At 57.3% G+C, this 541,913-nt stretch overlaps 39 protein-coding genes across 62 annotated transcripts in view; 12 read left to right on the top strand and 27 right to left on the bottom strand.

The window, feature by feature from the left end:
• LOC138728616 (BPI fold-containing family B member 3-like) overlaps nt 1–1,006 on the bottom strand; it is a 6,267-nt gene extending 5,261 nt beyond the window's left edge. Inside the window, exons 1-2 of the mRNA XM_069872117.1 lie at nt 910–1,006; nt 1–596 (exon numbers count right to left, since the gene is read on the bottom strand). The exon at nt 1–596 is cut by the window's left edge and continues 8 nt beyond it. Coding sequence (XP_069728218.1) covers nt 1–596; nt 910–1,006 — 693 coding nt within the window. The remainder of the gene's footprint in view (nt 597–909) is intronic.
• Nucleotides 1,007–6,845: 5,839 nt separating this feature from the next.
• Nucleotides 6,846–14,488, bottom strand: BPIFB6 (BPI fold containing family B member 6). Its single transcript, XM_069872116.1, is given in 17 exon segments — nt 6,846–6,901; nt 7,035–7,111; nt 7,796–7,859; nt 8,542–8,551; nt 8,941–9,008; nt 9,215–9,385; nt 9,680–9,733; nt 9,896–10,072; nt 10,358–10,398; nt 10,401–10,448; nt 10,795–10,843; nt 11,356–11,419; nt 11,911–12,069; nt 12,141–12,245; nt 12,917–13,016; nt 13,572–13,743; nt 14,452–14,488. Coding segments are annotated over 16 exon segments (1,335 nt in total). The 5' UTR covers nt 13,681–13,743; nt 14,452–14,488; the 3' UTR covers nt 6,846–6,862.
• Nucleotides 14,489–17,087: 2,599 nt separating this feature from the next.
• Nucleotides 17,088–23,556, top strand: BPIFB2 (BPI fold containing family B member 2). Its single transcript, XM_069872115.1, has 16 exons — nt 17,088–17,226; nt 17,815–17,931; nt 18,615–18,714; nt 19,138–19,242; nt 19,398–19,535; nt 19,979–20,024; nt 20,276–20,336; nt 20,596–20,687; nt 20,809–20,985; nt 21,312–21,353; nt 21,473–21,637; nt 21,913–21,980; nt 22,608–22,653; nt 22,966–23,029; nt 23,131–23,207; nt 23,491–23,556. Exons 1-16 carry the CDS (start codon nt 17,205–17,207, stop codon nt 23,554–23,556), a joined length of 1,386 nt encoding a protein of 461 aa, XP_069728216.1. The 5' UTR covers nt 17,088–17,204.
• Nucleotides 23,557–26,732: 3,176 nt separating this feature from the next.
• Nucleotides 26,733–37,425, bottom strand: LOC138728372 (BPI fold-containing family B member 4-like). The gene is made up of 15 exons (XM_069871673.1): nt 37,242–37,425; nt 36,353–36,467; nt 35,771–35,875; nt 35,353–35,508; nt 33,891–33,954; nt 33,420–33,483; nt 32,906–32,997; nt 31,777–31,950; nt 30,945–30,998; nt 30,129–30,296; nt 29,950–30,017; nt 28,740–28,782; nt 28,158–28,221; nt 27,725–27,801; nt 26,733–27,133 (listed from the first exon to the last, which is right to left on the bottom strand). Exons 1-15 carry the CDS (start codon nt 37,351–37,353, stop codon nt 27,110–27,112), a joined length of 1,380 nt encoding a protein of 459 aa, XP_069727774.1. The 5' UTR covers nt 37,354–37,425; the 3' UTR covers nt 26,733–27,109.
• Nucleotides 37,426–57,419: 19,994 nt separating this feature from the next.
• MAPRE1 (microtubule associated protein RP/EB family member 1) lies at nt 57,420–67,190 on the bottom strand. The gene is made up of 7 exons (XM_069872045.1): nt 67,101–67,190; nt 66,160–66,283; nt 63,735–63,880; nt 62,338–62,542; nt 61,802–61,911; nt 60,979–61,131; nt 57,420–60,597 (listed from the first exon to the last, which is right to left on the bottom strand). The coding sequence occupies exons 2-7, from the start codon at nt 66,278–66,280 to the stop codon at nt 60,541–60,543; spliced, it is 792 nt and encodes a 263-aa protein (XP_069728146.1). The 5' UTR covers nt 66,281–66,283; nt 67,101–67,190; the 3' UTR covers nt 57,420–60,540.
• A 2,902-nt stretch (nt 67,191–70,092) lies between these two features.
• On the bottom strand, nt 70,093–86,955 carry DNMT3B (DNA methyltransferase 3 beta). Of its 3 annotated transcripts, none has more exons than XM_069872043.1 (19): nt 86,847–86,955; nt 82,954–83,098; nt 82,255–82,364; nt 80,966–81,118; nt 80,565–80,753; nt 78,966–79,124; nt 78,177–78,284; nt 77,103–77,244; nt 76,592–76,720; nt 76,090–76,134; nt 75,637–75,716; nt 75,229–75,341; nt 74,678–74,861; nt 74,400–74,484; nt 73,706–73,851; nt 73,282–73,372; nt 72,896–73,044; nt 72,227–72,312; nt 70,093–71,218 (listed from the first exon to the last, which is right to left on the bottom strand). In XM_069872043.1, exons 1-19 carry the CDS (start codon nt 86,853–86,855, stop codon nt 71,077–71,079), a joined length of 2,265 nt encoding a protein of 754 aa, XP_069728144.1. In that variant the 5' UTR covers nt 86,856–86,955; the 3' UTR covers nt 70,093–71,076. The 3 variants fall into 3 exon arrangements, with proteins under 3 accessions (XP_069728144.1, XP_069728143.1, XP_069728145.1); XM_069872042.1 differs by having other exon boundaries at nt 73,706–73,947; nt 86,847–86,953; XM_069872044.1 differs by lacking the exons at nt 82,255–82,364; nt 82,954–83,098; nt 86,847–86,955 and adding an exon at nt 81,302–81,375 and having other exon boundaries at nt 73,706–73,947.
• Nucleotides 86,956–94,299: 7,344 nt separating this feature from the next.
• Nucleotides 94,300–100,440, top strand: COMMD7 (COMM domain containing 7). Its single transcript, XM_069871925.1, has 9 exons — nt 94,300–94,402; nt 96,184–96,237; nt 96,331–96,433; nt 98,026–98,082; nt 98,162–98,199; nt 98,765–98,855; nt 98,979–99,028; nt 99,548–99,596; nt 100,100–100,440. Exons 1-9 carry the CDS (start codon nt 94,346–94,348, stop codon nt 100,174–100,176), a joined length of 576 nt encoding a protein of 191 aa, XP_069728026.1. The 5' UTR covers nt 94,300–94,345; the 3' UTR covers nt 100,177–100,440.
• Nucleotides 100,441–122,989: 22,549 nt separating this feature from the next.
• NOL4L (nucleolar protein 4 like) lies at nt 122,990–189,116 on the top strand. Of its 3 annotated transcripts, XM_069871524.1 has the most exons (11): nt 122,990–123,376; nt 142,763–142,918; nt 146,678–146,789; nt 151,058–151,167; nt 167,409–167,550; nt 179,446–179,717; nt 180,414–180,599; nt 180,676–180,867; nt 180,955–181,077; nt 181,341–181,542; nt 184,140–189,116. In XM_069871524.1, exons 1-11 carry the CDS (start codon nt 123,068–123,070, stop codon nt 184,337–184,339), a joined length of 2,004 nt encoding a protein of 667 aa, XP_069727625.1. In that variant the 5' UTR covers nt 122,990–123,067; the 3' UTR covers nt 184,340–189,116. The 3 variants fall into 3 exon arrangements, with proteins under 3 accessions (XP_069727625.1, XP_069727626.1, XP_069727627.1); XM_069871525.1 differs by lacking the exons at nt 122,990–123,376; nt 142,763–142,918; nt 146,678–146,789; nt 151,058–151,167 and adding an exon at nt 162,039–162,179; XM_069871526.1 differs by lacking the exons at nt 122,990–123,376; nt 142,763–142,918; nt 146,678–146,789; nt 151,058–151,167 and adding an exon at nt 165,900–166,623.
• Nucleotides 175,483–251,322, bottom strand: TM9SF4 (transmembrane 9 superfamily member 4). 2 transcript variants are annotated; one of them, XR_011338695.1, is made up of 19 exons: nt 251,221–251,322; nt 247,166–247,279; nt 245,492–245,591; nt 244,516–244,684; nt 244,306–244,435; nt 243,219–243,342; nt 242,303–242,421; nt 242,078–242,189; nt 241,433–241,503; nt 240,891–241,023; nt 240,318–240,399; nt 240,157–240,232; nt 239,750–239,833; nt 239,393–239,568; nt 238,978–239,041; nt 237,796–237,915; nt 237,233–237,322; nt 236,231–236,899; nt 175,483–175,501 (listed from the first exon to the last, which is right to left on the bottom strand). XR_011338695.1 is itself a non-coding variant. In XM_069871527.1 (18 exons), the coding sequence occupies exons 1-18, from the start codon at nt 251,305–251,307 to the stop codon at nt 236,750–236,752; spliced, it is 2,001 nt and encodes a 666-aa protein (XP_069727628.1). In that variant the 5' UTR covers nt 251,308–251,322; the 3' UTR covers nt 234,790–236,749. The 2 variants fall into 2 exon arrangements, 1 of the variants encoding a protein (XP_069727628.1); XM_069871527.1 differs by lacking the exon at nt 175,483–175,501 and having other exon boundaries at nt 234,790–236,899.
• ASXL1 (ASXL transcriptional regulator 1) lies at nt 191,518–208,156 on the bottom strand. The gene is made up of 12 exons (XM_069871497.1): nt 207,993–208,156; nt 204,539–204,621; nt 201,907–202,015; nt 200,386–200,506; nt 200,214–200,311; nt 199,776–199,869; nt 199,332–199,484; nt 198,752–198,915; nt 198,552–198,648; nt 197,983–198,088; nt 196,998–197,613; nt 191,518–196,273 (listed from the first exon to the last, which is right to left on the bottom strand). The coding sequence occupies exons 1-12, from the start codon at nt 208,050–208,052 to the stop codon at nt 193,361–193,363; spliced, it is 4,614 nt and encodes a 1,537-aa protein (XP_069727598.1). The 5' UTR covers nt 208,053–208,156; the 3' UTR covers nt 191,518–193,360.
• KIF3B (kinesin family member 3B) lies at nt 209,462–219,843 on the bottom strand. The gene is made up of 9 exons (XM_069872175.1): nt 219,786–219,843; nt 217,299–218,737; nt 216,608–216,709; nt 215,749–215,871; nt 215,527–215,645; nt 215,204–215,317; nt 213,568–213,673; nt 213,183–213,361; nt 209,462–212,925 (listed from the first exon to the last, which is right to left on the bottom strand). Exons 2-9 carry the CDS (start codon nt 218,679–218,681, stop codon nt 212,832–212,834), a joined length of 2,220 nt encoding a protein of 739 aa, XP_069728276.1. The 5' UTR covers nt 218,682–218,737; nt 219,786–219,843; the 3' UTR covers nt 209,462–212,831.
• POFUT1 (protein O-fucosyltransferase 1) lies at nt 220,713–225,541 on the bottom strand. The gene is made up of 7 exons (XM_069871562.1): nt 225,413–225,541; nt 225,214–225,323; nt 224,366–224,548; nt 223,735–223,847; nt 223,198–223,390; nt 222,724–222,966; nt 220,713–222,265 (listed from the first exon to the last, which is right to left on the bottom strand). The coding sequence occupies exons 1-7, from the start codon at nt 225,513–225,515 to the stop codon at nt 222,077–222,079; spliced, it is 1,134 nt and encodes a 377-aa protein (XP_069727663.1). The 5' UTR covers nt 225,516–225,541; the 3' UTR covers nt 220,713–222,076.
• Nucleotides 225,640–232,784, top strand: PLAGL2 (PLAG1 like zinc finger 2). Of its 2 annotated transcripts, none has more exons than XM_069871548.1 (3): nt 225,640–225,723; nt 228,340–228,735; nt 229,435–232,784. In XM_069871548.1, exons 2-3 carry the CDS (start codon nt 228,473–228,475, stop codon nt 230,654–230,656), a joined length of 1,485 nt encoding a protein of 494 aa, XP_069727649.1. In that variant the 5' UTR covers nt 225,640–225,723; nt 228,340–228,472; the 3' UTR covers nt 230,657–232,784. The 2 variants fall into 2 exon arrangements, with proteins under 2 accessions (XP_069727649.1, XP_069727648.1); XM_069871547.1 differs by having other exon boundaries at nt 229,393–232,784.
• Nucleotides 251,323–251,825: 503 nt separating the features above from the next.
• Nucleotides 251,826–261,293, bottom strand: HCK (HCK proto-oncogene, Src family tyrosine kinase). Its single transcript, XM_069871549.1, has 13 exons — nt 261,267–261,293; nt 259,461–259,578; nt 259,050–259,092; nt 258,697–258,796; nt 258,451–258,549; nt 257,783–257,886; nt 257,285–257,434; nt 256,900–257,052; nt 256,387–256,569; nt 255,877–255,953; nt 253,720–253,873; nt 253,322–253,453; nt 251,826–253,017 (listed from the first exon to the last, which is right to left on the bottom strand). Exons 2-13 carry the CDS (start codon nt 259,575–259,577, stop codon nt 252,815–252,817), a joined length of 1,515 nt encoding a protein of 504 aa, XP_069727650.1. The 5' UTR covers nt 259,578; nt 261,267–261,293; the 3' UTR covers nt 251,826–252,814.
• A 230-nt stretch (nt 261,294–261,523) lies between these two features.
• Nucleotides 261,524–304,133, bottom strand: CCM2L (CCM2 like scaffold protein). 2 transcript variants are annotated; one of them, XM_069871530.1, is made up of 11 exons: nt 304,130–304,133; nt 265,795–265,826; nt 265,406–265,573; nt 265,044–265,127; nt 264,767–264,950; nt 263,883–264,349; nt 262,995–263,130; nt 262,839–262,890; nt 262,537–262,684; nt 262,278–262,416; nt 261,524–262,024 (listed from the first exon to the last, which is right to left on the bottom strand). In XM_069871530.1, exons 2-11 carry the CDS (start codon nt 265,822–265,824, stop codon nt 261,747–261,749), a joined length of 1,686 nt encoding a protein of 561 aa, XP_069727631.1. In that variant the 5' UTR covers nt 265,825–265,826; nt 304,130–304,133; the 3' UTR covers nt 261,524–261,746. The 2 variants fall into 2 exon arrangements, with proteins under 2 accessions (XP_069727631.1, XP_069727630.1); XM_069871529.1 differs by lacking the exon at nt 304,130–304,133 and having other exon boundaries at nt 265,795–265,888.
• On the bottom strand, nt 268,914–276,442 carry XKR7 (XK related 7). The gene is made up of 3 exons (XM_069871643.1): nt 275,949–276,442; nt 270,302–270,501; nt 268,914–270,204 (listed from the first exon to the last, which is right to left on the bottom strand). The coding sequence occupies exons 1-3, from the start codon at nt 276,377–276,379 to the stop codon at nt 269,252–269,254; spliced, it is 1,584 nt and encodes a 527-aa protein (XP_069727744.1). The 5' UTR covers nt 276,380–276,442; the 3' UTR covers nt 268,914–269,251.
• On the top strand, nt 281,707–283,691 carry PDRG1 (p53 and DNA damage regulated 1). The gene is made up of 5 exons (XM_069871622.1): nt 281,707–281,852; nt 282,331–282,406; nt 282,525–282,599; nt 282,911–282,991; nt 283,300–283,691. Exons 1-5 carry the CDS (start codon nt 281,769–281,771, stop codon nt 283,380–283,382), a joined length of 399 nt encoding a protein of 132 aa, XP_069727723.1. The 5' UTR covers nt 281,707–281,768; the 3' UTR covers nt 283,383–283,691.
• On the top strand, nt 292,145–299,362 carry DUSP15 (dual specificity phosphatase 15). Of its 2 annotated transcripts, XM_069871601.1 has the most exons (7): nt 292,362–292,522; nt 293,880–293,913; nt 296,006–296,088; nt 296,876–296,925; nt 297,518–297,592; nt 298,049–298,220; nt 298,408–299,361. In XM_069871601.1, exons 1-7 carry the CDS (start codon nt 292,502–292,504, stop codon nt 298,618–298,620), a joined length of 648 nt encoding a protein of 215 aa, XP_069727702.1. In that variant the 5' UTR covers nt 292,362–292,501; the 3' UTR covers nt 298,621–299,361. The 2 variants fall into 2 exon arrangements, with proteins under 2 accessions (XP_069727701.1, XP_069727702.1); XM_069871600.1 differs by lacking the exon at nt 293,880–293,913 and having other exon boundaries at nt 292,145–292,522; nt 298,408–299,362.
• On the top strand, nt 304,119–307,709 carry LOC138728300 (interferon regulatory factor 4-like). 4 transcript variants are annotated; one of them, XM_069871557.1, is made up of 8 exons: nt 304,119–304,313; nt 305,242–305,431; nt 305,621–305,664; nt 305,912–306,008; nt 306,327–306,428; nt 306,511–306,906; nt 307,058–307,176; nt 307,292–307,709. In XM_069871557.1, the coding sequence occupies exons 1-8, from the start codon at nt 304,140–304,142 to the stop codon at nt 307,430–307,432; spliced, it is 1,263 nt and encodes a 420-aa protein (XP_069727658.1). In that variant the 5' UTR covers nt 304,119–304,139; the 3' UTR covers nt 307,433–307,709. The 4 variants fall into 4 exon arrangements, with proteins under 4 accessions (XP_069727658.1, XP_069727657.1, XP_069727656.1 ...); XM_069871556.1 differs by having other exon boundaries at nt 307,058–307,180; nt 307,296–307,709; XM_069871555.1 differs by having other exon boundaries at nt 305,591–305,664.
• A 1,019-nt stretch (nt 307,710–308,728) lies between these two features.
• Nucleotides 308,729–310,450, top strand: FOXS1 (forkhead box S1). The gene has a single exon (XM_069871664.1). It carries the CDS (start codon nt 309,067–309,069, stop codon nt 310,405–310,407), a length of 1,341 nt encoding a protein of 446 aa, XP_069727765.1. The 5' UTR covers nt 308,729–309,066; the 3' UTR covers nt 310,408–310,450.
• A 4,142-nt stretch (nt 310,451–314,592) lies between these two features.
• Nucleotides 314,593–320,470, bottom strand: MYLK2 (myosin light chain kinase 2). Its single transcript, XM_069871507.1, has 11 exons — nt 318,900–320,470; nt 318,551–318,801; nt 317,750–317,855; nt 317,417–317,510; nt 317,169–317,278; nt 316,754–316,895; nt 316,422–316,492; nt 316,066–316,194; nt 315,629–315,781; nt 315,129–315,261; nt 314,593–314,976 (listed from the first exon to the last, which is right to left on the bottom strand). Exons 1-11 carry the CDS (start codon nt 320,468–320,470, stop codon nt 314,896–314,898), a joined length of 2,841 nt encoding a protein of 946 aa, XP_069727608.1. The 3' UTR covers nt 314,593–314,895.
• Nucleotides 320,471–322,632: 2,162 nt separating this feature from the next.
• SOX12 (SRY-box transcription factor 12) lies at nt 322,633–403,583 on the top strand. The gene is made up of 2 exons (XM_069871576.1): nt 322,633–322,638; nt 402,391–403,583. The coding sequence occupies exon 2, from the start codon at nt 402,452–402,454 to the stop codon at nt 403,304–403,306; it is 855 nt and encodes a 284-aa protein (XP_069727677.1). The 5' UTR covers nt 322,633–322,638; nt 402,391–402,451; the 3' UTR covers nt 403,307–403,583.
• On the bottom strand, nt 327,648–336,577 carry TPX2 (TPX2 microtubule nucleation factor). Of its 2 annotated transcripts, none has more exons than XM_069871518.1 (16): nt 336,431–336,577; nt 336,051–336,176; nt 335,758–335,875; nt 335,074–335,202; nt 334,293–334,406; nt 333,722–333,855; nt 333,275–333,432; nt 332,686–332,857; nt 332,426–332,564; nt 331,692–331,908; nt 331,369–331,467; nt 330,479–330,655; nt 330,186–330,332; nt 329,569–329,680; nt 328,749–328,936; nt 327,648–328,349 (listed from the first exon to the last, which is right to left on the bottom strand). In XM_069871518.1, the coding sequence occupies exons 1-16, from the start codon at nt 336,531–336,533 to the stop codon at nt 328,239–328,241; spliced, it is 2,244 nt and encodes a 747-aa protein (XP_069727619.1). In that variant the 5' UTR covers nt 336,534–336,577; the 3' UTR covers nt 327,648–328,238. The 2 variants fall into 2 exon arrangements, with proteins under 2 accessions (XP_069727619.1, XP_069727620.1); XM_069871519.1 differs by having other exon boundaries at nt 328,749–328,915.
• BCL2L1 (BCL2 like 1) lies at nt 342,428–361,769 on the top strand. 4 transcript variants are annotated; one of them, XM_069871606.1, is made up of 3 exons: nt 342,428–342,604; nt 343,560–344,218; nt 360,175–361,769. In XM_069871606.1, the coding sequence occupies exons 2-3, from the start codon at nt 343,664–343,666 to the stop codon at nt 360,310–360,312; spliced, it is 693 nt and encodes a 230-aa protein (XP_069727707.1). In that variant the 5' UTR covers nt 342,428–342,604; nt 343,560–343,663; the 3' UTR covers nt 360,313–361,769. The 4 variants fall into 4 exon arrangements, with proteins under 4 accessions (XP_069727707.1, XP_069727705.1, XP_069727709.1 ...); XM_069871604.1 differs by lacking the exon at nt 342,428–342,604 and adding an exon at nt 342,840–342,991; XM_069871608.1 differs by lacking the exon at nt 342,428–342,604 and adding an exon at nt 342,860–342,991 and having other exon boundaries at nt 343,565–344,218.
• On the bottom strand, nt 361,688–367,547 carry LOC138728282 (bactericidal permeability-increasing protein-like). 4 transcript variants are annotated; one of them, XM_069871508.1, is made up of 15 exons: nt 367,251–367,546; nt 366,982–367,096; nt 366,171–366,299; nt 365,930–366,085; nt 365,744–365,807; nt 365,563–365,623; nt 365,314–365,405; nt 364,989–365,177; nt 364,850–364,909; nt 364,317–364,484; nt 363,881–363,948; nt 363,310–363,352; nt 362,955–363,168; nt 362,627–362,877; nt 361,688–362,579 (listed from the first exon to the last, which is right to left on the bottom strand). In XM_069871508.1, exons 1-15 carry the CDS (start codon nt 367,396–367,398, stop codon nt 361,806–361,808), a joined length of 2,532 nt encoding a protein of 843 aa, XP_069727609.1. In that variant the 5' UTR covers nt 367,399–367,546; the 3' UTR covers nt 361,688–361,805. The 4 variants fall into 4 exon arrangements, with proteins under 4 accessions (XP_069727609.1, XP_069727612.1, XP_069727610.1 ...); XM_069871510.1 differs by lacking the exon at nt 361,688–362,579 and having other exon boundaries at nt 362,755–362,877; nt 362,955–363,031; nt 363,105–363,168; nt 367,251–367,547; XM_069871509.1 differs by having other exon boundaries at nt 362,409–362,877; nt 367,251–367,547.
• ID1 (inhibitor of DNA binding 1) lies at nt 371,152–372,474 on the bottom strand. The gene is made up of 2 exons (XM_069871626.1): nt 372,132–372,474; nt 371,152–371,357 (listed from the first exon to the last, which is right to left on the bottom strand). Exons 1-2 carry the CDS (start codon nt 372,444–372,446, stop codon nt 371,316–371,318), a joined length of 357 nt encoding a protein of 118 aa, XP_069727727.1. The 5' UTR covers nt 372,447–372,474; the 3' UTR covers nt 371,152–371,315.
• On the bottom strand, nt 376,919–390,219 carry HM13 (histocompatibility minor 13). 2 transcript variants are annotated; one of them, XM_069871559.1, is made up of 13 exons: nt 389,983–390,219; nt 388,407–388,505; nt 387,492–387,574; nt 386,478–386,566; nt 385,631–385,716; nt 385,385–385,510; nt 383,092–383,149; nt 382,460–382,543; nt 382,013–382,049; nt 380,961–381,063; nt 380,005–380,090; nt 377,758–377,951; nt 376,919–377,271 (listed from the first exon to the last, which is right to left on the bottom strand). In XM_069871559.1, exons 1-12 carry the CDS (start codon nt 390,157–390,159, stop codon nt 377,801–377,803), a joined length of 1,179 nt encoding a protein of 392 aa, XP_069727660.1. In that variant the 5' UTR covers nt 390,160–390,219; the 3' UTR covers nt 376,919–377,271; nt 377,758–377,800. The 2 variants fall into 2 exon arrangements, with proteins under 2 accessions (XP_069727660.1, XP_069727661.1); XM_069871560.1 differs by lacking the exon at nt 377,758–377,951 and having other exon boundaries at nt 389,983–390,218.
• REM1 (RRAD and GEM like GTPase 1) lies at nt 392,594–395,580 on the bottom strand. The gene is made up of 4 exons (XM_069871579.1): nt 395,199–395,580; nt 395,014–395,096; nt 393,666–393,870; nt 392,594–393,526 (listed from the first exon to the last, which is right to left on the bottom strand). The coding sequence occupies exons 1-4, from the start codon at nt 395,440–395,442 to the stop codon at nt 393,249–393,251; spliced, it is 810 nt and encodes a 269-aa protein (XP_069727680.1). The 5' UTR covers nt 395,443–395,580; the 3' UTR covers nt 392,594–393,248.
• Nucleotides 403,584–410,228: 6,645 nt separating the features above from the next.
• On the bottom strand, nt 410,229–420,573 carry TBC1D20 (TBC1 domain family member 20). Of its 2 annotated transcripts, none has more exons than XM_069871609.1 (8): nt 420,437–420,573; nt 418,132–418,317; nt 416,916–416,999; nt 415,365–415,551; nt 414,491–414,592; nt 413,508–413,649; nt 412,658–412,842; nt 410,229–412,513 (listed from the first exon to the last, which is right to left on the bottom strand). In XM_069871609.1, the coding sequence occupies exons 1-8, from the start codon at nt 420,477–420,479 to the stop codon at nt 412,258–412,260; spliced, it is 1,185 nt and encodes a 394-aa protein (XP_069727710.1). In that variant the 5' UTR covers nt 420,480–420,573; the 3' UTR covers nt 410,229–412,257. The 2 variants fall into 2 exon arrangements, with proteins under 2 accessions (XP_069727710.1, XP_069727711.1); XM_069871610.1 differs by having other exon boundaries at nt 416,916–416,996.
• Nucleotides 420,574–421,471: 898 nt separating this feature from the next.
• Nucleotides 421,472–442,081, bottom strand: CSNK2A1 (casein kinase 2 alpha 1). The gene is made up of 13 exons (XM_069871561.1): nt 441,966–442,081; nt 431,961–432,160; nt 430,693–430,804; nt 429,714–429,815; nt 429,266–429,316; nt 428,424–428,483; nt 427,705–427,788; nt 427,217–427,327; nt 426,516–426,617; nt 425,550–425,650; nt 424,642–424,790; nt 423,295–423,381; nt 421,472–422,826 (listed from the first exon to the last, which is right to left on the bottom strand). Exons 2-13 carry the CDS (start codon nt 432,059–432,061, stop codon nt 422,711–422,713), a joined length of 1,176 nt encoding a protein of 391 aa, XP_069727662.1. The 5' UTR covers nt 432,062–432,160; nt 441,966–442,081; the 3' UTR covers nt 421,472–422,710.
• Nucleotides 442,082–448,680: 6,599 nt separating this feature from the next.
• On the bottom strand, nt 448,681–451,746 carry TCF15 (transcription factor 15). The gene is made up of 2 exons (XM_069871619.1): nt 450,959–451,746; nt 448,681–449,108 (listed from the first exon to the last, which is right to left on the bottom strand). The coding sequence occupies exons 1-2, from the start codon at nt 451,433–451,435 to the stop codon at nt 449,034–449,036; spliced, it is 552 nt and encodes a 183-aa protein (XP_069727720.1). The 5' UTR covers nt 451,436–451,746; the 3' UTR covers nt 448,681–449,033.
• A 6,183-nt stretch (nt 451,747–457,929) lies between these two features.
• Nucleotides 457,930–458,985, bottom strand: SRXN1 (sulfiredoxin 1). The gene is made up of 2 exons (XM_069871621.1): nt 458,677–458,985; nt 457,930–458,489 (listed from the first exon to the last, which is right to left on the bottom strand). The coding sequence occupies exons 1-2, from the start codon at nt 458,935–458,937 to the stop codon at nt 458,286–458,288; spliced, it is 465 nt and encodes a 154-aa protein (XP_069727722.1). The 5' UTR covers nt 458,938–458,985; the 3' UTR covers nt 457,930–458,285.
• A 2,169-nt stretch (nt 458,986–461,154) lies between these two features.
• Nucleotides 461,155–466,407, bottom strand: SCRT2 (scratch family transcriptional repressor 2). The gene is made up of 2 exons (XM_069871577.1): nt 466,232–466,407; nt 461,155–463,830 (listed from the first exon to the last, which is right to left on the bottom strand). Exons 1-2 carry the CDS (start codon nt 466,353–466,355, stop codon nt 463,124–463,126), a joined length of 831 nt encoding a protein of 276 aa, XP_069727678.1. The 5' UTR covers nt 466,356–466,407; the 3' UTR covers nt 461,155–463,123.
• A 3,967-nt stretch (nt 466,408–470,374) lies between these two features.
• SLC52A3 (solute carrier family 52 member 3) lies at nt 470,375–473,867 on the bottom strand. 2 transcript variants are annotated; one of them, XM_069871552.1, is made up of 4 exons: nt 473,446–473,867; nt 471,256–472,326; nt 470,879–471,002; nt 470,375–470,744 (listed from the first exon to the last, which is right to left on the bottom strand). In XM_069871552.1, exons 2-4 carry the CDS (start codon nt 472,281–472,283, stop codon nt 470,532–470,534), a joined length of 1,365 nt encoding a protein of 454 aa, XP_069727653.1. In that variant the 5' UTR covers nt 472,284–472,326; nt 473,446–473,867; the 3' UTR covers nt 470,375–470,531. The 2 variants fall into 2 exon arrangements, with proteins under 2 accessions (XP_069727653.1, XP_069727654.1); XM_069871553.1 differs by lacking the exon at nt 473,446–473,867 and adding an exon at nt 472,951–473,175.
• A 4,670-nt stretch (nt 473,868–478,537) lies between these two features.
• Nucleotides 478,538–482,348, top strand: FAM110A (family with sequence similarity 110 member A). 2 transcript variants are annotated; one of them, XM_069871566.1, is made up of 2 exons: nt 478,538–478,696; nt 481,150–482,348. In XM_069871566.1, the coding sequence occupies exon 2, from the start codon at nt 481,213–481,215 to the stop codon at nt 482,245–482,247; it is 1,035 nt and encodes a 344-aa protein (XP_069727667.1). In that variant the 5' UTR covers nt 478,538–478,696; nt 481,150–481,212; the 3' UTR covers nt 482,248–482,348. The 2 variants fall into 2 exon arrangements, with proteins under 2 accessions (XP_069727667.1, XP_069727666.1); XM_069871565.1 differs by lacking the exon at nt 478,538–478,696 and adding an exon at nt 479,946–479,985.
• A 3,768-nt stretch (nt 482,349–486,116) lies between these two features.
• ANGPT4 (angiopoietin 4) lies at nt 486,117–494,452 on the bottom strand. The gene is made up of 9 exons (XM_069871550.1): nt 494,100–494,452; nt 490,136–490,291; nt 489,791–489,912; nt 489,205–489,437; nt 488,727–488,842; nt 487,741–487,842; nt 487,492–487,658; nt 486,777–486,907; nt 486,117–486,695 (listed from the first exon to the last, which is right to left on the bottom strand). The coding sequence occupies exons 1-9, from the start codon at nt 494,406–494,408 to the stop codon at nt 486,535–486,537; spliced, it is 1,497 nt and encodes a 498-aa protein (XP_069727651.1). The 5' UTR covers nt 494,409–494,452; the 3' UTR covers nt 486,117–486,534.
• A 2,441-nt stretch (nt 494,453–496,893) lies between these two features.
• On the bottom strand, nt 496,894–504,084 carry RSPO4 (R-spondin 4). Of its 2 annotated transcripts, none has more exons than XM_069871602.1 (5): nt 503,615–504,084; nt 500,350–500,538; nt 499,903–500,046; nt 499,622–499,807; nt 496,894–497,012 (listed from the first exon to the last, which is right to left on the bottom strand). In XM_069871602.1, the coding sequence occupies exons 1-5, from the start codon at nt 503,724–503,726 to the stop codon at nt 496,939–496,941; spliced, it is 705 nt and encodes a 234-aa protein (XP_069727703.1). In that variant the 5' UTR covers nt 503,727–504,084; the 3' UTR covers nt 496,894–496,938. The 2 variants fall into 2 exon arrangements, with proteins under 2 accessions (XP_069727703.1, XP_069727704.1); XM_069871603.1 differs by having other exon boundaries at nt 503,648–504,076.
• Nucleotides 504,085–520,868: 16,784 nt separating this feature from the next.
• On the bottom strand, nt 520,869–522,516 carry LOC138728612 (uncharacterized). Its single transcript, XM_069872114.1, has 2 exons — nt 521,676–522,516; nt 520,869–521,029 (listed from the first exon to the last, which is right to left on the bottom strand). The coding sequence occupies exons 1-2, from the start codon at nt 522,514–522,516 to the stop codon at nt 520,869–520,871; spliced, it is 1,002 nt and encodes a 333-aa protein (XP_069728215.1).
• Nucleotides 522,469–530,616, top strand: PSMF1 (proteasome inhibitor subunit 1). The gene is made up of 7 exons (XM_069871578.1): nt 522,469–522,643; nt 523,945–524,097; nt 524,655–524,737; nt 525,284–525,469; nt 526,787–526,834; nt 529,273–529,431; nt 529,554–530,616. Exons 1-7 carry the CDS (start codon nt 522,515–522,517, stop codon nt 529,603–529,605), a joined length of 810 nt encoding a protein of 269 aa, XP_069727679.1. The 5' UTR covers nt 522,469–522,514; the 3' UTR covers nt 529,606–530,616.
• Nucleotides 530,617–541,913: the final 11,297 nt, after the last annotated feature.

Genomic DNA, 541,913 nt, shown 5'->3' with positions numbered 1-541,913 from the left:
ATCTCCAGCAGATCTTCCACCAAGCAGACCACCAACGAGACCGTTTCTGCCAAGAAGACCATTTTTGCCAAGAAGGATGTCAAGGATAACATCAAGGAGAGTATTAACAACACCTTCTTTGCCAAGGAGAGCATCAAGAAGACCTTCTTTGCCAAGGAGACCACCAAGGACACCATCTATGTCGAGGAGACCACTAACGACACCATCTTCACCAAGGAGACCACCAAGGACACCGTCTTCACCAAGGAGACCACCAATACCACCATCTCCGCCAAGGAGACCACCAAGGACACCGTCTTCACCAAGGAGACCACCAATACCACCATCTCCGCCAAGGAGACCACCAAGGACACCGTCTTCACCAAGGAGACCACCAACAGCACCATTTTCACCAAGGAGACTTCCAAGAGCACCACCTCCACCTAGGAGACTGCCAACAGCACCATGTTTGCCAAGGAGACCACCAACAGGACCATGTTTGCCAAGGAGACCACCAACAGGACCATGTTTGCCAAGGAGACCACCAAGAAGATTGCCACTGAGGAGACCACCTGGAGGTTTCTGGTGGTCACGTTTGGCTTGTGACTCTGTAATATCTGAAAAAAAAAGTATGAGAGGTGTCCGTGAGCTATGTGGACTCGGCACACAAGTGTGCAGTGTCAGCCCAGCTGTTCCTCCCCCTCCACCGTCCCTCTGTTTCCCTCTTTACACAACAAAGACTGCGGTATTAGCCACTGTAAAAGATCTGAAGTGCCATCTCCAAAGTGCTTTGTAAATGCAAACTATCAGCACTGCCACCACTGCTGAACAGATCTGGACCAGCTTCTGATTTTCTGAGCATGGTTGAGAGGTAGAAAGAGCAGAACTGGTGTGAAAAATGTATGAATCCTGTCTCTTCCATACACTTACCACCTACTCCTCCTTTGGCAAGCGAGGGAATTATTCGAAATCCTTGTGAAAGGGCCAGCAGGCTGCACAGGAGGAAAACATCCCTGATCACCGGCATCTTCGGTCCTGATAACTGTGGAAAGTCATTGACATCAGTGCAGCACTGGGACAGTGAGCACAAGCCAATGGAGGGAAGAAAGAAGAGGATAGAGGAAGGAAAAGGTGGAATGCCTGTCAGGAAAGACAAAATCAGAAGTTGATGGCACCTCTCCCACCTCCTCACCACACCGGCAGGCACAGTAAAACTCCCGAGGGCACTTCCCTACAGGAAGAACCAGAACTTCACAGAAACATAGAATCAAAAAATGGTTTGGGTTGGAAGGGACCTCAAAGCCCATCCCATTCCACCCCCTGCCACGGGCAGAGACACCTTGCGCTGGATGTGGTTGCTTCGGGCCCCATCCAACCTTGTCTTGAACACCTCCAGGGATGGAGCTTCAACAACCACCACAGCAACCAAGTGAAAAGCAAGTGGTTGTTCAGTTCTCCTGCTATACTCCCCCTCAGAACTGGTGAGCAATGTTGGTGATCGATCTGAACAATCTGCGGTGCATCTGTTCAGGGTGGGAGCTCCTCCAAGAAAACAGATCCAGTTCCCACATGATGGGAAACCAGGCTGTTCCTGACACAATCATCTCTGGTCACAGAAAGAAAAGCAACGGCATCTACACAGGGTAAATGAACCAACATGTCCAGCAAGGAGAGCATCTCTGTGTTTGAATGCCTCAATCTCTGTGCAAATACCAAACACCTGCATCAAAGCACCTTCTCTAGAGTTGTACGAAGGAGAAAATTACTTTTAAAGATTCAATGTCATTGCAGTATTGCTGAGGGACCTAAAGTCTGAAGCAGCTTTTCTTTTTAAAGAACCACAATGAACTCCATTGCCCCCAATCTATTTAAATGTAAATAGCACATCAAACCGGGATCGAAACAAGCGTGAGGGCTCTAATTCACCTCAGGTAAAAATCTATCTCAGATAGCAGAGTTACGCCAAAAATAATTTAAGTGATAATTGTTTATGAAAACCATGAAATCCTCTTTCTTCCTCAAGGACTGCAAGTACAATGAACACTCGTGTCTGTGCTTGAGAAACTCGGAGTGAAAGCGGCCGCACATTTTGTTTGTCAGAGTGTAATTCAGGCAGGCAAGAATAACAATCGTTGTTAACAAGCCAATACTCCTAAACGAACATAAAGAATTGCCCTTTAGGAAGCGTTCAGGTGTGCAGAAACAAAGCTGAGGGCAAGCTTTCTGAGGAATAAGTTTGCTCTTACCTGACCGAGCTCTTGAGCACGAGGAACTCTCGAGCCGATGTCCCTCTCTCTGAAGATGAGCTGCCTCGAGTGTCCTTATATATAGAGCTTCGCAGCAGGGAAGAGGCATGCAATATCATCAGGGACATCCAGAATAATTGGTGGGGAGCAAAACAAACAATGTATGGTTTCTGGTGACTTCCACTGCAAATATTTCCCTGGAGATGCTGGGAGTTAGGTAAATCGTTGAGCAACGACCCATGGGCGCAGCAGCCCGGCCAGCTCTGGTGCCAGTCCACACGCCACTGCTCGGTTTGGCACGTCAGCCTTTTGGGTTGCTCTCGTGTCAGGATGCAGACAGGGTTGAAAAGTCAGGCCCTGATAAAATACTTCATTTTTTTTCAAATAGAATTAAAATTTTGGCTGAAAAATACGTCTAAACCCTGGGTCCTCATTGTGAGGTACTCGTAGAGTTCTCAGTGCTGCAGTACCGAGCACTTTGCCCTCACAGTTAGCCTATGCAGTGGGGATGTGCCACACGTTATGGGGAATAAATGAATCATAGAATCACCAGGTTGCAAGAGACCCACCAGATCATTGAGTCCAACCATTCCTATCAAACACTAAACCATGTCCCTCAGCGCCTCATCAACACATCTCTTAAACACCTCCAGGAAAGGTGACTCAACCTCCTCCCTGGGCAGCCTCTGCCAGTGCCCAATGACCCTTTCCGGGAAAAATTTGTTCCTGATGTTCAGCCTGAACCTCCCCTGGTGGAGCTTGAGGCCATTCCCTCTCGTCCTGTCCCCTGTCACTTGGGAGAAGAGCCCAGCTCCCTCCTCTCCACAACCTCCTTTCAGGTAGTTTGAGAGAGCAATGAGGTCTCCCCTCAGCCTCCTCTTCTCCAGGCTAAACACCCCCAGCTCTCTCAGCCGTTCCTCATACAGCCTGTTCTCCAGCCCCATCACTAGCTTTGTTGCTCAAATGAAGGACCAGGAAACACCTTTCTCAATGTAAAGACAGCCCGTGGATATGGTAGTGGAGCTGGGTGTTCACAGTCTGAGCCAGCAGGACACGGCCAGTGTTCCCATCCCTGTGTGCCTGCAGATTGTGACCTTATCCAACATTTACCAAACTCCACAGAGCCACATGATAAGGAGCATCAATTGGCCGTCGTGGCTCAACAAATACCCTGAACTGACAGATTCTTTGGAGACACGTGAGACAATTGGGAAATGCTGCACTGCTCTAACTGGCATGGCATTATTTCTAGGTCCATCACCTCTGCCTCAGAGCACTCCAGAAGGACTTGAGGTGGGATGTGCTGTCATGGGAAGACACCATTGAGAGGGTGGTGCCGTGGACCATGAAGCCAGGGAGCTCCCAGGCTAGAACTTGTCGGCTCTGAGTCATTCTGAAGCCCCTGGAGGAACTGTTGATCTGAGCTCACATCTCAGATTTCTGGCCAGGTTTTTTCCATGCTGAAAAATTGTGCCTCAGCTGGTCCATCATGGCTCATTTACTGCCAGATAATTTACTGCTGCAGGCAGAAGAAAAGGAGAAAAAAATCCTACTGAACCAATGTATTGTTTGCACCCACAGCCACGCCGTCCTTTTCCCTTTCTCCCCACACTGGCCATGATCACCGGCACCACACGGACACACGGAACCACTGCCTCGAGCCGTGCCAGAGCAGCAGCGTTCTGGGGCAAGAAAACCCTTTCACAGGGCAGCCGTGGTCCCAGCGTGTGGATCCTGTCCCACTCACAAAGGCTGCTTGTGGTGAAGGTAAGGAGGCATTGGCCAAGGGCACCACAGGGCACATTAGGAAAAAATTTTTCAAAGAAAGGGTTACTGGGCACTGGAAAAGCCTGCCCAGGGATGTGGTTGAGTCACCTTCCCTGGAGGTGTTTAAGGGACGGGTGGGCGAGGTGCTGAGGGGCATGGTTTAATGTTTGATAGGAATGGTTGGACTCCATGATCCAGTGGGTCTTTTCCAACCTGGTGATTCTATGATTCTTCTCTCTGCTGATACACTTTTGGGCAGAGGAGCAGATGGGCTGCTCTGCAACGCTGGACAACAACAGTCCGGAAAAAATGCCTGCTCAGAGTTAATACTTTCAGCAAACTTGGAAATAAGTATTTCCAGTGGATTAGCCAGGTTTTGTCACACATTAATTCCGGCTTTAAAAAATACCTTTGCAAAAGGCTAAGGAAGAGGCAGCAAAGGTGCCAAAGTACCCAAGGGGCTGTCACTCTCCTGCAACCTGATCAACCAGACATTGCGGGGAGCACAAAGCCCTGCTGTCCTGGCTAGATCGTGACATTTGATAAGATATTTGATAAGGTGGAAGAGGGTGTTAACAAGCCGGTGTTGTGTTATCACCTTTCCCGAATAGCCATACAAAACCTGAGCGATAATGGTCAGCACACAAAGATGGGGCACCTTGGCAGCACAGAGAATAGCTCCTGAGCAGTGACCTTTCAGGCTTGGCAGCAACTTGGCCTCTCACCCACTGCTGCTGAATGCAGAGGTCTGTAACGACTAAATATTTGGGATAAACTGAAGCAGATTTCCGTAAAGATGATGACATTGTGAGGTTCAGGTCTCACTAAAGCAGCTTTCAAAACCCCAGGGACAAAAAGCCAAATAACCCTGTGAGGATAGAAACACAGAGTAAACCACAGTGGGCTTGGTCAAAGGGAGAAGAATGGAAGGGATGTGAACAGACCTTGCTTTGATGCTCGGCTCACCTGGAAACTGAGCTGTGCAGGCAGGAGAAGGCACCTTCGAGAAGAGCTGAAGACCTTGACATCAGCAAGAGCGCAGGAGGCTCTGGGCAGCTCATAGAATCATAGAATCACCAGGTTGGAAAAGACCCACCAGATCATCGAGTCCAACCATTCCTATCAAACGCTAAACCATGTCCCTCAGCACCTCGTCCACCCGTCCCTTAAACACCTCCAGGGAAGGTGACTCAACCCCCTCCCTGGGCAGCCTGTTCCAGTGCCCAATGACCCTTTCCGTGAAGATTTCTTTCCTAATGTCCAGCCTGAACCTCCCCTGGCGGAGCTTGAGGCCATTCCCTCTCGTCCTGTCCCTTGTCACTTGGGAGAAGAGCCCAGCTCCCTCCTCTCCACAACTTCATTTTAGCTCAGGTGAAGTGAAAAGCATCAGCCATGGCTTGAAAATGAGAGGGTTCTGCTCTACTTTCCCTTTGATGGCATCATCCAGCCGTGACCTTTCTGCCCGAGGAAATCACCCCTCCAGGGACCCCTGAGCCAGGGTTTGGTTTGCTCTTTCGTTCCTGTGGGGCCACTGACCGGGAGCAGCACTGGTGCCACCAAGCCCAGGGCACCAAACACCCGCTGGGGGACAGTGCAGCGGGGCTACTTCATGACAAGTTCCCGAGGTGCCCCCAGAGGTTTCCAACCCGGTTTCCTCGTGGAGGGCTGCACACGGATATCTCAGTTCACATTTTTTGTTTTTCTTAAGGGAATCCAGACTCAAACAGTTTGGTTGTTCATCAGCTCATGCAAGAGCGATGAGCGAAAGCTCTAAAAATGTGCTTGGCATTGATGGAGTTTGCAGTGAGCTGAGGAGAGGAGACCCTATAAAAAAACATCCTCCTAGGGAGCTGCTTTTATGGCTGCTTTCCTCATTGCTTAGGGCTCCCGATGAGGACAATTCCTTACACGTGTTGCAGAACAAATGCCTGCTGGGGCTGGCAACGCGCACAGGAAAACAAATGGGTTCTGGGAGCCTATCTCACAGTGGGAATTTCTCGGGGACAATTTCTTAAAAGCAAAATGATCTTTTGAAAGATATTCTTAATTCTACACCAGGAAAAAACATTCAGATCATGTTGGCTCGATGGAATCAGGATCGAAGTTGTTTATTGACTTACTAATGACAGGTAATTATCCAGCAATCAGTGAACTACACGCCTGGGATCGATATCTGCAATGCAGCCTATAAGACATGACATGAGGCACTTCTGAAATATTAAAATCACATGCAGATGTCTAAATGCTGCCTCTGACTCACTCCAAGCAGTCCTAACCCCCCCTAAGACTGCAAACATGCTCCCTTCCTCTCACAGCTCATGCACCCTGGGAGGAAGGGGTCCCCCCTTCTTGCACCTCAACAGCAGCCCAAGCTGCTGCCCTCGTTTCTGATGCAAATGTGATTTATTTCATAGATTCACAGAATCATGGAATGGTTTGGATTGGAAAATCCAAAAGACCGTCCCATTCCATCCCCTGCCATGGGCAGGGACACCTCCCACTGGATCAGGGGCTCCAAGCCCCATCCAACCTGGCTTGGAACACCTCCAGGGATGAGGCATCCGCTTCTCCGGGGAACCTGGGCCAGGTCCTCCCCACTTTCATCATAAAGAAATGTTTAGGGACCAGTCCTTTCAAGACTCCCTCTTCCCAGATGTGCCCAACGGGCTCCACTGGATGCATGGCAGGTCAGAGTCTTGTTGTAGGGTGATGGGGGCTTTTTATTTCAGCTTGTGGAGTCAAGTTAGTGAAAAGTGAAGGAAAGAGGAAGAAACACCGCATGACCCCCAGCATTCTTGCTGCTCCCTCTCTCCCACCCGGTCCCGTGTGGTCCTCACTGCAGCAGCAGTTGCAGCCGTACCTCCTGCACCTCAGCTCTCCGTGACGGGCACGTCCAGCACTAGAGCACCCTGCAGGTTTGAACATCAAAAGCATACTGGTAGGGTTTGGCAGTCGCTTCTGCGCTGCGATGTGACTGACCAAGCACTGACCCCAGGGCTTACACAGCAAGCCCAGCGTGCGAGGAAGCCCCTGGGTGCCTACCTGGAACCCGCTGATGCTGGCTCGCTGGTAGGTGATGCCCAGCAGGTCAGGCAGGGGCAGCCCAGCTCGCAGAGCTCCTGGAACAAGGGGAGCAGTCAGAGGTGCCCCCATGGCAGTCACTGCCAGCATCTCCCACGCTTCTCTGCCGCCCACACGCACCTACCAAAGGGTTTGAAAGGGGGTTTGGGAATTCTCAGAAGGACTGAAATTCCTAGTTTTGTGCATATTAGCAGGAATAAAATTCCTGCTTTTGGCATCCTTCCCATACAATTAGACAAACTGATGTTCTGGGGTTGGGGTTTTACTGGCACCGTGCCTGGTTCCAGGCACCACAAGGAGGGACATGTTGTATTTTGGAGAAAAAGATCTTATGAAAATCATTCTCAGCTGTTCATGGGAAGTAGGTTTGATTTTGAGGACAGGAACAATGTTCAGGGAGGATTTAGAGGAGAATCTTGCATCCTTTGCAGCTGATCTGTGTGGGTGGATCTCTCCTGCCTGTGAAGGAGCGGGAATGCCAGAGCATTGACCAGGAGGCATTGCCCTCCAGCTCCCCTGCAGCCCCTGAGGGTGCAAAACACCTGGCAAGCAGCTTTCCCGGCGGGGTCACTCACAGCCTTGATGGCAGCAAAAGGCTGCAAGGTTAGCCAGGCACTGCCAGTGGCAAAACAAGAGATAACAACAGTATATAGGGAAAGAAATGAGAAGTATTTTCCCTGTGCAGATAACAAATCCTCGCAGGAAGCCATAACTGTGCTTACTGTTGATCCACGGCACATAAGCCACATGAATTATATCTGCTACAACTCCTTTCAGTGGAAGCTCCTGCACAGAGAAGTGGTGTGAACCACCCAGCACCCCGGTGCCAGCAGCCGCCGGGCTCACCCCATCATTCATCCAGCACCCTCTCCAATCATAGGAAAACAGCACAGGACCCCAAAGCAGAATGGCAACAGTCAGGAAATTCTGGATTTCCATGGCTGCTGCCCCAGATGAGAGGCCCCAGCCCTCAGTACTCAGCCTTGCAGTGGGTGCCGGGCACCTTCTCCACAGCCCACCCGTAGCCAGCCCATATGCTACCAGTGCCTGTCCCTAAGCACTCACCCTTCTGGGCATCTCTATCTCACCATCAGGATTAGAGGGAAATGTGGAAAACTAACATCACACACACACAACCTCAGCCCACGCTCCTACCCCACTGGTGCCGGGAAGAGTCACTCCAAAAGTCTCCCAGAAACGAACACGGTGTGTTATGAGCAGGGACCAGAGTGTTCATATGCCTGTGAGCAAACACTTTTGGCAGGTGGTTTGTCATTTGTTATTCCTGGAAATGCTGTTCCTTGAAATAACTTTGCTTTCACTCCAGTTTTCTTCTGTTTTGGGGAGTATTTTTTAAACAAAGCAGTTACTGGTAATGGAAGGGCTCCAGGGCTCCAGGATGAGAACTCCTGGTCCCGTGTTCTGCAAAGCACCAGGGCTGAGATTCACAGCAGCCCACCCAACTCACATCAAACATCCTGAGGGAGGAGGAAGCCAAAACCACCCGGGACAGCCTGCAGGGAGGGGAAGGCATGGGGTCATTTGCCTCCTGCAGCCCCGTGAGCTGCCTTGCCACCCTCAGCAACCCCCTTGCTCCACCCTCAGCCTCCCCCAGGCTCCCTCCAGGAGCTGCTTCCCACCCACAGCATCTTCTCCATCCTGAAGCAACTGTCAGCTCTTCAGACTTAAAGAGCAAGAAGCCCAAACTGGTTTTAGGTCAGCTGGATTGTGTCATGTTGACCTCATCTGTTCTTCGACAGCTGTTAGTACAGACTATTACAGAGTCATGCAGAGACAGCACAGGTTCCTTCTGAGAGGGCACAGGTGAGACGCAGAGTGTGGCACCAAGCACCAGCAGCTGTGTTACCTTTGCAGAGTGAGGGAGAACTGCAGCTTTTCTTCTGCAATGGCAAATTGCACCTCCAGGTCGCTGTGCTGCAAGGAGAGAGGGAAAGGGAATCCCCACCAGGACCCTGGCATGCTCCAACTGCACCAGCCCCACAGGTCCCCCCAGGCAGGCATCCTCCCCCACAGACACCCCTGTTCACTGTCCCGCATCTCTCTCTCTGGTGTTGGGGTGGGTTTGCTGGCTTGGGAACACCACATTCAGCACTCACCAACTGCAAAAGGCTTCAACTCACAACATCCAGGAGAAAGAGGGATTCAGGAGCGGAGTCTGAAGGGAAAACACAAAACTAGGCGGTGCTGAAGAGCTGCACAAAGCTTTGGTCTGGGGTTATGGTCACCGCTGGTGCTTTGGCTTCTCACATTTCAATCAGCACTGGCAGGGATGGAGGCAGCACTCTGGCAAGCTGTGGAGAGTCAAAACAAAGGGGTGAAAGTTCCCAGTTCACTGCTCTAGGGATTATCCTGGTGGGTGCTGAGCGCTAGTGGCATTCACCACAGTCAGTGGGAGGCAGTTAAGTTGGCCTGTACTGCTCAACAGTATGTCCCTTAAATTAGCTTATTAATAAAGGTTTACGAATAAAGAAAGCACCAGTTCGACCCTGGGGAACAGGTGCTTGTGAAAGGAGAGCAGCTCTACCTGCTGCCATAAGCAGCCTAAGATGGAGAGTTCCACCCACAGAGCATCAAAGTCCACCCACCTCAGGGATGAAGGCTATAAGCATCGTGGTCACCAGAGGGGGAAGCCCAAGAACCTGTTGAGAAAGAGTCACAGGGCAGGGACTTAATGCACACCCGTGGGTTGGGGCATGCGTAACCTGGAAAAGAGGCACAGGAAGCCTATGGTTCTGCCTTGAACTTGAGCGCAGGTTTCTTTAGTGATCTCTTGAGGCAAATCTCAAGCCCAAATCACCCACCATGTTATTGTTTATCTCCAGGTCAAAGGATGCCTGCAGAACAGAGAGTGCAGCACTCAAGAAGTTTGCACACGGGATGAGCTGGGTAACATTATCCCTCTTTGGTGGCAGAAAAGCAAAAGGTGGATGGTCCATGGGAAGGTCAACCTCCTTTCCCCCCTCTTGGTGGAGAATGGTCTAAAAGGATGAGTAAGAAGAGCCACGTCAGAGAGCACAGGTTTTGCATTTGACCAGGTACAAGGTACTGGATGCTTTGCTCTGTAGTCTCAGCAATGAAACAGAGCAATTAACTCCATAGAAAATGATGATCTAAGGAGGAGGTTAGGGGACAGAATGCAAACAACACATTTGCACCCCTCCCAAAGCCTCCGCTGCCCAAGACTGAGAAGGGCAAAACCTCCAAGCAAATGGATGTCAGAAAGGTCACCTCCCCAAGACCTGGTGCTAGGCAGCAGCACTGACCTTCAAATCCAGCTCTATGAAAGTGTCATTCATCAGTGGGGGGTGAGCAGAGTGTATTGGAGGGTCCCAGCATCCCAAAGAGGGATCTTGGCTGTGTGGAAGAAGAGACAGATGCTTAACCAGCAGGTGCAGGCTCTGCACCACAGGGAGAGTCCTCACCAGTGCCAAACCACTGGGTCACCAGCCCAATGTGCAATTTATGGTTTTGGTGGGTTCCTGCCTCCCTGCCAGCCTTGGAGGCACCAAGGTCTCCCCAGCCTGCACCAAGGAGGGAGTGGATATTTGTGTGGCTCCACTGGGATTTGTTCTCGCTTGGTCCTACTCAGGGCTCAGCAGATTGTCTATTCTTGGTGACAGAGCTACGCTTTCCCTTTCCAGGGGAGGGGAAGGAGATGGGTGAGAGGGATGGGTAGATGGATGGATGGATGTCAGCTTACAAGTCATGGTGATGAACTTTGCATTCACTGCATCCACGACTGGACACAGCTGCAGAGAGAGAAGAAAAGTGTGAGGAAATCTTGCATGGAGGCTTCTGGTGAGAGCAGACCTTCTTGACTTTCCCACCTTGAAGCATCAGGACAAGGGCTTGCCTCGGTTTTCTCTGTCCCTGGTTGAATGAGGTTATTCTGGAATAAACGTGGCTTACACTGATCGAAGACCAAGGCCCTGCCCAGCTTTCTCTCTGAACCAGATCTACTTCATGACATGAGTAGAGGCTGCAAAGTCTACCCTTTGATGAGCTTTTAGGAAAAAAATTGCTCCACACTGAGATTAACTCCATCCAAGCATTGCAGCCCTGACCTGGGACAAAGGGCTTTCAGCAGTGACGGCGCCTCCCCTGTGAGTCCTGACTGCATAAAACCATTGACTGCTCAAAAATCTCCCTTTCACCAGTCTGCAGGCTCCTTTTTGGGGCAAAGCTGTGAAAGCTGGTAGGGTGCAGTGAGGAAGAGGAGCTGATCTCCAGAAAACAAGGATAAGAGGAGGACCAGACCTACCAGAGCCGGCAGCGTTTTGTGAAGGGTTTTGTCCAGAAACTTGCTCATGACTTTGGGCAGCACACTGGGAGAGACAACACATCAGCGACACAGCCATGTGCACACAGCAATAATTATTTACTAGAGATCAAAAGGCAAGAAAGTCAAGCGCTGAAGAAACATGTGTGGCATGGATCAAGCCCAACTATGCCTAACGGCTAATAAAAGATGTTTCCTCTCTTTACAAACCTTTTCTTTCTCAAGAATGCCATCTTCTGGCTTTAAACAAACCCAAAGGTTTTCACACCTAAAAGCAGTTCTGAAATTCCAGGAGCACAACACATAATTGAGGAGTAAAGCATAATATGGACACTGCACGAATAACACAGACATAGCCGGCCTGAGCTTGTCCATAGAATATTTTGGAGTTTTAGTGGAAAAAGCGATCAGGCAGAAGTGTTTGTGTTCAGCAGAAACCTGCACCCGAGTCCTGAAAGGTTTGATGGTGCCGTGACGCCCCCCTCTCTTGCGGATCTGTAATATCGCAAACCCTCACTGTTGTCCCTTGGGCCTCACCTGTGAGGAGGTTGGCTGGGGAGGTTGGTTTTGATGCTCACGAGAGCGATGTGGCAGTTCCTGGAGCTGAACCTGGGGATGCCCGCGTCCTCCTGCTGCAGCCGGCTGCTGGTCGTCAGGTTTGCAGCCGGGGCGATTTCCACGCTTCCTCCCATAAAGCTGCTCAGAACAAAGCTCGGTCAGGGCAGGGCAGAGCCCCCCAGTCCCACTGACCGCTCTCTCCTGCTCACCTTTTCCCAGCCATGGTCATCTGGACTAAGATGGCCACGAGGAGCCCTGACCCTGGTGAGAGTGCCAGCGATATCACATGTGGACGGAAATCTTTCACCTTAAGCCTGCAGGAAAAATACAGAGAAGAGGTGGGAAAGAGGATCCAGCAGAGCAGCCAGGCTGGGTGACACCTATGTCACTGATATTGCAATCACCATCCTTATTATTCCACTTTTTGTTTAAACTTTCCGCTTAAAACAACTTTTAAATTTAGAAGCACGGTTCTTTTTAACAAAGAGATTGCACAATTCAATGTTGAATAAATCTGAGCCCACTCCTGCCCAGGTCTGGCATTCAGAACATCTTCACACTCTCACCCAGCATGGATCTGTGGATGGAGCCTGCTCCGATCCCCCAGGGATCTTTGATAGGAATGGTTTGACGTGATGATCCGATGGGTCTTTTCCAACCTGGTGATTCTATGGTTCTGTGGATCCTGGGGTTCTCTCAAGATATCATCACCCAAAGAGAGCAACCCCTGCTGGGCACCGCGGAGCCGCTGCAGCAGCCCCAGCCGGCGCAGGAGCCAGAGCCGACGCGCTTTGTTGCCTTTAAGTTATAGTTTCTCCATGTATTTGCAGACACAACCATGCAGAAAATCACCGGCTTTAATATCACACTTGTTAGCAGGGAGTGATTCGTTTCTGCCTCCAGGCTGACACTTCCCAACCTTCTGCTTTTATTTTCTCATTCCCAGGTTCAGGCTCGCGGTGCAGTGCTGCTCGTCATCACTCACCCCGAGATGCCTTTGATGGCTTTGCTGCTCGGCTTTTTTTGTGCTGCTTCCTCTGCCATTTTCTGCAGAACATCGCTCTCCTTCAGAGCAGCAGAGACCACTGGAAGATTTGCACAAGACGAGGAGTTTAGCACAGATCCCGCGGGGAGGAGCCCGGGCCAGAGGCTGAGGGGCCTCGGTGCTCCCCACCGTACCCTATAAAACACATTCGCTTTCCAACACAGACAAGCACCATCAGGACACTTTGTGTACTATAAATTCAGATTGAAAATCACAGAATCGTTTTCTTGGAAAAGACCTTTGAGATCACCGAGTCTGACCAGTACTGAACCATCCCTGAGCAGATTACCAGCAATCCCCGCCACACTGCAATTTTAGACATGAAACATAGAGTGAGTTTCCAGTTTCCCACCTTAACGTGCCTCATGCTGGTGCAACAACCACGTGCCTGTGCCGGAGCATCACAGCTCATGTGGGACTGCAAGGAAGCAGCTCCTGCCTGGTGGCACTCGCCACCTGGGAATGTGCTGGGGCATGCAGACTCTGCAGCAGCGAAGGGCGACCTCCCCGCCAAGATGTGGCCTGTGCTCTGCTGCCCATGTGTCTGCATGGACAGAAAGACTTGGGTCCGTAACTAGCGTGGCTGAGTGCTTACCATGGTCAATTGTTCCAAGATCAATCCTGATGACAGCTCCTGGGCCAGCAGCTCCTCTCGACTGCACCAGCCAGCCACCAAGGAATAAAATGCACCAAACCCTTGACATCTTCCAATCTGGAATGGCTGCTCACAGAGCTCCAGAGGTGGCAGAGGCTGACTAGAGCGTGGGCTTCAACAGACAGAGAGACAATGAGTTATGGGTGGAACAGGCTGCCCAGGGTGGTGGTTGAGTCACCTTCCCTGGAGGTGTTTAAGGGACGGGTGGACGAGGTGCTGAGGGACGTGGTTTAGTGTTTGACAGGAATGGTTGGACTCGATGATCCAATGGGTCTTTTCCAACCTGGTGATTCTATGATTCTATGGGTGGTTCCAAAACCATGGGTCACAAGCTAAGCACTGCACTCACACTGGAGAAAAGCAAGTGGAACTCTGTGCAAGTCTGGCAGAGCAACACCAGGCAAAACACAGCCTGAACACAACAAGTCCTTGAAAGTCAAATGCCCGAATGCCTCTGAGCAGCCCCATGCGGACGTGCCTGCATCCTGCACCACCTGCCTCATGGTCAGTACCCAAGTGCGGCCATGAGCCTTCCTCTCCCACAAGCACCAGAGCTGCTTATGATGCCTGAAACCCACCCTAGAGAAAGGGCTGGAATGGAGCACTTGGCTTGCTGAGCCCCAGGCCACCCCAAGCCCAGGCCCCAGGAGCACAGCAGGAGAGCTTGTGGCCCCACAGGCCTCTCCATGGGCTGTGGGCACCTTCCTCTGGTCTGTTCTGGCTTGGGCTCCTGCTTCTTGTTGGCACCAAAGGGAAGTGATGCGAGCTACTGCACCTCACGATGGGGTTCCTGCAGGGAAGGGTCCTGCCATCACCTCACCCGGTTCTTCCCTGGCAGAGAGTCCCCAGAGGTTGTCCAAGCTTTGGATGCATCTCCTGGAGAGAGGCAAGAGACAGCCTGTATATAAACACCAACCAAGAAAGAGAAAAAAAGAGAAGCGTTAAAGGGCTGGGTGATCACTGTGGTGTAAGCTGATCACTGATGGTTCCTGACATCCACCAACACAAATAATTTCATGAAATAAATTTGATAAAGCTGGTTAAGCCCAAAGCCCGGGGCAGCAAGACTCCCAGCAGGCTGCAGCCAGCGCTCTTGCTCAGTGCCCAGGAGGAGCCAACAGAGCCTTGCACATCCAGTCCAGAGGAAAAACTTGATCTCTTTAATTACATGGTACAGATGGAAGTTGGGGTGAGAAGAAACCTAAGATGCATCACGGTAAATTCTGCTTTCAGAAACACCTGTGAGACAGCTTGGGATGAGTGGCTCTCGCTCCCCAGAGGTTCATGGAGCTTGTGCAAACAGTGGGGGAGGACACGGGCTCAGCTGGCGGGTGACCCAGGGGAAATTGTGATAATTCAGTAATATTCCTACTGATTTTGGCAGGGTTGGAGTGAGGCTAAGAACCATCTCCTGCCCAGAGAACGGGCTTCTCAGCCCCAGCGCTGTCCTGCTAAAGGAGAGCCTCGTGTCCACCAGACAAGCTACAAAAAGTTCTTTGCCAGGCGAGCCATGCTCCTGCTGTCACTATGACTGCCCTGCCACCACAGTGTCCTCACTCACCCCCTCCCAGATACCCCACCAAGCAGGACACAGCTCTGGGAGCTCACCCTGGTGGGATCCTATAGCACCAAGAGATTTATGTCTTCTCTTCATCTCTGTATAAAATGTGTCATGGGTTTAATCTGCCATCACCTCCTCCCCATGATGTGCTCGCTGGCTTTCTGCTAAGCCCAGACAGGAAGATTTACATCTCATCTAGCACAAGTGTAAGATTCATAGATAACTCCCAATAAGGAATGCGTCGTGCCAGAAAGACACTTTTGTGCTCGTAACTAGATCAGTCATTATGCTATAAGCTGACATCTAATTAAACCTCCACGGGTCCAGAACAGCTCTTCTGGTGGAGAAAATCCACCTCTAAGCACCACGGTCTGGGCAGCTTATACTCAGCCCCTCACACGGCTGTAAATGATAATAACACTCCACAGATAAATCTCCAGCAGAGCTTCACAAAGAGCTGCCAGTGTTACTGATGCCAGAACAAGGTGTAGCAGGGGCCAATTTCTGACTGCTGCTCAAAAATATAGTGCTGGTTTGTTTCTCAGATACTTTTCCCAGTTGTGTCTGTGTCCCTTCCCAAGTCAGATGCCACAAAACACCTCCCGCAGCCCCAGAGCACTCGTTTGCAGGTTACAACCTTCTCCGTGGATTTACTTTTCCGAACACATTTCTTGCCTCTAAATGGGCTGCAGACATCGTGCAGGGCTGTAAATCCTGCTCTCCCTCACTAGGCTGCTGGACATATATCTTCGTGTTTTCTCTTCACACTGCTCTCTGGATGCTTCAACGGAAATGCTCAACGCGGCTAAGACCTCGCTTTTCTTCTTAGCGTTGTTCTGTCCTGCTGAGGAGGAAAGCAGCACAGAACTGGTGAGAGCCAAAGGCTTTGAACATGTCAAGACGCACCTGGAACCAGCACCCTATAACTCACTCTGCCAGTGCACAAAGGACAATGGTTGCCTCCCCAGGGCGCAGGTGTTTCAACAAGTGCTGAACACCGTATCCCATTGCCAAGGGACTCAGACCAACACGGGCTCTGGACGAGTGGTCATGCCTCAAAGCTGAAATGACAAATATCAGCAGGAGGGAAGTCAGAACACAGAGCACAAAGGAGAGCTGGGTGAGCTCATGGAGGATGAGCTTGCATGGCATTTGCAGGCAGTCCAGGGTCTGTCCTCCAGGCCAAAAGGAAGCCAGGAGAACAGGACAGACCCCGAGCACCATAAGGAGAGGGACTGTGACTCCCTTCATGAGCCTTTTCACTGCTCGTAGAGACGTTATCAAAGAGGGTGGACGTCACCACCTTTTTTTCTAACAGTTATAACAAATACTACCAGTAGCTTTCAACTAGGAATGTGTTAGAGAGAGGAAGGAATTATTGCAGCCAGCCATTTCAGAGATGAGAGGAGATAGCTTAAAAAAACCAACAAAACAAATAAACAATGTTCTGTCTGGTCTAAAACTCCTTAAACCCAACAAAAACACCCCTGTTGCCTTCAACAGCCTAACCCAGCCTGAGGGAAACGGAGGCATCCTTGATGAACTGCCAAGACCTCCTTTAGTGCGACACATGCAGGTCTCATCACTTCTGCTGTGTCACCCAGTTAGGAGAGCAACACAAGCCACAGCAACTTCTCGCTGCTGTGGATGTGGCAGTGGCCATCTCGGTGGCAAACAGAGGAAGGAACGGCTGCAGAGCAAAGAAGCCCATGTTCGCTTTCTGACAATGTTTGATTCCTTGGCATCCTCCCCTCAGAGACCTTCCTTTGTGCTCCTCGGCAGCACCACAATGAAGACAAGCTGCCCCGGCACCTGCGTTCAGTACTTGACCTCGCTAGGTCAACGGGCAATGTCATCAACTCTATGGGGTACAGAAAACAAAGTGTCCACTGAATGTCCAGCTTTCCAGCCCTCTTTGCCAATCCCTGCCCCATCACCCTTAGCTGTGAGGATATATAAAGCCAGCACAATCCTTGGTGCGGCCACAGCAAGAAACCAACAGAGCTGGAAGTATGGGAAGCCTGGCGATGAAAGGTAAAGAAGCATTTTCAGATGGAATAGCCCAGTATAGGTGTTGCTTGCACTTGCCTTGGTGGGTCTCTGCAAGGGTCAGTTCTCATAGAAGTTCTCTTTCTGCAAAAACTGATATAAATATGTATGTTTTCTGCAGGCTGAACTTTCTGACTTACTTGTTTTCTGAATATTGTAAGAGCTTTATAAACTTTATAGACAATTCCTGAATGTTTTCATAGATGCAGATAACACTTTCACCTCTTCCTTTGATTTTAATCTCCTCCATAACTTCCATTCCTTCCTCAAATGATTTTAGCTCCTGTTTATCTGCTAGCTCTACACCAGCTGCAGACCATTCCATGCTCTTCAGCTGGCACAACATCGCTGCAAGCACTTGCAGGGGGCTGTGAAGGCTGAGCCTTCTGTTAGTGCCTTTACCTCCCCAGGCACTCCAGGAGAGCTCTGCACATAAAAGCTGACAAGCTTGGGGCTGCAAACCTAACCTGGCAGCAGATCCATTGCTCCTGAGGGTGGCTGGGTGCCACCTTGGCCGGGCCAGGGCTGTGCGGACCTGACCAGGCTGCTGTGTTTGTCCTCCTCCTCCTCCAGGCACCGGCATGGAGAAGCTCTGCACCCTGAGCATCCTCCTGAGCCTCCTGGTCCCTGCACACACCATCAGGTCCCCTGACTGCGGGGGCATCCTCACGCCATCAGGACTGAGCTACTGTAAGTCTGGACAACTCATCAACCACACCGTGAGCGGGGAAGGGAGGCAGCAGCATCTCCCAGTTCAGTGATCATAGAATCATAGTATCACCAGGTTGGAAGAGACCCATCGGATCATCAGGTCCAACTATTCCTATCAAACACTAAACCATGTCCCTCAGCGCCTCGTCCACCCGCGTCTTAAACACCTCCAGGGAAGGTGACTCAACCTCCTCCCTGGGCAGCCTCTGCCAGTGCCCAATCACCCTTTCCGGGAAAAAATTTTTCCTAATGTCCAGCCTGAACCTCCCCTGGTGGAGCTTGAGGCCATTCCCTCTCGTCCTGTCCCCTGCCACTTGGGAGAAGAGCCCAGCTCCCTCCTCTCCACAACCTCCTTTCAGGTAGTTGCAGAGAGCAATGAGGTCTCCCCTCAGCCTCCTCTTCTCCAGGCTAAACACCCCCAGCTCTCTCAGCCGCTCCTCATAAGGCCTGTTCTCCAGCCCCCTCACATCACAAACGCTGCCACTGGAAATTTAAGCCATTAATCAGCTTGTTTCCATCGTCCCCTTTCTATAGGGAGTAGCAGGGACTTGCTAAGGGGTGGCAGTGCATCACCTGGATGGGTTTCAGACCACAGGCTCCTACTCTGTGTGCCAGACCACAAGCTCCAGAGGGTCTCATAACTTATCTGCCCTGTTTCACAGTTGCTGAAGTTTCAAAGTCGTACGCGGAGGCAATCCTCAGGCAGGACCTAAAGGCCCTGATAGGTCCAGAAGTGTTTCCCAGCATCCCGGAGTCCAGCAGGTGAGTCCACAGCTCTGCCTTGCCTGGGCTTTGCCCCATACACCGCTAGGTCATGCTACTACTTATCTGGAGTGCTTTGAAAATTGTGACAAAAGGTGTTTCACCAGTGACGGAGAAAATCCTCCTGGAGATCAACCTGGCTGTTTGCCAGGGTGGTTTAGAAAAGGGCTCCTGGTTCCAACTTCGGGGTCTAAGGGCAGCAGCCCCAGTGCCACCCTCAGGACGCTGATCCATGCAGATCATAGAATCACCAGGTTGGAAGAGACCCACCGGATCATCAAGTCCAACCATTCCTATCAAATCTCAATTTCGAAAATTCTAAATCAGATCTCACAGGCTTTAGGGATTTGCTCACTGTGAGAGCAGCCAGGGATTGTGAGCCAGTCTATGCTGGTCTTAACACCTTCATTTCTGCTCCAGCAGTGCACAAATCGACTCCATCAGAGTTGCCAAGCTGACGCTGTCACTTATCCCCGACGCTGGTCTGCGGCTGAGCATCGATGTGGACTTTGGCATCACCCCTGCCCCGTGAGTGCTGGGTCTGCAGGGATGGAAGTGGCTCAGGCTCCTGGCTGGAGCATCGGAGCCTCATCCAGTACCTGCTGTCTGCCTGCGGGAGCTGGGGCGAGCGGGACCAGGAGCAGCCCCTGCGCCCCAGCCTCCACCTCTCCTCCCCGGCACAGCTCCACCACCAAGCAGATGAGACTGTCCATCCTGGCCAACCTCCAAGTGGAAATGAACGCTGAAGAGAACCTGGAGCTGGTGACCTCTGCCTGCAAATCCACCGTGGAGGAGACGCAGAGCACCGGGGAGACGCAAAGGTCGACCTCGTGGTTTTCAATGTTATGACATCTGGGTAATAGTGGAAAAGGAGAAAGCAAAACACAGAAACATTTCTAGGCAGGAAGGTGATAGGACTCAGATATGCTTACTGCCCTAAAAGCTTACAGAGGTTAACACAGAAACTTTATCGTCGTGGGAGGAACTTTGTTCTGCTCACAGGGCTGGTTCCCCCCATTTTAAGAGTTTCATTCTCTCATATGAGCAGATCTTTTAAAGTAGTGTAGCAGGAATGTTTAAATGCAAGTCCAAAGGCAATTCTTCAGCATTTTAGGATTCTGAATTGTAATCGTAGTTTAACAGATGATAGAAAATAATGGCAATTCTGTCCCTGGATTCCTTTTGGATCAGGTAAAAGATGCTCACCCACCCTTGGCTGAGCTGGTTCTCATCTAACTTCTTCTGTTCTGTTGTTTTCATCCAGCAAGTCCTCTAGTTCTGAAGAGGACAAGAAGATTATTGTCAAGAAGGTAAGATAAAGTTTGTAAAGGCATGAACAGGAGAAGACAAAGTTGCACGGTTCTGTAAGACTTAGAGCACTTTAAGTCAAGGGCGCTTTGCCAGGTCTCCCCCACAGCCTGCAGTCACCGTTCACTGCCACCCCTTGTCCCCGGGCTGCCAGACGATGGCAACGCCTGCAGCAAAGATGTTTGAGGGATGCCTGATGCCAGCAGACTCCCGTGTTCCTCTACCTCCTCTCTTTTTGTTCTTTATCCCATAGGTTTGTTCAGAAGTCTCCAAACTGCTGCTTTCCCCCAACGAGCTGCTGATTTCTCTGAGAGGTGAGCACGTGACTTTCAGGCTCATGATGGCCAAAGGGCTTTGGGGCTCATTCTGGAGCAGGTACCACGATGGGATAGGCTCTCACCCTGCAGCAGAAGCCCAGCAGCAGTGGCTCTGCCACCCTCATCCCCCTGAGGACCCATTCGCTCTGCTTGGCTTTTTTCCCGCATCTCTTTACTCAGGAAACCCAGGTGCTTCCCAAACCCAACCTGCTGTCACTGCTTTCCTCCTCTGAGTGTCCCTCTGCTCGGTTTGCAGCTCAGTTCCCGGTCACACCAAGCTGCCTGGTCCAGTACCAGCCCCTCGCTGCACCCATGTTCTCCGAGCAGGGAATCACCATATCCTTGCAAGTAAGTCCTTGCTTTCCAACTCTCACAGCCCAGTACCAAGCTTTGGAACAGCCACTTCCTCCCCATGCCACATGCCCTGAGACACCTCAAACTCCTTTTCTTCTTGCCCATGTCCCTGCAGACGACTTTCCAGGTGGCAGGCGTGGCAATTCCCCTGCCAGTCAGCCCTGTGCCATTCAGCATGCCCGAGCCAGCGAGCCCCAGCCCTTCACACCTCACCTTGGCTTTCTCTAAGCACTTCTACACCAGCCTCTTCTCCGCCCTGGAAATATCTGGAGCCTTCAACATGACCATCCCAGTGAGTAGAGCAAGTGAGCAAGGAAGGAGTAGAAAATACGCATTTAGAGGGACAGCCATGAATGGTTTGGAGGAGCTGTGTACCCTGCAAAGAAAAGAGTGTGTCCCTGAGTGCCTGGGGGTGGGTTGCAGCCCCTTGGCCCCAGCCTCCCCACAATATGCTGGTCTACTGGTGCATGGAGAATTTGCCATGCAGAGTAATGAAAATGCTCCTCCTGACACATGCTGGCGTGCAGGAAGGCTCCTCCAGCCAGCTTGCACATGAGCCCCAGAGCAGCAGCCCCAAGCAGCTGTCAGTAGGATCACAAGCTCTGCTTTGTCTTTCAGAGCCCACTGACCACTGCCACCCTGGCACAGAAGATCACTCAGGTTCGTTGCCATCGCTGCCGCTCCAAGAGGCACGATCCCAGCTCAGGCAGTTACCCCCAGCCCCCTGCCCACTACCCCAGGGGCTGCTGTGCCCAGAAATAACCCTCCTCCCTCGGCAGATTGGCTCCCTCTTCCACGAGGACCTCCCGGTTGTGCTGCAAGCTGTGTTCAGGAGCTCACCTCGGGTGCTGCTGGAAGAAGACAAGGCAGCCCTGAAGCTCTTCCTCACCGTCCACGTTGGGGAAGGAGTATCATCTTTCCAGAGCTTCCTGAGTGTGAATGTGGTGAGTGTGCTCTGCGAGCACGCCAAGCTGCACACAGGCAATGCCCTTTCCTCTGAGACCTGGGATCTGGTTGCAGCCATTGCCAGGGGCTGGTTTAGCTTTACCTGCCACAATACTCACAGTTCTCAGCAGCGTTTTCCTCCGCTGGGTGGAGCAGGGTGTGAAGAGCACAGCGCAGGGGGCAGCGCATGGATGGGTTCAGCACATCCCATCATTCAAAGCTGAAGTAGGACCTTTTGCTCACTCTGATCCTGCCCTCTCTTTCCCCGTTGCAGGATATATCTGCAGGACTCCTCCTCAGCGTCACCGACACGAGGATGCTGATCACTGCAACAGCAATAGAGTAATGAACCCAACTATCCTCTAAGGGGATGCATCCCAGTCATAACTGGGAAAGGAGAGGGAAAGGGGTTGGGAAGCTTCTTAGCTGTGATGGTTTGAGCACTGCAGAGGTAGCTCTGTCCTGAGGGAAACAGTGAGACTTCAGGAACATGGTTAGAGACAAGAGTGGAAATCACACCCTTCTGCCACCTGCACTCAGCACAGGAGGGTGCAGGTGACCAGCACACACCAACACCGTCCGCCTCTGCCTGTTCCTGTCACACCGCTGGCCCCGTGCCGGGGAAAGCACACGCTGGACTGCCCCGTCTGCAGACACAGCCTGCAGCTGGTGGGGCTCTGGTGTGCCCTGGTCCCAGCCCTGCACCATCCTGCACCCCAGCTCACTTACCCACCTCAGCAGGTCCCCACCAAAGCCGCTCAGTCCAAGTCCTGGGGGAGGAAAACACCCTCACTGTTGTGTCCAGGGGAAAGCCTGGCCGCTGCTCTGAGCTGCCTGCTCAGACATCCCCAGGCACCAAGGTCACTGCTGGCTTGGCCCTGGACTCAGTCAAGGGGTCAGGGTAACATGAAAGTCACTGCTTATTACAACTTACCACAAGCAGCTCCCATGCCGCTCTTTGTTTTCCAGGGATATTGAGCTCAGCCTGGCTGCCTCCAACGTGGGTCCTGTGCCGGTAGGTGCCCTCCACCACGCTGCTGTGACGTGCTGAACGTAACAGCCCACACCTCAACATCATCTTCTAAGAGCCTGGTCACCCTCAGCTGCACCAGCCAGCTAAGGTGGCCCTAAACCATCCCATCCAGCATCAGAAGCAGGGAAATATCTACTGTGGGTGCATGCTGCATCCAGCATGAGGGGGAGGCAGGTCTGTGCAGGATTAGGAGAGGTGTGAGCATCAGGACCCTTCTTCTGGTGGTCCCTGCCTCCTTCCTTCTGCTCCAGAGCCACACTGTGCGCGAGCTGACTGTGGGTTTCCCTTTGGCAGGACGCCTTGCTGGAGGAGCTGTTTTTGCCCACGATCCGTAAGGAGGTGCCAGCTCAGATGAACGGTGAGGGGCTGGGGGGGTCTGGCAGTGGTGCTGCCACATGGGATGCGCGGCAAGGATCAAGGTGGCACCCAGCTGGAAACTCTCCCTCTTTCTTTTCCCAGTGGTCCTGAATGAAGGAGTCTTCCTGCCCCACATCTCCAGCTTCACCTACACCGATGTCAACGTCATGATTCACAAGGTAAGAAATAAGACATTTCAGTTGCTCCCTGGTGTGTTTGGTTTAAAGGGAGCTCTGGAGCAACACTTACCTCCCGGCTCCAGAACACATCGGAGCCTGCTCCTCCAACCCTGTTAAGCAGCAGAACCACGTTTCATCACTTTAAAGAGGCGCAGTTCCTCTCTGGTCCCACTGGCGTGAGCAGTAGCTGTGCCAGAGGGGCTGTGAGACTGGGCAGCACCCAGTGCAGGCTGCTGGGAGTCCATGGGCACCTTGCTCAGCCCCCTTTCCTCCTCTTGCCTAGGACTATGTCTTGGTTGCCTGCAACCTCGAGCTACAGGCAAGGAGCGCAGAGCAGACCTCAGGCTGAGGGTCGTTGTCCAGAGGAAAGCAGTGACGCTGGACTGTTCTATTGACTTTCAAATCTCAAATGGTTTGTGTTTTGCCACTGTTTGAAAGGTTGAAAATCATCTTTCTTGCCTCACTAAAGCACCACTTTCTCAGCTTTAGGATGTTAACGGCATTGCACTAGTGGCTTTCACTTCCAGTCCTGTTCTGAGTATTTTTGTTACACAAAGAGGATGGATTGTAACCATGTTCCGTACTTTAATTAAACATTTCCCTTTCATACTGCATTTTCTGGTAAGACTATTGATTTTTTTCTCCTCAACAATTTGTACCTAAAGACAGATGCATTTTGTCTTGCTAAGTACAGATGCCCAGATCTTGCATTTAATTAAGGGAGCGTGGAAATTCCACTAATTTATAAGGATGCAAAGCAGCCCCTTGCCTCTCTGCTGCAGAACAAGGTGGCCCCTACCACAAGAGATCCTTCATCTGCTTCTCCTCCATGTCTCGTGTTTCTATGGGAACATTCCAGTTGGTGGTTCTCCCTGGGTCAGAAAGAAGGAGGGGGGAGGAATCAGTCTGCACAATGGTTTCTAATTTTAGACTTGAAGGCAGTTATATTTTGAAAACCAGACTTCTGACAAAGCTCATCACAGAGAAAATGCTGAATGCAACGTGGCCACACAGGCAGAGAGGGGACGAGGCACCGGCTTGGCACGCGCCCACCCAAGTGGCTGCATTTGTCCAAGTCACCAAACTCAACACTGTGCTCCAGAGGTTGTTCTAGAGAAGAAGGGACACACAACAGGCTTGGGTGAAGGGCGTGCTGGTGATGCAGCTCCTAAAACCACCCCAGCTGCTCTGGCCAGGGCAAGCGCCTCACTGGGCTGATGCTCGTGCGCCAGCTCCACAACTGTGATGCCCGTGAAACCATGTTAGTGACACACGCGTCTGCTTTCACTCACAACAGCTACACACACACATCATTTCTAGCCTCTGGAGCTGCTGAAAAGCACTTCAAAACCTCATATTTCAGAGCCTCAGAAATAAGAAAGCAAACAAAACAAGCCAAGTTGATTCATTATAGGGAGTAAGAACCCCTGAAGGTTTATATGCCCAGCTCGGGGACCTGACTAATGATTTTAATGTCCAAAATTGGCAATAGCAGGAAATGCTCCTAATAAAAGTTTCCCTGGTAGAGCTGCAGCCATTATCCTTTCACTAATATATCTTTAATCAGTTTCCCAAAAGAAATAAGCCACAGTAGTAAAAAGATGTATTGCTTTGCCAGGGGATATTCTAGCATGGGCTCTGCCTCTCCAGCGCAGGGCTGGGCTGATGGGAGCTGCACACCCCACTCCCAGCCCCACACATCCTACCTGGGAGCAGCCGCAGGCTTGAGGCAAAGCTGACTTACACTGGAGACTTGGACTTTTCTGCTTCTCCCACCTGTCCCTGGCTTACTGAGCCCCCTGGCACGGCTCCATCCGCAGGAGGCAGCCAGTGCTGTTCCCAGCAGGCACTTTGATTTCACCTGGAAATAGAAATGCTGGAAAAAAGTGGCTGTGTTGATGATTTTGGCACCAAAAATTCCATCCTTTTCCTGGGCAGAAGCTCAGGATCCCGCAGGAAGAGCTGCCTGGAGACACACAGCTGCCTTTGCAGGAGGCACATGGGAAAGGACATGCATGGTTCAAATTCTGGAGAATGGGGGACGAGCCCCTTCACCAGCCTGTGGGGAGAGGCAGAGGGAGGAAACGTTAGGGGTGTTACCCACTGCTCAGCCATAGGAAGATTTTCAAGCCAGCATGCTGAAAAACAACTGTTAAAGTGTTTTTTTTTCCAATGAGGACAGGATTGTCCCAGTCCTTATGAACTCTGACTTGCAGTTTCCAACTCTGGATTTATTCCCGAACCCAGCAGCAATTCAGAGCTCTGGATTTATGAGCTGTAGAAGTAACAAGTAACACCAAGAAGGTGCCACACTTTCCCTTTGAAAATGTTCCTCTGCTTCTTTCCCCTCAGCCTAATAAATGACACGAGAGCGGTCAGATCCCAGAGGGAAAAGCTCTTCCCAGATGCACAAGACACCGTTTCCACTTTTCTTGTGACCCCAGTCACACATTCCCTGCTGCCTTTTCTTTCTCAAACAGACCCCAGGACAGTGACAGGTCACAGATTCCTCTGTGGCGCCAGCAAAGCCAGAATGCAACAGGAGTTCTGGCCAAAAGAGGGAGCAGAAAAAGGTACTAAACTTTACTTAACACGCCCAGCAGGTGTTTGCTCAGGAACCAGAACAAAACCTTGCAAACAAAGTCCTTTATGCCAGCCTGCAGGCAGAAAGGACGGATGGGGAAGCCAAACTCCATCAGCCCCGTAACCCTGAGATGACACAAAGCAGCGGTTGGCTGGGGGGCTGCTCATCCTGCCCACCTCACCGCCTCTCAAAACCCTGCTCTGGCTGCACCGTGGCTCTTCTGGCATCAGAGCACGAGCAGCTCCCTCCTCACGGGCACAGCCCAACGGTCCATGGCGTTCCCTCCCGTTCATACCTCGCTTTTCAGAAACCCCACACCTGTGTGGTTTTGCTTGTGCTGGAGCTACCCGCAGCACCCTTGTGGGGGAAAAAGAGCAGAGGAACAGGTGGGAGAAGCAGAAGCTCTGTAAAACCTCTGTTTATTTGGTTCTTTTACCCAGAATCACTTGTTTTTCTGAAATCAGAAATTCCTGTGTTCCTCTCCCTGCAACATAGGAGACGGGCTGACTGTGAGAGGGGTCTGAGCACACACCAACTATTGCAGGTAGATGGGGGCACGCCCGCGATATCGCATTTCGCAGGTATCTGGTAAGGTGGTTTTCTCTTCGGATTCTACTAGGAAATGCTTCATGATCTTTGGAAATTTGATTTTGTTCTCATTTCTGCTTGTGGATTAGCACCAGGCCAGCAGGTTACCCCAGCCAGAAGCAGCCTCTGAATATCCAAGTGGGTTTTTTTCTCAGAAAATAGAAAAGGTATTCAAAACAAGCCCCAAGATACCAGCTGCCCCAAAGGAACCAGAACCCACAGCAAGAGGCAGGACAGATGCCCTCCCTGAGAAGAATCAGAAACCAGAACCTTGTTCCAAGCACTAAAAAAGTAGGAATGTTTATTAGTAGAGTTACATGGCAATGTATCCTGAGCTCCTGCTCAGCACTCCATACCCTTCCCAATTTTGATGGTGATGTTTACTTAGAAAGCCACATGCAACAAGTTCGCTTTTCCATTATATCCAGGACAATTTTCCCTCAGACTCGATGCAACAATTCCACTGCAGCAGCACAGGCAGCTACCACAGCCGTGACCTCCAAACCACACTGATTTCTCTCCACAGATCCTCAGCCCTAAAGCTGCCTACCAGGCGTTGGCTTGTGCCTTGGTACTCACACGAGCCAATTAATTTTGAAGTGTCATAAATATTATAAAGAATCTTGAATCAAGTATAGAAAAGAGAAGTACGTAATGCTGGTCCCGATGCTCCATCCTCGCTGGTCTTTCTTCTCTGTCCAAAGCCCTCTCCATGCCGTGGCTCCCCAGCTCACGCACAGACCACCAGCTGACCCTGAAGAAGTGCAAGGAGCGACACAGCCGTGTTATTTCCCACCTTTGAGGGAAGCTGGTTCACAACAGCTCGTCAGCAACGCACAGGACACCAAACCCTCTCGCAAAAATCCTCATGGCAAATTTGTCATAAGGAGGGAACATTATCCTTTGGGAAGAGTTGGAGAGAATCCCAGTGCCTCTCCGACATCTCCAGGAGGCACAGGACTGGAATTGGGTGCAATTTAAGACACTTTGAACAGTACTGCTTGAAAGGGCTTGCCAGAACCTCTGGACCCAAGTCAGTGCTGCTCTCACAGAGCTCTCCATGAAGGAAAGGCAAGCTGGACAGGGGAACCAGGACCCACATCAGAGGGGCTAAGCATTGCTCAGGTTTGATAATAGTCATGGACATGAAGTACTCAGCAGCATCTCTAACCCAAAGGAGGCCAGGCAGAGCAACCCTTCCTGGCCTTTCGAGGTTTAAGACCTCTGGCTCTTGCACACCAAACCATCATAGGCAGGGTCCTATTCCAGGAGCCAGATGCTAGAAACAGCCCCAGTGAGCTGTGCTGCAGTCTTGCAGGAGGAAATGGTATTTCCTGACACTTACCTGTAACATCCGAACAGTCACCTTTAGCAAGGGAATGCCCATCACGTTTGGCAGAGGGATCCCCATGTCCAGAATGCCTGTGGGGGACAGACAGATCCTTACACACCACCGGAGGGGTGAGCCCAGCTCCCACCCCATGACGACGCTGCTCGCAGGGAGGGTAAAGGGAGCAGAGCTGCTCAGGAGGCGCAGATGATGGCAGCACCACTGCACACAACACCTTTTGACTTTCCTCACATTCTCTGCCACCAACTGTGGCCAGGGCTCCTAGGACTGAGGCTGGGGTGGATGGTGCTAGGATAAGGTTGGGACTTTTAACTACAGCCTCAAAAAGGGGATTGCAGAGCTTTAATCACTCCAGCTCTCCTGCAAACGTACCCCTCTCTCCCCTCCCAAAGCATTCCAGATGTTAGCGCTCCCCCGGTCCCCTTACCGTTCATGAGAGGCAGCAGCACTTCCACTATCAGATTGCTGCAGTGCGGCTTCAAGCTCGTGATCTGAACCAGAGAAGGAAGAAGCACGTGAGCGGTGCTGCCAGCCACACGACAGCCGCAAGCACAGCCCAGAGCCGTGGTCTGGAGACAGCCAGTCATTGGGACTGGAAATCACTTCCCACTGACACAGCAGAAGTACAAAAAGCCACTCTTTCCTTTAAAGCAAGTCTACTTTTCTTCCTCAATTTGTATTTGATCCTTCCTTTGGGAATCTAGCTACTGGGTAAAACTCCTGCTGGAGCTTTCTGTGAGCTCTTCCCAAGCAGGGGTGAACAAACAGTTCAGGCTTTACAGTTGCATTATTAGAAAAGGCAGAAGGGAAAAAAAAGCAGCAAAAGAATAATTGCTACAGCCTACAAAGCAGAGCAGCTGGCAACTGAGACCATCAGAAGAGGTCATCCATCACAGCCAGGACTCATTTCAGCCTCACACAGCGACCACGTGGCCCCCTCCTTCCCCAGAGTGCCCAGTGCTCGACCACGCTGCCCACCCAGTAAAGCCTGGACTGGTGTGAGACTTACATCAGTGATGCCAACATCAGAAGACTCCAAGAAGAGGTAAATGCTGCAGGGAAAGGAAAGCAAACAGCCCATCAGGCACCAAGTCCCTGGCCAGAGTTGAGATCCCCACCATCTCTCCACACTGCGTTACTCAGCCCACGAACAAGGGGTGCCCCTGTAGGGCATCGCTGGGGCATTCTTAAAGGAATTGCAGTATTGCAACACAAAAAGCAGGCACTGCCACGCTTGCAAGAGAGAAAAGAAAACAGGGAAATAAAAGCTTAACCTAACTTATATTTGCTTGCCAGTGAGGCAGCCCTGCGGCAGGGCACTCCCTGGCTCCTGGCTCCATCCCTCTCCTGTGCCCAGGCGGTTTTTCACCCCAGGAAAGGAGTCAGCTCCTCTCTGGCTGAGAGCAGAGCTTCTGAAAAAAGCATCCAGTCTGGGTTTAAAGACCACGAGCTCTGGAGAATTTGCTACAGCTCCAAATCTGTCATTGCAATCACACAGCTATCTCCATAGCTCAAACATCTGCTTTATTTTCACTTTGATTTTTTCTTTTCTGCTCCCACTGAATCTTATTACATCTTTGTCTACTGAATTAAAAGCCCTGTGCTGCATTTCTGTTCTCTATATCACTGCCGATGTTGCTTTTAAAACCAGCTCTCTGACAGGCTAAACGGGTTGAAATCCTCAAACCTCACACTATAAGAAATGCTTTCCAATCTTTAATCACACCTTGGCTGGTGTTAACAACCGTGCTTTCCTTGCCTCCTTTATCACTCGTGTGCAATATTGGACTTTTCAAATTGCTTCTCTGGGATCAAAGTCAAGCTGATGGTCTCACAGTTATTCAGGTTGCCTCATTTCTCCTTGTTATAAAACCGGCACAGGCTTTTCCTCCAGTTTCCTAAAACTGCAATGGTTCCTGAAAGCCAGCAATATCTGTCCCCATTGCCTGCTGGCCAGGGAGGAAAGGCTCAGGATGTGAAATGCCCCTTTCATCACACACCGTGAAGGTGCTCAGAGCGTCCCCGAGGAACTGCAGCCCTTCCTGCCCTCTGTCCCACTCCCTTCTGGCCACTGCTTCCCAGAAAACCGAGTCTGTTCCCATGAGGTCTGGGAAAGCCGGAGTTTCAGCACTGCTGAAGAGCCAGGGCTGTCTCAGGGGAGCAGGCAAGCTGGGGCGATGCAGGGGGCTTTGCTTCAATCCGCTACGGGACCAGCCTACCTGTTCAAGGACAGGACCAGCACCAGTCTGCCTCCAGTAACGGACACTTGGACATCTAGACGGAGGTCCTGCAAGCAGACAGGGGGAGGATCACACCATGGAGATGCCCTCATTGCAGCTGCCCCTCACTCAGCTGGCTGTGTGCTTCACCAATCTGAGGTTTCTAGATGCACACTTACAGCCTTCATCAGCAGGAGGGTGATGATGGGTCCATCTAGAGGCTTAACGGACAGCTGGATCAAGACCGAAAGCTCAACGGTGGCTTTATTCTCTTCCAAGATGATGACTGGTTTCCCCAACAACGTTATCTTGATGGTCAGAGGACTGGTCCCGTGGCAGGCAGAGCACTGTGGGAATCGAGGACACATGGAGATGGCGACCCACGTCCAACACATTGGCCAGGTGGGGGATCAGCAGTTCTCTGGTGGACTCTCGCAGCCCACAACTCTGTAGGGCCTCCTCCAAGGTCACACACACCTTGGACAAGCCACATTTACAAAGCAAATAGGTCCAATAGCATGGGTTGGCACTCCTTGCTGTGGGCAGTAAGGGGCTGGGGATACAAAGCTGGATGCAAAGGGGGCCATGGCCATAACAGAATATCCATCATGCCCAGGAAACACGATATGCCAGATATTCACCAGCTCTTTCTGTCAATGGCTGTGAGCTGCGAGAGAAGACATTCTGCCCAGGGAGCAGAAGGTTGGTTACAGCAACGGCACAGAGGAGAGGGGGCTCTGCGCAGAGGCTGCCGAGGGCTGGGCACAAACCTCTGGTCCCTTCACCTGCTCCCATGAGCCGGTCTCACAGCAGGGCAGCCTCGAGCTGTGCTGGCACGGCTCGGCCATGGGGAACACTAAGCATGGCCAAGGGGAGAGGTGAAAACCGCCGGAGGTCTCCAGCAGCAGCACCCCAGCACATTCAGGTGCATTGCTTGGGTGGCCCTGGACCTGGCAAGGTTTACACAAACCCTCACGCCAGCAGAAGTCTCTCACCTCAGAAGGAAGGAGGATCTGGATGGCTTCTTGCAGCTGGCTGGCACCGGAGAACTGTTGGAACAAAAAGTGCATGTAGCCCCAGTGAGGGCTCCAGCTGATTCCAGTAACCCCCCATCCTGCTAGCACCACCCCAGCCAGCTCAGTCACACTCCTGGGGCCAGTCCCCAAGCCCTCATTCACCCACTGTCCCCAGTGATGCCCTGGGCACCTCAGACACACACTCTCAGATCAAAGGTACCAAAAATGCATCTGCCCAGAGAATCACAATGCATATAAAGAATCATAGAATCATGGAATCGTTTGGGTTGGAAGGGACCTCAAAGCCCATCCAGTTCCACCCCCTGCCATAGGCTGGGACACCTCCCACTGGATCAGGGGCTCAAAGCCCCATCCAACCTGGCCTTGAACACCTCCAGGGATGGGGCAGCCACCACTGCTCCCCACCCTCATCGCGAAGAATTTCTTCCTAACGTCTATTCTAAATCTCCCCCCTTTTCTCAGTGACAATTTACAGACCCCATGAAGCAGATTACAGAGCTCCAGGAGTCCATGGCATAACTAGTACGTGACTGGTCTCAACAGGTACCGCTGGGGGTGCCCGTACACGAACAAGAATGGCTGATGAGTGCTTTCTGACAAGAGCAGTAAAAAGTCAGCACCAGGGCTCAAGCATCTGCACACGCACACACAAACCCCAGCCTGGCTGCATCTGAGCACACGTAGCCCGTGAACGCCCTGCACAGCCCGCTCCCCATGCCGGGCTAAGGCCAGGCTGATGTGTCCCTCGCCACCACCCCTGGCACAACATGTGGGTGGCTGCCACACTCACAGATTCCGTCGTGCAGGGAAAGGTCTGCGGCCCTATCTGCAACATGAGGGACAGGATCGCGTTCACAAACTTGTCTCGCATTGCCACGATCATACGGTGGTCCAGCAGGGGAGGCAAAGCAGAGGGGGACGAGTCATGGGGAATGATGCCGCCTCCCACCTGCATCACTGCACCCTGCAAAGAGAGGCAATGCGGACCTTAAACCCATCCTTTAGCACATTTTCTTTCATAGACATTAAACCCATCCCAATCACTACAAATGCAGCTCCAGGATATGAGACCAAAGGATCCTCAAGCCGGAAAGGCTGGTTCTGTGCCTGCTGAAATAGCCCTCCTCTCACCAGCAGCTTGGGGAGAGCACTGGACTCAGTATAATTCCCTCTATACTTAATAGACAAAAGGAACTGATAAGGCCAGAGTGCATAACTGAGGCTATCTTAGCTAACAACACGCTTTATCCAAATCACAACACACCGTTTCACTTCATCTTTGAGATTTCACCCCAATAGCAAAGGTGCAGTGAGGGCACAGCAAGCCCCGCGCTCCCAGCCCTGCGTGCTCTCCCTCCAGCACCCGGCCAGGCAGGAGCCATCCTCTGACTCCACAACAGACCCGACTGGTACCACCTTCTCGCTAAGGAGACCAACTCTGACCATCGAGGGGTGCAGGGAAAAGACTGATCCCGATGGAGCACCTGAACGACAGCTGGAGCATCAGCATAGTGCGGGTTATCAGTCTCCGGTGTTCTGTATTGCTCACATCCCAGCTGTTTCTCGCTGGCCGCTTCCTTTTATTTAAGGTCTCCTTCTTGAAAGCACTGGGGGTTTTTTCCTGTTTGCTTTTTTATTCCCTCACAGTAAGACAGGAGTAAAAAAATCCAACCCAGCAGCTACAAACAACAGACAGGCAGCCTCAGTTTGCAAACAGAGCAAAAGAGGGCTTGAAGAAAAGTATACACAACCGCTTAGTAGTGATTGGGATAGGGATCTAAATATTTAGCTTGCATTTCCAGAAGAAGGCATTAGCACAGCTCCCACACGTGGCTGTACTGGAAGGCAGCTGTTCCCACAAGGTGAGGGTGAAATTTGCCTTTCAAGACAAGTCGCGCTTGCACCCAGCGTTAACTTACATCCAAATCCAACCCAAGGAACAAGCCAGAGGTAAACGGGAGGCTGGCCAGCTGGTAGTGAATCATTCCTGTCTTGCCAACCGGGACCACAGCTTCACGGAGAAAAAAGTGCCTGTTACAGCATCAGGAAATAAGCAGCAACCCAGACCCCTGCCCTGAACCCACTGGCCCCCTCCTGGCCTCGCACCCACAGCCTGGTCCCAAGCAGGCGGCTCCATGAGATGCTCGCTGCTACTCAAAACAGGTAAAACATCCCCCCAAATCAGCTTTGGGGGATCTGCATTTGGAATGCAAAAGGGCATCAAATAAGCTCAACCCAAGGGCAATATATAGAAGTGGCAAAAGGGGAGAGCAGTTCACTCGGACTGCTCAGGCGTGAATTCAGTAACAGCCCTGCAAGAAGGACAGCTCTTCCCAGGCACACTTAGGGACTCAGTGTGGGAACAGGCTTTTCCCATCATGGGTCTGCAGGGAAGATGAGGAAGCAGCACCCCATCCCCAACAAGAAACGTACCATTGAGAGTGCTCAGGAGCTGGATGTTCGCATGGTTGATGACTACATCGACTACTGGACACACCTGCAACACAAAGCAGAAATGCAGCTGCTCACCCCCCTCGCAGCCCCTGCTGCAGGAGCTGGCACCCAGCAGCCAGAGCAGACCTATGCTTTATTCATCTAAATCCCCAGGGAAAAAGGTGCTGTTTGGTACCAGGGCAGTGCCTGGGATGCTGGCAAGGACCTGAGGGCAGTGGAGCATCCCTGGAGCACCGAAGGGAACCGCTTGGATGTGGGAATAGTTCACGTACAGCCGTGTGGGCAGCGATGCCAGCAGCCAGGCTGGCCACGGGCGTCCCTGCCGAGCGGCACACGCCAGGGCCAGGGGAAAGCAACACAGAGACAGGGCAGCTTGCAGCGACCTCATAACAAGTTGTTCCAAATATTTCTGCATTTCAGCTATGAAAGGAGGACAATCTTCAGGCTTACCACACGGGGCAGATTTGTTGTCAGGTCAGCGAGTATTACATCATTTATTGGTAGGGACAGTAAGCTGGAAAGGAGGAAAACAAAAATTCCCAGTCACTACAAACGCAGCTCCAGGACTGAAGCACCTCAAGCCTTCGTTTTACACTCCACTACATCCTTAGTCAACCCTCGGGGACGCTGCAGCAGCTACTACTGGCAAGAGCAAAGGGCTATGAAGAAGGCAGGGAGGGCAAGAAGCCACCCTGCTCCCCAAGGAGGGGACTGAACTAATGCAAACCTCCTTGCACAAAAGGAGAGAGCCTCTCACAGCATCACCCGAGCGCGGTTCCCTCCCCCGGTACTTAAATCAGAACTGTAGTTAAGGGAAGGTAGAGCTGTTATGAAATATCTGCATGTTAGTTATGGGAAGCAAACAATTTACATGCGGAACAACAAGAGGAGAAATCTGCTGGGCAGCATTTCAACACTGCTGCTAAATAGATCACTCTGGGAAGTGTGATGCCTGCAGGCAGTGCAGAGCCATTTACTCTTGATAATCAATATATTTCTGGACTATTGAGTTAGAATATGCAGCAGTGCACTTGGCAAGCCACAGACAGCAGGAATTCATAATGCATCTTGTTATTTATGCCCAAGTTCTGCCTTTAGGCACATCTGAGGAACTGCCATGAAGCAAATTGCGTACATCCACACACACCCCTTACCCCACAGGGAGCTCAATTCCTGCACATCATCACTTTAATCCTGCTAAGACTTAAAATACGACCCCTAGAGCGGGCGAGCCACGTTCCTCTGTTCCCTTACGCAGCCTATTTCAAGGCAACTGCTACACTGATTGAAATATAATGCTGAATGCAAAAATTAATTAGGAGAAATTCAATGAACCTGAAAAGTGAGTAATTCAAAAGCAATAAAAGAAAATATTTCCCCATGATCAATGTTCTGTTGCATCCATCAATACGTGAAGTCAGCAAATTTTTTCTGCCAAGAATTTAATGAGACTGAGCAAGAGACGGGAGATTTGCATGGAAATACACATCCCCACAGCTGTCAGCGCAGGAGTCTGTATGCCTCGCATCTCTCTGTGACAGCAGCGAAAGGCAGAGCACAAACCAGGTCAAGCAACGGTGCCGCTTTCCTAGGACAGTCCCTGTCCTATCAATGCTCTCCTTTGGACAGCAATTCACTACCTAAGAGGTACCAAGAAGAGGTATCAAGCCTCATATTTCAGATCTTCAGATCTCCACAGACAAACAGGACAAATTAACCCTCATTTCCAACAGCCAGAGCTTTTGCCAGTTCCACTGAAGCAATGGGCTTTGGCAATAGGTAAGAAATCACTTCCCTGCAGCCTGGCTTTGTCCCCACTCAGCACCACCCACGCCCGGGCAGACTGTCTGGAAGAGCAGATAAAGAGAAGACGGCTGCAGGCAATGAAAAATATAAATCCACAGACACTTACCCAGAAAGGAGCTTGACCTTCATGGTACCGATAATGCAGAGGCACTCGTCAACGACGACCTGGACTGTGCCCGATTCAAAACTCGCGCATTTAATGTTTGCAGCAATTTTCACATCCACAAAGATATCAATTAATTCTGAGAAGAGGCCAATCAAGCTGAAAAATATAAGTGGATGGAACAGATTTCATCTCTTGGTCTTTAACCAGAGAAACTCAGCGAAACCAGAGGCAAACTGCACTTCCACCTCCTGCAAGTCATTACAAAGGCCACATGCCAGCTTTAGGTGCCTGTTCTGCTCAGTGACCTTATTATAGATAAGAAACACCTAGAAATCTACAAAAGATGCCAAACATTGCACATTGAGAATCCTGGGGATGGGGTTTTCCCTTAACAGCAGTCATGAAACACCACACTCACCAGTTACCGCTGAGCTGCAGCCTTGCGGAGATGGTCATCTTGATCCCGATTCCTGACAGCAGCCGCACTGACAGCTTGGGGAGCCGAACCTTGACAAGATGCAGTCTGCAAACAGCAAAAGCTGGCACAAATTAAAGCACCTTCTAACAGCAGACCAGCTGCATGCACTGAGGAACCCCATATCACCTCCAGCTCAAGGTATGAGTATTATAAGCAAGAGGTACCAGCTCCAGGAGGAGAGTCCAAGTTTGCAGCCGAAACCCAAACAAAGGCAACTAGAATCAAATTAGGGTGGAAGCCAAGTTTAGAAAGCAGTCAACCTTCTTCCTCACTCACTCTCAGTGCTGTCGAGCGTCGCAGATAACAACAGCATCAGAGCTGTCATTCCGCGCCCACAATCAGCACTAAGTTTCACCACCCGCTTGGCTACCTCACAGAAGACTTTGTCAGGTCAGGGTTTCAGTATCAAAACAAATGAAGGATAACTGCTTGGGCCAATCCTGCCAACTGCAGCTCAGCTTTTGTTGCATCAGAACTGCTTGCGGAGTTGCACTCGCAGAGAAACCCACGCTCCCCACTTACCCGGTGATGCTGGTTGGAGAGTTCGGCAAACCCCCTTCTCTCATGATGTTCGGGAACACAAGGCCCTGCAGGTGCCGCTGGAGGAGGTTGTTCCGCAGTATGGCACCTGAGAGAACTGCAGAACATCTCTGCGTGAGGACTAGCGCTCGCAGCAATGACCTCTCTCCCCTCGGTCAGATCTGTCCCAGCCAAGGAGTCGCACAACAAAGCCCCAACGCTCCCCAAAGGTGCTTATAAAGTCATCAGCTGTCTTGATGCTGTCAAATCCCACAGGGGATGACACTTTACAGCATGCGCTAAACCAAAACTGCCCTCAGTGCCTTAACCAGGAGGGACGGCAGCGGAGAGCATCCCAAACCTCCGGCTGAAATATTATAGTGTGGTTGTGCAATAACAGCAAATCCCTCAATGGGAGCAGTGCTTCAACTCATAACTAGTTTCCCATTTGTGAAGGGAATTTGTGCTCGGCTTTGTGATGATTTGGGGTTTTTGTTAAATATAAGAAACTTGAAACAAGCCTTTCTTTTATTTTATTTTTTTTTTTTTGCCAGAGCATTGCAAATATTAACAAAGCCACTGAACTCCCCAGCAGTTGTTTGCTAGATATCAGCTGCTCCAATGTGGAAATGAGAAACTGAGACAAAAAGAGGGAATAACCCAGATGCAGCCCTGAAATTCTGCATGGCTCTTTGGGGCTGTAACGTGTCCCATCTCTAGAACCAAGAGACCTCCCTGACCCACAAACCCAGTGAGGGCTGGCAGAAGCTCTAAGCAAAGTCTGCAGCCCTGAGGAACCGTGAAATGAAGATGAAGACACTCAGGAGGTTTTACCCCATGCCACAATGCCACTCAGCTTTCAAAATGAATATGACTCCTATTTCCTAGTTACCATCCTCCATCGCCCCCGGGCTGATAGCGCAGGACAGGCCGGACAGGACTCCTTGAGAGGGCAAGAAGAGGCCACAGAAAAAGATGATTCCAAAAAGCTTCAACATCATCATGTTCAGAAGACTTCTCTGCTGGCAAAGAAGACATGAGAGTGAAAAGCACGGGAAAAGCTTCCCAGAAGAGCTCCCAGTGTCTTTATGAGGAAAGAGGTTGAGTGAGAAACCCTTCCTCTGCTCTTTGTCAAGTTCCAGTAAGCCTCTGCTCAAGCCTGGGGCAGCAACACCTTGTCCAGACCTGAACTGTAGGTCAATAAAAGCCCTTTCCTTGTCCTTGTGCCTTGCCCCAAATATTCTGTGTGTCTCCCACAAAAGAAACCAAACTGCTTTTCCTCAGAACAGGTGTTTAAGCAGGTGTTATTTCTGAATCCCTTAGATGAAACTTATACATTTTGGTATGGCTCTTTGCCAGGGGAAGCATCTGAGGATCATTCTTCTCACTAACTTTCAAAAGCAACAAACTAAAGCTCAAAGAATAAAAATAAGCTCACTATATAGTAGTAAATAACAATTATTAACATACATTTAATTGTGCAATGAGAGACACAGGCAGATGATCAGCAGCTTGGTGCACAGCTGACTCTCAACCTAAAGAAGCCAAGCAATAAGCACACTGCACACATCCTTCCAGAGCAGGAAGGTGACGGCACTGCTGCCACGCATGTCTCCTGACCACCACGCAGCCCTCACCAGCTGAGGCTTCAATACAGAGACGATGTTATTACCTGCAGTGACTGCAGCCAGCAGGGAAGGGTCTGCTTGGGCTCTTCTGGAAGTTGTCAAATCTCTGGTGTCCGCAGCCAACCAGACACACCTCCTCACAGCATCCACGTCCCAGGAGTAGGCATCCCTTTATACTCTTGCCCTTTGCAAGCAACACCCAGCTGCCACTTCTCTTGATTTATGCGAGGCAACGTCACCACTGACTTGACCAGTTGCCATTTCCCTTCGCGGCCTGGACTCAAACACTGTTTTTCACCCCCAAATCTGTCTTTAAAATGATACCCTGTCACGGTGGCCCCAGGGCGGGGATCCCCATGCTTTGAGAAAAGCAACTATTTAGGACATAATGAGAATTACTGCAAGCATCTAATCCTGAGCAAGGCTGATGGGGCTGCGTGTGCAGGGACAGCAGCGCGCTGAGCACATGGGCACTGATTCCAGGAGGTTTACAGCAGGAGGAAAGCATCTACTGTTCCCAGTTCTTGAGGAGTTGTGGGACTCAGAATGCTCATTCCTGTTTCAAATGCAGCACAGGAAGGTTTTCTTGACAAAAAGCAACATGGAGAAGTTGTAGAAACCTGAAAAAATGTCAGCTTTGTTAAGACCAAGCTTCAAATTGATTTCAGTTGTATCTGTGGAGTGTCACAAACCGACTGTGAAAAAATGAAGTTATAATGAAAGGTATAAAGCCAACAATAAATATCATTGTGAATAACCAATCTTTATGCCAGCCGAATGGGCTAAGGGCAGCAGGGACGTGGATTTCAAAAGGAAAATCTCATCCTCCAGTGGACGCCTTGGCCAGGCTTCTTGGAAATTTCCATTGTGCAGGGCCCCAGGAAGATCTTATCTGGGAACTTTGATCAGGGCTGGTCACTATGTTCAACGGGGACGGATTCAGACAGAGACTGGGCAGCAAAGGGCTGCCGAGAGGACTGGCAACTGGAGAAAACCTGGTGCACTCAGCCTTGCGGAACGAGGACGAGCAGAGATACGATCGTTCTGCACAAACACAGGAGAGGGGTAAATGCAGGGGAGGGAGAGGAGAGCTGCTCGTGCTCAGGGACGATGTTGGCACAGGAACAAACAAGTGAATGCATCCAAGTTGAAGTCAGGTGAAGGCTGCTACCACCCCAGCGAGGGCTGGGCTCGCTTTCCCATGGGAATACAGAAAGCATTAAAAAATACTTGTAGGATGCTCTTCAATGTTACACAGCAAACCTCCAATGACATTAGGTGGTTAGGATGAAAATGGGGAAAAGAAGGGGGAAATGCAATAGGTTTTGACCACCATCTGCACCTGGGCTGTGAACTCCCAGCCTGGTTTCCAAACACTTGACGCTCAGCTTTATGAGCTGGATTCCCCACCTGGGAGCTCACGGGATACAGCAGCGATGGCAGCACAGTCGATTTGCACAGCAGATGGTCTGACACCTCAGCCAGTGTGGTGGGCAGCAGTGATACCATCCAGAGACTGACTAGCACGTGCATGGAAAAATGTTCTGAGATGCTGCATTCACTCTGCCTCATGGCAGAGCCTTCCTCAGTAAAGAGGTTTTTTCCACTTCTGCTTATGAAGTCGCTCTAGGGAAAGGAAGGAAGGAACCCTTCTCTGAGCTCCCCTGCCCAGCATAACCCCTGAGCTGTTGTCCTGACCAGAAGCACTGTCCTAGCGAAGCATCTGTCTTTGGAAAGTTACCTGTGCTCTCGTTCAGTCTGGGGTGAATGAATCCTCTCAGTACCAACCTCAAAAGCTGATTTCTAGCAACAGGATTTGCTAAAACTTGAACTAAAAGCTTGAGCAAGGAGCTGAAGGCGCTTCATAAGAACTGAAGGAATCAACCCCCACCCCCTTGAGTTTTGGGACTAGCATTGCCAGAAACCCACATCCCCCAGCCAGATTTACAGTTGCTTCAGCAGCTTCCACTGCCAGCAGTCAAGAAGTGTGAAGCACTTCGTTTAATACCAAACACTGCCCAACAACAGTGAACATTGCCAAACTGATCCCAGGCTCAGGCTGACCCAGGGCTCTCACTTAGCTTACGTCCCAGGGACTCGTGGCACGTCGTGCGTAGGCAGACGTCAAAAGCCTCCCTTCCAGATTTACTTGTGTCTGATCACTCACCCGTGCGGTTTCCTACACAGGGAACTCGAGGAACAGAAACAGAACACTGGGAAAGGGCCACGCAGAAAGCAGAGGGAGGAAAAACAAGAAAAGAACATGACAACAACGGGCAGCAGCTCTGAGGAGCTGCCCATCAACGCGAGAGACCGCAGCGCTGACTGCTGGAAGCACCCACGATGCTGAGCACAAGCGGCGAGGCAGAGTCAAATCGCTGCCATAAGATAACAGACTAATCAATGGCCCAGGAATCTTATAAGACAGGAACCTTTCTGCTTCTGAGAGGTGAACTGAAGTAAAACGAGTGCAATGTTATCAGCCAATGAAAAGGAACAAAACTCATCAGCCAGAGGAGACGTGACGAGCTGCAGGACCAGACTGGAGGCATTTCTGCACCCACCTTCAGGCCTTACCAAGGCACCAGAGCTCCACAATGCGATGGTGAAAGCAGATGAAGGATTCACAGGGGGAACCAGCCACGCCAGGCAGGAAAGCTGAGGAAACCCTGCAAATCTTTCCCCAGTGGCTCCGGGCAGGTGCTGCTTTCACCAAGTTTTGCAGGGTTTTGTCGGTCATCCTGACTTCTCCAGCTCTGGCATGTTCCAGGGTTCCCCTGGACATCCTTCTCCATCTGACCCCTCTCAGCCACTTGCCCCAGCCCCGTGATGCTCAGGGTCTGGTAGCAGAGGGGCTGTCACCTCCCGGGGCGAGCCCCGAGTGTTTGCACGAGTGCTGCCTGGCACCCGCCCCAGCAGCATGAGGCTCTCGGGGAAGCAACGTGCACCTTGAAGTCACATCCAGTCCTATATTTTAAACAAATGAATCCCTTTCCTGCCTTCTTCCCATCACTTCCAATCACTTCACTGCAAGCACTGTGAACACTTCAATTCCTCCTCACTCTTCAGTCTTCCAATTTATTTTTTTGCCTCCCTTCCAGCCTAGAAAATGGATTTCTGTCCGTTCCATTGTCTCAGAGAATGTTGGCTCTGCAGTGCCAGCAGAGACTTTGAAAATAAAGATAGCTATTTCCATTTGGCTGAAAGAGACCGACACAGACTCAAAGTCATGCTTCTGCCTTCCCTCAGGTTTGGGGAAGCTTCACTTTACAGAAAGAATAGCAATATTGAGTGGAATTGTCATTAATCGTCTCTCTTAATCCCCAGGAAGAATTAGCAGCAGCCTTACACTCCACGCATGCATCTTCTGTAAGTAAAGATTTTCGGCTTTCTATCTTATTCTCAGGTTTTAATAGAGAACGACGTGGTCCCTTCGAAACCCCAATCAGCACAGGGGGCAGAATTAGTGCCGTGCTTTGTCCAGACGTTACTCGGGGATAAATCGCAGCCCCGACAGGCAGCCGGGGGTTCAGAGTCAGCATTCTGTAAATAAGTGCCTGTTTCCAGCAAGATACCAACAGCTGCAAAGAATCCGCAGCTCAGACAAGAAAGCGAGCTCGTGTTGAACAAGCCCTGTTAATGAGCTAATTATCCCAATGAGCAGGACTGAGGTCTAACTCACCCAGACGCTATTTCACTTCTATGGTCAATCCAGTGGCAGCTGAGACAAGGATGTTGTCTCAGGGCAGAAGCCTCAAAACACCACTGCAAGCCTGAAACGAGGAGACAAAGAGGCATCAGAGAGAAGATCCAGAGCAGGCTGGAGTGGACGAGGGTGGACATGCACCTCAGCATCCTGACCCACGCCTGGAGCATCCGTCCCCTGCCCCGCTCCCATACACCTTCCCTTGGCTCCTCTCTCCAAACAGCAATTGCTTCAAAGAGCAATTTCAATCTGAAAAAGGGGCAAAGCCCACAACTCTCAGAGAGTGAAATCAGTGAACGCAAGCGAGAAACAGCCCCGTTTCCCAATGCCGGGATGCAGAGCTGGGAGATGGGAACAAACCCAGGACAAGTGCCCAAGGTGGAAACATATTGCCTGACCCTGAGAGCTCTCCAAGGAGGCTGGTGAAATGCACCGACACCCTGCAGCAAGCAAGAACACGAGGGAGAAGCACCCAGGGAAAAATTGGGTGCAGGGAGCAGGAAAAATGCTCGAGGCAGCTGGCGAAGGAGAAGAATTCCAGGGTAAATAGGACACAAAAGGGAAGGGTATGGAAAAAACAGAGAATATTAGAGAGGAGAGAGTGGATAAAGAGGAGGTAAGGCAAAGACAGGAAGAAAGGAGAGATGCTTATAAATGTATCTGAATTTTGAACCTCTATCGTGACCACAAACAGAAATTCCAAGCTAAACAAATCTAGGAAGAAGCCTCCATCCAGAGAGGACAAAGAGCTGAGCTCAAGTGCTGAGACCCACTGGCAGGTGGGTCACAGAAGAGCAGGGGCCACGGCTGGCCCGCGTTCCAGGCAAAGCCAATGCTACGTGCGAGGCTGTGAAGTTCTTAACTCTGCTCCCAAGAAGATAAAATGGAGAAACCCTGCCCAGCTGGTCATAGAACCATGGGATAGTTTGGGCTGGAGGGGACCTCAGAGATCCAGTTCCATCCCCCTGCCGTGTAGAACACAATGGACACTCTTACATGGAAACCTCCCACTGGATCAGGGGCTCCAAGCCCCATCCAACCTGGCCCTGAACACCTCCAGAGATGGGGCAGCCGCGACTGCTCCGAGCTGGCACCAAACTCCCTTTGGCTGGGAAAGTCACGCAGAAAATAGTTTCAGGGACAGGCACGGACAAGGCTCTCCTGAGGAAGCTCAGAGCGGGCCAAACGGATTGCTGGCTGCAAAAGAGCAATAAAGCCAAACCAGAGAAAGATCATCACACTCCCCTCTAACTCTAATAAACAATTCAGTGCAGATCTGACACATTGCAAAGAACTGTGCCAGCCTAGAAAACAAACACAGCCCAGTGGAGCGAGTCCTGCATCAAGCCCAGGAACGGCATTCCAGAGTGGGAAGGTTAAAAGGCCAATTTCCTCCACTTGCAGTAAAGCCTGGACTCGGTTAATGCTGGAACAGCGCAGGCTGATCCATGGACACCCAGCTCTAACAAGCCCTTGCACACACACAGCACTGGATTCCCCTCCACTGCCTTCCAGGCACGAGCAGCCCCACTGCGCTGCTGGGACACAGGCGTTACAGCAGCAACAAGGGTGTCATGGTTAAACACTACTGTCTAAATAAAACCTAAATGAGGCTCTACAGTTGCATTGAACATCCCATTTCTTAGCAGAAGAGATCCTTTGCAGACACTGGGGGCACAGATGCTTACAGCTGGAGTCGGTCTGTGCGATCACAGCGTGCTTCACCGAGACGCTGCAGTGGGACCATCACAGATAACAGAACGGCTGAACCACAGCACGCAGCATCAGGATCGTCTCCACAAGGAAGAGCTGGATCCAAGGCATCACCAGGCTCTGGCAATTCCCAGCAGCCTCTCGACTGCGGCTGCTCAGACCATAAATAATCACCACACATTTTCGCTGCCACTGATGTTTCATTGCCCGAGGCAGCTGCTCGCCGGTATGACTGCAAGATAAGGCAGGGTGAGCTTCAGAGGGTTCAGACACTTGGAGTGGAATCTTCTCACATCAAAGTCCCAGTAGGGATTCTAGTGAGACTTTAGAAACCAAGTACGGGGTTTTCAACGTGCCATCCACCAACACGCATCAAAGCAGCAGCCGTCTGCAGGCACCGATAGCATGGAAACAGAGCTGAACTAAACTGCTTCATCACCAGTATTTTAAGGAACTTTTATCTACAGGAGATGAGCACTTGGGAGGTTTACTTGGAGCAGAGAGTCTGGATAAAAAAAAACAGACTTTCCTCTTTGCCATAGAAAATTTCACAGATTAAATGAGTTCTTGAGGTCCTTTGAGCTTGTGCCATGCAGCTCAGAGCAAATACCCTGAGATACAACACTGCGCAGTCCGCATACACAGAGCCAAGGTCATTGTGAGCCGTTAGCAAAGAGCCCTGCTCCCCAGTCTTTGCTATTTCTGGACACAATTCCTTTTTCTGGAAACAATTCCTTTTTCTTTTCCAGCAGTGGTCATTGCTGAGCGAGGGCCACCCAGGCTGTCAAAAGAGGGACCGTGCCACCAGCATCAGCCACACCGATGCATGGGAAACACGGCCGTCCTCCTTTGGCTTGTGCTCAGATAAGACCAGGGACTTGAAAGTCATTTTCTCCTGCTGTCCATCCCTTCCCAGGAGCCACAAGCAGCCCATCATCACTGGATTCCTTGTGTGCATCCAACACCGCTCCCTTCAGGGGCAGCAGTGGAGAGGTCTTCTGATCCCCAGATGCTGGGGTCACAGTGCTGCTTGTGCTACATCCCAGCAGCAGTAAGGGCAGTGCCTGCACCCCAGCTAAAACAAAGAACATGTTTTGTCATCCAACACACAGTTAAGTGCAGAGGAATCCGGGCGCTGCTCCTGCATTGTGAGCTTTGTCACTCTCAGCAACACAAGCTGCTGCTTTAGGAGCTGGAGCCACCGTAAGTTTCCTGCTGGTCATCTCTGTTTTATAGAGGATAATAAGACCAGCAAGGGCACAGAAAATCCACTGTGGCAGAGGGACACACGTTTCCCTTGCACAGCACTCCAGAGGCAAATGCTGCCTTACATGGGTGGCTGGACGTTTGGAGATCTAATACCAAACCCAAAATCTCAGCAGTTGTCTCGCCTGCAATGTGGAAACATTTTCAGATGCACACGCTTTGCTCACTTGTTTTTGCCAAGCCACAGTGCAGAGAGCAGATAAGACGTCCTGAGGCTTAATTTCCTAAGGAGAAAAGCAGGATCCCAATTAGATGCCTGTTCCTTGTCAAAGAAAACATACACCAGCCCTACGCTGCACTGCTCTCTTTCCTTCACCCTTTGCTTTTGTTCTTCTGTCTCATTTTTTAAAGCAGCAGCCTCTTGCTTCTCCTCAGCTCCGCAGGCAGCGCGCCTGCAGGTGTCCTGGCCCTGAGTGAAATGCTGACGACGTTTGTGCAAAGCAGCAAGTCTAAACCGCAAAGCCTTGGACAGCTTCTCATAAACAGCTCTGCCCGGACAAAGCAGCTATCTGCTGCGAGCCAAGAGCTGGGCAGGAGCAGAGCTCCTGGCTGCCACAGAGCTGAAAAATCAAACATTATCAACTGCCTGCCAGCCCCAAGTGCCTCCGCTCACTATCAAGGCCACCTCCAGCTTTACCAACATGCAGCGACTTGGAAAAGGCTGAGCTGAAACAGTATTTCATGGCTTGAATTGCTTCCAGTCCCTGAGGAACAAGTGTCAGGACTTTCAATAGCTGTAGTGTTAATAATAAAACAGGGACCTCTTCCAGTATCACAGCACAAACAGCAGTTATTTCTCTTTCAAAGCTTTGATTCCTAAACCCTTTCTTACATTCAGCTTGACATCAAAACACCCATCTCATTCACTCAGACTGTCACAGGAGAATTGTGTGCTGCTATTAGGAATAGGCCTGAGGTGAATTAAAAGCACCCTGTAATGATGTTCCACTACAGCAACTTTATTCCTACCAGACCAAATAAATGAGCAATATTTTATCTGATGCACCTTGGCTCAGCAGCGAGCGGCACCTGCTCTCTACATGATTTGTGTTTGCTAAATAGCCAACGCCGGGCTCCGAAGCCAGTGACAAAATCCAGTCAGGAGAGAGAAATTCAGGCTCTGGATAGTGGCAAGTTTGGGCACGAACCGTTCTGTTTGCAATTTTCCCCCTACAAGCACAGCACAGATGCAAGAAGCTGTATAATGAAAATCTATAAATATTGATGCTCAACAGCTGGCAGAAACACCAGAGGGCACGAAGCCACCTCTGTTACACAGGCACAGGAACAAGCAGGTCCCTCTCTGTCCAGCAAGAAGCTAAGGGACGGCTGGGTGTTCAGAGGCACAAGGAGCACCTCCAGGAGTGGCAGATGGGGCTGAGGGAGACAGACCTGGTGTGGTTTTGGAGGTGCCAGCAGCTCCCAGCCCCGCAGGCACACTGGGGTACGATCCTGTCACGTACCTGGCACGCTGGATCGCTGCCCTCGCAGCCCTGGGGTAAGCAGAAAGCAGAAAGAAAAAGAGATCACACAGCACTAAGCCTCCAGCAAACAGGGCTGTGGCGTAAACAGCCAAAGCTGGGAGGTTTGGCTCTGGGACACCTGGCAGGAGGAAAACGTATTTCCAGACTGGCTATTCGGGCATGGGATATTCTGCCAAAGGATGGCTCCAAAGCCAAGAAGTTAATTAGATTCAAAAGAGATCTGGACATTGCACAGGCACCGAGGACACAGGGAAGCATCACCGTGCCCAGGAACACATTTCAAGGTGATGACACTTCCACGGGCTCCAACTCCTGCTCCCAGGGACTCTGAGACCAGCACAGCAAGGGGAGGCAGACGGGTGTTTGCTCTCGTGCCTCCCTCTGCAGGGCCAGAGCACGACAGTGGCCAGCAAGAGGTGACCATCCCAAATGGACATAGAGGATCCGTCCTGGGTGTTTTGTTTTAACGCCAGAGCAAAGGGAAAAGCTGACGAGGTCAGAGCGAAACCCTGACAAAGCAGCAAGCACCCAGCATAGCAGCTCTTGGATTCCTGCCCTGGGATGGGAAAAACACCTAAATATTTATAGCCCCAAGGAATGCCAAGTGCCTGGTTCCACGAACTGGCTGAATATTTGCTCTGGGAGTGGAAACGCCAGCCCTGAACTGCTGGGGACAAGGGAGCAAGGGGCCTGGCAGACTGTGCTGAAGAAATACCAGTTCCAAGGATCAGTATCCACAGAACCTCTGTGAAACAGAAGCAGCCTGCGAGGAGAGCTCCAATCCATCCCTGCACTGGCTGGTAGCTAGCACGGTAGCCCTGTCTCTGATGAAACATCAGGAAAACCTTAAAGGAAAAACAGCTTAAACGTTCACAAAATGCTCACAAAGGTTTGTCCTGACACTCTGCGCAGGTCCCCAAAACACACAAACCTGTGATGCCAGCAGGGCACACGTTTCCCCACAATATTCCTCTCCAGGACTATTAAAAAAGGAAAAGATTTCTCTGATACTTTGCCCTCGACTAATATGCACTTAAAGAAATAAATAACTGCCCAGCCTTGCCACCGAAGAGCGGCACAACCACTGTCACAAGCAGATTGTTGACCAGGAATGCAGGAGCCAAGTTACGAACAGGCTGGTAATTGAGTGAATGAAACAAGTGTAGTGTTTCAAAACCTTCCTTACCTGCCCTCCTACAGCAGCACACAGATTTCTGTTGATGAGATTAGAACAACCTATCCCATACCGTTCACCAAAAAGGAGAAAAAGAATCAGCATGAGGAGAGGGTATATTGTAGCTGTAAAGGATTCATTCACTCCATTTAAATCTGAATCAATCATCCAGGCAAAGTTCAAACAGTGCCAATGTGATTTAGGTGACTGAACACACATCATAAACAGTGGAGCATCAAAGGTGTCAACTGTACCTGCAATTTTAGGATTGCTTCATGAGCGGGAAGAATCTCCTGCCCCCCAGGGTGCCTTTATATATCAGTAGCAGTGTGCTGTGCTGTGGTGAGGAATGGAGCCTCCAGAACCTCTCACTCAAAGAAAACCATTCAGTTTCCATTCAGCCCAGAGAACAAGGGATAAACTCATGAAAGACTGGGTGAAGAACGCAGTTGGGATCAGCGCTGAGCAAAAGCTGTAGGAGCACAGGGCAGGGACTGACCAGGCTGAGCTGAAGCCTGCCTTCCCACAGAGCCATGAAGCATCCTTGCGGATCGCTCCCAGAGCAGGGTCGGATTGGGAGAGACCCTTGCTCTTACAGTGGTTATGGCACACAGTACATCTCTAGAACAGTGGATTAAAAACACTTAAATAATTTCACATCCAAAGAGCGAATCCTCTCTTCGGCTAAGTTTTTCTCCAGCAGAATCAATCTACTCCGCAATAGAGTTTAGCCTTGTAACAGTGCAAGAAGACAGACAAAGAATTATGAAGCTATGAATCCCATTAGCATCAAAATACGCCTATGGAGACAGGGGGATTCTATGGAGATAAGATATGTTTTGAAAGAGTACTCAAAGGAGGAAGAATTTCTTTTACAAAGCACACATTTTCCACAGACCTGGAATCCACAGCACATTATAAACCTGAATATGTTGCCGTTGTTTTTACCTTACAGCATTAATCACTAGAGGCTGGCTGAGGCGGGCAGGGAGAATCCATTTTCCATTGTATTAACTTCATACGATTTAAGAAGCCTTTCAAGACCCACATAAACATGAGTAAACCCTTCAGAGCCGAGTGGGCCCTGCGCTAGCCTGGCTGCACGGGAACACAACCTGCCAGAGCTGCCTTCTGCAGAGGCAGAGCCCTGCTGCTCCAATCGCAGCACCTCCGGGTACCCAACCCTGATCTGAAGCCCTTCGGAAATCAGAATTTCCACTTTCCAGCACTGAGGGGTGCAGTTCTGTTTAAGCCTGCGTCCTTGCACAAGTGGTGTGCTTCCCAGGCAGAGCAGATGCGCCGTGCAGGAAGGCACAGGCACCAGCGCAGGCATCCTTTGAGCCACGGGGTCTGGCTGCAATGCACAGGGCACCTTTTGGATGACAAGAGCAGCCCGTCCATAAACCCAGCTGGCAGCAAGCATAACAAGCCAGCTACTGGTTAGGGGCAGGAGCTGCATCCTCAGAATATTGGGTTCCACACAGCTTCTGCTGGACATTGTGTTGCAAGAGAGCATTGAGAAATGCCACCCCACTCCGAGCTGCAGCAGAACAAGGAGAGTGGGCTCAGTGTCCCAAAGGGCCATTCATGCAGGAACTGTCTGTGTGTGCAGACCTAGGACCCCACATTGGAGTTTTTCCAACTTTGGTGTGTGCTGAATGAATGAAGGTCTCAGCACCCTTGACCTGCCCAGTCTCCTCATTAAGGCTTGACTGGAAGCAGAATGGGGACAAAGCTAAGTCCCAGAAAGGCTCAGTGCAGACAGATAACAAATTTCCTTCATATTTGCAACAGTTGATGTGCATTTACAATACAGTAACGTTACTGTGGTGATGGCATGCTGCTTTTACTCAATTCTTACTAAAATTACCTGATTACAGCATGAAGGAACAGCTGGACTGGGCACGCACATCTGGAGATAAACAAACCGAGGTCAGGTGTGTACAGAAACACGCATCAAGGCTTCGGAATTCTGTGCAGTCCCCCAGGCAACCACATCCTCACACAATGTACACACATCGCTTGAGCACAAACAGAAGCAAATCCACGGCTGGGACAGGTGATCCCTAACACCCAACCTCTTACAAATGACACGGGCAGGGTGTGCGATTCCTCCAGCAAGGAACAGACGCAGGAACTGCTCCACAGGGCAGGGGGAACACAAAGCCCCAAACCCCTCTTGGCTTTTGCAATGTGGGTTTTGACTAATGAGAAATCAAGGAAGAAAACATCCCAATGGGTTTACGGTCGGTTTCCAGAATGAAAGCTCCCAAGGGGTCTCGAAGAAGGTCGACCTGAAAAACAAAAGAGGGTCAGAAGAACTCATTGCTGACATCCTGCTCCACCTCACCCAGTAGGAAGGGGTTTCTGGTGGAAAGGCTTTGGAAATCATTGCCATGTTAGCAGGAGGCAGTGTGAGAGCTGTTCTGGCATCATCCAGGGCTTGTCCCCATCCTGCCCCTCCAGCCTCGGGCAGAAACTCCCAGAGCCTTCAGCCTCACCACTGACACTCGGCTCACACTCACCTCTGGAGGCATTTCAGTGGAGTAATTATGTGCTTTGGGTGGCTCAGGCACAGCCGATTTCCCCCTTCTAAAATGCAATTACAGCTGCACAGAAACAGAAGGAGATTTATGGAGGAAACACCGGCACAATCAATATATCAGGTCAGGTGGAAAACCAGGATTTTGAGCTGCTACTGAACTCTATGAAACCACCTAAATTAAGTTAATTACGTGTCAAAACAAGTCCGCTTGATATATGAGAGATGTTTGTTTTTAAAAGAAAAACCTGAGTCTGGCTAAAAAACCCAAACAGGCTCAGTTCCCAGCCAAGGCAGCTCCTTGAAGCAGCCGAAAGCTGCGTTTAGCTCCAGACACAGGCCAGCTCTGCCAGTTTGCTACATCTTCTCAGATTTATCCTTCTAGAACTGGGTGAGCATCGCTCCCCGCAGCCCCAGAACCACAGAACAGTCTGCGACCCGGGGCTCAGGCCGCCTCCAGCCCCTCCTCCTCCCCAACCCCAGGGCAGGGGCAGCCTCAGCCAGGGCCGCCCCATCCTCGTGGTCAGGAAATCTCGAAATCGCTCCCGACGTCTGGTCCAAACCCAAACCCGCTCCCAGCCGAACCCGCTCCCCGCGGCTCCCCGGGCTCCGCTCAGCAGCCGCCTGCGCGGTCCCGCAGCGACCCCTGGCGGCAACGGCCCCGCGCTGCGGCCCACGCCGGGGGGGACCCGGGACCCATAGAACCATAGAATAACCAGGTTGGAAGAGACCCACCGGGTCATCGAGTCCAACCATTCCCATCAAACACTAAACCATGTCCCTCAGCACCTCGTCCACCCGTCCCTTAAACACCTCCAGGGAAGGTGATTCAACCACCTCCCTGGGCAGCCTGTTCCAGAGACAGTATCTTCCCAGAGTAGAGAGGCCGCAGCGCCCACGGAGAGCAGCCTGTGGACCACAGCTCGGGGAATGGTCTGGGGACCTCCAAGCCCATCCAGCCTCACCCTCCCGCTGGATCCAGGGCTCCAAGCCCCATCCAGCCCATTGGGCTGAATCCAATGGGATGAGGTTTAACAAGGCCAAGTGCCAGGTCCTGCACTCGGGGCACAACAACCCTGAGCAGCTACAGACTAGGAGAAGTCTGGCTGGAAAGCTGCCTGGAGGAGAGGGACCTGGGGGTGTTGGTTGACAGTGACTGAACAGGAGCCAGCAGTGGCCCAGGGGGCCAAGAAGGCCAATGGCATCTTGGCTTGGATCAGAAACAGCGTGACCAGCAGGGCCAGGGAGGTTATTCTTCCTCTCTACTCGGCACTGGGGAGACTGCTCCTCGAATCCTGTGTTCAGTTCTGGGCCCCTCAGCACAAGAAGGATGTTGAGGCTCTGAAGCGAGTCCAGAGAAGAGCAACAAAGCTGGGGAGGGGGCTGGAGAACAGGCCTTATGAGGAACGGCTGAGGGAGCTGGGGGTGTTTAGCCTGGAGAAGAGGAGGCTGAGGGGAGACCTCATTGCTCTCTCCAACTACCTGAAAGGAGGTTGTGGAGAGGAGGGAGCTGGGCTCTTCTCCCAAGTGACAGGGGACAGGACGAGAGGGAATGGCCTCAAGCTCCACCAGGGGAGGTTTAGGCTGGACATTAGGAAAAAATTTTTCCCGGAAAGGGTCATTGGGCACTGGCAGAGGCTGCCCAGGGAGGGGGTTGAGTCACCTTCCCTGGAGGGGTTTAAGGCACAGGTGGACAAGGCGCTGAGGGACATGGTTTAGTGTTTGATGGGAATGGTTGGACTCGATGATCCGGTGGGTCTCTTCCAACCTGGTTATTCTATGATTCTATCCAACCTGGCCTTAAACACCTCCAGGGATGGGGCAGCCACCACTGCTCTGGGCAACCTGGGCCAGGGCCTCCCTGCCCTCACAGGAAAACATTTCTTCCTAAGATCTCATCTCACACTCCCCTCTTTCAGCTCAAAACGTTCCCCCTCATCCTCTCCCTGCCCTCCCTGATCCAGAGCCCTTCTCCAGCTTCCCTGGAGCCCCTTTCAGCACTGGAAGCTGCTCTAAGATCTCCCCGCAGCCTTCTCTTCTCCAGGCTGAACAACCCCAACTGTCTCAGCCTGCCCTCGTACCAGACGTGCTTCAGCCCTCGGATCATCTCCATTGCCTCCTCTAGCCTCACTCCAACATATCCATGTCCTTCCTGGGCTGAGCAGCCCAGAACTGGACACAAGTGAGGTCTCATGCATCGTTTCTTTTACATTCATCCTTCCAGGTGCACGAGAAAGGTGTGTGTTTGGGGTTTTGGTGTTTTTTTTCAAATAAGACAAGACCAAATTAACTGATGGATAACTTATGGCATCCACAGAACACTCAATATTACCCTCACGACCAGCATGGAAACCAGAGACATTTAAGAGTCCAGATGCCAGCAAATGGGATTTTAAGCTCTTGGAAGCGATAATTTAACACTGACATCTTTTGTTATTGCAGAATTGTTTGGACAGGCGAAACCACAGTTGCAGAGCCCCACAATTTCCAGGCAGACGTTATTCAGCCCATGCTGCCAGCGAGCAGAGCCCAGAGAGGTGAAAGAGAGAACAGCGACTGCCAAGGCTGGGGAAAACAGCGCAAACAATACAGCTATGGATAAAACCATTGTCAGATGGCTCCCGACTTTAGAGCAGACCAGATACAGAAACACGTCTGGGCAGCTGCCAGCACGCTAAACAGCAACTCTGGGGCTTTCTGCTGTACCCCACCAGCTTTCCGGAGAGCGTGGAGTGCTGCCAGGCTAAAAGCATTATGAAAGCGGAGAAGGGGGATGGGAGAACACAGAGCCATGAGAGGAGAGAAAGCGAGGAACCAGGAGTGGAAGAGAGGAGTGAGGTATATGTAAAGAAGAGCCAACCAGGAAGTATGAACGAAAAGAGAACGTGATGGCGAAAAACAGGGAATTCAAATAGTGGAAGAGTCGTGTAATATTTGCAAAAGGCAGAGAAATAGGAGTGAGAGGAGAACTGGAAAGCTGAGGAGGGTGATTGACTAGGAAGATGGGCAATTTGTGCAGGTGAGCAAGGAGATCTCAAGCATCCCTGTGAAGCAAGCCTTTCCTTTCCTGGGCTCCTTCCCGCTCCGCCTGTTTGGAAAGGCAGAGCCCAAACCTCTTCCCTCTGAAGTGAGACCCAGCTTCCTCCACTACTACACCTCCGTGCAAACGCCTGCACCTCAGCAGGCTCACCCATCTCAAGCCAGGCTTCCTCACCCTCAGCACTCCCAAAACTCATCCTGAGCCTCAGGCCAGCAGCAGCTCAGCAGAGCCCCTCTGCCACAGCTCCCCCGGTCACCACTCTAGCCCCGCTTCATCCCCCTGCACCTCGACTGCCAGTGTTGCCAAACCCAACACTTCTCTGCTGGCAGAAGAGCTCGAGTTTTCCTCGGGCTATAAAGCCCTGAGCCAACCCACTTCACTCGGGTTCCTGAGCCAGGAAGGAGAACGCCTCTGGATCCCCTTCCAACCCAAGCGGACGCCTCCAAAGGGGGAGGCTTCTGACAGTTTTCCTACAGAAGCTGATCCTGTCACACCAAATTATCCTCCCGCTCTGCAGGAGCTGCCCTCACACAGCCTAAAGCAACTTTCAAAACCTTCATTTGTTTACAGCTTTTAAAAAAACAATCAAACGGTAAAAAAAACATGAGCCCCTTCCATATGCCCCCCATCTCACATTTCCCAGCACCTGCAAGTCTGGTACCAGCACATTGTGTCTGGAGGGAAGGGAACGCTGAACACCAGCAGCAGCACTTGGTGCCCCTGTGCAATGGATAAGTGACAGAACTGCAGCAGAGACCCGTCTTACCGGAGCGTGCCCATATCATTTTAATAGAAATGAAGTAAGCATCATGGTTCTCTTATCAGCTACTGAGCAGGAGGCAACAGGCTTGAGCTCAGGAATGAACTTTATCTGGTGGCACCGGTTCCCCAGGAGTGCCTGCACGAGAGAGAAGATTGCGTTTAATGAGATTGGGGTTCAGCCTCAATGTGTTTTACTGCAAATACCTGCTTTGAGGGGAGGAGATGGAATAGGAGGGTCCCCACTGATTGAAAGCAAAGGTTCCCACTCCCAGCACTGAGCAGAATTGCCTCCAGGTGCCAGGAGCAGAGAGCATCTGTTTACACCCCAGGGAATGCAACCAGATCAGGGACCTCTTTTAGGAAAGGGGGGTCCAGACACCAGATCCAAAGCCCTGTTTTTAAGAAGTCACTTACTTATTTGGAGAAGCGTCTCACTGGTAACCCAAGGCCATGTCACAGCTCTCCATTCAATGAGGCAAAAGATCTCATCATATTTGTTGTCACTGATATCAATTAATTTGGTGCCAGGTCTGCAGAGCGAGATCTGCGGCTTCACACGCTTTTGACCCGAGGCATCCCCAGATGTTCCGACAGTGATCCACAAGCACACGCAGTGTTAGGTGTGCTGGTAACATCCTCAGACACAAGAATCACAAACCAACTGACAAAGGCAAAGTTCCTTTGGCTTCCAAGGCAAAGACACCACACACAGCCCCAAAACAGGTAGGAATTGTAAATATTCACCAACAGTTTCAGCAGCAGACCCTGTCTCCACCAAGCTGACAGTGCTCAGGCCCACGTCTTGGCTGCAGTCTCAGATGAGCCCAGCCAACCTGCAGGGAACAAATGGGTTGTTTGCAGAATTCAGGCTGCTGCCATCGCCCCTCTGAACTGCAGCCTCGCACCTCTGCTCTTGGGTGGACTCCACCCAAAAAGAGCTGCAACTCACATGTTTTTCATCCACAATAACCTTCAAAGAAAAAAAAAACGTTCAGGAAAAACTCTAAAAACAATCCTGGCTCAAAGCTCAGTACTGACAAAACAGGGAGAGACAGGAATCATAGAATCACCAGGTTAGAAAAGACCCATCGGATCATCAAGTCCAACCATTCCTATCAAATACTAAACCAAAGGTCCAACTGCACCTATCCAGAACACAGCTTTGATTCACCTTGTGCTCAGTCCAGAGCAGCTGACTTCACAGGCAGTCACTGAGCTGAGACCAGATGCTTCTGTTTCAGAGAATCATAGAATGGCTTAAGTTGGAAACGACCTTGAAGCCCATCCAGTTTCGCCCCCTGCCATGGGCAGGGGCACCTCCCATTGGATCAGGTTGGTCAAAGCCTCATCCAACCCAGCCTTGAACACCTCCAGGGATGAGACATCAAATAAGAGCAGCCCATGTCCACCCTGACATTTCAAATGAATGGAGGTAACCTGAACATGCTTGCCGTGAGGATAACCTGACTGTGCCTCACCCCTGTGCTGCTTGAAGATTAGTCAGCACAAATAACACTATCAGGGTAGCTACTCACCCACGTGTGTCACCTCCCAGGCCCACAATGTGAACCGACCTTCATAATGCGGCAGTAAGAAGGAAGATCTCCCATGCCGTTATTACATGGTAAACGGAACTCCTCAGCTCTACATTACCATCCAAGTATTTAATAAGGATCCATGATTGTGATTTCCAGGGAGGTCCAGAAAGAGCAGCGTTATCTGATAAAGAAGGAAACCAGCTGCCACCAGAAGCTTTTGGTGTCCCACCTTTCGGCATGGCGTCAGAGTGAGATGGTTGGCACTTCTCATGGCACTTCTCAACCCAGTTCCTCTGTTCCCACCTCCCCATGCACCCACCGGTCACAGGGAGACAGCTCCTATGGGGAACTGCTCCACCTCTTTGCCCTTCGCTACCCTTACATGGGGCTGCTGTGGAGCCTCAGTACCATCCTGACAGCCTCCGTCACAAACCTCTCTGCTTCCTTTATTCTCCCAGAAAGCCTTTCTGCAAGAGAAAAAGCCAAGATTAAGTACAGCTCTGTATTCAGGTCATGAAATGGAGCCACCTCCACTGTCCCCTCAGTTCAACCTCATCTGCTCTTCACTTCATCAACATCAATCTGCAGATCTCTGAATCTGTCAAGATTCATATCCACGCTGTCCCACGAGATGTAACGGCTCCTGAATGTCCGCTCACCCTTACATGTCCCCTGGGGACAAAAACAGAGGCAGAGCACCATGAGAAGATTGACAGACAAGCATTGCACAAAATTGTATTCAAGAAGAAAATGTCTGCAAAACACCTCTCAGAAACAGAAATGACAGCGGTTGATGCTCCCTACAGTTCTGACAAGTCGGACAAATGTATTTTATATATGTACATACACACACACTCTACATCTTTATAGATAATATTTTAGTATTGTATGTTTACTGTTCTATTAAATTATTTTGGTTTGATTTATGTGTATAATTTAGATCAATATGGGTTTTATATATATTATTTAATGGTCACAATTTTAACACCAGCCAGTTGTGCTGAAAGAGAGAAAAGAGTGATTTTTACAGAGTGGCCTTTGCCTCCTCAAAGCTGCAATTGCCTTCTGGTTCCTTTGGGGCTTAGAAAGTCTCAAGAGTTAGGTTTGACCTTGCTTCTTCTCTGTTAAAGATAAAAGAGACCCACATACCTTCTGGGAAGATGCAGCCCACCTGTCCCAGTGACGAGGTGAGGCAGCAGCTCCCTGACGACACAGTTCACATTCTCCCTGCATTCCAACCCCTCGCTGGTAACAGGTACCACTCAAACCCCTCTGGTTTCCCTCTTTGTGAGGGTGTTGTCTGTATCGGAACTCACTCCTTCCAACAGTGCTGCTACTGAACCACACGTCCCCTCTGCGGGGTTTGCACCCATTATTCCTCTTTACCCACAGAATGTTGCATTTTTTCCTTCCTGTCTTTAAGTGTTCCTTCACATCAGGTCCCATTCAGGTGTTCTGTTCCATTTCATTTCATTTCATTCCTACACATTTATCTTGTTCCTTCGTAACCGCAGCTTTCTCCAATTTCTGCTTCCATACTTTTCACATTCTCTGCTTACATTGGTTTCACACCCTCCCTCTGCTTCCAGGCCCATTAACTACCCAAACACAACGCCTGGGAGGAACTGACAGTCACAGACACAAAATCTTATCCCAGGAGATCTCACTTGCCAGCAGAGTTTAGTCAGACCTCCTTCCAGCAAAGCCACAGTTCCCGTTTTTGCTCCCTGTACTCTAACCATCATCAGGCACTGCCTGCAGCCTCACATTCCAGCTGACCAGGAGCGCATCTACAACTCTGTCTCTCCTTGCTTGCCCTGCATTAGAACATCAGTACATTCCTTCACTGTCCTGATAGTGAAGTGCAGGTGCCCTGGCACACGTCCTTCATCCCTGCCCTGCAGTAAGAGCCCATACCTTAGCCCCATATTATCATCCCCTCTATTTCTTGCACTGCTCTAGGAGTCGGGAGGCAAGGTCTGTGTGCGGCCACCAGGCTGGCTAGCACTCCATGGGGCAGCCCTCAAGTTCACACACACACAATCACAAGAAATATCTTCCTTTTGTGAGAGGCAGATTCCAGCCTCATCCTTGGAAGGGTGTTCTGAGACAGACAGACTCCCGCTCCAGAAGGACACGCATGTTCCTGTGAAGACACCCAACTCAACAGACTACAGGATGCCGAGCGCTCAAACAGCGACAGGATACAACAGCAAGGAAGGTTTTGCCTTTATTTGAAGGCTTTTAACAGTTACAGTAAGAACTGTCATTGCAAACCAAGAATTCTTAAAAAAATTGAACAATAAAAGTGAAAAAAACCACATCCACAAGTCCACCTGCAAGTAAGACATGTTGGTACAGAAAGGAGATGTGAGCTTTCGCTTCCTCCATTCTGTTCATTTTTCAAATATCTGATAAAACTAAGATACTAGGAAAGGTTGGATGCTATTGGAATTGTTCCGTCCAGTGAGCATTTAACAGCATATACTGTACCAGTGCGACAGAGGAGCCAGGTTAAGTCTATGGGCTTGAATTGGGCTTGTCATTGTCACTTCATTCCCCAAAAAGGGCATTAAAAAAAAGATTGTGCCAGAATATTTACAACGCAGTCGTAAGCCGACTACATCAGTTTGTCCCCATTCAATTTATAATGCACCTTGGTAGTGAAGAGGTGATGGAAGCAACCAGAAATCTTAGCAGCATTTGCCTCACAGGACTGCAGTTCCAATGCAGTTTTATAACGCATGCCCGCACACTCACCAGCCTCACAGGCGCACCAGGACTATTCTTGATCCTTAGCACAAAAGGGTATTTGCTTGCTTTGCTGACAGAGATCAAAATCAACCGAACACAACCCACCCAGTGCCTTGGGGGCTTCAGTTTCACACTTGCAGCCCTGGGAAACGGAGACTGGAAGCAACCAGGCATCAGTGCCTGACCTGACTGCAAAGGGCAGACACTCAAAAAGTCCCCCTCTAAGTCAGACACGTACTATTCCCATCTTTTGCTCTGAGTTGCTGGCAAAATGGAATATTTGGAATCAAAAAAAATATGCTTCCAATCTCAAAGCAAGTCAGTAGCGGTACAGAAGATTTTATGTGCATCAAACCCCCCATTCTACGCCTGCAGTTCTGCAGCCCAACAGCAGCAGGCCCTGCCCATGATGCCTGTGCTGCAGGATAAGGCTCCCACAGCGCCCGCTGGGAGCGGGAGGTGTTCTCTAGCAGGGAACACTTCCATTTCAAGGTTAGATACATCACACGAGCACTTTGAGACATGCAGTCTGTGCATGCACCTGTAACAGTAACGTTTAACCCCAACACACTTCAACTGAAACACATCCACTAAGTTTACAGTCAGTCTGCTTGGAGAGACCGATGATAGAGGCGATTACCATCCTATTTCTAACTAATATCTGGTGGTTTAGCAGTTCTAACACTTCAGACTCTCACATTCCTGTTATACAGCCCCGTTCTCACACCCTTTGGAGGGGGAAGCCAACAACACTCTCACATTCCATCCACTTGAGGCGAGAACCAAACCTGGAGCCATGGATCCCCCAGCACACAGAACCGCTACTCAAGTCAGTGATGACCATAACCACCACTAGAGCATGAAAGCCAACATCCCAGGTCCTGCAAGCTTCACCATGAATGCTATCCTGGGCTTTAGCTTCACCTGAGCATATCTGAAAGCACGACAGACGCCAGCAGACAAGGACACTCTTGAAATACAGAACTTTATTTAGAAACTGCTTAAAATAGAAAAACCCTGTCAAGAAAAATCCAAGTAAAATATTGTTTCCCAGTAAAATGGAATTTTAGGGCAACAAAAGTCTAAAAGGCCACAAGAGAAATAGCACCACTGCAATTTTAAACAATGGCTGGATACTTGCATTTTTTGGCATTCACTGAATTTGGGTTTTTCCTCTCAATTTCACAAAGATTCATGCACTACACAACAATTACCATAAAATGCTCTCCTACTCACATTTGAGGACAAGCTACCACCAGGAACAAATGAATACAAGCACAACAGGGCTGATCAGTCTCAGTAGTGAAGGGGGGTCAGAAGTCTTGCAGGGTCTTGCAAACACAACAATAATGAGGGGCATGAGAGCAAAGGAGGACAGGTAAGGAAAGGACTTTAAATATTAATATTTAAGTTAGTCTCAGTACTGTATTTTCTGCAATACCATTAGCTCTGTTAGCCAGCATCTTTTAGTTTTTACCCCAGACAACTACGGAACTGACAGGTATTAAATACGTCCTGGTTTGAAAGGGAAAAAAAGAAGAGACAGAAAACGCGTCCTCCTCGTGCTCAGTTTACTTTCACTCTAAGACAGATGCACAGTGCAAGCTCTGTTACAACGACTGGATTTGACCGGCATTCCTTGGGGTGGGAAAGAGAAAAGAACTAGCAGGAGACCAAAAAGTATAGCAACAAAACCAAAAAGAGGCAGAGGAAATAGAAACAAGAGCCAGGAAGGAAAACTGAAGAACATTGTAGGCAGCAGGCCTGGATGCCCTTCGCGGTTCCGTTGGTTTGGTTTTAGATTGTTTTTCCTTAAAGAAAACACAGTACGTTTTGGCAAAGTCATCAGCCACAATGCCTCAGAAACAGGCTTTCGCGCTCTTCAAGGTAATTTATGTGTCTCAGCTGTGCATACTCCCTCTAATCTTGTGACAGGCAACGTTAAGGCCTATTTCATCGAGAACTAATCACTTCGTAAGCAGATTTACACAGGAATGGAGTTCTGTTTTAATAGCCCCCTTTGAGCACTTGATGACAAAGCGAGTTTGCCACGCAAGGCCTCTCCGACAGCGGTGAACAGTTGAACAAGTGTCTACCCCAATATGAAGCACATAAAATCTCCTGTCACATTACTTCAATTTGGCATATGGAAGCATATTTTAAATACTCTTAAGGCATTTTATTATAATTTCTGTGCTGCAATTTCACATTAACTCAATCTTTCTGTGAGTCAGAGTCTTTACTTTCTCTACCACACACCACCTCAGACACAAAACGTCCCCCCACAAACCAGTGTTTTACCAGCAAACCATTCTGCAACAAGGTCCAAATGTTCAGCCTCTTGCTCCCTAAATAAACCACCTGGATGTGAACACCGCTCCGCTAGAGTGAGAGAGATCCCAACTCAAACCCACGGCACAAAGAGAAACTTCCGCAAAGTGCACTTTAAGAAGAGGTACTTTTTTGCTTATGAAAAGAAACCAGTGAGTCCTCTAAGAATAAAGTGGAGTATTTTACAGTTAAGCACATGATCTGGGGCAAAGAATTCCGATGTTGCTGCTCTGCTGGTACAGTATGTGGTCTGTTAATACTCTTCTTGCTCCTCCTGCGGGGCTCCTTCATCAGGTATCACAAAGCCTTCCTGAAGGGGAATAAAACAAGTGCTTTAATGAAAATCTGATGTCAAACCAGATCCCGACTACTCTGTACGCTCTTTATTTTTTCTCCTTTTACTTAGGCTAAATACCCTTAAGTCACCATTTACAGTGCCAAGATATATTACCAGAAGAGCTACTTTCCTCATCTTTGATCTGTTACAAACCCTCCATGAAAGGCTAACTTTGTCGCCTGTCTGACTACACTTACGCTATCTGTTCCTTTATTACAGGAAAAAGGTAGGTCATAAACCTAAAAGGGAAAAAAAAACCCCCACAAGCAGAAATAGAGCAAGCCCTGGAAAGCAAACCAGCTTCCAATTACAAGGGGAGGAACTACACGATACAATTTATACCAGATTACTTACATCTGTGGCATAAAGAATTTCCACAATCCTCTGCAACACTGGGTCATTCTCCCCTTCATTCTCCTGGCAGATCAGTTCGATGTTCCTCAATTTGCCGAAGTAGAAGTCTCTCTCCTTCTCCAAATCCTCAACGGTAAGTTTCAATACATTGATCTACCAAAGGGCATCAACAGCAATTTATCCACCAGAGCCAGAATTCAGAGGTATCTACTCAAAAGGCAGGGGCTGAAGAGTTCAAGGGCTTTGCATAGTCACACCCTTCTGAGAAGTAACTCAGATCAGAGGGAAGGGGACTGCGAGAGGAGGAAACAGCCCTTTTCTTAAACTGTACTATTACCAACACAGCAAACACCCAGTCCAATGCTCAGTACCACCTGGAAACTCTAACGGCTTATTACGTGCAGTAGGTAAAACACTGACTGCCTGCAGTTTTCTTCACTAGCACATTCTTTCACAACAGCTCTCACGCTGCTGGCAGTTTTAGTTGTATGACAGTCAGTGTTTGGGTGAAGCAGCAGCTGCTCATAGCTCTGCTGGAATGCTGTGATAGCTGTCACGCAGCTGTGGACACACTTGCAAGCATTGCTATGTGTGATATGGCACACACTAGGTTTAAATGTCTGCATAAGAGGTTTCGCTCCCATCAGCAGAGCAAGACCATTATAACGAAGGCTTCCAATTAAGCCATTTTGAATAACCTGACTGGATTCAGACCCTTTTCTTCCATCTGCCAGACACAGTCACTTTACGCTGTTAAAAACTTCATCTGCAAACAGACCTATACAGTGCAGGGTAGTAGATGGGGCCATTCTGGCCAACCCACCTGCTCAATCAATCCTGCTGACTCGTCATCTCCTCCAGCCTTTTTTGCCATCCCAGAACCAGCTTTGGGTGCTGCTGCGGTCCTCTGTGTGACAATGGGCCTCTGTGGGGCTGCAAGATTAATTCAGCGTTAGTTCCTCCCAGAATATTTTTCTCTCTTCTATAAAGGTGCTATTCCCCCTCCAAACACGCTTAGGCATGTCAGAGCTTGAAGATGTGCTCCTTCCTTCTTGAGTCCACATGACATCTCCGTTTCTGGGGGGATGTGCTGGCATCAGTCCCTGCCCTTTTCTCTTTCAGAGAAACTACTTTCTGTAGTTTCCAGATAACTGGTTACTACAACATGATGCAGAGTTTGAAGCCTAGCATCCCTGAAACAAGATAGAATCATAGAATAACCAGGTTGGAAGAGACCCACTGGATCATCGAGTCCAACCATGCAACACTAACATTTCACACCCTGATTTTAAATAACATCCCTGTCTTATTTCCCCAGAATTTTTAATGATCTAGATAGCCTTTAACTATTTTCTCTACCTGCACTGCTAGTAGTAAGCGATTTCTTGGGTTTGTTCACAACTGGAGCAACAAGGTTTGGTGCTACCGTCTCCTGGCCTTGTCGAGCAGCAACGGGGTCGTACTCCTTCCCATCGTAGTTTGCATCAAAAAATTTTTTGAACCATTGAACAAATTCAAAGTTGTCCTGAAATTTTCCTTTCACTAGTTTGTCCACAGGAATTATCTGGAGGGCAGAGGGGAGGGAGAAAAAAAACAGTCAAGCTCATATTAAGGGTAAAGAATCTCTCTTTTGTTATATAAAGTTTTAGAATCAGTGTGCTCAGAAGATATACAAATTAATTCTTTGTCCAGTCTAAAGAAAACCCTCCTTGAATATAATTATGTCAAACAGTAAGAGTTTTGCGAATAATCAGAAATAAAAACAAACCATGCTTCCACTGTAAGCGTCCAGATAATTTTAACTAACACAGCAGCAAGGTTTCTGCTACGCTACGTTTCATCACAAAGCTTCTTTCAGGTTCATCCAGTGCTTTTCTGAATGCGAACTGCTGGCTGACTTCATGGACTGACACACAGCACTGCTACAAGATCTTAGAACACCACCTTTGCAGCAGATCACAACTGCAGTTTTCCCAGAACGAGTTGTGTAACTGAAGATGATTCAAAAGATGCATCAAATTGTGAAGCCTAGCCTGTAGGGCACGAGCAGAGCCTGTGACCCGGCAGGGGCCAGGAGCGTTACCATTACTCCGTAATCATCCGCCCTTTGAAAGCTGCCTGGCTGCTCAGCTCCGGGTACACTGCACAAGCAGCTTCCCCCAGGCAGGCGGCTGATTACAAGTGCTGAAGCTGCCAGCCAATGCAGAACAAGCCTTTTAAAGGCAGGGAAAAGCTTTAACACAGCAGTGTCCTGCCCCGTAGCAAGCGTGTCAGTAACTCTCACCTAGATAAACCACTCTTCCCTAAGCACAACTGTCGTTCCACCCAGAAAGGCTTTCTTGCAGACCTCAATTTCACTACTGAACATTACAAATGCTTGTAAAGAGGACTCTGAATCCCTTAGGACTATCGCACCAGTAGGTTATGGGAACAGACCTAGAACAAAGACAGCTCAAACAAGAAGCTCAAGTAAACCTTATCTCATAGATATTTCATGATTAGCCTGCGCTATGGAAGTTGCACAGAATTAAACTGGAAAAATTCCTCTCGTCATTAAGAACTGGAAACCCAACCTCAGCTGGAATAAGGCAGATTGCGTCCAAAATCAAGCGAGGATTCCAATGCAAACCAAAACTTTCAAGATTTATAAACCAAAAGCAAACTCCATTCCTGGATTTATTCAGCTCTAAATTTGAAAGTACATCCCACCCACTCTGATATTAAGAGCACAGAGAACCAGTTACAACCCAGCTTACTTTGTCGACTCCCATTCGTTTAAAACCCGCTTGTAGAACCTTGAAGTTTTGAATGTACTCGTGTTCCAATTTTGCCTGAAACTTCACTTTCTTGAGTGCTACGGAACCTGGGAAGAGCATGTCCATGAACTGACAGTATGCAGCACCTGCCAAGAGAAAGAGAACACAAGCCTGAGGATGAATCCAGCTGGCTCATTCGCCTACATAAGCTACTGCTCAGTCAGATCAGCAAACTGATCTGACCCATTCCTCAGCTACACAACCATCATAAAGGCAACAAAAGGAAGGAAACTGGAACCCCCAGCCTCCTTTTTTGGAGCAGCATAGTCATAAATAAGCTTAAGCGAGCTGCAGAATCAAACTTTTGGTCTTATGATGTGAACTTTTACAAGTAAGAGCAATCCTGCCTTCATAACTCCAAGAGAAAAAAAAAAAACCAAAACAAAAACACCACATAATGTGACTTCCTTTCCCCATAGATATCAGCACAGACCTGAGACGTTACAGGGGTCCGACAGGCATTCAGTCTACTCTTATCGACAGAGATAGAGCTGAACTAGAACATTAATGATTCTAAAATTTATATTTAATTATTATTGAAACAGCAACATATTTACTCACTACAAACAGAACCTACATGCAACTCGAGATGCCCTCAAAGGTAAGAGGCCAAATTAAGCTGGATTATACTTAAATCAAGCCTCAATCAAAGAAAAGAAATAAGACAGTTTCTTTCTATTGGTTTTAAATACTTCATGTCCAAGCAGTTAATACACCACGGCATCTGCCCTGAACTGGTCTGTTCACCTCAACTCCAGGTAACAGCCAAGTTACTTTGCAGATCTTCCAGGGGCAGGTGACCGCAGGGGGTCCCAAAAGATTGCTGCTCACCCAATGGTGCAAATTAAAACCCCATCCTGTTGTTTGGATGGAACTCCAGCAATCAGGATTGCGCTAACGACTTGCAGTCTGAGCAATAAGTGTGATAAGAAAGAGATCACAGCATAAGCCAAAGGTCGTCTGTGCATTCACACACCCTCAAATCGCTGCTGCCACTGCTGCCCTTGCCAAAGGCAGCAAAGCAAGCCTGGAAACTCCGGCTCCCACATGCCTATGACAGGCAATGAAAGCCATTTCCCTACCTGCAGAGGCACAAAACACTTTTGCAGACACAGGGAAAGGACATTACTCAGCACACACCACATCGACAGCTCTTAGCCTTTTCCTGGCAACAGGTGAGCTGAAATTCTGCAGAGCCAGGACTAACTGTCCTCGCTTCTCAGAGACAGAGCTCCCAGGGCAGTCAAGGCTCAGACCAGTTCTAATCAAAACTTCTCAGCCACATAAATCCATACTACACACGACAGGTTTTTAACCTGCCTATCTGAAAATGGACAATGCTTAATCGCTTCCCTTACTCCTGCTGTTGCAGAGCCTTAGTTCCTTCACCTTTAGTGTTCTTCTCTGTCATGTCTCTAGACAAAATCCACCACAAATGCCTGTCAGCTGTCTGCTGCAAGTCCCCTGCTTCTCAGTAATCTTTGTGAACGTTTCTTCCACAGACTCAACCACAGGCTGTACTGAGCCCCAAACTAATTTTAAATTTATTCCTCCTTTTATTCTATCTCCAATTTCCACACCTCTCACTCTGTGAGCAACATCTTATCTCAAACTCATTGTATGAGCTGTGCTTCCACTTCTCACCCAGTCCCTTTCCCCTGCCTGTTATCCAAATCGCCATCTTTTACTTAGCCTGCATTTTTTTAGCTGGGGTTTTTTTTCAGCTTATTCCACAAGCTTATCTTTTATACAGTTCCAGAAGCCTCCTCCCACACACACAGACTCCTCCCGGTGACGACACTTGACTCCCTTTGGTACCACTTCCCTTTTTCTGCCTACAGCTCCATCCGAGATTCAGCTTCGCTGACGCCCGCTCCGGCCAAAGCCAGCTAGGTGACGCAGACCAACGCGCTCCTTGAGGAGCTGGAAAGCCCTGGAGGTGATCCCAAGCATCAGCAGCACGTTTTCCACACAGCACTCCTTCTACCCAGAAGCCCGGTCTCCCAGGAGCTCTCACCCATGAGAAAACATGTTTGTTTATGGCAGTTACTACACCTGGAAGACTTACTCTGCCCATCGAGCCCAAATGCTTAATTCCTTATTGGAAATGACCCTGTCCTAAGAATCTTTTTTTCACATGAACCTTCATTCCTTCTTATTGCATCTGTGCTGCAGTGAGTCAGAAGAATGCGCTTTTTCATTATGCTTACGTTATTAAAAACCACTTCAAGAAAACTAACCATGACCAAGTTATAACACCGACCGCGACTCTGTTCACACCAGGCGTTAAGCCAAGAGCAGAGGGCCCTTGGTGCAGGGTGCGGAGCAAGGTGCCCAACTGACACGCAGCCACCTCACTCCATACCTGAGCACAGCTGCTCAATCTTGGTCAGCGTTAGCTGCAGGGACTCGTTGATCCACGCCAGCATGTCATGTCGACTCAAGTTATCGCTGGTCACCGAAGTCGAATACACATTCACTGCCATTTTCTGAAAGACAGAACCAGAGGTGTCAGTACCGCTTGGGCTCCAAGCTTCCACCACTCCGATTAGACGCACTTGTGAGGCTGTGGAGGAGACGCTTCCTTTGGAGCCCTCACGGTCCAACAGCTGAGCACGACGTGGTACCCGGGAACACGATGACTGGGCACTGGAACAGGCTGCCCAGGGAGGGGGTTGAGTCACCTTCCCTGGAGGGGTTTAAGGGACGCGTGGATGAGGCGCTGAGGGACATGCTTTAGTGTTTGACTCGGTTGGACTCGATGATCCAGTGGGTCTTTTCCAACCTGGTGATTCTATGATTCTACGATGGACGGGGAACACACCGAAGCCGTTGGTCCCTGCGGCCGCGAGGGCCCCGTTTCCCGCTGAGGGGCTCGGCTCCGAGCTCCCGGAGCAGCAATTCCCCAGCACGGCGCTCCCGGGGCAGGGAACCACGCGCTGCTCACCCCGCTCATCCCTGCCACCCGGGAGCGCTCCCCGCGCCGCCCCGCTGCCTCCTCTCCCCGGAGCCGCCGCTCCCCGGTGCCCCCTTTCCCGGAGCCTCCGCTCCCGCCGGGCCCCGGTGCGGTGCCGCCTCCCCCGCCGGGCCCGCGCCTCCCTCCGCCCGCGGGCCCCGCCGCTCCCCGCGCCGGCGGAGGGGCGCGGCCCGGCCCTACAGGCCTCACGCCGGCGCCCGCTACCCCCGACCCGCCGCTCGCCGGCCCCGGCCCGCCGCTCGCCGCCAACGCCGCCCGGCCCGGCCGCCGCTGGAGCCCCGGCCCCGCCCGCCGCCCGCTGCCGGCCCGGCCCCGGCCCCGCTCGTTACCGGCCCCTCCGCGTTCAAACCGGCCCCGCCCGCCTGCCCGGCACAGCGTCACGCGCACGCAACGCGCTGACGTCACGCCGCACGTGACCCGCCCGGTTCGGGGCCGAGCGAGCGGCGCGGGGAAAAAGGGGGTTGAGGGAGAGACGGAGCGTCGCTAGGGGGCGGGGCCAGCAGCTCCTCTCGCCTGCCATTGGCTGAGATCTTGGCCCAGCCCACAGACGGGGCTCCCATTGGTTGATGTATTGGTCCCGCCCACAAGCGGTTGCCATTGGCTGAGATCTTGGCCCCGCCCACAGACATGGGCCCCGCATGCTTCTCGCCCCTGCGGGCCCCGGGGCTGAGGTGGCGGCCCCAGCCCCTCCTGCAGCCCCAGCCCCTCCTGCAGCCCCAGTCTTGGAGTCACATCCACCCCGTGGGCCTGAGGGCGTTGGCCAAACGCCTCTGGGCTGTCGTCAGGCTCGGTGCCGTGACGGCTTCCCTGGAGCTGTTCCAGGGCTCCACAAAGGGTCATTGGGCACTGGCAGAGGCTGCCCAGGGAGGGGGTTGAGTCCCCTTCCCTGGAGGGGTTTAAGGGACGGGTGGACGAGGCGCTGAGGGACATGGTTTAGTGGTTGATGGGAATGGTTGGACTCGATGATCCTGTGAGTGTTTTCCAACCTGGCGATTCTGTGATTCCACCTCGCTCTAGGGGAAAACCCTTCTAATGTCCAACCTAGCCCTCCCCACGCCTCTTCCTGCCATTCCCAGAGAAAAGTGCTCATCGCCTGCTCTTTCTCCGCATGTGATGAAGCTGCAGAGCGCCATGAGGTCTCCCCTCAGCCTCCTCCAGGCTGAACTGACCCAGTGGCATCTCCTCACACGCTTCCCCTCTAAACCCTTCACTCCTGCCTTCCCCTGTACGCCCTCTAGATCCTTTTATCTGGGACAATCCCCTCCATCCTTTGCCTGGATGGGATCCGTGTGGGATGTGCTGCAGGACATGGGTCCCTCTCAGCTACCAGAACTCACACTCAACTTGTCATCGACCAGAGCCCTCATCCCTTTCTGCAGGGCTGCTCCCGAGTCCGTCCACCCAGGGTTGCCATGTCCCAGGTGCAAAATCCAGCACTGCCCCTTGTTAAACTTCACGTGGTAGGGGATTGTCCAGCTCTCCAATTTGGCTGCCAGGCCACCCGGCCCCAAGAGCTGCCTCAGTCCTGTCTCCAACCCAGCAAAGCTGAGCCCAGTCGCCTCTGGCTTCCCCAGTCCCGCAGTGCTGGGTGGTTAACTTGCTCTTCTGCCAACCCTCTTCTTTTCCACAGGCTGGATTTCCCACATGAGAACTGTCTGCTCATCCAGAAATACTGATTTTTAATCAGCCGGCAGTAACTGGTAAATTGTTGACACGGATCCCCTTTCTTTCCACCACAAATATCGATAAAACTCATGGAAAAGGCACAGGTTCGAGTTTTTGCACTCCCACTACAAAAAGCACATGGAAAGTGTTCAACAAAACAATACGCTTCTTTATTTGTAAAAGATTGTATAAAAACCCGCAAGACTTTCGACATCAAAAATCCTTAACCTACAAAAATAGCACCAGGGAGAGTTAGAAACCTTTGAAAAGTGTTAAAAAGGCATCTCTGAAATCTTCCTCTCCTTACAACATTTTAATAAACAGAATAAAGGCAGCTCTTACAGGGAAAAAATGTCAAGGAACATTTGTCTGCTACAATCCTCATCAAGTAAGCTTAATGCCAAGACAATGCTCATTCCTCTTTCATCTTTGTTTACTTTCCCCAAGTCCTTTTTATTTTTCTCTTTAATTTACTTTGCTTTTGATCAGATAGGAAGGGATGTAAGACCTGGAGGATGGTATTAGAGATGTAGAGGTTAGGGGTCAACCCAGTTTGGAAAAACAGAACCTGCCCAGGGTTCCTGGGGCAGAGGAGCATTGCAGGTGCCAGCAGCAACGCGGAGGAGACCACATGGCTTTCTCCAGCGTTTCCTTAACTAAGGCATGCACCTCAAACACATGTCACCGAGAATGAACCCCTATGGGAAGCCTTTAAAGAGTAATCTCTGGGCAGGATGATGGAAAAAAGCCTTTAAACTTCACCTGGGCTTCCCTTCCTGCCCATTCCCAAGTGCAGCCTTGGGTTGTAGACCAAGAGAGGATGGGGACAGGGTGGAAAGCTGCACACAAGCAGCTCCATGCCAAGAAGAGTGGAAAACAGGAGGCCCCCCTCCTCCAGGGAGGCTGCCGTTCTCCACCTGTGAGGGGGTGCAAGAGGGTCCCCATGTGTCAGAGAGGTAGAAAAAGCCAGGAGAGAAGCTCTTATTTCCCACTGACGCTGTGCAACACCTTGTGAGACAGCCTGGCATCAAGCAGAGCGTTGGCCCATGATTTGCCCCCTATTAATTGTGAGAAGGCACCGATGGCCTCTGCCTGAGCCGGGTCGCGGGGAGCAGCCGAGGTAGGGGAGGGCAAAGGGGGGAGCGTCACAGGTTGTTTCAGTGCATTGAAATGTGCATTGGAGAGAAGAGGTCCTGGGAGACACCAGCTGGGACAGCAGCCCCGTGGCTATGGAAAATCTGCTGAAGAGGCATGGGCTCTGCTGGCCATGGGACCAGCGTGCCCAGGACTTCACGGACAGCAAGATAACTCTGGCAAAGTCATGGAGCAGGGGAGGGTAAGCAAAAGTGAGCACAGTGGTGGCCACAGGAGCTCCCAAGTTTGGGGGTGCAGCCCTGGAAGTCCCCCAGGACACTGTCTGGCCCGGGCTGGGCATGTGGCACGCACCAGCAGCATCCCATCTGCATGCTAAGTCCTGTGCAGAGAGACAGGAGCGCAAGGAAGGAGAGGTGCAGCCCCTGCCCACAGCAGCTCTTCCACCCACAGAGCAGGATCCATGCGGATGAGACCAGCGCTGCGCTCCTGGACCCTATGGCCCCACAGCCCCACTGAGGTCGGGGGCGGATTTTCCCTGCAAGTAAGCCCCTGCACCACAGCAAATGTACTGCCAACGCTGTTTGGGACATCTTCCAGGACATTTCAGGGGCTGTATTTTGAAGACAACCCTGGCCACTGCGCTCTCCTTCCTGCCAAGGCACCACATGCATTGGGGAAATGAGTGCTCAGAGAACATTTTCCTTTATGGACACTGGAGCCCGTATCCTCTGTGCTCCTATTACTGCGTAAGCTCTCAAACCACTCAACAGGATTTTAAAATGTAAGGAAAAGGTTTAGATGCTTTAAAAAGGAAGTAGTGAATGTTCGTAAACTACTGCCAAACATAAAAAACAGTATTTCTTTAGTTCTAGCTAGAAAAATAATTCTATCACCTCACAGTTCAGTTTCAGCTACATTCAGGTCTAGGAATCTCCACATTCGTACGTAATGCCTCCAAGCAGCAATAGACGTTAAACAACAAAATTAAAAAGTTTATCAAAAACGTCTTAAAATTAAGAATGATTTGGTTTCTGTATCCTGCAGGCTCAGGGTGTGAGCGAGGCGGGGCCCTCACACCCACTGCAGCAGTTCAGGGGCTTGGGCAGTTGCTCCAAGAGAGGTTTTGTTTGTTTAAAAATGCACTAATTCGCTCTAGTTGCAGTTCGTCAGCAGCAGCTCCACACCTACTGCTCAGCCAGTTGTGACTTTCAAGCTCTAGGCTAAAACGGAATATTTAATGCTCTGGAGGAGACTCGCATCTCATCAGTTATGCATAGAGCTTCCTGCGCTGGATAATTAAAGCTCTCATGTCCATCATTTCCTACGAATCGCTGCCGTTAGTCCCTTTCAAGAAAAGTTACCCTGCCAGGTTCTTTGGTTAAAGACATTTCCTCAGCTCCCCCTGCGGGGCCAGGCTGCCTTTCCGCAGCGCGTGGCCAGGGAGGGACGGTGCCGTGGCAGAGTCTGGCAGTGGTGCCCGTCCCTCTCCCGCCACGGCAGCAGAGCTGTGCATCTTTACCAGAGAGACGAGGGACGCTCAGCTTGCTATTCACAGGCAAAGTAATCCTTGAGTGGGGAAAAGAGGTGCCGGATGACGGGGACGCTCCACGATCTCCCCAGCAGCTTCTGGCGAGACCCGCGGCCAATGCTGGAGACGTCTGCGTAGTGGAGGGGGAAGCCAAAGATCCTGTGGAGCAGAGGCAGAGAGAAGATGGGGCATGAGGCTCGGCGGTGGCAGCCCTGCTCCCACAGCACCCTTCGTTCGCAGACAGGATGCAGCGTCCCTCTGTCCCATCCCCACGTCCCGCCCGTGCTGCCTCCAGCCCCAGCTTCACAATCTTGCTCAGCAGAAGAGCCGGCACTCCCCACCAGCTCTCCAGTTTTCTCTCCCAGCACAGTGGCAAGTGAACACTGATTGCTTTCCAACTGAAGCCCTCAAAGCATTCAGCAGAGGCACCACAGTCGTTCCTGCTCTGTCTCGGGGCCAGCAGCACTCACCCCAGCCCAGCGCAGGCAGTGGCAGAGGGAAGCCTGAATCTCTTCCAGCCCCACTCCTTGTCCCACACCTCTCCGTGCAAGCCCATCTGCCCCAAACCCACTTGTGGACGGGAACCAAGCGCCCAGACCCAGCTGTGGAATCGGGATATGACCCATCCCATGGAGTCAAACTGGGAATGAAGGAGCCCCACGCTGCACCTGCTGCCTGGTGGAAATCTATCCACAGCAAGAATGCAGCCGCGCCTCCCATCCCGGACATGCCTGTGGGCAGGGAACAGCGAGTTGCCCCGGCTCCCGGGGCTTGCAGCACCACAGCTACAAACACTGAGGACAGCCAAAATTAACCACCAGCCGTGCTAAACTGTGCTATTAGGGCTCTGGAGTGCCCAACCATTAAGATGCACCGATGGTCGCTGTACTGGAACACCGGTGCCCCTGAGTGAGCCGAAGGATCATAGAATCATAGAATCATCACCCATCGGATCATCAAGTCCAACCATGGGCAAGAGACAGTGACGTACACTCCACTGTTGCTCATTGCACTATCACGTACGCCTTGCTGCACCGTACGGGACATGCAGCTCTTCGGCTCCCAGGAGCTGGGCTTTGGGCTTTCCAGGATGAAAGAACCACCACACAAGCACCCCTAACCAAAACTGCAGTGCGAGAGTCAACCCGACAGTGACAGATCGATTACCTGTTCATCCCTGGAAGGTTGCCCCAGAAATAGCGTGCTCGGTGGGCAGCAGAGATCTTGATAGCATCAATCATAACTGGGTTACACTGCAGGCCACCAGACAGGGAAATAAAAGTTAGAAGAGGTGTCAGCTCAGCCCTCTCCAGCACGGGACATCTTTTGCACTGCCCTGCAGGGACTTCATGCCTTCAGCAAACTCTCCCAAGGACCTAGACCCAAGAAACTCTTGTTCCACACCAGACCACTGCCTGGTTGGCCACGAGAGCTCCAGCCACAGCTAATGAGAATCACAGCAGCTTCAGTGCTGATCTCTGAGCAAGGACCAGGACTATCAGCCTCTACTGCAGCCACCACAGAGTTAAAAATCCTTTCCAACCCCTGACCTCCCTCTCCCTAGACATGGCAGGCATTGCTCTGAACAGATGCTTTCTGCAGGGCTGGCAAAATCTCCTCCTGGAGAACAAGTGCTCAGGGTTAACCTGCTGAAAGCCAGAGGGAATCCGGAGCCGAGACTGAAAAAATGATTGTTAGCATGTGCACTACGCAGGGATTTTTGCGGCTTTGGGGCCATACGAAACCACAGCCAAACCCTCACAGCCCTGGCACACCTTGCACTGCCCAGCAAGTCTCCTGCTCTGAGGTCTTTTCCAAGCCAGTGACAATCCCTACCTCCAGAAACCGAGAAATGTCCCTCTTATCGTTGACTCTCATGGCCACCACGTTCTCAAACATCCAGAAGAAGGGGCGCTCCTCTCCCGCTTTGGGACGGGCGTAGTTGAGCAGGTGATAAAATTCAAAGAACAGCCTCCCGGTTCCTTCTGCAAGGGAGAAAGACAGAGCGACAGGTTGGGATTGGCTGTGGCATGGGGTGCAGGGGTCCTGGCTGCCCTCCTCACTGCAACCAGCATGGAGACAACCAGGTCTGCAGCCCAGAGCAGAGCCACCACCAACACAGACTGGGGCTGAATTGCTTCCATGGGCTTTAAGGTGGCTCCACACCTGAGAAATATCCCACCCTGGAGGTTCCCAGCCCTGCAGAGGCAAAGCAGCCTTACCATACAGCCCCTTCCTGGCCGGGTTGACAAGGGAGGGGTCGTTACAGGGGCTTCCACCAATCACCAGGTCAAAGGGACCCCACTCCTCAATCTACAGTGAACAGAGAGACTTGGTTAGGAGGCACCACGTAAGCCTGGAGAAGAGAAAGCTCTGGGTAGGCCTTAGAGCAGCCTCCAGGAAAACAAGGGAAGGGCTGTCAGGGAGTGCAGGGACAGGACAAGGGGAATGGTTTTCAGCTGAAAGACGGGAGATTGAGATGAGATCTTGGGAAGAAAAGTTTTCTTGTGAGAGTGGGGAGTCCCTGGCCCAGGTTGCCAAGAGAAACCACGACTGACCCATCCCTGGATGTGTTCAAGGCCAGGTTGGATGGGGCTTGGAGCCTGGCACCACATTCCCCAGCCCTCCCGCAGAAGCGGTGCTCACGTTTCTCTTGGTTATGTTCCTGACATCATGCACGTAGGTGATGTTGCCCTCATGCCGCATGGTGCCCACAGCAATGGGGTCTTCGCAGATCTCCGAGGCAATGTACTTCTCCACTTGGATGCCCAAGTCCTTCAGCACCACATATCCTGCCAAGGGACAGAGGTCTGAGGCTGCACTGCTCTCTTTAGTCTCCAAGTCTCCTTCATCAGCATGGATATTCGATGTGGCCACTCTTGCAGGTCCTAGGTGGGTGCAGTCACACAGGGATTATAGATGAGCAAACACTTTTTTTTTCACCCGTTCCCTCCAGGCAGGTTTGCTCCCAGAAAGCAGAAGTCCAGAGCTGAGTGGATAGAACCAAACCAGGCAACCAGAACCTCAGGCACTTCTCCACCAGAGGCCAGGTTACCAGCACTCCCACAGCTCTTGTTTCTCAGTGAAATCTGCCACCCAAGATTGCACTTGGCACAGCAAGAACTTCTGTGAGCAACATTCCCACACCCTCCATCCCTCCCTCCTCTCCTCCTATCCAGCAGGAAGGGGAGCCTCTGCCCTCATCCCCTTCTGATGAAGATCCCCCTGCTCTTCACCCCCTTCTCCCCAACGAGCTATGACAGGCTGGAGGCCATGAAACTATTTATCCCTGACATCCAGCGCTAGAAGTCGTCAGGATGGTGCTCTTCCACTGCCTCACCTGTTGCTATGCCCTCGAATAAAGAGAGCACTCGAATAGGTCTCCTCTTGGCTGGGGGGACCGTGGGGTAGATTTTGGGTTCAGCCTGCAATGAAAGGACAATTCTGATGAAGAGCGCTGCGACGCCCTACATGGCCAAACCTCAGCTCTACAGCCATTGTCTCCACCCTTATCCTGCCTGGATAAGCAAGACCAAAACGGAGGGCTGAATGATTTTGAGCCATTGACCTCTCCTCTTAAAGCCCAGCACACCGTGGTCACCTGCCCGCAGCCCTTACGTATTCCTGTCCCTTGTCGCTGGTGAAGAAGTCCTGCAGGCGCGTGTTCCAGTCCTGACGGCGCTGCAGCACGCCGTAGCTCTGCTGGGGCTGGCACATGTAGCAGTTCCAGGGCTCCTGCTCCTTTGCCTTGGCTGACGTTCCTCGTCCCACCAGCACCTCCAGACACTCCACACAGAAACACCTGCCCAAACCACAATGCCTCGGTTGCCCGTCACCTCCAGAAACTCCTCTGGGTCACCCCAGCCTTTGGAGTCTCCCCTGCCAAGCACTAGAGCCCCTGCCCTGTTTTGTAGGGTTTATTTCCAGTTTTTAGGACTGCTAACACAAGCTGGTGGCCCAGGCACAGGTAAAGCACCTGCCATCCTCCTCAGGGCTCCTTCAGGTGCAGCCCAGCTCAGCGGGGACAGGTGGGCTGTGCTGGGACATGCTGGGGAGCAGCCCAGCACCCTGCCCACGCTCATGCGTGATCCCGCTCTTCCCCATGGCTCCCCAGGAACTCTGCTGGGAGCTCAGTCAGAGGAGCAGGGACAGGGGCACGTGGGGCCCACCTGCAGCAGCTGGCGTTACTGCAGAGCAGCAGCTCCTTCCCATCGCAGCAGACGGTACAGTAGGACTGGTAGCCGTCTTCGTCATACATGTAGAAGAACTCCAGGAATCTATCCTAGCGAAAGGAGAGCCAGGAGGGGAGAAAGACAGAGGATCAGGATCCACGTTCAGAGGGGCAACAGCAAATGCAGCTTCGCTCCATCCCTGGTGCACAGCGAGAGCTTGGAGATGCAGGTCCCCAGCGCTTTGTGGGCATCATCCAAAGCACATGGGAAGTGGAGGGAACACGTGGAGGGACAGCCCGGTCTGGCACAGTCAACCCTCCCATCCCAACAGTGCTGGCTGCACCGGGGCTGCACCCTGCACCCTCTCCTCCATCCCCACGCTCAGCCTGGCACGGCAGCACTTACCCTGCACGTCTGGCAGAGGCCACCCTCGAACAGCGGGTGGAAGGTGGCCGGGTTCCTCCTCCCGCAGGCCAAACAGCTGTCTGTGTGACACAGAGAGCTCTGCTCACCTCAGGACTCACCCGTCTGCAGCCTGGGGCCGCTGCCGGGGTGCCCAGGAGCAGCACCAGGCGCAGCCACACAAACCCACACCTCCGCCCCACCGCACTGCAGCCTCTCGGCTGAACCGTGCGCAGGGCTGGATGCAGCTGTGTGCCCGGGAACAGGCCCCGCGGGGAGGATTTGCAGAGCAGTCAGCGCTCCTCAGCACAAAGGGAGGCCCAGAACCTGCAACCACAGCGCTTTCCCCTTTCCTACACGGCGGGTTCCAAAGGGACCCACGATCATTGCCTGGTGCCTGCGAGCACCCACATCAGCCCCATACCTTATCCCAAGATAGGCAGGATGATCAATTACCTTTGATACTCCCACTGTTGTTCGTCACTTCAGAAACCATTTGCTCTTTATAAAATGAAAAAATAAGATCATTATTATTCCTTATGTAACGAACTATACATGCACTCTGCTCACAGAGGCATATTTTTTGCACTAAAACTGCTACAGCTTTGCTGGGCATTGCACAGAGAAGGTATCCCATGGGCTTATTAGAAATTCTGGGGCAAAACTCACATCCTTTGACTGACGGAGATACCTGAGCTGGAGCTCAAGGCACTGACACAGATAATTTCCAAGCTGAGCAATTAATGGAGCCCAGCTTGTGGTGCCATGCCTTGCAGTTGGGTGTGCTGCCGTCTGGTGAGGCACCAGTGAGAAATAGGAGACCCCAAAAGCTTTTGCCTTTGGAAATGAAGCTCATGGTCACTGGGAAGAGCTGAACCCTTTCCCAGAGAAGTTTCCCAGTGCTTTGCAGGAGGCACAGCCCAGGCCACGCTCCTCCCCAGCTCTCGCTGCAGGTTACCTCGGGTCTGGTCCTCTTCCACTCGCTGCTCTTTGCCGTTGTTGCAGGGATTGGTCTTCAGCCTCTTGGTTGGGGGGCACCGCTCAAGGGATAGCACCTCCTCTGTCCCATTCCTCAGGGCCCCATTCTCTGCAAGGAAGGGAATGGCAGCTCCCTGGGGATAAGCGTGCAGCACCAGGAGCTCACCAGGGCACCAGGGACACCTCCTGCTGAGCCCTGCCAGGTCCCACCCCAGGCAAAAGCAGAGCCTTTCCTGACCGCCCAGGCTCCCACTTCACAGCTCGAGGCTCAGCCAGGGCACCGAATTGCAGAGGCAATGTTTTACTCCAGCTTTTTGCAGTGCTGCTGTGGGGACCCCAGTGAGGAGTGAGGAGCCCCAGGGCCACCTCGGGACTGGACCAGCACAGCCATGGAGAGGGCAAGCGGGCTGCGCTGGGGCCAACCACCACAGCTGGTCACCAGTGGCTACTGCCCGTGCCAGCCCCTTGCCCAGCTCAGGCCACCACCTCACCTGAGGCTTTGGGTGGTCGCAGCCCCTTGAGACCCAAGGGTTTGAAGCCAGTGAGTGCCCAATCAACCATGGGCTTCAGCTGCTCCTCCAGGGACTCCCCAGGGGTGGCTGCAAAGGTCTTCCCCGACCGGCTCCGAGCAACCTGCCGAGAGAGGAGGGCCAGGGTGAGTGGGGCTGATCCCTGGCCAGGGAGCAGCCCCGCTGCATCCCCCAAGATCTGCGTGCCAGGGCCACCATCCCAGGCCCCCTCCCCACCCCACACACATGCGCAGGGCTCAGCGGCTCCAGCACAGTGGCAGCTGCTGGATTCCGGCGCTGGGTGTGCCGCGCTCCGGTGCCTCCCCTCCCTGCCAGCAGCCCATCTGTCCTCCAGCAGCCCCCAGCCCAGCCCAGCTCGTGCCTGGATTCAGCTCCCCAGCAAGGAGCAGGAAGCAAAAAACAGGCAGAAGAGGAGCCTGTGGGTTTGCAGCACCCGGAGAGTGATCATAGTCATGGAATGGTTCGGGCTGGAGGGGACTTCAATGATCCAGTTCCAGCCCCTGCCATTGGGGACACCGTGGACACTCCGACAGCGACACCTCCCACTGGATCAGGGGCTCCCAGCCCCATGCAACCTGGCCTTGAACACCTCCAGGGATGGGGCAGCCATCGCTGCTCTGGGTAACCCGGGCCAGGGCCTCCCCTGGATGGGGATCAGGGCCACAGGGTACTCAGCACCAGTCCTGACTGCAAAGGGCACCGGGCACCAGCCCCACCCAGTCACTCCTGCTGCTGTGACACTGCACTGCTGAGCTCAAAGGAGGGGTTCCCTGCAGACACCTCTCCACAGCAGCCCAGGAGATGGGAATGAGCAGTTCTGGGCTGTGGCAGGAGCACCCCACACTGAGGACTCTCAGGGAGGTTTGCGGGTGTTATCCAGACACAAAGCAGAGCTACGGTGCAGGGGCAGAGTTGGGGAGCCCCGGCCCCAGCCACCTCCCCGCACACAGCCGGAGCTCTGCACTGCCTCCCACGGTGCCCGACTGCTTCACTCAGCACCTCATGCACCCAGCGCCAGCTCTGCGCCACCGTTACCTCCAGCGCGTGGTATATGGCTCGTCGGTAGGAGACCAGCTTGTTAAACGTGGAAGAATTGAAATGCTGCCGGAAAGCCATCAGCCCCACCAGCTTGTCTGCAGAGACCTGGCAGAGAGCGATAAAAACTCACCAGCCCGCACGGGCACACCTCGGTCCAGCCGTGTCTCCAGGGCACCGTGCCACCAGCGGCTCCCAGCACGGCTCTGGTGCTGCAGCTGAGGGCAATGGGATGTGGCCGTGCCACACTGCCAGGGCTTTGTCTGGACCGCGCAGTCGGGTGAGAAAGCCCAGGATCAGCTTCGTACAGAGGGAGAAGGGCTGAGGCATCGCACTGTGACAAGGACAGGCGTTTTGCACCCTCTGCTGGCACCACAGCTCTGTCAGCACAGGCAGCCGGCTCAGTGCTGCGATCTCTCCGGGAGAGGATGCCAAGGGCTGTGAGAGGGCATCCCTAACCGGGCAGGGAGTGCTGGGGACTCCCCTGGAGACCAGGGCTCAGCAAAACTCCACCAAAGGGTCGAGCAGGCTCTACAACAGGATTTTCCCTTGTGCCTTCGCTGCATCCTGACACCCATCCACAGCCCCGGTCACCAATTACTGATGCCGGAGCCACCAGGCAGATCCCGACTGTGCTGAACGCTGGGGTCCCTGCCTGGGGAGGCTGCAGCTGGGCGAACACACAACCCCAGGGGAGCTCCAGGGATGGGACAGATGGCAGAAATGTGCCGGGGAGGTGAATTCAGCCTGGGCAAAGCCAGGTGCAGGCGCGGGTGGCAGCAGGCTTACCTCGGAGAACTTCCCGTCTCCGAACCACTGCACCCACCGCATGCCCGACACAGCCTGGCGCTTGGCTGTGGCTCTATAGGAGACGACGATCGCAGGCCACCAGGAGAAACCTTTGATCTTTCCCCAGACGAGGTCCCCAATTCCAAAATCCTTCCCATCCTGGAAGAAAAAGAGGACAATACAGATCAGCCCAAAGCACAAACTCCCCGTTCTATGAGAGCTGCTGGGGCAGTAACGCACATGGAGCTCTGCGTGGTGACCTACAAAAGATGTACCCCTGTCCCTCAGAACAGTGCCAGGACACGTCCCTGGCAGCGCTGGCTCCCGGTGGGAGCTCGGCAGGAAGGTCTATGCGTTGCCAGCCCCACACCAAACCCAGAGCCTGGCACGCTCAGTGCGGTGCATGCTCTGTCCTGCACAGCCCTCCTGGCAGCAGCGTCCCGTGCATGCCCACTCCTGCCTGCCCTCCCAAGTCCCTGCAAACACCAGGAAGCCTTTTCCTGCTCTCCCATTAAACAGCAGCTGGGAAGCTCCAGCTGCAGCACCTCTGGTGATGGGAACGGGCACGGCAGGTGGGCAGCAGCTCTGGGGAGCAGACAGATTCTCCCAATCCCCTTGGCCCCAGCAGCCACATTTTCCTGGGAGAACCTGGTCCACTGAATATTGCTCCCAAGCCACAGCCCATGCTGAGGGAAGCACGGCAGGGGCTGCTATGCGTCCTGCCCGCTGCAGGGAGGACTTCGCACCAAGGCTGCTTCCTGGGCTCCCCAAGCAAATGAGGTTCCTCCTCAGCAGAGAAGCCCCAGGGCTCACAGCTCAGCTCATCTGGCTGCACCCCACGGAGAGGGCACCCACCCTCCCCTTGTTCCCACAGGGCAGAGCAGGGAACAAGGCAGCACGAAAACAGAGAGAAGGAGAAGAGCTGGGAATGTTGTCGTGGCTGTGCCAAGGATCTCCAAGAGGCACCCTGCCAGGGTGGCACGGTGCTGTGCCCAGGGAGGCACCTCACCCCGCGCAGGAGCAGCATCCCCTCTGCCTGCAGAGCCCTCTTCTCAGCTTTGTTCTGCAATTAGGCACCTAATTACGCAGCAAGATGAAGACGCAATTGCCCAATTCCTGCAAGTCCCGGGCCCTGCCCTGGCGCCTGCAGGCACTGAATCACGTTCCTCTGCAGCTCCAGCACCTTCGCTCCTCTCCAGCATCCCCTGACAGAAATGTTTTCTGCACACGCAAGTGCCTGTCTCGGGGCAGGGCCCGGCTGCCAGCCCAGCGTGTGCCGCGCACACGTCCCGGGGACCTGGGAGGTTCTGCAGCCCCACGTGCAGCACAGGAAGCAGCTCAGCAGGGCTTAGCCCCGCACACTACCTGTCCACAGCACGGAGACCCCAGACCAGCACCCACCCCACTGCCCGATGGATCGGGACAGCCTGGCACCATCGCACCTGGACACACAGCAAAGCACAGGCAGGGAAAGGAGGCAGGAGAGCAGCAACGAGGCTTCCACAGGTCCCCTTGCCTGCAGGCTTCAGACAAGCCAGGAAGGTTTGTCCTTGACCCACACGATCCTGAGCGCAGGAGGCGAGTTTGGCCCCTCCGTACCTGGTATTCCAGTGCCATTCCCACATCTCTGCTCTCCGGCTCCTCGGCCCCCAGCTCGGCAGAGCCATTCTGCCCCTCCTGGGAGCTGCTGCCGGAGATCGTGCTGCTGCTCCGGCACGAGTCCCGCGAGTCCTCCTCCGTCAGGTCGATGGTGGTCATGGGGATGGATGCCAGGCGCCGTCTGGAGCTCTGCAGGGTGGGGAGAACGGAGCGTGAGTGCAGGAGGAAGGCAGGGAGAGTGACAGGGAGGAGCAGAGACCTGTCCCATATCATCCTCCACTTCACAGGGGAAACTGAGGCACAGGGAGGCGGCAACACATCCGAGGCCACATAGCCAAGGCACAGCAGAAGCACAGGTCTCCAGAGCCTCAGGGAAGCCCTGGCCCTGCACGGGGCCTCACCCGAAGTGGAGTTGGCAGGTCCCTGAGCGGCTCCACAGTGTTCGTTTCCTTGATCCTCATCTCGTGCCGCGTCTGTCCCGCCTGGAAGATGAGGCGGACGGGGGGCTTCTGCCTGAGGCTGCTCTCCCAGCCGGCGCTGCCCCGGGGCCTCACCTGCGAGTGGAACAGAGAGGTGCCCTGTCACCAACGCCTTCCCCACGCCAGCAGCACACGGGGACAGGGACCGCTCACGCCCCTCAGGACTGGGCACCGGCGGCACCACAGCCCTGGTGAGCAAGAGGAGCAGAGCAGATGGCTGCGGGAGGCAAGAGGAGCGCAGACGGCTGCGGGAGGCACCTGGGGCTGAGCTCCTTGGTGCACCCATGCGCTTCACAGCATCTCCGTGGAGCTGCACCACCGTGGACAGGAGCATTTTTGTTTCCAGCAGTCACGTGCATCCTCGGCCATACCCTCCGACGCCCTCCCTCCTCACAGCCGCGCGACCCAGGGCCGCGGGAGGCAGCAGCCAGAGCCCTGGCAGAGCGGCTGCCCCAGGCACAGCTCCTGTTCACATGTGTGGGTGCTACCAAGCGCACTCCCTCCCACAGCCGGCCCTGCACAGGCACCCAGGGCAGCCTTTCCCCTGCGGTTTCAGCAGCCGCAGTTTACAAACAGTCCAACCCGGGCGTGTTTCCTGCATCCGGCGTAACCGAGTTTCAAATTGAAACGAGACTTCGCAACTGAAGAGCCCCAAAGCCAACACAGTGGGAAAGCAGAATTTTCACCCCAGCTTGGATTTAAGGCTCTTTCTTTAGCGAGCTGCCTCCTCACAGGCACATTTCCATCCTTAGGGGTTTATTTCAAATAAAGACAGAAGGCAAAAAAGCTTCCAGACCCTGGTTTGTCACCCTAGTCAAAGGGAGCGGGGGCAAAACAGGGATCCAGCCCCAAGGCAGCTAAAAGCCACCTTGAGAGTGGGTGACAAGATGCATCAGTACAGCCAGGACTTCTAAAGAAAGCATAATAATTACTGGAGTGCTGCAACAGAGTGGCCATCGCTGCATCGCCCCCTCCTGCTTCTGCTGACATCATGCAAGTCAACAATTTAAACATTAAAACAAATATTATGCTTGTTAATGAAAATTGTGTCTTTCACTGGACCATTCCCCTGGCACTGAGCACGACAGCCGCTCCGGAGGGGAACAGGCCAGGGTCCTGAGCACCCACCTGAGCACCTGCAGCCCACCAAGCCCCCAGCCCGCAGAGCCTCCAGGCAGAGGGGTCGTACAACAGCCACGGTGAGCGCTTACCTCCTGCTCCCCGGTGAGTGTGAGCGGCCAGGACAGGTCCTCCTTGGAGAGGTCTCCCTTGCTGACTCTCCTGCTGTTCCTCAGGGACGACAGCCCCAGACCCCCCGCGTCTGCACCGGGACAAGGCAGAGCAGCCTCAGGCTCCGCCAGCCACCTCGGCCATGCCCCTGCACGCCTCTGCCCGTGACTGCTCTGCACAGCGAGTCGCAATTTGAAGACACTAGAACATCATCTTGGAGAAATGTGGCCAAAGGGGGAAGGCAAGCAGCGACCTGAGGCTCCCCAGCATGGACTGCGGACACTGCAGTCCCAAACCACCCACCTGCCAGACCAGGGAGGGACCCCAAGAGCAAGTGTGGGGGACTTCTTATGCATCTTTCTGTTCCTGAGAATTCAGAGGCACTAGGAAACCCTACATCTGCCATTCAGGGCTCATCACCGGTTCATTGAAAGTAGGAGCTTGTGAAGGGCTGGGATTTGGGGACCACGACCAGAGCATCCCAGGAGCTGCAATGCAGCCAACAGCACCGCTCAGGTGTGTGGAGATGCTGCTGGAGAGAGCCAGTGGAGTCATGGGGGAAACCGGTCCACAGCCACGAGGCTGCAGCCCCCAGGAAGCCCTGGGATGGCAGCTGGGGGATTTCTGTCCCTGCACATCATAGGTATGGTGCAACCTGGGCACGGCACAGCAAGACTCACCTGGAGCACTCGGCTTCCCATTCGGCTCCAGAAGAAGGGCGGGTGTGTCGTTAGTGGGGTCGGCGCAGTCCCCGTTGATGAGGATCAGCTCTGCCCTGCAGTCCGCCTCATCCGGGCCGTGGCTCTTGTCCTTTTTCATGGTGGCCTGTGGGAGCCAGAGTGGCAGGGAAGTTGAGACATGCAGAAAGCCTCAGGGAAAGCAAAGCAGACAGCAAAGCCCTTTAAGCCAGCCACAACTTCTCCTGTCCTTCTCAGCAGGGTCTGACTGGAGACTGCAGTGGCGCTGGGAGCTAACAGCACCTGGACAAAACCTCCTTTCAAACACAGCAACACCAGCTCCAGAGGAGTCCTCAGACTCAACCAGCTTGTCCTTGGGGGAGCGTGAGGGCTTTTCTCCAGAGCCACACTGGCCCAGCCCCACCATCCATCTGTCCTGGAGGCTCCTGGGCTGAGACCCTGTCCAGAGGGTCCAGCCACCTGGTGGAAACCAGGGACATCCCACCCCGCTGTGCACCACCCTGGCCATGCTCCGGCTGCCCAGCACCCCCAGCAGGACATGGCAGACAGCTTGAAATGGGGGACAAAGTCCTGGTGCCCGCAGCAAGTTCCACTCCCCTAAAGGGAGAAAACTTCTCCTGCCCCCTCCCCGGACCAGAGGGCGAAGGGGCAGAGGGTCTGCACCATCACCCCTGTCTGCCCCAGGGGCCGGGGGAGGCAAGCGCTGGCATCCCCCCTGCCCCAGGAGCTGCTGCTGCACGGACAAAGCCCAGCCAGGCGTCCCTAGGAGAGGTGAGGTGCGCCTTGCCTGCGCCCAGACGCCTCTGCCTTCCCTCCAGTGCCCTCCCCGGATCCTGTTTTCCGCAGTGGAAGCTTTCAGGCTCTCCCAGAGACACCTGGGACTATGCGAGTGAAGCTGCCTCATTGCCGGGCTATGGGTCTGTGCTGCGACTTGCCCCTTGGCCAGCAGAGTCATTTCAGAGGCATGCAAGGAGCTAAGGAACAAGCAGGGTTTCACCCACCTAAGACCCCCTTTGGAAGCAAAAGCAACCTCCCCCAGCTCCAAAGAGACCCCGGGCTGGACTCGCCGCCCCCTCCCCAGCTCCCTCACTCAGCATCGCCTCCAACCGCTTCTCTAACAATTGAGATTTCTGCTTTGAGTTCATCTGTCAGCACCTCCCACAAACAAAGACCAGGCAGGGTTTGATGTTTGGGATGCCAAGGGTAGCATTAAAACCCTGGTAACATCCAAAAGTGAAGGAAAACAGGTGTTGGGCGCCCACCTCCACAGACAGAGCCCGGGGGCCTCGTCCTGCCTCCCCCCACACTCGTCCCCTCAACAAAGGGACGAGAAGGAGAGGAATGGCACCAGAGGGAGTCTGAAGCTGCGTAAACCCAAACAGCTGTGTGCAGAAATCCCATTGCTCCCAGACCCAGCAAACAATTCCTGGGAGCTGCCCAAACTTGCCAGGCTGCCCCCAGCTACCCCCGGCCCGGGCGGCGGGTCCCGCACGCCGGCCTCGTGCGCAGCAGCCCCGGATGCTCTCGGATGCAGCAACACGTCACGGGGCAGCACAGCCGGGTCAGCCCCGCCAGGGTCTGCTCCCCCTCGCCAGCCTGCAGAGCAGCAGCGACCACAGCCCACAGGGATGCTGCCAGAAGAAATAGCCACTTTCACAAAGAAATAGTGAATCTCACAAAAAAACCCAGTGAATCTAACTCAGGAATCCATACAGCGAGAAGCAAGGGGATGCACTGCTCGCTTAGCCTGAGGACAACCCAGAGGAGAGGCTGGGGACAGGGATATGGCTGCTGAGATCCAGGGGGGACAGGAGCAGGCACAGCCCCCTCCCCACCCTGCAAAATATCTGCGCCCTAAAAACCCCAGCAGGACCCTCAGAGGACCTTTGCATCCGCTCCTTTGTCAGGAACCTGTCTGGGAGCCTCAGAGAGGGGCCTGAGGCCAGGAAGGTCAAACCTGCACCTCAAAATGGCTTTTCCTTTCTCAGCCCCAGTGCCCAGCACGGCCAGCCCACAGCAGGAGACTGGGAGATCGTGTCCCTGCCAGCCCTGCGCTGGGGAGTGGACACAGCAGCCAGATCTCCCGTCCCATCCCACAGGAAGGGCAGCCCTGCCAGCTGCTCCGTGGGATGCACAGCCAGGACCAAGCCCCCGAAGTGCCAAGCTCAGCTTTGATGAGTGCTCAAGGAACTCCAACATCATCTTTGTTCCAATTATAAAGTGGGAAGAGTTCACTTTGGAAGCAAGCCACCCTGGGGACGCCCCCACAGGGCTCTGTGGGTCCATGGGACCCAGACTTGGCTGCAGACGTTCCAGCAGCGTGCAGGAGCAAGCAGGGCATCCACAGGAGCCTACGCGTGCACTTCTCCAGCTGCAGCACTCGAGATCGCTCGAGGTCATCCCGTCACCATCCTCTGACACGCAAGTGGGAAAGGAAACATCACACCATGACCCCAACTGCAAAGCTCAAATCTCGCTTTCCCAACAGCTTGCTCTGAGGCAGCAGGATGGCAGCACCCATCCCTTCGCCTGTTCCTGCTGTTGTTGCACCCAGCAACGAATCCACATCCCTGAGACCGTCCCACCATCCGTCCTGCCGCCCCTCCAGCCACCGAGGATCTCCCGCAGGAGCCACCATCCTCGCAAGCCTCCGCACCTCCTGCTCCGAAGGAAGGCCCAGCTCTTTGTCCTCGCCTCCCCTCGCTCCCCACCATGTGCACACAGGGCGTTACGAAAATAATAAGAACCAGAGCGCTCCCCCTCCCATGTTCTGTCTCACAGGGAGGAGAAAAACAGCACCAGTGTTTGCATTGCTTAACGCATCGCAAACACACAGGCGTGCGCCACAGCCGCTCGCTTCCTACAGCAACCCAGGAGGAATAAAATAATGCAAAATTCCAGCTCCGATGCCCAAAGCTCCCGGAGAGGCTGGCGCTAGCGGCAGCCCCAGCCCCGCCTGGTGCCCGGGACGTGCCCGGCAGCGATACCCCACCGAGACAATGACTCGTTGACTCCACATCCCGCCTTAGTTTTGCAATACCAGTTTCTTTAAGGTTTGCCAGACTGGTTAAAGACCATGCCACAATATTAACTGCTTAGAGAGAGACTCCCGGTCCCTGTCCAGCCGAGCTCGCCGGATGCACCCACCTGCGAGGCATCCAGGTGGGTTTGTGCCACCCGAACCCCACTGCCCCCTGCCAGGGTTGCCCCCCCAGGGCCAGGGCTGCTCCCCCAGCCTTGCTCGGCCCTGGGTTCAGTTTTTCTTCTTGAGAAAACAGGCTGGCCCTTATCAGGTGCGTTTCCCCAGTAGGTGGAGAGATTGCAGGGGAGAGACAGCCGGACTTTGCCTCCAGACAGGGGCATGCATATCAAAAGGCTGGAGGGAAGCCTCGTGCAGGATGGCAGCCATCACCCAGGCCCTGTTTGAATAACAAAAAAGGAATAAAGGACCCCAATGGCAGGGGCCAACTCCCTCCAGCCTGGCTTCTGGGCTACCGCACACAAACACCCTTTAACTCTTCCCCAAACCGAACGGTTCCCACTAATCCTGGGAAGAAAAGAGTTGCTGGGCTGGCAGTTCAGTAAGAAAGGCAGCCGGTGGTGGCAGATCTGCTCATTAAGAAGGGCAGGCTCCCGCTCCCCAGTTTCCTGTGCTGGCCCCTCTCTGCGCTCTCTCGCTCCGGCACTTCCCTCCGTTTCCCCCCCGTTTCCTCTGGAGCCCCTGCCCGCTCCGCACAGCCCTGGGCGGCCACCCCCGGGCTCAGCGAAGCTGGCTTGAAAGGAGAGAAACAAAAACCCCACACCGGCCCCTCCTCGACCAGTGAGGACCAGGCACGAGGAGGCTGCTGGGCCAGTAGAGCCATGGAGCTCTTTACCGTGCTCATCTCGCCACGTCCCACCGGGATGAGCCCCTCCCGGCTCGGAACCCCCTGCCCGGGGATGCACCCGGTGGGGAGCGGGCAGGGCTGGGCTCGGGGGGCTCTTGCCAACCCGCAGGTGGGTCTCGCTCGGCGGCGGCAGCAGCTCCTGCGTCGAGAGTGGCTACAGCTTCATCTTGCCCCTGCAAGAGAGGAAAAGAAGTGATGACAAGGACACATCGCTGTACCCATCTCCCCCTCCCTGGCCCCTTACGGAGGGGACACAAGCCCCCACCCCTCCCCGTCTCTTCACAAGGGAACACAAGTCCCCATCCCTCCTTGTCTCCTCACAAGGGGGCACAAGCCCCCATCCCTCCCCATCTCCTCACAAGGGGGCACAAGCCCCCATCCCTCCCCATCTCCTCCCGGGGGGCACGAGCCCCCATCCCTCCCCGTCTCCTCACAAGGGGACACAAGCCCCCATCCCTCACCATCTCTTCACAGGGGGAACGCAAGCCCCCATCCCTCCCAGAAGCCCAGGACACCCTGGCTCCCTCCCCTCGTTCCATATGAAGCTGCAGCCGGCGGCAGCGGGTCCCGTGCGGGGTCCCAGCCCCTCGCCCCTTCCCGAGGGCGGCGGGTGCAGCAGCAGCAGCGGCAGCGCCGGGTGCCCCCTCGCTGCTCCCCTCTCCCGGGCTCCCGGGACTCGTGCCCCACGCTGGGGCCACCCCGGCGGTCATTCCCCTTTCCCGAGCGCTCCCCCTCCTCTGGAGCGACGCCTGCGGGGCTCCCCGAGCCGGTACCTGCCCGGTAGCTGAGCGCGTCCCGGCTCCGGTGGCTCCGTCCCCTCGGTCCCCAGCCCCGCGGAGCCTACACGCCGCCCGGGAGCCGCTTTTTCCTGCGAATCGATCAAAAGCGTGACGGGCTGACAGATCCCCGACCCCAGAACCGAAAACAAAGGTGCGGAGCCCCGGCGGAGCTGCCCCCGCATCCCGAGCGCCTCCCGGTGCCCCTGCCCGCCGGTTGGTCCCCGTCCCCGCCCCGAACCCCCGCCCGGGGCATCTCTCAGCCGTTCCACCGACGGCAACGGGAGGCTCCGAGGCTTCGCCCCGCTCCCCGTGCCTCCCGGCGCCCCCCGGGCCCCGCCGTGACAGCCCCGGCACCGGAAAGTTGGGATGGGACCGGCGGGGCCGGGAAGGGAGCCCGGCCCGAGCCCCCCGAGGGCAACGAGCGGCGGCGGGGCGGTCGCCCCCGCCGGTCCCCGCCAACCGGGCTGCGCGATCGCTCCCGCCGGTGCTGCCGGTGCCGCCCCCCCCCCCCCCGCCCGTCCCATTGTCCCCCGCCACGGCGCACAACAAAGCCGCCCACGAGGATGCGTCCCGGTGATCCCGGTGATCCCGGTGCCCCCGGTGCCGGTCTCACCTGCGCCGCGGTGGCCGCGCCGTCCAGCGGGGCCGCCCAGCCCGCGCCCCGGCCCCACAGCCCCGCGCTCCGGTTACACGGCGCTTTAACCCTGCCCGTGCTGGGCAGCCCCTCCTCCTCCGCCCCGAGCCGCACGGCGGGGGAGGGGACGGCAGCGCGGGGCCAGCCCCGAACCCGCCCGGACCCCGCGACCCCCCCGCCCCGGGGCTCAGCATCACCCCCAGCGCCCCCGCATCCCCCCAGGGGTCCGCATTCCCCCACTGCCCCGCATCCCCCTGGGGCTCAGCATCCCCGCCAGCGCCCCGCATCCCCCTCCCCAGCGCCCCCGTATCCCCCTGGGGCTCAGCATCCCCCCAGCGCCCCGCATCCCCCTCCCCAGCGCCCCCGCATCCCCCCGGGGCTCAGCATCCCCACACTGCCCCGCATCCCCGGCGCCCCTGTGTTCCCCCCCGGCTCTGCATTCCTTCACTGTCCCGCAGCCCAGCAACCCCGTCCCGGGGCTCCGCACCTCCGGCACCACCGCATCCCCCACAGCTCCACGTAGCTAGGGGCTCCACATCCCCCGGTGCCCCACATCGCCCAGGACCCTGTGCCCCCAGCACCCCCGTATCCCCCCCACTGCTCCACATTCCTCCACTGCCCCACAATGCGCACCATCATCCCCCCACATGGGGCTCTGCATCTCCTGCACACCAGTATCCCCAGTCTGTATCATCCAGGACTCCATTTCACCCAGTGCCCTGCATCCCCCTACACCACCTGCATTCCTCTCCCGGGCTCCACAACCCTCCCGGGGCTCCCCATCCCCTGGCACCCCCGTGTCCCATAGTGTCCGATACACCCCCAGTGCCCGGCACCCCGCGACTCGGCCCTCGAGCAGCTCAGCTCCCGGTCGGGGGAGAAGGGGCACCCCGAGGCCGAGCAGAGCCCTCGCCCCACCGAGCCACCCTCCTGCCCCTCGCAGCGCGGCGTGTTTTACACAAGTTTTACAGACAGTTTGGGTTTATTTGTTCTTTCCTTTCCCGCACAGAGGCGAGACGCTCGCGAGGGCTGCGCTGGGGACAAGGAAAACAGCCTGCGCCTCTCCTGCCCAAGACAAAGCATCCAGAGTCCACGTGGGTTATAATCTTCTCTCCTCGCTTGCTGTTACTTCTAGACCCAGCAGAAAACTGTATAACAGCAAGAAGAAGGAACACGATTATCCTGGTGTGAGAGAAATGAGCTTGCAAGGCCAGGAGGAAAATCAAGCGAGTGAACCCCAGTACGGGAAGCCCGCGGGAAGCAGCCGGAGCAGCCCGAGGCCTGCACGGCAGGTTCCCCCGCCACCCTGCACCCCTGCAGAACACAAGCATGGAAAATGCAGCTGCACGTGCGATAAAAAAGCCCAGCAACTGAACAAGAGGGGCCGAGAAATGTGGTCTGGATGAGGAGCATGGGAGGTTACAGCTCCAATAAACACACCCCCGTGTAAACCTAAAGCTGATTCCCAATCTTGCGAGCAGGTTAAAACCCAGCAAATAGATTTTATTCCTGCGTGTATTTCCAGACCTGGGGAAGTAAAACGCTCTTGCGGGTTGGGCTCACAGAGATCTCGGGCACTGTTAGGGTGAAGCAGCCCCCGCTTCAGGCATCCCCAGGCTCCTCTCCCTTTCTACCAAAACCTTCCTGCCTCTGTTGGCCCCCTGACCCGCCATCAATCTCCCGCTCGGCTGAAACGCCCTCTTTCTCTCTCTCTTCCCCTCGGTTATCATTTAATTCAGGGGAGTGCATCTGAGCATACGGTTTGGGGAAAAGTCCTAGTAGCAAACAAAGCAGCTCCGGGTGGATTATGAGCCCAGCCCTGACCCTTTTCCCTGTCTCGGCTACACACAACCCCAGAGAGATGCTGTGAGTATTTCTGAACAGTCAGGAGAGTTTGTGAGTCAACTCACAGGCAAAAAAAAGTGCCTTTAAAGAGGATTTTCTATTTAGGCTCCTGCCAGGCTCTCAGCCATTCCTGCTGACCAAGAGCTTCCAGCTCTGCCAGGCAGCTTCCAGAGCAACCCCACCAGCACTCCCCATCAGCCCTGAGGGTCTTCAGCATGGACATGCAGTGGGACACTGCCCTGGGGACAAAGCTCCTCCGCTCCATCACTGCGAGAGCTCGGAAGCATGGCCAGAGCTTATAGGAGAGGTGGGGGTCCCTTCCTTGGGCACAGGCTCTGCACACCGTGACATGGACACTACCCTCCCTGTGATGAGTGATTCCCATCGCCACCAGAACTGGACTGTGCCCACAGCTTCTGCAGATGTTCATTCCAGCAAGAAGAGGCAGCTTCCCACCCAGCTGGTCTCCCTTGGCCAGCATTTCCAATCCATGGAGCTGGTGACCAACCAGCTGGAAGTGCCCTCTCTGTCATCATCACAACAGAGTCAGATGAGACTGGCAACACCCCTTCACAGCAGAAGTGACTCCTCATCCTCATTTTCCACTGTTAATGCTTCCCAGTGACCATCCCAGCCCTTCCACACACAACTCATCGCTCTTGACCCTAAATCCTCTCCTCATGAAAAGCTGCTCAGCCATTGCCTTCCCTGCAGTGTCCTCAGGTGATGGCATCAGGCCCAGCTCCTCTCTGTCTGCCTTATTTTCCCACTCCAAATCTCTTCCTAAAATTCTCCTTTGCTGCCCTGGCCAGGCAAACCAACCCTGTTCCCTGTTCGGAGCTCTGCTCTGGCCCCAGTCCCCTGCTGTCTCCTGCTTTGCACCCTGATGTTTGGGTCAGGACCTGCTCTGTGTTTCCTAAGCAGCGTGCCTGGTGATCCTTGGCAAATAAAGTGATTGAGCAAATGTGTTATTACCTACAGCTGTCAGCAGTGCAGCCTCGTCCTCCTGGATCAGAGTCCCAGATTCCCAGGCCCCAGGAAAGGTGAAATTCTCATTTAGTCTTCCAGCAGGCAGGGAATAGCACCAGCACCGTTAAATCACCTTGGATGGTTGCGAGCTTCTCCAGTGACCCTGGGCCAGGGTAAAGGAGGAACTTTTCCTTTCAGTGAAGCTGGTGGTGATTCTCCTGCTGAGTTCAGGCTTCAGGGTTTCCTGTGTCGGTGTACACATAGCACACAGCCCAGCCCACAGTAACAATCATTTTCCCTGCCTGGCATTCTTCACTGCAAGATTGGAGCACATGTCCTATAGGATGTGTCCTCCTTTTCCACGAGCTTCATGCTGGTTGCCTGCCTCACCACCAGCTCCGTTGCAGCTCCCAGTGACCAGCCGCTCCTCACCACTGCTCCTCAGAGCAGCTCTCCTGCCCCGGGCATCTCCCCTGAGCTGGGACAGAGCTGTGCTGCTGGAAGCGAGGTCTGTGCCGGCTGTGGGAAAGCCTCATCATGCTGCCACATGTGGGAATACAGCCTCCAGCCTCCCCTGCAGCTAGGCTGGCTTTTCCCATCTGGGGGGAACCGCTGCTTACAAGGAGATAGGAAGTGTTATCCCTCCTCCATGAAGATCCTGGGCTGCCAGGACCGCACGGTACCAACCTCTACTAAAACTAAGGTGAAAAACAAGTGTCATCTGTGTAACCAGAACACCTAGAAAGCCTGCAGCTACCAGCGTGTCAGCTTCAAATGCCAAGGCACACAAAGAAAAATCTTCAATGCCTCTCCACAAAAGCTGGCCACAAAATCCTCTTTTTCCTCGCAAACAGGATACGCCTGCACAGCCGAACCTGAAGCGAGGAGGCCTCTCCAAACCACCCTCCTGGCTGCTGGGGTAGCTGCTGGCACAGCCCCCCCCAACTCCAGCCCAGAGCTGCTCCTTCCCTCACGAGGGATCATCATCCCTGCTCACGGGCAGCTCCACAGAGCAAAGGCATTGCAGGAGTGAGCCCAGCAGCGGAGCTCCCGGCTCTGCCACAACCTCCACACGCAATAACTCGCTCCTGTAGCAACGTTTGCCAGGAAGCAAGTGGTGCAGAGGGTGGTGGTGCACTAAACTGCAGGAGAAACTGAGATCCCGGCCTCAAAGATCTCCTTTCTATCAGCCTGCCCTAGGAACAGAACTGAAATCTCCACCACACCAAGCCGGGAGGGCTTGCAGCACGCCTCAGCCCATGCAGAAGGATGTTCTCAGTGCCCACACAGTGCGTGGACTGAGGGTGAAAGGTGTCTGGGGTTTCCCCTCCCGACTCATTCACACACTCGTACCTTTTCCAGGCCTTTCTCTGGCCAGCACACCCAGGGAATACCCCCCTGCTTCAGGACGGTTTCAAGGCTGACCGGAGGGACTGCAAAGCATTTTGAGAACTGTGGATAGAAAGTCACATCAGACAACGTCAGGGAGCACTCTGCAAGTGCTGAGGAAGCTTTTCAAGTTGAACCGGTGAAATGAAGCTGAGAAATGTCTCTGAAGCCAGGCCCGTGGATCCTCTGGCTCAGTTTGGAGCACACCATTTCCCCATTTCCTTGTGTGTCCTCATCACTCTTTGCTGCTGCGTTTTCTGCAGTATTTGTAGTGAACAAGCATGCATATCTGTCACAGGGAACTGCTGTCCTCAGCTGGCCCTCAGCTCTGATTAGTCAATCATAGAATCACAGAATCATAGAATAGTTTGGGTTGGAAGGGATCTTAAAGATCATCTAGTTTCACCCCTCCTCCCATGGGCAGGGACAGTCCCACGAGATCAGAGATCAGGCTGCCCAAAGCCCCATCCAAGCTGGCCTTGAACACCTCCAGGGATGGGGCAATCAGCGATGATCTGCATGAGAATGGCCTGGCAGGGGCACCCATGGGGACACAGGGTGCTGGCAGCAGGCAGGGGCAGCACTGGGGCGCTGGGAACCATCCATCTGCTGAGCACTAATCCAGACCATCACCTGCAGCCTCCTCTCTTATCCAAACACATCCTTTTAAAAGGATGCTCCCACTGCAGAGCACTTGGAGCACTAGGATACCACACTGCCATCACAGCAGCCTCCCAGGAGGTGGGACTGCCGAATTTCCTTTAGGTTGTTTGAACAGGATGTTGGGAGCATGGTACGTCAACTTCAACTCTTCTTCTTGGATCCTGCCACTCAGCTTTCCCCAAGAACTTGGTTTGCTGCCTGGAAGGTTACTCAACAGTGTTGACTTCTCCCTTTGCCATCCCTCCCGCGTGTGCCCAGGGAACCTCCCTGGACCTGCTGGTCACGCCGTGTCTGATCCAAGCCAAGATGCCACTGGCCTTCTCGGCCACCTGGGCCACTGCCGGCTCATATTCAGTCGGTTGTCAACCAACACCCCCAGGTCCTTCTCCTCCAGGCAGCTTTCCAGCCAGACTTCTCCTAGTCTGTAGCTGCTCAGGGTTGTTGTGCCCCAAGTGCAGGACCCGGCATTTGGCCTTGTTAAACCTCCTGCCATTGGTCTCAGCCCAGCGGTCCAGCCTGTTCAGATCCCTTTGGAGCCTCCCTGCCCTCCAGCAGATTGACACTTCCACCCAGCTAAGAGTCATCCGCAAACTTGCTAAGGGTGCACTCAGTGCCTTCATCCAGGTCATTGATAAAGACATTGAACAGGGCTGGACCCAGCACTGAGCCCTGGGGACACCACTTGTCACTGGCCTCCAGCTGGAGTTAACTCCATCTCCCACCACTCTCTGGGCCCTCCAGCCAACCCGTTTCCCCCCCAGGAGAGTGTGCGCCTGGCCAGGCCAGAGGTGACAGTTTCCGAAGCAGAGTGCTGGGAGAAACCGTGTCAAAGGCTTTACTGAAGCCCAGGAAGATCCATCCACAGCCTTGCCCTCATCCGTAGTCGAGTCACTTTGTCATAGAAGGTGATCAGGTTAGTTTGGCAAGACCTGCCAAACCTTTGCAACTGAAAGTGTCGGTGATGAAGCAGAAGCCCGGCCCGGCGGGCCGTCGCGGTTTTCCCTTCCCCGCAGGCTCCCCCGCCGCCCCTCACGGATCCCGGCTAAACCGGATCCAACCCATTCACACCGACAGTAACGAACGGTGCGGAGCCGCCCCGCGGTGACGAAAGTGCGGCGGCCGATGCGCAGGCCCGGCCGGGCCGGGGCGGGGCGGCCCCGCCGTGTCGAAAGTGCGGCGGCGGACGGGGAGGCTGCGGCGGGGTCGCCATGGGGCCCGAGGCGGCGGGGGGCGACCTGCAGAGCGCCAGCCAGCTCAGCGCTCAGGTGGGACCCGCACCGGTACCGGGCAGGCCCGAACCCCACAGCAGCCCGGCACCGGCACCGGGCAGGCCCCGCACCCCAGAGCAGGCCGGCACCGGGCACAGCCTGCGGCCCAGAGCCCTGACAGCGGGCAGGCCTTGCACCCCAGAGGAGCCCCTGCATCCCAGAGCATCCCTGTACCAGTACCAGGCAGAGCCTGCAGCCCCGAGCTGCCTCATACCGGTACTGGGCAGGCCCTGCAGCCCAGAGCAGCCCCATACCGGTACTGGGCAGAGCCTGCATCCCAGAGCAGCCCCATACCGGTACTGGGCAGGCCCTGCATCCCAGAGCAGCCCCATACCGGTATTGGGCAGGCCCTGCATCCCAGAGCAGCCCCATACCGGTACTGGGCAGGCCCTGCATCCCAAAGCAGCCCCATACCGGTACTGGGCAGGCCCTGCATCCCAGAGCAGCCCCATACCGGTACTGGGCAGACCCTGCACGCCAGAGCAGCCCCGTACCAGGAACCGGGAACAGACAGACCCTGCATCCCAGAGCATCCTCATACTGGGCAGACCCTGTGCCCCAGGGCATCCTGGAACCAGTACTGTTCAGATCCTGCCTCCCAGAGGATCCCAGTCCCAAGCAGAGCCCCTACCCCTGAGCACACAGAACTGGTCGGGCCCCACACCCCAGAGCTCCCAGTACTGCTTAGACCTTGCACCCTAGAGCATCCTGGTGCCAGCCACAGCCCCATGCCCAGCAGCTGAGCCCCACACCTGGCAAGCCCTGTGCATGGCAGGAGCCTGTTTTCCAGGCTGCGAGATGTTCAGGGCAATGGCGGGGCTGGCCTCATGCCCTCCTTACGCAGCGGGGTCCTGTTGAGCACTCCTTTTCTTGGTGGGGCTGCAGGGCACTGTGATTGTGATTCCCACGCCACCACCAGAGCCAAGACTCCAGCGTGCAGCCACATCTTGGAAGGTGGTTCAGCCTGCACTGACGTTAGTAGACGTGCTGAGGCCTTTTTAGGTCAGCTTGCCAGAGCCACGGGTACCAGCCTGGTGCCTTCTCCATTTCTCTCAGTCTCCTTTAAAAACCAGATCTTTCTGCGCAGATATCGTTACCCTGAACCAGCGCTCAAAGAAAAGCAGGGAATTTCATTTGCAGAAGGGACAGGGCAGATGGAAGCACTAACAGGACTCAAATGCCTTTGAAACAGCTCCTGACTGCACTAGTTGTTCCTTTGCACATCTCCACTTTGGGCTTCTCCTGTCAGTCTGCCTGGGTCGTGATGGGTCATGACCCAGGCAGACTGACAGGAGAAGCCCAAAGTTAGACCTTTAACCAGCTCTTTACCAAGTTGGTCTGGTTATCCCATGGTTTGTGAAATGCGAGAGTAGATGTTCGCGTCTTTTCCCACTCACAGTTTTTGGATTAGAACACCAGCTTCCGATTAACCAAGAGTCACAAAAGCGTTGTGCAGTGCCAGCTGTTCAAACCCTTTTGAGAGGCTCAGAAAAGCATCCATGAGCAAATCTCATCTGTAGGTGTCTTGTCATGCAGAGGACTGGGGTACCTTAACAGCACAGGAGCTTGGACTCGGTGACCAGTAGAGCAGTGTTCAGGCCAGGCTGGATGGGGTCTTGAGCCCCCTGATCCAGTGGGAGGTGGAACTGAGTGGGCTTTGAGGTCCCTTCCGCAATTCTGTGATTCTGAATCACCACGTAGTCGTGAGGGTGAAAAGGTGCTGAGAAATGATGGGTGCTGATGCCTGACTCTGCAACGCCGTCTTTTTTTCTTCACAGCAATTCTCCACACTGACCGAATTGATCTTCTGCTTTCTAAGGGAGCCCAAGGAGGTACGGCCTGCGTGGAGCACCGGGAGAGGTTCGGGAATGCCACTCTCTGGTCAGAAAGGTTCAGAAATAAGATCACGTCGCTCTGTCTTGCAGATTGAAAGGTTTCTGACTCAGCTCTCAGACTTTGCCACCATGAATAAAATCAGCTTGGGCCCCCTGAAAAACATTGTCAAAAGTATTCTTCTAGTGGCTAATGGTAAGTGACACATTTGCATATGCGACCCTGGGGCCAAACAATTGCATTCCTTCCTGCTTGCTGCTAAAGTGTCTTCAGAATGGCAGTGCACTTGGTTTGCACAATAAATGCTCAGGGTAGCTAATAAATGGCTTAGTTTTTGAGAATCAAAAATTCTCATCTTGAAATATCCATGCTAAATTATTTGGATTTTGTATTCTTTACACCCTGCCTGCACAGACGTTTCACAGGCTTAACTATATCACTTAAAAATCTCTCTATTAAATGCAAGCAGAACACGGTGACACTTGTGCTTGTTTAATTCGTGCCTGTAAACCTATTTTTGCGAGACCAGCGCAACCTTATGCCGGCACAAAGTCTTTGTAGGAGCTTCCATCCAAGTGACTCAGAATTGTAATTTCTACCAGGACAAGTGCCATTCAGGACAGATAAAACATTGCACACGCACCTCTAGAGCTGGCTGGGAGCTGGCCTGGTTCTAGATCGTGTAAAAGAGACGTATGTCCTTGTAGTCTTGTTTTAGAGACACACTGAGGTGTGCAGCAGTTTCTCATTCATAAGCAGGGGAAGAGGGGCAGAGGGATTTCCTTTGAATACCCCAGACTCTGGTACTTGATGAGGTTGCTCTGATGTTGTGGCTGCCCTTTGACATGACAGCGCATCAAACACCTCCCCTTCATCCCACTCATCCTTCCTGTTACGAGCAGTCCCTTGCTACTGCCCTTCATTCCGGGGTTGCCCCATCACATTCTTCACGGCAGTGAAACTGTGCACAGCTCTTCTGCATTTGGTCTAAGCTTTCATTCCACATCTTCAAGCCATTTCTTCTGTCCAGCAGTAGCTCTGAAAAACTTCCTTTCCTACTACTGTCTTGGGGGTATTTAATCAGCATTTTCTCCCCTCCCGATTCTGGACTGGGTGTGCTCTGTCTCATCATTCCTTCCTGCGCGCACTGGCTCTGATCCCATTGCACGTTCTGGTTCGCTCTGGGATGCCACAGGCAGGACCAGCACAGGTTCCAGAAGATAACTTTGCTGAGGTGCAACAGGGACGAGCAGCCACGTGGGACCGGCAGGCTCTTCGAATTTATGAGATTCTTGCTCTTGGCTTCAGAGAACGGAATCCTTGTAAACTTCCATGTGCTGCCTGCTCCCCAGAACAAAGGAGGCCGGCGCAGCAGGGGAAGGTGTTATATGCACACGTTCACACCCATAATCCAAAACACAGCAGGTAGGTCAAATTAGTAGCCTGCCAGCCTTAGCAGTTCGCCTTTAACAAGTAAAGCTTCTATAGGAGAGAAACCAGCAGCTTCAAAACACAACCTCTGCTGCTGTTTCCATGGCTACCCACAGTGAAATCTCCCCTCTCCGCTCAGGCACTCCCATGGCCCCGACTTTTAAAGCGCTGGGCATCTGCAGAGATCCAGCAGGCACAACTCGATTTCCTATCTTGAGCTGCGGTTTGTTTCAAAACACCGTCTCAGAACAGAGGCTTTCTATGGCAGAGTCTCCCTCCCTGCACTTATTTGACTCAGTAAAGATTGGTTTGAACTCAGTAAAAAGTGATTTTTCTTCTTTGCATTGTTCGTTCAGGTGCCCTGAAGAGGAATTTATCTTCCGAACAAGTCAGAGCAGATTTTATTGCTCTAGGTAGGTCACCTGACTTTCACTAAATAAAAGATAATTAATATTTATCACATATAGTAATCTCCTACGGTTTCTCCCACAGGCCTCAGTGAAGAGAAAGCCAATTATTTTGCAGAACAGGTATTAATACATTTTTATTGCTTGTTTCTAAGCTAACAAAATGACAGTCCTTGAGTGGGAACTTGTGAAACCCCACTGAGCTACCGAGAGGTGTCAGCACTTTGGGTATTTTCTTCAAAACTAGCACGGAATTTTGAACTGAAGTTCCTCCTAACTGAAAAGGAGCACTTTGCCTAACAATTCTTCTGATTTCCGTGTCCTCTCCCTCACCGGTTCCAGCATCCCTGTGCTCCTCCGTGGCTTTCCTTCGGCTGTTTTCCTGTTTTGCGTGCTCTGAGCCTCAGGGTGTCACAGTTACACCAACACGCCTTTCTGTGCAGATATCATTACCCTGAACCTGTGTTCAAACAAAACCAGGGAGTTTCATTTGCAGAAATAACAGGGCAGATGGAAACCCCAGGAGGACTCAAACACTTCTGAAAGCCCTCCTGACCGCATTAGTTTGCCCGTTTGCACGCCTCCACTTTGGGCTTCCGTCAGTCTGCCTCGGTTCTGACTTGTTGGAATTACAAGCAACACGGAGGCCTCTCTGTATTGATTGCTTGTCTGGGTTTTGCTCTTGCAGTGGAAGGTGAATTCCCCTGCCCTAATGCGCCTGGCTGTGGGTCAGACGCTGATGATTAACCAGCTCATAGACATGGAGTGGAAATTCGGAGGTAAGAGAGGCAAAACATAAACTGAACACATTGGGAAGCCCAAGAGCAGCTCTCAGCTAAATAACTTCTTATTTCACACTGTAGCTAATAGATTATCTCCCTTCTCTTCTTTCTAACTCGCAGTGACTGCTGGGAGCAGTGAACTGGAAAAAGTGGGAAGTATCTTCTTACAGGTAAATCTCCTATATCAGAGTTCAGGTTGTAGCACAGTTAAGGAACGAGCTCCAGCCAGGCATTTGGGGAGCACTGGCTGTGAGAGGAGCTAGAGAAAAGCTAGATCTCGTAGAAACATGCTCTGCAACAGCACATCTGCTTCTGAGCACAACTGCCAGCAGGAACACCACTGTTTGTTTCTGTTCTGAAACCGTCGTGTATCACAGAAGCGTAGCCTGCTCTGAAAAGCTGTTCAAAAAGCTCAGTCTCACAAAGGTCACGCTGTCCTGGGAGGGAAGGGGATGCGATCATTTATAAGGACTTCCAGACATCCTCCCAATGCCTGAGGAATCTATTCCTACAGTGAATACTGCCCCATGTGTTTGATGGGAATGGTTGGACTCGATGATCCGGTGGGTCTCTTCCAACCTGGTTATTCTATGAAAAGCCTGTCAAAGCTGTGTATGCTTTGCAGCGATCTGCCCGTCACAGTACAGCTCTCTCTGAATTAAAATGCCTCTTCTTTTTCTTCCCCCAAGCTGAAGCTGGTGGTTAAAAAAGGGAACCAAATGGAAAACGTATATATAGGTGAGTTAACAGTTCTGGAAGAGAAGGAAGCGTTCGAGTACCTAAAGTGGCGTGGCAGCTCGGAGCACCCAGCTGGTGCTGGAGGTCGGGGAGCTTTGGGCATGGACCCAGCAGGGGTCAGTGCGAGAGCATGGCTGGTGGATGCTGCGGCTGCTCCTGCCGCGGCCTCTCCCCACCACAGCCCCCAAGAGTGTTTAGGAACAGGGTACTGTTGGGCAGTCTTCACGTCTTTACAAAGAAAATATAGATACGGAGCCGTAAAAGCAGTCAGAGCAGCACAGCAAAGAACATAAGCAATTCCCAAGCATTGGTTGCTGTTGGGAGAACGCAAGCCCAGAACCCAGTGCAGCCCAGCCTGCATAAAGAAACAGCTGCTGAGAGCTGGAGAGCCTAATCCTGCCCAGCATGGGTACAGGTTGCTCTGTGACAGCACCAGGATGGCTTTTCTAATGTGGGAAAAGTGCAGCCTGAAATCTAAGCCTTGACACCTCTTTGTTCTGCAGAGCTGACTTTGCCACAGTTCTACAGTTTCCTGCATGAAATGGAACGGGTCAAAACCAGCCTGGAGAGCTTCACCTGAGAACACGTGGGCCTGAACCAACATCTGTCTGGGATGTTAGATTTCTCTTTTGGGCCTGCAGAGCTGCTCTTGCCCAGCTGACTCAGACACCCTGGTAAGAGAAGATGAGGGTGTCGCAGCCCAGCAGGATCCATCAGTCCTTCAGAACCTGAAACTTCAACTACAAGTCCGATCATCTCTTTCTTGCTGTTACAAGAAACTGTGGTCAAAAATCTGTGGATACTTATATTAAAATAGCAAAGAAATAAAGCCATTCCCACACTGCTCCGTTTGTGTCAGGATTTGATTTTTTTGAGGAAAACTGAAGCAAAGAATCCTCCAAAATAACACCCTGCAAAAAAAAAAAAAAACATCTCTGGGAGGCAGGAAAAGCTGTTTCAGGGCAGAGGAGAAAGACCCAATGGCTGCTTTCTCAAGACAAAAGGAATTTGTTTTCTCTCTCGGTTCTGCTGCCCATTCCTATTATTTCTCCTCACCCTGCCGGTGCCTGGCCAGCACCGCTCAGCCCTGCCTGGTTACAGTGGGAGCGGGACCGTGGTGATGCTGGAAAGGATGCCAAGCTCAGTTGTGGGTCAGAAATCCACTGCCCCCTGCATTCCCCCCAGCCTGGCAGGGATTAAAGCCGCTCGGGGCTGGCGCATGCCGGGGCCTGCTGACCCCGAGCACAGGGGTCACCTCCATGCTGCTCCGCGCGGGCAGCTCTGATCAGCAGCATCAGAGAAGGCTGCCGCCACGCTGCCGGGACACAGCGTGACCTTGTTGCTGCCACCAGCAGTCCCCGATCCCCCGGGAGCGCCCTCTCATCCCACGCACTTGGCTGAGCATGAGCCGAGCTGGCAGCCCCAGCAGGGAAGGGGCACAGGGAGGGAGGCGGCTCTGGCAGCCCCAGCACGGGGTGATGCCAGCCGTGGGGGAACCAGGCTTGCTCCCCAATCGTGCCAACCAGGGACAAGCCCGCACTGGGAATGGCGGTGTGGCCGCTGTGCCTTTGCTCCACACATGGCCCCAGCTTTCCCGTGGTGCCACCGAAAAGAAAGGAGGTTGCGGAGAGGAGGGTGCTGGGCTCTTCTCCCAAGTGACAGGGGACAGGACGAGAGGGAATGGCCTCAAGCTCTGCTAGGGGAGGTTCAGGCTGAACGTTAGAAAATAAATTTTCCCGGAAAGGGTCATTGGGCACTGGCAGAGGCTGCCCAGGGAGGGGGTTGAGTCCCCTTCCCTGGAGGTGTTTAAGGGACGGGTGGACGAGGTGCTGAGGGACATGGTTTAGTGTTTGATAGGAATGGTTGGACTCGATGATCTGGTGGGTCTTTTCCAACCTGGTGATTCTATGAAGGGGCTGTGGCAGTACCCGTTTTGCCCAGGTTTCCAGGCAGCCCCCGTGGTGCTCGGTGCACGCAGCCTCTTCCAGCTGCCGGTCAAGCCCAGCCAGCCAAGAGCTAATCTCCACAGCACAGCGGCCATGGGGAAACAGGGGCCTCTTGCAATGAGGGGTGAAGCCAACTGCACTCCTGCAGCAGTATGCCTCCCGGAGGGCTTTCCTGGCCTATTTTCTCGGGGGGCAGCTGTGCCGCAGCCCCCCTGTTCCTCTTCAGGGCCCCGCTGCAACACAGGAGTTGGGACATATACATGTGGCTGTTCCTGGCTGCAGCATGGGGGCTGCAGTGGGGCAGGAGCAGCTCTGCTGCACCAAAGCTGCAGCACAGTCATTTTCCATGCCCCTCTGATGCTGACAACCCAGTTTGACCCAGTTGGTGACTTCTGCCACCTCAGGGACCACGTTATTGCACCCTGGACTGCCAGGCAGTCTTTCCCGACACTGGGGACACGGCAAAGCAGCCCCCAGGAGCAAGAACTCTCCCTGTTCCCAGCCTCCCGCCAAGCTGCACCGGAGCAGCTGGGAGACAGAGGCTGCGCTCGCGGGGTCTGTCGCTTCCCCGCACCAATCGCACACGGTTGTGATTCTCTGCCATGGCAGATGCTAATGACCGAGAGAGCAGGGATGTTCTTGGACGCAGCGCCTTCACCCCACTGGAAACGCCGATGCCGTTCCCTTCATGTGTGAAGGAGCCCTCCGAGCTCGGAGAACAAAAGCCGGGATGGCGCCCGCCACCCTCCCCCTGCTCAGAGGTGGCAGAGAACACGCAGGCGCTGCTTCCACTCCACTCTTCGGCCAGTGGGGAAGGAAGGAACCACCTTGAGCAGCTTGTATGGGAACCATGGAGCACCCGTGGGGACCCCAGCTTTTGCAGACCTTGCCAGGAGCCGAGCCATGCCAAGGGCCTGGAAGGCTTCATATTTCTCCCTGTCCCAGCTTTCCTGCTTGCAAAATAGGGCAACAGACTTCAGGGTTGGGGCCACAGCTGGGATGAGCCCTGGAGGTGAGATGAGCCAGGGAGAAGAACCAGCAGGACACGGCCCTAACAGCAGCCTGGAGCTTGCAGCTAGGGTGCAGGGTCACTCCGAACCCCAGCCCTGGAAGCAGGGCAAAGGTATTGCCTCCACAATGGCGTTAAACCCACAGAGAGCATCACAGCTGATGAATCCAGTCCTGCCCCTCGTCACCCCAGGCCGTCCCCCACCTCAATTCCTCTGGGTTTTGGGGGGATGCAGCACCCAGCAGAAACACCAGCTGCAAACTACAGCTCCCAAAATTGCTTTGTCTGCCTGGAAAGGGCAAAATGAGCAAATGGGAGGCCACAGAGCAGGGCCAGCAGCCTGCTGAGACCATGAGTCCCGGCGAACAGGGACCCACAGAGCAGGGTGTGTGGCTCCCCAGGGGTTCTCACCACCCATGCTCTAGGGAGAGACCCTTGGAATCTGCCTTCCTTACTGGGAGCAGACGGGCGAGCATCGCACCATTGCTCAGGACACGCTCGCCAGCAACGAGCCCTCACCCTGCCTTGGGCCAGGGAGGCATCCCCCTTGCTCAGGGAACTGAGCTGCCGCCTCCCACCCCTACAGGGTGGGGGGACAAACTGGTGTTGTCCAAGGCCATAGAAATACTCCTAGCATGCCTTCTCCTAAGCCCTGCCATCTCTCTAGGCACTCCTTTGTCCAGGCTCCCGGGGAACAATTGGGGTTGCTCAGCCAGACCGCAGGCTGTCGCTCAGCGGAGGGAATGAATGCTGGGGCATAAGGAACCCATCTCCTCCCGCGGCACTGGGAGGTGGCCACCAGAAACAGGGCCTGTGGCACAACAGCGTGGGCAGCAAACAATTCCTGGCCACCAGTACCAGCCCCAAGAAGGATGGTGGGAGCTCCCCAGCCCATCCGAGAAGACCAGGAGGGGACGGCTGGGCTCCCCCAGACCCCGCTGCAGCATCCCTGGTGGGCACGGACACCATCCCTGCGTGCACCCATGCTGCTGGTGGTCTTGGGACCCAGAGGGGAGCCCCCCAAGCTGTGGGGCTGGGCTGGCCCCTCGCAGCACCCAGCGCTCTCAGTGCAGCCCTATGTAGGACCGATTAGAGCTCCTCGCTTTGCAGGCACCGCTTTGTGCCCAGTGCCCAGCCTAGCCGTGACAAACCCACCCCATGCCACCAGTCTGGCCCAGTTTCTCCCTCCATGACCCCCCAGCAGCCACAGGCTCGAGTGTGGTAGGGGGAGCACCCCAATAGCCATCGGCTGAGACAACACAGCTACCATTTCCATCGCTCCCTCGTATCGCACAGCTCCATTTTATAGGGCTGCTCTGTCCCAGGGGCATTGCTGCTCAGCGCAGCCGCTAACGAGGTTATCCCCAAGTTCACCGTGGAAAGAGAGGGAGAGCAGGCTTAACCCTTGTGCTGCTGACACATCTCACGGTGGTGCTGGGGAACAGCTTTGTTTGAAAGCGTGCTCTTAACCGGTCCTGGTGGGGAGCAGCTGCTACAGAGTAGGAGGCCAGGAGCCCCCACATCGCAGCCTCCATCCTCCCATCGCATCCCTCCACATCCACACAGCAGCGCCAACCCCCGGGCACACGATGGGTTTCGGGGCAGGATCCCTCCCCAGCAGACACCCCTGTTTGCTGTCCTGCAACTCTCGCTCTGGTGTTTCCGTGGGTTTGCTGGCTCAGGGCAGAGGCAACCACGTTCAGCCCTCGCCAACGGCAAAAGGCGTCAACTCACAACACCCAGGACAAAAAAAGGGATTCGGGAGCAGAATCTGAAGGCAAAACACTGCATGCATCCCCATCGGCAGCCGAGCACGAATCTTTCCTTGAGCTTTGTTTCACCGCAGCGGGTGGGATGGTGAATACAGAGCGGGACGCTGGCTGCCTATGGATGGGAGGCATCGCCTGACCGGGGCTGCAGGGAGCTCTGGGGCACCGCTCGCATCTCTGCGGGGAAACCTGGGGGTGGCAAGTGAGCTGGAGGGTCCCTGCCTTGCTGGGAACCTGCTCTGCACCACGGCCAGGCTGCCCAGCAGGGCTAGGGGCTGCAGCGGGGCATTCAGACCACGGCTCCTAGCAGGGTGGGATGAGGGGTGGGCGCAGAGAGCGCTCCCTGGGGAGACCCAGCTCCATCGCCCCGGCTCAGCAGCCCCATCGCCCCGGCTCAGCAGCCCCAGGGGCAGAGCCTGGGGTCCCCGCAGCCCTGCAGAGGCCTCACAAACTCACCACACGGGTTTCCCCGCCCCCGCTGCGCGGGAGGAGCGGCAGGGGGAGCCCGAGCACCGCGCTGGGCACCCCACCCGCAGCCCTCCTCCATCCCCCGGGAGCTCCCCCTGCATCCATCCCGCCCTCCTCCATCCCCCGGGAGCTCCCCCTGCATCCATCCCGCCCTCCTCCATCCCCCGGGAGCTCCCCCTGCATCCATCCCGCCCTCCCTCATCCCCCGGGAGCTCCCCCTGCATCCATCCCGCCCTCCTTCATCCCCCGGGAGCTCCCCCTGCATCCATCCCGCCCTCCCTCATCACCCGGGAGCTCTCCCTGCATCCATCCCGCCCTCCCTCATCCCCCGGGAGCTCCCCCTGCATCCATCCCGCCCTCCCTCATCCCCCGGCATCTCTCCCTGCATCCATCCCGCCCTCCCTCATCCCCCGGCATCTCTCCCTGCATCCATCCCGCCCTCCCTCATCCCCCGGCATCTCTCCCTGCATCCATCCCACCCTCCCTCATCCCCCGGGAGCTCCCCCTGCATCCATCCCGCCCTCCCTCATCCCCCGGGAGCTCCCCCTGCATCCATCCCGCCCTCCTCCATCCCCCGGGAGCTCCCCCTGCATCCATCCCGCCCTCCCTCATCACCCGGGAGCTCTCCCTGCATCCATCCCGCCCTCCCTCATCACCCGGGAGCTCTCCCTGCATCCATCCCGCCCTCCCTCATCCCCCGGGCATCTCCCCCTGCATCCATCCCACCCTCCCTCATCCCCCGGGCATCTCTCCCTGCATCCATCCCCCCCCACTCCCCCACCTCTCCCTCCATTGCCACCCTCTTTCCTTCGAGCATTCTTCCCTTCCTTGCCCCAATCCTGTCTCTCCGGGCCATCCATCCCTCCCCTACCCCAATCCATCTCCCTCTCCTGCCCCAAGCCATCCCCGCCCTGCCCTGTTCCCCCTTTCCATCCCTCCCCTGTCCTAATCCACTTTTCCTCCCTCTCCTTCACCTCCCCTGCAGCCCCACAAGAGCTTTCCCAGTGGGACCTGTCTGTGCTGGCCCATCCTGCACAGAACCCCGGTTCCAGGGCCGGGGGCCAGAACCTCAGCACCTCAGCAACACCCCCCCCACACACACACTTCCCAGATTTATTCAAAAATGCAATAAAACTGAAAATCCCCTGTCCCCATTCCTCACCATCGCCCCAGCAGCCCCATCCTGCACCCCACGCCCCAGCTTGGGATGAGGCATCAGTCAGGGTGGCTTTGCTAAGAGTGAATTAATAATAATAGGAAAAAGAGTGCCTCACTGGGGGCACCCCATGGCGTCTGGATACCCCCATGGGCAGGCTGGGACACTCTATCTGCACATATATATATATATAAAAATAAATAAAGTCTCCCACCCCAGCATCTTCATGGGACAGAGGTGGGGGCCAGGCCTCCAGCCGCCAGTAGCCACTGCCCCGAGGGAGGTGGCCAGAGTGAAGGGTGAGGAGGAGGCCAGGGACTGGTAGGATTTGGGATGCTTTGCAGCCCCTTGGGACCCATCTGCAAGGGGACACGAGGGGCCAGAGCCCCCCCAGCAGGGCTACGGGCAGGAGCAAGGGCAGCACGCACCTTCTCACCAGCTTTGCTACCTGATCTGGTCTCACATATAAGCGAATTCTAAGCACACAATGCAGTTATTGAATGCAATTATGCTTTTTTTAGTACTCGTACGCACGGTGCTTTTAAGGCTCTGCCTAGAAACCAGCCTTGCAGCCAGGAGCAGGGGGATTGGAAGGAACGGCCAGGCCAACCCTGGACCCCACACTGGGCTTGGAGAATCACAGGACACATGGATGCAAGCACAGCACCACCACCAACAGCAGCTCAGGGGCAGCGTGTCCATCCTCACAGGTGACAAACCCATTGCTCCTTCCACACCCAGAATGGAGAAGAAAGAACTCCTGGCTGGGGCAAGGAGGGCAGATGCCACAGCCAACCCCGAGGCTGCCTCTCCTCTCTCTGGCACCACCTCCATCCCCCATGGTGGCAGCTCTGCCCCCCTCCCGTAGAGCTCTGTGCCCATGAGGACGCGTCCTGCCTTCTCCTCCGCCATCTCACTCGCGCTCCAGGCAGCGGAGCCGAGGCGCTGCCAGCTCCATCTGCACAACGCGGTGAGCACCTGGCCAAGGGGCAGGACCCAGCGTTCGCATTTCCTTGGAGCACATCACGCTCTCGCCTTGCCGAGGGTGCTAGAAACAGGTGGCTATAATAATGGTGCTGTGAATAAATGCAGCTCACTCACCATGGCCCCTGAGTCCGCTGTGTGCTCGTGCTCCTGCTCTGCCTCCAGCTCCAGCCACATCCTTTCCCAAAGCCATTTCCTAGCACAACACCCCCTTGTTTCTAACCTGCCTTATAGCCTCTTGCCCCAGCCCAGGTGCCTGCAGTCCCCAACCCCTCCATCCCAAGAGCTCCCCTCCCAAAATAATTCTCCCTCCTGCAGCTGGTTTGGTTTTTATCACTCTCCTCCCAGCAGGATTCCCACCAGCTGAGGGCACAACAAACCCCAAATGGAGGATCTGCTGCCCCGTGAAAGACAGACAGACAGCAGCACCTCAACATGGAGCAGCACAAAGGGCCTGCGGAGCTGTTTTTGCTGCTGATCCGAGCCCCGGAGCTGCCTGGAGCAGGGGCTGCCCTTGGAGCTGGTATTTTCCAAACAACCCCCTGGGTGCCTTCAGAAGGGGCAGGACACCACTCCCAGCTCCCGGCCGCTGGAAGGTAGCGGGTACTCCCCTGTCACCAAACAGGCTGCAGCGGTGCCATCTGTTTGTCAGGCACAGCCCCGCATCACGCTGTGTGGCAGGAGCGCTGCCAGAGCACCCGGACCCCCGTGGGGACCCTGCACAGGAACCAGGCTCCGAGCACGGTGACCTGCATGATTTTCAGCCCTGGTGAAAAGACGAGGGCACAGGTACCAGCAGCTTCCCCCGCTCTGTAGAAGAGCCCTGCGAGATGGGGCTGTGGGTGCCGGGGGGACCCCAGCTCACCCCCCCCCGCCCCACCGCCCCGGGGAGGGTGGCACCTTGTGGGGTCCCAGTGGCACCTGAAACACAGGCACGTCCCAGTGAGGACACAGCAGTCGTTGGGCTGGAGCCACGCTGGGAAGCCTCGTGCCGGGCTCCGTCCCGCTCTGCTTGCTCATGAGTGAAAGGATTTGTCATCAGGGAGCTGATGAGTCCCACGGGGCCAGCAGCTCGCCCACCTCCCAGCTCCTCCTGCCTGGCAGGCAGCCTCCTGACGGCCCACGGCCTGAGCCACTGAGTGTGCTGGGGGGTCTGCGCTCACTGTCCCACCAGCCCCCCGCTGTGGGGGTCCTGGCAGAGCTCGGCTGTGCCCAGCGGCTCTGTGGGCGCTGACGCCGGACGGTGTTTCTGCGAGATGCTCCGTGTAACCCGGGCAGCGCTTGGCACACGCAGCAGCCACACGCCGCGGAGAGAGGAATATTCTTTCACTGGGAGAACAAGAAGAGCCCTCTGATGGCTGCCTTGTCCCTTGTAAACACGAACTTTGAGAGCATCAAATTACAGCTGCGGTAGCAGCTCCCAGTGAGATGGCAATCAGGAGGCACCCTGCCCGAGCCGTGGGTGCTGCTGGGGAGCAGAGGACACCAGCCCCAACCACTGAGGCCACAGCACAGCAGCTCAGCCTAGCCCTGGGTGAGCAGGATCTGCCCTGCCTGCTGCCCCAGTGTCCCTGGGAGCAGCGCAGGGGTGGGCACAGGGCACCCGTGGCGGCTGTTGGGGGTGTGCAGCATAGAATCATAGAAACCAGGGATGGTTTGGGGTGGAAGGGACCTCAGAGCCCATCCAGTCCCACCCTCTGCCATGGGCAGGGACACCTCCCACTGGATCAGGGGCTCCCAGCCCCATCCAGCCTGGCCCTGAACCCCTCCAGGGATGGGGCAGCCACCCCTGCTCTGGGCAACCTGGGCCAGGGCCTCCCCACCCTCCCAGGAGAATATTTCACCCTAAGATCCCATTTCAATTTCCCTTCTTTGGCACGGATCAGTCCCACAGAGGGAGCCAGGGCGGACCAAGCGCCGTGGGGCAGGGATGCTGAGCCACCGCCGCCATCCCGGCTCGGGGGTTGCGGTGCAGACCGGCCCCGCAGCCCTCCCGTCCCCATCCCTGCCGGGGGATCCTCCACGCACCGATCGCTCCCCCGCCCAGGGATAACGGGGACAGGGCGCTTCCTCCCGGGGCTCCTCCGGCCCTGCAGGGCGCGGGGCAGTGGCCCCATCCTGCCGCCCCACGTCCAGCCCCGCAGCCGGGATGCGCCCGCCCCGTTATCCCGGGAGGCTGGGATGCTCCCTCTCTGTTATCCCGGGACGCTCCCGTCCCGTTATCCCGGGATGCTGGGATGCGCCCGCCCCGTTATCCCGGGATGCCATGATGCGCCCTCCCCCTTATCCTGGGATGCTGGGATGCGCCCGCCCTGTTATCCCGGGAGGCTGGGATGCTCCCTCTCTGTCATCTTAGGATGCCAGGATATGTCCACCCTGTTATCCCGGGATGCCAGGATGCGCCCGCCCCGTTATCCCGGGAGGCTGGGATGCCCCCGCCCCGTTATCCCGGGATGCGGCCGCCGCTTTGTCCCGGGATGCCATGATGCTCCCTCCTCCTTATCCCGGGATGCTGAGATGCTCCCGCCCCGTTATCCTGGGATGCCATGATGCGCCCTCCCCGTTATCCCGGGACGCTCCCGCCCCGTTATCCCGGGATGCGGCCGCCGCTTTGTCCCGGGACGCCGGGCTCCGCCCTCCCCGCCTCTCCCGGTCCCCGCTGCCCGGCGGGGGCGGCAGCATCGCCCCTACCTGCCCGCCGCCCTCCCGGGGCCGCCGGCCGCCGCCCAGCCCGACTCCCCGCTCCTCCTCCCGTGCCCGGCGCTGCCTAATCCCGGGGCGGGGGGGATCAACCCCCTCTCTGCGGCTCTCGCCGCGGCTCCCGAGCGGGGCCGGGCTGCCGGGGGCCCCCCCGCGGGTCGCAGCCATAGCAACCGCGCTGGAGCCCGGCGGGGAAGGAGCCGCGGGGCCACCTCCCGCGGGGCCGGGGCACAAGCGGCCCCGGGAACCCGCCGCAGCCGGTCCCCCGGCTCCCTTTGTAGCGCTCCCGGACACGGATCCCCTCTCCCCGCCGCTGACTTCGCGAGTTCTCCCGGTCCCCTCCCCGCCTCGCGGCTGAATTACACGCGAGAGGAGGGATGCGCTGCCGGTTCGAGCGAATAAATCAAACCGGGAGGCGGCAGGAGGGACGGGACCCGGTCCCAGGTCAGTAGCGGTTAATCCCCCGCGTTTTGGAACCCCCGGCATCCACAGAGAAGCTTTTTCTGCGGGGACAGACGGCGACGCGGTCGCTCCCCCCGAGAAACGTCTGGTTTAGGTAAAAAAAAATATGCAAATGTGGCAGGGCTGAGCCTCCCAGCCTCCCCCCATCTCTGCGGCTCAAGAGGAGGGAGCAGGGCCCTGAGCAGCAGCAGGAGGGGATGGACAGGGGGGCTGCAGGCTGCGGGTTGGGATGCTGGAGCAGGACAGTGGGAGTGCCAGGGCTCCAGCTCCCCACGAGCAGGGCGGGTGGGAGCATGTTGTCACTTTTGGGTGCTGGGCAAGCCCGGCATCGCTGTCGCAGAACTGCTGCTCCGATGAGTCAGTAACGGCACTGCCACCACGCTTTCCTCCTACCAGGCAGCGTCCCATGGCGGGTCGATCACGCTCCACACCACGATGCTCCCGCGCACCCGGAGCTCTGAGCGTGGGTGAATCTCCGGGAGCTTCTCCAGGGAAGCCCCTCTGGAGCCAAGGGCTGCGCAGGGATGAGGATGCTGACCTGCCACTCGGGTGAGATGCGGAGCACCAGGCTCAGGCAGCGATCCCGCGGGACACGGGCATGTTCCTGCGCCTGCATCCCACCTCCTCTGCCAGACAATGGAACACTGCCCTCCTTCCCAAGTCGCAGCAGAACAAATAAAGCGAGCGCCATATGGTGCCAAGACATGTTGGAAATCGGGCCAAGCCCGGGGAGATGGCAAACCTCCATCCCCCCGCCAGAACCCACCGCGAGCGCTGGGCCAGGACCCACTGCTGGCACAGCTCCGCGTTTCAGCCGCGGCTTTGCAGTGACTCACTTGCCCTCCTCCCTGCCTGTGGTCCTGGGGAGCATGGAAACTACATCCTTACCCCAAAAGCTCTTCTTTCTCTAAGGGCTGGGCTAGGGACCTGGGAGGCATTGCTGGAGCAGCACTGGGGAGGAGATAACGCCCTGTACCCTGGCACGGGACGGTGCACGTCTCTTACCCTTCCCCCTGAATCATATACAGGGGCGCAAATCACAGACAGGTTGTACCCTAGAGCCCCTGGAGCTGGAGGAGAAACTCCCCCACAGCTCCAGGACACCACGGACACCCTACTACGAAAGGAGAATGGCATCATCTTTCCACCTGTCACTGTGATCGTCCTGCCTGGACATGCTCCTGAAGACCTGCAGCTCACGGATGCCCTGTGTGTTTTCAGGCAAGGAACCTCCAGGCACCTAGAAGCGAGGTCCCTCCAAGCAGAGTTGTGCAGCCTGATGGCTTTTAGAAGTGCTGAGCAGCCCCCTGAGCACCCAGCCCACCCTGGCTGGCCTGGCAGATCCCAGAGCTTCCTCAGGGGTGGGATGTGATGAGCTCCTGGGGGAAGAGGGGCTCCAGGAGTCCCCCAAACACCAACAGACCTTCTGCAGATTTAGCAAACAGATACCAGCCTCAGCCATGCCCTTTGAATGGGTGCGTGGGGCACACTCGCCCTGCCACCCTCATCTGCCCCATTCCCTCTGCCAGCACCTCCCAGAGGGAAGCTCTGCCCTCCAGGCTCTGCCCTCCAGGCTGAGTGAATCAAACTTAGGATCTCTTGAAGGTTTTGTAGCCATGGGGCTCCACTCTATCACTTACTTAAGCAAGCGGGTCATTTGCACCTGAGTCATGGGTGAGAAGGAAGTAAGTCGTGCAAGCAAAGGAGTTTATTGAATTGTACACAAAAATGTAGGGTTGGTAAGGATCAAACAGGGGCCCACTCTGATCCGGTCTTCATGCCATCCTTCCCGCTTTAAGGAGGTGACTCTGCCTGATGGAGAACCCCACCATCCCGACCCCGATCCCTACCTGCCACCCATCCTCAGCCTCAGGCAGTGCTCTGCACATGTGGAGTGTTTATGAGAATCTTATTTACTGTCAGTGTTAGAGATAATAGGAAAAGTAAGGGGCAGCACTGTCCTGCACAGCCTACCTGAACCTCTGCAGAGGGAGCGCAGCCCCAGCAGATGTCCCGGCTACGATGCTCTTGGTCGGCCGGTGGCTACGGAGCTCTGCGCTCATCGTGGTCCCAGCTCCACTCGGACTCCCTACCCTGCCACATGCTGATAAACAGAAAGAAACGTACAATGGATGCATTGAGGTTCATCGCTGAGCAGAGTACAGCGGGGTCTGGTCAGATGGGGAACCTCTGTTATTTTTTTTCTCTATTAATTCAGAGATGGGAATTGCTGAAACAGGGATAACCCCAGGATGCAGGGCCGGACGTGGATTTTTGAACACCCCCAGGGTTTGATCCAGGGCAGGGTTAATGCCAGTAGGTGAAAGAACAGCCAAACCCGGAGAACAAAGGGGCTGTGGGTGTTGCGGGCAGGCGCTGGTGGCACAGGCTGATTCCTAGGAGCGGAGGAGAGGATGGAGGGGCTGGGAGGCACAAGGTCAGGGCGTGCCACAGCCCTCGATGGGCACCGCTGGGAAGGCAGGTGCAGCTGCAGGGCGATCCAGGGTGGGCAGCAGCCTCCCCCCTTCCCCAGCGGTGCCCACTCCCCAGGATGTACCAGCCACGGACATGCTGGCACCACGGCTGCACACACAGGAGGGATGAAGCAGCAGGCACAGCTCGATTCGGCAAGGACCGAGCAGCAGGCAGTGGCGGCACAGCTAGGGAACACAGGCAGTGGCACGGCTGCAGGCAGCAGCCTGCTGGGCAGAGAGAAGCCAAGGAAGCTCTGGGTCCATGCCACGACCCAGGACCATGCTGCTTCCAAGGGTCTCGGCTGGTGCAGACGGCCTCGAAGGTGATGGGCTTTGCACCAGCCGCATCCTGCCCATCACACACAGACCTGGGGCCTGCGCCCGGCAGGAGGTACCGCAGGATCGGGCCCAGAGCAATCTGTTCAGATGGAAGTGGGTGGTAAATTAATGGAAATGGGAGAACAACTCCCCTGTAGCTCCAAAGCAGGGCATTGTCAGCCAGCAGAGCTTTAACGAGCCGCCGAGAAGGCTGGAGCCCTCTGTGCCATTTCATCGCTGCTGCTCTGCATCGGATTTCCCAGGAGCCCTGCAGCCTCGGCCTCATTAATTATGCAAATGAAAAGGTGTTGCCAACCCGCCATCCCTAGGTAGGATCCCCGTGGCTGAAGTTGTGCTCGGAGGTGGCCGCTCCCCCTGCGTTTGGGCAGGGAGGGTCCGGGAGCACATCAGGCAGGATGGATGTTTGCAATAATTATCCAGTCATCCCCTTCAAGTGTACTGCAGCCATAGCAACAGACAGATGTTCTGTCCCAGCCAGAGTCCGCAGCGAGCTGGGGAGAGAGCAGCACAAAAATTAACCCCTTCAGCCCCAAAGCGACACAGAATCCGCTTTATCCTGGGACCAGACCAGACTACAACATCCCTGAGAATATCCTGGGGACTCGGACAAAAACCCCAACTGCTCACCTCCCAGATAAGACCAACAGAAACTGCCCCAGCACTCGCTCGGAGACAAGAAGTTGAATGAACAAAGCAGCACCCTGCTCGCCTGGCTCTGCCGAGTGCCCCAGCGCCTCTCGTCCCGTTAAGGGTAACAAGCTCATGCTCGGTGTCTCCCCTGGGCGAGGTGGCGAGGCTCTCCAGCTCTGGTGGTAACGAGCCTTTGGAGACTATGGCACCGGGGAACCTGCTCAGGGACGGCCAGGAGCAGCGTGCTGACCCACGCACCCGGCGGCACAGCACGGACCACGCCGGACACCCAGCCAGGCTAGGAAGGGGATGGATGAGCCACGTGCTAAATTAACAGTGGTGTCAAAGCATTTAAGCTATTAGGAGGTGGGATGCAGCCAGACTGAAAGACAGCCGACATTTCATTATCCCCTTGCTGCCCGGCTTTCCAGGACTCAGCCCAAGCCCATTAAATGCCCCACAAAACTATCATGACAAAGGCCCTCATGCCCACTAGTGCACTGAAAACTCAATCCCAGCTTCTCCTGGGGGCCCTGCTGAGCAGGCAGCGCTCCCCAGGCACAAGGTCCCCGCTGCCTCCTCCCTTCCCCAGCAGCCAGCGATGCCTTGTGCAGCTGCATTTAAATGTATTGAGCTAAAGGCCAGACCCCCACCTCGCTGTGCCCTTTGCGAAGGATGGGAGCTGCCTCTCCTCCCGCAATCCAGCCGCGCCCAGAGGTCCCGCAGAGGCAGTGGGGATTCCTCAGAGCAATCCCCTGACCCCAGAGCAGCGTACGCGGGTTCATGAGAAAGCCCCATCCAGATGTTTGCAGCTGCGGATGCTGCTGGAGCACACCCACGGCGAGGATTTTAAAGGTGGGTGATGGGTCATGGGAGGATGCGCCTGCAGGGATGGGTTGCACCTGGAGGGAAGGCGAGATCCCTCTCTCTTCGGCTGGCAGAGCAAGACAACCCGCTGCCCTGCACATAAGCACAAGTGTGAGAGGTCACAGGAACACAGTTTCACTTCCCAAACTGTGAGACTATTTTTGGTTCGCACAACTTCCCTTCTTGTCCCCTGCCACACAGACAATGAGGACTCCAGCTCACAGAGGGCATCCCATCTCCTCCAGGCTCGCCTGCTGACAGCTTGTACTGTGTTAGCACAGCCTATCCTGGAAATCTGTGCTCTCCCGCTTGGGTGTTTTCTTCTTTCTCCTGAAGAAAAAAAAAATGCAGAGAAGGGTAAATTTGCTGATCTTGAAAGTGAGGGAGCCGTGGCATCATGTGCAGTCGCAGAGGATGTGGGCAGGTGCCATCAGACTTCCCCACGCATCTCTGGAAATGGAGCTCAGCCCTGATCCGCAGCTCCCTGGCTGTTCCCGTCCCGGCTCCCACACAGCCCTGGCAGCCACTGGGTATTTCAGTCCTTACCACAGCACTCAGGCTGCTGCACTCCCAGGGTTTCTTCCCCCCCCAGCACAGGCACAGAGCATTCCCAGCCCTCTGAAACCATGCTGGGGACAGGATAAGGAGGTGGGAAAACTGTCTAGGATTTCCACAAATCCCCATGCAAACTGTCCCTCCAGCCCTGCCACCTGCACCAGTCCCAGGCATCTCCGGAGAGAAAGCCACCCCAAATAATGGTTTGGTGCTGCGAGAAGGACAGAAATCCAATAGGTTCCAGGAGGAATTCCTGCTCTTTGCTGCCTGCCCTTAGCTGTTTGACTTATTATCTGACCTGGATCTAAATTAGGTTTTGATTAAAGTCAAGAATAATTCTACTTGGAAAAAATCTCCTTGTTTAGGGTGAGAGCTAGCAAAATCTACAGGAGAATCCAACATGCCCCCTCCCTCTGGGGACAGAGGCCCCACAAGGACCTGAGAGGGTGCCCAGCACCCTGTGCGAGAGGCAGCCGCACTGCATCACCACATTCACACCCTGACCAAGCTCTGAGTTCACAGCAGCCAGGTTCTCTCCTTAGATCCCTCCTGCGGAGACCAACAGCTCCAGATTTGGGTGAGCATCTCCTCAGTTCAGTGTGGATTTGCACATAGCCCGTTCACCCCACAGTGCTGTGGCTCAGCCCATGTCCCTCCCTGGCGTCTGTCTCCCAACCGGCCACAAACGCACCTCCTCTCAGCACCCGTTTTGCTGGGATCAGCGCTGAAGCACTATGGTCAGACGCTCTCCTCTCTCCTGAGCAATCCAGACAACTCCCCCAGCACTAAGTGCCACGCTGAATTCTCTCACCACGGCTCCCCAGAACCAGAAAGCAGCCTGGAGCTCCAACAGAGCCTTTGTGCTTCGCCGTGCCTGCCCTGAAATGGCTCTCCCCGGCCAACTTGGGATCATACCCCTTTCTCTTGACTGCACCGCACTGGTGGATCACAGCCCTCCCGCTGGCAGATCTCTTCTCTTCTGGTGATGGATCACGGCTCTCCCATTGATGGGTCACTTTGCGCTGCTCAGCACTGGGCTACATCCACTGACGGGTTTGGCTTCCTCACTCCCACTCCTTTTATCCCACCCAGCAGCACTCAGGGCGTTGGTAAATGGTTCCAGTTTGGGTCCTATTCAAGTGTGAATCCAGACGGTGACCAACAGGAGCAGCGTAGCTGGGGACACTGGAGGGCACTGGCCGGCACGGTGCCTTCTCCAGCTGGGATCTACGGGACACATGCTGCTGGCCAGCCGTACACCACTTTCTTGGCCCCTCACCACAAGAAGGATGTTGAGGCTCTGGAGCGAGTCCAGAGAAGAGCAACGAAGCTGGTGAGGGGGCTGGAGAACAGGCCTTATGAGGAACGGCTGAGAGAGCTGGGGGAGTTTAGCCTGGAGAAGAGGAGGCTGAGGGGAGACCTCATTGCTCTCTCCAACTCCCTGAAAGGAGGTTGTGGAGAGGAGGGAGCTGGGCTCTTCTCCCAAGTGACAGGGGACAGGACGAGAGGGAATGGCCTCAAGCTCCGCCAGGGGAGGTTCAGGCTGGACATTAGGAAAAAATTTTTCACGGAAAGGGTCATTGGGCACCTGGCAGAGGCTGCCCAGGGAGGGGGTTGAGTCACCTTCCCTGGAGGGGTTTAAGGGACGGGTGGACGAGGAGCTGAGGGACATGGTTTAGTGTTTGATAGGGATGGTTGGACTCGATGATCTGATGGGTCTTTTCCACCCTGGTGATTCTATGATTCCACTGGGTATTTGGCAGCTCTTGCTTCCAGCTGATAAACTACATTTAAAAGACCTTCAAGGAGAAGGGGACTTCCCAGTTACCACTTTCCAGTTATCACTTTAAATGTAGCTGGGAGTGTCCAGGGTGCCAGCTGGGAAGTGTCCACTGCTGCCGGGGAAATCGGGGAGTCCCTGGCATGGTCAAACCCGTGGGGTCACCACTCCCACCTGGCCCCACCGCGGCACCAGCCAGGCTCTGGCAGGTGCAGCAGGGGCTGAGGGCTCATCCTGCTCGCAGTGCTGCCTGCTGGCACTCTGGGAATATTGGGAAGGTGGGAATATGGCCAAGGTGATTCTCGCTGTGCTGCCCTGCCCTGATCAGCACCAGACACTTCAGGGAAGGACTGAGTGCTGCTGCAAAGAACTGGGGAAGAAAACATGCTCCAAGGAAGCATCTTTCTCAGTCCAGACCAGCATTCATAAAGTGTGAGTGCGTATCTTGTCCTTCTTCTTAAACTTATGCCTTCCCAGGTTCCTTCTCCAAACAGGCACCTGGTCCTTTTGCATCCACAAACACACTCTGGGTGATAAATTCCACCAGTTACCTATAAGATGGGTAAAAATTACCTGGTTTTATCAGTCTGGATGGCTTGTACTCCTGTTGGCAGCCCCTTTTTCATGTCCCTGGAGAAGGAACCTCTCAGCACACAGCACTTTCCTTCTCCAGACACTCCCGGTGCTACAGAGGCACCACAGCTCTCCCTCTCCTGCTCCCATCCCAGCCAAGCTGCCCTGACGCTTCCAGTTACGCATTTTCTAGGTATTATAATTGCTAATTCCTGATTTCCTTGGATTTACGTGTGTGAGAGGATAATCACAAGCCAGCACAACGGTCCAGGGTTTGGGGTACCCCTGTCTGAAAAAATCTTACAAAGAGAACTGATGTCTGGTCTATATTTGTTGGAACTCGCCAAGAAAAATTGTTATTTATACGGTATAAATAGTAACAGACCTGGAGTTAACAGGTGTTCGGCTATGAAGGACCTGGAGCAGATGCCCTGAGCTGAACACCACCCAGCGTCTCTGCCTCCAGTTTAAGGCCCAGGACCATCAAACACTTCCATTTATTCCTTTTTCCTACCTTTAAGGATAAGAGTGGCCTTGACAGCAGGAGCTGGAGCACCTCCTGTACGAGGACAGGCTGGGAGAGTTGAGGTTGTTCAGCCTGGAGAAGAGAAGGCTCTGGGAGTATCTTCCAGTACTGAAAAGGGCCCCAGGAAAGCTGGGGAGGGGCTCTTGATCAGGGAGTACAGGGAGAGGATGAGGGGAAATGATTTTCAGCTGCAAGAGGGGAGATTGAGATGAGATCTTAGGGAGAAAAGTTTTCCTGTGAGGGTGGGGAGGCCCTGGCTCAGGTTGCCCAGAGCAGTGGTGGCTGCCCCATCCCTGGAGGGGTTCAAGGCCAGGTTGGATGGGGCTTGGAGCAACCACATACAGTAGGAGATGTCCACGTCCTCCACTGACCTCCCATATCTCCCAAACCTTCTTGACAGGAAGGCCAGGTGGATTCAGCTCCTGACAACAGAGACCAGACACATCTGTGGAGAGTAACTCCTCAGCAAAAGCAAAATGTCCTGTTACTCCCTTCCTCACTCAACATGTCCTGCAGAGCAGCTGGACTCCAGCACCGAGTGCTTCCCTAGCACTCCTGGAGAGCCAGGTACCACCACGCCTCCTGTGAAGCTTCTTCATAGAGTTCTGATGGGAAATCCCACCCACCCTGACAGCCACCCCATGCCAGCCGGCTCTGGACACCGGCACCATGCAGGCGGGATGCCCATGGGCTGTAGCACACCAAGAGCTGAGCCTGAGTTCATCAACCAGCTCTTTAGAATCACAGAATCCCATAAATGTTTAGGTTGGAAAAGACCTTCAAGATCATTGAGTCCAACCATAAACCCAACACTGCCAACCCCACCACTAAAACCTGTCCCTGAGCACCACATCCATATGACTTCTCAATCCTACCAGGGATGGGGGCTCCCCTACTGCCCTGGGGAGCCTCCGCCAGTGTCTAACCACTTTTGGATATCTCTTCCTGAGGAAGTTGCCCATCAAGCCCTAACTGTACAGAACACCCATCTCCTTTCTGCCATCTCCATCCCCTCAACTGCTCCTCACAGCAGCCCCCCGAGAAAGCTCTATGTCCCTGGCTGAATGAGGCCGGAAAGGGTGTCCATCTGATTTTTAGTGGTCAGCAAAAACACTGCCCTGCACTAGCAAGTTCCTGTAGGCATCCTGTATTGTGTGGCAGAAAACCCAATCCGAGAAAGACCTTGTGCGCTCTGCAAGTCCCATCAGCATCACGTTGGGCTCCATGCAAGCTGGATGGTGACACTGGGAATTTTTTTGAGGTGTCCAGACATCCAGTAGGGCAGAGAGGGTCACCATGGTTCACAGTGGCATATTTCAATAATTAATTGCAGTGCCGCAGTGTCACAGACATCCCCTGTTTCCACTGTACCCTCTGGCACGGCTGGCCCACGGCCCAGCTCCTGCAGCGTTCAATTCCCACCTCTGGGATGTGGGACGGGCACAGAGTGATCCAGGGTGAGGGGCAGTGAAGGAAACTGCCCTTCGAGCAGTGAAGTGCCCTCACCTTCCCCCTGCCTCCAGCCCCGGGCACGCGGCACCGCGGCCGCCTGCGTGCTGGCTGGCTCCACCACCACCGCGCCCTGCACCTCCAGCACCGGCCTCAGATAACTCCCTGACACATCAAATTCCTCTTCCAGGTTCCCACAGGCTCCCGGCTTCTGCTCCTACATCCTCACGCTGGCCCTACAGCTGCTGACAACACGGGCAGCCCTCGGTCCACACTGCTGCCGTGCCCCCAGCCGGCACCCAGAGGGCACATGGCACTGCCAGGCTGGCACAGAGCATGTGTGGCACCGTTGCGCACACCAGGAGCACGTGTGTGGCACCCATGGATGGACCAGGACCACACACGTGGCACTGCTGAGCGGGCATGGAGCATACGTGTGGCGTCGATGGACAGACCCGGGCAACACACATGGCACTGATGGACTTGGAGGGGGCACCTGTGGCACCGACGGACAGGGAGCATGTGTGTGGCACCGATGGATGGACCAGGAGCACGGGTGTGGCATAGATGGACATAATGGGAGCACACGTGACACTGATGGACAGGAAGCATGTCTGGCACTGATGGCTCTGCATCGATGGACAGACCAGGAGAACATGCGTGGCGATGCCAGGTGGGCACGGAGCACACGCATGGCACTGATGGACAGACCAGGAGAACACACATGGAGATGCCAGGTGGGCATGGAGCACACACATGGCACTGATGGACAAACCGGGGCGCACATGGCACTGGTGGACAGGGAGAACATCTGACACCAATGGCTCAGCATCGATGGACAGACCAGGAGAACACACGTGGCGATGCCAGGTGGGCATGGAGCACACACATGGCACTGATGGACAGACCAGGGGTGCACATGGCACTGATAGGCAGGGGGAATGCGTGTGGCACCAACGGACAGACTGGGACCGTATGTGTGACACCAATGGACGGATCAGGAGCACACGTGTGGCACTGCCAGGTGGGCATGGAGTACACGCATGGCATTGATGGACAGATTGGGAGCATATATGGCACTGACAGACTGGGAGCACATGTATGGTACTAATGGATAGACTGGGAGCACGCGCACGGCACGGCTGCGTGGGTACGGAGCACACGAGTGGCACTGATGGCCAGACCAGGAGCACACGTGTGGCACTGACAGACTTGGGGAAACATCCATGGCACCAACGGCCAGACTGGGAGCACAGACATGGCACTGACGGACACGAGTCACACGTGGCACCACTGTGTGGGTGATACGATGGCACTGATGGCCAGACCGGGAGCACACGTGTGGCACTGCAGGACTAGAGGCACATCCATGGCACCGATGGCCAGACCGGGAGCACACGCATGACACTGATGGACTAGAGGCACATCCATGGCACTGATGGACAGCCTGGGAGCACATATGAGGCACTGATGGACAGAGGGCACTCGTGGCACCGCTGGGTGGGCAATGCCATGGCACTGATGGCCCGACTGGGAGCACACGTGTGGCACCAATGGCCAGACCGGGAGCACACGTGTGGTGCTGACAGACTAGGGGCACATTCATGGCACCGATGGCCAGACTGGGAGCACACGCGTGGCACTGATGGGCTAGAGGCACATCCATGGCACTGATGGCCCGACTGGGAGCACATCCATGGCAACAATAGCCAGAATGGGAGCACACGAGTGGCACTGATGGCCAGACTGGGGGCACATCCATGGCACTGATGGATGGGGGGCATGCATGACACTGCTGGGTGGGCAATGCTGTGGCACTGGTGGACAGACTGGGAGCACACGCATGGTGCTGACAGACTAGGGGCACATCCATGGCACTGGTGGCCACACTGGGAGCACATATGAGGCACTGATGGACTAGAGGCACATCCATGGCACTGATAGCCCGACTGGGGGCACATCCATGGCACCAATGGCCAGACTGGGAGCACATATGAGGCACTGACGGACTAGAGGCACATCCATGGCACTGATAGCCAGACTGGGAGCACATCCATGGCAACAATAGCCAGACTGGGAGCACACGAGTGGCACTGACAGACTAGGGGCACATTCATGGCACCAGTGGCCAGACTGGGAGCACATTCATGACACCAGTGGCCAGACTGAGAGCACACGCGTGGCACTGATGGACTAGAGGCACATCCATAGCACTGATGGCCAGACTGGGGGCACATCCATGGCAACAATAGCCAGACTGGGAGCACACGAGTGGCACTGACAGACTAGGGGCACATTCATGGCACCAGTGGCCAGACTGGGAGCACATTCATGACACCAGTGGCCAGACTGAGAGCACACGCGTGGCACTGATGGACTAGAGGCACATCCATAGCACTGATGGCCAGACTGGGGGCACATCCATGGCACCGATGGCCAGACTGGGAGCACATACGTGGCAGTGCCGGACAGGGGGCACGCGTGGCGCTGGCGGCTGGGCGTGCAGCACATCCCTGGCACCATGGCCACACCAGAAGCACACGCCTGGCACCACCAGGAGCTCGGCACATGCGTGTGACCGCCTGGGCCACCCGGAGCTCCGGCCGCCGCCCGGGACGGGCGCTCCCTCCCGCTCCCCGGTCCCGTTTTTCCCCTCCCAACCCCCGGAACCCCCCTCGGGGAGCGCATCCCGAGCCCCTCCCCGCGGCGCCGGGGCTTGGTTCTCCCCGCGGGCCGGGCAGCGCCGCCTCCTCGGGATGCCGGGATGAGGATGCTCTCCCGGTCCCTCCCCGTGGACCGGGGAGGGGTGGGGGGGGGTGCGGCTGCGGGGAAAGGGGGGAGCGGATCGAGCTCTCCCCGGGACCGGGGGCCGCCCTTTGTCTCCCTCTCCAGGGCTGCGGGTTCCGTTTCACCGGGATAAGCCCCAACCCCTCCCCAGGACCATCCCGACCGACCCTTCCATCCCCATCTTCCCAAGCCGGAACGGACCCCGGCGGCTCCTCCCCGGCTCTGCGGCGGCTCGGCAGGTGCCCGCCCCGTCCCGCCGCACACGTGCACCCGCCGCCCTTTGTCTGGGACCACCGACACCCCCTCCCCGGTTCGGTCCCCCCACCCCATCCTTCTTCCCTCCCTCCCCGCTCACCGGCCCGGGCCGGTGAGCGGGGAGGGAGGGAAGAAGGATGGGGGGGGGGGGGACCGAACCGCATCCCTCTCTGCGGGGACCACTAGGAGCGGGAGGGGGGGACCAGTCACGGGGGGGTGGGCGACCGGTAGCCCCGGGCTAGTGGCTGGAGGAGGTAGGGGGGGTCCGTTGGCGTCGCAGCCGCTCTAACAGGTGGGATCCCGCTGAGAGGAGGAGGAGGAGGAGGAGGCGGCCGGAGGATGGGGTGGAGTGGGGGGGGGGGGGGGTGTAGGAGGAGGCAGGGACGGGCGGAGGGAGGGAGAGGAGGTGGGGGGGGCCGAGCCGCCTGTGATCCTGTGACAGGAGCGGCTGCTGCTGCTGCTGGCGCCGCCGGTGCCTCCCTCCGCTGTCCGGTGCGGCCCCCCCCTTCCCTTTCTCCATCCCCCCCCCCCCCCCCCCTCCTCCTCCTCCTCGTCCTCCTCCTCCCTCCATCCTTTTCCTCCCCGCTCCATCCCGGTCGTCGCCCCCAACACCCCCCCATCCCCAGCCCTCCCTCTCCCCATCCCGCCGTTGCTCCAGCCTCACCGCTCCCGGTTGCTCCGGGACAGCGAAAAGCGGGAGCCGTTCGCCGTTCGCCGCCGCCTCCACCGCCGGTACCGGGCGATGCCGAAGCCGCCGTTGCTGCTCCGGGGGAGCCGCCCCGGGGATAGCGAGCTGGGGCGGCAGTTCCGGGACTGGTGCCTGCGCACCTACGGGGACTCGGCTAAAACCAAGACGGTGACCCGGAGCAAGTACCAGCGCATCGCCGAGGTGCTGCAGGGGGGATCCGGCTCCGGCGGCGGCACCGGAGGGGGGGAGAAAGGCAAGTTCCAGTTCTGGGTCCGGTCCAAGGGCTTCCGCCTGGGAAACGGCACCAGGGAGGCGACGAAGATGGGTCAAGTGGTGGTTTATGTGCCGGTGAAAACGGGAACGGTTAGTGCGCTCCGTGCCCCCCCCGGGATGGGGGGCTCTGTGTCTGTCTGTCTGCCTGCCTGTCTGCGTCTGTCTGTCCTCCCCTGTGTGTGCGGGGGGGTGGGAGTGGGGTGGGGGGGGTGTGGGGTGGGGTGGGTGCCCCCGGGGTCGTCCCCCCCCCCCCCCCGGCCCCTGTCCCGTCAGCACCGGGCGGCCCAGCCCCGCCGCCGGGAGCGCGCATGCCCGCGCGGGGCCCGCCCGCTCCCGCAGCCCCCGGGGCTCCCGCAGCCCCCGGCCCGCCCGGGATGCGGAGGATGCGGAGAGGCGCCCGCACGGACCCCTCTGCTCCCCGCACCCCCCCCACCCCCGACCCAGTCCCCCGTCCCATCCGGTGCGGTCGCCGTTCCCGGGCGCTACCGGCGTTGCTGGGGCGGGGAGAGGGGGGGGACATGATGCCCCGTGCCCGCCCCGTGCACCTGCCCGTGCGGGGGGGGGTGGGCTGTGCCGCCCCCGCCGCCCCCCCCCTCCCATCTCCCCGGTCCCCATCCCATGCGGTGCGGCCGCGGTTACCGTGGGGGGGATGATGCCCCGTGCCCGCCCCGTGCACCTGCCCCCGCGGGGGGGGGGGGGGGGGCGCCGCCTCCCCTGCCCCCCCCCCATCCCCGCATCTCCCTGCTCCCCGCTCCCCGTCCCACCCGGTGCGGCCGCTGCCGGTGGGAGGGGGGAGGATGATGCCCCGTGCCCCGCGGGGGGGACACGCGGTGACCGTCCCCCCCCATTCCCCCCCCTCCCCGCCCCATCTCCCCGTCCCACCCGGTGCGGCCGCCGTTCCCGGGCGCTGGCGGCGCCGATGGGGGGGGGGTGTCGGTGGTGATGCCCCGTGCACCTGCCCCCCCCCCCCCCCCATCCCAGCCCCGTCCGCTCACGTTCGCCCCGCATTTCCCATGCGCCCCACGGCCGGGGCTGCAGTCAAGGGCAGGGAGCGGCGGGGAGGGGGCGCCGGTGTCCCCCCCACCCCCGCTCCCCCCGCCCCGCGCCCCGCCCGGCCCCGCGTCCCGCCCCGCGCCGCAGCCGGAGCCCCGGGGGGTGCGGGCGGCGGCGGAGCCCAGGCTAGGGCACACCCCCCCCCCCCCCCCATCCTGCTCGCCGTCCCGGGAAACTCCCCCCTCCGCGTCTCATTGTTCGGCGCCCCGGGGCTCCCCGGCCCCCCCCCCCACCCCAACCCCGGGCTGCCCCGCCGCCCCATTGTTCCCGTCCCGAGCGCGCAGCCGGAGGCGCAAGTTGCGCGCAGGGTGCGCCCCGCGCTGCCCCGGGGAGGGGGACGCGGGGACGTGGCCCCGGCGGGGCCGCTCCGGGCCGGCGGGCACAGAAGGAGCTCCGGGAGGGGTTTTTATCCCCCCCCCCACCTCCTCCTCCTCCCCTCTCCCCGCTGCTGCTGCTGCTGCCGCTGCTCTGAAGGGTGCAGTGTTTTCTGTGCACACACAGACTCCAGCATTGATGTGGCTGGAGGATGCTTCCATTGAGGGCAGCCCATCTGTGGCAAATGCTTCTAAACGCACTATTTACCTCCCATCTGGTCTGCCTTATTATTGGGGGGAGGGGGAAGGGTCATTATTTCTCCCTTTCCCTCCCTGGTGCTCACAGGCGCTTTTCTTTCTCCCCTCGCTACCCCCTCCCCCCATGCCGTGTCCCCCCCCAAAAAAATTCTTTGCCTTTTTTTTAATTTTTTTTTTTGTTGAGACCTCTTTTCAGCTCACCCTCGCACGCCGCCCCCTGCCCTGAAAGCCCCCGCTGAGGGCAAATTGGGAGCGGTACCCCCTTCTGCAGCTCCCATGCCTCCCCCCGTCCTCTCCATCCAGCCGGCGACTCTATCCCAGCTCTTCCAAATGCTGCAGAGTCATGGTACCCCGAGAGGCCGAGCCAGACTCCCTCGACCCCACCGCTCGCCAGACGCCCCCTCCCCTTTGTCCGGGAGGGCGTCCCGAGGGTCAGCGGCTCAGCCAGCCCGCGTATTCCCAAAGGGCTTCTGCCCAGATGAAGTTTCAGGAGGAGCGTGTCCAGGCCCCCGCATCTTCCCTGGCAGAGTCCCTGCAGGCTACAGACAGGAGATGCACCCAGGCTCCTAAACCAGCGAAAAAAAAGCAGGCATTGCCCTTGGGGACAGCTGGATTTTCCAAGGGGCAATACTGCTTGTGTCCCAGAGCCCGCCGGACGGCAGGGCTGGGAGCGCGTTATGGACTTGAGGGCTGGGAGCGCTTTACAGAGCCACTGGCTGTAGGCAAAACCGGTCATCGCGCTCCCCAAAACCCTCCAGCGCCCAGTCCGTACAACTCGTTGCCTCCTGGCTGCTCTGCCCCAGCCTCCCCAGCCCCACCGTGCCCCTCTCTGCTGGGACCATTTCAGATGGATGCAGTCGTGGTGTTTTGGTTTTGCCTAAAGCGGCTCTCCAGTTTAGGATAACTCGACGGGGATTTTCTTTAGCTCCTGATAATTCTGTGCTCTCCTGACCCTGGGTGCTTTGGGCTGGGCTTGAGGTGTATTTCATTTCTCTCGTGCGTGCAGTCAAATAATTCATGAAGTCGATAGGAGCCTTTTGCTCAATGGTGAAGCGTGTATTCGGGTTCAATGCCTGTTCAGCTCCTTCTCCCAAATACTCTGGAGCGGTGTGTGGGTTACTGTGTCCTGGCTGCGCTTCTCAGCAACCTGATTCCACGTGTCCTGGCCGCTCGTCCTTCCCCAGGCCCATCTGCTGGTGAAGCACCGTGCTCAGGACCGTCCCACGGCTGCACACGCGGTGCAACGGGGGCTGCGTGCGGTGCTGTGTCTGCAGTTCACTCCAGAAAATCCGAGGTACCGGGAGGGAAAGCAAGAAGAGAGGTGATGGAGAGAAGAGAGGTGATGGAGAGAAGAGAGGTGGTGGAAAGCACGTAGAGGGCAGTAGTGGGGATAAGATCTTCCCTTCCCCTGACAGGGCTGGGGCCACTTCTCCTCTGGAACAAAAATAATCCCAAACACAAAAACTAATTGCCCCCCCAGCAGCAGCCCGGGAGAGCTGTTCCTTTCAGCTTACGCATCCTGAGCTGGTTTCTGTATTTTCTACGCGTCTATAGCGAAAACATAATTACCCTGTGGTTATTATTTTCCCTCCTGAGCAACTTTCCCTTGCCCTCCTCCAGGCCTCTCATCAGAACAGCCCTAATCAGATTTGGGTGGCTTGCAAGCTGGGGCTGCGTGCTGAGAAGGGGGCATCTGCCCTGGGTGGTGGTCAGAGCAGATGGTGGTCTTCTCAAAGAATGCACTGGGAATAGGAACAGCAGTGCGGACGGATGTCTGGCACAGAGGCTGTTCGGATTTCTTTTTCCCAGATGAACGTCCCAAAGATGCTGGACATTTAACACATGCAATTAAAAAGCCCCTCTGCAGATAAACGTGGGAGGTTGGGCAGCGTAGGACGTTGTTGTCTGGCAGCCCCTATTCACCTACGGGCTGGATGCTGCATCCGTTAGGTCAGGGAGTTGGAAAGAAACGCGTTGAGAGTGTTCAGAGGAGGAGGAGGAGGGCATCTTTGTGTGCTACTGCAGCACAGACAATGGATACAGCCCAAAGAGCCCAGACCTGCCCTTCCTTCGGGCGGCTGATGTGCACTAAGGTGTAAACCCTCTTGTTATCTGCAGCCTGGACCGAACCCTGATGCTGGGCACCCAGTGCTCTCGCTTCTCCCCAGATTTGCAAACGACTGTGGGAGGATTTGTTCGTGACAAGGTGCTAAGATGCAGTTCATTATAATCTCGTGTCCCTCTTGTCCTAAGCATTTAGCATCATTTAGACAGTCTTCCTCAACTGAACGGAGAGTGAGATGGAGACAGGGCCAGGGGAGCAGGGAGCACTGCGATGGGTTTGGCTGTAGCAGCCGGGCGTGCAGGGCAGGGGTGGCCTCAGCTTTGGGTTTGGGCGTTAGTGGTCCCGCACGCTCCCTACATCAATGCTGTAATTCACCGTGCGTGGTGGGAGCTTGTCACAACTCTAGAGCAGCGGAAAACCTCTCAGGACAGATTCATCCTGGCAGCCCATGATGCAGGCGGGGGGACAGTCTGGCGTCGGAGCAGCCCTTGGGGACTGTGCCGGGCACGGTGGGCTCCGCAGCGCTGCCCACGCTGGATTGTGCTTTCCAGCTCTCTCCCTGTGCCCTGCAGGGCTGACTGCAGGCTCGGGGGCTCTTGTGTGAAAGGCTGAGGACTCGGTGCGGGCACATTGCTGTTGTTGTATGAGCACCGTTCACCTCTGCAGGCTCCCTCGCAGCCAGGCGTGCGAAACCATCTCGTGTCCGAGGCAAGTAGGCACAGTGGGGTTGGGCTGATGGCTGGACTCGATGTTCTTAGAGGTCTTTTCCAACCTCAATTATTCCATGATTTGATGAAAGGTGCTGGGGTGGGGGTAGTCCTGTAAAGAGGATTGGAAAGACCAGAAAGCAAACTGGACGGAGGCTGTTCACCGGCAGCAGGAAAGCCTCACACAGGACACTGGATCAATCATTCAATACAGCCTATTCCTAAACGTGTTTTCTCTCCAGAGGCAGGGAGTGTTGTGATGTGAAAGCCGCGGTGCCAGGCCTTGGGGCAGCACTACACAGTGGCAGAGCGCTCGAGCTGAGAAGCCAGGGACGTTGGAAAGATGCTGCTCCAGCAGCTCATAGAGGCTACATTTTTCCTGGTACAAGTACCCTTCAATGCCCATATTCAGTGCCCCTAAAAGCTGCACATCTATACCCTCTAAGAACATTAGTCAGCAGAAGGTTTTCATGCTGTGAAGAACCACTTAGACTTGCTGTGGACTTCAAGTGATGAAAAAAACCAAACAAATCAAGCTCATTCAGAAGAGTCTGAGACAGGGCAAACGGGCCTGAGGGTGTTGTCTGAGGAATGGTCTGTTACTTCTATAGCACAAGCCTTGCTTAGGGCACACAGAGCCTTCTACCTGCTGTGGAGCAGCCTATCCTGAGCACGCGGGGCGGCCCTGGCTTTTCCAAGACCTGAACCAATGGCAGATTCACATTTAAATGTGCACTTAGGAGGGTGGCATGGTGCTGGCCCGAGTGCGTGGCCCCATCCCACCTAGTCTAGAGAAAATCTCCTACATTGACCTCATTGCTCTCTCCAACTACCTGAAAGGAGGTTGTGGAGAGGAGGGAGCTGGGCTCTTCTCCCAAGTGACAGGGGACAGGACGAGAGGGAATGGCCTCAAGCTCCACCAGGGGAGGTTTGGGCTGAACATTAGGAAAAAATATTTCCCGGAAAGGGTCATTGGGCGCTGGCAGAGGCTGCCCAGGGAGGTGGTTGAGTCACCTCCCCTGGGGGTGTTTAAGGGACGGGTGGACGAGGTGCTGAGGGACATGGTTTAGTGTTTGATAGGAATGGTTGGACTCGATGACCCAGTGGGTCTTTTCCAACCTGGTAATTCTATGATTCTGTGATTCCTGATTCAGCTCCAAATCTGCACATCAGGGCAGCTTTTACCTCTGGAGCTCCTCACAGGGTCACAGCAGCAATACTCAGTCCTCTGGGCCAGAGAGCTGGCTTCAGCTCCCCAGGCAGCAACAAAAGCTCCAGCACCTTTGCAAGGTGAACTTAAAGAGCGCTGACGACCTGCAGTTATGCAGAGTGGCAGAATGAAGGTCCTCACCGAGCTGGGAGCAGGAGACCTGGCAGCAGAGCCTGCATCCAGCTCCTGCCCACTCCCACCCCTCCAGGACAGCCTGGGGATAAGAGGGGAAATCAGCACCAAATACAGTCCTTGCTTTTTGACTGCAAACCTGGTTAGGAGACAGCCCCACTGTGGTGTTGCCATTGTGGTCCAGCACACATGGTGCAGCTCTGGTGGGAAATACCACCATTCCCAGACAGCCTCAGCCTCAGGGACCGGCTTTGGTGACCGGCGCTTATCAGACCTGGAGTCACCTCAGCAAATGTCCTGCATCCCACTGCTCCTCCCCGTCCCAGCCCCTGATACAAGTCTGACTGAACTGTTTCTAAAAGAATAACCTGTCTACCATCAATGCTGTACGTTCTGTGTGACTCCAGAAACATCGACAGTGTTGCTGATCCAAGAGGAACAGCATTTTTTGCATAAATTTCATCTTAAAGTTATCTCCTTCTCCCCACAATTGCTCTCAGATCTCTGGTTCTTGGTGGGTGTTGCTGTGAAGAAGGTGAAAAAGCAAACAAAGAAAGCACAGCCCTGCAAGGCCTTGTTAAATGAGGCCAAAATGGAAAAGACAGACGTCCGGGTCTGATGAGGTGCCGTCGTTCTGACTTTTCAGGTTCCATCCCCCTTAGCGAAGGAATCATGGAATCATTAAGGTTGGAAAAGACGTCTAAGATCATCCTTTTTTTTCCCCCCACCAGGCAGCTTTCCAGCTGCTTTTACTCCAAGCTTGGGAGCACTGCAAGAGGTTATTGTGTCCCCAGTGCAGGACCCAGCCTGCAGCCTTGTTGATCCCCATCCCGCTGGCCTCAGCCGTGGCTCCAGCCTGTCCAGGTCCCTCTGGGAGCCTTCCTGCTCTCCAGCAGATCCACACTCTTGGAAGGGGGGTCCAAGCCCTCTGGGCAAGAATTAACAAGGGACTGAGAAGACTGATAGGACTTGATAGGAATGGTTGGACTCGATGATCCGGTGGGTCTCTTCCAACCTGGTGATTCTATGATTCTATGACTGTCCGTAAGGGCAATTCGTGGCTGTTCCCATCTTTTCCCTGGGCTGGGATGCAGAGGGGCTCGTGCTGCCCACAGGCAAGCAGAGGAATTTGTTCACAGACCCAGGCCAACAACAGAGCCCGGGGAGGCAGCTGTGCTCCTTCCAGAGAGACCTCTCTTGGGAATCTCTTGGTCCAAACCACCCTCAGCAATAACCTCTGGCTAACGTCATTCCTACCGTTGTGTTTTTGCTGTTACATTAGGTCTGGCGTGAGGAGCCGGTGAATTTAAGCTTTGGAGAAACAAATGGCAGGGAACCGCAAAGCATCGACGTGGTGTCTGTTCCCTCAGCCCGCACGGATGCTCTGCTTCCCAAAACCTTCGCCTGCATCGCTGTGACAGAGGAATGCATATTCATAGCTCTTTCTTTAGAGCAAATTAGCAACTGCCTTCTCCTGATCTTCTCTGAGCTGTGCCCACCTCTAAGAGTTGCATCAGGATGGGCCAAAGCCACCCCTGAGTTCTGGTGTTGGGTTTAATTCGGTGGCTGTGGCGAGGGCAGGTACCTGTTGGCCAACATAGTTGTTTTTGCTGGGATGCTGCTGACCTCCACTGTTTTGGCTGATACCAAGGACTGGCGATTTGTTTGAGGAGGACGAGCTGCAGACAGTGTGTGTGTCTGTGCATATGGGTGCAGGCAGTCAGAGCAGAGGGTTGGCGTAACGGCTTCTTCTCTGTGTGTCTGAGATCAAGGCAGTGGTCACTGGCAGTGACATGGAGCTGGTTGTGTCTCACCAGTGTGTCATGGGGCCGTTCAGGGAGGGACAGTCAGGAAACCGAGGTGCTGTGTGAATGGTTTCTCACTGTCCTTGCTCTGCACTGGCTCAGTAGCCCAGGAGGATACGTGTACCTCCTAACCCACCGGCAGAGGCAACACTGGCAGTTCAGATCATAGAATCATAGAATCATAGAATCATAGAATCGCCAGGTTGGAAGGGACCCACCAAATCATTGAGTCCAACCATTCCCATCAAACACTAAACCATGTCCCTCAGTGCCTCGTCCACCCATCCCTTAAACCCCTCCAGGGAAGGTGATTCAACCCCCTCCCTGGGCAGCCTGTTCCAGTGCCCAATGATCCTTTCCGTGAAAAATTTTTTCCTAATGTCCAGCCTAAACCTCCCCTGGTGGAGCTTGAGGCCATTCCCTCTTGTCTTGTCCCCTGTCACCTGGGAGAAGAGCCCAGCTCCCTCCTCTCCACAACCTCCTTTCAGGGAGTTGTAGAGAGCAATGAGGACCCAACCAATGATGGACCCGAGCCTCACTGAGCAGGGAGTCGCTTTGGGGGAGATGGGGTAATAGCCTCTGTGGCTCAGTGTTTGGGCTTTCCACTTGCCAGATACGGTGATCGGTCTGTGTTACAGAGTCTGGGCTAAGGAATGAATTTGGACTCGTCAGGGACCACTCCATAAAAGGGATAATAACTCTCAGGACTCGTGGCTTGCACCTAAAGGAGCGATCTCAAAGCAAACCCTGAGTCATGCACTGATCCACGCTGCCGAGACAGCCAAATCCTTCTGGGTTTGGTGCTGCAAGCCCTGTCCACACTGGAGCCCAGTTAGCAACCCGCTGTTCCAGTTTGCAGTCTGGCCGCCAGCCCCAGGGACCTCGTCCCTCGGGGACGTTCGAGGGTTTGTCATTCCCATCCGTGGTTCGGATGCCGGTTGTGTGGCTCCCCGAGCTGGGACGAGGCGTCTCTGGCAGGCTGGGAGGAGGCCTGCCCGCTCGCGCTCACCTGCGCCGGGCGCTGGGATCCAGCAGAAAGCCCTTGAGCTGGTGACAAAGGTCTGGATGTGGGCTAGAAAGTACAGTCCTGTCTCTTAGCAACTGGTTCCTACCTCTGAGCTCTCGGAGCTGTGTGTGGGACAGAGAGCATCAGTCACGCTCCTGCTGCAGCAGCACCGCGCCGAGGAGGGGATGGGGGATCAGGCTGGCTCCAGCCACTGCCAAGACGCTTAAAGAAGCTAAGGCATTTCTAACACAAGCAGTCATCTGTGAGTCCTAATCAAAGCTTTGGTTTAATTGCTTTCCTCGTGCCCTTCTCTGCACGGCGAGCGCAGCGCGGATTGGCTGCGGCGGCGGCTGCCTGCCAGCCACCTCGAGAGGCTGCTCCACACTGCCCCGGCTTTTTTTTGGTCACAGGGGTGGGGACAGGGAGGGAGGAGGAGGAGGACACGGCCCATGTATTTCTAGAAAAATGAGATGTCATAGGGTCCTTCCCTGAACTGCTCCGCACCACACCTCGGAATCCCCCGTCCCTCTTACGGACATTTCCATCGCTGTGTTTTTCTTTCTCAGTGCTCAGTTCTGCTGTTTCACCCTCATGTTTCCTCCTCCTAGGCAGCAGCAGCTTCTCTCTGTCGACCGTCTCTCAGAGGCTCCCTTGCCAAGCACTGTTTCATAAACATTTTCGCGAATCCTCTGCTTTGTCCTCCTAATTAACCATCCAATTGGCCCCCGATGGAGCCTTCACCTCTCCTGTGAAGATCCTGCTTGCACAGATTATAACCTGTCAGCTGCCAATTTATTCCTCATGCGGAGGGCAGGTTAGATTAATTGTCTGGCTTCTCTGCCCCATTTGCTTTGCCTTCCCTTTCCTCTGCTCCCAGTAGCATCTCTGTATGGAGACACAGCCTTGCAGAAAAGCATGAGGACCCAGCCGGGAGGCTGTTCTGTTGGGCCAGGTGTGATGGTGTATTGCTGGCCCCAGAGAGGGGTCTCTGGATGGGTCACCAGGACAGAGAGTCAAAGAATGTGCTTGACTTCTGCTCCCCGCCACGTGTAGTCTCCGTCAAGAGCTCAGAAACATCCCCTCAGTGGTCCCTGGTCTATGGGGAGCTGTTCCTGGGCGTGACACACGATCAGAGCTCAGGTTTTGGAAGAGCTGGGATCTTCCTGGTGTGGTTATGATGGGAACAGGCCAGGATCCAGAGGGGGTTTACCTTTACCTGAATGCAGGGAGAGAACTCTCAGAGATCCATCAGCATCTCTCCCGTGTCCCCCCGCCCCAGCAGGACCCCTCATCCTCACAGAGCCCCCTCTGCCTCCCTGGGTGAATAGGAGCACCTGCTCTCACCGCGTGTCCTGCTGTGTGTCCTGCTGGGTTCCCATCCTGGGAAAGAGGGGATGGAGGGCAACAGGACCAGCATTTGACAGCGGCTGTGTCTAAGGCACAGTGTTCTCGAGCACAGCGTGTGCACAGGGAGCAGCAGCGTGCGGTGTGGTGGTGCTGGGGTGTAGAGTGGGAAATCTGTGCTGGAGCCGCCGTGGCACGGCTCAGGTCCTGCAGTGCCCTTACCTTGCAAGGAGTCTGCGTTTTGGGAGGGGTGCAGGCATTTTACCCACCTCGAGCGGTTGCTGAGCCACCAGCATCTTCCTAGAGGCACATCTTGCTGTTGCTGCAGGATTCTCCAACTCTGGTCCACATGTTCTGCATGGCCAGGGAACAGGGAGTGGGGACCGGGATGCCACGCATCCCAGGCTCAGCCTCAGTCCGTCCTGACCTTGATTCGCTGTAGCATCATTTGTAACTTGTTTTACATAATTTTACTTGCCACTGATGAGCTGAGCAGCCGCTGCTGCTCTGTGCCTCCTCCTCCTCGGTTTCATTTTGACATCACCGTGTCCTCGCTGTAGGGACGATGATGTTGCACGGCTGCCCTGACACTGCCGGGTCTTTTGCCGGGAAGAGAGGGGTCACCTTGCTGTGACAGGTAACCTCGTCACTCATTACAGCCCCTTGTCCCCATCCAATATGAAGGATTTTACTTTGGTGGCATCTTTATTAGATTGGTGCCTCAGCACTGTGGAGGTTGCTCACCCTGATGAGCGACTTCAAGGAGGATCCAGCTCAAAACACGCTCGGAGCTGGTGTGACAGGGATATGGGTTTTAGATTTCTTTCAGGATGCTATGGAATATAAACATTCTTCTAACAGTAAATGCAGACTAGCGCTTCCCCTCCTTTTCCTACCCCTGCAGCAGCCCCCCTAGATCACCCAGCCCGAGATCCAAGTGACATTGAGGAATTGCCACCATCTTTACAGATTTATTAAACCCCCCCAACACTCATGTTTTATCTCTATCTATCTCAAAATAGGCAAAAATACTGCAAATTACAATAATCCCCAAACAACGGTGTCCTTGATAGGCTCCCCATTAGCGAGCCACAGTGCGACACTCCTCCCGCACAGGTCCCTCATGCCACAAAGCCGTGCAATGCAATGGTCCCCAGATGCCAGGTGGGGAGAGCCTGGTCCAGGGGAGCGATTTTCTGGGCAGTTCAGTCGTGTGCTCTGCTCATGAGGTCCCAGCAGCTTTTCTCACCCAACTCAAGAGGAACGGTGCTCTGGTGGCAGCTTAGGCTGCTTCATGACACCTCATATTTTGTCATAGAATCATAGAATCACCAGGTTGGAAAAGACCCACCGGATCATCGAGTCCAACCATTCCTATCAAACACTAAACCATGTCCCTCAGCGCCTCGTCCACCCGTCCCTTAAACCCCTCCAGGGAAAGGGACTCAACCCCCTCCCTGGGCAGCCTCTGCCAGTGCCCAATGACCCTTTCCGTAAAGTGTCCACTCATCTGCCCTGGGACCCTGCCTGCAGGCAGGATGGTGCAGGCAGAGCAGTGCAGACAGGGCAGCGCTGGCTCCCTGCTTGCTCCTGGCAGGCAGATGCGGGGTCACGGTTATTGGGGAGCACTGTGCTTAGCTCTACATGCCAGATCCAGCTGCTCCTCCGGCTTCCCCTGCCGGCATGCAGCCTGCTGCTCACAGGGAGGCAGCTCTGCACTCCTGCGCACTGCAAAATGTCCTCTGCCTCCTGGGCACAGCAGGTATCCAAGCAAGGCTGGGAAGAGCAGGCATCTGAGCAAGTCCCTGAGCAGGCATCCCAGCAAGCCTCTCTGCCTGCAGGACTTCTCCTCCTTCCTCTGGGCAGCCCGGGATGGAAGGCAGCCCCGTTCCACAGAGGAGCAGCCAGCCATGCACCAGCCCCCCTGCCCACCCACGGTTCTGCGGCACCGGCGGGCGAGGCACCGCGCGGCACAGCCCGCAGCCCACCTGGGCCCTCTCGGCAGCTGCAGGCAGGGCTGCCATTTCCAGGCTTGCCCCTCCCAGGCTGCTATGTTTTCATTCCCAGGCTTGGGAGCTGGGAGAGGAATAAACCGAGGTCAGAGCGAAGGCCTGGACCCATCTCAATGGCTCAGCTGCGGCTGCTGAAAGAGCAGCTCGTCAGAGGCCCCCGTGGTGCCCCCGCTGAAAGACACACACCTCAGCTTTGTTTGCCAGCTAAAAATAATGTGCCCGCTCCCCCTCACAAGGAAGTATTTACTTTGCAAAAAAAAAAAAAAAAAAAAGAAGTATTGTTTACAGTTCTGGGTAGAGAAACAATATGAACGCACCCGCGCAGGCTGGTGGCCGCGGGCACGCTGCTCCATGGCCCCTGGCCCGAGCCAACGGGTTGTGTTGGGAAGACGACTCGTGCTTTGTGCTGTGGTTTCCCCTGGAGAGATGAACTCTCCTGGGCTGGAGTAGAGCTCAGCTGATGCGCAGAGCCAGGGCTGTTTCGCTGCAGGGAGGAGGACCCGAGCTGTAAGCACAGGATGGGGCTTCGTGTTTGCTTGGTGGTTCGTGCAAAATGACATAAATGCTTAGTGCAGAGAAACAACAGCGACACTTCAGCAACCGCTTCCCCCCCATTTTCCAACCAGAAATGAGCAGAAAAAATTTCCCAGCAAAATATTTCCAGGAGAAAAAAAAAAAAAGAGCAGAATCTGGAAGTAAGAGCTTTTCCCATTTTCTTGTGATGGGTTCCTTTTCCTATGAGCAGCACCGCTGATATTGTCCTCAGCCCAGCATCTCCCTATTTCTAAGGCACCACGCTGCCGGTGGCACAAGGGACAAGAGGAAGAGGGAAGTTCGAGGAATCTAGCTCTTCTTTCTCCTCGCAGCATTAGCAGAGGGAGCCTGCTGTGGTTTAACATATCCCCCGCAAAAGCTGCTTTCATCCTACACCTAAATACCATGAGGAGTGAACTTCCTAAAGCCCTGGAGAAGTCTAAATATAGAAGCCAATCAAGGGCTGGCTTCTCAGAGATGAGAAGTACCAAGAACAGTTTCTTGATCAAAAGTTGTAAGAGTCCATATTGAAATACAACGCCTGTTTCGGTGTTGAAGCCTGTGTAGAAGGAGTAATTGCAGAGGTGGGTTGTGCTCCATGCTGGCTGCTGCGTCTGCCAGTGGTACCCACAGCACTGGGCGCAGGAGGCAGCCAGGGAGGTGGTGAGTTGTCCAGCGAGATGGACTCAAGGCAGCATCTCGGAAGCACCTGACGGGGATGTCTCTGGCACAGCAGGATTTTATCCCTTGCTATATCATGGAACCTTGGAATGGTTTGGGTTGGAAGGGACCTCAATGACCATCCAGTACCACCTTCTGCCATGGGCAAGGACACCTCCAACTGGATCAGGGGCTCCCAGACCCATCCAACCTGGCCTTGAACCCCTCCAGGGATGGGGCAGCCACCACTGCTCTGGGCAGCCTGGGCCAGGGCCTCCTCACCCTCATCATGAAGAGTTTCTTCCTAATGTCTAATCTAAATCTTCCTCCTTCCAATGTAAAGCCATTCCCCCTCGACCTATCACTCCAGGCCCTTGGAAAAAGTCCCTCCCCAGCTTTCCTGGAGCCCCTTTCTATACTGGAAGCTTCTCTAAGGTCTCCTTGGGGCCTTCTCTTCTCTAGGCTGAACAACCCCAACTCTCCCAGCCTGTCCTCAGAGCAGAGGTTCTTCAGCCCTTGTATCATCTCCATGGCCTCCTCTGGACTTCTTCTAACAGATCTATGTACTTCTTATGTTGGGGATTCTAGAGCTGGACGCAGGGCTCCAGGTGGTTTCTTATGAGAGTGGAGCAGAGGGGGACAATCCTCTCCCTCGCCCTGCTGGCCACGTTTCTTTTGATGCAGCCCAAGACATGGTTGGCCTCCTGGGCTATGAAAACGGGCCGAGTGATTTCTGTCCAACTGCTTTTTCCTGTATCCATTCCCCTCCCTGTTACAGCTGATAATTATTTTCTAAAGAACAGAAATTTCCTTAGAACAGAACACAGGTTGGTAGGAAATTAGAAAGGCTCTTTTTAAAGAAAAGAGCATCAGAGTGATTTATATATAAAGCAGACCCAAGCTTGCTTGCTCATCTCCGAACAGGGACGTGGCGGCACCGCAACGCAGAGGGAACCATGCGGGGCCCGTGGTCAGGACACGGGTTGGGGTACCCGCTGGTTGTGCCGTGGGGTGACTCAACCCAGTGTGGGACCGGGGAACCCTCATCCTGAGCCAGGCAGGGGCCAGCAGCCGTGCCCCGCCGCCGGCGAGGAGCAGGAACGCAGGCAGAGCGAGCGATGCCGCCTCTTGTCCTGCCTGCAAGGGAGGTGACCTTGAGGGGCAGCTCGATGCAGCTGGCCCCAAACCTCCGGTTCGGGTGTCCGGGGAATGAGGGTGGCAGCAGTGGGGAACTGAGGCTCAATGTGCTGGGAGACTCGGCGCTGCGGGGAGATGCTGTGGCAGGGAGATACCGAGGCGAGCGCTTTCATGTGGGCAGTGCGAGCGGTGGCGAGGGCAGAGGGGCTGCTCCTGGCCGGAGAAAAGAGCGCAGCCATTATCAGACAGGGCTGTGCAGGCAGGAAGCGGCTTTTGACTCACAGGAAGCTGGATTCGGCTGCTATCGCCCCGCGCGCAGGCCAGGGCAGCATTTTATCTGTGCCGAACACAGCAGATGGGGAAGCAGTCGGTGCTGCCTCCCATCCAGCTATATCAACCCGTGTCTCAGGGCCTTCCCGTGTATCCCGCTCTGGAAAGGGATGCTTCCCTGTGGAGCGGCGCAGGCAGCTTCCCGCATCCCAGAAGAGCTGCTGCCCCGCTGGAGGAGGCACAGATGGACCCTGCCTGCCGGTGCTGGGGCAGAACCAGGACCCTCTGGGCTGTTGAGCTCAGCCCAGGCGGGTACCAGGTCCTCCAGCGGTGCCCCCTCCCTAGATGGGTCTGAAGAGGGGCTGGGAGCAGCAGGCTGCGGAGAGCTGGCTCTCTGGCTTGCAGCCCAGATGAAATCCTCCCACCTCCTCCCAAATCAAAGTGTGAGGTGGGGAAGGGCTTGCAGGGATGGGGAGCCCTTTGCACGGTGCCTGCTGCTCATCCCTTGGCCTCTCCGGGGAGCTGCCCGGGACTGCCCTCACCCATCCCTGCCCTCACCCCATCCCTGCCCCTCTCTCGATGCTCTGTGGGCAGGATGTGGAGTGGGATGCGTGGCGGGATGCGGGGTGGGAAGCGGAGCAGGATGCGGGTGCGAAGGGGAGTGGGATGTGGAGTGGGATGCATGTGGGAAGGGGAGCGGGATGCGGCGTGCGATGTGGGTGGGAAGGGGAGCAGGATGTGGAGCGGGATGCAGGATGAGATGCGGGGTGGGATGCGGGTGGGAAGGGGAGCAGGATGCAGATGGGAAGAGGAGTGGGATGTGTGTGTGAAGGGGTGTGGGATGTGGAGTGGGATGCGGATGGGAAGGGGAGCGAGATGTGGAGTGGGGTGCGTGGCGGGATGCAGGGTGGGAAGGGGACTGGGATGCGGGTGGGAAGGGGAGCGGGATGCGGAGTGGGATGCAGGATGAGATGCGGGGTGGGATGTGGGTGGGAAGGGGAGCAGGATGTGCAGCGGGATGCAGGATGAGATGCGGGGTGGGATGCGGCTGGGAAGGGGAGCGGGATGCGGAGTGGGATGTGGGTGGGAAGGGGAGCAGGATGTGGAGCGGGATGCAGGATGAGATGCGGGGTGGGATGCGGGTGGGAAGGGGAGAGGGATGCAGGTGGGAAGAGGAGCGGGATGTGGGTGCGAAGGGGAGTGGGATGTGGAGTGGGATGCGTGTGGGAAGGGGAGCAGGATGCGGGTGGGAAGGGGAGTGGGATGCGGGGTGGGGTGCGGGATGCGGGGTGGGATGCGGGTGGGAAGGGGAGCGGGATGCAGGTGGGAAGGGGAGTGGGATGTGGAGTGGGATGCGGGTGGGAGGGGGAGCGGGATGCGGGGCGCGCGGCCCCGTCCCGGCGCGGGGGAGCGGATGGAGCGCCGGGAGCGCGCGACCCCGCCGGTTGCCATGGTTACCCCGGTACCTGCCGGGGGGGGGCGGGTCCCGGGTTCCGTTCACGCCCTCCGGCCCCGCCCGCCGGGAGGTAGAACCGGGGGAGGGGGAGGTTGGGAGGACGGGAGGTGAGGGAGAGCAGGGGGGGACGGGACGGGATGGCGGGTGGGGGAGCGGGGGAGCCCGGGGAACCGAGAGCTCCGGGGAGGAGGCAGGCCTGTGCCTGGGGACTGGAGGAGAGGGAGGGAGGGAAGGCCCTGATGGATGGTCTGGAGGAGAGGAGGGAGAGTCCTGACGAGGCCGGGAAGGTTGGGAGGAGGCAGGAGAATGGAAAGGGAGGAAGGATCTGGGAGAGGGAGAGACAAACTAATGGTAGGCAAGGTTATTCTCCCTCTGGACTCGGCACTGGGGAGACCGCTCCTCGAATCCTGTGTTCAGTTCTGGGCCCCTCAGCACAAGAAGGATGTTGAGGCTCTGGAGCGAGTCCAGAGAAGAGCAACAAAGCTGGTGAGGGGGCTGGAGAACAGGCCTGATGAGGAGCGGCTGAGAGAGCTGGGGGTGTTTAGCCTGGAGAAGAGGAGGCTGAGGGGAGACCTCATTGCTCTCTGCAACTACCTGAAAGGAGGTTGTGGAGAGGAGGGAGCTGGCCTCTTCTCCCAAGGGACAGGGGACAGGACGAGAGGGAATGGCCTCAAGCTCCGCCAGGGGAGGTTCAGGCTGAATATTAGGAAAAAACTTTTCATGGAAAGGGTCATTGGGCAGTGGCAGAGGCTGCCCAGGGAGGGGGTTGAGTCGCCTTCCCTGGAGGTGTTTAAGGGACGGGTGGATGAGGTGCTGAGGGACATGGTTTAGTGTTTGATAGGAATGGTTGGACTCGATGATCCGGTGGGTCTCTTCCAACCTGGTGATTCTATGATTCTATGAAATGTAGGGAAAAGAAGGACACCTGTAAGGTGGAAGAAGGACTCCTCAGCACCTGAAATGCCTCTCGCTCCCCGGCACTTGCATCAAGGCTGAGCTTTGTTCCCAAGGTCTTTGACTCATTCTGGAGGGCAGGTGACTTCCAATAAAGCCCCAACAGCAGGAGGGGGTAATAGCACCCCTTGTTCTCATGCTTCTTTCCAATGGAGTTTTTATTGCTTTTTAAACCTGAGGGGTTTTAAGTCCTTCTTAGCCATTATGGGCTGTGACTCATGCCTTGAATACACATGAGCTTTACTGGATGTGGAAGAAGGAACCAGAGGGGCGTGGGCCCTCTGAGAGGGACCCTATAGTGCCGGTGTCCTCTTAAATCCTGGGTCAACATTTGGTTCTGTTGCTAGATATAAACCTCTGTAATCCTTTATACAGGTTCTTACAGCCAGTGGCTTTGATGCTGCCTGCATCTCACCTGCTTCCCAGAGCTAAACAATCATCATAGGGACAGAAGTCACAAGGCTGCTGGGGGGATGGAGAGGGGCCAGGGGAAGGTGTCTGCAGGAGATGGGGTATCAAGGAGCCAGCTCCGGCATCCAGCTGGGCTGGAGAGGAAGGCAGCGCTGGGAGAGCAGAGAGGCTGTAGCGATGACCGGACCTTGAGGTTACCTGAGCTGCGTTTGTTCTGAAACTGAGGAGGAAGCAGGGAAGCATTGGCAGTGCAGGGAGGAGGGTATTGGTTGGTTGTGATGTCCCTGGAAATGGTGATCTGCATACAGGGTTGGTTACAGCCTTAATTTTGAGGGCTCTGCTTGTTGCATCTGACTGCTTTGCTCCTGGTGCATTCTCCTTTGTCCTGTTCCTGTAATTATCCTCATTTCAACCCTGCTCACAGGATTATTGGTCAGTAGGAAGCTTCCTAATGCCCACTCCTCCTTGGCAGAGGGATGTCCATGCCCTCGATTAAAGCAAAACTCCCCTAATGGTGACAGAGGAAATTAGATCTGTGCTTCTCAAACACAGTCCCTGGGGCCAGGTTTCCCGACCCCCACCACGGCGGCACTGCCACCCTGCCCCTTGTGTTCGTTCTCAATATTCTCTTTGTTACAGCCACCTTTATGTACAGCTCAGGGCTCCCTGGGGAAGCCAGAGGTGGTTTGTGTTGGAAAATCCTTGTGCCCGTGTCCGGGGTGGGCACACTGACCCATCCCACTGCCGTCCGTGCCCAGTAAGGCAGCCTTTGTCCCAAACTGTGGGGAGGAGGCAACTTTTATAGCACTTTACATTAAAAGACTGCTTCCTCGAGATGCTGGGGAGTCTTTAGCAGAGAGCAGTGCCTCTAAGTGATTGATTTTTGGGAGTCCCTTGACTGGTGGCTTAAGAACAGCATTTATTCAATCCATAGACCATGAGAGATACATAGAGCCCGGCCACCAATAACAACAAGAGATCAAGGTTGGGAAACTGGGTGTTCCCTTTGCCTGCGGGCCCCTGCCAGCCTCTGTTTGCACTCGCAGGTGCATGAATGCACCTGGAAAAGGCAATTTGCAGTCACTGAGGTGTATGGGCTGCTGTGTGGGTAGCACTGCATCCACCCATGCCTTTTCGGAAAGCAGATCTCAAAGGGACAGTGTGTGCGTATATATATTTATATGTAAATATAATATATATTGTATATATATATTGTATACGTGCATCTAGCTGTGCGATAACAGCATCTTCTCAAGGAAGAAGCTGAGTGCCCTCCTGAAGCCTGACCCTTTCTTGGTCCCCCCAGCTATTCGAGCAGCCCCTGGCTGCCTCCCATCGGCGCTCCCCTCTCCGGTGCTTTGTGCCCCTGCCGTAAGCAGCTGCTGGGGCCCAAAGCTGCCTCCCCTTCCCGCAGCTCTCCCTGCCAGCGCGAGCTGACACCGTTGGTGCCAGTCGGCTCGGAGGAGCACTGCTCCCCACACTTCCCACTCCCACCAGTCTGTCACCACTGCCGTGTGGCAGAATTACTGCCTCCTGCTCTCCAGCACATCCTAACACACAAAGAGCTGTGCTGCCGCTGCCAGCGCTCAGCTGCTCTGCGTTTGCGAGAGAGGGGGGGTGCCTTGGAAAGGTCAGTGCAGGGAAGGAGGGCAATGCTGTCTCCTTCCTTTAGGGGCCGTATCCTGGCATCACAGCAAAACCTTGTCCTGCCGGCTGATCTGCGTCCGCAAGGACTGCAGCAACCGAGGGTGCTCCACGTTGTGGGGCTTCCCAGGGTGTTTTAGTACCATGTACGCGTCCAAAGAGCTTCCTTTGCCTGTTCCCTGCTTAGCAAATTTATCCCAAATCATGAAAATTGAATTTCTTGATTGGTTATGACTCCATTCTGGACTCTACCCTTGTTTTTGTTCCTGGCCCAGTTTCCCTGGCAGCTTCAGCAGCACAGCAGCAGCAGCCGCCACTGCCCTGGCTCCAGCAGGATCCTCCCTGGAGCACTGTTTAATTTATCCCCCGCATACCCCGTGCCCAAGGCAGCCCGAGGCTGGAGCACTGCGACTCTGCCCCCTCCAACCGCGTTAGCCCAGGGCCCATCTCATCACCCCTGTCACCCACCGCTGACACTAACTCCTCTTGCCTGTGCTGTTGTAGGGGGCAGATGGACTGTCGGAGCCCGAGGGCATCTCCCTGAAACGCGTGGCTGTGGTGGAAGATTTCTTTGACATCATATACTCAATGCATGTTGAGAGCTCATCGGAGCCGGGCAAAGCACCCAAACATGCTGGGCAGAAGAAAACCTACCGAGCGGTGAGAATCCCCCTCTGTGCAGGGGCAGCGGGCATCCCGCGGGGTGGGGGGCAGGCAGCAGCTCAGCCGCTGGCCGGAGGCAGAGCCAAAGCCGAGTCCTGTTTGCCTGTGCGGGGAGGCGTGAGAAAGGAGTCGTTTAAAAGCAGAGCAGCTGTGCTGGGGAGACGGGAAACCGGGCTGCAGCGGCAGCACAAGGGTACGGCTGCTTGGAGAGGAAAGACCCAGTGAGTCATACAAAGACAACTGTACACATCTAGGGGGAAACAAAGAGAGAGAGAGAAATGCTCGGTATTACTGATGATAAGGGGATGTTTGCCCAGTCCCCTGCCCACTCTGCTCCCTGCCATCTGCCTCCCTGGCGCCCTTGGCCAGAGGGAAATCTCTCACGTGGGCCTCGAAGCGGGGGGAGCAGCCAGGAAGGGGCTGGAGCGTGGCCAGAGCCAGACCCTCTTCCCTGGCTGAGGGGATGCTCTCACCAGCCCATCCTGGCTTTCCTCTGTTATAAAATGGAGGCAGGCACCAAGCTAAGGCTCGTCAGGTGCTCCGTGGATGCTGAGAACCAGCTCTATCCATCCTGAAACCACTCTAGTTAGGTCAGGAATAATTTAGCTTGAAGTGTGCTTCTCCAGGGAGCTTGCTGTTTCTCCTGACGCTGCACAGCCCTTCGATGCAAGCATTCGGGCCCTCCTTTTACAAGAAGAGCTGAATTTACTGTCCAAAACGGAGCTATTCCCTTGAATCCCACAGCCCTAAGGACCAGGTCGCTTAGAGACAGAAGTGGCTGGCTGGCAGCTCGTGTCTCTGGTGTATACATCATCTTGGAGAGGTCTGTGCAAGCTGCTCGGCTCTCTGTGATGGTGCCTGAGATTATTCAGGCACTGGCCCAGCTTACCCAGGGAAGTCGTAGAGGGGTTCAAGGCCAGGTTGGATGGGGCTTGGAGCCCCCTGATCCAGTGGGAGGTGTCCCTGCTTGTGGCAGGGGGTAGAACTGGATGGGCTTTGAGGTCCTTTCCAACCCAAACCATTCCATGGCTTGGTGTGCTGCCGGAGCCGGCACAGGTGTGCAGTCTGTCCCAGCCCACTGATGGCTCAGCCCACTGGCAGTGCCGGAGGGGCAGCCCGGTGCCCTGCAGCCCCCTGTGCCCATGGGAGCCCCTGGGGAGCAGAGCCCTGGGCTCACTGCTCACGGGCATCGCGCTGTGCCCTGTGCACTCCACGCCAGCCCCTGCAGCAGAGCGCGGGGCACACGCTGACCCTCTTGAGCTGGGGACAAGTGACCTATTTATAGTCAGGGAGGGGGACCATCCCACCAGCATGACCGCAATTCACAAACTTTATGCTCCTTTCCCCAGCAGAGCACTCCGACCCTCCCCTAATTCCTTCAATCCTGCTCTCTGGAGGACTAATCTGTGCCCTGTGCAGCCCCGGGGGAGCAGGCTGCATCCGTCTGTTTTCCCAGGCCTGCTCGCAGCAGTCAGAGCTCTTCACGCTCCACCCCTCCGTCTCCCTCCTGAGCTGAGATCATCACATCAGCAGCCGTATCCCCTCCTGACCTGGCAGGGCTCTGGCTGGGCTGCCTGGCTGTGCTCATGCCCCGTCTCCCTGGAGCGCTTTCGCTGGAAGGGGGCTGGAAGGTGAAACGCTGCATCGCACACCCCACGCCCTGGCTCAGGTGCACAAAGAGATGCTGCTGGGCAGCCAGCTCAGGAGGTGGCTGTGTCCCCAGCCATTCCTCTCTTTCTCCCTTTCCCCACCGTTTCTGATTAGAGGCACTGGAGAGTTTGCCCTTGTCCGTGACCTCCGGAGGGAGGCAATCAGAAAGGGAGTTTGGATGGGAGATAACTCATCAAGGAAGCTGTCTGCTCTGCGGAGCATCAAATCAGCTGAGAAATAACAACTGTATCACTAAAATTAGCTGAACGTTTGCAGCAGGGACTGTGGGCTTGCTGGAGCAAAAGAGGCCGGGAAGCTGGGCTCAGCCCGCTGGCAGCACAGAGGGATGGTTCCCAGCCTGTGCCGCAACACCGCCTTCCCACCAGCCATTTCCAGGCCCCTCATTCCAGCATTTCTGAGGGATTCCCTAGTGCTCGTGCACGGATAAATATCGCACAGAGGCAAAGGCTGAGCCAGGCATCCGCTGGGTCCCAGCAGGGCTTGATGGGGCTGTCGCTAAACAGGAGAATCCCATGAGGCTCAGGCTCTGCATCCTCCATTTGAGCAGCTGGGACGAGGTCCCTGCCTGAACTTTCCACCCATCTGGCACGAGCGTGGTGTAAAACCTCGGGCTCTGCTGCCGCTCAGTGGAGATGGAAGTCTCTCCTTCCCTCCTACCACCACTCCCAGGTCACCAGGCTGCTGGGGCCAGGATCCAGCACCCCCTGCTCTCTGCCCCATCACGCAGCTGCTAGAACATTCTTTTTATTCCAAGCTCAAGCATCGGCAGGACAGAAAGATGCATGGAATATAGGGTTTTTTTAATTCTTGTTAACAAGATAAGGTGGGAGGGTGCTGCCCACTCTCAAAGAAGGGGGGTTGGCACATGCTGGGCTGCCCTCCTGGCTTGGCCCCATCACCGGCCGTGACTCCCGAGGTGTCTGGTTGCAGCCCTGCTTCCCGTTCAGAGCCCCACTTCTGCCGGGCTCGCAGCCCCGAGAATTGGCACAAACAATTGAATTTCTGTCTGCTTTATGACCCCACTTGTAAGGGCTGTGACCCCTGCTGGGGTCGTGGCCCCTGGTTTGGGAGCACCGGGCTGGGACAAGTCACTCAGACCAAACAGGATGATGCGTGATTAACCGAAGGAGCCAACCCCAAAGTGAGAGGTGGGTTCTCCACCTCCTAATGCCTTCCAATTAAGACCAGATGTCTTCCTGGAAGATGTTTTAGGCAAACCACAGGCTACTGGGCTGCAGTAGAACCTGGGTGATGTTCTCTGACTTGTGCTAAACGGAAGGTCAGGCTCCGTGACTTGCTGGCATTAAAGAACTCTACATTAAAATTGCCTCATTCCTGCTCTACGTAACCTCATCTTGATCTTTAGAAATGCTGTAAAATTGCTGCTGGCTGGGATTAATTGGAATAACAGGGCTCTATGATGGCCAGGCACCTTCTACGGGGGCTTAGGGCTGGATATAAGGTTTAACTTACGGTATCCAAGTTTAAAATATTCATTCTTAGCTTTTCCTCATCTACAAAACACAAATACCCTGTGCAGATCCAGGAAGCTTCATTCACTGCTGTTTGTGAGAATGTTTGCAATTCCCTAGATGAAATATGTCACAGAAGTGCAAAGTATTATTAACAGTAATTGATTGTCATTGTGGGGAAAAGTGACCTGCCCTTACCAAAGATTAATGGATTCTTCAGGTTACTGGTGTGATGGTAATTAACAATGCAAACAGAGCTGACGAGGCCTCGCTTTCCCATTTGATTCGTACACGTTTGCAGCTTCCCTCCTCTCAGACTTGGTGGGGGAAAGGAAAGGAGCCCCTGGGAAGGAGTGTGAGTCTGCGGGGTGTTCATTTGTGTCCCAGTGCCCTTCCGACACACAGCTGCCCTCCCAAAGTGTTCCTCCATCAACAGTTGCTCCAGAGGGAGGGACCGAGGGATGCCAGGCTCGGGCTGAAGGGAACAGGCGTTGCTGTGAATCGCTGGGTCCCTGACTGGGCTGAGCAGGCGAGGTGGGAGGGTGCCCATGCCCTCACTCCGTTTGGCATTCCCACTTGCCCAGGACATACAGCTGTCTCGTTGTTTCCCCAGATTGCAGAGACCTATGCTTTTCTTCCAAGAGAAGCTGTGACCAGGTTCCTGATGAGCTGCACCGAGTGTCAGAAGAGGATGCATTTCAACTCCAATGGACTGGAGCCCAAAGGTAAAGATGAAAGGATTCAGCCAGCAGAGCTAACACAACATTCCGTACCAGGGGGGCATCCCTGAGAGCTGCCACGACACTGCCCCGTCAATGAGATACCCCTCAACCTAATGGTTCTCCTAACCCGTGTGATTTTTCACTCTCTTTTATAGCCAAGCTGAAAGAATTGCTTCAATCTGGTGTGTCCATCACTGTTTTTCTCTTAGAGAGCAGAAGCAGGCTCGCTTTCTTTCAAAGCTTCCCCAGCACAACCATACAAAGCGAGGGTCAAAAATACTGCAGATAGGTCTGCAACCAGTCTGTAAGAGTATGTGGGTGAAAACCTCAGTTTCTGAAAAAATGTGACCCAAAATTTTTCCTTTAAACTCTGAATTTTGTAATGAGGAGCACTGAATAGGTCTGAAAATCTGAAGTTTCTGATGAAGAAATAATTTGAAGTGATTAATAGATATACATATCATGATCCAATTTTTGATAGTGGGAGGTGTTTTGGTGATCAAAGTTGCATTGTGTGTACTGCCAGTTGTCGTGGCCCATGTGGTGGTTGGCTCATGGTGCTTTTGTAAGTGGAACTGATCTGCAGCTCCTGCATCTAAACGGCATAAGTGGTGCCTGAGAAGGGAGCAGGTTTTCTTCCAGAGTTAGTGGTTAAAGTTGATGTTCATGGTTTTTTTTCTGACTTGTAAACTTGTTTCATGATCAACTGCAAAACATAAACCTGACTCTGAGAGGTTTCACCCAACAAGACTGTTGCTTTAAAAAAACATAAGCAAAGTGCAAGGAGTTCCCCTGCCACAAAACTGTTAAGGCAAATAAGCTACTTCAGCAGAGAAGCAGAATTAAATGAATAAAAGACCCAGCAACAGAGGTGTTCAAGGTGATCTCATGGGATGTCCCTGTCCATGGCAGGAGGGGTGGAACTAGGTGATCTTTAAGGTCCCTTCCAACCCAAACTATTCTATGATTCTGTGAATAAGAAATTTCTGGTATTAAATACCGATTTCTCTCTGTTTGGTGTGTTTGGTTTCATAAAGCTTCACCCTTAGCAGTTCTCTTAAGAATAAATCAAACAAGGAAAACAAAGGATCCCACAGGTAAAAGGTCCAGCCAAAGTGGAAGGACAGAAGAGCCTTTCTGCTCTGAACAGCACCTAAATAGTGACTAAGTAGCTGTGAAAATGCACAGAGGGGATTAGATAAGGTAACTTTTACTGGGCAAGAGTGTCTGTTTTCACTAATACATATTCAGGAATTTATCAGGAGCAAATCGCCTAAAAAACCCACTGGGGTCATAGAAGAACCACCTCGACGTTTGCTCGTGCTTATGCACATGCAAGCGGGTACAGGTAAAGTTTAACTCAGATGAAAAAATTCGAGTAGTTACCATCTCTTCCTACTTCTCTTGTTCATTAAACAAATCTCAACACATCTGTGATCACAAAAATCCCTAATTAAACATATCTGACACCAAGCCCTGCAGGGCACCCATGTAATTCATATAAGCAAATTGTTTTCATAAAAGCTCATGGGAAACTTTGAACATCACTGGACTTCACTGCAGTCTCTTTACACTGGTATTAAATTAGGACCAATTCCAATGGAGTTACACAAGGGTGGAATTAGGATTGAAACCATTTCACTTTGAACCATTCTGCCTGTTCCATCTCTATGTCCAGCACACGGGGCATGTGATATAGCTAAGTTATTGAGAAATGAGCTAAGGATTCTGGTAGCCTCCTCCTGTGATGTGGGATGCAGGATTGTTCCCAGCAAGTCCCCCTGGCCTTTTAAAACAAAGGTTTTCTTTCTTTTCCAGTTAGCTCTAAGAAGACTAAAGGGTTTGGTTTCTTAGCTCAAGCTCTTATCTGTCACAGTTGCCCAAATTCACAGTAAATTTGTGGCTGCACTGGAGTTATTCCAGATTTACATCAGGGTGGCTTCAGGCAGAATCTGGAGCACCAAAGATCATGCACCTTCCTGTCCCTCCCCACGTGAGGAGAGCCCCAGAGTTTCTGCAGGGCTGGACTGTGAGATGGAGGAGGGCAGGAGAGCATCATCTGCAGCGGTGGGGAAGGCTCCCCTCATCCCCTGTGTTTCAAGGAAAGAGCAGCTTTAACTTTGTCGCTCTTAGCAAAAGCTTTCCTGCCCTCTTACAGCCTCAGACCCTGCTGACCCCAGCCAGCCTGGCAACAGATTTTGTTCCTGGGAGCTGTTTCCCATTCCACTGCAGAACTGGACTGTGAGAAGTGTCCCTGGCACTGGGATTTTAGCATCTTGTCTTCACAAGAAAACAGCCTTGCACAGCAGAACCATGGGTTATTTTGGGTGCTTGATACTGAGAGCACAGAAGTGCTCTTAATTAATCCATAGCATGACAGAGACCAGTGATAGCCATGAGAAAAGAAAGGAGGCATTGATTTACGAGGTCCCTAAAAGCTTTGCACCTTCCTTTTGGAGCGAGCTGATGGCCTGAGTGGCTCTGGCTACCTTTGCTGGTGTCTGCAGGCAGGAATGCTTTAGTTGCAATGGGATGAACTACATGGACCTGGAAAAGAATCCTTGTATTTGTGTAAAACCTGTGTAGGCTCTTGGTACAGATTTGTGAAACCTATATGGCGTTTGAGTCAGTTACAGACATTTTTTGGGTCAGGTCATTCCTTAACCAGACACCACAGAGTTGGTGTTTCCAGAGCGGTGAAGCATCTTCAGGTCTGCTGAGTTTCACTGGGATTTGTTGATATTCAGCATTTCTGGAGACCAGGCCCATTATGTTTGGCTTGATGGGTTTGCTGAGGTGCTGCAAACTATTTTGTGCGGGCTCTTTTTCAAGGGGCTGCGTCAGAGGTGCCTGGGAAACCAGTGACCCTGGAAACGCAAGCCAGCCAGGAGATTCAGAGGCAGGAATGGGAACCTTCCACCTTCAGCTCCTGGAAATCCTTTTTCCCTTTTTGCTTAAGTTTGCTTTCCAGTGGACACCATGCATCCCTTTGGAGTGTGCTGGAGGCTGGATAGATTCTCCACACTTGCATCTGCCTGTCCTGAGGGCAGAGAACTCTTCCTCTTAGCCGGCAGCCCTTCCTGTGGAAGCAGCAACATTCCTCTTGAGCAAACCCATTGTAGGAGCCCATAAATTTGGGGTTAGAACAGACAATTCTAGCAGCATTCATGTCATAGAATCATAGAATCATAGAATCATAGAATAACCAGGTTGGAAGTGACCCACCGGATCATCAAGTCCAACCATTCCCATGGTTGGGAATGAACCATGTCCACTAAACCATGAACCACTAAACCATGTCCCTCAGCACCTCATCCACCCGTGCCTTAAACACCTCCAGGGAAGGTGACTCAACCACCTCCCTGGGCAGCCTGTTCCAGTGCCCAATGACCCTTTCTGTGAAGAATTTTTTCCTAATGTCCAGCCTAAACCTCCCCTGGTGGAGCTTGAGGCCATTCCCTCTTGTCCTGTCCCCTGTCACTTGGGAGAAGAGCCCAGCACCCTCCTCTCTACAACCTCCTTTCAGGTAGTTGGAGAGAGCAATGAGGTCTCCCCTCAGCCTCCTCTTCTCCAGGCTAAACAACCCCATGTCCTACCTGGAGAGCTTGCAGGCTCCACAGGGATGACGAAAGAGCTGACAAATCTTTGAGAATTCAGAAAGATTGTCGAGACAAAACAACCTACAGGAGGGGGCTGAATGCAGAATGATCTCTGGAGCTACACGTGGTGCAGCCAGAGGAATCAACAGGAACAATTTAAATTAAAGATTTTTTAAATTAAGTTTGTGTTCTGATGAGGGTGTTAAAAATAATCTTCATCACCAAATCAAGATCCTTAATAAGTTGCCTTAATGTTAACTCCTACCTGAGGGAATCCCAGCAAAATTGGCAAGGCTCTGCAATGCTAAAGCGAGCTGCAAATAGATTCTCAGTTATCAACCTCTGCATAAATCCCATTTGCATGGAAGTGCTGTGAGGCATCGTCGAGGCTCAGGCTCTTCCTCTGCTACATTCTAGTTGGGTAGGCTGAAGAATTAGACATTACGTGTAGCCTTTTCCACAGGTGACAGCAATGCTGGGTTTTGCACAACAGCAGCTGTTCTGTAATTATGTTCTTGGTTGGGTCGTGTTCTTAGAGGAACCTCAGCTCAGCGGGCACCGGGTCTCGTGAGGGATTCAAAGTGTTTCTACACACAAATGTTTAAGGAAGACACCATAGCTTTGCGCTTCCATGTCCCTGTATCTAAATAGAGCTTTCCCTCTGTCCTTCAGAGAGCGAACCACCGTCCTCTCTGGTCTCTGGGATCATCGACTACAACATGCCCCTCACCTCTACTTATCTGAAGCAGATGAAGCTGCGGGTGATGAATTCACAGGACCAGGTGAGTCGCGCTCGGGGCACAGGGTGGGTTCCTGCCTGTGAGAAAAGGCTGAGGGCAGTGGCTGGTGCTTGGCACAGCAAATTTTGAACAATGTTTTTGGAAACGGCTGGGTTGCCCAGGTAGGTCGGGCTCTCATGCAGAGGGAGCATTGGCGCGTGGAAGCTGGGAGGGCAGGGTGGCTCTGAGCTTCTGGCTGGGAGAAAGCAAAGAGGGCTCCTTCAGCGTTGTGTTGGTGGAGAGGAGCAGAGGTGGAGTTGATGCTGCTACTGCTTATAGCAGTCTGCTTGTTCTTTACAAGTACGGTTCTTCTAAGAAATTGTCTTAAAAATGAAGATGGTGAGTAGGACTGGATGATCTGAGAGGTCTTTTCCAACCTTAATGTTTCTGTGATTCTAGAATTTGTTTCTTCACCTCCACCTCATTGCCTGGGAGCTGCAGCAGCTGGGGTCTGAAACCCAGACCTTTCATCACTGCTCAGGTGCCCTCTTCAGCTGATCAGCAGCCTGAGGAAGTTCAACCACAGCCGCTCTGCTCTGCTCCCGTGGTAAAGTGGGAGAAGGCTCAGTTGTCTGGAGAGAGCATTAGCCCACTGGATGTTGATTTGGGAATAGAAGGGGCAGGCTGCCATAGGATTATACCCAGGCTGTGCGATTTTGTCAAGTTCTGCAGCTGCAAACTGAGCTGTGAGAACCTCTGTGTGCCACAGAAACTGTCTATAAAAAGAAAAGTATGTTGGACTTGCTCCCCACAATCTGCACTAAGGCCAGTGCTGCATTTTCTTCCTGGCACAGTGAAACCTCAATCTCATCTCCTGCGTTGCTCCCAGTGCAAAGGGTGAAAGCGTTCGCATTGTGCAGTGCTGGAAACATTGCTGAGAGCTTGAACAGTGAAGCTGCACCCACTGGGTACTTGTATCTCGTGGCACTCTTAAGGGACACGGGCGAGAGCACCCATTGCCAGGGGACAAATGCCAGATGTGGGATTGCTGTCAGGAGCTGGGGAGATAGAATCACAGAATCATAGAATCACCAGGTTGGAAGAGACCCACCGGATCATCGAGTCCAACCATTCCTATCAAAAGATAGATACAGAGCTGCTGCATCGCACCAGCAGTAAAACCTTCTCACTGGAGGGCGAAACGGCACCTGACAGGAAGCACTCCTGTGGTTTGGAGCTTTTTTCCTTTCCTCATGTTGGACACCCGGGTGGGAATAAGGTTTTGTTTGCAATAGGTTATGGTAAAGGTTTGGAAACGTGAAAGAATGCAATGCGCCACATTTTGTGCTTGGGCTGAGTTAGCTGAGCTGGGCTTAACTGGGCTGTGCTGGGCTGGTTTGGGATGTGGAGTGAATGGACGCTTTGCAGAATCTGATGGCTGCTTCAGGACCACTTTTGGATAAACAGAATTACAAGCTGGCACGTTCTGACTGCCTCTGGCTTGTGCGGCGTGTTCGCTGGGACTCGGTGCAAATCGCTGCAGGGAGGCACTGAGCCTGTCTGGTTTGGCTGAGGTCTGTCTGGTTCCCATTCAGGGATTTTCTGGTGAGAGGCTGATACCTCCCAAGCTCTATTCAAGAGGTGTGTGTCTGAAGCTTCAGTAAACTCCATTACCCAGTTATCCAGGTGGAAAACCAGACTTGCCATTTGATCTTATTTTTTCCATAGTAAAAATCGCCCAGAAGCTGACAGGTTTTAGTACAGGTTGAATTTTGAAGCTGTACCATAAGGCTGCTTGTTTCGAGGACTTTGGGTGGTAATTTAGAGATGTGAGGAGTTTATACTCTGGATTTGGTTTAGCAGCTTGCGCCAGAGCTGTCACTGGACAGACAGATCAAATGCAGGGCTGCCACGAGCACCCTTGGAGCAAGCTAAGATTGGAATAGATCCCATATGTCATCCCAGAACAAAAAAGGACCCAGCTGTGGCAACCAGCAGTTTGTTGGTTTAGCTCATAAATCGGATGGCTTGGTGTCACTCCCTGCCTCTGAAGTTTCCCTCTCCCAAGCTCTCGGTGTGTTACAGAGCAGCGCTCCGAGCTTCCCGAGCTGTAGCAGCCATGGGGAAAAACTTTTTGGAAGGAGTAACATTTGCTGTTCAGTGTGCTACTGAAACAGGCTGCTGAGAGCAAAATAAGGAAAGATCAGCCTCTGGCGCAGACTTCAAAAGGATCAGAGCTTTCCATCAGTGCTGGAGGGACCAACAGCCTGGAGAGGGTACAGGGGGCTGGAGCCAGTAGAGAAAACCCAGTGGGACTTGGGTGCTGCTCGCATAGGGATCAGCATTTACAAAGCGGTGCTGGTTCCCTGCTGGCTGAGCTTTACTGCCCTGCACTCACAAACATTTGATGGTGGTAAGGGAAGTAAATTAAGCAACAGACTTGTGTTCCACTTGGCTTTTGCCAAAACCAATTACTTGTATGTGGCAGCACCAGGAGGAACTTGCTTCACTTGGGGTAACAATGGATGAATTTGTGCCAAAGTGGCCTTTTAACTTCATTATTCAGGAAAAAGCGTGCATGTAACTGTAATTTATTAGTGCTGTTAAGCCCACCAGTATTATGGCAACAGTGTCCCCACAAAGAAGCACAGTCAGAGAAAGTGTTTCATCTCTGCGTAGGGACAAAAAGTGGTTTAGAGAGGAGATTGTATTTCAATGTGTTTCTTGGAGTCAGTACATTTATTCTGGCATGACAGAAAACAAGTGTGACCCATGTTGCTTAAATGGGGTTCACTGGAACATACAGGAGCTCCCAAGTCTGTCTTCATTCCTGTTTCATACCCATTCTCACCTGTGTGGGAAAGGTCCTCTCCCCATCCCCTCGATGTTGAATGAGCCACATTTCAGGGCATCTGCTGAGGCATTAATGCGTTTCTGAACTTCTGCCCTTCCCAATCTAGCAGCAAAAAGGGATGAAAAGAAGATATTTGATATTTATCTATAACGATCTTTCCACTTCCTTTTCAAATCTTATTTATTTATTTGGGTTTATTGCAGTCATTTTCCAATCTTTTCTGTCCTATTCAGACTCAGACTTGGATTTTTTTTCATACTGCGCTGTTGGGCAGGATTTCCAGTGGTGGCTGGTGGAATATGGAGATTTAAAGAGAACAAATCCTAGCACTGAAAAGCTCTGGAGCTGTTGTTGCTGCCTTGGCAGACGCAATCCAGGGCCGAGGAAGGGGTTTAAATGATACAGAAACATTTTCAAAGGTTGCTTCAATGCCTGCTGACAGAAGGTCACACAATCAGTGAATGGCAGGAGCTGCTCTTGGATGGGAACAACACGAGTGTTTTTCTGGTTGCTATGGCTTTTCTACACTGACTTGTAAGTGTTTGAGAGGGACCGAGCCTCGTCCTGCACCCTCACGCACTCCATCCTCAGTGGCTTTCCCTGTAACCCTGGAGTGTGGGATGGTGCGTGGATGTGAAGCGAGTTTCAAAACATGATTTCAAGCACCGTTTAACCCAAACAGAAGGGCCACCCTGGAAGGGGGGGACACAGGGGTCCAAATCCCATGGATGTACAGGAACTTGGCTTCTTCTGTGCTGGTGAGAGTTCAACCTCCTCTGTGGGATTTGGGAGCTCACAGAGCCTCGTGCCCAGAGGCTGGTTTGCCATGTTTAGTCCTCCTCCTTCCACTCTCCCCTCTCCCTCGTCCACCCATTACTGTGCTTGCTCACTTCAGCATCTCAAAAGGCTCGGGTATTACCAGAAGGGCTGAGACGCATCCTCCCTGGCAGCTCTCTTGCTTCCTTCCGCTTCAGATCCATCTCCCTGCTAATCCTGGGAGTGCAGAACTAGCACAGGGAAGGCAGCAGAGGCAGGGAGGGGAGTGAGTGGCTGCAGAGAAGATAGCCTAGGTTTTCATTTTCAGTCTTTAAGCTCACTGGTGAGAACGGCAGACATCTCAGTTCACTTAGTCCAGAGACCAGAACCAGAGCTGGCAGAGACCTGGGACTCGGATCTGGCTGTTTGAATGCTTAGAGTGGGATCCTGAAGGAACACTGGATGTGCTCATAGATGTGCAGAGAATGCATTTGGGGGGGCGTTGGACTGGATGACCTTAAAAGGTCCCTTCCAACCCAAAGCATTGTGTGATTCTAAGGCAGAAGCGCGCAGTCTGTATTTGGAAGGAAGTGGGATGATGCGTTTGCATCACATGAGGATGATAAGGTACTTCCCAGTCCATTAAAGAGGATATCAAACATCTCCAGGAATAAAACCTCTAAATCAACTTGAGGAGATTAATTCGAGAGGCCTTTCCTTGGCTTGGGAAGATCTTTGTTTCCTGATGTTAATTTTTAAGATGTTTTGGAGCCCTGGAGAAGTTCCCTAAATGCACCCTTGCCCACAGAAGAAAGGGAATGTTGGTTGTACAGACAGCGCGAGGCAGCGTGACCATGGCTGTTGGAGCCCAGACTGGATGGGTGCAAGGAGGTTGGCTCGGAGATGCGCATCAGCCAAGCCCTCTAGTGGAAATGCCGCTCCTGCCTTAGATGGGGGCTCTGGCTGCGGAATTCAGTGCTGCCCTAAATGAGAGACTTTGTCCAGGCCAGAGCCGGGGAGGCAGGGCTGCCCGGCACAACAGCGTTCTTCACTGGCAAAGACACTTCAGCTCGACTTTCATCCTTGGCCTCAACGGCTCATGAGATGCAGGAGGTCAGATGATCAAACCATGCAGCCTGGTTTCAGACGTGTGTGAATGCCTTGCTTTCAGGGAAGGGCAATTCTTTTTTGTTATTGGAATTAACGCTGATATTCCCAGCTAGTAAAAACTGAAAAGCTTTTATTGCCCATTGTGTAGCTCTTTCCGTGTTTCTCCCAGCACGGCTGCATTACAGGTGAGCTCTGTGGTTGTTCGATGCAATGCTCGATGCGAGCAAAACAGTCTGAGACTCTGCCTTGGGCTGGCAGAGATAAATCCTGCCTCTGCAGCTCTCAGCTTCAAATGAGGTGTGATGCCAAGGCCCTGACTCTGCAGTTTTGGGGAAAAGCATGTTATTTTCTGTAAGAGAAGGGGAGTTAAATCAAGTGGTGTTGCCCTATTCCAGTGATGTTGGGCACCATTTGTCCTCTTTGGTTGCTCAGGTGCAGTTGCTGGGTGTACTGGTCTGGTTTGTTTTCCTCACTGGTGCCTGTCCCTTCTCTGTCTGGCAGCTTAGCAATGGTCCTGGAGAAGTGGTTGGGAATCATAGAATCACCAGGTTGGAAAAGACCCACCGGATCATCGAGTCCAACCATTCCTATCAAACACTAAACCATGTCCCTCAGCACCTCGTCGACCCGTCCCTTAAACACCTCCAGGGAAGGTGACTCAACCCCCTCCCTGGGCAGCCTGTTCCAGTGCCCAATGACCCTTTCCGTGAAAGATTTTTTCCTAATGTTCAGCCTGAACCTTCCCTGGCAGAGCTTGAGGCCATTCCCTCTCATCCTGTCACTTGGGAGAAGGGGATGGTCAGCAGTTTGTCCCACTCGCGCTGGAGCTGCGGTTGTTGTGCCAATGAGGGCTGGGTTGGATGAAGCCGGAGCAGGTTGTGGTGGAGCAGATGTGAGCGGGGCAGTCAGAGCTTGAGCGCTGGATCCCATGGTGGTTCCCTGCCTGCTCCACAGCAAAGCTCTTCTGCACTGGGGCTGATCCCCCCACTGGTGATTAGATCCGACTGCCTTCCGCCGTGCACACCTTTCCCCCGTACACGTTACCAGCCGTGCAGGCTGAGTAGCCTGCTAAAGCTGAGCCGCTTTAGCCTGTTTCTGGGAACATGGAATGAGCAGGGCCAGAAACCACATTATCTTTCTTTAATTCATCTCTTCTTCCAAGCACCTCCCCTACTTGGGAGGAGATGCTGCCCATTCCTTGTGTGGAAACAAAGTGTTGGTTCAGGCCTTGTGGAGTGGGGCTAGGAAACATTCCCAGGGGAAAAAGGGGAGACCTGGACCGCAGGGCGATGAAAGCATTTAATGTCCGTGGAATAGTCTCATGGATCTCATTAAATTTATCTCGTACCTGTGGAAAGCTTCACACGGTGCGGTTTTCTGCATCGTCTCCCAAGCTTGGGTGCTCCTGTGCTCCGTGTTGACTTTGATCAAGTCACGCAAATTGCTGTTTCTTAATTGCCCTCTCCCTTTAAAAAGAGGAGAATACCTTAGAGAGACTTCTGAGGTCTCGTTCGCTAATAAAGCTCTTCAAGATCTCGGATGGCAACTACTTTGAGAGTGCAAACTGTTATTAATGATTTCCGTTATTGTAGAAGATGAAGCTGTGTGGTTCAGCTTTTTAACCTTGAATTGTGTGCTTGCTTTTGTTTCCGCTGCTGTTAAACCTGCGCAGGCAGGTTTGCACCTTGCCTGGTTGCACAGGCTCTGAGGACCCGCAGCACGAGCCACGTGCGCATGGATGCAGCGTGTGTATCCCTGAGCAGTCAGCTTTACTCACAAAGATGGACTCTGAAAGATGTGGTGTGGCTTGAGGATGGCCAGAAATGGGCTCAGTGGTAGCTGTTTGTGGTGATTTGATTCTGTCAGTTGGATGGGGCTTGGAGCCCCTGATCCAGTGGGAGGTGTCCCTGCCTGTGGCAGGATATGGAACTGGATGGGCTTTGAAGTCCCTTCCAGCCCAAACCATTCCATAATTCTGATTTTATAAGGGTCATCCTCAATGTATAACACAACACAGACATTCCAGCCTGCATTGTAGGCTCAGGCTTTGGCAAGAAATGCTGGGAGATATTTGACCACGACTGACCCTTCCCTTCAAACACCCATTCCCTGTGCCCTAGGGGAAGGCAAATTCCACCCACAGAAACAACTCCTTTCCTGCTCCTTTCCTTGCTGGTGACCGGTGCACCCTGTGAAGTAAGGAGCTGTGTTTCCGTTCCATCTCTTGGTCTTGGCTCCTGGGGAAACAAAAAAAACCACCCTACCCTTTTATTCCTGACAGCTGCTAAAAACTGCTGCCTTTATGGAGGAGCAACCGAGATGAGGTGGGAGCACAGCCCTTAGCCACAACAAATCTGGTCTATAATAATTTCCCAAATCTTTATGCTCCTTTTTTCTTTTTTTTTTCTTTTTTTGGCCTTGGATGCTGGATAGGTTAAAACAGCACTGATAAAAGCTGAGTATCCCCCTCCTGCCATGCACCAGGGCCCTCCTTTGTCCACTTCTTGCCCCCTTTCCTTACTCACTCACCCCCTTTTCTTACTCACTCACCCCCTTTTTAATGCTCGTTGCCCAGGGTTTGACGGTCACGGAGGACCCGGTGTGTGAGGTCCCATTTGTTATTTAACCCACATCTCGGAGGCAGAGGAACATCAAGTGACTCGCACAAGGTCACACATGAGTCAGTGGCTCCTCTGGCACGATGGCCGGATCCTGCTGTCCCCTGCTCTCACCGCTAGATCGCTGTGCCCGCACTCCTCCACAACACAACTACTCAATTAAGCTCCTACAGTGCCTCAGATGCAGTTTATTCCCGGGTTTGCTGGCAGCCCTGGCACTCTCTCGCTGAGCCTTGCCTTAGGAAATTACGACAGCTGAGGTCAGGGCATAGTTAGCGGCGCCCTTGGAAGCGTCACTGCCTGGTAGGCAGGCAGGGTGTGTGGTGTGGGGGCTGTTCCAGCCCCACGGGGCTCGTCCTGGGACCCTCAGCATCCGATGGGACCCTGTCCAGCACACGCAGCCTGGCAGGGAGCCCCAGGTTTTCTGCACAAGCAGATCTGTGTCCGTGTGAAGGGGTTTGCAGGGGCCAGAAGTGATGGACACATTGCGAGGAGAGAGGGAAGGAAGCAACTTATAAATAATATATCTGGTGTATATTATCTATATAATGTAATAACAGTGGGACTGGTTTATCGTGGTGGGGGTTATTAATGTGTAATCCCGTAAGGCACCCCCTGTTCCTGACAACTTGATAGATATTAGGAAAAAATTCTTCACCGAAAGGGTCATTGGGCACTGGCAGAGGCTGCCCAGGGAGGGGGTTAAGTCACCTTCCCTGGAGGGGTTTAAGGGATGGGTGGACGAGATGCTGAGGGACATGGTTTAGTGTTTGATGGGAATGGTTGGACTCGATGATCCGGTGGGTCTCTTCCAACCTGGTTTTTCTATTCTATTCTATGATTCTATATAGAACTGGTAATAATAACTTAATTGCCAATCATTTCCCCCGTAGATAATTTGAATCCAAAAAATACCCCCTAGAAAGGAGCTTGCCGTGCTGGCTCCCAGAGCCTCCCAGCTCCTGGAGGGAGCCCCTCTTTGCCAGTGAGCCCCACTTCTGCCAGGCTGCTGACCCCGAGCGCTGGCACGAACAATTGCGTTGCTGTCGGGCTCATGACCCCACTTGTAACGGCAGTGACCCCCCTGGGGGTCAGGACCCCTCCTCTGCACCGGGAAAACCTCCGGCTCGGCCACCATCCCTGCCTTGCCGCTCCTCCCTCGCTCCCTGTGTGGACGCGGCTGGTCGACGCTAAGTTTGCCGATGTGAAATTTAGGTTAATCCATTTCCAAAGTGGATTAACCTAACCCACACAAAGGCACTTAGTATAAAATAAGAGTGTCCACATGGTGAGGCAGCACGGAATAGTGACTGAGCTCCAGCCTCGCACCCTGGCTGGTTTGTGTCCCCTGCGATTGTGGAGGGGCAGGCACCTCGCTCCCAGGGGATGTGCTCTCCCAAACAGCTTTCAGCTGGTCTAGCTCGAAGCTGGAGGGACCGCGAGGAGGAAACAAAGCCCAGCAATGGGAAGGGGTTAAAGCTCGCTCCGCTGAGGTCCAGGCAAGGCTCCTGTTCACCTTAAATGGTCAGGATTTTATTTTAGCTCCAGGGAGGAGCAGCAGCCATTGAGCTGGAAGGGAACAGCAGGCCCTGCGGCTGGGGGCTCGAAGCCCTCTGCTCTCGCCCTTCATCCTCTGGCTCCATAGATCGACCTGGAGGAGATGGAAATGCAATACCCAGCAACACCCGTTTCCACCTCCGGCCTCGGATCTTCCCGAGCCACCCCTCCTCCTTTGCACGCTTTCCCTGGTGGTGAAGTGGTTAATGCTGGATAGAAAACATCATAATTGGACATCCGCACTAACAAGCCATAAACACGAATGTGGCAGTTCCCATCCTCGGCTCTGGCACCGAGCTACCGCCAGCTCTGCCGTGGAGTCTCTCACACTTGGTTTATTTAGTAAAATTTCCCTTCATATCCATAAACAGTGAGAGCCGAGAGATGGGCTGGGGAGCTAAGGGATGCGATGTGGGATGGGGAGGAGATGCTGAGACCCTGGTACCCGCTGCTGCATCTCCAGCCGGGTGGGAGGTCACTGACCCGCTGCCCTTGGAGCCCTGTCAGGAGCGGGTACCCTCCTGGGGGATGCCAGGGCGGTGCACCCAGAGCTGGGTCACGGCATCCCCATCCCTCCTGGGCACCTGGCAGCACGGTGCCCGGCACAGGGCTGGATGCAGGCTGCGGCCGAGCCTGGTGGGCAGCTGGGATGCAGCCTTTGGGCAGAGGCTGTGGTGCTGAGCGATGATGCGCGGGCAGAGCAGGGTCCCTTTCCGCTCCCAGGGTGCGATTGGGAGAAGCATCTGAAACAAAAGGATTCGGCAGAGGGCAGGGTGGGCAACCCGAGTGCAAAGCATGGGGGCTGCAGGCACCCACCCCGCTCCCCAGGGTGTCGCTGCCGGGGCTGATACCCCAAACCTGGGGCTCGTATGAACCTGGCGCTGCCCGGCTCGCGGCGCCCAGGGCTGTGCCGAGCTGGGGGTCCCGGGTGGGCTGCATCCCTCGTGTCACACCGAGACGGGGTCCCCAAGCAGGTAGCAGTCCCCCTTTGCCATAGCGAGTGGGGGTCCCCAGGTGGGTCCCAGGCCACGCAGAGCTGTGGGTCCCTGGGGGGGCTGCAGCCCCCTGAGCGGCGCAGAGGGGGGAAAGCCCGTGGGGGTCGCAGCCCCCCCACTGCATCAAGCTGTGCCGAGCCGTACCAAGACAAGGTTCCCCGAGCGGGCTGCAGCCCCCAGGGCCGTGCCGAGCTGGGGGACACCGGGTGGGCTCCAGCCCCCCTGAGCTGAGCTGAGCCGAGCCGAGCCGAGCCGGGTGGGGATCCGGGGTTAGGGGGTACCCGTGGGCTGCAGCCCTCCGTGCCGAGGTGGGGGTGTCCCCGGGGTCTGCAGCCCTCCGTGCCGAGGTGGGGGTCCCCGTGGGCTGCAACCCTCCGTGCCGAGCCGAGCTGGGGGTCTCCAGGCGCTCCCCCGAGCCAAGCCGGGGGTCCCCGCGGGATGCACCCCCGGAGCCGAGCCGGGGGTCCCCCCAAGCCGTGCATTCTCGCGGCTCTCCAGCAGGCTCCCGGCCCTGGACATTGTCTCTGGGTGGCGGCGGCAGCTCTCCCTCTCTCCCTCTCTCTCGCTTTCTCTGCCTCCCTCTCCACAATGTGCTCTCCCAGGCGCGGCTCCCCGCGCCCCCCGCCCGGCGCGCCCGCCCCCCGCCGCCCCGCTCCCCCTTCCCCCGCCCCCTCCTCCCGGGGCCCCGCTCCCCCCGCTTCCCCCCGGGAGCCGGGAGTGACGCGCTCCGCAGCGCCGGCCCCTCTCCCCGGGCAGCAGCTGGTTGTCAGCCTCTCCGGAGCGTCGCCGGCCCGGCCCCCCCTCCTCCCTCCCCGCGCCCCGCGCCCGCCCCAGGTGAGGCTCCGGTACCGGGAGAGGTGGGGGGGGGGGGGGGACGCGGGGCGGGGCGGGGGAGCCGCGGCTCCCGGGCAGCTGCCGCCCCGCGCTCCCGGGAAGTTGCGGGTCGCCCTCCCGGCGGCGGAGGAAGGGGGGTAGGGTGGGGGGGGGGAGCACGGGGCGTCCTCCCCCGCTCCCGGCGCCGCTCCCTCCTCTTCCCCGGAAGAGCACAAAAGCGCAGAAGAAAGTGGGAGGAGGCGGCGGTGGGAGCGCTCCGGCCCCATCCATCCCCGGGCACCGGCTCCGCCGCCATCGCCCAGCCGCCCTTCCCGGGCGGGGATCGCGCTGCAAATAGCCGCCTCCCTGGAGGTAAAGCCCTCCTGACGCGTCCAGCCGAGCCCCGTGCCCCGCACGCAGCGCGGGGGCGGCTATTTACCTGCGGGCACCGGGGGGAGGAGGAGGAGGAGGGGGGAGCGGCGGCACCGGGACCCGCGTGGGAACCGCGTCCTGCGGGGGAAGCGCCGTGTCCGGGGGCTCCTCCGGCGGCGCTGCCCCTCTCGGAACCCCCCCAACCCCATCCCGGAGCCCCCCGGTGCGCCCGGCTCCGCGCAGGGATGGGAAACGCGGCTCCGTCCCCGCCCCGCGTGGGAAAGCGAGAGCCGGGCTCCCTCCCCCCCCCGATCCCTCCATCGGCCCCCGGGGGCAGGGGGCAAGGGCAGAGGCAGCAGGCAGGGGGCTGCGGGCACTGGGCATGGAGCTGAGAGCGAGGGGCTGCAGGCAGGGGCTGCCAGGTCTGACCCCTTCCCCTTCCACCTCCACTTTGGGGGGGGTAGAAGCACTCAGGAGGGGTTCCCAGCAGAAGAGCTTTTAAGGAAGGGGGGTGGGGAGGAGGTGCTGATCCTCCCTTCCTCTTCCATTCGCCCTTCGCCTTTGAAATTAACTCTTTTTGCCCGTTTTTTGGGAACTGACAGACGCTCCTTTCTGCGCGTCCCGTAGAAATCGGCAGAAATTGCAGTAAATAAGGACGTAAGTGACCTGACAAAGAGCGCTGGGGATGTTCTGTTTGGTGTGTGAATTGCACACGCGAGTAGGTAGCGCAGTCACAGCTCGCTGCCACCACCGCCAGCGAACACCCTTGTGCTTCCAGCCTGCTCGGGTCTCCGGAGCGACGACCACCACGGTATCGGTGGCTGCAGTATCAATCTTTGACCCGGCGTGTTTTATCTTCCATTAGGAAGCCTTTCTCTGCGCTGAACTGGTTAAGTTAGGGTCAAATCTGGTTCAATACCTTCTTGGCATGCTCAGAGGGCTGGGTTTAAACAGTTGCTGAGAGGGAGATGAGGCTGCTGCCTCCCTGAGAGCTTGTCCCCAAGCTCCGTGCTCAGCCCCAGCCTGGGGGTGCCGGGTCTGGGGGCTGCCTGTGCCACGCAGGTTGCGGCTGGCACGGTGGTGGAGCAGCTCCGGGGGCTGGGAGTCACGCATTGCCTTTTGTTGACTCTAAAAACACGGCTGCTTCTGGTGGGAAGCTGAGCGTGGCTGCCTGTTGGGGGACGTTGCATGGCACACAGCCTCGGTTCCTGCTCCCTGAAAGGAAATCCCATCGGGATAGGAGGCTGTGGTGAGAAAGGACACGTTTTAAAATAAAAGGATTCAAAGAGAAAAAAAAATAAACCATCCTGAGACTCAGAGTCTGGAATATTAAGTGCAAGGCATGGCGTGTAAGTGACTGGAGAGAGACTTGAACAGCAGTCCCTGAGAAACTGAGCCTGGCTGTAAAATAAGCAGGTTACCGATAGCCTTGCATCTCTTTACGAGATACGGTTCTAGGAGCAGCTTCCCCTCGTGCCCTGCGCCTATGGGAGGCTCTTCTCCTCTGGTGAGCTCTGAGGCAGCTCCAGCCTCGCAGCCCGCAGGTCTGGGTTGCATTCCTGGATCTGCCAAGCACTCACTGTGCCCTTGGAGCAGCCCAGGCAGCTGTCGATGCCCGAGGTTTCCATCTCTATAATAGGAAGGATACTTTTCTAACTTGGAGGGGAGCTGAGAGGCTCGGCAGACATGTGCACGTGCGATGCTCGAAGCTCGGTGCATGGAAAGTGGGGCAGAAACACTGAGCGTGAGTCCCGCACGTGTGAGTGTCTGCCCGTTAGGAAATATTGGCTGCTAGTGTCCGCAGAGCAGCTGCGAATGCTGGACTGTAGATAAGGAGAGGAGCAAGGATGTTGTTTTCCAAACCCTGCACGGTGCCAGAGAGCCCTGCTCCGCTGTTTGGGTGTGGCCTGCGAATACACCAGCAGGATCTGACTTCCCCTTGCAGGAGAGGAGCCGCACGCACGGTGCCTGACCCTTGATCGCTCAATGCCTTGAACGTTGGAAACAAAGCGATGGGACTTTACAGCGGGGTGAGGAGAGCTCTCCAGAGGGCTGGGAAAGGCAGGAAGGAGGAGGGCGGCAGCGGCGAAGCCGGGGTTCGGGCTTTGGCTCTGGGCTGGCTGGTTGGGGCAGCCACTGTTGCTTCCATCTGTGCCGCGAGTGGCGTGGAACTGGGGAAAAGGCGGCTGGGCTGCGACGGGCGCTGGTAATGGATTGCGTTCTCTTTTCTAATGAAAGTTTCATTTGAAGTTTGTTTACAGGAAAGAAGAAATTAGCAGAGAGAATTCTCCTGAGAACCCAGAGAGGAAAAAGAATGAGCTGCCTGCCTTGCAAGCCAAAAGAGGGTGGAAGGGTAGATGAGATTTACCGTATTGCTCCGAGTCGTGGCTGTTGCTGCTGTTGAGAAACGCTTCCTTGTTTGGCTGGGCGGTGGAGCTCGCTTCGAGGCTCAGCTGGGTTAGTGGCATCCAGAGGGAATCCAGGACTGCCCACCCAGCCAGGAGTTGTGATCCCACTCTGGTGTTGCGTGTTTTGAGGCTGGGATGTGAGCTGTGCCGCTGTCCCTCTGCTCCAGCCAACTGCAGTGGGGCTGTTCCAAGGCCGTGGCCTCTGGTGTCCTGGAGGGATGCAGCCGAGGGGCAGCGGAGATGCTGGAGCACAGTAATGGTGATGACCAGAGCTGAGCTCGAGGTCAGGGCTTTTCTCTTGCTTTAGGGAAGAGGCGCAAAGGTGTGAGGAGCTCCAGGGCACTGCAGAGTGGGCAGAGCTGCGGGGGCTGCCCCAAGCCAGCAGGCAGCAGAGAGAAATTCTTGACAGTTCTCACCACCGGCTTTGGCCGTTCGGTGCTGCTGTGGAGGGTTCGCCTCGACACCGGCTGTGTGGTCGCCTTTGCGTCCCCTTGGGGTGGTCTGTGCTGTGGGAGCTGTGTGCTGCTGGGCAGTGTTCCCCGTTGGGTTTGGCTGGAAAGCAGACGGCTCTGGCTGGGAAGGAGGGGGTGGCACTGGGGTGGCAGGGACGGGGGTGCCTGGGCAGGTGCCACCACAGCAGCCTGTGCTTTCTGCTGGTGGCTGGATCCGGGACGCGTGAACGTGGGCCGTCCGTGTTTGACTTGAGTCATTTATAGCTTATCAGCTTCTGGTTTGATACCCAGAGTATATTTCTAATAATAGGCAAATGTTGTTGCACCTCAAGAGAATCGTGCGCGTTTCTAAATCACTTCACACAGCACATGCATGCGAGGCATCCTTCACCTCTCTGCTTTCCCACCATGAGTGGAGAGTGGGATGCCCCCAGGCTGCGGTTTGGGTGCCGGGACTGGATGTCCTTCCCAAAAACATTGTGGGTGGCTCCCAGGGCTCCTCCTCCGCCTCCTCCTGGGACAGGTGAGAGGCTGTGGGCAGCAAGGACCTTGGCATTTGCGTTTGTCTCTTAAGCTCTGACAGTAATCTTGGGTAAGCCTTGTGAAGAAGGCCAGATATTAGGGTGGCTGCCTCCCTGCGAATGCTTACAATAAAGAGACTATTTATAGTTTGCAACAGGGAGACCTTTGCAGCTCTGTCCCTGTACGTACAAGATGGAGTTTCTGGAGAGGCAGGGCTGCTTGGTGGCTGGCGTGGCAGCGGTGCTGAGCTGGGGGCTGCTGCCTCCCACCCCTCCAGCTCCGCTTGACCTGGGCTCTGGGTCTGACAGCATCCCTGTCCTGCTGATAGGCAGGCATGGGGCTGCTGAGCCCTGTCCGTCCATCCGTCTGTCCATCCTATGTTGGTGCATGCGGGGTTTCACAAGCCGTAAATTCCAGGAAACTCCCCGGGAGGCACATCCAGGGAGTGGGTTGGGGGTGGGTGCGAGCCCTGCGCCAGCAGATGTGTCTGCAGGGACGAGGAGGAAAAGCACAAACCTGTCTTTAAAGACATTGGTTTGTTCACAATAAAAATTGCCAGCCGGCGGGCAGGCAGGGCAGGTTTTATGAGGTGCAGGCGAAGGTTGAAGGGGTGCTTGCCAATCGCTTCTTACAAGGAAAGGGAACGGGGATTGTATTTTATCTCAGGGCCAGGGGGAGGAAAGGAAAATAAGAGCAGAGAGTTTACAAGCCTTTGAAATGTTTCAGTCAAAGAGAAGCGCAGTTGAAAGTGGTTCTGGAAAGGTTTTTGGTGTTCCCCTGTACCCCAGGGCTCTGGATGCAGGCTCTGCCCGTTGCCTGAGGAGGGTAGCAGGGAGAGGAAGGCAGATAAAGAGATGGCCAGCAGGACTGTGTTAATCCAGGCACACGTAGCTGCTTCCTCCCAAGCTGTGTGTTTGGGGAGTTCAGCCCAGGGAGGTCCCACAGCCCCTCCTCTCATTCAGGATCTCAGTGCTGCCTTTATGATGATGGTTTTGAAATCCTGTGGCTGACCTTTCCGGCACTGGAAGCGATCCAAGGGCTGTGTCTCAAAGTACTGTAAAGGTTAGCGAGAAGGGAGAGAGAGGGAGAGAGAAAATGTCCTTTCAGCTGCAGGAGTGGGAGAGAGGAATGTCATCTATGCTGCTGGGGACTGGGTTGCTGGCCAGGCTCTCTGGCCTGAGCTGGGGCATCCTTGTCTCGCTGGGGACCTCACTCCCCCAGCCCCTTCCTGAGGTGCACGTTGTCGGGTTTGATCAAGGTAGAGAAGCAACAGCCATGCAGGGAGGGCTGGTAGAGCAGCATCTTGGGACTGGGCTCTCAGAGCCTCCTCTGCAGCATCAGCGCAGCAATAAGGGGATGGGTGCTGCTGCTCGGATCTGCCCCACCAGCTGCTCCCTGTTGGTGCTGGCCCTTCGCTCTGTCCCCTTCCAGCAGGTGATTTGATCTCAAACCAACCTGAGGTGTTTTACAGAGCCGTTTCAGTGGACTTCCACCCTGTCCTCAGCTGCTACACGCCTCTGCCTCACCAGAACCGTGCTGGGGTGGATGGAGATTAAAGGGTAAACTCCAGGGCTCAGCCATCCGCTCCTACAGGATGCGAGCTCTTTCTAATTGTCCTCAATTAGAGACAGGGCCATTGCTCAGGCACATCTTCAAGCAGGAAGCAGAGCGGCCATCCCGCTGGGGCGCCCACCTAGCCCAGCCAGGGAAGGTTCTGCTCTCTGTCCTGGGGTCAAGAGCCACCGGGGAATTGGTTTTAGGAAGGAGTTCGGTGAGGAGATGGTAAAGCCTGAGAAAGGAGGAAAGAAAATAGCTCAGCACCTTAACCCTTTCCTGCTTGCCTCCAGGATGAGACATCGGTGAGCAGCGAGGACTTTGATATGAACGACTCCACATGGATCTCAGCTGACCAGCACCTGAACTCCAGCCTGAGCCCCAGCCAGGACGAGAGCATGCGCAGCCCGCAGAACCTGCACGGCCAGGAGGACGGTGAGTGCCCCAGCGGGAGGGACGCGCTCTGCGCCTCTGCCACAGGATGTTTTTGTGACTTATTAAACATTAACCAGTCCTTTCTGATCAGATGTCCCACCTGTGGGATGTATTTCATATGAGCACAGGCTTTGAAGTAACATCGACTCCCGGTCTTTCCCATTTAGCCTTTAGGTTCCTGCTCAGCCAGGGCCCTCTCCAGCTCAGAGCTGATGGTCCTTGTGCAGAGACCTGGCTCCCAGCTCCTCCAGAAAGAGGTTACCAAATTCTCTCCTGAGCCATCAGATTGTAGTTCCTGGGTGTGACAAGGAGAGCTCTGTTAGTCCTGAACTGCAGGACGGGAAGGACAGGAAGGATGCCAAGACTTCATGGGACGGCTTGTAGCTTTCCATGCTTGGAAAGCTGCACCTTAGACAGTGTATTTGGCCCTCTGGGCAAGAAACGTGTAATCTGCTATAACCAACAGCGATGAGAGTGTGGGCTGGACATAGGTGTCTCCTTGCTCAGGGCAGGCGGGTGGGAGGGGCTGGAGGCAGCATGTGTGGGATGGGAGGGAGGGAGTGTCTGGTGAGGAGAGGTGGTGAGTTACTTCTGTGAAACATGCTAGTTTAACATCAAAGAGCAAGTAAATAAATGGTAGAAGTACGAGTTCGGGTCAGAGTTCGTCTCCGTGATGCTTGGAAGGATTTGGTGGTTGGACTGTTACCGGCTTTTGTGCATGAGGTTGAACCTCTCCTTGTCCCCAGCGGCCGCTGCTGGGGGAGTGGGAAGGGAGCGGAGGAGTCGAGAGCCAACCTGGGTGGGGTTGGTTCTTTTAAGAAAGGGGAATAGCAAACCACCCCAGAGGAAAGAAAGGGCTTTTGTGCTGGCAGGTCTCCCTGGGGTGGCTTTTAGCTGCTTGTGTGGCCAGCGGAAGGGACAGCAGGAACGCTGCTCTTCTCAGCCCAGGGCGCTGTGGCCCTTCAGTGTCTCTTGCAAATCTGCAGCTTTGAGAAACTGCTGGTTTGCGTGATGTTCACCAGCCCGAGTGCTGGGCAGCCGGGGTGAGGATGTGAAACCTGCCTGCGCTGCACCCTGTCTCCGGCCGGCAGGATGGGCCCCGTGGTGGGGGACGGGGGGTGCAGTGGTGACACAGCTGCTGGCAGCAGAAGCATTTGGCTCCTTTGGATTGGGCTGCAACCTCTGTCCTGAGGCACTGCCTCGCATGCCTGTGGTCAGGCTGGGTCTCCGTGTGCCCTGAACCTGGCTGTTCTCCCGCTGGGACGTTTTGGCCTCCTGTCTTAGCCCTCACCACTGAATTCCCAAGTCTCATTTACAATCTAGTATGACACAGTTTTGATCCCTTTGCTGAACGCTATTATTCAACAGGACAGTAATTTAATGAGGGACTTGGGTATTTAGGCAAATCAAGATGTTCTCACTGAAGCTAAATCCTTTCTCTCTGCCCTCTTAGGAAATGCTTCCAATTTTCCATGCCCTGGGTTTTTCCTTCAGGGGCAGGTGTCCTCTTCAGGGCCCTTCTTGGCTCCTCTCATTTCTTTTGTAGGGCTCAGTAATGACGTACAAACAGTCCCTTCCTTTCGTGAGGAATGCAAATGTCCCAGGCTGTTCCTGGGATCAGGAGAAGGCCAAACCAGGTAGTCTCGAGCAGGTCAGAGGTGATGGAGTTGAAGAGTAGGCCAGCCAAACCCAAGGTTACTAACAGGAGCCTTCAGGTAGAAGCCAGGCATTGGGATTTCCATCAGGCTTTTTAACTTCAGGGAGTGTTTTATGGGATTGAAAAGAAGAGTCTGTCTTTGTCACTGTGGTGAATTGTCCCTGTCCTGTACCGGAGCTCTAAACACAGGCTAATGCCGCTGGGGTGAAAGGCCCTGTGCCAAACTGCTGCTCCCACCCAGGAGTGAAGCATGTGTGAGGCTGAGAAGGGAAGGAGGACGATGGAGCCACCCAAAAGGGCAGCAGGCGGGTAGAGGACCGCGAAGCAGAGAAGGCGCGCATCGCAAGAGGAGAAGCTCACTACTGGTGTGGGGAAGGGAACGTGTGTGAATCACTGCTGAGCGCTCTTCAGTTTCCTCTTCCCTTGAGCCAAAGCTCTTTTTTTTGCAAGTAAATGTGTTTTACTGGGTTCACGCTGGCTTGCTAAAGCTGTATGCATGCAACATGTTCCCGAGGAAATCACCTAAAAGTGAATGACCAGCTCGTGTGGACCGCACACTCCTTGGAGCCCAGCTGTCCAAGGGCTCCAGTCAAAGTCCTCCCTGCCAGAACTGGATGTTTATCCATGTCTCCTGCGCTCAGCCGTGCCCCACAGCAGCCCTGCAGAGCTCTAGACTTCTTCCACCGGCTGTAGGAGACTCGGCCAGTGCCGCAGCAAGCCCCACACCTTCTCTGCAGCCGGGCACAGCTCCGAGCATCCCAGCCCTACAGCACGACCTGGTCGCATGATACCTCCTTTGGTTGGGAGCCTGTTCTGTACTCAGTACTCTCCTCCCTCTGGAAATCCTTTTGAGTTACTAATTGCCCCTGCCTACTGCCGTCCAACGGGCGCAGTGCTTGGAGTGTGTCTTCTGTGAAAGGCTTCCTAAAGTATAAAGTTTTAATGAAGTGTTACCTGGTAGGAGAGCGGTATCGTCTGACACGCTGGTTAAAAAATGGCTTGTTTAAAGTACGGAAGCACCAGCTGCGGGTCCTTCAGAGACCTGGGAGGAGTGAGTGCTCTCCTATGGCACACAAAGAGCGTGGTATGAAATCCAGAGAGGCAAGAGAGCAAGGAACCAGCAAGAGCAGGGAACCGTCATCCTGTGCTTCGATACTTGGGTGTCTGCTAAATCTTCAGAGAGGTAAAAAGCAGCTAGGATGAAAACCGACACCTTGTTTTGTCTCCATGCCCGGAAGCCTTGGCCCAGTGTGACCACGCCGCAACCAGCGTCAACCCTCAGAACAGCAGCAAGAACAAATTAGACCTAGTGACTTCGGTGGGTGAAGGTTGGAGAACGCACCTTTGGGAGAGCGGCGATCGTGGAGCCTGAGTTCCTGCTGGCTGTCGGGCACTTGGCAGGATGCAGGGTGCACCGGCAGCTTGGAGCAGAAACGCCAACACACACACACTCGCTCCTTCCATTTTCCTTTGTTACTCATCCTGCAGGCCCCAGCACGGAAAACATGAAGCTCCGTTCAATGTCCCTTCCCTGTCGGATGTTGCTCACAGCGTACGTGCCCACAGGAAGCCGTCGGCTGCCCAAAGCGACAGCAAGATCAACACAAACCCTTTGCTACTGAAGCAGAGCTATTGTGCAGGACATCCTGAAGGGACGCGTCTGTGGGAGCCAGCACGTGTTTGGAGCAAAGTGACCCTGAATGCTATGCTGTCTCGCTGTCCCCAGTGCCTGCTGCTATTCCTGAAGGTGTCCCATGCCTGCTCCTGGCTGCATGTGGGTCCTGGTGTCCGGCTTGGTCTTGCCACAGTAGCTTCAGCTGGGGTCAGTCCATCTTCGGAGCTTTTCTGCATCCGCAGGCAAGTGCAGCATCATGGAACCTCCTGATTCGTCTGGTGAATGGGTCAGAGTGACGTCTCCTTCGTGTGGATGCTGTGGCTTTACAGTGAGAGCAACACCCTTGAGCAGGAAGCAACAGGCAGATCCCAAACCCATGTGTATGCAACAGGGCAAAGCACTTGAACTCGCGTAGAAGCCACCTCCATCGTGCCTGCTGATGGGATACATCTTGTCTCATCCCTGGCCATCCACCTTGCTCCACTGGCCAGGAGCAGCCCTCAGCCTATGGGCAGAGCTTGCTGCTCCTCAGCCCAGCCTGCCTCATCCCTCTGAAGAGTAGGAGAAGCTCCTGGGTGTAAGATCTGCTTTCCCTGCATTGAGGGCACAGGGTTGTTTCATGGCACCATGTTGGGACAGATACCCTTCCAGCTGAGGTCTTTGCATGTGGTCCTGGCTTGAGTGGCAGCTTCCCCGCTGAACCTGTCCTGCCTGGAGCAGCAGTGGCTAATCCAGACCTTGGAGAAAGGACTTTCTTAACCTACTTAACTATAAAGGCATGTGCTCCTCTGGGACATCGTTCTAGGTGGCTGGCTGGGAAGGCTCCCAGGTGTTGGGGACACTTCTTGGGAGTGCTCCAAGGAGGGCCCTGAAGGACAAGAAGCAACCCCAAGGGCTGGAGCACCTCCTGTTTGAGGACAGGCTGAGAAAGTTGTGGTTGTTCAACTTAGAGAAGAGAAGGCTCCAGGGTGAACTTAGAGCAGCTTCCAGTACTGAAAGGGGCTCCAGGGAAGCTGGGGAGGGGCTCTTGATCAGGGAGTGCAGGGATAGGATGAGGGGGAATATTTTTCAGCTGAAAGAGGGGAGATTGAGATGGAATCTTAGGAAGAAATGTTTTCTTGTGAGGATGGGGAGGCCCTGGCATAAGTTACCCAGAGCAGCGGTGACTGTCCTGTGTCTGGAGGTGTTCAAGGCCAAGTTGGATGGGGCTTGGAGCAACCTGATCCAGTGGGAGGTGTCCCTGCCCATGGCAGGGGTGGAACTGGGTGGGCTTTGAGGTCCCTTCTAACCCAAACCATTTCAGGATTCTGTAATTCTATGACATACAGACAGGCGTTATTTCAGGATGCTGTCCTGGGAGCAGGTAGGGCAGGTTGCATGTCTGGACACCTTGCCCTGTGGCCAACAGGGACAGCACCAAGCCGTCCCTGGCACAGCCATCTCTTTTCTGGTATGGCATGCGTGCCTCAGTTCCCGGTCACACTACTGTTGTTTGGTGAGATGCCCACGATTTACTGGGTTCCCTGAACCACTGACCTGGTAGAGCACTCTCCTGTGAGGAGGTTATCCCTCTGGCCGAGCTCAGCCCCTGCCTGCAGGACCCTGCACACCCGCCTCTCCCTGGGCTTTGTGACACCCTGCTCCACACTCGCAGCTTGCCGACAGCCGGTACCCGGACGCAGGTGATGGCCCCCTCCTCTCTCCGCCGTAGCAGGGTCACTTATGACAGGTGGCAGCAGGTGTCATGTGGTTCCCAGTTGCCCTCCGCCCTGGAGCTTTTGCTCTGCTGGCCCCATCTCTGCTCCAGGTGAACACAAACCCACCTTTGCCAGCCACAGGGAAGGTGCAGCAGACACACAGCCAGCATCTGCAAGAGGTGATCTGCAAGCCCTGAGACCCTTGCTTTTCCCAGGCTGAAAAATCCTCACTGTTTTCAGGGCTTTCTGAACCAGTGTTGGATTTCCCCTTCCCAAAAGCCCTAGCTCAGAGCCTAAAAAAGACCAGGACCAGCATCCAGGCCTTACAGCAGCTGGACATGACCTTCTCTCATTTTTCTGAGCCGTATATTCCCTCTGTCCCCAGGGTGCCCCTGGGTGGTGGTGTCCCTGCAGCAGAGGTCAATGAGTGCGTCCCTGCCCACCTGAGCAGCCTGGGCTGGTGGCTCCATTCTCCATCACTTCTTCCAAGAGCACCTCTGCTGCTCCCAAGCAGAGGTCCTCACCAGCGATGGCATCTTCTGAAAAGCCGCCCTTCTGTGCTGCGAAGCTGAGAAGTGCGGGCACTGTGCAGCTGTGGCGGTTTCACCCATTACGCTGAACTCAGCTCGGGACTCCTTCTCCCTCTTGTGTGCAGAGCAGTTTTGGGGAGCTCCTCCCTGTTCCACAGCAGAGAGATTCACCAGGGTATGGGGTGAGTGGGGACGGCAGGGTGAGCCTACAGCGTGTCCCTTGCCTTGGGGACAGTCCCTCTCCGTCCTGCCCAAAGGACTGGGGAGAGCAGCCGGGTCTCTGTGGTGGCAGCTGTGTGCTTGAGCCAGCTCTTTGTCAACCCTGCCCCAAAGCCACCAAACCCGTTTGTTTGGCACAGGGAGAGGCAGTGCCCGGCTGTGTCCCTTCCCTGTGGTGGGATCTGGGTGGCTGCCAGCAGTGGCAGCACGAGAAGAGGCTTGGTCTGCACCAACTCCTTCCTTGCCTCTGGTGAGGCTGGCTCCTGGCTTGAGCAGTGAGGTGGCCAGAGAAGCAGTGGCGGGAGGGACAGGGTTGGGAGGAGAAGGGAAAACCGAGTGATGCAGCGTGCTTGTGGCGAGGCTGCTTTCTGCATCGGGAACCGCTGAGCTTCGGTGTATGGGAACATGTCTGTCACAGGGCCGGAGCAGCGGGGTGCTGGTGCTGGAGGGAGCTGCTCCCTCAGGCTGGGCAGCAGTCTGGGGAGACGGCACCGGGGAGCACCTTTCATGCAGAGGGAGGTGGAGCTGGCTGCACAGCGCTGCCTTGTCCGGCCGAGCCTGCCTGCGGCCGTGCATTGTGTCCAGCCGTGCCAGATGTCTGACTAGTCCAGGGCTCCGGTCGAAGGACCGAGGAGGGAGGGCGAAGGGTGGACGCTTTGTCCAGGACATAACGAGGTTTGGGTTAACGAAGGAAGACAGGAAATAGAGCGCCTTAACCAGACCCTGGCCAACCCCACCGCTATGCATCTTGGAGGCAGGACCTAGAGGAAACCGGCTTTGTGCTCCAGCCACGTGAACGGTGCTGGGTCAGCCCAGCCAGGGTCTCTCCTGCCACTCACTGCCTGGTCCTGGGTGCAGGAGCCCCACAGCACCACTCACTTGTGCCTAATGAATGTGGCACTGCAGCCAAGCCGTGGCCCCCTATGGTGCCCCTGTTCCCACTCGATGTCTTTAATTTGTATTAAGTATCCCTTCCTCCCCCTTCTTGTCTCTTTTTTGAGTGAATAATTTATGGTATTTTTCATCTTCCTGGCTGGTGTTGCAGGCGGGTGGTGGTGGGATGCTCAGGAGGGAGTGGGATGCTTATGTGGTGATGGGATGCTCGGGAGGGAATGGGATGCTCTATGTTCTCCTGACAGCCGCTTTCAGGCTGGGAGCGCAGCTCCAGCCCGTGCTGGTGCCCAGTGGGGTGGAAACGGGACAGTTCCTTCCCAGTAGTGATGGGGAGTCTTGGGTGGCAGCATCATCCCTTGCCATCGCCGTGCTGGCCGTGGGCTGGACCATGGCTGGTGGCCCCGTGGCGGTCCAGGGGCAGCAAGCATTGCCGGTGGGACGCGAGGCCACGCAGGCAGGCGGGTGGTAGCCAAGCTTCGCTGTCCTGATGCCGGTCGGGAGCCCATGGGCAGGGTGGGCCCTGGCCCGCCACGCCGTGCGGGGCTGCGGCAAGGTTTCCGTGGGCCGCTGGCTCTTACATAAGCTCATTGTTTCCTGAGTCAAAAGAGGTTTTGTCTCCACTCTGGAGATGTGACAGGAGGAGGAACAATTTGCCCCATTCATCTTTAATTTTGCCTTCGCCGAGCGGCGCGGTGGCCTTCGCTGGCGGAGACGTTAAACCCAACCACTTCCCTGCCGTAGCATCTCCCGGGGAGCAGGTGTTGGAAATCGCCCCTTCCCCTCCTGATCTCCGCAAATCCAGCGCCGCAGAAATCAAGGATAATCCAGCAGCCTCTTCAAAATGAAAATGCTGAGCCCTGATTAATTCATTTAATAAGTGACTGATCCCCTCCTCCCCCGGCACCGCGGCCCAAGGAGCCATTTTGCTTCGTGCTCTCCTGGGCTCGGCGCCGACGGGGAGAGGCTGTGGCAGAGGCGCAAGGCGGCTTCTCCGTGGCCTCCTCACTGGCCTCGGCGATGGGGCCAAGGAGGGCAGCGCTCCGGGGCCGAGCAGCTTCCATCGCGCTCGCCAGCCTTGCTGGCAGCCTCTGCGCGAGGCTGGGGTCTCCTCCGCCTCCAGCCCCTGGAGCCCCGGTTCCAAGGGATTTAAGCAGGAGAAAGAAATATTCTGTTTTCCAACCGAAAGATCAAACCGGTTAGAAGTGACATTGTTTTTACAGTTCCATCTGCTTCAATTAGGGCACGGGGGTGGAGCAGGGGGGCTCCCAATTATCCTCATTAGAGGGGCTCCTCGTGCAGCCAAGCTCCAGCCGGGAGCCGGGAGCTCTCCAGGCTCGTGCTGGTTGATAATGAATATATTCATGGCTGCGTAGCCTGGCCCTGCTCGCCTGCTGCTGCCGGAGCCCGCTGCTTTGGGCACTCGCTGGGGGTTTGCAGAACCCTCCCTGGGCTCAAAAGTTTAGCTTGGAGAAGAGGAGGTTGAGGAGAGACCTCATTGCTCCTGGAGGGTTTAGTGAGGTGGGTGCTGGTCTCTTCTTCCAAGTAACAAGTGATGGGACGTGAGGAAGTGGCCTCAAGTTGCGCCAGGGGAGGATTACGTTGGATATCAGGAAACCCCTGATAGGAAGAGTTTCATGGAAGGGGTTCTCAGGCACTGGCAGAGGCTGTCCAGGGCAGTGGTGGAGGCACCATCCCTGGAGGGATTTAAAAGACCGGCAGACAAAGTGCTCAGGGATCTGGTTTAGTCGTGGACAGGGATGGTTGGACTCGATCTCAAAGGTCTTTTTCAACCAGGTGATCCTATGATTCTAAGTTTGCTGGGTTTTACCAGAACAGGGATCCTCTGGTAGCGCAGCCACACAGCCCCGCCGTTCCTTGGCATCCCACTGCAGCCTAAACCTGGCCCCGGCACCCAAGACAAGGGGGCTCCTACTCCCTCTGCCCCCTGTCCTGCTCTGCTGCAGGGTGTCCAGCTGCTCCTTGGGGCTGGAGATGTCCCAGTGCAGCTGCCTGCAGAGCAGCCCCTGCACCCATCCTGCCCCAGCAGCTCCCTCCTGAACCCATCTGCATTTTTAAGCTGGCAAAAGCCATTCCCGTTTGGACCCAAGGACATGGACAGCCTGAATTTGTGGCTGTTTGCCTACAAGATGGAGATGAAGCCGCTGCTTTATATGCAGAGCTGATGGGAAAAGCGTAACCTGGGAAAACATAGAAATTAGAACATTATCCATAGCCAGCGGGGTTTCCAGTCCTCATTATTTACTTACTTCATCCTCGGTTTCAACTAAATTATTCTTGCAGTAGGTGCTGGTCCCTTACATTAGATTCCCATTTCATGTTCTGGTTCCACCTGGACAGGTTCCTGGTTCTTTGTCTTCCATAGGTTTTGGCTGTGGCAACCCCAGGGTTTATAAATGCAGCAGAGTTGAGTACAAACTTGATTTGCGGCTGCTCTGTGGGTTTCATGCAACCCAACAGAAAACATTGCAAAGTCGGAGGGTTCAGACCTCACCCCCTGCACCCTTCCCTGTGGGACTGGTGCTGCCGATGGGGATGGGGGCAGCAGGGACCAGGGGCAGAGCTGGTGGCCACGAGGAGGCTGGAAGTGGATGGACAAAGGCAGAGTGGGATACTCAAGGAGGACAGAGCGTGCTCGGGGGAGACTGGGGATGCCCAGAGCAAGGTGGGGATGTGATAGCACAGACTAGAGTTGCTCATGGCACCTGCAGAGTCTTCTCCTGGGTGATGCCTTTCTTGGTGCCCCTTACCTGGTGGCACGGAGGGCTCCCAGCCCCCACTCTGTGCAGGCGGCCATACCAGCAGCTGCCACCAACCCAGGGGCTGGCAGGAGGTCCTTGCCACTGGCCGGTGCGACGGGCACTGGTTAGCCCTGAGGCGCGGCTGCTTTTGCTGTGGCTGCGTCCGAGCTCACAGCAGGGCCTGGCGTGTGGCTTGTACCTCCTTGCATGGGAATAATTCTCCTTAATCCTTCTGAGAGGCATCGCTGGATGAGGCTGGAGCCTCCCTCTGGGAGCCCCGTCTCGCCTGGCGCACAGAGCGGAGCAGGGGGAGGGAGGGATGGCCGCCATCCCACGGGCAGGGAGGCCCCCACGCCCCCAGCCACCTGCCCGCTGCTGCTCCAAGGGCACAGAATCTGCTGTTGGCTCTGGCCACACGCCCTGGTGAGGTGTATGGGGCAGAGAGCTGGTGTCAGAGCTGAGCCAGCTGGAGAGTAGGACCCCCTGATGCCCTGGGGCAGGAGGGGCGTGGGGGCAGGAGATGGCAAAGCCCCAATATCCTCCCGCTCTGAGCTGAGCCAGCAGCGATGCTCTGCTGCCACAGACCGGGATATAGCCACCCACTAGAGTCCCGTCACCGTGGCACGGGGACAGGAGAACAGAGCCAGTCCCAGGGGATGTCTTGGAGGGTGCCCCAGGGTGGTGCTGAGCTCCCTGTCACGCAGAGCCAGTGCTTGGCCCCGGCTGGGAGCGGGGGCTGGTGCCCGCAGCCAGCCTCGTGCTGGGGAGGGTGACGCCTGCCGCTGGCCCGCAGCGCCCGGCACATAAACACCACCCCGGGGATTAGGTCAGCTCTGGTCATCGCTCAGACGAATAAGTGGATCAGCGCAAGGGAAAGGAGGGGGAGGGAGCTGTGCTGAGCGGGGAGCTCGAGTGGGGACCTTTTAATGTGGGGGCTCGTGGGGCCGGGAGCGGTGTTGGCGCAGGCGTGAGGCTGGGCAGCGAGCGCTGGCGCCCATGGCGGGGCAGCTGGGGACACGGCACAGCAGCTCCGGACGGCCCACACAGTCGGCTCGGGTGCCCGAGCGTCCTCAAGTCTGTTTATTTTAAGGAATACAAAGTCCTGGGCTGCCGCGGGGTCACAGGAGCCCTCGCCGAGCCTCTCATTAAAGTTTCCCACGGATGCTGGCGGAGGCAGGAGGAGGATGGTGGGTGGCAGCACCCAGGCACCGTTGCGCCATCCCATGCCCGCACACCTTTGGACCTGGCACCCGTGCACCAGGAGCCGTCGCCGCGGTGCCGGGACCGACCCCATTGTCCTGAGGCAGCGCTGGCCGGGCACGGGGACCGCCATCTGCTTGTGGCTGCCGGCAGCTTCTTTGTTCGCCGCCCGGCACACGCTCGCGCAGGAAGCGGCTCCCCACGTGCTTCGCCCTTTCCCTCTCGCGGAGGCACCTAATGAAATAAAGGATTTACTGCAGCGAGGGGGAGGGCAGGGAAATGGGCTTAGCGGTTGGAAAATGTCGTGTCTGGCCTCGGGCTCGGCTCTTCGGCTGGGTGCTGGCAGCGCTGGGTGCCGGCAGTGCCGGGCTCTCTGCTGCTGCTGCTGGGTTCTTCTTCATCTTGCATGGTGGGAGCCATGTACGGGCAGGGGGGTGGTGTGAATGTAACCGGGACCAAGCCGGAGCCAGACTGTGTGCCCGGGGCCCTGGGCTCTGCCTGTTTGGGTGACAAAAGAGAGGGTTGGCCATGCAGCTGCTTCTGCGCCATGTGAAAACCAGGGAGCAGGAGCGTCCACCCAGGGCATAGGAGGATGCTTGGGCTTTGAGTGGGCCAGGAGGGTCATCCATGCAGCCCCTGTCCTCTCCCAGCGAGGAGCCTTGCCGGCCTCTGAACAGAGCTCCGAGTGCTGCTTCCAGCAGCAGGAACTTGTGTTTCCCCACCCAGGGGAGCCTGGCCTCATGTGCCATCCCTGTGGCCCAGCACTCTGCGGAGCAGCGTCCCTGAGCCCTTGGCACTGGAGCTCGTCGCCTCCCACCACTCCCAGCCTCAAACAGCCGGGAGGTGAGGGACCAGGCGGGGAGAGGCAATGCCCCTTTCTCCTCCCTGCAATGCAAACAGAAACCGAAAAGGACCGAATTCCAAAGTTCTTATTCAAGCCCAGGCACTGTGGCCCCGGGCGGAGGCACAGGGACTGTCACCTGCCCCAGGGACGGGTGGCCCAGGCACGGCAGCTTCTGGAGGGATGAGGGCGCAGAGCTGTGTGATGGTCCTGCAGCTGCGTGCACCAATGTCCATCCCTCCAGCTGCTGCATCACTGGCCCTACGTCCCAATGACACCCGCAGCAGCTCACCCACCGAGGGAGCCCAGAGCAGCCCTGGCCAGGCAGGGGCTTTCAGAGCAGCGGCGCATCTGCTGCACGTGCGGTGGTTGTGCCAGCGAGCTCAGGCGGGGAGCTGGTGCCGCGGTGAGCAGAGCTGCTCGCCCACCTCAGGCAGCTGGGCCCAAAGCTCCACGGGGGTGACCACGCATCCTTCTTTGCAGATGACTCCTCATCAGAGAGCTGCAGCGGCAATGGCTCCTCCACCCTGAACCCCTCCACCTCCAGCAGCACGCAGGGCGACAGCGCCTTTCCCGAAATGAACGGGAATGGCACCGCGGCCCCCATGGACTTCACCACCTCCGCCGACGACCAGCCCATCAACCTCTGCGACAAGCTGGCACCTGCCCACGTCACCCCTTCCTACCAGTCGGACGGTTGCAGCGCTGATGGGCTGCGCAGCCGGGTCAAGTATGCGGTGAAGACCACAGCAGAGGTACGGCCCACGCCGCACGCCCCAGCCGGAGCTACTGTGGGGCTAGGCACACTGGGAGAAACCCTGTGTGAGGCACCTGAAGCCAGGCTGGGATGTGGCTCCTGCCCCTCCACCAGGAAAGCACAGCGAGGTGGTGGGGCTGGGAGCCTTTCCCTTGTAGGGAGGGAAGGAGGGACGAGCGCCATGCTTGCCCATCGCTGCGGCAGCGTGGCTGTGCCTGGCCGCACTCCAGCCTTGGGCTGCTGCTGCTCAGCAGAAACCAGCCCAAGCACGGAGCGAGCAGTTGGCAGAGAGAGGAAGGCATGGTTTGGGAGAGCCAGGGAGCATCCCCGTGCCCTGCCTGCCCCAGAGCGAGGGCTCTGCAGAGGGCTCACCTCACAAGCGACCGACTGGCTGTGCCGCTGCTGCCCTGCGAGGAGCCCATTCCTGCTGGGTCAAGGCAGCATGTCCTGCAGGGTCAGGAAGAACCCCGACCTTTGGGTCGTCACATGGCCCTTGAGGCCACCATGTCACCCCCTGCCACAAGCTGGCCCTTGGAGGAAGGGTTCCTCCATGGATAGATTCCTCTTCCTGAGATGCAGGGGGACGTCAGATAGGCCAGAAGCAATGTGCCAAGGAGAAAGGGCTTTTTCCTTGTGAGCGTGGGCCGGGGCGGGCAGGCAAGGGCTGCTCGTGGTAACTCCTGTCTTCTCTCAGTCCCCTCCGTACAGCTCTGGCAGCTATGACTCCATCAAGACAGAGGTCAGCGGCTGCCCCGAGGACCTGACTGTCGGCAGGGCCCCCACAGCCGACGAAGATGACGATGACCATGATGACCACGAAGACAACGATAAGATAAATGACTCTGAGGGGATGGACCCGGAGAGGCTAAAGGCCTTCAACGTAAGGAGGGCTCCTCAGGGAGGGTGAGCCTGCCTGCCTCCCATCTCGATGATCCCATCATGTGTCTTCTTTGCAGATGTTTGTGCGCCTTTTTGTGGACGAGAACCTGGACCGGATGGTTCCCATCTCCAAGCAGCCCAAGGAGAAGATCCAAGCCATCATTGAGTCCTGCAGCCGGCAGTTCCCTGAGTTCCAGGAGCGGGCACGCAAGCGCATCCGCACCTACCTCAAGTCCTGCCGCCGCATGAAGAAAAATGGGATGGAGATGGTGAGTGGCTGCCCCACTGAGCTGCTGCTCGCTGCCACTCCCAGAGCAGCAGGTTCCTGAGCACCTTCTCTGCTTCTGTCTCCGCAGACCAGGCCCACGCCGCCGCACCTCACCTCAGCCATGGCGGAGAACATCCTGGCCGCTGCCTGCGAGAGCGAAACGCGGAAAGCAGCCAAGAGGATGCGGCTGGAGATCTACCAGACCTCCCAGGTACGATGCTGGTGGCTGGGGATGGGGAAAATAAGAGGAGTTTCGGAGCTACTTGACAAAGTACTTTTAAAAGCCTTTCTAAAAGTCAGAAAAACAGGGCCTTGCAGTGCGTTCCAAGACCCAGACCAGTGGGGTTAGGGACACTGGCTTGTGGTGGCCACACTGCAGCCGTGGGAGGCCAGGCATCCCTGCGCCATCCTCCCCGCTGGATGCAGAGGGCAGCTGGGCTCCTCGCTGGAGTTTAATCCGTTTCCCCCATGCAGGATGAACCAATCGCTCTGGACAAGCAGCACTCCAGAGACTCCACAGCCATCACCCACTCCTCCTACTCACTGCCAGCTTCATCTTACTCCCAAGACCCGGTCTACATCAATGGAAGCCTGAACTACAGCTACCGTGGCTACGGGTCCCTGGGGGGCAGCCTGCAGCCGCCTGCCTCCCTCCAAACGGGCAACCACAGTAACGGTAAGGGCCACACGCTTGCGCCGCGCCCGTGGCAGCACTGGGAGCTCACCCAGCCATCACTTCTGCCCCACGCCCGGGCTCCCTGGCATCCTGGAGGTGTTCAAGGCCAGGCTGGATGGGACTTGGAGCCCCTGATCCAGTGGGTTGTGTCCTTGCCCATGGCAGAAGGTGGAACTGGATGAGCTTTAAGGTCCCTTCCAACCCAGCCATTCCATGATTCTGTGATTCTACGATTCTATCATCCTGCGCTGTGCGGCTGTGCCGGTCGCTGGGGGCGAGGCAGGGGCTACTCCCTGAGCTCACACTGAGCTCGGTCCCAGCAGCATCTCAGGAATGGTTGGACTCAGTGATCCAGTGGGTCTCTTCCAACCTGGTGATTCTATGATTCACCCATTGCTGTGCAGAGCTGCTCTGAACACTCCTTCTCCAGCCACCGATGGAGGCCTCTGCCCGGCCGCCCAGCCTGCCTCATCAGCGGGCTGTTAATTGTTGAACTGAACTTGGAAGGACGGTCTGGGTAGTCCTGGTGGAGGGAAGGAGTGTCACTTGAAAAAAAAAGAGAATCTGTACCAGCTATTAATGATTAACAGGAGCAGACGCCTATCGCTGCCTGGATCTCGTTGCTGGTATGAGCTGTTCCTTTCCCAGCTCTCGGAGCCGGGGACAGGGCTGGGGACAGGGCTGGTGGCACTCGAGGGCTCCGGGGCACAGGCAGCTCTCGCTGCAAGTCGGGAGGGTGGCGAGGGACTGGGGGCTGCGTGAAAAACAGGGGAACGACACTGTGGCTGCAAGGCAGGATGGTAGGAGAGTGTGGGCAAGGCTTGGGAGGTCAGCTGAGTTAGGATCAAGTGAGCAGAGCGGCGCAGCCTGGGGCCGAGCAGGGCACGTGGAGAGATGCTGGGGGACCTGGGGACTCCCCAGCACCTGGGTGAAGGAAATGTGGGATGGGACAAAGGCTCTCCCTGCCGCTGCAGCCTCTGGCTTTGCCTTCCCAGCAGTGGTGGCCAGAGGGCTGGAGCCCATACTGGCCCTTGGCCAGGCCTTCGACAACCTCTGAGCTGCCTGTACTTGCCCCAGTGCTCCTGGGGCTCCTGCCCTGCCTCTGCCCACCCCGACAGGAGTGAGGATTTGGAAGGATGTGATTTCCGGAGCCCTGAGAGATGCCTGTCTGGGATTAACTCTTATCATCCCTTCCTAATGCTTCTTAACCCTGAAAAAAGATCCCGCCCCGGCCTCCAGCTGCTGGGACCTAATCCTTGCAGCCGTGGCGGAGGCAGCAATGATCCCCCCGGAGCAGCACAGGCACCCCTGACCCCCACGCTGCTGGGCACCCTCCTTTCATCCATCGTGGCCATGGGCACTGGCTCCTTGCTGCGAGGCAGGGAACATGCAGGAACGCCTCGGAGCAGCCCCTGTGAGCACCTGCCCTGGAGGAGCAGACGGGCCTGGTGTGGCACACAGCAGCAGCACCCAGCAGCACCTTGCTGCTTTCTAATAGGTTTTCAACCTCTGCTTCACCATAGGTTTTTTCCCCTTTGCCCAAGCTGTTTTTCCAGTCCTTTAGAGGTCAGAGCATGCTGCTGTAGCGCTGGCAAGGAGCTGTGCCTTCTCCTCCCTCCGTGCGCTGAAACCTTGCAGGGGTTTGCTGCCCAGCAGTGTCTTCTCCCACCATCCACCACTTAAGGTGATCCTTGCTCAATCCCACATCCTTGTTCCCGGCTCCTTCCCCCTTGGTGAGCTGGGGAATGGGTTCCATTTACTGCTGCCTTTTCTGTCCAGTGAAATTGCTTTCGCATGAGAGCCTCCTCCTCCTCTTCCCCTTCCCAGTGCTGAGCTGCCAGCTGTAGAGTCCTCTGCTCATGCCACTCCTCCCACAGCATTTGCTGCTCTAGCATTGCTTGCCTTGGCTGCTTTCCTTCCTGCTCAGGGCAATGTGCTCCCCTCCCTGCCACCAGCAGGACCCACCTGGTCTTGGGGGCTGCTGAACCCCCCATCCTGGTTTCACCCAGTCCCTGCTTGGTGTCCTTGCTGCTGCCCAGCAGGAGCTCAGCCTTCCTGAAGCCTTTCTCCAGCATCAGCTGCTCCATCAGCCTGCAGTACTGAAAGGGGCTCCAGGAAAGCTGGGGAGGGGCTTTTGATCAGGGAACGAAGGGATAGGACGAGGGGGAATGGTTTTCAGCTGAAAGAGGGGAGATTGAGAGGAGATCTCAGGAAGAAATGTTTCCCTGTGAGGGTGGGGAGGCCCAGGTTGCCCAGAGCAGTGGTGGCTGCCCCATCCCTGGAGGGGTTCAAGGCTAGGTTGGATGGGGCTTGGAGCCCCTGATCCAACAGGAGGTGTCCCTTCCTGTGGCAGAGGTGGGACTGGATGGGCTTTGAGGTCCCTTCAAGCCCAAACTGTCCAATGATTCTGTGATTCTATGATTCTGTGATTCTATGATTCTATGATTTTCACGTTGTCCAGGGCACCGCACTTTGCTGGGACCTTCCTGCCAGTGCCCGAGGTCTGGGAGCAGCCGCTCCCCCTGGGGATCTCATTGTGGGCAGCACAGACACAGGCAAAACTGCTCTGCCTGAACTCTCTCACTTTTCTTTGGCAGGTCCAACTGATCTCAGCATGAAAGGTGGGGCCTCCAACACGGCCCCCTCCAACAGCACCAGCAGGGGAATGCAGGCTGCCCAGCTCAGTCCCACGGAGATCAGCGCGGTGCGGCAGCTGATCGCTGGCTACCGAGAGTCGGCGGCGTTTCTGCTTCGATCTGCAGACGAACTGGAAAACCTCATTTTACAGCAGAACTGACTCCCCCGTGTCTGCGTCGCTCCTCTGTTGAGAAGACAATTTATACCTGCTAGAAAGAGGCTCCCAGCGGCGTCCTGCTCAGGACCACCCTCGTCCTCCTGTGAAGTGGCGGGTACATGTAGTTTTAGAAGGTGGAATCCAAAAGACCTGTTTTCTTTTACACTCCAAGCACCTGGGACTTGAGGCACAAGGACACGTTTTTGAACCGTACCAACACCCGCACGTCCAGCCAAGCAGAAGCCAAACCTGCGGCTTGGGAGGACGTGGGACTTTGAAGGGCAGAAGGGAGCCTGGGGAGGTTTGGGGCTGCAGATGTATTTAGAATAACCTTTGTGGACCCGAATGTTAGATTCCCGTCCCCAGATAATTTCCGAGTCTTAGGTGAGCTGAATCACATATTTATTGAGAAATGAACCCTCCTCTCCCCTTAGTAATTTATTTTTCTGAAAATGGATTCTTTTGAGTTTGTACAGATTGCCAGTTTTTTTGTCTGTCTGATCAGAAGGAATTTATTCCTGTGAAATAACACATTCCATATCACTACACTGCTAATTGCCGGGCACCTCTGCCTGTTCCTCTGGGGAGCCCTTATCCCACAGGGAGCAAGTTTGCCATCCTGAGGCTGCTTGGCCTTCAGCGAGCGGAGGTGGCACCTGACCAGCGCTGCGAGCAAGCGTCCTGCTTAGACCTTCGTTCTAAGTGGTCCCGTAGCAGCAGTGGGGGCCGAATCTCCCACAGAGACTCGTCAAGCTCGGCAAACCTCCAGCTAGAAGGATGTCTTGCACTCATTTAAGTCATTGCAGATAAGAGAAAGAAGGAAGGAAGTTCCTGAGAAACACTGTCTTGCTGTCACCATCCGTACTCTACCTCACACTCCATTGTGGGCTTCTTCCAGGACTGGCCCTGCTGGTCCTGGGGGACGGTGAGTGTCGCAGCTGCGGGGATCGCACCGAGGAGGCTGGAGCGGAGCCGGCTGGTCCAGCGGATCCGCCAGGGTCCTGCTGCTGGGCAGCAGATCACCCTCCCTGCTGCACCCAGTGTGCTTCAGTCCATGTGGAATCAACCCTGGGGCAGCACCAGGAGAATAAACCATCCGGGATGAATGCAGTCAAGGCCGGGTCTGCCTGAAGAGCAAGCCACTTGGTGCTTTGCAGAAGAGCGAGCCGGGAGGCATTCAGCAGCAGAACTGAGAGTCCTCCGGGGGCCCAGGATCCTTCCCCCTCCCTGCTTACAGTCCTGGAACAAGCCCACAACTCCCAAAGTGTGGAAAGACCGTAGCCGATGTCTATTCTGCCCCGTTACCGTCCCCACTCCCGATCATGCACTTCGTTTTGCTCAGTGCAATACCTGCTACCAGTGCTGCTAAACCCAGGGACTGCGCTCAGGCACAGGGGTGCTGAGCCAAGCAATGCAACGGAGCCTCGGAGAGCAGCGGAGCCCAGCTGCGGGGACCCCGCTCCCCGCCTGGGCAGGAGATCCAGATCCAATAGGTGCAAAACCCCATGCGTTTGGGTTAGGAGAGATCCTTTCTGTCTTTGGAGCCAGCTTCTTTCTTCTCCTTCAGCCTTGCGCACCAGGGCTGCTGCTCCATGGGGGCCGATGCCGCTGACGTGGGCTCCGTGGCCGTGGCTGGTCCCAGCCGGGAGCGGGTTCAGGTGATTTGCTCCGTAGCTTTTATACCTGGTTAAACTCCCCACACACTGGAAGAGGAGCAAGCCCCCTGCCCTGCTCTCAGTACAGAAAAAGCCGCGGCTCTGGGGGCCAGGCGGCGGCACAAGGGATTCGCCATCGCCTTGACTGCCTTCTGCCAACAGTCAACTGCCCGTAGCGCTTGGAGAAAAGGGACCGAAGCCCTGGGTGTCCGTGCAGAGCCGGGGCGGTGGCTCGTCAGGCGATGCCGGACCTGGGGACACCGCAGCCATCCCTTCCCTGCCCACGGTCACCTCCGCCAGGCCAGCATTCCGACACGCACCGTCCCCAGCACTTCCCAACCTGGTTATCCCACCGCATCCTCCCAGCCTCGGAATCGATGTAAATATTTATTTTTGTGTGAATATCACCAAGTAACAAAAACCTTTGACAAAAACAGGCAACCGCAGCCACTTGTGAAAGGCTGACGGGTAAGGAAGGCGAGGCAGAGACAATCGCCGTCCCGGCATTCCCTCTCGCTGCGATATCCCCCCACTAAGTCCGTGCCGCCCTCCCCGGCAGAGGCCATCGAGTTTAGCCATAAGTTTGCCACCCAGTTTACAGAAAACGAGGTTGCCCAGGGGCTTACGGCCGGCTCGCCGCGGCGTGTGGGGAGTTGGATGGACACCAGCTGTGGCTGCCGTTCCTGAATCGCCTCTGGATGTCCGGGTGTGGTGAGGTTGCGTGGCTCTCGCCCTGTCCGTAACCGCTGTAGGAGGCAGCAAGCCTCGTGGGCGCACAAGAAGGTGCCCGACACCCACCCCGATGGACGTTCAGACCCTGCCGATGGACGTTTAGACCTTGCCGATGGACGTTCAGACCTTGCTGACGGACGGTGCAGCCTCCAAGTTCCCAAGCCCCGGTGACAGCCACAACTGTGACAAGTTCTGAAACAAACGGGATTGACTACGAATTCTGTCAGGGATCTTTCTATTCACTTTTTTTTTTTTTCCTCCCCTTTATTTTTTTTCCTTGGTGAGACGCAGCTACATCATTTCCTTGGAGCGAGCTCCACAGACATCTCCACGCTCCCCAGCTGATCCATGCGCAGCTGCGGCTCCTCTGTGCTCCAGGACTGATCTGCAGCCACATTCCTGCGCTCTCCCTAGGCAGGACGGGGTCAGGAAGCGCTAGTCCGGGTTCTCAACAAGAAAGAATTAGCAGGAGCAGAATACACCGGCTTCCCAGATCTCCTGAGAGGTGGAAGGAAAGGGCTGGGTTAGCAAATGCTCTGGATGTGCTTGATTTTTGTTTCAGAAAAGCAAATCACTGGTCGAGAAAATAGCTTTTTTATTATTTTTTTTTTTAATTTAATTTAATTTAATTTAATTTTAAGCACACCCACCCCGCGCTGGATGCGCGGGTCCCGGGGTGGTGCCCTACGTGGGAGACTGTTCCCGGGATTGTGAGCAGATGTAACGTGTACCTCCCCGATCCCAGGGGCTGCTTCCCTCCCACCAGCAGCCCTGGGTTTAGTACCAGTCCATGGAAAAAAAAAAAAATGCTGCTTTGAACTCAGAGGGTTGGAATACTTTTGATTTGTAATTTTTTGTAAGACTTTTTACAAGGTAGCATAGAATTTCACCGGAAAAAAAAACAAAAAAAAAAAACAAAAAAAAAACCAAACAAAAAACAAACGACTACAATCCGTCCATGCTCTGATTTTTATATAATTTAGTGGTGCTTTAGAATCTTTCGTTTGGTCGTTTTGGAGCTGCAGAGCTCGGTTCTTCGCCTGTACCTACCTAAGACCAATGTGAACCTTTGTATTTTTGCTCCTAATTTTTGGACTCAGTGGAAGTGTACTGTTTACATGTACAGAACTCCCGGCCCCTGTCTGTTCTGCCAGCCCCGCTCTTGAAGAGGAAGAGGCCCCTCAACCCAGTTCGTCTGCTTAACCGAGCCACAGCCTCACCCCTAACGCACGCACCCACCTAAGGGAGGACCCCGCAAAACAGCGATTTGAGGGGTTTGTACAAGCGGTTGTAGGTTTTCCCCACATTTCCAGATTGGCTGCGATTCCAAACGAGCGCTGGGGTAGCCTCGGTCAGGCAGAGCCACCCGGGTTCCATCACCCTGCAGCCCCCATGGTTGCGTGAAAGCCGCTGAGCTCCAGGGAGACTCCCGAGGAATCGGAGGAGGAAACAGCAGCGTCGCTGGGATCCTGCTTCGCCCAGCCTGGTGGAATCGCCCGAGCCGGCCGCTGGGTTCGGATGGAAGGGGTGGGAGCACGTTCCCTGGGGAGGCGGGGGGCTCTGAGATGAAGCAGAGGAGAGCGCTTGGAAAGCCCGTGCTTTCCGGAGGGCTCGGATAGAAAGCGTATGGCACTTAATCCAGCTTTTAAGGTGACACTTTATTGCTTAATCAATTGATTCATTTTGAAATGCTATTTTTGCAGATAGGCACCTATGCAACTCCGCGTGGCTCTTAAGCAGATGAGCACTTCCTCCTCAACGAGCTTGATACGAGTTCTTTGTGTTATATACTGTGGATTTTTCCAGTAAATGTGGCTTAATATTTTAATTCTTAGGACATGTGTCTATTCTATATGTGATGCAACTTAATTCTGTTCTGTTTGTGGAATGATTAGCACAGGCCAACTCCCTGTTCCCCTCACTTAACGAAGACCAATGAGCTGTTAATCAAGCTGTTATCTCCATGGTATTACTTGCTAAATGCACTGATTTCATAAGTATGTGGAATCCTTTGTTTTTTCTTTTGGAGCTGTATATCATATATAAGACTGAATCGACTTAATAAACACTGTATAACGAAAAGGGCTTTCTCCTCCACCACCGGGCTCAGCCCAGCACCAGCCTGTGCCCCAGCCCTGCGAGGCTGGTGCCGTCAGGCCCCAAAGCAGGAGCAAAATCAAGGCATTAAAAGAGAAAAAAATCTCTGATAATCAGGACCCAAGCTGCGCTTCCCGTTCCGTTGGCAGCGCGGGTACCACAGGGAGCAGCGTCAGCGCACGCAGGTGGGGCTCGGCCACAGATTTTATTGCTTAACTTATATTTTGACAGAATTAATTTTGTGGAGTGTCTGGTTTTTGTGGAAAAGAAGAAAAGAAAAAAAAAAAAAAGAAAATGGAGTTTTCATTGAAGTTTGTGGCAATTTCTCCCTCTCCCTCATGGAAAAGAAGGTTTTTTTTGTTATCAGCTTTATTCACTAAGTATAATAAATCTTTGCATCCATACCATGCTATGTGCAGGCCTCTGTAGCCAAAAGCTCCTGTTGGCACCAGCAGGGCTGGCATCAGGAGGCCCCGTGAACGCCGAGTGGCTTCGCTGGTGGCTTTGATGCAAGCGCTGTTCTTCTCACCACCCAGGGGTGCTGCGGCACATGGGCTGGACCCCAGGGCGGCGGCTGCAGCCCAAGTGGTGGCCTTAAGGACTCACCAGGATGTTCGTGCCTCTAAACCGGCACCAGGATAGAGTGGGAAGCAGGCAAAGGAGGTTCTCCTCTCGGTTTGCTCTGTCCTAGGGAAGCCCCAGCCAGAGACCCAGGTCCAGTCCTCCAGAAGGACAAGGAATCAGTGGAGAGAGCCCAGCAGAGGGCACAGAGATGAGAAGGGAACTGGATCATCTCTCTTAGGCGAGGTTGGGAGCCCCGGGTCTGCCCAGCCTGGAGAAGAGCAGATGGAGAGGGGATCCCATCAATGCCAATCCATATCCAAAGGGTGGGGGAGCAGGAGGAGGGGGCCAGACTCTGCTTGTTGCTGCCGGGACAGGACAAGGGACACCAGGCACAGACTGGAGCCTGGCAAGTTCCACCTGAACAGGAGGAAAAACTTCACTGTGAGGCTGATGGAGCGTGGGAGCCGGCTGCCCAAGGAGGGGTGGAGTCTGAGCAATCCAAACCTCCTGGACACGCTCCTGTGCAGCTGCTGGAGGTGACCCTGCTGTAGCTGGGGGTTGGACCGGATGAGCTCCAGAGGGCACTTCCAACCCCACCACGCCAGGATGCTGTGACAGCACATCCCCAGCAGACTTCCCCTAATGATCTGCTGACACAGGGGTGTGCACGGAGCAACAGAGGGGTGTGTGGTGCAAGTAAAGCGTTGCCCGTGGAAGCCTCTGGATAAGCTTTGCTTCCAGGTTTCAAACGGAGCAAGGGAGGCTGCGAGCCCTGGGGATGCACGGGGCCCCAGCAGGGCACGAACTAACCTGCAGTCCCTTCTCACATACCTGCGGTTAGCTCCAAAGCTCCAGGGGTGCAGGGTCTATGCAGGCTGAGAAGGGCCCCTCTGTCCACAGCTGGTTCCACCGTGGAGCCAGGACCCTCTGGAGCAGCACAGAGCCGGACCAAACAGCAGACGGTTTGGGAAAGAGAAAAATCAATTATTTATCAGATAAGTATCACACAGAAAAAGTATTTAATTATATTTGCCACGTGAGCTCTGGGCATTGCCAGGATTTCACTCTTGAAGCCCCCAAGCTCCCCTTTCCTAGAGGTAACCAGTTCTGACACCACCACCCACCACACCAATAAAATACGCTGTCCATTATTTATTGGGTCTAAAGCTCACCTGAGCAACCACTCACCTGATTCTTAGCATTACTTACTTTCAGCACGTTTAGGTTGCCTGGGCATCCTTAACCATGCCTGTGCTTGCAAACAAAGCCCGCCAGAGCCAGAACATAATGAACTCCCCAAACCTGTGAAAGCTGGTGCCGAAGAGCCACTGCCCCGACTGTAGCCCCCTGGGCTAGTGCTGGCCAAACCATGGCTTGTGCCACGGCACACAGGGGACACCCAAGGGTGGTTCCTGATGGGTCGTTTCCCACCACTGAAGACTGCAGCCAGCGGGGCATCAGCAGGTTTGTCACCCTGGAGCACCACAGAGCACAGGGAAAGCAGCTGTTGCACCGCCGCTCAGATCTAAACCATCCCTGGAAACATTCAAGGGCAGGTCAGATGGGGTTCTGAGCACCCTGAGCTGGTTGAAGGTGTCTGTGCTCACTGCAGGGGGTTGGACTGGGTGACCTTCACAGTCCCTTCCAACCCAAACCGTTCTGTGATTCTAAACCCTCCCACAGCCCCGCTGCCCAGTTCAAGGTCACCATCTGCCTTGCAGGCGATCCAGACTGAGACCCGCAATGCAATAAGTCACATTATTCTTGTCTTACTACCTAGAAAGGAGAGAGAGGACACGTCAATGAGCCAAGTTCACCAGTACTTTCAATGAACAGCATCATCGGGATTGCATTGCTATGCTCTTCAGAAAATTATTTCAAACCCATTTATCCAAGAACTGAGCAGGACGGCAACCCCAACCACGGCCGGGGGGCTCCTGCAGCCACAGCCCCCAGCCACACTGCTGCCTGGGAGCCTCCAGCTGTCCATCATCCCCAGCCAGAGCACCAGCAGAGATCTGCAAGTGCATAAAAGCAATTAACAAAGCCGAGACAGGGATGAACTCCCCCTTCCTAACCTTGGGAGCAGCGCTCAGAGGCCTCCCCAGGTAAAAAGGAGGGAGCAGAGTGGATAGTTTCAGCAAAAGAGGATGGAAGCCACAAGCACAGGTTTCAGAGTGTTTATTTTTCCAACAGCACAGGGACACAGGAGCAGCCCCGGGTGCCACTGGCTCTGTCCCAACACTGCAGTGGCCCCAGGGAGGCAGAGCCAGGCCCTAGCTCTGTTCCCCATCTTTGGTAAGCAGGTCCCACACCGCCACTCCCTTCACCCAGCGTGCATGCCCAGTGGTCTTGTTCCCCCAGCGTGAGGCTGTCGGATCCATTAAGGATAAACCATTCCAGAGCCTGAGCTGCCTGCACCCCCGAGGCTTATGTCTCAACCAGGGATAGTTAAACCCGAGTGCGGGGTGAAGGGAGGTGGGGCAGAGCTGGAAAACGGACAAGGGAAAATAAAACCAACTCCTCCACAACTCTTGCTGCTGGTCCCTCCCCCTGACTCTTGATTAGAAATTGCTCCAAAGAGGAAGAGTCATATTTTCGCTCTCTACAGCTGCACAAGGGCATTTGCCTGCCTGCACCCCAGCTCCAGCTGCACCCTGGGAGCTCGCTGACAGCACAGGCTGCAAACAAGCCAGAGGAGCAACCAGTGCAGCGTGCGTGGCTCAGCACAACCCATCGCGTCACCCCTGTGCCCCCACATCACCTCAGCGCACACGCAGCCCGGGCACCCAGACACCTCTGCACGTTGAGCCTCACGTCAGGCAGGACAGAACACAGCAGCTCTGACTACGGATGCAGATTAATAACTAACACCACTTTAATGCAATACTGCTCTAGAGCCGGAAAATCCAAGGAAAAAAAAAAAGAACCCTTTACGGTCTATGTACATTACATCAATTTACAGAGTGGCCAGTACTGTGTACAACATATAAATACATGATCAAACAGATGCATAGAGGATACTTACAGGAGCCAAATAATTCACTTTCTACATCCAAGAATGAAAATATATATATAAAAAAAAAAAAAGGAAAAAAAAACACTGCTCTGAATGTTAGGTGATGGTCACACCAACACCCAGCTCGGCTCTCGCGAGTGGTCCGATGCCGTCAGGTTAAGGTCCTCAGGGCAGGGCTGCAACGCAGAGATCACCGGCCACGTGAACAAGCTCCGAGGAACCTGACATTTCCCGCTTGTTCGTGGCAAGGCAGTCGAGAGGCATCGCATGGGCTAGGCCCAGAGTTCAGCCAGGCACAGTTCTGGGGCCGCACGGCTCCCGCAGGCCAGCGGAAGGCATTCGCTTGGCACCAGCCCTGCTTTCCTTCTATTTTTGTGCCCTCAGAGCTGGCCCCGTCCAGGTCACAGCGAGCGATGCTCGGCTCCCCTGGGCACCTCGTCCTGCAGCATCCAAAGGGTGGCCAGGACCGTGGCTGCAGAGCAGCTCTTACAGCAGCACTTCCCACACAAACCAAGAATGGGATGGCAGAAGGGAGAGTGGAAGACTGTAGGGCCTCACCTAGCGCAGCCCTCATGTAGAAAACACCCTGTTCCAATTCTTTTGGATCCAGTTCCTTTGGATGCAAAGCTTTCCTCAACAGAGGGTCCACAGTTTGCTGCAAACTGCCTCGCACACAGGTGCTCATCTCAGCACCTGTAGCCCAGTCGGAATTCCCATGACGGCACGAAGCAGGATCGCTCCAGCAGGGCGCAGCCCAGACAGCGGAGTGCAACCATGAGTAAGAAAGGACTTTGCGCTGTAGCTCGCAGTGGGAAGGCAAGTCAACTTTCCTCACCAAAACGAAGTGTAATGGCATCTCTACTATAAACAGAGCAGTATTCTGCGTACGGGTTATCAGATCGGCCGTTATCAAAATACACACACTGACTGTACAGTCTGTCCCATGGCCATAATTTATTATCTCACCACAAGGCACAATACACAGAGCTTAGAGGGTCCTATACAGTCGTCGTGGCAGAAGGCTCCGCAGCCCTTACACATGATCATGGCTTTAAGGCTGCACGAGCACTTGAACGCGATCTCGTCGACGCTGCCGCTATCAGCGAACATCTGCACAGACAGGGCTGCGTTCCGGCTTGCAGAAAAGTTCGCTTTGTGGGTGAGCTGCATCACGCTCCCGGCGAGGCTTCTGGGAAAAGCTGGAGTGTTGGATGAATAATTAAAGCTGGTGGAATTGAGCTGCAGCTTAGAAAGCTTCCCATAAAACGCCTGCTTGATATTGAGCTGAGAGGGTAAGGAAGAAGGCTCCAAAGGGTGAGCGAGTCCTTTCCCAGGCTCCCTCGAAAATTTAAAACACGGCGAGTCCATACCCAGCGGAACGCTTTGCGAGGGCTCCGTCAGCTCCACGGGGTTCTGGGCTACATCCTTCCGCTTCTCTGCATTCCGCTTAGCTGGGCTGCCACATGCCAACACGTTCTCATTCCTGATCCCTCCTCCCAGGGCGTTGGAGCGCTGCTTTGAAGTCCATTCCTCCCTTGCAGCTGGCATTCCTTCTCCGGAGGCACAGCTCTTGCTCAGAGGAATCTGCTTGCTGGGGGACGAGGTTCCCATGGCTGAAACTTGATCCAAAGCCCTGGAGTGATGCAGCCGAACACTGGGGCTGCAAGGAAAGCCAGAACCAAACAGTTTTTTGCCTTGAACGCCAACGTGATTTTTATTGACGGAGGCACCTCCTGTCTGATTCGGACCAAGAGAAGTTACCGTGGGAGATAAAAACCGAGGCTCCCTAGAGACATTCGACTGCTCCAGACTTTTATTTGTGATGCTGCTTGTCACTGGGTTGTGCTGTGGCACCCGATGGACCTTGGACAACTCCTCTTGCTCCTCAAAGCTACAGGAAGAAAACGTTCTTTCCCGAGGGCCTGCATCTTCAGGCTTCTGAGAGGCACTTGCCACATTTGCCACTTGGTCTTGGCAGCTTAAAGTTGAATCAACTTTGGAATGTTTTTCTGGAATAGATTGCTCCTCCACATCCTCTGTGGACTCTGATTCACATTTCTTTTCCGAGGGATCTATGGAAGATCTCATTGAGTGGAAGTCATCGCTCCTGCTTGAGGTACTCATCTTTACCTCTCCATCTGGAGAAGATTCTTTGCCAAAATAGGAACCGCTACCTCTCTCCATTTGCAGGGAGACACTTTCTAAGTCTTTGTCCAGTGGCAGCTGTGTAACTTCCAGCTTGACATTGTCATGAGATACTGGGAGAACTTCTTCCAAGGGAAGGTTCCCCTTGAGCAGCTGCATCACCAAGGGGTTGTTGGTTTCAACAGAGGACACAGAACCCGTTGCCCGCTTGGGCTTCTGGGGCAGTGGCACATGCAGTCCCCATTGCTCAGATGGAGCTGCAGCGCTCACTGCTGTGACCGCAGGGAAGGCCATGAGATGGGCCAGACCATCTGCTTCCACAGAAGATTCTGACCTAATCCCATCACGTCTCTCAGTGCTGCTGTGCCGTGAGGAGTCTTTGCCAGCCACCTCCCTACAGCTGGCACTTCTGAAACACAGATCCATCTCTACATTCTCATCACCTACATCACCTTCAAAATCTGAAGCAGTATCTGTTGTTTCACTGTGTGTACTCTTTATTTCATCATCTCTGTCTGTCTTGAGCTCTAGAGGGTCTGTTGGTGGCTGATGTGCATGTTCTGGCCCTGTCCTGGGGCTCCTCTCCCTCGGCTGCAGAAGTTTCTCAGAGGCATCCAGCATGTTCTGAGAAATAAAGCCATCACGCAAGGAGGGTTTCACCGGAGACTCTGTGTTCTGTTCTTCATCCCTCAGTTTGCCATCGCTCTCTTTCTCTGCCTGCAGCTGTGAAGAGCTGCACAGCACAGGGGCTGCGTTCTCCACTTCAGCAGTCACTGGTTCGCAGTTACCACCAGTGGCCACGCAGTTTCCCAAAATCATTTCAGAGCCATTAAGTCTAAACCTCAATGCCACTTCAGGCTCATGGCATCCTTCACCACCTGATGAGGATTCTGGTAGAGGAGCAGGACAACCGGAAAACTTCTCCTTTACATCAGGATGATAATCCAGCTGCACAGCAGGAGCACCAACACCTTTGAGGTCTGACACAAGCCCATCTCCCACAGGACTGATCACAGCTCCCAGTGCCTGAGAACCAGACAGACCATTCACCAGAGGAACCACGCATTTCACCTCTGCACTCTGCCTCTCCTGTGATGCAACACAAGATGGGGTTTCGGTCCTTGGCTCACACAGGAGCTGCTCTGGGCTCTTCTCCTGCCTCTCAGGAGATGCATTGTCTAAGGAGGAGCCAGTCAAAGCATCACAGGGCTGCCTTTCAGGTGAACCATCACGGCGCTGAGCCTCCCCTGGGCTGCTGCCTGCAGTGTGTTCCAAGTCACCACTGCCCTCGCTCTTTGGAGAAAAGGGATCTTGTCTTGAAGAGAAGAAGGAATTGGTGTCAGTCTCCTGAGGAGCCACCTCAGGATTCACCTTTTCTTCCTTCAGATGGAGAGACGACAGTAATTGTGTTCGTTGTAGATCTGCCGAACGCTTTCCACGAGCTCTCTTTGATCTCCTGTGCTCTCTACGGCTGCCAGGTTCTCCTCTACCACCTCCTTCGTTGGTGCCTCTCCCTCCACCGGGGCCACCCCCTCCTCCGATGGCGGCTGTCGCAGCCTCTCGCTGGGCTCGGGCCTGCAGAGCACGGGCTTTAATGTCTGCGAGTGTTCTGGCCCCAGTCCTGCCCCGGCCGGAGGGTTCTGTGTTGGGGATGATCCGGGGGCATATCTGGTAAGCGGGCTGACCCTTAACCACCCAGGGTGGTTTAATACGTGAAAGTTGAATCTGAAAGAAAGGGAAAAGCCATTAGTTCTAACGCATGAATGCATTTTATCAGCATTTGTTCATCACGATTCTTATCGCAAGAATTCAACAAAAGTTTAAAATTCCAACTTAAAACTGAATTTTGACAGGGAAGGAGTGAGCTTGTCATAACCTCTGCTTGTGTGCTCAGTCATGCGAGAAGTAAAGCTCACTTTAATATTAACATCGCTTTGCCAGAGCCAGCAGACAAATACAGAACAAGGGACTTGCATTAAGATCTTCAGAAATCAAATTGGTCCCCTTCCCATCAGGACAGCTACCCTGACGCTAACAAGGTGGACACCTCTAGCCAGCACCGGAGAAGACAGAAGGAATACCGAGATTCTACCCCAAAGGAGAGGAATTGAGGAACTGCACAGGATAAAGGACATGGTTTCAAGGTCTCTTTTACAACAAATCAGCTGGTTTCAGGAAAAGTGATTTCTGTATCCACAGAAATGCAAACTAAGAATGTAAAGTCAAGGTTACTTTGTGCTCTGCGCAAAGACCTTGGAACAATTTTCCATTCTTTGCCTCTCTGAATAAAAGAGTAAAATGTAGTAATGAGAGGTACTCAGGCAGTTCTACCAATGAAGCCCTTCCACTTCTGCTCTTAAGATGGCAACACTTGACATTTTAATAATGTTTTGATGCTACTGAGCATGACAGCCCTGAGATACCAAGCAGCAATAATTCTCTTTCCTACCCGGATGGGTGGGACTTTGGGCTCCTCTTTAGTAGGCTGTGGCTTTTCTGGGTGAACACTTTCAATTGTGTTACGAAAGGACTGACGATCTTCAAGCCGGGGCTTCTTTTCGGGGAAGGACGCAGAGGCAGCCTCCGCAAAGCATTTCCTCTTCTGGTCCTTGGGCTCCCGAGCAGCATTCTCCTGAGGCAAACTGGGAATCCTGTTTGCAGCTGCCAGCGACAGCTCCTCCGATTTACTGTGTGACTTGGAGGTCTCTGGCGAGAGGTGCAATTCTGAACTCTCTGGCTTCAGCACAGCCGCTGATTGGCTTGTCAGGTCGTCTTTCTTCAGGTCTACCTCAGGCTTCGTCTCTTTATGAGGAGAGGACTCTGGTACCACAGGAGCTGTCTCTTTGGAAGCTTCTGTCTGCTCAGGCTCACGCAATTTGTACAGGCTCCTCCTGGCTCGGCACCGCAGGTCAGCCCGTGAGCGTTTCTTGAAGCGCCCATCTCTCTGCCGTGTAACAGGACCGCGCGGCAGCCTTGTTTCTCCTTTAACAGATGGGCTTGTCCTGTTCTCAGCGTCTTCTTGCACCGAATTCTGCTCCTGGGATTCTTCCTGGGTCAAGCCCAACCTATGAGGTAAACAAAAACCAGTTGAAAGCTAAAGCCCACCCCAATTTAAGGATTTCATCCTTTACTTAGAGCTGTACTGTCACCACATACAGCGTACAAAGCAGAGACTCATCAAGATCTCGTTAAGTCAGCCTATAATGAGGTAGCCTCTACATTCCTATCTCACATTGCTGTCACAGGGAATGAGAAAAATAAGAAAATGGGAAGATTTGTGTTGGAAAATGGGAAATATTAACTTGTCTTTGAAGCCAAAGCAGCTACAAAATCCTCCTGTGACCCAGCCAGTTCCACTAGGGTCTGTGAGCAGAAGCACACTCTGCCACCTGCATAAACAGACAAAATGGGAGAGAAGAGGTAAAATCGCTCACTTCTGTCCATAGTAGTCCTCAAAGAATTTCTCTTTCCATTGCTCCACTCTCTTTTCCTTTTCCATTTCCTGCCGAATTCGAACTTGCATCTCATGGGTGAATTCACCTGCAGGGAAGCAAGAGACTGGAATTCAGTTCCAAACAAAACCAATTCTGCAAACGTACCTTGTGTGCCTGAGCAGCACAGCAGCTACACGTGCGAGGGACAGATTTCCTGTTATCGCCCTGCTAAGGACCCTGCAATGGATCCACATGCTGCCTGCAGCTCCTCAGCGCAATGGTCACACAGCCTCAAGCAAGCAAGAAAACAACTGTGTTTTACCAGACAGGCTGCCATTTAAAGGAAGATGAATCTGGCACTACTGGACACCCCTACGGCTTTGTTGTAGAGGTGCCATGGCATGAAAAGGAAAACTCATCTTTGATTTTAAAGCAAAATAAAAAAAAACTTGGAAGCAACATCGCCAGGTACATCGCAAAGCTGGACTAAATTCCCATTCACAAAGTGCAAAACAAAAAACATGCCATAAAACGAGTAGCCAGCCCTCCAGGAAAGCAGATCTACTCACCATCAGCCAGGCGTTCTCTCCAGCTCTGTGCAGCATGGGTGAAGAACTCATTATTCAGAGCACTGCTGCTGAGACGCATCAGCCCATCAGCCCCAACCTAATGGGACAGACCCAGGACAAACCAATCGTTTATTCATGCTGTTCCACAAGCAGAAGGCAGCACAGTGAACAGAAAAAAAACAAGCACTGCACCCTCATACCTGTCTGTCCACTTCTGGAAGGAGGTAAAGAAGCTGCTGCTGGAAGTGCGACGGGAGAGCGTTAAAAGTTCTGGAGTTTATCAGAGCTCGCAGGTTTGTATTGACAAGAATGGAACCAGGCGTTTCAAAGTCAATATCCTCACCCCTGTTCCGTTTCATTTGCCCTGTAAATGACAGGCAAATAAAACCAACACTGCTATATGAAAATATTTTAGCAACACAGGCAAGGAATCCGTATCAAGCTACTACAGCAACAGAAGCAAAGTACAGGAGAAGAGAGCACAATGGTCAAATATGAAGCAAGCTTCTCCCCCACCCAAATTAACAGACATGCATCTGGAATTCTGATACGGGCCTACATCACACTCACATTCTGGTACCACTCTCAATCATGCTCTTCAGGGCAGGCAAACCTTTGAACAACTGATGCTCAGAGAGCAACATCTGGTTTGCAAGCCTCAAGATTGTCACGCATCTTCTGAAAGACGAGAACCCTGGTGCTTCCTCAGATAAGCACGGACTTCAACATCACCTGCTTTTACAGTCAGTTATTCTTCCAGCTTTAACCAGAGGTACCTACCGGCTGCGGGCTTCCGGATACCTCGCAGAAGCTGCGGAGGATCCCTGTTTATTTCTGTTCTGCTACGCAAGGTGGCTTTGCACAGGGCCAAGGAGCTGCTGCTGCTGCTGGAGGTGCTGCTGCTCTCCCCGTCGGCATGCCGGCCCGCGAAGCCTGGAAGCAAAACAATTTCAGAAAACTACACAAAGAATGGCAACAGCCCATCTCGGAGAGGAGCTCAAGACACAAGAATTACCTGCTCATAACAGACCTGCTATTAGAGGGTATTAGCCAGTTAACAACTACTTCAATGGAGTTGAAACACACACAACTGTCCACAGCCACACCTGTTCTCACCAAGCCTTAAAAGAAACCCTCAGGCAAACCCACAGCTAATTAGGGACCGGTGATTAAAAGCTGGCTATGCAGTCATTACCCAACCACCACCACAAGAGCAGTGCTCACCGGAGGCAGACTCCATGTGTGCCCCGTTTACTTTCAGTGGGGTTAAGACAACACGCGGCAGCATTACTCCAGTCTTCTTCTTCTGCTTGGTTGTCTGCAGCCCAGGAAGAAACCAAACACAAAACAAACAAAAACATTACTGAGGGGTAAAATAAACTTCAAAGCAGCATGCCTCCCAGCTTAAGAACTACCTAGCTCCTAGGCCAGTCTTCAGGGGTCATTACGTATAATAATTGCACAGGAACAGCAGAGCATTCAAAATTCCCTTCCTCTACAGGATGCCTCCCATGCTGTAAGCTCCCCGCTAAGGAGACAGCCCCGCAGCTAACAGAGGCGGCTGTGCCAGCCAGTCCCCACCACGCTTACCACACTCCCATGTGGCAACGACAGCTCCCTTTGAGAGGCTTCATGCTCCCCATCAGTCCCATTTTTTCCTACCTGGGAGGCAGTTCTGTGGCTCTCCCTAGTCGCTGCAGGTCCCTTGCTCTGAGACTCAGTGGAACACGAGGCATTAGAGGAGGTTTCATCAAGGGACACTGGAAGAGGCAAGCACTCAGTCAGACACAGAAGGTGATCTTATGGTCTAAGATGAATGCGATTAGACACTTACCATCGTTATCACCACTCACAGTGCTTGCTTCATTGGACTCGCAACTCTCTGCGTCTGCTGTATCCTCCAGTTCTTCCCCTTCTGGCACTGACAGGTTCCGAGACCATTGCAAGGCATCCTTCTAAAGAGCAAACAGAATTGGGGTGGCTACAGCCCTCCTTCCCAACCATAACTCAACCAATAGGATCAGACCATTGAGTGGATGCAACTTTGTAAGCCTAACCTTTCTCATCTTCCCTATTTTAATCCTCAAGGTAGAAAGATATTTTTAAGTATATTTGGACTTTTAGTAGAAGTCATCTAAACCAGCAGCACACCTCCCAGACAAGCAACTCCAACATATCCAAAACAAGTAAGGTTAATGATTTCTGCATGCAGGCAGTTTCTAATAAAGTGAAATATCTCTCTGTTACTGCAAAAGAACAGGCAACAGCAGAGCAGCCAACTACAAACACCGTGAGCTTAGGAGATGTATTGACTACTTGTATAATCAAAGCCATTCCAATTCCATCCGTTTTCAGCAAAACAGGGCAATTTAACAGAATGTTCCGATGGCAGAAAAAAAAGACACCAACAAATGGCTGTGATACACGGTCTCTGTCAAGCTGATCCCTATCAGGGAATCCAACAAGGCAAAAGCAAAAGCCTAAGACCAGAAACATTTTCAACATTTAAGATTAGCAGAACGATAAACTTAAAGTCATACCAGAAAAATCTCAAGATCTGAGGAAAATGGTGATGCTGAACATGCAAAGAATGCAGGAGAGTACAAACTGGACCACCAGGAGGATGAACATACATTTTCCTATCAAGACTTTAGTTGGAGCCACAAGCTCTTGGACTAATTTAATGTATCGGTTGGCAGTAAAGCAGTGAATGGGACTATTCCAATGAGCAGCCACCTGAGCTGGACAGCAAGTACCGCAGAGAGAGCATTTATTTACTCTTGCTTGTGCAATTCAACATATAACAGGTTTTTTTAAAAGGAATTGATCCTATGTGACTGAATATAGCTGAAATTTTAGCCTGGAGAAGAGGAGGCTGAGGGGAGACCTCACTGCTCTCTACAACTACCTGAAAGGAGGTCGTGGAGAGGAGGGAGCTGGGCTCTTCTCCAAAGTGACAGGGGGCAGGGCGAGAGGGAATGGCCTCAAACTCCGCCAGGGGAGCTTCAGGCTGAACATCAGGAAAAAATCTTTTACGGAAAGGGTCACTGGAACAGGCTGCCCAGGGAGGGGGTTGAGTCAGTCACCTTCCCTGGAGGTGTTTAAGGGACGGGTGGACGAGGTACTGAGGGACATGGTTTAGTGTTTGATGGGAATGGTTGGACTTGATGATCCGGTGGGTCTTTTCCAACCTGGTGATTCTATGATTCTATGAAATAATGACTGCCAGACACTCTCTGATGTAACGATCTCAGGCACAGCACACCCAGCTCACGTGATGCTCAGTGACAGTTCAAAACTCAGTTACGTGTAACAGAACTCATGCCTTGGTCAAGAGTGGGAACTCAGCATTTACCTTGAGGGTGAAGAGGCTGATGCGGCCAGGCAGTTTGTAGAAGAGGCCGTCGCCACCCCTGGAGTTGGAGTGCAGCATCGCGTTGAGGCAGGCCAGGGGCGAGGTGCCGCTGCAACACACAAAGGTGGAAACAGCAGGTGTGAAGGAAACGGTCTTGGCAAGAAAAGAGCCTGATGTGTCTGTGTGAACGGGCATCACGCAGCCAGCAGAGGGGCTAACCCTATGGGGCCGACACTCCAGTCACAACTGCATTACCGTTTCCTTTCTGAGCTGTGCAGCAGCCTCAGACATCACAGCCAAGCAAACAGCAGAAAACCGGAACCATGGTGCTGGTTTTAGAGCCGCTCTCGGCCATTTTTAGCCGTTTCTCTTTTGTTACCCGTTTCCTCCCTTTCTCTGTGTGAAACTTTAAAAGTTGGATTGATTTTATAACATAACTGAGACATAAACAAACCCAGCATAGCTTGTGCACAGAAGAGGTTCTGGAACGCCCTCCCTGACATCCACAGGTGAAACCGTGCTCGCAGAGTCAGACAGAAAGTTCTGCTGTGCTCATCTGCCAACTCCCACGTAGCTCCCTGGCTAGAGCACCCGTCCCACACACACACCGATAGAACCTCTGTGCCACGTAATCTCATCTCTTCCATCACACGCGTACGGGCAGGCAGTGGCCTGGAAGAGCCACTGAGGCAGCATCGGTTTCATCACTACTAAAAGTGAAACTGAAAACCAGATTATGACAAAATATTTGAAAGCAGACAATTCTCAGATTGAAAACTTAGACTAACTTCTGTCTCCGCCTTGAACACATGTGGGGTTTGGACATTTCACAAGCTGTAGCAGCAGATAAAATTACCCTGCATCACTTTGAGACACCACAAAATGAATTTCCAGCCCCTGCCCTGTGAGGCAGGGTTTTCCCTGTGGTGTTTAACGGCACTCCAGGCACGCCAGCCTCAGAGCACACTCCTTGGAACAGTTAAGCAAACTGTTTTCCCTGAAAGGAGAAAATCTAAATTTTCCCAGGAGCATGAGCGCCACATTGGTGCTGGGCCCAAGCGCAGTAGCCCCAGCAGGGACCTCAGGAAAAGCACTCCGAGGCACCACACTGTTTCCTTCAGGAAACGGAGTTTCAGGAAAGGCTTCTGCACAAGGAGCAGCAAATCCACGGCACATTCAGCCAGGCAGGGTCACCGCCTTCATTCTGCCAACAATCGCGCTCTCAAGAAAAGTCTTTTCTTACAGCACAGAACTAACAACTGAGGAAGGAAAAGCTGCTGTCCCAAGGGAAAACCATCAGCCTTTAAAGAGACGATCCGGCCCAGGCACAGGATCCTCAGTGCTCTGCTCACAGAAAAGGACTGGACAAAGAAGGGGCAGAGCATTGGTTAAAACAAAAAAATTTGAACGTCCTTATGAAAAGTCTGCCTGGATTCTCCTCGGAGCTGTGAAACCACCACCCGTGCCCAAACCAGAGAAGATCCCCCAGACAAGGATGGTCAGTGGCAGGTGGGAACAGCTCCGATACTGGAGCAGCAACACACACCGGCATCATCCCTCACCAAACCATGGCAACTCCCACACACGACACCTCCGTAGGCATCACCACTTTCACCATCCAGTCCATCCCAGCTGTTCCTGATTCCAGACACAAAGAAGGGAAGGAAGAAGCTGATATTCTGGGCTGTCAGGTCCCAGAAGAAGCCAGGTTACCTCCTGCAGCTGGGGATGGTACAGGTTCAGTGAACACAAACACCATGGTGGAAATCAGGGCACAGAACTGAAGTGAGGAGGAAGCAAGACTAGAAACAGTCCACACATCTGGGTTCCCCACAACTCAACCAATGGCAGCAGCCAAGAGACTCTGCTTTTGCTCTCTCTGGTACTCAGCCCTTCTTCATACCAGGTAGCACTGAAGCACCCGGACTATTACAGTTGCCTACTCCCTTTGAACTGTGAGACACAATTTCCCTTCCCTCCTGTCGCAGGAACAGATGGAAGTTCCCAGGAACCTAATCAAGGAAAAGTCCCCTCCTCCAGTTGTTTCTCAGGCTCCATATCAGTTTCTTTTCTACACAAAACCCACATTGAGATGGGCAACTCCTCTGTACAACATCGAAAGCCACAACACTGTGAACCCTGCTAGCATCGCACAGGAAAATCTGAGCAGAAGTCAGTATGGTAACATAAAATAAAGTCTTTTTTAGTCTCCTAAAACAGAACCTCTGCTCCAAAAATGAGCATAAGAGGAGATAAAATTTAAACTGTTCTCAAACTAGAGCCACAACAGCAGAAGCTCCTGAGAGCTGCTTAAGAGGGAGCCACACAAATAAGCAGTAAGCACCACACAGTGCTAGAGTCCGAGCTGTGCCAGGATTTCCTTCACAGTGGGTGGATGAACCGTACTCCGTTATCAACAAACTCAAGAACAGTTTCCAGTTACTGTCAGAAAGAAAACACCTGTAGACATAAATGTCTACACCCTCATCTGAAATTGCTGTGCAGGAAGGAGAAAAAAAAGTTAGAAAAGCCAGCTGGCAATGAGGCAGAATCACACAAAGTAACACAAGGCTTCGTGTGCAGCCTCCCCCATGCCCCACACACTGTTTGAGACAGGATCATCAATACCAACCTCATTTCCTTCAGTCCTTCAGCCTCTATCACCTGCAGGATCTGTTTTGGGGTCATTGGAGCATCAGAGTAGTTTTCCAGCACCTGAAAATATAGACAGACGATGGGTCATTAGAGAATTTGCTCCTGCACTCACAGAATGACTCCATATGCTGCGACTCAGATCCAGTACTTTGCCTCTTTAAAACTTTATTCATCTGCAAAAGATGCTAAAAACTGCAAGCTGCTTCAGGATGAGATGTGGGTAAGCAGCATGAAGGCTTACCTAAATCTGGTCCGCATTGACTGAAACGCAAACATGAGGGAGAGAAAAAGCAGCAGAATTTGACCTTGACCTCACAGCACAAAACCAGTGGAAGCTTCCACAGACTCCAATCCACATTCAGCCTTCAGAACTGCACGGTGGTTGGTGACCTTTAATGGTGGGAGATGTTCTCCCTGCTGTACTCCTTCCCACCTCTCCATAAGGAATCCATTCTACCTGTCATATTCCTTCCTTCACTAATCAAAAAGCCTCCAAAGGTTCCGATGTTTTCACCCCTTCCTGGAGAAAGGTCACCTCGCGGCTCAAAGTGAGCGGAGCTGCCGAGGGGAAGCACATTGCTGTCAGGCCCAGCACCACCCACAGCAGGAACACACCTGTTCCAAAATCCAGGGGGATTCTGCACAGCTCTCAGCCTTCTCTCAAGCAGCAGACCCAGCGAGCAGAGCCCCCAGCCCAAAATGGAGCATAAGCGGGCATTTACATAAAGAGAGAAGACTCCGCGCTCAAGGAAACGATTCCCAGTCAGCAGTGATGTTAAGCGCACCAACTGCTTAATGAAAGAACCAGGGAGAGCAGGTCCTGTGGCCACTGGAGCCTGGACTCCATCCCTGGCACTGCTAGTGCCACATCAGCCTTCACCAGGGGCTACCAGTCAAACAACATCAGCCACCCCCTACTAAAAAGCCATTTTCCCCTCCGATTTGTAATAATGACAGTTGAGGGCTCCTCTGCCCCTAATTACAGACCTTTACATCACTTCCCCCCCCATTAATTTACCAGGTGCCCAGCTCTGACAGCGCTTGGTGGATGCTCCCATGGCTCAGGGTGTTCAAGGAATCACTGGATTATTTTACGGCACATGCACAGTCTTAGCTCTGCAGGAGCAGTAAGAGCACAAAGCACTTTTGCCTGCGATGCTCAGAAACATCGAGAGCATAGAAAATACAATGGTGCACGGAGGAGAAAACGAGCAGCATCACGACAGGGAGGATGTGTAAAGCTGCTGTTAAATAAAGAGCTATTTTTAGTGGATTTACAATCAGTTCTGCAAGCTGGAAGTGCGGCTATGCAACCACCAGTCTCTAAGTGGATAATCCGGTACGAGACCGTTCTATTTCTGGTCCATCGATGGCTCTGAGGTGCTGCTGAGGCTTGGACGTCCCATGGATCCCCCATGTCTGAAATTCTGGCCAGGACACCGGAGAGAGGAGCTGCATGAGGAGGTCCTGTCCCCTCACACAGGGTGAAGACTGTATTAGGAGGCTGCTTTGGAGTCACCACCCCATGTGGTGCCTTGGACAGCCTACAAAACTAGACTTTTTTTCCCCTGTTGGACATCAGAATGAGGTGCTGTTGTACAAGTGGCCCAGCACCGCTTCTACTCTGAGGTCACCTGCCAGGAAAGGACCCAGCCACCCACAGCCATGCACTCGGCTCCAAATCAAGGACCCAAAGAGAAATCCAGGGAGCCTCAGACCCCCAGATTCCTGCCAGGAAGCTCTGCAGTGTCCCACTTATGTCCTTTTCCAGTTTTTCAAGCAAAGTCACGCGGGTCTAAAACTCTCTGATTTACACACAAAAGATCAGGCAAGCTGCTGGAAGACAGTGCTCGTCTGATTAGGTTTCTGCCTGGCACGCAGTAAGAAAACACTCTGGGAGCCAAACAAATCTTACTCCGAAGGAGCACCCAAAGCTCACTCTGATACCCTGGAAACTGGACACCGGCCTCAGCCGCGCTCCCCAACACGGCTCCTTCTGAGTGTTTGTGCTCCAGCGCACAACCCAGCCAGGCAAAACCAAAATAAACACAGGCACAAAGGGAAAAGAAGCAAAGAAAATGCCCTCCAGCCCTATGAATCTTGTTCTGACTTTGTCTGTGTGCTACACAGCGACACACCCACACCCTCGCCTGTCAGGTACCACAGGCAGGGAAAGCAAGTGCAGAGATCCCTGCACGCCGGCTGCAGGCGCCTGGACCATCCTGAACTCCCTGTATAGATATTTCTACCCAGGTCGGCTTCACCGTGTCACCGAGTGCACAGCTCCCAGGCAGAGGCCACAGGGATCAAGCACCTTCCAGGTAGCCGTGGCCACCAGCACAGGCAGATGTGGCAAGCAGCGAGCCCCAACGCCTCCAAACCTCTGTCAATAAAGCCACTGGTGAGGCCTCGCTCTCTGCCTGAGGACGTTGAAGTAATTTTTCTTCTCGTTTATAAAAAAATAGGTTCAGGACAGATAGGATCTAACAGAGCTGTAGAGGGCAACAGCTCTGCGCCAACTGGGTCCTCACACACCACAAGCACGGTCAGGGCTGCAAGTTCCAGCCTTTCCCAGATTCCCAGTGACAAAAAGCCAAAGCCGTATCCACAGCGATGTCTCCTAAAAGGAAAAGTGAAAAAGCACGCTGGGGTGTGGCTTTAGGATGAGAGGAAACGACCTCGTGTTGTGCCAAGAGAGGTCTAGACTAAATATTAGGAAAATCCTCTTTACAGACAGAGGCTGCCCAGGGCAGTGCTGGAGTCCCCAGGCCTGGAGGAGTTCAAACACCGTGTGGATGTGGCACTTGGGGGATGGGGTTTAGCAGGCACGGTGGGGTTGGGCTGACGATTGGACTGAATGAGCAGAGAGGGCTTTTTTAACCTTAACAATTCTGTGACGCCGAGCCCGGGGCTGGTAGACACCGGGCTCCGCCGCCACACGGACCCAACCAACAGCACCAGGAGCAGAACCAGAAACTTCGGAGAGCGCGGTGCTGCCTAGGCCTCCACAGAGCCGCCGGTTCCTCTCTCCGAGGGGGAGAAAAGGATCCGTTCCAACACCAAGCACCACGCTGGGCTGCTAACGCCCCATCGCCACCGCTGTGGGGAAGGCTGGGGAACCCCGGAACGGGGCGGGACTGGGGGGACCAGGGCCTCACAGCCCCTGGGGGTGTTTTGGGAGTAGAAGTAGCTCAACCCAGATCTCATCCCGCCGGGAAGGAAAAGATCCAGGGAGCAGCCCCCCCTCAAGGCTGCGGGCTCGGGGTGTGTGGAGAGGGGATAGTAGGACACAATTCGGGGGCGGGGGGGGACGAACGGACCTGGGAGGGGGGGGAACCGGGTGTGGGGGAGGGGGACCCGTTGGCCCCGGCCTCGCGCGGCCGTTACTCGAGAAGCCCCCGGGGCCCGAGTCCCCACCCGCCCCAGCTCACCAGGCGGGCGGCCTCGGCCCACGTGCGTTCCTTCTTCCTCCGCTGCTTCATCTCCTTCATCCTCCTCCTCCTCCTCGTCGTCGTCGTCGTCTCCTGCTGCTGCTGCCGCTGCTGCTCGGCGCGGGCGGCGGGGCCGGGGCGGGCGGGAGCGGCGGGGCCGGGGCCGGGGCGGGCGGGCAGCGCGGGGTGGGGCGGGGCGGGCGGCGGCGGCGCTACGGGAGGAGGAGGCGGCGGCAGCGGCTCAGGCCCGGCATCACAGCGGGGTCAAAGGGCCGGGAGCGGCGGGGACGGGGCGGGGCGCGGCGACGGTGGCCGCGGCGGGACACGGGCCGGGCCCCGTTTGAAGGAAAACAAACCGCAAGGGACGATGGGATTTGGAGTCCCTCGGGGAGGCGGCGCCGTGGAGGGGCATAGGAGCGCGGACTACAACTTCCGGAGGGCGCTGCGCGGAACACGGCGGGACGCGCGGCCGGAAGGGCAGTGTTTGAAGGAAAACAAACCGCAAGGGTCGACGGGAGTTGTAGTCTTAGAGGGCCCCGTCGACGTAGCACTGCATACGCGTGTGGACTACAACTCCCGGCGGGCGCTGCGCTCGCCGCGCGGCATGCTGGGATTGCTGCGCCCGCGCCGCATGGCTGCCGGGCCGCGTCCCGCCGGCGGGGGAGGTGGCACCGCCTGGGCCGTCGCTGCCAGGAGCCAGCGGGAGCCTTGTAAAGCTCAATGGGGATGAGCGTGAAGTCACAGCGGTCATAAACCGCGTCTCCCGATGCTGTTTAATTTCTTCCTAAGTGGCCTGGGTGCTGGGATCAAGAGCACCGTGGTGAAGCTTGCAGCTGACACCAAGTTGAGAGGGGAGGTCGGTTCTCCAGAGGGAAGAGCCCCCCTCTAGGAAGTCCTGGACAGGCTGGAAGAGGGGCTAGCGGGAGCCTTCTCAAGTTCAATGGGGGAGTATCAGACTCCGGAGGGCAGCTCAGGCTGGGTTCTACCTGCCTTGGGAGCAGCTCTGTGGAGAAGGGCCTGGTGGACAACAGGTTGAACAGGAGCGAGCAGGGCAGCGTGGCAGCAAGGGAGGCCGAGAGGATGCTGGGGTGCACGTGCCCTCGCACCTCTGAAAGTCAGCTGTATCGTGGGGGGCATCCAGAGCAGTGGGACCAGCAGGGTGAGGGAGGGCATCCCGCTCCACTCTGGTGAGACCCCACTTGGAGCCCTGTGTCCTGTTCTGGAATCCCCAACCTAAGAAGGACATGGAATCATTGAAACGGGTCCAGAGGAGGGCATAGAGATAATGCGAGGGCTGGAGCACCTCCTGTACGAGGACAGGCTGTGAGAGTTGGGGTTGTACAGCCTGGAGAAGAGCAGGCCTTAGAGCAGCTTCAGTACTGAAAGGGGCTCCAGGAAAGCTGGGAATGAGCTTATGAAGTCCCCGAGCTCTGCCAGGGCTTACAAATTAGGAATGAAAAAAGGGGACCTTTTGATAGATGCAATAAATCTTACTGACTTTATTTCAGGATCACTTTACATTCCTAGACAAAAGAGATGATACAAATAAATAGAAGCTGTAAAACTATGGACAGAACTATTGACAGGTTCTTTGTCTACAGATCACCTAGGGGAAGGTGGAGATTGCTGTGAGTTCTCCTGTGGATGGGAGAGCCTCGGGCACTTTGCTTCCAAAGGACAGAGGGACTGGAGATGGTAAGCGCCTGGCGCATGGAGTTATCCCACCACTGCACGACAGCGTGGACAGGACCAGGGCTTTCAGTTTGCTTCTGTTTCGCAGCTGTTTATGGCTTTTACAGGTCCTGTTTTCCAATTTGTGTTGCTCCTGCAGGCGCACAGGGGTTGCACCAAGACGTGCAAAGCCTGGTGTGCGTTAACCGCTGCAGACAGAAGGAGGACGGATCCGGATGGACAGGCAAGTGCTGTGTGTTCAGTGAAGGCAGACTCAACACCTAAACAAACAAGCCCAATCTGATCTATATAATGGAGCAGCACAGCCCAGAACGTCGCACCAGAGGTTTGTGTGTCAGAAGATTCAAGCAGCATGCAGATATTTATAAAAGGCATCGGACCCACATTAAGGATGTTAAGAAAGTGCTGTTGTTCCTCCGCGGCGCACGGTGCTTGCTCCCAGGGCTGACTTCTGCTCCACCGTGTTCCTCTTCAAACAAAGATCCGTTACACAGATCAGAGCAAAGACCAGAAGGGTGTTAAACATTCCTGTCACAACACAGACTGTCCGAGGCCCATTCCAGGCATCGGCTGGATTTCCCATCATTGCCTGTTCACCTGCAGGACGCTCAGATGGTGCAGATTAACACCCGGACAGGGGCAAATGCAGCAAGAATGAATCTTAGAAACTTCAACCCAGAGCTCAGCATGTTTTGTTCGGCTTCAGACAATGCGTTTTATCTTAACATCAGTGCCACCGAGTCTCTGGTTGGGGGTGAGCCCATGGGAATGAGGAGCTAAGGGTTTCTGTAAGAATCCAAGCTTCTTGTAACCACACTGACCCTGTCTCCAGCCACAGCTCCAGTCTAAATGCAGTGCCTAAATCTATGGTTTTACTCTGTTTCCACCTGACTGAATTTCTTTCACCTCGTAACAAACTTCTACAGTATTAAAAGCAGAGCCTTTTGGACGCTTTAACCAGCCAGCTTGCCAACAGCCCAGTGAGAACAGGGCTGCTGCTACAGGGGGGGCTCCCAGCACGTGAGTTCCATACATAATTCCCTATGGAACAGCAGCAAATGAGGAAAAATGTGCGTGTGTGCAGACACAGATGTGCCTGCATGTGCATCGCAAGCATATAGGTGGGTATGCACGGACACGGTTACAGGTCTTGCGGCTGCTTGAGGTTTCAGCCTCCCTCGTTTCATTTCTATACTCTGAGCGCTTGCACCATACAATAATTCAAAACACCAAAGCATAGAAGATTATGTGCTAGAGGGAGGAGAAGGAAGAGGTGATGTATTATGCAACGAGAGCTGGTTAAAAGGCTCTGTACATCAACAGTGCTTGATAAAAAGGAAGATTATGCCAGGTTTCCATGAAAGAACCCTGTCAGGTGCTCACTCTCTCCATTATAAGCAAACACCATTTTCCTCCACCAAAACTAATATCTGTATGTGTAAATACAGATCAATCTGTGGTGCAGGAAAGCACTTGGAGCGGCCGAGCTCCCACAGCAGCTGGCTCACCCAGGCACCGTGCCCGCAGGATGCGGGTGAGCTGTGCCAGGCAGCTGGCTCCCTCTGCTCCCAAGGCCAGAGGGAATGGTGGGTCAGAGGGAACGGCATTCCCTGACCCGCACCGAGTCCCACAGCACACACTGCGCAAGCACACAAGGCAGAGTCCACACAGCCGAGCATTTCTAAGCCCAGACCAGTCCTCACAAACCCACAGACTCTGGGGGAGTTGTCAGGGAGGGAGGGGAAATGGGTAAAAACATTCCCAGAATGACAGCCAACAGCTACCAGAAAAGTAACATCCCAAGTCTCGATACGCAGTAAACTAAAACGTATGGATGAGCTGAGAGACACTAGACAGGGACACCGGGCTCTCCTCAGCGTGGCAGTTCCGCCTCCCAGCACGCGAGCTGCAGTGCTGCAGGAACCTGCTTCCATCATAGGGCTGCTCTGCAGAGAGCATCAAATGCAGGAGCTCTTCCTCCCTTGTTTTCAAAGTAAAACCCGTGGAATTGGTACCAGATTCCGTTTCCCAGGCTTGGTTACATGTGGTTTTACTCCCAGTGGGCTCTATGGAGGAGAAGTTGCAGGGAAAGCTTCTAACGTAGAACAGGGGAGGCACAAAAGGCACCAGATGCCAAACCTCCTTAGGTGCCAAAGAAATGATGCTTATGGGAAGGGTGTGCTGAGACACAGCTCCACGTTTTGGCGCTTGAACCTCTCCCCAGTTTACAGGGGGAGCAGCACCAGCCCTGGAAGCCTGCCGGGAAGAGAGCTCCGAGCAATGCTACGCTGCCCACCGGCACTGGGAGATGGAAGAAAATGGCCACAGGCCACCCCACAGTTCAAAGGCTTCGTACGGACACTGGCTTGAAAGGCCAGGTGTGAAGATGGAGGCAAAAGAGAGGAAGAAAGCTGGCACTGGTGTGCAGAGGTATCTGTGGACGGACAAGGTGGTTCCTGCTGGAAGGGGTGAGGCCTGTGGTAGGTCAGTTTAGCGGAGCTCTTATGCCTGTAAACAAGGGAATGACTTGAGTTTCTATTGCTTTCTCTGTAGAGCGCAACGTTGCTTTCAAGGCCCCTTTCTGTCCCACAGCTCTGCAGGGAGGCCCAGCTGCCATCCTGCCTTGGACCAGCTCTTAACCCCAAATGATGACACCTGTCTGTCAAGCAGGAAGAGGAGAAACAATGCACCTAGTCAAGCTGGATCAGATCCTCTGCTTTTGAGCCTCATTGGGTTCTCACCATAGAGCTCTGAAGCGGTGGTTCTGTTGAGATGACTTTCAACTCTGTCTTCTTGTTGCCCAGCAGCAAGAAAGTCCAGTGCAGCAGAAGGGCGAGTGCGGAAGGAGAGGCGGCAATGCTGCGAGGTGATCCCCATGCTTCCCATTGCTTCTAACACACTGTAACGTACCTCATGCATGTCTGAGTTTCTAACTAAAGTCTGTTTCCCACAGAGGTCCAACGCTGAACTGCGAGCAGGGATATTCCCATGGCTCAGCGCCCCTGGACCGGCACCAGTCCGTGAAACAGCAGTGGCCACCTCCAGGGGAAGGGGCTGGAGCTGGTGGGATTTCTCTCTGTGGGTGTTTTCTTGGCTCTGCTCTCAGAAGGCAATGGCTGTGGGCACCCCGGAGAGGAACGGCTGGGTTTACTTTGGAACCAGCCCTCGGGACTGTGGGTAGAGCTGGGAGCTGTGGGTGCCTGCCGAAGAGGATGCCCCCGATTTCCGTCCAGTTTTAGGCCTGAAGAAGCAAAACCAAAAAAAAGTTAAGCACAAAGCCTCAGCCATGACACTGTCACTCATCAAACCCAGCCTTCCAAAAGGTGGTTTTTAACTGGGTTTTATCTCTAACCAGTCTCCGCTTTCTCTTCTCTGCTGTGCTGCTTTCTCTCTGCTTTACAGCCACACTCACCTTAACTCTACTGCTGAGGATGCCAACAGAGCAGCTGTGTGGGCAGCGCTGCTGTTGGTCAGTGCACTCACTCCGAGCCCACTCACCTGGGTTTGGATTTTTTGTTTAAGGTGCTCTCAAAGCTTGAAGCGTCCACTTGGATCTCATCTTCATCCTGCAGAGCCGCTTCTAGAGCTGCCTGAACTTTGGGAGCGATGGCCGGGCCCTCGTAATCTCTTGTTGTCCGGCTGGGCATGTCAAGTTCCAGTAACACAATGTTCTCTGCCTGAGACAGAGAAAGCGCAGTCCAGGTCTGCACGTTTTCACACAAATTGTTTCTTACCCCTCCAGAAGCTCATTCTGAAGCGCTTTACGAATCTATGCAGGGCACTGAGCAAATTCACACCCCAAAGAACGACCAATCCTCTGAAATACACATTCCCCTGATCAGCAGGGTGAACACATGAAGATTGGAACCAGATGTGGGCCTACCCTGTACCGAGCCTCCGGACGGATCATCATGGACGTCCTGGCATGTTGGCTCAGAGGCCTTTTGTATCCCACGGCAGACACCGGCCTCTTCATCATCTGCTGGTTGCTAGAGAAAAAGAGGTACTCGGTCTGTGACACCAACACCAGAGGCTCCCCTGGTTGTTCATGAGCTAAAAAACCTGCCAGTTCCACACAGAAACACGTTCCAGAGAGCAGAAACGACCTGGGCTGCAGCTGTAGGGACAGCTCTCTACCCAGAGACAACAATGAGACTGTTACCCTGTGCCACCTACTTGAGGAAATAGCCTCAAGTAGGGCAGGTTTAGATTGGATATCAGGAAACATTTCTTTACTGAAAGAGTGGTGAAGCCCTGGCAGAGGCTGCCCAGGGCAGTGGCAAAGTCCCCATCCCTGGAGGGGCTACAGAAAGCATGTGGATGTGGCACTTGGGATGGGCACTTGGTTTAGAGGGCACGGTGGTTTGGGCTGATGGTTGGACTTGATAACCTTGGAGGTCTTTTCTGACGCAAATGATTCCATGATTCCATGATTCCCTGCATGAAAGGGAGGGTTTCTGCACATTTTTACTGTTCAGACTGCAGGTGTGTTCGGCTGCATCCAACTTTCTATATCTGCTGCAGAGAATTCTCTGTGTAGAGTTGGGATTGAGCCACAGCTCTTGTTGTAATAGGTAATATTTTGAGAGCTTTCCTATCTAAAACAGGGAAGAAACATGATGGAATTTGCTGCTATTTTAATGGTGAATGAACTGTTACATGTATTTTCCATGTAATTATTTGGCTCATCTAGAAGAAAAACCCTCATCGTCCAAGCATACCCATGTCTGGACGTTCCCATTTTATTCAGCCTACTATGAGGAATGTAATTTTTTATGTTACTGTGCAGCAAGAAACTAGGAACTCTGGAAAGCCAGATTAAATCCCAGTTCAATCCTTCTTTTGGGGTGCAGAATCCCAGACTTGTTTAGGTTGGAAAAGACCTTTAAGGTCATGAAGTCCAACCATAAACCCAACACTGCCAACACCACCACTGAACCCTGTCCCCAAGCACCATATCCACACGACTTCAGGAATGGGGGCTCCACTGCTGCCCTGCGCAGCTTCTGCCAGTGCTCAACAGCCCTTTCCATGAGGGAATATTTTCTAATATTCAGCCTAACCCCACCCCTGGTTCAACTTGAGGCTGTTTCCTCTCCTACCCCTTATCACTTGGGAGAAGAGCCCAGCATCCACCTCACCACAACCTCCTTTCTGGATGCTGCAGAGAGCGATGAGGTCTCTCCTCAGCCTCCTCTTCTTCAGGCTAAACAGTTCCAGGTCCCTCAGCCCTTGGGCTGCAGGCCCTTCCCCAGCTTTGTTCCCTTCTCTGGACACACTCCAGCCCCTCAATGTCTTTCCTGGAGCGAGGGGCACAAAACTGAACCCAGGATTCAACGTGCGGCCTCACCAACGCCGAGTGCAGGAGGACAATCTCTGCCTGGCTCCTGCTGGCCACACCAAGGCTGATCCAAGCCAGCAGGCTGTTGGCCACCTGGGCCACTGCTGGGTACCTTGTTCCTGACAGCTGGAGGGGTTTCTGTAATTGCATCCCAAGAACAGAGAAGAGGCACACTCACTCCAGACGGGTTATGGGATGCAGTTTCCACTGGTCCTCCTCTTCATCAAAGAATGATCTGTTCATGATCTTATTCTTTTCTTCCACGGGAATAAAATTTTCAATAATCAGGTGCCTATGTGCAAGCATAGAAATGGGAAATACACAAGTAACATCATTAGCAGATAACTTCCTCCACTGGCTGAATACAGCCCTTGGAAAGCAGGAATGTTTTCATTTTCTCCTGTTTAAATCTTGTTCCACAAGCAGTCCCTCCCCTCATTCCCACCCAAAGGAACCACCTCTGTTACAGAGAACAGCAGGCAACAAAAAGACGGGACTTACTTCAGCTTCAATTCCCTGGTGAGTTCATTCTGGGTCTGTTCCAGTTCCTGGCGCTCCTTGATGTGCTCTTCTTGGAGATCGTGGATTTCTGCCTTCACAGCTTGCAGCTTGGAAAATAACTGGAACAGACCACAAGAAGTCACTCCTTGCCAAAGCTCCTTTCATACGCAAGTGGATTTTATTCCTTACCCCCCCTTGGACAGCGAATCGTTGCCTTGTTACCTTTTTGAGTTTTTTGGTCTTTATGTCCACCTCCTGCTGCAGAGAACTATAGGTCTCCTTCAGTTCTAGCGTCTCCTCATCCCGACTTTCCATCTGTTGTTGAATTTCTCGCTCCCGACGTTTCTGAGGAAGGTGAGGCACTGTATTAGAGCCCACAACTGCACTGCATCTGCAGGCTGATGGACACGAAACCAGTGCTCGGAGAGGTTTTACATCCCAGGCTTCCAGGGCTTTGGCTTCCAGTGCTTCCTACCTCTCGCCTTAGGAGCACTGGAAGCGTTAACTCCTCTTTCTCCTTATCTCGCTGCTAAAATTGGGTAGTGTGAAGCTCAAGCTTCGTTAAAGGACTCAAGTGTCACATTTAGATTGTTTATTTTTAATTTTAATCAAACTGGTCATCCTCGGCACAGGAAGGACACGGATCTGTGGGAGTGAGTCTAGAGGAGGCCATGGAGATTGTCCCAGGGCTGGAGAACCTCCCATATAAGCACCAACAGAAAACACATAACAGAGACCAAATTTTTAGCCCACAGTATGCCCCCCTGCCTTGAGCTCATGGCTGAGCTGTGACCCTCTGCTGTCTTCCAACTATTTCATCACTTACAGCTCTAATCAAGAGAGGACATAAGTCTTTAACATCCAAAGCTGGAAGAAAACCATTCTAAACTTTCTTTACCTACCTTATACAGTGACAGAGAGGACACAAGCTTTCCCTCTCCTTTTGAGATCGGTGATTGCCATTAAACCAATTTTAGGGTTAATCCTGGGCACATTTTCTTTTGTTTCTCCCAGTACAATGTTCAATAGAAGTTCTGCAGCCAGGCTGCTTATCCTGAATAACAAACATTCTTCATCGTACCTGCTCTGCGATTTCCTGCCGCTTCTGTTCCAGGATTTTCTGCTGTTCGTTTGTGTGATCCACAATATTTTTCCCTCCCACTAGAAGCTTGCTTTCCATAGCCTGAAAGTTAAAAAACAAGGTCAGAAGGTTCTCTCAGTGATAATTTCATCCCACCTCACCTGACTTTTCCAGAACATGACTCTCTCTCCTATGGATACAACTTCTCAGGGCAGCTCCCTGATTTAACCTTCCCTTTCAAATCTGCTGCTACAAGAATTCCTGATTCTTGACATTTCTATAAAAGAGTGGGATTAATGAAACAGTTACTTGCACAGCATAAGACATAGCTACAAGGTGTGGCAAAGCTGGAGAACCAACAAGCGTTCTCCTGTTATCAACCTGTGATGGGTGGAAGCGTTTTCTGGGGGACACCTTGTGCAAAGCTGTATTGCCACACTTTATTACTCTGAACGCTGCAGTTGCCATCCGAGCAGCACATCAGAAAAATGAAACAATTCATGAACATCTAAACACATGAGTAATGGTGGAAACAAAAGGAATTTCGAGTCCAGTCTGGAAATTGTTTATATAAAATCCAAACACAAATCACTATTCTGGATTGAAATACTTTTCCCAACTGGGAAACCTGCTCTTCTCCCCACAGCCTAAGTAAACTGCTCTCAAAAAGTACAGCAAGGAAGACTTCTACCTTGATTTTAGCACTCAGCATTTCTGTTGCTTCCTTCTCTCGCCTCAGGTCCTCCATTTTCTTCTCCTTCTCTTTCAGCAGCCTCATCTTTTCTTCTGCCACCAAGCTGTGATCCTCAACTATAGCTTTCTTCTCAATCTCCAGCTTCTCTTGCTGTTCCCTCCAATAGTCATCTTTGTCTTCTCCTTCATCCTCCCCCTCCTCAGTGTCCTCCTCCTCCTCCCCACCATCTCTCCTCCTTTCCCTCCTCTTTCTTTTGCCAATATTTCGTTTTTCCAGCTGTGCCTTGAGTCGCGCGATCTCTTCCTGGAATTCTCGTAGCAGAGCATCCTTAGGGTCCTCGTTCACTCGCGGCTTGTTCTTGATGTTCTTGGCACGATTGGCATACCGCAGGGTTGTCAGAGTCTCTTCTACGTTGTACGAGGCAGGGCCTATATTGGCCACCATCACAGTTTTGGCGTTGCCACCTAAGGAGTCTTGAAGCAACCTCGTCAGCTTAGAGTCCCGGTATGGAATGTGCGTGCTTTTGCCATCTACGAGGGCAGAGATAACGTTGCCCAAAGCCGAGAGAGAGAGATTGATTTTAGTAGCTTCCTTCAACCTCTCCCCCTGTGCTCCAGTCTTGGCCTGGCGCTCGCTGCCTGCGAGGTCGACCAGGTTGAGTTTCCCAACACGGATGTGGTTCTCTCCATCCAGTCCTAACTCACTGCATTCGATAGTGATCACAAAAATAGCATGGGAGCGAGAGCTGTGTTCGTTCATGTTGGTGGCACCAACAGAGCGGTTCTGGTTTCCCACATTCATGACATGCTCGATCTCTTTGACACTTTTTGTAACGAAGGAGGACAAATCCTTAACATACACACCTGTGTCTGGCCTCTCCTTTAACTCCAGCCTCTTGGACTGATCCTTGGACAGCAAGTCTCTGATCTCCTCTTGGTAGATCTCCAGGTAAGAAGCTCTAACCAGGTATTGCTGATTCTGGGATCGAGAGATGTGGGTGAAGATGTGATCGAACGAATTGGGGATGACCCCTCTTTTTTCAGGATCGCCACGAACCCCTTCCATCGTATATGTCTTCCCTGTCCCAGTCTGCCCGTAGGCAAAGATCGTCCCGTTAAACCCTTGCAGAACAGAGTCCACAAGAGGCCTGAAGGTCTCATCATAGAGTTCCACCTGTTTGGAATTCCAGTCATACACAGCATCAAAGGTGAACGTCTTGGGCAGTTCGTGAGCTGTTCCCCGCGGGTTCTTCACCGAGACCTGCCCAAGCTTGACGTCCACGTTGACGACTTTCTCATATGAAGCTGTCTTCTCTTTGCTGTTCATCGGCCGGCACCGCACCACCACCCTCACGGACTCGGAGCTCTTCAGCTTCGACATGACAGCAGCTCTGCGGCCGGCAGGATGCGAGTGACAGATGATCCCCTGCTAGGAACCTACGACAGAAACCCAGAAAGAAGAGGTGAAGGCAGTGTTCTGCAGGTGACAGTTCTTCACAAAAACCAATGACTCAACCCATCTATTCAAGCAGCATTTTGCCCAACTTAGTTGTTAGGGATTTCAAATGAAGAATAAAAACAATGCACAACATGAAAACGGCCTGTACTGGGACGGAATGACCTTCCAAACCCTCCTCATCAAACACTCTAACTTCTACAAATTCTGCTGCAAAACACCTTCATCCAATGACATCTTTACCCCTGGCAGAGATCATTGCCCGGACCCACACAAATAATCACAATGCTTTCAAAACTATTTATAAATAAAATCCTTTGCCATTGGTTTGATTTGCAGTCAGGTTTTTTGCTTTAAATCTCACAATTTGAAAATCTAGCAGCAATTTGCTCCCCCTGCTGCCCAGGGCTCCTGAGAGGGGATCAGTCGGGTGATCCGATTAAGGGGTTTTTGAATCGATGATTCTATGCACTTTGAACCCTGGGTTCAGTTTTGGGCCCTCACTCCAAGGACACTGAGGGGCTGGAGCACGTCTAGAGAAAGGAACAGAGCTGGGGAAGGGTCTGGAGCCCAGGGGTCCAGGGGTTCTGGGAGCAGCTGAGGGCCCTTGGGCTGTTCAGCCTGGAGGAGGCTGAGGGGAGACCTCATCGCTCTCTGCAGCTCCGAGAAAGGAGGTTGTGGCGAGGTGGGTGCTGGACTCTTCTCCTAAGTGATAAGGGGTAGGATGAGAGGAAACGGCCTCGCGTTGCGCCAGGGGTGGGGTTAGATGCGATATCAGGAAATATTCCTTCACGGATGGGGTTCTCAGGCCCCGGCAGACGCTGCCCAGGGCGGCGGGGCCGTCCCCATCCCTGGAGGGTTTACAGACCGTGTGGATGTGGAGCTCGGGGACAGGCTTCGGCCGCTTTAACGGCTGTTTCCCTGCCGTTCCAGCCCCCTGCGCTCCGGCTCGTCCCTCCCCGCTCGGCTCCGCTCCCTGCGCCCCCCGGTCCGGCCTCCGCCGCTCGGGGCGGGCCGGGCCGCGCTCACCTGCGCCGTCACCATGGAGCCCCGGCCGGCCCCGCCCGCGCGCCGGAAGTGCCTGTCGGGCCCCGCCCCCAGAGAGTGACGCACTTCCTTGGCAACGCGCGCTCCCGGCGGCGATTCCTTAGCAACGGGCGGGGCCTGGGGCCGAGCGGCTCCGCGGGGGCCGGCGAAGCGCGCCCAGAGCCCAACCGAGTCCCGGGGAGCACTCAGAACACGGGACCCGCAAGGAGGGAGGGGATTCTACCCCTCTGCTCCGCTCTGAGGCCCCACCTGGAGCCCTGCGTCCAGTTCTTCAGCCCTCAGCACAGGGAGGACACGGAGCTGTTGGAGCGAGAGCAGAGGAGGCCACGGAGATGATCCGAGGGCTGGAGAAACTCCTGTACGAGGCCAGGCTGAGAGAGCTGGGGTTGTTCAGTCTGGAGAACAGAAGGCTGCAGGGAGACCTTAAAGCAGCTTGAGTCCTGAAAGGGGCTCCAGGAGAGCTGGGGAGGGGCTTTGGATCAGGGAGGGCAGGGGTGGGCTGAGGAGAATGTTTTTCAGCTGAAAGAGTGGAGATTGAGGTGAGATCTTTAGAAGAAATATTTTCCTGTGAGGGTGGAAAGGCCCTGGCCCAGGTTGCCCAGAGCAGTGGTGGCTGCCCCATCCCTGGAGGGGTTCAAGGCCAGGTTGGATGGGGCTGGGGGCCCCTGATCCAGTGGGAGGTGTCCCTGCCCATGGCAGGCGGGGAAACTGGGTGGGCTTTGAGGACCCTTCAAACCAAAACCATTCCTGGATTCTATGATGGGACCAAAGCTCCCCCCACAGACCCCTAAAGTGCCAGTTTGACCTCTGGTGATTCCAAGGAAGGGCCAGGCTGGGGAAGGCACCGGCCTCACGGGAGGATCAGCATGGAACACAGCAAGGGAAGAAGGAATTCAGGTTTAACAGGAGTGAATACAAAAGCAAGGGTTTATTATTACAAAAATACCTATTTATATATATATAAAAAAAAGTAGTGTTTTAAGAAAAATGTCTTCCTGATAGGAGCCAGGGAGGCTGCCTGGTCCACAGTGAGGTGAGGCAGCCCTGGCAGCACCATCCATGATTCAACAAGGAAAACAGAGCGGAGCCTTTGCCACCCTGGCTCTCAGTCAGCCCTCTGCTCAGTCCTGAGCCTTCAAACTCCTCCAAGGCTCAGCAGCTTCCAAAGAGCCAAAAAAATCCACCACCAAATGGCACTTGGAGTTAAAGCCCCGCAAATGCCCTGAGGTAACATGGTGTGGAGACAGTGTTGTGGTTCGGAGCGTAGCGAGGTGCCGGAGGCAGCTGGCCCTGGTACCACAGCTTTGCCAGAGCAGTGTTTTGGCACAAAAACAGCTGGCTCTGCCAAAAGATGAAGTCATGAGTGGCTCTGAGAGGTGCTGGGTGGGCTGAGCCTTACCCAGTCAGGACAAGTGATGTTCCCAGCACTGGAGCACACTGCGCCAGGCCAAGGGGTTGGGCAGGGATCCCCTGGATCCCCTGGACAGGAGCAGTTGGCAGAGAGGTCCTCACAAAGCACAAAACCATTTAACACAGACACCAGCCCAGCTTTGGCTGCTGGCACCGCCCTGGCTCAAACCCACTCCCATCCCCACCACAGACTTGTCCCAACACCAACAGCCCCAGCTCCGGCACTATCCCGTCCGCGGTCCTGCCAATACCTTCCCCCGCTCCACACACGGCTGAGGAGTTAAAACATGGCCCCACTCTGCTTCTCCAGCGCCACTGGGGACCTGGATGCTCCACTGCAAAGTGGGTGGCATCATTTTGGCAGGGAAGGGGACGGAGGCACAGAGCTGAGGGTGCCCAGGAAGGCAACAGCAGCGAAATCCACACCTTCCCAGTTTGTACAGAGTTTTTCCGTGAGCTCCTGTCCAGTCACTGGAATATTCCTGACCACACTTTGCACTTACGGTCAGTTTTGGACAAGGAGCTTCCTAACATCTCCAGGTAACTTTTAACAGAAAAAATCTGGAGAAGAGGGGATCCAAGCAGCTGCTTCCTCAAGATGTGGGCAAATCCCAGTGAGAGAACAGAGCTACACAAACTACACCTAAGAACCAGACACGGTCTGGTGCTTCCTACAAACTACAGGATTTAAAGTCTCTTTCTGGTCTGCCTCCCACTGAAAACACAGGAGGAGTCGGACAGAGCAGCCCTGCAGTGCCCGAGAGGAGCCCAGCAGCTCTGTGGGCCGGAGAGCGCTGCCAACAGCGAGGGATTCCTTGTGAGGCACCAGGCTCAGAGCCCTGCGATCCACGGAGCCTGCGCGGTCAGAATTCATCCCGCAGTCTCGGTGGGTGATCCATCCCGAAGAATGAGGAGGGTTTTCCATGCACATCACGCTCTCTTTTCACAAAGGCAGTAAAGGAAGAGACGCAGTTCCCGATGAAATGATCGGCCTGGCCAAGGATGTACAAATCCACCTGCGGCACGTCCGGCTGCAGGGTGACCACCTTCACCTGCAGAGGAAGGAGGGAAGCAGATCAATCTGGTCATCCCCTATTACAAACTAAATGCCTCAGCATGATATCAGAAATGGGAACACAAAACAAAAAGGGAGTGAGTTCTGCCTTGAATCAGTCTGTAACTCATTCAGGAACAGATAAATGTCAAAACCTTTCTGAAAATCACTTTGGTTTATCTCATTCCAGTCTTTTTTGAGGAGAAATTCACTGCTCTGCAAGAAAATCCTCTTCAGCCTCCAGGAAAGGAAGAGGCTCATGGCAAAATTCCTACTGTGATAAGCACAACTCATTTTGAGGTGCTCATATTTGCCTGTGAATAATACATCCCACTGCTGCCCGTGGGCCAAAGCGAGCCAGAACCCAAGGAAGCTCCATGGTCTGGCAGCCACACAGAACCCATGGAAGCTCTCTATTAACACACTCCTACCCAAAGGGGTTCTCAGCAGACTCACCTTTCCCTGGAAGAACTGCTTTATTTCCTCTGTGTAGGGCTCTGAATCCGTAGCGATGTAAACAGATTTGGCATCTGTCTTTCCCACCCAGAGCCTGAGGGCGCGCTCGATCTCCGGGAGGCCTGGCAGGCACATGTCCATGGTGAGCGGAGCAGCCGTGCTCCGGTCGTAGCCCACGCACTGCGGCGACGCCATGAAGTGCGACCCAGCCGTCCCGTCCTTCAGCATATTGCAGGCATTTTTCTACGGAAAGAGGAAACACCGTGTTTGGATGGCGATGGCATCAGGAAACCCACATCTCCCATCCCTGCCTCTGCCAGCAGTGGTACCACCTGTGGGGAAGACGAATCCCAATGGAATTCCTAACACCGGGTGAGTTTTTGAACACTAGCAGGGTCCGGCTGCTGCCCTGGAACAGCACTTTCCACACCAACCGCACAGCTGACAGCGAGCAGCGCTGCCCAGGAGCCGTACCCAGTCAGAGCCGATTCGCAGGTGGATTCCTACGTAGGGTCGGAGCAGCAGAGAACGGATATAGGCTTCTCCTTTCTTCACCATTCCCTCAGACCACACCATGTACTTCTGGAGGGGCCGGTGCTCCTCTAGGACCGGGAACTGAGCTGGAGCTCCAGGTAAGGCCAGCACAGGGTGCTCCGATGGTGGAAACCTACAGAAAAACACCCAGCAGACCAGAATGTGACAAAACCTTGTGGGCCTCGTCCCACACACAGACTACTGCGCATGGAATTCCAGAAGAGAAGAACAGAAGCTCTGAACACCCCAATATCTGCATCATCTGCTGCTCCACACATGCCTTAACAGAGCTCCCACCAGACGCTTCAGCAGGAGGATCCCGCCCAGCCAATATTTAATGGAAAAGCATTAACATTTGTAATTCTGTTGCTAACCAGCCCCTCTGAAATCCCCCCAAAATGCAACAGCCTTGCACAGTGACTGGCTTCAGGAGTTATTATATTGCGGCGTGCCAGCGCTTTTCCATCTTGTCCGTACCTCTGGATCCAGTGGTTCTTGTATGCGGGACTGAAGGAGATTCCTTTGAAGAGCTCTGACCGATCAAAATTCACCTGGAATTGATCCCAGAAGGGACCGAAGGGATTTCCATCCTGCAAGGGAAAGACAAAGATTCATATGGAAGGCAGATTTTGCAGGTCCCAGAGTGAGGAGTTTGCTCCCGGAGAGAGCCGAGAGAATGCAGCTGCCTGTCACACGGCTGCTCTGCAGGAACAAGAGCCAAACACGTTAAGGCAGACAATGGGAAGGCTGCCTTAACGGAGCACGAGCCCCAGTGCTCCAACCTGGACATAAAGGAGGGTGGGAAAACCACAGGAGAGGCCCTGCAGCCAGGCTGGGCCAAGGGGACTTGGCCTAGTGACAGACCAGCTTACTCAGAACCAGTAAATTCTTTTTACTGTGGATACTCAGGAGGCGCCCAGATAAGGTGAGATGGGGACAGCACCCAGGGGGGAACAGGAACCAGCAGAGAAAGGGAATCCACCTGGAATGCTTTAGGGCAGATAACTCCTAACTATGCAAACTAAAGCTGCCCCGAGTGAGCTGGGAACAGCAGCAGGATGGACTCGTGCCCATCTATCGGGAACAGCAGAGTTCTGGGGCTTCTCACCTTCATGGGGCAGGTGTTCCCATTGGCGCTCCGGCGGGCCGCCACCTCAAAGCAGTAAGCCACCCGCTTGCCGGGGGGCCAGTGTGTGGGTGCCAGCTCCTCCATGAACTCCTCGAGGCTGAGGACGCGGTGGTAGCGCAGCAGTGGCTCCAGCCTGAAGAACTCCGTGAACGGAACATGCCGCTGGGGAGAACAGCGACTGCTGGGATCACCAGGATCACGGGGCCCCCTGGGATCACTGGGCTACAGGGATCCCCAGGCTGCTGGGATCCACCAAGCAGCTGGGATCATTGGGCTGACTGGGCTCACTGGGATTGTGGAAACCACCGGACTGACGGAATCACTGGGATCACTGGGCTGCTGGAATCATTGGGCTTGCTGGGATCACTGAGCTGCCAGGACAGGACGAGAGGGAACGGCCTCAAGCTCTGCCAGGGGAGGTTTAGGCTGAACATTAGGAAAAAAATTTTCATGGAAAGGGTCATCGGGCACTGGCAGAGGGTGCCCAGGGAGGGGGTTGAGTCACCTTCCCTGGAGGTGTTTAAGGGACGGGTGGACGAGGCGCTGAGGGACATGGTTTAGTGTTTGATGGGAATGGTTGGACTCGATGAACCGGTGGATCTTTTCCAAACCGGTGATTCTATGATTCCAGGATCACTGGGCCCGCCGTCACCACTGAGCTACTGGGATCCCTAGGATGCTGGGCTCACTGGGATTGTTGAGACCACGAAGCAGGTGGGATCACGGGGATCATTGCTCACTGGACCGCCAGAATCGCGGGGCTCACGGGGCTGCTGGGCTCACTGGGCTCACCGCCCTCCACCCCGCCCGCCCCCCCCCGCTCTCACGTTGGTGTAGGCCCGGTACTCGATCCAGGGCGGCAGGGCCAGGGTGCGGTTGACGGCGCGGGCGAAGGCCAAAGCGCCCAGGAAGTGTTCGGCCTGGTTCCCGAAGCGACCTGCGAGAGGGGCGAGACAGGGGCTCAGCCGGGGGGGGGGTGGTTCCGGGGGGGGGCTCAGCCCGCACCCCGCGCCGCCGGGGCCTCACCCATGCAGGGACAGTACAGCAGGTACCCGGCCGCGTCCCAGGCGGGCGCCGCGCCGGCCCCCGCCGCCCCCAACAGCAGCAAAACGAGGAGCGCCGGCCCCATGGTCGCGGCCGAGGCGGAGCGGCGCCTTCCCAGCATGCCCCGCGGCGCGGCCGCTCTAGCCGCAACCCGCCGCTACCGAAACAGCAGCGACCTCTGTAGCCGGAAGCCGCCGGAGCGGCGGAAGTGACGTCACTCCCAGCATGCCCCGCACAATGGGGCCGGCGGGGCCGGGGCCGCAGCCGCGCTTGGCGGGGCCCGGGGGAGCGGGGTGAGTGCGGGGCGGCGGGGCCCGGGGGCGGGGGGCGGAGGGGAGGGGGGCGGTGAGGGGCGGGCCTGTGCCCCTCCCTCCCCTCAGCGCTGCGCCATGGCAGTCCTGCCTGTCCGTCCCGTTTCTGTCGCGGTACGGTGTCTGTCTGTCCGTCCCGTCTCCCCCACGGGGCGGTGTCTGTCTGTCCGTCCCGTTTCCCTCACTGTGCAAACCTCGGGGCTGCCGGGTTGGGGGCAACCCTCCCCACCACCTCCCCCTCCCAAGCCGGCAGCCCCGCCGTTTACCCCCAGCACAACCGCCCTAGGGGAAAAAAGCCGCTTTTTGGTAACATAAATAAACCAGCCCCGAGCTCTGTCGGTGTTTGATGCTTTCCCCGAGGTGCAAGGGAAGGGGCTTGGGTTCTTAAAGTGCTGTCTGTTGTCCTGTTGGGGGAATGAAGGGAGGAAGAGGCACTCGGACAGGTGAAATGATGTGGATCTCTGAGCAAGCAAGGTGAAGCCTTTCCACACAGGGGGAGTGTTCCTCTGCGGTGACAGTGAGAGTCAGCAGGGAGCGTGCTGGAAACAGACTTTGGGAAATGAAAACTAATTAAGTGTTCAAAACCTGTCAGTGTGCAGATGGGACAGTTTGTTTTTAGCCAGGCAGGAACTGTGCTGTGACCTTTCACTGCTGTTGTGCTTCACTGCGGTGCTGCTGGACCTTAATCTCATTTGACTTCTCTTCTTCCACAGCTGTCAGGGTGTCCTAGAACACACATTTAGACTTAGAAGTCAACCTGATAGGCACGGTCCTTTTTCTCATTAGAACCTGAGAATTTTAAAGAGAAGTAGATGGAATTTTACCATGATTACTTACAGTGCTGGTTGTATCTTTGTAGTAAGGTTTCTGTGCTGCAGGCAAGGGGTGATTTATGCCAAACTCAAGCTCTGCCTTCTTGCAGGTAGCATTGGAGCTGGCACGGATGGCCGAGCTGGTTCAGGGGTAAAAAGCAGCAGCTGCCTGGGGAAAGTGGTAGAGGCTCCCAGAATGCATGCACAGCTCTGAAGCAGAAGGTAGAGAGCATTTACCTTTCCCAGCACCCATCTTGTACTGAGGTGGGATATTCATGACTTAGATATTGACAGAACACGATTGCTGGGAAGCGCCGGACGCTGTGTCCTGAAGGGCTGGCGCAGCCCTGGCGTCACCCAGCGCGGTACCAGAGTGGCACCTCAGCAGTTCTCCTCCCTCGATGCTCTGCTCCAGTCAAGTAGATTCCATCCGCATAAAATAGTTCTACTCTTAAGGGACATTTCCAAACCTTGTAGCCGCACATTTGCTTGGAGTTGTCCCATTTCCCAGCATTTTCCCTCATGAGAACCAGTGGTGCCAACACTGCGGGGGTTACAGTTGTTGTTTTGGCTGCTCGCGACGTTCAGCCGTGCCCTTTCCTCACAGGGGCTGGTTGGCTCCCGCGCAGTTGCACATCCTGCCCACAACTAGCACTCACGTTGATGCACAGGCAGGAAGTTTCTCCTCTGAAGCAATCATGGAGTGAGAACGAGCTTGAGGGTTTGATGCTATTTTAAGAAGAGCTTCTCAGACAGCTGAAATCGGTGAAAGAGTTTTCTGTGGTCTGTATTTTGGCTCACTGTTTACCTGTTTAGGTGTTGGTGGAGCCATATAGAAATGCGGGGATTTGCCAACAAGAGAAACAACTCAAGGGCAACCAGCTAAGAGAGATTAGTGTAGATATTCATCATCCCAAAGCTCACAGAACTTACAGGAGGTGTTCTTTGTTGAAGAGGAAAGAGTCTGAGGTTCCATTGCCAGTATATGAGGGTGTAAAAGAAAAAACTGATTAAAAATGGCTCGTTGCTGTAGCAAACTTGCTAATGCAGGGAGGCAGAATCTGCTTCACAGTAGAAAAGTGAAAACACCATAAGTATCATGTCCCAGAGAGAAGCAGCGTCTGTCACTGCCTGAAAAAGTTGTGCTGAGGCTGCTGGTAGCAAATTTTCTTCCCGGCCCTGCTGGCCCGTGTGTGTAACTCAGAGCAGTTTGCTAGGAGGTGGTCATACACCTGTGCTGGGCTGACAGCAGAGTGGGTGAGCAAAAAATACAAGAGAACTTTAGTTTCCTCAGGGAGGCTCTAGAAGGGGATCCCATAGGAAAAAATCAAGAGCAAAGATCAAGGTCTTGGTGGATGGGCTCAGAGTTAAAGATGTCCATGCTCCTGCAGGGGGGTTGGATTGGATGACCTGTAAAGGTCCCTTCCAACTCAAAGCATTCTATGATTCAAGTGAGAATAAACTGAAGAACACAAAAAAAGGGTCACAAGGCGATCCACAAAATACTCAGAAGAGGTGAGGTGTTCAGAGCTACAAAGAGATGCCTACCTGCAATGTTTCAGGAGAAAATGCATGTCACAGGTAACACAGGCTCTTAATGGCTGCAAAAATATAATTCAGAAAAGAATTAATATTGTTTTATTCAGGGAACAGAGGTTAAGGGGGAAAAAGAACACTGCAGAGCACAGGCACCTTCACGCGTGTGCGGTGCTCGTGGAATGCTCACACCTGTGCGTGTGTGGGTGGAAGCAGCGGTGTCTGAACACCTGCCCTTCTCTGATTTCAGATGACGGGGTTTTGCTGTTAATGCCATTTGGTCGCAGAGGGCTCCAGCTGAAAACCGCAGCAGGACACCGCCACGGCGAGGTGCCTGCAGGCTCCAGTTCTGCTCGACATGGCCACGTTCCACTAGACCTGCCATGACGGCATTCTTTCCCAATGTTCCCAACTGGATTCAAGATGCAAAGCAGGAGGAGGAAGAGACAGGCTGGAAATTAGTCCCCAGACCAAGAGGCGAAGAGACCGAAAGTCAGGGAAAATGCCACTGTGAAATATCGGAGACGCCCTTTGCTCACGTGGAGAAGCTGAGGGCTCACACGCTGGCTCACGCAGAGCAGAGGCCATACAACTGCTCCCAGCTGCACTGCGGCAAAGCCTTCGCCTCCAAGTACAAGCTGTACCGGTAGGGAACTGCCGAGGGCCCCTGTGAGCAGGAGAGAGGGGAAAACCCCTCCAGAGTGGTGTTTGCTTAGGTTTCTGAGAAGGTGGAGGAGGGGGAATGCCCCTGTTACCTTGAATCGAGTCCCAGACTTTACCATACTTGGCATCTCTTTAAGCACCTTCCAGATAATTCTTTATCCTGAGCTCAGTGTGTTTTCTTTTTACTAAGGAGGAAATGGAAGCAGAAAGTGACATTCAGAAATTAAAAAACCAAAGTGAAAAGCAAGACTAGCATTCACATTTCATAAGCGCTACATCTAACCTTAGTCACAGGAATATTCCTGTGGCAGCGATGGTTCTAGCAGGAAGAAGCAGAGTTCGTGTTGGTGCACTGAGATACCATGTCGAATAATTGAATGATACGGTCACCGGGAACTTGAAACTGGGTGAAGAGGGGAAACTGAGATGAGATCTTAGGGAGAAATGTTTTGCTGTGAGGGTGGGGAGGCCTTGGCTCAGGTTGGCCAGAGCCCCATCCCTGGAGGTGTTCAAGGCCAGGTTGGATGGGGCTTGGAGCACCTTGATCTGTTTGGAGATGTCCCTGCTCCTGCAGGAGGGTTGGACTGGATGACCTTCATGGTCCTCTTCCAACCCAAACCATTCTGTGACTTCCTTTCAGGGTTGGATGCTGCTCTAAACTATCCCTCTTTTCTCCCAAAAGGCACATGGCCACGCACTCTGCTCAGAAGCCCCATCAGTGCATGTACTGCGAGAAGATGTTTCACCGAAAAGACCACCTTCGCAACCACCTCCAGACCCATGATCCCAACAAGGAGGCCCTGCACTGTCCCGAGTGCGGCAAGAACTACAACACGAAACTGGGCTTCCGTCGGCATCTGGCCATGCACGCAGCCGCCAGCGGCGATCTCAGCTGCAAGGTGTGCCTCCAGACCTTCGAAAGCACCCAGGTCCTGCTGGAGCACCTCAAAGCTCATTCCCGGCGGGCTTCTGGGGGAGCGAAGGAAAAGAAGCATCCGTGTGACCACTGCGATCGGCGCTTCTACACCCGGAAAGACGTGCGGAGACACTTGGTCGTGCACACGGGGCGGAAGGACTTCTTGTGCCAGTACTGTGCTCAGAGGTTCGGGAGGAAGGATCATCTGACCAGGCACATGAAGAAAAGCCACTCCCAGGAACTGCTGAAGATTAAGACGGAGCCGGTCGACATGCTGGGTCTCCTGAGCTGCAGCTCGTCGGTCGCAGTGAAAGAAGAGCTGAGTCCCGTCCTGTGCATGGCATCCAGAGACGTGATAGGTGGGAAGAGCTTCCCTGGCGTGTTGCCCGTGGGCATGTATGGCACGCACCTCCAGACCATGCCGAGCTCAGGGATGCCCCACTCTTTGGTTCCTAACTCTCTTCCGATGGGAATGAGCTACCCTCTGGAGTCGTCTTCTCCCATCTCCTCCCCACCGCAACCTCCTCCAAAGTATCAGCTTGGATCTACCTCATATTTGCCTGAGAAACTACCCAAAGTCGAGGTGGACAGCTTTCTGTCAGACCTCCCTGGCAGCCTGTCTCTCTCATCCGGCGAGCCTCAGTCCTCCTCGCCTCAGCCACCCGCCCTGGACGAGGCTTTGCTTTCCAAGAGCCCTGCTAACCTTTCAGAGGCTCTCTGTGCTGCTAACATGGACTTCTCTCATCTTCTTGGCTTCCTCCCCCTCAATCTTCCTCCTTGCAATCCGCCCGTGTCCTCAGGGGGATTGGTCATGGGCTACTCACAGGGGGAGACGCAGCCACTGCTCACCACTTTGCAACATCAACCTCAAGAACCTCCCGGAGCTGGGGCCTCGCTGAACTTTGGGCCCCTTCATTCATTGCCCCCTGTCTTCACCTCCAGCTTGAGCACAACCACGCTGCCGCGTTTCCACCAGGCATTCCAATAGGCTGAAAATAGCACTGGAGAACAGACCTTTCAGCCACTCTTTTGTGGAGAGCCTTAAAAACGCACAACTCTCGCTTCCCTTTTGGGTGCGAAAGCTTTGCAGAGCTGTTTCAGACAGGAGGTTTCTGATCTCTGGAGGGAGCACTTGTAGACTGGAACAGCAGAGACCCCCATGCGAGTCCCAGTCCTGTACAGCGGAAAGATTTCAGCTGATAGACTGGATATATTTTATCTAATTTTTAATCTGTGAATCAGGAGCCGCGCTTTTAGCACTGACCTTCCTCGAGATCCCGGAGCTTTTTTCCTCTTGGGGAAGTGACTGTCCCTGAGAAGGAGTTGAGACTCTCTCATCTTGGGCTAAACTTTAGAAGAGTCCAGCTTCCATTTCATGTTCTCACACTGCAGTTCTGGAAAAGCAGCCAACGCCTCCCCAGGGAGAAGTAGGAGAAGCCAGGACGCCTGCTCTGTCTGCAGCCGACGGGGAAGGGCCGTCCTCCCCCACTACCTCTCATCCCGTCACCGGACACCACTTACTCCACATCAGTGTTAAGCAACATGACCGTTTACATAGGGAATTCAGAATTCACCTCGTTCTTCCTCACTTAGGTTGGACTCATCGCAGCGAACACTGTTTACACAACACAACTGTTTCCGCCATGACAGAAATAGGAGGCACAGGATGCACTGGGTTTGTATCTGGTGTAGCTAGAGCACTGTTTACACGATGAAGTCAGGTTGCACTGATTTCTCTTCACTTATCATGTTCTTCCCCCATGGGGAAACACACTGCTTTTTGGGAATCACTGCTTTTTGGGCCACTGCAGCCTCTGCCTCTCCCAGCAGCAGCTTCCCACGTTCTCTCTGGCTGGCCACGTGCCGAGGGGACAGAGCGGCTCTCAGCTTAGCTTTTTTGTAGTGCACAGATAGAGCCCTTTTAAAGATCTCCCACAGCAAATGGATTGTGCTTCTGTTCTGGAAACCAAAGCGTGTGGAAAAGCTGGGTTAGGACCTGGGGACCAGCAGCACGGAGCCCTGTGGTACCGGGTGTGGCTGAGACTGGGTGGCAGGCCCCACGCTGTGGGCTCCCTTCAGGTGAGGAACAGAGTATGAGTTTCAGGGGGATTTCTACTGCAGCAGTTCTGAGGTCTGTGGCCTTTTGGCTTATCCATGAGGCAGTCTCAAGAGTATTTTTACCTCAATCCTAAGGTGATAGCATCCAGGAAAATCAGTCCCAGCTTCCCATGCACCCCAGTGGTGTACCTGAAGCGCTGTCCCCAACACTAATGGTTCTTACGAATGCTGAGGGTCTGGGCCCACAGTCACCCTTCTACTTCAGATTTGGTTCCACTGGCCTTTTTGTTCTCTCCTTCTCGAGCCTTGTCTCCCAAAGGTAAAGTCCCTGCTCCCTGCCCCACCCTGATGCTTCCCTGTGGATTGTCTCCCTGCTGAGGGCAGGGGTCACCCTGGTGTGTGGCCACCAGCCGCTCCCCAGTGTCTCCTGCTTGCCCATTCTGGGCACTTGCACTGTGGATGGAGATGCTTGGCAGTCGATCTCGCTCTGTGTTTATGACTACAGACACACAGATCTCTGTACCTCAGCATGGAAAACCACTGCGGGCCAATATAAACCAGGGAATCTGCCAATATTGCTCTCCCTAAATCTAGAAAATGCAAAATCTACCTCCGCTCTGTTCTCTCGGCTCCATTGGCGAGGCCGGATGCTGTCCTCCCCCCTTTCCCCGTTGCCTTCTGCTGAGCCGCCAGCCCCACAGCCCAGCGTGGCCGAGCCCTGTTTGTCTGTAGGCTTCTCCCCTTCCATTATACTCTGGAATTTGGTTTGTAATTTAGCTTAGCGACTCCCGGAGTGACTGCTTAGCGACCTGCTGATCTCCAGGACGTAGCGCGGTCGGGTTAGGGTAGCCAGCCATGCTGCAGAGAACACTTGTATCAAAATGTAATATAAGATTTATTTACCTCAGCGATGTCCTGCGGCAGTGATCTCCGGGTCGGTGCAGTACGTCCTCTCCTCCACTGTCAAACGTTGCCTTTCCAAGTTCAACGAGTGCCTTCTTCTTCTCTAACATAGCAAGGGTAAGCAGGGCGGTGCAGCTCATCGTGTTTACCGTAACTAAATACCTCAGGCCTGTCTCCTGTTGCTTTTCTCTCTGCGAGTGGCAGCGTGTGGCACTGTTACAGGTGTGTGCGAGCCTTATCCCGCTCTGCAGTTGCAGGGCTTGGTTTTTTTAGAGAAATACGTGGTCAGAACTGATCGCCTCCAGCGAGTGAGGATCGTCAGATTTATGCAATGCCATCTCCCACCTCCTTCCGTTTCCAACATTCGGCTTCCTTGCTTTTTGCCCGCATTGTACTCTGCACAGACATCAGCACTGGATTCCTGTAGCAGTGGTAGCTGAACATAGAGCCAGGCAGCTTTTTCCTACCAGTAGTCTGTCAAAGAATAAAAGGAATTGATTTTGCTATTGTTTGCTTGTGTGATTTGCTTTCCACAGCCATTCCGATAGGCAGAAGCACAGTAACATTTGCCAGGAGAGGGGAAGTTTGCATCAGCACGGGGAGCGTGTTCTGAGACAGCAACACTGGGGCTGATGAAGGTGCTGCTGGAGGAAAAGCTACTGAGTGGCCTTTGCAGCCAAGAGTTGCACCAAGTTGCTCTGCCCTCTGTCACGGGCTGCTGGAGCAACTGGCCAGGAGCAGCAGCTGAGCCAGAGCTGGCAAAGTTCCCAGCATAAGGGAAAGGGTTTTGGGCTTTCTCTCTGATGCAGAGCTCCATCATCTCTCTCTAGGGCTGCGATTCAGACCCTCTCTTGTGCTGGATCTCAACAAACCTGAAGCCTGAGCTGGTGCTGGAGCCAGAAGCTTCCCATTGTCAAAGCCTGGCTGGTCTGAAAAGCAGCTTTCTAACACTTTTAGAGAGTAAATAAATGCCCTTAATGGAGCATTTGGGGGCTGTAAACAAGGTTTGTATATTGTAAAACTAGCAAGTGCCATTAGGAAATGCAGAGTTCCACGCTCGGATCAGCTCTGTCCAAATGGGGTTCAAAGGGAAAGCAGTTTTATCATGGAGTTATTTATTAAAAGCATTGGGATGCTCTGCCCCGGGTACCTTCTTGGGGAAGGAACTAGGGGACAGATTGGTTTAAGTACAGACAGACCCAAAAGGAAGGCAAAGACCCTGCTCCCAACATAAATCCACTGAGTCTTTTAAGTTTCTTTCAAGAATTAGACCCACAAAGGAAGGACAGGGCCCCTCGTGGGGCTGTAGCGGCTGCCGACCTCGTTATCCCTGTCGAGGAGGGTGTTGGATACACACAGCTCTGGCCAGTCTGGTTCACTACAATCACCAGCCCGCAGGGAAGCAGCTGCAGCCCCTCCTCATCCTCCGCAACAACCCCAGCACCAACAGTTCCCCAGGGCTGTGCCCTTGCCCAGGGGAGAAGGGGCAATTCCCATGGTTTCCGAGTCTTAAGGTATTTTCCTACTTTGGTCTCAGCAGCCCCAAACACTGGCACCCACAGAACCCATTCCCCGCTGTGGCTGCGCCGAACAGCAAAGGGAAGGGAATTCTCTACCCTCCCTCGGTCCCATCTTTCAGGGACATCGGCTGCTCTCCAGCAGAGCAAGAGATGCACAAAGACATTGAGCTGGGAGCTCAGGCAGCCCCAGCTTCCAGACCACCCCAGCTCCTCCACAACAGCACCGGGAGGAAGGGAATGGCAACTCCTTTAACTGCACTCACCTCTGTTGCCCCAACTCACCAGGCGTTTGCCCAACGCTCCCACCTGCCGCCCCCCAAAGGCTCCTGCTGCTCCATCCACGAGCACTACACGAGTCAGACAACGTGTTCCACATCTGAGAGTCGAGGTTGTTCTTACCGGGCAGCACATGAGAGCAGGACAGCGAGAAACAGATCCAAATGCCGGTGGCATTTGAGTTACCATCCAGGGCAGGAGACAGGACACGCCACACAGGAGAAGCTTCCTGCTCAGGCAAGTTCACCAGAAGATTGTCACAAAGACGACTGCAGAGTGGTCCCAGCTCTGCTCCTGGTCGCAGACTGAGTGTCACGGAAAGCAAATCCCAAGGAGTGGCTTGGGAGACCCAGGAGAGCAGGGCAACAGGAGATGGCAGATTTATTTACAACAGGACACAAAGAATACGTACATTAATTAAAAATTACAAAGAATACAGAGAAAACACCTCGGGGAAGGGAGAGAAATCAATGCTGGCTGAACCTCACCACTGGGGCAGGGGATACGGAACAAACATCAGAGAGGGATCTCACACCAGAACCGTTGCAACCGTTGTAGGACCCCACAGCACAGCTGGCTTGAGCATCCCTGCTCCCTTTTTCCATCCTTGATTCCTGGCTGGTGAGGCTTTGGTGTGATGGGCGGTAAAAAGGAGCTACCGGGCCGGAGCTGTGGCACCGTGGGAGCAAACCACATGGGAAAGCAGCTCCCACGGGGGGCACAGCTGTCAGCAAAGATCTAGGTCCTCGTGCAGACCTGACAAACTCTGATGGCAACGGGTGTTATAAAGGGTCCCGAGCCCCTCAAGGGTGCACATGTCAGCACTGGTGACAGGGAGGGCTCTGGGATGGAACACCAGCACTGCCGGCAGCTGGTCCCTCGGGGACCTGACTGCTCACAAAGCAAAGTTTTCATAGATTGCATCAAAACACCCCTCCCTTCAGCCCTGCCCGAACATGGCTGGGCTGGAGATGCAGGGAGCCTTCCCCATCACGTGGAATCTTTCCACTGGTAAACATCATTGAAGTGACCAAAATTAAACACTTAAACCTCTAAAAAGCGCTTTTCCCTTGGGCTGAGCCAGGCATCAAGCCATGGAGAAAGAGGAACCCGTGGCAGCAGAGCCCACACCGGCTGTACCGGAGGGCACGGACCATTCTGCGGAGAAGAACAAAATACAGCGGTGGGGCGCACACTTGATCTGTTCCCTGGAGGTAGAGAATCCGAGAGGAGAGAGCAGCGAGAGCGGCTGGTGTGCGGGGCTGGGGGCAGCAAGAGTGCGTTCCTGGAGACGGGAGAGCGGCTGGGGGCCACCTGCCACTCCCAGCGCCTCCCCCGGGGCATCCCAGCCCCAGTCCAGCGTCAGATTGCTTGGCACAAAAGCAGCGGTGGTGCAGCCCGCTCTCTCTGCAGGGCTCTGTGCGACCCCCACGGGCTTCCCAGGAAGGAAGCCTGCCCCGTTCCCTCATGCAGCTGCAGCAGAGCTAAGGATAGAACAAACCCTTGCTGTTCCCTCGCACATCCTTCCAGTCCTGTATTCCAGCACCAGCACAATCCCACCGCTCCCACCGGAATGCTGTGTCCTGCTCCAGCCGGCTGCGCCTTCCAGAGAGGAAATCATGCCCTCCCTCAGCCCTTCCAGGGGAGGCATCCGAAGCAGCCTGTGCTGTTCAGAGGGAGGCAGAAGTGATGCCGAGGGTTCTTAATCTCTCTCAGGGTGGAATTGTACTTCCCAGGCTCCAAATGGCACCTCCATCAAATTGTAAACATGATGAAGCCGGGACTCTGGAGCGTGCCAGGCTCACGCTGCGCAAGCCTTGGGGTCCGTTCACATGGCTGTAGTCAAGCTCCCTCTTCTGTGCAGACGTGAAGGCAGGAAAGAAACCCAGTCCAATATTTGTCCAAAAAGTCTCCCTGAATCCTAGAGCACCCTAGGGGCTGGAAGAAAACATTTTCACAAGTGTTTCCGCTGCTGTTTCAAATCCATTCGTCATCAACATAAAAAAAAAAAAAAGGATGAATTAGCAAAAAAGGGGGTTGACTTGTACAGAGGGACATTTTTCTGCTAAAAAAAAACTCCCTCAAATATGGAACAGGATAATAAAGTTAAAATGTAAGGTATCTACAGACCCCTTTTCCCCCCCAGAAGTAGCCCAAAATCTGTGTACGCTGTGCCAAAGTTACATTCCAAACCCAGGAGTTATTTATTTCTCTTGTCGCTCTCCCACTGGATTTTGTTTCCTTAAAAGAGCTGGGAGGAGGTGTGTCCCCTTTGCTCCCAGGACACACGTTGAGGTGCCTGTGTCTGCCGGGTCCGTGCATCCTCAGTCTATTTTCACTGCAGCGTAGATTTTCCGGACGAACATGTAGGCTGCATAGAAGCCGATGGTGCCGGTGAGGAGCCAGAAGGACAAGACCATGAGGGTGGTGTAGCCAAAGTACAGTAGAGAGGGAATGAACTCAACAATATCCAGCTGAAAGAGGAGGGAAAAGCAAGCCAAGTCACGAACAGAGGTGACAGGAATTGTCTCCTGCACCAGCCTGTGCCCTCTGTGAGGAGGAATTCGAAAATGGAGGAGAGAGAATCCTCTGCTCAATGGATTTCTGGCCACCAGCAAGGCGGGCTATGGGAGTCCCGCAGGCAGGGCCCCCCCTCCCCTCCGTAAGGGCTGTGGGCACCGCAGGCTGGTGAGTGGCCTTGGGCTGCGTGGGACCAGCCAGGATCGGGCTGTCCTGCCATCTCCCTTCCCAAATACAACAATCTCGCCTAGGAAGGTGGCTCTTCCATGCCAGAGGAATAACAATACCTTGTTCACGAAGTAGAAAATGGCATAGATGAGCACATAGAAGGCAGATCCTCCGGACACTAGGAAGGTCCTCCACCACCAGCGGTAATCCTGGCAGGATAAAGAGCCCCGTTACCCCACAGGCTTCCTTTTCCCGTGTCGCTGTGACCTTCCTGAGACAGGGACAACCCCACCTATTTTTCTTCAAAGTTTGGGGCTGGGGAGCTATTTTGTCACAGAAACATTTCCAAACAAAGAGGATGAAACACTGACAGTGATGCAAAGCCAGGTCTGCAGCTCAGCACCTGCGGCAGAGGAACACGGCTCCTTTTGTATGTGGGTGGAACGAAATAGGTTCTTTGGGAAGAGGTGTCAGCTCAAAATTCCCTGCTCCTTGCATCATTTCTGGTACGAGGCCACAGTTCCCACCCCGGCAGGTAATCAAGTAGCTTCAATTCTCCTGAAGCCAGGAGGTGTTGTCACAGCCGGGGAGCTGGGCCACACCAGGTTTCTGCCAAGCCACAGCAGTAACATGACCCGAGCTTTTCTAGGAGTTGCCAAACCCACCAACACGGAAATCTCACCTCAGCACAGAGCTGGAAGTACACCATGACGATGCTGATTTGTGAGCACGACACCACCAGGATGATAAACACCAGGAAAAGAAAACCAAACAGGTAATAGAACTGGTTCTCCCAGATTGCCTGCAATAAGGACACAGCAGAAATCCGTTTCCATGCTGCTATCGTCAATCAGCAAATGTGAGCGGAACGCCTAGCAGCTATCCTGAGGGAAAACTAGGGGCCCCTCAGCCTCCAACAGCCAAAATTGCAGATCCAGTGTACTTCCCAATGTGTCTTTAGAGGAATGTGTGCAAATACAGCTGCAAGGTAGCTCGTTCATTCCCCTCCACCTCCCCAGCAATGGGACAATGAATTCTTCCCCATCCATGGAAAAGTGAAAAATGTGCAGCGGCTGGAATGGCTCAGGGAATGACTTCAGGCCAGGACCCCTCCGTGACATAACATTACAAGAAGCTTTTATCTTTGCTACCATCCTTCAAAACACCGAGACCACACACATCGAACCATGAAATGGTTTGGGCTGGAAGGGACCTCAAAGCCCATCCAGTTCCACCTCCTGCCATGAGCAGGGACACCTCCAATTGCATCCAGTTGGCTCAAAGCCCCATCCAGCCTGGCCTTGAACACCTCCAGGGATGGGGCAGCCACCACTTCTCAGGGCAACCTGGGCCAGGGCCTCCCCACACCTCCCTAAGATCTTATCTCAATCTCCCTCCTTTCAGCTCAAAACTGTTCCCACTCATACTGTCCCTGCCCTCCCTGACCAAGAGCCCCTCCCCAGCTTTCCTGGAGCCCCTTTCCATCCTGGAATCTGCTCTAAGGTCTCCCCACCCAGAGCCTTCTCTTCTCCAGCCTGAACAACCCCAACTCCCTCAGCCTGTCCTTGCACAGGAGGTGTTCCAGCTCTCAGATCATCTCTGTGGCCTCTTCTAGACTCACACCAACAGATCCATGTCTTTCCTGTGCTGACATATATCCCTGTGTGTCTTCACCAAGAAGAGAGTCCAAAGAGACCCACAGACCAGCTATCCCTGAAAACACCATCAAATAGCCTGGAAGGACCTTGCCAGCCCCTTCTGTAAGTATGGGAACATGAGGCTGCTCCAGTGGCAGCTCCCTCCCTTTTCAAAGGCTTTGGCAAACGAGGAATCCTAGTTAGAAGAGTGTGGGTTAAATACTTACACTGAAGATGAAGAACAGTTCAATGAACATAGCTCCAAAGGGCAGGATGCCAGCCATGAGAATCCTGTGGAGCAGGAAAGACAGATCGTAAGCAGCACAGCACTACTGCCTGGCCATGACAAGTCCCCTGTAACCATGCTGAGTGCTCCTCATGAGCTCTGCAGCTCCAGATTAAATATATTTCACCCAATGAATGGCAGAGCCACCCCACTGTTGAGCATACGCCACTTCCGTGAGCAGCAGTCCTACATCAGAACAGCTGAGATTGTTTCCAGCACGGGATTGACCCAAGGAAACACATCTGCCATCTGTCTGTGTCCAGAGACCAGTAGGAGGTGCCATTCAGCAACCCAAGGAGAGCAAGCGGAGGGGGCTGAACTCAACTCACCACAGCGCCCAGACGCTCATCACTTACCCAACAAATTTATTCATATACCACCTCTGCTCCGGGATCTGCCTGGGAATCTGATTGGTCCGGACAGGATTGTCATAGGGCTGTTTGCGAAATCCAAAGTAGTAACCCAGGTAGACCAAGGGCAAGGAGATCCCAAACCACATACAGAGCAAGGCCACCATGGTAGGGAAAGGCACCTGGAATCAGACAGAGAGCCACCCAGATGAGGTTGCAGCTCACCTGCTCTGCAGTCCTCAGCCAGAGCCGCTCCCCAGTCCACCACCACGTTTAGAAGGACATGGTGAAACTAAGCCGGTCCCGGACAGCCCAGTCGCCCTCCTCCCACCCAGCAGGCTCCGGGATGACGGTGGCACCTACCGCTCCAGAGGAGTGTTTCCCCCAGATGAAACAGTTCAGAACAAAGCAGATGCCGAAGACGACGCCCGGGTACAGGGTAGCTGTCTGCAACCACAAGTTAAGAGAAAATCCGTCAGCAATCAGCCAGATGTTTCTCTCTAACGAGTGCCTCGCTGGGGCAGCGCACAGGCAGAGGCGGCAGCCCCTCTGCTGCAGCCAACGGGCTGTGGGGAGGTCTCAGACCATCCTCTGGCTTTGCTACCGGCCGTGCCCTGGGGTTCACCCTTCTGTGTGAAACCGCAAGGACCCACTCCACACCAAACCAGTACAGCCTGGCTGTGTCCCGCTCCCTGCAAACATGTGTGGAGCTTATCCACATATCCTGCCATCCACAAACCGGGAAACGGAGCACAGAACACATGACTCACGCAGAAGGCTCCCTTCTTCCATCGATGCCCCTTCAGAGTCCGGTACAAGCGGCCAGCGAAGAATCCACCAAAAACCCTGGGCAGAAACACACCAAGACAATCAGCAGTTGAGGAGGGAGCAGAGGGGCAGACAGGATGGCGCCACTGTGGGAAGCACCTACCCCATGAACATGAAGAGGAAGCAGGCAGTTGTCATCAACGCGCCACGGCTGGAAGGTGACAGCATCCCCAGCATAGCCACGACTGGGAAAAGAGGATAGAGAACAGCAGCTCTGAGGCGCACGTGCTGGCCAGGATCCCATCCCACAGCCTCCTGGAATCCCTGCCTTCTGCACAGACCTTGTTTCCTTCCAAGCATAATGCATCCACAGCCTCCAGAGCTGCCCAGGAAAGGAAGCCACAGCTTTGATCTCAAGATACAGAGCAGGCTTTAGCCTCATTCCCCTCCGAGGTGAGAGCACAGGTAGTTCAGAGGGCAACCCACCATCTCTCGGCCCACTGTCACCCAGGTCTCATATCTTGAGACCAAATAAACCCCAAAAAGTGCTTTCAGCTGGAAAACAGGAATGCTGTGCATAGGCCTGTTGCCTTGACAAACCCTGCAGCAGGAAGCAGCTCTATGCGCCCTCATTTGAGCTAATGTAAGCACAGGCTGAAGCCAACGGGACATACGAAACACTCTAAAGCATCATTCCTCTTCTCCTTAGGCACCCCACGTGACATGGGACACTTACAGATGACGATCAGGATCATACAGAAGAGCTGGATTCCAGAACCCAGGAGAGAGCTAAGGATCATAGGATACTGTGGAGGCCTGAAGACATCCCCATGCACAAGTTTCCAACCAGATTCCTCCATAGTATCTTCCTGTAGCAACAACAGGAAAAGGAGGTGTTTCAAGATGATTTAATGTTGGGAACGAAGGTCCTGCCACAGACAGGCTAAGAGGTTCATTTCTCTGTATCCAGTTCTATGGAACTGTATTGCTTTAGCTAAACTTCTCTCCTCTTGAGCTTAAAACAGCTCAGCCCTGAACTGACGATGCCAGGGCAAGCATTTCTGGAACTCCCCACAGTCATCACTCAGGTCTGAAGACATCTGAGCTGGTCACCTGCCACAGTGCACAGAGCTGAAGGTGTTTTCTGCCCTCCAATACCCAGGGCTCAAAGCAAAATGGATTAAGGGAAGAGACAACACATCTCAGCCTTCAGAACAGACCCTCTCCCACCTCTGCTTCCCTCCCTTTCCAATCCCAGCCCTGAGAATACACACATACAATGTCATCTTCCTTGTTGTAGTTGGCAATGTCCTTCCGGAGAGTCCGGATGATGATCATGCTGAGAATACCTGGAAACAAGCACAAACTGGGTTGGGCTCAGAGGCTCCCATGTGGCTGTGCTGCCCTCAAACTGTGCAACTACATGACTCCCATCAACACAGCTCTGGCTCGGAGCGGAGCCTGGAGTCGTTAGCCACCTCTCCCAGCCTTCAGTAAATGCAGGAACTAAACCCCAGGGAGCAGGAAAGGTGGCATTCCTGCAGGAATGGGGCACTAAGGCTTTCCTGTGTTTCTTTCCTTAAATATAGACATGCAAGATGTGTGTTAACCACATCCTGCTCTCCCAGCTGGAGAGCAGAAGTGGGTGACAGGCTGAGCCCTTGTGGTGCTGCCTGGACTGGGGGGTTTATGTGCCAATGTTGGGTTCCTGCCCCTCCTGACCAGGGTCAGACACAGTCACCTTCACTGAGCCACCTACAGCTGAGGTTTAGAGAAAGTTCCCTGAAGATTAATCATAGAATCACGGAATGATTTGGGTCAGAAGGGACCACAGAGCCCACCCCCCTGCCATGGGCAGGGGCACATCCCACTGGATCAGGTTGCTCACAGCAAAACCTTCTTCACCCCACACATCTCACTCACCTGAAAGGAAAAAGACGACCACAACTGAATTAATAATAGAGAACCAATGAATCTGCACGTCGCTCATGGTCAGGTAGGTGTCCCAGCGGGAAGCCCACTTAATGTCACTCTCCTGAAAGAACAGCAAAGCTCTTCTCACATCAGCGCATTCCCAATATGTTCCACAACATCCCTGTGACAGACACTTGGAGCACCAAGCCAGCTAGCTTCCCATCACTCCCTCACCTCCCAGCGGACAGAGTAGGTGAAGAGCAACTGGTTCTCTTTGGAAGGATCTATTTCCTGAGGGGCAGAGCCCGTAGCTTCAGGCAGGGTGCACATACTCTTCTCATCAGCCTTCAAGTCTGTGAGGGAAAACACGGCACCAGGTCAGCCCTCCCCTCAGGATCCTTTCCCACTGACCATCCCAGCCCAGGCACCCTCAAGACCCTGGGTGCGGTTACTCCAAAAACCACAAGGGGAGCTCTCATTCCCTTCTCACCTACACTGCAGGCTGCAAAACTACTCTGCTGATAGAAGAGGAACACCATTAACAAACTGCATGGAAATTCCTTAACCAGATTTCCTTAACCAGAAGGATAAAAGCCAGAGGCTCTGAAGCCACAAACCTGGACCATGAACAAAACCTCCATTCCATGTAATACAGTGAGAAAGATGAGCTCTCTAGCATGGAGGGTTCCATGGGATGATCCACATGATAAGCAACTCCCCTTCAAGACACTCGTTTCACGTTGGGCTCACTGGGGTGGGAGAGCTCTTCCACTACTCATCATTTTAACATTTGATCCCCTAGAACAATTCCAATGTCCCTGTGGGTCTCTGTCCTAGCACACAGTGTCCTGGGGGGAGATCTGGATGCCATGCAGACTTTGTGCTAGATGATACAGTAAAAAAAAAAACAACCCCAAACCTCAGACTCCAACATTTTACATGAATTAATTTTCCAGGACTGCATTCAAGGATATCTCTCTATTTTTGGTCCTTCCTTACTAATAAAAGGTTTTATAATCCAGACTCCTTCACTGCTGTGCAACAAGATCATAACAGCAGCAACAACTGGCACCCTGATACATGAGTGGCCTTCGACTCCTGGTCCTACAAGAGCTTCTTCTCCTTCATCCCCTCCCCAAGAGCTTCTTACCTTCCAGCTTAATACTTTGGGGAATGACTTCAAAGCGCACAACCCTGTAGGTGGGCTCCTGGTTCTCTTCCACACCCTCTCTGTGGTAGTAAAGGATGAAGGAGAGGTGGTTGTGGAGGTAGAACTGAAACAGATCGACATGAAAGAAAAAGTTAGCACCCTCAGGGAGGAAGAGACAAAGTTCAGAAGCAACGGCTGCACAAAGCGGCTTTGGTGCAGAAAAATACAGGCTCCAACTGCTCCCAGATGCACTGTGCTACAGGGCAAGACCAGGCTAACACTTTCCAAGGCTAAAAGAACAAAAGGAGAGAACAGAGAGATTGAGAAGGTAGCACCTCAGCCACTCCGAGCATCAGGGACAGTGTTTCAGGCTATTTTTGGTCTGGAAATAGAGTATCTTACATCTCAAACATATGTTCTGGGGCAGCAGAATCATCAGTTTTAGTTTGGAAAGACCTCAGTAGCTACAATCCCGAGTTTCCCGATGGCTTTTTCTCCTCACCAGCAAGCCGCTACCCAGCCTCTCGGGGCCCACAGCTTGGCTCGTTCTTTTGGAGGACCCTCCCCTGTCAGCTGAACAAAGCACAGTGGACAGTGGGGTCATTCACCGTAACAACAGGCTCAAGTGATCAGAGCTGCGTCTGCAGCTCAACACTGGCATTCGATAAACGAATGTGTCTGCTGGGTCAAACAGGTAAACCTGGGGCACACAAGCACGAAAGAGATCTGCAGCAATACACAGGCTATGATTCCATTTGCAAACTCAACAGCTTCTCCTCCAATAAACACCTGATTTTTTGTTAATACGAGATGCCCCGAGGCCATTAAAGATAAGATGTGCTTCAGGGCATGTTGCCTCTGTCCTACAGAGGGGAATCTACTGCACAAGGCTGTTCAACGTTACACAGTGAATCAAAGCCAGGGCTCCAGCTATCATGTCAGCAGTCCAGCACCCTCCCTCTTCTTCCAGTAAGAAACCTCTCCCATATTTCCACTCTTAAATCTCTTTGGTTACATTCCCAGTCCCGATAATCTGAAGCCTCTGAGCTCTTCTGGGCATCCCTCAGACAGCATCTGGATTCTCTACCTTGTTACCGTCCATAAACCCAAGCCTGTATCCATGCTCGAACTGCACATCTTTCTCCTTCTTCTTCTCCTCTTCTTCACGATTGGAATAAAACTCCAGCCGTGTTGCCACAGGGAGGTTGTCAGCAATGCTGAAAACACAGATTTCAGATCACATTTGTCCACAATACGGAATCCCCACTGACTCAAACCCACACTTGAGAGGACTCACAGGTGGACATAGTAGTCCTCCCTGATCCGTTCGGCCATCAGTTTGCTCTGCTCCACTGTCAGAGTGACTGGTACATTGGGAAGGTTGCACAGCACTTCACATTTCTTCTCCACATTCATGGAAACCTGGAAGGGGGTATTTACAATTCGGTCCCCCCGAAGAACCTCACCTGGAAAACAAGAAAACAAGGGCAAGGTTGAAGAGGACCAGAATTCTTGACACTGACCCTGCCACGAGGCTGGCAGCATGGAATGAGGACAGGAGGTCTCCTTTACTACTACAGATGCAGAGATAAGACTGAATGACAGTTTAGCTATTCCTTTGGAAGTAGCAAGCACTACTTGAGGTTGCTGGAGCACTTCCCATACAAGGACAGGCTGAGAGAGTTGGGATTGTCAAGCCTGGGGAAGAGAAGGCTCTGGGGAGACCTTAGAGCAGATTCCAGTACGGAAAGGGGCTCCAGGAAAGCTGGGGAGGGGCTCTTGATCAGGGAGGGAAGGGACAGTATGAGGGTGAACAGTTTCGAGCTGAAAGAGGGGAGACTGAGATGAGATCTTAGGGAGGTGTGGGGAGGCCCTGGCCCAGGTTGCCCTGAGAAGTGGTGGCTGCCCTATCCCTGGAGGTGTTCAAGGCCAGGCTGGATGGGCCTTGGAGCAACCCTGATACAATGGGAGTTGTCCCTGCCCATGGCTGGTGGGGGTACTGGATGGGCTTTGAGGTCCCTTCCAGACCACACCATTCCATGATTCCATGATCCTACTTATGAACATTACATGCCCTCCCTCAGGAAAAGCATTTCCTCATTCCAGTGTACGGACATCCTCGTTTGCAAGCAGCCAGTACATCACAAATTAGAGGAAGCAGGCTCTCCACGAACAGTTTATTAGAGATAGCATTTGCAATGGCTTTTCCTCCTGGAAACACATAAGTGGCAGCCAACTGCTGCTGGGAAACACGCTGTTCAGCAGATACGCACCCAGGTTCTCAGCCTTGTACGTTATCTTGGTGGGCTGGCAGAAGGGCAATGAGTAGTACTCATATGGTAGCTGCGTTCGTGAACTGGTGAGCTTCACAGCCTGGAAGAAGTATAGAAAGATTATCCCCACGGAAGAACTGTTTCCCGTCCTCTCAGACCATCCAGAAGCTGAAGCTTACAGCGAGGCACCTCCCTTAAAGCTCACTTTGGGGAGCAGTTAAATATTACACAAAAGGAGACAGATGCTCCTGGGAGGGCTCCAGCTTTATTTCCTTTTGCACAATTCCTAGCTGTACATTCCTACACTACCATTGGGCAGCAACTGGCTCACAGAGAAACACTTGGTCACAAACTGAGAAACGCTTGAGGAAAGAACCATGGTGGACTGGTTTCACACATTAATGACTCTGTGGAGCCCTAAGAAGCAACAAAGAGCCCCAAAGATATCCAGGAGTCTCATTTCATCCAGGACTGCAGTTATTTCCTTAAAAAACCCTGATGTCACCCTGGACTTTGAGGTCTGGCGCCCAGTGACAAGGAGCTCAGCAATGGTCACCTCTGTGAGGAAAGGCAGGGAACCATCGGAGCAGGAAGACAGTAGCGAGTGACAAAACTCCAACCATTTCTGGAGATCCCACAAATGGAGTGGCAGAAGGGAAGCGCAGAGACATCCCACACCAGCCAAGGCCACCAAAAAACAGAAGGGTTTTGTAAGGCAGCCAAACTCATTTATTGGAAGAGCACTGTGCCTTATCACTTGAGGAAGCATTTGGCTCATGAAATCCCTTTGAGAACAGCCATTCCAACACCTCCTTCTTCTGAAAACCTTACTGCAGCCACAGGCAAGTCTCATTTGCTTTAAAACAGCCTGTATCTGGCAGCCTGTGGCCAAAGAGACCAAAGAGACAAATGTGTTGCGCTTCCTGCAGGAGCAGCCAACCTCAGCACTCCCGAGGGTGCTGGATTTTGCTGAGACAGAAGCCACAGCTTTAGAAAAAATAAATGAACTGGGCTATGAATTGCTGATGTCTGGAAACAACGCCTGGCTGCCTCCTGTAGGTGTGAGGCAGTTCCATCCTTCACTACCAGGAATACTGCAGGAACAGCTCTTCAGCACAGCCGGGGCAGTGTGATCTGCAGCACCCAAGGACAAATGCCTGCACTTGGAAAGGGCTTATCATGGATTTCACTTGGCCCGAAGACACAACATGAGCAAACTGGGTAGGAAAGTGAAGAGGCCTGATTCCACTATGCACCTTCCACCAAAAGGCCCACCCTCACCACTCACTCAGAGTCAACCTAATGCTGGAGAAAAGGCTCTGATTAAATCCACCCCAAAGCTACAGAGGGAACGAGGGCTCCTTTTCCAAACAGAGCCACATGTGAGGACTCTGGCACAACTGCCGAAAGAATTTGGTAGAGGAGATCAGCAAGAAGAGAAGTGTGTGGGGAAGCTGCAGGGTAAAGTGATCACAGCAACCACCCGAGGGCTGTTCATCCCCACTCTGCACGAATCTTGTGAAGAAGAGAAAGTATCTGGCCCCAAAATGTTACTTATAGGATCCCCAGATTTGATTTTCTAGTCCCGCTTAGTTGCTACGATATAAAGAAGGGGAAAAACAAACCGTAAGTAAACCCAAAGCAGACCAACAGCTCCATCTGAGTTCAACCTACCTTTATTTCTACAGGATCATTATGGTGGAAGTTGATAGGAGCCACGCCGGGTACATAGAAAGAGTCTGATCCATGCAGCAGCGTGAGCAGGACCAGCACCTGCCTGAGCCTTCCCTGCAAGAAAAAGAACTTTAAAATCCAGCAGGAACATGTGAATAACAGGAGGGATGGGCAACCACACTGCAAGGGTTCGTCCCAGACATGTGAAAGGCTGTGCAGTCAGGCAATTAAACACAAATTAAATGGAGAAAGCTGCTCTTCACTTTGTTTCATGACTTTCACCAAGGCCCTTTTCATATCATGTGTCTTGGTGTCTTCATCCACAACCAGGAAAACCTCAGCTGTGCTTACCCACAGGGAAAATGCACTTATCTGTAACACACACCCTCTTGCAGGCTGTCACCTGCCTTTTCTGCTCCCACCCAGGTAACACCCCCGTGTTAGAGAACTCCACAGATCACCACAGAAGAGGGCGTTAGCACTGGAACTGGAATTCTGTCAGCTCTGCATGTCAGGAGTTACCCTGCAGCCGCTTACAGACAGTTGTTCACACACCACAGCCTGTAGTGATCAGCGTAGGGCACGGTCTGACACCAGATCAACTGCCTGCTGCATCCAAAGGGATGCCCACATCATCACTCCCTCCTGTTCTGCTCCTCTTTCCTCACTGCTCTGGGTCACAACACAGCAAAAGCCTGCACCCCTTTTTCAGCTCTGCAGGGCTCCAAACTAGGCCCCGTATCTCTACCCTTTAACAGACTTCACGGTTCCCACGCTCCCTTGGGAAGGCTGTGAAATGAAAATCAAGCTTTAAAGAGTATTAGAGAGCAGCAGCTTGGCTGGATTAGAATATCAGCTGTGCTGTAATCTCATTGTATCACCAGCTTCAGCTCATGCTCCTACTCTCCACGCACGTACAGCACCATCAGAGAACAGCACAAAACTCAGAGGCTAGACTGGGACAATCCCAACTCTCTCAGCCTGTTCTCATAGGGAAGATGCTCCAGCCCTCGGATCATCTCTATGGCCTCCTCTGGACTCACTCAGCCGCTTCCCCAGCCCTACATGACTCCCCTAAAGAAAGCAGCCATTGCCCTGAAGGCTGCAGGATCCCTCTTAACAGATTCTGAAGACCTATTCCTGTAATCAACTTTAGAACAAAGAGCTTAGCTCTAACAATAAATCAGCTCAGCCCTTCCTGGTGGCCACTCTCACCCACTATCGTCCTGTGGACAGCAACAAGCACAGAAGATTGCACCCAGACCCTCTTCCAGAAGGTGCTTCTGGATGACTATCACTACAGCTGCTATTCACAAACAACTCCAGGAGAGCACCTTGTCTGCCCAGCTTTTAAATCCCTTCAGAGATAGTGACTGAACCACTGCCCTGGGCACCCTCTGCCAGTGCCCGAGAACCCCATCCATGAAGGAGTATTTCCTCATATCCGACCTAATCCTCTCCTGGCACAACTCATGGCCATTTCCATCACTTCTTACTTGGGAGAAGAGCCCAGCACCCACCTCACCACAACCTCGTTTTTGGGAGCTGTGAAGAGCAATGAGGCCTCCCCTCAGCCTCCTCTTCTCCAGATTAAACAGCTTCAGGTCCCTCAGCCACTCCGAGAACCCCTGGGCTCCAGACCCTTCCCCAGCTCCGTTCCCTTCTCCAGACACGCTCCAGCCCCTCAAGGTCCTTCTTGGAGTGAGGGGTCCAAAACTGAACCCAGGATTCAAGGTGCGGCCTCACCAGCGCCGAGTGCAGGGGACGACCCCTGCCCTGCTCCTGCTGGCCACACCACATCTGATCCAAGCCAAGATGCCATTGGCCTTCTTGGCCACCTGGACCACTACTAGCTCATGTTCAGCCGCTGTCGACCAACACCCCCAGGTCCTTTTCTTTCAGGCAGCTTTCCAGCTGCTCTTCCCCAAGCCTGGAACGTTGCAGGAAGTTGTTGTGACCAAAGCGCAAAAGCTGGCGCACTCAGTTTTGTTGAACTTTGGTCCCCAAAGCCACCAGTGCAGAGTCCACACACCAGCGTTTATTTAAGGGAAGCAGACAAGCAGCTCTTCCCTGTGGTGCTCTGCCAGCATGCTCGGACGGAACCCCAAGGGTGCAGGGCTAGACCCCTGCCCAGGTCACCAGCACACGTTTCCTATGGACCAACAGCACAAGGAAGCCCTTGGGAAGCAGGAATTCCAAACAATCTGCATTTTAGCTGGTCTGGTACCGTATTTGGGCTGGTTTGGGTCTCACAGATTCTCCATCCACATATGGACTGAAGAGCACGATATGGGATTTGCTCAATGGCAGGAAAAGAAAGCAGGAAGCCACGAGGATGGATGTCAATGAAAGAGATGACAGGTACTGCCCCACCTCTTTTCCACAGGAGGCAGGAGCCATCAAACAGCCCTCACCAAGAGCTTTTACGTCGCAAAGACAGTTTCCAAGACAAACAGTGAAAACACCCGGTGCGGAGCCGTACGTCCTGGCAAACTCTCACAGCTCCTGTATCCCATTCCACTCGGCCAAACTGTTTAATACGGTGACAGAGAGGGAAGAGCTAACCCGCTCATTCATGCGAGGAAGCAAATTCACATGTAACCAAGTGAACCAAAGCTCTCTCCCACATCCAATATTTATTCCAGCCTCAAGGACCTCGGCAGACACGCAGTGCCACCAGTGCCTGCTCGCCACCCCGCCAAGGTACCAGCACATCTCCCCCTTCCTCCACGCCTTCCTTGCTCCAGGTTTGTGACAATTGTTTGCACAACTGTTTACCACAACCCTGCCCAGCTCAGTCTCACACTCAGAGAAGCCCCTGGAAGCTTTTTGCAAGGAGACAAGCACTGCAGCCACACTGATTCGGGAGAGCCCCTCTGACACCAGGAGAGCTATCAGCCGTCCTCTCTGCCTTCTGTGACGGAGAAGGCTGTGAGGGAATTCCCAGCAGGACTACCATCAGCTTTCAAAGCTGTTCCAGACACTCCCTACCCACTGCCTGGGAGGAAGAGAGCGGAGTGTGGAAACACTTGAGACCACTCCTCAAATCCTGTGTTCAGTTCTGGGCCCCTCACCACAAGAAGGATGTTGAGGCTCTGGAGCCAGTCCAGAGAAGAGCAACGAAGCTGGGGAGGGGGCTGGAGAACAGGCCTTATGAGGAACGGCTGAGAGAGCTGGGGGTGTTTAGCCTGGAGAAGAGGAGGCTGAGGGGCTGAGTTGCTCTCTACAACTACCTGAAAGGAGGTTGTGGAGAGGAGGGAGCTGGGCTCTTCTCCCAAGTGACAGGGGACAAGACAAGAGGGAATGGCCTCAAGCTCCACCAGGGGAGATTTAGGCTGGACATCAGGAAAAAATTTTTCACAGAAAGGGTCATTGGGCACTGGAACAGGCTGCCCAGGGAGGGGGCTGAGTCACCTTCCCTGGAGGGGTTTAAGGCACGGGTGGACGACGTGCTGAGGGACATAGTTTAGTGTTTGATAGGAATGGTTGGACTCGATGATCCGGTGGGTCTCTTCCAACCTGGTTATTCTATGATTCTATGAAAACCTCTGCTCTTTCAGTCTCTCTCCCAGTTTCTGCCAATCTTCACCTACACAAGTCACTCCACATCTCCCTCCCTGGCCAGCGGCAACCTCGGACCATCACTTATTCCTGCAGCACAGCCCGAAAGAAACAACCTGTGGAAGCAAGGAGAAAAACCCGCTTTTCTGCGATGAGACAGAGAACGTCTCGGCAGCTCAAGTTCTGCTCCACGCACAGCCCCGGTGCCCGCCTGCCTTAGCGAACTCCCGCCAGCAACACCAGCTCCCCAAGGATTCAGGGAATAACAAGCACGGGGATGCGGGGAAGCCGAGCCGGGATGGGGCCGGCGCTTCCCCCGGGAGAGCCGCGGGGGAGGGAGGGATGGCTGCCGCTTCGGGCAGCCCGCAGCGCCCGCCGCCTCCGCGCAGAGACCCAGGCCGGCCCCAAGCGCCCCCGGCCCCTACACCGCCCCGCTCGGTGGGGCCGGGGCTGTCAGGGCCGGGGCTGCCGGGGCCGGGCCGGGCCTCACTCACCATCCCCGCCGCCGCCATCTTGGATCCACGTGTCGGCGCTGACGTCACCGGAAGCGGCGCGCGGTTGGCTGCGGGGCCCATCGCCATGGCGACCGCGGCCGCGCCGCGCCGGGCCCGGGAGAGCCGCGCTGCCGCCGCTCGAGGCGCCGCGGGAGGGCAGGGACGGGCCCAGCGGCGCTGCCGGGAAGGCGGAACGGTGTTCCGGGGCGGCAGCGGGGCCGCGGCCTCGCCGAGAAGGCCGGGGAGGGGAGGGGCCGCGCCGCCATCTCTGCTGAGGGCAGCGGCCTTGGCGCGGAGGGCGGGAGCGACGCCGCGGGGGCCATGTTTGGTGTGGGCGCCATGTTTGGTGTGGGCAGGCTCCGCCCCCTCAGCCTGGTGATGCGTCCCCCACCCCCTAGTCCAGGGTCCCCCCTTGGTTCAAGGACCCCCCTCTTCGGTCCAGGAACTCTCCCCCCAGTCCAGGGACCTTCCTTGGTCCACCACCATCATCCCTCCCTGGTCCGGGAATCTCCTCTCGGTCAAGGAACTCTTCCCCCAGTCCAGGGACCCTCCCTGGTCCAAGAACCTCCCCTCGCTCCAGGGACCCGCCACCTCGGTGCAGGAGGTGAGAGGTCTATAAACTCTTTATTGGTCACAGGAAGCAGCTGCCCAAGCTGATATAAAAGCGTACAAGCAGCAATTGCCTCGGTGTGCAAGGCAAACACAACCCGGGGCCCCCAGCTCCCTGCTGTAAAGCATGCTGGGCAATCTTCAAGCCAGTATTTCTTCCTCCTTGTCCCCAAAGAACCTGTCAGTACACACAGAAGATGAGCAGCCACCGAACGGTGAGCGCTGGGCTCAGTGCTGACCCTGCACAGGTCCCAGGAGACATTGAACGACGCCTGTGAGTGCAGCCGCACCGCTCTGCCAGAGGGCTCCCTGGGCTGGGGTGGCATCGGGCTGCCCCTGGCTCTGGAGGTTCCTCCTGAGGCCGGGATCCATGTGGGAGCTGCCTTGGAAAGCACCATTCCTGTCCGTCCATTGCCTGCGGCATGCGCTGCACCCTGGGAGGGCGAGGAGAGAGGCATTTGGCATCCAAATCCCAGGATCCTGTGTTAAAGGGCGAGCCGATGTGCTGGACCGCAGCATGCCTGGATGGGAACCCACTGGGAATTCCCCAACACCCTGAGACCAGGGGACGTGGGTGCTGCATCACATGCTCGGGGGACAACAGCATTTCGTCAAGGCCATTGCAGCTAAAGCTCCTACTTCTGCGAAACAGCACAAGGGCATTGGTTTAAAAATACTAATCCAGAGTTTGTAATTTGTAGGTGGAAGAGGCCGGGCCCCATCCCTCCTTGTGTGGTGCTGCTAGCACCACCACTGGCCAGCCAGCGCTTCCCAGTGCGGCCACATCACAGGCACTCAGGCACGTATGAAAGGCACAAGGTACGGCCCCGCATTGCTTCTCCTCCATCTGGCAGCCCTGGCTGGCAGAGGAAGGTGTGCGCAGGTGGATCATGAGTGGGACAGGGGAGAGCGGGGTGCGTGTGCTTGCTGCCGCTACCACAGTGTGTGATGCGGGGTATCCGTTGTCTGCGCCGAGCTTCCTGCACTATGGCTCGTGCTGGTACTGGCTCTCTGTTGCAGTAAAAAAATCCTCCAGAACGCTCTGCGTGTACTCGAAGGTGGGACGATCCTCAGGTCTAGTCTTCCAGCATCTCATCATGATGTCGTACAGCTCCTCGGGGCAGTTCTCTGTGCGGGGCATCCGGTACCCGTGCTCCAGCGCTTTGATCACCTCCACGCTTGACATCCCTGTAGAAACATGGCAGGGCAGGTGAGCATTTCATGGGTTATCACTGATGTAGCTAAATGAGCAGTGCAGCCTGAGTTTGTCTCGCGCTCTGGGCTCCTCCCCATGGCTGCCTTACAGATTTGTCATCTTGAGACCCTGTGCTACTGTCTCTGGGCTCTGCTCCCAGGGGGAGATTCAGATTTCTCACCATTCCCTCTCTTTTCAGGGATCTGACTTCATGGAGAAACGGATCCCATGGATGGGGACCAGAAGGTGGAGCATACCTTTTGGAACCCAATTGGAGGAGGCATTTCACCCCCTTACCTGGATACGGGATGCGGCCGTAGGTAATGATCTCTGTCAGGAGAATCCCAAAGGACCAGACATCTGATTTTATTGTGAAAGATCCGTAGTTGATGGCTTCTGGTGCGGTCCATTTAATGGGAAACTTGGCACCTGGACAAAGAGATCCAATGGGAAACATGAGTGTAACCCAAATGCTGAGAAACTGGTGGTGAAATATGGGGAACAAGAAGCAAACAGAAGAGGAAGATGTGAGGTAATGCAAATGAGAGGAGGTTGCCTCATCTGCCCTTTTACACAGTACATCCCTCCCAGGGTCCTTGCCACCAAGGTTATACATTGATAAGTGGCTCTAAGGGAATCCCGCAGCCCTTCACTGTCTTGGAGAGCACTCAGATGCCTCCAAGCAGCTCCCGCACCTTCCCGGGCTGTGTACTCATTGTCTTCAATGACTCTGGCTAGTCCGAAGTCTGCAATCTTGCACACCAGCATCGCTGACACTAGAATGTTGGCAGCTCTCAGGTCTCTGTGGATGTAGTTCCTCTTCTCAATATAAGCCATTCCTTCTGCAATCTGCAAAAAGGGGAAAAAGAAAAATGCAAAGAAGCTGTTCGAAATAACACAACCCCCTCAATGCGACTGTTACCAGGAATGGAACGAGGTCATCGGCTTCTGGCGAGCTTTGGGGAGGAGGGGGGAAAGTAACAGCAGATGTGGCTGACCCTCCTCCACGGGAACCACTCTCTTCACAGGGAATCCCTTGCAGAAGAGGTCAGGGCTGGGGGTCCAGCCTAACACGACCCATTTAAGCCCACGTGTGAGAAAAGCAGGGAACTGGCATCCGAGGAGCTGATGATCTCACGAGCAAGTGCCTGCGGACCTCTGCAGCACAAGGTGTAACTCCTTCAGCCTCAGCCACGGAGTAAATCACTCTGCTCAGAGAAGACCCAAGATCAGTCTCAAAATACTGCTCAAGGGAAGCGGGGAGTAAGCTGTCCTCTCTCTGCACTAAGGGGATAATGACAGGCCTTTAATTGCTGCAGTGATGGTTTCCAGCACTGCAGAGCTTCCTTGGTCAGGACAGAAAAGCAGGGATGCTGTCAACCGAGGAGATGCCTGGGGTCTTCAAGAACAGTTTGTGAGGAGTCAGTCCTGGCTGCCTTGCTACAAGATAGACATTGAGGGGCTGGAGCATGTCCAGATAAGGGGAAGGAGCTGGGGAAGGGTCTGGAGCCCAGGGGTTCTGGGAGCAGCTGAGGGACCTGGGGCTGGTTAGTCTGGAGAAGAGGAGGCTGAGGGGAGACCTCATTGCTCTCCGCAGCTCCTGGAAAGGAGGTTGTGGTGGGGTGGATGCTGGGCTCTTCTAAGTAACAAGCGATAGGACGAGAGGAAATGGCCTCAAGTTGCATCAAAGGAGGATTAGATTGGGTGTTACGAGATATTCCTTCATGGAGAGGGTTCTTGGGCACTGGCAGAGGCTGCCCAGGGCAGTGGGGGAGTCCCCATCCCTGGAGGGGTTAAAAGCTGCATTGATGTAGTTATTCAGGACAGGGTTCGGTGGTGGGGTTGGCAGAGCTGGGTTAAAGGCTGGACTCAATGATCTTAAAGGTCTTTTCCAACCTAAATGAGTCTGGGATTCTGTGCGGCAGGATGGCCATGACAATCCCTGAAGATCCCCCCCCAGCTCTGTCTTCTGAAGTGTCCACACTCAGCTGTGGCCACACGCGCAGCCATGAGCCCTGATCAAGGCAGAGACAACACAGATGTGTGCGACCAAGCCCTAAATTTGTGCCAAGTTATCCCATACCTGGATGCTACCAGCATTGGGGCGGGGGGGGGGGGGGCGCTGGAACAGCCAGAGGGGACACTCTTGTCACGCCTCCAGGGCCAGGGTAAGGTGAGGTTGCTCACAGAGCTCCACACAAAATACAGAAGTAACCTAGCCCTGCAAGAGCGGAAGGATCATTGCCATGTTCACACACCGGTTTGCTCGCGGTGACTCAGCCCCACCACAAGCCTGGGTGCCAGGCTCAAAAGTGCTTCAGCCTTTGCTTCTCAGCGCTGCTCCAAGCGACGGAGCCAAGCCAGGCGCTTTGCAGGAGCCAGCTTGCTGGGAACAGATGGTGTGTGGAGAACACCGCGGATCAGACCCTGGCACAGCCGGCTCGAGGAGCCCGCGACCCAGCCTGAGCCCCCAGGGTCTGAGCTCCTGTCCTGGCTTCCCTGTTGCTCAGGTACCTCTGTGAATTATTCCATAGCTTGGCTCAGAGGGCCGCTGCGTTCGTCTGGCATCTGGGGACACCACAGAAACATCAGGGACAAGACAGCGGTTGCACAAATGATTGCACACACGAAGCTAGATGTATAACAGCTCGCTTGGCTGTACCCCAAATCACCTCCTAAAAACATCCCCCAAACTGAGGGGATTTTCCCTGAATCCTCCTGCCTTTCCCATGCCCTCCCACACCCATGTCAGCCCTTCGGCTGGTGGACCCTCTCGTGGATGTTCCTGTCAGCTAACAACACACTGTGTGCCTGTCGAGCAGCGAGCTGGGGAAGGTCTGCTCCCTCCTCACCTGCGCAGAGAAGTCGATCAGCTTTGGGAGCAGCTGCTTGTTCCCCTCATCGCTCTTCAGGAAATCCAGTAAGCTCCCTGCAGATACAGAAGAGTGTTGGGAATGATGGCTCAGCTGGGATCTGCACCAACCCTCGAGACAGCACGGAGTCCCTGGGAGCTAAGCACAACGCGAGGACTCGGTCAGGAAACACACCTGACCTCCCACCCCACTCTTGGGATCCATCGGAGGGGGCAATCCTGGCTACAGACTCCCTCCTGCCTTGCGGAACGCTCTTTCTCATCCGCTCCCTGTCACCATTGCTCCCTCTCCCAGGGCTGTCCTCGCATCACCCTGCCCAGCACACTCGGACACGCAGCAGCAGGAGCTGGTCCCACTCCCAACACCTGGGGCAGAGCACCCAGCCGAGCCCAGGGATGCCGGAGGGGTTGGTCCTGCACCTTCCCCAGTGCAGCCAGGCACTGCTGCTTGGCCTGGCCCATGGTGACCACGCAGGGATGCGGGCAGCACCTTTCTCCATGAACTCGGTGATGATGTAGATGGGCTCCTCCTTGGTGACGACTGCGTGCAGCTTCACCAGCTTGTCGTGCTGCAGCATCTTCATCAGGTTGGCCTCCTCCAGGAAGGCATCCACAGACATGCTGCCTGGCTTCATCGTCTTCACTGCCACCTTGGTATGCTTGTTGTAGGTAGCTGTCGGGAGACACGACAGACCATTCCCAGGCTGGCCAGTGCCCAGGCACTGGAACCACTGGATTTTGGAGCTTAAGCACCCACTGCTGCAGACAGAGCTGCAGCACGAGGACTGGAGACCACACGCAGCCCAGAGCTGCCCCCATGCAGCCAGCCCTGAGCAGTCTCTGCATTAAGGTCAGGGCCATCTCTGCTTCCCCATGCTCCTCTCCCACGGGTTGCTTCCTTCCTGCCTCTTCCACCCCGCCACTCCCCCTGCCTCTTCTCCCAACCCTCATCTTTCCTCCTTCACCATCGCCTTCCTCCCAGCTGCCTCCCCCTCGCTCTCACCCATCCACACTTCTCCGAACTGCCCGGCTCCCAGCTTCTTCTCCAGCCTCAGCGACTCCCGAGGAATCTCCCAAGCATCTTTCTTCCAGGGCTTCTGTGGTTTGGGCACATGGCAGGGGTAGGTGAGCTTCTGGCACAGTCCATCACTTTGCCCTGCCAGGAAGCACCAAGATCCGTCAGCCAGGCTGCCTCACTGGCCACTCTGTGCTTCGAGGTGGAGCCCACAGTGGCTTCAGGACACATCCTGGCACCACGCATCCCACAGCAGCTGGAGCCACAATGGGAGCCTAGCGGTGATGGGCAGGAGCCCCTGGGCCACTGCACACCTCCGGCTGCCCTGCTCAGGGGAAAAGCCCTGTCCTGGATGGTGAGGACATGCGCTCACCCTTGTAGTGCTGGACCAGCTCCTGCAGCGTTTCGAAGCTGCTGCGCGGGGAGATGTAGAAGCCGCCGTTATCCAGCATCCGGATCTTGTAATGCTTCACGGTGCCACCATGCAGGTCATCCCCATCCCGCACCGACATTGAGTAGCAGCCTGTCCAGAAGGGGTGAGCTGCCAGTCCCCACACAGGGCACACGTCCCCACTGCACCCGGGCATCCCGCGGCACACACCGTGCCATCGCCCAGCAGAACCACCGCAGCAGCCCCTGTGTCCCCCCATGCTGCACCCCCTTGGCCCCAGGCACGAGGCCAGTGATGCCTGTGCCCCAAACACCAAAGCTGCCCCAAAGCAGCCCCCCGTCCCCACCCTGGGGCTTGGACACGTCGTAGCACCATGGGCTTTTGTGGAGATGCTCCTAGCAGGAGCAGGAGACCCCCAGTCCTGAGCTCCTCTGCCAGCGAGCGAGGGCAGTGGCTCCCTGCCAAAGGCACCCTCCGCACCTTTCGTCGTCTCGCTGTCCCGTATCATGAAGGACCCGATCATGTTCCCAGGGCCAAGGAGCTGCCGCTCCGCGTCCTTCCGGCTGATGCCCTTGAAAAACCACCTGCAGCAGAAACAAATAACAGGATCACAGAACCATGGAATGGTTTGGGTTGGAAAAGACCCTAAAGCCCACACAGTTCCACCCTCTGCCATGGGCAGGGACACCTCCCACTGGATCAGGGGCTCCCAGCCCCATCCATCCTAGCCTTGAACCCCTCCAGGGATGGGGCAGCCACCCCTGCTCTGGGCAACCTGGGCCAGGGCCTCCCCACCCTCACAAGAAAACATTTCTTCCTAAGATTCCACCTCAAACTCCCCCCTTTCAGCTGAAAAATATTCCCCCTCATCCTCTCCTTGCCCTCCGTGATCAAGAGCTCCTCCCCAGCTTTCCTGGAGCCCCTTTCAGTGCTGGAAGCTGCTCTAAGGTCTCCCCACAGCCTCCTCTTCTCCAGGCTGGACAACCCCAGCTCTCAGCCTGCCAAATGAACCAAGGAGCGCAGCAGGGCTGGGAGCAGAGCCGTGGGCCAGGGCTGAGGGCAGGATATGGCACAGGAGCAGGGACAGCTGTGGTGGGTGAGCACAGGACCACACGGGGCCAGGATGTGCCACCATGGGATGGACTCACTCCTCTGTCTCCAGCGAGTCAGCTTGGGCGACGTAGTTGCTGGGGATGAAGCCTTCGTGCCCTGTTGCCAGCGACCGTGCTTGCCACCATTCCCCCGACCTGTGACAGAAGTGGTGTCAGGTCAATCCACAGCACCCAGCACCGAGCCCCGCTGGCTCCTCCAGGAGCCAATTTCAGGAAAAATACCCAGCAGGGCCATGCAAGCCTTCAGGAGAACCCAGGGCAGGGTCTACCAGCAGCACTTACTTCTCCAGAACCTTCAGCCGCTCCCCCTTCTGGAAGCTCAGGTCCCCGGTGTGCATCGCCTCATAGTCATAGAGTGCCACCACCACGTTGTCCCCCGGGCCTGCAGCCAAAGAACTCCCTGGGCACCCCTCCCCGTGCTGGGACAGAGCACCCTGGGCAGCCAGGGCACGAGCCAGGACCTCTGCAGCACCCAGTGCCTCCATCTTCATCCTGCCATGTCTGAGCCCTCGAGGAAGGCCAGAGCTCCCACCCCACGGGGACTGGCAGCGTTTGACCCAGGCTGGAGAGGACCTGCCCACGCTCCCCCATGTGCTCCCATCCCATGCACCCGTTCGCAGCCCCCCTGTACCTACCATCCTCAGGCGGGAGCATGGCCACGCCGGGGGCATTGCTGTTCTGGAAAGCAGGACAGAAACAAGAGTGATGTTGCGGGTGGCAGAGCCTTGTGCCCCACAGGGGTTTTGGCCCCACCAGAGCCAAGGGGCAGCACCAGCACCTCCAGACTCGCCAGTCTGCCCAGCACTGCCACCTCTGTCCCCTCCCAACACCTTCATTTTTCATCTTTCTCTGCAGCTCCCTCTTTCCCATTGAATTCAGTCCTTGCCTGCTGCAGCATGGGCTGTGCTGGACTTCAGCCCCACAGCCGAGCCCTCTGCCCCCAAGCCCCCTGCCCGTGGCACTGACAGCCCTGGCAAGGAGAGGGGCTGAGCCCCCCACGATGGCTCAGCCTCGTGCCCCCCGCTCACCCAGCAGCTCCCACTCACCCTCCTGTTGGTGGCCGTGGGGTCCCTCACGTAGTGGCCCTGCTGGCAGCTGGGGCCAGGGTCGGGTTTTATCATCTTCTCTTCGACACCAGCTTCCTTTGACTTCATGCAACCCATCCTGCAGCCAAGGGAGGGGAAGTGAACTCATTGCAACAGAGGCAAAAGCCCCGTTCCAGCCCCACACGCAGCAGATCCCATCTGGCACGGAGCCGGCATGGGCTGCAGTGTCCACCTTGGCTGAGGAGAGAGGGCTCTGCTCCCCTGGCAGATCCAAGCTGGGGGAGCCCCAGGGCACCCAGTGAGGTGTGCAGAGGCGCAGGCGAGGAAAAGAGATCTTCTGGTGCAGAGAAAGGGGAAGTCACCCAAGGTGAACGTTGGGCAGGTGACAGCAGCTGCCATGGAGCAGCTTTCCCCAAAAAGCCTTCCCCAGCCGAGGGTGCAAACGCTGGGCATTGTGGTGGGAAAGAGCCTCTTGGCAAAGCAGGACCCCTGTCACTATGCTGCAGCTCGGGGCTCCCCACCCGGCACTGCTGGTGCCTGGGGTCCCCTATCCCTCGGTGCGGCCGTGGCACCCCTGCTGCCGTGGGTCACCGCTCTCCACCGCACTCCATGGCTGCTCTGTGCAGGGTGGAGCTGCCTGGAACAGCCACCAGCCCAGGGTGAACACAAATGCTCCACGTTCTCCAGCTCCCCAAGAAATATCAGCAGGAAAACATGCTGCAAGAAGCAATGAGTGGAGGGGAAGCCCCCACAAAGGCACTTCCCTTGTCTAGGAGAGACCTCGGCTCTGAGAAAGGAGAAGGTGAAGGAGGAAGCTCGAGGGTGAGTGGGGCCTCACGGCATGCACAGCACCCCCGGCCTTGCTGAGAGAGCAGCTGGGCACCAGCAAGTATTTGCTGTGTTTGTCCCATAGCTGGTCAGAGGATTTGGCCTTACAAAGCACAAACACCTCTGGGGGTCCAAGCATCCCGCAGCCACCCAGCCCCACAGCATCCCAGCGCACTGTCACACACAGTGACCCAATGGCCGTGGCTTTCCCGCTGGCTCCAGCAGCACAGAGCTGAGGGAACACCACTGGGAGCAGCTGTTCCTGGTGCATCCCACCCCGGAGAGCCGTGTCCCACAGCCTGTGTGCCTGTCCCGAGCTGCTGAGACCAGGTGGGATGAGGGGACCCCACTGCTCTGGGAGCGCAGCTGCCCGTAGCCCTGCGCCCTCGCTGATGGGGCAGACAGTGGCAGGTCCCCAATAGTTCCTGCAAGGCCACTGGCGGGGATCACCTCCCCAGGATATCCCGGGACACCTCAGCTTCGCTTCGCTGGGGCAGCCTGGGCATCGCTTCCCTGTCACCCCCAGGTATCACCACCCCGGGGCACGCCAGGACACCTCAGCATCACCTCCCCAAGACACCCTGGGACACTGCAAGGCATCACCTCCCCGCCATCCCCGGGCATCACCTCCCCAAGACACCCCAGCTTCCCTTCCTTGGGGCTTGTCGGGGCACCCCCAGGTGTCACGGCCCCATCACCCTTGGCACTGCCTCCCCGGGGCACCCCGGGACACCCCGACATCACCTCCCTGGGGTACCCCAGGACACCCAAGCATCACCGTCCTGCCACCAGCAGCATCGCCTCCCCGGGGGACCCTGATATCGCCTCCCTGGGGTACTCCGGCATCACCTCCCCTCCACCACCGGGCATCGCCTCCCCGGGACACCCCGGGCATCGCCTCCTTGGGACCCCGGCGCTGGCACCGAGCCGCTCGGAGCCGCGGCGGCCCCGGGGCTCCGCGCACAGCTCCGCTCTCACCTCCGCCGTCCCGGTCCTGGGGATGCAGCAGCTCCGCTCTGCCCGGTAACGCCCCCCCCCCCCGCCCCGGTAACGCCCCGGTAACGCCCCCGGGTCCCCCGTCGGGGCGGGTGCAGCCGGTACCTCCCGGGACAGACCTGAGGAGCCCCAGCCGTCCGCGGAGCATCCCCGGCTCTGCGAGCATCCTGCGAGCAGCCCCGACGCCGCATCGCCCCCCGCCTTCCCCGAGCAATAAACCTACTCCGCTCCCATCCCCGGTGTTTAATTGCAATCTGCAGAAATCACAGCACATGGTGCTGCCGGCCGAGGGCTCCCCCGCCCCCTCGAGAGCTGCCAGGGCGCTGCAGAACCCCTGTCCCCCACCTTGAGGACAACGATGTCCCCACCCCAAGCACCGTGGCGATGCTGAGCACCCAGCACCCAGCGAGTCCGAGCTCGGACGTGCAGCACCAGAGGGGATCGCTGGGTTCCAGACCTCCCTCAGAGGTAGTTGTCCTCCTCCTCCTCCTCTTCTTCCTCATCCCGAGCCAGTGCCTCGATGTCGTGGGTGATGTCCGTGATCATGCGGTTGAAGGACTCAGACTCAGAGCGCAGGGACCAGCTGTCGTAGCTGCGCACAGCCGAGGCCGAGGTGTTGCTCATGCTGCGCTTGATGCGGCCGAAGCTGTCGGTGAGGATCCCACCTTCCCGGATGCCAATGCTCTCCAGGAAGGTCTCGAAGTACCCGATGTCTTGGTCGGGGATGAAGGGTCTCATTCCTGCCAGGAACACCGTGAGTGACCCTGCCCAGGTGGGCAGCGCTGGGGCACGATGCCAGCCAGCTCCACCAGCTGCTTGCTGGGGTCCTGTCCCATCCCATCCCATCCCATCCCATCGCCTACAGTGGGGTCCCATCCCCCTCCGGAGCACATCCAATACCCCAAGGGATATACGGACATCACCAGGGTGACGTGGTGACTTGGGGCGGCCATGGTGACTTGGGGTGGCTGTGGTGGGAACCTGGACACTCACCAAGGAGGAGGAACTTCCTGCGATCCCCGTAGAGGCGCAGAAGCTCCCCACAGTACTCCTGCACCGGCGTGCCCAGCCGGTACTCACGGAGCAGGAGGGCAAACTGCTGGATCTCCTGTGATGACAGCTTGTTGCGCAGCTGTGGGGACATGGGGTGTCTAACTGGGACTGGGGACACCAGCAGTGCACAGCCTTGGCCCCCCACTGCCGCACCCCTGAGCACCGAGTAGGAACCCCTCGCCTGTCCCCATGCCCGCACCGTCACCATGTAGTCCTGCAGCTGCTCCAGCCCCGTGCCGCTCTGGTCGCTGCCGCTGCAGGCGGTGGCCAAGCTGTGGTGGGACTGGTGGAAGGAGGGCGAGGAGGCACCACTGTAATACGCTTCGAAGGTGTCGTGGGAGCCGTCGCTGCGGGAGGACAGGGGTCAGTGGGTCCTGGCACCCCTCGTGTGCCCACCTGCATCCCCCGGTGCACAGCACACACCGGTGGGCTGGGACATTTCTGCAGCTGGGACAGGCAACCACCCTGGTGCAGGGACACCCTTGGGAGACCCAGACTCACAAGGAGCTGCAGCAGCTGAAGTCGGCATCATAGCCTGTGCGGCAGCTCTCACCTGGGGAGGGAGAGCTGAGACGTCAGAGTGGGACCAAGATGCTGCCATGGCACCTGCCCCCCGTGCTGTGCCCACGCAGCACTGTGCCACCCCTGGACACTCACTCCTGCTGGAGAGCCAGGGCCGCGTGGGTGTGGAAGTGTAGTGGTACCCGGCGCGGTCCACACATTCGATGCTCTGGTCCCCATAGATGATCTGGAAGACCTGGCAGATGAGGGCGCAGGACTCCTCAGCAGCGTCCTGCAGTGGGAGGGGAGAGCATGTGTGGGCAAGAGACGTTGGGTGCCCATAGAACATGGAATCACAGAATCATTTGTTTGGAAAAGACCTTTGAGATCATTGAGTCCACCTGTACCTGTCCACTACTAAACCATCTCTGAGCAGCTCATCTGCCTGGCTTTCAAACCCCCTGCAGGGATGGGGACTCCACCTCTGCCAGGGCCTGAGAACCCTTTCTGTGAAGTAATATTTCCTAATATCCAATCTAAACCTCCCTGGCACAACTCGAGGCCTTTCCCTCTCATCCTATCCCTTATGACCTGGGAGAAAAGCCCAGCACCCACCTCACCACAACCTCCTTTCCAGGAGCTGCAGAGAGCAATGAGATCTCTCCTCAGCCTCCTCTTCTCCAGACTAAACAGCCCCAGGTCCCTCAGCTGCTCCCAGAGTCCCTGGGCTCCAGACCCTTCCCCAGCTCCGTTCCCTTCTCCGGACATACTCCAGCCCCTCGATGTCTTTCCTGGACTGAGGGCCCCAAAACTGAACCCAGGATTCGAGGTGCAGCCTCCCCAGCGCTGAGTGTAGGGGATGATGCCTGCCGGCTCCTGCTGGCCACCCCATGGCTGATCCAAGCCAGGATGATGATGGCTTTCTTGGCCACCTGGGCCACTGCTAGGATGGCTGTTGCCCAGCACCCCCAGATTCTTTTCCACCAGACGATTGCCATCAGGTGGCCACGTGCCGCTGGGTGGCCGTACGCTGGTGCCACTCACCCTGTTGGGCACAGCGAGGATGATGAGGTTGGAGTAGGCGTCGGGGCAGGGCTCCTGAGGGTCCAGCGGGTTGCTGCCGGCATGCCGCCGCTCCCAGCTGCCGAAGCCGGTGCCGCGTTCCCAGCTGCCACCGGCGGTGCCCGCCTGCCTCCGCTCCCAGCTGCCGCCGCAGGGCTGCCGCCGCTCCCAGCTGCCCGAGGGCCGCCCGCGCTGCCGCCGCTCCCAGCTGCCGCCCCGCCGCCGCTCCAGGCTGCCGCCCTGGTGGCCCTCCTGCCCGCCCCGCGCCGCGCGCCAGTCCAGGCTGCAGATGGTGTGCCGGCGCTCCATCGGGCCCCCCAGACGCCCACCCTCCGGCCACGAGCCCCCTGGACGCTTCTCAGCTGGGAACGCCTTGGGGAACGCCTTGGGCACGCCGGCTGGGGCTGCCTCGGGGTGTGTGCCCGCGGGGACGGGGTCCACGCCCAGGCCTGGCACAACGAAATGAAGCTGGACAGCAGGGCAGGGGCTGCGATGCCCACCTCACCTGGCCCCCAGCCCCTGCCCCACTGCCCTGTCCCAGTGGCCGGCGGGATGGGGAGGGATTGGGGAGATCCGTAGGGTGGGGATGGTGGGGATGGGGAGCCCTGTGGAACGGGGATGGTGAGGAGCCCGAGGCAGCACCCCCTCCAGCTTTTGGGAATGGGGAGCCCAAGGCAGCACCCCCTCCAGCCCTTGGCAAGGGGACCCCTGTCAAGCCCCTCTCCAAGCCAGAGGTGCAGCGTGGGCCTTTGTGCTCAGCCCATGCTGCTGGCCCAGCTGGAGCTGGCAACTCCTAATGTTCCCTAACCTCTGTCCCCCTCCATGCCCTGAGGACACAGCTGGTGCCCCCAGCCAGACACCCGCACCGGTTTTGAGGATGAGGAGGTGCAGGGCATCATCACGTAGATAGGACGCCGCGGCGATCTCGTGGGTGGGGATGCGCAGGATCAGCTCCTCGTTGTCGCGCCAGGTGAGCAGGAGGCAGCGTGCAGAGAGGCTGAGGATGCTGTCCTGCTCCGGCGTCGTTTGCAGTGGCAGCTCCTTCAGCTGCTGCGGAGGCAGAGTGCATGGCAGGGGCGTGGGGCACCCAGCAGTGCGGGGCAGCACTTGGGGGGGGCACCTGGGGGTTGGCACTCCTCTTACCCTGGCTGTGTCCAGCAGCTGCAGCACCTCATCCCGGCTGGAGGGGTTCAAGGATGCTGTCACCCATGTCAAGTGGCCTAAAAACTGGGGGGGACAAAACCCAGAGCAGCTTGGAGGAGCTGGGGCTGTGTATCCTCCTCCAGGGCACCCCCAAAGGGAGGTTGTATCTCCCTGATGTGCAGAGACACCTTGCATGGCGGGGGAGTCCTCCCTGCCCTTCCAGCTCACCCTCGCTGGGTGTTTGTCTGAGCAGGGAAAGCACCAGGACCCTCCTGGCCACCGCGGGTGGTGGCTCTCGGTGTGGTGGCCACATCCCTCCTTGCTGGGAGCAGGCATCCCTGGGGACCCCCAAACCCCCTTACCTTCACCTCCTTCTCCACATAGTCGTGCAGCAGGATCTGGGGGTCGATCAGGTAGTCGGGGGGATAGAGGGGTACTGAGTGCAGGGGCCGCCGGTAGACGCTGCTGCGGAGCGCCGGCCGCCGAGCTGCCTTTGGGAAAACCAGCCGCTTGATGGGTGACACGAAGCCCTGGCAGGGAGAGTGGGCACGGGGACACGTCAGCGCTGGGCACCCAACCCTGGCACCCACACGCTGGGTCTGCGGGCACCTCTCTGCTCGCTCACCCTGAGTTTGCACCGCTGGGGTCGTTCAGGTGGCAGGGGGTGCGGGACCCCTCATCCAGGTGTCCCCATGAGTCTCACCAGCTCCCAAACCCCCAATGTCCCCCCCGGATCCCCAGCCCCACGCACCTTCTTCCCCTTCTTGGCCTCGCAGTCCATGGTTCTGCCTCCCAGCACAGCTGCCCCCACCGCCCCGCTCGGCGCCGCTGCGTTTTCCTGTGTCGGAAACTCCACCAGGATGGCCAGGATGTGAGTTCCTGCCCCTCCTGGGGCGTGCTGGGACTGGGCTGGCCTGAGAGGGACTGGGACTGGGATGGGGACTGGGACTGGGCTGGCCTGAGAGGGACTGGGACTGAGACTGGGACCAGGACTGGGACTAGGACTAGGATGGAGACTGAGGCTGGGAAGGAGACAGGGCCATGACTAGGATGGGGACTGGGATGAGGACTAGGACTGGGACCGTGGCTGGATCTGCTGGTGGCCCTTGACCTGGGCTGGGCTCTGGGCAGAGGCTGCCGTAGGCTGGGACGAGCCTGGAGCCAGGTCTGGGGGTGCCCACCGGCTGCCCAGCCCCTGCTGTGGGTCCCCCTGGGTGAGGGTCAGTTCTGCTCCCTCCTGACCCCACACAAGCCCCGTCCTCGTGGGGCAAAGCTGGCTGTGCTACCCCCATCCTGCCCAGCCCACGGGGAACGGCACCGGCAGGAGTGCTCAGCACCCGTGTCCACAGCTGCCCGTGGCTGTGTCCAGTGGCCTCATGCTGCATCCTGCACCCCATCCCTGCTGGCCACCAGCACCGGCCAGGGCCACCAGCACCGCTGCAGCCCATCCTGCTCCGTGCCCCGAGCACCCGGGAGTGGGGGCAGCACAGGGTGCAGGACGGCAAGGATGGGTTCCCGCAGGCAGGGCTTATTGAAATGAATTTAATATCTCATGTCGCAGCAAAATTAAAAATATACAAAAAGTTTGTGGTATACAAAAAAGTCTTGGTACGGACCCCGGCCTCCCGCTCGCCTGTGCCGAGGGTCCCAGAGAAGAGGGTGGCACACAGAATATTTACAGTACGTGACAGCGGCCGCTGGGTCCCAGCGCGGGGGGCCAGGGAGACCCTCCGGGTCACAGCCCCCCAGCAGCCCCCGCCGGGAGCCAATGGAGCCGGCACAAACCTCTCCCTGCTCCCTGAAGCCGGGGTGGCCCTGCTGCGACCCTCGGGGACCGGAACCCCCATCCTAGTGGGGTCTAGAGCACCCCCGGAGCTGCCCGTGTCCCCCAGTGCCCTGCTGGGTGCTGGGTTCCATCCCCTCGCCGTGGTCCTGGTGGGCTGGCGCTGCCACCCCGGTGCTGCCGCTGGCACCAGGGAGCTGGGCTTGGCTTCCCATGCGGCTGGGCGAGGGGCAGGAGGGCGGCTGCGCCCCAGGGCTAGGAGAGGGGCTCGCGCTGCCCTGTGCCCCTCACGCAGCCGGGCACCCCTCGCCGAGCAGGGCAGCACCACGCAGGCAGAGGCTCGGTGCCGGCTGCTGAAATCCCTGCCCGGAGAGCCCAGGGCTGAGGGTACCGTGGCTTGAGTGCATAGAAAATTGTCCCTCTGCCCTGCGTCCCCACGCAAACCCTGGCGTGAAGGGCATGGGGCTTGCAGATCACCCCAACCAGAGGTTCCTTCCTGCCCTGGGGGGACAGCGAAGGGGTTTGGGGACCCCAGAGGAGTCGCCCCGTGCCGGCACCCAGTCCCCATGCTGCCTGTCTCCATCCTTGGTGGCTTCTGGAGGAGCTGCTGTCATCTGGGTACCATGTGGGGACCTGCTGCGATGCTGCTCGACGCCTCCAGGGGTGACCCCAGCCCAGCTGCCCCATGCTGCCCCCCACCTTCCCTGAGGAAAAGAGACCCCCCAGGAGCCGCCCCGCATCCAGTGCTGCCTGGCCTGCTCGCCACCCACCCTGGGGTCTGCCCGATAATGACGGTGAAGGAGGGTTGGGGGGCCCAGCCCGCCGTCCAGCCTCAACCGTGCTCCGCACCCTCCTCTGAAAGGTTTTTCCGAGGCTTCCAGTTAGCACCAGTTAGCACCAGTGACCCCAGCGGCGGCCCGGCCCAGCCTGCTGTCACCCCGTCTTTCCAGCTACAGAGAAACGGGAAAGAAAACCAATGTGATGCCACCAAGCCCACGCTGCCACCTTCCTGGGCTGTGCCACGGGGCTGGGCACCCACGCCACCCCGCGCAGCCCCCCGCGCCAGCCTTCTCGCAGCCTCGCGTGGTGCCTGGTGGGGCGGCGAGGCTGCCCACGTACCCCAGCTTGGCGCAGGGTTTGGCACGGGGACCGAGTCGGGGGCACGGGGAAGGCACGGGGGCCGGGGGTGCAGGGCTGGTGCACAGCCAGGGGAGGTCCGGCAGCTCCCCTGCCCTGCAGCCCCCTGCACACACACACAAACACACACACACGTGCACACGCACCCCCTTGTGTCACGCTTGGCCCCGGGGGGGCACAGGGTACATTCAGCACAGCCCTTTGGGTCGGGACACGCCAACGGATCCGGGCAGGAGAAGGGGACACATTCAAACCCAGAGCCTGGGGCAGCCCTGCTCCTCCGGGCAGGGGGGAGGTGGGGGGAGACAGGATCCCTGCTCAGGTTTATACTGGGGAGCGGGACAGGGCTGATGTCAATGGAGATATGGATGCAAACACTCCCAGGTGGAAAGAGATACCAAAGCTGGGAGGGTAGAACGGAGAGGGGGGTGATTCCCACTTTGGGGAGCCCCAGGAACACCAGTGGCCCCACATGCCCTCCCCAGAGGTGCCAGCCAGGCCCTGTCCTCCCCAGACATAGTGGAGGTAGAAAATGTCACAAAAAATGTCACCATTGAGGTGAAAACAAACCCGATGAGATGAAGCGGTTCCCATGGGGAGGGAGGGATGATGGGGTGCAGCCATCCCAGCCTGAGCTGGGGGCCCAGCTCGGTGCTGGGGGGGGAGCAAGGTCTGTGCCACCCCCAAGGGGCTCCCCGGGCCAGGGTCTGCACTCCACAGGGTGGGTTGTAAGCCAGGGGGAACCAAGGATGGAGATAAAGGGGTGGACCTGCAGGGCTTGAGGGGGCACAGGGGGCCTGGCTGGAGCCCATCTGTCCCCTGCCCTGGCTCCCTGGGGTGACAGGACCCACACAGCCGCCCCGGAGCAGCTGTGCTCCAGTCCCATAGCTCTGCCCTGGCATCCGTGTCCCCACCTGCTACCCCACTGTGCCCTAAGCCCCTCACGGGCACCGTCCCCCAGCCTCGGGGGAGCCCTGGTCCCCATCCTGCACCACCGACCCCGTCACGTGCCGCGGGGTCGCAGCTCCCACCACCTCGGGCTCAGGCACCGGTGAGGTATTTTGGCAAGGACGAGCCCTGGGGGAGCCGGGGAGGGCTGGGACAGGGGTTTTGGCTGCAGGAGGGTGGCGTGGGGGGCATAGCACCAAGAGACCTCCCCGGCCCCCGCCCGCGGGGTGCTCGGCGTGGCAGCACGGCAGCACCGGCGAACCCATCGGAAAGGCAAACGGCTGCGAAGACCCGGGGCAGCTGGGATGGCACCAGGAGGGCCCCGCCGTGCCCTCCAACCCTACACGGTGGTTTCGTACTCCAGCACCTCCTGGGGGGCCCCGGGGGTGCGGTACTGCAGGCGCGGGGTGGTGGGCGACGCGTACTCCAGTGCCAGGATGGTTTTCCGCAGGCGCCGGTCGATGAAGTGGGCGTCCCAGGCCGGGTACTTCTTCCTGGGCAGGTCAATGCGGATGACGGGCCCCTCTGTCCGCGGGGCACGGGCGGCTGGTGCCGGCGGGGCGCAGGGTCTCACCTGGAAGACGGGCACGCAGCTGTCCCGCTCCCCCGGTGCCCCTTCCCGCTCCCCCCCTGTAGTCCGCGGCAGCGAGCGTGGGGGGCTGGTGACGGCATCCGTGGGGGACGCCGGCGCCGGAGCCGGCGGCTGCCGGAAAATGCAGCCCCCGGCCTGGGGGCCAAACATGGGGCCGTTGGGGTGCAAGAGGCAGTAGTAGATGAACATGAAGAAGATGCCGAGGGCGAAGCTGGAGCTGACCACACAGACGAGGATTAAGGCGTCGAAGTCGGAGGTGGTCTTGCGGTCGTAGTAGAGGAACCAGAGGACGGTGAGGGCGGCGTTTTCTGACAGTGTGATGATGTAGTAGATGCACATGCGGTAGCGGCTGCGTCCCTCCTTGACGTTGAACCAGCAAAAGATGTAGATGATGCCCACCACCATGTTGTAGATGATCTCTTCCCACTTGGACATGCAGAAGTCCGTCTCACCCTGGATGATCCAGAAGGTCATGATGCACCAGTGGGTAACGATGAAGATGCCAAAGTAGAGCTGGAACACAGAGGCAAACAGCGCGAAGGCGATGGCACGGGCGGCGATGGTGAAGAGGTGCCACAGGATCTGCACCACAGCCCCCTTGTAGGACATGGGCATCTTGTCCTCCCGCGAGTCCCGCAGCACCTTCTGGTAGGAGGCGATCATCCATGCCAGGGAGACCAGCGAGGCTGAGGCTGACAGCCCTGTGGATGCAAAGCCGGAAGGGGCAATGAGAGCTTGTGGCAGCCCGGGACCCCCTCCAGCCGCACCCGTTCCCTGCCATGGGTCCGTGTCCCTTACCCTGCAGCGGTTCGATGCTGTTCTGCTGCACCATGATGCTGAGCTGCAGCACGAGCTGGGGTGCGCTCTTCAGGAAGGTCTCCAGCAGCCGCAGCATGCTGATGTCCGCGCTCTCGAACATCATCCGCCAGTAGAAGTGGCGGCGGCGATGCTCGGCCTGCCAGCGGCTTTGCAGCCCCAGGTAGAGCGTGCGGAGGTACCTGTGCAAGGAGGGGTGAGAGGGTGAGAGGAGCCCCCACTGCCCAGGCAGCCGAGCTCACCTCCCCCTGCCCACTCACCTCCTGCTCACCTCCACCACTGCCAAACCACTCGGGCAAGCATTTCCCCCCTGATTTGGGGCCATGGAAAGCCCCCCACGGCCAGGGTGCAATGTGGCAATGCCAATCCCTGTCCCACGCAGAGCCCCGAGATGCTGGAAAGGGGCAGCTTGCGCAAAACCAGCTGCCCCAGGGCTCACTTGGCCACCACCCCACTGCCCACCCAGTCGTGGTGGTGCCCATACAGCCCTCCGGCACTGCCCCTGTGCCCTCTCCCCATACACAGGGTCTGGCTCCCATCCTGACCAGGGATCCTGCCCACAGCCCCACTCTCTGGCCACCGATGGCTTTGGGGTGCCCGGCTCCAGCTACACCATATCCAGCTGCTTCTCAAAGGGGATATTTTGGTGCTGGCATGGAGCCTGCCCTGCTGCCCCCTGCCCTGGCCAGGAGGGAAGCACCAGCTGGTCGTGCCGCGGTGCCCGCGGGAAGCTCCCAGGCACTTGTGCCGACGCTGCCTCGGCTCTTGGCAAGGCTGTGGGCACGGACACATGCCAGCCCCAGCCATCTGGTCGTCGGCCGGGGGTCAGCGGAGGTGTGCGTGGCACTGACACATGCGCCGGCTGAGTCACTGCCACCAGGGACCCCTCCCTGTGGCGCGGGGCCAGATCCGGGCACCACAGGAAGGGACACGATGCCGGACAGACAGGGCATCCCTGGGCAGCCCTGCCCGCACCATGGACCAGTGGCTCCTCTGCCGCAGGGGCAGAAGGGAGCCGGATGAGGAGGAAAATAGAAAGATGACGCGGAAGGACGTTGGGCCATAAAGCTTCCTCCCAGCTGAGTAAAACCATCACACAGAGCGACAGCCTCTCCATCAGCTCCAGAAAGCACTGCCAGCTGACTCCATTAGCCTGAAGCATGGGAGAAATCCTGATCCCAGCATTTTTGGCTCATCCGTCAGCGGGAGGAGGTAGGAGCTGGCCCTGCTCCCAGTGCAGGGACAGCTGGGTGCTCCCACCTCTGGGCTGCACAGCCCTGAGACCACGGTGAGGGCCATCGGCTGGGGCCACCGAGGCCCCCCGTGCCACCTCGCTGCCATCTGCTCCTGCCCCGGGCAGCCGCTCTGGCTCCCTCAATACGTTGGGATGGACACACCAGTCCCACCAGGCTCCCCTGTTCCTCCCCAGCAGGGCCGATGACGCCCTGGGCAGCCTTGTCACCACCTGCCCCATCACCTCCCACCTGCTGTGCCCAGACCCCACAAAGCCCCTCTGAGAGCTGGCTGCTGGGCAAGATCCACCCCAATTTCAGCGGGTGCTCATGGTGTCGGGGACCAGCCCAGCCCCCGGCCCCACCGGCTGCTTTGCACTGGTGTCAAAATCACATTTGATTGCCCATTTTGGAGTGAGCAGCTAATTTTAGCCTTTGCTGCTCCCATTCCTTGCTGATCAGGAGAAGAGGCTGTGGCCACTCGCCTCCCAGCTCCTGGCACATGTTTTCTGCCCGGTGCCACCTGTTTGCAGGCAGCCAGGCCGGCGCTGCCATCGTGGCACTGCCACAACTGCTGCCCCCGGTCCTGCTTCCCCCTTCTCAGAGGGGACAGCCTGGGAACAGGGGACATGGCATTGAGGGAGAAGCAACGGCATAAGCAACGTGAAGCCCAGGATGCCACAGGGCATCACCGCTGGTCCAAGGGCAACGACACGCAATAAGGCGCAGGCACTGGTGACCTCCTCCTCTCCCTGCAATCGGCCTTGCTAATCAGGCTCATCAAGGCTGTGATAGAATCATAGAATAACCAGGTTGGAAGAGACTCACCAGATCATCAAGTCCAACCATTCCTATCAAACACTAAACCATGCCCCTTAGCACCTTGTCCACCTGTCCCTTAAACACCTCCAGGGAAGGTGAATCAACCACCTCCCTGGGCAGCCTCTGCCAGTGCCCAATGACCCTTTCTGTGAAAAATCCCACCATGTGCAGAGCGCAGCAGCCCCCCGTGCAGACCCCAGCACCGTGTCATCCCCGCGGCACTGCCAGCATCTGCCACGCCATCCCCAGCTCCTCAGCTGCTCAACAAGTGACCAGCCGCCTCCCCCCGGCTTTCGGCGGGGCCACAATTGCTCTCCTGTCTTCCCGTCAGCTCCATAGATCTCATTAAAATGAGATTTTATCTCCCATCAACTTGCCAGAATGAAATGTTGATTCTTATTTGTTATGCATTTGATCATCCTGTGGTGTTTCAGCCCAGAGAAACATCCCCACGCGCTGACAGCGCACGGCAAGCGCTTCCCAACCCAGCGCCACGGCAGCTGCATGGGAAGAACAGAATCAATCACTTGAACAAAAAAAAATCATTTAATTTTTAAAAAAACTGATGATGAGGCAGAAACCAACCACGAGAGCTCTCAGGGCTAATTGCTCCCTCCTTTGTATTACAGAGTAATCACACTAAACCCCTGCAGCATGAAGGTGGTGGGCTTGGGCAGGCGCCCAGTTTGCCAGTGCTCCACCATGGATGGATCTAGGGGAGTCCAACCATGGATGGATCTACTGGAGTCTAACCATGGATGGATTTACTGCAGCCCCACCATAGACAGGTTTGCCACAGCCTCACCACAGATGGGTTTTCCAGTCTCCCCATGGATGGATTTTCCAGAGCCCCACCGTGGATGGGTTTGCTGCCAGCAGCATGGGCCCATCCTTGTGCTGTTACTGCTTACACGCACACACGGCCACACAGCCAGCAGAGTCTCTGGAGAGCATCCGTGGCAGAAAATTTGCAAGTGCAATATGAACATACTGGTGATAACTAACTTCAGCAGCTTCTAGCAGCAGCTTTAACTCGGGACAGCCTCAGATCCAGTGCTCAGAGCTGCCTTTGCAGCCGGGAAGCACCTGCATTTTAGTGATTTGGGGGTCTTTGTCACAGGTGAGGCTCATGGCTGCACAGCGAAGGATTTGGTAGGAATGAATCCAAGGTGATGGCAAAGCAGGGAGGAGGCAGGTAAATTAAGGGAAGGGGAGATGTTTGACAAGGGGCACAGTGCCCTGGCCAGGGAAAAGCCTTTCCTTCACATGCAGCATTTCTCTGAGACATCTTTAAGTGCCACATCCACCTGCACCAGATCCAGCCTCGCTAATGGGTTTAGCAAACTGCATTTAACTGGTCACCCGAGCTAATCCCAAATCCCGGGATTAGAAAGAGCCTCAGCTGCAGCTTGAGACCAACATGTCCTGGAGGGTCAATGCTGAGAGTTCCTGCTTTAATTGGCTTAAGAGCCTGTGTGGTGCAGCAGATCAGGAGAGTGCGGCTGACACCGCGGGGAGCAAAGCCCCCAACCGCAGCGGGCACATCTCTCCTAAGATGCGCCAGAGGAGGGTTAGGTTGGACATTAGGAGAAGGTTCTTCTCCCAGAGGGTGGTGAAGCACTAGAACAGCTCCCAGGGAAGCAGTCACGGCACCAAGACTGACAATACTTCAGAATTGTTTGGCCAACGCCCTCAGACACACGGCGTTGGGGATGTCCTGTGTGGGGACAGGTGTTGGGCTCGATGAGCCTTGTGGGTTCCTTCCAGCTCAGGACACACTGTGATTCTATGAACTCAGGCCAGGAAAAGGTAACTGCCCGCAGGCCAAGGCTCACTGAAGCCAGACAGCTCCCATCCTCTCCCTCACCAGCTCAAATAAGGGGGGGGCTTGCACCCACCCTGCAGCCAGTGCGCCCCGAGAGCTGCCACAGGGATGGGTGGGATCACGGAGGGGCAGGCAGTGGCTGTGCTGGTGAGGGAATCATAGAATGTTCTGAGTTTGAAGGATCATCGAGTCCAACTCCTGGCAGGGGCCCCTCTAGCAGGGTGCACGCTGTGCTAACAAACAAGCTTAGACATCTCAGGAGAATCCCAGGAGAAGCAGGCGATGAAGGCACGCATGCAGACAACAACAGGGAGTGGAGGAACCTCTCTACTACAGTTACTCAGAAGGGAAAACAACGCCAAAATCAGAGCTGGGAGCACTGCCGGCTCTGTCCAGCTCGGAGCCATGGCCCCAAGGATAGGGCTTAGTTGAGCTGGGAGAGAGCAGAGCCCTAGCTCCATGGCACAGGGGAGAAAGGTGCCAATAAACCATTATCTTAGACTTCTGGAGGGTCTGTGCAGACACAGGTGAAGGGCCTGGAGCCCTCTCCAGTCTGCCAAGCTGCCACTCGCCCTGCCATTCCCAGGGTCAGGAACGGGCTGGCAGCAGAGCCTGGGAAGGCTGGGGACAAATGATGCGCCCTCACCCTCACCCCACAGAGGGCAGAGAGCACTGAGCAGTGCAGGGAGCTGCCTGGCATGAGGATTGGAGTGTGAGAAGCAGCAGGCCCAGCATTGCCAGCCACGGGGACAGCAGGTCTGTGCCACCCCGCTGAGCAGCAGGGGCCACACACAGCTCCTGCCTGACCCACAGCTCGTGACTGCACCCATAGATCCTGCCTGCACCCACAACTGGGTTTGCTGGGGCTTTTCTTGCAGTGGGTGCGGTGGGATTGATCCCCATGCCTCCCCCCTTCCCCAGCCCCCTGGGCCCCTGCAGCACCTTGCCACCCCCAGACACTTCCTCCCATGCCTCGCTGTCCCCACTTGTGATCTCCATGGTGCATTCCCTTATCCCCACTCCTGACCCTGCTGCACCCTGCCACCCCCTCCACCCCCAGTCTGGCTCCATGACCCCTGTATCCCATAACTCCAGCCCTGTCCCAGCTGCAGAAGGTGCATGAGGCCCTGCAGCAGCCCCATAACAATCCTCAGCATCCCTGTCCCCCCACACCTCATAACTCCAGACCTGCCCCAGCTGCAGGACATGGATGAGGCCCTGCAGCAGCCCCATCCCCGCCCTTGGTGCCCCATACCCCCCGACACCCTATACCTCCAGACCTGCCCCAGCTGCAGCAGCCCCATCCCGGTCCCCTGTTCCTTCCCGCAGCCCGTACCTCCAGACCTGCCCCAGCTACAGCAGCCCCATCCCAGCCCCCTGTTCCCACCCCAGCCTGTACCTCCAGACCTGCCCTAGTTGCAGCAGCCTCATCTCAGCCCCCTGGCACACCCACGCCCCCCTGTCCCCCCACACCCTATATCTCCACACCTGCCCCAGCTGCACCAGTCCCATCCCAGCCCCCTGTCTCCCCCAAACCTCCCTGTCCCCCTCAACCTGTACCTCCAGTCCAGCCCCAGCCCCATCCCAGCCCCCTGTCCCCCCATCCCAGCCTCCACCCCCCATCCCATACCTCCAGACCTGCCCCAGCTGCACCAGCCACATTTCAGCCCCTGTCCCCCCATCCCATACCTCCAGACCTGCCCCAGCTGCATCAGCCCCATCCCAGCCCCCTGTCCCCCCCATCCCGTACCTCCAGACCTGCCCCAGCTGCAGCAGGTGGATGAGGCCCTGCAGCACCCAGACGCAGAGGCGGCAGCAGCCGCGGGGCCCGCGGGCGCTGTCCTTGGTGCTGGCGGCGCTGTCCTTGGTGCTGACGGCGAAGTCGTACACGAACCACCTGAAGCTGAGCAGCTGCACCACGAGCGAGGGCAGCAGCACGAAGAGCAGCGTCAGCCCGAACCACCACCGCTGCCCCCGCACGTAGTAGTGGGCCGCCAGCCACAGGTCCGAGGCGCCGTCCGCGAAGCACACCAGGAGGGCGCAGAGCACCCAGCACCCGTCCCGCAGCCGGTACCGCCGCGTCGGGGGCACGGCCACCCCCGCCCGCCTCCCGCCGCCGCCCTCCGGGCTCTCCAGCCTCACGGCCGGGCCGCCGCCGCCGCCGTCCGACTTCGCGGCCATGTTGTCGGGGGAGAGGAGGAGAAAGGAGGGAGCGGGAGAGACTTCCGGAGGGAGGACGGAGACGCCGAGCCCGCCCCGACAGCGCCCGCCCCCGCCGCCCGGCACCCGCCGCCCGGACCCCCGACCCCACCCCAAGCCGGCCCCAGCAGCCCCCGCCCCTGCCCCGCCCCACTGAGCCCCCCCACGGGCCGGCCCCGGCAGCCCCCGCCCCACCGAGCCCCACGCCGGCAGCCCCCGCCTCTGCCCCGCCCCACCGAGCCCCCCTCCGGCAGCCCCAGCCCCACCGACACCCCCACCCCCGGCAGCATCCGCCCGTGCCCCGCCCCATTGAGCCCCCCCTCGACCGGTCCCGGCAGCCCCCGACCTGCCGAGCGCCCCCCGGCAGCCCCCGCCCCACCGACCATCCCCCCGCCCGGCCACTGGAGCCCCTGCCCCGCCGCTCCCTCTCCGCCAGGGGCAGCCGCCCCGCGGGGGTCCCGGAGGAGCACACGGTCCCGGTCGGCACTTACCCCACCCCACACCGGCAAGGGTAACCGGACCGTGCTCGGTCCCGACCCCCGGAGTCCCTGCCAGGAAGGGGCGCCTGGTCCCGCTGACCCCTGCCCGGTGCCAGCGATGCCCCCTGCGCCCCGCTCTGACCCTGGGCAGCTGCTGGGCGACCTTGGGCTGCCCTCACCCCGAGACTCAGCCCTCAGCCCAGCACGACTCTGTCCGGCGCTGAGGCAGGACAGGTCAGTGTTGTCCCTTCATGGGTGTGGGTGGACAAAGACGCTGTGGGTGACTCTGCTTCCTCAGGGCTAGCATAGGGCCGCAGACCACCACTCTCCAGCTCGAGATGGCCCAAAGGATCCCAGCAGGGACCTGGGCCTTGCGTTGGAGCAACAGCCTTGGGGATGTCCCTACACAGCCGCACAACCTGGTGAAGCGCCAAGGTCTCCAGGTGGACCTGGGGCACTGGGATCTGTGCTCAGGTGTTGCCCTGCCCCACCATCTCTTCGCTGTTTCATAGAACCATAGAATCACCAGGTTGGAAAAGACCCACTGGATCATCGAGTCCAACCATTCCTATCAAACACTAAACCATGTCCTCCAGCGCCTCGTCCACCCGTCCCTTAAACACCTCCAGGGAAGGTGAATCAACCCCCTCCCTGGGCAGCCTCTGCCAGTGCCCAATGACCCTTTCCGGGAAAATTTTTTTCCTAATGTCCAGCCTGAACCTCCCCTGGTGGAGCTTGAGGCCATTCCCTCTCGTCCTGTCCCCTGTCACTTGGGAGAAGAGACCAGCACCCTCCTCTCTACAACCTCCTTGCAGGTAGTTGGAGAGAGCAATGAGGTCTCCCCTCAGCCTCCTCTTCTCCAGGCTAAACACCCCCAGCTCTCTCAGCCGCTCCTCATAAGGCCTGTTCTCCAGCCCCCTCCCCAGCTTCGTTGCTCTTCTCTGGACTCGCTCCAGAGCCTCAACATCCTTCTTGTGCTGAGGGGCCCAGAACTGAACACAGGATTCAAGGAGCGGTCTCACCAGTGCCGAGTCCAGAGGGACAATAACCTCCCTGGACCTGCTGGCCACGCCACTTCTGATACAAGCCAATTTGCCACTTGGGCCACTGCTGGCTCATGTTCAGTCGCTGACAACCAACACCCCCAGGGCTTTCTCCTCCAGGCAGCTTTCTTGCTTGTAAGAGGTCAGATGCCACATTCCGGCAGAGCCAGTGTGCCCTGGGCGAGCTGGCAGTGCGAGGGGCTGGTACCGGGATGGGACACATGCTCGCACAGGGAGCAGTGCTGTGTCGGCATCCTTGGCAATGTTGGCAGGGAAACGGCTTTCTGCTCCTTTGCCGGGTGTCTCCAGGGAGGGTGATCGCATGGAGGCAGCTGCCTCATCAAGGCAGCTTCAGCCTCCAGCCCAGAGGGACGGACTCTCGCTCGCTCACTGCATTTCATCCCTCAGTGCTCAGCCCCGCGTGTGCCTGCAGCGGAGCCACGCGTGAGGCTGGAGCCCGGCCCACAGCGAGGGGGAGCGTGTTTTATCCTAGGGAACACGGCCAACTTCCAAACTGTGCCTTGCACAGCAAGGGGGATCAGCACAAACCCTAGCGAGCCCGGGTACACACAACGGAGCGAAGGAGCAGGGAGGGGGAAGGCGTTCAACAGCACAAGGGAGCAGAGTCAGGCCCTTGGCGAGGCTTGTGCTGCATGTATTAGCATGGGTAATGCGACTTAAATACCTAACCTTGAGATGCTCCTGACAGATCCCCTCGACAAATGCCTGCTGGGGGGAGGGGATGCTCCCAGCATCCCAGAGCCCCAAGAAAGGAGCCTTTCACCCGCTGCTGGTCAGGGCCAGGGCACTTTTGGGGGACAGGCTCTGCTGGTCAGAGCCCCCTCTGACACCTGGGCAGCCCCAGCCCTGTTTGGGATCAGTCCGCAGGGAATCTCTGTCTCAGAGCAGAGATGGTGCTGCCATGACGGTGGGCACTGCACCGGGGAGAAGGGACCTGAAGACCAGGGACAGATGGACACACCTTCCTTCACAGACCCTGAAACGCCCTCTCTGAAAGCAGAGTTAAACATCCACAGCCTGAGAACACAGGGGCTGTGCCTTGAAGCCTGATTTATCTTAAAAACAGGCCCCAGCAGCCACAGGAAAAAAGAAAACAAAAGAGACAAAACCCCTATAAACATCCCTGAAGTCTCCAAGTGCGACTGTCAGCAGGCAGGTGGGGAGGGTTTCTAGCTGCATTCATGAAAGCAAGGAAGAAAAAGAACATGATGAAACCAAACCCTGCTCCTTCCACTACAAAACACACAGCAAAGCAAAGCAGCCCTCAGCAGCTGGTCCCTCTGACTGCTTGCTTCCCAGGGGGCCACATAAATCTCCAACCGGCCCAAACGGACCTCTGGTCCCTGGGCTGAGCCTGGCTTCCAAGCAAAAGGCCCCGGTGTCGGCTCCAGCAAGAGAAATCCATGATGACTTGCAGCTGGCTCAGAGCTTGGCTGGGGAGAGGCCGGCAGAGCGCAGCATCAGCCGCTGCTCGCTGCCTGGTGAATGTTCTCCTGGTGCCCTTGGCTTCGCGATCCCTCTTGCTGCAGCAGACTCAGCTGCCGCTTCCCCCATGCCCGTGCCGAGCTGGGATGCCCTTACCAGGGAGAGAGGACCCTGCCCTCCATGCAGCCCAACAACTCGTTGTGCTGTTGTTGGCAGCCCCAGACGGCCACTGTGCCTCCCTCTGCTGCTGAGGACACAAGCAGCCTGTCCCCAGCCCTGTCCCCATCTCCACCCTGCTCCCATCCCCTTCTCTCCTGTGCAGATTTTGAATCATAGAATCACCAGGTTGGAAAAGACCCACCGGATCATCGAGTCCAACCATTCCCATCAAACACTAAACCATGTCCCTCAGCACCTTGTCCACCCGTCCCTTAAACACCTCCAGGGAAGGGGACTCAACCGCCTCCCTGGGCAGCCTCTGCCAGTGCCCAATGACCCTTTCTGTGAAAAATTTTTTCTTAATCTCCAGCCTGAACCTCCCCTGGCGGAGCTTGAGGCCACTCCCTCTCATCCTGTCCCCTGTCACTTGGGAGAAGAGCCCAGCTCCCTCCTCTCCACAACCTCCTTTCAGGTAGTTGGAGAGAGCAATGAGGTCTCCCCTCAGCCTCCTCTTCTCCCACTCACCCTGCTGGGCCAAATCCCAGCCTCAGGAGGCCGTGCCTGTGTGTCTGCAGGACAGATGGACAGGGCTGTCACTGGGAGGTGGATGTAGCTCCAGCTCCAGTTCTGATCCCAGCGATACCAGGAGAATCAGGCATTCTTCCCATCTGATCCTATCAAAGCAATAGGGATCAAACGCTGCCTTCCTGCCTGGCAGAAAGCAGGAGGCAATCTCTCTGCAGTGGATGCTGCGGTGTAAGGCTGCAGGAGAAAAGCAGACCTGCATCCCATGTCCCGTACCCCCCACCACGTCCTGCATCCCGCTCCGCAGCTGACCTCAGCGCCCGTGTCCTGCTGGGACCCTGCAGGAGCCAACCCTGAGAGGGTGGCCGGGAAGCAGCTGCCCCCGATCCAGGCTGTGGATCCCCAGCCAGCCACCCCCACCGAAAAATGGAGCATTTTCCAGCACTGGCAGCCAGCCCCAGTCCCGCTGCCTCTTTTGGTTGATGTCAGGAAAAAATCCAACCCGAGTGTGAATCACTCGCAGCCTGGCCAGGAGCATAAGCGCTCACTTCCACCGCTCCCCTGGAAGCCGCCTTATTTTAGCACGCGCTACTGCAGACAGAGGAGATCTCCCCAGTTAACTGCAACAAATGACCTTATGGGATTAGGGCCAGTAATCTTCCGATCCGGGTAATCTCCCTGAAGGGATTATTTGCCCATGGAAGTGCGGTGACCATCAGACAGCCACCTCCATCCCTGTGGGGCTGTCCTTGTCTCCAGCAGCACTGAGGGTCCCCACACACCCTTCTCACCAAGATGAGTCCCACGAAGGTCACAAGCCAACAGGTCAGGTCCCCTCCATCGCTGCTGCTTCCCCAGCGTCTTGCAGACGTCGTTGTTGGGATGAGGTGTCCAAAACTGAACGCAGGATTCGAGGTGAGTCGCTGAGTCCAGGGGGTCAACCCCTTCCCTGCTCCTGCTGGCCACATCATGGTTGATCCAAGCCAGGATGCTGGTGGCCTTCTTGGCCACCTGGGCCACTACTGGCTCGTGCTCAGCCGCTGTCAAGCAGCACCCCAGCTCCTTTTCTGCCACGCAGCTTTCCAGCCGCTGTTCCCCAGGCCTGGAGCTGCACAGGATTCTTGTGACCAAAGTCCAGGGCCCGGCGCTTGGCCTTGTTGATCCTCATCCCATTGGCCTGAGCCTATGGATCCGTTCTGAGGCAGCAGCGAGGGGCAGCAGTAGGAAGCACGGTGCTGGCAGGACAGAAATAACTCACACACGTGAGGAGCTGCGGTGCGGCCAGAGGGGCGAGGGGGTTCTGGTTGCCCAAGCACCCGCATGGGGCCCATGGTAGCCACCCCTCCAGCGCAGCTTGCCTGCAGCGGGGTCACCACAGGCCTGTAGGTGCAGGCATGGGGCCCGTGGTAGCCACCCCCCTACTCCAGCTAGCCCAGTGGCCGAAGCCCTGTGGGGGCGAGCTCCAGTTGCCCAAGCCCCAGCATGGAGGCCCCGCTGGTAGCCACCCCCCGGCCCAGCTCGCCCCCACGCGGTGGCCGCAGCCCCAGTCACGGCCGACAGGGGGCGCGCTGCGATTTCCCCTCCCCTTCCCCTTCCAGCCCCGGCCCCCGCCCTGAGGGCGGAACTCGCGCGTGCGGCTGCGGTGGCGCCCGGCGGGGAGAGGCGGCGGACCCGGAGCGCAGACCGGAAGCGGAGCGGCCCGGGACCCGGAGCTCCGCCATGGCGCGGGACCCGGCCTTCGTGCTGCGCTACCTGGCCGAGGTGGAGGAGCTGGCCGAGGACGTGCTGGCGGCGCGGCAGCAGGTACGGCCTGTCCTGGGGGGCCCCCACCTCCTTTCCCCCCGTCCTAGGGGACCCCCACCTCCTTTCCCCCCGTCCTGGGGGGCCCTCACCTCCTTTTCCCCCGTCCTGGGGGGCCCCCACCTCCCGTCCCCGTAGCCCCCAGCCCCGAAGGGACCCCGCCCCTTCCCACCCCTCCCCCTACCCTTCTCGCCTCCCTGTACCCTTCTCTCCTTCCTGTTCCCCTCCCCCCGTAGCCCCCAGACCCGGGAGGACCCCCTCTCTCCCCTCCCCGTAGCCTCCAGCCCCGGGAGGGCCTCCCTTCCCCATGCCAGCCCTCCCTGCAGTCCCCTTCCCTGCAGCAGGACTGCCCCTCTCCTCCGCCCTGCGCCCAGGCGCGACGTGACCCCACTTTCTCCGCCCGGCTGCCCTCAGCCCCAGCGAGCCCCCGTCTCCCTGCCACCCGCAGCCCCCAGCCTCATCTGCCTCTGTCTCGCTGCAGATCGTGGACCTGGACGTGAAGCGGAACCGGAATCGTGAGGCCCTGCGGGCGCTGCAGAAGGACCCAGAGCCCGACGGTGAGGCCAGGTCCTGGCTGCTGTGGCAGCACTGAGCCAACAGGGCCCAGGGGCAGCGGCGTCTAGGCAGACGAGCACCCCTGACTACACCCGATTCTTTTCCTCTTCTGTCCCCCAGGCAAGGCCATGGTCTGCTTTGGGGACATGTTCGTCGAGCTCCCGAAAACACAGACCCGGGAGATGCTACAGAAGGGTAAGGCGGGCAGCCCAGGGCCTCTTTCTGCACACTGCCTTGGCTGTAACTGGGTTGTGGAAAAATAAAAAGAGTTCTGTTCAGCGATGTCCCCCGAACCTCCCATGGGCGATTGCGGGTGGATTCTGGCCATCCCTTGGCTCTTCCTTGTACACGAGGAGGCCTGGGGCTTCACCCTGTGGTCAGCCAAGGGCAGGGTGGGACCATGAGCAGCTGGGGAAGAGCCCGTTCTTGTTCTGAGTGTCCCATGGGAGGCTCTGCCTGCAGCCCAGAGCCTGTAGTGCTCCTCACTCCTGTCCCGCTTGTCTCAGACCAGGAACATCTGGATGAAGAGATAAACAACCTCCGGAAAGAACTGCGCGTGAAGGTCAACCGTCTCTTCGAAGCTCAAGGTAAACGCTTCTGTTCTGGAACCCTCTTAGTGTCTGAAGGGAAACGTCATATGTTGAGAGGAGGGTCCAGAAACTCCTGTGCTCTGTGTGTTTCTGCAGCCACTCTCCCACTGGCTTTGCTCCAGCAGTGCCGCACGGCTCCTTGTGCCCCCACCGGCACCATAACTGGGGTCCTGCATCCCACTGGGGTGACCCTGCAGCCACTCACAGGGCTGTCCCTGCCTGCCCTGCAGCCCCTCAGGAGTTTTATCATGGACTGCTTCACTTATTCTGTAGCAAAATCCTCATTTTTCTGTGCATTCTCTCAGGGAAACCAGAGCTGAAAGGATTTAACCTGAACCCCATGACTGCTGAGGAAATGAAGCTCATCAATCGCATCCTGGAGGGCTGAGGTGGCTGTGCCATTGCCATGGTGCCTTCTTAGACTGTCACCCCTGGAGCTCACGCTGTGATAGCCGCAGCCTTTGGGGCTTGCAGGAGGACATCAGTGTGCCCAGAGCCTGCCTTGGGTGAGGGCACTGGGAAGCGTTCAGCTCCTCAGCTGTGACTCTGCAGTTTCTTTTGATCACAAACCCTTTCTTGCTTCTTGGTGCGGCCTGGCTGGTGGAGCTGCACAGAGGAACAGGCTGGGACACAGTGAACACCCATGGCTGGGGTGGAAGTGGGATTATTAAAATCAAGAGCAGCGAGGAATTCCTCATTCTGTGTGTCTGTGGTCCTTGTTGCGGTTTTATGCGAGTGCTTCTGGAGTTTGGCTTCAGAGCTGGTTTACTGGCACATCGGGAACAAGAGTAGGTGGAGCTGGGAATCCACAGTGCATCCGAAGCACAGAGAGGAGCTGTGTGTGCCTGTGGCGTGAAAACAAAGCAAAGCTCTGCGGCTGAAGCATGTCAGGAATCTCTTCAGGATGTGGAGGAAGGGACAGTAGGAGGCAGAACTCTTTTGGTCTCATTGGGAAAACATAATCTACTGTTGAGTTGGAAGGCCAGAAAACCCAGAAATGAGGTTTCAAAACTAGGTGAATGGATAAAATCTATGTATATTTAAAATTATCAGCCTGAAGAGAGCTGAGAGGTACAGTCACTGAGCTTGTCTCATAGTAAAAGGACAATTGATTCAATCAGTAACAGTTTCTTCAAAGGTTTTAACGTTTATTGTCTCCTATGCTGCCCTCTGTAGTCTGAATTTACCACCCCAGCACAGCTCAGTTAAGCCCATAAGAATATTATAAAGAAATTAATCATAATTAATACTGGGCTATGGAGAGTTCAATTTTTTCCTGTGTACAGGGAAGGTTCTGGTCCTGCCTAGCCTGTTCTGTCACACCTCGCCTGCTCGGCACAGAGCTGGGCCTGGTCCTCCCCGTGTCGTACCCTTCTGCACAGCCATGAAAACCTAAACATGGCACCACTAGTTTCCTGGCTCCTGGAGCATCCTCCACCCTGCCAGGTGAGAGGTGCTTCCTCCACTGCCTTCTCCAGTCCCCACACACTCTTTGGATGATGCAGAGTTCCAAAAACACCTTCTTCCAGACTTCTTACAACTGCAGTGTGGAGGGGGTTAAATAAAAACAAACCATGTTGTGTGATCCAAGTTCTAAAGTTCTGTAGGTAACATACCCTAAACGTACAACTGGAAGCAGTGAGGCTCTCCTTTTGGGGTTAAGTTCCAGATACACTGATTACAAATAACATGGACTTCTTACCTGAACTGCCTTGCGTGCAGCCTGTTCAGAAGACTCCGTCTCCCTGGGAAGCGCGGTGCCAAATCCCCACGTTGGACGAGCCTTGAAGGAAGCACCACTCGGCAGCCACTCCTCGCACACCGTGGCGAGGTTGTTTTTGCAGTGTCATGGCAACGGGGTTTCTGCTCCGATGCGTTTCCATAGGAGTAGCAGTAGGAGGATCAGGTGCCCATCTTCACTAAAAGCTTTGTTTTGCTGGGCAGAATGTGTTTACCCCCTTTATTTTCTTACATGGTACCGATCCAAGCTCTGCAAGCACTGACGGGCAGCTGGGAAGCCAGGGGCGCTTGTGTCCTGTGTCGGTTATTAGGAAATAGTGAATTTAAGCTTATTGCAGCTTTCAACTTGGGAAAAGTCCTTTCAGTACTGAAAGGACTTTCAGTACTGAAAGGACTTGAGGAAAGCTGAGGAGGGGCTCTTCATCAGGGAGTGCAGGGAGAGGATGAGGAGAATAGTTTTCAGCTGAAAGAGGCAAGATTGAGATGAGATCTTGGGAAGAAACGTTTTCCTGTGAGGGTGGGGAGGCCCTGGCCCAGGCTGCCCAGAGCAGAGGTGGCTGCCCCATTCCTGGAGGTGTCAACACCAGGTTGGATGGGGCTTGGAGCAACCAGATCCAGTGGGAGGTGTCCCTGCCCATGGCAGGGATGGAACTGGATGGACTTTGAGGTCTCCTCCAGCCCAAACCATTCTCTGATTCCACGAAGTACCTGAGCAATGACAATTATCTGCACTCAGTAATAAGCTCCCGGACAATCCGAGACAAAGCTGAACAGCTGAAAGCAGTGAACATCTTTCTACTATTAATATCCGAGGGTAGCACAGTTGTAAAGTCAATCACAAAGTGCTGCGAGACAAGCTGCCTGGAACAGAGCGCTCCAGAAGCAGCGAGTGTGGGAGGCACAATGCAGAAAGAGAGCTCTTGTGCACGTCTGACACAGACTCCATTCCCCTCGCAGCCCCAAGCTGCTTTGTTTTCCCACTTTGAAGCAGCAGCACACTTGCTTGTTTTGCTCTGCGTCTGGAAATTCAACATTTAATTGCTGTAAAGGTTAGCGTATTACGATCAGTTGCCAATACAGACATGGAACCAGACCATCATTCCAAATAGCTTAGTAAAAACCCTTAGAAGGCAATAAACATCCTAGCCCGCCTGCCCTCCCTGTCTGCGATATGAACCGTGTCTTTGAGTTCACAAGGCTTCTTGGCTGCTGGCAGTGAGGGAAGGTGAGGCACCCCCCTCCCGAAGCCAGGTGAGAGGTAATGCAACAATAAATTAAGGAGAACCAGGCGGTTTTGCTGATGGTTCAGCTAAAAGAAACGCCTGTCTACAAAATCATCACCCTGCTAGCAGGCAGGAGTAAGGGCGAAGCGAAAGGAAATCCAACCCCAAATCTCTTTCCCATGCAACGAGCCAAAGAACATTCTGAGCTTATTGCAAAGTTTCTATTCCTGTTCTCGATGGCACTAAAGAAAAAAAAAAACCCTCTAGCTTCCAGAAAGACATGCAAGTGAAAACCCAAGTCTGGCTGAAGCAGTAAATGCTGGTGAGAATTCACAGAAGGAGCATTAACCCTTTTTTAGTGGCAGAGTGGGGATGTCTCCTGGGAATCATTTCCTAGCACAACGCAGTGTTCGTGTAGCTCTCCGAGAGCCCAGCAGCGATATCTGAGCTCTGTGATGACACCGAGGACTTCCACCCCGATTCATTTGTTTCCTGACCAACTGAAGTTACTTCAGTTTAACCTGCATTTACGTGCAGGCTGCCTAACTGATAATCAGGTTTCGGCTGTGGACTGAGTGGATTGGGCAAATGAAGCTATCCAGGACCACAGCTGAACTGCACTGATTTGCTGATTTGAAATAAAGTTCTCCCTGGTGGCACCATGTGGAATATGGGGCTGATGCAGACAGGACATGGGGCTGTAACAGGCACCTTGTTAGAAGGGAGAGGTAAAAAAAACCCGATCAGACATTTGGTAGGAGAGCACCATCAACGTAAACCACATCTAAGAGGCACTTGTTACCCATGGTGCTGCTTGCACCATATCAAGGTTAAAAGAACAATAATCCTCTCTGCTTGTCATTTCTGAAGAGCTATTTGCTCTTTCTGGTTTCCTCAGCTCCTGTAACAAGGTAGTTGCACTCCTGGGTTCCTGCTGTTGCAATGCTTGGGTTCCATATGGAGCAGATACCGTTCTGAGCATTTCAGCTGAACTTTGATCACACCTACTTGTCACTTGGCCGGTGAGAAAAGCCATATTTAAAACAAAAAAGCCATCTAGATTCAAATCCAGACAGGCTGGAATAATTGGGGTTGTTCAGCCTAGAGAAGAGGAGGCTTCAGGGAGACTTTAGAGCAGCTTCTAGTGCTGAAAGGGGCTCCAGGAAAGCTGGGGAGGGGCTCTAGATTAGGGAATGCAGGGATAAGATGAGGGGAATGGTTTGAAGCTGAAAGAGGGGAAGATTGAGGTGAGATCTTAGGAAGAAATGCTTTCCCGTGAGGGTGGGCAGAGCCCCAAGGGCAGGCAGCGGGGGCACACGCTGTAGGGATCACCTTCCGGAATCGTCATCAGGCGCAAGGATTTTGCACTGCCACGTTTGTGAGATGAGCATCTGGAATGAGGCAGAGATTGGGATCAAAGACAAACAGACACTGAACAAGCAAACAAGGAATTCTCTCTCTAAACAGTCCTCTTCTGCCCCAGTGCCAAGGAATTATCTTCCCTGTTTGCAAGCCCAGGCTGCTGCTACTCGAGCTTCGAGCCAACACCGCACCGTGATATCTTACTAAAAATTGCAGGGAAAAGTTAAAAGTCAGAAAGTACTCGAATGGTGTCTGGAAAATGAAAGAGCAGCTGGCCTGAGCCAGTACTGTTCCTCAAGGCTGTTGCGAAGCTGTTTGTGTCAGCGTGCCGCTACCCAAGGCAGCTTGCTGCACCCTCCCCCCAGAAAGGCTTTTGACCGTTCACAGCAAACACGAGCTCTGCTGAACTTCCGTGGAGAGAAACGGTGGATTTTCCTGTCTCTTAAGCCATCAAACTGAGGTGAGATCCCTTTTGGGAAGATGTGTTAATCAAATGAAAGCTATCAAACTCAATCCAGTAGCAAAAGAAATCAAACAGTTCTCTCCTATGAATCACCCTCTCCCTACGTTCTGTGAAGCTGAGGAAGAAGAAAGGCTGCCAGCATTCAACCCAGACTGAGATTTCAGCTTCAGCCCTGGCTGATTTGTCAAACTGACATTCCTGATGATCCGGTGACACCAGTTTTCCAGTGAAAAAAAAGAGAGGAGTGAGACAAGGTAGCAGCAGCAGGGCAGGTGAATCCTATAGGTGTACAGGAGTAAACAAGGTTCATGTGACACGTCCAACAGCAAGAGTAGAACCACACGTTCCTTTGGTTACCCTTCTTTATGGCACACACGGAGAGGCTACAGCGATTCAGAGTAAATTGTGCATCAGAAAAGCAAGCAAACCCACCTCTGTATGAGCAGACCTTCAGTGGGGTGTACTGGGAGAAGAGGAAAGGAGCAACTGAGAAGAGGAAAGGGGCAGCTGAGCACTCAGGCAAGAAAATCCATTGCTGGCTTAAAGACGGTGGCAAACTCTACAACAGCAAACTCTCAAGTCAAACTTTCAGACCCCAAAGCGCAGAGAAATGCGTGTTACAAACCAGTCGCTGATGTTGTGGTGTACAGTTAGACCTGCCTCATATCCAGTGTTTATATAGAACACATGCACAGAGCAGAAGAACTCTGATCCCAGATGAAGTATCTGACCGATGGGGAGAAGCCATGGTAAGAAGCTTTGTCATCCCCCTGGGGATGGCGGAGGAGCACAAGCCAGGCCCAGGAGGACAGAACGAGTCACCAGCAGAAGGAGGGGATGGAACAAGAGCAAAGAACCACACTGCCTGCCAAGTATTCCCAAAGAAAAAGACAGAGTCCTCCTCACCTTCTTCAGTCACTGATATCCTTCAGTTTTCAGAGCTTCATATATTTCAGAGCTTCATATCCTTCAGTTTTCAGAAGGAAAACTCCTTCACCTTGTGACCTGCCAACACACAGATGGGAGAGTGGAGTTACTGGCTGTAACGTTCGCGTTTCCTCCTCATTCCCAGAATTTCGGAGTGGAAGCCTTGCCTCACCTGACTCAGAATCTGTTTGAATGCCAGCACAGCTCTTCATTGTTATGGGCGCACAGGATCCAACAACAGCTCCCTCGTGCAAAGAGCTCAGATTTGTAGGTGTGAGGAGGATTCCTGGAGGAAGGGCAGAGCAGGCAGCCTGTGGGGAAGTTCCACGGTACCGAATAAACAAACTCTGTCACATGCTTGCAGCAGTATAAGTAACACAACATATGTTGTCAGGAATTTTCTTAAGTCACAGTTTAAATTTGTTTATGCTACATAAAAAATTAATCACAGAATTATGGAATCATTGAGGTTGGAAAAGACCTCTCAGCTCAGCCAGTCCAATCATCAGTCTGGCCCCACCAAGCCTGCTGAACCATGTCCTAAAGTGCCATGTCTACATGGTTTTTGAACCCCTCCAGGGATGGGGACTCCACCTCGGCTCTGGGCAGCCTATGCCAGGGCTTCACTGCTCTGTCAGTAAAGAAATCTTTCCTAATATCTAATCTAAACCTGACCTGGTGCAACTTGAGGCCGTTTCCTCTTGTCCTATCCCTTGTCCCTTGGGAGCAGAACCCAGCACCCACCTCACCACAACCTCCTTTCCAGGAGCTGCAGAGAGCGATGAGGTCTCCCCTCAGCCTCCTCTTCTCCAGGCTAAACGAACAGAAAAGCCATGAGAGATGTCAGAGACCTGTGGCCCACAAGAGCCACAGAGGAGCCCCCCAAGCAGCAGGGCTCCCCAGGACACCACCCCCAGGACATGGCACTGTGCGAGTCCTGACCTCCCACTGCAGCCGAGTGTGGGAGCAGGCAGCCCGCAGCATCTCACCACGGGCTCCTCAAGGGCACAGCCCAGCAGAAGGAGTAACACCGAGTTAATTTTTAATTGTCTGCGAGTTTTGAGGTCAGCCCCACACTGTCCCATTTCAGCTGCTGGTTCGATCTCAGTGATCACAGGCTTTTCATGCATCCCTGTTTACAGTGTTCTGGTTATCTACCCCATTAATTGAAGCTGTGGGCAGAAAAAATCAGCTTAATATAAGGTTTTTTTGTTGCCAATTAACACGTTCCTACGTGTAGAGTTAGATAATTGCTAGCTGCTCTCTTCATGGCAGTAATTCACATGTTCGTTTGCATAATTGCCTCCCATTCCTTTCTCCAGCTGCCCTTACGGAGGGGCCTGACCCACAGGGCAAGGTGAATCCTCCTATCCCAGCACGGAGCAAAGCGACTGCTCGCTTGCAGGACTCACAGATGGGAGTATTTTTAATTACCCTAATGTCACTTATGCTCATGATGTCAAATGGCTTGAAGCATCCAGCAGAAGCAAATGTTTCTCAGAGTAATGGATTGTCAGAATTCCTAAAGGAAACACGGTTTTCCCTTAGTCCCCAGTGGCTGAGGTGGAAGGGGCTGCATTCGGCACAGCTCTGGGTTTGGGGGGGACAAACATGGCTCAGAGCACGAGGCTGCCCTTTGGGTCTCTGGCTGCAGAGCAGAGAGGAGCTAACGCCAACCAAACCCACCCCAGCTAGTGCTCCAGGCTGCTCATGGAGTCTCTCACAATCTCTTCCCATCCTCAGGATGGAATCTGCTCAGCACAGTTGGCTGGAATTCCTCCGCTGATGCCTAACGCAGTGGGATTTCCCTAAATCCAAACCGGGGTGTTTTCATCACCCTGGCTTTAGGGGCTGCCCTGCACTCACACCTCACATACCTGCAGCCAAGAGAAAAGGTTTCAGAGCCTGAATTTGGCCATAAACCCACTGCAAGAGCCCCTGGGAGCACAGTCTGTTCCTCCACATAAGGACTCTGCACTTTATCCTTTCACCGTTGAGTTGACTTTGGCTGTACAAATGACCGGAGCTGCCTTTTGGCTGCTGAAAGGAGCTGTTGCACAAGAAGTGTTTTGGTAGGACAAGCTGGCCAGGCCCCAGTCAAGCTCCCTGCCCCTCCCAGCCACCCTGCCATGCCCAGTTCATCCTCTGGACTCCCTGCTCATTTTCCTCTCCCTCTGCAGAACGAAGGCATCCATTCATCCCGGTCCCACTTTCCTCAGGAGAGCACATACTCACTGGTCTCAGAATCCAAGTGATGCCAGGATTCTCGTGAAGTTCTCTACAAACAAACAGGGCTCTGGAGGCTTTTGAAGGTCTTTGGCATAAAGGCATATTTTTGTCGTCTCAGGCTTCCCTGCTTCTCTTTCTAGCTGCTTCCCAAACCTCTCCAGGTTCTTCCCTAAGCAGGTCTTCTGACTCAGCTGAAAGAATCATAGAACCACCGGGTTGGAAAAGACCCACCAGATCATTGAGTCCAACCATTCCCATCAAACACTAACCCATGTCCCTCAGCACCTCATCCACCCGTCCCTTAAACACCTCCAGGGAAGGTGACTCAACCACCTCCCTGGGCAGCCTCTGCCAGTGCCCAGTGACCCTTTCTGTGGAAAACTTTTTCCTAATGTCCAGCCTAAACCTCCCCTGGTGGAGCTTGAGGCCATTCCCTCTCATCCTGTCCCCTGTCACTTGGGAGAAGAGCCCAGCTCCCTCCTCTCCACAACCTCCTTTCAGGTAGTTGGAGAGAGCAATGAGGTCTCCCCTCAGCCTCCTCTTCTCCAGGCTAAACACCCCCAGCTCTCTCAGCCGTTCCTCATAAGGCCTGTTCTCCAGCCCCTTCACCAGCTTCATTGCTCTTCTCTGGACTCGCTCCAGAGCCTCAACATCCTTCTTGTGGTGAGGGGCCCAGAACTGAACACAGGATTCGAGGAGCGGTCTCACTTGTGCTGAGTACAGAAGGTTCAGCTCAACCAATGCTCCCACAAGGGTGGTAGTAGCAGGGTGCTGGCCCGAGGCTGGGGCTGGTGCTGAGGCAGGAACCATCCCTGTCCTCACAGAATGGCATCACTGAGCAACAGAGTGTGATCGTGGGACTGGGACACCAGCCCCTCGCTCTGAGCCCCCCCCACCCTGTGGGCTCCCACCTCCTGCACCCCAGCAACCCCCAGCCTCTCTCATCCCATCAAGTGCCCCCAAGTCCCCTGCTCTGCATCCTCCCACCCTGCATCCCCAATAATCCCCGCTCTGTCCCCTCAGTGCCCCCCACCCAAGCGTCCCAGCTCTGTTCCCCCTCCCCAGGTGCCCTGGGGCAGGGCTGGCATGGAGAGTGGTGGCCGTGGCATGGGCAGGGGTGGTCGGGGTGTGGGCAGGGCCAGCATGGCGCGGGCAGGGGTGGCCACGCGGCCAGGGAGGCACAGCCTTTCCTTGCTGGAGCGGGACAAAGGTTTTGTTCTTCTCCCAACACTGCAGCCTTGTGCGGCCGCGGCGACAGGCAGCAGCCGCGCAGCTCCCACGCCACAGCGCAGAGGGGGAGTTTCTCCTCCTTTGTCTGCTTTCCGTGAGAGCAGCGGGAAAGGGCCTCGCCAGGAGCCACGAAGGACGGTGGCCACTGTCCCCGCCACCACCAGCTCAGCCTCACCGCGTTGGGAACGAACCCACCGCCACGGGCAGCGATCCCAGGGGAAGCCAAGCTCTTCATGACAGAAACCCGACCGCAGAGCGTCCGGAGCGAGGACGGCGGCTGCACCTGGTGGCATTGGGGACAAGGACACGCACGCCCCATCCCCACCGCCGGCCATGGGAAACGGCATGAGCCAGGTAATGGGGAGCACTGGGGCAGCTGGTGCCGCTGCTGGAGGTGGGAGATGTTTGCCCGGAAGCTTGTTCTGGGGTTGTTTGACTTGTCGACACCAGATCCGGTACGGGGCTCGCCGTCCGGCAGCTTGTTTACCTACTGGCCGAGCCGAACTGGAGGAGAAGGCAGGGACGCTGCGCCAGTCCGCAGCCTGGGTCTCATCCCACCAGCCTCTTGGGGGTTGCAGAGGGTGGGGGGTAACAGCCAGACCCTCCAACCAACGGGGGAGCTTTCCCCAGTGCCTTTAAACCCAAACCAGCAGCTCCTGAACGCATTTGGGAGCCCTGTGTGACCTGAGCCTGGTGGTCCCACAGCCCCGGCTCGGTGGGACTGGGCTGTGCATGGGGCTCGCATCACCGGGCACTGGGGATGGGCACTATTATATGGTTGTTGGAGTTTCCCCTTGTCACGGAGGAACAGAGGCACCTCCTTCCTGCCCGGATCCCCATCTCCTACGCTCTAAACACCCTCCCCAGCCCCATAAGCTCTCGCCCTCCGGGTAGGCGCTCAGCACTGCAGATGGGGAGGTGCTGCCCTATTCTCCCCAGTGGGTCAGGAGGGTGCTGGGAATGGGAAGGCACCTTCAGTTGAGGCTCGGCATCCTTCTCTTGCTCACCGATGCTCTCCTCCCAGCTCCTCTCAGTGCTGCAGCTGCAAATTAAAGGCGCTCTGTCAAAAGAAAAGTGATATAAAAGCTTAGGAATCATAATGCCACCCTCACCCCTCATTAAAGGTGTTTGGCCAAGAGAAAACATTCCCAAATGCGGGCAGCGAGATGAGTGTGAACCCAGCGATGCTGAGAAAGTGCCTCTGCCTGCCCAGGTCCCATATCACAGCAGGGAACTGGCTGGATATGGGGTGCACAGCCTAAGGGCAGCTGGGAGAGAGGGGAGCTGGAAAATAGCTCTGGGTAAGAAGGAGTGCCAGGTATTCCCACCTCTGCATCCGCAGTGCAATTAACAGAGGCATTGTCTAGTAATTATCTTTTCATCGTGAAAAGTGGAACTTCACAAGAAAAGTCAGATGAAGTCACGGTGTCTGGGGGGATCTGTTCCTGCGCTATTAGAAACGGGCTTCCCACACAGAGTGAGGGGAGCAGAGCTTGGGACTGGAGGGGTTGGTCACACAAGGCACGGTTGCACTCCAAGGCTGTGTGGAGGTGTTCACAGCTTGCTGAGCTCAAATAAAATGCCCCAGTGAAGAACTTATTGATAATTAAGAGGAGCAACGAGGCCACCACCGCCCGTGGGGGTCCTGGTGTGGTGGGAACCATGGCATGAGGTCGCTACTCACCCTGCCACTTCTCCTTGTGTCCCGCAGATCCTCCCCGGCCTCTACCTTGGGAACTTCATCGGTAAGCAGAGCCCTGTCTCCGCAGAGATGTCCTCCAGATGGGGAGTTGGGCTTGTCCCAACCCACGGTTTGGTGCCACGAGGGAGCTCCATGCCCACACGGTGCCTGCTGCCCTCGGGTGGGCTGTGTTGGGGGCCAGACACTGTCACTTGGCTTCTGCAGGGCTTGTCCAGCCACCACAGGCAGGCTCAGGGATCTTGTGATGCACAAGCATGTCATCTCACCGGTGAATGGGAGCCGCTTTCCAGCCCACTCTGCTCCCCATCATCCCAGTTTGCTTGAGCCCAGCTCAGGGCATCCAGCGCCTGGCAGAGCCCCTTCCCCTGCCACCCCGGGGAGCTCAGCCTGGAGCTGTAGCACAGGCAGAGACAGCAAAGATTGGGGCTGACCCAAGTGCACCCTACTGGGACAAGGTTTTCCAGCTGGGATTTGCTTCCAAACCCCGCTGAGTTCATACTGTGGGGGCTATGAACTGTGGGAGTTCATAGCCACATGCTCAAGCTGGCATAGACCTTGTGCTAGGAGCAGAGGAGCTGGTGGTGCTGCACTAGTGCAAGGAAGCAGGACTGGAGGGGCTCAGAGCGACCAGAGGAGGTGCAGGACAGGGGAGCCCATTCTCAGGAGGGGATTTCTCTCAGAGGCAGGGTCACCCTTTCTCACACCAGTTCAATATTTTAAGGGGTTTTCATTCATTTCATTCAATTCATGGCCAAGTACTGGTACCTGCCCTGAGAAAAACAACATTTATCAGTGCCTCCTGCCTCCCTAGCTGCTTTTTTTTTGGCAGCTTGATACCTGCTGTAAGTGCTGATAGGTTTAAAAATGCTGGCATGACCTGCTAAGAAAATGTCCTTGGAGCTGGAGCAGCAGCCCCAGACAGGGCAGCCTGACCAGGACAGCCCCACGGGAGCATCTTGGGGTGGTTTGGGTGCTGGCTGTGAGCAGAGGGCTCTCGGGTTCATCAAAAGGGTTCCTGCAAGTACCCACTGCTGTGGGCTCTTGGCCTGATGCCACCTGAGTCTCGCTCTGCTGAGAGATCCAAGCCTGCTGAATCAAGCTCTGACGGCTCACAGAGGCTTTTTCTCCAGCTGCTGCAAGCCTCAACACTGGTGCCACTGGTGACCCTTGCTCTACCTGACTGAGGTGGGCAGGAAGGTGGTGGGTGCCTCCCCACACACACACAGCACGGCTCACCCACGAAGAGTCCCTCTGAGACTCACTCCTTTTAAAATTCTCATCATGCTGCTAGCACATTGCAGTCTAGGTTCCTGAGCCAAGGTTTTAAACCACGTGAAAGTTTAGAAATCCAAAGCAACAAGACGGGAAAATGAGAGCTCTCCTCTTGGGTAGCTCGAGCAGCATCCGCTGGTCATGGCAGGAAAGAGAGACGGCTACAAAGCTGCTCAGGCAGCAAGATGAGCATGCTCCCCTCCCAGCACAGGGACCATGGAGCTGGACCTGTGACCAGGATCCCAGGTAGGGATGCTGAAGTGTTAGCGAGAAGGCGGACATTGCCCCAGACAGATGAGGAGACCCCATTTCTGAGCATGGCACTGCAGGGAGGATGCACGCAAAGCACTGCAAGTTGCAGGTCAGGTGCTTTCTGCAGATTTCTCGGGTGCTGGAGGGGAGCTCAGACTGAGCCAAACTCGGGGTCGGTATAAATCCCTGCAGCTCCACTTTGTGTGGCTCACAAGCCAGAGCAGATCCCTCAGGCTGCAGCAAGTCCCATTGCTGGGTGTGTGTGTTTGCAGAAGGGAGGTGCAGGCAGAGAGCGTGAAGCCGCCTGCCTGCAGGGGAGGGAGATTTTCCACGCAAATGCCAGTTCTCACCCCAGCAGGAGCAGCACGGTCATAAATGCCTTTGGAGGGAGGAGGTCTTTGGTTTCTATCACAGGGTTTGCATTCCAGATTTCCAGGGTGCGTTTGTGTATTTGCCCGTGCCTGTGCCACTGCTGGTGGGGGCTGTGATGCAGCTGGTCCTCCGGAGCCAGGCTTTGCGTGCTGGGTTGTCTGCAGGAGCACGGTGGATGTGCTGCTGGGAAGAGAAGGGTTAGAAACAAGTACATGTTAATATCTAGTTCTGTCCTTTAGATGCCAAAGACCTGGAGCAGCTTAGCCGGAACAAGATCACTCACATCGTTTCGATCCATGAATCTCCCCAGCCCTTGCTGCAGGTAGGGTTATAGAATCATGAGGTTGGAAAAGACCCACCAGATCAAGTCCAACCATTCCTATTAAATATTAAACCATGTTCCTCAGCACCTCGTCCACCCATCCCTTAAACACCTCCAGGGAAGGTGACTCAACCCCCTCCCTGGGCAGCCTCTGCCAGTGCCCAATGACCCTTTCCAGGAAAAATTTTTTCCTAATGTTCAGCCTAAGCCGCCCCTGGCGGAGCTTGAGGCCATTCCCTCTCATCCTGCTCCCTGTCACTTGGGAGAAGAGCCCAGCTCCCTCCTCTCCACAACCTCCTTTCAGGTAGTTGGAGAGAGCAATGAGGTCTCCCCTCAGCCTTCCCTTCTCCAGGGTAAACCCACCAATGCCGCTGTGTCGATCTCTGCAGCTCCTTCCATGCTGTAGTAACTTCCTTCCCCCTCTGAGCATCCCACAGCACACGCACCTCTCCCCTCTTCCCAGGCAGTGATCCCAGAGGAGCTGGGCAGCCCCCACGGCACGGGAAACTGGACATCTTGTGGTTATAACCTGGCCTTGAACACGAAGGGGAAACAATTTCCAACTCTCCAGCTTCATCTTGTTTCCCATCCCCTCCCACGAGCCGCCTGTCCCTGGCTGCCAAGGGACAGAGCAGCCGTGTCCCCGTAGGGGCTGCTGTGCTGTGGGGGTGAAACCCTGTTGGCAGCACCGGGAGAAGGAGCAAAAGCACCACCAGACCAGCTACAAGCACCCACAGCACCTCGACCTCAGCACCCCAGTTTCTCCTCTTCCTTTTGTGTCTTCCAGGACATTACCTACCTCCGCATCCCCCTGCCCGACACCCCCGAGGCCAACATGTGAGTAGCCAGGGCTGGCTCAGGGCACATGGGAGGGGTGATTGGGGTGGGAGTTCCACAGCACCCCAAGCCCTGGAGGTGTTGCCTCCAACTCCTCAAGCATAGTGACCCACAGGCAGGATGCCCCAGTGCTGGGGACCATCGCTGGACCCCAAGAGCATCGCAGCTCAGTAACTACTGCAGAGCAAGTCCCAGCCTCCCTGCAGTGCTGCTGGAGAGGCACAGTGAGCAGCCCCTGGGAATGGGGGAGTGGATGTGGAGCTGGCCAAAGGTGTTGGTGTGGCCAGAGGTGTGAGCAGCCAAGTTCTTCCCAGCCCGGCATGAGTCCCAGGAGTGCCAGGGCAGCCCCACACGTCCCAGCACCGCAGAGCCCACTCCCGTCCCCAACACTGCATGAGCCCATGTACTTTCCCTTGGGAAATAACAGCACTGAGCTGCTCGGGTCTCAGCAGCCCCTGGCTGTGCCTGCAAAGCACCAGGCAGTTCGTGTTAGTGCTGCATCCTCAAACACGCAGGACCGCATTGCCTGCAGCCTAAAAATCCTGTTCTTCCTCTGAAGTCCTTATTCTGCCTTGTCTATTTTTCTTCCTAGCAAGAGGCACTTCAAGGAATGCATCAGCTTTATCCATCAGTGTCGTCTGCACGGAGGGAACTGCCTCGTCCACTGGTAACGCTTCTGTCCCTGTGCCCAGTGCCATGTCCCCCTGTCACAGCAGAGACCAAAGAAGAGACCCTGCCCTCAGCACCCCCCTGCTTTGGCTGCAGAGCCCTGAGCAGAACCAGCCTGTGCCAGAGGGCTCTGTGCCTAGGGATCCACCCTCGGCTGCGGTTTGTGCTTCAAACCCAGTGGGATCTGAGGAGCCCTGGAGATGGGGCAGCTGAGCGAGCGGGAAGAGCGGGTTTGGGGCAGGCGGCCAGGCAGCGGCTGCTGCTCTCGCTTCCCCGGGGAGGAGCAGGTATTTATAGGCACTGATGGAGAGGACCTTGTAAGGGCTCGGGCCTCCCAGAGAGCAAGTTCTTGGAGAAGAGGAACCGAAATAGCTGAAGTATGGGTGGAGGAAGGGCTGAGCATGGGGTCAGGGTGCACTGCCAGCAGCAGCCCTTCTGCCCTTTCCCTTGCCAGCCTCGCCGGCATCTCCCGCAGCACCACCGTGGTCGTCGCCTACATCATGGCTGTGACGGAGCTGAGCTTCCAGGAGGTGCTGGAGGCTGTCCGAACCATCCGACCTGTCGCCAACCCCAACCCTGGCTTCAGGCAGCAGCTGGCTGAGTTTGGTGGCAGCGCAGCCCGCAAGGTGGGCACAGGGGGGGAATCCGCCTCTGCCACCCATGCTCTGCTCCACAGCTGAGCCTGCTCATGCATCTTAGAGCGATGATGAGTTCCTTGGCGGGGGCAGGTTGTTTTCCCACACCCCTTGCTGCCAGGCTTGGATCTGCCCTTGGAAACAGTCACCTTAAGCTTGCTTCTCCCTCCTTCCCCAGGTCCGCAGGCACCTGAAGCAGAGGTATGGGGCATCCCCTTTCAACGACGAGGAAGAAATCAGGTCCCTGCTGCCAGCAGGGAGAGGAGGGCCATCCAGGAGGGAGGGAGCTCTGCAAGGACTGGTCCCAAGAGCCAGAGACATCAGGAGCACGACTCCCTTCTTGCTGCGGGTGAAGAGGACGTTCTCCTGCATCCCAGCTTGCCTGAAGTGACCCCGGCCAAGGAAGAGCAGCAAGAATCACCCAACAGCCTGGGAGAGACAAAGGAGCCGGAGCATGGCAGGCTGGGGGAGTGCTGTGCTGGGGAGCCTTGCCAAGCCCAACTCCTTCTTCTCTTCAGGAGTGGGAGCGTGCCATCCTCTGTCCTGGCTTTCAGCTGTCGGGGAGGGACTCGCACGCACTGCTGGGCTCTGCCACGCTCCGTGGGCTCAGCCTCTTCATGTCCAGCATACTGGGGACACCCAGTGAAAGAGCAGCTGATGGCCCTCGGGTTACTGTGGGCTCCTGCTCAGGGCAGAGCGACAGAGGGGATTCTCCTGAGCAGGGACAGCACCCAGGTGATACCAGCAGCAGCTTTAGCCCTTGGGTGCCCTCTGCATGAGGATGCACAGGGTGTGGGAGAGCTGGCACTGCCCTCTTGAGTGGTTTTCCCACCAGCAGCACAAGCTCCCAGAGCCAAGTGGCTGCGGAGCAGGGACATGCAGGTGCATTGGCAGACGATGCCACCACATCGGCTCCCAGGCAAGGGTCCAGCTCCAGCCCAGCCAAGCACATGCCCTGAGCAAGCACCGCAGCTTTAGGAGTCCATCACACCCTATTCCCACCCCTCCTAGGGCACAATCTTTACAAGGTGGGAACCGAGCATTTAACCTGGCCAGACCTCACTAAAGCAGAGCCTTAAGCCCTTTTGCTTAAAGAGTTTCTATGCCCCCCCTCCCTTAATAAATACCTTTTCTCTGCAGTCTGCCTGGGTGCAGCCCAACTCCCCTGCGCTGGCTGGGTCTGGGGGGACACTGAGGAGGAAGGTCCTGACATGGACCTGAGCTGGAGGCTACTGGTGGTTCCCTGCAGCTCAGGGAAGAATGGGCTGGGGCCACCAGCACACCCAGAGAGGGAGGCACCTTGAAGAAGGTTACAGGAGAAGTCAGAAACACAAGTGCCAGAGCAGAGCTCCCTGTAGGGCCAGGGTCTGCTCCAGGAGGGGCCAAGTAGCAGCTGCTGGGCACTTACATGGAGCTCTCTCCACTGCAGCCTCTTCACTCACCAGAACCGAAGCCTTCCAGGAGCACTGGGGGTCTGTTGGCTTCAGCTATGGGGAGCACTGGGAGCCTGGCCCCAGCCAAGCAGCACAAGATCCACTTCTTCCCCAGCCCCATCCTATTTACACCTTTCCCCGGGGCAGAGTCCCAGGTGAAGACGATACTGGGGAAGCCCAGCTGGGTCATCAGCATCACGTGTGCTGGGAGCCAAATCGCATTCCTGAGGTCCCCCTCCTCCCTGGCACCCCTTTCCCATGGTGGGGGGATGTCTCCCAGGAGCAGGACAGGGACAGGTTTCCAACAGGGTGTTTGATGAGGTGCCAGGCACGAGATTGCAGACGCTGCCCTGGCTGCTTCCAGGAGACATCAGCACGGGCCAGGCCATGCCCATTAGTAATTAATAATCACTCATTTAACCCTGCGTGGCTGCTGAAGGCGAGCAGCTGGTTGGGTGTCCCGGGGGCCCCTCGGCACACGCCGTGCTGGCGCTTGGGCAGCGCGGGGCCCTGTGCCAAGGGTGCTGCAAGGGGTGCACGGAGCAGCAGGGGAGGCATTGCACCTGCTGCCCAGACTGCTGTGCCTCACCATGCTCCAATTTTTGGTGCCCTGAACCTCTACTTTTCTTACAAGTGGGTGATTTTGGAGCCTGCTGCAGCAGCTGCTGCCCCTGGGAGCCCAAGAGAGTCCCATGTAAGCAGCCTTATGGCTGGACCTCCTCCTAAGGCCCAGGTGGACGAGGTGCTAAGGGACATGGTTTAGTGTTTGATGGGAATGGTTGGACTCGATGATCTGGTGGGTCTCTTCCAACCTGGTTATTCTATGATTCTATTTCACCTTTGCAGAGGTGGGAGCCCAATTCCCGCCTCACTGGATGGATGCTGAGCCAGAGGAGCAGCCGGAGGTGCACCATCCTCCTCTGCTCCTGCACCCTCTGCTGTGGGGTCACCCTCTCCTCCCAGCTCCCTTGGCCCCAGGCTCTCCCTTTGCCCCCCAAGGACCATGCACTGGGGATGGATGTTTCTCACGTGTGGCTGCACCACCCCATCAGCCCCACGCTGGGACACACTGGGCAGCAGTGTTTACACCCAGGTTTTCCCTCTTCGCTCTGTAAACCCACGGCGAGGCCAAAAGCTGAGCAATGGCACCTCCAGCCCAGCTCTACCAAGCAGCAAGATGTATTTATTCTGGCAGATCCATTTTGCACCACTGGAAAACCCCAGGCGAGGGCAGGGTTAGCAGTGAGTTAATGTTTGACTCCTTTTGAAGCTCATTTCAACATGAAAGGTTTAAGGGTTAAGCAGCTTCACTTTTCCTGCACAGGAAGCAGCACAGTGGGGGAAACCAGCTCCGGAGCATCTTCGCTGATGCTGGGGTAATTGGATCCCACGGGTCCTGTGTGTCACTGGGAGATGAGATCCTAGCAGATAAAGGCTTATCCTGTCAGACTGGAGCTGGCTAACGAGCTGGTGGCTTCGATTATCTCCCGGCCTTGGGTATAATCTGTGCAAGTGGCTGAGAGAGGCTGTGCAATGACCCATTGCCATCGCCCCGATTCCCAAGGCAATCGGGCAGATCCTCATTGGTTGGTTCTGGGTCCTTTTCCCAGAACATAACCCCTGGTTTGCCTGGACGAGGGGTGAGGAGGGGGCCAGGGTGCTGCCCCCGCAGAGGCGCAGCTGGCTGGAAATCCCGAGCTTGCTGGCAGGAGAGCAGAGTGGCTTCCTGCGCCGCCTCGAGCGGCTGCAGCGGGATGGCTGCAGGCTGCCAGGATGAGGGCGAGCACAGCCCAGTGCCGGCTGGGCCACGGGGTCTCTCCTGTCACCCCTCTTCCTAAACCAAGTCTCCTCCAGCTCCCAGTGCTCAGAGCCACAGAGCTGGCATCATCGCTCCTCCTCATGTCAAGCAGGGAGAGACTCTGCATCAGCCCTGGCTCTGCTCCCCGAGCAGGGTGGGCAGGCTCTGCTCTGGTGTAAAGAGGCTGAGGACAGGCTCAGTAAGGAATCATAGACTCAGAGAATCACCAGGTTGGAAAAGACCCACCAGATCATCGAGTCCAACCATTCCCATCAAACACCATGTCCCTCAGCGCCTCGTCCACCCGTCCCTTAAACCCCTCCAGGGAAGGTGACTCAACCCCCTCCCTGGGCAGCCTCTGCCAGTGCCCAATAACCCTTTCCGGGAAAAATTTTTTCCTAATGTTCAGCCTGAACCTCCCCTGGCGGAGCTTGAGGCCATTCCCTCTCGTCCTGTCCCCTGTCACTTGGGAGAAGAGCCCAGCTCCCTCCTCTCCACAACCTCCTTTCAGGTAGTTGGAGAGAGCAATGAGGTCTCCCCTCAGCCTCCTCTTCTCCAGGCTAAACACCCCCAGCTCTCTCAGCCGTTCCTCATAAGGCCTGTTCTCCAGCCCCCTCACCAGCTTTGTTGCTCTTCTCTGGACTCGCTCCAGAGCCTCAACATCCTTCTTGTGGTGAGGGGCCCAGAACTGAACACAGGATTCGAGGAGAGCACATCCATGGGATTGGACAACTCCGTGCAGCTCCTCTGTGCCATGCGGCCGCACCGCATCCCCATGCCATGTGGCCAGCCCCTCGTCCTCGTTTCCTGCGGGAAAGCCCAGCGCTGTAGTCTGCTTATTCATTTCAAGGCTTCGCAGCCCCGAGCAGCCCACTGGCTCCTTCGAGCCTCCTCTCTCCTCCCCATCAGAGGTGACTTTCTCTGACTCAGAGCTGGAATGGAAACCCAGCAGGGTGCAAAAGGGGACCCGGCCGGCTGCGGGCTAGGAGGAAGAGACGGGTTTCCCCGTGCAGTGACACATGGCTCTGCAGCGGTGATGGTGGAGCCGACACCAGTGCCATACCAGGGCGGCCCAGTAAACCCAGAAGGCAAAACCCAAGCAGCCCCTGCGCTGCTGCTGGGTGGCAGGGGACACGCCGCCAGCCCTGCTGCAAACAGCCCTTTGCAAGGGCAGCCTGGCAGTGCTTGGTACCAGCGCCATCCTTGCCCTCCACGGGGTGGAATCCCTCTTCCCCTCCCCAAAATGACGGCTGAGCCATTGAATAGAGGGACAGACCTTCCTGGCAGCAGTGGCACTGAGGAAGGGTGCTCAGGAGCCAGCTAGGAGTGAAGGGACCGTCTGGGACCTCTCCCAGCGCTGATGCCCATCTCACCCCCAGGCACCCAACTCCCTGCGGCGCGGGCACGGGAAGATGTTTCGCGAGGTGTGGGAAGGCTGATGCCCAGAAGCGCCGTGACCACAAGTTCTCCATCTCCTCCATGGGGACAGCCTCTGCCAGGAACTCCAGGGCCGGTGGTGAGCCAGCGTGGATGTGAGATGAGTCAGGCTTTCTCGGCGGGCCCTGGCAGCCTTTGGCACAGCTCATCTCGGCCCTTCCCACCCACTTCCCATTTGACTCAGCACCCAGAGCCCCACGAGGCAGATGCGAGTGCTGGAGTGGAGGAGAGATTCGAGAGATGGGGCAACATCACTGCTCACGCCTGCCTGGAAACCCCATGCCTGTTTCTGAGCTACCTACACCCATGGGATGAGGGGAGGACACAGCGCTTGGGGCAGGGAAGTGTCCCGGTCCCCAGAGCAGGAGGCTGGGGAAGCAGGGTCCCTTGTCCCCTCCAGGGAGTGTGCAGGAGTCCTGAAAGTCTGAAGGGAGGCACCCAGCGTGGTGCAGGAGAGAGACCAGCACTTTCCAGTGTTCTATGCCCTCCCGTGTGGATCTCCCTGTCCCCTCTCCCATGGTCTTTCCCCATTCCCACGGGTGTGAGGTGCCCTGCCCCTCTCCTACAGGTGTCCTTTTCACTTTCCTATGGGTGTGATGTGCCCTGTCCCTTCTCTGGTGGGATGCCCTGTTCCCTCTCCCACGGGATGTTCTGTGTCCCCCCTTCCATAGATACCCTGTCCTGCAGGTTCTCTGCCCGCTCTTCTGTGGGATGCCACACGTCCCTTCTCCCGTGGGTTCCCTCTCCCCTCTCCTATGGGATGACCTGTCCTGCAGGTCCTCTGTCCCACAGGTTCCCTGTCCCCTGTCCCACAGGATGCCCTATGTCCCCTGGGATGTCCTGTGTCCCCTGGGATGCCCCGTGTCTGGACTCGATGATCCAGTGGGTCTTTTCCAACCTAGAGATTCTGTGAGTTCTGTGTCCCCTGGGATGCCCCGTGTCCCATGGGATACCCCCATGTCCCCTGGGATGCCCCATGTCCCCTCTCCCCTGGGATGCCCCATGTCCACTGGGATGTCCCGTGTCCCCTCTCCCCTGGGATGTCCTGTGTCCTCTGGGATGCCCCGTGTCCCCTCTCCCCTGGGATGTCCTGTGTCCCCTGAGATGCCCCGTGTCCCCTCTCCCCTGGGATGCCCCGTGTCCCCTCTCCCCTGGGATGCCCCGTGTCCCCGCCCGGCAGCCCTGGCACAGAAAGGGAAAGCGAAAGCGTTCGGGGCGGTTTCCCTTTCGTGCGGGGCCGCGATGGCGGAGCCGGGGGCGCCCATGCGGCTGAAGGAGTGGCTGATCGCGCAGATCGACAGCGGCCGGTACCCGGGGCTGCGCTGGGAGAACCGGCACCGCACGCTCTTCCGCATCCCCTGGAAGCACGCGGCCAAGCAGGACTACCGGCAGCACCAGGACGCCGCGCTCTTCAAGGTACCGGCACCCCCGGCATCCCCCTGCCCAGCTTCATGCACCCCCGGCATCCCCCTGCCCAGCTCCGTGCGCCCCCGGCATCCCCCTGCCCAGCTCCGTGCGCCCCCGGCATCCCCCTGCCCAGCTCTGTGCGCCCCCAGCATCCCACTGCCCAGCTCCGTGCACACCCCCAGGATCCCCCTGCCCAGCTTCATGCACCCCTGGCATCCCCCTGCCCAGCTCCATGCGCCCCCAGGATCCCCCGCCCAGCTCCGTGCGCCCCCGGCATCCCCCTGCCCAGCTTCGTGCACCCCTGGCAACCCCCTGCCCAGCTTCATGCACCCCCGGCATCCCCCTGCCCAGCTCCATGCGCCCCCAGGATCCCCCTGCCGAGCTCCGTGCACATCCCCAGGATCCCCCTGCCCAGCTCCGTGTGCCCCCAGGATCCCACCGCCCAGCTCCATGCACCCCCGGCATCCCACTGCCCAGCTCCGTGCACCCCCAGGATCCCCCTGCTCAGCTCCATGCGCCCCCGGCATCCCCCCCCCGCCTCTGTGTGCACCCCTGGGGGCTCCTCACCCAGTTCCGTGTGCACATTCCCCTTGCCCAGCTCCATACACGCTCCCAGGACCCCCACCCGGCTCCATGCGCACCCCTAGGACCCTCACCTGGCTCCATCTGCACCCTTGGGACCCCTCACCTGGCTCTGTGCACGCCCCCGGGTCTCCCTGTTGCCTGGCTCTGTGCACTCCCCAAGACACCCCCACCTGGCTCCATGTGCCCCCCAACCCCCTGCCCAGTTCCATGCGCATTCCTCAGGCTCCCCAGCTCCACGCACCGTCCTGGGATCCCCCTGCTCCCCCTCACCCAGCCCGGTGGGCTCGTGCCCCGGTAAGCGGGGGTCGGGGTGCAGGCAGCCCCCGCAGCGCTAGGCACCCTCTGCCCGCAGGCCTGGGCCGTCTACAAGGGGAAATACCACGAGGGGACGGACAAGGCTGATCCCTCCACCTGGAAGACGCGTCTCCGCTGCGCCCTCAACAAGAGCACTGACTTCCAAGAGGTGCCTGAGCGGAGCCAGCTGGACATCTCTGAGCCCTACAAGGTGTACCAGATTGTGTCCGACAGCGCCCGGGATGCAGGTACGTCCCTGCTGTCCCTCCTCCTGTGCCAGCCTTGGGGCTGATGCCTGTGCCGTGCCTGTACAAGCCCCGTGTCCTGCAGACACCACCCTTCCTCCCCATTCTTCCTCCCTGGGCATCCCGGTGCCATCCCTGGGAACTGTTCCTGCCATTCCCCAGGGCTCAGTGGGTTTTCTTTGCTCTCTGCAGAGAAGGATGGTGACACGCAGTCCCCAGCCGGCGAGCATCAGCAGGTGAGCCAGCCGTCCGCTGCCTGCGGGCTGGAGAAGGTGGGACCCCAAGCTCCTCGCCCACCTCCTGCTCCGCTGCCTGCGTCTGTCCCACTGCGCAGCTCCCCTGGGCATCGCTGCGGGTCCATCCATGCGGCTGCCAGGCTTGGGCAGGGCATCTGCCAGAATTGGGGTTGGTGGTGGGGCGGGAGCACTCTTGGGGTCCCTATGCTGCCACCCCAGCCCTCACCACAGCCGCTCTCCTCCCCAGGGCAGCGGAGCAGGGAGTCCAGAGGAGGAGAGGCAGAAGGTGGGGATGTGCCACGTGTCTCCGCTGCGCCTGCTCTCTGCCCACCCGGCCGAGCCAGGTGAGGGTCCCCGGCTGCGGGATGGGGCTGGGGGCAGGGACCTCCCGCTGCCCGGCAGGAGCAAACCCTGCTCTGTGCAGCCCCATCCCTTGTGCAGGCCATGACCATGGGGTTGGTGACCAGGGCTGGGGCTCCCTTCCTGCCCCAGAGCAAAGCTCATGCACCTGTGGGCTTTAAATGAGGCTCACTAATGAGCAGCAGCCGTGGGAAGGACCCTGCTGCCCTCCTGGCCCATGAGCTGGGGCCAGGACAGCACCTGGGGACCCTTGGGGGCAGGTGCCCGTGTCCCTTTGCCACCTCCTCTGTGCCCTGGCCCAGGTTACCACGTGAGGGGAGTTTTCTATGGCTGGAACCCGACCCACAGCCACCTTCTCCATGCACCCCCCTCCTACCTCCCCGTGGAGGACGTCAACCACTCAGGTAGGAGCCACGCTGGCCGGGCAGTGCCCTGGGTGGCCCCCCAAGCCGGGCTGCCTGCGAGCTGACCTTCCCCACGCCCCAGACTGCTGGCTCCACGTCCGCCTCTACTACTGCGACGTGCTGGTGAAGGAGGTGACCACGCGCATGGCCGAGGGCTGCCGCATCACCTCCCGCGCCGTGCCCGCCGACAGCGAGCGCCTCTACGGCCCCTCTTGCATGGAGCAGATTGAATTCCCCTCGCCGCGGGCGCTCAGCGGCAGCGGCCGCGTGGCCGGCATGACCGATGTGCTGGAGCGGCTGTTGCCCCACCTGGAGCGTGGCGTGTTGCTGTGGGTAGCGCCCGAGGGCGTCTTCATGAAGCGCCAGTGCCTGGGCAGGGTGTACTGGAACGGGCCACTGGCCCCGCACAGGGACTGGCCCAACAAGCTGGAGAGGGAGAGGACCTACAAGCTGCTGGACACGCAGCAGTTCCTGCACCGTAAGTGCCCACCTGCTGTCCCGGCACGTGGGCTCTGCCGCCCCTGCCCTGGGAGACCTCGGTCCCCTCGATGAGGGGTCAGGTCCTGCCCCGGCATGGCTGCTCGGGGCTGCGGGTCCCCGTGCCCCCTGACGGGGCTGGTGTCTTGCAGAGCTGCGGGGTTACCTGAGCCACGGGCAGCCCGCACCACAGTACCAGATCCACCTCTGCTTCGGGGAGGAGTTCCCCACCAGCGACGGGCACCACTTCCAGAAGCTCATCATGGCCCACGTGAGTACACGCCGGGGCTGGCATTCACGGTGGCACCGAGCTGGGCACTTGGGTCATCGTGGTCAGGGGCCGTGGACCTGCGCCCATCCTCCATCGGCTCCGTGTGTGTCCGTAGGTAGAGCCGGTGTTTGCGCGGGAGCTCTTCCATCACGCTCAGCGCATGGGACCGACGCTGCTCCGTGATGCCCCACAGCCCTGCGCCCCCGGTGCCTCCGGCCACATCATCCGCGTCCTCAAACAGCTCTGCCAGCCCTGAACCTGGATGGGGGAGAGGACAGCCCAGTTGTGACAAAGCCTCGGAGCGGGATGCTCTGCAGTCCCCAAGCCGGTGTGCATGGGGTGCTCGGTGCTGTGGGGCACGGGCAGGCGCTGGCCGGGAGGGGCGGCCGGCTGCCACTCCGCACACATCGCTGTATTTATTCCCTGGGAACCACCTGGGCAGGATTTGCTATGTGCTTGTTTGGTGAGTGGGGACAGAGCCAGCTCCATCCTGGTGCCTTGTGAACCTGAGCAATAAAGGTGGTGTTTTGGTACCACTGAGTGCAGCACTGGGGACAGGCACCGGTGCGAGGGGGCCACAGGCGGCTGGGGGAGTTAAGCCCAGGCAGAGGCTCACACTGTGGGCAGAGCTAGCTCAGCCCCAGCCACAAGGGATGGCATGAGTTGACCACCCCGACCCCTGCGCTGGCTCAGGTCCCATCCTGCCCCCGGTTCCCAGCCCCTTGGTAAGGGGTGCAGGCAGCGGTGAGGTGCCTAACTGTTAGCTGCACTGCTGACCTGATAGTGAATTCTAGAATCATAGAATCACCAGGTTGGGAAAGACCCACTGGATCATTGAGTCCAACCACTCCTATCAAACACTAAACCATGTCCCTCAGCGCCTTGTCCACCCATCCCTTAAACACCTCCAGGGAAGGTGAATCAACCCCCTCCTAATGTTCAGCCTGAGCCTCCCCTGGTGGAGCTTGAGGCCATTCCCTCTCATCCTGTCCCCTGTCACTTGAGAGAAGAGCCCAGCTCCCTCCTCTCCACAACCTCCTTTCAGGTAGTTGCAGAGAGCAATGAGGTCTCCCCTCAGCCTCCTCTTCTCCAGGCTAAACACCCCCAGCTCTCTCAGCCGTTCCTCATAAGGCCTGTTCTCCAGCCCCCTCACCAGCTTCGTTGCTCTTCTCTGGACTCGCTCCAGAGCCTCAACATCCTTCTTGTGGTGAGGGGCCCAGAACTGAACACAGGATTCGAGGAGCGGTCTCCCCAGTGCCGAGTCCACAGGGAGAATAACCTCCCTGGACCTGCTGGCCACGCCATTTCTGATCCAAGCCAAGATGCCATTGGTCTTCTTGGCCACTTGGGCCACTGCTGAAAGAGCCTGTCCCAAAGGCACTTGCTGCCTATGCCTCAGTTTCCCCTGGTGAGGGGGCTCCTGGGGGTTGTGCTGCACTGTGGAGCCAGTGTCCTGGCTGGGCAGGGTGCTGGGACCCGGCACAGCCCAGGCTGGGGGCAGGAGCTGAGGCACTGGGGTGGGCAGGGGGCTGGGGGAGCTGAGGGCTGGCAGCTCAGCCCCTGTCATCCACAGGGCAGGGCAGGATGAGACCCAGGTCGTGGGAACCTCCCGTGGGAAGAGGGGAGCCAGGGGCTGTGCCTGGGGCTTGGCTGTGCCCGGAGCCGCTGGCTGCCGGCCGCAGGCGTTGGCGGCTTGTCTGTCCGTCTGTCCGCCTGTCTGTCCATCCGCAGGGACCAGCGCTGGACGCTGGAGCCCCGCTCCGCCCTGGGCGGCTCTGCAGAGGAGGGGCTCGCCGCCCCCTCGCTGGCGGGTTTTAACGGGCCGTGCTGGGGGTTGCGCGGCAGAGCGGGAGCAGAGGAGGAGCGGGACGGCTGCGGCCGGACAGTAGGATGCAGACGGACATCCCCATTGGCGACACGGAGCTGCGCAGCCCGCTGGCCCCCGAGCTGGCCAGTGGCCCCTTCACCGGCCCCGAGGCCACCAAGCCACCCTACAGCTACATCGCCCTTATCACCATGGCCATCCAGAGCGCCCCCGAGAAGCGCATCACGCTGAGTGGCATCTACCGCTACATCATGGGCCGCTTCACCTTCTACCGCGAGAACAAGCAGGGCTGGCAGAACAGCATCCGCCACAACCTCTCCCTCAACGAGTGCTTCGTCAAGGTGCCCCGTGACGACAAGAAGCCGGGCAAGGGCAACTACTGGACCCTGGACCCCGACTGCTACAACATGTTCGAGAACGGCAGCTTCTTGCGGCGCCGCCGCCGTTTCACCAGGAAGAGAGCGCTCAGGGATGTGCCGGGCACCAAGGGGGACGAGGGGCGCGGGAAGCTCGCCAGGCTCCGGGCACGGGGCTTGGCTGCCGCCCTGCTGCCTGAGGAGGGAAAGGCAGAGGGGGGTTTCGCCTCGCCAGGGGCCACGGGGCGCCTACCAAGCCCCGCCACGCTGCCCGAAGGCCCCGGGGTTCCGGGTGAGTCCTGTGCCCAGCAGCAGCCGCCTAAAGCCAGGCAGCCCTGCCTGTACCTGCCAGACGCGGTGCAGCCCAAGGGGCCGTTGTTCGCGCCCCCCGAGAGCCACCCGCCCAAGGAGACTGTCTTCGGGGGGCTCCCGGCAGCGCTGCAGCTGCCCCGGCCAGGTCAGTACCCGCTGCCCGGCGAGCGCCCGGTGCCGCACCCTGCCCTGCTGCCCACCCTGCTGCCCACCCAGCCCCGGGAGCCCCCGCAGGGCTCCCCCGCGCCCACGGGCACCCCCCCGGCACAGCTGGAGGGCGAGGAGCCGCCTGTGCCCGGGCTGGGGCTGGGGCTGGGGCAGCCCTTCGGGCAGGTGCCCCCCACGTTCCCCGGCACCCTCCTGGGCGCGGGCAAGACCCCCTCATCCTGCTTCTTGGAGGGAGAGGGCTACGCGCAGCCACCCCTGCCTGTTTTTGGCTCCTTCGGCCGGCCGGGGCATGAGGCACTGGGCAGCGGCTACCAGTGCCGCGTGCAGGCGCTGAGCTTCTGCGTGAAGGAGCGGCCATGTGGCACGGCGCTGGAGCATCTCCTGGCCACAGCCCCCCCGGCCCCCGCAGCCCCCCGACAGCCACCCTTCGGGGCTGTGGGGCCACGGGCCGGTGAGCAGAAAGAGCCCTGGGGGCCGGGGGGCGCAATCCCACTGCAGGGGGGCAGCGGCTACTCCCTGGGGCTGCCCCCCTGCCTCTACCGGACGCCTGGCATGTTCTTCTTCGAGTGAGGGACTGGCCCCCAGGACACCCCCTGGACCGAATAAAGCACATTCCCCAACGGTGCCTCTGTCGTCTCTGTGCCCCGCTGGGGTGGGCAAGGGTGAGCTCGGGACCCTCTGCCCCTGACTGGGTTCTGGCTATGGGGACACAAGTCCCCAAGGCCACCCGGCTGGGCACTCGGGTCCTGTGCCCCCTGGGAGATCCTGGGGACAGGGTTCTGCCCCAACAACGGGCCAGGAGTCCGCGGAGCCCCACCCCAGGGTAGCAGAAGAGTGCCCAGCTGTGAGGGGCAGGGGACTGCACTGGGGCAGGAGCGAGTCCCCGCGGAGCTCACAGCTCCCCCCCTGCACCCAGAACGGCTCCAAGTGCCCAGATGCGCTCTGGGTGCCACACGTGCCACGAGTGGCAGCGGTTTCAGCACATGGGCCACTCGAGGATCCACACAGACAGGGGCAGGAGCATGGAGCAGTGGCTTGGTGTGGAGGGCTCTGTTAGGGATGAGGGAGAGGTTTCCCTCCCGTCTTTTCTGTGTCCCTGCTCGGAGCTGTGCTGGTGCCCGGCCAGGGTCCCCCTGGGTCCACACAGGCTCCCCAAGGCCAGGGCACCCCCAGAGCCGAGCTGTGCCGGCGGCTGTGGAAAGTGGGTTCCTCCGACCTGCTTCACACCATGTGGCTGTTGGTGAGGAGGCACCAGGCTGGGCACGAGAGACCATGGGGACACTGGGGTGGGCAGGGTTCCCCCCACATCCCCAGACCAGGATCTGGCTGCCAGCCCCTTCCCACGCACCATGGGGACACCGGGGCCAGCAACTCCGCAGCGCGGGAAGGGGGCCAGAGTGATGCTGGTGAAGCAGAGCCCTGTGCCCCAATCCTGCTCACCCAGGCTGGGACAGCAGCACCTGGACACGATGGCTCGACCAGCACCAGGGCGGGCATGGGGGCAGGACACTGGGCTGGTGGGGACTCTCCCTGCCACTGTGGGCAGTGGGGATGTGGGACCCCAGCTTGGCCAGTCCCGGGGGTCTCTGCAGGGGCTGCGCTGGCATCACTTGGTGACTGGGAATGCTGTGGCCACATCAGTGCCATTACTAGCCCCCAGATGGCCACTGCTGGGCCATGGCCACGTCCCAGCTCTGGTCAGAGCAGCGAGGGCTGCTTTGCTCTTCATCATTCTCAGAGCAAGGGCAGCTTATCAGACCCAGGCCTCTCTTTTCTCCCTTTTTTTTTCCCCCTCCCTAGTGGAAAACAATATTTGAGTGCCTAGATCATGCTGGCGTCTCCGGAGTGGCCGGTGGCGAGCGCGGCTGACCTCAGCCCCCTCCTTCGCGCAGTCCCCGGGGGCGCGGGAGGAAGCGAGCTCCACAGCCGTGCCCAAGGGCTGTCTGGTTCCCACGCAGCACGGCTGGGCCCATCGCCCATCCCAGTTCACACCAGTGCCTGGGAACACGCGACCCTGGCCCCGTGCGGTGCCCCAGCCTGGGGTCCCTGTGCTGGGAGCAGCGTGACACGGCACAGCCGATCACCCCCCGGGGATGGGGACCCCCATCCTGCAAACCCTGGGACCTCCTGCTGCATCCCTTCTCCGTGTCTCCAGCTTCGGGCTCACTGCTCTCCCTGCTCTGCGTCCTCCCGGCTCGCGGTGGGTGGCCTGGTCTCCAGCCAGCTCACCCACTCCCAGCATGGGCTGTGCCGGGGACCAGGCTGCACCGGGTGAACGTGCTGCTGGTGATGCTGCCAGGCGCTGGGGCAGGAGGGTGCCCGCTCCCCATCCCTCCCTGTGGGCAGCACGGGCATCGTGGGAATGGGATACAGGCAGGGGTGCGGGAAAGGGTGCTGCTCTGTGCAGGCACTCAGGGCTCCGGGGACAGATGCTGCCACCAAGCATGTTTACACCCACGTGCCCAGACTGCACCGTGTGTCCATGGGGCGATAAGGACCCCTGACACATGGGCTGGCACCGGCTGCCGTAGCCAATGCTGGACCAGAACCAGCGCTGTCACTGCACCCATCGGCCCCAGCAGGATGGGTGCAGGTTGGCTGAGAGCACCGGACAGGACTGTGGGTGCTCCGACGGGTGCCAGCCCCACAGCCCCAGCAGAGGTGCGATGGGTGCCCCTGTGGGGTCCCGGCGGGGAGAGGAGGGTGCTGGGGAAGGCAAACTGGGCTAGGGGGTGGGGATCCTCCAGCCTGAGCTGGGGGCATCGCGGGGTGCCGCTGCAGCACAGCTGCACACACGCAGGGCTGTGTCCAGGAGCTGCTGCCCCAGAGCAGCTCGGGGATCCAGGACCATGCAGGGGCGCTGGCTCGGCTGGCAGCACCACGAGCCATCCTGCGCCGGAGCCCCGCAGCCCCCGCAGCCTGCAGGGCGATGTGTGGCTCCTGGGGCCAGGCAGGAAGGAGACGTCACCACCGCCAAGCGTAACTCAAACCAGATGGGGCCGCGCTGGCTTCCAGGCCCACGGGGTGGTCACCAACAGGAACCAGTCAAAGGCTGCCGGCAGGAAGCGGCTGGGAGGAACGCCCGCAGCGAGAGCCCCTGAACCGCTTTCGGGGGCAGCAGAGGGGCACTGGCTCCCACCAGCCCTTGTCTGGGCATCCCACCCTGTTTGGGCAGATGCTGAAACCTGGACAACACCTCTACCCACCTGCCCATCCATCCATCCACCCACACACCCATCCATCCCCCCCTTAACCTCAGCTTTGGGGTGCTCAAAGCTGTTCACAGTGGGGCAGAGACTGGACCCTCCTCCCTGGTATCATGAGCTGCACATGGGACGCACCAGGCAGTCCCTGTCCCCAGCACAGTCAGGGCCCTTTCCATCCCCTCCACCTCAGGGACAAGATGCCGCTGCCCGACCCCTCCTGGCTCACCTGCAGCTCTGGGGCTGCTCCCCGGGCAGGAGCAGTGGCCCAGGGAGGGGGCTGTAGGCAGACCTGTACATTTATTTACAAGAAGGCAAGAGCCGGGCAGAGCCCCACAAACCCCCTTCAGCTGCTGGGGGGCCAGTGCCTCTCCCCATCCCTCCCTGGGGCATTTCCAGCAGGCGCAGAGAGCACAGGCAGCCCCTGAGTAAACACACAGCCCTGGCTGGGGGGGCTCAGCCACAGCAAAAGCCAGAGCTGGAGGGCAGGGAGAGCCCAGGACCCCCCCTCTCCAGCCCCTCTCACAGAAAGCAAGGCTGGAAGCTGTAAAGCCCGTGGGATGCCCGTCCTCCAGCAGCACCGGGGAGCCCCGAGGGGTGCAGGTGGAGGAGAAGGGGTCCGGGGAGCCCCGAGGGGTGCAGGTGGAGGAGAAGGGGTCCGAGGAGAGGCAGAGGAATGGGAGCAAGCGAGGGAAGCTGGCGGCTGCAGCCGCTGACCAGCAGTTCCTGTGTGTTGGTGGTCGGGGCTGGAGCGATGCTCACGGAAGCAGGGGAGCGCGGTCCAGCTGCTCTGCATTAGGATGCCTCGCTCATCTTGATCTGGAGGGGACGGGAGAAGCAGAGGTTGTGTTTTTCCCCTGCTGGCAGAGCTGAAGGGCAGGGAGGGCAGGAGGAACACAAAGCCTCCTTCTTCGCTCTCTGGATCCCAGCTGGGGACGCCGCTGGAAGCGTAATCGCCGCTTCCTCCCTTCCTGTGCGAGCAGCAGCTCGAGGCCAGCTCCACTCCCACGTGCCCAGCCGGTCAGGGAGGAGGCGCTTCAACCCCAGAGAAGGTGCCAAAGCACCAGAGTGAAGGTCCACACCTGCCCTCCATCATCCCGGTGCCAAACCACAGTGCTGGGAAGGGAGGTCGCGCAGCTCAGCGTCCAGTGGCAGCGAAGGCAGCAGCATTTACAGGCAGAATGCATCATTTTGGGTCCAAGGTAGCAGCAAGAACACAGGCAGCCCGGCAACGGGGCTCGCACCAGGCCAGCCTTTCTCCTCGGAGGCCACGGGAAGGAAGCACGAGCGGAGCAGAGGTGCTGCGGGTCAGGCACTGCGCAGCCAGGCCAGGATGAAATCGGAAGCTGGTGGTCAAGAGCAGCCTCTCAGTCCGAGGAAATCCAGATGGGAGCGTTGGCTGGATGGGATCTGTGAGGGCTGGAGCCCCAGCAGGGCCCTACTGGTGTCCCCAGCAGCGGGTTCCTGGTGCAGCGATGCCATCCATGGTGGGATGAGCTCAGCAAAGCAGCTCCACAGCGATGGGTGCGGGCGAGGAGCCTGGTGGGGTCGTGGTCCCCAAGTAGTCCCGCAGCCAAGGGGATGCGGCAGAGCAGCGGTGGCAGCGTGGAGCAGGGGTGCAGCACGCGCTGCAGGGGCCAGAGCAGCACCTGGCAGCAACCTGGGCAAGGAAGGAGCTTTGCAGCTTCAGCTCCTGGGCCCTGTGGCAGGGAGTGGGCAGGGGCTGACACCAGTGAGGTCCTGCTGCCATCCAGAAACAAAACTGATGAAGAACTCAGGCGTGGCCCCATGGCTTTCAAGCGGTTCCTCTGCGGCCTCAACTCACGTGTGGCTCAGGCTCCCCCACGAGCCCTGCTCAGACACCCAGTGCTGTCAGTGACCCTGAGCTGGTGATCTTCTTGAAGCGGTTGGCGGCACACACTCCGATGAAGTTTTTCTGTAAAAGCAGAAGAGGAGAGATGCTGGTCCTCTGCAGAGCATGACAAAGCCATCCTCTGCATCCCAGATGCCCGGCCAGGCAGAGGCTGGCAGCACCCCACCAGCTCCCCCAGACAGCGCTGTCCCTCCTCCCCATGCCAACCCCCGCACCTTCCAGCGCCGTCGCATGACGTATTTCTTGAGCAGCACCTGGGACTTGAGCCGGCGGTTGCAGCGCTTGGCCTTTTCTGCCAGGTTGTTGAGCCAGGGATGCTCCAGGCACTGCCCAGCACTCATCCGGCCACTGGGGGTGAAAGGAGCCTGGGTCACTCCTGCTCGAGCCCCTCTCCTCCAACCACCCCTTTCTCCAGCCGCCCAAGAGCCCCAAACCCCAGAAACCTGCAGGGGAGGAACCAGCCGGAGGGATGCGCCCAGGGACCAGTGGGGCTGGGCAGGTCCCCAAATGGTCCAGTGGACCCTGAAGGGACACAGCACATCGTTGGGGACAGCCAGCAGCCAGAGCAGGGCCCTGAGGGGCTCATTTGGCACAGGACAGCAGGACACACTGCAGGTCCCGGTGCGGAGGGCAGCACGGGGTCCCCAGGGGGGGCTGGGTGTGCAGCGCTGGGGATGCCCAACCCAGGACCCCGTGGCCGCTGCCAGCCTCGCACCTCTTCTCCTTGATGATGAGGTTCGAGACGAAGTCCTTGGCCTCATCTGAGACGCTCTCGAAGGTCTCCTCATCAAAGTACCAGTTGGCAGCCAGGACGTTGTTGAGCGTCTCGGTGTCATTGTCACCCAAGAAGGGGGAAAGGCCGCTGAGCCTGGGGGGTGCAGAGGGTGAGGAGCTGGCTGCCCTGGGGAGGTAGCACCTCCAGACCCCTCGGAATGGAGTCAATCTGGCTGGGGCTGCCCTGGGGAGCAAGGCAGGACAGCCCCAAGAAGGGAAACAGCTGCCTGCCAGCCCCACCTGCCCATCTCCCCATTCTGTGCCCTCCCAGCCAGCCCTCTGAGCAGCCGGGTGCCTGGGGATGGCTCCGTGCCCAGGGGAGCTCTGCCCTGGCACCCCAGCATGGTGCCAGCAGCCCCTCAGGCACCCCCAACGTACAGCATGTAGGTGATGACGCCCATGCTCCACATGTCCGTGGAGTAGGAGACCTGCTCGTAGTTGACCACCTCAGGAGAGAGGAATTCGGGGGTACCGAAGTTCACCTTCAGCTTCTCCTGGGGGTTGTACCTGCAGCCGGGGAGGTGAGTCAGGAGGAGGGGGACAGGCTTCTCCGCAAACCACTGTCCCTCTCCAGCAGGTGCTGCCCTCCCAGCACTCTTGTGCCAGCCAGGGAGAGCTGGTGCCAGAGCCACAGCCCGGAGCAGGTCCTGGGGCTCCCAGCACCAGTGCGGGACCAAGGGGTGGGAGGGGGGACAAAGAGAAGGAACGGAGCTGATGATGGGGGCAAACAGCACCTTCGAGCCAGCCCAAAGTCGATGATCTTCACCATGTGCCCGGTGGCAGCAACGCAGAGGATGTTCTCAGGCTGTGGGGACAGGGAGACCATTGCCCCACTGCTGGGGAGGGGCATCCCCAGCACAGGGTCTGGCAGCCCCGAGGTTCTGTGGCTGATCCGTGCCAGAGCAATGCCAACGTGCAGGCATCCCTCCCACTGTCGGCCGGTGTCAGGGACACGCTGCCCTCACGAGCACACAGGGCTCAGGCCAGCACGCAGCGCTCCCCATTTTGGTGGCTGCAGACACCACCGGCTGCCCCTCTGCCCCCCAGGCTCCCCCCAGCCCCACACCTTGAGGTCGAGGTGGAGAACGTGCATGTGGTGCATGAAGCGGATGCCCTCGCAGATCTGCCGGACGAACACCATGCAGTCCACCTCCGTCAGGTGGTAATCGTCATCGATGATCCGCTCGAAGAGCTCGCCGCCCTCCACGCTGCACAGGGACGGATGCGGGGTCAGCCAGGGGACCTCCTCCAAGCCACCCTCCTGTAAAGCCCCCTGGCCCAGGTGATGCTGTCCCACCCAGGTATGGCCCGAGGCTGCTTCTGAGCCAGGTGACATGAGGAGGTGCCCGAGAGGGGATGGGTGAGGCGAGGGACATTCCCTGGGGCCCTTCTGCTTGGTGAGCAGCTGGCACATCTGCTCCATCGCTGCAGCGTCCCCTGCGATGGTGCCCCCTGGCCAGGCAGCACCCCCCAGCACTCACAACTCCATGAAGAGAATGATCTCCCGCGGCGTCTCGATGGCATCGTAGAGCTGGATGAGGTTGCGGTGGTTCAGCTGGTTCATCACATCGATCTCCAGCAGCACCATCTCCTGCAGAAGGAGCCCCACGGCAGTGCAGGGTGTCAGGGGCCACACTGGGGCACAACACAGCCACCCACCACCTTGGCCATGGCACTTGCTGGTGGCCCCGTGGCCAGGAGGAGCCTCCTGCTCCAGCATCAGTCAGACCTTGTCCTTGGCACCCTGCTTCCGGATCACTTTGGCTGCCAGTTTGAGCCCCGTCTGCTTCTCCGTGCACGTGTGGACTTCACCAAACTTGCCCCTAGGAAGACAAAGAGAGAGAAATGCCACCACCATCAGCTGTCTGGGCTGCTGGGGACCCCCCCACTGCTCTGGGGTGCTGCCCACCGCTCCCCTCCGCACCCATCCTGCCCAAGGTCCCCAGCCATCGTGACCAGACAAGTCCCATTGACCCAGGACCCTTGCCAAGGCTGGATAGCAGCTTGCGGCAGTGCCAGGGGAAAGCCAGGTATCCTGCGCTCTCCCCGGGCCCCTCCTTACCCTCCCAGGATCTCCTTGGAGCTGAGGTTGAACTGGGAGCTGACGCTGCCGGATCGCAGGGTGACGATGCGGTGGGCGAAGGGCGCCGGCGGTGGAGGGACATCGTCTGCCCAGAGAGGGGGGCTGGCGTGAGAAGGGGAGCAGCCTGGCCAGGAGACCCCACAGCCAGGCACCCCGGGGTGGGAGCGTGTCCTGGTGCAGGGGGGAGGATGCAGGCAACCACCAGCGCAGCCCAGCCTTGGCAGTTGGTACCTGGCTGCATCCCATGGGCTTCTGGCTGCCTGCAGCACCGGGGGATGCAGCATCCCCCAACAGATCACTCGTCACTGCCCACAGCATCGTCCTGTGACACAGTACCCGCTCCTCCTGCACAGCACCCACCCCTTGCAGGCTCCCACCCTCCTCACACAGCACCAATCCCTGCAGGTTCCCCCCATCCCACTCGCTCTCTCTTCCAGCCACGCTGCTGCTGTCACCGTCCCCCACGCCCCCCACTCCTCGCGAGGAGCCCCCCAGCCCTGCCAGCCCCACAGGGACAGCAGCGCAGGACACGGGATGCACCGTCCGCTGTCACTCCCCATGCTTCTTATCCTTCTGGGCAGCCGTGGGGATGGTGCCAGGCTGCAACCGGAGGAGCGCGGGGAGAGGGGTACACGATGTTTTTAGCCCTGTTTACAGGGACAGAGGAGCTCCGAGGCCACCAGGCAGGGGACGCACCAAGAGCGGAGCCAGCAGGGCTGCGAGGGACCCCAAGCTGAGCGTCCCAGGGTGTGAGGATGAGGCAGCCCCTCACAGCCTTACCCAGTATCTCAAAAGGGTCTTCCTTCCCAAAATCAGGGGTGAGGTAGGGGCTGGGGGGTGGCTCTGCCTCTGTCGAGGCCGGTTGCCCCCCAGGCTGCTCCGCGGCCCCTGCGGGACACGGGGGCTGTCCCACGGCACCAGGCACTGTCCTCTCCTGGGGGATGCCAGGCTCCGTCGGACCCTCTCTTGGCTCCACCACCACAGCCTCCTCCGCAATCATCTCCATCGCTTCCACCCTGGGCTGCTCCTCCCTGGAAGCAGGAGCAGGAGGTGAGCAGAGCCCAGTGGGATGCGGAGCTCCCAGGGAGCAGCGAGGGCAGGGGTCCCCATCCCAGGGGGGCGCGGGTACCTTTGGCAGGCAGCCGGGCAGCTCAGGCTCTGCAGCAGAGCTGGGCGCGGGGCCTCGGGCCCCTTTGGCTGCTGCTGCTGCTCATCCGTCTTCTCCACCTTTGCCTTTTTCTCCCCTTCACCCTGAGCCTTCGCAGCAGCCGTGGCCGCTGCCTCTGTGGGCTCCTTGCCTCCATCCCCAGCTTCTCCTGCAACCTGGGGGAGTTCTACCTTTGTAGCTTTATTCCCTCCACCCTGAGCCTTGGCAGCAGCCGGGATCTTCTCCTTTGCGGGCTCTGCTTTGCCTCCATTCTCAGCCTTTGATACTGATGTGGTTTCTGCCACCTTTGCAGGTTTCTTCCCTCCCTCCTGCACCTTTGCAGCGGTCGGCACTTTCTCCTTTGCGGGCTCTTCTTTGCTTCCACCTTGAGGCTTCTTTGCAGCTGGGGTTTTCTCTGCTTTGGCTGCTGCCTTTTCTCCACCCTGAGCCTTGGCAGCAGCTGGGACCTTCTCCTTTGCAGGAGCTGGAGCCTTCTCCTTGGCAGGCTTTTTATCAGCTGGGGTTTTCTCTGCCTTGGCTGCTGCCTTTTCTCCATCCTGAGCCTTTGCAGCAGCTGGTACCTTCTCCTTCGCAGGCTCCTCTTTCCCTCCATTTCGAGCTTTAACTGCAGCTGGGGCTTTCTCTGCCTTTGCCACTTTATTCTCTCCATCGTGAGCCGTTACAGCAGCTGGAGCCTTCTCCTTTACAGGCTTTTTATCAGCTGCGGTTTTCTCTGCCTTCGCAGCTTTCTTCTCTCCCTCCTGAGGCTTAGCAGCAGCTGGGACATTCTCCTTTGCAGGCTTCTCTTTGCCTCCATCCCGAGCCTGTGCTGCAGCCGAAGCCGTGTCCTCCCTAGGCTTTGTCTTCCCTCCTTCAGCCTCTGCTGCAGCCCCAGCCTTCTCCATGAGCACCCCAGCCTCTGACCCACCGGGGGCTTGCTCCCTCCTGGGCTCATCCTTCCCTCCGTCCTGAGCCTCAGCTACAGCCAGGCCCTTCTCCTCAGTGGGTGCTGCCTGCCCTCCTTTAGGCTCTCCTCCATCCGGAGCCTTCTCCTCCCTGGGCTTGGGCTTGTCCTTCTTGTCCTGCCCTCCACCCTGAGCCTTAGCAGCAGCTGGAGCCTTCTCCTCCACGGACACTGCCTTCCCTCCTTTGGGCTCTCCTGCAGTTGCAGCCTTCTTCTTCCCAAGCTCACCCTTCCCTCCGTCCTGGCCCTTGGTGGCAGTTGGCACCTTCTCCGTGGATGCTGCCTGCCCTCCACCGCGCTGCGCAGCCGAAGCCCCCTCCTCTGCCGGCACTGCCTTCCCTCCATCATGGGGCTCCAGAGTAGCTGGGGACATCTCCCCCACCGGCTCTGCCTTCCCTCCTCCGGCCTCTCCTGCAGCTTTCTCCTTCCCGGTCGCAGCAGCAGCCGGAGCCTCCTCCTGCGCGGGCTCAGCCTTCCCTCCATCCTGCGCCTTGGTGGCAGCTGGCACCATCCCTGCTTGGGGCTGGGCAGCCGGGGGGGCTGCGCTGCCACCACCTCCCCCAGCGCTGGGCACGCTGCCCTGCTCCATGGGGACTCTCCGGGCAGGAGGTTCCTGCAAAAAAGAAGATGGAATCACAGGATGGTTTGCATTGGATGGGACCTCAAAGCCCAACCAGTTCCAACCTCTGCCATGGTCAGGGACACCTCCCACTGGAGCACGGTGCTCAAAGCCCCATCCACATAGCTCATGGCCACAGAAGCTGAGGTTTCCCCAGACCTGATGCCCTGCTGAGGGGCACGGTGGGATGTGGGCAGTGGCTCTGCTCCTGTAGAAGAGAGATGAGCTGTTGCTGCCCAGGCAGGAGCCGTGACTTCACCGCCTAGTGGCTCCCAGTCTGGTGGCACCGTGCTGGGGGTCCTAGGTGGCTGCCAGCCCCTGCACCGTCCCGTTGTGCACCAGTATCTGCAGCGCGGTGACGGATCGGTGACCCAACGCCGGCACCTGTCGCTGCCACGGGGCCTCCAGCGCTCCCACCGCCAGCGTAGCGCGAGCTGGGTGCCAATTTCAGGCCACGTCCCCCCACGGTGGGGCAGGAGATGACAGCTCCAGGCTGGCGGGGTGGGCATCGATGAGGTGAGCATCCCTGGTACAGCCCCACCACTGCCCACCCCAAACCACACCGGTGGGTTCAGCCACGCTGCAGAGTCCTGTCTGCTCGGAGGCACAGGGACCCCCAGCCCCAGCAGCCGCCGGCACTGCCCACTGGTGACCACAGCTCCTGCTGAGGGGTCCCCGCCAAGGGGACCTGGTGGTGCTCATAGACCTGCACAAGCTGCCACCCTGTCCTCTCTATACCAGCACCCGATCCCCAAATCTCCGCTTTGCCTCGGGGTCCCTTGCCCTCTCCTGCCCCAAAACAACCCCCCTGCATAGCTGGCACAACCATCCGGAGGCTAGGACGGCCCAGCTCTGGAATAAACCCACCAGTGACCATCCCAGTAACGGAGGGATCACTTGCTGGTCTTACTGGAGCAAGAACAATCTGCGGCTGAATGATCCTACATCCCGCGGGAGCCTACGGGGATTGAGGTTTTCCTCCTGGGGCTGGCGGCTCCACTCTCCCCAGTGCCCCCCATCACCGTGCCCCGAGCGGGGGCCTCTGGGACCCCACCCCCCCCAGCCGCTTTACCTGGGTGCCGGTGCAGAGGGTGGTCAGGAGGGCAGCATCCGCACTGTGGCAGCGCCCGCAGGGAGCAGCCTCTTCTATCCCGGGTGTAACGGAGCCGGATTAGTGCAGGCAGAGGAGGATCCCTTACAGCAGCGGGAGCCGGCTCGCTTCGCCTTTCCTAGCACCTGTCACTGCTGGAGCCCGTTCAAAGGACACGCCACTCTTCCCTGTCCCCCGCGGGCTGGGGACGCACAGACACGGAGCTATCTCCTGCCCTGGCACCAGTCACCACTGTGGCCCAAAAACACCCCGTGGGGGAGACCTGGGCAAGCTGGACGCAGTCTAAGTGGCCAAGCGGTCCCAAGGTGGCCACAGGTGGCATGAGGTGGCCACTGGCCACTGATGGGGATGCTGCTGGCCCCATGTGCCACCGAGCCTAGGCCAGCTCTGCCCACCAGCACCTTCGGGAGAGCAGCTCCAAAGAACCTATTGCTCTACAAGCACAATATGGGACCTGAGGTCACCGCTGGCTCTGGGCAGTCCCCAAAAGAAAAGCAAGAGCAGCTGAGTACCAGGCACTCGCCAAGGGCTGCAGCCTCCCCAGGAAGCAGTTCAAAATCCTCCAATTCCCTGCAAAATGAAGTGTTTTGGGGATCAGGGAGAGAAACAAAGGAGCTGGGGGCTTCTGCTGGAGGAGTCAGGCTGTGCATGGGCACCACCAGCCCCTGCTGAAGGTGCTGGACCCAGGCACTGCAAACCCTGGGGGCTGCACTGGGCCAGGGCAGGATCCTGTGGCCAATGGATTCCCCAGGCTGCACCAGCTTTCCACCTGGTTCACTCAACCAGCAGAGCCCCGTTTACTTTAAGACATTGAAATTTTAGGTGAGGAAAGCCTCAGTCCCCAAGGGCGCAGGCAGGGGCTGCTCGGGTTGCTGCTGGAGGGGGAATTGCAGTAGGAACCCCCAGTAACCAGACCCAGGGCTGCCAGGCGAAGGCACGCCAATAATACCAACTATTAAAAACCCAGCACATCCATTTATCACGTCAGGGCAGAAGAAACGTCAGCACAGGGCGGAGGAGGAGGAAGGTCTCAGGCCTTCCCCCGCAGCTGGTGCTGCTCTGGGGGGACAGGGGAGGCTGCAGCTCAGTGACAAGAGACAAAGCAGCAAGAGAAGCTCACAGGAAGAGAAAAAGAGAAGGCTGAGCCACCACCACACGCAGCAGCCACAGCGCAGCATTCACCTTACCCACATCCAGGGAGGGTTATTGGTGTCCAAGCAGAGCACAGGGCAGTAGGAAGAGGAGAAGGGATGATGCTGCTCCACGTTTCCAAATCCCAGCTCCCAGGGAGCCACCAGCTTTTGTGCATCCTGGGCTGGATTGAGGCTTTGACAGAAGAGCTGTGGTTCACACGCAGCATCGAGAGCGAGAGGAGACAAACAGGGATGGGGACAGTGCCGTTCTCCTGTCCTAGAGGTGCTGCTGTCCTGCCTGTGCCTAACTCCACCTCGGCAGCACAAATGCCCAGGGGATCGGGCAAGAGTAGACAGAAAGCAGGACCGCAGTCCTCATGCCGCAGAGACCACCAGGGAGCAGGGCAAGGGGAGAAAAAAAAGCACCCCCAGAGCCTTTCCTCTACCACAGGCAGCAGCCCAAGGCCCGTACCCACCTCATCAACAGGAGAGATGCTGCTTTTGCCTCAGGTGGTGGCTGGGGAGCAGGAGGGAACTGGTGTTGCCCTGGCCCAGAGACCCTTTGTGCTTCCTTCACTACTGCAGCCCCTGGCAGCTGCTCACAGGCAATATTTAAGGTCAGAAAAAAATAAAACTTGCCTCCTCTGCAGCCCAGTTAGTCCTGACAGCAAAGCCAGCAGCCCCTCAGCAGCGGGACATGGGCAGATACAGCTCAGGCACCCACCACCGCCACCCCAGCACTGAGCGCCGCTCGCGTGGCAGGGTGCACCCTGGGGCTCCTGAGCCAGCATCAGGCTCTCCTGCTCTGGCCCTTGCTCTTAGACACGTGGCTTCAGTGCCCCTGGCTCCATGCTGGAGCTGATGAGCCTCCTTTTCCCTGAGATCAGGACCTAGAATGTGATGAGACCCCCAGATCACACATGAGCGGGCACAGGCTCCAGCGGGCACAGCACAAAAGTTAGTGCTTCACCAGCATCCGCAGCTCTCTGGGACCGTGGCCAACACAGCCACTGCTCCTGTGGCGAGCAGGAGGTCCCCCCGGCACGTTGGTAGGAATAACTGGCGAGACATCACGCCTCGGGCAGCAGGGACTCTGCCTACCAACTGTCATCGCCAAGGTACAGTTTGGAATTGCCTCTCCCCTCATCCGGCTGAGGGCTGCCAGGCATCTGGAGGCCACCAATGTCACTTGAGGCACGCCCGGCCACCACTAGCCTTCGGCTCTGCACCCTCTTGGCAAGGCCCAGGTGGATGGAGCCCATCCACTTAGCAGGGAGCGGAGCAGGAGCCCACGTGCCACGGCCGTGCCTGCAGACCTTTTGGACCGGTTGCTGCAGTGGAAGCTGGGATAAAATTTTCCAAGGGGAGCAGGAGCGCCTGCCTGGAAGCCAGCCAGCCTTCCCGGGGCGCTTGCAATCTCACACGCTCACGTGAGTCAGGGTTGGTGTCCGGGCGTGAATCCTTGGGACAAGGTGAGGGAGTGAAGCTCTGGGAGCTGGTGCTGCACTGCTAGGGAGCCATGGAAATGGGTTCTCAGAGGAGGTATCTGCGAAGGGTGAGTCACCCATGGTTTGGCACCACTACAAGGCAAAATCCATCTACAGGCAAAGGGAATTGAGCTGAGAATGGTCCCCTTGCAAGAAAGCATTCATAGTGTTGCAAGAAGGGCAATAGCTGCTACACACCAGGATTTCAGAAACCTTGGTCCAGAACCAAGCACGGTGGGTGCTCCAGGTCTCTGCAGAGCACAGAAGCAAAGCAACCACCACACCAAGGTTTCCCAAGCTGGGGTTTTCTTTTCCCCTCCCCATTCAAGAACTTAAGCCAGAGCCTACATTGGTTGCAGCTGGAAAACAGCCTGTCCTGGGGATATCTGGCAAAGCATCAAGCATGCCCGTTCCCTAGCTACGCGGTTGTCACAACTTCAGCAGCACACTTTAACCTTTATGCTTTCCACGGGGAAGGGAGGCTCTGCACTGCCCAGCCCTGCCTGTTCTCCAGGAAACCCTACACCCCGTCTAAATCAAGCGGTAGGGCAGGCGAGAACAACGACCCCACCTGAATCCCAGCCATGCCCCTGTAACACAAACCAGCCAGCCTGCCCGTCTCGGTGGGGACCAACCCCGGCACGCAATCAGCAGCTCAACTGCTTCCATCAGCACTCAGGACTCCCCCAGACGAGCTGGGCTCATGGTGTGATGGGTCCCATCAAAGTGATGGGGGAAAAAAGCAGGGGAAAAGCCCAGCACCGTCAAAAGGGCTTGCAGAGCTACGCAGCAGCTCGAGGGCAGCAACACAGCTGCCAGCAGCACCACCAGGAGCACCGAGCGTGAATCCGAATTGCCAGGACCTGCCCGCAGACGGGATGTCCTTGCCAGCTTCATGCCAGGCTGGCAGCCAGCGAGGTCAGGGAGAACTAAAGCTGTGGCTCCGAGGGCATCATCAAGCCTTTCCATAAGAATCTCGTTCACCAGCTCATCAGGTCTTGCATTTCTCAGCCACCATTCAACATAAGAGACCAGAAAATCATTGGCTGCCTTTTAGCTGCAGCTCTAGTCCGAGTCTAGCACGTTGCTTTGCTAACACCTTCACTGGGAATGCATTGGAGGAGGACGCTGTGCCCAGCTCCAGCTCTCCTCATTCACCCCTACTCGCTGCCCAGGCTGATAAAGGTGATGAGTTTTGAAGGGTTTGTTTTTTTTTTTTTGAGACAAGAAGGTTTTTGTAAAACCCACACAGCAAGAATGCAGATTTTGCATCACTGTGTCAGCCTACCCTGACTCTAAAGGTGCATAGCGAGGCAGCACTCAGTTAAATCTCACTCTCCTCTCCTGGTCCCGCGACTTCTTTCTCCCACTTCTGTTCTGCTGAGATGGGAAAAGGCACTTGCCCCCTGTTTCACTGCTGAAACCTCATCTGAACCCCCTGTTCATTGCCACTCAGCTCCTCCAGGACACCGGTCACTGTCACATTTCCTACCCTAGAGCAGCTATTCCTGTGTCACCACTTCCCTCCCCAGTGAGGGGCAGCTTGCATCGCCTGCACCCCCAGCCTGCAAGAATCCACCGGGCAACTCAGAGCTCTGCCAAGCACCCTGCACCCTCGAGGGCAGGGCAGTCGGGGCTCTCTTTCACTGAGTGGGCAGTGTATGAGCAATAGAAGTCGCACTTGCGGGAAGAGGTAACAGCTTTTATTAGACCCAATGATAGCACTGGGAAAAGCTGACAAGCTGCCAAACGTACAAACCCGTCCTCAGGGCTGAAGCAGAGGCCATGTAGGGCCACCGCGGAAATCCAGTTGCTCCCTGCTTCAGGGATCAATATCTGCTCATCAGCCTTATCTTGCTTGCCTTCACATTCCTGCCCAGCTTGGTGTCACTCAGACTTTCCCCCTCGGCATCGCGCTGCTCCAGACCTCAGCAGGAGCCTTCCTGGCCACATACTCGAGGTCCTGCAATGTCCATATCCAGCTCAACACACGCAACACCTTCACTGTGACAGAAATAAAGTTAAGGCAAACTGAGGGGAAACCTGCATAGCTGTTGCTCAGGTTCCTGCAGGTCCTTGGGTTCAAGAATGCCTACAAGTCCCCTCTAGTTCTAGCCATTCTTCACCAGCAGAGCCACGTGGCAGCTTTTTCAGCCAGGCGCTCTGTCACCCTCAGCCCAGCAACACAGGGCTGTCGGCAAAATCAGCCAAGCTCACCAAGGTCCTCAAGAGAAAGGAAGGAAAAGCTGGAGCTGAGGCAGAAAGGAGCTTTTCCACTTGGCTCAGCAGTTTGAAAAGGCCCCACTGTCACAGCCACACATCCTTCAGTACCAACACACTTCCCCACACCTCCTTGCTCTCCAATTCCTTTCACATATTAATGTGAAGTTTCCCATGTTTTTCTCTGTTCCAAACAGCACATGCAGCGCAGCTCACACTGGTTCCAGTAAGCAAGACAGATGAGACCCAGAAACACAGGAGCAACAAAGTGTCAGCATCATTGCAGCCAGGAGAAGCCAAGCCAGCCCAAGAGCTTTATACATTTCCTAGCCTTGTTCTCAAATCCTTTTGCCAAAGGCTTCCAGTCACTGGCCATGCCAGCCTCCTCCTGTAAGTCCCTTTTGGCTCAAGCAGTAGTAAAGGATCACCCAGTTAGAACCAGTAACAGCAACACAGACATCAGTGGCATCATTTTACAGTAGCTGCATCCCCAACACCCTCCTTGCCGTCACAAGGCCTTTGAGTTTTCTTTATTGTTAAGCCCAAGGGAAGGCCTAGACACAGTTGTACAAAGTAAGAAATCATAGAATGGTTTAGGCTGGAAGGGACCTCAAAGCCCATCCAGTTCCATGGGCAGGGACATCTCCCACTGGATCCAGTTGCTCCAAGCCCCATCCAACCTGGCCTTGGACACCTCCAGGGATGGGGCAGCCACCACTGCTCTGGGCAACCTGGGCCAGGGCCTTCCCACCCTCACAGCAAAACATTTCTTCCTCAGATTTCATCTCAATATCCCCTCTTCAGCTGAAAAACTTCCCTCTCATCCTCTCCCTTCCCTCCCTGATCAAGAGCCCCTCCCCAGCTTTCCTGGAGCCCCTTTCAGAACTGGAAGCTGCTCTAAGGTCTCCTTAGAGCCTTCTCTTCCCTGAGAAAAATCACACCACAATGCTCAGGTAAGAAATCATTCTTAGCAAGTTTTAATCTAAATTTAATCACCTCTTGTCAGTGCTGCATGCTTTGTCCTCCAGCACATCCAAGCACCCGGTCTATGTTTAGCTCTGCCAGCCGCACTGGACTGGCCAGGAGATGGATGATGTGTCTTCAGCCAGGAGACCTGCGCTGGCAGGAGCCAGGGGGCAGCTTACAGCAAGTCCTTTGCCAGTTCAGTGGTTCCCCAAATAGAATGACTTCAGCTGTAAAACAGCAGTAAGTTTAATGCTCAAACATACACAGGGAACTATTTTGAAGCCGGGGCAAGGTTCACATTAGCACTCATCTAAACATCAACAAGAAAGGAAACCTGCAATACACTGGCTTGCAGAAGCCACATCACAATACAGTTCAAGCTTAATACATACTAAAAGCCTAAGAAACAGACACTTGGAGAGCCAATACTTAAATGCAGCTCCTCCAGATGCACGCATCCTTGCACATCTTACAGATACCCTTTACCAAAAACTTTTCTGCAGCAAAGGGGTTCAGCCCACTAGCAAGAGACAGCAATAAAATTAGGAAGCTTTATTTAGTTTGGGAACACAATATTTGTATACAACATCAAAACTTTGTTTGGTCTTTAAAGATTGCGATGCCTAAAACTGAAGTGAGGCCACACCTTGCGTGCCATGGCTCAGCCCCTGCCTCAGGCAGAGTTAAACTACTCACTGTAAAAGTAAAGGAACAAAGTGTAGGAAACTGAGGCTGAGCAGTCACGTAAAAACTGTTCCCTCCCTGCCTGTCAAAAGAGCAGAGAGGGATGGCATCTTCCCCTGCTAACATGTGGGTGCCTGTCAGCGCTGGAATCTGTCTGAGAAGTTTGGAGACTTGGGTGTAGTCAGTGGCTGATCACTGGCCTTCACTTCTACGCTGCGGTATTTGCGTATTGGGTTTGCCTTGTGAACCTGTGAAGAAGAAAATAGAAGACGAAATGAAGCAAACTGCTGCAGTTATGAAGCTGAACCTTGCAGAGAGCCCCTGGTGGGATGAAGGCAGGCAGCTGTCTAAGAGTACACACTGCCTCAGGCACTGGAGTGAGTCTCTAGGAACACGCAAGGAACCTGTTGGAACTGTGGGGTTTACAACAACCATTCTGCTCCAGCAACTTCATCCAAAGAGCAGTTGTCCTGGCAGAACTGCCTTTTATTCAGACCAGTTGTAAAAGGTAATGAGGAGCCAGTTCGCAACAGGAAATCTCGACAAGACAGTCCTAACGCAGCTCAACATTGACACTGGCTCATTTAATGTATTCAGACATCCCTTTGGGTCCCTCTACAGCCCCTGTTCAGAAACAGCTCACTCACCATTTCTTGTCTCAGCTTTGCAACTTCTTCCTTCTCCTGTTCTTCTTGTTGCTGTCTCATCTGCTCTCGCTGCCTCTCCCTCAAGGCTTCTATATTTGCCAGTCGTTTCTCAAACTCTTGCCGCTCTTTAGCTCTTTTTTCTGTTGCCAGCTCAAAGCTTTCAGGAACTACAGAACCAGAAAGGCTCTCTAAGTTTAGAAATAGAGGATATAATTGGTGCACAGTCAGGTAAAGCAGAGCAGCACTAGTGTAAAATGGAAGCCTCCCTCTGGAGAGCTTCATCTTGCAAGGGTAGTTAGTAGATACCTCCAGGCTTCAGGCAAAGAAAACATTAGGCCCAAACGCAACCAGTGTTAGTGCAGGTGTTACCCCATCACAGGTGTTGTCATAGCAGGGAGCAAGCACACAATTGTTAGTTCAGACAAGTTCTTGGCTGGTTCTAAATCTTACAAACTCAGTCTGCCCTGAGCCTTATTGGAGAGGAGAGGCAGAGCCTGGCAGCCACTGAGAAAGGCCACCAGCTGCCTCCGCAGGGAGCTCCTCGAACTTTATTCGCCCCCAGCCCAAGCAGGCCCATATCAGTCTTCTGCTTTTTGCAGCATGGCTGTTCCGTGCAGCTGCGAGAGTGCAGGACACAGAGGGGCGGGCAGCAGGAAGGAAACTCCCCACTCCCTGGGGACATGAGCTGTTAGGTAATTAGTTGATTAAGCGCAAGGCACTATTGGCTGTGCTGATAAAGAAGAGGCAACAGCCTGTCTAAACATCATTTAATTGCATCAGTTATCAGCCAAGCCTGCGTAGCAAGAACTTGTAACCCCACCTGATAACAGCTTGCTTTCCTTTTTAGGCACATAGGGCTCCTGGTACACCACTGTGTTGGGTCGGGCTTTAAAGCATGCTGCCTCCTTCTGCCTTCTTAAGTCTTCTTTAAGCTGCAAGGGAAGAGAGCCCATTGAGTGCCAGGCAGAACAAATAGACCATCTCCTCTCACCCAGATTTCAGCAATCCCATCACTGGAAAAGCCAGGTCCACTTGGAGCAAATAATTTTCACAGAAAACTATATTAAAGCCAAAAAGTTGTCCTGTGCTGTCTGCCTGTTACTGCTGCCAAAAAGAGCCTGAAGAAAGTTTCAGGTGTCCACTGCAGCCTTCACATGAGAAAAAGTATATTATTTACATGCCAAATAAACCCCCAGGCACAGAGATGGTCAAAGAGATCCAGCAGCCATAGCTGCTGCTTAGAAAATACCCCACAGCTCTTCATGTGGTTGTGGTAGATCCCATCATTATCATAAACAGAGGAAAAGAATCAACCCACCAACCCTCAATCCACAGCTCACAAAGGATAATTCATCACTCTAAGTCAGATCCTGATAAAACTCAAGCAAGTCTATTTGCTGCTTTAAGTCTGGTCACACCCGTTTTTTTTCATCCCACCTGCTGTTTCCAGCTCTGTTGCTTGGCAGCTCCTCGCTCATCAATCTGCAGATGGAATGGTTCAGGCTGAGTTGGGTTTTTTACCTTCTTTTCTGGCAGCTTAACTTCATCAAAGTAAGGTAGAGGTAAAGCCTTGAACTTGGGCACCTGAAAGAAACAAATGGAAATATTTCTTGCCCTTTCCTCAAAAGCATGAAGAAGCTTTGGGAGTTTAACAGCCAACAGGCAGAGGCAAGTTCTCCCACACCCATTTTACTTCAGGAGTGGAATCCAAGGCAGCTTTTAGCTCTTACCTCTTCCTTCCGCAATTCTTCTATTTTTCTCTCTTTTTGAATCTGCCGCTCTCTGTCACGGGCATCAAACGAGAATGGGCAAACTTCCACCTGTCTCTGGTCTGGCCTTTTCGGTTTGAAAGGCACTCCATAATGTGGCACAGGGTTGGCTTTGATAACAGGGACCACCTCGTTTTCCTAAAGGGACATTAGTGTTAGGATCTCATGCAGCAGAGTTTTGATTTTGTTGAAAGATGACAGCTCCTGCCAAACAAAGCCATGAATGCTGGAGTTCTTTTCATAAGGGTCACGACAGCATCAAGCAAGCACTTTGGATGCTGCAAAAAGGAGGAATCCAAGTGCCACCAATTTATAGGCATCCTGGACTGCAGGCAAGTTCTTCCGCTTTTTATACCACCATCGGTTCAGTATTCATCCAATTAGACTAATTCTTTAACAATTCTCTTCACAAGAGAGAAAGGAGGAAGGATGGGATGCACTCTGCATCCTGCTCCCCACCTCCAGGGATCTAGAGCAACTGCAGGGAGAAGAAAGGTTACAGGCAATACCTGCCCACCTCAAAAACAGAGCAGGGAAGGGCAGCAAGTGTCCTTTAGAAATCCAAGCAGGTCCCTTCCCTCATTTCATTCATAGCAGCAACAACCGCAGAAATTCTACTCAGTGCCCCCTCCTGGTTAAATGGAGTGGCTTCCTTCTGCATGAGTTTCTGTAATGTGAGGAGCAACAACTGGGTCGTTAGAAGGGAAGGGAACAGCATGAGAAGGATGGTGAAGTGCCTGACAGAAGGGAAAGTGCCCCCCGCGCCCGACAATTGCACACAGCTGGCAGAGTATGGCAGGCTGGCAGAGGCAGTCCCCGTGATGTGACTGCAGCACATTCACAACAGTTACCTTTTCTTCATCTCTGACAGGTGTTCGTGATCTGGTTTTTAAGGTGAAGACTGGAGACTTTGGGACTGTAACAGGAAGCTCTTTCTTCTCAGGAACACCCTGTTCAGAAGGGTCAGGAAAGAGTTACCCAAGCCAAAGCACCAAGAAAACGTGACAGAGAAACTATCGACAGCACCATATGTACCCACTGCCGTTTTTTCCTAATGACAGACAGCATTTAGCAAAGATTATTAAATATGTGATGCCACACAGCAAGTGGCATCTTGCAGCAAATTGCCACCTCAGTCCCACTTCCCAAGTCTGGCTCTTACTGAACTTCTTACCACAACATTCTCCAGGATTTTTGTTGGACATGGCCTGGAGCGGAATTCAAAGTGCTCTTCCTCCTGCTGCTTCTTACTTTCACGCTCCCGAATCCTTTTTTCTATTTCCAACTCAAAGCCAACAGGTTGTGTGAGCTCTTTGACTGGGGGTTTCTTTGGCAGCAGTGGCCCACCCCCAAAGATTTGAGGATTCAGCTCTCGTGCTTTGAATTTGTACCTACAGAGGAAAGACAGAGACAGTCACTGATATATTGCACATGGCCAAATGCAGCTTCTGGCAAACTGCTTCTCTCGCAACAGAAAAGAGCAACAGCCAGGGATAGAAGTTGACACACAGTGTGTGGCTCTGGTTAGCAACTCCTGCTTTGCTGTTGAAACAGCAAGACATTAAGGAAAGCCTTATGGATTGCTTTCTTGGAAATCCAAACTTTGCCTACAGGAGAGTTTTGGTGCAGACACATGCTGTACTGTGATCCTTGGTTTGCTTTACTTGCCAGCTGAACTCAACCTAAAATCAGCTCTAAGAGCACCTTCTTCCCAAGGGGTTGGCTGCTTCTCACATCCCTATGATCAGAGCCATAGGATTATGCATTAACTGAAAGAATCTCAGTGTTTTGCTTACTCATTCTTTTACACACAAAAGGTATTCCTGAAAAGTGATCTTTTGGCTACTGGAAGATATTTCAAGTGTGGTACGGTTCTCTCTTGGAGGACTATGGTAAACCTTTACTTACTGTTGGATTTTCTCCATCTCCTCTGCTTCTAACTCTGCTGTAGATTTGCAAGCAGCAGGTCTGAGGCGCTGCTTAGTTAGAAGCATTGGTGATTTAGGGTTTGTACGTGCAAGTTTCACCAACTTCTGTGGAACAGGTCCTAGAAATTCAAGTAAGGAGACCAGTGGTTAATGGTAATGGCTGCAGACGTGGACTATTTGCTCAGTAGAGCAGTAACAAAGCATTGTTCTGACTCTGCAGACAGAGCCAGGACTGCTCACCTTCCTCAGATTTCCTGCTCCTCAAATGGTAACGAGAGGGTGTGCGTTTTTGGAATGCTTCTACCTGCTCGGCAAGGGATACATATTCTGATGCTGTTTCTTCAAGTTTTCTTTTGTTTCCTTGGGACAGATTGAAAGGTTTGGGGATGGTGGGTCCCTTTGGCATTCGCCCCTGGAGACAAAGAACTACAGTCATTATGGCCATGTAACACAGGATGCTTTGATGATGTTTCCTTTCCCTGATTTGCAGTGTCTGCCCCTTCCCCTTATTGAAAAGGCTTATGTCTAAAGTTAAGCATTAACTGTCTGAAAGTGCACAAGCTGGTTGGATTGGTAAACTGTAGGAAGTGGAAGTTGAAAGCACACGTATTAAAGCATAATGACCAGAAGATCTGACGTGAAAGGGCCTTTTCACAAGGATCCTCAAGAGTCTTGTGGCAATGCACATACGCATAGTGAGGTAACAGTTATGCTTGTGCAACTGCCTCTCCTATGTAACCCTCTTTGCGGGTTGCCAGCAGCACGTGTGTTGCCAAAACAGAAAGGAGGTAATGTCAAGAACCAGCCAGCTGACAGCTCTGCTCCTCACCGGAGAAGGAGGATGCTTCCTCAGTACTGCTGCAAAATCCTGTTCTTTATACTCATTCCCAGGCTGACTTTCCACAGGTTGTTTAATTCTGTTGTCAGTGCAGAAATGGAAGGCAACTGGCTTTGTTACTTGACCAACAGTTCTCTTCACAGTTTGTCCTAAAGAACAAAAAACATGTAAGGTCCAGAAGCTTTGTGGGGTGGAGCAAGCATATTGAATTTCTAATAACCTGAACAGTTTTCAGAGAAATCATCTATACTCTTTCAAAAGATGAGCAAAACCATTTCCAGGTAGTCTAGGGGCTGATCTACATGAAAAGCCACCTAGTCCTGGTATTTATTACAAGATCTGGAAATGTTTGGTTTTTAAAGGTACTTGAACAGCTCTACACAGCACTCTCCAGCTGAGCCTAGCCCAGCTTCAGTTTGCAATGCAGCCAGAGCCCACCTGCTCCAGCAATAGCTGCTTTCAGAGACTCCTCGTTCTTCTTCCGCAGCTCCATCACTTCCCGCTGCAACTGCTGTATCTTCTCCAGCTCCTGTTCCTCTGTGCTCTTCAGTGCACCAGTGAGATTGGTCCTCCTGCAGAAGCAAGGTAAAGACTGAGATACACCTTCGTGCTAATAACTGGTGAAGCAAGATGTCAGAGCAAAGGAACATTCTTATCTCTAATACCACTGCAGGAGCAGTCATTATGAAAGCACACTCCATAGAAAAGAGCTGTTTGGATTTTGTTTGCTCAATAGAGCTCTTAGCTAACTGCTAGCCTGCACACTTATTTGCTGTATGCACACTTTGCCCATTAGCAAGAACAATTTTTTCCTCAAATTAAAAGCAACGCTTTCCTTTGCACAGGCTCAGCTGGTGAAGTACATTTCATACTAATATTATTATCTTGATTCCTTGTTTACTAAATGCAATCCCATCACATGCTGAGTTGAAGTGGAAAACGCTCTCGCCAGGGCTGTCCCGTAAATCAACTGTGATTAGCAAAGACGAGTCACAAGAAAGCCACGTACTTTAACATCGTTGGCGTGGAGGGCACGGTCAGCTTACTCTTCACTCTCCCTGGGGAGAGGTCAGGATTCTGCAGGGGCTCCTTTGCTTCTGTTAACTTCTCTCTGCTGCTAGAACTAAGGTAACAAGCTGTTATGGCAAACAATTCCAAGTAACTGTGCTTTAAATGAACCACCCCCTGCAGCCCTCACCACCACACACAACACCTGGCAGGTTCTAAGTTGTGCCAGGCTGGCCTGACCCCACCACGGGCCGCAGCAGAGCTCCTTGAATTTTCCCTGGCACCCTGAAGCTGTTGAAGGGAAGAGGAATTACTGAGGTTTTGGAACAGAGGCTTTTCTTGAGGGCAGCGTACTGCAGTTCACACAGGTACAGCAGCCTTTGAAAGGCTGTGCTTCCAGTTCCTGACCTCAAGCTCATCACCATACGATACCTTAGTGATTAAGCTAATTGGAGAAATACTTTAGCTGCTGCTCTTTCACAGCTTGTGACTGCCTGGTGACCTCCTGAGGGACAAGTTCAGCCAAATTTAAAGCTAGCTGACAGACACCGAGCATGGAATGAGAAGCCTAAGAAACTCAAGCTTATTTCATTCACATCTCCATCTCCAAACAGAGCAGCTCCTTCAGGTCTTACAGCACTTTCTTCTTGTTTACAAAACCATCAGATTTTGGTCACAGCACCCGAACCCTCGTGTGAGGACCCAGCCAAGTGGGAATCCTTTCCAAAACACAGTTGTACACCCCCTACCCAGCCCCAAACAGGAGGACTTTGATGACATACATTCTCATTTTTTTCAGTGGTGGAACCTCATCCTTATTATCCAAGACATTAGCACTGTTGTCCACTTTGACTCTCATCGGCTGTTTGCGTTGCTGTGTTCTCTGCCTTGTGGCCTGTCTTCTGCTGGCTCTGGAGTGAAACAGAGAATGGAAGTTACTTTAACCACAGGTCTAAGAAGACACATGATCTGCATAACACTTTTTACATCAGTACACCACTCAACTCCAACCTGCCCCCTGTGCAAATAATGCTTAACACAAGAACCCAAAGTCAGCAGAAACTGCTTAAGCTGCGCAATCCATAAACTTAACATTCTCTGGGATAAATGAGCATAAAGAGCCCCTTGCATTCGTGTCAAGAACGAGTTCTACCCAGTTCAGGCAGATATAAACAAAGACACTTTATAAGCTGCTTCAGTTTCAGATATCCTCACATTCCAGAAGCTCCTAGTGCTACTGGGTCTCATTTGACAAGTATGCAAGACACCACATTACATTTCCACCCCTAAAGATGGTCCCTCCAGCTTAGCAAGCAGATCAGCTGTCCCAGCACACAACCATCTGTGCTGGAGAACTTCAGACCCACAGGATGACCCCAGAACAGCTCAGGCTGCAGATCCTGAGAGCAAGCATCCCACTTAGTCACACCATCAATCTCTGTGCAAATGGGATACGAGTATTTCACCTTTGGGAGGCTTCTGCAGGAGCAGCAGCTCTACAGTTTGTCAGGGGTCCAGTATTCTGAGGGACCACATCAGTCTCCATGTGTTCTGCTTCACTGGTCTCTTCACCATGGCTTTCACCTGAGAGCAGTGACAGAGTCAGCTCATATACACAGAAAGGAGTGAAACTACATGAGGCCCTCCCAGACAACACTATAAGGAGACAGTTCCACAAAAGCCAGACCGAGGCCTTTTCATTTTGCCAATAAAGAGCAGGTCAGGTTCATTCTCTCCCTCCCATACCATGCCAGCTTACTCATTGTTATTCCTTGTGATGTGACAGAAGACTGGATAATATTAGACTTCGAAGGAGCAGGGCTCTTCTGCCAGACTGTTGCTTGATTTTCTGTGGGAGAGACATTCTCCACATTGGCTTTTTCATCTGTGAGGAAAAGAGAGACTTTCATTATATGTACTACCTTAGGATTTTTTAACATAGTATCGTAACCAAAGTTCCCCATCAAGTTACACTTGGCAAAGTTTAAATACAAAAGCAAAACACAACATCCACACACACGACAAGTGATGCGGTTAACAGTGTGACTAACCCACTGGCCCAGCAGGAGGCCCAAATCAAGCATCGCACTAAACCCTCATCCCAACAGGATGAAAATCAAGGAGTTGGAAGCGACCTACCAAACCAGGAATCTGCATTGCAGACATCGTCGTTGCCCAGAGTTGCGAAGTTGACATATTTGCACGGGACATCAAAGGAATATCGAGCTTCTGAACGAGACATCTTCACGCTGCTCCCCGGTGTCGTCTGCTGGCACCGCTCCAGTCCTTTAGACAAAACATTAGTCAGCCCTTACACCAAACCCCAACACGCGTGTCAGCTGAACCCTCCTCTCCCGCTCCTCCTCCGCGTGGCTTCCAGAGACAGATGCCAGCACAGCCTTTGGTGCATTTTCCTGTCTGTAATTCCTAGCCCTTGGACAGAATGCCTCCCAAACAATGCTGCTTTTATCCTACTGCTGACTGGCATTTTTAATACTGTTAACATTTACAGGCTCGAAACTATCAAAACAATCAAGTTTTGAAGGTTTTCTTTGTACCTCTAGGTGCTAGAACTGCATTTTATTACCCAGCTTTTCTAGAGACAGGCTGATTTGCCCTCTCCTCTCTCACCAAGCACAGCAACGAAGAGCTCTGGCCTTTCCCAGGGCACAGATTGATGAAGCGAGAGCCTGAGGATGACTATAGAGCCTTGCAAAGCCCAGTCTTTCTCCCTCAGAATGACTACGAACCGGATCTGATGATAGAAACATGGTCTTCTAGAGAGTAAATCGATTTTCAAAGCAGGAAGAGAGCCCTGGAGAGTACAAAAAGTAGAGAAGGAAGGGCAGTGTTGGGTCCTTGCTGTGTTCCAGGACACTGCCCCGAGGCTGGCCAGGCTATAAACAAACCAAGCACTGAGTCAGGAACAGTCTCTGCAGTTCATTAGTGCAGCACTGACAGTAGGAGTCCCTGTGCCAACAGGTGATATCAAACTCAACTGAACAGGAATAAAGCCAGCGACAAAGTTATGAACCCTTAAACTGTAACAAAACCTTTTTGCAAAGGTGTCTTCGTGCTTTCCTGATGCCTCCCTGTAGAACAATTTTTTTAACTTATCAGCTAAGCTTCTTCTGAGTAATTTCATTTTCATTTATCAGACATTGTCTGTCTCTACAGGTGATAATGCTTAGTATTTACAGTTATCACCAAAGCAGCAGAGCACTGGGATGCAGAAAGGCCACTGCTTATACCAATTACTACAGAAACCAGGGCCATCCTGGAGCTGGTGCAACACCCTTAAGTTAAAGGGGAGGAAAGGGTTGCTCCTGCAGGGAGAAATGGACACACAAGGTGACCCCAAACTGACCTGAGTATTCCATCCCACACAGATACACTCAGGCTAAAACAGAGGGATCACAAGGATCGAGCTCTCTTCTTCAATGACCAATATCCAGTGAGGATCTCATCCATCTGTTTGCCCCCAATTCCAATACACGTGGCTCCTGAATCCAACTCTCATCTGCTGCTGAGCACAGCCCAGGACCTTCCCTGTGCCCACACTGCACTGTCAGCATACAGAGGAAACAGTTTTATATAGTTGTATGTATCTTATTTTTGTTATTGTCCTTTTTATTATTATACTTCCATTAAATCTGTTCCCAACCCACAAGTCTCTCCCTCATTCCTCTTTCCCTTCTCCCAGGGCAGTGGGAACCCACAACTGCTCTGTGTTTACCTGCAGACCAGGCTGGAGGTTGGGGCTAAACCAGGACATTCACACAGCTGCAAGGCTGCATTATAAAACGCCCCTAAGGAAATCACCTGAACTTTGCTTTTATTAGTCCAACCAGCTCTAAAGCAGCATATTCTCAATGCACAAAGCCTCAGAGCTAAACCATCTGTCCAGGCAGACCACACGTGGTTCAGTTCAGCCAGTGTGTTCCATAAATAAGAAAATGTTGAAGGTAAAATCCCTCCTGGAGATGCCTGCCCTGAGCAGCCTTCAGCTCCCCAGCACAGAACCGTGACAGTTAAGGGGAAGAGTGTCATTAGAGAAGCATCAGCTACACGATTGTGAAGATATCAGGATAGGACCCAAAGAAGGCAAACAGAAGAATCAGAGCCAAAACCAACTGTAACTGAGCTCAAGACATGGCTGGAATCAGATGCTTTCCTACCACCCTTCATCAAGATAGAGTTTCTGTCAACACCAGCCACTTTTTTAAAAACCAAATGCGTCATCTGCATTCTCCCCTCACCCTCCTCAGTCCATCACCCAGCCCGGGCACCGGGCATCATGTTTCAGTGACCCGTGCTTACTGCTCTGCTGCCACAGCTTCCAGCTCTGCACCGTGTAAACTCCATATTCTTTCCTAGTGTCAGCACCCTCATCACCCCCTCACCACAGCCCCTTTTTCCCTGCCTGATAGAAGTGAATACTCAGTCATAAAGAGAGGGCATTCATGCTACAGTTTCACACACTAAGTTTCTTGAAAGAGCCAGTGAGGAGATAGAAGTTACTGTGCCTGAATTCTAGAGGGTCTGTTTCAGTCTGATGAACTCATTTTTCAAACCCCTACTTATCCTTCAGGTCCTGCACAGCGGACAACTCGCTGTGCAGCCACAGTTCACCAAAAGGCACCTCACTCCTGCACCCATTGACCCACCCTGGGCCCGAGCTCCCATCAGTTCAGAACCTTACAGAGCTTTCCAGCTCTGATACGCCTGCTGCGATGCTTCTGCAATCAAAAAGGCTCGGCCATGCACAGCCCAGAGCTTGCAGCCTGCTCCCTTCAAGCATTTTAAATAACCCCATTGCAACTTCAATGGCAGAACCACCACTATCTCAGCCTTTTCTTTAAGGGCAGGAGGCACATCCCTTTCCCTTCATTGTGACACTCTTCCACCAGAAGTGAGGTGCAGAGACATCTCATTAATAGGGACGTTACCTAATTAGCAGGCACTATGTGCATTTACCAGGCAGTAGCTACAGGCACGCTGTAATCCTACATAAATCCACGCTGTAGTTAAAGTGTAACCCTGCTCTCCCCACATCCATCACCTCTGTGTTGACACCAGTGCTCGCAGAGCTTCACCCTGTTCAGCAGGATCAGCTTTCACCTGGTTTGCAAAAGAGCTGCTCGCACCACCACCTCTGTGAGAAGGGAGGGGGATCCACTCCTTTCGCTGTCTAAAATAGCACATATTCCTTCGATAAATGCAATTGCCTAACCAAAACCTTAATCCCCTTTCTGGGTCTGCTCCTCTTCACTGACCCAATGCACCTCTCAGCCCCAGCCCCACGCGGTTGCTGTTTGAAGCAGGTCAGCTGTACCCAGAGGAATGGACCATAGGCAGCTCTGCACATCAGGTTTCTCTTGATTAACTACGCTTTGGCACGTTCCAGAAGGGTGCCTTGGCCTGGTTTAGATTAGTTAGCTTAAAAAAAAAGGATTAAGCTAAATTGGAACAAGCATTCCTATCTGAAAATAAGACTGATCCAACAGCAAGTGCAATAGGTAGTTTGGAATAACTTCACACCTTGCTCTAATCCAAATTAGCTTTAAAACGCCGACTTGATTCCACCACAGATGCACTCAGCATCTTTCCCTCAACACAGTTAGTAATTTCCTGCCAAAACCATTTCAGCTGGACTGGCTGAGCTGCACGATATGGAACTTGGCTCTGCGGGCATCAAAAGGGAGCCCTGCACCATTACAACCCAAGCCAAAGAGGCCTGGAGGTTCAGACCAGCAGCCCTGCATGGGCAAAGCCATCGGGCAGTACAACAGCACCCGTGGCCTGGGACAGGGGACCCTCCCACCTCTGTGTTGGAGAGCAGAAGCAGAGCTCTGCAAAAAGTTAGAGACGGGGAAAAAGTGAGAGTTGGGGAAGCAGAGAGGGAGAGATGGAAGGAGGGTGCATAGAAGATCTGCTCTTTCTTGCTGCCTTGCAGTGTCGTTAGATGAGAACCTAGTCGGCTTGAGACAACATCTCATCACACCACAGCACAGGAGCTTCAGATGTCGCTGATGCCAAGTCCTAACAGGATCAGAAAGCAGAAAACACAGTCCAGGATGCATAGAGGATCTGAAGCCAGTCGCCTTCCCTGGAGGTGTTTAAGGGACGGGTGGACAGGGTGCTGGGGGACATGGTTTGGTGTTTGGTGGGAGTGGTTGGACTCAATGATCCGGTGGGTCTCTTCCAACCTGGTTATTCTATGATTCTATGACTTAAAACCTAGGGTGGACAATGAGGAACAGGCAAGAGAAGCTTCCCCAGGGCTGAGGGAGGTGCAGGACAATGTGCTGCTATACATCCAGTGCTTCTGCTGGGCATTCAACACCCTCGCTGGCCTAGGCAGAGTGATACAGGATATGGGAACGGTTTGAGTTGGAGGGGAACATTAAAGTCATTCAGTCCAACCCTTTGCAGCAGCAGAGACACCTCCAATCAGCTTAGGGTGCTCAGAGCCCCATCCAACCTGGCTTTGAACCCCTCCAGGGATGGGGCAGCCACCCCTGCTCTGGGCAGCGTGGACCAGGGCGTCCCCACCCTCACAGAAAAACATTTCTCCCCAAGATCTCATCTCAATCTCCCCTCTTTGAGCTGAAAACCATTCCTCTCACCCTCTCCCTGCCCTCCCCGATCCAGGGACCCTCCCCAGCTTCCCTGGAGCCCCTTCCAACACTGGAAGCTGCTCTAAGGTCTCCAGTACCTTCTCGTCTCCAGGCTGAACAACCCCAGCTCTCCCGGCCTGTCCTCGGCGGAGGCACCCAGGGGCCGCCAGCCCAGCGCGCGGCTCTTATCCCCACAGCACCGGTGCCCGGAGCCACCGACCGAGCTCCGCTCACCCCAGCATCACAGAGCCCGGTAACGGGCCGGGCCCCGGTGCCCAGCACCACTCACCTCAGCCCCGCAGCCTAGTAACAGACACCGACCCCCAGTCTCCGTTGCCCTCAACAGCGCGGCCCAGGACCGCGCCGGTAACCGCCGCCAGGCCCCCGCCCCCCGCCGTTAACGCATTTCAAACCGCACCGCGGTCCGAACCGGCCAATCAGCGCATTGGCCACGCCCCCTCCGCGGCCCGATTGGCCGCCGCGCCAGGAGACCCGGATGTGAGCACACGCCCTGCCCCGAGGAACCGCCGGCTGCGCGCAAAGGCTGACGGGAAAGGTAGTTCCAAGCCCTCAGCGCAAGGGTGTGGGATCCGGAAGTGAACTACAACTCCCATGAGGGATAGTGAGGGAGGGCTTAGCCAATCACATACGGAGGAGCTTTGAGTGATGTTCCAGATGACTAATCAGCTGGCGGAGGGCGGGGCCATGGGGTAGGGCAGCCCCAACGTTAAGGAAAGTGGGCACTGAGAGCCAGAGGGAGCTGGGTAGTGTGGGGAAGGGGCTTGTGAGAGTATCACGGGGTCCAACAGGGCTGAGTCCAAGATCCTGTGCCTGGGTTAGGGCGATCCCAAGCACAAACCCAGGCTGGGCAGAGAATGGATTGAGAAAAGGAGTGCTGTGTGTACTCGCAGGCCAGACACCACCCGTGTCCTGGGCTGCATCCAGAGCAGGGGACCAGCAGGGCGAGGGAGGAGATTTTGCCCCTCTGCTCTGGTCTGAGACCCCACCTGGAGCTCTGCGTCCGGTTCTGGAGGGCCTCAGCACAGGGAGGACACAGATCTGCTGGAGCGGGAGCAGAGGCCACGGAGATGATCAGACGGCTGGAGCACCTCCCGTATGAGGACGGGCTGAGAGAGTTGGAGTTGTTCAGCCTGGGGAAGGCTGTAGGGAGATCTTAACGCAGCTTCCAGCGCTGAATGGGGCTCTAAGAAAGCTCTTGATCAAGGAGGGCAGGGAAGAGAGAAGGGGGGACGGTTTTTCCGCTGAAAGACGGGAGATTGACATAAGATCTTAGGGAGAAATGTTTTGCTGGGAGGCGGGGAGGCTCTGGCCCCGGTTGCCCAGAGCAGCGCTGGCTGCCCCGTCCCCTCACCGGAGCGCCCCGCGCGTCCGCCAGGGGGCGCCCCAGCGCCACCGTCTGTTCGGCCCCTGTGCGCATGCGCCCTCCTCGCCCCCGCAGGCCGCTCCGGCCCCGCCCCCTCGCGCATGCGCGCCGCCCTTTCTGCCGCCGCCTCCCGCCCTGCCGCACCCCCCCGGCAGCGCGGCGGCCGCTCGGCTGGGCGATGCGGCGCGGCCACGGCCGCTGCTGAGCGGGCCGAGCCCCGGCGGGGCTCCCGGCCACCCCCGGCGTCGCTACCAGCCGGGCCCGCGCGGCCGGGACGAGAAGGAGCCGGCCTCTCCACCGGCCAAGGAGGTGAGGAGGGGCGGGGCGGGGCGAGCCTGAGCGACGCGCGGCTCGGCCAATGGGAGAGCCCGCCTGCTGGCCCCGCCCCCCGGGCCCTCGCGGCGCCTCATTGGCTGCGGCGGAAGGGGAGGGGCGGGGCGAGCGTGAGCGACGCGCGGCTCAGCCAATGAGAGGAGCCCGCGCCGCTGTCCCCTCCCCCTCCGCGCTGTCGCGGCGCCTGATTGGCTGCCCGGGCGGCGCGGGCCCTCGTGCACGGCCCCGTGCGGCCGCCCCGCCCCGGTACGGTGGCCGCGAGGGGCGGGACGGGGCCGAGAGAGGGGGGCAGCCCACCCGCCCTGTGTGACCCGTCCCGGGCCCGGCGGCAGCGCCTCGCTCCCCGCCACCGGACTCGCTCCCGTAAGAAGGCGGCGGCGGCAGGCGCGGCCCCGGGGCCGGGGAATCGCGGGGCCGCGGCTTTTGTCCGCCTGCGGGGAGAGGGGGCGGGGGCCGCGCCGCCGTTACCGTCACACCGGGGGCTCCCCTCGCCCTTGGGCAACGCGTGGGCCGGGGGCGGGGGCAGCCGGGCCCTTTAACGGGCGGGGCCGGGGCGGGGCCGCCGCCGCCTCCCCCTTCTCCCCGGCGGCTCCGGGGCTGGCGGAGACCGCGACCGGGCCGGCCCGCAGCTCCCACCGAGCCGGAGCCGCTGCCGCCCGGTGAGGGACCGGGACCGGGGGCCGCTCGCGGTTCCGCTGGGGCTCGGGGTTGGCCTCCCGGGAGGGGGGTGGGGGGTGGGCGTCGCGGTGCAGGCTCCGTGCGGCTTCAGTCCCGTGGCCCCCGGTGCTGAGCTGCGGGCTGAGCTCAGCCTAACGATAATCTGTCGGTTTGAATGATAATCTGTCGGTGTTAACGGCAGGATCGCGTCCAAAAATCATAGCGTTAACCGTTTGTTTTGCCTCTCTCCTCTTTGCTGTTTGTCTGTGCAAAGGTCAGATGCTTCCATCGGTCGTGAAGAAGAGAAGCGGAGTCAGGACTTGCTGATCTGCTTGTGCTCCGGACCATGGACTCTCTGAGGGCGCCCCAGGTGTGAAAATGTCCAGCAGTAACCGGGAGTTAGTGATTGACTTTGTTTCCTACAAGCTCTCGCAGGTGGGATACAGCTGGAGTCAGCTGGTGGAGGAGGATGAGAACAGGACTGTCTTTGCGGCGGAGGAGGCCGAGATGGACGGCGTCCTCAACGGGAGCCCCTCCTGGCACCCGCCCGCCAGCCACGTCGTGAACGGAGCCGCCCTGCACCGGAGCAGCCTCGAAGTCCATGAAATCGTCCTAGCAGCCGATGTGAGGCAGGCGCTGCGGGACGCGGGGGACGAGTTCGAGCTGAGGTACCGGCGGGCTTTCAGCGACCTCACTTCCCAGCTCCACATCACCCCCGCCACGGCGTACCAGAGCTTTGAGCAGGTAGTGAACGAACTCTTCCGCGATGGAGTGAACTGGGGTCGCATCGTGGCTTTCTTTTCCTTCGGAGGAGCCTTGTGCGTGGAGAGCGTTAGCAAGGAGATGCGGGTATTGGTGGGACGCATTGTGTCTTGGATGACCACGTACTTGACCGACCACCTAGATCCCTGGATCCAGGAGAATGGCGGATGGGTAAGAACTCCTCTCTCTGGTGGGGATGGCTGCCCGTGCCCTCCCTTGCTCCAGGCCGGCAGCGGTGCCGGTCACACTGGAGCGCGGCTCCTTGCCGTGTTTCTGCTAACGCACGTCCTAGACCTTGCAGGGAGATCAAGGGGTGCGAGGGATGGGTGCTTTTAATGCTCTGCCCCAAGGGGGGTCGTTCCGTGACATGGTTTACACTCAGACATGTCCTCCTCCATCCCTGTTTCTACTCCTCCTCCCTGGATGTTATGTAAAAGACTGGTTTCCCAAGAGCCTTTGGAAATGTCATCCGGGCTTGTTCTTGAAGCGAGAGCGTTTTCTTTTGGACATGTTCCTGGTGTCCTTTAGCAGCACGAGTGGAGCTTCCTCCTCTCTGGGCGCACAGCACTCTGGCTTGCGGTCTGCCGGGGTAACAGCTACTTCTTCATTCCTGAGACAGGATTGTGCTTTCTGCCGTGCTCGCGGGGAAGCGAATCGCGGTGGGTGGGTGGGCGCCTGTGCCCGTCTGAGCTGGAACCCAGGGCTGAGGGAGCTGCTCAACCTATAGCTGCCTCTGCCTTGGCAGGGAGCGAGGCTCCCAGCTGCCCCAGCTGCAAACCCTGCCGGCTTCCAGGAGTGAGGTATTAACATGAATAAGCATTTCTGCAGGAAGCATTCTTGAAATGCCGGGTCCGGCTGTGCCGTGCTGCCTGGGACTGCCAGCGGGCAGTATACGACCTGCAGATGTCCGAGTTGCCTTGCTGCATCTCAGCGATTCCCTGCTGGTGTGACCCTTACTGGGGCCCACTGGGGAGAGTTCACGCTGGCGGGGGTCGCCTCGCTGGTGAGCTAAAGCCTTTCGGTCCCCTTCATCCCATCGCCAGGCCTCTATGTCTTGAGGAGAGCAGGAATCGGTGCCCCCAGCGTTGTGCCACGGACCCTCCTGAGGGAGGAGCGGCACTGGGGCCCTACAAAGCCCCCCAGCTCCTCGGGCCCTGCCAGCCACGCCGGGGACCCCGAGAAGAGGGGAAATGGGTGCAGGCAGGGAGAGGACGCAGGTTCACCCAGGGTGCAGGAATTCCAGGAATGCGGCCGCCCTGGGGCACTGCCTGGGTGGGGCTGAGCAGGAGAGGGTTTGGTTTCGATTAATGACCAGGATCTGCTTGTCCCGGCCCTTTCCTCTGCCTTGTCTGCCCCATTAGCTCTCTCATCCTGCAGATAACCCTGGCCCAACGCTGCCTTCCGTCCCCCTCCCTCTGCCGTTGGCTTTTAAAGCCACAGATTAGTCTTGGAATTGAGTGATCAAATGGAGGTTTCCAAGCCTAGCGTGGCTGTTGCTGTTAGTGACGATCGGGCTGTATCCTGGAGACCCGGGCGATAATGCAATGTGATTTTTTGTAAATGAACTCTCTGGGGGATTTAGATTAAATCACTGGTGGAAAATCACTGGTCCCTGCTTGCGGGGAATGAAATACCTCCTCTCTCTGCTCCCCACCCCCAGCCATGGTTGAGACTTCAATTTTTTTGTCTGTCTGTAAATTCATTGTTTGGAGCAAATATTTGTTCAAGAGATTGCAGGAGGGTCAGGACTCCTCTCTCTCTGACCTGCCCACCAGCTCTTGCTTTGAAGATCACCGGTAGCCCTATTTCCCACCCAGGGGAACAGCCTTGATGTCTGCTTCTGACCTTGAACCAGGCTTCTGACTTCACTCAGCTGCTGCGTGGTAGCAGCAGGGAGGTCAGACAGGGGGGTACAGGCTGTAACGAGGGGAGGATCTGCTCAAGCCCTCCAAAGAAAGGGCTGGGCAGAGGGGCTGCTGCCAGCCTGTTGCAAACCCCAGCTCAGTGGGTGCTCATTTAATGCCCTGGGTGTAGTTTTCCTTGTGTTTTATAGAATCATGGAATGATTTGGGTTGGAAGAGACCTCAAAGCCCATCCAGTTCCACCTCTTGCCATGGGCAGGGACACCTCCCACTGGATCAGGGGCTCCAATCCCCGTCCAACCTGGCCTTGAACCCCTCCAGGGATGGGGCAGCCACCACTGCTCTGGGCAACCTGGGCCAGGGCCTCCCCACCCTCATTGTAAATAATTTCTTCCTAATATCTCATCTAGATCTTCCCCCTTCCAATTTAAAGCCATTCTCCCTTGTCCTGTTACTCCAGGCCCTTGGAAGAAGCCCCTCCCCAGCTTTCCTGGAGCCCCTTTCCATACTGGAAGTTGCTCTAAGGTCTCCCCAGAGCCTTCTCTTTTCCAGGCTGAACAACCCCAACATTCTTAGCTTTTCCTCGTAGCAGAGGTGCTTCAGATCTCAGATCACCTTTGTGGCCTCCTCTGGACTCGCTCCAACACTTGCACATCTCTCCCGTGTTGAGGTTTCGGCGTGTCCCCTCTCCAGGCCAGCCCTGCTGCTCCGCAGGGGCCATAAGAGCTCCCGAGTGCCTCACGCATAGAGCGTGTGTGGGGATGCTCTGCTCAGCTTCGCTCTCGCGCGACTCCAGCTGCAGAGAGAAAGTGGCTGGCCCGCTGCCAGCTCTCCCTGCAGGAAGAGAGTGCCACCCTGCCCTCGCTGGGGACACAGCGGTCCCTCTCCTGCCCCCCTGTTTGCACAGGGAGCCTGTTTGGTGCATCTGAGCTGTTACACCCTGTCCCAGGCAAACAAAGCTCTCCTGGGAGGTGCAGCAGGAGAAGGATGCAAGTTCTGGCAGGCCGGTTTGGCAGGGACCGGATGGTTTTTGTTCTGGAGCGCTTCTCTTCCTGGAAGGCCCGTCCGAGAGAGGGAAGCAGCTCAGCTCTGTCCTGAGTGTCACACACCCCGTTTGCATCCAGAGCTCTGTTTCATTCCTCACCAGTGGAACAAAGGCAGGCGCGAGGTGGCCTCAGGGTGCAGGCTTGCTCTCCAGAGGGGCCTCTGCAGCATGCTGGGCTATATCAGTTTCTTGGAAAAGACATTTTTGAGGTCGGGGAATTACACATCTTGCTACGTAGCCTTAATGTGGGTGCATTCTGTCATGTTGAGTAGCTATGCCTTGGGCTCCGCAGGCTGACACCCGGAGAACAGAGAAATGAGGAACCCAGGGCAGGCGCTGAATACCCAGAGCCAGAGAGGAGGCTGTCCTGGGGCAGCTGCTTTGACCAGGACCAGATTCCTGTGTTCAGACAGTGATCCCAATGGGATTGGGAGTCAGAGGAGTGGTGAATGGGACCGTAGAATCATTTGGTGGAAAAAGACCTTTGGGATGGAGTCCAACCATGCCTGTCTACCACTAAGCCACGTCCTTGAGCGAAGGCTGCAGGAGGGGGAAGCGTGGGGTGAACAGGAGAGATCCTGGCAGGCAGGGCTGTAGTGACCATACTTAACCTGTTTGAGAGTGGAAAGTGAGCAGATTTATAAATTCCTGCCTGTAAATCTGCATTTGGGTTTGAGGAGATATTCCATGGGGGCCTAGGCGTGGATCTGTGGGCGTGGAGGCAAGAGGTGTCCTGTGTGCAAGGAGTGTGGTGGAGACCAGTGTGAAGGGGCCGTGCCAGGCCAGGGCTGAAGGCAGACAGTGTCTCTGTGACCCATTGGTGACATCTGAACCCCAACGAGCTGGGCTAGGAGGGTGGATTGCTTCCCTGCTCTCTGCTGGCTCCGGCCACGCAAGGCTCAGTGCGCTGGGCTGTGTTGTGTCGCTCTATGGTGGACTGGAAGCTTGTGGTTCTGTTTGGGGAAAACCCTTCGAAGCTGTCAATACAGCAAACTTCATTTTCTCTCTAATTTTTTTTCTTGAATGATAGGAAATGACTCAGCCCATGTCAGCTGATGGAGCGCAGCTGGGATCACGTCCTGCGCTCTCCAGCCTTCTCAATGGTTTCAGGCTGAGGGCTGGCCTTCTAGTCTCAGCACTTCGGAAGTGTGTGCTGGCCCTGTGCCACAGCCCAGGTAGCCCTCAGACGGCATCCCTGCAGCCACCGTGTTATCTGGCTGCTCCTGGGATCCTCACACTTTGTCAGGTTGAGCCAGGTACAGGCTTGCGTTCTGTGCCTGTAGGCCCTGAGAGGAGCGCTGTGCTAGGAGTGCCCGCCACATGCTGAAGGGACACAGCTCTGTGCAGCTCCCTCTGGGGCAAGTGCTGCTTGCCAAAGCTCTGCTGTTCTGAGTGTTAACACCTTGGGTTTTGGGATGCCCCAACACTGCTGGTTCCATTGCCATCGGTTTTGCCTCCTGGCAGTGTGCACAGCACTGGCTGTTGGAGGTGGCTGTGGAGAAGCCAGGACTGTGCTTCACTCTCTCGGAATCCCACCCAGGGGTCTGTGAAGCTTGGCTGGGCTCTTGCCTTCTGCTTTGTCCTCTGATGATTTCACAGTCTATGGATCCCTTGCAGCTGAAGCAATGCCCCTGTTGTGATCACCTGCTCTCCCCACACCGGCTTAGTGCCTCATGTCCCAGTGCTGGGTGCTCCCCGCTGGCTGCAGGAGCTTTTGGCAGGATCATAGAATCACCGGATTGGAAAAGACCCACCGGATCATCGAGTCCAACCATTCCCATCAAACACTAAACCGTGCCCCTCAGCGCCTCATCCACCCGTCCCTTAAACACCTCCAGGGAAGGTGCCCTGCACCTTCCTGGGCAGCCTGTTCCAGTGCCCAATGACCTTTTATGTGAAACATTTTTTCCTAATGTTCAGCCTAAACCTCCCCTGGTGGAGCTTGAGGCCATTCCCTCTCGTCCTCTCTTGACTGTCCTGCCCGGTGTGTCCTGGGTAGCTGTATCCTCACTGGTGGCTGGAGGTGTGGGCTCAGCGTGCGGATCCCTGTCAGCTCCTCGCTCTGCTCGCGACCTGGGCGGCTTTGCTGCAGCGCTCTCCAGGAAATGCCATTGGAATGACTTCCACTGCAGCTTCCTGCCCAGCCCGTAGCACCATTCCTGCCGCTAGACCCAGAGCGACGCAGAGGCGAGTTTGCAGAGCTTTGCTCTTCGCCCCATTTACTCCGTCCTCCTTCTCTGGGGCCCTGCCTGTTTTCCTTGCGTTCTCTCAGTGTGCGGTGCAGTTGGATTACCTTCCCAGATTGCTCCTGTCTGGCTCTGGCTGTGGCTTTGGCATCCCACTTAACCCCACGGTCCTGCAGCCAAAGGGATAGCATTTCCTTCCCTCCCAGGGGAGCCACTGGGAACTCGCATTCATAAAGCGCTCTGAGGTTCCTTAATCCCAAGATCGGAGTGCAATGTGAAAAAAAAAGACCTGTGAAATAATTAACAAGCGGTTTCTTGCTGCTCTGTGTTCACAGCTGCTCTTGGTAATGTCACTATTGCTGATCATCCTGCTTCTCTCTGAAACCGGAGCCGAGTCCTGCGCGCTGTGTGGGGCCTCTTCCTGGTCCCACTGGAGCAGCAGGATGTCCTGCCGGAGCTGGGTGTCCCGCAGGGTGGGAGGGAATGCCCTGCTCTCTCTTCCCCTGTAGAAGCTGCAGCTTTCTGTATGTGTCCGGGGCGCTGCACCTTATTTCTGTGGATCTTCTGTATGTGGTTTGCCCCCAGGAGCAGTGGGACACCCACAGGACAGGCTGGATGGTGGCACCATGCTTCGAGGCCCTTGCTTGAGCTTCTCACCTTTGATCTTTGCCAAGCTGCTGCTGGCTGGAAGCACAGCCCCATCCTGACGTTCCAAGGAGCGTTTCTCTAGCAGCTCTAGCCGGAGTATTCCCAGGAGGAGCTGGGGGAAGGGGTGGAATAGATATCGCTTGTGGAAGCGTTGCAGACCTGCTGAACCCAGAGGTGAGGGATTAACGGTGGTTTCTGCTGTGGGAGCAGGAAGGGGCCAGGGGCAGTTGCTCTTTCCCCTCTGGTGCCTCCTACAGCAGTGGGAATGTCGCCTGCCCGCTGTGATGTGGTGCCAAGGTGAGCTCTTTGCGCTGGCTCTGCCTGTGCCTGCCAGGAAAGCGACGATGCTCTCCTCCTCCGCCCTCCCGAGAGGGATGTTTCCCTTCAGCGCTATTGTTCCGCGCGACTAAAGATTAAGCCGGGTGATGGAGGCATGAAAGGGAAGCTATGTCCCTGTGCCAGGGCACTCCTTGGTTCGCTGCCCTGGCCTTGGGCAGGGAAACCGCTCCTCCTCCCCGCTCCCCACCTGGATTGGCGCAGGAGCTCTCTGAAGTCCCGCTCTCCATTGTCCTTGGGATGCCAAGAGCTTCCTTGAGGGGATGCGATTCCTAGAGGCTGCAGCTTTCCCGTGCAAGGGGAGGCAAGGGCTTTGGGTGCACAGGGTGGTGCAGGATGTGGGCTGGCCCTCGCTGCATCCAGTGGGGAGAAGAATCTTTGAATTGTTGAGGTTGGAAAGGACCTCTAAGGTCATGAAGTCCAACCATCGACTCAACACTATGGTGGCCACCAAACCTTGTCTTGAAGTGCCATATCCACGCATTTTTTGAACCCCTCCAGGGATGAGGACTCCACCACTGCTCTGGGCAGCCTCTACCAGGGCTTCACCACTCTTTCTATGAAGGAATATTTCCTGATATCCAGCCTAATCCTCCCCTGGCACAACTTGAGGCCGTTTCCTCTGGTTCCGTCACTTGTTACTTGGGAGAAGAGCCCAACACCCACCTCACAACCTCCCTTCTGGGAGCTGCAGAGAGCGATGAGGTCTCTCCTCAGCCTTCTCTTCTCCAGCCTAAACAGCCCCAGGTCCCTCAGCCGCTCCTAGAACCCCTGGGCTTCAGACCCTTCCCCAGCTCCGTTCCCTTCTCTGGACACGCTCCAGCCTCTCATTGTCTTTTAGTGAGGGATAGAAGAGCTCCCCTGCCCCAGGAGCAGAGTGAGGGCAGAGCCGTTAGCAGCTGCTCCAGCTGGGCTCTGGGGGAGCAGGTGTGGGTTTCGGGAGGCAGCTTTTGAGAGAGATGTCAGTTTTGAACCCGGGCGGCTCGAGGGGCTGAGCAGCGGCTGCCGGGGAGCTGTGACCTAGTTGTGCTGCAGAAACGCTCCGCTGCTTTTTATTATTATTTTGGGGTAGTTTGCTTATTTGATCCTCATGTTTAATTTAGTGAGCGAAAAAAAGAGAAGGACTCGGAGGACTGCACGGTGCCGGGAAGGGCTGCCCGCAGGCAGGGACGCCCGCGCAGCTCCTCTGTGCAGCCTGCATCCCTCCAGCCGCCTGTGCCTCCACTCGGACACGTGCTCACGTGTACCAGCCCAGTGCTGTCTCTCAGGATCTCTTTAATGGGAAACCCAGCACGCTCCAGCTCCGCACTGCTGCCTGCCTCTGGGGCAGCGAGGGAGGGAGGAGTGGGAGCCGGAGCAGAAACCAGAGCGGGGGCCACGGGGATGGTTTGAACGTGGTACTGCAACTGCTCTGCCTTCCCTTTGCTGCTGGGAGTAGAGACCTGGCTGAGCCTGGCATTTCATGAGGCTTTGGGCTGGTTTCTCTCTCAGCCACCGCTTGCCTAGGATGCCTGCAGAAGGGTAGTGGGCTGTATCTGCAGAGAGGGAGGTTTCAGGGCTCTGTGTGGTTCCCTTGGGGAGAGCTGCTTGGATTTATTGCATTATCCTCCTTCCTGCTCAAGCCTGCGTTTCAGCTGTGTCTGCAGACGTAGCTGCTGATTTAAGTAGATCCAATTAGTAGCTCGCTCCTGGCATCGTATCCTGCCGGGGGAGATGAGCCTGGGAGATGAGGAGCCTCTGGTGGGAGCAGGGCTGGGCTCAGCCTTTCTGCCCCAGCTCCTGATGCAGGACGGGCGCGGAGCTCCCAGGCTCGTGGCCCTGGTCCTGAGCTACAGGGGGGAAAACCGAGGCAGGTGCCCTCTGCTCCCTGCTCCACCTGGCCGAGAACAAAGAGCGAGGAGGCTCTCCCTGCCTGCTCCTCTGCCAGCCAGGTGCTCTTACGGCTGAAAGCCAATTCTGCAAAACGTGGCAGCTTGGCAGCAGGCAGGGCTTTGGGCAGGAGGTGTGTAAGGAGGTGACCTCCTGGAGCAGGACTGCACACACAAGGGCTGCTCGCTGGAGCTGGCTGCTTCCTGAAGGAGTGTGGAAGGGTCTTCCTCCCTGCTGGAGGGTGAAGGGCTCTTTGGGAAGCTCAGAGAAGAGGCCGGGATGACATGGAGCTGGTTTGGTTTGGAATGTGGCTAAGGCCACACTCAGGTGGAGCAGGATAGCTGTCTGCATGGCTCCGTTAGTGCTCCAGATGATGCCAGTGCCATTTGTGAGCTAGGATGTGGAGCTGGGTGTGTGGGTGATGTGTGACTTACGTATGGAGAAAATGAGGTGTTGCTACCTGTAAATCGGCCATCATAGCTGTGTTGCAAGTGCACTCACCCTGTCACAGTGTGGCTCACCAGTGAATTAAGCTTGCTGGAGAGCTAATATCTCATATTAGAGCAGCTGACCTCATTTAGAAGCTTCCAGTGCACCAGCCAGTGATTATTTCATGCAACAACATGTGTGGAGGAGCCCAGGGCAGAGCACAAAGTCTCCTTCTCCAGCTTCAGTGCCCTCTGCCGCGTTTGCTGCCTCAGCTGCCTTCTCTGCTTCCTGCCCTCAAGTCAGCAAGGGTTTTGCTAAGATGGACTTGGTGCCCTGGATCAGTGGCAATTTCATGTGGGCTAACAGGAAGCGAAAACAGAATGAGCACATCTTCCTCCTCTTCCTGCACCTCCACCCTTTCCCCTTTTTCATTCAAGTGACATGTAAGAATTACAACAGCCTTATGAGGCACTGGGGCCAAAGTGGGAAGTGCTGGGACGTGGCCAGCGCTCCTCAGGGATGCTGGAGAGTGGCTCGAGATGGGAGAACCAGGCAGTTCATCCCTAGACCCATCGCAGTGCCCAGCCTCGCTCGCTCGGGTGCTGATGATGCCGCTGTTCCCTGCAGGGTGAGTTTGGGTCCGGTTCCCGGTGCCGTTGAGAGCCGGGCAGATCCATTGGCATCGCAGGACCTGGCCCCTGGCTGGGATGGAACGTGGCTCCGCAGCCGGGCACACGTGAAGTTTCCCCAGTGTTACACAAGGGTGCGATTGCACAGGAGCTGACGTCTGGGAACAGCCATGACAAGGTGAAAATTGAGCTGCGCTCCCCGGTGCAGGGACCCTGCCGAGGTGCTGGTCCGGAGCAGCGAGCCCGCTATGGCACTCGGGTCCCTGGCACCGTAGGCAGCGGATAAGCGTGAAATTAAAGCCGGAGCCTCCCCCTGCCCCCCGAACGTGCCCCTCACACAACGGCAGGCGGGGGCTCAGACACCATCTGTCCGGTGCGGAGAAGCATCAGAGAGACCGTCTTTCCTTGGCCTCTTCCACTTAATGCCCTTTGGAAAACAATCCCATTCCCAGCAGGTGCTAATCTCTTGAGTGGATCCGGCTCAGCCAATGTGTTCTTGGCTGTGCCTTTGTAGCGAAGCCTTGTCGCCTGCCAGCCGTCCCGCTGCCCGGTGCTGCCGAGCGCGCCCAACGCCGTCCGGGGCTCCTGGAGCCCTCGGCCCGGTTAGTGCTGGGAGCAACGCTGATGAAAGATGGATGCAAGTGGATTAGTCATTCCTGCCGCCTCCTGCTTTAGTCCCCATGAATGTTTCAGCACATTCCTGGAACACAGAGCACAATTCCCTGCTTTCCATGCAGCAGCAGCCCCCCGGCGCAGGGACGGGGGTTCCAGCTGCCTCCGGAGCCCCTTGCGTGCATTTGGAAAATGCTGGAATTGTGCTGAGCGGTGCGGGGTTATTGCAGGTTTCCTGGAGCTGCTGATGAACCCAGTTTGACAGGAGGCTGCCGCAGCGAGGATTAGGGCTGGAATGTGCTGGTGAGGGTTTGTTTCTGGTTAGCAAAGACCAGAAACTGGTCTTTTCTGGCCCTTGGTGAGGCCAGAGCCCCACAGGCTGGTTGGGCTGCAGGGGCAGCTTCCCCACTGTCCTGCTGCATGGCTGGGGCTGGGACAGCAGAGAGGGAGAGGAGGAGAAGGAGATGAAGACTGAGAGGGAGAGGAGGAGGATAAGGAGACAAAACCAAAGAGGGATAGGAGAGGAGAGGACAGGGGAGGGGAGAGGATGAGGTGGAGGAAAAGGAGACAAAGATGCAGAGGGAGAGGAGGGGGGGAAGGAGAGAGAGAAGGAGCTCAGGTGGAGGAGAGGGAGAGAAGGAGAGTGCTAGTGAGAGGAGGGTGCAGCACAGCGGGGATATCCTTACTTAATGAACTCTTTGGGGTTTATTATGGCTGTGTCCCTCAGAGCTGTGTGTTTCTCTGCTTGCAGAGCCTTCTCCCAGGGCAGGAGGCAGCAGAGCGGATGGGCTGCATTCCCTGCCATTGTCATGGAGACCAGCAGCTGCTTCCCTGGAGGTCACCATTTGCATAACAGTTGGAGCTGGGTCTCTGGAGTGGTTGCACCTGCAGCGTGTTGTCCCCAGAGCCTCAGCCCCAGCCTGCCCAGGGCCACGGGCTGGGACCAGCAGGCTGAAGCTGGGGATCCAGAGGAGCTCCGAGAGCTCTGCTGGGGATGGGAGGTTTCCTCCGCATGCTCCCAGGCTGGGTGCTACAGGAGGTGCTGTGTGCTGGGCATGAGTCCCCTGGGTGTCCCCACTGCCCTCCTCTTGGGTGCACTGAGGGGCTCCCATAGGTGCGGTGTCTAGGGGAGCGGGGCAGAGGGAGAGCCCCCAAGGTGCCTCCTCTGCTGTCACAGCAGTGCATAGGGACCGGCCGAGCGGTGTTTACAGGATCCAAGTGGCAGCCTTTGGGAATACCCATGTTTTCTTTGTTTCGGAAAGATCTCAGCTGCCTTTTTCCCCGCTGTGTTTCACCTCCAGGTTTGCATCTGCCGGTCCCACGTGGTGAGCTGGCAGCGCGAAGGGGCTGGGGGAGCAGGTTGCTGTCGGCTCAGGGCTTTGTTGTGGTCTGTGCTGAGCTGCTGCCTTTCTTTTTCAGTGCTTGTCTCACTGCTCGGCACAAAACTGTTCCCAGCATCTCATTAACAAACGTCTGGTCATCCAGATGACTCCGCTTCTGGCCGGCGATTGGTGTTAGACCTCTTAGCAGTGACACAGCTGTAGTTACGGCAAAGGTAGAACAGAAACAGCCTTGTTTTCAAGTGAAACATTGCCTCGTGACGAGAATGCCTGGAGTGGGAGTCAGATATGGCTCACGCTGCTGGCGTGGATGCAACTCTGAGCAAAGTGCTTCACCTCCCTGCACCGCTCTTAATTGTATCCCACAAGGAGGGTTTGGAGAACCAAGAAATTTTGGATAAAACATGTGGAGATCCTTGGATGAGGAAGGCCCTGGTGTGTGCTGAGGGTACCCAGGGCAGCTTTTGTAGGAGAGTCTCCCTGTTGAGGTTGGACTGAGTGCCACTGGTGAGCAGTCCAGGTAGCCCAGCTCTTCTCTGCTGGTTTGAGCTTTGTGCTGGTGCCTCATTGACCTCCATAGCCTTCACCCCCCTGTACAGAGGAAGCTTTGAGCACCCTAACTCTGTCCTTCCCTCCCCACTCTGCCACTGGCTCGCAAACTACCAGATGGGGATTCACAGCCCACATCTGCTTCCTTCCCTTGCCCGCGCGGTTTGGTGTCACTCACCAAATTCTCTCTCCCGAAGTGCTAGGGCTTATCTTGAAAGAGGAACCCACGCTGCCCTGCTTGCTGTGAATGGGACCTGGCAACTATTCCCCTCCCACGTGGCCTGGGGAACTGTTGGTGAATGGAACCTGCTGAGCCTCGGGTGGGTGCCAGCATCAGCCTGAAACCTCCAAGGGCAAGGTCCTGCTCCTGGGTCAGGGTGGTCCCACACACAAATGTAGTCTAGGTGGAGAATGGATTGGGAGCAACCCTGAGGAGAAGGACTTGGGGTGCTGGGGGATGAGAAGCTGCTTGTGAGCCAGCAACATGCGCTTGTAGGCCAGAAACCAACCGTGTCCTGGGATACATCCAAAGCGTGGGACCAGCAGGGCAAAGGAGGCCGTTCTGCCCCTCTGCTCTCCTCTGAGGCCCCACCTGGAGCCCTGGGTCCAGCTCTGGAGTCCTCAGCACTGGGAGGACATGGAGCCGTTGGAGTGAGTCCAGAGGAGGCCACAGACATAATCCGAGGGCTGGAGAACCTCCTGTATGAGGACAGGCTGAGAGCATAGGAGTTGTTCAGTGTGGAGAAGAGAAGGCTCTGAGGAGACTTTAGAGCAGCTTCCAGTCCTGAAAGGAGCTCCAGGGAAGCTGGGGAGGGGCTCTTTCAGGGAGTGCAGGAATAGGACTAGAGGAACGGTTTAGAGCTGAAAGAGGGGAGATTAAGAGGAGATTTCTTGGGAAGAAATATTTTGCTCTGAGGCTGGGGAGGCCCTGGGGCTTGAAGCAACCTGATCTAGTGGGAGGTGTCCCTGCCCATGGCATGAGCTTTGTAGTTCCTTCCAGCCCAAACCATTCCATGATTCTATGATTCTCCTCCCATTTCCAGGCCAGGCTGTGAATATTGTCCTCATGCTTGATGGATCTGCTCTCTCACTCCAGACAGAGCACTTTGGGTCAAACCTGCTCCTCTTTTCTGTACTGCCAGGTCACGTATCATCACTGGGGAGTGTTTAAACAGTTGTTGTATCCCCAGCAATGCTGGGCTGCGATCTGGGGCACTGCAGACCCTCCCTGGCCCTGCTCTGTGGGGTGGTGGGTACCGGTGGGTCAGGATCTCCTGATCCTCAGTCTCCTGCAGACAGCTTGCGTGGCTGAAGGGAAGTCTAGAAAATATCATGTCCTTCCCCAGCGCTGTAGGGGGAGAGGCGAAGCCTGGAGATTGCTTTTTGTCTAGGCACAGCCTCTCGCTGCTTCCTCATCGCTTGCCCCAGAGCATCTTCTTCTCGGCCGCGTTTGTCACCCCGGGGTGGACGGGATATGACGGGTGCTGGGTCCTGGAACAGCCTGTCCTGGCCGGGGCAGCTCAGGCACTGACGTGCTGTTGCTACCACAGTCCTTGTGATCTACTCAGGAATTCCAAATATTTCCTCTCAGATAAAGGTGACTGGAGGAGGCCAGAAATATCTGGACGTGTCCAGACAAGCCTGAGATCCCAAACACCAGGCCGGGGAGGTCGGGATCGGTACTGGGAGCACTGGGCTTCAGGTGCCGAGCGGCCGAGGTGTGGGCTGGTGTGGGAACGGAGCAAGCTGCCTTTCCCTAACCTTCAGCCGGCCTCCAGCATGGGGAGGGAGGATGCTCCTGCCCGTTTTCCCACTCCTCCTGCTCTGGGATCGTCATTCCCAGGGGACAAATCTGGGATCGCAGTTGTGCAGGGGCTGAATTCCCTAAGGAAGGCCACGGCACTCTCCTCCCAAGTCCCCTGCAGCGGTTGCTGCTTCATTCCCAGGGGAAGCAGAGAGGCTTGCGTCCCCTCCCTGTCGTGGTGGGCTCTTGTCTTGCTGCTCTCTGCCTGTAGCACCCGATAGCTCTCGGTTCACCGTGCGCCATTTATCTCTTGTTCAGCAAACACTTCCTTTTCTTAGAAGTACGAGCTTCAAACAGGCTTCTTGGAACTGCCTTTCCCCAAGCTCTCTGCCACATAACACGGAGAAGCTGCCAGCCGGCCTGGCTCCCGGCACAGGGTGACAGCAGGGCCCCTGCCACCTCCCTGGGGACGGTGGGCATGTCCCCTGCTGTGGGTCAAGAGGAGCCTGCACAGCCTCCTTCCTCCTGCAGCACCAGGCGCTGTGAGTGTCCGAGGGGTGTGTCTGTGCAGCTGGGATGTGTGTCCGCCTTATCCTGGGCCACATCAAAAGCAACGTGGCCCACAGAGCAAGGGAGGGATTCTCCTCCTCTATTCCCCTCTAGTGAGACCCCACCTGGAGCCCTGTCTCCAGTTCTGGAATCCCCAATGTAAGAAGGGTATGGAGCTGTTGGAACAGGTTCAGAGGAGGCCACGGAGATGATCCAAGGGCTGGGAAATGATGATGATCCACAGGCTGAGACAGTTGGAGTTGTTCAGCCTGGAAAAGAGAAGGCTCCGAGGAGACCTTAGAGCAGCTTCCAGTCCTGAAAGGGGCTCCAGGAAAGCTGGAGAAGGGCTCTGGATCGGGGAGTGCAGGGAGAGGACAAGGGGAATGATTATCAGCTGAAAGAGGGGAGATTGAGATGAGATCTTAGGAAGAAAAGTTTTTCTGTGACAGTGGTGATGCCCTGGGCCAGGTTGCCTGGGGAAGCTGTGGCTGCCCCATCCCTGGAGGTGTTCAAGGTCAGGTTGGATGGAGCTTTGAGCAGCCTGATCCAGTGGGAGGTGTCCCTGCCCGTGGCAGGGGGTGGAACAGGATGGGCTTTGAAGTCCCTTCCAATGCAAACCATTCTATGATTCTATGAAGGACCTTCCTGGTGAGCACAGAGGGCACAGAGGGGCGTTGTTGGGGTGGTGGAGGCATTCCACAGCTGGCAGTTCCGGACAAACCCATCCCTTGTGCCCCAGTTCCCTCCATCCCTGCCAGCCTGCTCCCCCTCGCCGTGCTCTGTCACCACTCCACTGCTCATCACCACCTGTCAGCAGAGGGATTCCTTGTGCCGTAATTAAACACATCCCCTCCATGGGTTTGGGCTCTCCTCCCGTCCCTCTCCCGCAGCGTTTCCATGGCCGTTACCTGGGCGAGGGGCCGGGCAGAGTGGGCAGCAGCCCTCGCCTTTCTCCCTGGATGGAGCCACCATCCTGCACATTCCTGCGGGGCCCATGCCAGCTGGCAGCCCCAGTGGAAAGCGAACTGCCTTCTGCTGGGGGCCGTTCCCTGAGGGATGGAGAGGCCCCTGGCTGAAGAGCCTCTTGATCCAAGCCATGAGCTGGGCACCACACTGGTCCTGTGCTCCACAGCTCCTGGCGGGGGCTGTGGGAGGCACAGGGAGGCAGGGATGCTGCTCCTGCATCCAGGGAGGCCGTGGCGAGGCGTGACACAGGCACAGCGTCAGCCAGGCTTATCTGCGTTCCCAGAGCAGCCGGTTTACTGGAACTGCATTCACTTATCAGGGAGCAGGGGACATTGCTGGGAAGATGGGCTCAAAATGCGCCAGTGCTGATGCCTGCTGACGCTGCCGGTGATCCCAGAGCTTGCAGCTCCGTCTCCCTCCAGCCCCAGTGCTCCTGCTTGGCCCTGATAAACCTGGGAGCTACTGGGACACAGAGTTCCCAGCTCCGTTTGCGTGTGGCCCAGGGGTTCCAGCAGCTCTCGTCACGGTGCTCCAAGGTGGGGTCATGCTCTCCAAGAGCCTCTTTTGGGAGCAGTTCAGCCCTAAGTCTTCTCTCTCTGCTCTCCACATCCTCTGTCCAGGCCATGACCATCTGTCCCCAGCCGTGTCACACCGCTCCCTCGCAGGGACCGTGGCCGTATGCAGTGCGGCCGCTCTGCTGAAATCCACCTGGCTCTCGCTGTTGCTGGAGATGAAGGGCTGGAGGCCGCCAGCTCGGACGAGCGGGGCCGGAGTGACTGCATTCCTGGCCAGGCCTTGTGCTTGGCCCTCTCTCCAGAAGCCTGAGGGAAGGCAGGAGTTTCGGCACCCGGAGTGGCTGCCTTTGCTGCAGAGACTCTCAAAATCCAGCTCATGCTGCAGAGTAACCCAGGCTGTGGGAGCGCTGGGATGCAGCAGTGGGGAGCGGGAGGTGCAAGGGTGTGGAGGGAGGGTGTACAGTGTTGGCACCAACGTTCCTGCTGTTCCTCCAGGCCTCGGCCGTGGAATAAAGCCTTGCGTTTTCCTGCTGCGATGATTTCTATCACACTTCCATGCTAATTTTAGAGAGCCTGGCACACGTGATGCACCTCCTGCCCTGCTCGCGTGGTATATTCCTCTTGCAAATCCTTTCTGGCATCCCACTCTCATGACTGGTCCTGTGCTTCCCTCAACGCCTCCGTGTGTGATTCAGAACGAGGAAGCACAAGGCGTCTGCCCTCTGCCCGGGCCCTGTCCCCACTTCCCTGCCAGCAGGAGCCTGGCAGCCTCCTTGCCCCTTCCCGCAGAAGGGGAAGGAGCCCTAGAAAGCAACATTTCTCTGCTCACTGCTCCTCTCTTCCCACAGGCGCTGTTTGTGGACCTCTACGGGAACGACGCTGCAGCCAAGGTGAGGAAGGGCCAGGAGACCTTCAACAAATGGCTTCTGACCGGGGTGACGGTGGCCGGAGTGCTTCTGTTGGGATCCCTGCTGAGTCGCAAGTGACCGCCGCCGCGTCCCCCAGCACCGGGACGGCTGCGCCCTCACCGCCACGTTCACTACACTCCGCTCCTGAGCACCGTCACCGGCGCGGGGGGAGGCAGCCCCTCCGGCTCCCGCTCCACGGAGCTTCCTCCCTCGTGCCGCCAGCTCCTTTTATTCGTAGCCCCTGTTATTTACTGTTCCGTTGTGTTTTAAAGGCTCTGAGACCAATACCGCACTTCAGCTGGCGGCTCCCGGTGCTGGGGAGCTCCTGGCAGCTGGGCCCGTGCTGGCTGGAAGGCACCCAAGCCCCCAGGGTCCTCTAGATCACTTTGAAGAGAATAAACAGACTTATTTTTGCATGTGTGAGTGCGTGCGTGTGTGTAGATGTGTCACTAATATAAGGTTCCCCAGCCAGAGCGAGGGTCCAGGCTCCGTGGCCCCATCTCCGGCCCTAGGAGGAGGCAGGATACCCAATAGGATGCAGCATCCCTTTCCTATCCCCGCTTCCTCCAGGCAGAGCTTGTCCCCTGAGCTGCAAGGAAGAGGCAGAGGCCAGGATGAGAAGCTCTGCCCTCAACCCCAGGGCCTCTTTCTCTCCTTGGATGCCAGGATGATGTGGGAAGGGATCCTCCTCCTCTTCCTCCCCCTCCCTCTGAATGTAGGTTGTGTGGGGCAGGGCACCTCTCTCTCTGTGCCCTCTTCTCCAGGTGGCAACACAGGGAGGCAGGCGAGGGGAAGGTGCTTGGCCCCCGGCACAAGGGGCTTTTCCAGAGAGCCGGGGCCACAGCCTCCGGGAATAAAGAGCTGGAGGTGGAAAGGGCAGGAGGGAGCACTGCTGGGGGCCCCACCGGGGCTGGTCCATGGGGGCAGTGTGGCCAAGAGCCATCCTGGCCACCACGAAGCCTTTTTGGGAACAGTGGGAACCTCTAGTCTCTCCCCTGCTTCCCATCGCTGCCGGTCCCCATAGCACAGGCAATTCCTTGTCCCCGTGGCGTGGCTGTGACGGATGTGTGCAGTGGCAGAGGTTGCCTGGCTTCCCCTTATCCCTCCCCGCGCTGCTCCTGCTGCCGCTGGGGCCCGGGATCTCCAGGCTTCAAGCTGAAATTTAGCTTCCAAAAAACAAAAGAATAACCACCCTCATCCTTCGGAGACCACCAGCTCTTGAGGCGGGCTTGTTCGTTGTGTCCATCGCGCCCGCGCTGTGCTGTACAGATCCGAGTAGGTTTTAATTCCTTTGTGAATACTCTTTAATCCTATTTTTGTTATCTCGTCTGTCCGTATTTATGTGTGGGGCCGTGCTCCCTGCAGAGGCCAAGGTGGGATGGAGGCGGAGTAGGGGGGGATCTGGATGCTCCCAAGGGTCCCGTCTGGCTGCTGAGCACAGGCTCGCGTGGAACGCGAGGATTTAGCATTAGCCCATCGAACGCTTTGGTTTGCAGGTGCGGGGTGAGTCCACTAATAAACTCTTTGTCATTGGAGCTGCTGGTGGTGCTGTGGTCTTTGGGAATGTGGTGTCAGGGATTGGGGCAGGAGCTGGGAGGGATGGTTGGGAAGGGAGCCTCTCCCTGCCTGGGGAAGAGAGGGTTTGGTCTTGGTCCAGAGGGGTTGGGAGAGGAGGATACTGCCCATTGCCAGCGTCGGAACAGATTCCATTTCCTGCATCCCCATGGCAGGAGGATCTCAGCTAGCAGCTCAAAACTTCTCCTGCCCCACTGCCCACCCTGGATGCGTGAGGGTCGGGGTGGGAGCCGTGGTGGCCACGGGGTGTTGGGAGGTGATGGACACCGGCGGGGTGGGGACCAGGGACACCAGTGCCGTCCTGCGCGAGGCGATGGGAGAGCATGGGCTCCAGCGGGGAGAGAACAGGGACTCCAGCCCATCCCGTGGGCCAGAGGGATGCGGAGGGAGGAGATGGACTCCAGCCCCCTCCTGTGGCTGTTGGGATGAAGAAGGAGGAGATGGACACCAGCACCTCCCGTGGGCCAGAGGGATGCGGAGGGAGGAGATGGACACCAGCCCCTCTCCTGGGCTGTTGGGATGCGGTGGGAGATGGACTCCAGCCCCTGCCTGGGCTGTTGGGATGCGATGGGCACAGATGGACTCCATCCCAACCCCTGAGCTGTTGGGATTCGGAGGGATGCAGCAGGAGGCGATGGACTCCATTCCATCCCCTGGGCTGTTGGGATGCAGAAGGAGGCGATGGGCTCTAGCCCCATCCCCTGGGCCCGAGGGATGCGGTGGGAGATGGACTCCAGCCCATCCCCTGAGCCAGAGGGATGCAGGAGGAGGCGATGGACTCCAGCCCATCCTCTGGGCTGCTGGGATGCAGGAGGAGGCGATGGACTCCAGCCCCCTCCCGTGGGCGATGTGTGAAGCTGCCTGGGAGCTGCAGGGAGCCAGCCCCGGCCCGGGTTTGGGGGTCCCCGGCCCAGGGAATGGGGCCCCCCGCGCAGGGTCTCCCCAAACACCAAACCCGGCGCAGGCTGAGCCGTTCTCCCGGCTTTAATCGGTGCCCGGGGGGTTCTGGTGGGTGGTCGGTGGCTCTCAGGGCTCGTAGCCCAGGTCCGTGGTGAGGAGCACGAAGCCCTGCGGGGAGCCGGGGTGAGAGGGGGGCTGGGGGGGGGGGGACAGGGGGGACAGAGAGGGGTCGGGGCAGCACCCACCTGGTGCAGCGAGAGCCGGGGGTCGCGGGCGCTGATGCCGCGCGGGGCGGGCAGGGGGATGCCAGCCCGCAGCCGCCCTGTGGGGAGAGTAACGAGTGAGGGAGGGGGCACAGCCCAGGGGGTGGGGGGCAGGACGGGGACAGCACTCACTGTTGGCCCAGGGCACCCCGAAAAGCCGCAGCCCCAACTTCAGCAGCGTCTCCAGCTTCTGCACCTGCAGATGAGGTGACACCTGAGCCTAGCGTGCCCAGGGCTGAGCTCCCCACGGGGGCTGCACCCCCAGATCCCCCCTGCCGGACCCCTCGCTGTACCCCCAGAACCCCCCATGGGCCTCCAACCCAGCACGGCCACTCACCTCCACTGGTCCCACCTGTGTCATCACCTGCGTCACACTGAGCCTGGAGGGAGAGCACATGGTGAGAGCCGAGCACGAGGACCGGAATGGGGAGCGTCCCCTCCCGGGACAGCGGGGGGCTGAGCCCCCCAAAGGAGCCAGAGACCAGCCCCACGCCACCCAGGGAACCGGGGATGGGGGACACGGAGGAGAGCCGGGGGCAGGATCATAGAATCATAGAATCAGCAGGTTGGAAAAGACCCTCCAGGTCATCGAGTCCAACTATTCCTATCAAACACCAAACCATGTCCCTCAGCGCCTCGTCCACCCGTCCCTTAAACGCCTCCAGGGAAGGTGACTCAACCCCCTCCCTGGGCAGTCTGTTCCAGTGCCCAGTGACCCTTTCCATGAAATACTTTTTCCTAATGTCAAGCCTGACCCTCCCCTGGTGGAGCTTGAAGCCATTCCCTCTCATCCTCTCGGATGGGTCTGAGCAGCAGGTACGGGGGCCATGGAGGCACAGGGGCGGCGATGGAGAGCAGAGGGATCGCGCCTCGGGGACATCCCTGGGGTGGCCGGGCTGGGGACTCACTCTGCCAAGTGCACGCTGGCCCCGAGCCTGTTGCCGCTGAGGGTCGGCTTCCCTGTCACGTTGGCGTCCTACAGCGAGGAGAGAGGTTGGAAACATCCGGAGAGAGCCTGGCCCCCTGTGTCACCCTGGCATCACCCGGCACTGTCCTGGATCATTCGGCATCGCCCTGGCAGCGTCTGAGTGCTCACCAGTATTGCCCAGCGTCTCCCCAGCACGGCCCCAGCATTGCCTTAGCATGGCCACAGTATCACCCAGCATGGCCCCATTATCTCCTAGTATGTCCCCACCAGTATCACCCAGTATGTCCCCAGTGTCACCCCGCATGTCCCCAGTATCACCCAGTACGTCCCCAGCCAGGGCCATCAGCAGGCTGGTCCCAAACAAGCCCTTTGGGTGCAGGTGCCGCATCCCGTGCCATGGCAGAGCATCCACTCACGATGTTCAGCAGGAAAACAGGGACGCGGGTGGCGTTGGGCAGCACCACGAAGGCCTCGGCGGAGCCGAAGAGGGTCCCGTGCAGCGCATCGGGGAGGCAGGAGAGCAGGGGCTGCTGGCGGGCCCAGAGGAGCAGCTCCATGGGCTGGTCTGGGTACTGTTCCTGCAGCTGGGGGGACGCGGGGTGGGTTGGCACGGAGCTGCCTGGCATCACCGGCACCGTGGCTCCCAGCTGCCCCACCACTGCCCTGGGGTGGGTGCAGGCAGGGTGGGCAACGCCTCCTGTCCTGCCTGTGACCCATCTTCTCAGCGTTCCATCCTTCCTCTTGTCCCATCCTGCCTTCGTTCCAACCTGTGTCCCACCCCTCCTGAATCCCATCTCGTGTCTTGTCCCTCCTGCATCCTACCCCATGCCCCATCCCTCCCGTGCCCCATCTTTTGTCTTGTCCATCCCACATCCCATCCCATGCTCTATCCCACTGTGTCCCATCCTCACCCAGCCACCCCACCCATCTCCGGGGACCCGGTGCCCACCTGTGGGGCGAAGATCTCCATGCTCTGGGTCTTCAGCTGGAGCGGGAATCGCTGCGGGAGCTGGAGGGCAGTGGAGGGGTCAGGGTGCTGGGGCCATGAGGCAGCTCTGCCCCACAGCCGCATTCGAAGCGGTCCCTACCGTGCTCCCAGAGATGTTCCTGCGCAGGGCCCCGGCCGAGAAGTACGTGAAGGCGGCTGAGTTGGCGACGAACTCGGTGATGGCCAAGAGCACCATGGGCTCGTGGGCTGTGGGCAGCGCCGTGGGCAGCGCCACAGGCAGCGCTGAGAAGGGGCTGTGCTGCTGATTGCCCACCTCGAAGAACTCCCCCTGCACAGAAGGATGGATGGATGGATGGATGGATGGATGGATGGATGGATGGATGGATGGATGGATGGATGGCTCAGCCTGGCTCCCGCGCCCCCCATTCCCGTTGCTGGCACAGGGACACCCAGGATGGTGCTACCTTCATGGCAATGTCCATGTGCTCCGCCGCGATGGCTGGCCGCGCCAGCAGGGAGAAGTCGATGGCAGCGATGGAATTCAGCGGGGTGGGCACTGCAGGGACACGGGGGCTGTTGGGGGGAGTTGGGATCCGGCCCCACAACGGGGTCCTGCAGCCCCGGCTAGGCAGCTGCTCCCTCCACAGCCCCCCCAGACCACCCTGCCCGACGCCCCCAAGCCCAACTCTGGTCCCCAGAGTCCCCTCACCCACCTTTCATGTCCTTCAGGGCAGCCTCCAGCCTGTGGACCCTGTTGCGGAGCGCGATGCAGAGCTGGAAGACGAGTAAGGCAACAGTGAGCCCAGGGATGGGGGTCATGAGCCACTCACTGGGCCCCCAGGAGAGGGGGGACAGGGACACCAGCACCCACAGCACGGGGGGCCGAGCACCCACTTGCTTGTTGAGCTCCTTGCGCAAGACTCTCTGGAGCAGCGGTGCCAGCAGGTTGTAGAGCCAGCTGTGGGGCAGAGCAGGGCCCTCAGATCCCCCCCTGGCACCCCACCATTCCCCCACCCCATCCGGGGCACCGAGGAGCCCCCACACGCGGGGACAGGAGGGGAATGGGGGTCCTGGCGTCACCTCTGTCCACGGCGAAACTCTAAGCGCAGGTGGGTGCCATGGGCATCGCAGCCGGCGCTCCACACCGTGGGGCGGCCCTCGCCGTCCGCGCTCACCCCCAGCACCGTCGCCACGGCCAGGTCGTGCATGTGGAGCTCGACGACGCCCTTGTCCTGCCTGGGGACGCAGCAGGTGAGCGCGGGGACGGCGGTGGCCCCGAGCCACCCCGAGCCGCCCAGATCCCTGTGCTGGGGGGACTCACACTGCGCCCAGCCGGGCTCCCCACTCGGCGCTGAGCCGGACGCGGGCGCGCGGCACCACCAGCCTCACGCCCACGTCCTCCACGAAGTCCACGGAGGAGTCGTTCGCCTGCAGCTCGTGGATGCGCATCCTGCGGACACGGAGAGGCTGGGCTCGCGGCTGCACCTGGGGCACGGCGGGATGGGATGGGGCAAGAATAGGGATAGGGATGGGTCGGGAATGGGGACAGGGATAGGGATAGGGAAGGGATAGGGACAGGGACGAGGACAGGATGGGAATGGGATCAAGAATAGGGACAGGGATGGGGGCAAGGATGGGACGGGATGGGAATGGGAACAAGAATAGGAATGAGGATAGGATGGGATGGGAAGGGAATGGGGACAAGAATAGGGATAGGGATGAGTCGAGGATGGGGTGGGAACAAGAATAGGGACAGGGATGGGGACGAGGATTGGATGGGATGGGATGGGAATGGGAACAAGAATAGGGACAGGGATGGGGACGAGGATGGGATGGGAATGGGATGGGAATGGGAACAAGAATAGGGACAGGGATGGGGACGAGGATGGGATGGGATGGGAATGGGAACAAGAATAGGGACAGGGATGGGGACGAGGATGGGATGGGATGGGAATAGGAACAAGAATAGGGACAGGGATGGGGACGAGGATGGGATGGGATGGGAATGGGATGGGAATGGGAACAAGAATAGGGACAGGGATGGGGACAACGATGGGAATGGGGACAGAGATGGGGACAGGAATAAGGACAGGGACAGGAATGGGGACAGGGACCCCATGGACAGCTCTTACCGGGGCACGGTGTAGGTGAGCGTCCCCAAGAGTGGGCTGTGGTAGGAGCTGTTCAGGTTCAGCTCGTGCTCCTTCTGCAGCAGCGACTGGAGCAGCTCCAGACCAACCTGCTGGCCTGGGAAAAGCAGGGATCTGGGGGATGGCGCCAGGGAAGGGGCTGGGGCTCCAGCGGGGCAAGCGGATGGGTCCAGGACACCCCTGCATCCCACCCCAGGCAGTCTGGGTAAGGTTCCCCTCCACCCATGGGTGGTCAGGCGCATGAGACTCACCGAATTCCAGCGCTCTCCGGGTCAGCCGGGCCTTGATGCCGGGGTTGGTGCCGGCCACGGGCATGCAGGGAATCAGCAGGAGCAGGAGCCAGAGCCCTGGTGCACCCTGGGGATGGTACCGGGACCTGGAATCTGGAGCAGAGGACATGGCTACGGGACACCCGACTGCCGAGGAGACCCCGTCCCCGTGCCCCAGCCTGGCCGGGACTTATATTGGGGACAGAGAGCCTGGGGTGACATCAGCCTCGTGAGGAGAAAGCCCGGCCTTGCCCAACACGTGAGTCAAAGGGGAAGCCGGTTCCCCCGTTGTTCCCCACTGGTGGCCATCGTGGGAGCGGAGGAAGGCAGGGTCCCACGCTGAGTCCCCACCGGCCGCTCGCCCTACGGGTGCAGGGGAGCCGGGGCTCCTCATGGGGGGCAGGTGGCCAGCGTGTGGGGACACACGGGGACCCGGCTGGGTGAGGGTCCCAAGGGGCTTCGGCTGTGCCCAGCCCAGGGGACGGAGGAGTGAGGGGACGCAGCGAGTCGGACCCAGAGCAGGGGGTCTGCGCTGATGGGACGGGGCTCCATCTGCTCGCTCGCCCCATTCCCACGTTGGGAAAGGCTCTGGGGATCTTGCGCAGGGACAGCTGGACCTCAGCGATGGTCAGGGTGGCTCGGACGCGGCCGCAGCCCCCAGGGCCGCGGTGTGACGGGAAGGTCGGGACAGTCAGAGCGAGAGCAGAACTGTGCAATCCCCTCCAAAAAACCCCGGCTGCAGGGAAGGCTCCCAAACCCACAGCCGGCGGAACCGTCTGGAGCTGCTCCGGCTGGACGGTGCTGTGGGCAGCAGCAGCTGCGTTCCCAGCTGCCCTCCCAGATCCAGCCTGGGGAGCCAGGGATCCCACCATGAGGGACAGCAGCCCCCTGTTGTGTCCCTTATGGACCCCCTGAGAGCAGCTGCCCGCTTGCCCTGCCCCGTGCCCACCACAACCCCTCCGTTCCCAGGTGCCGTGCACCAAACCTCACCGCGGCAGGCGGCTGCGAGTCCCATGGTCGGTGCCAGCTGTGCCATGTCCCCAGGGCCGTACGTGGCAGCGAGCAGCAGGCACTGGCTCTGACACCAATGTCCATCCCTGGGTGGACAGGCTGGTTGGACCAGAACGTCACTGGGTTTCCCGGTCCCTAATCCCTTCCGGGATGAATCAGGTCCCACAAAAACAACGAGGGATGGATTGGGGCGCAGGTGCCTGCGGGGCTGGGCCCTTCCCTGGGGCTCTTCAGCGCATCCTGGTACGGTTGCATCCGGCATCCTGGCACGTGCCAGGCACCTCAGCCCTGCCAGCCCCATGCAGCCCCTTCCCTGCTCTCCGGGCATCCTGGTGGTGCCAGGGCCTCATCCCCATGTCCGGATGAGGGATGGTGGCCGGGGCTGCCACAAGAGCTCAGCCAAGGGGCACATGGGGCTTGGGCAGAGGCACAGGGACACATGGACACGGCCAGAGCTCCCCTCGCCAAGGCTCCAGATGGAGCTTCCACACCTGCCAGCAGTGAACAGGCAGGGATGGCACCAGGGACACAGATCTGTTGGAGCGAGTCTAGAGGAGGCAACGGAGATGATCTGAGGGCTGGAGCACCTCCTGTATGAGGACAGACTGAGAGAGTTTGTTGTTCAGCCTGGAGAAGAGGAGGTACCAGAGACCTTAAAGCAGCTTCCAGTGCTGAAAGGGGCTCCAGGAAAGCTGAGGAGGGGCTCTTGATCAGGGAGGGCAGGGAATGGACAAGGGAGAACAGTTTTGAGCTGTAAGAGGGGAGATTGAGATGCAATCTTGGGGAATAAATGTTTTGCTGTGAGGGTGGGGAGGCCCTGGTCCAGGTTGCCCAGAGCAGTGGTGGCTGCCCCATCCCTGGAGAGGTTCAAGGACAGGCTGGATGGGGCTTGGAGCCCCTGATCCAGTGGGAGGTGTCCCTGCCCATGGCAGGGGTGGAACTGGATGGACTTTGAGGTCCCTTCCAGCCCAAACCATTCCAAGATTCTGCAATTCCATGCGGTTGTTGTGTCATGGGGTGGGGAGAGCAGCCGGGGCTGTGCAGGGCAGGGGGGCACCAGCAGAGCAGACAGGGGGCAGCAGCTGCCTTGGCACTGGAGGGGACCCAGAGGGTGGTGGGCAGACAGCAGTGGGGGCGATACAGGGAACCCAGGGAGTGATTAATGACATAGGGGACCTTGGGGCTTATAGAGAGCTCCACCCTCAGGGACTTGGATCCCACAGCCTCCCTACATGTCCCCTGCTGCTGTACAAGGCCAGGCCAGGTCGTGTCTTGGTTGCCCAAGTCACCAGCCCTTGCTCGCTCCTCAGCCAGGGGATCCACCAAGCTGGGGAACAATGAGTGGGCACATTAAATCATGTAATGGATTGAGCTGGAAAGGAGCTGGATATAATCCAGTTCCACCCCCTCCCACAGGCAGGGACACCTCCCCCTGGATCCAGAGCTCCCAGCCCCATCCAACCTGGCCTCAGCCCCTCCAGGGATGGGGCAGCCACCACTGCTCTGGGCACCCTGGGCCAGGGCCTCCCCACCCTCAGCATGAAGAGCACAGACATGGGGACACAGAGCTGTGACAGTGCCTGTGAACGCACGGACACACAGGAATCCTCGTGCAGAGGCTCGCACACGCACACACCTGGTCCAGGGCTGGCCAAGCCCTTCCAGCCCAGAGCCCCAACGGCAGGAGGGTCCTGCCTTGGGGGTGGCTGCAGCCACAGGAGCCCCCGTTACCCCAATATTCCCATAGGAGGGTCTGTTCACACCTGCTGCAGCCCTCAAGGCATTCGTGAGTCACCGTGCAGGTCATCATCGCTGCTGCCAGGGGCATCCCCAGCTGCAGAGGTTGCACAACCCGTGATGCAATTTCCTTGTCCCAAAAGCTTGTCCAGCCCTGCCAGGGGTTGCACCCCAGGGCCAGCCAAAACCACAGGGAGCAGCACCCGGGGCCACGCACTGGGACCATCCCCTGCAGCATCACCTTCACGCATCGCAGCCACGGGCACCCAGAGCTCGGCCCCGACGCAGCGGTGCCCGCGAGAGACACCCAGCATCGCCGCTTTGAGGAGGGCACCAGCACCTCGCTGCTGCTAGAGGGAAGGAGGTCACAGAATCGTAGAATCACCAGGTAGGGAAAGACCCATCGGATCGTCAAGTCCAACCATTCCTATCAAATACTAACCATGTCCCTCAGATCCTGCTCTCCTCAGCTGGGTGCAAAGCCCCACAGTCACCTCCCAGCTCCGCTCCCTCTGTGTCATCATCTCATCAAGCCACTTTCCCAGAGGAATCATAGAATCACCAGGTTGGAAGAGACCCACTGGATCATCGAGTCCAACCATTCCTATCAAACACTAAACCATGTCCCTCAGCGCCTCGTCCACCCGTCCCTTAAACACCTCCAGGGAAGGTGAATCAACCCCCTCCCTGGGCAGCCTCTGCCAGTGCCCAATGACCCTTTCCATGAAAAACTTTTTCCTAATGTCCAGCCTGACCCTCCCCTGGTGGAGCTTGAGGCCATTCCCTCTCGCCCTGTCCCCTGTCACTTGGGAGAAGAGGCCAGCAATGCTCTTACCTCTTCCCACCAGGGAAAACGGGGTGCAAACCATTTTTTCTTGTGTGCCTGCCCCCAGCACCCCACATCCAAGCTCGGGGAGTAGGACACGGTCCCTCCATGGGACAGGCAATGCAGACCCCCCAGACCCCCCCCAGCAGCACTGGGGGAACTGGGACCCCAGCCCCAGCGCAGCCCAACCCCAGCATCCCCCAGCCCATACTGGTCCGGAGGGGCTCCCCCCCAGTCCCACCGCCTCCGTGGGCTCAATTCCCAGGACTCGGGGTTGGGGGGGGTGGTGGTGCAGGAGGCAGAGCCGCGTTTGGTCATCAGGGCTTGTTTAATAACAAAACTCCAGCTATTGTAGAACAATATTCTGCAGAATCATTGTAATATACAATACGGGGAATGCTCTCAGCAATCTGAGAAGGATAAATCCGGCGGGGGGACACCCCGGGGGTGTCGGTGGCGGCTCCGGAGCGGCCTCAGCGGCACAAGAGGCGGTCGGCACCGGGTAAGCACGGAGCCTGCGGGAGAGCGGAGGGGAGCGGGGGGTCAGTGCGGGTCCGGGGGGCGCCCCGGGGATGGGAGGGGAAGGGGACCGGGGGGGTGAGAGGGGACAGGAGGAAGGGACCCGTCGGGGAAGGAGATGGGGGCTCCAGGATGGGACGGGGAAGAAAGACAATGAGGACAGAGGGCAGGCGGAGGGAGCATCCCAGAAGGGGATGGGGGTCCCGAGGAGGACGGGGCGCCCTGGGAAGGGAGTGGAGGGTCGGGGATGGGAGGGGAAGGAGACCGGGGGACTGAGAGGGGACAGGAGGAAGAGAGAAGGAGATGGGGGTTCCAGGATGGGAGGGGGGAAAAAAAAAAAAAGACATCAAAGAGGACAGAGGGCAGGCAGATGGAGCATCCCAGAAGGGGATGGGGGTCCCGAGGAGGACGGGGCGCCCTGGGAAGGGAATGAAGGCTCGGGGATGGGAGGGGAAGGAGACCGGGGGGCTGAGAGGGGACAGGAGGAAGGAGATGGGGGCTCCAGGATGGGACGGGGAAAAAAGACGAAGAGGACAGAGGGCAGGCGGAGGGAGCATCCCAGAAGGGGATGGGGGTCCCGAGGATGGTGGCGGGGGTCCCGCGGAGGACAGGGAGCCCCGGGAATGGAACGGGGGCTCGGGGCTGGGAGGGGAAAGAGCCACCGGGGAGGACGGAAGGAAGGGGCGTCCCGGGGGTCCCGGGAAGGAGAAGGAAGGAGGCGGGGGGCGCGGGGAGGACGCGGGGCAGGAGGAAGGGGCAGCCGGGCTCACCTCGGGGGGCTCGGCGGCGCCGGGGCGGGGCGGCCCGGGCTGCAGCGCCAGCTGGAGGTCCCAGATGTAGTCGATAACGTGCTGCAGCAGCTCCACCTTGGAGACCCGCCGGTGCCGCGGCAGCGTGGGCACCAGCGCCCGCAGCCGCGAGTAGCAGCCCTTCATGTCGTACAGCAGCGCGGCCGCCGCCGCCTGCTGCTCCGCCGCCGCCGCCCCCGGGCCCGGCCCGCAGCGAGCGGCCTCCCCGGGCCGCACGGCCTTCAGCGCCCCGGCGGGCAGCGGCGACAGGGGCGCGGCGGCGGCGGCGACCTTCATGGCGAACGGGCGGGTGGCGTTTAGGACCCTGCGGGGGGAACAGCGCGGCGCGCGCCCCGCCGCGCTACTTATAGGGCGCGGACGCCGGAGAGCGGGGCCTCAACGGCGCCGCAGCCAATGGAATCGCTTGGGGGGCGTGGCCTCGGGGAGCCCGCAGCCAATGGCAGCGCGAGGGGGCGGGGCCAGCGCCGCCCGGCCCCATTCATGCGGGCAGCGTCTTAAAGGGGCAGCGGCGCGGGGGGCAACGCGGGTACCGGGGTGCGGAGCTCCGGGGACACCGGTGCAGAGTTGCGGGGACACCGGAGGCACCGGGGTGCAGAGCCTCGGGGATACCGGGGGGCGTAGCTCCGCGGGCACTGGGGAGACCGGGGATACCGGGGTGCAGAGCTCCGGGGACACCGGGGAGACCGGGGTGCAGAGTTGCGGGGACACCGGGGACACCGGGGTGCAGAGCCTCGGGGATACCGGGGGGCGTAGCTCCGGGGGCATAGATCCGAGGGCACCGGGAGGACCCGGGGTGCAGAGCTCCGGGGTCAACGGAGGGACCGTGGTGCGCGGCTTCGGTCCATCCGACCCGGTCCCCGCCGTTAAGCGAGGGTTAACGGCTCCCCCCCCCCCCCCCCCGCCTCTCCAGACCGTGAGACGCCAGCGCCGTGACGTCACCCATTCATAAACCCCGCGCGCTGTCAGCGCGGCGCCTCCCGGGCGCCGGGGGGGGGTAGGGGGGTGGGGGGCACCGGGACCCCCCGGACACACCGGCCGGGCCGGTAATTAGCCCTGTCCCCCCAGCAGCAGCAGCAGGAGGGATGGGGAGAAGGGGTGTCGGGACACAGGGGTGGGTGGGCGGACAGACAGACAGACAGACAGACACACGGACGGGCCGTGCAGGTGTGCACACGGACACGTGGATACAGACACACGGATACAGACGCACGGACACAGAGACACACGGACACAGAGACACGCGGAGGGGCATGCGGGTGTGTGCGTGGACAGACACACGGACACACGGATGGGCATGTGGGTGTGCACGCACACAGACACACAGATGGACGTGCGTGCGCGTGCATACGGACACACGGAGGGGTGTGCAGATGTGCACACGGACACAGACAGACAGAGGGAGGGAGGGGGCTGCAGGGCGAGCTGGGGGCTCAGAGCCTTGCTCTGAGCAGCTCGGTCCTCGCTCAGAGCCGCTGCAGCCTCCCCAGGTACCCCAGGAGTTGAAGGCCTCCCCTCCTTTTCCTCCTCTCGGAGGGCACAGTGATGCTGGAGAGCACGGCCGGGCTTTAGAATCATAGAATCATTGAATCACCAGGTCGGAAAAGACCCATTGGATCATCGAGTCCAACCATTCCTATCAAACACTAACCCATGTCCCTCAGCCGTGGCAGCCTGGCTGGGAGAGGTGCACCCGCTGCCGCTGAATCATGGAATCGCTTGGTTGGAAAAGACCTTTGAGATCATCGAGTCCAGCTGTTCACCACTGAACCATCCCCTCGCCCCTCGCCTGCTCGGCTTCCAAACCCCTCCAGAGACGGGAACCCCACCACTGTCCCTCCTCGCTGTGTCCCCATCGCCAGTTCCCAGGGTGGGCACAGCGCTGGGGTCACCCCTTCCATTCAGGGCTCGGCGGAGGGGCTGGTGCTGCTCGGTTCCCACCGCGGCTCTCAAAGCTGCTAATTAGCCCCCATCTGGCAGTGGCGGCCGGGCCTCGGCGGGGAGGCCGCGGACATTGTGCGCAGGAATGCGTTTCAGTGCCGCCGGCCGGCTGGGTGCCGCCAGCTGCGCCGCCAACAATGCGCCGCGTCCTGCCTGAGCTGCCCCCCCTGCGTCCCGCCCGCCGCCCCGACCACCCCGCGCGGCGTGGGCATCGCGGCTGGTGGCACGGCACGCGTGGCACGGCCACCTTGACCAGTGGTGGCCCCGCTCGCCGCGATGCCCTCGGCTGCGGGATGCCCTCCTCTTGGGTGTTGGGGAGCTGGGGTCAGGGCTGCCGGCGTGGCCGCCGCTGGGTGCGTGGTCAGGTGTGGTGTGGTGGCACCGGACGTGGTGTCCTGGCACAGCGTGGTAGCCCTGGCCACCACTGGGTGCGGGGTCCCGGCCCTGCGCGGCTGCTGTTGTCCGGCAAGATGGATAGCTTCATTTCCATGTCAATTCTGGGAACCGGGCGCGCGGCGCGGTAACAGTGGTCTGAGCCATATGGCGCTGGCAGGGCGCGGGCGGCTGCTTCGGAGAGAGCAGGGGTTGCCCGGCAGCGAGGACATCAAAGCCCCCCGCCGCCCCCCAACCCGCAGGACCACACAGGGCACGGCCACGCTGGGGCCGCGGTGACGATGGCGACGGTGGCCAGCCAGCAGCACAGCCTCCAGCCCCACACTTCGGCGCACAGGAGGAGGCAGCACGGGTCAAGCAGGGGGCCCCCCAAGAAAGGGACCCCCAAACCACCCCTGTCTCAGCTGGGAGCTGGGGTTCATCCAGGCCCCCACACCCCGTCTGTCACCGACTGGCCCCGGGGCCATGCCTCGAGCCTCCCGTGCCTGCAGGACGGCGCTGAGCAGGGGCTGCCGGCGCTCGCCACGCAGCTGGAGCGATGCCGAGCCCGGAGAAAGCCCCTGCGTGTTCCCCTCCTGCCTTTTCCCTTCCCGTCCCCGGCTCCATCCGCTGCAGCCCAGACCAGCTGGAGCCAGGCAGTCCTTCCTGGGATTTATTCCAGCTTCCTGACTCTCCTCGCTGCTCTCGGCTGCTTCCTCTCCCTGCTCGCGGCCCGCCGGCTGGGCGCCATCGCCAGCACCCTGGCTCCCACCACCGGTACCGCCAACCCCCACACCTTGGTGAGGCGTGAGGTGCAGCCCCCAGCCCCACTGCTCCTCACGCGCCCCACCACCGAGCAGCCCCCACATCCCCCTCTGTCCCACGCACCCACGAAACCACCGTCCCACCGCCTGGCATTTGCGTTGAGGGGAGCAGCCAGTGTGCCCCAGCTCAGCTTCTCCTGGCAGGAGGTTGGCACGGGGAAGGCACCCAGGGGCTCCCCCACATCGCCGTGGGGATCACCCCAAATCCCCGGCCGCGGGCAGCCTGGCTCTAGCTCTGGCTCCTGCCCCGGCCTGGCCCAGTTCTGTGCATGGTGTTTCCTGCCAGAGCCGTTGTGTCCACGTTTCCGCAGCCGCCCCAAGCCACAGGGACCCTGTGGCGAGGGGAAGGTGGCGCAGACAGAGCGGAGCCGCACGCCTGCGGGACCAGGTGCAGCGGGCGAGCGAGCCCGGGGCCAGCGCGGCGCCTGCTCCCCTGGCAGCTCCTCGCAGGGCCCTGCACGCTTCCTTCCTCTGGCCCAGCCCCGGCTTATCGGGCAGGCAGAGCGAGGGGTGACCATGCCGTCCCCCCTCCAGGCTTTCCGCTCCCCGCAGCCCCAGGAAAGCTCCTGGCTCGCTGCCGTGCTCCCACGAGCATCCCCGGGGTCAGCCTCCTGCCTGCAGAACTTCACCAGGGGCTCCAAGCTGAACCCCGGCTCCGGGCAAGGCGCTGCACCCCACGGCAGAGCCAGCATCGTTTTCCATGGGACACTGGAGGCTGCTGGAACCACATCTGGAGTCTAGACTCAGCGACTCCATGGGCCGGGCCTGGCGGCCGCTCGTACCCCAACCCTGCTGCACACTGTTTGCTTAGCTGGAGGTATTTAATTGGAATTAAAGTGGCCCCTCTTGTTTTTGCGGACAGGGCTGTTGGAGAAGGAGCTGTAAGTCATAGAAAACATCTGTAGGAGCCTGTGAAGGGTCATTAGATGGCAGAACGCGAGGCGCCACTTTTAGTGCTCGCAGCCGACGCGGGGAATAATGGTTCAATACGGCTTTTGTGGAGGGGCTGCCAAGCCGGCAAACTCTTTCTATTTATTCTGGCAGTGGGCACGGCCAGAGGGATGCAGGATCCTCCGCACGCTGCCCCGAGGGCAGGCAGGGAGGACGCAGTGGGGCTGCAGGACACTCAGCCGCTCCAGCCCCTGGGGGGCACGATGGCACTTGGCTCTCTGCATGGAGTGGGCACAGCCCACGCTCTCTTCGCGCCAGCCCGGAGCTGGGTTTGGGGTCAGCCAGCCCCTTCTCTCCCACAGCAAGGCAGGGGGGCCCAGCTGAGGCCAAGCACAGCCCCATTCCACCAGGTTCCCGCACCCTGAGCCCCACTCTGAGGCCAGACCCCAGCTCAAACCCACGCGAGCCCAGGCTGGGGGTCAGCGACCGCAGCCCTAAATCCGAGAGCGCAGAGATGGGGTCAAGCTAGGGGAAAGCCGAGCGTTGGAGCAGTGGGAGGGGGAAGGGGACAGTCACTTGGAAACAGCCAGACAACGGCCACGGGCCCCACAGGGAGAACAAGGCTGCCGGGAAGCCGATCGCTGCAGCAGGGGCTACAAGCTGGAGCAGCGGCCAAGGCAGGGGCTGCCGGCATGGCCCCTGCGCTGCCAGAGCGGCACCTCCTTCCTTCAACACCATTTAATATGAGAGAAAGCAAATGCACAATACAAAATTTAAAAACCAGCCTGTGGTTCCCCCCCCCAACCCGCCTCGCAGCCCCGGAGGAGCCGAATGGGCAGGGGGTGGCTCTGCGGCACACATCGATACCCGACCTGGGCGGCTGCTCCCACACACACAACACGATGCTCTTGCACAATTGTTTAGTCGTCTGTCACTTGCGGAGGGTCTGGAAGGGCCCCAGCCCAGCGGCACCAGGCACGGCCCGTGGGCAAGGTCACTTCTCCTTCTTGGTGGCTTCTGTCATCTCTTCTTTAGAGGCCCCCGGCACCTCCTTCGGGGTAGAGCTCTCCTCGTAGCTGGGGATGAGAGGGAGGAGTGAGTTGGGACGCTGACCTCTGCCAGCCAGAGGCAGCCCAAGGCTCCATCAGCTCCTCAATATCAGAAACCCAAAGGGGCAGGGAGGTGAGGGTGCGACATTCCCCAGCAGCTCCAGGGGCTTCCCCCAGCCGAGCCCTCAGGCCAGCATTGTGCTCCAGGCTCCTGGCTAGCACCAGGGGCTGAGTGCCGGCACCCACAGGGCTAGTCAGCAGGCATAACCATAACCGCAGCAGTCCCGCAGTCGCAAACCCCCAGCAGGGATCGCTGCTCCGGCTGCAAACCACCCCAGCACCGGATCTGGGACCCAAGGGTGCTGCCTTGCAGCAGGGAGCACAAGGGCAAAGACTGCAAATCCTCTCAAGAGCCTCCCCTTGAAGACAGGGAGAGAAGCTGGCCTGCAGAAGCGAGGCAACAGCTCCTGCCTCTGCCTGGGGAGAGTGAGGGGAGCTGGGACCAGCCCCTACCTGGCCAGAGCGACAGACAGAGAAAGGGCACCGCGTGCGATTGCTACATGGCACTAGGGCTTTGCTGCCGGCGTCGGCGGGGACAGGACAGTTTCTGCTGCATGGAATCAGCAAGGCTGGCCGGAGAGCCGGACACGGTGGGGAAGTGGGTAAGTCTTGGTGTGTGTGGCAAGATTTCAGCAGAGGATTCATAGCTGCAGGAGAGAGAGGAAGCAGAAGGGGATAGGGGGAAGACAAAGACAGAAAGGAAAAGGGGTGGAGAGAAAGAGAGAGAGAGAGAGAGAGAGAAGTAGAAGAGTTTTGGAATGAAACTTCTGTGAACCCACCACCCTGTGCGGGCAAGCTCACTGTCCCCTCCAGTTAGACCAGGCTGGGGGAGTCCCAGGGCTGTTCCTGCAGGCCCCAGGGCAGGATCACAGCATGGAAAAGCAAGGGCTGAGACCCAGGGAGAAGACAGTCCCTGCTGGCATGGGTAGAGCCAGGCAGCCAGAGCCCAAAAGAGAGTAACCTGAGCACTGTGAAGGCAGGAGGGCAGCCCAGGGGCTGTGCACACAATGCAGCGGACCCTTTCCTGCACATCTGCAGCAAGTGTGATCACCAGGATATGCTTCCCACTGCTGACAGCTGAGGAACAGCTTGAGCAGAGGGAGAACAAAGGTTAAGGGCTGCCTAGGGAGGCACAGCAAGGCTGGGAGCCATAAAACTGATTCCCGGTGTCACCCACCTCTGCTGATCAGCACCCTGGGCCTGCAGACCTGCCCACTCCCACTCCTCACTGAGCTGCCTGCATGGGACACGGCCTCAGACTGTCACTGCCCTCCTCCAGGGCAGCCAGCAGCCGCCGCGAGGCACCACGAGCTGGCAGCTCCCTGTGCGCAGGCAGCTGGTCAGCAGAGACCACAGGAGAGCTGCCAGCTCCGGGCTGTCATTGTACAAGGAGGATCAGGGAGCACGGAAGCTGCACAGGGAAGCTACATGTGGTGGGATTCCTGCGGTGGGAGCCCTGTCGTGTCCCATTTCCTCTGCCTGAAAGTGAGGCGACTCCAAGGAGGGTCAGACTCCAGGCCACATCGAGTTTTCAAACCCCCTGCGCTTGTGCTGGCAGCACTCAGCAGCGGGCAGCAGCCCCCACTGCCCGGTCTACTCAGCACCCCAGCCTCGCAGCTCATCTCTCCTGCATTTCCTGGCACAGGAGGTGGTGCTGCTGTCAGCTGGTGAGTCACGGCACAGGGGAGAGCGGCTGCAAGATCCCAGGTGCACAGGAAGGACGATCCCGGGACACTCAGCGCCTGCAGCAGCGATCCGTCAGAAGCAAACATCAAAGGCCGGGCAGGTGCGGCAGGGCTGGGGAGCCGGCCCAGCTGACAGCCCGGTGGGAACACGCATACCTACATCTCCCAGGGGAGGGGAAGGAGCGAGGGCAGCCAGCTCCGCGCTCGCCTGCTGGTTTCCCTCCAAGCAGGCTGGGGGCTCGGGCAGGGGCTCCCGTGGAGCGGGAAGGCTGCGGGTGCACAGCCCTGCTTTGGGATGGACCTCCCCTTCCCTCCTCCAACAAGGAGCTGCACTGAGCTGCCACTGAGTCCCGGGCACTGTGGAGAAACAGCTTGCAGGCGGGCCAGGCCGTGCACCACGCAGTCACAAGAGGGGACAGTCCAGGCAGGAGACTGAATCTGCCCACTGATGGTGAACACAGAAAAGCTCGGAACGTGGCAGGCTAAGGGAAGGGCTGGAGCACAGCAGCACAGACCCCTTTTTCCACACCTTCAGTCCCCAGGGCAGGGGAGACGGCTGCAAACCAGGATCCCTTACTGCACAAGGAGGCTGGGGGTGTGCCAGAACCAGCCCTGGCTGCTCTTGCAGCCGGATCCGGCTCTGTTCTCCCCCACCCACAGGCCCTGGGACACAATGACCAAGTATCTCGGCACCAGGTGTGCGGTCCCACCCTCCCCTGCCTGCCAGAGCACGGGAAGAGTTTGTCACCGGGGCGTAAAGCGATACCAGATGCTGCCTTGCCTGTTGGTACCGCACCAAAGCTCTCGCATGGCTAGGAGGAGGAGGTGGCTGGAGCCAGGGTTGGCGTGTACCAACACAGATCCGCTCCCTCCACCCACGCACGTGCACACGCACGCCCAGAGCGTGCCCCAGATGAACCCGTCCCCCCAGCTGTGCTCAGGCGTGGGAACATCTGCACGCTTCATGTGTTCCAGCGCCGCAGGCAAAACAGCGCCATCCCCAGCTGACGCTCACCTGAACATCTCAGTTACTTCTCCCTTTGCCAAGGCCACCAGAAGCGGGAATCCGATGCATGCGGGGACCAGGTACAGCAGAGCAGGCTGTTAAGGTGAAAAGCAACTGTTAAACCACAACACAAATTCCTCCTCGGGAGGAGCATGAGGCAAGCTGGCCCTGTCCCCTCCACATCCCTGGGGTCTGTCATGGTGCTGCACAGAGGGTTAATGCTCCAGAAAACTGCTTTAAGAGCCAAATTACAGCTGGAACAGCACAAAACCTTCACTGCAAAGTCACAGTGGGCCATGAGCACAGCAAGGGCTCTGCACAGACCAGCGACAGCACCCATGCCAGATGGAATCATAGGATCATAGAAGCACAAGGTCGGAAAAGACCCACTGGATCACTGAGTCCAACCATTCCTATCAAACACTAAACCATGTCCCTCAGCACCTCACCCACCCGTCCCTTAAACAGCTTCAGGGAAGGTGAATCAACCACCTCCCTGGGCAGCCTCCGCCAGTGCCCAATGACCCTTTCTGTGAAAAATTTTTTCCTTATGTCCAGCCTAAACCTCTCCTGGCAGAGCTTGAGGCCATTCCCTCTCATCCTGTCCCCTGTCACTTGGGAGAAGAGCCCAGCTCACTCCTCTCCACAACTTCCTTTTAGGCTCCTATGGCCTGTTCCCAGCACAGAGGGTGCATCTCCAGAGGTGGCTTGGTTACAAAAACCCACTAAACACAGGGTAGTTCTTGGGGAGGCAGCTGCATGAACCAGCTTTGCTCCAAATGGGACTTGGCTCCAGCCAGGCACACAAACTTTGGGCAGGGAAAGGCACAGGCAGGCACTGGAAACGCAAAGCCAAGAGAAGGAATGCATCTACTTTTTCCTGGCGTGATGCAGGAACCCCGTGGCCAGGCTGGCGTGTCCTGCTTGGGACGTGCATCCATGCACGGCGGCACAGCCGAGCTTACCTGGGCATGCTTGAAGATGTGCATGATGAATATGGTCAGGCCCAGCCCAAAGATGTAGGCCACAAAGCTGGTGTAGAAATATGTGTGTGTGTTCTTCTTCAGGCTGTAGGGAAAGAGAGCAGAGCTCAGTGACCTCGGGTTTGAGATGCCAGTGGCTGAAATGGAGCTGGCCCAACATTCCCAGCCATCTCCCACCGAGCTGTGCCCGGCCTGTGCCCCTGGGCCAGCGCAGGGACCACCACCAGCACAGTCCTTGGTCCCTCATGTGGGACTGGACAGGGCAACATCTAGGTGAGGGGCTGGGAAAGGGAGGGAGACACCAGATCCTGCTGCTGGATGGCTATGGCCGAGGGAAGACTCAGTGCTGGGACCCAGAAAGAGTGTCCCACCTTGCCAGGGGACACGTGGCCAGTCCCTGGCACCCTACTTTCACACATGCTGTTCAGGCTGCAGGAACCAGGATTCCCAGCAGGTGCAGGCAGGGCGTGGGTAGAAACACCTGGAAGAGCTGGCACAGAGCAGAGGGGCTGTGCAACAGCAGTGGGAGCAGGGCTGCACCGCTGCAGTCGCACCCAGCAGCTCCTCAGCCAGAGACTTCAGTGTGGAGCAACTGCTGGAAGCTACACCCTTCAAGCTGTGGGTACAGCTTGCCTGTGTAGGAAGGGGCTTCTTCCCACAGCAGCGATCCAGAGGCACTTACCACTGCCAGGCACTGATTTGCATCCATGTGAATGCTTCTCAGGTGCCAGCACACCTGGCTCTTCCCTGTATTTCCCTTTGCTGCTGCAGCCCTGCCCTCTGCTCGGTGCTGGGGAGCCTCTGTGGGGCTGTATATGTGCTGCTTGCTCTGCTTAAACAACTCCCCCCCAGCGCTCAGGTCTTGCCCACAAAGCCACCCCCGCTCACAACACTCCTCCAAGAGTTTCCCCTCGCACCCCCCATGCCAGCTGCAATCCCAGGTCTCCATGCCAAGCCCTGGGGAGAGCACACAACTGCGCTCCTGGCTTCCCCTCCCTTTTTCCCCTCTACGACAGCAGCCGCCTGCTGCTCACCTGATGTCAAACCGCAGCAGTAAGGCGATGAAGATGCCTGTGGGGAGAAGGGGACAGTGAGGGGGACAGAGGGAGCAGGGAAGGCTGAGCAAGACCAGCAGCTGCTCCGGACACCGTGCCTGGGCTGACAGTGCCATCTCGTGGCACAAGGCACCGCTGGGAGTGCCCCAGCCTCACGCAGCCACCCGCAAGCGCTCCCAGCCTCCTCAAAACCCCACACAGGCCCCTCCAGCCCTCTCCCACAGCACTCCTACCCCACCAAGCTTCCCTCCAGCCCTACATAGCTCCCCACAAGTCCACACAGACCCACCCAAGCCCTCTGCCAGCCCCCTCCCCGCCCCACAGAGCTCCAGCAAGGATAAAGGCAGAGCAGAGGGCACCCGTTCTGCTCCCCACAGCCCATTCAGCCAGGGATGCTGGTCACATCCCTCCCTCTTGTGTCCTTACCTGGAATGACAATGTCTCCCAGACCCAGCATGGCGAAGTTGTCAGCCTCCAGCCCCTTCTCCAGCAGGTCCTGAGGGAAAACCACTACAAGGAGCAGGGAGAGGCACAGTTTAGGGGGGTGAGTCTGTGCTGAGCACACCTCAGCACCTCTGTGCCCGGCAAAAAGGGACTGCAGCAGGGCAAGACCCCAGTCCCTGCCCTTGCCTGCTCCTCCCCTGCAGCTCAGCCCATTCTTCCTGGGAGACCTCTGGGCGCTGGGATGGGAAACAGAGGGATTTGGGGCCAGCCCCATGCACAGCTTTCAGCCCTGCCTCCCAGGACCTAAACGACTGCAAGCTCCACAACAGCACAAATTCACCTCTCCCACTGTTTTTTGCAGGTTTTTGTTTTGGGTTTCTTTAGATGAGGTGAAATTCCCACTTTGGGGCTGCAGGCTGACCCAGGGCTCTGCAAGCCATCCCTCTCTGGAGACCTGGCCCCTGCAGGCTGGTGGCACCACATAGCCTGAGAGATCCCTAGCTGGAACCCCCACCCCGTGCACACATCCCACCTTCCAAACTGTCCCCAGAGGCTGAGGGAACAGGGGGCAGCGACTGCTGCAGAACAGGCAGCCACAGGGAAGATCTACTCACGTTTTATCGGGGCCTCAAATGATTTAGCGACTGTCACCATCACGTTGGTGCCAAAGACCTAGGGGCAAGCAGAGGAGTTCAGGGTGACCATGGATGCGCGGGGACATGCCCATGCTCGGCTATGGCTGCATCTTGGGGCCTGAAGCAGCCTCAGTGGTGGAAAACAGGCAAAGAGCTGCTGAGCTGCAGGCAGAGTCCTGCATGCGAGCTTGGTGTGCGAGAAGAAAGTATGGGACAGTGCTCTGGGAGAGGAGGACATTACAGCCTTGAAGATCACTGCCCACCCAGCCCCTCCACGCCTGCGAGCTGGTTCAGCTCAGCGGAAAGCCTGGCTACCACAGGATGTTAGCTGAGGGCAGGAGCTCCCAGCACAGTCTCCCTCAGCCCGTGCACTGGGGACTACAGCGGTTGTCAGATCAGCTGTGTTTTGTTTTGAGGTCAGGCTTGACATCAGGAAAAAATATTTCACAGAAAGGGTCATTGGGCACTGGCAGAGGCTGCCCAGGGAGGGGGTTGAGTCACCTTCCCTAGAGGTGTTTAAGGCACGGGTAGACGAGGTGCTGAGGGGCATGGTTTAGTGGTTGGACTTGATGATCCAGTGGGTCCTTTCCAACCCAGTGATTCTATGATGCATTTGTTTGTGCTGCACTATTGGCTTTCAATATTGGGACCAGGGATGCTCAGCTTGGAGAAGGCTCCGGGGAGAGCTTAGAGCAGCTTCCAGTACTGAAAGGGGCTCCAGGAAAGCTGTAGAGGGGCTCTTGATCAGGGAAGGCAGGGATAGGACCAGCGGGAATGGTTTTGAGCTGAAAGAGGGGAGATTGAGATGAGATCTTAGAAAGAAATTTTTTGTTGTGAGTGCCGGGAGGCCCTGGCCCAGGTTGCCCAGAGCAGGGGTGGCTGTCCCATCCCTCAAGGTGTTCAAGGCCAGGTTGGATGGGGCTTGGAGCCCCTGATCCGGTGGGAGGTGTCCCTGCTATGGGGGCTGGAACTGGATGGGCTTTGAGGTCCCTTCCAACCTGAACTATTCTATGATTCTTTGATCCTAGTGCCATGGATTAAAGAGAAACCTTAATGCAAGCACTGGACATCAGGTTAACTCCTGTGAGGTGGAGGAAGCTCAGGGTATCACCACAGGGTGACAGGACTGCATGCTGGGACCAGGGAAGAACACCACATACAAATTCACTGCAAGACTACACTGGAGGCAATAGAATTGATTCACTGAGCAGTTCTGCTGCCTCCTTGGATCTCACTGGGATTAAATCCATGCCAAGATCCAAGCAACTGGTCCCTGCAGAGGGGCACAGTAAGAGGGTCTGTGCTTCAAGAGGATCCTTCCGAGGCTCCGGCAACGCAGTGACCAGCCTGGGAGCAGAGATCAGGGAGGGCTGACCTCTCACCAGCTCCATGAAGATGGTCACACCCCGAGCAGGGCGTGGGGCACCAAGTGTGCAGTGCCGGAAGGCTGAATCCTCCCCATCCGAGAGCAGCATAGGAAGTGGCACGCAGGCTAAGCAACCACAGAGCTGGGACTGTTAGCGAGCCCATGGAAGAGGGGCTGTGCTCACCAAGTATGAAATAACACACAGGCATCACGCTTAAACAGGAAAGGATCACTCAGGCAGCTGCAGAAGTGCTGGAGAGACCTCAAGGCATACAAGGCTCAAAGGCATTTGGAAACACAGGAATTCAGAAGGTGGAGGTAGCAGGAAGGATCAGAGAATACGGACATTACAAGGAGAAAGAGGGATTCGGGTCCATTGCAGAGAGATAAAAGATAATCTCAAAGTGAAGACGTTGGGGCACTGCTCTGGCTGGGGGAAGGAGGCTGGAGGCATTCCAGGATTTGGTCCTCTGACCAAGAAAACAGAAGGACGCTGACAGAGCTGAGACACAGCTCATGCAAGCAGGACCACCGTATCCCAGTGCAGCCTCATCCCCCAGCCTAGCCAGCAGCTCCATCAGGCATTGGGGAGATCTCAGTTGGGAATAGAGACTGCCAGAACTGGATGTGCCACACATCCAGGTACCCCACAACAGCCGCGATGAGATCCCTGGCAGCTCTGGGCTCTCTAAGCCAAAAATTAGAATATGCATTTTCTGAGCCATATTCTACCACTGTTTGAGTCTGTCATCATCCCCACTCATCCCTTTGGGCTGGGAAAGTGGAAATCCTAACTGCAAACACGAGTCCTGTCAGTGTGCTGCCTCCAAAGAGGCATAACGCCACACACATGCCTTCCGCCAACAGCTGCAACTCGCGTCTGACCCAGGGAATGCTCCTGTTTACCCAGAAGACGTCGTAGATGAAGAGGCCCCCAAGCAAGATGCAGCCCGTGCTGACGTTGTTCAGGTGCAGCAGCTCCACCCCGTTGAGGGAGAATGCCAGCCCAAAGAGATTGTTGGCAATCCAGTGCTGAGAACAACAAGAAAAGGAGATTTGGGTCCTGCTGCACGTGCCGAGCTTGTGGAAAGGGGCCTGGGTTGGATCCAGCCCGGTCCCTGGCCTCTTCACAGAGGGCTGCGGCTCCCTTACCTTTCTGAGCAGGTACCAGACACCCACGATGCTGCTCAGGGCCAGGCACACGAGGTCCTTGGTGTCAAACTCGTAATTCACTATTTCTGCAGTCAAACAGAGGTGTCAGGGTTTAGGCTCTTGGGGCAGCTCTCCTTGTGTGCAGGTGGCTCTAGAGCAGGGGGGCAACGTAGAGCACACTGCACACGGTCTGAGCGAGGGCCGCAGCCACAGAACGGCTGTGTCCACCATAAACACGTGCAAACTGCATGCGAGAGAGGCCCTGGCAAACCCAGACCCACCCCTTCAGCCAGACTCTGCCCCACAGACAGCATCCACGATTCTTCTGTCAAGAGCAAACCGGGATTCAGGCCCTGTCCAAGACAGGGAGAGGCAGATCATCTCCCTTTTCCCACACCAGTTAGCTTTTTTTGGTATCACTAGAAGAAACATTCCCTTACTAGCAAAACTACTGGGCAGGAACCTTCGCAAAGTATCTTCTACCAGAACAAAGATTTGAATCGGATCAGTTCAGGCAGCACAAAAAATTCCACAGTACGCTACCCAAGGAGCTTATATAAAGGCAATGTGTTAACAGCAGCCATAGCTCCATTCCTGCAGCACTCTGGGATCTGCTCCTGGGGTTTCACTGCAGCTGGAGGCAGCAGAAGGAGAGCACCCGCCAAAGCAGGACGATGTGTGCAGCAGTCCCAGCTCTGCATGGACACACAGTGCTCACACCAGCTAGAAAAGTCTTTGGGAAGGTTGTTGCAATGGGCTGGACGTCAAAATACCAAGCATGCAAGAAACAGAACAGTCAAAGCAGAAAAAAAATCAGGCCCATCAAGAGCCTGCTGAGCCAACCTACCCTCCTTGTTCTCCCCGGAGCCCTGGGTGAAGAGGAGCTGGTACTGTTTGTTGGGGAAATTTGCAGGGAAGAATCTGTTCATCATGGGGCTGAAACGACAGGGGCAGAGAGGGGCAATTTGACAGAAAGCCCGCAGGCTGCACCGCCCAGCACCTCTGCGTGATGGCATCGTTTCCCACACCCCATCCTGAGACAGCGAAACCCCATTTTTGCCACCTCAGAAGCAGGCAGGAGCCCCGGCTGCAGCCAAGCTGCAGACAAGGGACCTCCTCCTCCGCAGAGGTCTGATCTACCCCTGCATGTCAGCCCCTTAAAACACTCCAGTGCAACCAGCACAGAGCATCCCCCACAAGAATTGAGGAGCCACCCCAGGCCCCAGCTGGTTCCCCGTGTCCCCCAGCAGTGCCCTAGGGTCTGGACACTCAGAACTGGCTGTGCCACCACCGAACCACCCTTCTGCAGCACTGGGGGTGCATTCCTTCCCACAGCACCCATCCAGGGAAAGCATCTGCTCCCCAATGCCCCAGATCTCAGGAAACAGGAAACCAGCTTTACTTTTTTCAGTTACTGAAACAGCCTGAGCTTTCAACACCTCACGTCACGCGAGAGGCCAGGAACGTTACTGTGAGCTCCAGCTGCCTGTTTCAGCCATCTCAATAAGGGGAACACAGTGGTGAGGAGCTCTCCTCTCCCAGGAGCAGGGAGGGCTGGGAGAAGCCACTACAGCTCCCTGGGGCACAGCTGGCCTTGTCCTACATCAGCAGCCACCCACACCTCCACCAGCTCTCCCCATGATGCCATCTGGGGTATCAGATGGCTGGGCTTTGGTTCTACTCATAAGGAAGGGCTCACAGCATGCTCTGGGGCTGCCTCCCCAAAAAACATCCCATGAGGGTGGACTCGGCTCTGCCACAAGGCAATGGTGCTCTAGAAACCTCTCAACTAACTCAATACCCCACAGAGCAGGCAGCCTCACACACCCCTGCCCCAGCCACACTCCTCCCTCTGCTGTACCTGATGGTGTGGGACAGGGCAAGGATCCCCAGCACAAAGAAATACATGGAAAGCAGAAGATTGATGTACTCTTGAGAGAATATCTGTAAGACAAATCCAGAGAGGGGTCAGTTACCACCACATCCTTCCCATCAACAGCATGAGGGAGTGCTTCGCACTGCGATCAGCAGCTGCTGTGTCAGAGCTCCAGGGAGAGAAGAGGAATAGCTGGAATAACCCAAATTCTTGCACTGCTGCTGTGAAATGTTAGAAATAGCCGTGTGCTCACAGAACAAGCACAATGGCTCTGCGAGTTGTCACACGTCTATGAGGAGCTCGGGTCAAAAAATAACTCATGTGCTGCAGAAAGGAGGACAGAGCTTCCCTGGCGCATCCCCTGCAGAGGGAGATGGAACAGGGAGTGAGGCACCGCACTGCTCCCAGGAACAAGGCACCTAACTCTGCCTGTTGGCTTTGCAGGTCTAAAAGGCTTCACCTGACCACACAGGGGTTCGCCCAGGAGCTGGAGATCCCCCAGCAGCTGAGATGGCTCTGGAAGCCCAGCACAGGGCACAATAGAGGCGGCAGCTCCAGCAGTTCTACAATCCTGGCAGCCTCTGGTTTCAGCCCATGCCCAGGTCAGCCAGCAGAGGCAGACAGAGCTCAGGGCTGAACTCACCCCTCAGCAGCACTCCAGAACTGCCCCATGCACAAACAGGTTCCGATTTACCCCAAACTCCTACAATTCAGGTGCGAACCGCATCCTCCTGCTCGATGACACTGGGGGGCTTGAGCTGTGCCACCCAACACACCTTCCATCCCAACACTGAGGGCTCCCAACCAGGGTAAGAGAAAAAAGGAGTCAGTCCCGCTTCTGGAGCTGACTGGGCAGGAGGACAACAGGAACTAGCTCCAGCACCCGCGCCACCCACTTACTTTAAAGAAGAGGTAGAGCCCTAGAAGGGTGCAGCTGGCAACAATGGGAAACCGAGCAGCATCCCGGCTGGTAATGGTCTCTGGCATCTCTGAGGAGTTCTGCAGAGGGAAGGAGAAGACAGGATTGGATCAGCCCCTGCTCTGTCCCCCAAACTGGACAGACACTGGGATCAGGGCACCAGGGCGGCTTTGAGAGGAGCAGGGCACCTGCTGGCCCCTTGGCATTCCCAGAGCTGGGGCTGCATCACAGGCAGAGCCTGAGACGGAAAAAGCAAACCTTGCACTTGTCTTTCCAAGGGCTGCCACAACTGACTGCTTTTTTCCTCCTGGAAAAGGAAAAAAAAAGCCTCTGCCTGCTGCGCTGGCGCTGCTCCCTTCTTCCCGTGCCCAGAGGGGAGCTGAGCTCCCTCGCCGCTCAGGCCCAGCCGTTCCCGTCAGCCTCCCATCTGCGTGCACCATATGTTGATCCGCCTTGGAATGATGTTCCTTCCCAGTCACCTTTTTATCCCTCACCTCATTCACTCCTGGGATGCTTCTTGTGCTCAAAAAGTCCCAGATTTATGAACCCTTTTTGCCTTCCAAGACATCTTTGCACCAGCTGAACCTCCAGGAGAGACCTCAGCTCTCAGAGAAGAGGGCTCCCTGCTTTCCTGCCTGCCCACTCCTCTAATCTCACACAGACAAACACCAGCAGCCAGTGTGCATGATAGCAGAAGCCCTTTATAAAAAGCAACCCTGGGACTGGACAACAGCTTATCCTGGGCACAGCTGCTGCTGCGCAGCACTCGGTGGCACAGAAGCGCCTGTCCCAAGAGCCACCGGCTCCCTGCGGCACGAGGGAAGAGAATCCCCCACCACATCCAGACTCTGCTCAGGCTGCCAGGAACTGCACTAAAGTCCCCGCAGAGCTTCAGGACCTGAAGCGTTGGGATTTAAGTCCCATGGTTGGGTGTGAGAGGCAGAGAGCAGCACGAGGGGCTGCAGGGACAGCACAGGGTGTGAGGGCAGGGGCAGCCCCCCAGAGACCCACTCCAATGCTCCCCACCAGCCTCCCCAGCACAGCCCCTCTTGTTGTAGTACAGGCAGTGGTTACAAGCCTGGCAGCACTGGGATTGACTGGAAGAGCGAGACTAGGACTGGAGAAGACTCAGGAGAAGCCAGATACTCCCCAGGGTCCCTCGTCTCCCCCGGGGCAGGGCCAGGAAAAGCCTGGAGGGACCTTGTGGAGAGGCAGGGGCAGACCCTGCTGCCAGGATCCCTCGGGAGGGACAGGGGGAGCTCTGGAGGTCCCAGAGGGTTCCCAGAAAGGGGCCGGGGGCAGGTCTGGAGCTCCAGGACGGACCCCAGGAGGGCCGGGGGCGCAGCTCCTATCAACAGGAACGCGCTGAGGGAAAGCCTGGAGGCCCCGGGGAGAGGCAGGGGGCTGCCACCCTTCACGGGCCCAGGCCGGAGGGTTCCCGGGAGGGGTCCCGGTGCAGCCCCCGCCGCCGGACCCGAGCCGGAGGGTTCCCGGGAGGGGTCCCGGTGCAGGCCCCGGTGCGGGCGCGGCCTGGCGGCCCCGGCGGGGCGGGGGTACCTTGCTCTTAGCGCAGCTGACGGAGCGCAGCGCCCCGAAGAAGATGGGCAGCAGCGCCATGAGCACCAGGCTGCCGTAGGCCAGCGCCATGCCCTCGGGGGTGGCGGGCGGGCGCGGCGCGGCGGCGGGGGGCCCGGCCCCGTCCCCGGACCCGTTACGCGCCGCCGCCTCCTCCATGGCCGCCGGCGCCGCTTCCGGCCGGCGCGCGCCAGGGACACGTCCTCCCTCCGCCCGGAAATGACGTCACGGAAGCGCCCCCGCCCCCATCCGCCGCGCGCCACTCGCGTCGCGTTGCTAGGAGACCGCGCGGCGGCGCGGCCCGGCCTGGGCCCATCCCATCCCATCCCTTCCCTTCCCTTCCCATCCCATCCCATTCCTGTCTCATCCCTTCCCATCCCAATCCCTTCCCATCCCCATCCCATGCCATCCCTATCTCATCCCATCCCATCCCATCCCCATCCCATCACTTCCCACCCCTGTCCCAATCCCTGTCCCCATCCCCATTCCAACCCCTATCCTCATCCAATCCCCACCCCATTCCATCCAGTCCCCACACCCATCCTATTCCCATCCCATCCCCATCTCATCCCTTCCCATCCCCATTCCATTCCTTCCCACCCCTGTCCCAATCCCCATCCCCATTCCAACCCATATCCTCATCCAATCCCCATCCCATTCCATCCAATCCCCACCCCCATCCTATTCCCATCCCCATCCCATTCCATCCAATCCCCACCCCCATCCTATTCCCATCCCCATCCCAGCCCTGTCCCCACCTCCGTCCCTATTGCTGTTCCAGCCCCTATCCTCATCCAGTCCCCATCCCCATCCTATTCCCATCCCATCCCTGTCCCCATCCCCATTCCAACCCTTATCCTCATCCAATCCCCATCCTATTCCCATCCCCATCCATTCCAAACCCTATCTCATGGAATCATTTAGTCAGAAAAGAGCTTTAAGCTCATGGAGTCCAACCATAAACCCAACACAACCCCAACACCTAACCCTGTCCCTGGGCACCACATCCACACGGCTTTTAAACCTCTCCAATGACAGGGACATCACTGCTGCCCTGGGCAGCCTCTGCCAGCGCCTGACAGCCCTTCCTATGAAGGAATATTTCCTAATATACAGCCTAATCCTCCCCTGGTACAACTTGAGGCCGTTTCTTCTCATCCCATCACTTGTGACTTGGGAGAAGAGCCCAGCATCCACCCCACCACCACCTAAACAGCCCCTCAGCTGCTCCCAGAACCCCTGGGCTCCAGCCCCTTCCCCAGCTCCGTTCCCTTCTCCAGACGTGCTCCAGCCCCTCAATGTCTTTCTTAGAATCATGGAATCGTTTGGCCCCAAGCTGGGGGGACCCCAAAGCAAAGGCTGGCGGGGATGGAGCAGCTCCTTGCCTTTCAGTGGGTGGTTAAACCAGAACCCAAACCACCTCTGCCCACACCATCTTGCGGGAGCGAGGGCGCCTCCTGCTCATGTCCAGGCAGCCACCTCCCTCCTCTCTTCGGCTTTCCTTGGCTGCTCTCCATGAGAAGATGAACCCTTGCCCACCGGGGCGGCTGTGGGCACCGTCCCCCAGGGGCTCTTTGGAGACCACTGAGGGGCTGGAGGAGACTAGCACTGGAGACTCTCCTCTTTCCTTCCTCCCTCGATTCCCAGTGCCTCGCCGTGGCCCCTCTTGGCCTCTCCTCCCACCCTCCGGCACGGCCGCATTTTTAAGGGTTTGAGCTCATTCTTTCCACTCCCCTCTCCGCCGGCTGCCAACTTTCCATCCCGCGGCCCCCCCGCCGCCCGCGCAGCAAAACGCTGCAGCATCACGTCCAGCGGCACCAGGACCCGGAGCACAGGGAGCCGCAGGGCAGGATCCCAACGGAGCAGCCACGGTCACCAGCGGTTCGGGGCGGCACAGAGAAGGAAAGTCTGAGCACGCTTCCCCGGTTCTGGGCACAGAGCTGGCAGGGAGAAGCCCTCACTGGGGTTTGTCCCCATGGAAAGACTGTTTTCCCATCCCAGTGTCCCCTTTGTAGCACCGTGACAGCCGCGGCCAGAGCTGCAGAGCGAGTGGAAACTCCCGACCTGACCCGGGGAGGAAGGAGGGCACCGCTGACCCTCGCTGGCACTCAGCAGGCTGTCCTGTAGCATCCCAGCTCCTCACTGGCACCACAGCCTAAAACCTCCCAGCAGCTCCAGAATCGCCTCCCCAGAGGTGCCCGGGGTCACTCGCTGCTCGCTGCAGCCAAGCACGTCCCTTCCCGGCTGTGCCACGGTGCTCTGCTGCTCCGATCCTCTTCCCTGCCCCTTCCTGGGACACTGGGAGCCACCAAAGCCCCGGGTCCCTGCCCCGGCTCCAGCTCCCACGGCGTGCGGGGGCTCGAGACCTGCATCTCGGCACAGCTCAGCCCTACCCAGGGGATTTTTTGGAGCTGGGAGGTGCAGGGAAGGTTGGGAGCTTCTGTTGTAGCAGGGGACGATGATGTGACCACTGAGTGAGGAACAGAGACTTCTGCTGAGGGTGGAAAAAGGCTCTCCCGGCCCTGAGATTGCTCTGGTGCAGCTGGAGCAGGCGGCGGGAGTGAGGAACTGAGCCCCAGCACACGACTCCCCATAGCAGGGACCCAACAGAGACCAGCACCTCCCTGGTGGGGTTTATTCTGCAGATCAAGGGTTTTTCCCATTGCACCAGTACAGAACAACCTCAGTCAGAGACGCACTGGTGCCAGGGAGACGCGGCACAAAGCCCTGGCGTGGTGATGGTGAGGAGAGGCAGGGGGTGTGCTCCAGCAGCCCCTCTCCCCAGCCAGGTTCCAGCACTCCCCTCCAGTTGGACACCGTGATGATGCCCTCGCCTGTCCCTGCTGCCCCGTGGAGGACGGGCACCATGAGCAGGACCGGCCCCGCTCCTGGCAGCCTCCAGAGTGGCTCCAGCCCTGCAGGCAACCCTGTATTAGGGCATGGCCACTCCTCACCTCCAGATCTCCAGGACCATCTGCAAGCCAGGATCCCACCACCCCAAGCACAGGCACCTGTCCCATCCCCCGCTCCATGGGTGCAGCCCAGAAGACCCAACCCCATCTGTTCCCCTCTCCTGGAGGGGAAGCAGCCGGATCCAGAGGACCCTGGGCATCCCTCAGTACCAGTTAAACCATCTCCATGTCCTCAGCATCACTCCAGCCCCATCCGGACTCTCTGCAGAGCTGCTGGCCACGCTGCTGGCAGAGAGGAGAGTCCTCAGCCCGCGTGCATGGAGGGCAGAGCAGATCTCAGAGCACGGATAGGTCATGGCAGGACTTGGAGCGGGCCTTGAGGGCCACCTCGCTGCTGTTCCTGGCCACCAGCCTGTCGAGGAAGCGCCGGGCTCTCTTGGTGAGGCTGTCCTTGCGCTTCTGGCCGGGCATGGAGCACGCAGGGACTTCCTTGCCTCCCCGGCGCAGGCGAATCTGACGCACCACCCCCTCGAAGAGCTCGTCCACGTTGTGCTGCAGAGCTGCCGACGTCTCGATGAACTTGCAGTCGAACACCACGGCGCAGGCACGGCCCTCTGGAAAGGAAGGGTGGAGAGGGGGCACGGCCCCGCTGGCACCCCAGGCACTGGGGCACGGGCACTGCTGCACGTGGAGCAGCAGCTGTGCAGCCAGGGGTGAGGGGAGAGCTGGGCCAGAAGCCTGGGCACCACTCACCTTCGACAGAGACCTCGCGGCACCGTACGAGGTCACTTTTGTTCCCCACCAGGATGACGGGGATGTCCTCGGCCTGTCGCGCGCGGCGCAGCTGGATGCGCAGCTCCGAGGCGCTCTCAAAGCTGCTCCGGTCGGTGATGGAGTAGACGATGACGTAGGCGTTCCCCACCTGCAGGCACCGGCTGTGGCGCCAGCTCTCCTTGCCCTGCTGTCACATACAGAACGAGATGTCACTGCACCGCAGGGGATGGTAGCAGCCCTGATCACTCCCGAGGGATGGCAGAGCACCCTGGCACCTATGGGACCTGCCAGCCCATCCCACCAGCCCCCACATCACGAGCAGCAGGCATTTTGTCCCCTCAATGAAGTGCAGATTAAAAGCTCCTGACTTTGGGGAGTGGTTGAAAGTTTCCTCCTCTATTAGGAACAAATATGGGCTGTGGCCCCAGCTCAGCTGAAGGGGCTGAGGCTGCACCTCCTGGAGCCACTCTTGGCCACACGATGCTGGCAGCATGTGAGCAGCACCCTGTATGAACCACGTACTGGTCCGTGCTGGGCAGGGTGGGATTCAGAGGTAGCGGAACTCCAGGGGTGTCACTGGGGCATCGCGGTGCTGGGGCATCCCCGGAGAGCGCAGCCACACATGCAAACTACAGCCCAAGCTCACACGGGTGTTGTGTCCACATTCACAGCCGGGCACCGGCTCCATCCCCGCTCCTGGGAATCGTTCACTGCCTGGAAGCACCTGCAGGAACACCAGGCCCTGGCGTGGAAGGGGGCAAAGGGGTGTTCCGAGGGAGGCAGTGACGGCAGCGCTGACATTTCTGCCCTAGGGAGTTGCCTCCATGCACCAGGCGGAGGGAATGCCCCGTGCCAGGCTCTTGGGGCCATCGCTGTGCCTGCTAAAGCACGTGTCCTGGCTGACGGCACCACCTCATGTGGATTTGTGGGCTGGCATCGCACTGTGTCCCCACAGCCTTTTCCTCCCCGCCTGCCTTTTGTATGAGGGACACTCTGTGCTCGCAGGGCTGCTCCAGTGCTCGTGGTGCCTCACCATGAGAGCCCTCACCGAGCAAGAACACGGTGGGCAGGCTTCTGCGCCAGGGGAAGGCGAGCAAAGAGCCATTCAGAGCTGTGACCCCAGGCCCTATCTCGCCCGGTGCGTGCACCCCGCTCTCCAGCAAGGGCAGTGGCAAGCCCTGGGCACGGCTGGGAAAGCCCCAGGGGTGCCTTCCTGGCTCTCAGAGGCCAGAAGCAGTAGCTGTGCCCATACAGCGTTTCCCAGCACACCCCAGTTCACCCAGCCCATGAGCAGCACGGGCTCCCGCAGCGCCCAGCCCTGCCGTACCCGCTGCTCCGGCTCCCAGGTGTCCATCACCAGCAGCTCGGTCTCCTCGCCATCCACGGACAGCGTGCGCTCATACTCAGCCTCTGCAAGACACCGGGAGAGCCTGGTTGGCGTGGCACGGGCATCGGGCTCCTCTTCGCCTTGCACATGGGTTTCCCCATCGCGAGGCCATGCCATGCACCCACCTCCGTGCTGCTCCAGCGGCTCCCGCTCCTGGACGCCGGCAAAGAGGTTGGCCAAGCTGGTCTTGCCCACGCCAGGGTCGCCCAGCAGCACCACGCGGTAGAGGGGTTTGCCGGAGCCGGAGCTGCCGCTGGCGTGGGGGTCCGCGGCACCGTGGCCGAGGCGCCCGGGCACAGGGTGCGGCAGTGGGGTGCTCGCCCTCCTCCGCACCGGGCTCCGGCTCCCGTGCTGCCCGTTCAGGGTCATCAGCAGCGAAGCCACCCAGCGGGGACCCGGTTCTGCTCCGGTTCTGCTCCGGTTTTGCTCCGGTTCTGTTCCCGGTGCCCCTCTCGGTGCCGCTCCCGGTGCCCGTCCCGGCCGGTGGGAGCTCGGGCGCTGCTTGTCCCGGGACAGGCTCGCCGCCGCCCTGCCCGGGCTTTAAATCCCGGGAGGAGGAGCTGGTCCCTCCCCCGCCGGGCACGGCCCCCGACGTCCCCGCGGGGCTCCCGATACCGGGGCACGGCGGGTCCCCCCGGGGCCGGGGAGCAGCGCAGAGGGGGATCCTGCCCGGTCCCCCCGGTCCCCTCGCAGCCCCACTCGGGGCCGGCTCCATCCCGCTGCCCGGTGGGGCTGTGCTGCCCCTGGACCCCGGAGCCTGTGGTGCCAACGCCAAAGCCGGTGACGAGAAGCACAGCCAGGGGTTCTCTTGGCACGGGCGAGAACGGGAGCTGGTTTATTTGAACCCATTGGCTGTCCCGGAGCTGCTGACGCTGCACCAAGCCGGCACCGGCATGCCCCCATGCTGGGACACCAGTCCAGCCTGCGCTGGGATGTGCTGGCAGGGACTGGTGGCACCAAGGCCAGGACACCCCTCATGGCCAGATCGCAGCAGCGGAGAAAACCCCTTTCAGCTTCAACCCCTCCACTGTTACCGTGATGGCATGAAGGGGATAGTTAGGCTGTAGACGCAGGCACTGTGTGCCAGGAGCTGCGGTCGCCAGGCTTGTCCCATGCTTCTTCCAAGGGGCTGTGGCCCCTGGGCGCAGCACAGCCAGCGACCACGGATGATGGCGACACCTTTACACACCGTCAAACCAAACCAGTGAGTCCTCACGGTGGTGGGATGAGAAGTGGTGCTGGCCAAGGAGAGGCGCCGCGGCTCAGCACCTCATCCAAGCCTGCACCGGGTGAGGGCCTGCAAGCAGAGCCTGGCTGAGCATCAGAGGAGCGGTGCCTCCTCGGCACGGAGGCTGGGGACCATCCCGCTACCCAACAGGCACCCGAGCGAGAGAGGAGAGTCAGGAGCAGCAAAGCAAAGAGCAGGAATGAGCTGCCACACTTTGGCTGGTTCCGTGCAGGCAGTGGGTGACGGCTCAGGTGATGCAGCCCTCCCAGAGCTCAGAGGGCCCTGTTCCTTGTGCGAGAGCAGCTCCCATGAGAGGGCACGTGGCACACGGAGGGGAGCCTGCCCTGTGTCAGCTCTGCCACCTCCCGTGTTCACAGAACAACAGAATCTTTCAGGTTGGAGAAGACTTCTAAGCTCGTCCAGTCCGACCATCAACCCAGCCCCACCGTGCCCACTAAACCAGGGCTCTATCAGTAAAGATTTTTTTTTTTCTAACATTCAATCTAAACCTTTCCTGGTGCAACTTGAGGCCTTTTCCTCTCATCCTAACTGGCCCAGTACTGGTTTTCAGTGGGGAGGGCCTGACACTTGTTCTGGGACACAAGACAATGTAATGAGGGGGCAGGGGGAACCCTCTAAAGTGGGATGAAGGCTGTGCTCAGCCCTTGTTCAGCAGGACCTAGAGCTCCAGCTCACTCAGCGCTATCCTGCCTCTCAGCTCAGCCTCCGTGGTCTGCCCTGGCCATCGACCCCTCTGCCTGCACAAGAAACCAGCTCCAAGGCTAAGCCCAGCTCCGCAGCCCTTTCTGAGCTCAATGCTTGCTACCGAGCCTGGGACTCACTGGCCTCCCCAGAGAGACAGAGCCAGATGTGGCCCCTGGGGCTTGGAGAAGGAATGCAATTAGCCGTCCCACACTGCCAATCCCCAAAGACAAACAGAAGAGGAGAAAGCCCGTTGGAGCAGCCAGGTCCATCTGCTTTCTCGCAGAGGGAGGACAAGCGCATGGAGCTGGGCTTGCTCAGCGCTGCTCTCATCCATCTCCGTCTCCGTCCAGGACAAACTGTGCGCGCAGAGTGGCCCCAGCGCAGGGATGGGAGCTGCTGCTGAAATCCACCCGAGTTCTCTCGCAGCAAGAGGATTTTTAAAGAGGGGAAACTGAAATGCAGCTGGGAATGGACAGGCAGGGGGTCACAGATCCTCCTGGCACCACATGCTGGGACCCAAGGAGGGCCCCTACGCACCCTTCCCCAGGCTGAGCACAGCCTGTGTCTGATTTTGCTCTTTCAAGAAGCAAATGCAGTGTCTGGAACCGAGGGGTTAATTAGAATAAATGAAGCACTGGTGAAGCCGTGTGAAAAGTTGCAGGGAGGTCAGTGGGAAAGGGCTGCGGGACGCGGAGCGGGCTCTGGCACGGGCTCCCGCCTGTCAGGGCGGGCAAGCACCGAATGCCTGACTTGTGATGTTACAGAAACTTTCCACTTGGGCCTTCCTGCTATTTTTAACTCCTCTCCCAGCCGCCCTCAGTAACCCCAGCCCCGCCAGCTGCCCAGGCTCATTAATTCCTTTTTATCATTTTTTTATCAGAAAAAAAATGAAGTTGTGCTAATCCACCACGCAGCCGCCTGCCTCCGTGCTGCCTCCTGACACGATCCAGGCTTTCCTCCTGCTTCAGCACTGCAGCCCTACCTGGCTTCCAGCTAAAACCCTGGCCCTGGAGGAAAATCCAGCCACTCTTGTTGCCTGCTCCACCACTGGTTTGCTGGGCGAGCGCCTGCTCATCCCAAGGGATGATGTTTCCGTGCACAACAACCCATGTGCATGCAAAGAGCGAAGGAGCCGAGGGGCTGGCGCGTACCTGCAGTGGTGGGATGCGCTGGAAAGGGATGACGCTGTTAACAGCCCTTGCTGTGCCAAGAACAAGTTGTATAGGCAGCTGCTGTAAATAAACGTGCATGTGCCTGCTGTTCTGCACCCAGCTTAGGGGGTTCAGGCTGCAGCTTGAGATTTAAACCCGTGTGACCCATTTTTCGCCCGGTTTGTACCCCTGGCCAGTGGATCCAAGCCACCTTGGCAGCTCTAAACCACTTGTGATTTCTGTGACACCTCCGGCCAGGGCAGGACCTGCTGCCACAGGACCAGGGGAGCATTATGGTAGAAGCCAGCTGGCCAGAGCTGGCTGTTGGTGCTCTCCAACTCATGGACTTGGTTCCCCTGAGCCTGTCCCTGGAGAGGAAAGCCTGGAATTCCTGCCATCGAGCTGGCAGCGCCTTCTCCCCATCAGTGCTCAGTGAGGATTCGCCTCGTGCTTTGCAGTTTTCACATACAATACCAGCACAGCGTGCACTGGGAAGCAGGAGTGGGGATCACCCGCAGCCTCCGCGCGGAAGAAAGCAGCTACCAGAGAACCAGGGCAGGGAAAGAGCAGTGAGGAACACGACAGGGCTTTGCCTCTTTGCTGCCAGCCAATGCTGCTGACACATTTTTTTTACATATTAGGGAAAGGGCATCCCGCCTTTGTTCTCCGGGAGCGCTGGTGCCATTGCACAGAGCCAGGAAGGCGGCTCTAGATGGGCATGACCTGCCTCGACAGGGATGCTCCTTGCGAGCCTGCCTGCTTCCCTCAGAGTTTTGTTTCCCAACTACAAAGAGAAAACAATGAAGTAAGAGTCAGCGCAGGCACGAAGGCCATGAAAAGCTCTGCAGCCACTGGTTACCTCCAGTTGCAGGGTGCCCGAAGGGAAGCCCAGAGGGAGATGTGAGGTGACCAAGGCTGGCAGCGTAGCAGTATCAGAGCTGTCACCAGCTCGTAGCTGCTCTTAGGCAAGCCCACGAGTCCCTGTACCCGTCCTCCTGAGCAGAACCCAGCATAACTGTGAGTTCTCACCCATGACCGGGTGTAGGTGTGACAGCGGCGTCTGTGGAAATGATGGGGTGAGGTTATTGGTGTTCAGTGCCAAAGATTCTGCCACCCAGGGCCACGGAGAAAGAGCTATGTGTGCCTGCTTCCCAGCCTGCGGAGAAGAATGTCAGCAGATATTGTCTCTCTTGTGTCTGGCAGAGGGTCTGGCTTATTTTCAGCTCCTCTATGGCCCCCATTGTCCTCCTGTCTCCCAGGGATCCCCCTGTAACCCGTAGTCCCCATCATCCTCCTGCCCCCAGAGACCCTTCCACGCTGTGAGAAACACTCATTCACTGACAAAATATTGAAAAGGACAAAGTCTTCAAAGCATAGTCAATAATATTTTTATTTTACAATTCAGTGCTGAATTGGATGCCCTTCTAAAAAAAGGCGTAACATAGAATCATAGAATCATAGAATCATAGAATCACCAGGTTGGAAAAGACCCATCGGATCATCAAGTCCAACCATTCCTATCAAACACTAAACCATGCCCCAACATCTTCCAAAAGCAGTGGGTATATATACTACTTTTAAAGAACCATATAAATCTTCAAAGAATGCTCATTATTTTTTTGGATTAACCATGTCTGGATGCTTCCTTCAGGTTATAGAATCATCATAGAATCACCAGGTTGGAAGAGACCCACCAGATCATCGAATCCAACCATTCCCATCAAACACTAAACCATGTCCCTCAGCACCTCGTCCACCCATCCCTTAAACACCTCCAGGGAAGGTGAATCAACCCCCTCCCTGGGCAGCCTCTGCCAGTGCCCAATGACCCTTTCTGTGAAATTTTTTTTCCTAATGTTCAGCCTGACCCTCCCCTGGTGGAGCTTGAGGCCATTCCCTCTCGTCCTGTCCCCTGTCACTTGGGAGAAGAGCCCAGCTCCCTCCTCTCCACAACCTCCTTTCAGGTAGTTGGAGAGAGCAATGAGGTCTCCCCTCAGCCTCCTCTTCTCCAGGCTAAACACCCCCTCTTGACCTGACAACTGCATCTTGCTAGACAACTAAGCCTATCAATAAATTCTTGCAACTCTAAGAGAGTTGTTTATTCTTTCAGGTTATTTATCCACGTCTGGAGGTTGTCTGCGTGATACAAGACAGATTGATATCAATTAATTCTCACAACACCGCACGGCCCCCTCCACCCCCCTGTCCCTATGGCCCCCCCGCCCCTCAGGGTCCCCCGGGCCGGGCCCGGTGCTCGGTGCGGCCCCGGCCCCGCTCAGGCCGCTGTTACCACAGCAACTGCGGGGGCCGCGCGGCCAATGGGAGCGCGCCCTGCGACCGGCCGAGTGGCCCGCGTCGCAGCCAATGGGAGCGCGCCCCGCGCCGCCGCTCAGCCAATGGGAACGCGCCTTCCGCCTCGGCGGCGGCCAATGGGAGAGCAACCCGTGCCGCGGCTCAACCAATGAGAGCGCACCCTGCGCCCCGGCTGCAGCCAATGGGAGCGCGCCCCGCGCCTCGGCTGAGCCAATGGGAGCGCGCCTTGCGTCGCGGCGGCAGCCAATGGGCGCGCGCCGCTGCCGGGCAGCCCGCGGTCTCTGGGGCAACAGCGCCGCCCTCGCCCCATTGGCGGCGCCCGCGGGGGCTGCCGAGGGGGCGTGGTCTGCGCGCGGAGGGGGCGTGGCCCGTGCTCGTAGGGGGCGGGGCCAGCGCCGAGGGGCGGGGCCTGGCGGGGCCGCGCCGTGACCGCTCCCCGAGCAGCCGCGTGGCCGCCCCCCCCCCCGCGCCCCCCGGTGTCCCCCCCGTCTCCCCCAGCCCCGCTCCCACCCACCGGGACCGGGGGGGGCCTGCACGGAGGCGCCGCTCTGCCCACGCCAGGGCGCCTCGCCGACCGGCTGGGGAGGGGCCCGGGAGCAGCTCCCGGGGGTGCTCGGTGTCCCGGGGGTGCTCGGTGCCCCGGTGGATGCTCAGGGTGTCGGGGGTGCTCGGTGTCTCAGGGGTGCTCGGGGTCCTGGAGATGCTCGGTATCCCGGGGATGCTCGGGGACCGGGGATGCTCGGTGTCCCGGTGGATGTTCAGGGTGCCGGGGGTGCTCGGTATCCCGGGGTGCTCGGGGACTAGGGATGCTCGGGGTCCCGGGGGTGCTCGGGGCCCGGGAGGGGCTCCCATGGGGGTACGGGGGCACCGGGGAGCCCAGACCGGGGTCCCGGGACGCTGGTGTGAGGGTCCCGGGGGTGCTGTGCCGCTGGGGCGGGGGTACCGGGCGCTACCGGGGGGGGCCCCGGGGCGTGCCGCCCCGCCATTCTCTCCAGCAACCCCTCTCCCGAGGGCTCCCATTGGCGGAGCCGGGCTGCCCCCCCCGCCCCGCGGCCAATGGGCCGGGGGGGGCGGTGCCTCCCATTGACAGAACCGGCGCGGCGGTGTTTACCGGGGGCGGGGCGGCGGCGCCTATAAGAGCGGCACCGGGGGGTGGGTTGGGGGGGTGGGGGGTGTGTGCGGCTCCCCGGCTGCCAGCACCCCCCCCGCGCGACCCCCCGACCCGCACCGCACCGCGCCCGGCAAGAGCAGCCGCCCGCGACACCGGGGAGGCGGCCCCGGGGCGGGGCAGGGCGGCGGGGAGCATCCCCGGAGCATCCCCGGGACCGAGTCGGTGAGGAGGGTCTCGGAGAATCCCCGGCACCGGCGGGGGAGCATCCTTGTGCGGGTGCGGAGCATCCCGGAGCATCGTCGTGCCAGTGCGGAGCATCCCGGAGCATCCCCGGTACCGGCGGGGGAGCATCCTGGAGCATCCTCGTGCCGGTGCGGAGCATCCCAGAGCATCCCCGGTACCGGCGGAGGAGCATCCTCGTGCCGGTGCGGAGCATCCCAGAGCATCCTTGGACCGGAGAATCCCGGAGCATCCCCGGTACCGGCGGGGGAGCATCCTCGTGCCTGTGCGGACCATCCCAGAGCATCCCCGGTACCGGCGGGGGAGCATCCTCGTGCCGGTGCGGAGCATCCCGAAGCATCCCCGGACCGGAGCATCCTCGGCCAGGAGCATCCCCAGTCCGGATCTCTCGCAGCATCCCCGGGTCCGGAGCCCCCGTTACCGCTCCGCTCCCCCGCCCCGTCTCATCCCCGCAGCGGAGCCGCCCCCGCCGTGAGCCCCCGGTGCCCCGCGCCCCGCCCCGCCGCCCGCTCCGCACAATGGGGGGCGAGTAGCGGCGGGCGGGGAGGGCGAGGAGGAAGAAGAAGAAGAGGAGGAAGAGTAAGAGGAGGAGGAGGAGAAGGCGTCGAGGCGGGGGTCCCGGTGCCCGGTATGGTGCAGCGGGGCGCCCGGGGCCGGGGCGCGGAGGCTCGGCGGGAGCCCTGCGCCCCGTTATCCGCCCGCGACGCCGAACCCGCCTGGTGCAAGACGCCGAGCGGGCACATCAAGCGCCCCATGAACGCCTTCATGGTGTGGTCGCAGCACGAGCGCCGCAAGATCATGGACCAATGGCCCGACATGCACAACGCCGAGATCTCCAAGCGCCTGGGCCGGCGCTGGCAGCTCCTGCATGACTCCGAGAAGATCCCCTTCGTCAAGGAGGCCGAGCGCCTGCGCCTCAAGCACATGGCCGACTACCCCGACTACAAGTACCGGCCTCGGAAAAAGGGCAAGGTGGGCGCCGGCGCGTCCCGCTCGCGGCTCCCGGTGAAGATCAAGCCCTCCGTGCTGGGCCGCGGCCCCGCCGGCCGCCGGCAGCCTGCTGAGCCCGGTGGCCTCGACACCTCGGAGGAGCCCACGCTGGAGGTGCCGGCCGAGGACAGCCCCACAGCGCCCAGCGAGGAGCCACCCGCGTCCCCCAGCCCCGCCGCCGCCGCCTCCGAGCCGGCGAGGTCCTCCGAGAGCGGGTCCCCATCTCCCGTGTCAGCTGGATCCCCTCCGTCCTCCTTCGGCTCCTCGGATGAGGAGCTGGAGGAAGAGCTGCTGGGCGTCCTGCCGGCGCGAGCGCCCGCGGGTGCTGCCTGTGCGGCCCCGGACTGGTCGGTCTTTGACAAGGACCACGACCTCTTCCCGCGAGGAGGCTCCTCGCACTTCGAGTTCCCGGACTATTGCACGCCCGAGGTGACGGAGATGATAGCGGGGGACTGGCTCATGTCCAGCATCTCGGACTTGGTCTTTACCTACTGAGTCCCGCGCTCTTGCAGGTAACGCTCTCGGTTTTATTTTCCAGATCAGGTCATATATAGGGAACAACCCAACCCCAGAAAACAAAAACCCACCCCCAAACCAGCTGTTTACATACAGGAATCAGGTATTTTGCCTTGAAGGCACTGGAAGGCAGAGCTCCCTGCTCACCCCATCCCCCCAGCACACACCCACTCCTCCTTGTCCATCCGTCTGTCCGGCTCTCGCGGGACACGTGCCTGCCCGCCGCAGGGATTTGATGGTGAAACGCCGGTGTCTGACTGGGTTGCCGGTGTCTGACGGGGTTTCCATTGTTGGCACCTGCCCCTTTCCCCTCCGGCTCCGGCCGCCTCGGTGCCGCTGGCCACGGCTGCTCCCGGCCGCTCCCCACACCACTGGCCTCTGCCCCGCGGTCCCTGTGCTCTCGGGGCAGAGGGAGCTCCTGGTGCCCATCCCACCCTGTCCGTTCCTTGGGGAACAGTCGACTACTTTTGCTCTTTGACAGCATTTAAACCACGGCTTCAATTTTCCCCTCTTCCATGTGGCAGCCCCTGGGCAGGGATCCCCAGCCGGCTGCGCCGCGTCCAGGGGCGTCAGAACCACGTGGAGCCCTCCCTGCCCGATGCCCCGTTACGTGGGGGTCCCCGGTTTTGGGGGTTCAGCGTCTCTGTTTTTTCCCCACGTTGCATGCTCCCCGCCGCTGACTTTGGGAAGAGCCAAGTTGAGCGCACGTGATCCGCACGTGGCTGCGGGAGGCTGTGCCGGTCCGCTGTGCGGAGGCTGCTGTGCCACTGGGGGGGCCCGGAGCCACCCTGAGCCCTGGCACGGACGAGCCCTTCCCAGAGCATCCTGCCCCGGCTTTAGCCTCACACCCGGTGCCCGCGTGGCCCCGCTCCGGGCTGGCTCGCCGTGGTGCCAGCGTGCCAGGCAGCGGTGGGTGATGGTGCAGGGAGCGGGCAGGGGGCTGGGAAGGGATTTGGTGGGGAATCTGCCTTAAGCCCTGCTGCAGCGGGCTGAGAGCAGCGGCAGAGCCGACGCCGCTGGGCGTGTGGGCCGTGGGCGATGCTCCATCGTGGCGCTCTGCCCCACGCCGTGCCCCACCGCCGCTCTGCCAGCAGCAGGGGCTTCCCAGCAGGGAAGTTGCCGCTGCAGCAGACCCTCCAGCTGGATTTTTCCTGGTTTTTCTTAATGGCTCCTTCCCGAAGGAGCTGCCTCCTCCCGCTGCTGAGGAACACGTGGCTGCAGCGCCAGTGCCGCAGGCTGCGCTTGTGGGGCAGGGGCTGGGGGGGTCACCCCGGCCTCCCCGAGCTGCCGGCCTTGGGTCGCGCCTGGCAGCGCTCCGAGAAGCCGTGCTGGGCTCGACCGCTGCTCGGAGCAGCCGCCGAGATCCCCCCATGCCCCCAGTTCCCCAGGGCTCTGGGGGTGTGGGAGCCCCCCTGACTCCTCCCAGGCACAGGAACACCCGCTCCCCTGGCTTCTGCCTCCCCGTTTGGCAGCTGCCGGCTCCTCCAGCCGCTCGCCGCCCCGCGGCTGCCCACGGCTGTGGGGCTGGATGGACCATGGCCAGGGAAAAGGCATCCCCCAACAGGGTCCCAGCATCCCCCCGGCTCAGCCATGGGGTCAGGGACCACGATGCGGGGATGCTCGGAGCCCCCAGCCCCATGGCGGGTGGTCTCGGGGTCCCCTCCGGGTGCCGTCAGCAGTGTAGACGTGTCGGTGTGTAGCGGTAGCTGTGTGTGTGTGTTGGCCTTGCGTTAGCCGCGGTGTTTCGGTAGCTGCGGTGCGGGTGCCAGCCTGCCGAGGCGGGCGGGTGCCACGCATCAGACACGCGTTCCCCCTATAGAGCACGTCCCCGTCCCTGTCCCCAGCCGTTCCCCATGGACACAGCCTCGCCCACGCTGGGAAAGCCAAACCAGCACCGCGACGCCAGCAGCCCGCTCCTGCCTTCCCAGCCCCGGGCAGCCCCAGGCCTCGTCCCGTTTGCGAAAGATTCGGGGTCCCGGGGTTCCTCACTGCGCACAGATCTCGCCAGCACCTCGGTGCCTTCTCAGGGCACGTGGCTGCCCTGTGCTATGGGCGGGCACGGTGGAAAAAATGTGCCGGCTGCCCGCTCTCCATCCCCATCCATGGCGAAGCCAAAGCCCCCGAGCGCGGGCAGGGCCTGAGGCCACGGTGAGGGTCTCGCATCACGCGCGTGCTCTGCCTGCATCTCCTGTTCCCAGTGGGAACACGGGAGGCCTGGGGTCCCCTGGGTGCCGTGCGTCACCCGTGGGCTGGGGTGCTCCCTCCACGGGCCGTCAGGCGAAACGTTTCCTCAGGAGCAGGTTCTGGGTCAGCGCCAGAACCGGAGCCAGAGCCGGGGGTCCCCCACCCCGGCCACAAGCACAACACCATCCGCTTTGTCCCCGTCCCTCCCCATGCCCCTCCTGCCCCCTCCTCGAGACTCGCTGGGTGTATTTGTCGGGGGAGAACCGTTGTGGACAGTGGTGGATTTTCCGTGCCGTGTGGTTTGTAGTGCTTAGAGATCCCCCCCCAGCGTGCGGCCCCTCCCCGCTGCGCCCCTCGCCTCCCCGGGGCTGGCTGGCGAGCGTGTGCACCATCCCATCATCACTAGAGACAAAGCAAATCGTAATAATAATAATAATAACAGTAATAATTATAAATGACTAATAAAAATAAACCAAACCTCTCTCAGGAAGAAGCTGCCCCGGCGGCAGCCGAGTGGGCCGGGGGCCCCCGGAGCTGGTGGGGCCCCCGCGCAGCCTGCGGATGGGCACCAGCGCTCGGGGTCACCTTTGTAGTGTCGTGGTAGTGAAGGGTTCCTGTATCTGTTGTCTTGGAGATGTAGGATTTTAGCGGAGGGGCAACCCTGGCCCCAGTCCCGTCCTGGGATGGTGCGACGCGGCCAGTTGATGGTTATCCCGACTGTTTGTGACTATGGAATAAAGTGTGTTGGTCTGCTGCCCACGGCTCCTCCTGCACTGCCTCGCTCCTCCCTGAGGGATGTGGGGATCCCCGGGGGAGGTTGGGGATCCCAGAGGGATGCGATGTCCCCAGGGGCAGGTGGGGCTCCCGGGGCTGTGGGGTTCACAGAGGGATACGTATTCCCAGCGATCAGTACCTGGCTCCCACCCTGCTCTGTGGGCTCCCCCAAACCTTCTGCTCCTGCAGCAGCCCAAGGGCTCCCACCCTAAGCCCTGGTTCCCGTGGGCTCCCACCCCGACCCTGCCCTGGGAGGGTTCCCCTTGTCACCGGAGCAGGCCGAGCATCCCCCGGGACGATGCCGCGCTGCTGGGGGTGTGAGCGTGTGTGCGCACACGTATGTGCGTGCGTGTGCATCTCCCTGCACGCATGTGCTCGCCGTGTGCTGAGCCTGGCCCGCACACGCAGCCCCTCAGCTCCACCGGGTGGGGGGGACAAGACCGGGGGGCTCACCCCGACCCTGCATCACTGCCCCCCTCCTCGCCCGCAGCTGTTGCCATGGCAACAAGGGGAGCCCGGAGCATCCCTGGGTACCGCCGGCCCCTCCCTCCGCGCTGGTCCCGGGGGGTGCAGGGGGGGAAGGTGGACACGCTGCAGCGACCCCCCCCCAGCCGCTCTGGGTCAGCATCCAGCCCTGGGGGGCTCCGGCCGAAGCCGTGGGAGCAGCGATGTCCTGGTGTGGCCGCACAGAACCCCCCGGACACCGCCTGGCTGTGGCTCCAGCTCGCCAGCCAGCTCCGCTGCCCTCGCCACGCAGGGCCCGGTGCCCAAGGCAGGGACACGAACACACAGCATCTCACCAGCTCCCCAGGCACAGCCCCTGCCAGCCCTGCCATGAGGATGGTGCCGCTGCTGCCCACACGTGATGGTGCTGTGGGATCCCTCCTGGACACGAGGACAGCAGAGGGACGGCGGGTGGTGACGGCGCTCGCGGGGAAGGGTAAGCGGAGAGCAGGGGGATGGAGGATGAGGGCAGCCAGAGAGGCAAAATGATGGGCACAGGGTGAGCCCCCCAGACCCTGGAGCACCAGGCGGGGCCCCCATCCCTGCAGTTGAGACAGGACGGAGGGCCGAGTGCATCCTCAGTGCTGGGGCAGCGGGGAGTGTGTTCCCCCCGCGAGGCCACTCTGGTGCGAAGCTTTATTCAGTGCCAAAAGGGTCCTGGTCCCCCCTCCTCACCCTCCTCCAGATTGACATTTCCACACGAATTCCCCGCCTGGACTGCGCCCCATCCCTACACAGGCAGACGGACTGGGACGGCATGGGAGATGCAGCGGCTGCGTCCCTCCAATGTGGTAGCCGTGTCCCCACAATGCGGTGGCCGTGTCCCATCAAGGCAGCAGCCCCACATCCCTCCCCGCCACCGCCCCTCCTTCCCCATCGCCAGCGATTGGGTGGCTGCGGTGGCCTGATGAGGGGCCTGATCCTGCCAACGCGGCGCGGGGGCTGTGCCGGGGCTGGATGGAGCCCCTCGGTGCAGGGTGGGGGTTCCCTTCCTCCATCCTGTAAGGAAGCCTGGTCCCCCTCACATGCAAGGTAAGGCACCCTGAGGACCCCTCCCTCTGCAGATGCACCCCCTGCCCGTATCCTGCAGCGTCCATCCCGCCGCGGCACTTTGGGAGCACAGCGGGGCTGCTGCTAAATCTTAGAATCATGGGATGGTTTGGGTTGGAAGGGACCTCAAAGCCCATCCAGTCCCACCCCCTGCCATGAGCAGGGACACCTCCCACTGGATCAGGGGCTCCAAGACTCATCCAACCTGGCCTTGAACCCCTCCAGGGATGGGGCAGCCACCACTGCTCTGGGCAGCCTGGGCCAGGGCCTCCCCACCCTCATTATGAAGAATTTCTTCTAAAGTCTAATGCAAATCTTCCCCACTCCAATTTCAAACCTTCCCCCTCACCCTATCACTCCATACCTGATGTGGAGCCCTGAGCGCCTGTCCCCAGGTGAGCCTCTCCACGGGGACCCTGTTCCTGCTCATGGGGGCTGCACCCTGGCCTCCAGCTCCTGGAGTCCCCAAAGCTGGAAGGAAGGGATGGGGGAGGAGGAGCTGGTGGTGCTGGATTTGCAGGCGGCGTGGCACAACCAGGCGCTGGGGACGTGCTGGCTGCTGGACACCACCAGGCTCCTCTCCTGTGCAGTGCCCGCATGCCGCCCCTGGGAAGGGGCGCGGCAGCCGCTCACTGCAGCCCCCGCTGCCTTCGCCCCAGCGGGGCTGGCGCTGCCCTTCAGCCTTCGTGGCGTCCAGCCCCATCTGGACCAGGGTACTCAGCACTGGTGAGACCGCTCCTTGAATCCTGTGTTCAGTTCTGGCCCCTCACCACAAGAAGGATGTTGAGGCTCTGGAGCGAGTCCAGAGAAGAGCAACGAAGCTGGTGAAGGGGCTGGAGAACAGGCCTTATGAGGAACGGCTGAGAGAGCTGGGGGTGTTTAGCCTGGAGAAGAGGAGGCTGAGGGGAGACCTCATTGCTCTCTCCAACTACCTGAAAGGAGGTTGTGGAGAGGAGGGAGCTGGGCTTTTCTCCCAAGTGACAGGGGACAGGACGAGAGAGAATGGCCTCAAGCTCCACCAGGGGAGGTTCAGGCTGGACATTAGGAAAAAATTTTTCACGGAAAGGGTCACTGGTCACTGGCAGAGGCTGCCCAGGGAGGGGGTTGAGTCCCCTTGCCTGGAGGTCTTTAAGGGACGGGTGGACGAGGTGCTGAGGGACATGTTTTAGTGTTTGATAGGGATGGTTGGACTTGATGATCCAGTGGGGCTTTTCCAACCTGGTGATTCTATGATACCAGAGCCCAGGGAGGTGACAGGTGACGCCAGGCATAGGGCCAAGCTGTGCTGCACCCTGGGAACCAGTGGGACCACCTGGAGCTGGTTTGCCGCAAGCACCACGGAACATCTGGCTCAGTCCCAGCATGGCCCAGTGGCCCCTCGGCACGGTGCCTGCTACCGAGCTGTTCTGAGCCGTGCTGAGCCGTGCCCAACCTGCACACGCACAGCGCGCCACCTGCACCCACATCACAGCACCTGGGAGGGGCCTGGGTCCTCGCCCACGCGGCCAGGGCTCTGGTTTTGCTATTTTTGGATAAATAAATGAGGTGTGAGCTCTCCTCGCGGGCTGTTCTCTCTGCAAATTCCCTGTGCCAGCAGAGGAGGGACTGCTGGGTGGTTTACCCTCTCGGCTGGTGCCAGACTCGCTGGCTGGGCACACACCACGGCAGAGTGCCGCAGCCAGGCATCACGTCAGCACAGTAACAGAAGCTCACGCTGCAAAGAATGGCGCTGGCCAGCTCTCTGGGCTCCTCTCCGCTGTAAAACCCCATCCCTGCGTAGCCTCTGCTCCCCAAAACCCCGACGAGCCCCCAGCTGCCCTCCACTCCTCCAGGCCTGCATGGGAATAGGGTGCTGCTGAGAACACCGCTCGCAGAGAGAAGCCACGGGTGACTAGAACCAGCCTTGGCGTGACCCAGGGAACGCGGCTGCCAGCCTCGTGCTGCTGAGCGAAGCCCATTCCCAGCCTGGCTCAGCAGAGCGTGCCCGGCCACTGGAGGCTGCCCAGGAGAAGCGGTGTCCGACGGGCACCGTGCCCGGGATCTCCTCCTGCAGCCATGCACCAGACCAGGGTGTGAAAGGGCCTGGGAGGTCAGGCTATTTACAGCCTCTCTCTGCCTGCCGCCACGCTGATGGCGGGGACGCCACGGAGAGAAGTGCTGGCGCTTCACCAAAGGTAGGTGGACAGAAGGAGAACAGCAACTGGGGCATAGAAGCACCGTTTGGCTCTGCTCCCGCTTCTCTTCCCATGGGGCTGCTGGACGTGGGGCCACACGGGTCAGTGACACAGGGCTGGCCTGGCCACATGGGGACGTGCCAGCTCTGGGCCACAGGGAGCCACGAAAGACCTGGCAGCCCTGGTCCCACGTTGGCACAGGGAGAGGGAAGGAAGCGCGTTTAGTAACTGTTTATTTTACAGTTATAGTGTTTGTACAAACCTGTATGTATAAGTGTGTGTACAGAGTAACTGGAGCACCCGAAGCAACCGTCTCCTCCCAGGCCTTCCTCCCCTGGGGACACCGCAAGAACTAAAGTGCATCATGGCCAGAGAGTGGGGGGCGCAGGAACTACCTCTTCACTGGGGGAGCGCCAAGGGTGGGGGCAGAACCTCTGGCAGCAGCCCCGGTCACCACAGACTCTCCTGCCCCACCAGTTTCTAAAGTGCTAAGTCAGCCAGCCCTCTGCCCTGTGCTGCTGCGGCCCCAGGGAGGTGCCAAGGGCCAGAAATGGGCTCTGCCTTCAGGCACACTGCGAAACGAGACTCTTGAGCAGCCCCCGGTGTGGGCAGACCCGGCAAGAGCCAGCAGCAGGGGAAGGGGTCTCACTGCCCTGCCTCTGCCAAAGCACATTCCCAATCTCTGGCTCTCAACCTGCAGAGTCAAAGCAAACTCCATTGCTCAGAGCTTTACGGAAACTCTGGTCGGATGGGATGACCGCCCGCACACCCCCCAGCCAGCCCGATGGCCTGAAAGGCACAGCTTGTCTCTGAGCGAGGGCCCACGGGGCAGTGCAGAACCTCCCCAGAGGTGGTTCTGAACCAAGAGGCAGGGACTGGGACAAAAGCGTGCTGAGCTTTGCAGGGCACAAGCTTTCTTCTTGATTGCAAAATCCACAACGCTTCAACCAACCCTGCTTTCCGGGTGTGCAGGCCCTGGGCACGGCACAGAGAGCTTTGGGCACGAGACAGCGACGGCGGGGAGCGGGGTGGGAGCCGTGACCAACGGGTAAGGGCACTTGCGGGAGGTTTAGCAGCTGAGGGGAGAGGTAGAGGCATACAGTGTCTATTGGCTTCATCCCAAAGGGACACCGCGTTGTTCAGGATTCGCTGCTGAGCTTGGAGGGCAGGGAGCGTTAGGGAGCGTTAATGGGACTGGGTGGGAAATGGGAGCCACGCAGGGGTCCGGGGAAACTCCCTCACTTGCTATTCCGAGGGGTGACGCTGAAGTCCAGTCAGCTCACAGGGGAGATTTAAGACAGACTTCCTACCACCGTGACTTTTATCCTGTGCAAAAAGTGTTTCATAAGGTGGGAACACCCTTCCTCTGCATTACCTGCTTCCAGAGCTGTGGAAGTCTGCAGCGGGCGCTTACATTGCCGCTCACTGTGTCGGGCAGGGCAGGTAGCACTCATCCCTCGCCTCGCTGACCTGATACAACTGCGTTACTGCCAGCAAAGGAGCCCCCGTGACAGAGCTGCCAGTCCCACGGATCTGCTCCTGTCCCTGCCCTTCCCTCCTGTAAGCAGATCCGGCTGCAAAGACGAGAAAGCGAAAGGAGCCAGAGAGTGTCAGTGGAGATAACGACGTGCAGGGCACTGGCAGGGCTTTGTGAGAGGCTGGGCTCTACTCAGAGGTTCCCTGTAGGGCAGGGCTGAAGCACAGAAGAAGCTGAGCGCAGATAGGGAGCACCAGCTGCCTGCACATGAGAATGTTGCAGAGACAGAGGGCTCCCTGCTTCTTCAGGAGTGTTACAGCCCCTCGTCCCCACACACCCAGGCCAAACCCTGCTATGACACCCTCCTCCACACAAGGATCTGCCCTCGCTTGCACTAATCACCCCCAACAGAGAACGCGGCATCGTTTTGGCACAGCCCACGCGCGGTTCTGCACTCGTGGAGTCACCTGTGCAAGGCCAAAGAGCTCGGCTCGTCTGCAGCTCCGGTTCTTCACGAGACAGCGGTGGTGCCCGTCTGCTTGCCCCGGCACAGGGAGGAGAAAACAAGGTGAGCATCGGTGCGGGAAACAATCCTGCTGGGCTGCTTCCCATCAGTCTCTGTCACAAAGGCCAAAAGCGTCAAAGGACGCAGCAAGAATACAAAAAATAATCTTTAAATGGGTGACTTCTGGACATGTCCTCTCATCAAACGTCGCCCCTTCCCACCAGGGAAGGGTGTGGCGACAGGGAAGGCCCCTCCTCTGGCGTCAGGGGAAAATCTGCAGTTCAAACTTGGGCGCCCACTCCAGCGCGCTCTTCACCACGGCCAGGGCAGCTGCTCCCAGCGCGACCGTCAGCCCCATCACCGCCAGCTTGACAAAGCGGTTGGTCCTTGGCTTTGTCAAGATGGATTTTGTCCGCTCCTCCCCTCGGGGACGCTCCCTGAGGCGCTGCCTCAACACAGTGTCTGGTCTCTGCTGCACTGACGCCAACTCAAAGTCCTTGAAAGTGGAAGCCGCAGTTCTGCAAGAAAAGGAGCTGGTCAAGGAGCATCCCTGGCTCACTTTGGAACCAGCCCCCTGCCAGGGAGGAAGACCCTCATGAGGAAGTAAGCCCTGGCAAGGGGAGGTAGAGAACGCGCAGGCACGTGGGCCGCTCCACACTCACCGCTGAGTCTGCTGCTGAGCTGCCTCCCTGGCCAGTTTGGATGGTGGGAACTGGACGAAAAGGTCCCCGGCTCTGCTGATCAGAAACTCGTAAGGAAGGTCCTGTGGGATCTGGGACAGGAGGTGGTGGACAGAGGCCATGTCACACTCACAGTCCAGAACTTCCTGCTGCCGGTACAGCACGATCTGCAGAGAGGAGCGAGAGCACTGAGGACAGCCGGGAAAGCGGGGACGACTCCTTGTCCCTCACCGGTGCTCACTTTGGAGCCAGAAGAGAAAAACATTTTGCTTCCAGCTACAAAACCTGCCCTTCCTCAAGGGGACGCAGCCACAGCAAAGGATTCCCTGTTTGAGAAGAGAAATGCCAAACCCTTCCCGAGACTTCGAGGCTGTGGGAAGCCCTTTCCTGGATAGTTACGTGTGTCTTTTGAGCACAACCTGCTACCGGCAGGTCAGAGACATGGGCAGAACCTCACCAGGGCTTGATTCTGCAGCTTGCCCTCAAACAGAGATTTGTTTGGACGTCCTGTAGGCACAACTCTCAGCCAGCCAGGCTCCCCAGCACTCAAGGAAATGCCCATCAGCAGGGCCAGCACAGGACACCGAACTAAAACACCAGGTCATATCACCTCCACAGCACCGAATGAGAACAACCCGAAGAGCTGGACACGTTCAGGCTGCCCCAGGCAATCCTGGATCCCACCCACCCTCTGCCATCGGTGGCCTCGGGGTCCTGTGCAGCAAAGGGAGCAGCTGGGACCAGTAGCAGCACCGGGACTGCCAGCCCCGCTCTGCAGCCTCTAAATACCAGCACCTCGCACTGTTCCATTAATGCCCAGGCCCACACCTACCTCAGCGGCGAAATAAATGGGCATCAGAGGGTGGCAGGCCAGGAAGAAGTCATATAATCGCACGACGTGCCTGAAGTCAGACAAAACGTGCCCGAACCAGGTGATCAGCCAGCTGAGAGCAAAGATGGTTCCCACCTCCGCGCTGCACAGAGAGAAAGTGCTGTTAGAGCAGCTTGGAAACAGCGCTGCAGTGCTCCAGGGCCATCCTGGCACTGCACCTCCCTGCCTGGGAGGGGAGACAGACCAGGCTGTTGGCATTCAGAGCTCAGTGCAAATCCATGAACTGCACCCCGGATACAACCCCAAAGCAAAGTGCTACCCGCCTCGCACCCAGCGGGGTCCAACGGTAAAAGCCCAATTTGTTTGCTTTCGGGAGAGCCTTATCGTGTGCTGTCCCGTGTCACTGTCTGCACATCACCCTGAGGACACTGGACATCCTGCAGCACAGCTTCGCAGACCCCCTTCCAGCCTGAAGGGAGCCTTCTTGCTTAGAAGCTTCTGGGAGTTTCTAACCGAGTTTGGTATCTGAAGACCTCCTGGCTACCAAACGTAACAGAGACACTTGCCCAGAAAAGGACTCTGGATAGAACCTTCCCAGTTACCATCCTGCTTTGGCTTTCATCTGCCTGGATGTGCTTGTGTGTCCCTACTGCACAGCCTGGGAGTGATTCCCAGAACTGCAACAACCTACAGCACGGTGACAGCCCTGTCTGACACCATCCACAACTCCAGCCTTTCCCATACGGACCGCGGAGCTCTAGGGTGAAGACAGAACTGTTTAAAAGCCCTCGAGTCAGGCAGCACGGGCTTGGATCTGCTCAGAAATGGAGAGCCGCAAGGCTTTGCACTGTCACCGTCGGCAGGTGGCTCACTCTGAGGAAGCCACTGGGGAGTTGGGGACGCACGGGCACCAACGGCACCCTCAACAGTTATGTGAGACTGGCAGGGCAGCGGCAGTGGGCTCCGAGGGGACACCCGCCTACCTCTGCATGAAGTCGTGCACCTCCGGGTTCACCCGCTCTATGATGGGCATCAGGTAATTTAAAATGTGCTTGGTATTGTCCATCGTTGGGTCCATAAAATCCCTGAGGGAAGGTGTAAAAGAAGCTCTGTCAAGCAATCACGTCAGTGAGGCCTCCCTCCTGGGGTGCAGCCAGAAGGTAAAACAAACATACTCGCACCAAACAGCTTTGCTGGCAGGGTGGCCCCAGCCCACTGGCGTTCCGTCCGTCTGGGACAGCCCCTTTGCTACCTAACTGGGACACACGGGGCTGATCCACACAGAAAACCCGGACCCAAACAATCACGCTGGTATCAGCTGATACTTCTTATTTTGCTGCAGTGCACGCGTGAACAGTAAAGCCTTCCCAGCACCCAAATCCTAATGCCTCGTTTGGGAGAGGAGGGAGAATCCCTCCAAACCATTCCCCAGCTGAAAGTTGGTTCTCATTCCAGTAGCCCCTTGACCTGGGGGCTCAGGACCCTGTTGGTACGGACTGGGCAGCCCAGACCCACCGGAGATGAAGCAGGAGGACTGTGCTGAGTCAGCCCGCAGGAGCCGCGGAGGCTCTGACGGCAGAGAACTATGAATAATGCACACACACTGGCTTTTTCAGCTTCAAGAGATGCTACAAATTAACTGACAGCCTTCAGTTATCCCTTTTCCCAGAGCACAACTCCCTGCAAAGCCACCGGCTGTCATGCGGTCATGCTGCTCTCCCACAGCACCCCTCTGGGTACAGACAGGACAGGTGGCCGGCCTTCTCCCCTTCCAGGCTCCCCTTCCACCCGCAGCAGCGTCCCCAGGGCTGGAGGACACGCAGGCGGCTCCCTCCTCCTGCTGTGCCCGCTGAGTACCTGAGATGATGCGTCGAGAGCTTTTCCACCAGAGCCGTGGCCAGTCTGTCCCCCACCACCAGGAGGAAGGTGACCACGATGTCGTGGTAGCCCTGGTAGTAGTGTAGCTGGGGGTTGCGCTTCAGGACGTGGAGGATGATATCGATGAGCTCCTCCTGCAGTCCTTCCCTCTGGTCATCCGGCATCCCTGGGGGAACAGCAGCAGGCGGCGGTGGGACAGGCTGCATCACCTACCTGTACCTGCGCAGCTGCGGCGTGCGAGGAGAGGACCTGCACATTTGCCCTCCTGCTCGATCCCAAGGGATACGGTGCAAGGGCAAGGGGGTAAAACTAGCAGGAAAAGCATCCTGAATCCTAATCCCGTCCCCCCAGATCTCTGACGGCGCCGGGGAAGTTGTCAAGGTGTTTAATCCTTAGAGCTACGATGCCTCTGCCTGCGAGGGAGGCACCGTGGAGGATGGGAGCAGGATTTACTGCTGCTTGCACAGGGCTGTGAAGAGGGAATTGTGCTGCACACCCGGCACTGCTACGGACGTTTTAAACGTTTTTAATTTCCCCAGGGTTGTGGAAAAAATTAAACAGGATCCGTTCTCACAGAAACTGTGCCAGCTGCATCGGATCGCGAGGCCTCCGCTGCCACAACTGGGTATCGGCCCCCTGCGAGGAGCACGTGTTTAGGGACAGGATGTCACCAGGAAAACACAGTTCCTGCCACGCACAGCTGCAGGCAGTTCCTGGCAGCCCCTGTCAACAGATAAAGGCTCAAAGGCCAAGCAGAGAGTCCCAGCGGAGATCCTGCCATGACAAAGTTCTCCTCTTCCCCGCATCATTCATGCATCTAAAAATAGACAGGAGGCTGCTGTTCAAGGGCAAAACAATCCATACGAGCAGACCCTTGGACACAGCGGCCGCACTCGGAAGAGTTTCAGAGTGAATCAGCTGTTGACACAAAATAAAAGCAGGAGAAGGGGTAAGTAGATTCTGGCTGGAACGAAGCGTTGCTCTGCAGAGTCAGATAGCTGCTGGATCTAGTGTTTCATAAATAGCACAACAAGGCAGCAGCCACCCATCGGAACTGAACAACTGCAGGGCCAGTTTGCTTCTAAAGGTGCAGCTTTGTCTTAAATTTGGTGCATGAACCCGATTTTGAGACTGTTTTACATCAAAAATTGTTCAAAACACAGACAAACCAGGGCTAGACCCCGATCTAAAACAAACCATGACAAATGGAACATTTCTCCAGTGTTGCACCCCTCTAAATCTCGCCCTGGTCACAATAGACGAGGGGCACACAGGAGCTGGGTCTTTGGTGCTGCAAGCATTCAACGGTGCCGGCCTGTGGAGCCTTGGAAAAGCCACAGCAAAATCTGGCTGTGGCACAGGAAAGCGACAGCTGCAGCGGCACCATAGGAGGCAGCTGCTGTCAGCTCTCAGGGAAAAGGCTCTCTAGAAGCCAGGCGCTGGGAGCAGCGGAGCGTTACTCACTGCAGTCCCCGAGAAAGGCCTGAGGCAGGAGCCTCGCAGAGCGAGGAGTGGAGAATCCCCTCTCACCTGGTGGGAAGCGGCGCAGGGATCGCCGCACGTCCAGTAACACTTGCTGGTAATCTTTATTGTCCTCTCGCAGCTCCTTCCCTGCTAAGAAAGAGGAAGAGGATTAACAGTGAGTAGTGCAAAGGTACCAGGAAGAGAGCAAAGTAAGGGAGCCAGGGGAAAGCCTGCTGTGGGCGGGAGGCTGAGGCTGCAGGCCTGTCAGATGGTCCCGTTCTCACGTGTCGCACACCAGCCCCAACCCTTGCACAGCCACGCGTTCTGACTCCAACGGCACCTCAGTGCCAGAAAACGCTTCTTTTAAACAGCATGTGTTAAAGTGTTTAACCTGACACCATTCCCAGCATTCCTGGAAACATCTTTGCTCCACAATTCTGCTGTGGAGTTCAAAGTGTACTCAGCAGCAGCGAGGCACAATTTGCTGCGGAGATGGCAAAGAATAGCTTATTGAATAGAAATAATTCAGAAGAAAACCCACCCACGGGTAGCCAAAGTACTAAAACGGAAGAGACAAGAATATGCTGGCACATTGAACTATCTATGGCATCAGGTAAAATTAAATGTCGTCTTCCAGCAGCTCTGATCACCACACATCATCCAGCTCTCGGCTAGCGGGGAGAACAACGATTTTGAACGGCCACGAATTCAGGAATGGTGACAAAATAACCTGTCCTGATGACAGTGACTGTAAAAGCTGCGCGACTCAGAGCTCTGCATTGCTCAGGCTTTAAAAGCCTGCAGGTACATCATCAGGAAGGTAACTTCCCCAGCTCCGGCTCTGACCAAACACCACATTTGCTGCATGCTACAAACTGCATTGTCCCACTGGGAAGAAGCATCTTGGCTGCATTTCAGTCACTCCGGGGCTCAGCATAGCCCCCTCTCCGCAGAAGAAACCAGAGCTAAGCTGGATACGTCCTGATGCAGCTGAACTCGCACAGGAGCCACCTGCAGGGCCGCGCCAGCTGCGTCCGTTGCTGTCACTACAGAGAACACCATCCTCACGACACAAGGAAAACATTTTTAGGAGTCATTATTCCCTGATCTGCCATTTATGCACAACACAGTACGCGAAGCCGCGACACTGATACAGCCCTTTGAACACAAGGGACAAGGGAGGTCTGAAAGTGCGTGCTCCAACTCCGCGACCCCTCCTTTAGCAGGCACAGAAATCCCTGGGACGCTCTTCCACGGCAGCCAAGGCCAGGCTGTTCCATACCTGGGAGAGGGGGCAGGTCGTCCGTATTAACACTTAGCAGCTTCGGCCACACCTTGCAGCGAATCTCGTCGGTCAGGAGCCCGCCCTTGCTGATAGCCATGCGCCGCAGCGCCGCCACGTCGATGGGGTCGCTGTCCAGAGCCTGGTAGATCTCTGCCATTTTCCTTTTCTTCCGAGAATCAAAGTCTGTAGGAAGATCACAAAGAGGGAAGCTGACAGGCAGCGCTGGCACATGGCAGGGAGCAACTCACCTTGCGAGCGGCAAAACCCGCTGACAGTGACGCCGTGTGCACCGCGCGGGAGATGGCGCAGGGTGGAGATGGCACAGGGAGGCGGGCACGCGTCCTACTGGGACGGGGCAGGGATAATCCCAGCAGTGACTCGGCTGCCGCCCGTCCCCACCTCCCCAGGCTCAGCACCGGGGGCTCCTCAGGGCATCCCTGCTGCTCCCAGCCTGGCAGGGAACCGCTCTCCTCTCGACACCCTCACTGTCCTCGCTGATCCCTCAACGTTCTGTTCCCGGCTCCCTTCAGGACCGTGACAGCCGCACAAAGCCATGCTGCAACTGTTTGCTCGCTGACGCAGCCGCCAGCTCAGGTATCAAGTGTTTCCTACGAGCAGGACCTCATGTTCCTGACAAATCCAAGCCAGGCAGCGGCTCCTGGATATGCAGCCGTCCCGGGCAGAGGTCTGAGCATTCCCACCGACAGCAACAGTCACAGGAAGGGACATAATTATATCAGAGTTAACAAACCCCAGGCACTCTGACTTCTCTCCCGACAAACACAAACGCGCCAGCTATCAGTACGCGTGCAGGTTAGCGCGTACTAAACAAACACCGCTGCTCTGTGGAGCACACGGACCTGGGAGCAGGCAGGGAAGGGGATAAAGCCCACGGTGCTCTGGTTTCAGATGGGTTAAATGCACTTATGGGATACGGGAGCATTTCCATGGAGCTGAGAAGGGACAGTGCTTCACACTGAATGCCGGTGCTAAAGAAGAGAGGCGGCTGGGGGCTATTTGACCTCTAGCTGATATCTATTCATTATTTATCTGATATGCACCCAAGGAACTTTCACTAAGGGGCTGGAGCAAAGGAGGAGGCCACAAACGCTGCCTTCCCCTAAAGGCTTTTCTGACAGACCTTGGCATCCAAACAGGATTTGTCCAATAAGGGACGTGTCTGACTAGGATTTGGGGTGGGAGGAACTAAAAGGATCTGGATGGAGAAGCAGCTGTTTCCCAGCACCGAGCTCTCCAGGCAGTGGCTCAGGGAGCGCGTTCCTCTGCCCACGTGGCATCTCCGGTGTCTCGGTGCTGCTCCGGCCCTCGCCCTGCTCCCGGGAGCCGCGTCTGAGCAATGGGCTGGAGCGGGAGCTTGCAGGATGGCAGGCAGCTCAATGGACGCTAAGCAGGCCAAGCGCCGCTCTCTCCAAATCCCTTTTTAAACACTAGCCGCAAAGATCCCACATTGGATCTGCAGTTCCCCTCCAAACACCGTGTGCTGGGGAATGTTAAAGCTTCTAATGCTCACTCAGAGACTGAAATTCCCTTTTCTTTGCTTTCCTACCCCTTGTGCAAGCAAAGGTGTTTGCACATGGAAGACAGTCAGCTCGGTTCAGCTGGTTGTTCCCTGTCCCCTGCGACACTGGAAGCCTTGGGAAGGAGGAGACAAGCCTGGGGAAGAGTAAAGTCCCGCTCATGCACTAAGAACTTGGGGAGCAGCACGAAAGGAGGCGCCCATATCACGGGTTACTCCTCCAAGATTTACTGTCAAATACCCCAATATTTATGCTACTCAAAGGTACAATACCCGCAGGTAGCACAAACAACTGTATTTCAAACCACTTTTGTGCCCACACAAACGCTTTAACTCACGGTGTCAACCGCTCTTTGAAGGAGAACAGCAGCACAAGCCCCGAGCAGCTCCCCGTCCCATCCCGGGAGGCTGCGGAACGGCGGCCGGCGGGCTGTTATTCCCCACAGCGGCTCAAAGAAGCGCTTGGAACCGTCCTCGCCGCCGGGCACCGCGAGGACCGAGGAGAGCCGGGTCCCCAGAGGGAACAACCCCGCGTTCCAACGGCTCAAACAACGCGTGGGCACCGAGCAACGGCACCGGGTCCCCCCGGTAACACCGTGACGGGACCAGGGACGCGAAGGGGTCACCTCCAGCCGGGGCACCGGCCCTGCTCCGGTCCCAGAGCCACGGGGGGAGGGCGGCAGCACCGAGAGAGGGGTCCGGGCCTCCGGGATCCGCCACCCGCCGCCCCAACCCCGCAGGCCGGTCTCCCCCGCCTCCCCGTACCGTGAGCGCCCACACCGTTGCGCAGGGGGCTCCGCCGGGCCATATTCCCAAGCGCTGCGGTGCATTCCGAGCCGGAGACCGGAGCGAACCGGGGCCTCCAGATCTCCCGGTCCCGCCCCCGCCGCCTTCTCTTCCTCCTCCTCCCGCCCCTCTCGGCGACCGGCGCGCTGTGTGACGTCAGAGAACGCGACGGGTCACGTGGGGCGGGGGAAGGCGGAGGCGCATGCGCAGAGCGGCCTGCGCGCGCCGCACGTGGTCGACCTGCTCGCTGGCAGCTGGGTGATGGGATGGAAGGGGTTGAGGGGAGGGAAATCCCGGGATTCCCGCGGTGCAGCCGCTTCCCAGCGTGGGGACGGCTCCCGTCTGCACGAGGCAACGAGGTTTACACTCAGAGCGACGTTTCTGGATGCGATGAACCCTCGCACGGAGCCTAGGGCTCCGTGCGAGGGTTCATCGCATCCAGAAACGTCCATCCAAGCAAAAACACTTCATGGGAACTCTCGTCATGCCTCTTTCCCAGCTCATCCTGGGAGGGAGCAGCCAGGATCCTGGCTTCCGCTCCCTGGAGCTCACATCTCGACAACCACAAGCTGCATTGGGTGCTTTCACATGGCAGCACATCGAGATTATCCAACTTCTCCGTCGTTCCAGGCTGTGAAGTAGAACGTGGTGGATGAAGAGGCTGCCCCGTCCCTGGAGGTGTGAAAAGCCAGACTGGCTGGGGCTTGGAGCAAGGTGGAAGGTGTCCCTGCTCGTGGCAGAGTGGAGTGGATGGGCTTTGAGACTCCTTCCAACCCATTCTACGATCTCAGCTCCCCCCGAGACAGAAAGGAGAGGGGTTTTGTTTCTATGGCAAAAGATCCTTCACGCAGGATCTCTCATCACTGTTGCTCATGACCTTTGGAAGACTTGTCTGCACCCCTCATCACACAAGGTACAAGTAGGACCCAAGTCTTCTACAAGTACGACGGTCACTACTCCTACACCAAAGTGTCCCCCGACCCCAGGGAGGCCTCTACACAGGGAACTTCAATCTAACCTCGATAAATAAAACCAAATGTTTATTTACACCAAAGAATTCCAACACTGGATCTTCCACATATGAAGGACAAAGTATATATACACAGCAAGGGGTAGCAGGGCTGTAACGAGGGTGCTTTTCCGTTGTCAATGATAATATTTGTCCACAATTACTGATCTACCATTTCGGTTTAAGTTAACTTCTGCTCGCTCCTTCCTCTCAGTGCATATTTACAAGACTGTGAGGTAACTGGTATTCTCACCACATGGCACGTGAGGGAGGGGACGGTGGGTGAAGATGCGATATGGGACTTGGCGCAGTCTGAATTTTCCAGCTTTTAAGTAGCCACCAGCTTGAAACCTAGATAAACAATTTAAAAACAATAGACCCAATAACAAACTAATTCCAGAGATCCAAGCCAAGCAACGGCAGGAAAAACCCTCCTTGAGAAAGGGACTGAGGAGAGGACGGCTTCCTCTACAGCAGCACCTTTCTCAGGAGGCGGCAAGGACTCCAATTGGATCAGGAACTTCATCTTGTAAGACTAAAACTACATGCAAGGGGGGAGAGTTGGCATTCCGCTTGGCTCCCAAGGAGACATGATTCAATCCAATTAGGGGTTCAGACATTATCTGCACTCGCTCTTTTTAAGCTTATCCCACCTCTCCACACTGGAATTGTCTCCTCAGCATCCCCCGTCCGAGTCAAACGCAGGACACGGGGGGGTTAAAGCAAGTGGTGCTTTATGACCCGGCTCCCCTGACTCATGAAGACTTGGGTTGGTGGTCTCTGGAGAACAGCACAGCCCCCCAGCGTGTGGGCTCGTGGAGGAGGAATGGTGGGAACATGGAGAAGAGATTTCCAGCAGGATGCAAGACCCTGGAAATGCTGTTGATTCATCTTTGTTCTTAAATGAAAAGTACTCTTTTTTTTTTTTTTTTTGGGGTGGGGAGGGGAGGAGGGGAAGGGGAAAAAGAACTGTCCGAGAAATATTCCATCTGTAGGTATTTTCAGGGAATCCCCTGAGTTACGAAAAGTTCAAGTAAAAAAAGAAAAATCAGCCTATAATAATTTTGTATATAATGACTGAACTACTATAAATCCACAAGCAACAGTTCAGACACGGTGCCTCCAAAGCGGTCACATCCCCTCCCTTCCCCTGCCAGGCACGGGCTGCGTCCCGAGGAGAGGTGGAGGGGGAAACCTCTTCCCCACCTGACCCAGCTCAGGCCGCGGGAGACAAGAGCCCATCACTACTGCTGCGCGCCTGCCGCAGCCGGGACCGGCATCCCCAGCGTGGTGGTGGCAGAGATGACGGGGGAGCCGGCTAGAGGTCCAAGGGGCGAAGGTGTTGGCACTGAAGAAATCCCTGCAAGAGAGACACGTAAGGAATTAGTGGGAAGCCCGGGCGTCACCATCCAGGACAGCTCAGCCTCTTAAACAGAGCAGCCTCTTTGCAGGTGTTTGCTGCTGCTTTGTTACATTTTCAGAGCTGCCAAAAGAAGCCAAGATTAGGGATCTGTCCTTGTGCTCGCAGCCTGAGCTCAGGTTCGTTCACATGCGTGTGTGTCGCTGTTGGGCAGGATGGCAGGATCTCTGTCCTTCCAGCTGCTGCCAACAAACCCAACTGCAAAGCGCTTTTTAAAATGGGACCAGAAAAGCAGGTCAGGCTGCAGGGAAGCCTTTATCATGTACTCCCACCTACTCCATGGCCCTCCCTGCCCTCACCATCATCATCGTTCCCCAGAGATGACCTAATGCCCCACCTGCAGCCCTCGTGGTGTGTGTGAAAGCTTTAACCCGCCCCGACTTGAGATGAGGCGACAACAGAACTGACCTGACATCATACTCGCACTGCTGACAGGAGTGCTGCCACCCGGCATGTTGGAGGAGCCCATCCGAGCTTGGTCTTTCACGATGGGATCTAGGAAGAGCACACAACCCTTAGGCACCATGTTGCCAGATGGAGGCTGAAGCCCGCGGCCTTCGTGCTCAGCCAGTTCTGGCAAGATGCCTACACCAAGTAACATAAACCATTGCCTCCCGAACACAGGAATTTCCATCAAGTCCAGAGGGAAGCACCCAAGAAGGTACCAAGGTAACAGGATCAGTGAAAAGCTGCCTAACTGATAGGCTTTGGAGTTCAGCAGGACTGCTTGGCAGGAAGAGTTGAAGGAAGCTAATGTGAGGTTGATCCTCTCTGTGCTAAGCAACTGCAAAAATTGCATAAAGCCAAACCCAGAAATTGGGTGTAGCAAGCAGAAGGATTATCAACAATTACAATCAGGTGTCACATCTCTATACACAGCCCAGCGCAGCCCATGGACTGTAACAAGTGTCCCTGCAGCGTGCTGTCTGCTGCAACATGTTCCCAACCTCCTCACTAACTTCACTCTCAGCTGCAGGTAAATATCACTGTCACACAGCTCCCCTGCCTCCCGGGCCCACAGCACCAGGCAAGGGAATGTTGCATTTTGCCCTTCCTCAGGCTGAGTTTAGTACAACCTGTGCCTCTGCTCAGACACAAGTTAATTTAGCTTTTTGTCCAACCTCACATTCCAAGCTTTCACCTTTACTAATGCTCATACTTGCAAAACATTTCACTTGAGTATTTGCCGCAGCATAATAGAGCTGTACAGGTTGATAATTACATGAGTCTGTTCAACAGTAAAAAAAAAAAAACCAGAGCTGCAGCTGTTTCCAAACCCCTAAATACCAAGATTTGTGAAAACCAGCAAGCATTTTAAATGCATTCACAAGTGAGAGTTACATTTTTGCCAAGACTTCACTCTACCATTTGCTAAGTTTCACACCTAGCAACAAAAGGGGTCAGAAGAGCCTGTTTCTCAACAAACCAGAGTTACCTGGTTTTATTAAACTGCAGGAAACCATGTACCCAGACACCTGCTGTCTTTAGCATGGATTTCGCACCAAAGCCTCTCTAACATGGTGCTGATTCACTCCCTGACACCAGCAGCTAACGCTGTGTCCTCGCTGATGCAGGCACTGGCCCACTTTACCCACCACAGAGACACGCAGCCCCAGTGTCAGCGCAATCAGTTGCCAAGACCAGGCCTTTCTTTGCTCTTCTTAGCTCCTCTCTGCAGCCTATGGGAACGGAGACTTCCCAGAGGCAGAGGAGGGACCCTTCGGACAGCGGATGATGACAGCAGCCGGTACTTACAGAAGTAGGGGTGTTCCATGGCTTCTCTTGCTGTGAGTCGCGACTGGTGATCGTATCGCAACAGCTTGTCTAAGAAATCCAGAGCTTCGGGACTCACCAGGTGCTGGTTCTCACTATGAACAAAGCGCTCCCATCGCTTACGGGAGTGTCTGCAGAAAAAGACACCCAAATCAGGACATCAACGCCAAAATACACCTTTTTGAGAGTGAACCGTGACAAACGCCTGCTTCTCCAAGAGGGGCCGCTGCTTGGCGGGGGCTGAGCCGTACTGGAGCAGAAAGCAGCAGTACATCAGGTTTCCACACGGTGGCACAGCCACCACAGCGCAGGACAGCACGAGCGCCCGAGTTTAGAACGGATTTGCAGGCCTAAAATCCCAGCTTCTGCTCTTCTCTTGTGCCTCCAACCATCAGTTCCCCGTGGTTCTGCTATGTGTCACACAGAATAAGTCTGAGGGAAAAACTATATCAAGGCCATCTAAAGCCGGAGCTGATTCTCTGCACTGTAATTCTGAAATGCACTGTTCTGTTTTTCTCCCCAGAACACTGTAGAGAGCATTTACCCTCCACACTTTCTGCTTGGGCAGTTCATCTGCTGCCTAGATGACATTTAAACACATTTCCTCAAGCCCATTAGGACATGAAGGACCACGGGAAGCACTGGCAGAAGGGATCAGAGTCACAAAGTGGCAGAAGGGATCAGAGTCACAAAGTGGCAGAAGGGACCAGAGTCACAAAGTGGCAGAAGGGACCAGAGTCACAAAGTGGCAGAAGGGACCAGAGTCACAAAGTGGCAGTCCTCAAGAATCTTGGCTCTGATTTCTCCCATAAGCTTTTGTTTACTGTTGACAGAGCAGTAGCTGCCCAGCTCTCCTGAGAGCTTGAGAGTTACTCTGGACCTTGGCTCACCTGCCCAAGATGTCGTTGAAACGTGGATCCAGTTCAATGTTGTATTTGTCGATATAGTCGTACAGATCTTCTGTTCCTAGCACCTTGGCTATCCTCACCAGCTGGGAACAAAGAGAACCGTAAGTCATACTGAGAGGGTGTGCTGATGCCAGAGCCAGCATTAAGCTGTAGTAGTACATTTCCTCAGGAGCTTGAACTTGACCTTGGTGGTCTCGAGCAGGGGGATCCTGTGGCTCTGGCTTCCCTGGCCACAGACAGTCACAGGCATCGGGAATGTGTCTCTGCTCACAGACACAGCTGAGTGACCCAGGCAGCCAGGAAGGAGCCGCATGCCCTAACGTCACTGAAACCTGAGACCTTCCAACACCAGCTCCCTTTGCAGCAAGAAAATATTCAAAACCAACAGGGAGGAAGGCAAGAACTGATCACGAAACAGAAACCCTGCAGCTCACAGGCGAAGTGCCACCCTGGTGGCTCCAGAAGGGAGCTGTGAAGAATAGGAGGTCGCTGCTTCCTAATGTGTGCATGTTAGGCAGAGGCACAACATGTGTTAAGGGCTGAAGTATAAAAATTTTGGCTTAAAGGCAACATGAAGATTTCAGAATCTATGTAAAACTACCAAATTCACAGTTTCTGTACAGAGAGTCAGAAGGGTTGACAGTGGCAGGGGCTTCCACATAATAACGTCAAGACCAGTCTACGCACCCAAACACACCAGCCCATTATTATAAACATTCTTATAACACCTTCCAGATACCCACAAGGAGCTCAGGAGAACAAAGCACTGTAAATCTACTTGTAATTGGTTCAATAATCTCGCATGCTTGAGAAAAGGAATGTGGCTTCAAACTGAGCAAAGCAGCCATCACAGAAATGCTTAAATCCTTCTTCAGATCCCTCAATAGAAGCGTAAGCAGGAAACTGTCACTGTGCTAAGAGAACAGATCATATACAACCAGCTCTCACCTGATCATAGTTGTCATGGCCATGGAAGAACGGCTCCTTTCGGAATATCATACTAGCCAACATACAGCCCAAGCTCCACATATCCAGACTGTAATCATACATCTGTACAAAACCAGAAGAACAATTCAATTGCTAATGAATTAAGCAGAAGACTCCCAACTCTAACAGGACTCCCCCTCCTCTCCCTCCAGTGACATAAACGTGGCCATGTTATGCTGTGAATGGACTGAAATATCTCCACACGTCTCCATCTCTAGATCACTGCTCGGCTCAGTGTTACAGTTCCTCAAACTAGGATACCACAATTAGCAGACAACAGTATCCTGTTTCCATCCTGGTCCAAATTAAAGACAAGCGTGTTCTTCTATTTTCAATGTTATGAATCACTGAGGAACAAGCATTAAGGAGCGAAGCATCACAGGCAGCAAAAGGAGTGGATGCCACAAGGAGGTGAGGAAGTGCCTTCTCATAATGGGCAGGACCCCGAAGTCATCGGTAACACTGCTACTTCCAGTACACAGCATTTCCATACTGCGAAACTGCCAGCAGATACAGAGATGGTTTTATAGCTTAAGATAGAAGTTTATGCAGCCCTGGCCATTCCCACAATGGCTTTGTTTCGTTCCTGTACCTTCCTGCAAAAGCAGCCTTGCTAAAACAATTCCCATATAAAAGCTGGTGATAAATCCTGGAATTCTTACCTGATAATCTACAAGGAGTTCAGGTCCTTTGAAATATCTGGAAGCCACTCTGACATTGTACTCCTGGCCAGGGTGATAGAATTCAGCCAATCCCCAGTCTATTAGTCTAAGCTGGAAACAGCAGAAAACAAAAACACAGCTGAAGGGATGGTCCAGCTCTGCACCAGCAGAACTGTGCTAAACATGAGTTTAGCATGAAGCTCCATTGCCAGTCTTCTACTTCCAATTAATTTGAAGTTAAGTACCTGTTTAGATATTCTCCCCACACCCACATCACCAACGAGTCTAAATGAAACACCTCTCCTTACCAGCCCTATCTATGGGTCACTTGTAACCCGTAAAACCCAAAGGACAACAGCGTTCAGAATCTCGTTTTACATTTCTCCCCATGACGGAAGCGCAGCCCGTGTGAAGATGTCTGCTGGTACCCAAATGGATCCCAGGTTGCCAAGAGGGAAGTGGGACCTCTCCCTGCCCCACGTTATTACCTTTCTGTGCTCATGGTCAATCATGACGTTGTGAGGTTTGACATCTCTGTGCATGATTCCCATGCTATGGCAGTAATCTAGAGCCTGCAGGAGACACAACCAAACAGATGCTGGAATCACAAGGTTCTTCCTTGTTTCCACATACACCAGGTCTAACTGGGCGGCAAGACTCGACTGCCCATGTTATAGCCTGGAAAAGACTCGCGGAGCACATGAAACACCTCTGGGCCCCTCTCAAAGGGAGGTGCCAGCAACAGAGGTGTTTTCACTCCCTCTCGTGTACTTCCTCATAGAAGTGGAATTGCAGAGTCCCTAAAAGCAGCATTTCTAGGCACTATTGATCAAACAAGTCTCTCTTTCAGACTCCAGAGGAGAAAGAGGAATGGAACAATACATTTGACTCATCACATTAGGGCACTAAACCAGCTGGTAACAGCCTTCGACTGTCTGTTTTAAGAGGCTATCTGTACTTTTGATTTTGGATCTTAAATTATCTCAGTGCACCCAGAGGCTCTACTATCCTCAAAAAACAAGGATTAGAATTTGTTGCAGAAACAGAGCCGAATACCTGATCCTAACTCAATATATTTTTCTATCCCCTTACCCCAGAGGCTTTCCCTTCTCTTCACCCCCATCAGTGATGTGACCACCATCTCTACATGATTCGCTGAGCGACAATCCTTGAAACAAACAGATAAAACAGCAAAACACCAACTTACCTTCAAAATCTCATACATGTAGAATCGAATATCATAATCTGTTAATGTCTGGTATAATTGCTGTGGGACACAAACACATCGTATCAGCATTCAACACCCAAGGAAAACATCACATCCCTGCCAATCTGGAACAAGTCAGCCCCGTTCTCCACTGCTCTGCTCCTCCAAACCCATTTGAAGGAACAGTAGAAGTTTCCCAAGTTACTCTGATCCCAACTCTGATCAGTTGGTTCCTCTCGCCTTACAGACCCATCCATAGGTTTTTTCCACCTCTGCTCAGGCAGTACATTCTGGTTTCTGTCACAACTCCCACTGGCTGCACGTGCCCACCACCAGCACAAAGCAGAGTGCCTGGGCCTCGAAAGGACCGAGGGTGCTCTGTGACATTAATCAGCTACTCCAGATGGCACCACACAGCTCTCCTGAGGCAGGGCAGCAGGGAAGGGGACAAAGAAGCACTTAACCCCCTTTTCCCAGACGTAAGAAAAGCCACAGAAGCAGCTGATTATATATCACTATATAAATAGTTATATGGTGAACACAGAAGCGAAGTGTTTAAAAAAGACAGGCATTGATGGTCTGGATGATATCAGATTAGTTTGCTCCGAGGGCTGGAATGCCACTTGGAATCTGGATTCTCATCTGTAACTTCTGTGGTGAAATGGTACTAAAGGACTAATTACAAACTTCCATCCCCAGCATATTTACCTTTAAGGTCAGTTACTACATTGGAAGGAAATACTGTAATAACCTGCCTGCCCCTACATCATCTTTTTTCCCAGAACAACATTCCGAGTGGCTTTCAAACAGAAAACACTACAAGTTCCCATTCCACACTGTACCTTAAAGTCTGTGTTGTTTACATGTTCAAAAACCAAAGCAGGTGTCCGAGACTGAAACAGAGAGAAAAGCGTTCAGCCACGTTAAGTTTAGATAATAGGTTTTCATTTAGGATCATGAATTAAGCCCTTTTCACCCTCAGACACATGGGATTCCCTCAGCTACGGAAAGCAGAGTCAAAGTCTGCAGCGCCTGGCAGCACTATCTGTGGAATGAACTCACTTCTCTCACCTCCCTGGTACCTCATCCACACAGAGCAAGGGGCTGACAGGGCCTGTGGGGGAAGGGCCCTCCCAAAGAAGGTAATCAGATTAAGAGCTGATCTGATTAAGCAATTCAAAAGTAGGATTTAAGAGCAGGAGAAAACAAAAAGCCAGATCAGAGCTAAAGCCAAACACAGCAATCTCACCCACAACCCCAGCGTAGCCTTTAGACTCCTTCCATACTCACCACAGGATCTTTGACTATATCTGCAAGAGTGATTATATTGGGACCGCCTCGCAGGTTCTCTAAGATCTTGATTTCACGCTTGATTTTCTTCTTTTTAACAGGCTGAAGAATAAAAACCCAAAGTGTGAGGCAAAGCACCCCAGTAAAGTGAGGCTAACAGACAGCACCACATCCAGCTGCCCCAAGGAGGTGGGCGTGAGTCAGCACAGCACATCGGCAACTTCCCAAGTGAAGTTCCAACAGCCCGATCATGGCGTTACCTGACTGCATCACTTGTAAGGGTGCAAACACCTACAGTCTCCTTTCTAACCAAACAACCCTAACAGCTACATTAGTTTACGTGAATGAGGTTAAGGAGAAGGTTTATTTTCGTTAAAGCTGTCTGAACGTGATCCGATGGTCCAAAACTTCATGTGCGTGTGGTAAATTTTTAACGAGAGAAGCCTGGGAGCCATGTGAGAGCCACTAAATGAAGATGTTTCACTAACCAAAGCTATGTGACAACCAGTATCCTGGAGCCCCTTACTCAGCCTGGCAGGATATTACTTCTGCAATGGAACACATAGAGCAGAAATGGAAATTTTAAGGTCAGTGGTCCCTAAATTTAATCAGTGCCTTTACAGGACACCGATCCCATTAACTCTTGGCCTCTATAAAGGTGACAGCATCCAGGGCACCATGAGATAAAGGAGGTGAGAATTTTCTAGTCAGCTGCTGAAGCGGCATTTAGCTCCAAGAGAAAATGAGTTGCACATCAGGACTGCTTTGAGACAGAGACTAATTCCTTACAGGTAGAGATTTGACCTAATAACCAAGAGTAAAGTTTGTTTTGGGAGGCTCAAAACAACAGCCCATTTCAATGAGTGACACCGCAAAGCCAAGCTTCAAGCATTTCAGTTTTAGGACACATTTCAGACCAAACGCTGTGCTTCCTGGCATCCTGAGACAGATTTTCTCTTTTGCCCAACCCCCAGCTCACCTTGAGAATTTTAACAACTACTTTTTCATTATTTGTAATGTTGATGGCTTCAAATACTTCACTGTATTTGCCTCGGCCTAATTTTCGAACTAGCTGGTAGTCATCTTGATTCCTGTGGAGATAAAAAGTTAAGAGTTCCAAAGAGCTCTGTCATTTCTGTCACAATGTATGTACCGCTCCTTAACATTAAATTGCTGCCTCACTTTCCAGACACGGTGGACCAATAAGAAATAGGAGAGTGACAGGGAGCCTCTACTCGCCCAAGTCAGAGTCAATCCAGAATTTATTTCTCCTGCAGTAGCTAACACAAGCCAAACTACTCATTTCCACCTCAGCAGCCTCAAACTATCCCTTCCACCAGTCTATACATACTCGGAATCACAGAATGGTTTGGCTTGCAAGGGACCTTAAAGATTAACCAGTTCCACCCCCCTGCCATGGGCAGGGACACCTCCCACTACACTGGGCCGCTCAAGGCCCAATCCAACCTGGCCTTAAATGCCTCCAGGAAGTGGAAGCTACATTTTAACTTGCATAATGTTGTTCTAAATCAAAGCCAGCAAGACCAAAAATTTAAGCTGCAGCCTGTTTAAACCAGATAAGGCACAAACACCACTTCGGCTCAGGAGACGGGGCACGCTTCAGAAAGCAGAACTGCAACAATGCTGAGGGCAGCCCTTGGTCTGAGGGTAGAACTTGGTCTGGGCTATGCTATTCAGAAGCAGGAATGCAGAGCTACAAAGCTGGCATCGCTGTACTCCGATTCTCGGATGGTTTAGTCATGAGCTCCATTTAGACAACTCCTTCCCTGAAAAAGCAGAAGACTTCTTTTCCAGTCACTCGCAGGGAGCTGAGCAACAAGTCACCAAATAGCAGGTACCTACTTAAGTCTGCAGAGTCTCTGCACTCGAAGTCAGCAGCAACACTCGTTGCCTTTTTGCTTCTTTTCAGCCCCACATCCAGGGCTGGTTTGACCGTTTCATGTGAAGACTTTCTGCTCTCTGAAAAGGACAAGTTTCTTGACTACCTAGCAAAAATTCTTCCAAATAAACTCTGGAGGGTGCTGCTAAAAATGTTCTTACTCTGCTGGGGATGTAAAATTTTGGTGAGAAACACTTCTCTGAAGAAAAAAAACTTGCCACGCAAGCCAGGCATCTGACAAGGAGCATGGAAAAGCACAGGGGCCTGAACTCCCCCCTCACACTATGTCAGATCCTACAGGGCTCAGTCCCGATCCAATGACACCCATAAGCAGCCCAGGGACTTACCCCCACTCGACAACATGCGACTCATAGTCCCAGTACTCCCGGGGTCTGTGTGTGTTCACATCCGTGTAAACTCTGGCCCTGCTCGGCACGGGTCCCGACATATCAGACAGGTTGGCAGGCGGGAATGATGAGAGGTCTGAAATCAGAGGCTACCCCACCTGCAGAGCTGGACAGAAGATAAAGGCCTCAGGTTCTTCCACCTGCAGAGAGAAAATAAACCAGAGGTTAACGTCTCAGGATACTATAAAAGTATTTTAAAGTTAATGATTAAAAGCTGCTGAGAAGGAGAGGGTGAAGCACAGCCACTGCCTGGGACAGAGCTTGAAAACAATTTGTCTGCTCTCCCTCACACAGGCCAGGGCCAATATTGTCCTACCTAAAATAAAAGCAGTGCCTCTGCCCCTCTCAAATCTTTCATGAGTGAAAGCCAAACACATTTTTAAATGTTTAAGAACAAGAATCTCTTTGTCAGTGTTCAAAATAACTTGGGAGGAAGGAAGTTGTATCAGAACACGAACGAGCATTGTTCAGCGTGCAGCACACGGCAAAGGCTGCACAGCCCTGTTTATAGAAAGGCTTAATCGGGGGCAACGCTGTAACCTAAATCAATATAATTATTTATTTGCTCTGCCAATCTTATCTCTTTACAGAAAACGAGCAACTGCCAGCCTGCAGGAGGAAGCAACAGCCCTGCTCATCAGAAATTCATCAGAAAGACCTAGAAATCTGCTCAGAGCAGTTAGCTCAGGCCACTGGGATATGTCACACCATTGGAACACTCTAGAAGCAAAATGCTGCTCTACTGGCAGTGTCCTGTTGTTGATTCGACCTCTGCGGCCAGGCCCAAAAGCAAGAACCACCAGCTCTGAAGACATGGAGGACCTGGAGATGCAGGTCTGATGTCCTTCACACAACCTGATCAGCAGCCGTTTCCATGTCCAGAGGCAGAAATGCAGGTGATGTCTCTGGAGCAGCCCAAGCCTCCTTGGGTGCTACCGAGCGTGGCAGTGCGGGTTAGTTTTGACCTACTGACACACAGACAGTGCTGACGGCAGCTCCAGGTAGACAGGACTGCAGTAATCCAGACCCAAGGTTAAGAAGGGACAGGGCACCACTCCAAAGTCCAGAGCAGAAGGGAGGCTGAAGCCTTGTCCCAGCAGAGGAAGGATGGGGCACTTCAGCCAGGTGTTTGGTGGAGAGAAGAACACGTATAGAACAAGTATTACTAAAAAAAAGCCTATTCCTGGACAAAACGTGAATCCTCTAACAAGATGCACTCTCAGAGGATTAGGCAGCAATCATCTAAGACCGCAAACCGTTTACGTGGTGTGACTCAGACACTTAAACATTAGATGTGTGTTCCAAATGCATACTCAGGCATTAACAGAGCATCAGTTCACTACAACACGTTTAGTACAGGGAAATTTATTAGACTTCAGAGTTTAATCACTGTATTTTTGCTTCTCCTTGTTCCACGTGCATCTGGCAGGAGAGGCTGGTTTCCTCTGCCCAGTGCTCCTTGTGTAGGAATTCACTGAACCGAAGATGACTTGGCAGTTTTAAATCTGAAGCACAACTCAGTATCAATAAAGAACATGACGGCTCCACCTCACCCGGCTTCGCAAGATCAGTTACAGTACGGAAAGGAGGAATAAAAAAGAATCCATCCCATTATCTAAAGAGAGCGCCAGTATCAAGGGGGTATTTTTTGTCACGTAGCTCTAGCCCAGCACAAGCCGTGTGCTGTAGCAGGCTGCTCAGAGGGCTTTTGCAGGAAATCATCGACTGTCGCTTCTAAGAACGGCACACAATGCTGATTTACGAAGGCAGGAGTTATTGCCGACTGCTCTGTACGCAGGAAGAGGAGAAACTGCACAATTTGGTTTTAAAGCAAAGTTGTATGCACAAACTCACTCTGCCTGACAGCTTCTCACTCCCTCTACTCAAAACCACTAAGGAATTAATATTTTGCTTCCACTGCTCCTAGAGAGAGACAATTCTGCTCTCTGACAGACGAGACCAACACAAATGAGTAGCGGGGCCAGGGGTGGCCAAGCCACCGTCAGTTTAGCTGGCAGCTTTAAGGCAGAAAACCCACAGCACAAGCAGCAATAACACCCAGATGAGATGAGTGTCCTGTCTCGTTATAAAGGAAGAGTTGTATTTCTGCAGAATCCGAACAGAACACATCATTCCTGCACTAGTGACAGAGTAATAGGATCATTTACATTGCAGAGACTGCTAAAGCACATCCAGTCAGAGCAGATCAGATCAGGCTGCCATGTCCAGCGCAGTCCTGAGCACCTCCAAAAAAACCACAATGCATCTCTGGTAGAGAAGTGCGTAACTAGGAAAGAGGAGTTTTTAGGCAAAACAGTTGGTCACAGAGAGAGGAATACAAAGCTCCCAGTCACCATCTGACACCGCTCAAGGCTCAGCCCTGTCTGTGCAGGGGCAGAAAAAGCTCCTCTGTTTTCATTCTGTGGTGACAGCCCTTGGGAAGATGTTACCCAACAGCGCTCACATGGCAGCAACATCAGATGGGCAACACGCAAAAGCCTCGGTGCTTGCTTTTCCCACACAGGCCTGCCCTTAGAAACACTGCTGAAGTATTAGCAAACTGATAATTAGCTCGTCTCTTACACAGCATCTGTATCAGGAGCACCCACAGGTGCCTGTTCACCCTGTGTACAAAAACCCCACAAGAACAGAGCCCAGCATTGTGCTGATAACCACCCCACAGGAGGGCCTGGGGTCCCAGCCCAGAGACAAACACAACTGTGCTACCACCATACAGGGATTATTTAATTGCAATGTCTATTAATTAACAGATCAGTTCTTAAAAGTTTGAGCTATTCTAACAGCAGCCTCTTGTCCAAGCAGCTTGGCAAGCTGGACTTCTGGTGCCTGAAGTTCAATAACTAGTAAAGAGCCCCTCAATGTCCACTTTGCATTTCATTTTGAGAACTTTTATAATGTCAACCAATGTTACAGACCCCTTCCTTGTTAAGAAGGGATTTTATCACCCTTATAATGCACCCTAATACCTGTGGCAGACCGCATCCCCACAGAAGATGCGATTTCTTGGGAAGCATCTGTACTTCCAGCACCTATACCTAATTAGTACAGTGATTCCCTGTGTCCTCTCTCCTCCCAGATACATCTGCTTACAGTGAACAGCAATAAAACACAGTGAAGGAGTCCATGTGGATCGGTTTTGCCACTGGCCTCCCCACGAGCAGCAGATTGCTGTGGAGTTCCAAGTTTGCCCATCAGAGCAGAGTGCAGTCTCAAAGGAGTAGGACAGGCCATAAATCGCACGAAGCCAAGCTCAGAGCCAAGGAAACACTTCTGTCCCTTTATCAGCTCCAGGGAGACAGTCCCAGAGCTACATCCTGCTCTCCAGGAGGCCACAAAGTGCACAGATGTATCTCTTAGGTGACAGGTCTGGAGACTTTCCCCACTAAGCTCGCTCCCAGCGGCGACTGTGACAGACACTACACAGGCTGAGGCAGAAAGCGGCTCTTTTTGAATAAAGAAAAGCCCTCTGCGAGTCGAGGAGAGCAGAATCACAGCAAGTAGCCTGGAATCACATGGTTCTTTCACCCACAACTGCGAGACATTACATTTCACAGCAAATGGCCCAAAACTAGCTCTGAAACCATGCAGGTAAAACGTGCTTTACTGGGGAGAGGAAGGATTACAATTATCAGATAAAACTGATCATGATTTCCCTCACATGGCCCATTTATCCCTTGCCTGTGTGCCTCCCAGGGCAGGAGCCCTCACTGCTTCAGTGTTTGGAAAGCACCTAGTACCAGGGAGAGACCACCAGAACTAAAACATCAGGACACACTTTGATATTACAGGACAGCCTGCTGGCCGCCAATGCTAACCAAACCCACCTTACCTTTAAGAGAAGACATCACAGCAACCAACTTCATAAAAAACACCTTCTATCTCAAAAAAGAAACCCGATCTGCATATTTCCAGGATGCTCGAACTGCAGCAACATGAGCACGGAACAGACGACCTCCAGAAGTCCCCTGCAACCTATATTTTCCTATGATATTATAACCAAAATAGGAACAAGCCTCGATTAGCAAAACTGGCTTCTACATCCCTTCCTGAAGACCCTTTAGCTACTACAGGACATCAATAGCAAAGCAGATTTTAGAATCTAATTGAGTTTAAAACAAAGCCTAGGCTGGAAATCAAACTTTTCTCATGGTGTTTTTTTGGAACAGCACACACCATTCAAACTGCATTTTGGTCCCCAAAATAATTTTCCAGGTTTCGTTTCACAGAATTATTTGGTTGGAAAAGACCTTTGAGATCATCGAGTCCAACCATACCTGTCCACTACCGAACCAGATCCCTGCGCGCCTTGTCTTTTAAATACCCTCGTGCTTCCCAAAGGCAGAACACAGAGTCTGGCATGTCTGGCACCCCCTAGGCTGCCCCGCCAGTGCCCACATGCTCTCCCAGCAGAACTTCTGTCACAGGAGGCTGTGTGATTGTTCAGACTTGTAACAGCTAAACCTCAGTGGAGCTCACCCAGACCCTCTGTGGGTCTCTGGCATCTCGGCTTCATGAGAAGCAGAACTTATCTGCAGAACTTCAGTGCTGGCAACAGCACCTGTACCTGGGCAGAGCAGCTGGGAGTTTCTCCTGCAGCTGCCAGCGATGGAGATGCTTCTCACTCCATCTCCTAAGGGATTTTATACCAAATAGTCAACTTTGAAAGCCCCTCTCTTCCCACTTCTCCCCAAAACTCATGGGTTCTCCCTCATGGTTTCAGAGCTAAGCTAGTTCAGAGCAGACAGAGCACACAAAAGCTCTTCCTACCATAGAAACACAGAGATTGACCTTGGATAAGGCCATGCAGCTGCAGTGGGCACCGACACCAGCAGGATACCCGAGCCCTAGCAGCTGAGTGCAGGCTCTGCCACTTCCCATGACTGCGGCTTCTCCTGCCGCCGTTCCCAGGCTCACACAAATTGCAGCAGACACCATCACCACCAGGGCCGAAGAGTCCCGACACAAGTCCAGTAAAAATGGCTGTAAATGTGATGAACGGAGATTGAGATGCGATCTTAGGAAGAAAATCTTTCCTGTGAGGAAGATGAGGCCTTGGCCAAGGTTGCCCACCCCTGGAGGTCTTCAAGGCCAGGTTGGAGGGGGCTTGGAGCAACCAGATCCAGTGAGAGGTGTCCCTGCCTGTGGCAGAGGGTTTGGAACTGGATGATATTTAAGATCCCTTCCAATCCAACCCATTCCATGATCTGACCATGCCAAACCAAGAGCACTCTTAAGGACTCCAAGTGAAGTGATTCCTTTTCTTCTAAGAGAGTGACTGCAACCAAAGGTCTGACTGCTGGAGCTCCGGACAGTATTTTCCAGGAAATCAATTACCAAAATGACTATTTCCAAGACCCCAGGCAACAGAACTATTCCTGAAGGCTTACAAAGGGGAATCTTTTAGCACCACTACAGGCTCTTCACAGCTGACATCAGGTCAACTGGCAGCATCCTATGGAAAGTTCTACCTTCCCAATTACTGCAAAGTGACAGGGTTGTTCTCATCAACTAACGCACACAGAGTACCAACAGGCCAATCGTTCAGTTGATTTGATTCCTGTGGTTCACATACAGAGTGAGATTTAGCCAGAACTGAGACAATTAAACCGTCCCTGCCATCAACAAGTTACACACTTTTAACTGCTCCGGTCATGCAATTCCTAGAGCAGGAACAGTCAGTGGAGCCAAGGGACAAACCAGCCTACATCGCATGTCACTATTTCTTCAAGAAATTCCTATGATCAGCTGTTCCCATCAAGCAGGCAACATATTCCAAATGGTTCAGGTGGCACCCAGAAGGATCAGCAGGAGTTGTATGGTGCAAACCTCTGCCAGAAAGTGGAAGTTCTAACAAAATTCTCTAAAAAGCCATTGTTATTAATGCAAGATGAACACAACTACACCCATTCTAGAAAGCAAATAGAAAAAAACAGCCATGAAAGTAAAAAAATCAGTACCTATTGCGCACCGGGTACCTTCACACAGCATGCAGAGTGCTGGGCTTGTGTGGCCACAGGTAGGCAGGCAGCTCCCCCAGCACTGCAGGAGACAAACACATCCACCAAGACTTCAGTATTTCATAGAATCACAGAATGGTTTGGGTTGGAAGAGACCTCAAAGCCCATCCAGTCCCACCCCCCGCCATGGGCAGGGACACCTCCCACTGGATCAGGGGCCCCCAGCCCCATCCAACCTGGCCTGGAACCCCTCCAGGGATGGGGCGGCCACCACTGCTCTGGGCAACCTGGGCCAGTGTCTCAGCACTCTCATTGTGAAGATGGAACTGGACGGGCTTGTAGGTCTCTTCCAACCAGAACCACTCTATGAACATTCCTTGAAAACCAGCAATCAGTCACTGACCGGCTCCCAGAAATAGTCGATCAAAAGTCCTGAAACTGTAACCTTCCAATCAGAGCCTGTGGTGGTGCTGCCTGGAGTCCACAATGAACTCACAAGGCCTCCCTTCTGCTTTTCCGCTTTCCAAAGCGGCAGCATGAAATGGATAATAAACCCATTTGTTTGAATAAAACCATCCACAACAGCCTGAACAAAGGAGCAGGTATGGGCTGCTGCTCCTCCATGAGCCAGTGATCCTATGACCACAACAACCCCATTCCTTACCAACCATTCCTACTGAAAGACAGGTCTGGCACTGCTTTGGGTCCAAAAAGTGTCTTATAAAGACTTTGCTTTCAGCACTAATGCCAGGTCAGAAAGCTGCAGCCTCCTCTCCAAAGTGGTTTCTCTAGGTCCAAAGGAGAACTCCTGATCTCCGCATTAGGTTCTGTGAGTTCCAGGAAAGTCAGCTCTTGGAAGCCCCTGGAAGGAGACAGCCAAGCTCAGCACAATTATTCAAGAGTTGTCTTGCAACCAAAACCAGATCATGTGAGTCACAGCAGCCCTTCCTGACCTTAAGACCCGTGGGGCTGATTCCCTCCAGACCCTCATGGGACAATAAAATCCAAGATGGGATCAATCCTGTCCAGGTAGTTCACGAAATGAATACCTCGATGTGAGCAGTTCAGTACCGGAGGGACAGCGGAGGTGACAGGGCTGGTAACCCAGAAATGAATCCCTGCCCCCTCAGAAATGCGACACGGAATTAATCACAGCACCGCAATGTCACCTGCCTGCTTCTCCTGCCTCCCTTCCCTTATTCCCTATAGGGAAGAAGAAAGGAGAAAAGTCATTCTGGAAGGAGAAAAGGCAGAAAGAGAATCCAAGTGGAAGCTATAAGGACTCCACCATTAAAACTGAGAAGAGTTATGTTCCCACTCCTTTTCTCACCACACAGACACTGTTCCTTGCTCTCCAGCTCCAGAGATCTACAGTCACCTTTTGGTACCCTGTATTCCCCAGATTCCTACCTGGAACTCATTCCATGGCTACTGACCCAGCGTGCCCCACATCTTAAACCCCGCAGTCAAGTCTCACCTCCAGGAAACACTATTTGGCTGAATCTTTCCCAGCAACCTCCACTCGTGTCTCCATCTTCATTCTCCATTCCATCAGCTTTTCCAGGTAAACAGGCATCATTAACAGCCAAAACTGAATTCTGCTTCCACGATCCAATTTCCTCCGCATATGCTAGAACTCACTGCCAACTTTTATCCCTCTTCCAAAGAGCCATGTTCCCAGCAGAACCCATTTTGCCTCAAAGACAAATCCATGCATCCCACCAAACCCCAAAAATCTGCTCTGAATCTCCCACCTGGAAGTCTCTGCTTTCTCCTCCAGCATCCAGCTGTGTCACCACATTTTTCCATATTTTGTGCCTTATCCCCACCACAGTACGTTACCCAGATATCCATCGACTTCAAAGGTGTTGTCTTCCTCACTCCCAAGGCTGATGTCCCCCTCCCTCACTCCCAAGGTTTCCTTAGGAAGGCAGTGGATGACTCTGTGAGCTCACTGCACACCGAACTCTGATCCCGCTCACCCTGGGAACTGGAAAACAATGTGTTTTTGCTAACACTGCATAAATAACAGATATTAAACCACCAGGTAACTGAGGAAGCTGATAAAAAAGAATCACTCCCTACTGCCAAGCTGAAAGGGAAAGATCGCTGCCTGCCACCACGGACCTACGTACGTCACACTTGGGCAAAGGTCTGCACCTGTACAATAAACTCTTCTCTGCAAGGAGGCTCCGAAGAGTCAAGGGGATCTTCTCCAGAGGGTGGGAAGCAGACTGCCCTGTTCCCAGGATCAGACACTCTTCTGCCAATGGGAGCCGCGGTTTTCTTTTTCCAGCTGCAGACACAACACGCGGGTCCACAGCAGACGTTACACTGTCAGTGCTTTACCCAGGCATGGCATCATACTGGAAGAACTGGATCCTTATTTTAGGACTCATTAAGGAGCTGATCAAGCTTCCCACTTTCCCCAAATCCTGTCTGAAGTCTTCCCAAACTAAGTCTCCCATATCCAAGCATAACCTTTACCTTTTCTATACCAGGCCAACACGGATAATGCACAGAACCAGTGCTATAGACAGAATCCATGATAGCAGAGCCACATCCAACACCCAATTCTGTCGGCAACACAGTGTGGACACCAGCTCTGCTTGAGCCTGAACATTCTGAGCAACTATGACACTTTTAAGAGAGAGCATGTTCAAAGAGCAAGCCAAATTGCTGCCTGCCCCTAAGCAGAAACGCTGCCATTTCCACATGCTCTTCTGCAAAAAGGTGTTGGGCCCAGCCACCTCTGATGGTGCTGACCCTCAGCTGAAGGAGTGGCTCTTCCCAAGCCATTTACAGATCATGGAGCCTGCCAGGTTGGAGCAGACAGCACAGCCACCTCCAGAGACACGCGCAGCATCCAGTTTCACATCAGTGCTCAGCGCAAGAGCAGCTCTCCAAGACCCCAGCCTGGTGGCAAGTTTGAGTGCAAGCCTCACACCATCCAAACCTCGCTCATGGGATCCAGGGCCTGGAGTGGGCGTGAAGGACCGTGCCACCCAGCACTATGGGCTCAGCATCCCTGAATTCCGCTGGCAGAAGTGAGACACATGCCCTTGTGAGCCTCTGCATGGACCAACCACTGCTGTCAGCAGAAAATGTACTGGTGACCGAGTGTTCGTAACCCAAACTTTATTGGTCGTAGCCAAAGCCCTTAGCGAGTAAGAATAAAGTAACCTGACAAACACCACGCATAGGGTTTCATAATCTAATCTACCCTTTCCTTTACAAAGCACGTTTTCCCCACAGCCATGCAGCCTGCTGCCCCAAGGCACAATTATCGAAATTACAGCAGGAACGAGAACGACGATGTCGCTTTGGGAAAAGGGGAGCTGGGGATGGGGACGAAGGCTGCAAAAAGCCCCTTCCCCTCCACCCAGCAAGGCCCAGAGCCGAGCCCTTGCGCAGCACGGAGGAAGGGGCCTCTCCCGGCCCCTCTGCACACCTCGCGTTCCCCTGCTTTTTGGGGTGGGGGGAAAGCAAGACGGAGATTTTTAGGCCAGTAACGCCTACAGCGCCTGAAGGAGAACGCTGGGGGAGGGGAAGGCAGCCCTTTCGTGGGGCCCGGCCATCCCTGCGCGGTGGGCAGCAACAGGCGGCCCCGGAGCCGCTCTCGGGCCGGGAGGAGGGTACGGAGGCCGCCCCGGAACCGGGAGGACAGCACCGAGGCGGCTTTCGAGCCGGGATGAGGCCACCGAGGCCCGCCCGCCCCTCCCCGGGGCGCAGCCGGCGACCCCCCCGCCGCCGCGCCGGGCCCGCCCGTTCCGCCCCCCCCCCCGCCACCTCCTCTCTCCTCAGCGTCACCGGGCCGGGCCAGGCCCCCCGCCCCGGCCCCTCATCCCGCAGCGGGGCGGGGGCGGCACAGGAGGCCCCGCGGCGCCTCCCCCGCGGTTCTCCCGCCGCCCCACCCCGCCGCGGGGCCCCGGGAGCGGCCGCCGGAGCCGCCGTGGCCCGCCGGTACCTGGCGCGGCCGCCCGCTCGCCGCCCGCCCGCCGGCCGCACACAGACAATATGGCGGAGGCACAAGGCTCGGCCGCCAGCCGCAGGGACCAGAGCGAGGCGCGCCGGAACCGGAAACGCATGCGTGAGGAGGGGGGGAAGGAGGAAGCGGAGCGCCGCGGGGCTTTCTGGGAGTTGTAGTCCGCGGCTGGTGGTTGTGGGGGCAGCGGGGGCGTGGGTGGCTCGGGCCGCAGCGGGCGGGAGGCGGCGGGGAGCGCAGCGCGGCCCCGGGGGGACGGAGAGGAGGAGGAGGAGGAGGTGGGGGAGGAGAAGGGTGAGGGCTGTGTGTGCGCAGGGCCCGCCGCCAGGTGGCAACTGCGCCCCGCAGAGGCTGCAGCCCCAGCCCCAGGGGCGCTGCGAGCCTCGGGGTGCCCGGGGGGCTCTGACCCGCGGCGGTGCCTCTGCCGGGCCCCGTGGCCTTCGTGCAGTCACAGAGTCGTGGCACGGTTTGGGCTGCAAGGGACCTCAAAGCCCATCCAGTTTCACCCCTGCCCTGGGCAGGGACACCTCCCACTGGATCAGGGGCTCTCAGCCCCATCCAACCCGGCCTTGAACCCCTCCAGGGATGGAGCAGCCACCACTGCTCTGGGCAACCTGGGCCAGGGCCTCCCCACCCTCACAGCAAAACGTTTCTCCCTAAAACCCTACCTCAATCTCCGCTCTCTGAGCTCAAAACCCCTCATCCCATCCCTGCCCTCCCTGACTAAGAGCCCCTCCCCAGCTTTCCTGCAGCCCCTTTCCATACTGGAAGCTGCCTTAAAGTCTCCCCAGACCATTCTCATCTCCAGGCTGAGCAAACCCACCTCTCTCAGCCTGGCCTCACAGCAGAGGTGCTCCAGCCTTTGGATCATCTTTGTGGCCCCCTCTGGTCTCATTCTAACAGATCCATCTCCTTCTTGTGCTGGGGATTCCAGAACTGGACACAGGGCTCCAGGTGGCATCTCATGAAAGTGGAGTAGGGCCTTCTCCTGCTGCCATTCCTGTTTGCAGCTCCAATCTAATCATGCAGGAATCCTCATCTACTTTATCCCCAAGGGCCGGCTGAAGCCAATCATCTGCGATCGTCGTCTGGCATCTCTATTGCAGGATGGGCCACCAAGACCCTGGCTAGTCAGAGTCCCACAGCCAAGCCCTGGCTGCATCCCCTAGGCAGCTGTGAGCCAGCATGGAGCGTGGTGGGGTTTGTGCTGAATTGTCTTTGGTCTCTTGGGTCTCAGAGCCCCTCACAGCTGAGAATCCCTCCGAGCCCGGCGTCCTTTGGAACTCACAGGCCCTCAGAGCCTGGAGCCCCTTTGGAGCCTGAAGCTTCTTCTTGACAGGGTTCTATGATTCTATGTCACCTTCCCTGGAGGTGTTTAAGGCACGGGTGGACAAGGTGCTAAGGGGAATGGTTTAATGTTTGATAGGAATGGTTGGACTCGATGATCCGGTGGGTCTCTTCCAACCTGGCTATTCTATGATTCTATGATTTAAACCATAGATCAGTTAAAAAGATCAGACCAGGTAATCCTTGAGGTCCCTTCCAACCTGGCGTTCTATGATTCTGTGACTGTGGCAGGCAGGAGCCAGCCTGGCCCCCTCTGAGGCTCCCCCAAGCCTCATGGAGAGCCGAGCACAGCCACACTTCACCCCGCTTCCCTCCCAGAGTGGGAGTCTCGCCCGCGGGAGGTGCTGCTGGCCCCAGTCTCACAGCCCCTCACCCTGGCTCACTCCCATTAGGTAAAGGAGCAGCTCGTCTTGGCGGGGGTATCTCCCTCTTGTGCTTTCCTTGTATTGTACGGGCCTGGGTCATCGAGGAAATCTTACAGGTCCTTCTGCTGCCCAGTGGTCATGGGGGAAGCCCGGCCCCCTTCCCCCCATTGTCAGCGGCCGGGCTGTATCCTCGCTCCGAGCCCCGGCCCCTAAAAATAGCTCTTTGTCAGGCGATTGTTCCGACACCTTCGCGGCGGCATTGACGTGGGCTGGAGCAGGAGAGCGGTGGGGTAGGTGGAGGGGAAGGGCTGGAGGTCTCCCATGGGACCACTCTGAGCATTCACTGCTGATAACGGCTCCTGTTGTGGGGAAATGGGCTCCCGGCGCGCGGCTGCGTGCCGAAGGCCTCCCAGTGCCTTCCCGTGCCTGCTGCTGCCCGATGGTCACCTCTCTCCGACCTGTCCCACGTCTGCGCCAGACCCCCATCTCGAGGTCCCCTGCGGCGTGGGGTCCAGCCCTGCGCCCCCAATCAGCAGCCAGGACTCCCTGTGAGTCCCAGTCCTGCTCATCCCAGCGAGGCTGAGGCAGGCAGGGATCTGCCCCACGGTGGAACGGGGTTACCGGAGTGTGGGAAGGCAACCCCGATCCCCTGCCGTGTTTCCGAGGGGTTTGCAGGGCTCGTGCTGGGGAGGGGGCTGTGCTATGGCAGGACCCCTTCCAGACACCCCTGTCCCATCAGCCACCCCAGCTGCAGAAATGGGATTTTATTTCCCATGAGCGTGAGCAAGTCTGGATTAAAATAAACTCCTGGCCCAGATCTGTGCTCTGGGGTTGCAGGAGATGCTGTGTTTGCTGTGAGTGCTGCTCGCAGTCCCGCTGAGCACCCCAGCCTCAACTGTTTGGGCTGCGGGTCCCTGTGGTGGCAGCATGCCTGGCCACTGCCTGGCCCTTGGGGACATCTCCATCTCCCAGCCACACTGGCTCTTGGGGACGCTGGCCCCACTCAGCAGCTTCCCCGGGCTGCGATGAGCTCCCCGGGGCTGCTGGCCATGGGGCAGGGCACGGGGCCAGCCCCACTCTGATTACCCCCTGTGCTTTTTCCTTTTTCTTCCTTAATTTACTGAGTGCTAAATCCAAATATTACAACTTCCCCTCCGCGCTGCTGGTTACGCAGGCGGCCCCCGGCCGGGCATTGTCTTATTGTTTGCAGAGGGAAGCTCCAGCGGGAGATTAACCTGGTGTTCACCCCGTGCTGTGGCTTCACACCCTGTCCCTGCTGGCGAGGCCCAAGTCCCCGGGGACCGCAGCCGGCACGGGATCCCGGTGAGGTGGTGGCACCGGGGCTGCCTGGCAGTGTGGGTGCCCACGGAGGGGCAGGCATGGGGCTCTCCCATCCCATCCCATCCCATCCCATCCCATCCCATCCCATCCCATCCCATCCCATCCCATCCCATCCCATCCCATCCCATCCCATCCCATCCCATCCCATCCCATCCCATCCACCTCATCCCAGCCCATTGTGAGCCCATCCTTTCCTGCTCCTTCCTCCTCCCCTGCACTGGGCAGCAGATCCCTGTCTCCGTGTCCCCCTCTCCCTGTGTCCTCCTGTCCCACTGCCTCCCTGTCTCTGTGTCTGCACCTGATGCCACCCAACCCTTGGGGGTTGCCCCACAGTCCTTCACTCCGGGGCTGACGAGGCTCGGGGTGAGCTCTGACGCCCGGTCGATCGCTGCGGTTGCTGCAACAAGGAGGTTTCCTGGGCCGCAAGCGTCTGAGCTTTGCACCGGTGCTGGTGCAGGAGATGCGGGGGGCTTTGTCCTGAGCCTCCACTCTGAGGGCCCCTGAGAGGCGCAGGGAGCAGCTGAAGGGGTTGCAAAGGAAAATGCATGAGGAGGGCAGAATCTTGGGACTGAAAGTTGCCTTCATGTCCCACATCCCTGGCTGGCTACACTTGCTCAGCTGGCTCAGCCTCAGGCTTGAGTTCAGGCTTAGATTCACGCTCAGGCTCAGTTTCAGACTCACTTAGGATCAATCACAGACTCAGGCTCAGGTTTAGGCTCAGGCTTATTCTCAGGTTCAGGCTCTGTCTCAAGCACAGGGCTAGGCGCAGGTTCAAGTTTAGGCTCAGGCTCAGGCACAGGCACTGCTCAGGCTGAGGCTCAGGTTCAGTTTCAGGCTCAGGCTCAGGCACAGGGCCAGGCTGAGGTTCAGGTTTAGGTTCAGGTTCAAGCTCAGGCTCGGACAGGACTTGACCCCGCTGCCCCATCCCGATGCAACAGGTCAGGGTTTCAGCACAGCCCACGGCCGCAGGCTCTGCCAGACCCCTCTGTAGCTCCATCCTCCCACCAGATCCTCCCACATCCCCACGAGTCCACGATTCCCTTTCCAAAAGCCCCATGCAGTGTGGTGCCAGGGGTTTGGGGGTCCCATCCCCCCGTCCCTGGGGAGCCAGCTCTGCCCGAGCCCCTGCCCTGAGCTCCAGCATCTCCTGCCAGACCCAGCTCTGCTCCCTCGGCACCGCTGGGCTCGGGCCATGGGTGCAGCCCTGCTGCATTCCAGCCTCGCTGGCTCAGCAAGGTTAAACTGCCGAGAGGCTGAAATATTTGGGAGGGGAATGGAGAAGGGAAAGGGGGAAAAAAAATAATACCAAAATCTATAAAAAGAAAGTTTAAAAACACAAGTTAAAGAAAAAAAAAATACCAGGCACGGAGTGCAGCTGCGGTTCTGGTTCCAGTTCCCAGGTGATGTCAGGCCTGGAGTGTCTCCAGCCCCGGCCCCTCGGAGACGGTCTTTGTGGGTTCAGCACTGAGTGTTTTTCCTTCCTGAGACTCGGGGACACCTTCCTGTCTCAGAGAAAGCGGCCAAGAGCCTTTCCAAGGGTGTCCGCACGCAGGAAGGGGAGAGGATGGGAGGGGAGCGAGCGGCAGCGTGGTTGGGCTCGGTGCGGGGCTGCGATCCATGGGGCATCGGCCGCGATGGCCATGGCACTCGGCCCGTGCTGGGCAAAGGGGTGCCTGGCTCCCACAAGCCTGGCAGCCACCAACCCCTCTGAGTCACTGTTTCCCTCTTGTGGTGCTGGGAGGGGCTGGAATGTACTGGGACCCGCGAGCTTGGCACCCGCACATGCTGGGACCTGTGGGCTTGGCATTGGGTTGTACTGGGACCCATGACCCCAGCGCTGGGACAAGCTTGCACCCATGACCACAGTACTGGGACAAGTTTGAACCCATGGCCCCAGTGCTGGGACGAGCTGGGATGCGCGGACTCAGCTGGGATCCGTGACCCTAGTACTGGGACAAACTGGGATGCCTGGCCTTAACTGGGGCATGCTGGGACCCATGGCCCCAGTACTGGGACATGCTAGGATGCACTGCCCCAGCACTGGGATGTGCTGGATTCCCAAAACTGGGACCCGTGGCCTTTGCTTGGGGCTTGCGGGTGTCCTAGTCACTGGCACTGGGACATGCTGGGATACTGGCGCTCAGCCCTGTGACACACTGGGACCCAGGACCCAGCAGCTGAGACACTGGGACCCGTGCGCTCAGGGTTGTGATGTGCTGGGACTCACATCCTCGGCACTGGGACCCCCTGGGACCCTTCTCCTGGTGCTGGGACCTGCTGTGCCCCCAGCCCTGGGACCACCAGCCCTCGCTGGCCTCCTTGGGGGCTTCGGAGCCGCAGCTTCAAGGAGCCGATGCCCTTTCATGTGTGTTTGCAGAGCGCGGTCCCCCCTCGGCTGCCCCTGCCCCACGATAAACCCGGGGGCAGGGATTCTGTATCCTGGGCTGTTTGGAGAATCTCACGGCTGTTTGTTGGGGTCTGGGACACATTAGCCACGCTGAGAACAAACCTCTCCCACCCACCCCGGTCCCTGCCTGGGACCAGCTCTCACAGCTGCGCCGCGCTGTCAGCTCCATAAATCAAACCCGGGGGGAGGGAGCCCGGGGAGGCTCGCTCGACCGAGCAGGGGGCCAAAAGGTGCTGGTGGGCTCCCACCTTCGCCCCTTCCCCACACCAGGCCCCCACGGGACCCCCGGGATGTTCATCCCGCTCCCCGATGCTCTGGGGGGACGGGTCGGGTCTGGCCCCACAGCCCTTGGGGGCCACCCCGGGGCGCCCCAGCTGCAGCTGCCTCTGCTGCATGGGATGCGTGGGCTCGTGGGAGCTGCCACGGCACCTTTCCCAGGCTCAGCGCTCCCCGCCGCCCTCCTGAGCGGGGTCCCAGGGGGGACCCAGCCTGGGAACCCCCCGCGTCCCCAGCCGACCCCACGTAGGTGCTGCTGCCTGCAGCCTCGCCCTGCACGGCTCCGCGTGGCCATCGTGGTGGCAGTCGCAGTAGTGGGGACAATCGCGGTGCTGGTGGCAGTGATGGCGCCAGTGGTGGTGGTCGCAGTGGATGTGGCAGTTGTGGTGGCAGTCGTGGTGGCAGTCGTGGTGGTGGTGGCAGCCACAGCGGAGGCGGCGATCACGGCTGCGGTGGCAGCCACAGCAGTGGGGACAGTCATGGTGCTGGTGGCGGTGGCAGTGCTGGTGCTACTGGCAGGTGTGGTGGCAGCGGTGGTGATGGTGGCAGGCGTGGTGGTGTTGGCGGTGGCAGTGACGGTCACAGCAGTCATGACATGCCAAGCAAAGGGAAAGGCAGAAAGGCAGAGGCACCAACCCCAACCCCAGGCTGTTGCCTGGGTGCTCCTGGCACGGGGCTGGCAGTGCCGTCCCCATCTCGTGGCACGGCACAGCGCACACTGTGCTGGGGTTCCCATGGCCCTTGCGTGGCCAGAGCTGTCAGCAGGACCTGGGGACATGGGGACAGCACGTGCCCGAGGTCTCGTCCCACATAGATCCCTCTGGGGCCCATGGCGAGAGCCAGGACGGTCGCACCGGCACAGAGCAGCGGTGGGCACAGGCCTGGGGGTCCAGGGCCATCTCGGGGCCCTCCTGTGCCCCCACCGTGCCCTACGCCAGGGTGGGAGGGAGGCACCGGCCCATCAGAAAAATAAGATTTATTTTCCAAGCGGCTGCCCATGCACAACCAGTGCCCGGGGGCTGCGACGCCGTCCCCGATGCCGGCCGCACACGGGCCGCTTCCAGTCCAGCCCTGGGGTGCGCGTCCCCCTCCCCAGTCGTGCCCCACGCGGGCGGCCTCGGCCATGGGAGCGTCCTCCCGCCCCGCTGCCCGCTCCGGGGCCGGTGTCGGTGCGGTGCCAGCCTGTGGTCCCGGACTCGGCTGCTGCCACCTGGGGCGGGCAGCCCCCTCCCTCCCCGCTCCGGTCCTGGGCTGGCGTGCGCGGGCTCCGGCTGGCTCTGCCGCTGTCTCAGGCACGTGCTGCCGGACCTCGGCTCATCTCCGTGACACTCGCAGGGGTGTCACCCCCCGCACCTTCAGGCAGTTGCCCCCGAGGTCTCTCCGGTTGCCCTGCGGAGGGAGAAGGGAAAGCTGCAGGCGCTGGGGTGCCCCGGTGTGGGTGCCCCGCTCCTGCCCATTGCCGCGCCGCGCTGGCTCTGCACCCGGTGTCCTGGTCCTGAGGTGGCTCGGGGCTGTGTGGGATGGACAGACAGACAGAGCTGTGCCTGGGGAGGTGGCTGTGGGGTGGCTGCTGTGAGGGGGCACCCACAGCTCTGTCACCCTGCAGGGACACAGCCCCCTTGGCTGCTCAGTGCCACCACACTCAGAGCCACGAGCGTGGCTGGAGCTGAGCTGGGGCAGAATCATAGAATCACAGAATCACCAGGTTGGAAAAGACCCACCAGATCATCGAGTCCAACCATTCCTATCAAACTCTAAACTATGCCTCTCAGCACCTCGTCCACCTGTCCCTTAAACCCCACCAGGGAAGGTGACTCAACCACCCGCAGCCCAGGACAGACCCACAGCTATGCTGGATGAGAAGACTCAGCCCCACCTCCCAGCACACCTTCAGCCCAGTACCACCCAGTATAACCCAGCAAGGCACAGCAAAGCCCAGTGCTGCCCCGACAACTCGTCTCAGCCCCACCCAGCGTGGCCCAGCAGAGCCCAGTTCCAGCCCAACCCATTTCCAGCCTGGCACAGCCCACCATGGCCCAGCACAGCCCATTTCTAGCCCAGTACAGCCCATTTCCAGCCCAGTATGGTCCATTTCCAGCTCAGCCCCAGAGCTGGAGCCCGGCTCAGCTCCTGCCATTGACCCCAGACCCACAGGAGCTCCTGGCCCCACTGTGTCCGTGGGGTGCAGTGCTGTGCCAGCTCCCCAGCTCCGTCCACAGGGGAGCAGCGCGGGGACACAGCTCAGCCCTGTCTGGGGGTCCCAGCTCTGCCAAGGACAGGGGTCCCCCTGGGCAGGGCTGGGGAGGCAGCAGAGTCCGTCCAGCGAGGACGGGGACAGGAGCAGGAGGAGCAATTAAAAATGGAGCAACAGAAACCGAAAGACCCCCAAGAGCTGAGTGTGCCCCATGGCCACGCTGCTCGGGGTTGCATGTAGGATGACTTGGGGGGGTCTTGTGGGAATGGTGGTGGGCGTGACACCTCCTGCCCGTGACCCTGATGGGATGCCCACTGCTGCCAGCCCCTCACCCTGCACGCTGCCAGGCCCTCCCTGGGGCAGGGGCACCCAGGACCCCGGTGCGGGCAGCGGGATGGGGTCACCCTGGAGGAGGTGCCCCCCGAGCTGTGGCGTGCTGGGGTTCAGCAGAGCAGGGGTGCTGCACCACGGCCCATGTGGGAGCTGTGCTGCCACCGGCAGTCCCTGCCTGGGGCCATGGGATGGGGATCCCTGCCCTGCACCCCGATGTGGGATGTCTGCTGTGTCCTGTCTGGCTCCACCACCCAAGGGAGCTGCGTGGGGCACCTCTGCCATGGCCCGTGGGGGGCTGGCAGCTGGGGGATGGGGTCAGAGACAGGGATGGGGTTAGAGACAGGGATGGGGTCAGAGACAGGGATGAGGTCAGCCTGGGAGTTCTGAATTACCCCCTCAGCGCAGCCAAATGCTTCCCGCACTGGGGTGACTGTGTAACCCCCCGAGACATCCCGGCCCGGATGGATGTGGGGGAGCAGCCCGGCCCTCTGACGCGAGCGGGACCTGTGGGCGTGTGGCTACGAGCAGGATTTGGCTGGGAGCAGCCAAAACCTCCGACGGGGGCCAAAGCCAGAGCTTGCAGCTCTCGCGGGGACGTGCCGAGCCTCCTGCCCCACTCAGCCCCAGCAAGAGCTGCCGCCCCCCATCCCGGTGTGCCAAGTGCCCTGCCAGGCTCAGCCACGCAGGGACTGCTGCCCGCCTCGCCGCTCACCCCTTTCCGCTGGTTGCTGAGGCAGAAGGTGCAGATGCTGCGAGGCTGCTTGCTGTCCAGGTCGCCCTTGGCTCCGTAGATGGCACTGAAGCAGGGCTGCCCGTCCTCGCAGCCCTCGCCCAGCAGCAGCACGTTGGCCAGGTGGGAGATGTAGCTGGAGGCCAGGCGGAGGGTCTCGATCTTGGACAGCTTCCGATCCACCGGCTCGGTGGGGATGAGGGTCCGCAGGGCGGTGAAAGCCGTGTTGACGCTCTGGGTCCGATCCCGCTCCCGCGCGTTGGCCGCCTGCCTCTGCTTCACCATCACCATGGGCCCCGGTTTGCGCGGCAGCTTGCGGTGAGCCTCGGCACCATCGCAGCAGCCGAACGACTGGTCCGACGTGTCGCTCTCGCTCCGGTTCTCCTCGTCCTCCGAGAGGATGCTGAGGTCGGGGTAGAGCACGCGGGCGGCCACGGGGCGCAGCATGGTGAAGGCCATGGCGAGGTGCCCGCCCGTGCCCCCGGCCCTGCTGGGGGGACCCCCCGGCCTTCGGGGAGCCTTCCCCGTCCGGCACGGCTGCGATGGCCGGCTCCGGACGCCTTCCCTCTGCTGCTCCGCTCAGGCAGCTGAGCGGGACTGGGACAGCTGTCTGCGGGGGGAATCAGGATTTATAGGGCCGGGGAGGGGCTGGTGCTGGAACCCACCCCTAGCCGGCCCCCCAGCTGCCGGCCAGCGGTCAGCGTCCTCGCCAGCGGTCAGCGTCCTCGCCAGCGCTGGCTCCGGCCACCGGCCTGGCCCTGCTGCGGCACGCAGGCACCTTGCACCCAGGGCCAGGCTCTGGGTCACGCCCGTCGTGGACGCTGGCAGTGCCACAGGTGGTGCCACAGCCACCGCGTGGCCACCTCCCCGTGCCGCAGCCCTCGATGCCTGCAGAGCAAAGCCCCACTGAGTGCCAGCTTGCGGGCACTGAGGCCCCAGCCCCTGCCCCAACTCTTCCCTGCCAGCTCCTGGTGGCACACAGCGAACACGGGATGCCAGGAAGGGGCAGGTGCCTGGAAGTGGGTGGCACCAATGTGCTCCCTGCGACATTTATCGGATGGGACACCGGACCCCACCTGGGGGACACGCTGCTCCCTGCCCCGCACCGTGCCCTCGAAGTCTGTGCCCAGGAGGGTGCCCAGGGCAGCAGGGAGCAGCGAGGACGGGCACCCCCATGGGGATGCTCTACATCCCTCACCCTTCTGTCCCCAGGGCCTGGCACCCCACCTGCTCCCTGTGAGAGGGGACAGGGGACACGGTCAGGGGCACGGGCAGCGTTGCAGGCAGCCCTGCCAGGCAGCCAGGAGCGTTTCCTCCCGCCTGGGAGGAAGGTGTGTGCTGGCAGTGGAAACGGAGGCTTTTCCTGCAAGGGGACAGCTGAGCTGGCAGCAGCGGAGCCACCAGTGTCCCAGGTGAGGCTGGGGGGGCACCACCACGGTGCATCTCTATCCTTTTTGGGTGCCCAGGGAGGTTTCTGTGATCCCACTCTGCCTTCACCCCCCCAGACCCAAGCCCTACGCCCCTGAGAGCAGGCAGGAGACTTGGTGCCAGCCTTCCTCATGCAGCCGAGCAGAGCTCCCTGGTTCGGTGATGCTCTGGGCATGCAGGTCGAGCAGCAAAGGAAGAGGGCAGGACCTGGTCTTGGGGCTACTGGGGATGTGGCCCATGCCAGCTGTGATCTCCTCTGGCCACCGGCCCCACAGGCAGAGGGAGATGCTGTGGGAAATTTGTGGCAAATAATGCAAAAAGGGCCAGCGTAGGGGCTAGCCGGGGGCTACGGTAGCAGCTGTGGTATGCAGAGGGCATATGGCAAACCCCAGGGTGAAGATGTTGGTGAGGGGCCCTGTGGGACATGGGATGGGGTGGCATCATGTCCCACTGTGGCCCATGGTCAAAGCCTCATGGCTGTGGGACCGGAGACCATGAGGGGGCTCCCAGGCCGGTGGGTGCCCCTGGGGGTCACCACAGTGTCCCTGCCGGGACTGTGGCAGGGGTGACGTGCTCTCTGGCACTGGCACCAGCACCGGCACTTCTTCACTGCCCACTTGGCTAGGCAAACTGGGAGCAAATGGCCCCTCTCCCCCCGCGGGGCGCAGACAGGAGCCCCCTGCCCTGTTTTCCTTTGCCATTTGTCTGCTTGCACAGAGCCCATAAATCAGGCAGTGGGGAGAGGGGCCGGGGGGCTGGAGGTGCCACTGGGGCTGGGGGCGTGCAGGGCTGTGCTGGGTGTGCACACCACCATGGGGACGTGTCCCCGGCTGGCTCTGTCCCTTGCCACCCCTCAGTCCCGGCGAGGGACCCCAACCCTCTCCCATCCATGGCAATTGCCCTGTCTGGCTGGGGGCTGGGGGCCGTTTCTCCCCCTGCAGGGGTGCTGGGGGCAGAACTAGGGCTGGGGGAGCAGGCAGGTGCCTGCGCGGAGAAGGGAACCCCCGCTCTCACCCCAGCTCCCGCTGGGCTGTGGCAGGGGGCCCGCAGTAGCCCCCAGCCCTGACAGGAGGCAAGACGGATGGCAGGGGCTGTGTACTCAGCTGCGGCCGCCCCACACATGGCCACCAGCTGACGGGGACAGGCTAGGGGGCGAGCCCGGGGCCCCAGGGGTGATCCTGGGGGGCTCGGCCACGCGTGGGGTGTTGGTGACCTGTGGAATACGGGGCATCTCAGCCCATGGGCAGGGACGGACCTGCAGGCATCGGCGTTGGATTCGTGTGGGGTGGGTACAGACGTGTGAGAGCATGTGTGTTCATGCACACACGAGTGTGATCACGCAGCTCTATTCGTTTCTGTGCATCCATGCATGTGTTGGACTCGATAATCCGATGGGTCTTTTCCAACCTGGTGATTCTATGAGCACGTGTGCACGGCTGTGTGTATCCATACACGTGTGTACACAGATATACGCGAGTAGGGGGTGTGCACATGTATGTACTCAGCTGCACACACGTGTGTGCACACATGCGTGTGCTGATGCGTGCAACACCTCTGCGTGTGCACAGTGCCATACACAACCTCATTGCACACACGTGTGCGCCACCACCACCCTGTCAGATCCTGCACTCAGGAGGACGGACAGACAGAACGAACCCGCAGCCCTGACCAAGGGCACAAGGGGACCCACGGGAAGCGGCGCACGCTGGGCTCCCTGCCTGTGCAGCCGCCAGACGCCTGCGGATGCTGCAGCCGCTGGGCCTGGAGGACGCGCAGCAGCAGCCGGGTTTTCCTGTGCTGCCCGGCGGGCGCGTGGGACAGGGCGTGCATTCCCGTACCTGGACCCCCCAGCTCCCCCGACACCAAGGGCATCGGATCTGACTCAGGCAGGCAGCACGAGGAGCAGCCGGGGGCCGTGGCACGGCAAAACCGACTTGAGTGGGTGCCAGGACGCGGTTGGATTTGGCATCCCGGCTCTCCCAGCTGATCTGGCCACACAAACTGGCTGCCTGGGCGAGGGCTGCACAAGCAGGGAGATGGAGTGGGCAGCACCAGGTGGGTGTGCATGGTGGGCAGGGGTGCATGGGACACTGTGTGGGATGCGTGGCATGAAGGGGACATGTGCATGGAGACACAGCCCAACCTGCCAGGCATCCCCTGGTGCAGGCTGGCCAGTGGAGGGCAGCCCTGGGATTGGGGTGCTAGGCACCCCAAGGGCTGGGTTCTGCCCCCACTGGCAGGGAAATGCCCCCTGTCCCCTGCTCTGGGGAGTGTTTATCTGCGAGGTGATACTTAAGTGTAAGAAAATAAACAGGGAGCAGATGGGCCAGGGGGCCAGGGCTGCCCCCAACCCCGCGGGGCTGCTCCAGCCGTGCTGGGAAAACACTGCCGCCGGCGAGGCAAATGGATTCCAGACCTGCGGCTACGCCACCACATGTGGCTGCCAGGACGCCGGGGCTGACCCTGCTGAGCTTGAGCGAGGATTGACCTGACCTGTCCCATCCCACCTCATCCCATCTTATCACACCTCATCCCAATTGCATCCCATCCCCTCATCCTGTTCCATCCCATCCCATCCCATCTCATCCCCTCACCCCATCCCATCCCATCCCATCCCATCTCATCCCATCCCATCATCCCATCCCAGGGACCCCTCTGAGTGGGGAGAAGTAGTGAGACATCCTCGAGAGGACCGGGGTGTTGTGAAACCATTTGGGTAGCAGGAGTGAGGGCTCCAGCAAGGGCAGCCCTGGCAGAGATTGCTGCTTGCCCCCCACCCCGGATGGAAGCGGGATGTCACGGTGGGTCCCCAGGCAGCGTGGGGAGCCTCGGGCCCCCCTCTCCCCACCGGGCTGTACCTGCGGGCCAGGGCTGCGGGTCTGGAAGGCATTACACGCCTGTCGCGCGGGGAAGTCTCTCCCAGTTCCGGAGCTGGGACCCCCCCCAGCCAGCCTGGGCCGGGGGGAGCCCACAAAGCCCCTTTGTTCCTGCTCTGGAACGAATGGATTGGAAGCAGCCGGGATCGGCTGTCAGCCCGCGACACCGGAGACCCTGCGGGTCAGGCAGAGGGAAGGGGGACAGGTGGAGGGACAGAGGAATGGAGGGACGAAGGAATGGAGAGATGAAGGAATGAAGGGAGGGATGAAGGGATGGAGGGATGAAGGGAGGGATGGAGGGACAGGGATGGAGGGCTGGATGGTTGGAGGGATGGAGGGAGGGACAGAGGGATCGAGACGATGCAGATGTCGCTGGCTCTGGCAAGATCTGCTCCTCTGCTGGCAGGGGGATGTGGCACCGGCAACACTAGCTGGGGAGCAGCTTACGCTGCCTGCATGGTGCCAGCCCCGTGGCTGTGCCAGTCAGCTCTGGGGATGCTTACACAGCTCCCTGGCTGCTGCCATCAGTCCTGACTTCCAGCTGGTGGCACCAAGCAGCAGCAGCACGGGGCATCCGCAGGGCTGGCAAGGGTGTCCTGGCACTGTTTGCAGGGGTTGGGAACCTGGAAGGGTGCATCCTGCAGCTGGTCTCCCCGCTGGAAGAAGCTCATGTGGGGTGAAGGAAGAGTGGGGTGCAGGATCTGGGCAGCTTCGGTTCACCCCAGCTTGTGGGGTCCCAGCTCTGCTGAGCTGCCTCTCTCCCATCTCCCTTCGTAAAGGGCACCAACCCAAGGAGAAGGGGGCGAGCAGAGCCCATGGGAGAGGAGAAGCACTGAGGCACAGCCCAGGGCCTGGGCAAAAACCAATAGGGCACCCACTTGAGGGTCTTGTGCTGCTGCAGGAGCTGGCACATCCTCCTTTTCCCCCTCCCTGCTCTCTAACAAGAGGAAACTTTTTAGCACGCCACAATTCTTCTGAGAAATTTATGGCCCATCAGGGAGCTGCGGGCCAGGGCTGCTCTCGCCGTGAACGCTTGCAGGGCTTCCTCCTGGCGGAGAGCGGCTTTGATGCGGCACATGCAGCTCTGCCGTCCCACAGTCTCACCTCCACGAGGGAAGGGGCCAGGAGGAGGCTCCGGCACAGCAGCCCCCAGCCCACCCTGCCCTTCCTCCCCAGTGGCTCCTGCGGAAACACCGGGCAGTGGCGAAGCTGGTGGGCAGCACTGCAGAGCTGCTGCCTGGGGGAGCTGTGCCCACCTCCCAAACCCTCTCCCCAGCCCGATTGTGCCCTGGGAGCTCAGGATCCATCCGGGGAGGAGCGTGGTCAGCCAAGGGCAGAAGTCTCCAGCCGTGGTTCCTGTCCCACTGGCTGCTGACTCACAGCGTGGTGGGGTGAGTCAGTGGCCTTTCCCCTCCCTGGACTCAAGTTCCTGGCTCAGAGGGATGCTGAGATACCCAGGGGATGCTCGGGAGTTTTTTCCAGCCTGCACATGGGGTGAGGACGTGGGGTTTGCAGAAATGACAGCAGCGCAGTGTGGCGGGACTGCTTGTGCTCCCACAGCCGGCCAGACTGACCCTGACCTCAGCTGCACGCCAGTTACTCTGGTAGAGCATCTGTCACCAGCACAGCACCCATCCCTAGCTCAGCATCCCTCCCGCAACACAGCATCTGAACTGAAAACAGCATTGATGTTCTTGAACCGCATCCCCCCCACTCCAGCACAGTATCCGTACCGAACGCAGCATCAATCCCCTCACAAAGTGTCTGTCCCTTTGCAGAGCATTCATTCTCTGTCCCAGCGTCCGTCTCTGTCCCTTCTGCCCACAGACAACTCCCACGGGCTCCAGGCCTCCATGCCGTGTCACCGCATGCCTGCTCCTGACACCAGCCTCCCCCAGTTCTAGGCCCCAGAACTGCACAGTTTTCATGACCTTTATTCCAGGTGCAGCAGCTGGTGTCCCCACACCTCATCCCAGGGATGTTCCCCCTAGAGAGGGGGACCGTGAGGTGTGTCCAGGGATGCGGCAGGCACAGCCCAGAGTCCTCCTGGTATGGACACAAGGTGAGCCTGGAGTCACTGAGGGGTTGCTTGTGCCTGTCTCCTGATCTGGCTGTGTCCCAGTTTGCCTCCATCCCTTCCTGGTTTGGCTGCACCCCTGGCCCAGTTCCTGTGTGCCCCATTTTGGCCCATCCCAGTTTAGCCATTCCTGGCTGAGCCGTGCCCCAGGTCAGCCTGTCCTGTCTTGGCTCAGCCATTCTCAGCAGAGGTCTGCCCCATCCCATCCCATCCCATCCCATCCCGGTTCATCCTGTCCTGGTTCACTGTGGTTTGTCCCGTCCCATCCCCACCCCAGTTTGCCCCATCCCAGTTCATCCTGTCCTGTTCTGTCCTGTTTCATCTCATTTTGGTTCACCCTATCCCATCCTGATTCGTCTCATCCTGGTTCATCCTATCCTGCTTTACCCCATACTGTCCTGGTTCATCTTGTCCTGTCCCAGTCCACTCTGATTTATCTCATTCCAGTTTATCCCATCCCAGTCTGTCTTATCCTGGTTTATCCCGTCCCAGTTCATCCTGGTCGTCCCGTCCCATCCCATCCCATCCCATCCCATCCCATCCCATCCCATCCCATCCCATCCCATCCCATCCCATCCCATCCCATCCCAGTTTATCCCCCACCAGGGCTGCTCGGGACGGCGAGCGCGGCTCCATCGCGCCCCCTGCTGGCCGCGCCCCTCCCTGCAGCTGTCCGGGAGACCCGGGATGGGGGGGTTGCAGGGGTCTCTGCATCCTCCAGGATGGGATGGGATGAGGGGCTGCAGGGGTCTGTGCATCCTCCAGGATGGGATGGGGGGGTTGCAGGGGTCTATGCATCCTCCAGGATGGGATGGAGGGGGATGCAGGGGTCTGCGCATCTTCCAGGATGAGATGGGGGGCAACAGGGGTCTGTGCATCCTCCAGGATGGGGAGCTGCAGGGGTCTGTGCATCCTCCGGGATACTGGGCTAGCGCAGGTGGGGTGTGGAGGAGCCCAGGTAGGTGCGGAGGTCACTGAGGGTGGATGGGATGATCTTGGCGGGGATGGTGTCCCGGTTGAGCGCCCGGTGGGCGGCGTAGCGGTGGCAGCCCCCGAAGGAGTAGAAGTAATCCCCACCCTGGCTGCCCTTGATCCAGAGCACGTCGATGGGGGGCACTCGCTCCGGGTCCTCCTGGGAAGAGAAAGACCCTCGAGAGCGCACTGAGGCACGGTTGGGCTTGGTGATCTCAAAGGGCTTTTCCCACACAGTGATCCCATGAGGGCAATGGACATCCCAGCCCCCCACAAGCTGTGAGCGTCCCCGGCAGCGCCACCCCCCGTGACCGGGGTGGTTACCTGGGCAAGGGGCTCCTGCTCACCTGTAGCGTCTCCACCAGGCTCTGCACCTTGCCCGGATCCAGCTCCGCGGGGATGGGCCGGATGAGGACGCGCATGGGCACGTTGTGCACGGCCGAGATGTGCTGCGTGTGGATGCTGCGATCCTCAGCCTCTGCCATGGTTGCCACCAGGACCTGGCCTCGTCCTTCCTCCTGCTTGCCCATCTGAGCCTGCCGTTCCGCCCCGAGCAGCACAGCACCCAACCGGGCCCCTCTGCTTCCTCCTGGCCGGGCCAGCGCCATCGTCACAGCCACCGCCCCATCGTTTTGCAGAGTCACAGTGAAGGGGCAGGACAGGCAGCCGGGATCAGTGCCAGCGCTGGCCTGCTGCCCGCTGTCCTTTGCCCGGCGAGGCTGTGGCCGGGGGTGCCCTTGGGCCCCTGTCCAAGTGGGACATGCAGTGCGTGACCCTCCTGATGGGGCTGCCTGGTGAGCAGGGGGTCCTGCACTTGGGGCACAACAACCCTGAGCAGCTACAGACTAGGAGAAGTCTGGCTGGAAACCGCCTGGAGGAGAGGGACCTGGGGGTGTTGGTTGACAGCGACTGAACATGAGCCAGCAGTGGCCCAGGTGGCCAAGAAGGCCAAGGGCATCTTGGCTTGGATCAGAAACAGCATGACCAGCAGGTCCAGGGAGGTTCTTCTCCCTCTGTACTCGGCACTGGGGAGACCGCTCCTCGAATCCTGTGTTCAGTTCTGGGCCCCTCACCACAAGAAGGATGTTGAGGCTCTGGAGCGAGTCCAGAGAAGAGCAACGAAGCTGGGGAGGGGGCTGGAGAACAGGCCTTATGAGGAACGGCTGAGAGAGCTGGGGGTGTTTAGCCTGGAGAAGAGGAGGCTGAGGGGAGACCTCATTGCTCTCTCCAACTACCTGAAAGGAGGTTGTGGAGAGGAGGGAGCTGGGCTTTTCTCCCAAGGGACAGGGGACAGGATGAGAGGGAATGGCCTCAAGCTCCACCAGGGGAGGTTCAGGCTGAACATTAGGAAAATTTTTTTTCATGGAAAGGGTCATTGGGCACTGGCAGAGGCTGCCCAGGGAGGGGGTTGAGTCACCTTCCCTGGAAATGTTTAAGGGACAGGTGGATGAGGTGCTGAATGTTTGATAGGAATGGTTGGACTTGGTGATCTGATGGGTCTTTTCCAACCTGGTGAGTCTATGATTCTATGATTCTGTCCTGCCCCTGACCTTGGGGACTGTTCTGTGTGCTGGGGGTCCCATCCTGCCCCCCACCCTGGGGTTGCCTGGGGGTCTCAGCTCCAGCCTGGTTGTGCCAGGGCGCTAAGGACCAGCATGCAGCCTCTCAGCTGTGAGTTGGGATGTTCCCCCACACATGGCTGTGCCAGCACCCTGTTCCGTTCCCACCCCAAAGCCCCCTCCCTGCTGCACTGTTGCCCGTGGGATTCTCAGCAAGGAAGAAGCACCATGAAACAGCCTGGAGCTGAGCAGCGAAGCACAGATGCTCTATGGCCGAGCAGCCACTGCGCTGCTCCAGCCCTGAATCTTTCTAGGTCGTTTCTCCACACCAGTGTCCCAAATGGCAGAGATGCTCCCAGCAAGAATTGGGTCTCCCACCCACAGATACTGGAACTGGGGCAGCCCTGGATCCACAGTGGGGCTGCGGCACCGGCAGCTTTTGGCTCCTGCCCGCCTTGCCCCAGCTCCTGGGGGCACAGAGGGTCCCCAGCCCTGATGCTGGGAGACTCACAGTCCTGTGCGAGGGCTGGTGATGGTGACAGGTTTGGAAGCTCTGGAATGAGCATTTTGCAGAGCGAACCCAGGAATGACTTTGCAGGTGAATTCTTGCGCAGCGCCGACGTCACCGGGAGCGCAGGGCTCAGCGTGGGCTTTGCTGATGATCTAGAGCCTGCACTTCATTTGCTTTCCCTCTTTGGCACCGACTGTGGGGTGGGAAGGCAGCGAGAGGGGCAGGAGTACCTGGCTGTGCCCTGGAATGAGGGCTCTGCTGGGTTCTTCCCACCACCCCCCACCTGTGCCTGTGCCTGTGGGGTGACTCTGGCTCCTCAAACCCTTCCTGCCCCGGTGTGGCTGGGGTGGGGCTGGGGGTGCATGAGCATCACTGCAGCCCGCGGGCTCTCAGCCCCACTGCTGGGTTTCCCACGGTACTTTCCTTCCAGGTCAATGCTTTCATCCCCCTTCTTCCCAGCGCTTCTGCGAGCGGGGTTGGTTTTATAAACCCTGTGCTTGCTGCGCCAGGGGGGGTTTGGCTGCTGGCTCGGCAAAGCGGGCAGCGCTGGCTGCTCCGAGGCCATCAGCCACCCCCATTCCAGGTGGATCCCGGGGCATCTTTGCTCCCTGGTTTGGGGTGGAGGTTTTCTCCGCGATGCTCCTGCCCGGGGCTGCCCTTGGGGACAGGCACAGAGCACCCCTGGGATGGGCAGGGCTGGCAGTTTGTGTGCCACCACCCACCACTGCTTGGACAAACCCCCCCGAGACACACGGTTTAGTGGCAGAAATCCCTTTTATATCCCTGAATTGCGTTACAAGTAATACTGCGGGCGGCCAGTTCTCAGTAGACTTGTCCTACTGGGGGGCTGTCGAGTACAAAACCTGGCAGAAAAACAATCTATCATGCACGGAAAATTATTGCTGTCGTACCTGCTATGTACAGTACAGAGAGGGGCAGAGGCGCAGCGCTCCCCAGGGACGCGGGGAGCCCTGGGACGGCACCGGCACCGTGGGGGACGCCGGCACCGCCGCGTGCTCGCTGGTGGGGTGGCTGCGTGGCCGGGGCGATGCTCTTCTCCTGCGTGAGGTCACCAAGCCATGGCAGGGAGGACCAGGACAGGGACATTCCCAGGCGTCGGGAGGAAGACGGTGCAGGGAGGAAGACGGTGTGGGGGTATGCGAGCGCGGCCCCGTGGGGTGCCAGGCTGAACCCTAGAGGTGTTGGGGACTGGCACGTGGTGATGGGACCGTGGCAGCTCGCGGCCCGAGGTAGGACGCGGAGGCGCGGGTCGAGCCCCGCTCCAGGATGCTGCACGTATGGCGCTCGCTCCAGTCGGCGCGGGAATGCTCCACTGGGACATTGCATAGAATGGCTGGTTTGTCCCTGGCAGGGAGCAGAGCAGGAGCCCGCGGCAGCGAGGAAGACGAAGGAGAAGGGCTTGGCCTTCGGGGGAGGCTTGCAGGGAGCAGAGCTCGGGCTGCTGGGCCAGCTCGTGCCCTCCTGCCTCTGTGCCCGCCGCACGGTCCGCTCTCGGGGTCCTGTCCCCGTCCGTGTCACCGCGGCTGTGTCCTGGGCACGGCGGCTCTGCTGCAGCTCTGCCACCTCCTGCAAGCCAGCGCTGGCACGGCCCGGCCAGGCTTGGCAAATAAATAGTGAAAAGCATAGGTTATAAATAATATAAATAAGAACAATTAAATAGACTCACCCAAACCTTTCGGCTACACCGCCCCCCTCTTCCTGAGTGCAGGAGGGGGAGATGGGGGCAGGACCCGGCTAAGAAGGGGTCCGGGCAGAGGCTGGGGGATGTGGGGGTGACTGGGGGTTCGGGTGCTGCCCCAGGGCTGGGTTTCCAGCCCCGCTGCCAGCCTAGCTGTTTGCACAGCGAGGGGTCTACACTTGCCCAGGGAGGCTGTTCCACAGCCCATCACCGTGCCGGGGAGCAGATGAGCCTGGCCAAGCCGGGAGCTGGCAGGGGACGTGTCCTGGGGGTCTCTGCCGGGCACCCCTCGCTCTTCACCTCACTCTGGGGCTGTGGAGCCCCAGGGCCAGGGTGAGCGCGGTGCCCCGAAGCCGTGTCCCATGGGATTGTGCTGGGCAGGGGGGTGTCAGGGTGCCCCAGGGCCCGGGGGGGGCTGCAGGGACCCCAGATCCCAAGGGTGACCGACAGCCCTGCCCTCCCGGCAGCCGCAGCACCCGTCAGTCCTGCCGAGCCGTCAGTACCACCAGCCCCTGGTCCCATCAGTGTTCGGGTCAAGGTGAGGTTTTGCTCCTGGGGGGAGCAGCAAAGTGTCTTTTCTCCTCCGGGATCCCCCGGGGAGGAGAAGCAGCAGCTCTAAATAAATAATAGTAATAAATTAAATAAATAGAGGTGAAAGTCACAAGCCGGGGGAGGAAAGAGTCTCCTGGGTCTGGAAGAGAGCCCCGAGCGAGTCCCCCGCAGAGAGACCTGCCTGGCTGCGGGGGGGCTCAGGGACCCTTGGGCCCTTTCTGGGGAGCACTGGGGCACCCTCCTCCCCTGTGGAGAGCGAGGATGTGGGGATGTGGCCTCCAGCCACGGCACAGCCGCAAACCAGCCGGCTGCGGCTGCAGGAGTGCTGGCGCGGGGACTGGGATGGGGACAGGAATGGTGAGAGGGATGGGGATGGAGATGGGGACCGGGGTGGGGATGGGGATAGCGATGGGGATGGGATGGGAGTGGGGATGGAGATGGGGATAGGGATGCGCCACAAGGGGCAAGGGGGGCTAATTCCCTATTGCACAGCTGTGTTCGGAGCCCTTGAAGCAGGCAGACTCATAGTGCTTGTTGAGGTACGACTTGAGGGCGAAGGTCTTCTCGCACTGCTTGCACTTGTAGTGCTTGAAGGCGGAGTGGGTCTGCATGTGGGCGCGCAGGTTGGAGCGGTCGGCGAAGGCTTTGCCGCAGTGGGAGCAGCCGAAGGGTTTCTCCCCGGTGTGCGAGCGCATGTGGCCCTGCAGCAGCCAGGGCCGGCTGAAGGCTTTGCCGCACACGTCGCACTTGTGCTTGAGGTTGTGGGTGAGGACGTGCATGGCCAGGGCGGGCATGGAGACGTACGCCTTGCCGCAGGTGGGGCATTTCCTTGCCATCTTGCTGTCCAGGCTGCGGTGGGTCTGCTTGTGCCGGCTGAGGTTGGACGAGGTGGCGTAGGTCTTGCCGCACTCGGGGCAGGAGTGACGGTGAGTGCCCCGGCGTTGGCTCTCGCTGCGCCGGCGCGACCGCCCGTCCGTGATGAAGAAGGCGTCCATGGAGTAGCTGTCTGTCACCGCCGCCTCCCCGTTGAAGTACCGGGCGGAAAAGCTGGACTGGGGGCTCTCGGGGTCGCTGTACTCCTCGTGGCCGGGTGCGTAGGCTGGGTCGGGCGGTGGCGGTGGCAGACCTTGCTTCTTGTCGGTGTCATAGCCGGCTGGTGCCAGGCAGTGCTGGAGGTACCCTGAGGAGAAGACACAGCAGGATCACCTCTGGTCAGCCCCGCCGGGCATGGGGAAAGCCATGAGTCAACAGCGCCTGTGGGGGATGCAGGACTGAGGTTGTGCCCCCCTAGCAGTCCCTGTCCCTGCTGTGTCCCGGGGGCTGCCCTTGAGCGGGGGCTGAGCCTGCCAAGGCTCCTGTCTGCATCCAGATGGGTCCCATCCAGTGGGGCTGCAGCTGTGGGACCTGGGGATGGGGCGGTGAGAGATGGGGATGGAGCGGTGGGAGCTGGGGATGGGGCTGCAGCAGTGGGGCGTGGGGATGGGGTGGAGGGAGATGGGGCTGGGGCTGTGGGAGCTGGGGATGGGGCTGCAGCAGTTGGAGCTGCGGATGGGGCTGTGGGACACCCAGCTGTGCCCACCCGTGCAGGCAGCCCCCGGGTCCCCTCGCCGCCAGCCAGCTGTCCGTGCGAGAGCCTCATTGTTCACGGGGCAGGCACCCGTAACGAGCTCTGCTCCATCCACCTCCTCGCCTCTAGAATCCCGGGATGAGGGTGGAAAGGCGAGCACAGAAGGGGCTGGGAAGGACCCCCCTGTCCTCCCTGTCCCCTGTGGGGGCTGTTCCTGGGGTTGGGGCAGCACCCAGCACCCTGGGAGCCACTGAGGAGGGGGATCCCCAGGTGCAGAGCGGGGCTCAGATGCTGCCCCAGTTGTCACCCTCATGTGACATTAGTGCCCGGTGCCAGGCAAGGACCCATGGCACAGTGGGCACCGCATGGGCATCCCTGTCCCCCTGTGCTGGCGCTCGAAGGTCACTGCGGGAGGAGCAGCGCAGCCAGTGCCCCTCGGGCACCCCAAACTGGTCCTGGTGGGCTCCTGCCCCGTCCATGGTGGCCCTTGCTGGATGCTCCAGAGGACACGTCCTTGCTGGTGGTGACAGCGGGGGCTGCTGGGGTGGGTGCAGGACCAGGCTCACCCCCACATCCCACCCACAGCCCAGCATCCCCCTAATCCCAGCCCCTCCTGCCCACGGCCCCCACCCAGGCTGCCCCGCAGGGGTTGTGCCGCGGAGGCTGGGGGTGCCTGCAGTGAGGAGGGGGCTGCGTGGCAAGGGCAGAGCTTGCCCCCCCCCCCCCCAGTCTCCCCGTGCTGTGCTGACAGCGCGGTCGCTCGGGCTGTGCAGAAAGCGCTCTGCTCAGCAATTTCTCACGCTGCCTCCGAGCATGCAGCAAGGTTATTTCCAGGAGAGCAGCGTCGGCAGCTTCTGCCCAGCTGCAGCGCATCCCTCCCCCACCGGCTCTTGGCTCCCGACGCGGGGGGGGGGAGCAAAGGACCCCCCGGGACAGACGGGGCCTCGCCCCCCCCCCCCAGCACAGAAAGCCCATCAGAGGCTGGGGAGCGGCGAGCAGTGGAAAAAGGGGGACAAGCAACGCGGTGGAAGCGAAACGCCGGTTTGTGCGTGGCTGGATCAGGCCCATTCCTGCATCCCACTCAGCATCCCGCTTCCCGAGCATCCAGGACCCACTGGGCTGGACCCCAGCAGGACCCTGGACCCCCCCTTGTGGGGGTCTCTGCTGAACCCAGGCTACTCCTGGAGCGGTCCCCGCTGTCCCCTGGCAGGATGGGGCTCCAGGGACCACGGCGCCCCCCAGCCCCTCGCAGCCTTGCGGGGAGAGGGCAGGCTGCCCCCCACCTCGATTGCTCCCCGTGCCCCAGGGAGGCGACAGCCCCCCCGCGCTGCCGGGGGGGCTCGGGGCACCGCTGCGAACAATGAAAGCAGCGCACGGCGAGGCTGCCGCTCCCCCTGCCTCTCGCTTGCTTCGTGGCCCCCCCCCCCAAACTTGCCCCCCCCGCCGCACCCCGGGTTTGGGGGGAGCGGGGGCAGCGGGGGCCGCCTGCGGGGGATGCGCTGTCACACGGGGGGGGCTTCTCCAGGGACCAACTTTCCCCGGTGGCCCCGGAGCGGGGACGAGGCGAGGTGGGGAGACCCCCAGCTCCCCGCCCCCGGTGCCCTCGGCTGCGGGACACAACGCCGGGAACCCCCGCAACTCCCCCCCGTCCCCTGTATCCTTCGCATCCCCGCATCCCCACGTCCCCTGTATCCTTCGCATCCTCGCATCTCCGCATCCCTCCTGTCCCCTGTATCCTTCGCATCCCGCATTCCCCCCGTCCCCTGTATCCTTCGCATCACGCATCCCCCCCCGTCCCTGTATCCTTCGCATCCCGCATCCCCCCCGTCCCCTGTATCCTTCGCATCACGCATCCCCCCTGTCCCCTGTATCCTTCGCATCTTCTCATCCCCGCATCCCCCCGTCCCCTGTATCCTTCGCATCCCCTCATCCCTCGTCTCCCCCGCCTCCCCCCGCGGTTCCCGCACACAATAGCGGAGGGGGGGGCGCCCGGAGCCCCCATCCCCGCACTCACCATCGGCGGCGGCGGGGCCGGGCAGCGCGTAGGGGGGTTCCAGGGGGGCGTAGGGGGGCGCGGGGGCCCCGGCGGCCGGGAACGCCTCCGCCTTCAGCTTCTTGACGAGGAAGGAGCGGGGCATGGCGGGGCCGGGCCGGCACCCTCAGCCCCGCTCAGCCCCGGTCCCGGCTCCGCACCGGAGAGGCGCGGGGAGCCGAGTGCGAGGGGCGGGGAGGCGGCAGGGCGAGGGGAGGAGGAGGAGGGGAGGGGGAGGAGGAGGAGGAGGAGGGGAGGAAGGCAGGAGCCGGGGGTGGGGGGGAGGGGGGCCGCTCCGCCCGGCCGCGCCCTGAACCCCCCCACAGCCCCCCGGGCATCCCGGCTGTGCGGGTCCCCGGTGCCTCCCCCGCCCCCCGGTCCCTCCCCCGGCCACGGACAATGGGGACAAGACGGGGGGCGGGGGGGGGTGGGGGGAGAGCGCTGCCTCCCACCGCCTTTGTCTCCCTGCCGCCTGCCCCCGGGGCGGAGAAGGATGGGGCTGAGGGCCGGGAGTCCCCATCCCTATCCCTACCCCTGCCCCTTGTTTCCATCCCTGTCCCCTGCCCCTGTCCTTGCGCCTGGTCCCTACTCCTGTCCCCTGGACCTTGTTTCCATCCCTGTTCCTATCGCTGTCTCCTGTCCCTGATCCCTATCCGTCCCTTGTTTCCATCTCTGTTCCTATCTCTGTTCCCTGTCCTTGATCCCTGTCTGTCTCTTGTCTCCATCCATTCCCTGTCCTTGCTCTGTCTTGTCCCTACCTCTGCCTTCTGACCCTTGTCTCCATCCCTGTTCCCTCTCTGTGTCCCTGCTCCCTGTCCCCTGTCCTTGCTCCATGTTCTCTCCATTACCTGTCCCCATTCCCACCCACCTTTTCTGCCCTCTCCTCTGTCCCCTGTTCCTATCCCTGTCCCCATTCCCTTCTGTCTTCCCTGTCCTCGTCTCTGTCCCCCGTCCCTTTCCACTGATCCCTTTCTCTTGTTCTCTGTCCCCATCCCTGTTCCCTCATCCCTGTCCCACCTTTCCTGCTCCCATCCCTGCCGACGCATCACCCCTTTTCCACTCCCCATTCCTCTTCCCTGACCCTTTTCACACCTTGTCTCCCTTTTCTGGTGTCCCTGTCCCCATCCCTGTCCCCGGGGAAGCACCGTGACCTTTGCAGCCCACAATAAAAGCTGGGCTCGTGGCGGTGCATTGTTCGCTGCCGGAACCCCCAGTCCCCTGCCTCCCCCCGCCAGCTCTCCGCAGAGCAGGATGAGGCCCCGGCTGTGCTGCCTCTGCCTGGGGCTGTGCCAGCTGGGGACTGGCGGGTGACACAGGGACCTGGCTGGCAGTGGGCCCTGCTCTCTCTGAGCCCCGCACTCTGCTGAGAGCATCGCAGCACTTAGCTACGGACGGTCCCTCACCTGCCACTGCAGCCAGACCTGGCCACCCGGCTTTGGCCGGCCTCGTGGCATCAAATCTGGGGTCCAAAAGCAGCAGCGTTGTGGTGGGTCTGCAGCTGGGTCTGCTCCTTCAGCCGTACTCAGAGCTGGGGCTGGGGTTACCCTGCATCGCATTGTGCCAGTGTGGCCCTGCTCCCAGCTTTGTGTGACACCCCACATCCCATAGCATCCCACATCCCACAATATCCCACAGCCCCGGGTAGAATCTAGCCCGCAGCATCCCACATCCCATGTCCTGCAGCATCCCGCATCACACAGCATCCCAGACCCTACAGCATCCCATGTCCTGCAGCATCCCGCATCCCACAGCATCCCAGACCCTACAGCATCCCATGTCCTGCAGCATCCCACATCCCACAGCATCCCAGACCCTACAGCATCCCATGTCCTGCAGCATCCCGCATCCCACAGCATCCCAGACCCTACAGCATCCCATGTCCTGCATATCCCACATCCCACAGCATCCCAGACCCTACAGCATCCCATGTCCTGCATATCCCACATCCCACAGCATCCCAGACCCTACAGCATCCCATGTCCTGCAGCATCCCGCATCCCACAGCATCCCAGCCCCCAGGGCCTCCCGCAGGACCCCACATTCCTCAGCATCCCACCCCTGGAACTCCCTGCAGCCCACCCAAGGGTCCCGGTGCTGCTCCCCACGTGGGCTGGGGGTCTCGCCTCCCCCTCCCTTAGCTGGGGCTGGCAGCAGTCACACGTGTCCCATCTGGCCCTGACGTCAGGGCTCTGCCAAGTTCAAGGTCACCTCTCCCAGAGGGCCGTGGCCCTAGAGGGAACGTCGCCTGCTGGGCTGCTCCCGGCATCCCCCCCCCGCACACCGGGCACCGCTCCCTGATTTATTTATCCGCGCGTGTGCCGTTTCTCTCCTTCAAGGCACGGTTGCAGAGCGGGCGATTACTTACGCCCTAGTTGGGCCAGGGCTGCTGCCTGCCCGCTGCCCTGGGATTTTGTCTCTCTCCAGGCTGTGGTGTAATAAGGGAGGTAATTAAGTGTAAAAGACAGGGGGAGGAAGGGCTCGGAGAAGGGGAATAGGAACCCGGCTCCTTTCAGAGGCAGGGGACTGAGATAATGTATGTTAATAACCTGCAATCAGCCCTGCCGAGCTGTGCTAATATTGCTGACTGCAGCGGCTGGGCCCCCCCAAACCTGCCCCCGCCTCACGCGGAGGGAGGGGAGCACCAGAAGAAAGGCTCAGCCTTTCTCCTCCGCCGGGGCTGAATTCGTGCCTTCCTGAGCAGCTGTATGGAAATAATTCCCACTGGAGGCGATTGTTTCCCCGGCAGGAGTGGGGGGGTGGCGGGTATCTGGTGGGTGAGGGGCTCTGGGGGCTCCCAAGGGCAGGAGCATCTTCTGGGCAGGGGGGCAGGGGGAGAGGGGTCAGCATCCCAGACCCTGCTGGATCCCATATCCCATGACACCCTGCATCCCACGGCATCCCAGACCCCACAGCATCCCACACAATGGTCAGCCTCCCCGCAAGGGCCATGGGTTGCATCGCACGCCCTCGATGAGCTGAGCCACCCCGTGGTGCCCCAACATCTCCTGCTGGTCCTCAGCACCCCCTCCTGCCCTTTGTCCCCCACAGCGCTGGATCCTGGACCCGTAGGGTCAGCCGGGAGCTGCCAAGGGGCGCCTGATGGTCGGGGGGGCAGAGCCCCCTGCCCTCTCCGCTGCCTTGGCTATCGGCTTGGGGGGGTGCTGGCCATTAGATATTCCAGCCACGTCGTTCCAGGCTGCAGCCAGAGCCCCGAAGTGGCTCCAATCGTTGGCTTTGAGGCACGCCAGGCACGGGCCTGGCGCTGCCGCCGGCTCGGGGAGCAGATTGCCAGACAAAGGGACAGGGACAAAGGCCCGGCTGCCTCGTGCCCCGGGGAAGGGGCGCAGGCGCGTGTGGGGCACGGGCGCTGCCCCCGACCCCGTGCAGCATCCCAAGTATCCCCAGTATCCCCAGCATTCCACACCACTCAGGGATGCCCGCTGTGCCCCACTGCTCACCCGTCCCCCACCCTGGCTGGCGCGGCCGCCGCACAGTTGGGTACCAGGTGGCACAGCCCTGGCACTGCTCCTGTGCCATCCCCTCCATCCGGCACCGTGCCCAACACCGCTCTGGCTCTGGGGCTGCGCTGCGCCCCCTTCCCAGCTCTGCAGCCCCCGTGCTGCCCGTCTCGGGGCTTGGATAGGGTGCAGAGGGGCACAGGGCTATGGGGAGGGAGCAGGAGGTGTTGGCTGGGGTGCCCAGCAAATACCACACCGGTTACCCCCAGTCCCACCATGCCTCAGTTTCTCCAGCAGGTCCTTTTAAAAGCCAACTGCCCCGTGTCCCTCTGCAGTCCCTGTCCCCGTCCGTGGCCAGGGCACAGCAGGCTCCGGTACAGCCCTGCCCAAGCTGCCTTTGTCCCTTTTCCCTGCACAAATCCTCCGTCCCAGGGGCAGCTGCCACCGCGGCATAAGACTGGGAAGGCTGCCGGTGCTGCGGGACGCAGCTGGAGCCGTGCCCACCCATGGGGCGCTGAGGGGGGGCTATGGGGCACGATGCCAAGCAGCTCCAGATGCCCCAGGGCGAGGGATGGGTTGTAGCTCCAGAGGAGCTGTACCCAGCCCAGGGGCGCCTGGCATGGGGCACGCGGGCAGCAAGGAGGCCGAGGGCTGAGCAAACGCCTTGTATTGCACTCAACACGACACTGATCCCTCATGTTCGGGCTGGGGGCAAAACCACAGAGCTGGTTCCCCTCAGAGATACAGCAGCGACGTGCCCACAGCAACCCCAGTCCCGGCGCTACTTCCCAGCCTCTTGGTCATGGTTGGGTCGCCCGTCCCGCTCACGTCGGGCACTGCAGGCTGCAGTAGTCGGCTGATTTGAAGAAGTTGTAGACATTGACGAGGGGGAACATGAGCAGGGCCCCGAGGAGGGAGCCCAGCTGCTCCACTGCCCCGTACCACACCAGTGCGCTGTGGCTGTGGCTCCGCAGGATCACCCCGGCCATCACCTTCACGTAGGAGAGCGTGCCGGTGAAGAGCACCCAGGAGAGGACCTGGCGGGGCAGGGGGCAGAGTGGTCAGAGGGGCTAGGGGTTCCCCACCACGGGGACGGGGGAATGTTGCAGCGAGGCTGGAGCAAGGGATGACCCCAGACACCTCCCCAGGCAAGAGGGACCCCATGACTTACGATGGTGGCATCGCCCCACTGGGACTGCTGGAGGAGCGGGCAGGGGCTCATCACTGCCATGGCCATGTTGTAGGCACCAAAGGCTGTCCCTGCCATGGTGAGGGTGCCCAGCAGGGCCACAGACCTGCAAGGGACATGTGAGTGACACCAGGGAGCACTGCCAGCCTGTCCCAGTGAGGGCACAGACCTCACTGACCAGCTCCGTGCTGGCTCCATCCTCCTTTCCAGAGACGTCTCTGCTGCCAGGGCCCAGGCACCCATGGACCCTCTCCCACCCAGTGACTTCTCCCTCCTCCCCACTGCAAAGCGGGAGCTGTTCCTGGGGCAGAAGCCCCCTGGGTGCACCCCACCATGTCCCCCAGTGCCCCGCTACCCACCTGCCAGGCAGGAACATGGCCACGATGCAGGCGAGGGGGTTGGCCATGGAGCTGAGCGTGGCCGAGAGGTGGTAGGCGGTGTTGCCGTAGGGAAGGCAGGAATAGGACTGCACGGATGGCAGGACCCCATTTGTCAGAGCGCTCACCCAGGTGATGAGGAGGTAGATGAAGGTGAGCTTGGTCAAGGGGTAGGAAGCCTTCTCTGGAAGGATGTTCCTGGGTCCCTTGGTGTCCTTTGGGCATGGGTAGCCTCTGCTCAACTGTGAGTGAGCTCCCTCGTCAGAGAACTGGTCAAATGAGCGCAGCACGATGTTGCTGGTAAAGAGCTTCTGCTGGGAGAACTCCCACACTTTGGGTTGCCTGGTGAGGAAGAAGAAGGCCAGCAAGCAAGCCAGCATCATTGCAGTCAAGAGAAGGAAGAAGACGAGAGTGGAAAAGTTGGCTGGGAAGTACTGAGTCTCCAGCCGGAAGGCAATGCTCTCCACGGTCTCGTTGCCGGTAGTGATGTTGGCCATGTAGGTGACGTTGGTGCACTTGGAGATGCCAGAGCCCTGGCCCAGGGCGATGAGCGCAGGGATCAGCCCGCTGAGCCCTTCGCCGATGAAGTAGGTGGTCAGGTACTGGGGCTGCAGCTGCATCATGAAGGGCAGGAACGTGACGGAGGAGGTGCAGTCTACCAGGGCCAGGAAGAAGGTGAGGATCAGGAAGGCAGTGCTGTGGGGCCTCCCAGCGATGGGGGATGAGTAGTCCCAGAGGAAGGCCAAGAGCAAGCAGGCCACGACGCCCACAGACACAACCACGTAGATAACAGCCACCTCCTTCAGCAAGCCGGGCCGAAAGTGGTGCATGAGGGTCACAAAGAGTGGCCCTACGTTGGCCGTCTGGATGATGATGGTGATATAGGAGGGTAGGTACCACTGCTCCGGCAGCACCGTCACCAGCAGCGGCAGCTCAACCCACAGCCCGTTGATGGCCACCCAGGAGCCCGTGCCGAAGACGCAGGCGAGGAGATGGGTGAGCAGCGCCATGGCTCAGGGCTGGGTGCCCGGGCCTGGAGGTGATGCTGCCGCGCTGCAAGGAGAGAAGTCAGTCAGTGTGGAGGTGACACCCAACCCCACTGGACCCCGACCCTGGCACCCCCCCTTCAGCAGGCAGGTGCAGCAGCTCCCAAACACCATGGGGCATGGAACTTCTAAGGACAGCCTTGTCCCATCCCATCCCAGGTTCCCTTTTGCCCTCTGGAAGCACCAGGGACCCCTGGCTCTCTGCGGGTGATGCCGCTGTGCTCTCCCGTCCTGGGTGTGGGACCTGCTTGGTTCCACCTTGGTCGCATCCCAGGGAGCTGGGGCTCGGCAGCACTGGGTGCTGAGGTGACACAGGACATGGAATGGCATAAAGACATGGCATGACATGGCACAGCTTGGCATAGCCTGGTGCAGCACAAAGGCACGGCACGACACAGCCTGGCATGGCATAAGGGCACGGCACAGCCTGGCACGGCACATTCTGCCATGGCATAAATACATGGAATGGCACGGCACAGCCTGGCACGGCGTGGCACGCTCTGCCATGTATAAATATATGGAATGGCATGGCACAGCCTGGCACGGCGTGGCACGCTCTGCCATGTATAAATACATGGAATGGCACGGCACAGCCTGGCACGGTGTGGCACGGGGTAAAGACGGCTCTCACCTGGGGGGCCAAGAGGCCTGGGCAGCCGCTCTGCTGGGAACGGAGGCTTCGTACCACCCACAGCACCTGCTGGGCAGGGCGAAGCAGCGCCCATCTCCTCCCAGCTGGCTCCTGTGCCGTCCCGCAGGCTCCAGCAGCCGCGGGCAGGAGGCCCTGGCAGCCCCACCTGCAAACCAGCCTCGGCTCATACCAGCGCTCTGAGTCAGGATCCGGCTGTATCCCCTGGACGCTGCTCCCGGCCCACTCCCGGGAACGGGGACCCCCGTGTCCCAGTGTCCCCGTGCCCCTGCAGAGCAGCAGAGCTGCCTCCAAGCCTCTGCGGCAGCGCCAAGCTTGGCGGAGGAAACTCGCGTCTCCTGGAGCTGAGCCTGATGGGTGCAACCAGCCAGCCGTGCCCCCAGCTCGGTGCGGAGGCGGCTGGGGCTCCGGGATGGAGCGGGAGCTGGAAGGAAGCGGGGTGCCAGTCTGCCTGGCCATTCCCAAGGGGGCACTCACTGTGGTTTGGGGGCCCGGCAGCACGCGGGCGGCAGCGAGTCCTGGCTGCCGGGGCGATGACGTGAGGTGGCACGTCACGACCTCCGGATGCAGATGGCTGGCGGCTTGGCGGGGTGCTGCTCCTCGCCCTGGGTCAGGTGGCAGCCACGGGGACCCCCGCACCCTCAATCCTGTGCTCGGCGATGGGGTCTGGCACTGAATTTCAAGGCTCTTGTCCTGGATGGGAGGATCCTGGTGTATCCCGTGAGGACACAGGAGCCACAGGGATGGTCAGCTGCCAGCACAGGGTGTGGTGAGATAAAAGCGATAAGGAAACAGAAGGAAAAGCTTTGATGTCCTTGGAGTGATGAGCAGGATCCCACCCCTGAGGGGCCCCTTGTGCCTGGAGGGATGAGCGCTCGGGGGCCAGAGGGACCAGCTCCAGTCCCAGCTATCCCTTATGGGGCAGGGGCTGGGATCAGCCGGGGCATGGATGGAGGGGGCAGGGGTGCAGGATTCCCCTGCTTGTGCCTCTCCTTTTAGTGGGTCCCCAGGCTTTGCCATCACAGCCCCCATCCCCAGGTGGATGCAGGGCTTGCTGTGGGGTCCCTCTCCCCACTCTTCTCTCCCCTCTCCCTAGCTCACCCTGTGCCACCTGACCCCATACCCATCTGGGGCCCCCCAGCTCCAAACCCTCTCCCCGTGGCCAAAGTCCAGCTGTGCCACCTCCAACTTGCAGCCACCCCCTGCACCCTCCCCAGCCCGGGGACAGCCCCTGCCTTGCACCGGGAGGCACCGCTGCCCTTCGTCCCCCACGTACCGCAGGGGCCAGGGGCAGCCCCATGCCTGCTGCCGTGGCACAGGGCGCTCGCCCAGGCGGCACCGTTGTCCCCGGGAGCCCCAGCCTGGCCGGGTGCCAGGGATTATTCCTGGTGGTGTCCTCGACCTTGCGCTTGTCCCTAACTGAACTGTCCCTCACCTCTTTCAGGCTGCTTCTTGCAGGTGTTAATGTCACCCAGTGACCGTGCGTTGTCCCAGCCTGGGATTTCCGCAGGGTTACAGGTTGGGATGGGGCTCTCAGGGACCACCGAAGGTGGTGGCTGTGCCACCTCGGGTGCATTGCAGGCTGGGCATCTCTAATCCTGCGTCATGTGAGATGGGCGATCAGCTGAGCTGTGAGGTGGCAGTTAAACCGCTTGCACCAGCTGGGAGATGACACGGCTGAGGGGACAGAGGCCAAGTCACCTGCAGCATCCCAACCCCCCATCCCATCCCATCCCATCCCATCCCATCCCATCCCATCCCATCCCATCCCATCCCATCCCATCCCATCCCCATCGCCCCAGAATGCTCCGTGGTGGCTCTTCCCCCAGCACCCACCGGGTGTCGCTGGGAGAGCGAGCTGCATCCCAGCCAGACCCGGGTTGCCTTCTCCAGCCCTGCCTGCCCCCTGCCTGCCCCCCAGGGCTGCCTCCAGCCCCTGCCTCACTCCTGGCTCCATCCCTGCCCCAGCCAGGTGGCAGCTGGGGTCCCTGGGGGCAAGGGGACACGGTGCCCCGGTGCCCCTGGGGCTGCAGGGATGGGGCTGGGTGTCCAAGGTGGGGGGCATAGCTTAAGGTGCTGCCATGGTTTAACCCCACACGGCTGCTCACCCAGCCCCCCAGCTGCTCGCTCAGCCCCCCCAGTTCCTCACTCAGCCCCTGCTGTGGGATGGGGGAGACAATGGGAGAAAGCTGGTGGGTTGAGATAAAGACAGTTGAACAGATAAAGCTAAAGCTTTGCTCAGGCAAAGCAAACTCAGGTGCTCCCTGACTGCTTCCCATGGCACGGAGGGGTTCTGCCACCCCCAGGATTGCAGGGCTCCAGCACAATTGATGGTGACCTGGGGAGGCAAATGACATCAGTCCAAGTGCCCCTCTTCCTTCTTCTTCCTCGACTTCTGTTGCTGAGCAGGGTGCCCCATGGATGGGATTGGTCAGGGGGGTCCCACTGGTGCCCCCTCCCAGCTCTGTGTGTGTCCCCAGCCTGCTCACTGGTGGGGTGAGGAGCAGCAAAAGCCTTGACACCGTGCAAGCGTTGCTCAGCGACAACTGAAACATCCCATGGTTACCCACACTGTTCTGAACACAAATCCAGAACAGCCCCATACCAGCTCCTATGGTGAAAATTACCCCTATCTCATCCAAAACCAGTGCCGGGGAGAGCTGAGAGTGGAGAGCAAGTCCAGGACGCTGGGAGACACCAGGCATGGGAGTCTCGGGCTGGCTCGGGGCATCTGGGGTCCCCATGGATGGGGAGGGGACGTGAGGGGTCATCAATTGTCCGGTGTTTAATTGGGCAGCACAAACAACAGTGAGAGACTTCTCGGGGGTGAACGGCTGCGGTGCAGGGACAGGGGACACCGAAGGTGTGCTGGGTGCGGGAACCCCACTTTATGCTCATCACCCGAATCCATCGACACGACGCGTGCCGCCTGCCCCGCCCGCATGATGTGAGATGGCAGGGGCCCCTCTGCCCCCTCCCCACACTGCAGCTGAGCCCCCGGCCCCTCGCCCGCGCCCCCCAGCAGATGCGAGCCAAGGCCCCAGGGGCAGATGGCAACATTTGGTAGCCGAGGGGTCCCTGGCTGTGGGACTTTGCAGGGCTCCAGTGACTGGCCAGGGCTAGGGACACATCCCCAGCCACAGCCAGTGAGGGCAGGGGGGTTAGTGGGGCATCCCACGCCATGGGGTGCCAGGGCAGTGGCAAAGCACGGGGCGATCAGCAGCTCAGGAGAAAGAGGCTCCATCCTTGAGCCATCCCCTAATATCTGCTTCCAGCTGGGAGCAGAGGGGATGGCTCTCCTGGGTGGGGGAAGGCTGCTGCCCCATTGCTGGGGGGCACGGGGGGACCCCCATGCCCCAGGGAGCACCGATTGCTCGAGGCGAGTGGGTTTGAGCCCCAAGATGTGGTTTGGGGACCTGCTGGCAGGTCAGAGCCCTGGCCCCTGCCAACCCCATTTGCATTCCATTTCCATGTGAAAGGAGCAGGTCAAGTTGAAAGTTGAAAGGCTGGTGGGGGGCAGCGGGGAAGGGGCGGCTGCCGGAGGTGAGACCCCGACAAAAGGGCTGGATCCCCAGGGCCCAGGCTGCGGTCCTGGCCCCGCCGGCAGCCGCCATCTGTGGGTCTGTGCCGCCGCGCAGACAAAGGCCTCGCGCCTGGCACGTCCCCATCTGTCACCTCTACGGCTCTTGTGGAGACATGTGGGGAGAGCCGAGTGTGGGCAGCATCCTTCCCTCTGCCCACGAGCAGCGGGGACCAAGGCGATGCTGAGTGTCCCCATCGAGTCCCCAGGTCCCTAGGGAAGAGCCCACAGCCAGGGAAACTGAGGCAGGAGCAGGCAGTGCCTCGCCTCGGCTCAGGGCGTGTGGCACAGCGGCGATTCCCTCGCTGCAAAGCTGGGCACAGCCTTAAGAGTGGCAAGGGGCTGCAATTAAACACCAGGAATTAATACCCAGTGAGATGAGGGATTGGGGGGCTCCTGGCTGCTGGGACAGCTCTGTCTGGGGCTGCCTGAGCTGTGCTGAGATCTGGCCTCGCGGCTCACAGGCGCTGCCAAGCACCCGCCGCCACCTCCACTCAGCACTTCTAGGGATGATTTGGCCTCTGAGCATGTTTTTTGCTTGTTGGCAACAGGATTTACCTTCTGGGAGGTCCTGCAAGCAGTGCAGGGGGGTGCCCAGCCCTGAGACGCAGTGGGAGGTGAGAGTGAAGCCCGAGCCAGTGCCCTCCCATCCCTCTATTTCCAAGCACCCTTCCTTCATCCCTACCGTGTCCCCGTGTCCCCAAGGCAGCGGTGCTGAGCTGGCTGCTGCAGGAGCTGCGGCGCAGGCTGCCGTCCCAAAACCTGTTTGGGGCTGCTCGCAGCGTGGGCGAGGCTCCGGGGCGCTGCCAGGCTCCACAGGCACCCAGCTGCCCCGACGTGCCCGGAGTGCAGCCGGGGCTGGGCAGGTGCCTGCAGGCTCTGCCCTCGCCTGCCACACCGCCCGGGGTTTTTCCAGCTGAGCTCGTTGAGCGCATCCACCTTTGCCGTTGCCCAAGCGCAGGGCAGCCCTGCGGCACCCAGATGGCTGTTTTTCATGAGCTCTTCTCCCTCTGCCAGCTCCTTGTTTTGCTTCCATGAGCGGTTTGAAAGATGCACAGCTGGAAGCGAGCTCTGAGTTGCATGGACCAAACGTTTGTCCCCCTGCACCCTGTCCTTCTCATGGGAGATGTGGCACCGCGGGGCAGGGAGCCCCCAGAGCTGCCCCAGTGTGGGTTCAGGCCAGCAGGTCCATGTGTCTGTGGGCTTGGTGACCCCACTCTACTCTGCCCCTTCCCCTGGTGTTGTATGGGAATAAGGAGAGGCTGAGAGAGCTGGGGGTGTTTAGCTTGGAGAAGAGGAGGCTGAGGGGAGACCTCATTGCTCTCTAGGACTACCTGCAAGGAGCTTGTGGAGAGGAGGGAGCTGGGCTCTTCTCCCAATTGACAGGGGACAGGATGAGAGGGAATGGCCTCAAGCTCTGCCAGGGGAGGTTCAGGCTGGACATTAGGAAAAAATTTTTCATGGAAAGGGTCATAGGGCAGTGGCAGAGGCTGCCCAGGGAGGGAGTTGAGTCACCTTCCCTGGAGGGGTTTAAGGGACGGGTGGACGAGGTGCTGAGGGACATGGTTTAGTGTTCGATAGGAATGGTTGGACTCGATGATCCAGTGGGTCTTTTCCAACCTGGTGATTCTATGATTCTATAACTTTGGAGTTGGTTGCAAGGGCAAACAGGGCAAGTTTTCCAAAGCAGAATAGGCCCTGCTAGCCCCCTATCCCTGCTCCCTCCCTCTCCCTGCTCCCTTGGCATGGATCAGGCACCTCTGCCCACAGCAGGCGGGGCGCAGCAAGAGGCGTTTGGGCTCTGGCACCCGCGCTGCCCGGCCAGCACCGCAGGCTGAACAGGCACGAGCGCTGGGACATCACTGGTTCCCGTCACTCTGCGTGACGCAGCCTGGCATGAAGGAATGCCCCGTGGTTTTAATCCCATGTGAGCGCTGAGTTGCCTCGGAGGGCGTTCTCACCCAGCGCTGACTCAGCGTGGAGCTGCTCCAGCATCCGCCAGCCCCCATCCCGTGGGGAGAAGGAGAGGACGTAACTGGGAAAGAGGAGGTGTGGGGTCACCAGGACACCCCCAGGACAAGTGCAGGGAGAAGCACCGTGACGTCTGGACTGTGCTGAAGAGGCTTCTGCATCGCTGGGCCAAGCCAGGTGGGTTGCAGAGGTGGTGCTGGTTCTGTGCCTTTGGCGTGGGACTGGGTTGTCTGGTGGGTGGGGAGGAAAAGCACACGTCTCCCAGCATGGGCGTCTGGAGTAGCTGCTTCCAGGCTGGAGGCGATCCAGTGTGCCGGAGAGACCGTGGCTGGGCTGCCCACGCCAGGAGGGAGAGGAGCTGGGGCTGTGGCCGGACATTGCCCACCATGAGCAGGGCTGTCAGCCCTGGCACCTGCGTCCGTGTGCTCCAGCTGGGCTTGGGACACTGGATAATGTCCCTGGGTTTGGGGGGCTCTTTGGAGGGTGGCTCTGCTCAGCGTGGTGCAGCCTGGCTCACCGGAGCCACGCCAGGGCAGGCAGCTCTGCACCGCAGGAATGCAGAGAAGCAGGTTGTGCCTGGCCACGCTGTCCTTGCCAGCGGGGCAGGGGAGGGCAGCCCAAGCTGGCCACGGGTGGCTGTGCTGGGGGACCCTGCACCCTCATCCCTGCACCCCATGAACCATCCCTGGGTCCTGGCCTTGGGTCTGAGCCTCTGGCACCGACTTGAACTCCAGTGCCCAACATGGGGACGTGTCCCTGTTTTGTCTTGCTGGCGGGGTGGCATGTTTTGCACCCCTGAGCCGAGCTGGGGAGCCCTCCCTGGGCTGGGCATAGGGTGCAAGGGCAGCAGGGGCAGCCACCAGGCTGTGGGCAGCACAGCCCCGTCCTGCTTCCCGTGGGGAGCTGCGAGCACGGCTCTGGTTGGGGGACCCTGTCCTTGCCCAGCGAGGACACTGCCACCCCACACTGCTGGCTCTGTCCCCAGGCTCCCTGTGAGGGCTGTAGGAAGCCACTCCCAGGGAGCAGGACAGGGGGGTCTGCGGTGGCACTGGGACCATCCCCAGCTGTCCCCATGCATCGCCAACCCCCTGCAGACCCTTTCCAGGTCAGAAGGCAGCAGGTCCCCCTGGGCAGGGCACAGGGACAGCCAACCTCCCCCAGGCTGCTCGCCCGTCACAGCGCATCAGGCGGATGTGCCGTGTGCCGGGGCGGCTGCTGCGCGTGTGGGTACAGGCTGTGGGGTCTGGGGTGCACATGCTGGCACCGGTGGGACTGCAGGCGGTGCATCCTGGGCTCCGCATGGCCGCGTGCAGGGCTGTGGGTGACGCTGGGATGGGCCCTGGGTGGCACCCAGGAAGTCGTGCAGGTGAGTGAGCGGCTGGCGGTGACGGCAGCCTGGCTGGGGCTGTCGTGGGAGGGAGTGTGGCTGCAGCACCCTGGCCCCCACTGTGCTTTTTCCTGCACTGGTGAGTGTTGGGGGTTGCTGTTACCTCCATGGGGCTCACCAGCACCCCAAGGTGGCACCCTCAGGGTGGTTCTCAGAGCGGCTCAGAAAGGGGGATGGGAGAGGGAGGTGGTGGCAGGTCTGACACTGCACACCCCCCATGCACCCACCTTGAACCTCTCTGTGAGTTGGGGTTCCCTCTGGCTGTGCCCTGCAGGGGGGTGCAGGGCTGGTTTGTCCCCCAGTCCCCACTGTGGGCGGGGTGGTGGCTGGTGCCTCTGCGCGACCGTTGGGGCGGGAGCCTGTGCTTGTTGGGGTTGGCGAGGGCCCAAGGACACGGGGTGCATGTGGGAAGCATGGCTGGAAACTCCCGCTGGTGATTTCCAACGGGTTCAAGGGTAGGAGTAGGGAGTCCCGGGGCAGCCCTGGAGCCCAGCTTGGTGGAGCAATGGGGGAGTGGGGTGGGTGATGCAACCCTGCGAGCTGGCGGTGCTCCCCTGGGCAGGGGCAATGCACTCCTGGGTGAAGGTGACGCTCCCCTTAGGGTGGGCAATGCATCCCCGGGCATGGGTGATGCCCCCCGGGATGTGGGTGATGCTCCCCTGGGTGGAGGCGAAGCATTTCTGGATGCAGGCAAAAGACCCCTGGGAATAGGTGATGCCCCCCTGGATGTGGATGATGCTCCCTTGGGAGTGGGTGATGCTCCCCTGGGTGGAGGCGAAGCATTTCTGGATGCAGGCAAAAGACCCCTGGGAATGGGTGATGTCCCCCTGGATGTGGGTGATGCTCACCTGGGTGCAGACTCTGCTCCCCTGCATGTAGGTGATGGAGGTAGAGCATCAACAAGGGGCGCTGAGCCAAACCACCCCTCTTGCCCTGGCCTTGCTCCCCGGGGTGCCCCTCGCTGGGCCCAGGGCACCCTCCCCGCTGGCCCCATTGGCCCAGGATTCGTTTGAAGCAGCCTTGCAGCGCGGATTGGCCAGGGAGCATCTCGGGGAGGCCGCGGCGGCGGGTGGAGGCGTGGTCCCTGCCTTCAAATAGGAATCCCGGCGCAGGCAGCGCAGACAGTGCGGCACCGCACAGCCCCACGCAGCCTTTGTCTGCCGGAGGGGCCGGGGCGCGGGCAGGGGCCACACAGCGCCCTGCAGCCCCCACTGCCAGCCCTCACTCCATCCCCTCTTCGCAGCTGACAGCGTGTGAGACCGTTGCTGCCTGTGGTGGCCGCCCGCCTCGTGCCCCAGCGCAGAGGATGCCCGTCGAGGCGCTGCAAGCTGGCGATGCCATGAAGGGGGTGACGGTGACGGCGCCCTTCACCTCGGCCATGCCCATCCGCATACTCCGCAAGGGTCCTGCCTATTTCCGCCGTCGAGCTGAGCCGGGAGCCACCAAGCCCAGCGCCGTGGAACGGCTGGAGGCCGACAAGGCCAAGTACGTGAAGAGCCAACGGGTCGCCAACACCAAGCAGGAGCCAGTGAAGCCGCCGCTGCTCAAGCAACCCCTCTTCACGCCCGGGGTGCGCCGGGCGGCGCTCACCCCCAGCCGCAGGGGGCTGCGCCACGCCGAGACTGGCAGCTCGAAGACCTCTCTTGACCTGGAGATCCTCAACAACCTCATCAACCTCTGTGACAGCCCGTTCCCCAAGGCGGAGAGCCCGCTGGGCCGGGAGTGCAAGTGGAGGGTGGAGACGCCGGCGGTGCTGGGCGCCAGGGCGGAGGGTGTTGGCAAGCTGCCGGAGAGCCCCACCATCGCCAAGCCGCCGGAGAATCCCAATGCCACCAAGCCACCTGGCAGTGTGGCTGTGCGGAGGGTGGACGTCCATCCCTGCGGGGCTCCGTGGGGCCAGGTGACACCAGTGCCCGAGTCCCCCATCCCGGGCAGGCTGCCTGCCACCCTGGCACGGAGCTCACCCGCTCGCCCCGAGAGCGCCCGCCGACAACCCCTGCTGCACCGCTCCAAGTCGGACCTGAGCGACCGGCTCTCGCGAGCCACCGCCGACCTGGAGCGCTTCTTCAACTACTGTGGCCTCGACCCCGAGGAGGTGCAGGACATGGGCGCCGAGTGCTTCGCCCGCGCCAGCTCCGACATCGTGTCCCTCAAGTTTCACAGTGTGAGCACGGCCAGCTCGGAGGGTGGCCGCTCGCCACCCAGCGCCGCCACGCCGGAGGGGCAGCCGGCTGAGCGTGTCCCCTATGGCATCTCCATCATCGAGCGCAATGCCCGCGTCATCAAGTGGCTGTACGGGCTGCGCCAGGCCAGGGAGTCCCAGCAGGTCTCCAATGTGTAGCAGTGGTCGTGGTGGACACCAGGGACCAGTTGCTAGCAGGTGGTGCTGGACTGGGAGAAAGCTCTGGCCCAGTCTGCGGAGTCATGGGCTGTGTCCCACGAGAGACTCATGGCAGTGACAGGACCCTCCCCACCTTGCTTCCCTGCGAAGCACTGGAGCAGCAGCACTGGGAGAGCCCTGGTGTGGTGGTCGAGCATCCTTCCCGCTGGCTCTGGCTCCGTCAGACCCCGTGCTGGCACTGGAGAGCCAGGTGCCTGTGAGCCGCAGGAGGACAGAGGACACGTGTCCCTGTGTTGGTTCCCAGCGCCCTCTCCTCACCTCTACCTGCAGGAGCCTGTGTGTGGTTGACCTGCTGCAAGCTCCTGCTTCTCCACAGCACCCACGGGTGGGGGATAAGGGGCCGGATCCCCCTGCCCGGAGCAAGGACACATCCCCAGGGAAGGAGCTACCTTCATGATGGGGCCGCGCTGCCCAGGGTGGGGGCTGTGTCCTGGTGGTCCCTATCTTAATGATGATGGTTTGGGAGAAGCTGGGTGCTTTGTGACGGGGACAAATCTGACTCCTTGCTTCGAGCAGCCCAGGGCCGGGTGTGTGTGAGTGTCTGTGAGCGCCTGTGTGTCCCCTCCCGGGTGCTAGCGGGCACACAGCCCCGGCACGCTGGACTCTGGTATTTATGAAGATGACAGTTGTTGGTCTTTTCCTCATTTCTATGGTTTTTCTTGATGTTTGATCTGTAAATAATAACAACGCGGTGGTTTTTATTAAATCTCTGAGTTTGGAGGCTGTGCACGTTGCTGTGTTTTGAGGTGGAGGTCAGGAGAGGGCAGGGCCCCTCGGGGAGCGATGGGTGCCGTGCGGCAGCGTGCCAGCGCGGGGCCCGGGAGGCACGGCAGGGCTGGCGCTTGGGTCCGGCAGGTCCCGGCAGAGCCCCGGCCAACACTGTGCCAAGCACGCAGCCCTCTCACCCTGCTCCGGCAAAGCACCCTCAACTTGGCCAAGTCCTGGCTCCTGCGGGATTGTGGAGACCTCCCAGGTGGGCTGGGGAGGAGCGAGGATGAAAGTCGGTGCAGGGAGCGCTTTGAAGATGAACAGTGGGGTGTGTTATCCCCAGGTGGCCTCGTGCAGCACCGGTGAGGTGCTGCCTGCACCGGTGAGGTGTCCTTGCTCCTCGCCGTGTGGATGCACATGGCTGCTGGGGAAGGTGGCACCGATGTCACCAGTGCCTGCGCCCAGGGGACCCTGCCTGGACACCAGCCCTGCCCCTGCCTCCCCCCAGCTCCAGCTGTGGTGCTGGCACCGCGGCTGCAACTGGCTCCACGTGTGCAGGGAGCCAGTTGGTGCCTCTTGGCCAACACGTGGTGACAGCGACAGGCTGGGGACAAGGTCCAGCTTCCCTCCACAGGGCTGTAGGTTTCATTTTTGAAGGAGTCAGGGCTGCTGCCACCCTGTCCTGCCCCAGCCAATTCTCCCACCCCCAGTTCAGCCTCGGCTCAACACTTGCTGGCCAGGGCAGCACCAGGGCTCCCCTTGACCGATGCTTCTATCCCGAACTTGAGATGAAGGATTTCCCACCGCAGCCCAGCTCCTGCTTCCACCCAGAGCCACCGTGCAGGGTGCAGAATCCGTGCTTGTCCCGCTGCGGGACAGCAGGGGTGGCTGCCTGGGTATGTGACAGGCAGGATGTGTACACGGAGTCTGGCCCATGAGTCAGGCTGAAAAAGCAGGATGGGGTGGAAGCCACGGGATCCTTAATGACAGCGTGTGGAGCACCGGGTGCCTCCTCGAGGGGGTGACGGGGACCCTGGGCACCTGCTCAGGGTCAGCCTTCACCCTTGGGAAAAGCTGTCCTGCAACTGGATCCTGGCTGGGACCGGCTGTGCCGCTGGATTCCTCACCGCAGCGTGTCCAGGGCTAAATTTGCTGCCACTGCCAAGGTGGGGGGGCACCAACCCCTGGGTACGGGGGCATTGCTGGCCCTCGGCTTGGTCCTGGTGTCCTGTAACCTGCATGGCCATCCAGAGGCTGTGGTGTGTGCATGCACACTCGTGCGCACGCGTGTTTGGCACACACAGGTTTGTACATGCATGTATGCCTGCAGGTTTCTGTGCAAGCCTGTCCACGTGAGGATGCATAGTCCTGAGCATGCGTGTCTGTGTGCCTGTGTACACGCATGTCTGTGGGCATACACCTTCCAGTGCCCACATACCTGTGTGTGCTTGTGTTCGTGTGCACGCGTGTTTGTGTGTATGCGTGTCTGCATGCTCGCGCAGGGGCAGGAGGAGCCGTGTTCCCGAGGCAGGAGCTGTCGTCTGCTCCTGCCTGCATGAAACCCTGGCTCAGATGCGCTGAGGTGATGCGTGGCCCCCTGGGAATGTTCCCCATGCTGGGGACAGCAGGATGGCCCCAGCGGTCCCTATCAGTTTCCCAGGCAGCTGCCACTTGGCAGCTCTGGTTTCGGTGGGAGCCGCAGCTGAGCCCATCTGTTACGTGGAGGGCGCAGGGATGGTGGGAAGGGTGTCCTCTGCCCTCGCCGGGGTCTCCCGTGGGTCTCCACACGAAGGCAGGTGGAGGGCGAGAGAAAATCTGCAGCACCCTGGGGTGGGGAACCAGCCCTGCTGTGGCGTGGGGAGCCTGGGGGTCCTGGGTCCGGGACCTGTGGCCCCACCAGCATTGTTGCTGCTCAAAGGGACTGGGACGAGGCTCCTGGGCACCAACCCCCCCCCCCCCCCATGTTTTCCATTTTGTAATGACCCTGCACAACCCCATGGATGAGGATCTTTGGGAAATGCCAACTAGGTGACTTGCTTTAATCACTGATAATTAGCGAACGCCTCGGGACAGCGTTGAGGGCAGGGTGTCCGGAGCCACTCACCGCCACGTGCGCAGCTGGTGCCAGTGCCAGCACCCTCCAGCGGGTCCCACCATCTCGGTGAGGTGGATCTGCATCCCTGCATCCCTCTTCCTATTCCCAGGCACTGGTCCTGTCCCCTAGGAGCTCTGGTGGGTCTTGGGTGACAGCAACCCCTTTCCCAGGGTAGGGGACATTAGGTGTCACGGAGGCAGAGCGTCCTCAGTAGGTGCCACCACTGCCACCAGAACCCAGGGAACCTGGCACCCAGTGGAACAGGTGACCTGGGACCCAGCGGGGTGAGGGTGCTGTGGGGAGCGGCCACTGGGCTGCAGGGTGACAGGGACAACTGCAAAGGGGGACAGGGACAGGCTGTGAGCAGGTGTCACCAAGCCCCACTCTCCCCCGGGGTCCCTGAGGCTCCGGGTCCCCTGGGGATGCCTGGAGTCCATCTGTCCTGTCCTGTCCCACGGCCTGTTTGCCCACCCTTCTGTCCCAGTGCTGGTGCAGAGCGATGGGTGCTGCCCTGCTGCCTCTCGGACGATGCTTGGAAAATAAATATGTCTTAGTACAAAAATAAAAGCACCCCCAGTCCAGCGTGCGGCCGCTCGGGATGAGGTGGGCACAGGGAGGAGGTGCTGCCGGCTGAGACCCAGCTGCTCAGCACCCCGCTTCACCCAGGCTGCCCTGCAAAGTGCTCTCAGGGTGGGTTTGGCACCTCAACGCAACCAGGGGCAAGGGGACTCGGGTCCACACCCCACTTCCCCATCCTGTACCCCCATCTCCTCCCTCTCTCCCCTGCCCCCGCTCAGATCCCCTCAAAAGCCACCCCCAAGACCCTTCCCATCACCTCCCACCCCCCCATCCCCATCCCAAGCTGCAATCCCCTCTCTACCTGTGACCCCTCAGCCTCACCCTGCCATGGGGCCACCAACCATCCCAGCCTGGAGATGGTCCCTCCAGGGTCCCCAAAGGCTCCCCCTTCTCCTCCCTCCCACCCCCAAAGGCTGGAAATGCCCAGCCCGATCCTGCAAGAAGCAGCAAGGGAAGGAGGGATGGCACCAGACCCTCGTGTCACAGGGACCCCGTCCCCACCAGCACTCCTAATCCCATGGGAAAAGCGGGACGGAGGGGGATCTGCAATGCCCTCAACCATACAGAAAAGGCAAAGTCCCCGCTGCACCCTGGAGCCGGGCTGAGCAGGGGGTCCTGGCAGGGTTTTGGACCCCCATCCCTGGTGAAGGAGGTGGCCTGGGGAGCTGGGGGTCCAGCTCCTCTCTGTGATGGGCAGGATCTCAGAGGACGGAATAAAAAAATGAGTGAAAAACAATAACTGGGGGAAAAGCTTCCCTGCAGCAGCTGGGAGGGCTCAGTCATCCCTTCTCCCACCTCCATGCCAGGCTGGCACCAGCTGTGATGCCATCCCAGCTGCTGGTGTGCTAGAAGCTGGCGGGTCGGATCAGCATGCGGGTGCCCTTCAGGGAGTAGCTGGGGCCCTGGAAGTGGTGCCAGCGGATGCCGTTGAGCTTGCGGATGTTGTGCCGGGCCGGGTAGTAGATGCCGTTCAGGTTGGAGAGGCCACAGGCATCGAACCACCAGCCTGCGAGGAAGTACGGTGGGAGGGTGGCATCTCGGGTGGGCACCCGTGGGGGTGGCATGGGGGTCCCTGCTCCCCACTCACCTCCTGACAGCATCTGGGCGCACTTGCAGAGGCAGTTGTCATTGTCAGCGTCGCGGGTGCTGAAGTGGGTGCCCTGCAGGGCCAAGCCGCTCTGCTGCCCAGCCGTGCCGCTGTAATCCTGCAGTGAGAGCCTGCATGGCATGGCACGGCCACCTTCAGTGCTGCTGGGGGGTCACAGAGACCCTCAGCCCCACTCGGGGAGATTGGATGGTGTGGGATGGCCTCAAGCTCTGCCAGGGGAGGTTCAGGCTGAACATCAGGAAAAAATTTTCCACAGAAAGGGTCGTTGGGCACTGGCAGAGGCTGCCCAGGGAGGGGGTTGAGTCACCTTCCCTGGAGGGGTTTAAGGGACGGGTGGACGAGGTGCTGAGGGACATTGTTTAGTGTTTGATAGGGATGGTTGGACTCAATGATCCAGTGGGTCTCTTCCAACCTGGTGATTCTATGATTTTATGATTCTATGATTCTACTTTGGGTTCACAGGAGCCTTTGGAGAGAAGACAGAGTGGGTGGCACAACATTGTCCTTGGGCTCCTGCAGAGGAGCTCTGCCAAGACGTAACCCTGCCGGGACATCCCAGTGAAGCCCTGTGTGATCCCACACCCTCCGGGGGCCACACACCTCCCTGGTCATCACAGCCAGCCCTTGCCACCGCTGCCCCTGGGGCTTAGGGACAGCTGGAGGTGGGGGTGCCCACCCAGAGCCTCTCTCCTACCTGTAAAGCTGCCTCTCGCTCCCCAGCTGGAATTTCCCATAGTGGGCATAGACCTGGCCGCCCTCCCAGTCCCACAGCTCGATGCGCAGGGCGTAGGGCGCCTGGCTCGTCAGGAGGTGCACGGCCTCGTTACCCAGCCAGTACTCGCCCGCTGCGTTCCCGAAGCCCTGGGGGAACCGTGAAGAGGGGGGTGAGCATGGGATGCTTGCGATGCCCTCAGTGTGCCCTCCTCACTGGGTGGGTGCAGACCTGCTTGTACTCCCTCCAGGTCCTCTGGAAGCTGAGGCTGCCATTGGTGCGGAGCTGGATGATGGTCCAGCCGCCGCGGTCTGTCTCCATGTCACAGAATGCCTGCAGTGGGAAGAGCAGGGATGGGGAGCAGAGCAGGGTGATGGGGGCTGGTTTGGGCTGGGCAGCTCAGCGCGGGTGCTGCATGGGTGCTAGAGCTTGATGTGGGGCTGGGGAGCATGAGCTGGGCTGGGGGTGAGGGGTCTTTCCTCGCTTTGTGGCTCTTGGTGGGACACTGGTGAGACCGCTCCTCGAATCCTGTGTTCAGTTCTGGGCCCCTCACCACAAGAAGGATGTTGAGGCTCTGGAGCGAGTCCAGAGAAGAGCAATAAAGCTGGTGAGGGGGCTGGAGAACAGGCTGAGGGGAGACCTCATTGCTCTCTATCTGAAAGGAGGTTGTGGAGAGGAGGGAGCTGGGCTCTTCTCCCAAGTGACAGGGGACAGGACAAGAGGGAATGGCCTCAAGCTCCACCAGGGGAGGTTCAGGCTGGACATTAGGAAAAAATTTTTCATGGAAAGGGTCATTGGGCAGTGGCAGAGGCTGCCCAGGGAGAGGGTTGAGTCACCTTCCCTGGAGGTATTTAAGGGACTGGTGGAAAACGTGCTGAGGGACATGGTTTAGTGTTTGATAGGAATGGTTGGACTCGATGACCCAGTGGGTCTTTTCCAACCTGTTGATTCTATGGTTCTATGATTGTGCTCACAGGTGGCCTGTAGGGTGGCTTTAAAATCAATTTTATCCCCCCCATCTTTGCCCTTTTCCCCCTCTGCAGCCCCTGAGGCACCTCAGCCCCAAAGGCCAGACAGGGTGAGGGGCACTGCCCAGCAGGAGGGGTTGGGATGTGCCCACTGTGCAGGGATACCGGCTGTGGTTGGGGCCAGGGGGCACTGGGGACAGCAGCATCCTGGGGGGCTGTGCTGAAGGCCCCTCTCTGGGCTGTGCTCACCTTTTTGGGCTCGCTGAGGTTGGTGATGTGGAGGGTGTAGACCCCGCTGGCACGGATGCCCGCCCGGCGCACCTCGGCGCAGTCCTGGAATCGCTGCTCCTGCCCGGGCAGCGGGGCTGCGGCAGAGTTGGGGTGAGATGGCAGAAACCCCAACTCTGCCGCAGCCCTGTCTGGTTTTGTTGCTCTTCCCACTCCCTTTAGCTGCTTTTGGGCCATTGGATTATTTTTCTTTCTTCTGTATCATCTCCCAGGGGCTGAGTGAGGCGGCAGGGATGCACCAGGGCTGCCGCCAGCCTAAGCCTGGTGATTTGCCGTGGCTGGGGACAATGCTGGGACACGAACTCTCCCCTGGGGCCTCAGAGCTGCTTCTGGGATAGCATCAGGCCCCTTTTTTTGGGGCAAAGCCATCCATGCCTGAGCTGAGCTCCTTCATGGGGGCTGTGAGGAGCAATCCCGTTGCCCACACGCCCCGACTCACCTCTGCCCAGGGAGACGAGGTGCACCAGGCTCTGCACCGACTCAAGGAGCTGGAGCTGCTGGCGCTGGAGCAGGCTGGTGTTGGCACTGGCAGCCACCAGCGCCTTCTCCAGCTCCTCGATGGTGCCACTCTGCCGGCTCACCAGGTGCTGCAGCTTCTCTTTCTCCGAGCGGGCCCCTGCCAGCTCCTCCTGGTGCTTTGCCTCCATCTCCAGCACCCGCACCTCCAGGATGCTGAAAGAGGGAGGCAGCGGTGACAGGGGGCCGTGCCCATGCCAAGCAACCGAGCAGGGAGTGGGTGGCACAGCGGATCCTGTCCCAGCTGCAGAGCCCCAGCACATCTGCAGGGAACCAGAGCTGTCCCCATTCCCTGTTGCGCCCCACCTGGCACCTCTGGTATGTCCTGAGCCAGGAGGAATCAAAGCCCAGGGGGCTGTTCCAAGGCTGTGCAATCCCCAGGGACCCCAGACAGCCCCGGGAGGGGTTCAAGCCCCCCCAAAGTGCAGTTGTGCTCCTGGGGTGGAAGAGACCATCCTCCTCCCGAGGTCCAGGGGCTGTGGGGGTCCCTGGGTCATCCCAGGCCCTACTTGTTCCTGTTCTGCAGCTTGTGGATCTCGTTCGTCTGCAGCAGCAGCTGCTTCTCCAGCTTGGTGGTGGACAAGGAGTTCTCCTGCAGCTGCATCTCAATGCGCGATGTCTGGTTCAGAACCTGCCCCGGGAGCAGAGGCGAGCATCGGTGTAAGCAGCCAGGGCCACGCCACGTCCTCGATGTCACCGGGCTTGTGGCTCCCTGGCACACAACCCCGGTACCGGTGCAGTACCTTGGGGAATTGCCTCACTTTTAGCAACAGAGAAACTGTGTCACCCACCGTGGTCCTGGGGATGGTGGGGACAAGGGGACATGTGCACCGTGCACCCCATCTAGCCCCTACCTGGGTCTCCACGTCGCTGAGTTTGCGGCTCTGCTCGGCGCTCTGGTTGAGGAGGGTGCTGCCGATCTCCAGCATGGTGGCTGTCTGGTTCTGCACCGCCGTCTGCCGCAGCTGCACCATCTCCGGCTTCACGCTGCTCTGGATGTAGCTCTCCAGCTGTGGAGGGGAGCGGGGACGCATCAGGGCATTCTGGGAGCGCTCCGGGTCCACCCTCAGCACTCTGGCTGAGCTTGGCGGTGCTTGGCACAGCCCCTCAGCACAGCCCTGTGAGCGCTTCAGCGTGGCACGACCCATCCCGGGGCCATCTGAAGCTTCTCGGGAGGACAGAGCTGTTCTCACCACGGGGGAGCATCCCTCCAGCAAGGGCTGCCAAGATTCCAGGGCTGCGGTGCCAGCAGGATTCCTGGACTGGGACCGGGCATGGGTTTGGTGTGCCCAGGTCTGTTGTTAAGCTGGGGCTGCTGCCCAGCTGGGGTGGCCTGTGCAGAGCAGCCAGGCAGAGTGGCCAGCATCGCTACTGGCATCGGCGCTGGCACCAGCTTTGGCCTCAGCCTGGCTCCAGCCCCCAGCCCCTTGTTTCCCAGCCCCAGGGATGTAGAAGTTGAGGGCCACCACCAGCTGGGGGAGGTGGGTGTCCTGCCCCGGTGCTGCCCCACCATGGGGAAGGGCTCTGGGCTGGGAAGAAGCCGGCTGCGGACACAGCAGAGATGTCGCTTCCGCTTCCCCAGCCCGCGGGGGAGTCGCCTTTCCCCAAGGCTTTGCTATTTCTGGCAGCTCCACCATGAAGTTCCCATTCGGGCCCTCCCCGGGGCGATGGCCTTGGCGGGGGCCGCGGGGAGCGGAAGGGGCTGCGCTGCCACCCACGCTGGGAAAGCAGCCCCGTGCCGGACGGAGCAAGAGGGGATGGGGGCTGCCCTGCTCCTTCCACCCCACAGATCCCCCCATCCCCACGCTCCCCCTGGTCCTGCTCGCTGCCCAACCTCACAGCCAGGGATGCTGCCCGCATCCTTGTGCATCCCATGAGGCTGGAGCAGACAGGACCAGCTGGGGCGGGATGGGGCTCTCCGGGTGGTGTGGTGGGCAGTCAGTGGGGCTGGGATGTTCCACATGGAAGCAGGACCACGGCACAGGGCTGGGATGATCCTCATGGGAGCGGGACGGGCACTGGACCTGCTCCCTGTTCAACCTCCCAACCAACCTCCCAAACAGGGATGCTGCCCATGTCCTTGTGCATCCCTTGAGGCCGTGGACCATTTGGGACAAGCTGGTGTGGGCTGGGGCTCTCTGGGTGGTGCGGAGGGTGGCGAGTGGGGCTGGGATGATCCGCATGGGAGAAGGACAGGGTGCAGGTCTCCAGTGTGCACTTGTCTGAGCACGATGAAATCTCGCTGGCTGGCAGCAGCGGGATCCCCTTCCCTCCTGCCCCCATTCCCTCCTCCCCAGCACCAGCAGCAAAGCCATCGCCCCTCTGCCGGCACCCTCGAGGGGCACCCCGACCAGCCTTGCCTGCACCCCGCTTCCCCCAGGATTTTCCCTCGCAGGGAGGAAGTGGGGAAAGGTCAGAGAGCCACGTCTGGAAAACATTTCCCGGAGCTGAGGGATTGCTGGAGAGTTTCCCTTTAACCACGTCGTTAATCTTGCAGCCTCACAAGGCTCGCGGAGGCCTTCTCTCCCTCTCAATCTTGCCATTTTTTTAAAAAAAATAAACATATCTCGGAGCCTGAGGGCAGTGTGGGCCCGTGGAAAAGGTCAGGCTGGCACAGGGAAGGTTGAGCACAGAGCAGAAATCACCCCAGCAGCTCCCTGGGAGCGGGGGCTGGAGGGGGACACAGCATTCCCGGTCCCGGGGGGCAGAGGGGACCCGACAGGGATAGGCTCTGTGCCCAGGGCTGGGAAGCTGGGAGCCCTGGGAAGCTGGGATTGCCCTTTCTTCACCCATGGGTGCTGAGGTGAGCCAGGTTTGTTGGGCTCAGCGCCCCAGAAGCACCATCTAGGGTGTCCCCAATCCAGGAGAGCTCACCCCAGTCCATGCCAGGGTGAGCAGCACCAGCCCCAGAGCCACCAGCCTCCTGGTGACCCCCTGGGGAAACCATCCCAGCCCGAGCCCCCTCCCCAGACCCTGTGGCTCCATCAAATGTTTGTGTTTGAACTACAACGAATTCCTCCTGAGCTGGGAACAGCCAGCGGGACAGCGAGCAGAAGATGTGTGTCCCCCTGTGCTGAATCCTTGTCCCCTCCCTGTCCCTCCCAGCCATGTGAGGACTGTACCCCAGTGCTGCTGATGGGGTCCCTGGGGAAAACTGGGTGCTGGGGGTGCCTGAGGGGGCCCTGGGAGCTCTCCCATTGATTCCAGCAGGACCCCAGTCCCCAGCAGGGATCCTGGGACACGGCACGGCAGATAGGGATGTGATATTGTTTACAATCTGTCCCCAAACCCGATGCCTCCTTCGAGCCCCAGTTTGTTTGTTCAGGCCTGGAGTCCGACCAAAACAAGCGTCCCTGGGCAGCTCTGCTTAAATTAGGAAAGCCAGGGAACAACGGGAAAAAAAGAGCTGCAAGCTGCCTCGGAACGGAGGGGCCATGCTGAGGGATGGGATGGGATGGGGTACCAGCTGCCCAGTGCCCCGCTGCCTCGTGCATTCCCAGGGTGTGGAGATGACAGGGCACAGGGATCCCAGATTGCAGGAACCCCACAGCGCAGGCATCCCAGGGCTGAGCTTCCACAGCAGACCCAGCAGGTCCCACAGTGATGGAAATTCACAGCCACCAGCCAGGTGGTGGCTGGCTTTCCTGGTCCCTCTGTGACATCCCGTCTGGCTCTCAGCAGAGCTGTGGCTCAGCGTTTTCCCAGCTTTTGAGGAATCTGTCATCTGGGATGACTGAGGGAACACTGTGTGTTCTTGCTGCCCCCCTCCATCTCCCATGGCCAGGAGAGGCTCCCCGAGCAGTGTGGCCATTACGGGCCACCCCGGGACCCCTGCTCAGTGCATTTGGCCCTGGCCTCGAGCTCCGCTGCTACAACCAGGCTCTCGGGGTGATGAGGCAGGCAGCTCCCTTTGCACCCCATCAGGACACGGTCAGGATGTGGATGCGGCTGTGCCAGTGATGCCGCTCGGCTGCAGGGTCAGCAGTGGCCAGGGCTGAGCCCCTCGCACGGGCACAAAGGGTCCCGCTGCCTCACAAGAGTGCAGGATTTGCAGCTCCCCAGGGAGGGGTCCCTCGGGACGAACTATTCCTGGGTCTGACGCAGGCGGCTGCGTTTGGCAGATGGGGGCTCGATCAGGGCTCACGAACCCTGGGGAAGGAAGCACTTCTTCCTGCCGTGGGTGGTGGGGATGGGGTGAACTGAGGGGGTGTGAGGGGCACCCCCTTGGGCACACAACCCCTCCAGTGCAGCACCCCACCCATATGTCACAGGGGCCACCCTGGAACCATGGGTCCCACTCAAACCCTCACCAAGCACCAGGAGCTTTTGCAAAGCCCATAAGTGGGAAAATGATGAAGCTGGAGAGGTTTCAGCAGCCCCTGCCTTTGCTCCACCGCCTGCCAAAATCGCTCCCGGGAGCTTTCCAGCAGGGCTGCATCCTGATCCAGAATGGGGAGCGCTGAGCCCTGAGGAATGCCTGGCACAGCCAGCTCAGCTGGGAGCACAAGGAGCCATGGAGGGGATGGCAGTGGGACACAGCCGCAAGCACCCGTGAGCTGCAGCACCCGCAGCACCCACAGCACCCGCAGCACCTGCAGCACCCCTAGCATCCATCCCCTCTGGGGAGCAAATTTGCAGTGCCAACTGTTCAGGATCAAACCCGCAGAGGAGATGCTGACTGGGCTGACCTGGCACAACCCGCATGCACCCGGCTGTGCCCCCGGCAGCTGGGAGCGAGAGTGGCAGCCGATGTGAGGATGCTGCACACTCAGGCGCTGCAGGCAGACCCCCACCCACCACCCGATCCCCACCACCTACCTTCAGCAGCCACTGGGTGCTGTTCTCCAGGATCCTCTCGAGGTGCCGCAGGCGCTGGGTGGCCCCATGTGCGGTGGTGCCGGCCGGCGAGTCCCGCTGCAGGAGCGCGTTGGCGGGGCCGGCGGGCGCAGGCGGGCAGGGTGGCGGGTCAGCTTCGGGCAGCACGAAGGTGTAGCTGCAGTGGCCGTGCTGCACCCGGTGGTACCGCCGGCGGCCGCCTCCATCCAGCGCTCGGCGCTGGGCTCCGGCCACGCTCAGCGCCGTCGCGGCACAGGTCAGGGCCATGAGGCCGAGGCTGAGCGCTCGCATGGCACGAGGGTCGCTGCGGCTGCGGGTAGGGGTGAGAGCGCCGTGCTGCAGCCGCGCTTCCCGGGCGGCCACGCCGCCGCGTTTCGCTGGCGTGGGTCAGTGGGTGCTCGCCGCCAAGTCGAAACGCTGCGATTTCAGCATTTCCTCCCTCTGAGCCAGCTCCGGCCGCCACGGCCTTTTATCGCCAGGCATCCGCAGCCCTCACAGGGGGAAAGGGGGGGGGGAAATAAAAACAAAGGAAAAAAATCTGTTTAAAAACAATACTTCTATCTTTTTTTCTCTCCTCCGAGCCCACTGTGGGGGGGATCAAGTTTCACACGTGATCTAAAAATGTGTCTTACACACACACACGCTTGCACACGCATCCCCCGCCGCCCCCCTCGGCTCTTCTCTGCGCAGCTCATTGCACCTCCTGAGCCAGGCAGCAGTGGTGAGATGCCTGCACGGGCACCGAGCCCTCCCATCCTCCAAACCCAGCACCCAGTGAGTCCCTCCTGATCACCCCCCGCGGAGACCCTCCCCTCAGGACACCCCATCCCATCCCAGCTATTTATAGTGCTGGGGGGAGCCAGGCCTGGATCCGGCTGCTCCAGCTGCGGGATGAGCCTGAGGGGACCGGGATGGGGGCTGTGTCCAGGCAGAGCTTGGAACAAACCGATCGGACACCACACAGGGTGTGGCGTGCCCAGCTCCAGGGCTGGGGGTCTGCAGGAGCTGGGATGGCTGGGGGCCAGCAGCTGGGGTCACCGTGGCCACCAGCCTCTGTGCTGGGCTAGTGCTGTGCTGGGCTAGTGCTGAGCTGGGCTAGTGCTGGACTGGGCTAGTGCTGGGCTGGGCTAGTGCTGGACTGGGCTAGTTCTAGGCTTGGCTAGTGCTGTACTGTGCAAATTCTGTGCTGGGCTAGTTCTAGGCTGAGTTAGTTCTGTGCTGGGCTAGTTCTAGGCTGAGTTAGTTCCGTGCTGGGCTAGTTCTAGGCTGGGTTAGTTCTGTGCTGGGCTAGTTCTAGGCTGGTTCTCCTTGGAGCTGACAACTAGGGTAGTGGGCACAGGCTGGCATGGGAGAAGGGGCTTCCCTGGGCACAGGGATGCTCATGTCTCAGGAAGGGGTGATTTTCTCCACAGCACAGGGGGCACAAAGGCAGGGTGCCCGTCCCAGGCGCCGCTGCCTGCAGGGTGCAGGGCGGTGGGGTCCCATGCTCGTGGCTGCCTTTCCCCTCCACTTTGTGGTTTGGGTCTGGTTGTGCACAGGAGGGGACTGGGGGGTACAGCTGCTCCTGCACCCCTGGCTGTGTCGTAGCCACGGCTGCATCCCTGTCCCCTCCTGCAGAGCCTTGTGGAAGTGAGGAATATGAAGAGGCAAGAGGATACCAGAGGTTTAATGCATTTATTTGACATTAAGCGAACAGAGGAGCTGCAGCAGCTGGGGCCAGCTCGATGCTGACACCCAGCGCTCTCGTCCTGAAGGGTCTGTGTGGCCCCCGCACCCCGACATTCCGACACCCCACTGCCAGACCCTGCTTGGGGTGGGAGCTTTCACCCAGAGGCACCTGCAGCTGGGGCAGCACTTTGAGCAGAACACGTTAAATGTACTGCTAGAGCCCTCCGTCCTTCACCAACTAACGCCTTCTGCAGGGATGTGAGCGTGGCAGCCAGCTCGGCAGGACAGACTGGCACGAGTGGGCTCCGCAACCCTGGGTTGTGGCCCCAGTGACATTTGGGAATGGGCTGTGATGGCTGCTCCCAGCACATCCCAGTAGGGGATGCAGGAGGCAGCAGCATCCCCTGTCCCGCCTCGCTACAGCAGCTGCGATTACATCGTGTGCGCCCCTGTCCCTGGCCAAACATGGCCATGGTCACCCCACATTCCTGCACCTCCAGCCAGCCAGGGAGAGGAGCTCCTCCAGCCCTCTGTAGGTGGCAGGAGTTGGCCATGGGGATGCTGAGCACCAGGCAGGGTTGCCATGAGCAGCTGCATGGTCCCCAACAAGGTCTAAATCTGGGGGTCTCCTCACTCTCCGTGCTCGTGGCTGAGGATGAGGTGACCCTGCCCAGCACCCAGTGCATCTCCATGACACCCCAATACTCCTGTGGGAGTTACTGTGGCCACAGGACATCTCCCAGGCTTGGAGAAGAACGATACTCAGGCAGGCATCATCTTCATCACTGCCATCCAACCCCATCCCAACTGACTGGAGTGAAGGAAGGGATTGAGCAGGCAGGGGAGAGGGGAAAAACCAGAAAAAGAAAGGAGCCACCCCCTCCCCGAGCCCCAGGGGATGGCTTTGGACACTGCAAATTAGATTTTCTGAAAAGGAAATGTTTTACAGGCCATAAATTGTCTCAAAAGAAAATGGGAGCAAGGAGGGGGGGAAGAAAATTGTGCAATTTTTTTTGTGGATGGAAAAACAGGGGCAACGTGGCTGGGGCAATGCGGTGGGAGCTGGTCAGGAGCTCTTTGTGCTGCCAGCTGGTGGCACGGAGAGCTCCTGACCAGCTCCTGCCGTGTCGCCCCAGCTCCCATGCCAGTGCCGCTAGGTACCCGTCTGTGGTTCTGTCTTTGGCTTCTTCTGTCGCTTCTTGCCTTTATTTTTGGGTTCGGTTTTCTCTGGAACAGAAAAAGAAGGAGAAAAGGAGGGCTCGCTTGGTGGCCAGGCAGCAGGATCCAGCTCAAGACCCATCCATGGGTTGTGGATCCTGTATCTTCCCTGAAGCAGTAGCACAGGACCTTCTTGTCAGTTTGGAGATTCCCAGAGTCATCTCCAGGTCACCAAGCAATAACCCGGGTCTACAGGATGTCTGGTTGTGCTGGTGGCATGGGTAGAAGAACATCAGTGTATTGTTCCTCCAGCTTCCGTGGCTGGACTCTGAGTCCTGATGACTCCGCAGTCTCCAGGAATGGGTTGGGGCCAACTCAACCAAACTCAATCAAGTGAGGCCAACCAAGAACTGGGGATGCTGAAGTAGGATGGAGACTGCACCAACACCCCAAAGTGATGTTGTGGGCCGTGTCCAGTGCCACTCTCCCCACGCAGTCCCAGTGAAAGGGGCACGGGGACCACAACCAGCTCTGAGTGTACCAACGCTGCTGGGGCCGATCCTTTCCAAGGGCTCCAGCTCTTTCCCTGCCCAACTCTGTTTTTCAGCTCTGATCTCCCAGACAGTTGCCACCCACAGAGGAGAGGGCACAGCACGAACACCAAGCATCTGGACAGCGGGGCAGACACACAAGGCAGATTTACAGCAGCGTGAGGGGATTTGTGCTTCAGCCAAGCGCGGATGCTTCTCTCCTCCAGCTGCCCGGGAATGGCTCAGAAGTGGTGGCACAAATCTCTCATCACACAGTCGGGTCCTGCTGCCTTTCCAGGCTCGCCTGGGCTGGAGGTATCTTAGTTGCATCAAGTGAACTCCCTGTCCTCCTCCCGCATCTGGATCCCATAACCCAGCACTTGGCTGGGCGGGCAGGAGCCTGGGAGCGAGGGCAGACGCACGCTCCGACACGGCGGGGACGCCAAGCTGCCAGACACAGAGGGGCTGCCCTCTCCTGCCTGCCCGACCCGGGCAGCAGGCACTGCTCACTGGGCACTGAAGGGATTTCCCTCTCCCTTCTCTACACCAGACCTGGCTCTGGAGCTGATCCCAGCTGGCAGCCTTGAGCAAGGCGCCCTACCACTCCCTGAGCCCATCACCGTGGCCTCCCGGTGTGCAGGAGAGGATGTCCGGGCAGAGCTGGGAGGCTGAGCGCTTTGCCAGGGTGCCACGGCCTTCCTCGTCACCCCACAGCGGAGGGTGCCTCCAAAGCACCATCAAGCAGTGCCCGCAGCCAGGACCTGCCATGTGCCAAGGACGGCTGGGCACGGGCACCGTGCCGCAGACACCCGCCCGGCGCCGCGCCACGGGACACCGTGCTCCGGAGCAGCCTCTCCTCCCGTGCCAAACTTGCCACATCAAACTGTCACCAGCTCCCTGCGTCCCGAGCCGGCGCAGCCGGCAGGGAGGGGATCATCCCCAAAATCGATGCCACCTGGCGCCCCGAAGCTGTGAGCTGGGGCCCGGGCAGGGATGGAAATCGGCTCCTCCATGCTGTCAGCAGGAAAATATTATTTATGACTGATGGTGCTGGGATGAAGCCGCTCGCCTGGCTCGACGGCCCCGGCACGCACGTCTTCTGTTATTGCCCCTGTTCTCCATCCCTTCTCCATTCTCCCTCCAGTCCTTTCCCCACCGCTCTCGGTGCCTGCCGTGCTGGCGGTGCTGCTGGCATGTCTGACGGCACACAGTGAGCTCCGAGCCGCAAATCTCTGCACCGCTGGGGCCGGCCACTCAGATCTCCTTCCAGGCCCTCCAGACTGGTATCTCATGCAATCTCCCTTTCTGCCAGTCATTAAGGGGAGATTTATTAGAAGAGCTTCGGTCCAGCCAGCTGCATCCAAAAATGACATCAGCTGCCTCCCGGTTCCCATCGCCAGCCACACATCGCGCCTGCACCGCCTGGCTGGACCCTGCGCCAGGGCTGGGCACTGTGAGACGTGCTGGGGAGCCTGCACTGGGGTGACCGGAGCCCCCACCAAGGGGACACGGTGCTGCCCAGCGGGAGAAGGCGCAGGAACAGGGGCAAACCTCTGGCTGGACAAGCTGCGAAGGAGGACCCTGTGCTGGGGGCATCCCTCGAAGCTTTGGGTGTCAGAGATCCCCTGAGTGATGCCTTCCAGCTCCACAAGCACTGATGGCATTTTAGGGGCTTAGATGTTTTTGCAGGAGCCTCCCCCAAGGGAGATCAAGGGATCTCAACCCTTGATGTTCACAACTGGAAGGCAGAAAGCCCCGGCTGTGCTTTTCTCCTTGCAAGCGTGGCAGGATTGGAGCCGGAGCTCGGCAGCCTGGTCCCACCGTGGCGGCTCGCACCAGCACCCGTCCCAGCCCGGTGATGGACAGGGATGCCGGCCGGTCCCCGGCAGTCTCCGGGGCTGTGGAGTGGGAGCCCCCACCATCCCCACAGCCAGCGCCAGTGCCAGCGCCAGGGCTGCTCAGCACATGTGCCTGCGACGGCAGCTTTCTCCAGAACTGCACGGTTACAGCCACCGGCCTTGGGATGCTTGGGAGATGACAACCAGGCTTGGCGGCCACTGCTGGACCAGTGCCGCAGCCCTCCCTCCCACCACATCTCAGGGCTCCCTTTGAAGGGGCGTGAAGCCATCCCTGGGGTGTGATGCTCACCTCCTGGGCAGTGCTTCCTCATGCGGCACTTCCTCGTCTCCTGCAGCGCGGGGCAGGCAGCCCCCTCCTCCCGAGCAGCCCCCGAAACCTCCCGGACCCGCGTTTCCACACCCCACTTGCAGCCACACGTGTGGCCCTCGTGGGTGCAGGCGCTCCACTCGCTCCAGGGCCCCGGCTCGCACATCTCTGTGGGGGGACAGGGACGCAGGGTGGGGATGGTGACCACACAGCACCACGCACACCCCCAGCGAGCGTGGGCACGGGGCGTGGGGGCTGCTTACCTTGGCACTCGCGGGTGCCGGGCAGCGCCGTGGTGCTGGGGGGGCACTGCCGAAAGCACTGACCCTTGTGCAAGTAAAACTTCTCTTTGCACTTCATGCAGAAGTCTCTGCTGAAGCAGCTCTCGCAGCTGGGTGACCTGCACTCTGGAGGGAAGGAGGGCTGCTCAGCTGAGCCCCAGGGCCGGCAAGCAGCGAGCTTGGAGGTGGCAGCCCTGGTAGCCACAGGGGACCTTGTGCAAACCCACTGCGGCTCTGGGCAGGGAAAAGGGGAGGAAAACCCATGTCTGGGCTGCCCTCGGCTCTCGCCGCTGGCCCTGGCTCCATGCAGCCAGGGATGCTGTGGGAAAAGCAACCATCACCCTTCCAGTGATGCTGGGACCCGCAGGGTGGCGAGGGGATGTGGGGACACTGGGAGGAGCAGGGGACCCCAGCCAGCACAGGACATACTTGTGCATCTGTTGACCTCCAGCCCCCGCACGCCGAAGTAGCCGGGGGGGCACGTGTGGACGCACATCCCGTACTGGCGGATGCCATCCCTCCAGATGAGCAGGAAGAGCCGGTGGTGGCAGGTGATGCAGCCGTTGTCCTCTGAGCACAGGACGCAGCCCGTGCAGTTTTCCAGGAGCCCCGCGCTCACTGAAGGGACAAACGACAGAGAGGGGCTGTGGCACGGCTGCAGCACACGTGCACGGCATGGCCGAGGCGCTGGGGAGGGTCCCAGCCCCATAGCAGACCCTCTATCACCCTGTCCCATCTCTCCGTAGACACTTCCCACCTCTCCCTGCACCCCAGAATCCCCTTCTGCTCCCCCAATCCCTCCCTCTGCTCCCCAGATTCCCCCTCTTCACCCCAGGTCCCGTCTCTGCTCCCCAGATCCCTCCCTCTGCTCCCCAAATCCCCCCTCTTCTCCCCAGATCCCACCTCTGTTCCCCAAATCCCTCCCTCTGCTCCCCAGACCTCCCCTTTGCTCCCCAGATCGCCTCTCTCCCTGGTCTGGCAGCTCGGGGACGCACAGAGCCACCGCTCCCCTCTGCACTCAGTTCAGGCATCGCCACCTCCATCACCCCAAGATCCAGAGCTGGGGGTTTGCCCCATGCCTGGCTGTGCCCAAGGGTGTCAGCCTGAACCCTGCTCCTACGCCAGCCGTGCCCACCTCGTGGGAAGGGTGTAAATGTGAGCTGAATGGCCCGGGCAGCGGGAAGAAATCTGCTCTGACCTGGATTAATTAGTGGACGCCTGTTAAGTGTCAGGGGATAAAGAGCATTTTGGAAACACTCAAGAAAAGCCAAGATAGGGATCTTTCTGGTTGCTCAAGAGCCTCCGCTGCCTCCCAGGCTGCCTTTGCTGTGCTCTGGACCTGCAGGATGGTATCCTGCCCCGAGGTGGGCTCTGCTCCCAGGGACAAGGCTGGGGCACCAGCTGCTGCCACCCCTCAGCCCCCAGCAGGGCCCACAGAGACTCTCCTGATCACTCCTATTCTCCGAGTCAGAACCTGTGGAGACCCCACTGACCACTCCTCTTCCCCCTGTTGGCTCCCTGCATCCAGAGATGCCGCCTGGAGAGATGCTCCTGGCACAAGGACACTTCGGGAGCCTGGTAGTTGGGTACCAGGCACAGGGGACCCCCCATACCCAGTGTCTTCCACCCCCCCGACTGTCTAGGCAGCTCTGTAAGAGGCCACCAAGCTCCTGCACACAGGTGGCCGATGCCTGTGCAGCTCCCAGAGGTTGGTGATGAGGAACCCGGGGGCGATGCTGGCAAATGTTGCCTCCCAGCTTCATGTGCTGCTCCCCGGCACAGCTTTCCCTGGCATGAGCCGGTCCGTGGGGCAGCGGCGCCGTGCAGCTGTCCCCAAGCTGGCCGATCCCAGTCCCTTTGCCACAGCACAGGGGTCAGATGGGAGGCACAGGGGTTCGGAGGGCAGAGCAATGGGGTCTGGAAGGGAGGCACAGTGGTTCGGATCGGAAGCACAGGGATTCGGGTGGCAGCGTGGTGTGGTGCAGCCAGGAGGCTTTGTTAAGGCTGCTGGGAGCGCACTGAGGAAGCACCTTGGATCCATTAAGTTGTTATGGTCTCCGTTACATATTTACCAAACGCTGACAACATTTGTGTTCCTGGCTGCAGCTGGAGCAGCTTCTCTGGAGACCCAGGGATTTAGGAGCCTCTTTCCCTCCCCTAATTCTTTTTCATGGGTTTTTGGGTTTTTTTTTCTGTAACTCTCCCCCCAGCCCTCATCTGGAGCAGGGAAGGCAGGGACCCCGATGCAGGCTCCAGTGTCTCATTCCCATCACCAGCTTCAAAAATAGTCCCGTGGTGCAGAGCTGGAGGAAGGCTGGGTCAGCCAGGTCCTGCTTCACCACCCTCGGGGTTGCTGGCACCGGCCTCTCCCACCAGGAGCAACGCTGGGGAGCGACCGTGGAGCTGGCAGAGGGCTGTGCCACGCAACGGGATGGGGCTCGCACCGAAACCAGGGGACCAGGGAAATTAGGGACACCTGATGGCTTCACCTCCCCTTGCCTGGCAGTGATCACAAATGTGGGGCTGAGCTGAGGTGCCCCCGTGGGTGCTCCCTGTCTGGGCTGTGCTGGACGTCAATGTAGCATCACCCATTGCTGCCTGCCCCGGGCCCAGCTCCACTGCCGTGGGCTCCGTGGGCACCAGGAGCTGTGGGTGCGGCAGCGTCCCTCTCGGCTCCCAGCCCCCAGAGCCCTTGCTGCCCCTTCCACACTGGTTATACAGGGAGAGACCACACGAGTTGAAGGCAGGGAGCTGAGCCCGGACCCCTAGGTGCTGCCAGGACATCAGGCCCCCGCACATCCCATGGCACCAACCTGCTCAGCATTGAGTGCCAGCAGCTGGAGCTCTGGTTTGCGGCACCCTAACTCCCTTTTGGTGCTTGATCAGGGGCGTAAGGGCAGCCAGCCTTGCCACCCACCTAATCACACTGAACCTGCACATCTTTAACACACAACAGCCATGAGGAAAGCTGCCTGGGCTGCAGCCTCAGCCCCCGACATCCCTACTCCTGCCAGGTCCTGTCCCTACTCTGGCACACGTAGGTTCCAAATCCAACCTGCACAAGCGCAGAGCAGAGCGTCAGCCCCGGTTCCTCTCCCTGCAGCTGCCACTGCCTGGCACATCTTAGTGAGGGGACACGAGCCAGTGTCCAGTGGAAGGGAGCATTTCCCTCAGCACAGCACCGGCGCACACCCTGCCCTGTGCCCTGGCATCGAGCACCAGCTTGGCGGGTGCCTCTGCTCAGGGAAGGAGAGGGCAGGGGGACAGGCAGTGCCTGCAGCGGCTCTGAGCGTCTTTCCAGGAGGTTTTACTCCCCGCTCACTTAATGTGTTAAGTGGAGAAGGGAAATATCAGAGAACCAGTGTGGTCTGCACTATCCTTGGCCTTCTTGGGGTTCGCACAGGCAGCACCCCCTGTCCCACCGCAGCCCCAAGGGCAGGGCTGGCAATGCCATAGGGTGGGCAGTGCCCTCTCCATGCACCCCTGAGCCACCCCTGTGCCGTGCACCGAGACGGGAGTGCAGCCAGCCTCAAGGGCTGGGAGGATGCTGGTTCCAGGCTCCTTCCAGCCCCAGGTGTGGATCAGCCCCGTTTAACACCTCCTGCCCAATCCATGCAGGCAATGCCAGCGGTTCTGACGCTGGTGGGGGTGGCAGAGGCCACCAGCCCCACGTCCCCGAGCTGCCCCACTGTACCTGAGGGGGATGAGCCAGCTGTGCGCACCGTACCTTGCTTCTTCCATCGGTTCTGCGTGAGCATTTCCATGGAGCCGATGAATAACTGCAACATGAATATTATCCACAGCATCTGGGCAGGAGTAATTTCGGGCAAGGAAGAAATCAAATCATCCAAGCGGCTGGTGGTCTCGTCTCGTGCCAGAGCCAGCCGAGGGGCGGTGGGAGGGAGGAGAGTGGCTCTGGGCTCACACCATCCCACCCCAGTGCTGCCAAAGGCTCCGAGCCCGGCCCTAAGGTGGCATCAGCCAGCGAGCCCTGGGCAGGCAGGGGCTGTCAGGCCAGGGCAGAGCTCATGGTTCTGGGGAAGTGCCGGCTGCTCCGGGAGCTCTGCCTTTATAGCCAGTGCCAGCCCCCTCCTCACCCCCCCACCTCCCCACAAAATAATAATAATAAAAAAAAAAAATCTCTCAGCAGCAACAAAATGACTCGCAAATAAATTGGCTGGAATCCCCCCTGCCAGAACGCTCCAGCCACCACCTCGGCTGGGAACCGTCCCGCTGTCCCACCACGGTCCGACTGTCCCGCTGCCATCCCAGCGCTGGGGTGACGGCAAAGCCCCCTGCGATTTGGGGGGGTGGAGCCGGGCGGGTGACGCTGCCTGTGCCAGCCCCCCGCTCATCCCCCCGCTCCCGGCCTCTGCAGCTCTGGCTGGGCTGGGGGGCAGCGGGGGACCCGCCGTGCTGAGCCCGTGGTGGGTGTCCGGCAGCTCTGGCGGCGGCTCTGCATCTGCCCTCGTTGGCCCCAGGGTTGCAGCTGACTCTGATTTTCCAAGTGCCTTGTAACTCACCTCCCTGCGAGCTGCGGGAGCTGCGCTGAGGCGAGCTGAGCTGTGTCGAGCCAAGCTGAGATGCGCTGAGCCCAGCTGAGCTGTGTCGAACCTAATCGAGCTGTGTCGAACCTAATCGAGCTGTGTCGAGCCTAACTGAGCTGTGTCGAACCTAATCGAGCTGTGCTGAACCTAACTGAGCTGTGTTGAACCTAATCGAGCTGTGTTGAACCTAATTGAGCTGTGTTGAACCTAACTGAGCTGTGTTGAACCTAATTGAGCTGTGTTGAACCTAACTGAGCTGTGTTGAACCTAACTGAGCTGTGTTGAACCTAACTGAGCTGTGTCGAACCTAATCGAGCTGTGCTGAACCTAATCGAGCTGTGTTGAACCTAATCGAGCTGTGTTGAACCTAACTGAGCTGTGTGAGACACAGGTGCCAGTGCTGCTGGTCTCCATCCTGGGAGCTCCGTGTGCTCAGCCCATCGTGCTGGCACATGTTTGGACACAACGGCTTCCCCTGAACCCCCAAGCCCCTTGGGACAGATGCTGATCTAGCCACTCACCCCACTCAGCTGCGAGGCTTAGGGAAATAAAAGGGCCAAGGACTGTGTCCCATTTTTTAGGGTATAACCCAGTGCTTCTTGAGCTCTGCTCTGGTGGCTCTGCCAGGATCCTGTGTCCCTGCTTGCTCAGTTTGGACCTCAGTGGGGTCTCACTCCTGATGGCTTCAAGTCCACCAAGGGAGAGGTTGTGCCTGCCTCACTCTTGCAGGGTGCAGTGTTTTTACGGGGATTTGCCCCTGTGGGCGAGGCTGGGGCTCATTCTCACCTGGGGTGCTCTGGGTCTGCTTTGCCTGGGAGGTACAAAGGGGCTGGGGGAAAACTGAGCCCCAGCAAACTCCCTGAAGTGGGGAGAGCATCTGTGGGGCTGCAGTGGATGTGTCTGCCCCCCGACGTCCTGGGGCATCCAGCCCTGCCCAGGGACAGCCTATTGCTGTTATTCTCAGCTCTACCCCCCAGAACACCACCCTTCATTCCTACCTCTACCCCATCCTCCCTGACTCTTTTTCCCCACTGCTCCCCTCCCGCATCACATTTCTTACCCAATGAGTTAATGACTCAGACAACAAAGGAGCCGTTTCAGACCCTTTGGACGTCCGCATTGGAAACCAGGAGTAATAACGGTTAGGATTGCTCTAGGATTTTTCTAATGCCAATATGAAATAAATTGGAAAATTACCCATAAAATGCAGGTTTTCAGCATCTGGCCCAGCTTTTCTTTCCATAAACCGAGCCGGCATGGGAGGGCTGGAGCACCTCTTGTGCGAGGCCAGGCTGAGAGAGTTGAGATTGTTCAGCCTGGAGAAGAGAAGGCTCCAGGGAGACCTTAGAACAGCTTCCAGCACTGAATGGGGCTCCAGGGAAGCTGAGGAGGGGCTTTTGATCAGGGAGGGCAGGGATAGGATGAGAGGAATGGTTTTCAGCTGAAAAGAGGAGAGATTTGGATGGGATCTTGGGAAGAAATGTTTCCCTGTGAGGGTGGGGAGGCCCTGGCCCAGGTTGCCCAGAGCAGTGGTGTCTGCCCCATCCCTGGAGGTGTTCTAGGCTAGGTTGGATGGGGCTTAGAGCCCCTGATCCAGTGGGAGGTGTCCCTGCCCATGGCAGGGGTGGGGCTGGATGGGCTTTGTGGTCCCTTGCAGCCCAACCCGTTTCCAGGAGCTCTTTGGGAATTATTGTCGGGACCTGGAAGGAAAACACTGTGCCGGGGCCAGTGGAAGCGCCTCATCCCCGGTCACGCTCTCTGGCTGATGGCAGGAGTGAGTGGATGTCAGAGCGAGCCCTGCCAGGGTGAGCCTCCTCACAGGAGACATGTGCTAATTAGGTGGCTGTCATTAGCACCATCTCCTTGGGGATGGTATGTGGTGATGTGCTCGGCTCATCGCTGGGCTGCGTAACGGCACTGAAGCTTTGCCAAGGACAGCAGAAGTGCCAGCCTGGGGCCCCACTGGTGGTGCCGGGTGTCCCCAAAGGAGCAGAGAAATCCTTAATTTGGCTATTTATGGCTACTCCTCTGAAGACTGCAGCGCGAAGGGATGCTGTGCTCTTTGCTGATTAATCAGGTGCCCATTTGCCCCTCTGTGGCACCAGGGAGTGTTTTGGGGTCCTGTGGGGGGCAGGGAGCCCGGCTAGTGGTGCCCGTGACTCACACGGGTGATGCTGGGGAGAAGCAAGGCTGAGCCTGCAGACGCTGCTGGCAGCTGCAGGCTCCCTCACGCATCCCCCTTCCATGCCAGCACAGAGGGAATGAAATGTTCCTCCTCTGTCTTCCAAAGCATCAGGGAGGAAGTGTCCAAGAAGATAATTTGGAAAGTTTGTTTGACACTTGAGCGCACTTTCATCTCTGGAAAAATCTTGGTGACCCTCCAAGGCAGCACCGCCTGCTTCCCACAAGGCTGGCGTGCTGGGGCTCCGTCCCAGGGGCTGCTTTGAGGTGCCCCCGGTTCCAGAGGGGACAGCGTGGTCCTGCCAGGGCTGCAGGTCAGCCAGGGGTGCTGGCACAGGGATGGTGGAAGGATGGTGGCACGGGGATGGTGGCACGGGGATGCTGGCACAGGGATGCTGATGCAAGGATGGTTGCACAGGGATGATGATGCAAGAATGCTGGTGCAAGAACACTGTGCAGGAATGCTGGTGCAAAGATGCTGGTGCAGGGATGCTGGTGCAAGGATGGTGGCACTTGGATGCTGGTGCAAAGGTGCTGGTGCAGGGATGCTGCTGCAAGGACAGTGGCACTTGGATGCTGGTGCAAAGATGCTGGTGCAGAGATGTTCCTGGCCAAGGCAGCAAAGAAAAAATGAAATGTCTGGAGCTGGCTGGCAGCAGGAGGAAGGAGACAGCGAGGGTCAGCGGATGGAGGGAAACCCTGGTCAAAAGCATGATTTTCTCCCCAGGTGCAATCAGCTTTCCACAGCCGTGAGGGCTGCGGTGGCCGCCAAGAGGGATATCTTCTCCAGAGCAGGGGCCCTCGTGCATCCCAGGCGATGAATGTGCATTTGATCAGGGGAGAGTTTGAGCGGATGGTAGTGGATAAGGAAGAAAAATATTTGGCATTCCTCTCCCATCATAACAAGCCCAGATGCTTGGACGGTGGCAGCCCACTTCCCACAGGAATGGAAAGTCACAGCCGCTCCCCTCGCCAGCTCGGCAGACGCCCTTTCCCCTGTGCTTATGAAAAGCCGGCTCCACCTAATGCTGCATCGTGGCCCTCGCTCGGCATCCCTCTGCACGGCTGCTTCCATCACCTACATCCCTGGTGGTGGCATCACCCATGAGCCCAGCGCCTGGGGAGTGCAGAGTTCAGAGCTCATCAGGGAAACCCACTGGGAAAGGCCAAACTGCAGATTTACAGCCTGGGCAGGAGCCTGGTGCAGCCGGCCGCTCCTCCTCACATGCTGGCATGTTGGGAACACCTGGGCTGGCGCAGCCCCACGAGGGAGGAGAGCTCTGGCAAGTGTAACGGGAAGCAGCTCCCGCTTGGCTGGAGTTGGATGGAGCACCTGGGCTCTGCACAGTGGGAGGCAGCTCCAGCCTGCCTGGGAGCCCTTCTCGACGGCACATGGAACTGGTGAGGCTCCTCGGTGCCAGGATGCTCTCCCAAGCAGGGAGGATGGCATGAAGGTGGCTGAGTCCAGCGCTGGCATCAGTCAAGCAGCCCATGGCATGTTCATGGCTCGCTTGCTCTCGTCCTCCACGCTCCAGCTGGGCCAGGGGCTGTGTTGTCCACTGGTTCTGCTGTTCTCGAGGGGACGTGCCCCCCTCAAGAAGGTTCAGGTTCACTTCACACCAAATCCTTCATCCTGGAGAGCGCCTGGAGCTCCTGCTCCCCTCCCGCCAGCGTGGCTCCTCCGGCTTCACTGTGGCCCCAGCCGCCGGTGCGGCTGTGCAGCCTCCGAGCGCTCCGGCTGCCAAAACAGAAGCAAATCCCAAAGACAGAATTGGTGTTGAGCGGTGCCGAAGGCCAAGGGGCAGCTGGAGGAGGAGAGGGAGCTGCGAGAAGGGAAGAGAAGGCGAGAGGCGAGGTGGGAGGGAAGGTTTGGTGTCGAAACTGAATTCCTCGTCCGTGACAGCGGAGCAGATTTCCAGTGTTTATTTTATCTCTTTCGTTGAGCCCCTTTGAGGCAGAATATATTAAATGGCTTGACTTTATATAATGGAAATAATTGAAACAATACTCCTGCTTCTCAGCCGCAGTGCGTGGTGATTTCAGCCGAGGGTGGCCAGCCTCCTCTAGGTGGTGGGGACAGCCACCCCCGCCGGCGCTTGTTCGCTGGTTATTGGCGACACATGTCAGCGTCGCCTCCCAATTTCCGCACAGCTGTCAGAGCGGGAAAAGCACCACGGCTGCTCACGTGGGACGGGCTTGGCGCTGGCCGGCACCGGCGGGCTGGCCGACAGGCTGTGGGGAGGGCATGGCTGGGGCTTGTCTGCTGTGACACGGCCAATGGTTACGGCTGAGGCAGGAGTTCTTGGTGAGATGTGGGGACACACAGGTAGCTGGGAGATGGGGATGGTGGATGAAGGTGATGGTGGTTTGGGTTGGAAAGGACTTCAAATCCATCCAGTCCCAACAGCTCCCATTGGATCCAGTTGCTCCAAGCCCCATCCAACCTGGCCTTGAACACCTCCAGGGATGGGGCAGCCACCACTGCTCTGGGCAACCTGGGCCAGGGCCTCCCCACCCTCAAAGGAGAACATTTCTTCCGAAGACCCCATCTCAACCTTCCCTCCCTCAGCTTCAAGCTGTTCCCCTTGGCCTCTCCCTGCCCTCCCTGACCAAGAGCCCCTCTCCAGCTTTCCTGGAGCCCCTTTCAGCACTGGAAGCTGCTCTAAGGTCTCCCTGGAGCCTTCTCTTCTCCAGGCTGGACAACCCCAACTCTTGCAGCCTGTTCTCATACAGGAGGTGCTCCAGCCCTCAGATCTTCTCCATGACCTCCTCTGGACTTGCTCCAACAGCTCCATGTCCTCCCTCTGCTGAGGACCCCAGAGCTGGATGCAGGGCTCCAGGTGGGGTCTCAGAGCGGAGCAGAGGGGCAGAATCCCCTCCTCACTCTGCTGGCCCCACAGCTGTGGTTGCAGCCCAGGATACAGTTGACTCCTGCAGCAGGACTGGGCTTTTGGACAGTGGAGAAACCTGAAGTTGCAGTACTTCTGCAGGTTATTTTGCTGCCTGGGAGCCAGGATTCCTCAGGGAAGACGGGTGCTGATGCTGTGTCCCCGTATCCCTTAGCCTGTGGCAGCCAGAGCTGCTCTCCCAGCAAAGCTGAACCATCGGCAACCACGGAGCATCGTCCTCCCTGCTGGGCATGGGTCTCAGCTGCATCTGACTCTCCTAGCAGTGAAAACCCTGTGTTCGTTGCCGATGGGAGCAAGCCAGCAGTGTTTCAGTAGCTGGCCCTCTTCTGTTCTCCGAAGAACAATTTACGCCAAATTCCAACTGGATTTCTTCTAACATTTGTGCTATTTAAGGAAACTGTTGAGAAAGACAGATGGAAGCATCAGTCAGATGGATGTTCCTGGCTCCACGTGAGACAGTACTCAGAAGTCCCATCCTTTTTCAAATAATTTTAATGTGACTACATGGTTCCCTCTTGCACATAAACCCCCAGGAGGGTAAATCCTCTGACTCTACTGGATGACTCTCATCAGCTGGAATTCAGCAGAAGACAAAGGCTTTGGGCAGGCTCCTGCTCCTGGATGGGGAAAATCCCCCTGGCAGCTGCAGAGCCCGGGGAGGGCTGTGGATGCAGCCATCATGCTTGTGGCTCCGATGCCGTCGCTCTCCCTCACCGTGCCGGCCCCGTGCACGTCCCGCTGCAGCCGCAGCTCCCGGTGCAGGTGCTGCCGGTGAGGGGATGCGGTGCGGAGGTCGGCAGTGCCCTGGGCAAGCAGGGAGCCCATCAAGTTGCCAATCTGGGTGCTCAGGGAAAGCAAACACCGTGTGTGCGGCTGTGCCTGCATCTCAGCACACGCCAGGGCTGACAACCCAGTGTCAGCATCACTCAGCTGCGACTCAGCTGCCGCAGGCTGTGTCAGTGTCTCCGTGCCTGAGCTTAGTTTTAAGCCAGTGTGCTTAAAATCCAACCTCCTTGGGTCGGCTCTGGTCACCGCCACGGGTCCTACAGGCTGCAGCAGCAATTGGACTCTGAACAGCAAACTTGAGCCTTGTAGACCTTTTTGGAGAAGGGTCCGATTTGTATCATGACCAAAGCCAATGGCTCCTCTGCTCCTCCCTGTCCAGGAATGCAGGAGTGCCCTCACGCTTTGGCGAGCAAGCCAGGAGGGACCAGCATGTCCTAAGGGGTGTCTGACACGGATTCCTCCTTGCTCTCCCATCCCCAGGCTCATCCTTGCCCTGCGGACATAGAATCATGGAATGGGTTGGGTTGGAAGGGACCATGAAGGTCACCCAGTTCCAACCCCTTCAGGGAGCAGGGACTTCTGCGATCAGGTGAGGTTGCTCAGAGCCCCATCCAACCTGGCCTCGAACACCTCCAGGGATGGGGCAGCCACCACCTCTCTGGGCAACTTTCTTGTCTCCTGGGCAAAGGATCCCACCCTTCCCTCTGGCTCAGCCTGGAGCATGGTCACTGGCCCTGAAGTGGCTGCCAGTGCCCCAGGGACATGAGCCCATCAACCCCGAGGGGCCAGCAGCCGTGTGTCACAGTGCCTTATGGAGACTTTTCTCAAAATTAATAACAGGAGGGACAAAAAAACTTTAATATTCCAAAGTGAAAATAGAGTGATAATTATATTTAGCCAACATTCGGGAAAATTATTACCACCTGGCAGGCGGGTGACGTCAAAGAGCACCATAAACCACCCTGAAGCTTGGAGAACACCGTGAATGAAACAAGAAAGCAAGAGCAGAGATTGCGACCTTTGAGCTAACAGAACCCCAAGGGTCAGGAGCCATCCTGGAGTGCTGGAGGGAGCCAGGCCCCCATTCTGTTTGCTCGAGGAGAGGGGTTTCACTGAGGCACAGGAGTGCCAGGGGATGTGGTCCCACAGGTCTCTTCTTCCATTGCAGGCAAAGCCATGGAGAAAAATGTTCCACTCTTGTTCCTTTTTTTCCCAGCCTTTTATATCCTGTTTATGCCATTAACAAACTCAATTTTCAGGAGCTGGAAAAAGGCAAAGCCTGAGCTGTTGGGTTGTGGGCAGCTTCCCCTCTTGAAGCACAGAGAGGAGCCGCGGCTTCGCCATCATCCCAAGAAGCACCAAACCACAGGAGTGGGAGGCCAAGGGGGTCAGGGCAGGAACAGAAGCACAACCAGGGAGGTACCAGCGGGGCCAAGGCTGCCCCGACCCTCCCACCAGCCCCCTGGCATCGGCATGGCTGGGGCTGGCGAGGGATGTGGGGACTCGGACCCCGTCCGGTTCCCAGCCCTCACAGCCGGGCGTAGAGCTGCTGTGGCAAGGCTCTGGCTCATGGAAAGAATTCTTCACTTGGGAATTTGAGCAAAAAAAGATTAAATGAAGGAAAAATGTATGCAGAAAAAAAGTACATCTCCAAATCTCCTCAGCCTGCTCGCCACCCTGCACGCACGCTGTTAACGTGCCGGCTCCTCTCCCCACCCAAGGTGACAGCGCTGCCCTGGCTCAGCAGGGACCGCGGCAGGGAGGGATCCCTGATCATGGAATCATAGAATCACCAGGTTGGAAAAGACCCACCGGATCATCGAGTCCAACCATTCCTATCAAACACTAAACCATGTCCCTCAGCGCCTTGTCCACCCGTCCCTTAAACACCTCCAGGGAAGGTGACTCAACCCCCTCCCTGGGCAGCCTCTGCCAGTGCCCAAGGAACCTGTCCATGAAAAAAGTTTTCCTAATGTTCAGCCTAAAATGATCGATCCAGCACCCTCATCTCGACCACCTTCACCCCGCTCTCCCCTGGCTGTTTGTCCAAAGTGCAGAGCACCCATTGCAGCCGGGAAGCTCCAGCACCTTCCTGCAGGCAGAGGGACCCTCCTGGTACGGGGATGCTCCAGGATGCAGAGGGTGAACCTGGAGCCAGGGACCTGTTGCTGCATCCTCAGGGATGAGGACTAAACTTGTGTCACCAATTTGCAGAAGGAGGGATGTTTCTCCGCTGGGCCAGGGGAGCTCGGCTGGTTCCAATCATTGGCGTTGGGGAGAATACCAGAGTATTGTGATGAAAGAGTGATGTGTGACATGGCCTTCCCCTGGTGCAAACCCCTCTTCCCACGGGCAAAGGGGATAATGAGAGGTTGCTGATATTTTGGGCTCCTTAACAATGCTGGTTTGCTAATTGGGGCCCCCCCTGGCAGACCACACAGCGAACCCCGAGCTCCCCGCAGTCACCCACCGCACCTCCCACCTTTCCCTGAGCCAGCACCGGCTCTGTAAGCCAGATCCACTCTGGCTCCACTGCTCCTAGTTTCAGTGGGGACATGGGGATGTCCGTCTGTCCCTTCAGCTCATGCAGCCGATGGTAGGGCTGGGTGCTCCCAGGTTGGCAGCAGGTTCAGGGTGCACAGAGTCCACAGCCATCCCAAAAGCATCGTATTGAATTCCAGACTCAACCAAACAACTGGAGACCATTGAGACCACAAACAAATAGGCTTTGATTTGATTTTTCTCATTACATATTTTTTTTCCTGAGAAAGAAAGAGAAGAAGAGGAAAAATCATATTTCCCATTCACGCAAAAGGAATTTGCCGGCGCGCCGTGGGGGGAACGATGCTGGGGGTCTGTTGGCCCCAAAAAAACCACCACCCTGCATCTCCGGTGCTGAAGAGGGGCCAGAAGGTGCCTGGCAGGGGCGAGTCCGTACTGGGACACCTGCAGGGGTGCATGGGATGGGGACGTTCAGCCATGGCAGTGGCTCCGGCTCCCAAAACCAAGGTGCTGGGAGGTGGCAGGACAGCATGGCTGGACCAGGGCTCGGCCCCAGTGCTGCCAGGGTCAAAATGCCCCAGCAAAGAGGAGCAGCGGCTTCCAGCCAAGGCTCCGGGAAAGAGTTTCAGACAGTTCTTGGTGTGGCCCCCTCTTTTTCCTAGAACAGATCAAGAGCTAGGCTTTGCTCGGCAATCCTCTCCCTTCTTTCTGCCAAGTTCCCCAGCGGGGCCAGAGGAGCTGAGCTGAGCTGAGGAGGTCTCAGCACCCCGGAGCTGGGGAGAGGGTCTGCACGGGCAGAAGGTCGTGGTGGTCAGGTCAGGGCTTACACTCCTGCATCCGTAACTCCTCACATCCCTGCAGCCCCATATTCCTAACTCCTCGTATCCCTGCAGCCTCACATCCCTGCATTTCCACATTCTCACATCCCTGCATCCCCACATCCCTGCTTTTCTGCATCCCAGCATCCTTGTTTCCCTGCACGCCTGCTTCTCCATAGCCCTGGAAGGCTGTGCTGTTCCCAGCTTATTCAAACACCCTCTGTCATCCTTCCCAGTTGGACAGTGCTGCTGGTTCTGCGGCAGCATCCTACTGCACTGGAAAGCTTTCCTGTGCACAGCCCTGGCATCTTCTTGCTCTCAATTAAAGTTAAGCATTCACTGAATTCTTCCTTTCCCTTGTTATTAATGGAGAAATCCTGTCGCATCATTATTTTCCACACCAGTGGCCCGTGGAGCTGGGAGGAGCCCGACGCTCTCTCCCATCTGCCGCACTGTGAGGGGGGGACACAAACCAGTCCCTCCTGCTGACCCCGTCGTGGGGGACAGAACAGCTGTGTCCACACTGGGACCCCTCACCCAGCACTGGGGAAGAGGAGCCCTTGTCCCTGCTCCCTAAAGCCCAGGGATGCTGCTGCCCTGGTTTTGGCTTTCCCACTGCCTCCAGCCCCTGTCCCCAGTGTCACCGAGCCGCCAGAGCCCCTCGGAACACTGGAGGGTCCTGCGATTACCCCGACACTGCTGGGCTGTGGAGGAGAAGCCTCATTGGAGAGAGCAGGAGGTGGTGTGCCGGGGGTCCTGTGCCAGCTGCTGCCAGGGACCCGGGTGTGAAAGCCACTAGGGGAGCGGTAGCAGGAGACCGATGCCATCCCAGTCCCCATCCCATCCCCAGAGCGGGACCCTCCCGTGTGTCCCAGGGGGCAAGAGAGTCTGCCGGGTGGAGCGGAGCAGCAGCGTCAGTTCCCAATTTGCACCAGGCTGAAACAATGATGATGACAGTGGTAGAAATGAAGAGATTAAAAATGTGTCTGCGATTTTAATGAGCTGGAAACACCCAGTGCAGGGGATGGAGGGGCAGGAGGGCAGCTCCTGGCCAGGCATCGATGCGATGCCACGCGCAGTGAAAGGCGTCCCTAAGGCTTCCAAGATCCGGAGCCCTCCACGGGACACAGTTTGGCTTGTCTGCAGCTGGCACAGCTGGAAACTGCTGGCAGAGGAGAGCAGCTTCAGAGGGTCCAGCCATGGGCTTTCATGTCTGCACCAAACAACTGCGCTGGGGTGGAAACGCAGGTTGGCAGAGCTCCACGGTTTGGGATCCCTGCTCCAACCCAGCACCCGGAACAAAGGAAAGGGAGAGATCAAGCCACGTGCCCAGTGGGAACAACCACGGCCACCCCGTTCTAAACATGAGCTCAGGTGGCCAATGAGACCACCAGCATCCTGGCTTGGATCAGCCATGGGGTGGCCAGCAGGAGCCGGGCAGGGATCGTCCCCTGCACTCAGCGCTGGGGAGGCTGCACCTCAAATCCTGGGTTCAGTTTTGGGGCCCTCAGTCCAGGAAAGACATCGAGGGGCTGGAGCACATCTGGAGAAGGGAATGGAGCTGGGGAAGGGTCTGGAGCCCAGGGACTCTGGGAGCAGCTGAGGGACCTGGGGGTGTTTAGCCTGGAGAAGAGGAGGCTGAGGGGAGACCTCATCGCTCTCTGCAGCTCCTGGAAAGGAGGTTGTGGTGAGGTGGGTGCTGGGCTTTCCTCACGAATCATAAGGGGTAGGATGAGAGGAAACAAGTCATACCAGGGAAGGTTTAAATTGGAGATTAGGAAATATTCCTTCACGGAAAGAGTGGTGAAGCCCTGGCAGTGGTGGAGTTGCCATCCCTGGAGGGTTCAAACTGTGTGGCTGTGGCACCTGGGGAAAGGGTTCAGTAGGTTGGTGGGGTTGGGCTCACGGTTGGACTTGATGAGCTTAGAGGGCTTTTCCAACCTTAATGACTATGATTCCATGATCCTTGGTAGGTCCTGCTCTGACACCAGCCTTGGAGCAGCCGTCCACCACTCTCCCAGTCCTGGTTCCCAGTGCCCAGCAGGACTGGGATGGAGGAGGAGCAGGCAGGGTCATCTGCACCAGACTGTCCTGGTGCTCATGATGCCAGAGGTGACAGTGCCTGGTCCCAGGGACAGCCCACAGCTGAGCACCTTTTTGGCTTCTTCTCCTTCCCTCCTTGGGATTTTGCCCTCCTTTTTTATTTTTTTTTTTATTTAACATTTTTCATAGTCTTTAAAACATTGTAAAAATTTAATACAAAGGAAATTAAAAAACCCAGAGGAACTATTCTCCAAATAATTTCACAATCCGCACACATCCCTCAGCAAATTAAATTTGTAGGAAATAAAGAACAAAATATGACAATAAAGGGCTGCTAAACGAATCCTAATGCTTTACATCTGTAAGCGCCGATGACGCGCCTGTGTGCAGGCACCCGGTGGAGGTGGGTGGCGAGGGGCCGGGGGCCACAACTCTTCCCCCCCAAGCCTGGATCCTGCCTGGTTTGGGGCAGTTTTTAACCAGTTAACAAGGAAACCTTCGAAAGATGCGGATCAGCCCCACTGGGGGATGCTCTGTACACGAGGGGTGAGCTGGGGACCACACACCCTGCAGCGCTGCCCGGGGCTGGCATCGCAGGGGTCACCCAGCACCCTGGGGGCTCAGCAGCATGGGGACATGGGGTTTCACTGCAGCCCCCTCCTCACCATCCAACCCCACAAAGGCATCTCCTTTCCAATATATTCCTTGTCCAGCTTGTGACCCTGTCTCTCCACCTTGTTTTCACCCCCCCTCTTCTTTTAATAAACCTGGCACCTGGAGGAGAATTTTCCCTTTAAACACTCAGCCCTGTGTTTTAGTGACTTTTATTTCATGTCTTAATTAGCAAATTGGAAAAATGTCAAGGGTTACCTACATGTGCCCACAGGCTGTGGTGGTGGGAGGTGCTCCCCAGCACCGCACACACGGTCCTCGTGCTCTCAGGGAGGGCAAATGCCCAGAGACACAGGTTACAGCACCACCCCATCCTCAATCCAGACATAAAACCTACCCTGCGATGGGATTTTGTTGCCTCCATCCCCTCCCAGGCAGCGCTGGGGGTCTCTGGGCTGTGAATGCCACTGGTGGGTCTCCAGGCCCTGATGGCTTTTTCCCAGCAGCATCCGTGATGCTGCGGCATCGGTGGCCTCATAGCAAGATCGGGAGCAGGGCTGGAGCCAGCACAGACCTGTTTTTGGGGCAGGAGGGGCAGCGCATGGCAGGTTGGTCAAGGCTGGGGCGCAGGCTGGCTCCCTGAGCAGAGATATGGAGCTCCCCACTCCACCCTGTGCCGTGGGCCCCAGGGCAGAGCCACCCTAACCCCTTCCTAGTGGGGAAATAGGGGATATTTGAGGGTTTGCACCCAAATTGCTGTCGTGCTGCTGCACCCACTCACAGGCACCACTCCAGGGCGATCTGTGTGGCCAGACCACCCCTCCCAAACCCTGCTTGCTCACCATGACGTGGACCCCATGATCAGCCCCCCCTGGTCCCCCCTCACCAGCCTTTTTGGGGCGAGGAGGGGAGATTTGCCACCAGCTCCTCAGAAGAAAGGCAAGGTCTTACCCAACAGCGCTGCACCGGGAAGCTGATACTCCCCAAGAACATTGCCTCATACCATCCGTGCGTGCCTGGGATGGGGAGAAACGCAGGGGAGCTGCAAACAACATCCAAAAATGACTGTGCTGTCTGCAGCAGCGCTGGGGCAGCAGCCCGGGGGAACCAACCACCGTGTGTCATGGAAGGAACTGCAAACGAAAGGGTCTTGTGAGGATAGCAGGAGCTGCACCGTGGGAGCAGGCTGCACCATCCCTGCGGCTCCAAAGGCTTCGTGCAGCCTCTGAAGTGCTCCACGACAAGCTCAGGATGGGACCGGCTTTTCCTCCGCTTGTAATGCCTCCTCCTCCTCACCCCTGCGGAGGGAAGATGCTCCCGGGACGCTGCTGCGGGGTCCCAGCCCTGGGGGAGCATCCTCTCCCCCTCGCCTTTGATGCTCACTGTAGCCGGCGTGGCCTTGGGCATCTCCTGGTGCACCCAAGCAGGGAGCAGTTTTGCATCCCAGCTTTGCTCCGGGCCCCGGGCAGCGAGCGGCGGCCGAGCCCGCGGTCAGGGCGCTGCCGTCTGGGCGCTGGGGCAGCCAGCTGCTCCCCGCTTTGATGTGGAGTCCCTCCGGCTCCGCACAATGCAGCCCGCGCAGCCTGCAGACTGGGGCGGGAGTGAAGCAAGGGTGATTGATTGTCTTGTTTTGTTCCTCCAAGGCTGTCCCGGGCCGTTTGGATTCATGGCTGAGGGCCCTCAAGACCAGGGGATGAGGGCAGCGGCGATCCGGGCTGCGGGGATGGGGTCGGTGGGGTGCTGGCTCCAACCGAGGGCGTCAGGTCAGGTTGAGGTTGCTGCTGCCCACCTGGCTCAGATGGTTTGAGCACTCTGTGCCTCAGTTTCCCCATCACCACTGCCCCTTAGGAAGGGATTGGTGTCTCTGAATGACACACATCCCACAAAACCATCCCCATTCCTTTCTGGCGTGTTGAGCATCCCCTGAATCAAAAGGAGCACGGGAGCCCTGCCGAGGGTTCAGCTCATTAGGACCTGACTGTGTTGACCTCCGAAAAATTGAGTTCAGCTCCATCCAGCTGATGAGTCACGACTGTGTTTGTGCATCGTGCTCCCTGCAAGCAAGGTTTCCACTGCAGAGCTAACAGGCTTTTCTGGGAAGCACTGGGGCTCTGGGCTTCCTAATTAATTTCAAACCCTACTGGCAGGCTCCTTCCGACGGGGATTACGCCTGCTCGAAGCGCAGCTCTCCAACACATTCTGAGACCTGGAAGTGCTAATTGACTTTACATTTGGCCTCGCTGCCCAGAGCATGCTCTCTCGCAGCCCCCATCCCTCCTCCTGTGCCAAGCTTGCCTCCATGTGGTTTGAATTTCTTTCCCAGAGGAAAGCCCCCTTTCTCCTGCCTCGGTGTCATTTTTCCCTGGAATTGAATTTAGGGGAAATGAGGAAGAGGCTGAATTTTCATGGAGTGACTCCCTCCCTTCTCAGGGCAGTGATGGGAGAGCTATGAAAGCAAGGGGTGAGGCTGTTCCAGGAGCCACCAATGCCCTGTCCCACCTGATGTCCCTTGGCACAGTGGTTTGAGTCACCTTCAGGTGGCTCCTGACGTGCCAGTAAGCTCTGGGAAGTTGAGTAGACTCAGCCAGGGACTATTCGTGGCCCCTCTCTGCCTTCTCTCACCAGGCCCTGGCTCGTCCCCGGTGTGAGGGTGATCGCGTTGCCCCAGCCGTGCCGGCTGCCATTCCCAGCATCGAGGGCTCGCGGGCTGCCAACGGGGAGGGCGATTGGGAAATCTGTTTTCTCTTCTGCTCATTACGACACGGCAGTGGGCGCATCCACCGGGAGCAGTGAGGCAGTGGGAAAGTATGAAGGTCAGGGGAGGCTGTGGTTTGTGTGACGGAGGTGATCCCGGCTGATGCATCCCTCTACCTGCTCTGAGCATCACGGCCCTGCCGGGGCGGCTCTAGCCACTGCCTCCCTGGGGACATCACCCCTGGCCGCACTCCTGCAAGGAGCAGCTCTCCAGGAGATGCATGGCTCACAGATCCTGTTCCTTAGTAAAAGAGGGAGGAAAACGGCCACGTGCAGCTCTCCCTGCGTTTCTGCTGGCAGGAGGGTTGGTGTAAGAGCCAGGCGCGAATCCTCATGGACACACGCAAGGCGGCTGGGGTGCTGGCTGCTCCGGGGGCTTCGCTCAGCTCGCACAGCATCGCTCTCAGTCTCGGCTTCGCTCTGGCAGCCCACAAAGAGGACGTGGCTGCTCCGATGACAGCACCGGCGTGCCCGGCAGCCAACGTGACGCACTTGCCTTGCAGCACTAATGAGCCGGCTCTGCAATCCTCATCACCTCGTTACTGACTTGGCCGCTGCGTCCCAGCCGGGGCTGTGCTGTCCCTCGCCTCCCACATAGCTCGCAGGCCCCTAGCCCGCATCAGGGGAGCCGCTTTCATGTGGCCAGTGCTTTTCATCATCAATGAGCCACAGAGCGAGCAAGACGCTGGCGCAGAGGAAGGAGTCGATGGGAAGCCGGGTGGTGCAGGCCAGCATGGAGAGGCACTGCGGATGCTGGAATGGCAGCTTTGATGTGGCTGCAGCCAGCGACGGGGCCGTGGGCTCAGGTACAGCAGGGTCACGGCTCCGGTGAGGGTCCCGTGGTGATGGGATGCACGGAAGCATCCCGCTTTACCCCACGCAGTGCCCACAGAGGGTGCCGGGCTGGGGGGCTCAGTGACAAATGCCACCCCTCGTGTGTGGTCTGGGGCAGAGTCATGGAAAGGTTTGGGTTAGAAAGGACCTCAAAGCCCATCCAGTCCCATCCCCTGCCACGGGCAGGGACACCTCCCACTGGATCAGGGGCTCCAAGCTCCATCCAACCTGGCCTTGAACCCCTCCAGGGACGGGGCAGCCACCCCTGCTCCGGGCAACCTGGGCCCACCCTCACAAGGAAACTTTTCTCCCTAAGATCTCATCTCAGTCTCCCCTCTTTCAGCTTCAGAGACGAGGAGGGAGACGTGGGGAAGGGAGGATAAATTAAGGATGGACACAGAGGTGTTGACACAGGAGGATGGCCAGGTGGGAGCAGGTTGTGCTGGTTGAGGGGGTGGACGGCAGACGTTGGGTGAGCAGAGATGGCAACCCTAAAGCTTGGTAAGGACTTGGCAGAGCTCGTGTGCGATTCCTGCTGCCTCTCACCCCACCAGCTCCCATGGTTGTAGATCCCAAACCCCCATGCGCTCCTGCAGCAGGTCCACAGTGCTGGGATATGGGATTTAGGATCAGCTTTCTGGAGGAAGAGCCACGATTTCAGACGCTGCCCCAGGAGCAGGAATTCAAACAAAGCAACCGGTACCCTCCTCGCCCACCCAGGGATGAGCTGTGCCGGGAAAGTGAAATGTGGTGCCGTCAAAGCCTGCAACCGCGGCTGCTGTGCGCCGGGAGCGAGCCACGGGGCGGAAATGCTGCCTGCTGCTGTGAATCACAAGCCTGGTGCTGGAAACTCTCTGGCTGAGGCATTTCCTGCGGCTCTCGTGGCATTCTCATCCGACGCCTCCCGTGCCGAAATCCCAGCCCTGTGGAAAACCAGCAGTAGCGTCCATGGCCGGCACGGCTCACTCGGCTTTGGAGCTGCAACCGTTTTCCACGGCGCTGGGATGAGCTGGAGGGAATCGCGGGTGGCACGAGGGCTCCTTGGCCGGCACGGCGACGGTTCCTGCGATCAGGCGGCGACGAGCCGCGGGGGCTGCGGTCGATTGTTCAGCCTCAGTGACTTCTTGAGGGGAAAACGGAAAGAGCGAGCAGCGCGAGTTAATTAATTGACACATAATGAAGTCAAGATGAGCGTCCCCAAGGAGCTGGAGCAGCAGACGGTGCCACGGCGAGGGGCTGCTCCATCCCGAGCCCCCACCTCCCATCAGCCGAGGGCACAAAGAGCCCCGACGGCCTTTCAGCAGCGACTTACACAGAATTTAGGGGTTACAAACTCTGTGGCCTGGAGAGAGGAGCTGCGCGAAGAGTGAGACAACCCTGCTGGTGGCCCTTCCGGCCTCTGCCACTGACTAGAAGGCTTTTCCAACAAGTGTGGGCGAGGGGAAAGGGACAAAGGGCGAGGGAGAGGGGAGAGAAGGGGAAAGGGAGGAGGCAGGGAGAGAGAAAGGGCCACAGAGAGAAGAGGTGAAGGGAGAAGGGGCAAAGGGAGAGAGAAGGGGCAGGGAGAAGGAGAGGGAAGGGACAGGGCTGGGAGAGGGAAGAGGCAAGGAACAGGAAAGGGGCTGGGAAGGGTTAGAAAAAGAGAGAGGGAGAGGGAAGGAGAAGGGAAAGGGGAAGAGAAAGGGAAGCAAAGGAAAAGGGAAAAAGAAAGGGGAGGGGAAAGGGCAGGGGAAGAGAAAGGGGAGGGCAGGGGCTGGGCCAGGCTGCACGGGGCACGGGGCGGCGCGGGGAGCTGCGGGCCGGGAACCGGGAGCCTCGGGGCTGGAACCGGGAGCTGCAGGCGGTGCAGCCGGGGCACGGGGAGCTGGGGGCGGTGCGGGCGGTGCACGGGGAGGTGCGCGAGAAGCTGCGGGTGGTGCGGGCGGTGCACGGCGCACGGGGAGGTGCACCGGGAGCTGCGGGGCGGTGCACGGTGCACGGGGAGGTGCACCGGGAGCTGCGGGGCGGTGCACGGGAGCTGCGGGGCGGTGCACGGGGAGGTGCACGAGAAGCTACGGGTGATGCAGGCGGTGTGGGAGGTGCACGGGGAGCTGGGGGCGGTGCACAGGACGGCGGGTGGTGCACCGGGAGCTGCACCGGGAGCTGCGGGCGGTGCACGGGGAGCTGTAGGCGGTGCACGGTGCACGGATAGGTGTACGGGGAGTTGCGGGGCGGTGCACCGGGAGCTGTAGGCGGTGCACGGTGCACGGGGAGGTGCACCGGGAGCTGCGGGGCGGTGCACCGGGAGCTGCGGGCGGTGCACCGGGAGCTGTAGGCGGTGCACGGTGCACGGAGCGGTGCACCGGGAGCTGCGGGGCGGTGCACCGGGAGCTGTAGGCGGTGCACCGGGAGCTGTAGGCGGTGCACGGTGCACGGGGAGGTGCACCGGGAGCTGTAGGCGGTGCACCGGGAGCTGCGGGGAGGTGCACGGGAAGCTGTAGGCGGTGCCCGGTGCACGGAGGGGTGCACCGGGAGCTGTAGGCGGTGCACGGGGCGGTGCACGGGGAGCTGCGGGGCGGTGCCCGGTGCACGGGGCGGTGCCCCGGGCTCTCGCGGTGGTTGCGGGGCCATGGCGGGGCTGGAGCCGCTGTTCGCGTTGTCCCGCGGCGCCGTGCGCTGCCCGCAGGACGCGCTGCTCTGCGCGCTGCACTGGGAGCTCGTCCGGCACGGCTACCGCTGCCTGGGGGCGGGCGAGCAGGTACCGACACCCCCCCCCCCCCGCACCCCCCTGCACCCCACCCCCACCCCCCCGCCCCGGGGCCCGGCAGAGCCCCCCTCGGCATCACCCGGGGCAGCGGGGCTGGGGGGGGTCCCGGGGCTGGGGGGGTCAGTGTGGGGCTGGGGAGGGGGACCCAGTATCAAAAGGGGGTGCCCAGTGCAGTTTTTTGGGGAAAATGTAGTGTCATGGGGGGTCTTGGTGCTGGGGGGCCAGTGTGGGGCTGTGGAGGTCACCCCAGCATCAAAAGGGGGTGCCCAGTGCAGATTTTTGGAGGAAATGTAGTGTCATGGGGGGTTCCCAGTGCTGGGGGGTCAGTGTGGGGCTGGGGAGGGGGATCTTGTATCAAACAAGGGGTCTCCAGTGCAGTTTCTTAGAGAAATGTGAGGTTGGGGGGGTCCTAGTGCTGAGGGGGAACCCAGCATCAAAAGGGGGTGCCCAATGCAGATTTTTGTGGGAAATGTAGTGTCATGGGGGGTCTCAGTGCTGGGGGGTCAGTGTGGGGCTGGGGGGGCGGAACCCGGTATCGAAAGTGGGTGCCCAATGCAGTTTTTTTGGGAAAATGTAGTGTCATGGGGGGGGTCTCGGTGCTGGGGGGTCAGTGTGGGGCTGGGGAGGGGGACCCTGTATCAAACAAGGGGTCTCCAGTGCAGTTTCTTAGAGAAATGTGGGGTTGGGGGGGTCCTAGTGCTGGGGGGGGAACCCAGCATCAAAAGGGGGTGCCTAATGCAGAGTTTTTTGGGAAATATAGTATCATGGGGTGTCCCAGTGCTGGGAGGGTCAATGTGGGGCTGGGGGGGGGGGGCGGGGAACCCGCTATCAAACGAGGGGTCTCCAGTGCAGTTTCTTAGAGAAATGTGGTGTCAGGGGGGTCCCAGTGCTGGGGACCCTGGTCTGACACCGGGAAGGGGGTGAGTATAGAACAGGGGGCTCAGTGTGGGGCTGGGGGGGAGCCCACTGCTAAAAGGGGGTGCCTGGTGCTATGTTTAGGGAAGAAAGTGTCAGGGAGGTCCTGGTATCTGGTCCAGCACAGAGACCCTCTGGGAGGCTGGCGAGCACACGGGGCCTCCCCATAGGAAATAACCTCCTGGTGCTGCGGTCACAACCTAAAAGGCACTGAGATATCCCCTCCTAGGGACCTAGATCCCATCCCAGAGTCCTAGATGCTGTCCCAGAGAGCCAGATCCCCTCCTAGATCTCCGTGCACCCAGGATATTTCCCCTGCCCTGCCACTTGCCAGGCTCACGGGCAGTGTCTCAGCAGTGTCTCTGTTCCCGTTGCAGCCTGGTCCCGATGAAAGGAAGTCAGAGCTGCTGCCGGCCGGCTGGGAAGCCAACAAGGAGGTGTATACGCTGCGCTACAAGTCCGTGGACGATGCCCGTGAGCTGCTGCTCAAGGCCATCATGGTGGAGGACAGCATGATCCTCAACGTCATGGTGAGCACCCAGGCTGGTTCATGAGGGGTTTGAGGTCCTTCAGCTGCAGCGGCTGCTGCCCAAAATGTGCAAAGAACAGCAGGGCCCATTTCTTAAACATCTGCTGTTACTGGTCCTGCCTTGCAGCGATGTTTATCCCTCGGGATGGGGCAGATCCAGGAGGGGTTGGGGCTGTGGACCTGCCTGCCCAGCAGCAGTTGTGGCCCAGTGTGATGCTGCTCGAACACCTGCTGTGTCAGGGCAGCGATGCTGTTTGTTCTGGCCCAGGAGCTGCCCCTCTTCCCAGCTGAGAAATTTCCTCTGTCCCCCACAAGCACCAGCCCAGGGTGTTTTTCCTTTCATGCTTTGCAGCCCTGATTGGAGGGGTAAGCAGGGAGAGCCTCGTTCTGCACTGGAGTTTTTGCTCTTGGGCATCCAGGCACAGCACAGGGATGTGGCAGGAAGCAACCAAGCCCTTTCCTTGCATCTCAGGCCCCTGGCTGTGGTTGTACCTGCTCCTTCCCTCATTCCCAGCTCTGCCAGGCTGCTGATTCTGTGTTCCACCCATCTTTTGCCAGGATCGTGGTTCTCAGAAGGTGGCAGATGTGACCTTGGCAGTGGCCGACTACATCAACCCGGAGCACCTGGATGATTTCCACAAGTAATCTCAGTCCCCTGGCATTTTCTGCAGGAGAAAATGTGCCACCCGCACGGGGAGGGGCCAGGGACCAGGTCAGGAGGAGTCTCGAGGACTCTCCTCGGCAGTATCATAGAATCATTAAGGTTGGAGAAGACCTCTAAGCTCATCCAGTCCAACCGTCAACCCAGCCTACAAAACCGTGTCCTGAAGTGCCGCAGCCACATGGTTTTGGAACCCCTCCAGGGATGGGGACTGCACCACTGCCCTGGGCAGCCTCTGCCAGGGCTTCACCACTCTTTCAGTAGAGAAATTTTTCCTGGTATCCCTTGGCAGAACTTGAGGATTCCCTTGGGCTGGGTGGCACCACTGCTCTCTCAAACAGAGTTGGTGCCACTGTGTGCTGTTCACCCTTCCTGCCCCCTCTGTGCTGCCAGCTGGGGACACATTTTGTGCCAGGGACACTTTGGGCATGCCTGTCCTCTCACCGCCCCGCTCGCCACCTGTCCAGCACCTTCCACTCAGGTGCCGTGGGCTCCCCAGCCGCCACCTCGCCTCTCCTCCCCGCAGGGTGTACAAGAACATCGAGGAGCTGAGGACAAGGATTGCGTCGGGCATCATCGCTCCCCTTGGAGCCCCTGCAGAAAAGGCCAAAAAGGAACCCGAGGCTGAGAAGAAGGATCCTGACTCGTCCCGGGATTATGACCCCCTCAGGATCCCTCCCCGGCAGCCGGCAGGCACGAGAGCACAACCCTGGTAAGTGAAGACCCCTGCTAGAAGGGGTCAGGTCTCCAAACTTCACCTCTTGGCCTTGTCTTGCGCATGTGGGATGGGGAGCAAAGGGGATCAGGTCCTCCCCAGCCTGTTTTGGAGCCATGTATGGACTTGGCCACCCTTCGGCATTGCGAGGAATGTAGTTGGAGGCCCACAGACCCAGGAGGGAGCAGGCAGGGCTGGAAGGAGGGGGGCCCTGCTCTGTGCTGGCATTATCGGGGCTCTGTCTGGGGCTGGCAGAGCAGACGTGGCAGCAGGAAGGATGGTGCCGTTGTGGGGCTGAGCCGTCTCCAAGCACGCTGGGTGGCTGATGAGCCCTGGGCTCCAGCCAGGCTGCAGGGTCAGTGCTCACGGCAGAGGGGAGAGGGCGTGCGGTGGGCGCAGAGCTCTGCTCAGCGCAGAGCTGGGGCTGCCCCCGAGCCTCCTGCCCTCCCAGGACAGCTCACCCTGCCAGGCCCTGCCAGGAGGTGCAGGCTTGGAAGAGGAGGGAGGAGAGAGACCTCTTCTTGCTCTCCTGACTTCGCTTTCCCTTTGAAACCTTTTGCTGGCAAAGCTGGGAAGATGGGACACGTGGCACTTGCTCCACGGTCCCTCCCAGTGCCCTGCTGTCCCTCGTGTGTGGTGGGCAGGCTCCCCTCTCGCTCCCCCCAAGCTGTAATCCCCTTTGGCTGGAAATCAGAGACACTGCGGTGGCTCTGCCTTTGCTTGAGGTCTGTTCAGGGCTTCTGCCTTGTATGTCGCCTCTTGCTTCTTTAACCCTGCTGCTGTCTTGGTGCTCAGGGTGCGAGGAGCTCCCTGGGGAGGCTGGGCACGGCTCTGAAACTGCGTTGTTGGCACATGTTGTTGGCAAGGAGATGTGACAGCTGGCAGCACACTCGCTGCCCCGCTGTCCTTGCACTCCTGGAAGCGAGACTGTCATTGTGTCTTGAAGTGGGACGTGCTGGGGAGCCTGGGCTAGTCCAGCACTGCTTGGGAAGCCCCTGGAATGGAAACTCCCCGTGTCTGCAGACAGCTCCAGCCCACAGCTGTGGGAGCAGCAGGGCCCTTTCATCTCAGCAAGCTTCCCACAATCCCCCCACGCACACCGGTGTCCGCGCCCCTGGAGCAGGGAATGCTGCATCTTGGTCACAGGGTAGCTCCCAGTGCCAGGCTCCCCGCGGGGTCCCACAGGTCCCAGAGCCCTTTGGGTGCTGCAGTGCTGGCTGGTGGGAGAGAACCCGTGAGCACCGCTCTCTCGCTCCTACTTCCTCCCCTCCCGTCTCCCCTTCACTGAACGTCTCGCTCTGTGCTGTGTTTCAGCCCCGTGAACCCCTTCGCTGTTGGTGGGGAAGACCTGGACCCTTTTGGGTGAGTACAGCTGGGAGAGGTTGTGCTTTGTGTGCCTGAGGAGCATCCCCTGCTCTGCCCTTGGGGATGGCTGGAGACCTCCGGAATAGCTGGAATCCGCCTGGCTCGGGTGTCTGGTGAAGCGTCTCTGAGCGCAGACGGCAGCGGGACGGTCGCTCTGCAAATTGCGAGGGACGAATTGACAGTTGCTAAACCTCAGTATGGTTCTAATATCGTAATAAGATCCCGTCTTTTGCATAGATGATAGGTTGCAATCTGCATCTGTTTAATAATCAGCTTGTATTCATTTAACATGTGGTAATTCCTTCAGTAAATCAAAGCTGAATACATCGTTAAGTGAATGTAAGCCTCTAATTTAAAATGTTACCAGCTGCTGCATCTATAGCCCAGCAGTCTGAGAAGAGGAGGCTTAAAGCCGAGTCTCTGGATACTCGAGTCCTGGTTGTGAGGCTCTGGCTGTCTGGGGCACTGGAGAGAAAGCCTGGGTGGAAGCAGCGCTATCTGGGGGACTGATCTTCAGATACAGCTCTCAGCCTTTGGTTTGGTGGGGCAGGGAGAACCTGTCATTTTCCATTCCAGTTAAAAGCAAATAGTCAGAGAAAAAACAGCTCTTGGAGTGGTTGCATCGTGTTCCACGGTGCAGGGGGGTCCTCTTTGGAACCGCTCTCCAGTGGGATTTTTCCCCCCTCTTGCAAGACTTGTTTCTTCATGGGTTTGGCTAGAAAAGGGACAGCTAAAAACGTCCTGCCCAGCTGGAAGGAGAGGCCCGGAGCCTGGAAAGAAACCTGATAGCGTGAGGAGAGGGGTTTGGTTGGCAGGGGGACCCTGTTTCTCTCTCTGCCTCCAGCCCTTGATCAGAATTTCTCTGTAAATGGTAAAAAAAAGATGATAAATGAGAGCAGATTTGTGTGCTGACACCTGCCAGCACTGGGGCGGGAGACCCGGACTCCCAGGCTTGTGCTCGTGGGGCCTGGCAGTCCTGGGGCGCTTTGGGCAGCTGGCCGGGCGTAATGGAACTCATTAGTGCCATTGTTAATGACTTGTACGGTGGCAGCGGTGTCCCGAGGCTCCAGCTGAGTTCACACAAAGCGGCCTGTGAGGAATGGCATTCCCTGCGTGGGGCAGCTCCAAGGAGCCGCCGTGATCAGCAAATGATTTCCAGGCAGCTCTTTGGGGAGGCCGGCGGGAGCCCCCGATGGGTCCGCGAGCTCTTGCGACACCGCGCAGGGCAGGACGTGCCGCTCGCCGGGGAGAGCAGGAGTGGGAGTACGACCAGGCAGCGAGGGCCAGAGGGTCCCACGCTTCCCCCCGGGGATGGTCAGCAGCCCACCAGGACTTACCAGATGTCGTTGATGCCCTAATGGCTCCGTGCTGGAACCAGGGGAAGAGGGAAGCTGCTCCTTGGCTGCTCTGAGCATCTGTTTGGGTGTTGGCTCTGGAAAAGGCAGGAGGCAAGGGCTGTTGCTTTCTTGTGTCCATCTCCAGCTCGGCTTTGGGTTGGACTTGGTGATCTCAATGATCTTTTCCAACAAAGCAATTCTATAATGCTATGAATGCTGGCACAGTGGTGCCCAGGGTGTTTGCTGGTGCAAGTTTGCAGCAGCAGACTCCAACCTCGGCGTGATGATGAGCCATGATTCGCATCCTGCCTCTACCCTGTGTGGCAGCGTCACACAGGCAGGTCTGCAGGGCAGTGATAACCCTGGGCAGGAGCAGGGTGTGGTGTATTAAGGAGGGCCACGAAGATGATCTGAGGGCTGGAGCACCTCTGCTGTAAGGCCAGGCTGAGAGAGTTGGGGTTGTTCAGCCTGGAGAAGAGAAGGCTGACCTTCTCTCTTGGGGAGACCTTAGGGCAGCTTCCAGTGCTGAAAGGGGCTCCAGGAAAGCTGGGGAGGGGCTCTTGATCAGGGAGGGCAGGGATAGGATGAGGGGGAACGGTTTTCAGCTGAAGGAGGGAAAGATTGAGAGGAGATATTAGGGAGAAAAGTTTTCCTGTGAGGGCAGGGTGGCCCAGGTTTCCCAGAGCAGTGGTGGCTGCCCCATCCCTGGAGGTGTTCCAGGCCAGGTTGGATGGGGCTTGGAGCCCCTGATCTAGTGGGAGGTGTCCCTGCCCATGGCGGGGGTTGGAACTGGATGGGCTTTGAGGTCTCTTCCAACCCAAACCATTCCATTGTTCTGTGATGGTATGGGTCTATGATTCCAGTTCCTTGCTGCTGCAGAGAGCTGCCTTCATGGGACAGAGATCTGCTGTGTCCGTACACACGCATCCCGTGCGCTCTGTCCTGCTGCCGTGGGCTCTGGGTTAGGAGTGCTTCCCATGAGCTGTGTCAGCTTAACCCTGCGTTCCTGTGATTGGTGTTCCTGCAGCACAGGGAGGTGCTTTGCTCCTCTCTCACCCATGCCAATCTCATCTCCTCCTCTGCCTTTCCTCTCCCCAGAGGTCGGAGTGGGGGAATGATCGTGGATCCTCTCCGGTCTGGCGTCCCGCAGCCCGGCATTGACCCGTCGGCAGGCATTCCAGGCCGGCTTCCCCGTGGAGCAGTTCCACCCGGTGCCAGATTTGACCCCTTTGGCCCATTAGGAGCTGGTAGATCTGGGTAGGTGTTCGCTGTGCCTGGTGACCCTTCCTACTCTCCAGGCGGCCCCTGGATCTCCTGGCTCATCCCTGTTGCCGCAGGACTGAGCTCTCCTGACTTGACTGCTCTGAATTTCTTTCCAGGCCAGATCCTGACCACCTTCCCCCTCCGGGCTATGATGACATGTTCATGTGAGGAGGTGCCGCGTGGCTTCTTGTTGAGCTGTGAGCAGAGCAGTCTCCTGGGGAGCAGGGGCACTTTCACCTCTTTGATTCCGGTTTGATGGACTTCGATCTCTCCAGCAGCATTTCTCTTTTCCCACGTTCCTGCGTGCCAGACTAGCCATAAAGGTTTCCTAGTGTGGAGAACAGAGGAGGAAGCAGTAGGTTCCTTTCTTTCCATGCTCCTCTGAGGGTGCCTGAAGGGGTTCTGCCCAGTGTGAGGCGGCAGCTTGAAGTGCAGCACGGCACTTGGGGAGCAGCCTGGGTGCTGTGGGGTTTCCTGCTCTGCTTATCCCAGGTGGAATTGCTTTTCCTGCTGGGGTTCTGCAAGCGGTCGCTGCTGAGGATGGAGCTGGGTTCTCGCTGCTGCCATGCTGGGGAGCTGCAGCAGCCTCTCAGGAGGTGACCACCAGCATGGGTTCCCCGTGCAAAGATGGTTTCACTCTTGCTCTTTATCTGAGTGAGGGGCTGGTCAGCGTGAAGGGTGAGAAAGCCAGACCTGTGGGGTCAGCTTCTGCGTGGCCATCAGAGAACAGCACCGGCAGGGCCTCTAATGTGCAGGAGAGGAGACGTGAATTGAATTCCTGGCCTCACCTTGCCCCTCTCTCCCCTGCAGCCATGTGTTTTCCATTCCTGGGGCATACGCAGAGCCCCAGGAATGGGGCCAGGTCCAGCCTTGGCTCTCCAGGCACAACAGAGCCGGGGATGCTTCTGGGGGCCCACTTGGCTGTAGGATTTGCTTTCCAGAAGGGGTTTATAGAACACATTTCCTTACCACCGTGCTGGGAACCCGCTGTGTGTCCTCCCCTGGACTGCAGCGCTTCTGCGAGATAATGGGACTGTGCTAAGAACATGAAGTGGAGCCCAGCCCAGCCTCGGCTCTGCCAGCGCTCTGGTGGTAATTGCCTCTCCGGGGTATTGAACGCTGCGCACAGCCGCACTGGCATAAATAAAGAGGGGGAGGTGATTCCCCTCTATGTCTTTTCCCCAAAGGCTTTTTCCTTTTAAACCCCCTTTGCCTCCAAACGCAGGTAATAAAGCCAAGTTGCAGCGTGTGCAGCCCTGGACTACACACGGGTGGGAGCGGGAGGATTGGGCATAGAAATCGGGCACTGGGGCACTTGGAGTCTCCCCTGTGTTTCCCCAGCGTGCAGCCCTGTGTTTGCGAGAGCTGGTGTGAATCAGATGTGCCATCCCTGTGGCGTGTCTGTGGGGCTTTCGGGGGGCAGCACCCCTCGCAGACCCACAGATGGAGCAGACAGCAGCTGTGGGAGCAGGAGAGAGAGACACAGGACTCAGCAGGGCCATCGCTCCCACTTGTCCCCTCTGGCTCCAGGGCAGTGTGGGGCTGGCTATTAGATAATAGTAGTTCCTATTACTGGAACCAGCTGCCCAAGGCGGTGGTGGAGTCCCCATCCCTGGAGAGGTTTAAAATCCATGTGGATGTGATGCTTGGGAACAGGGTTTAGTGGTGGCATTGGCAGTGCTGGATTTATGGTTGGACTCGATGAGCTTAAAGGTCTTTTCCAACCTAAATGATTCAGTGATTCTATGATTCTGTGCTCCACAGCTTTGCCCCAGGATAAAGGAGCGCCCGACTTCGCTGCATGGGGCTGAAAGACACAGGGTGTGTGGGGAGAGGAAATAGCTTTGGCCCTATCAGAGGAGCCCCTCTCTGCGGGAGGCAGCTGCTTTCTGCACCCGAATTAATCATGTTCTGCAACCTTTCAGGAGGGAGAGACGCAGCCAGCTTTTGATGGGGCTAATTAAAGCAAGGCAGCGCCGGGAGAGGCTGTGTGGGTCCTGATAAACAACCTTTTGTCTGCAGCGCTCAGCGGGTCCGTCATGCTGTACAGTTGGGCGAGCAGGTGGGGAAGGAGAGGGGCTTCAAAGAGGGGCAATGCCTGATGTTGAGCCGTGCCTGCTGCAGGCCTGTGCTGGAGCCGTGGCTCCTGAGGCTCTGCCATCCTTAGAGAAAGGGTAAAAGGAGGTGAGGAGCCTCCTCTCCGGGTCAGAGGATGGTGCGGATGGGAGACCATCCCTGCGGCTGGATCAGCCCACGCTGAAGGGCGGCTGTGGAGCTGCCTGGAGCACAGCAGAGGTGGTTCTCAGGGATGTTCCTCGCCCCGTCCCCAGGGCCCCTTTCCCTGAGCATGGTTTAGGGGCAGCCATCCCTGCTGCAGGTCATAGCACGCCAAGCAGGGTGGCTCCAAGGGCCAGGTCTCCCACCAACAGGAGCGATGGTCCCGGTCCCCAGCCGCGTGTCCCCATCCCCAGCACGGCTGCTGCCAATGACAGTGATGCAAAGCATTAATATGCAAGGGAGCGCATCGAGCCATGCATCTCAAGTTAATTTGATGTAGAGGCCGTGAAGAGTGGCTGGGGCTGGCACGTGTGGTCCTGGCACAGGCACAGCCCTCCCTTCTCCCACAGCAAAGGCACTGGATTATCTGTCATGGCTTGAGATCCCCAGAAAGTCCTCGAGGCCATCTGCCAGTGCTCCCAGCCCAGTGGCACCTGCCCCTCAAGCTCCCCAAGGCAGAGTCCTTGGCGCTGCTAATTACCCTGCAGATGATGCTGTGTCCCTGGGACCCCATGCACGGCGCAAGGGAGGAGCTGACGCGTATTGCAGAGATGGGAAAACAAAGCAGACCCTGTTATATGGGACTGGGAGAGGTGTGCTGGGCCGTTCCCTCTTTGCTTACATCTGGCACAAGTGGAGATGCCCTCAAAGGATAAGAACTGGAGAGTTCTGAGTTACAGGACAAGGACATCCTGCCTGCTCACCTGCCCTTGTGCTGTGCTCCATGTCCCTCTGGAGCACCTCCCATAAGAGGCCAGGCTGAGAGAGCTGGGGTTGTTCAACCTGGAGAAGAGGAGGCTCCAGGGAGACCTTAGAGCAGCTTCCAGTATGGAAAGGGTCTCCAGGGAAGCTGGGGAGGGGCTTTTGATCAGGGAGGGCAGGGATAGGACAAGGGGAATGTTTTTCAGCTGAAAAGAGGGGAGATTGAGAGGAGATCTTAGGAAGAAAGGCTTTGCTGTGAGGGTGGGGAGGCCCTGGCCCAGGTTGGCCAGAGCAGTGGTGGCTGCTCCATCCCTGGAGGTGTTCCAGGCCAGGTTGGATGGGGCTTGGAGCAGCCTGATCTAGTGGGAGGTGTCCATACCCATGGCAGGGGGTGGAAGTGGATGGGCTTTGAGGTCCCTTCCAGCCAAAACCGTGCTATGATTCCATGATTTGTGATCGCTCCTTAACACCACTGCCTGTTAACCATCGCAGCTCAGCACTCGTGATGGAGGGATGCCCAGGCCGAGGCAGGGAGGAAGCTGTGGGGCTGCCAGCAGCTCCGCATCCCTATGCTGCATCCCCCCTGCGTCTCAGGCCTGGTGGTCTCTGTATGAAATAACTTCCCAATTCTGAATCTTGATGGGGGAGCTTCTTTACTAGCACTCCTTCCTCAATGCGATTCGTTCATCTTAAATATACATATGTCCATCGAGAGGCTTTCCCCCCAGTCCTGCAGGTCCCTGAGGGACAGCCCAGAGATGCGCTGACAAAGCAACCACAGCCACTTCCCAGAGTCTCTCGAGCAGTCTCCTGCTGTAATCCATGGGAGTGTGTCTCATGCTCATGTAACGCAGGTGCTCAGCAGATGGACCCTCCAGCCAGGCTCAGCCTTCCACCCTGGAAAGCTACTTGCCGTCTTATTTCAAGTGGCAAAAATTGATGAGGATGGTTTCTCCATCTAACAGGTCTTTTTTCTAATCCAGGCTCGCGGGGCTAGCGCTGAGTTCCAGGAAGGATTTCAGCCTTCCCTGGGGGGATCTCCTTGCCAACACCCTGGGCTCTCCTGGCAGACCCCACATAAAAGCCTTCCTCCCCTCTTCCCCCTTCCTCCCATAATAAATACAACAAATACAGAGCGTGGACGGGTGATGTGGTGACGGGGAGAGGGACGTGTGGCCCTTTGCAGCCACAGGACAAAAGGAAAACACAGGGCAGAGATGCCACCCCCAGCATCCGAGGGGGACGCTCTGGGAGCCCTGAACTAAAACCTGACCTAGTTAACAGCACAATGCCTTTCCTCTTGTGTTGGGAGAGATTTCTCTCTACCTGGGAATATTTGAATCCCAATATATGGGATGGATTAGAAACTGGTGGCAGTTCATGACAACCACCACCTTTTGTGGGTCTCTGTTTTCCTATGGAATAACGATTTCCCTTTCTCAGCATCCTGCTGATCTCAATTTTCCTTTCCACAGGAGATCATGCTTTAATGATGCTGCATGTTTAATTCCCGAGATGCAATTTTACCTTCACGCTGCAGACAATGGCCCTCGCGTTCAGCACAGAGGCTCACGCGCAGGCAGAGCTGCCAGTCTAACACTGCAAACCAAGAACCACATCAGTTCCAGGCTTTGGGAATTGTCCTCTCTCCCTGAAAAAAAGCACCATGATTTTTGAGGAGGCCGTTCTGGGGTTGCTGGTAGGAATGGGATGCTCGGCACAGTGCGGGTCCCAGAGTTCTGGAGTGGGGTTGGTGGTGACATTCGCTGTCCCCATCACGTCTGTCCAGAGCGGTGCAAGCGCCAACTCCATGCCAAGAGGTTTTACAAGAAACTATTGCTAAGAGAGGTCACTGGTGGCAGCAAATGAGCAGCTCAGGCCCCACGCCTCGGCTGCTGGGAAGGAGCTGCCTGTGGCAGGGAGCTCGGCCTCGCGTCCAGTCCTCAGCCATGGCATGGAAATCCCACGGGCATCTTGAAGGTGATGCTGCCCCGATGCTGGTGGGCAGGACCCTGCGTGGGAAGGTGTGAGTGGGATGTCTGAAGGCCACACTGTCCCAATGCTGCTGGTGGAAACAACCCGTGGCTGCACAGTCCAGCTGGGAATCCCAAAGCCTTGTTGCTCCAGTGGTGGTGGGCAGGACCCTGTCCAGGAGGTGACTGGGGTGTCCGAGGGCCACACTGCCCTGATGCCAGTGTGGGAACAGCCTGTGGCCACGTAGTCTAGCAGGGAATCCCAAAGCCACGTCGCCCCAATGCTGGCGGGCAGGACCCGTCCAGGAAGGTGCCGGGAAGGCTAGTGGGGTGTTCAAAGGCCGCACTATCCCAGCACGGCCGCGCACTCCGGTTGGGCATCCCAAATCCGCATCGCTCTGGTGACACCAGACGGGAGCCGCATCCGAGATGTGTCCGGGGAGGCGAGGACGGAGGTTGGAGGCTGCCAGGCGGGCCTGGGCAAAGCCTCACCGGACGGCACCGATGTCGGGGTGCGGCGAGGGGAGCCCGGGGTGCGTAGGGCTACGAGCCGGGCCCCTCGGGGGGCTGCGGTGGGGGGCTGAGCTGGGTCTCCAGCAGCGCCCGCGTCCCCTCGGCCGACACCCTGCGCACCCGCAGGCGCACGGAGCCGTAGGTGCCCCCGGTGCGGCGGGCGGCGCGGGCGCGGCGGCGGGCGGCAGCGGTGGCCAGCAGCAGGGCGGCGAGCAGCAGCCCTCCCAGGGCGAGCAGGGCCAGCCCGGCCACGGTGCAGCGGTCGAGGCGGGCGCGGAGCCGAGCCGCCCGCGCCTCCAGCCGCTCCATCTGCCGCGCCGGCACCGCCGGGTCGGGCCGAGGCGCCCGCGGCACCGCGCCCGCCAGCACCACCAGCGCCGCGCCGCCCAGCGCGCAGCCCAAAGCCACCGCCAGCCCCGCCGGCACCGGGCACCGCCGCTCCGCCGCCCCCGGGGACGCCATGGGCCCTGGGGACACCGGTGAGCGGCGACCGGCCGCCAGCCGATCCGCCCCGCAACCCGCCCCGCCCCGGGAGGCTCCCCCGCCCCGGACCGAGGTGATGCTCCCCTTCCCCAAACCGGGATGATGCTCCCCTTCCCCAAACCGGGATGGTGCTCCCCTTCCCCAAACCGAGAGGCTCCCCGGCCCCGCGACCGCGTCCCCTCGCCGGGATGCTCCCCCTCTCCAGAAACGGATCCCCGCCCCGGGATGCTCCCCCGCCCCGGACCGAGGTGATGCTCCCCCTCACCAAACCGGGAGGCTTCCCCGCCCCGCAACCGCGTCCCCTCGTCGGGATGCTCCCCCTCTCCAGAACCGGATCCCCGCACCAGCGTGCTCCCCCTCCCCAGACCGGGATGCTCCCCCTCCCCGAAACCGGGTCCCCGAACCGGGATGCTCTCCCTCCCTGGAACCGACACCCTGGACCAGGATGCTCTCTCTTCCCAGAACCGGGATGCTCCCCCTCCTTACAACCGGGTCCCTCCCCCTCCCTGGAGCCGCTTCCTCGAACTGAAGATGCTCCCCCTCCCCAGAACCGGGTCCCCAGAACCGGGGTGTTCCCCCTCCGTACAACCGGGTCGCTCGCCCTCCCAGGAGCCGCTTCCTCGAACCGGGGATGCTCCCCCCTCCCCAGAACCGGGTCCCCGAACCGGGATGCTCCCCCTCCCTGGAGCCGCCCCCGGAGCTGGGTCCCCGCCCCGAGCTGTGCCCCCTGCCCGGACCAGGGTCCCCAGCCGGGCTGCTCCCCTTCCCTGCCTCCCGCACCGGGCGGCGTCCCCGGGGTCACCCCCTCCCCGAACAGCGATCTCACCGCTCACCCACCTCCTGAAACCGGGCTGCCCCCCTCCAGGGACCCGTGTCCCTGTGACCTCGCCGCAGCCGCTTCCCCCGCCGCTCTCTTCTCTCCGGTGTCCCCGGAGCGCACCCAGCCCCTCGGTTACCGCACCCAGACGCTCCCCGTCCGCTTCCTTCGCTTCCCCGCTCCGGACTGGGGCTCCGCTCCAGGCTCCGAGCTCTACTGCCGCTTCTCCAGTTCCCGCACCGAGCTTCGAGCCCCCCTGGTCCCCGGTTCCCCGGCTCGGTGCCGGTGCGGCGGCGGGCGGGGCGGGCGGGGGTGCCCGAAGCTGCCGGCTTCACAAAAACACACCCGCACACACACCTGCAAACACCTGCAAAAACACACACCCACCCCCCCCAACACCCGCACACCCCGCGGGCTGCGCACACACACACACCGGCTTGCACACCAGCTCTGTCTGTGCACACTCCGCTAGCAACAGGGACCCCTCCGTGCACCCCCCCGACAGCACCAGCACCCCCCGTGGGCACCGGGAAGGGGCTGCGTGGGGGACACACGGGTGGAGAGTGGGTTTTGCACAGGTCGAGCATGGGATGCGCCCAGGGAATGTGGCCATGGTGAGGCTGGGGGCACCCCCTGACCAGCCATCCCAGTCAGAGCTGGACTAGGGGCACTGGGATCACATCCCAAGTCCCTGCATCCTGCACACAGGAAAGCTCCAGCCTGGCTGGCTGCCCACTGAGCCCCACAAGGGCCAAACCTGCCCCCAAATCCCTAAGGAGATGTCCAGGGCTTGACACAGGCTTTGTCCAGGCCACGGGATGCTCAGCATGGGACAGAAGAGCCCGCAGTGATGCTCGCTGCCCATAGCCATTCCCCCAGCCGGGCTGGTCCCCGTGGTCCCACCGTGGTCCCACAGCACAAGCTTCTCTTTCAGCCCTGCCACTCACTGGGCACTATTTATTCCATTTTTCACAGTGCATTTGTGTTAGTGCCCGTGCTCCGCTTTCTTGCTGACCTGAAACTGGAGCTGGGCCTGAGCCCCAGCAGTGACCTGCTGGCAGCAGCACGCTTTGAGCTCGTTTGTTAATGAGACGTGTGCTATTTCCGCATTTGGAACAGTGCCTGGAGATGGGGTTGTGGATGTAAATCCTGAGCGATAGCGGGTGGGCTGCTGAAAGCTGCCGGGAAGATTTGTCCATCACATTGTCATTCCTTTCAGCACATTCACATGCCTCCAGCATCTTCACAAGCTCATCTGTGATCATGCTAGATGACGCGCCGATGCCAGCACTGGGTGAACTCACAGTGCGGGGACCACAGGGACGTGTGCCCCATCCCTGGAGGTGTTCAAGGCCAGGTTGGATGGGGTTTTGAGCAACCTGATTGAATGGAAGGTGTCCCTGCCCATTGCAGGGGCATGAAACTGGATGGGCTTTGAGGTTCCTTCCAATCCAAACCATTCCATGATTCTATGGATGGCTCAGGCTGCAGGGATGCATGACTGGGGTCACAGGCATACCTGGCCAGGGCCCTGCACACTTGTCCCCCCTCACGGCGAGTCCTGCTGCAGCCACACTCGGCTTCACGTGAGCCATGATGCTGAGATGTTTTCCTGCATGGTAACAGCAGATGGGAATCTCCTGCTACCTGAAATGGTCCTGGCATTGTGAGCTTGGCTTGTGCCACTGCTGCTCAGCAGGTTATGATAGGTGACAACATTATCCTTTCTTGGACATCTCCCTCATTAAGCTCCAGTGTTTGTGTTAAAAAGAGGGGCCTATTTTAATTATTTGTTTAGCTTGGCAAAATGGCTTTGCAGGCTCCCCGCTGTGATACACTCACATTGTGGCCAGTGCTGATGAGCACCAGTCATGTGGCGCTACCTGAAAAAAGATCAACCTGCAGCACCTCTGGTCCTCGAGCTGCAGCAGGGCCAGGGGCTGGGGTCTCTCATCACCTCTGGCTGGCTCATACACATGGTTGTGCGTGCCACGACCCACCTGCTCTCACCACTCCTTTCTCCTCTCATTGCGCTGTGTCGAGACGCAGAGGCTTCTCAGCACAGCATCCCCGGGGACACAGCCAGAACTGGGCCGAGAAAGAAGCAGAATTAAAAATAAATGTAAGTGCATCCTGACACGTTAACCACATTTAGAGAGGCTTCAGTACCAACCCACTCTGCGGGAAGGCAGAAGATGCTTGGAGACAATTAGGTCACGGGACACAGATTGTCCCGAATCAGCAGGAAAAGATGGATCTGGAGCAGGTGGGCACATCCCTGCAAACAGACGGGCAGGCAGGAGCGGGGCTGGGAGGAGAACGCTCCAGCGCCGGGTACTGCTGCCTCTAGCATCGCCTGGTTCCCTGGGAACAACAGAAATGCTGCTGATCTGCTCCTGAGCTGAGCTGGGGTCAGCCCCACCATCCTGGGTCTCCCGAACCCTGCGGTGAACGATGCACCCAGGGGTATCCAGGATGCTAAGGCTGGGGATTTGGGGGGCAGAGGCAGAGCCACTCACGGTGTGGGTGCTGCCTGCCTTCCTACACAGACAGGGACGAGCCTGTGTGTGTGGAGGCAGCAGGTGTGGCAGTCGGATCCATGCTGTGCTCTGCTACGGGGACAGGATGACTTTGCCAGATGCGAGATGGCCTTGGACCTTTGGAGGGTGGAGGTGTTGGGTGGACAGCCCAAAAGCCTTCCCCAGCCTGGCCCTGAGCTGCCTGAGCCTGGGGCTGGCATGGGCCCCTCCATCCCCAGGGTGCTGGCACCGAGGGAAGGGAAGGAGAGGTGGAGACAGCCAGGATTCATGCTGCCAGCGCAGGAGCAAAGAGAGAAGGGAGACAGCCAAGGTCAGAGGCAGCGCTGCCAAAATTCACAATGAATCTGCAGGAGTGCTGGAGGGAGAGACTTTGGGCCTGGGAAGAAATGGAAAGAGGAGGGAAGGGGACAGAGCATTGCAAGTGAGCAGGATGACAGGTTTGCTGAGGATGGGGACCTGCTGCTGCCTGGTCAAAATGATTAAATAGGGATGAGAGGGACAGTGAGCCTCAAGCCAGCAGAAGAGGCAATGGGAGAAGAAATGGGAGGGAGCTGAGAGAACTGTGGCTCTGTCCCTCTGGGCCCTCCAGTGCACCCCCATGCAACACAGCCCGATTTTGGGGTATGCATGGCTGCTGCAGCTGCCTGATGCCCACTGGCAGTGCCAACCCGATCCAGCCCCACGACAAAGGTGAAGTTTCCTTCCTGCCTCCTTAGTATTCACAGCATCCCACGGCAGAGCAAACACCCGCAGCCAGCATGGCTCAAGGTGACTCGGAGGTCAGGGGAAAAGCAGACAGGCAATTTGGGAGCCAGCAGGGAGATCCAGCGGTCTGCAAGGACTGGAGGTGCCTGGCACATTACAGTTCCCCTCTCCTGGCATGTCCAGTCCCTGTGTGCCATGGATAAAACACCCCAGTGCTCCCCATTCACAAGGATGCACACGCAAATGCTAGCTGCCTGTGGCATTTCTGATCCTGCAAACTGTCCCTGGGAGCTGTTGCCACTGGCAAGGCAGGTAGGGTTGGCTCTGCACCTCAGGGCTAGGAATCAGCTTCAGCACCAGGGAGGGCTCGAGCTAGAACAGAAGGTACAGGGGCAGTGGATACCTGCTTTGGGACTTGGAGGGGGCTCCTTCACATCTCCATTTGGGATGTGTTGCTCCAAGGGTGTTTTATAGCAGAAACTCTTCTCCTTTCCCAAAAAGCAAAACCTGAACCCCAGGCTGGGGGACCAGCTCTGCCCAAAGGCAGCTGGATGGGCAGAGCCCTGCCTTCCACTAAGACCAGCTGCAGAGCCACACTGGGAAGAGGCTCAAAACTTGCCTTTTGTTAATTGAGATCTAATTATCTTCAGCTGACACCAGGCCAACCGGGAAAACCACAGGTGCCTTGTGATACAGCAACAACTGATGTGCTGGGCTGCAGCTCAGGAGCACCAGGAGGCTCGCTGGGCTCTGCCTGAATATAAAATCATGGAACAAAGGACTGACACACTCATTCTTTTTCTGGCTGGTGACGTGTAAGTGTGCAAATGTTTTGCCTTTCCCTCTTGGTGGTGGCTGTGACTGGTATGGGTGGGTGGGTGCACAATTTTACCCTTCTCCCTCTGCATGTAGATCATGACCATGGAAGTCATTCAGTCCAACCCCCTGTAAGAGTAAAGATATCTGCAACCAGACGAGGCTGCTCAGAGCCCCAACTGACCTGACCTTGAATGTTTCCAGGGATCGGGCATCCACCACCTCTTTGGGCAGCCTATGCCAGCGTCTCCCCACACTCACAGGAAAACATTTCTTCCCAATATCCAGTCTAAACTTCTCCTCCTTTTGTTTAAAGCCATTGCCCCTTGTCCTGTTGCTGTGGGCCCTGCTAAAAAGTTTTTTCTTATCTTTCTTATCAGCCCCCTTGGAGTATTGAAAGGGTGCAGTAAGTTCTCCTGGGAGCCTTCTCCAAGCTGAATAAACCCAGCTCTCCTAGCATCTCCTCATACGAGAACTGCTCCAGGCTTTGGATCATTTTTGTGGCTTACTCTGGACTCGCTCCAACACATCCATATCCTTCTAGTGCTGAGGAACAGAGCTGGATGGAGTGGGGTTTCACCAGAGCAGAGGGGCAGAATCACCTTGCTTGTCCTGTTCTTTTGATGCTGCTCAGGATGTGGTTGGCTCACAGTTTCACGGTTACTCCAACGGTTTTATCAAAGGTGCCTGGAGCAGCAGGACCTGGTCATTTGTGGGGAAGGAGATGGGGTGGTGCCCACCCCCCAAGCAGGGTTTTAGCGTGGTGAGGCTGAGAAAAGGACACTACAGGGAGACCTCATTGCTCTCCGCACCTCCTGGAAAGGAGGTTGTGGTGAGGTGGCTGCTGGGCTCTGCTCCCAAGGGACAAATGATAGGGCCAGGGGAATGGCCTCAAGTTGCACCAAGGGGGAATTAGATTGGATACTAGGAAATATTCCTTCCCTGAAAGAGTGGTAAAGCATTGGAAGAGGTTGCCCAGGGCAGAGGTGGAGTCCCCATCCCTGGAGGGGTTCCAGGCCAGGTTGGATGGGGCTGGGAGCCCCTGATCCAGTGGGAGGTGTCCCTGCCCATGGCGGGGGGTGGGACTGGATGGGCTTTGAGGATTCTTCCAACCCAACCATTCCATGATTCTGTGAAAGAGGCTGAGGGGAGGAGGGAGCTGGGGGCTGCTCCCCACCCCCTGGAACCAAAGAAGGGGGGGGGGGATCACCGGGGCGCTCCCCCCCCCCACCCTCGCGGCCAGAGGCACCGCCCCCCCCCCCCCCCCCCATTTTGGCGGGAACGCGCCGCGCCTGAGGGGCGACCCCGCGGGGAGCGAGTGCACTCAGATCCCACAGGATCCTCTCCTCCTTTCGGTTCCCAGCAGGATCCCCTCAGAGCCTGGCTGGGTCCCCTCATCCCCCCAGGGTCCTCCAAGTACCCTCATCCCCTCAGAACCTGGCTGGCTCCTACCTGTTCCCTCACTGCCTGGCAGGATCCCCCTTCAATCAGGGTCCCGCTGAATCCCCTCATCCCCTCAGATCCCGCTGAATCCCCTCATCCCCTCAGATCCCGCTGAATCCCCTCATCCCCTCAGATCCCGCTGAATCCCCTCATCCCCTCAGATCCCACTGAATCCCCTCATCCCCTCAGATCCCGCTGAATCCCCTT

The sequence above is a fragment of the Phaenicophaeus curvirostris genome, chromosome 18 (genome assembly GCF_032191515.1).
Source record: "Phaenicophaeus curvirostris isolate KB17595 chromosome 18, BPBGC_Pcur_1.0, whole genome shotgun sequence".
Lineage (NCBI taxonomy): Eukaryota > Metazoa > Chordata > Aves > Cuculiformes > Cuculidae > Phaenicophaeus > Phaenicophaeus curvirostris.
This window is presented reverse-complemented; position numbering and strand designations above follow the sequence as displayed.

Coding starts and splice junctions, on each gene's coding strand:
- SOX12 (XM_069871576.1), top strand. CDS start 402,452: ATGGTGCAGCGGGGCGCCCGGGGCCGGGGCGCGGAGGCTCGGCGGGAG.
- LOC138728300 (XM_069871555.1), top strand. CDS start 304,140: ATGGCGGAGCCGGGGGCGCCCATGCGGCTGAAGGAGTGGCTGATCGCG. Junction 304,314..305,241: donor AGGACGCCGCGCTCTTCAAG/GTACCGGCACCC, acceptor CTCTGCCCGCAG/GCCTGGGCCGTCTACAAGGG. Junction 306,429..306,510: donor GGAGGACGTCAACCACTCAG/GTAGGAGCCACG, acceptor CCCACGCCCCAG/ACTGCTGGCTCCACGTCCGC.
- HM13 (XM_069871559.1), bottom strand. CDS start 390,159: ATGGAGGAGGCGGCGGCGCGTAACGGGTCCGGGGACGGGGCCGGGCCC. Junction 387,575..388,406: donor GGCTCTACCTCTTCTTTAAA/GTAAGTGGGTGG, acceptor TTTGTCTTACAG/ATATTCTCTCAAGAGTACAT. Junction 382,544..383,091: donor ATTTGAGGCCCCGATAAAAC/GTGAGTAGATCT, acceptor TGCTCCTTGTAG/TGGTTTTCCCTCAGGACCTG.
- ASXL1 (XM_069871497.1), bottom strand. CDS start 208,052: ATGAAGGAGATGAAGCAGCGGAGGAAGAAGGAACGCACGTGGGCCGAG. Junction 202,016..204,538: donor GAAGGACTGAAGGAAATGAG/GTTGGTATTGAT, acceptor TGTGTGTTGCAG/CGGCACCTCGCCCCTGGCCT. Junction 198,089..198,551: donor GAGAGAACGCCTGGCTGATG/GTGAGTAGATCT, acceptor GCTTCCCTGCAG/GTGAATTCACCCATGAGATG.
- KIF3B (XM_069872175.1), bottom strand. CDS start 218,681: ATGTCGAAGCTGAAGAGCTCCGAGTCCGTGAGGGTGGTGGTGCGGTGC. Junction 215,646..215,748: donor AGACCAAAAAACTCAAAAAG/GTAACAAGGCAA, acceptor GGTCTGTTCCAG/TTATTTTCCAAGCTGCAAGC. Junction 213,362..213,567: donor GTCCGGAGGCTCGGTACAGG/GTAGGCCCACAT, acceptor TCTCTGTCTCAG/GCAGAGAACATTGTGTTACT.
- TCF15 (XM_069871619.1), bottom strand. CDS start 451,435: ATGGCCTTCACCATGCTGCGCCCCGTGGCCGCCCGCGTGCTCTACCCC. Junction 449,109..450,958: donor TCAGCAACCAGCGGAAAGGG/GTGAGCGGCGAG, acceptor CTCCCTCCGCAG/GGCAACCGGAGAGACCTCGG.
- LOC138728282 (XM_069871508.1), bottom strand. CDS start 367,398: ATGTCCTCTGCTCCAGATTCCAGGTCCCGGTACCATCCCCAGGGTGCA. Junction 365,808..365,929: donor GAGTTTCGCCGTGGACAGAG/GTGACGCCAGGA, acceptor TCTGCCCCACAG/CTGGCTCTACAACCTGCTGG. Junction 362,878..362,954: donor CCCGGCTCTCGCTGCACCAG/GTGGGTGCTGCC, acceptor GGCTCCCCGCAG/GGCTTCGTGCTCCTCACCAC.
- ANGPT4 (XM_069871550.1), bottom strand. CDS start 494,408: ATGCGAGCGCTCAGCCTCGGCCTCATGGCCCTGACCTGTGCCGCGACG. Junction 490,292..494,099: donor GCACCCAGTGGCTGCTGAAG/GTAGGTGGTGGG, acceptor TCCCCTCCACAG/CTGGAGAGCTACATCCAGAG. Junction 487,843..488,726: donor ACCTCAGCGAGCCCAAAAAG/GTGAGCACAGCC, acceptor TTCCCACTGCAG/GCATTCTGTGACATGGAGAC.
- RSPO4 (XM_069871602.1), bottom strand. CDS start 503,726: ATGCTGTGGATAATATTCATGTTGCAGTTATTCATCGGCTCCATGGAA. Junction 500,539..503,614: donor AGCTGGCTCATCCCCCTCAG/GTACAGTGGGGC, acceptor TTGTCCCTTCAG/TGAGCGCGGGGCTCCTGGAA. Junction 500,047..500,349: donor GGAGGTCAACAGATGCACAA/GTATGTCCTGTG, acceptor CCTTCCCTCCAG/AGTGCAGGTCACCCAGCTGC.
- XKR7 (XM_069871643.1), bottom strand. CDS start 276,379: ATGGCCGCGAAGTCGGACGGCGGCGGCGGCGGCCCGGCCGTGAGGCTG. Junction 270,502..275,948: donor CAGCTGGGGCAGGTCTGGAG/GTACGGGATGGG, acceptor CTCCTTGCACAG/GTACCTCCGCACGCTCTACC. Junction 270,205..270,301: donor CAGCATCGAACCGCTGCAGG/GTAAGGGACACG, acceptor TTGCATCCACAG/GGCTGTCAGCCTCAGCCTCG.
- CCM2L (XM_069871530.1), bottom strand. CDS start 265,824: ATGGACTGCGAGGCCAAGAAGGGGAAGAAG. Junction 264,951..265,043: donor AGCTGCTGGACACAGCCAGG/GTAAGAGGAGTG, acceptor CTGCCTCCGCAG/CAGCTGAAGGAGCTGCCACT. Junction 262,025..262,277: donor CAGGAAGTTCCTCCTCCTTG/GTGAGTGTCCAG, acceptor TGTTCCTGGCAG/GAATGAGACCCTTCATCCCC.
- LOC138728612 (XM_069872114.1), bottom strand. CDS start 522,516: ATGGCCCCGCAACCACCGCGAGAGCCCGGGGCACCGCCCCGTGCACCG. Junction 521,030..521,675: donor CCCGCGCCGCCCCGTGCCCC/GTGCAGCCTGGC, acceptor TTTCCCCTCAAG/AAGTCACTGAGGCTGAACAA.
- SCRT2 (XM_069871577.1), bottom strand. CDS start 466,355: ATGCCCCGCTCCTTCCTCGTCAAGAAGCTGAAGGCGGAGGCGTTCCCG. Junction 463,831..466,231: donor CGGCCCCGCCGCCGCCGATG/GTGAGTGCGGGG, acceptor TCTTCTCCTCAG/GGTACCTCCAGCACTGCCTG.
- TBC1D20 (XM_069871609.1), bottom strand. CDS start 420,479: ATGGCCCGGCGGAGCCCCCTGCGCAACGGTGTGGGCGCTCACG. Junction 414,593..415,364: donor CTCTCGACGCATCATCTCAG/GTACTCAGCGGG, acceptor ACCTTCCCTCAG/GGATTTTATGGACCCAACGA. Junction 412,843..413,507: donor CCATTTATTTCGCCGCTGAG/GTAGGTGTGGGC, acceptor TCCTCTCTGCAG/ATCGTGCTGTACCGGCAGCA.
- HCK (XM_069871549.1), bottom strand. CDS start 259,577: ATGGGTTGCATGAAGTCAAAGGAAGCTGGTGTCGAAGAGAAGATGATA. Junction 258,550..258,696: donor CGGCTGAAGGTTCTGGAGAA/GTAAGTGCTGCT, acceptor CTTCTGTCACAG/GTCGGGGGAATGGTGGCAAG. Junction 257,435..257,782: donor GGACAGCGAGACGACGAAAG/GTGCGGAGGGTG, acceptor CCTTCTGGACAG/GCTGCTACTCAATGTCGGTG.
- PLAGL2 (XM_069871547.1), top strand. CDS start 228,473: ATGACGGCATTCTTTCCCAATGTTCCCAACTGGATTCAAGATGCAAAG. Junction 228,736..229,392: donor TCCAAGTACAAGCTGTACCG/GTAGGGAACTGC, acceptor ACTTCCTTTCAG/GGTTGGATGCTGCTCTAAAC.
- SLC52A3 (XM_069871552.1), bottom strand. CDS start 472,283: ATGGCGCTGCTCACCCATCTCCTCGCCTGCGTCTTCGGCACGGGCTCC. Junction 471,003..471,255: donor GCCATGTTCCTGCCTGGCAG/GTGGGTAGCGGG, acceptor TGTCCCTTGCAG/GTCTGTGGCCCTGCTGGGCA. Junction 470,745..470,878: donor AGTGGGGCGATGCCACCATC/GTAAGTCATGGG, acceptor CTGCCCCGCCAG/GTCCTCTCCTGGGTGCTCTT.
- POFUT1 (XM_069871562.1), bottom strand. CDS start 225,515: ATGGGGCCGGCGCTCCTCGTTTTGCTGCTGTTGGGGGCGGCGGGGGCC. Junction 223,391..223,734: donor AAGAACCACTGGATCCAGAG/GTACGGACAAGA, acceptor GTTTTTCTGTAG/GTTTCCACCATCGGAGCACC. Junction 222,967..223,197: donor TGCGAATCGGCTCTGACTGG/GTACGGCTCCTG, acceptor CTCTTTCCGTAG/AAAAATGCCTGCAATATGCT.
- TPX2 (XM_069871518.1), bottom strand. CDS start 336,533: ATGTCTCGTTCAGAAGCTCGATATTCCTTTGATGTCCCGTGCAAATAT. Junction 332,858..333,274: donor GGAAGCATCCTCCTTCTCCG/GTGAGGAGCAGA, acceptor CTTTGTCTCCAG/GGGCGAATGCCAAAGGGACC. Junction 329,681..330,185: donor AACAGAGCTGGAAACAGCAG/GTGGGATGAAAA, acceptor CTTCCCTTGCAG/CTTAAAGAAGACTTAAGAAG.
- LOC138728372 (XM_069871673.1), bottom strand. CDS start 37,353: ATGATGATGTTGAAGCTTTTTGGAATCATCTTTTTCTGTGGCCTCTTC. Junction 33,484..33,890: donor CAACAAATCTGCCCCGTGTG/GTAAGCCTGAAG, acceptor TTTGTGTTGCAG/GTGTGTCCAGTAGTCGATGT. Junction 32,998..33,419: donor GCTCCTGAGCACTCTCAATG/GTACGTTTCTTG, acceptor TTCTCCGTGAAG/CTGTGGTCCCGGTTGGCAAG.
- SRXN1 (XM_069871621.1), bottom strand. CDS start 458,937: ATGGCGCTGGCCCGGCCAGGAGGAAGCAGAGGGGCCCGGTTGGGTGCT. Junction 458,490..458,676: donor GCCTGGTGGAGACGCTACAG/GTGAGCAGGAGC, acceptor TTCTCTTCCCAG/GAGGACCCGGAGCGAGTGCC.
- BCL2L1 (XM_069871606.1), top strand. CDS start 343,664: ATGTCCAGCAGTAACCGGGAGTTAGTGATTGACTTTGTTTCCTACAAG. Junction 344,219..360,174: donor TCCAGGAGAATGGCGGATGG/GTAAGAACTCCT, acceptor CTCTTCCCACAG/GCGCTGTTTGTGGACCTCTA.
- PDRG1 (XM_069871622.1), top strand. CDS start 281,769: ATGGCGCGGGACCCGGCCTTCGTGCTGCGCTACCTGGCCGAGGTGGAG. Junction 282,407..282,524: donor GAAGGACCCAGAGCCCGACG/GTGAGGCCAGGT, acceptor TCTGTCCCCCAG/GCAAGGCCATGGTCTGCTTT. Junction 282,992..283,299: donor CCGTCTCTTCGAAGCTCAAG/GTAAACGCTTCT, acceptor GCATTCTCTCAG/GGAAACCAGAGCTGAAAGGA.
- PSMF1 (XM_069871578.1), top strand. CDS start 522,515: ATGGCGGGGCTGGAGCCGCTGTTCGCGTTGTCCCGCGGCGCCGTGCGC. Junction 522,644..523,944: donor GCCTGGGGGCGGGCGAGCAG/GTACCGACACCC, acceptor TTCCCGTTGCAG/CCTGGTCCCGATGAAAGGAA. Junction 529,432..529,553: donor TTAGGAGCTGGTAGATCTGG/GTAGGTGTTCGC, acceptor ATTTCTTTCCAG/GCCAGATCCTGACCACCTTC.
- NOL4L (XM_069871524.1), top strand. CDS start 123,068: ATGCCGAAGCCGCCGTTGCTGCTCCGGGGGAGCCGCCCCGGGGATAGC. Junction 151,168..167,408: donor TGATGAATTCACAGGACCAG/GTGAGTCGCGCT, acceptor GCTTGCCTCCAG/GATGAGACATCGGTGAGCAG. Junction 167,551..179,445: donor CCTGCACGGCCAGGAGGACG/GTGAGTGCCCCA, acceptor CCTTCTTTGCAG/ATGACTCCTCATCAGAGAGC.
- BPIFB2 (XM_069872115.1), top strand. CDS start 17,205: ATGGGAAGCCTGGCGATGAAAG. Junction 22,654..22,965: donor CCAACGTGGGTCCTGTGCCG/GTAGGTGCCCTC, acceptor TCCCTTTGGCAG/GACGCCTTGCTGGAGGAGCT. Junction 23,030..23,130: donor GGTGCCAGCTCAGATGAACG/GTGAGGGGCTGG, acceptor TTCTTTTCCCAG/TGGTCCTGAATGAAGGAGTC.
- COMMD7 (XM_069871925.1), top strand. CDS start 94,346: ATGGGGCCCGAGGCGGCGGGGGGCGACCTGCAGAGCGCCAGCCAGCTC. Junction 96,238..96,330: donor TTCTAAGGGAGCCCAAGGAG/GTACGGCCTGCG, acceptor TCTGTCTTGCAG/ATTGAAAGGTTTCTGACTCA. Junction 98,856..98,978: donor CATGGAGTGGAAATTCGGAG/GTAAGAGAGGCA, acceptor TCTAACTCGCAG/TGACTGCTGGGAGCAGTGAA.
- FOXS1 (XM_069871664.1), top strand. CDS start 309,067: ATGCAGACGGACATCCCCATTGGCGACACGGAGCTGCGCAGCCCGCTG.
- ID1 (XM_069871626.1), bottom strand. CDS start 372,446: ATGAAGGTCGCCGCCGCCGCCGCGCCCCTGTCGCCGCTGCCCGCCGGG. Junction 371,358..372,131: donor GCGCCGCCGAGCCCCCCGAG/GTGAGCCCGGCT, acceptor GCTCTCCCGCAG/GCTCCGTGCTTACCCGGTGC.
- DUSP15 (XM_069871600.1), top strand. CDS start 292,402: ATGACAGAAACCCGACCGCAGAGCGTCCGGAGCGAGGACGGCGGCTGC. Junction 292,523..296,005: donor TGGGAAACGGCATGAGCCAG/GTAATGGGGAGC, acceptor TCTGTCCTTTAG/ATGCCAAAGACCTGGAGCAG. Junction 296,089..296,875: donor CTCCCCAGCCCTTGCTGCAG/GTAGGGTTATAG, acceptor TGTGTCTTCCAG/GACATTACCTACCTCCGCAT.
- CSNK2A1 (XM_069871561.1), bottom strand. CDS start 432,061: ATGTCGGGACCCGTGCCGAGCAGGGCCAGAGTTTACACGGATGTGAAC. Junction 427,789..428,423: donor ACATGTATGAGATTTTGAAG/GTAAGTTGGTGT, acceptor TGTCTCCTGCAG/GCTCTAGATTACTGCCATAG. Junction 427,328..427,704: donor TTGACCATGAGCACAGAAAG/GTAATAACGTGG, acceptor TGCTGTTTCCAG/CTTAGACTAATAGACTGGGG.
- REM1 (XM_069871579.1), bottom strand. CDS start 395,442: ATGACCCTGAACGGGCAGCACGGGAGCCGGAGCCCGGTGCGGAGGAGG. Junction 393,871..395,013: donor CCTGGGAGCCGGAGCAGCGG/GTACGGCAGGGC, acceptor ATGTGACAGCAG/GGCAAGGAGAGCTGGCGCCA. Junction 393,527..393,665: donor CCGCGAGGTCTCTGTCGAAG/GTGAGTGGTGCC, acceptor CTTCCTTTCCAG/AGGGCCGTGCCTGCGCCGTG.
- DNMT3B (XM_069872042.1), bottom strand. Junction 76,135..76,591: donor GGAAGAGGACCAGACCCGAG/GTAACCTGCAGC, acceptor CATTTTATAAAG/AGCAAATGGTTTCTGAAGTG. Junction 75,717..76,089: donor CAACAGTGGGAGTATCAAAG/GTAATTGATCAT, acceptor TGTGTCACACAG/ACAGCTGTTTGGCCTGCGGG.
- MYLK2 (XM_069871507.1), bottom strand. CDS start 320,470: ATGGAGCAGGGCAGCGTGCCCAGCGCTGGGGGAGGTGGTGGCAGCGCA. Junction 316,896..317,168: donor ATCATTCTCTTCATGGAGTT/GTGAGTGCTGGG, acceptor GTCCCTGTGCAG/CGTGGAGGGCGGCGAGCTCT. Junction 316,493..316,753: donor TTCTCCACCTCGACCTCAAG/GTGTGGGGCTGG, acceptor CTGTCCCCACAG/CCTGAGAACATCCTCTGCGT.
- MAPRE1 (XM_069872045.1), bottom strand. CDS start 66,280: ATGGCAGTGAATGTGTATTCGACTTCGGTGACCAGCGATAACTTGAGT. Junction 63,881..66,159: donor GATTGAGCAGCTGTGCTCAG/GTATGGAGTGAG, acceptor TTCTCTTGGCAG/GTGCTGCATACTGTCAGTTC. Junction 61,912..62,337: donor GCTTACTACTAGCAGTGCAG/GTAGAGAAAATA, acceptor TTAATCTTGCAG/CCCCACAGAGGCCCATTGTC.
- TM9SF4 (XM_069871527.1), bottom strand. CDS start 251,307: ATGGCGATGGGCCCCGCAGCCAACCGCGCGCCGCTTCCGGTGACGTCA. Junction 247,280..251,220: donor AGATGGCGGCGGCGGGGATG/GTGAGTGAGGCC, acceptor TTTTTCTTGCAG/GGAAGGCTCAGGCAGGTGCT. Junction 241,504..242,077: donor GGTCGTCTTTTTCCTTTCAG/GTGAGTGAGATG, acceptor GCTTGTTTCCAG/GTATTCTCAGCATGATCATC.
- FAM110A (XM_069871566.1), top strand. CDS start 481,213: ATGCCCGTCGAGGCGCTGCAAGCTGGCGATGCCATGAAGGGGGTGACG.